This window comes from Cnephaeus nilssonii (assembly GCF_951640355.1).
Source record: "Cnephaeus nilssonii genome assembly, chromosome: 5".
Taxonomy (NCBI): Eukaryota; Metazoa; Chordata; class Mammalia; order Chiroptera; family Vespertilionidae; genus Cnephaeus; species Cnephaeus nilssonii.
The window spans coordinates 41,362,722-41,939,437 of NC_137076.1; the positions used below are offsets into that span (position 1 = coordinate 41,362,722).

General features: G+C 38.3%; 3 protein-coding genes and 1 pseudogene across 6 annotated transcripts; 2 read left to right on the forward strand and 2 right to left on the reverse strand.

The window, feature by feature from the left end:
* The first annotated feature begins 97,092 nt into the window (after positions 1–97,092).
* On the forward strand, positions 97,093–202,704 carry LOC307100199 (putative ATP-dependent RNA helicase DDX60). Of its 3 annotated transcripts, XM_079772559.1 has the most exons (38): positions 97,093–97,229; positions 108,079–108,188; positions 108,343–108,412; positions 109,604–109,793; positions 110,876–111,217; positions 113,553–113,669; positions 117,511–117,672; positions 120,071–120,229; positions 125,578–125,719; positions 126,626–126,781; positions 129,694–129,799; positions 130,481–130,596; positions 131,891–132,051; positions 132,783–133,041; positions 134,531–134,697; positions 135,228–135,386; positions 140,573–140,722; positions 143,122–143,241; positions 144,657–144,752; positions 147,559–147,674; positions 149,080–149,222; positions 149,319–149,428; positions 156,420–156,524; positions 157,075–157,203; positions 158,488–158,612; positions 163,457–163,615; positions 165,824–165,971; positions 167,341–167,493; positions 172,177–172,281; positions 173,978–174,178; positions 177,175–177,279; positions 177,545–177,686; positions 179,866–179,987; positions 185,903–186,050; positions 187,796–187,938; positions 196,363–196,514; positions 198,158–198,220; positions 202,522–202,704. In XM_079772559.1, exons 2-38 carry the CDS (start codon positions 108,185–108,187, stop codon positions 202,619–202,621), a joined length of 5,145 nt encoding a protein of 1,714 aa, XP_079628685.1. In that variant the 5' UTR covers positions 97,093–97,229; positions 108,079–108,184; the 3' UTR covers positions 202,622–202,704. The 3 variants fall into 3 exon arrangements, with proteins under 3 accessions (XP_079628685.1, XP_079628686.1, XP_079628687.1); XM_079772560.1 differs by lacking the exon at positions 177,175–177,279; XM_079772561.1 differs by lacking the exons at positions 97,093–97,229; positions 108,079–108,188; positions 108,343–108,412 and adding an exon at positions 108,602–108,904.
* Positions 202,705–212,174: 9,470 nt separating this feature from the next.
* LOC307100198 (putative ATP-dependent RNA helicase DDX60) lies at positions 212,175–300,538 on the forward strand. Its single transcript, XM_079772558.1, has 38 exons — positions 212,175–212,331; positions 217,134–217,412; positions 222,665–222,734; positions 226,624–226,813; positions 227,157–227,498; positions 228,446–228,568; positions 230,856–231,026; positions 232,693–232,851; positions 234,346–234,487; positions 236,707–236,862; positions 237,920–238,028; positions 238,818–238,933; positions 241,410–241,576; positions 247,111–247,360; positions 249,109–249,266; positions 252,731–252,886; positions 253,301–253,450; positions 256,672–256,791; positions 257,398–257,493; positions 263,825–263,940; positions 264,554–264,693; positions 268,255–268,364; positions 268,522–268,626; positions 269,473–269,598; positions 271,328–271,455; positions 273,263–273,421; positions 274,741–274,885; positions 277,505–277,657; positions 283,600–283,704; positions 284,337–284,537; positions 286,526–286,630; positions 286,777–286,921; positions 289,425–289,546; positions 291,023–291,170; positions 294,897–295,039; positions 297,314–297,465; positions 299,711–299,773; positions 299,873–300,538. The coding sequence occupies exons 2-38, from the start codon at positions 217,136–217,138 to the stop codon at positions 299,979–299,981; spliced, it is 5,427 nt and encodes a 1,808-aa protein (XP_079628684.1). The 5' UTR covers positions 212,175–212,331; positions 217,134–217,135; the 3' UTR covers positions 299,982–300,538.
* A 2,283-nt stretch (positions 300,539–302,821) lies between these two features.
* On the reverse strand, positions 302,822–345,743 carry ANXA10 (annexin A10; the record flags this gene model as incomplete). Its single annotated transcript, XM_079770246.1, has 11 exons — positions 302,822–302,890; positions 304,679–304,801; positions 306,113–306,171; positions 308,562–308,657; positions 309,361–309,454; positions 309,560–309,613; positions 316,463–316,542; positions 317,753–317,843; positions 319,477–319,590; positions 338,809–338,903; positions 345,644–345,743. The coding sequence occupies 11 exons, from the start codon at positions 345,741–345,743 to the stop codon at positions 302,822–302,824; spliced, it is 975 nt and encodes a 324-aa protein (XP_079626372.1).
* A 102,432-nt stretch (positions 345,744–448,175) lies between these two features.
* On the reverse strand, positions 448,176–448,645 carry LOC307099466 (large ribosomal subunit protein uL23-like; annotated as a pseudogene). Its single transcript has one exon. The product of its transcript is annotated as a large ribosomal subunit protein uL23-like (transcript).
* Between the last annotated feature and the right edge of the window lie 128,071 nt (positions 448,646–576,716).

A 576,716-nucleotide genomic window follows, 5' to 3' on the forward strand; every position in this document is an offset into this window, starting at 1 on the left:
ATTCCTGGGTATCCTAGAGGGGGCTACACCCTCCAAGGCCTTATTTAAAGGCTTATCTTGTCCTCACAGAACACAGGGATTCTAACTAAGCATGTTAATAATACACACATTTACATAACAAACAATAATTTTAATTTAAAAAGCTGATTTTGCAAGTGTGTACACACACACACACACACACACACACACACACACACACACACACACCCCTACCTCTTGATTTTCCTAATAATATGAGGTAAATTTGCCAGAGACAGGTTTTTCTATTTTATAAGTGGGGAAACTGAGGTTCAGAAAGGTTAAGTAGCTGGCCCAGTTCGTGGGATACCCAGCTAGTGGTAAATATGGGTGGACAACCCAGGGCATGAGACTCCTAGTCCTTTTCCTTTTCCTTTTCCACAACACCTTCCGACTCCTTGCAGGGTGAAGGCATATGGATCAAATCTGCAGCTGACTCGAGGGACAATGGAATTAGAACTCTAAAATATTTCAACAGGTGGGAATGCTGGCCAAGGAAACCCCAAAGATGAAATGTAATAGGGGAAAATATAAGGTCTTAAATTTAGATTATAAAATAAAATTCTTTAGTGCAGGTTTGGGAGAAGACGAGGGGGCCACGCTTGTTCGCGTGAAATAGAATCTCTAACTATGAGAAGCCATAGACTGAAACACATGATGTAAGTGCAGGTTGCTTTTATAGCCTCGATCGAAATATGGTATGTTTCAGGAAGTGAGAAGAATCCGATGTTCTTCTCTGTGCTGGGAAGAAACCATTTGGGATTTCATGCTACCTCTTAGCCAGCACATGTTAAATGGGACAGGGACACACTGGTGCTGGTTTGGAGCAGGGTGACCACTGTCATCCACGTACCAGCTGGCATTCTCAAACCCCAGGTCACACCGGACCACCTCCTCCCATCCCGGGACCTATGGGAAGTTGAATGACCTCAAGAAACCACTATGAGTTCGCCAGGGTTTAAATTCTCCAGGTAATGTCCGGCTCTAAGCTCCTGCTCCTTTGACTTAACTTACAGTGTCCTGCCTGGATTATACGAACTCATTGTACTCTTTATGGGCCAGCTAGCTGGGCGTCTTCTTCTGGTTTCCACAGAATTCCATTCCCACAAGGCTTTTGGGTGCTAAGAGTTTTACTGATAATTTGGGAAGACAAGGAAGGTTACTGGAACAGGGACAATACACATTTTAAATTGAAAAGCAGACATCCCCCTTCTTAAAACTTTTTTTGCCATCCTGCTCCTGGGAATTTCTTACTGTCTGCTGATATGGTCTCAGCACCCTGCCCTTACTGGCTGCTCTACCCTCTCACTTTTGTTCTGCATTCACTTCCTCTCAGATTTCCTGCAGGAATTCCACATGTTTTTTAGATTACCACCTACAGGAATCCACCTTCCTCCATTTCTTGCTCTCCAGCTTGGTTTCAGCCAACCTGCACATACAACTATTGAGATGCTCAGTTAGTGAAAGGGCCACTTTAAGTTTTCTTCCCTCACAGAAGCCATCATTCCTAGGACAAGCATTCTATTCCTTTGTTAAATCAGGAAAATGATGGGTTTGAAATAAGTGCATCTTCATAGCACTTATTTTAACTAATTTGAAATAATTAGCTCATGTAAAATTGCTGTGTGAAGGATTATTCCATCTTCCCCTCCATAATCACATATGAGTAGAAACTATTCTTCTTGATTGTAGAAAATGCATATTACATAACCTTGTTTTGCCATTATAAATGAATACTGGTCATTACAACAATATCATCTTTGAGATAGGGAGAGAATAGTGCAACCTAGTATGTATGGAATGGACCTAGGCAGATGTGGAAACAGGATTAACAGAAGGCTCAGACTAAAACAGTGAGAAAGCTGAGCATTAGTTTGTGTATAACGTGCTACGCATTAGCTGAACGAAGCAAAAGAGAAAAAGAAATGGAATAATCTTGAGTTCAGGTAAAAGAAAGTAAGGGAATTAGTCATGGATAGCTGGGGACTCAGGCTTCAGAGGGAGGCTAGGTAAGGAATTTGAATTTTGGAAACTAGAGAGGATGGGGGGAATAAAGCTCATGGGGAAAATAGTTTCAGCCCGAACTTGGGTTGTTTCTGGAAACCACTATTTACTTTCTTCTCATGGGCTGAGAGGATCTGCCTAATTGTCCAAGGACTGGAGTAGTGGAATCTCAGAAATCAGACTTGTTTTTATGCAGATAATGCTGGCCTCTACCCAAGCTGAGGGATGGTCATTTAAAGGCATATGCATGCCCTCACAGCCCCCCCCCCCCAGGTGTGAAGTCACTCGTGCCCTCCACCCCCTGGGGATGACTCAGATGAGAAGATTAGCTGGATGAGCAAGGTTAGTCAGGCTAACAGTGTCCTGGTGTAAGGATGAGAGCCTTTTTTCTTTTAGGGTGTGCTGACTGATGAGATTACCTACAAAATCCGTGAACTTTTCCAGGGAATTTTCTGAATAAACTAGGAAATAATAAAGAATGTGACATTTTCCACAAATGCCAATAATAGAAATAAGCATAAAACTTACTCTTTTTGGTTGTTGTCAGTATTACAGATGACCCCAAATTCCCCCTTTTTGCTCCCTCCACTCAACCCCCTTCCCACCCCAGGGCTTCCTCACACTATTGCGTCCATGGGTTATCCATATATGTATACATGATCTTTGGTTAAACTCTTCCTGTCCCCTCCTCCTCCCTCCACACAGAGATCTTTTATTCTGTTCCTTGTAGCCATGCTTCTAGACCTATTTTGTTCATTAGATTCCACATATAAGTGAGATCATGTGATAGCACAACATGTACCATACATAAGAATAAACTCAAAATGGATAAAAGACTTAAATGTAAGTGACAAAACCATAAAAATCCTAGAAGTAAACATAGGCAGTAAAATCTCAGACATCTCACGTAGCAGTATTTTCATCAATACATCTCCTAGGGCCGTGGTTGGCAAACTGCGGTTCCCGAGCCACATGCGGCTCTTTGGCCCCTTGAGTGTGGCTCTTCCACAAAATACCACGGCCTGGGTGAGTCTATTTTGAAGAAGTGGCGTTAGAAGAAGTTTAAGTTTAAAAAATTTGGCTCTCAAAAGAAATTTCAATCGTTGTACTGTTGATATTTGGCTCTGTTGACTAATGAGTTTGCCGACCACTGTCCTAGGGCAAGGGAAACAAAGGAAAAATAAACAAGTGGGACTACATCAAGCTAAAAAGCTTCTGCACAGCAAAAGACTATCAATAAAATGAAAAGAGAGCCTATGGTATGGGATAACTTATTCACCAATGATACATCTAATAAGGGGTTCATTTCCAAAATATACAAAGAACTCATACAATTCCACATCTGGAAGATAATCCAATTAAAAAATGGGCAAAGGTCCAAAATAGACACTTTTCCAAAGAGGACATACAGATGGCCAATAGAAATATGAAAAAGTGCTCAACATCACCAATTATCAGGGAGATACAAATTAAAACTACAATGAGGTGTCACCGCACATATGTCAGAATGGCTACCATCAATAAATCAACAAACAAGTGCTGGCAAGAATATGGATAAAAGGGAACCCTAGTACACTGATGGTGGGAATGTGGACTGGGGTAACCATTGTAGAAAACAGTAGGAAATTTCCTCAAACAATTAAAAATGGAACTGCCTTTTGACCCAGTGATTCTACTTCTGAGAATATATCCTACGAATCCTGAAACACCAATCAGAAAGAATATATGCCCCCCTGTGTTCATAGCAGTGCTATTTACAATAGATAAGATTTGGAAACAGCCCAAGTGCCCATCAGTAGACGAGTGGATAGAAAAAGCTGTGGTATATTTACACAGTGGAATACTATGTGGATGTCAGAAAAGAAGAATCTATTACCCTTTTCGAACAGCATAGATGGACCTGGAGACTACTATGCTAAGCGAAATAAGCTAGTTAGAAAAAAACGTACTCTTTTGATTTCACAATTCATTAAGAAATTTTACTACTTTTAGATGATTTTGAAAGTCATATGATCATCATTTATATTTTAAATTAGAATAAGAAATTAAAGCAAATATTTCTTTGTCTTATTTTATTTAGAAAGACATGCTCACTGTCTCATCCTCAAACATCCTGCAAGTAGGCCCGGGGCAGTTTCCCATTAAAGGATGCACCTATGGACGTGTGATTAGCATTCATATTAACCTCAACCTCATTAGTACCCTGTGCTACTCTGCATATTATACTACCCAAGGCAGGGGCTGCATTTATTTCTGTTGATATCCATAGGGTCTAGCATGATACTGGGCACACAGCAATACTGAAACTGTTTGTTGAGATGGATGAATAAAGCATGTTCATATTTTGATAACGTTGCAGGATAGCAATAACATAGACATAGAACTAAACTTCTAATAGTCTTATAATCAGTATATATTAATGAGAAAAAAATAATGTGGAAAATATCCTTCAGCTTCTGATTTATAAAATTAAAACATATGCATATATATATATATATATACATATGGTTAACCAAAGATATTTGGAATAGCATATTTTGTGATATTTTCCTTGTTATAGAAATAAATCAAGAAATTTGTTTCTGGTACTCAGGCAGTAAAAATTGAAAGGTTATACATATAGCAATGATGGTTGCTGTACAGTAGTCTCCCCTTATACATGGGGGATGCATTCCAAGACTCCCAGTGGATGTCCGAAATCACAGATATACTGAACCCTATATATACTGTTTTTTCCATTACATACATATCTATGATAAATTTTAATTTATAAATTAGGCACAGTAGGAGATTAGCAACAATAACTAATGATAAAATAGAACAACTATAATAATATACCTTAATAAAAATTATTCACATACACATAATAATGTGGTCTCTCTCAAAATCTCTCATTGTACTGGCAGTCACCCTTCTTGTGATGGTGTGAGATGATAAAATGCCAAACCTATTCCTGATTCTGTGTAACCATCTCTGACTTGCAGAAAACGGCTTGGTGTCATCTTGCTGACATCTTCTCATAGGCTCATTGATCTTGGCCATCAACCGAGTCTCCCACCCACACAGTTAATGCTTTTTCTATGTTAGCTAAACATTTATCACATACCTTGACCCTAACTTTTGCAATTTGAGGTTCCACAGCAAAACTAGCATGAATATTTTTTTCCTTCTTTACAATTTCATGGATAGAAGATTTGTTCTTATCAGAGATCTTAGCAACCTCAGCATACAATTCTTTCCTTTCCATATGAAGTTGAGGACTTTCACCTTTTCACTTAAAGCAGGGGTGGGGAAACTTTTTTCTGTCAAGGGTCATTTGGATATTTATAACATCATTCGAGGGCCATACAGGATTATCAGCTTAAAAATTATCCTGCTGTATTTGGTCAAACATTTAATTAACTCACCCGCTAATGCCTTGGCAGGACCAGACCAAATTATTTTGTGGGCCATATATGGCCCAAGGCCTGGCGTTCACCATCCCTGACTTAAAGGATGCTCTTTCTGGCTCTTCTCTGGCGTATCTGAATTGCCAGCATCACTACTCTTGCACTTTGGGATGATTATTCAGGAAATGAAGGGTGACCTGAACACAAGCACTATGATATCTCAAGAGTCTATTTGATAATCAATATAGCTACTAGGTTCCTAAAGTGTGGAGACACTGGACAAAGGGGTGAGTCACTTCCGGGGCTGCATCATCACACTACTCAGAATGGTGCACAGTTTAAATATATGAATTGTTTATTTCTAAAACTTTCCATTTAATATTTTCAGACTGAGGTTGACGTGGGGAATTAACTAAAACCATGAAAAGTGAAATTGTGGACAAGGGAGGACTACTGTGAATAGATACTGAATTCATTAATTTATTCAATAAAATTTTAGTGGGTAAACAAGACTGGAATAATTCCTTCCCTTATGGAGCTTGCCTTCTCTCTATAAGAGGGTGGAGTTTTCCCAAAGACACTAACATGCCTGACTGGAACTCCGAATTTGAGACTTCAGCAGTGAAATACTATCTGCCTATTTTCTATTTGTCAAGGCTGCTTGAGAGGTGGGAGGGGCCAGTGGTGTCCGTCTGGAAGGTGGGTACCCTTCCCAAGCTAGGCTGGATGTTGGGAAGGCATCTTTCCAATAATGACTCAGGCTCGTGGGACAGGGTGTAGTTGATTCCATATATAACGATTAATAAAATTAATGCTTTAGTTCACTCACTGAGCTCATTAGGGTTGTAGAAATGTCTATTTCTCGTAACAGCAGCAGAGGAGAGTAAGGAAACTTCTGAAATCATGGTTGCTACATTAAACTAGATGTTCCATTTGGTAGCACATCTTGCCTAATTAGTTCAGCTAAACTCAACTATAGCCCCTGGACAATGGAGAGAAAGCGATGTAGAGAAGGAAGATCTTATTAAAAAAAAAGAAGAAAAAGATTTGCATAGTCCCTACTGGGAATCAGGTGTCATCTGATCACTTTTTCTTTTTCTGATATGTTTTTATTGATTTGAGAGAGAGAAAGGGAGAGGGAGAGGGAGAGAGAGATAGAAACATCAATGATGAGAGAGAATCATTGATTCGCTGCCTTCTGAACGTCTTCTACTGGGGATCGAGCCCACAACCCCAGGCATGTGCCCTGACTGGGAATGAAACTGTGACCTCCTGGTTCATAGGTTGACACTCAGCCCCTGAGCCACACTGGCCAGGCTTGCTCACTTTTTCATCTATTAATGTATGTAATCCTCTCAGCAATACTATCGTCTCTATTTTACAAATGAGGACGATGAGGCACAGCAGAGCAAGTGACTTTCTCTGTGTCACATGGCTGGCAAATGGTGGAGCTGGGAGCTGAGTCCTAGCTGACAGCCTCAGAGGCTCTTTAGTACTAGGCTTCTGCAGGTAGGGCCGGCTCACCAGGATTTAGACTCTATTTCAGTAGATGCAGCACAAAATCTTAGTAGAACAAAATACTGTGTCATTACATGATGTGGAAATGGTAGGTATAAGAGGTCCAAGGGGGCAGGTGACTGCAGGGGGCAGGTGACTGCAGGGGGCAGGTGGAGGCTTTCTGGACAGGGTCCTGGCGCTGCTGGGTCCTGAAGGCAGGAGGAACAGTGGAGCTGCTTTTGCCCGTCTGACTTCGTGCATGTGTTCAGGATGCGTTGAAGGCATGTACCTCCCCTTGTGCAGAGTACGAAGTTCTTTTGCTTTCCTATTTGATTAAAACCTATGAAATCTTATTTGACATGGAAAAGAACCCCCAAAGGTATTATTATCTCTGTATTTTCCAGATGAGAAAAAATGACCACCCTGTATTGCTAATAAATTCCAAGGCTGTAGCCAGAGTCCCGGTCAGGCCACGTCTGGGGTAATGATGCAAGTTAGGAGGCTGTTATAGAAGTCCAGACTTTTCTGAGATGTGAACATTTCTTACCCAAGGCTGGTTTCTGCCTAAGTTTTCCGTCTATAAAGTAAATAAAAAGAATTAGCTTTACACAGTCATGGGTTTATTTTCCTTTATTTATAGAAACTGCTGGATTATGTCCCATGCGAAGTGTTGAGTTAGGTAACACACTAGTTTCTCAGGTGAGAGCACTGAATAAACTGCTTCAGAATTCTGTGTCACTAAAAACCTGACACAGTGGTGGTTCACCAGAAAATGACAGCTTTATTCAGTATAAGAGCACAGACTCCAGAGCCGAAGCGCCTGGATAGAATCCTGGCCTTGTCATGGACAACCTGTGTGATGTTGGCCACAATATTCATTCTCTCTGTGCCTCTGTTTTCTCATTTGTAAGATATGGATAATAACGGTAAAATCTTAAAGGTGTGTATATCTGTGTACACATGAGTGAGTGTGATAGTTTTATGAGCTTAAGAATTTGAGCATATTGTATATCCACCACCATTTCCCCCTCACCCCTATAATTAAAATGTCAGCTCCAGAGAGCAGACATTTTTGTGTTTTGTTCACTGCTGTATTCCAGGCACCCTGAGGAGTGTCTACACATAGTAGTTGCTCAATAAAATCTGCTGATTAAAGAGCCACGTTGTAACAATTTGTAGCAAATGAGTTGGGTCATCAAATAGCTTCTATTTCTTGAAAGACAATATATACTATAAAATGTGTGTGAGAATAAAATACACAAAAATTAAATCCCCAGATTTTTTAGTTTACAACAAAATTTGTATCACAACTAACAAGACAATGAAAAGAGGACATTTTTCTAAGATAGGAGTCTGCATTTTGTTGCTAAATAGCTGTTGTTTAAATAATTTACATATGAGGGAAGAGCCAAAATAAAGGAAAAAAAATAATAACCTAAATAGTATACAAGTGGATGAAGAAGGAATGCAGTTGCCTCCCTGGGTGTTTATCTCCTTCTTAAGTCCTGCTGAGTTAAGGAATGAACTGCTCAGTTTATTGAGTCCTAAGTTACAATGAGTCAATATATCTGCATAAACACTGCAGCATGTTTGTACCACAATTTCCATTGTGTTTTCTGTTGTTGTTGTTTTAAGTATAAATTTCATTGAAACAAACTGTACTCATTATCAGTAAGGCTGTGCAAGCAACTTTGCCACTGGGGAATTCTGAGACACACTACGGTTTCCAAGATAAGTCAACCAATTTAAAGTATATCTAGATTCCTTTCACAAAAATGTAATGGGAGACGAAGGCTAGGGTGGAGTGAGAAGCAATGCCAGATTTTAAAAAAAACTCCTTAATTCAATAATGCTATGGTGCAAAATGGCCCTTTATCATTCCAGCAACAAGTAATTTTCTCTTCCCACCTCCTGGAAACTCTTTCTGTTCAGGGAGAGGCTCAGAGGGTCATTGGAGATATAGTAAAATGTGCAATACTGTGAACCCCGAAGAAATATATCTGTTGGAATAGACCTCTTGTGGTTAATTGGGCCCAAAGTCAGAACTAGAGTCGAGTGGCTGGTGCTGACTGAGGCCTCTCATGCACTCGGCATGATGGGAAAAGCCACACACTAAGCTTCCCACCTCCTGTACTATGCTTCTGCTGCTTGAGTTAACCACTCTAAGTAAGTTCCTGGTTTTTTCTTTAGACCAATGGACCTGTCCTGTCCAATCAGAACTGCACAATTATATCCTATTTGCATCTATACAAACCAATCAGAACTGCATGATTTGGAAACCTCATTTGCATAAAATGGACCCAATTGGATCCTTGGGTGGAAACTTTATAAAAGAGCCTCCCCTTTGTCTCGGTGGAGCACACTTTGTTTCTACCGGAGGCTGCATCTCCCTGGTTTGCAAACTGCGTGTCTCAATAGAGTTTCTTCTTTCCACACCTTTTCAGGAAGTTTTGTTAACAATACCCACATTGTTTCTTGGCTAGGGAGGAATTTGTCTGTCATCTTTCAATGCTAATGAGTCATTAAAATGTAAATCAGGAAGACAAAAAGAGAAGGAAGAATGTAAACACAAACATACCTTCTGTTGTTTGTAAAAACTGGACAAACTAGAGAAGGACTGAAACTCATTTTTAATAGCTCTGGTTACTTTAGCCAGAACTCAGGCTCCTGTCTAGCTGAAATAGAACAGTCATCCTTTAGCATGGCCCTTTACTCCAAAAGCCATCTCAGGACAAAAACCTCATTAGGGCAAATCTCTAAGCACATGAAGAGTGTGAGGTGCTTTCTGCAGTTTTGTGTATCAGAAACAGAGAAGGAAGCCTGGAGAAAGGCAAAATTACTGTAACAGACATAAATCAAACTTAATTACCCACTCTTCTAATGTGAAAGCCTTTCTGATCTTTTAAGCTTGCCTGTAATTTATCTTTGGAGACTCCGCCTGTGAAAGTGAAAAGTTGAGAAGAAACCTGATAGTGGCAGCCTATTATCCTCAGTAATTGTGCGAAGGCTTCATGGAAACCAGTTAAAGTATCTGCTAAGGAGAAAATCATAAGGGCTCATGTTCCAGCACAGAGATTGGAATGACCTGGTCATGACACAGTGTCACAACTTATGTTCTTTTAAAGCTTCAGGTACCATTAAGATTCTTGGAGTACAATATGGTTTCTTTCATAAAAAGTATGACAAATCTGAGTATTGCAGCTGTGTTTCCATTCAGAAGAATCAACAGGGAATCAATAAGGATGACAAAGGTAATTTCGAGCCACTTGGTGATGAGACTGAATGCTGCATTTCATGTAAATTAATGATGAAAGAAATTGTGAGAGTCCTTTGCAGAACCTTAGGTTTTCCAATGAATCCTAGTTTAAACAGCAACAGTGAAACATGACTTGGAATCTGAAAACTTAGGTTTGAACTTAGATTTTATAAATTTCTAGCTGATAAACTGTGGAAAAGTTATTTAATTTCTCCCAGCCTCAGTTTTCCTCATCTGTAAAATGGGATAGCACAGCTGCTATGAAGATTGAGTAAAATTAGGTATGCCATTAAAATGTTTAAAAACTAAATCTCAAATTATTATTCTGGAAGCTAGCTCTATTACACATTATAAACTTATCTAAATCTGTGGGATATGTCTGTTATATTACCAGTATATAGAAGCATAGACTAGACTGTAAATCTCAGAGGGAAGGCTTTGGTGGGTGGGTGGGAAGAGATCAACCAAAGAACTTGTATGCATATCCTATATCATTGATGGCGAACCTATGACAAGCGTGTCAGCACTGACACGCGTAGCCATTTCTGATGACACGCGGCCGCTGAGGTGGCCGCATGCCAAGGATGAAACATTTGCTGCTCCTGAGGATGAAACATTTGCGAAATAATGTTTTTTCCTCAAAGTGCCACACTACCCGAGTTATGCTCAGTTTTTTGGTGAAGTTTGACACAGCAAGCTCAAAAGGTTGCCCATCACTGTCCTATATAATAAAGATATAATATGCAAATTAACCCTCATGCCCTCACAAGATGGTTGTCTACACCAGGCCAGCAGGGGGGCCGTGAGGGGCTACCAGGACAGCAGGGCGGGGCAGTTGGAGATGCCCAGGCCAGCAGGGGGGCAGTTTGGAGTGATCAGGCCAGCAGAGGGGGCAGTTGGGGGCAACCAGGCCAGCAGGGGGGGCAGTTGGGGGTGACCAGGCCGGCAGGGGGGGGGGAGTAAGGGGTTACCAGGCTGGCGGGGGTGTGGCAATTAGGAGCAACCAGGCCAGCAGGGAGGGGGCAGTTGGGGCTGACCTGGCCAGCAGGGGGGCAGTTAGGGGCCATGGACACAGTATGGTAGTGAAGGTCTGGGATGAGGATGGAAGTGGACTAGAAGGAGTCAATGGGGGAAAAAAGGGGACATATGTAATACTTTCAATACTAAAGATTTTTTCAAAAAGATTAATCTTTTTTATTCTGGGGGTGGAGGTAGTATTAAGTTCTCAACAATAGGAGCATGAAATCATAGCTTCCAAAAACTGGGAGATTGTTGCAAAGACAGAAGAGAGATTTTAAAGTTGGGAAATTTTTCTTTTTCCTCTCCAAAGATCTGGAATTATTCCCAAAAATATTCCCAGTGTAATTTGCAAGTTCATTGAAAACAAGATTTACTTTATATTCAACTTTGTATGATGGCCTCTTTTCTGGAGAGTGAGAACAAGCTAAACAGAATGAGTATAGGTCAGTGATGGGCAACCTTTTGAGCTTGGTGTGTCAAACTTCGCCAAAAAACTGAGCATAACTCGGGTAGTGTGTCACTTTGAGGAAAAAACATTATTTCGTGATATTTATAGTTTAAATAACATAAATGTATAATTGTTATATGTAATTGTATTTAATAAACCAAAAACTAAATATTTAACTTACCTGCTTAGTGACTTCTTTGTTCATCCGTCAGTTGGTTTCTTTTGTTGGTCTTGATATTATTTAGCTTGTGTGGGGTACCATGAACTATGATAAGTGAGGGGGAGGGGGAATTCTTTAACTAACCTGCCTATTAGTGACTTTTTTGTTGCTGAATTTCATTGGCTAAATCTTCAATTGAAGGTTGGTATTTTGTACACTTCAGGCCCAAGCAAGCGCTACTAACTTCATCTGTCAATCTGTTTCTTTTGTTGGTTTTGATATTATTTAACGCTGAGAATAAGGCCTCACAAAAGTATGTAGAGGGAAAAATTGTGAGTAAAGCCATTGCTATATTTTTCAGGGTGCTAAAAGTATCTGGTAGTCGGTTCCAGGCACTCCAAATTTCCTGTTCGTAGTGGCACTCCTCTTGATTCTCCAAGCGGCACCTTTCCAGATTCTCAAGCTTTGACCTCAAGTCGACAAACAACTGAGCCCAGATACTGTCTTGAAATTCTGCAAGTTGCATCTCCAAATCATCAATTTGCATCCATTGGAAACCATTTAATTCCAAACTACTGTAGACAACTACATCAGGATACTTAATTATTTTCATGGTCTGTTCTAGACTTCTAAATTGACTAAATCTATCACTAAACTGGTCAAGTAACGAGTCTAAAACATGCTGGTACTTCATATGCAAGAGTTCCATTTCATTTTGTACAGCTGCATTGGCCTTCTCAAAATACTTTGTTACTCGAGGAAAATACTTAAAAGTTTTAGTTTCTACATCTCGCTTGAAAATGTTAACTTTACTTTCAAAAGCTTTTATGTGTCCAAACATAACGTCAATACTTTTGCCAAAACCTTGTAACTTTAAGTTCAGTTCATTAATATGAACAGAGAGATCTGTAAGAAACATCAGGGTGTTGACCCACTTATCATCATTAAGCTGAGGAAAGTTTCCCAGATCCTTATCGTCAAGAAATACCTTAATTTCTTCAAAGCACTCCACAAAGCGCTCTAGAACTTTGCCTCGGCTCAGCCATCTTACATTATTGTACATCAGCAGTCCACTGTAGGTGGAATCAACCTCCAGTAAAAGTGCTGAAAATTCTCGCTTGTGAAGGGGGCGAGCAGCTATTAAATTAACTATTTTTGTAACAACTGACATTAAGTTGTTTAAGTCGGTGAATCCTGCCTTGGCACATAAAGCCTCCTGATGGATAATACAATGAAAAGGCACAATCGGATGTCCAATAGCTTCTGTAAACAATTTGACAAATCCGACTTTTTCCCCCACCATATTTGGTGCCCCATCTGTCATCACTGACACAACTTTAGAGATATCAATGCTTAGGTCACGAAATGTTTGTATAACAACCTTACATATTTCGCTTCCTGATTTACTTGTTGACACTGATACTAACTTTATCAACTCTTCTCTCATTGTGAGACCATCAGAATATCGACCAATAATGGCCAACTGAGCATGTGATGTGACATCAGTAGTTTCATCAAGAGAGATCGAAAAATATTTACACTTCCTTATGTCTCTCTTTAATTGATGTTGTATGTTTGTGTTCAGTCTCATTATTCGGTATTTTATGATATTTCTACTGAGTGGTAACTCAGATATTCTCTTAATACTTGCATCTTTATTCTGCATATTGTGAAATAGAACTGGTGCACATCTTAGGAGAGTTTTTTTAATAAATTCTCCCTCACTGAGCGCTTTTCCATGCTGAGCTATAGAGTGAGCAATGCTCAAACTTGCAGATGTTAAATTTGTAGAGCCTTTCATAAATTTAAGGATGGAATTAGATTGGCTCTTATAAAGGTGTAGCTGCCTGGAAATGTATTCCTTCCTTTCATCCTCACTTTCTTCCAAGAGCTGGGAATGATTAGTTTCAAAATGTCTATTTATATTCCACGTTCTGCTTACTACTGTTTCAGTACATAGAACGCAAAATGATCTGCCATTTTTTTCTATAAAGCCATACATCTCAGTCCATGTCTCTTGAAAGGGTCGGCCACTGCTACTACCACTTCCTTTACTTAACCTTAGTTTTTTATTTTTTGGGTTCTCCATCAGGGGGGCAGTGACAGAAGATAGAATTATAGATAGCTTGTTAGGCCTGCAGGCAATTAGGGGTTAACTAGCCTAACTAACCACAAAATGGTGCATATAACTGTCTTTTAGGAAAGGGCAGGGTTAATAAGCAGAAATAGGGATTAATAAGGCTGCACAACAGTAATAGTGGTGAAATGGAGTCTGCACTATAGAGCAAGATGTTGTTCCTTATGTGAATTAAAATGGCTGCCACTATTTCTAATGGCGGGAAACAGCACCCATAGCACACCACAAACCCTCGCCTCTCCCAGCCTCCCCCTCACTTATCTCAGTAATGATGGATTAGAAATCCATGACACCCCAGAACAGTAGATAATAGTTGCTGTGGTTAACTGTTATTTGGTTACTGGTAATGGCAGGGCCCCCAGAGATGCGTCCATCCCTCGCTGCGTTCCGCTGCTCCCTGCTCTGCTGGCGGAAGTGAGGGCAAAGATCCCAGCTTAACCGGAAGTCCCAGAACTAGACGCTCTGTGCCAGACTTCTGTTGTTTTGGCCTACAGACCTCCGGCACAGAGTGTCTAATAGGGGAGGATGAAACATTTGCGACTAGAGTCTTGGAGTTAGACTCTAACTCCAAGACTCTAGTCGCAAATGTTTCATCCTCAGGAGCAGCAAATGTTTCATCCTCGGCATGCGGCCACGTGTCATCAGAAATGGCTACGCATGTCAGTGCTGACACGCGTGTCATAGGTTCGCCATCACTGGTATAGGTAGAGCTGTAACATAAGCTAATCTGAAAAAAAATTGTCTAGGGCTAATTAGTTAAATTAATTTTATAATTTTATTTAAATTTAAAACAAATCTGGCCTGAACTTGGGATGTCATGACTTTAGCAATTTCACATTCTATTACATCTTTAGATTCTCTTTTTATGCTTACCTTCTCATTTCAAAAGCAAGGGCTTTAAAATATTTGACTGTATTCCAGATAGAGAAAAAGGGAGTGGATTGTGGACTTACTCAGAATAATTGACTGGTTCTTATTCTTTCAATCATGAGGTACAATTTATAATTATATACATTACCCAAAATAACTGCCATTTTGTTTCAACTCACATTTTTTTCTTTATCTTACTTAATACACTACTTGCTTAAGTAAATACCTTCCTAAGTGTTTACTTAAAATGTCTATATATTAGAACAATTCAAATAAAAACACAGCTTGTTTTTGTATTGCCATTCTTGTGTGTTAAAATGGGGAAAGGATCCAAGAATATAAAATATCTCACAGAAGGTTTCTTGAATGGTTATTCTCACTTTAAGTGGGAGAGAGTCCAATTTATGACATTAGTAACAGGTTCAACATGAATGTAGCAATAGGTATAAATTATGTTGAACGGGTTTTAAAGAAAATAAACTTTTCCTTCCCATGAATCTTCACCCATTTTTAAGCTTTCAAATATTTAGATAAAATTTTCTCTCTCATTTTCATCTGCCTTTGGAGTCTGACTTTGAGCCAGGACTTACAGCAGACATACTGGGCTTTTGGAAAAAAACAAAACACAAAAACCCAAAAAAACCAAAATGCTTGTTCCCACAAGATTGCCAGCCAAATTTTGCAGACTCAAGATGTTTGGAGAGTTTGGATAATCATCACAATTTTTGGACGCCTATCTGAGGTAAACATAAATGCCAAACCTTAAGGGTCTCATTATTACTGTAAGTATGATTCAATATGAGGTATTTCTATCCTTGGCTGCTTGGTCTGAGATAATTATAAGGTTTCTTAATTGAGATTTAATTGGAAATACAAAGTAATTCATGTTAGTTTATAAAATATCACAGATAAACAATTTGCTCCAGTATACCAGTTGAACAGAAAACAAATGAACACATTCTTAGAATTGCTAAGTGACAATTAGGCTAAGAATTGCTTCAATATTTGAAAAGATTTTATTACTTACTTATGGTTTAAAACATTTGTCTGTCGTCATAGTTAAAACACTATAGGTGAGGACTCTTGTTTTTGTTCCTGAAACATTCCCTCAGTTTTATATTCCCCACCTAAACAACATAACAAATACCCCAAAGGCATATGATTTTAAGAAACATGCCTCCAGGAAAGACAATTTGTAAATGCTAAAGTCTAGGGAATTTTTTTCAATGCTAAGTGTTTTCAAAGGTAATAAGGGAAAGGTAAGGGAGAGAATAGGATGGGTGGCTCATTAATACCTACAATGCCAACAGAGCTTTGTGCCTGTTACAGAGCTTGGGGCAAAGCTTGTTACGGAGTTTGTTGTAATCTGAGAAAAAGAATGTTCCTTAGCAGGTCATTTTCTTTCATTTTGTGTTGCTGAAAGGTCAAAGGGAATTCATTTGGGCTAAAGGACGAACAGAAGAGGGGCATCAGAACCTGGGGTCTTTGGTGGAAGCCCTGAGAAGCAGAAGAGAGTCCTAGCTCTGGGGTGATTCCATGATTAAAGCTAATACTTGAAGGAACAGGAGCAGAAAGCTTGAACTTTAAGAAAAGATTCAGGACACTTCTACTTAACTCTCCTTTGAATTAAGACAAGTAAAGAGTGACTGAAAAATTACAGTTGATTAAGTGAAGTTCCAATAGGCACTTGAGAGCTTGGAGTTCTTTAAATCTTGTTGTACATTACACACCATGTTGCTTATGTGATTTTTTTAAAATACAATGATATAATAGCTGTATTTTTATGTAGGAAGAACATGAGCCCGGATTTCTGCTTTTGCTCAGTTACGTCCTAAGACTAATTTTTGGACACTTGCCATTCATATGTTTTCTTTCTTTCATTTTAAGAGTAATGGCAAAAACAAAACAAAACACCAAAACAAGAATAATGGCAAAAGGTTTTAAATTATTTATTTTGTAGATTATCGATATAGATATCATAATGGAAGATTATTTATTAGTTATTTGAAGAGGTGACTATAATACCCTTAGTTTGTCTAAATTTGCTGAGTTTCCCAATTGGTGGTCAATTGGTATTCAGACAGGTTAATTCTCATTGTGCTGTATCTAATATTGCAATATGTTTAACACTAAATGCCACAAACATAATTTTCTATCCATTGTGATACCCACAATGTGATAACCCTGCACATTTTCAACCATTTCCTGGAGAATGGTATATTCATACACACTCCAGTACTGTTCCTCACCCCTCTCCCTGTCACCACCGCATGCAAAACGCTGGCCTGGGATATGTAGGTTTACTTCTCTGAATCTCAATTGTTACGGAAAATAAACTGCAGTTCTGAAAGTAGAAGGAGAACCCAGATAAGAATAAAGAAATCTGGATTCTAGCTGTAATACTGAATCTTTTGGAAAATAATTGAATTTCTTGAACCTCAGCTTACCTATCTATTAATTGTAATAAACTCTTCTATTTAAGAAAAGTTTAAAAAAAAATCAAAAGATCTTATGTACATTAAAATGCTTTTAAAAGTATAAAAAATCTCTATAAAGATGTAATATTATGAATAATCCTCAGTAGTCATTATCTTTGGGTAATTTATTAAATGACAATTAATGAGCATGAATGGAACTATTAATATTTTAGGCATGCAGAGGATTAAAAGGAGACTAAGGCATGAATGGTGTGAGTGGATCTTATACTACAGAGGGAAGATAAACTGTATATGGTTGAAAGATGACAACACAGAGGTAGTAAATGATTAGAACCAGACATCTGAAGTTAGCAATATGTACTGGGGAAGTTTAGAAGAGAAAATGTATTCAATGGAAGATGTAAAGAGCTAAAAACTCTGAGGAAACCACCTCCCCTATTACACCATTTGAGATGCTGGTTCTCTTTCATCATAATGCACATTAGAAAAGTATCAGTCTTCTCTATATGGATTTTTTTAATAAGTCATAGATCTTGGGAGTATAAATGATTCAAACTTTCTTCTTGGGAAATACTATCAGATGACAACCCACTGGCCTGTCGACTTTAATAAGACAGAGAAGGAATGGATAAAGAATGGAAATTATTTTGCAACACATGTGGCAGCAGTTGAAATGTCCTCTGACTGACACCTTTGTTCCCTGTGTCCTCAGAGTCTCTGTTCTCTCTCGGGCTCTGGTCTTACTCCTGTTGGCTCTGGTCGCTGTACTCTGGCATCAGTCCCACTCTTCTCCTAGGACTTGGCATTCCTGAATATGTAGTTTGACCTCAGCTTGGGACCCTGGAAACCCATTCTGACTCTCTGACATCAGATTTCCTCCAGAAATCTAGTTAATGGGTCATTTTAAAAGAAATTTCTCCCCTGGTCTTTCTTAAGATGTTAAAAGACCTCAGTAATGAAAAGATTAGAACAACCTGATGAGTATGCATGCATATTAGCATAGCCAATGGACACAGACACTGGGGCGGTGGGGGCTTGCCTGGGGTAGGAATGGCTGGGAGGGGGGTCAATGAGAAAAAAGGAGTCATATGTAAAACTTCAGGCAATAAAAGAGAGAAAGAAAGGAAGAACAAAAGAAAGGAAGAAAGAAGAATAAAAGAAAAAAGAACCTGATGAGCCATTTAATATATTATGTAAAATTATTCGACCATTCAAATATTTATGAACCTCAAATTTCTCAAAGACAATGACATTGTCAGTGGCCAAAACTTGCATTTCTTTTTATAAATTTTATTTTTTTTAAATTTATTTACTTGTTTTTAAATCTTTATTGTTGAAAGTATTACATATGTCCCCCTTTCCTCCCCATTGACCCTACTCTTCTTTCTTGTGTCCTTTGATGTGGCAAACCCTTCTCCTCTTTATTGAAAATGTCCTTCTTTAGCTATGACATTGAACTCTCCAGATTCTTTTTCTGCTCTGAACACACCTTGTCAGGTGACTCTGGCTTCTCTCAGCTGCCCTGAATGCAGGGCTTCCCACAAGGCTCAGCCATCAATCTTTGTTTCTTGTCCACTCATCCCATGGCCCAGCTGTGTCTATACCTGACGTCCCTCCCAGGCTCCAGCCTCTATTTCAGCTCACAGTCAAGACCTTTTATGTGTATTCTTTATCTGCAGCTCAGAATAGAGATATTATCTATCACCTTTTCCCTAACATCCAAAATAAATCTATTCCTCTTTTGGTCTTTCCTATCTGAATGATATAATCATATACCTAGTCATTCAGACTAGGGGTTTTAGAAATCTCCTTTATCATTTTTTCTCTTAAGTCTTAATTTCCATAATTCACCAAATCATCAAAAGTATTATCAAAATGTTCCTTGAGTCTGGCCCCTCATTTCTATTGCTATAGCTTTTTTCTCCCTCAGTTTCTGGAGACTATTGTAATAACCTTCTAATTGAATTATCAGCCTCTAGTCTCTTTTCCTGGAAATAATTTCTATTCACTGTTGCCAGACTTGATGTTTTCTTTTCAAATAATTTAATTATAAAGGTAATAAAAGATTATTTAAAAATTAAAACAATAGCAGGGTAGAAAGGAAAAAGTGAGTCTTCCCTTCTACTTCCCTAAAGGTTGATGTATATCACCCAGACATTATTCTAAAACATAGGCACACAAATATGATTTGCATTATTGTCCTCACGGGTTGAATACTTCTGTTGAGATGTCAGATGTTCGTCTGCTTCTTGATTTAGGTAACCTATTTTGAATCTTGGAAGCTTTTAGAATTTTCTCTTCATCTTGAGGTTTAATGAAGAGCTCTATAAATCCTTTAACATGTATTCTGCCCAAATTATGTCTGTCTGAGGATGCCTGTATTTCTTCAGCAAAGATGAACTTTCTCCTACTATTTCCTTCAATGATTTCCTTCCCCTCCATTATCTTTGTTTTCCCCTTAGGGAATTCTACTGGATGAAGAGCCTTGGCCTCATGAATCTCCCTTAGGCCTTTATCTTTTCCCCATATTTATCATCTCTTTTTCTTTGTGATCTACATTCTAAGAAACTTTCCCTTCCATCAGGAGATAATTACCCCTCTCATTTGATTATTCAGACTATCCACTAAAATTTTTATGTTCATAATTCTATTTTAAATGTCACTGTGTCCTGTTCTTCCTTAAGATATCTTGGCTTCCTTGTGGGATCAGTTCTGTTTGTTCATCTCAATGAAAAGAGAGAGAGGCAAAGTTCTTTCATGCTATTTATTTTCCTAGAATACCTGGTGAGTCTTGGTGGTTAGATCCGATTTATGAAGCAAGACCTAAGATGGCTGGTGTAAGTAATGTGCTATATTTCTTCTGCTTTAGTCACGATCTTATTTCCTTGTGTGTGTTTTTTTTTTTTTTTTGTAATAGGAGTAGGGCCTCTGGATAGGAAGGCTCCCCCATGAGACACCCTATCCTCACCCCATATTGTCCAGGCAGGAAAGGCTTTACTCCAGGGATAGAGTAATTTTCTGTCTAACATGCCTGCAGTGGGGCGGCTGTTTCTGTCAGCCTGATCGCCGTCATCTTCGTGAAGACAGCGTTTGCATCTGCCCTGTATCAGCATTGCATTAGCATCGGTCTGAAGGAGGGTTTTCCAAGAGGATTCACAGTTTTTGGTGAGTATTCCTTACGTGTGGTCTGACCCCTTTGGTTTATTTATAGCCTTTACAGCCTGAGTTTCTTAGACCAAGTTTATTAGAACTGAGGCAGAAGATACATGACGGGCATAACCCAGTGTTGCATCAGTCATCCACTCTTTCTGACTTTGCAGCTTTGTTCCAGATTGAAACATTGGTACTTTATCATTCCTCTGCTTTAAGACAAATGACATCCCTACCTGGGGTATTCTCACCAAGATTTTGAGGCAGCTGTTAGTCCCTGTAATTTGTTTAAGCAAAGTTATTATAAGATTCTGGGTCTAACCATTGATTTGAGATTCATCACCATCAGTTTAAAAATTATATTAGTCTTTTTAAGCAATACTGTTTGTTACTCTAAAATGGCTTCATTACCAAATAGTATTAAAAAAATCATCATATGTCCTACAATTATACATATTCATATATTCATATACATATATAATCAATAAATCTTGCTACTGTTAGCAATCACTAATAATAGAATATATTATTTCCCTTTTTATTCATGCCTTGAATTAGGGATATGTGATAAGAGGGAGAATATTTTTAAAATATTATTTATAGTTTGCACAAGAATTTCTTTCAGGGAGAGAATTCTCTGTTGGAAATATCTTGGTGTCAGATGATTCCAAGACTTCAGAGGAGGGAAATGCTGCCCTGTCTATTAGAAGAAAAATAATTCAGAGCTTCTATTGCTCTGCAAGAAGTGGAGGTGAGTTGGGGAGAGATGTGAGAGCAAGGTGGGAAGAGGCAAGGACTAGGCAAATCTGATGCAATTCCATAATGGTGTGGTGGCCCTTAATGGTTACTGGTACACATGCCTGTCTCCCTGGGTTATTTGACCTCTTAGCTCATATATATTGTGGGCATTCCTGATCTCTCATCTCTTTCTATTCACACCATTTTCTGTGAAGTTTACTAGGCTCACGTATGTGAATATGAAATTTTAAATGTGAGCTTAAAGAGATGCTGCATTTACATCTGAGTCCACTCAGTGCAGCACAGAAGCAGCACGTGCAGGACCAGGAGGCCAGAAGGTGAGGAGGAAATGGAAGAAATCCCACGGTATGTTTTCAACTTCCACAAGCCATAAAATTGGCAAGAGTAGGCAACAATTACATCTCTATCTTGAGATGCAGGGAATTCCAATTACAAATAACTATGTTGTCTGTCTCCCTCCTGCAGTTCCAGGTTCACCAAAGTGATGGACCCAATTGTTGTACCCTCTGACATCTGACAGAGCTTTGCCTTCAAAAAGTGCTCTATAAATGTTCATTATATGAATAACATATTCTAAATCCATGCAATAGACATTCAAAAACATGAAAGTAACAGGGCAGAGGACCCACTTGCAATGAACTATTTAGTTTAGTGAGAAGATTGAGATTATCAGGTAATAATAAGTACTTCCAGTCTTAATGAACTATCTTCCTCTGTTGCCGGTTGCAGTGGGTAAATTAGAGTTAGCTATTGTTATTCCATTTCTGTCAATTATATACACTCACTATTCTGGAATGTAAATTGTCCTGAAGGACTTATTCCATCTATTTAAATATGTAATCATTCCTACATAGGACCTGAGGAACACAGCAGGTTGATGAAATAAAATATTTTTAAGATATGTACCATCTAGAGTGGGGGGAAACCTGGTTGAGAAACATGAAACTAGTTTGAAATTTACACATACAGTAAATGAATATATGTATTTGAACCAAGATTTTAGATGAAGAAGGTATATATTTTGCTTTAATGTCCTAAAACATGCATTTTCATTAATTTAATCTGGTTTTCATTGTGAAATACAAAAATGTCAATGCTGAATACTTTTGTTTGTAATTATGTGATTTAAAATCACTCCTGCTTTGTTTGAGTTTGTAATACTCTTCTACTGTCCTTTGAGACCTCCTATTGGAGAAGCTGTTGTTGAATTAGATCTTAGTTTTTAAAAATGAAACGTCTCAAAAACTTCTTTTCATAAATGATTATTCCCTATTTTTAATAAAACAGACACAAGTTGAATGTAGCCTGCTATCCATTTAATGTTATGGAGGGGAAAAGTGGCCATGGCTTTTCCATCTGCAACTTGAACATACAGCTCATTGAGGGTCTGAGGAGACCATGCCTTTCTCAACGGTGTGATGTCCTGTTCTCCTTCTCCTGGCCCCCACCCCTGTGCTCATACTATGCTGTAGGTTACATGACTGAGGAAAGGCGTCCAGTTTTGAAGAGCGGAGCACAATTCTTTATTTTTGTCTTTTCCTTTTTAAAATTTTAATAATTTTTCAATTATAGCTGTACAATATTATATTAATTTCAAATGTACAACAGTGATTAGGCATTTATACAACCTATGAAGTGATCACCCCAATAAATCTAGTACCAATCTGACACCATACATAATTATTAGAGTATTATTGACTATATTCCCTATCCTGTTCTTTACATCCCCATGACTATTCTGTAACTACCAATTTGTACTTCTTAATTCCTTCATGTTTTTATCTACCTCCCCAACCCCTTTTCATCTAGCAACTGCCCAAATGTTCTCTGTATCTATGGGTCTGTTTTTGGTCAGCTTGTTCATTTATTTTGTTTTTTAGATTCCATATATAAGTGAAATCATATGGCATTTGTCTTTCCGTGTCTGACTTATTTCACTCAGCACAATATTCACTAGGCCCAACCATATTGTTGCAGATGGGGAGATTTCTTTCATTTTTTATGGCTGAGTCATATTTCATTGTACATATGCACCACTTCTTCTTTCTTTATTCATCTATATTGATGGACACTTAAGTTGCTTCCGTATCTTAACTATTGTAAATACTGCTGCAATGAACACATGGGTGTATACATCTTTTTAAATTAGTGTTTTGGTTTTCTTCAAATAAATAACCAGAAGTAGAACTGCTGGACCCTTTGTTGTCTTTTGTTATAGTCTTTGTTTTAAAGTCTATTTTGTCAGGTATACCCAGTGCTATCTTGGCTTTATTTTGGTTTCCATTTTCATAAAATATCTTTTTCCATCCCTTTATTTTCATTCTGTGTGCAGAGCACAATTCTCCTGATTCATATGCTGGGCATTTCCTCCTTACCGTTAATCTGGACCTCTCTGCCTACCTCCATTTTTACTTCTTCTAATTCAAACTATGACCCTCTTGAACCACCCCCCTCACCCTCACTGTGTGGTATTCTCTGTTCTGGATTCTCATTAGAGTCTGCTCAGTCTAGCATAATAGACATGAAAAAAAAAAAGTCTGAGAATACACATGAGGTATCTAGTCTTCAAACAGAAGTGGAAGAAGCTAATAAAAAATTATTGTTTTAAGTCACTAAGTTCTGGACTGTTTTTTTATGCATCATTTTTTTTTAAAATGCAAAGCACACTTAAAATGAATAATGTATCAATAATCCTTAATATACCACTAACCAACAGTGTGTCTTTGGGTAATTTACTCACCTCTTTGAGCCTCAGTTTCCTCCTGTGTAAAATGGTGATACTGTACAGTAATAATAGAGCCTACCTTGTAGATCTCTCATGATGATTGGACGAGAGGATGGATATAAAGTACTTAGAAAAATGCCAGGCATATATCATGCTCAATTAAGTGTTATTCATTATTTTTCTCACTGACAGAGGATGTATAAATAAGAAAATTCCACTAATGACATAAAACATGTTTTCCATCTTCACATCAATGTGATTTTTTTTACCAAATATCAGAACTGAAGTTTACTTAAAAAGCCTAAAAGCAAACAATGAGAAGTAAAAGGGAACGTAGAGCTGGAAAAATAATTTCCAAGCTTGATAACTTGCCTGTGAGTAATCCAGAATTTATCTTAATGATTTCAGGGTAAGCATTTTAGGAATTTTGTCATGATGCCACATGTGGATTATAAGGATGTTGGGTCATCTTTCTACATAGATATGGGCAATCAGAAAAAGGATGCTGTGGTCTCAGCTAGAAAGAAAGGATGCAATAAATATCAGATAATACAAGGATGGTTCCATGACAGGAGTAGATCCAAAGTTAGTATCAGGTTATAAGGAAACCACAGGGATTATGTATTATCTGTGGCTATAAAGCAGATTGTTACCACCCTAAGCCTGAAGGACGAAAGGAGAAAGCAGCTTCCTGAACATAGAAGAGAGTATTATGTTGGGAGAATAAGTTCTTTTGTTTTAATATATTTTTATTGATTTCAGAGAGGAAGGGAGAAGGAGAGAGAGATAGAAACATCAATGATGAGAGGGAATCATTGATCGGCTGCCTCCTGCATGCCCCCTACTGAGGATTGAGCCCGAAACCTGGACATGTGCCCTTGGCCGGAATCAACCTGGGACCCTTCAGTCCATAGGCCAATGCTCTATCCACTGAGCAAAACCAGCTAGGGAAGAAGAAGTTCTTGATGGTTGAACACAGGACAAACCTATGAGAATGAAGGTAGGGAACTAAGTATCTTGAATTCCTCTCCTCCTTTTTTCTGACCTACCAGGGTTCCCTGGGGGCTAAACCCAACCAGAGTCTGAAGATATCTGTTGTGGTCCAGATAGGTCAGCTTCCATGGACAAGAGAGGTGGGTGGAGAAGGAGAGAGGATCCATTGGGGCCCATGAAAGATTCAGAGGATATGGGGGGGAGGGGGGGCAAAAGTTGCAAGAGCAGACTCATATTTAAATACTTATATTTCATAGCCTTAATACAATTTTGTGTCAGCTTGGAATACTTGCACGTTTCTTTTTTTTTAAAGTTTATTTTTAAAATATTTATTAATTCCAGAGAGAAAGGGAGAGAGATAGAAATATCAATGATGAGAAAGAATTATTGATTGGCTGCCTCCTGTACACCCCCTACTGGAGATCAAGCCCACAACCCTGGCATGTGCCTTGACTGGGAATTGAACCATGACTTTCTGGTTCCAAGGTAGATGCTCAACCACTGAGCCACTCCAGCTGGGCTGCACATTTCTTTTCTGATCCATTAAGAAAGACTTTGTGAAGGCATAGGGAACCCAAAGGACGTATTGTCTTCATTTCCTCCCATGCCTATACTGTTAAGTCATAAGAAAGCAACCCATGAACATTAGCCTTTTCAGCAATGACTCAAGTCACTTTAGGATTGTTGTCACATAAATGTGGTGAGTAAACAACTATTTCCTCACAAACAGCTGAGACAAATTCCATAACTGGTCAGCAAAGCAGGAGACTCTTGCATGTTAACTTATTTCCCCTGGAAGTCTAATCTGGAAATATTTGGTGTATGGCTGTGGTGATGGTCTCTAGCACTCAACTATCTCCAGCTCTGCCTTTTCTCATTTCTTCTTGGAACAGTTTCTGAGGCCATCTGCTTCTAATCCTTCACCTGGCTTCTTTCTGATTCTCTGTTTTGAGCCTTCATTTGCCTCTCTATAATTTTTTAACCCCTGACTTCAAGCTTGCTTACTGCTTTGATAATCTAAGATCTGTTGACTATATTTGGTTGACTAAACATAGCCATACAGGTGAGGGTTTGAGAAAATACTCTATATGCCAAGAGCCTCAGATAATATCTAATACTCGTCACTCGTCATCTCATGGGCATTAAACAGTGGTGATTAGTGCAGGTATGGCATTATGTTGGAATGCTACAAGGCAAACTAAGTTGTGTTTCTATAAATTTACTTGAGGGGTAAGCAGTCTTCCTCGATGAACTGAGGCAAGAGGGCACCCAGTGCAGTGAGTAAAAAAGAACGGATCTGCAATGTGGATATGAGTGAGAGAGATGAACCCAACTCATCTTTCCGTTTGGATCATAATTTACTCTTAATCCATGGATGTGAGAAAATTTAACATTTCAACCATAGCAAACTTTAATGAAAGACAGGTTTTGGCTGGGTTTGATCTTTTCATGATTTGTCAAAATGTGAAAGCCAGACAACCATCAAAAGAAGAAGAGAAGAAACACATGTGTGACAGTTGAGAACTTGAGGAAGACCCCATGGAGTCAAGAAACTGCTGCGACCAATAGTACATTCTGAATTGCAGGTACCTAAGAGTTAGTCTGGTATTCTGAGGAAAACATGGCTTTGTGAGCTTGGAAGGTGTGTGTGGGAAGCTGAACTCTGTGCTAGAAGGCAACTGGTTTTCGCTAGTTCTTGTTAGAAGACACACCTTAAAATTCTAAAGAGTTAAAGCCATTTTACAGAGCACCCTGGATGAATAAATATTAAGATTTTAAGATGAACACATGAAAGGGACTAGGTAAATATGAAATTTTAAATCACTCAAAGCAATATAGAGATTTAATGCAATCCCCATCAAAATCCCCATGTCATTTTTAAAGTAATAGAACAACAACAACAACAAAAAATCATCAGATTTGTATGGAGCCACAAAAGACCACAAATACCCAAAACAATCCTAAGGAAAAAAAAAAAAAAGAATGAAGCTGGCGGTATTACACTACCTGACTTCAAATTATACTACAGAGCTATGATAATGAAAACAGCATGATATTGGCTCGAAAACAGATATACAGACCAATGAAACAGAACTGAAAGCCCAGAAATAAAACCACATGTCTATGGGCAAATAATTTTTGACAAAGGAGCCAAAAACACACAATGGAGAAAAGAAAGCCTCCTCAATAAATGTGCTTGGAAAATTGGAAATCCACATGCAAAAGAATGAAACTAGGTTACAGTTTGTCCTCATGTACAAAAATTAACTCAACATGGATCAGAGACCTAAATGTAAGATCTGAAACAATAAATTGCATAGAAGAAAACATAGGTACTAAACTTGTGGACCTTGATCTTAGAGAACATTTTATGAATTTGACCCCAAAGGCGAAAATAATTGAATGGGACTATATTAAACTAAAAAGCTGCACAGCAAAGGAAACTGCCAACGAAACAAAAAAGCAATAAATCAAATGGGAGATATTTGCAAACAACAGCACTGGTAAGTCATTAATATCCAAAATAGATAAAGAACTCATACAACTCAACAGCAAACAAACAAACAATTTAATTAAAAAACGGGCAGAGGACATTTACAGACACTTCTCCCAAGAAGACATACTAGTGGCCAACAGATATATGAAAAGATGCTCAACTTCACTAGCTATTAGGCAAATGCAAATCAAAACTACACTGAGATACCACCTCACACCTGTTAGAAAGGCTATTATTAACAATACAAGTAATAACAAGTGTTGGAGAGGTTGTAGAGAAAAAGGAACCCTCATTCACTACTGGTGGGAATGTAAACTGGTACAGCCATTATGAAAAACAGTATGTGGTTCTTCAAAAATTAATTATAGAGTTACCATATGACCCAGCAATCCGTCTTCTAGGTATCTACCTGAAAAACTCAAAAACATTTATTTGCAAAGATAAATGCACCCCTATGTTCATTGTAGCATTATTCCTGATAGCCAAGACAATAGAAGCAATCAAAGTGTCCTTTGATAGATGATTGGGTAAAGAAGATGCAGTACAAAAACATACAATGGAATACTCCTCAGCCATAAAAAGATGAAATGCTGAAATACTGTCATTTCCAACAACATGGATGGACCTTGAGACTAGTATACCAAGGGGAATAAGTTAGCCAGAAAAAGCTAAAGACCATATATTTTCACCATATATGGGATATAAAACAAACTCATAGACACAGACAACAGTATGGTGGTTACCAGAGGGAAGAGGGTAGGGGGAGGTAGTAAAGGGTAAAGGGGAACAAAGATATGGTGATGGAAGATTATTTGACTTGGGGTGGTGGGCACACAATGCATTATACAGATCATGTATCATAGAAATGTATACGTGAAACCTATATAATCCTATTAACCAATGTCACTTTAATAAATTTAAAAAAGAGAAAAAAATAAATTGCCAATGTAAGTATTACAGGTATCTATAATAATAAAAAGGTAATGTGCTAATTAGACCAGACGTTATTCCGGACGTCATTCTGGACATCCTTCCAGATGAAGCTGGTGCCAGAGCGAAGCCTGGGTCCCGTGTGCCAGAGGGAAGCCGGAAGCCGGAGGCCTACTCTTGCATGAATTTCGTACATTGGGCCTCTAGTATATTATGTATTGTACAGTGGTAGTAAAGTTACTTTGATTTGGGGTAGAATAGTCACACTTTGTTAATCATTCTACCTGCATTGGTAGAAAGTGAAAAAAAAAATGCAATCCAAACAATAGTTCTTGTACTCAAGTGATTCTACTGGTTGTTTTTCTGTGGAATTTCAGTTGTTTAAACTAAAAATGATGGCATCACTAATTTGAGGTAGCACATTGACATGTTGCATCAACAAATAGTAAAAACAAATGTGGTCTTTCAAGCATCTGCTCTGGAGACCTCCAATTAAATTGTTTTCTCAGATATCAAAACCTGAGATAGAAATGAGCCGATCCATGTATTTGTAGAAATGAGCATTTACTATTGGATAGCACCTATTTCCTGTAATGGAACTGACCCAAACCTGAGGTAAGTGACATTTTCCTTGATCACTCTCCCCCACTGACTACACATGTAACACCCGTCCCCTCCCCCCCATCTTCGTCACAGGGCATGCCCCTGAGGAATATCTGCCATTTTCATGTGCACATGGCTTTTTAATGGTATAATGACACTCATCCTATATATGGTCCAAAAGTCAATTTGATTTCATCACTATTGAAACTTCCCGCTTAATAGCTGCTTGTTCAAAGTTAAAATAATCCCATACAATAAAAGCCTAATATGCAAATCGACCGAATGGCAGAATGACTGGTCGCTATGATGCGCACTGAACACCAGGGGGAAACGCTCAACACAGAAGCTGCCCCCTGGTGGTCAGTGTGTTCCCACAGGGGAAGCGCCGCTCAGCCAGAAGCCAGGCTCATGGCTGGCAAGCTCAGCAGTGGTGGCAGAAACCTCTCCTGCCTCTGCGGCAGAGGCAGAAAAGGAGCAGCAAGCTAAGTGGTAAGGAGCAGCGAGCAGGCAGGCAGTAAGGAGCAAGGAATCCTGGACTACAAGAGGGCGAGGCCAGGCTGAAGGACACCCCTCACCATTGCATGAATTTCATGCACCGGGCCTCTAGTATCCTATATAATAAAGAGGTAATATGCAAATTGACCCTCACACCGTAACACCGTCACAAGATGGCGGCGCACACAGCGGAGGCTGGGTTCCTGTAATGAGCTGTAACAAGCAATCAACAGGGACCTGATGATGCGTGGTGCCAGGGTGGGGGACCTGAGGCCCAGCCCCCCACCTGGAGGGGCTTGATGGGGGACCTGAGGCTGCGTCTCCCGCCCGGTGCCGGGCCGGGGGACCCGAGGCTGCGCTCCCCGCCTGGTGGGGCTTGACGGGGGTGGGGCCGGCCAGGTATGGATCTCGCCCAATGGGGTTGGGGCCAGCTGGGTCTCACGTGATATCAAGGCACAGGTGGATGGGGACTTGACTCTGGGTCCTGTGACACACCCCAGATTCTGACAGGAGGAAGGTTTTCATATACATTTTACTAATTTTATTTCATCTCTGACACTTCTATTATAGAGAAAGGGCAAATAGCAATATTAAAATATTTCCTCTAATTAATTCCCTCTTAATGTGCACAAATTTCATGCACCAGGCCACTAGTATTCTATGAAACCCAATTTACCATATTGTATTTTATAATGGCCTTTTGTAGAAAACGTCTTTCAGAAATCAACTGAACTAACATGTTGTAGGTGTTGCTGGGGCCTGTTCCCCCTTTATTTCAGGCAGCGCTGATTTGTCCTTGTTCTTAGAGTAAGAAATGATTCCATATATCAGGACTCTGGCCAATGTATGGCAACACATTCTTAATTAAAATGCTGGCCACTAAACGTAAGAACTAAATGATTACAAATCGTAACTGTTATGTTGAGCTTGGTATTACAGCTCTGTGTACGAGAGAAATAGAGAGACCTGACTAAATGGCTTTGATAGTGGAAGTTACAGCCTATGCCCTCACAAGCTACATCAAAGGAGGTTGTTCCTACTAATAAAGATGCTGGCTCTCCCTCATGTCAACACTGCAGAGTGGGCTGAGAGTGTGCACAGTGTAAGGTTTTCTCATAAGGGCCAGTAAATCATTGAGCATGGCTCTTTTCTTTTCCTTGTTTTCCTAACATTGTGTGGGGCAATGGAAGGAAGCCATTCATAGGCATTTTGCTTTTTGAAAAATACAAGGACTCTCTTAGGTGTTTCTGAGGGTAAGCTGGGGATCATCCTAATTTTCTGTTGGAGCACCGTTCTGTAAGAAAGGCTGTGCACCCCACTTGATTTTGTTTGGCAGTATAGTACAGAGGACAACTGGGCAATTTTCCTGAACAATTCATCCTTTAGTTCCTTTAAAAAAAAATGGAGCTAATAGTACTGCATTCATGGTCTCCATTTATATATGACACCATTTTTTAATGATCCATTAAGAAAGAAAAAATAGTATGTAGTACTAACAGAGCAAATAACTCAACTAAAATGACAAAATAAACAGTTCTGACAAAATCTGCATATGTACAGGCAATGACAACCACATCATGACTGTGGCCTGACAGTGATTGTAAAATGCTTTTTACTGAAGGGTGAATTCTTAGAATCCAAGAAATATGATAGTATCTACCTCTAGGAATAAGTGTGTCTATGAATGGAAAGATCTTAGAAGAATGTCTGTGGCACATGCTAAGTATTCAAGGTATGTCGGCTATTAATATTATTATATCTACTAGAGCCCCGGTGCATGCACTGGAGGGGGGTTCCCTCAGCCCAGCCTGCCCCCTCTCACAGTCTGGGAGCCCTCAGGGGCAGGAGGCGACCCAGCGATCAGGGGAAGGCGATGCCCCATCATACCTCTGCTGCTGCCACTGCTGGCAGCGCAAGCCTTGGCCGGCCCTGGTTACCTGAGCCTTGGGCAGCCCTGGGCGGATGGCAGCTGCCATCTGAGGCTTGTCTGCACCTCGGGCCAGCCCTGGGCAGCTGGGGGGCTGAGGGGACTGGGGGACTCTGGAGGCAGGCGCACAGAGCGGCCAGGCTTGCCTAGGGGTGGGCCCAGCCTTGCCGCACCTGCCACCATCTTGTGACTGTGGGCACCACCATCTTGGAGGGCAGGGCGGTAATTAGCATATTCCTTGCTTATTGGCTGTGGGCGCTGCCATCTTTGTGATGACATGAGGGTCAATTAGCATATTCCCTCCTTATTAGATAGGATTATTATTACTAGGAGAATGATATTAACTTTCCCTAGGTTTTAATTTCAGTAGCTATGTAAGAAAATTAAAGAGGAGTAATTTTAACCTATGACTTTAGAATAATCAGCAAAGGATTGAGAAGAAAGACAATGACATTTTAGCATAAACTTCCTACAGGTTAGTTATATGTATAATTCTGCACAATGACTGCACAGACATACTGCTAAAGTTAAGTTTCTGGTGTTGCCTGTCAAGCTCTCTTCATTAGGGGATGACAAAGCCCCTAGAGAGGTGTGACTAGGCCTAGCTAAGCTCTTACGCTTGATCAAATCCTCTTATTTGTGTCTAATACCTCCTCAGCAGTAGTATTACAAACTTTCTTGGCCCCTTCATCCAAACCAAGTTCATATAATGATGTGGAAAATTCTTATTCTCTGTCTGTGGTGGTTCAATATCCAAAACTGAAACAATACATTTCTATTGCATTGTCCTAGACTTCACCAACTACACATCTATTGACCTCTCAATGCATAAACACAATTGGGACATTCTCTGTTAATGCAATTGGTCTGTGATAGCTTCTATGATGGTAAAAATTATGAAGACTCCTGGCTTTTAAAGGAAGAACCAGCCCAACTAGTGTGGCTCAGTGGTTGAGCATCAACCTATGAACCAGGAGGTCAAGGTTTGATTCCTGGTCAGGGCACATGCTGGGGTTGTGGGCTTGGTCCCCAGTGTGGGGCATGCAGGAGGCAACCTATCAATGATTCTTTCATCATTAATGTTTCTATCCCTCCCTCTCTCTTCCTCTCTGAAATCAATAATATATATTTATACGCCAATAAAAATCTCTATTTATAAAAAGCTAATATGCTAAGTGTCCCTCCTACCTCCGACCAATCACTATGATGCACACTCACCACCAGGGGGCAGATGCTCGACACAGGAGCTGCCAAGCTGCAGTGACTTGGCAGCAGTGGTTCTCGGGTGATGCACCCCGAAATAAGAGAGGTAGGAGCCTGATTCCTTGTGGGGCTGTGCGATTCCATCTTTGGCTGTGGGTTATGTTGTAGCTGGGGCACGGTTGGCCCCGAATCTGGTTTACTGTACACTTGCATTTGCGTTCCACACCAAAGGTGTACGACAGCAACTTTGCAGAGTGCCCTTTTGCAGTCCGGGACCCCTCGGGGGATGTTGAAGAGACAATTTCAGCCCAATCCCTGCAGGCCAGGCTGAGGGATCCCACCTACCAGAGGGACCCCACTAACTCTGCAGATGCTGGGGAGGTTGGCTCCAGGGCATGTCCGGCCCATCTAACCCAGTCCTGCCCCGCCGGCCACCTTCTAATTAATTTCCTTTCAATGTGCATGAATTCGTGCACTGGGTCACTAGTATATACTGTATATATAAACATATCCTATGTAATAAAAGGGTAATATGCAAATCGACCAAATGGCAGAATGACCCATTGCTATGATGCACACTGACCACCAGAGGGCAGATGCTTAATGCAGGAGCTGCTCCCTAGTGGTCAGTGTGCTCCCACAGGGGGAGCTCCGCTCAGCCACAAGCAAGGATGACAGCTGGGGAGTGCAGTGGCCTGCCTCCACGGCAGCACTAAGGATGTCCAACTGACGCGTTAAGCCCGCTCCCTGTAGGCAGCAGGCCTAAACCGTCAGTTGGACATCCCCCAAGGGCTCCTGGACTGCAAAAGGGCACATGCTGGGCTGAGGGACCCCCCATCCTGAGTGCACGAATGTTTTGCATCAGGCCTCTAGTATAAATACATATATATTTACATATATATACATATATATGTATATGTGTGTGTGTGTGTGTGTGTGTGTGTGTATACTTAAAGGAAGAACTAGTTATCTTCAAATGTGAATTTTCTTCTCCTTCCCTCACTCCTTTCCTCCCATCCTTCCTTCCCCTTTACTTTTCTTCCCTTTCTCTTTCACCTTCTCTTCTCCCCACCTTCTCCTTCTTCTTTGAAGATTCTCCTCCACTATTTGGAAATCCTTTTCCCCAGACTTGTTTTCTATTTCTTTTTTATTAGAAAATACTTCTCCAATTCCAGCAACCAAGGCTAAAAGCTGTCACCTTAGGAAAAAAATCCTTATTCCTTAGGGTACTTTTATTCCTGGCCCACATGTGGATTGTATAACAAGTGATTGGAAACCGTTTCTGTGGCCTAATTCACCATATGCTGTTATACAGATGCAGACTTCACTGTTAGAACTCATAACCAAGAGAACAAAGTTTCCACTTGCAATTAGTAATCTTTCTTCCAGGAAAGACTTCTGATTGGGTTTCCTCCATCAGAGCTCAGGTGACTAGCAGCTTACTCCTATTCCAGCAGATATTAAATATAACACTGTTTCTTGCCTCAAATTAAAATTAAATAGGAAAAATAATTTCTATTGCTACACGTCATTTGAATACACCAACTCATAGGAAATTTTTGCATCGTGGACAGCTTGGTAAGCGGTGTCAAATTTCAGATTTATAATTGTACTTGCTACAGAGGTATTATAAAATAACTCCTTGAAACCGTCAAAAGAATGCAATGTCTAAGCGCAGTTCTTAAATTGTTGTAATTATGCGTAAACAGATTCAGTGATCCGTGATGCGGTACTGCCCCAAGGCAAATGAAGAAACATGTCAAAAAGTACTTAAAGTAACTAACTCTACAGAAAAGTTTGGAGTGTGAAAGTATCTGAAACTTCAATTTCTTTCCAAACAACCGTTTCACAGTAGTTTGCATAACAAATTAAACTTCCAACAAGCCATTCTTTTTCTTCTGAGAAGTTGGCTGTATGGTATAATACTTAGTAGGAAGAAAATACAAAATCAAAGCCAGTTTAATCTAGCTGGGGGAAAAGCCTGCATTTGTTACTTAAATTATTTTTTCATTTTCTTCCTGCTGAAATTATTGGAGTACAAAACCAGGGAGTGGCTAAAGTGTTCGGGAACCACTTTCAATTGGCTTTAGCAAATATTTGACAAGGAACCATGAAATAAACTCAGGAAAATTGCTAAACCATTTAAAAAGCAGCAAGAAAACAATGGTCAACGAGATTTGGGTTTTTGGAAGGCTTTTCCTTTTTTGTTCTCTTTTGGTTGACTGTAAACCACAATTAGGATGACCTTCACAGCTTTGAGGATTAGAAAGAAAGGGTGGGGAGATAATTAGTTGTAGGTGGGAGGGGCCGAGTTTGAGAGAAATGACTTTTCTTTGGCTTTGATCCCATCCCTTGCAGTGAAGGGACAGAGGGCCAAGTGAGGTAAAAGTTTCTAGAAAATGACAATAGACAGAAACCAGGGGAAAGTATCTCACTGTTTTCCATGGAAGCCATGATTCTGACCTTGAGATACAAATGTAGGGCTCACTGTCCAAACAGGGTCAGAAACGCTTTTCAAGATATATTGTATTCCTTAAACATTTTTTTTTTTAGCCCATAATGTTGAAGTGTGCCCTTTCCTTAAGCTCTATACCATTGTGAATAATAGTTAGCAATACACAAGAGAATTGTAGGATGAAGATTTTAAAGAAAGGAAGCAGATTCAAAGGTTTTTGAGAAGGTAGGGTCTAGGGAGTTTATACCAAATTGATGACAATAAATAACAAAGTGGCCACTTAATAATTAATAATCTATATATATAAAAGCCTAAGCAACTGAACAACTGAACGACTGAACAACCCGTCGACTGGTGGCTATGATGCACACTGACTACCAGGGGGCAGCCACTCAATGCAGGAGTGCCCCCTGGTGGTCAGTGCGCTTCCATAGCCAACCTCCCATGGCCCTGATCAGCCCCAATCACCAGCCAGGTCAAGGGACCCCACCTGTGCACGAATTCGTGCACCAGGCCTCTAGTAATAAATAACTTTATAATAATAATCTTAATATTTATTAAGATATTACTATGTGCCTGGCACAGTTCTAAACTCTTTCCCTGTGGTAATTGACTTAACACTCATGGTAACACTAGAGGTATGTACTCTTATTATTCCCATTTTCCCAACAAGGAAACTGAGGCACAGAAAGGTTAAATAACTTGCAAAGGTAACCCAAATTTCTATAGTGTACTATTACTATATGCCTAACACTGAAATAGTCCTGCTTTGCCATTTTAACTTCATATAGATAAATGTATTCAAGCTTAGCATTTTTACAGCTTTTTTATATTGCTATTGTTTGTGAGTTTCAGACATCCTGATTCATGAAACTGTAGTTCATTTATTATATGAATATACATCACAATTCATCCATTTTCTTTTTTTCTAGCTTTATTGAGATATACTTGACATAGAACAATGGTTGGCAAACTCATTAGTCAACAGAGCCAAATATCAACAGTACAATGACTGAAATTTCTTTTGAGAGCCAAATTTTTTAAACTTAAACTTCTTCTAATGCCACTTCTTCAAAATAGACTCGCCCAGGCCGTGGTATTTTGTGGAAGAGCCACACTCAAGGGGCCAAAGAGCCGCATGTGGCTCACGAGCTGCAGTTTGCCGACTACGGATATAGAACATTGTGTAAGTTAAAGGTATACAGTGTGATGATGTTCCTGTTACCACAACACATCCTTTATCTCACATAATTACAAGGGGTTTTTTGTGTGTATGTAGTGAGAACATTTAAGATCTACTCTCTTAGCAATTTCTAAGTATATAATACAGTATTGTTAACTATAGTACCATGCTATACAGTAGATCCCCAGACTTTTTCATCTTATAATTGGAAGTTTCTACCCTTTGACCAACATCTCTTCATTTACCCCTTCCCCAAGCCCTGGCAACCGCCATGCCACTCTCTGTTTCTATGAGTTTGGCTTTTTAAAGGTTCCACATATAAATGAGACCATAAGGTATTTGTCTTTTTCTGTCTGGCTTATCTTTCTAAGGATAATGCCCTTGAGGTTCATCCACATTGTCATAGATGGCAGGATTTCCTTCCTGTTTATGGTTGAATAATATTCCATTGAGTGTGTGTGTGTGTGTCTCGAATTTTTTCGTGTATAAGATGTCCCCATGTATATAATGCCCCCCACCCCCACTTTTCCAACCTAAAATTAAGAAATCAATATTTTAAACATACAACATAACACATTTTTATTTAGTAATTACCACAGGTAATGTTTACATACCAGTACTATGATATTATGCAGCATATCACTTTATTCAGCCTCTGTTGCATTGCTGCTCTCTTCATCACTATTAGTTCCAGACATATCAATTTCTTCAACTTCTTTTGTATCAGAAGAGAGCAAGACACTGTCTGCTGAGACACTGTCTATATATGTGAGATCATCCTCAGAAACTGGTGGCATTTTCTGAGCTAATTTTGTTCGTGTTCTCATGGCCAACCCTTCTCTCCTCATGAAACTGAAGCACCATTTTGCCTTTCCTGTAAAGTCAACAATGTTCATTTCGCTTGCAAACATTCTTGCCTGACAGTGAATAAGCTTGGTTGACACACATAAGCCACTCTGGCGCTGCTCCATAATCCAAGTCTTAAGCCCCTCTGCTCCAAGTTTGCCCATTTTGCTGCTTTTCCTCTTAAGGCCTTCTTCTTTTTTGGCATCTTATGGAGTTGTTCTTCCTGTTTTCTCCACTGTCTGATCATACACTCAGTGGGAGGAGGTCCAAATTGTCTCTCTGCAGCTCTATTTCCATGCTCTTTTGCATAGCTGATTACATTCAGTTTGCATTTTGAAGAGTAAGACAATTGCTTACCGGTATTTATCTTTTTATTTTTTTACTTCTTTATGGGCTCAGAACGCTTCAGTTCCTGTTGCATCTGCACACTCTCCACCTCCACCTCCAATTACGGCATCAGCTGATGTCAGTAACAATAAGGCTCCTGATTGGAGGAAGCCTGTTTGACAAGGTATGGGCAGCTACGCACCCACACGGCTCCCTCTTAGGGTGACTTCCATATATAAGAGGCCCCTCAATTTTCAGTCTAATGATTTTAGAAAAAAATAGCATCTTACACATGGAAAAATACAGTATGTGCCACATTTTCTTTCTTTTTTTAAAAAAAATACATTTTATTGAATTTTTACAGAGAGGAAGGGAGGGATAGAGAGTTAGAAACATCGATGAGAGAGAAACATCGATCAGCTGCCTCCTGCACACTCCCTACTGGGTATGTGCCCTCAACCAAGGTACATGCCCTTGACTGGAATCAAACCTGGGACCCTTGAGTCCGCAGGCCGACACTCTATCCACTGAGCCAAACCAGTTAGGGCATGTGCCACATTTTCATTATCCATTCATCCAACAACAGACCCTTAGGTTGCTTTAGAATTATAAAAGCGACAAGACATAACAAGCACTGGTGAGAAGGTGGAGAAAGAACACTGGGCACTGTTGGTAAAAAGGTAAACTGGTGCAGCCACTGTGGAGAGCAGTATGGAGGTTCCTCAAAAAATTAAAAACAGAACTACCCTCTGATCTAGCAATCCCACTTCCAGGTGTATGTCCAAAGGAAATGAAATCACTATCTCAAAGAGATATCCATTTTCTTTTTGATGAATATTTAGGTTCTTTCCAGTTTCTTTTTGAAACAATGCTATGAAGTACCCTTGTACACATGAACAAAAGTTTCTTCCAGGTATACACTTAGGAGTGGCATTTATTCATCTATTTATTCAACACACATTTCTTGAGCACCTATTACATTCCTGGCACCATTCTAGGCCTAGGGGACACAGCAGTAAGAATCACATGGAAGTCCCTATACTCAAGGAATTTATATTCTACCAAGGGAGACAGACAAAACAAACAAACAAACAAAGTGAAACAAGTAAATGTAGAGCACATCAGGTAAGTTCTATGGAGAAAAATAAATAAAATAGAGAGTGCGGTGGGCAGGACCTGTTCTTTTACATCGGGTAGTCATAGAAGGCTATGTACTCTGAAGGTGATACTTAAGGAGAGGTATGAAGGAGATGAAGAATCCAACCCTGCATATATCTGGGGGAAGACATTCCGAGGAGAGGGAACAGCCGCTAGAGCACAGCCCCTGAGACAGGAGCATGCCTGGCATGTTGGAGTACAGCCAGGACACCGCTGTGGCTGGAGTGGACTAACACGGTGAATGAGTGGTAGGAGATGAAGTCAGAGAGATGGGGCCTTATTGATGCTTCTAAGTACTATAGATTCTATTCTGACTGAAATGAGAAGGCACTGGATATTTTTGCACTGTGTTGTGATCACAGTTTCATTAAAAGAACCATGCCAGCCCAGCCGGTGTGGCTCAGTGGTTGAGCATTGACCTATGAACCAGGAGGTCATGGTTCAATACCCGGTCAGGGCACATGCCCAGGTTGTAATCTCAATCCCCAGTAGGGGGCGTGCAGGAGGTAGCCAATCAATGATTCTCTCTCATCATTGATGTTTCTATCTCTCCCTCCCTCTCCTTTTCTCTCTGAAATCAATTAAAAAAAAAAAAAAGAACCATGCCAGGTGCTATATAGACTGTGATGAACAAGGATGGAAACAAGGAGGCAGGTTAGGAAGGAGTGCAAATATCCAAGAGAAACATGATGGTGGCTTGAACCAGAGCCTCACTAGTGGTAGTGATGTGGAATGGTCATACTCTGGATATTTTAGGGGTAGAGCCACTTGGATTTGCTGGATGGATTGGATAATGTGAGGTGAGATAAAAAGAGGAAATGAAGACGACTTCAAGGTTATTTTCTTGGACAGCTGGAAGCTAGGAGGAGGACTGCCATTTGTTGACATGGAGAAGATTTAGAAAGAGAAGGTTTTTGGAGAAAAGGACAATCAGAAGTTCAGTCTTAGATATTTTAAATTTGGTATACCTGTTATATATTCAAGTACAGATATCAAGTAGGCAAATGGATACTACATGACAGATTAGGATATGTACATCTTTAACGTTATTGTGCATCACACAATTGTTCCCCAGATTATTTGTACCTATTTAAATTTCATGTGTAGCAACAACACTTTTGGCAGTTTTTCATATTGGTAATTTAATAGAACTATCTGGTATCTCACTGACAATATTGTTGAACAAAACAAAACTCTTGGGCTAATCCACCTGGCTCTTAATTTTATAAGCACTACATACATATTCATAACCTACTAGCTGGTGAGGCTGTTGACCCACCTTCCCAAAGTGGAAAAGAAATGGAATATACCACATGCCATTAGTAAGAAAAGCGAATTGGCAGCCTGTATATATTTCTATTTCCTTTTGGGGAGATGGAAATTTCTACAGAGAGCACTGCAGTTTTGATATGGCTAATCTTGCTCTGGCCTTTGATGATGATCAAAGTCTCGCTAATGTAAACTAATTGGAGACATTGGACATGCTGAGTTTTGATTATAAAATGAAATAATTTAATTGCTTTTATGTATACATTAATTGAATCTTTCCTGGGCTAATAATGACAACCTAATAGGCATGTTATGATTAGCTATGAGTAATTATACTTAGAATATTAAACATGGTTGAACTATTGCTGGATCCCATTTTTACTGCAAAGAGTGGGTGTTTCAAAGAGAATTTTTTTTTATTATGAGTATGTTCATATTTACCTTACAATGTAATTTGAATATAAGGATGGTTTGGACTACTATTCATGAATTAGAAATGATTTTTTTTTGCAGTTACCGGTAGTTATATGAGTGATTGAATTGTTTTATAGTATTAACTTATTGGAGAAAGAGAAATTATAAATGGCTATGTTCTTTAAATATAGAATATCGTGAAATTATTAGGACACCATTTCTTTAAAGATATTCAGAATATGAATTCCAATCCAAAGAGGTTTTTTAACATATTAATTCCACTTATCTCTATTTCTGGAACTTGTCAGTAAGCCTTGCACAAGCAGCAAAACAGCAGTGACAGTAGCTAAATCTTCTTGGAATCACTACAGTACATGATCAGGAATCAGAAAACTTGAGCTGTATTCCAGTCTCTACGACTAATAATTATTTTCTGTTACTAGGCAAATAATTTATATCTTAGTTTCCTTTCATTTACACGCTTTAAAATATATGGTTGCCAGAATAAAATATTAAGTATAAACTGAAAACATAAGGCCTTATTTTTATAAATTACTATAGGTAATTTTAAACGAAAATCCTTTATGAATTTTCCCCCAACTAACTAAAGTTGAGGACAGGAAAGGTGAGTGATGTAGGGAAATTCTGATTTTTAAAAATTTAATGTAATAATTAAAATTGTCAACAAATAATTTGCCTATAATTTGAGTAGTGTCTAAATGTATATAACTGAGTATTATCTAAATTGTAAATAACTTCAATTTATTACACATAAGCTTTTCTTCCATCAGCTTTCCTCTCTTTTGTTGAGTTTTTAGTTGAAACTATGCAAGAACAGAGGAGGAAAAGAGAATTTTTTCAGTCCTATTTATGATGATAACTGGTATCTTGTGCCAGTTATATTTCTGGGAAGGTGAAGTGATTGTACATAAAGTAGAAATGTCTTGAGATGACTGGCCTGGCTTTGATCCTACTGTTCCCATCAATCTTTCCTTTAGCTGGGGCTACTTCATCTGCATCTGCGAGTTTCATCATGTCCAGGTTCCCAGACCAAATGCTTTCTATTTAGGCAAAATTTAAGAAACTCCAGACCAGCAGCATAGTAGCCCTGCCTTGTCAGTCTAGCAATTTATTTCCCTATTCTGGACCCAGCACAAGTTTAGTCACTAAAGTCCTGCCTCATTTAATCATGTCTAAGTCTCTCCTTCCTGCTCTGTCCTTTTGAATCAGTAAGTAGCCTTGCCCTTTACAGATCTAAATGCTTAAAGGGCAGAATTTTCTCCCTGTGCTTCAGTCCCCTTCCTGTATCTGGAACCTGATACCTGCTTCCATATTTTCCTGTGGTGCGTTACTTTTAAGTAAGTCTGGATTTTACCAATGACAACTGCACCACACCTCACTCACCTCCCGTACAGCTGCCAACTTCTCAACACTGAATGTCTCTACACTTACCAGCCAGGGTCTATGGGGCCTCTGCTTATGGAGGCCTTTCCCCACAAGTTCTGTCACCTGCCTCTGGGACCTTCGGAGATGGCCTACTAATCAATAGGTCCACCTAGTCTCTCCTTCAGAGTCCCCTGGACTAGTCAGTATGAGTCAGGTTCTAAAATGCCCCAGCGCAGCAACTCATTCTTAAAGGTCTTCTTGACACAAAATTTCCTTCGAAGATGATTTTCTCTTTAGACTGCCATGTCTCATGCGTAAAAGGAGCTCAGTGAATGTTCTTAGGCATTTGGTGCACTTACACATCCATGGCAGAGAGGACCAGTATCTTTAGAACAGAAATTAAGAGGATCCAATGCTCATTTACTTTGCCCCTCAAAAACCAACCAACCAACCATCCAACCAACCAACCGAACAAAGAAACAAACGAAAACCATCCAAACTGCCCCAACACCCCAAAACTCAGAAGGGTATAAAAATGATCAGCAAACTATGGTCATTTAAACAATGGAGCATTCTCATCAAAGACTTAATTACTCAAGAAGGGCACAACTTGTTATGACTAATGAACATTGGTCCTGGGCTTTGGTGGACAGAGAGTTGACCAGAGAAAACTAGTTAATAGTTATGTAACTACAAATTAAATTAATGCCTCCCTGTTTCCATAAAGAAAAAAGAGGCAGATGCATGCATTTGGTGGCCCCTCAACTTACCAAATGGTTACGTGAACTTTGGTACAATTGAATTAATCCTTTGATATTAAATGGGTTGATTTTTGTCATTTTAGAAAGGGAGTGGTATACTTGCTTGCCATGGTAATATATTACGGAAGGGGCCTATTTTGGAGGTAAATGTAAATGGAGTCATATGTAATATGAAAACCTGTGGAATTGTTTAAGTGACATGTGACTATATTTCTAATGAAGAATGATTTGTTCCCAAAATTAGTGGGTTTTAAAAAATTTTAAATAGAATCCAAAAGAAATACTCAATTTTATTTCTGTCTTAGACAAAACTAAAAGGCATATTTTAATGAAAAAGGTAAGTATTAACAGAATTTAGGATGTCATATTTAATTGAATGAACCCATTAAGAAGTTTATTACTGCCCCCTGCTGTCAGTTTCTAAAAGAAATATAGTAAAATTGCTGTAAAAATTCACTTAGGGTGAATTAGTTGAACAACTTGGTTGGGGAAAAAAATTCCCTGCCTCTAATTACACCACTTTTTAGCCAGTTACGCTAATGCTTACACCATGTTTGTGAGCAATGATTCGTAAAAACAAACAAACAAAAAAACAACTCTAGCAAAGTATGTATTAGTGGATATAGGATGAGGAATAAAGTTTGTGTTTTGTGAAATGCTATATTAATTAAAAGTACCAGTGCACTTTAGACAATGATGTCCTTTATAATTTCTCCAAATTTCATAATTTTTAATTTACTTTTTAATATTTATGTAATTTCGTTAAAACACGTCTCATTAATAAAAGCAAAACTTTGAAAATAAGTGGCTTATTTTTGTTTACAGTGTACGTAATCCTAACTTGAAATGTTACTTTTATTTTGGCACATGAAATTAAGAAATGAGAAATAATAAAAAGAATAGGTGATGCCAATGTAGAGCCACTAGGTGCAAGGCCTTGTTTTACTCTCTCACATATTATTGTATTTAGTCATCATAAAATAGAATGCGGTAGGTGTTATTAGGATTTCCATTTCACAGATGAAGAAACTGGGTCTCAGAGTATAACTTGCCTAGTTGGCCAGAAGGTGGAGCCATGACTGGAAACCCTGCAGTCTGACTCCAGAGTCCCTCCTCTTAACCTTTTGCACAGAAGGTATAAACTCTGCAAGGAAGGAGGAGGAATTTATAGAAATAATGGACATGGTGATGTGTTTATGGGTGCCAACTAACGGCACGATCATGTAACTGTTACTCTTTTCTGGGCCCTGGGCTCTAGTGGGTGTAGCCTGGGAGTGAATAACAGACCTGTAGCGCTCCCATTTGGTTTAATTTTGTTAGGAAAGTTCTGCCCTCTTTGCTTGCACTGTTATGCCCAGTGCTCAGAATCCCCAAAAACACACCAGGAAGGAGCCCAGGCCCGCTGTAAATGCAAGAGAACCTTTATTCGTGCTAGCACGAGCCCTCGTCCCCCAGCAATCACGGAGAGAGAGAGCTTTTCTTGGGAGAACAAAGGCTTGAAAGAGGGTCCAAAGCAGTGGGCAGGGGGAGCGTTTGTGGCCCCCGGCGATTGGTCAGGGGGCAGGATGAGGGGTCGAGTTACACAGGGGCACTGGGCAGTTTGCCTCAAGCGGACTGTGTCCACTTCTCTACATTCCTATTGGCAGGTATGAGCAACTGTTACAAAATTTTCGCGGCTTATAGGGAGGGGCAGCACGGCGGGTACAGAACAAAAGTAACAAAAAAGGACTTCACGGAATCAATGTAGTTTGGCCCTATCCGCACAACAAGGAAGGCGTGTAGGAATGGTTATCTTAAGTGAAAATGTGCCAGCTGAGCCCGGGCTTAGGCCAGATTACATCCTCAGTGGCTATTCTTGGGGTTGGCCTCGGTGCACCTGTGCCTTTCGTCTGTGTACCCCCGGACAACTTCTAGCTTTAGCCACGCCGTCAGCCAGCTTCAGCGACTCCTTAAAATTAGGCACGCGCTTTTCACAGGACGTTGAATAACTCGGTTGCGCATTTTAAGTTTCCCTGGCTGCTACGAATTCCAGAGTCCAACATGACAAACTGTTTGTACTCTCTATGCCCGTCCGGTCCTTGGCCTTCCCCAGGTGTTGGGTGGTGCATGACAACAAACACTAGTATACCCCACCCCCCAGGGACACGGGGGTCCACAGTTATTCGCAATGCTGGGAGGCTTTCGCCCTGCAGGTACTTGAAAACAACACCTCAGGCTCCAGAGGGCTCACCAGACAGGAACCCGCTTCTCCTCCCCCATGAAAAGCAAAATCAAAACCCAGCACAACTCCTTTTGACAATCCAGCATCAAAACATTCTTACCTGACCCGGGGAGTTGGGTTTCCCGCGACTCGACACTCCAAATAAACCCGGCTTCCTTCTGCCACCTCTTGGCTCCGCAGCTTCTGGATGAAGCGAGGGGCCGAGGAGAAGCGGGGTGCGCTCTGGGGCTGGGGCTGGGGGATGCTGCTGCCCGGCCGCGCCTCGTCCTGGTCTGCCGGGTGGCGGTGCCTGGCTTCGGGTAACTTGACCTCCGCTTCCATGTCTTGCTGGTCTTCGGTGGGGCTCTGGCTGGCGGAGGCACCCCTCAGGGCGGACGGCTGATTTCTGGGAGACAGGTACCCACTGTCTGGGGACGAGGACTCCCCGTTGGGGCTCCTGTTTCTCGGCTTGGCCGCTTCTCTAAATATGGATGTCAGCTCCTCGATGAAATGGGCCGCCTTGTCACACAGCTGGCCCTGGGGGCCGGGCTCCCTGGGACCAGCCGGCGGCGTGGGCTTCCCACCTGGGCCAGGGGCGCTGGCTCCTCCGCCGGCACCGCGTTTTTCAGCCTTTCGGAGGCTCCGGATGTAGCTGGGCCTGGCGAGCAGGGGCGAGAGGGCAGGTTTCCTCTTGGAGCCCTGGGAGGAGAGCCCCTCGGTCTGCTCCGGCCTGTGATCGGGAGGCCTCTCCGAGGAGGTGGGCTCCCCCGATTGGGGGTCCTTGCGGGAAGGGTGTTCGCAGAGGCTTACAGGGGAGCTGTGGAAAATCTGCGAGATCTCCTTTTCCGAGTCCACATCTTCGGTCTCCGAGTCGGCTATGGCTCTCCGGGCCAGGTCAAGGCTCTTGTGGATCTCTTCCTGGCTGAGGAAAGCAGAGAGCCCAGGGAAGAAGTCAGCATTCTGGCTTTCTTCCTGCACGTCTGATAGGGAGTCATAGAAGGAGTCATGGGAGGAAGTCTCGGACATATTTGAACAGTCTTCATGCACCCTGTCTGCTCTCAACGGGAAGGCTAGAGCCACTGGGAGTCCGTTTACTCCTGTTCGGAAAGACAACATGCACAGAATGGCTGTGAGCAGTCATGTTTTGTGCGCGTTATCCTAATACTACTAATTTACAAATTGGGAGAAACTTTAAGGTAAACAAATATGGGGTGTCCCCCAAAAATGTATACCCACACTTTGAATAATTATAAAGGCCGAGTTTTTTAAAAAAAATATATTTCCTTTTCAAAATTGAGTTCTCAGCTATTCTCAGTTTGGCATTTGCAGATTGAACAAACCTGTGGTGGAAAACAGCTTTTTCTCATTCCCAACTGTAGATGATTCCCAACCGCAGACTGGAAAAGACTGTTTACTATCCATGGTTGGTTGAGTCCCCTGATGCAAAGGTCCAACTGGAGTTAAGTTTGAGGGAAGTCAAAACTTATATATGAATTTTCAACTCCAAAAGAGGAGAGGTGTTGGCTTCCATAACCCCCATGTTGTTCAAGAGTCAACTGTACTGTTTGAAAATAATCTGTTCTATTAACTAAGAAACATTAAGTATACTTGTATTTACCATCTTAATTTAATATTTGCCCTGTGAGTGAATATTAAGTATGTTACTAACCAGCATTGAATAATTCAAGAAGATGGTATTTGCAGTAGGCGCTATGAGTGACTATGAGTGTAGTAGGGCATTCTCAGAGCCTCCTTCCCTTCCCACCACTCTATAGACCTTATGAAAGCTCTAATTATGTTAATGTTATGAGATTAGTAACTTACTGATATTTTAAGTAAATTTGACCCTGTTTATAAAATAACCACAAAATACATTTTGATTCCAATCTTCATTTATTTTAAGCTTTCAATGAAATATTTGAAACATTATTGTTTCATCCTTTTCTTTGTTCAGCCATGTGCTTTCATATTCACTAATTCAACAGTTAATTTAACACATAGTTAATAATCACTTATAAAGTTTCAGGCGCTAGAGGTGTAGTCATGCTCTATCTGGGATTGGCAAACTGTAAGGACCAGATAGTAAATACTTTTGACTCTGCACTGGACAGTCTCTATTGTAACTACTTAAAGTTGACATTGGAATATCAAAGCGGCCATAGGAATACATAAGTAAATAAGCATGGCTGTGTGCCAATAAAACTTTATTTATGGATACTGATATTTGAATTTTATGTTTTACATGTCAAACACATTATTTTTCTTTTGAATTTTATGTTTTACAACAGTTTATAAATGTAAAATATTCTTAGTTTGCAGGCCATGCAAATCCAGATGGTAGGATGGCTTTGGCACCGCAGCTGAAGTTTGCTGACCCTTGATCCAGATTGTTAACACAATGAGAGGTAAAAGTCATGTGGTATGGTAAAGATGGGGGAATTGGAGAATACATTAAACAAATGATATATAAATAACCTCGAATTTGGTTAGGGTGTCAAAGGAGAGGGAAAGAGCTTGGTTGCTATGCGAGCCTTATCTAACCTTCAAAACATGTGAGAGAACCATGTGCCCTAAGTAGGACATTTATATGGGAATGTTACCAGCATTAAATAAAAGGTGTTTCGACACCTGTCAAATAATTGGGCAGCAATTTAACTTCCACTGCATTTTGAACTAAATTTTGTGAGACAATGACTCTCTCATTACTCTAAGTGTACTGCTCTTTTTCTACACATTGTTCATAGAATGATAGAGGGAAGACCTAGAAAACTTGCCCTGGCTGGTGTGGCTCAGTTGGTTGGGCATCATCCCATGCACTAAGAAGTTGCTAGTTCGATTCCAGGTCAGGGCACATGCCTGGATTGTGGGGTTGATCCACGGTAGAGGGCATGCCCGGAGGCATCCGATTGATGTTGCATCGATGTTGCTCTCTTCTCCCTTCCTCTCTCTAAAAATCAATAAACTAGTCTTTAAAAAAAAAAATCTAGAAAACTTCCTAAGTACTTTTGCCTCACAATTGAGTCTGGAAGTCAATAAAAGGAGGCTTGCTGGGTGTGGTGAAGCTCAACTTTGTAAGTTGTGTGGGAGTGAACTTGGTGAGACATTCGTTCTCCAGAAGGTAAGCATGCCTTGTGAGGCTAGAATGGAGCTGCTTGTTTAGAAGAAATTTCCCATCTAGGGATTCTGCCTTGAGTGATGAGATTTTCTTTTATCAAGTGTAATGTTATTTTCTCTCATATGACCCAAGAGAGCTAGCTTGCATTTTTTGACCCCTGAAAATCTCTAATCTCAAAAAACATTATGTAGGAGGTCCCAGAAATGCACCTCAAGGACCTGCTGCCACACAGGATGATTCACGGAATCTACTAATTCAACAGAAGGTTGTAACCAGAGATCCTGAAGCTCATTAGGAACCCACCATATCTCCTTTAGTTGAATGTTACACTTGTGTCTTAGATGTCCACTTAGAAAGATTATTCCCTTGGTTGAGCCTGAATTATGAGATTCTCTACATTCTAGTCCTACTCTACCCACTGAAGCATATTTCCCACTATTGTCCAAGTAAATCTTACAAATCCGTTCGAGTGGTCTCATCATTGCCCCCCTCTTTATCAGCCCAAACATTACCCTGATGCCTTTGTTCAGTCTGTGTTCCCTGATGGAACCACTCTGATTCCTCAATAATTTGTGAAATATAGCCCATATATGGAGAATAGCTATATCCAATGTATTTTGAATATTTGAATATGTCTTATTTTAATTCACTTTTTGTACTGAACTCAGTACGGATAGAGATTGGGGAACATTTTATTACTGAACTCAAGGGGTTCACCATTTGGGGTGCTCTATTAAAAATCAAGACGTGGCTGTCACAAGGTAGTTTAACTTTCTTGCAGCAAGGAGACAAGGGATTCATATCCACATCTCTGTCTCCCAGAGGAGGCTTAGCCATTGCTGGTATACACTATTTGGTCAATTACATGTTGATTTCTTCTTTTTTGAAGTTGGCTACACATATCAGGTTGTGTTCCTGTCAAGCTTATCCTGTTTATAGCTGGTCTGCAAAATACCATGTTACCGTTTCCCATTTAGCAAAAATAGCCTTTAGTAAGAATGGTCCAAACCTTGAGACCCTTGTCCTATCTTAACAATTTTGTGTCAACCGCATCTGGAGCTAAGCTGAAAGTCCAGGTAAATATTGGAAACAAAACCTTTGACTCTGAAGTGATTAACTTTTGAAACAGACTCTGGAATAGATATACCACACAGGAGAGAATTCCCCATTCAAGATCTATTTAGGGAGTATCTCAGGACATGCCCCGCAGTGTGCTAGGCACTCAGATGTAATTTGGAGAAGACAAGGTTTCTGCCCTCATTGAACTTAACAGTCTCTAAAGGATACAAATAAGTAATAAACATGCACGTTTTAGTGTGTCCAGTGCTGTGGTGAGAGAACAAAGTGCTATGTTAGCATCTAGAAGGGACAACGGGGCACAGGCACACCCCTGGCAGAGCACAATCGCATTTTTATTCTCCTGTCCCACCGTGGACAGGCATCACAAGCGCCGGTAGAGAGCTGACACCTCCCGTCTGAGGTCTCCAAGGGCAACTTTTTTCTTCCGAGGCTTTTTCTTCCCAACCGCCACATCGCTTGTTGCTGGCGTTTGCCAGAGAGTAGAGGCCAGCCTCCAACAGCCGCCTCCCCTGCCGCAGCTCTGCAACCCTCAGCTCCTCCGGAAGGGCCAAGATGGTATTAAGAGGGGAGCCGGTTTCCCTTTTTGCTTCTCCCTGTGCAATATGCCACAGTAACCTCTCCGTGGAAAGCGGCTTAGCTAGAAGGCGGGGCTTCATTTCCTTGCCCATCTGGAGGCGCATACTTGTCCACCCCGGGTGGCCACCTGCGCAGTCTCAGAGGCGCTGTAGCTGCAGCCCGCCTGGGGCGCAAAGGATCCTGGGAAGCCGGCGAGGAACCGGTGGCTCAGCCGCAGAGTCCTGTGCACCTCGATGCCCTCTTTGCACGGCCTGTCGGGGGAGACCATGACTTTGCTCCCCAGCATCTGCAGCTGTGGGGTCCCCTTGGCTTGCGGCAGGGTGTGGACCACGTCCTGGAGCTTTGTCTCTTCCTCGGCGGGAATGCAATCCCAAGTGCAGTCCGCACCAGTGTGTAAGTAGTAAACCTAGGGAAGGTGGTTTTGGTTTTGAGTCCAGCAGGAGGCACAAAAGACCATGTCGATACAGGATGTCCCATAAATGTATCCACACTTTGAACGATTATAAAGTCCGTGTTATTAGCATACAGTACATTTTCAAAATTTGAAAGCATTTACAGAAATGAATAATTTTATTTTATTTATTTTTTGGTCAAGGCACTGATGATAAAGCGAAGCAATGGAATCACAAACATCAAGAATAATTTTGTTCATTATGTGTGCGCCCTCAATTCATTGCCGGTTTTGTGCCATAAACTTTATCTTTTATGTGTCCCCATAAAAAATAGTCTGGTGGCACTTTAGGATACATTTTCTTTGTTCAAAGCTTAGTCTGGCTTTACCCATTATTTCAAATTAGTTAAACCTGAAGAGGATTGAAAGGTAAGTGAGTTATCAGCTGTTAAAGAGTGTATACATTTTTGTCACTCCAGGCACAGCACCGAGGTGACCCTGTGTCATCGGGGATGACCTTGGCGATCGTTCTGGTTTTCCCACTGAGAACCTAGTGTGATGTGTGTTGACGTCCACCATGCCTCACAGGACACTGTCACGTGGCAGGCCTTCTTGTCTACGAACCTCCAGTTTTATTTAATTTCAGCTGGTGTGGGCTCCTTAATGAGGCACATGTTCGTGATGTTTCTTGCTGTTCCATATAAAGTTCTTAAAGAAACAGACCTTCCCATATACATATATATATATATATATACTTGTGGAAGTTGCTGAGGACGCCTTTGTCCTCAAAGAGGCATCTTTCTCTGAGAGGCATCTGCTTCAACCAAGGCTATCTGGAATAAACAACAGCCACAGGACTAGATAAAGAGCCAGGTGCCTCCTCCTGTGACTGAGGCGCCTTTGTTTTAGATGTTGGCCGAATTCGATAACAGACCATTTGGGTTGCTTGTTTGTTTGTTATTTTTTTTCTTCCGATGTTTTAAATTCTTGCTCTTATGTTTTAAAGTCACCAATGAAGAGTGAGTGCTCTAAACCCTAGGCACCCACCCACAAAGCACCCCCACCCCCCAGCCCTCTATATAAGACCTGGCTTTGTGCCCCTGTAAGTCATAAACTCTTTTTTTTCTTCTTCTAAGTTTCTTAATAGTTATCACAGAAGGGTGTCTTGAAATCGTAGTAAGAACCACGGGGGTCCTAGCCGGTTTTGTTCAGTGGATAGAGCCTTGGCCCACAGACTGAAGGGTCCTGGGTTTCATTCCCAGTCAAGGGTATGTACTTGGGTTGCAGACTTGATCCCCTGGTCCGGGTGCATGCAGGAGGCAATCAATTGATGTGTCTTTTTCACATTGATGTTTCTCTCTCTGTCTCTTCCCCTCCCTTCAACTCTCTCTAAAAATCAATGGAAAAATATCCTCAGGCGAGGATTAAAAAAATATATAAATAAATGTCTTGAAACCCCCACTCCCCCCAAAACACACACACACACCACCACCCACCCCCCAAAACACCCCACAGGTGTTTTGTGGGCCAGGTGTAATGTGCTTGGAAAGAAGAGATGTCTGTGGGAAGCTTATGGGGCCCAGGTGAGTGCCCCAGGCATTTCTAGCCAATTACTACTGATTGACTGAGATCCTGGGAAAAACAGTAATGCCTTAAGCTACAACACTAGGACTTTATGACAGCTTTCCTCATCACTAGGCCATAGAAAATTTTCAGCTCCATTATAGTCCTATGGGACCACTACGGCGTCTGTCATGGACCAAAATGTCCTTATCCAGGGCCTGAATGTACAGTCTTGCATCCCCGAGAAAGTATGGCAGACTCAGGTAACTCAGAGAGGTTCTGTTAAACAGAAATCCACCTGGAGATGGGGAATAATAGCCAAAGGTAAGGTTCAAAAGCAGGAGTGGGTCAGAGAGGTCCTGAATGCGAAGAGCTTGAATTTTATCTTATGCACAGTTAGGAGACAAAAGAAGACTGTGAAAAACATCCCAGAGTTGCAATTAAGAAATAATATTGATTGCAGCCTGGGTCGGGGACAGAGTCAGGGGAAGAGGAGGCAAGGTGAAAGAAGACAGTCAGTGAGAAAGAAGGCGTCTGTAGTAGTTAGGGGTTGTGTGTGTTTCTCATTGTTTCATTTTTGGTTGCCCACCACCTGAACCTCCTTGTTAGCTTTGGATAATTCCTCATATTATGAGCCTCAGTGAAAAACTGAGTTTATGTATCGGAATGGGATGTAAAATCTCGAAATATTGGCTTCCCCAGCACCTGAGAACCTGGGCATAAGTCTTGGCACAAGGCCTGGACTTGGCAATTAACTGCATCCATCTCTTGGACTTGGAAGCGGGGTCCCTGGTGAAACCTTTCTGACAGCTGGACACACCTAGTGACAGCAGAGGCAGCACCGTGGAGCGTTCAGGGCAGCAGTGGCAGCTGTGCAGGGGGGTACCCGGGGTTGGAGATGGACGATGTGGTGTGAATTCGGCAGCTTTGGCAGCAGGGATAGCCACACAGGAGCCCTTTTGTGGCACAGTTCTGTGGTCTTGCCTCCTGCATAGATTCCTAGCTTCACTCTGTGAGTTGCCACAGCTCCTATTAATAAATCTCTTTGCACTCAAGTTGACCAAAGAATATTTCTGTTGCTTGCAACTAAGAAACACAATTGATAGTAGATAAAAAAAGATGATGAAAGTGTGAACAGGTGATTCCACCGTTCGGTCGATTTGCAAACTAGGGTTTTATTGTATAGGATAGGATATGTGGCACCATAAGCCATGGGGGTGGATAAAGTCATCAACACTGAGGCGGAAAACAGTGGACTCAACCAATTCATAGACAATAGAAAGGACAGAAGTTGACGATTGATTGAATGAAGAGATGATGCAGAGGCAGGATTATAGATTTCTTACTCAGACAGTGGGGTGGACGGTGCCATTAACTCACTTAATACAGGTTGGGGAGCAAGTTTTGAAAAAAAAAAAGAAGCTTAATTTTGACTTGCACTTTTCACATCTGGGGGAACTCAGGAACTCTGGTGCTGATACTGGAAGGCAATTTGAGATAGTGGTCCAGAGCCCTGAGAAGGGAAAACAGAGCTGGATTGGGAATTATTAGCCCACTAGAGGCCTGGTGCATGACATTAGTGCACTGGGTGGGGGGGGGTGTCCCTCAGCCCAGCCTGCTCCCTCTCATAGTCCAGGACCCCTCGGGGGAAGTCCCACTCCCCCTGGTAGGGCAGGACTGGGCTAAGACAGTCTGGACCCACCCTGGAGCCAACCTCCTGTGGTCCCTCCCCGGCTGGCCGCACATGGGGTGGCACTATGGCTCGAAGAGCATCTGCGGAGTGAGCGGGGTCCCTCTGGCAGGTGGGGTCCCTCGGCCTGGCCTGCAGGGATCAGGCCTAAGCCGGCAGTCGGACATCCCCGAGGGGTCCTTAGCGCTGCCGTGGAGGTGGGAGAGGCTCCCTCCACCACTGCTGAGCTTGCCAGCTGTGAGCCCAGCTTCTGGTTGAGTGGTGCTCCCCCTGTGGAAGCGCACTGACCACCAGGGGGCAGCTCCTGCATTGAACATCTGACCCCTGGTGGTCAGTGTGCATCATAGTGACTGGTTGTTCCATGGGAACATCTGACCCCTAGTGGTCAGTGTGCATCATAGTGACTGGTTGTTCCACCGTTCGGTCGATTTGCAAACTAGGGTTTTATTGTATAGGATAGGATATGTGGCACCATAAGCCATGGGAGTGGATAAAGTCATCTAGAGAGAAAAGGGAAAAATCCTCCAGGGAGTTGGGGGGAAACCAGGAGAATGAGGTATCATGGAAACATCCCATGAAGGAGGGTGGGCATTTTTGATGTAGCAACTGGGAAATTTAGCACAATTGGCAATCGCAGGTTCAGTGTATGTGACAGAGATATAAACCAGATGCCAGATATGTTAAGAAATTATGGAAGGAAAGGAACTATAGATTGCAGGTGTGGTTGACTCTTTGGAGAAATTCATAGAAAGGAGGAGAAATAATGCAGCTGGGCAAAAGTCTGGGATCTAGTGAGGTTATTTATTAGGATGGGGCCTAGGGACATGTTTCAGTGTGAATGGGATTATTCAATAGAGAGGGAGAAGCAGAAGATCTATGTAAGAAAGTGGGGGTGATCTATAGAGCAGAGGTCTCCCAGGATGTGAGATGAAAGGGGTTATTATAGTACAAACTAGTGACCCAGTACATGGATTCATGCACATTGAAAGGAAATTAATTAGAAGGTGGCCAGTGGGGCGGGACTGGGCTAGATGGGGTGGACACGCCCTGGAACCAACCTCCCTGGGCCCCTCCCCAGCCAGTTGCACCTGGGGTGGTGCCGTGGCTCGAAGGGTGTCTGCGGAGTGAGTGGGGTCCCTCTGGCAGGTAGGGTCCTTCAGCCTGGCCTGCGGGGATCAGGTCGAAACCGGCTGGCTCTCCAACATCCCCCGAGGGGTCCCGGAATGCAAGAGGGCACTCTGCAGAATTGCTGTCGTACAGGGTGTGGAACACAACGCAAATGTGCTGTAAACCAGATTCGGGGCTGACAGTGCCCCAGCAACAGGAGGAATCGTGTGGCCCTGTGAGGAATTGGGTTCCCTCCTCTCTGGTTCCCGGGTGCATCACCCAAGAACTGCTGCTGCCAAGTCATTGCAGTTTGGCTGCTCCTGCATTGAGCATCTGCCCCCTGGTGGTCAGTGTGCATCATAGCTAATGTTCGGATTGACACTTAGCATATTAGTCTTTTATATATATAGATGGCTTCAGGTTGGAAGGGGACAGTTCTTCCATTGTCAAAGAAGAGAAGTAATAAAGCATGTGGGGTATGTGTGCGTGTGCGTGTGCGTGTGCGTGAGAGAGAGAGAGAGAGAGAGAGAGAGAGAGAGAGAGAAAGGGAGCTCCTATCTTGAGGCTTCTGTGCATTTGGAAATTTATAGGGACAGGAGGCAATTTGAAATAATTGTTATAGAGAGGGAGAAATTTCCTTAAGGATATAAGTGAGGGCTTCGTTGAAATTAGGTGTAATGTATTTGTAGTGTCACTAATCTGTGTGATCAGGCACTTCCCTCCACCAGAGCTCAGCAGTCCAGTGCGGACATGGAGGTAGATCACCCAGGTGTTGGCACACAGATAGAAAGGAAATGGGCAAGGCTGTTGGAAATATTGCAAGACAGGGATGGGTTCTAAAATCTATGCTGGATTGGAATTCATAGGTAGGAGTTTGAATATAAAAAGATTAAGGGACTAAAGACATAGTGAAAACAACAACAAAAAAAGGCATAATGAAAATGATTGATCTGGAAGGATGTATTAAGATAGTGAAATATCTGAATGGATCATTTTAGAGGCAGAGCCTTTTGACTTCTGACTGAATTTAGAGTGCGGCTGTCTTTGACTCTTTTTGTGGAACAATGTCAGAGTTGAGTAGTTGCTACAGAGACTGTATGATCGACGAAGCCTAAAATATTTATCCAGACTTTTACAGAAAAAGTTTGCCAACCCCTGCTGTAGAACATCAGCTTCTTAATGAATTCATATAACATCCATAAGCACTAATAATGATGATCATGACAATGATAATGGCTAACAATGAACAGCTCACCATGAGTCAGGCATTGTGTCAAGAACCACTACATAGATTGTTTCATTTCAAATTCTCACAACACGCTCCAGTTTAGAAAGAAGGAGGCTGAGGCAGAAAATGTGAAAGAGCCATGATTCACCTCCAGACAGTGACTCCAGAGCTCATTACCTTAACCACACAGTTTACTACCATTGAATTACAGTTTTAACAACCAAGCAGTCTAAGCAATATATCAGACTAATCAAGTTGTGGGTCAGAAATCAGAGTTCTGCTATTAATTATATTTCATGTGAAGTGAACATAATCTGATACGTTTTAAAACTTCATGAAAAACATTATATGAGGAAGCTTAGCAAACTTCTGAATGATGAAACAATTTCCAGTTCTTCTTCTAAATAGGGAGTGTTTGCCGGAGGCAGATTCAATCACCTGCTTATTAACTTACATTTTGGGTTTAAAGAGGTGCCATCTGATGGGATCCAGTTGTCAGGATTAGGTGTAGCTTAAAAACTGCTTGCACAGTGAAAAAAAATAATAGCTCTATGGCATATATGGTTCTGGTTTAATTTACAACACAGCTATTGCTGCTAGAACATGCATGCCATCTAGGGAAAATGCTCATTCAATGTGGATGGACAAGGGAGGTTTCCAGGTGGCCCAGACTCACTGGAAAATTGTGTGTCAGAGATTTCCGTGTCAGTCAACACCCCCCCCCCCCCAAAAAAAAAATAAAAATAAAAAAGGTCATTATCAAAAGAAATACAACTGCAAACATCATCGTTTCCCTGAGATTTCATGTTTTATTTCAAACAGTCCTTTGGGCAATTCTAGGCTGGTGTGTTAGATGCAGAAATGAAATACATTAAAAAGAACTAATTATGCAGTCTTTAATGAGTAAAGAGGAAGGGCGGTAAATGCCAAAAACATTAAAGTGTTCCATTTTAGCAAGTGGAATTGTAAGATTTTGAAATTTCGAGGAGGAATATTTTCCAACACCTTTAAAACTTTTCTGCCCCTTCCCTCTACCCTCTTCTCCTAAGGCCGTGGTCGGCAAACTGCGGCTCGCGAGCCACATGCGGCTCTTTGGCCCCTTGAGTGCGGCTCTTCCACAAAACACCGCGGCCTGGGCGAGTCTATTTTGAAGAAGTGGCGTTAGAAGAAGTTTAAGTTTAAACAATTTGGCTCTCAAAAGAAATTTCAATCGTTGTACTGTTGATACTCGGCTCTGTTGACTAATGAGTTTGCCGATCACTGTCCTAAGGAATTTGAAACGCCTGGAAACTCATTTCTTAGTCGTCTTCTCCTTCAGGTCTTCATCATCTTCATCATTAATAATTTAGCCCAATTGTCACTTCCCCTAAAACCCTCATAAACAGCAACTATTTTCTAATTTCTTGAAATGTGTGTAGTTCTAGCTTCTTCACTAGGGGAGAAATGGCTCTTATTTGGCTCTGCTCATTTTAGAGTCATTCTTTCTTTCTGCCACTTGCCTTCTCTGGAATGATAAGTGGAACATGAACTCTGTTGAACCCCTGTTTTATCATTTACGAGGTGCAAGGGAAGTGTCAAGGAGGGCAGAGATGAGCCAGGCATAGTGTGTCTCCTTCAATGATGTTATTATCCAGTAGGAGAGATTAGAGGGATTAGACAAGGGTAAAAATGACTTAAACACAAGGAGGAACATGATAATTGCTATTAAAATAGTTTAAACAGATAACTGTAGATCTAAGATGGTAGGAATGATCATATTTACAAATTTGGTCAAGTCACTCCTTTAATATTTTTCCCCCAGTGGTACCCCTGGGCTGATGAGAGAAGGTCTAAAGCAGCATATGCGGGTCATTTGCATGCCTCTGGGCGATCTGCTCTGATGTAAGCTCTCCAGCCTCATGCTCCATTGTCATTCTGACCCATGTTGCAGTCATGCCTCACTGGCCTACTTGTCAGTCAGTCCTTGAACATGCCATGTTCTTTCAGGTCTGCATGCTTTGTACATACTGTTTCTTTTGTCCTTCCCTTCCGTTTCTGTGTTTCAAATCCCAGTTCATCCTTGGAAACTTTATTTAATTTCACTTCTTTTGGGTGCTTTCTACGATTCCCAAGCCAGTATTAATTAGCTCCTTCTTCTGAACACCGCACGGTATTTATTCTAACAGTCATCTGACTGAATTATAAATATGGGTTTGGGAGCCCTTTTTTCCATTAGACTGTGAACACCTCGAAAGCAGGAGCTGCAACTGGCAGTCTCTGTATGGCTAGTCCTTAGCAAAGTGTCTGAATCATGGCCGATGATGGAGAAAGATAGAACTGGCGTTTGATATTTGATATTGAGAGTTATACCTGCTTTAGGTTCTTGGGTGGTAACATGGAGGCAGTTGCAGGTGTCCTCATGGTGTTAGGAAGGGGAATTATTGCAGGTGAATTTTGACATTTATGCATAATGCCAAGCTCAATTTTTTTAAAAATTAAAGTACAGTTGACACACAATATTATAATCATTTCAGGTGTATAAAATAGTGATTTCCCATCTCTATACCTTACAGCGTGATCACCACAAGTCTGATAACCATCTGTTGCTGTATAAAGTTATTATGATATTATTGACTATGTTCCCTGCAAACATGCGGCGAAGCAAAGGTTTGGGAGGGCCGGCAAGTACTGTGAGGCAGTTCAGATTCCCTTCCACCTTGAACTTCCACAGGCAGCTTATCAGCATCGTGGCTTATCCCAAGCAAATATTGCTTTCAAATGTAAAATTTCATGGTCACCTATTTGTTTAAACATTGTGCAAATTTTACTAATTCTTAAGGAATTTTATGCCACTTAATTTATAGATTATTTCTAATTGTATATAATCTGAATTTTGTTGGACTCATGTTCTACTATGGAATATAGAACATGTAAGTTTTCAATGAATATTTTATATTCAGTATGGTATATCACACATTGTGACATAAACATTTTTATCAAACATTGTCTTGGCATTGTTATCCTGGTAGTTGGGAAAACATTTATTTTTGAGTTCCTGAATATGTAATATGTCATATAAAATTCACATACATATGTAAATATACAAACAATAGAAAAGATAGAGAGGCATATTTAGAAATGATGAATAGCATTTGCTTTTAGAGTTGCTGACTTTTGAGGATGATTATAAAAACCAGATCTACGATATCCAGGATAATCCTCTCTTTTGTCAGTAAAAATATACCGTGGGTCATGCCCTCTGTGGTCCCTATGAGGCAGGGCACTACAGGCTGTTGAAATGTACAGTATTTCCCTGACTTGGGAGGAACTTGGGGAAGACAAGGCACATGCACAAGAAATAGTCTTGTAGAAAGAACTCAATTACAAACAATAAATGCTAGCCTCCCTGAGGACTTACCTATGCAACAGCTGCTAAATTATGAATTGCCTGGCTTACCATAGTAAATTATTTGATTCTCAGAACAATTGATGGGGTAGACATTATTTTCATTTTATTATTCCTATTTCCCAAACTATAGCATAAAAATGTTCAGTGATCTGGACAAAGTTGAACTGCCAGGGAATGGTAGAATTAGGGTTGAAACCTACATTTAACCACAAAGTTGTTTTTTCAAAACCATTGGAAATATGAAGGGTATTTACTTAAGAAGTTAGATAATGGGGGCAGTTTTGCCATTTGTTTATGAACTACATTGTAGAGATGTTGAAAAGTTTGAAAGAAAAAGTGTTTGATGTTACTGAAAGGCTGACAGACACCAAATATCACACAATATCCCATACCCCATGGACCAGGCACTTAAGAGAGTCCAGATAGTACCATTTCAATAGGCATTTAAAAATGTATATATGGTTAGGAATAAATAAATGAAAAAGGTTGGAAAAACATGCACCAACCAATTAATGCTTATTACTTCTGTGATGGGGCTTAAGCAGGGGCAGTGTTGACGGGTGGGACATTTAGGAGAAACTTTTGTTGCTTATTTCCCATTTTTTTTGGGGGGGGAAAAGCTAAAATTATGAGTGATTTTAAATTTAGTCTTTTTATTTGTTTATTTTCATGTTCAAACAACTACTAAAATAGCAGTAAAAACTGTTGGTACAATGATTCAATGTTAAGACTATTTAAAAATAAACCCTAAACTATGAAAACCAAAGTTGAAAAGTTTTAAAACGTTTTTTCCTCTTGTTTTAGAATCACAGGCAGTCTCTAGACTAAATTTCTTCCTTCTGTTGGAATAACCTTCTAGACCCAGGATGGAGCTACCCTGGCCCATGAACTTAGAGATAATTCTCATGTCCGTGTTAGTGCTCTGCTTGACCAGAATCATCCAGTCCCTGAACGCCAAGCCAACTGGCCTTTATACTGCCTCCTTGTTCCTTCTCACCCCAAATGAGGTGGCCCAAGCCAATCAGATATTTTCCCATTTTCTTTTTCTCGTCCTTTATTTTTTATCCTATAAAAGCTTTCTGCCTTTTGCCCTATTTGACAGTTCTCTGAAAAGATATTGCTTCATGAAGTGTTAAATAGCTTGTTTGTATCACTTAAATTGTCTTTATTCCTTCCCTCCTCCCTCCCTTCCTCTTTCCTTTCTTTCTTCCTTCCTCTTTTATTTATGATGTTCTTTTTCACTAAGGGCCCCATAGAGCAAAAGTCAAACATAAAACATTTCTAAAATCATATTTGATGTAGAAATGCACATTTTTATCATTTATTTCTTATTAACACATGTGGATTTCTTTTTTCATTAATCTTTTAAGTAAATTGTTATTACAGGAAGATATATCATATTTATTCTACTGTTTTCAATACCCTTCAAACAGTATATTTTATCTCAGTTTCAGGAGCATAATATAATAACTCATTTAATGCCCCATAACAGCCATATAGAGTATTTTACAGAGAGAGAGTATTTGGAATTATTCCTGGGAGCCTCTTCATGTTATTATCTTTGTCCACCATATTGAATCAGTTGCAAACATCTAGATTTTTACTTCTAAATCATCCATTTCCACTGTCATTGTCTTCATTCAGGGCTTAATTCCTGCCACCTAAATGCAAAACCTATTTACTAAATTTTTTCTCTATTCTCTAATATGATTTAACAGTTACAAATTACAATCAGAGTTGTTTCCTCAATCTTTGTTTTCTTTGCTGGAATTTAACAGGACACAACCGTGAACTTTAGATGACCTAAATTTCTGACTGCAACTTAGTTATCTTGATACCCTTTGATATCCTCCACACACATTTTATTAATGAAGTGGAGACTCTTGTCTTGGAAGTAGATTTCAGTCGGTATATCTTTTAAGAACGTGCCAGATTTATTTTGAAACCTGACTAATGTTTCCTGTCTACATTTTAAAAAAACGAGATAAAGATATCTAAGTGATTATAATTGTCCAGTGTAATCTAGATACTTACTCTGTTGCTATAGGACCTTTTCAACTCTCAGTTTTAGCAAAAAACAAGAGAAGCTCAAACAGAGAACTGACGATAGAGTCGCCAGGATATAGATCCTAATCCATATCGGACACTAGAACACGAGAAGACTAATTTGTTTTCTAGGAATATGTAATCATGCATTTACGGAGCAATGGTTAGCTTGGGAAATCTCTTAGGTCTTGTCTACTGTTAGCAATAATTTGTCAAAGAGACGCAGATTTTAAAAATCTGAATAATTACGGTGAACATTTACGTTCTTTCTTTGAGGAGAAAATATTGAAAGCATATTTATCAGGCAATAAGAAGTGAATTTCTGCACATACATGACTAAATAGATTTTGAATAATATTCTATTGTCAGGCACAAGACTACATTATTCATAATAAAAGGAAATTAGTATTTTTAGCAAATCTGAAAAAGTAGTATGAACCTGAAATCATTTTGTATTAACCTCATGTATTGGATTCAAGATAATTTCATGTGTAATTTAAAACAACGTGATATAAATTACACTGTGATATTTACATTTTACTGGATTATAGTTTCCTTTAGTAAGCTTTATCTTTCCAGAAAAATATGTAAGCTTTATGCATAGACATAATTTAAAATGTCTGCTATTACTCTGTCAACTGATTTTTTTAAAAAACCCCTTGAAAGTGTAATTAACAACTTAAAATGTTACTAAAAGCTAAAGTGTATCATTTAAGCCATCGGTATTTAGCTTAAGTATGGGTGAGGTTCAAATGAACTGCATTCTTATATTCTGTAAACAAAACACATACACAATCTTGACAAATGTTAATTCCATAACTACATTTAATCCTCTTGGTATTGGTGTCAGCAATTTCGCATGCTTAAGGTTCTAATAGAGAATGCAATTATTTGACAGCATAGGTAGAAATAAAGCATGCAGATAAATCTTTTATATTCTGTTTTTGAAAAGGTGACAAAATTCCCATTACTTTCCCTCTCCAAATGGAAGAAAAATCAAGAGAGCTTCTAAGTAGTATTACATCTTCAGGCAAACTGCTATTATATTTTCAGCTTTTTTTTTTTATTAAATTAACAAATGTTGCCCTACTAGTTAGTATATTAGGGTACATCTTACAGACCTGTTCAATCCTGGTTACTTTGACGACTCCGAAAAGGTGATGTAGTTCAGATGAGCATTTCCTCTTTTCTCGGGGAGCAGAGGTTGGCCTTGCCTATTCATGACAGACTGCTTGGTCCGTGGTCACTTTGAGGCAACTGTGGCCTCGGAATCGCATCTGTCCTCTTACTCCACTCAACTATATTTGGTAACTGAACTCATGTTTCCTCAGACTGCCACCATCAGGAATTCCAGCAGTGAGCTGGGAGGCAGCCCCAGGTCTGCGGGATGGGTTCTTAGAAGTTGAAGGTGCTTAGCGTAGAAAGAATTTTTTTTTTTTATGGATCTAATAAACACAGGATTTACGCTTATTGCTCTACACCCTGACTTTGTGTCTGAAATTCATCACCTTTCTTTTTAACATATTCTTAATCAATTAGAAGTACAGTAAGCGGTTCTCAGGAGAAAGTGTGACACTCATAAGGAATGCTCTTCTTACTATAATCTTCAGCTCAGTGCATTTAACTTTGAGTCATATGGTAGATTCTCCTAAAATAGTAATTCCAGCAACTATTAACTAATTTAGCCACTTGTCAAACTGAGTGAAGAGTCCACTGTTTTTTTACTTCAAGTTATTAATTAAAAGTTATTATATGACTGTGATGTGTATTAAAGACATAGTTCATAATAGGATTACATAGACAAACACACAGGGAATGAATTTTACACACATTGCAGCATTGAGTTCTTAGCCCAATGCCTATCCCATCATGAGCATCCAACAAATATTTGTTGAATAAATAAATAAATGGTGAATGAGTATTTTTCAGGACCAGTATGGACCCTCTTACAATTGTGAAAAATTGTTCACAACCCCTTTATTATTCTGTAGAATCTCATTGTAACATACTCTCACATTTTGAACTTCCAAGTAACAAGTAGCTGTGACAAGAACAGGCCAGGTAGCAGAGCCAAATCTAAGGGGCAGAAAATAATCACACGAAAACCTCCCTGGTAAGTTCACTTGGAAACGAAGTGTTGCATCTTCCTTCGTCTAGATAATACCATTAGAGTTGACCCAGAGTCTAATCTAAAGAGCACAGAAGATGAAAAAGACGAGGCACTGGGAGAAATTTCTGGGACCTGGATCAGGCAAGGGAGCAGAGGCTTCAACTGGTATCTAGTGCTGGTTTTCTAAAAAATGATAATGATAGGAATATGGAAATATAGTAACATCTGCTACATCTTGGTATTGATGTGAATGTCTGTTACATTGATATCTGTACCTATTATATTTTAAAATGTCATAGTAAAAACTTAAGCAAGACATACGTTTCATCCTAAGTCAAAATGAATGTGGAAGAGATTCTAGGAATAAGTAACCTCTCCATGATATTAACTTAGTTATGGAAAGCATTGCTGAGACTAATTAGGCAAGTGGTTAAAAATACCATAGATACTATGAATATATTAATATAATTATTATTACATTTAAGATAAATGGGTGCTAAGCATATGACTCAACTTTCATCTGTTCTAACAGGTTTTATTGTTATATTAATGGAAAATTATGTAGGAGCCATCAGGTTTTGTTGTTGTTGTTTTTTTTCCCCCCCCTTTTTTGGACCAGACTGCATCCAGGCAGTAACTTGTAAATCCCAGGTTCATTTTACAACCTCACCTACATTGTGGGCTGAGGACACGCACACTCATGCTGCAATTTCTCTCTTAGTAAAACATACCCAGGAAGATACATATTCTAGAAATTAGTAACTCACCTTTTCTTGTTTTTGTGTAGTCATTCACAAATGAATGTAAATACGTTTCCCTTTCTCTTTCCAGGAAGTATAGCCCAGTTTTATTATGTTTAGTGCTCCTTTGTTACAGGAGAAAATGGACACCTTTTGTAGAAATGAAAAATTGAAAGCAGCATGTGCCATTGATTTGTATGTATGATTGAAATCATATTATTGGATTGTCTGCTGGAGATGGGGGCTGGTGCTTCTACAGGATGATGCTGGTCCAGCTTGGGAAAGCATAGGATTATTGGAACCAGGAAGGACAGAGGAGTGGTGGGTTTGGTAACTGGCTGTGACACTGAGCAGGGTCTGGGCACAGATGCCTGCTGCTGAGCATTAAGCATCATGGCCTTGGGAGCTGCAGTGAAAGAGGTGGACACCTCTCCTTTTTAGCAGGCCATGGGGTCAGAACAGGAAACCTCACCATGAATCTTAGGGTGCTTATGTTGGCCTGTCCAGAAGGAGGCCTCTTCCACATTTCTCTCGAATGCCTAGTTCCTAAATCTTGCTATGATATCAGGAAAGTGATAAAGTTGTAAGAAGAAAAAAAAAAAAAAAAAAAAAAAAGGATGGCCTGTGGTCCTCAGAAAGACCTTAAAGCTAGATATAATTTTATTCAAAAAGATAAAGAAATGTGACTTTTCTGGTATATTGTGAGTAGTGCAGCAAACCATGCTTGTTTTAAAAACATTATAAGACTCTGAAAAACAAAAGTTCTTTTCCTTATAAAAGTTTCTTGGCCAAGGCTCTTAAGTTGTTATAACAAATTTTCAATTGATATTAAAGATGTGATTAACGCAGCATTATAGTTTGTTATGCACTTTCATACCTACCCCTAGAAACCATTGTTGTGCATCCAAGATTAAGAAGTAAGGTCAGTGACCCCTTCACTGGGTCTCAGTTCATTTTCCAAATGATTATTTCTTCTTAGGAAAATTTCTACTCCTCTGACGTGCTTACCTCTCAGCTGCCCATCCTCCATTCACTCTTTTTCAATTAAGACTTTGGATCTAGTGGGGTTCTTGATTCTCTTCACTCCAAGTACTTCCAGTATCCTGGGTGATATCAGAATCTATTTGTCCATTTACTCCACACACTGGCATATTGGTTCTTTGAGCTGCTTATTTGTAGTGATCTTCATCTCCGTTCTTCTTCTGACAGATGACATAAATAGGCCTGCGCCACCTCTCAACTCAGGTGTCAGTTACCTGTTGTTTTATAACAAATTATTTTAAAAGTTAGTGTCTTGAAACAGTAAGTACTATTTCACACGGTTTCTGTGTGTCAGGAATCCAGTGGGGTCTTAGCTGGGTGATTCTGGATCAGGGTATCATGAGATTGCAGTCAAGATGTTGCCCGCAGCTTCTTTCATCTGAAAGCATGACTGGGGCTGGAGGATCGACTTTCAAGGTGGCTCACTCATGTGCTTGGAAATGTAGTGCTGTTGTTGGTAGGAGCCTTAAGGACTTCTCCATATCACTGCTTGAGTCTCCTCACATCATGGCAGCTGGATTTTTTCCAGAGGGAGTGAGTGACTCAAAAAGGAGAAAGGCACAAGCCACAATGTCTTTTATGCAATATTCAATTTTTCTGCAATATTCCTTGGTTACTTAGGTCAGCACTATTCAACCTGGGAAGGGATTCCACAGGGGCATGAGTACTAGTTGGTAAGATCATTGGTGGTGATGTTGGAGGCTATTTACCACACGTTTATTCCATTAGCCACTTAGACATGCTCCTATAGCCGTGCTCCACTTTCAGAATTGCAAACTCAAACATCTCATTACCCTGTGACCACACTGATTTTTCTTTTTCATTGAGACTTCCCAGCTGTAGATCACTCTATTTTCATATTATCTATTAGTCTGCCTTATAGTGTATTTTATTAAAGACAGTGTGTATATTTTGGTGCACTGGCTTACAAACTTCCTTTTAGATTATGAGGATTCTGGTTGTTCAGAAAAATAATAGGTACAAGTCACCAATGCTTCTTTGATCAAAGCGGTGTAAAAAGGAGTGCGCAGACTTGCTCATTTGTCCTTTTAAAAATCTTTTCTCCCTCTGGTGACCCAGGAAGCTCTAAATATACTCTGAATCTCAAGGAGCTGAACCCCCTTTCTGAACATTTTTGCTTTTCCCTCTCTTCCTGGCAAGGTCGACCAGCAAACAGGGATCATGGGGCAGTAAATAAAATAGTAACTGAAAAATCTGATCAAGAAAAACATATATACATAACACATAGACACAGACAACAATGTGGTGATAGCCAGAGGGAAAGGGGGTGAGGAAGAGGTAGAGGTAGGAAAAGTGGGAGAAGGGGATAGAGAGAGACTTTGCTTGGGGTGAAGGATGCATGATGCACTGTGCAGATGATATTTTATTGAGTTCTGCACTTGAAACCTCTGTAGGTTTGCAAACCAATGTCACCCCAATAAATTCAATTTTAAAAAAATAAAAGAAGAAGATAGGCCCGGTTAGCATGACTCAGTGGTTGAGCTTTGACCTATGAACCAGCAGGTCATGGTTCAATTCCAAGCCAGGGCAGAGGCCCAGGTTGTGGTCTCGATCCCCCATATGGGATGTGTAGGAGGCAGCCAATCAATGATTCTCTCTCATCATTGATGTTTCTATCTCTCCCTCCCTCTCCCTTCCTCTCTGAAATCAATAAACATATATTTTAAAAGATGGCACATTCTTTATAGAAAGAAAAAAAAAGAAGAAAGAAAAGAAAACTAAAAATGGAGGCACAAATGCTTGTAGATTTGTCCTAATGGGCCACTTATTGGCCCATCTGGGAATAAGTGTCCTTCAAATCATGGCCAGTCTTCCTACTTTTTCTTCTTACTTTATTTCTGGCTTGGAGACATGTCACAGAATTAGATATGTGCCAAAAGCTTGTTTGATTAAACTGGTGATATCCAATTGTATATAACAGTAAACTTCAGATTTGTCCCTCTTGAGCTGTATTTTATGAACTGTGGTCAAATCTGTTGCATATGTGTAGCCCAAGCTAGTGGTGGCCTCTGGATCATATGTTTCTGCTGCTTGAGAAATGTGCCAATTTGTGTAAAAATGATTTTACCACATAGTAATAAAAGTAGAGTTGAAGTTTTCTGAGAATAGACTCCGTAATCTATATATATATGGGTATTTGAGCACAGTTAGGTATTATGACCCTTAATCAGAAATCATCTCATTTTCAATTTGGCCTGTAGGGCCCAATTGTAGAGAAGTTTTATTCCTCTGAGCTTAAGAGCCAATAACATTAATATCAAAAGCAGGTTTTATTGAATTTACGCAAAATAAAATTAACCTTTCTCTACAAAGACAGAATCACATGGATATCAAATTGAATAAAGAGAGGAAAGTACCAATTGCTGTTTTGAATAGTAATATGAAATCTGGAAAAATTATTAGTAAATAGAAGAATATATTAAAAGAAGAATACATCATGAACAATTGAGTTGCATCCAAGTAATAAAGGTTGGTTTAATTAACATCAAAGTTCTAATACTTAATTTGCCATATTAATCAGTCAAAAGAGAAAAAGCTATGTGGCTTTCTCCATAGATTATAAATGAGTCTTTGGAAAAAAATTTAATTATCTACTCTCAATTTTCCATCTTAGTGGGATGGGAAGAGAATGGTTCCACTTTACCATGATATTAAGATATATTAAGGTGTATGTGTTTGTGTGTGCATGCATATACACATGCATCTTTATTCACACAATTATTACTGGAGGAGAAGTAGCCCTTTAAGACTGCTGAACAATTACTTATGGAGTAAAAACAAGGAATGGAATAATGAAATAAATGAAATTATATCCTTTGCTTGTATAGGAAGGACATTACATTGAAATGGCACCATATGTTAAATAAACTACATATATTTTGGTCTATTTCTTGCCTCATTAAATTCTACTGACTTAAAAAAACTGGATCTCTATTTTACTCCATTCACTTTATTCAGCAAAAAAAAAAAAAAATTCTTTAGGCTCACACAAATTGGGGGGCAAAGGATGTGGAATGAGTAAGTAAGTATGCAGTTATGAGACTATAGTGAAGATTAGGATAAAAGTATTATACATAACTGTGTGTGGCATCATCATATGTAGGTATGTATAATTATATGTATATTCTATATAATAAAAAGCTAATATGTAAACCGACTGAACAGCAGAATGACCGGTCACTATGATGCACACTGACCACCAGGGGGCACACAATCAATGCAGGAGCTGCCCCCTGGTGGTCAGTGCGCTCCCATAGGAGGAGCGCTGCTCAGCTAGAAGCCGGGCTAAGGGCTGGCGGTGGTGGGAGCCGCTCTCGCCTCCAAGGCAGCGCTAAGGACCCCTCAGTGGAGCAGGCCTAAGCCGGCAGGCAGACATCCCCCAAGGGGTCCCGGACTGCAAGAGGGTGCAGGCCGGGCTGAGGGACCCCCCTTCTCCCAGTGCACAAATGTCGTGCACCAGGCCTCTAGTCTATGTATAATTATATGTATATCTATATATTATTTTCTATGTCTATAAATTCTCTCTTTTTCCTAGAATATAAATTTAAAGTTTTCCTGGAAGGTAACAGTGGCTAATCTGGGAGAGCAAATGCACTCTTATTGGGGTTGTGAATAGGGTTGGGTGGAGGGCTTTACTCCAGTATGGATGTTGCACTGCTACTTTGAAAAATGGCAACAGAAGGAAAAAAATGGCATTTTGACTATTACTCTTTTTTTAAACTTTATCCTCACCTGAAGATATTGTTTTTATTGAATTTAGAGAGAGAGGAAGGGAAAGAGAGAAACACTGATGTAGGAGATAAAACCAATCTGTTGCCTCCCATATGTGCCCCAACTGGGATTGAACACACAACCTTTTGGTATATGGGATGACACTCCAACCAACTGAGCCACCCAGCCAGGAAATGCTTGTTACTCTTTCTACTTCTTATACTTGTCTTTATTAATATTAATAACTTTTAAAATGTACTTTCTAATATAGTATCATAAGAAGTGTTATGGAAAACATACCCTAAGTATATTGTTAAGTGAAATAAACACATTGTATATGAGTTATTATATCTGTAAGATTAAAGGAAACTTTCAATTATTTTTTCTTTTTTGTATTTGAAATTTATTGTGCTTGTATTTCCCTACTGTAAAAATATGAACCTGGCCAACAAATTACCACACAATGAACCTAAAGTCATCTTAATCTTTTAAAATATTTTATTGACTGACAAACTTACTAGAGAGTAACACTTTTTGAAATCTTTTGGGTATAACATGGAGAATAATAAATTAAGGAAATTTTGAATTCAGTATGTTTCAATTCAGAGAATTGAAATAAATTTTATTGATTTTAACGTATTAAACAGGGTTTCCACTACTGTGGGTCAGCTGTTGCCTGCTGATTTGAAAATCATAAGACCCATTTACAGGTGAACATATTCTGCATTTGAGTATTCATCTTCATCTGGCTAACCTTAAAATGTCATACCTTTGACCTATTCCACCCTAGATCTGCTCTGAGGACATAATCCTTATTACAGGAAAAGCTTTGTGTAACAACACATTCAATTCCACATCATTTGTAATAGCAAAAAAAATTGAAGCAACTTAAATACAAGTTATGGAATGACTTAGTGAATGCATAGAATTTTGAAGTAGTCACAAAAAGTGTTTTCCTGGTGTTTATATTAGCATAGAAAAAAAGCTATATTATGCTAAGGGAAACAGGGAGGAAACCAATAGTTTTACAATTCAAATTTAGCAATAAAACAGTCTTTGCATGGCTGAAAGCTTTCATGGTTTAAATGGAGTTGGTTTGATATCTCAAAAAAATATGAAGACATCACTAAACTGTATGAAGCCATTTGTTGCTGTTTTTCCTCCATTAGAAGGGTAAGGCAAATCTTCCGAATTAATTTGGATATTTAAAAATGTCTTTGAGACTTATTTGACTTAAATCAAAACTCATAGCCTTTGGTTTCTCTTAGAGTCTGCATTTTCCATGCCTCATGGAGATACTTAGTGAGGGAAGATCAAACCTGCAAGTGCAGTGGTCACTGCCAGACAACTAGGGACAGCTGTATAATAATTTCAGAAGCTGCTGACCAAAGAAAGTCCAGTGTGGAAGGATGTGGATGTCACGCCCTGGGAAAACAGAAATGAAAGAAGAATATGGTAAAGGAGGAAATCAGCTGTTGGACCAAAGAAGGATTTAAACATTGAAAAAATGCCAACCATGGAAGACAGTTGCTCTGTGGCACAAAGTCCCGAGGTCAGTCCATCGTCTACTTCTGTTGGCCTAGCAATTTGCTCAGCTATTGCTATTTTGGGAAGGAATTTTCACCGAGCTGGCATATCTTCAGCCCTGGAGGTTTCCTCTGATTGACTGATCAACAGGTGTTGAAAAAGCCTGTGACAGAAATATTGCAGGCCCAGTGCTCTCATCTGACTTCTGTAACTGTGACTGCAGTTTCCCTGGAGTGTATCTTTCTGAATCAAGAGCCTTTTTGTAGGAGAAAGGCTACGAAGATTATTTACAACATTTATAGGTAATTGCTTCTCCATAGATAGAGCATATGCATTTGTTAATACCATGCTTACTTATGATTTAAAAATTGGATATTGTACAAATGATTACACAACTGAAACCTAAATGAATATGATATAGAATGAACTTTTCAAAGAAACGTTGTTGACATAAATCCTCAAATGTATTAAAGTATCTTGACTTAATTTTTTTTTTCCAAAAGCAAATTGTGACAAAAGCTATGAGAACAATGGTCATATCATTATAGGGAAAAACAAAACAAACAAAAAGCATATATAAACTGTTAGATTGTCAAACACTTAAGGAATATAATTTGTTATACTCTTTTTATATTAAATTTTATTTCTTGATTTAAAAAAAAGTATTCAAAGCAAAAGAAACATGTGTATGTGAATTATTCAAAATTTCATTACAAATTTAAATAAGGCTGAAATTATCAACATATTTATCATGCCATACATTCCTGTTATATTCAGAGTAAAAGCCAAAGTCCTTATTAGGTCTCTGGGGTCATACATAAACCGCCTCCTCACTTTAATCTTTGTGATGTAATGTTCTCCCACTCTCACTCTTGTCCTTCAGCTTCAGCCAAACAGAGATTTCTCCTGTCCTTTGAACCCCTGAGGTTCACTCTACTTCAGGGCTTTGCCATCTCTTAGTCACACAGGGGCTCTCCCAGAGAACAGAATGGCAGCACCCATCACTTCCCTCAGATCATTAGTCAAAAACTTGCCTTGTTGGTGAGGCTTTCCCTGTTCATCCTATCTAAAACTTAACTTTCTCTTTCCTGCAGTACTGTATTTTATATTCCCTCTTCCTTGTGTATTTTTTTCTTATGGCTTACCTTTAACACAATGTTCTTTTTACTTCTTTTACTATTATTTACGTTCTCCTCTAGAATGCAAGCTCTGAAGAAGGATTTTTGTATTTTGTTTACTTTTCCATCCTCAGTGTATGTATGAAAAGTACCTGGGACATAATAGATCCTTGATAAATATATGTTTAGTAAAGGATTAGAAAGGAATGACTAGAAAATATGGTATTTGAGTAATTTGGTTTGATACAACTTTATCACTCAACACACGGCTTTTAAGACTTTCATGTGCTTTGTAACTGAGGGAAGGACATGTTTTCTAGTGGTCCATTCAGGGTTCCCAGCATTTCCCAATGCTGCTGCTGATGATGATGATGATAATGATAATACCTGTATCCTATTGCTTTGTACTTGGCCTCTTTACACAAACTAATTCATTTAATCTCTTCACAATGCTATGAGTTAGGTCATATTATTCGAATATTGTGGGTGAAAAATTGAGGCTAATTAACTAACTTATCTAGTGTATTGAAGCTAATATGTGGTGAGATTGTTATTAGATAGATCATCTGAATTAAAATACTTATTTGTCATCATGAAGCTATGGTGTTTGGGAGATCTAAAAAGAGATGAAATATGAATAGGCAGATCTAATCTGAAAGCCATGAAGAAATGTTAATGGACTTTAAACCGGGGAGTGACATGATTAGGTTTACATATTAGAGAAATTACTCTGGCAGTAGAGTGGAAAACGAAACAGAGAGAACAAGCTGGAGCCAGGAAGGAAATAGGTTGTTGTAATAAACCAGATGGCAAAACATGGAGCTCATTCTAGTCAGTGGAAGAGATGACATAAAAAATTTTTTTAGTTGTCATGAGTTAGAACTTACTGAAGGTGAGGGAAATGAGGAATCAACAATGGCTTCCAGGTTTCTTACCTGGGCAGTTAGAAACATATGATGGTGCTGTTAATCCTGGATTAGGAATGTAAGAGGAAAAGTAGATTTGGAAGAGAATAGTGGAGCTGAAATCAAGAGAGAAGAAGCCCTTTCAAAAGGAGGGACTGATATAAAATCTCAAATATTGTCAAGAGATCAATAGTCAAGGACTAAATAGTTTTGTTTGGATTAGACAATCAATAGATCATCATCGGTGATATTTGGCAGATGAGCTGTAGGGCAGATTCTGGTCTAAAGGTAGACCAGATCAATCATTTTTAGGAGTTTGAGGAAGAAGAAAAGATACCATATTGAAAAGGAAGAGATGAAATAGGGCAGAAGCTCACTCTTTTAATTGTTTTAAAGATGGAAGTGACTGGAATATTTTAATGGAGTAGATGTTAAATGCCAATTGTATTGGATTTCTGTTGCTTTTGTAATAAATTACCACAAACTTAGTGGCTCAAAACACTCACATTTGTTCCCCTACAATTTTGGAAGTCAAAACTCTAAAGTCAAGGTGTTAGCAGGGTTGCATTACCTTTAGGGGGGAAATATGTTTTCTGGCCTTTTCCAGATTCTAGGGGATGCCTGCATTACTTGGCTTGCAGCTCCCTGTTCCATCTATAAGCTTAACACCCTCTCTCCTTCCAGACCTCCTGCTTTTCTCTCATAAGGATTCTTGAGATTACATAGGGCCCAGCCTGGATAATCAAGAATGATCTCCAATCTCAAAATCTTTAAATTAATCACATATGGAAAATTTCTTTTGCCATGAAAAGTGGTATTCATAGGTTCTGGGGATTAAAATATGGGCATTATTGGGGACCATTTATTTGTCTACCACAATCCACTCTGTGTCCCTAAAGATCCACATTTATTTTACATGAGATATATATTTATCCCATTCCCAAGTCCCTAAAAGCCCCAAACCATTACAGTACCAACTCAGATTTAGATGGAGGTCTAAACTTCCATATAAATCTCATCATCTAAATTATTTAGATTGGGTATGGTTGAGACTTTGGATATGCATCATCCAGAGGCCAAATTCCTCTCCATCTGTCTGTATGTTTTAAAGTTAGAAAACAAGTTATCTGCTCCTAACATACAATTGTGGGGCATATCAGTTATAGACGTTCCTGTTCAGAATGGAAGTAGAAGAAAGAAAGCATCACTGGTCCCAAGAAATTTTAAAATCTAGCAAAGCAAACTGCATTAGACTTCAAGGCTTGGGAGGAAGCCTTTGTGGCTCTGGGGAAAGGTAGTACATGTTTGCAGCTGAGTAGTTTAACAGACTATTTCTTGCCCGTAGAATTTTGAGAGTCCTAGAGCCTTCTTTCATTTAGCTTTGTCCCTTTCAGTTTAAGGTGGAAGTGTTTCTGCTGATAACTTGTGGATCTCCTATGTAATCACAGGGATCCATTCCATTGAAAATCCTGTTTATATTCTTGACTTTTGCCAAGAAGGTTGAACTACATTCCTAATCTCTTCATGGGAACTCTGAGTGATTACTTACTCTTATCTTTTTATTTTATTCTCTTAGAATATAGTTTTAGTGATTTCAGAGAGGGAGGGAAGGGGAGAGAGAGATAGAATTATCAATGATGAGAGAGAACCATTGATTGGCTGCCTCCTGCATGCCCACACTGGGGATTGAGACTGCAATCGGGCATGTGCCCTGATAGGGAATAGAACTGTAACCTCCTGGTTCATAGGTCAAAGCTCAACCACTGAGCCATGCAGTCAGGGCTACCCTTATCTTTTGAACTTTTTGAGGAAGTAGCAGAAGGTTGTCCAGCCATACTCTTGGCTTTTTTTGGCAGAATAATTTCCTGCCAGTGAATCTTCTAATTTTAGTATCTTTTGAAAACTGGATATACTGACAGTATCCCAAATCATCAAGTCCTGGTTCCTTTTGCTTAACAGTTCTTCCCTCTTAATAGGACCCTTGTGATTAAACAGTTCCACACAGATAATCCAAGGTACCCCCCACCTCCACCCTGCCCAATCTCAAGATTATTAGCTTAATCAGAGGTGTAAAGTTCTTTTTGCTGTATAAGTTGACATATTCACAGGTCTGAGAATTAGGACATGGACATATTTGGGAGAGCGTTATTTGGCCTACCACACTGCTAGCCAGGAAGAGGTTAATAGTTTAGGGAATTAAAGAAAAAATGGAGTGAGCTAAAGGCAATCAAATCCAAATCTAAGGGGGTTAGTTGTGTTGTTTATGGAGCATCCTGGGTTGTGATGACTGGGCTGTGATGATCAAGGGTCTGTAAAACCCAGCTGAAGTTATTCTGTGTCCAAGTTTTCAAACAGAATTTTATTTGACTTTGACAAACTTTTCATTTGCTCTGTACTGACCCAAACCAAATGCTATAGAACACATTCCTGCCCCTCGTGCCTCTCTATTCACTAACTCTAAGCCTAGAGAACACATATATGATAAATATGCATAATTTTCAAATGATTTTTTGACATTTCATTATAGAAGTCCCAGTCATTTTCTAATTGCATAGTATTTTCTACTTTTTTTTTTATGGTTTACTCTGCTTAGGATGGTTCAAGACAGGCTGTCTTTAATCAGCTATGAGTATAGTGGCTAGGAGTACTTGGCGAGATTATCATTTGGGCCACGTATCTTCCTCTGTTCTCGGTAGCTATTAATGGAGTAACTGGAAAGCAACATAACCACTACGGTGTGCTCTGACCCCATATGACTTCTGCATGGCTATGCTGTTGTAGGAATCTCCTTAAATTTGGACTCTTTTAGATCATGTCTGGGGATAGACACAGAGATGTACACTTACAAAAATGTTTGCACAACTGTGACTAAGTTTCTGGGGTGTGCATTTACACAAGATTAAACTGAAAATGCTCAATTATGAGGGAAAGCAGATTAAATTGAGGCGACAAGAGAAGAATGAAAGGGAACATCCGACCGTGGTCCTCTGCTCTGTTTTTCTCTCATGGGCTCCAACCCAGAAAGGAAGGGTTGGAGCAGGATGTGTGAGCTGTCCTTAATCCAGCTGTGGGGAGGGGTTGCCTACATCCACATGTGGTTTGTTCCTGGGCAAAGAGAAGAGCTTTACAGTCTTCACCACAAATTATTCTGCCATAAAAGAACAGCTGCTCGGTTCCCTGCAAGACTGTGAGCACCAGGCAGTCGGGAGAGAACTGCTCTCAGTCTCCCCCCACTTGTTGCAGATAAATGCTTACCAGCGCCTATGGCTTTAGATTCATTATTTATTTATCTTATTTTATCCCATTTTTATTTTTGCAAAATGAAGTAAGAGCAGTGTGGAATTATGATTGTTTATGAATGAAGATGTAGAAATCAATGATCTTTTCTCTTATATATCATTTTCCTATATCATCTTTTATATCACCTAGGTCAGTGACTTTCAACCTTTTTTCATCTCCTGGCACATATAAACTAATTACTAAAATTCTGCAGCACGCTAATATATATATTGCTGATCTGACAAAAAATAGGCATACTTTTGATTCATTCACACAGGAAAGCTATTGTTGTGCTGGTTGTTGTCATTTTTTAATTTGACAATCTAAAGGAAAAAGTGGTCAGTGCCCTGACTGAAGTCAGGTATTGCATATTTTTAAAATTCTTGTGGCACCCTGGTTGAAAATTGCTAACCTAAGTTGTTTTAAGGTATACCAGCTAATTACAGGTGTAGAAGAGAACAAGTGCGTTTACTATAGCCTTTTAGTGATACATAGAGTTGATAAGCTGAAGAAGAATATCTGTAAGTTTGTAATCAGCTTTACAGAGGGATATTAATAAAGCACCAGCCATTTTAATAGTGAGTTATATGTAAACATTATCTCATTTAATCCTCACAACAAACCTGTGACATAGAGATAGTTATTTCTATTTTAGGGATGAGGAAACTAAAGCATTTATAAAAGAACTAGAGGCCCAGTGCACGAATTCGTGCATGGGTGGGGTCTGGCTGGCTTGCCCCGATTAGGCCCAATTGGGGCTGGGCTGGCAGGGGGTGGAAAGGGTCCTGCGGGAGGTCAGCTGCCCCTGCCCCTGATGGGGAGACTTATTGGGGTGGGGCTGGCCAGGGGAAGGGGCCACAGGAGATTGGCAGGCTGGCCTCACCCCCCAATTGTGCCCATTGGCTGGCTGCAGTGTGCGTCATAGCAACCCATTGTTCCTGTCATTCTGGTCATTCTGGTTGCTTGGCTTTTATATATATAGATAAGAGACACTTTATAAATTGCATCACTATTATTCTTTAAACACAAATAGAAGCATATTGTCAGTAAGAACCTGATAATTCTTAGAAAACTAATTCCTTAAGTATAGGCTACTCTCACTCATAGAAAACCAATGTAGCCACCTGTAATAAGTAACTTATGAGATACAAAATCCTCACCTTCCAAGACAATATGCACATTTACTGGCACAATACAGTGCTGTTAGAATACAGTGCTTACTATCTATCTGGCTTCATAGATCCAAGCTGAAAGTTGTTAAAGGATGGTTCTTTATGTTTATGTTGCATAGCATAATCCTATCTAATAAAGAGGGAATATGCTAATTGACCCCAACGCCATCTCAAAGATGGCGGCGCCTACAGCCAATAAGGAGGGAATATGCTAATTGACTGCCTCACCTTCAAAGATGGCAGCACCCACAGCCAATAAGGAGGAGATATGCTAATTGACTGCCCTGGCCTCAAAGATGGTGGCGCCCACAGCCAATAAGGAGGGAATATGCTAATTGACTGCCACATCCTAAAAGATGGCGGCACCCACAGCCACAAGATGGCGGCACCCAGTCCCCTCAGCCCCGCCAGGGTGGCAGGCATGCAGCAAGGCCGGGCCTGCCCCAGGTGGGCCTAGCCACTCGGCGCACCTGCCTTTGGAGTCCCCCAGTCCCCTCAGCCCCCCAGCCCCCCAGGGCCGGCCTGAGGAGCAAGCAAGCCTCGGATGGTGGCTGCCCAGCAGCCCAGGGCCAGCCTGAGTCATAGGCAAGCCTCGGATGTAACCAGGGCTGGCTGAGGCTTGCGCTGCTGGCAGTGGTAGCAGCAGAGGTGTGATGGGGCGTCGCCTTCCCCTGATAGCCAGGTTGCCTCCCGCCCCTGAGAGCTCCCGGACTGTGAGAGAGGGCAGGCCAGGCTGAGGGACGCCCCCCCTGTAGTGCATGAGTTTTCATGCACCGGGCCTCTAGTATAAAAAGAAAATCCCAATATATTTAACTTCTATCAACTCTATGTATCACTAAAAGGCTATAGTAAATTCACTTGTTCTCTTCTACACCTGTAATTAGCTGATATACCTTAAAATGACTGAAAGAAAAGAGTGCAAGCACTGTCATTCTCATATTCTAGTTGAACAAAACACAAATCTAGGGAGTTAGTATTTAGAGCTGTGATTAGAACTCCAACTATGCTACACTTTTCAATGCATCAATTCTTCCAAAGTGTATCTCCTTTAGGTCAGCATTTCTAATCTATGAACCAGTAATAGGTATTTTGTAAAACAAACAACTTGGGGAGAATTGTAATGCTGTATTCATAAGGACTCACAGTGCACATTAATATAATAGAAGGCTTGAAGTAAAGATGCATTGTGTTTAAAAGGGCAATTCCCATAGATTATCTACTCTTAATTTTTTTTTTCAAAGATCATAGTTTGAGAAATGTTATTCTAGTCCTTTTGCACACAAGGGATAGGAATATTGGTGTTTGAAATCAAAGGAGTCTACAATATAAGCTTTATGACAGTAGGCTTTTTTCCCCCCTGTGCCTGAAATAGTGCCTGGAACATAAGTAAGACTAAAAGCATCTGTGAGAGGAATAATTAGAATATATTTTCTTGATAAAGTCAATTTTCCTTGTTACACAATATTTGGGGGGATAGAGGGTAGGAAGTTCTTTGGTTTCCAGTTTTTTCGTGGTTAACAGCTAATGGAACTAACATTCTGACTGTGCCAAAAAGGTAGGCTAAAATATTTGAAGCAGTATTTCTTGACATCATTCAATCTTTGCTTATTTATTATATTTTACCATTGCAGTTAAAAGGACAAATAAACATGGTGTACAGTTAGCATAATAGAATAAAAAATCCACCAATCTTAATGCTCATGGATATTTCTGATTCTCACAGTAGCCACTTAATAGTCTGTCACTGAAAATTTGCCTGAGCCTCTTTCAAATATATTTATATTTCCTGCTGTATCATCATTTACATGAATTTCAGAAATGGTTTATATGTATATCCTCTACTAACTAATTATCATTACTCTGGAGTCAGTTCTTTTTCTGTGAAAGCAACATCAGCAATATTGATTCTCCTACTAACAGGTTCTCTATTTTTAGATATTCTAATAATCTGAAAGAACCAAAGTGTTAAGTGCACATGTTTTAGTGGATACTGGGCTAAGAATTTCCTTCTTTTTTTTTTCTTTCCTACTTCAGTCTCACAGGATAACTTGTTTAAATGAAATTTCTAAAATGAAAAGTAGAATAGAAAATGATATTGGCTAAGTTATATAACTCCAAACAGTTAAAAAGAGAAACTTTGCCCCCAAAATATGAAAATTATCTTCTTTACCATTTTAAAAAATATATATATTTTATTGATTTTTTACCAAGAGGAAGAAAGAGAGATAGAGAGTTAGAAACATCGATCGGCTGCCTCTTGCACAACCCCTACTGGGAATGCCCACAACCAAGGTACATGCCCTTGACTGGAATCTAACCTGGGACCTTTCAGTCCACAGGCCGACGCTCTATCCACTGAGCCAAAACCAGTTTCGGCCTTCTTTACCATTTTAATACAATTTGTTCTATCTTTGAATCGTCCTTATATTTTCTAGCATGTAAATTTTAAATTCCTTTTTATTGAATTTATTGGGGCAGCTTGAAACATTTTAATGACTATTTTATTCTTAGGAAGAATGACTTCTTCTGTGTATATATATATATATATATATATATATATATATATATATATTGGAAAATTACTAAAAAATTAAATTTATGTAATCTTCATTAATTCTAGGCCAAAAGCATACTGAAGAATCATAGTCTTAATTTGTTCTCTAGTTTAGAAGACATGGTAAAAACATTTCCCCTTTTCATTGAAAAATTAGGACAAATGGATAAGTTGCCTGCACTATATTTTTGGTAAGTTATTGAAGCTTAATTTTTTTATGAGTTAGAATTTTTTTGTTGTTTTTTATTTGTTTCATTCATATAAAGTGGGTAGAAGTAAACAAACATTTACTATTTTGGTGTATATAAAAATATAGCGGATTTTATTTTATTTTATTTATAATAAATCTTTATTGTTCAGACTATTACAGGTGTTCCTCTTTTTCCCCCCCCCATAGCTCCCCTCCACCTGATTCCCCACCCCACCCCATGCCCTTACCCCCCGCCACTGTCTTCATCCATAGGTGTAAGATTTTTGTCCAATCTCTTCCCGCACCCCTCAGACCCACTTCCCCCTGAGAATTGTCAGTCCATTCCCTTTCTATGTCCCTGATTCTATTATATTCACCAATCCATTCTGTTCTTCAGATTTTTTATTCACTTGATTTTTAGATTCACTTGTTGGTGGTATGTATTTATGTCTTTTTGTTGATCATAATTTTTACCTTTACCTTTTTCTTCTTCTTCCTCTTCTTAACCCTTTGCACTCGCTTGCTTTTTTCTCAATTCCTTTATTCTACTCGGGATTTAATTTTTTAAATACCCCAGATTTTACAAAGCACTGCAGTAGAATAAAAAACTGGAGTTTCTTTTCATACAAAATTATTTATATGGATTTTTTTATATTTCAAATTATTGATACATTCAAAAAGTATAAAAAGAGCTGCTACCGATGCTAACCGTGTCAAGTCACACTCGACATCCGAGTGCAAAAGGTTAAAGAATACCCTTCAGCATTTCATGTAATCCTGGTTTGGTGGTGATGAACTCCTTTAGCTTTTTCTTGTCTGTGAAGCTCTTTATCTGGCCTTCAATTCTGAATGATAGCTTTGCTGGGTAGAGTAATTTTGGTTGTAGGTTCTTGCTGTTCATCACTTTGAATATTTCTTGCCACTTCCTTCTGGCCTGCATAGTTTCTGTTGAGAAATCAGCTGACAGTCGTATGGGTACTCCCTTGTAGGTAACTAACTGTTTTTCTCTTGCTGCTTTCAAGACTCTCTCTTTGTCTTTTGCCCTTGGCATTTTAATTATGATGTGTCTTGGTGTGGTCCTCTTTGGATTCCTCTTGTTTAGGGTTCTGTGTGCTTCCTAAACTTGTAAGTCTATTTCTTTCACCAGGTAGGGAAAGTTTTCTATCATTATTTCTTCCAATAGGCCTTCAATATCCTGCTCTCTCTCTTTTTCTGGCACCCCAAAAATCTGGATATTGGTACGCTTAAAGCCGTCCCAGAGGCTCCTTACACTATCCTCACACTTTTGGATTCTTCTTTCTTTCTGCCTCTCTGGTTGGGTGTTTTTTGCTTCCTCATATTCCAGATCTTCGGTTTGACTCTTGGGGTACGTTGATCTACAGTTGAGTTTCTGTATATTCTTTATTTCAGACAGTGTATGCTTAATTTCTGACTGTTCCTTTTCCATTTTTTTTGGCATTCTCATTCAGGTCCTTGAAGGTCTCTTCAAGTTTCTCAGTGGTTTTTAGAAGATTCTTGAGTAACCTTATAAATGTAGTTCTGAACACTGTGTCATCCAGTAGTTTACTTTCCTCCATCTCTCCCATTCGTGACATGCTTCTGTGTTTCCGCATTTTGGCTGCCTCCCTGTGTTGATGGAGTGGCTTTGTGCGGTAGGTGACCTATAGGGGTCAGTAGCTCAGCTTCCCCAATCACCCGAGGTGGTTCCTCTTGGTACACCCCTTTGTGGGCTGAGTGCAAAGTCTTGGTGTAGTTAAGCCTTGATTGCTGTTGGTACACTGGGAGGAATTGACCTCCAGGCCAATTGGCTGTGAGGACCCGCTATGTCTATAATGGAAGAACTGCTGCGCTGGAGACACGCTTATGGTGCAGGTCTTGTTTCAGTGGGGCTTTGGTGCTCATTGAGTCCGCCTCCTGAATGTGTCACTTATGGATGTGAGGAGTTGAAATCTGGTGTCTCACACTGACCACTAGGTACACACTGGCTCCTGGATCTCCAATGGGGTGCAGTTCAGCTACTGTCTGAGACCATCCTGCAGGAGCTACAGTGAGAACCACAGTCCTCTCCTCCCTGCTTGGAGCTTGGAGGCTTTGGAGCTGTCTACACCGGGTTGCAAGTTTGCTAGGTTAAACTGCAATAGAGAACGCCATTCATATGCAAAAGCCGCTGCTTGGAGCTTGGGTGTGTTTGTAGGTTGTGCGGGGCGTAGTCTCATGGCGTCACTAGGCTAGGGCGTGGCAAACAGCGATGGCTGGCAGTGAGACGTCTCTGCCTCTCCAACCGCGTCCCCGAATCTCGCGCCCAGGACAGCAAACAATTATTCTTGCGTGCAGCTCTGCAAGCAAGCCACCCTCACTTTTCGACCCAATGGCAGACAGTCCAGCTTCTCCACAGAAACTGTATTTCAGAGAGATCGGGAGCTTGTCTGTCTTCACGTTGAAGAAAGCAACTCCCGCCACCAGCCGGGATCTGCCGCCAGCCCGGATCCCGCGCCTCTGTTAACTCAGTTTTCAGTGCTTGTGCCCTGAATGCTCTTTTTTCTTTCCGTCTAGTTGTAGAACTTCCACTCAGCCAGCTTTCCTGTGGTTCTGGGTGATAGACGTTTTGTCTTTTAGTTGTAGTTTTGAAATTGTTTTGCACGGCAGCAGTTTAGATGTTTTCCTACGCCGCCATCTTGGATCTCCCATTTGACGGATTTTAATTGTAAAGCAATAGATACATGTCTCTAGTTTAACCCTTATAAAATTATTTGTGCTTATTACCCTTTTATTTCCTTGACTTCTGATTTCTCAACATTTTTAAGCCTTGTTAATTTCTTATAGATAACCATCATTACTTGAATATGTGCCTTTGAAAAGATCCTTTAGCAATCAAATTGTGTATTCATACACATATGTAAAAGCACATAAAATGCTCACAATTTATTGATATGTTGATTTTACACTTATAGATAGGAAAACTACAGAGCCATTCCTGAACACTATGTGCTATAACACCAAAAGCTGGAGTAGATTTAAACATCTAGCTTTGATAAGGAGAACTGAATTGGAACGCATTAAGTAGGTAACACTTTGTATCCTAGATTAGCTCTGGTAATAACTTTGGCATGAGAGCAGAAAAAAATATTTTAGCCAAGATAACTTTTAATTATGGAAGCATTGTATAAGATAAATTTCCAGCACCTTAATCCAATGGTAATGTTAAATTATATACATAGACAAACACATTTGCATGTAGATATTGTAAATATCTTATATAATAAAGAGGTAATATGCAAATTGACCCTCACACCCTCACAAGATGTCTGTCTACAAGCAGGCTGTGTGGGGTGACCAGGCTGGCAGGGGGTTAGTGAGGAATGACCAAACGACTGAATAAGCAGGCTGCGTGGGACGACAAGGCCGGCGGGGGGGTTAGTGAGGGACGACCAAATGACTGAATAAGCAGGCTGCATGGGGTGACCAGGCCTACAGGGTGGCCAGTTGGGGGCAACCAGGCCAGCGGGGGATGGGGGCAGTTGGGGGTGACCAGGCTGGCAGGGGGGACTGTAGGAGGCGACCAGGTCAGCAGGGGGGGCAGTTAGGGGCAACCAGGCTGGTGAGGGGGGTGCAGTTGGGGGTGACCAGGCTGTCAGGGGGGGCAGTTGGGGGCGATTAGGCTGGCAGGGGGTACAGTTAGGGGTGATCAGGCAGGCAGGTAGGTGAGCAATTAGGAGCCAGCAGTCCAGGATTGTGAGAAGGATCATGCCTAAACTGGCAGTCGGATATCTCTCTAGAGGTCCTGGATGCAGGCTGGGCAGAGGGGAGCCCCCCGTGCACAAATTTCGTGCACTGGGCCTTTAGTGTTCAATAATAGCACTAAAGCCAAAGATGTATTTGTTACACATTCAAATGTCCATCCATGTTCCTGGGAGGGAAGTAAAACCAAATGATGATAGACATAAAATGATAGTATGACAGAGAATACAAATTTTGGGAAGTGTAAGAAAATTTCTCCTTCTTCTTTTGTGATCTGGACAAAGTAAATAAATGAGGTATTCTGCCAATCCATGACAATATTTACCTCCATCACTTTCTAATCACTTTATAGTGTGGCTTTCAGTTTTAGTTAGAAACAGATGTACTCCTATAGCTCTGGAATAGCTGAAACTATAACTTTGAGACCAGAATCTAAAGAGGAACCAGATTCATTATTCATAATCTCATACAAATTTATAATTTTTAAGTAAAATTGCTAAATATTTTAAGTATCTGGGAATGAGATCTTGGCAAGTGACAATGGAAATTTTGGTTGTTGTTTTTAAAATATACCATAGGAATCTTAGTTCTTACTTACTGGTTCTCTGTAGCTTGGCAGCACTGGAACATTGAGCTCTGTGTGCGACAGTTGGTCTAGGGTCAAGTTGGGTCAGCCAGAACTTCCCTAATCTGGACTCTGGAAGAAATACACGCTGCTGGCACAGTACATGTTTAGTGTCTAGCGCCCATGTAAAGCATTTTGTAGTAGTTTGCTGTTATTAGTTTTGCCTTGCTTACATACCAAATTTCTTACTATGTACATTAGACTGTGATTCTCATTTCTTTTTTAAGTTGAGATATAATTAACATATGACTTTCCTAGTCTTTATTTCTCCAATGTGTTGATTTAATCTTCATCAGCTAAACACACCTTGGGCCAAGCCTCAGCTTAAATCTCAGCTCTGTCCTACTTTAGTTATCTGATGTCTGGAAAATTACTTAATGTCTTTGAGCATCATCTGAAAAATGGAGATAATAGTAACTAATTCATTAGGATGTGGTGTGAATTAAGTGAAATAATTTCTGTAAAACACTTAACTCAGTAATAGAAAATATGATTGGTTCAGGCCCCACTACTAGACCTTCTTTTACATTGAACTTGGGCACCGATAATCAGAGTGATTGAGAAAGGGAAATTATTTTTAGACTAGAGGACTGGTGCACGAATTCATGCACCAGTGGGGTCCCTCTGCCTGGCCTGTGGTTTGGGCTGAAACCAGCTCTCGGCTTTCCACAAGGGGTCACAGATTGTGAGAGGGCACAGGCCAGGCCAAGGGACTCCACTGGTGCACGATCTGGGCTGGGAAGGGATGCAGGAGGTTGGCCAGCTGAAGAGGGACCACGAGAAGGCTCCAGGGCATGTCTGGCTATGGTGGGGTCTCCCTTTTCCACATCCAGCATGGAAAGAGTGATGAACCGGTTCTGAGTGGAGGCGGCAGGGGATTGAGAAATAAAAGAAAGAGACCAGACACGAAGATAGAAGGAAAAAGCTGAGAGCTGGGTGGGACCACCGTCCTCTCTGATGGAGGGATGGGGACCCAGAGCTGACGCAGCTTGTTTATTTATATTTCAAATACCAGGGGGTTTCACCAAAAACTTAGGATCAAAGGAGCTTGGGTGGGCCCAGGTCCTATTCATTCCCTCATTCCTGATGCTAGACTGGATTTACATATCAAAGCACACTGTCCGATACCTGGGCTGAAATGAAGGCCAAGCTGAGAACACTCTTGCCTTTTTGGCAAAGTGTGTTCCCAGGGCGTGGCTTTGCCTGTTGCCTTGATTTCAGCTGACAATAACTTAAAGAATGCCCATGTGCCTTCCCAGGTGCAGTCTACATCTGGCCTGTCTCACTCAGTCCCAATCAGCCAGACCCCAAAAGCAAGCTAACCTACCAGTCGGAGTGTCTGCCCCCTGGTGGTCAGTGCACATCATAGTGAGCAGTTGAGCGGCCTTAGCATATCATTAGCATATTATGATTTGATTGGTTGAATGACTGACCCGACAACCAGACATTTAGCATATTAGGCTTTTATTATATAAGATGACCTAAGTTGGTTTGTTTGTTGCTTTAAGTTGGTAGGATAAAAACATTTAATGCCATCATGTAAGATATAATTCGAAATCAGCAATACATTAACTTGTATTGCCATGAACAGGGGGGCAAATTTAGCATGGTGATGAAAAACAAACAAACAAACATGGGCTCTGGAGTGAGTTACCTGGATTCTAATCCCAAACCAATCATTCACTAGGCTGTGTGACCCTGGATAAGTTTTTAAATTTCCTCTGGAATCTATTTCCTCATCTGCAAAACAGAGATAATAATAGTACTTTCCTTGTAAGATAAGAGTGGGGATTAAATGAGTTAATACAGTTCAGCGACATAGAACAGTGCCTGGAACTTGGTAAGCATTTTGTAATAGTTTGCTGTTACTATTTTTGCCTTGCTTACATTCCAAATTTTCTTACCATGTATATTAGACTGTAACTATACTCTCTTCTTTAAATTGAGATGTAATTAACATATGACTTTACTAGTCTTTATTTCTCCAATATGCTGATTTAATCTTAATCAACTAAAAAAACATTCTTTTTCAAAGCCTGATTTCTGAACATGGTAGTAAATCCATGTTCTTACAAGTAATCTATAATATTAAAAGCATAATATGCTAATTAGACTGGACAGCTGAACAACCTTCCAGATATCATCCCAGACATTCTTCCGGATGAAACCACAGTGGCGGGGGCCGAGGCAGAGGTGGTTAGGGGCAATCAGGCAGGCAGGCGAGCAGTTAGGGGCAATCAGGCAGACAGAGCGGTTAGGGGCAATCAGGCAGGCAGGTGAGCGGTTAGGAACAATCATGCAGGCAGGTGAGCAGTTAGGGGCAAGCAGGCAGGCAGGCACGTGGTTAGGGGCAATGAGGCAGGCAGGCAGAGTGGTTAGGGGCAATCAAGCAGGCAGTCAGGCAGGCGGTTAGGAGCCAGTAGTTCCAGATTGCAAAAAGGATGTCCAACTGCCAGTTTAGGCCCGATCCCACAGTGGGACATCTCCCAAGGGGTCCCAGATTGTGAGAGGGTGTAGGCCCGACAGAGGGATCTTTCCCCCTGATGCACGAAATTCATGCACCAGTCCTCTAGTGTAGTATAAAAATTCCTTGGTGGACCCATCATATAATAAGTGCAGTATAACTTAAAGCAACATGATATATTATACTGTAATGTTTTAATTTAACTGGAAGCCAGAGACCATATGTAGTTTTCTGTAGTAAGCTTTAATGTTTTGAAACACAAATATATAAATTTTATGAGTTAATATAAATTTTATGAGTTAATAGAACTTAAAATTAGTGTCTCAATTGAGTTATTACATCTAGTGAGTTATATTTTTAAGAAATATTTTGAAAGTATAATCCACAATTTCTAATCTTTACAAAAGTTGGCTCCTTTTGTGGTTCTTAACACCAATCTAGTATGCTTTCAATTATTCATTTTTTGTGTTATCTAATTTGGAAAGACTATAATATTTCTATCACTTTTCTGAATGAAAGAAAAATTGAGGCATCTTCTAAATTACATTATAACTTCAGGCAAACTGATGTTATATTTTTAGCTTTAAGAAAAAGTCCTTCCAGTGCTGCACTGTTTTGTTATTAAGATACACATTACACTCTTTTTGTTTTAAACATTTGTTCAGTTTGAAAAGTTGGTGATTTTCAGATGAGTGTTTCTTCTTTTCTAGGGGAGTGGCGGTTGGCCTTGCCTATTCATTAAACATTGCTTGGTCCGTGCTTGCTTTGAGGCCTCAGACTTGCATCTCCTCTTAGTCCATTCAACTAACTGAACTTGTGTTTCCTCAGACTGCCATGATCAGGAATTCCATCAATGAACTGGGAAGCAATCCAAGCTCTGAGGACCAGGTGCTTATAAATTAAAGACACTTAGTGTAGAAAGAACTACCCTTACAGAACTAATAATTACAGAGCTTAAACATTTCTCCAAACTCTGACCTTGTAGCTATCAATCACCACCATCTCTTTTAACATGTCCTTAATCAATTAAAAGTACAGTATGAGATTCCAAGTAGAAAAAGTATCATTCATAAGGACTGCTCTTCTTACTATAATCTGCTATATGCATATGAATTTTACTCAAGTGGTAGATGATCTTAAAATAGTAATTCAATAGCTATTTAAAAAATAGCTACCTGTTTTACCCATATGGTTAGATAAAAATCATAAAATGATAACTCACATTATAAGCATAGTTTATAACAAGAAGTTTACATAGTCAGGAAGCTCAGATCACTGAGGTTAAACCATTTTATGACATTGAGTTCAGTGCCTGGCACATAAAGAGCATCCAAATAATGTTCGTTGAAAGAATCAATAATTGAATGAGTATTAACTCAACTCACTTATTTTTATAGAAAATCACTTACCCTTTCAATTGATGCTTTCTAAGATTGTGTCCAGATAAAAATTCCCAAGCAATTATCTGTCTATATTGACTTAATTCAGTTTATAACAACTCAACATTCCATTTTATTTCATTTATTAACTAGAGGCCCGATGCATGAAGATTCGTGCAAGAATGGGCCTTCCTTCCCCTGGTTGCTGGCACTGCCTTCGCTCTGGCCAGAGCCACCTTTCCGCCTTCCCACGCTGCCCAGAGGCCTGGAGTGGCTGGGGCAGTGCGTAATGCCTGCGTTGTCGCCATCTTTGTTGGGTTAATTTGCATACTCACTCCTAATTGGCTGGTGGGTATTGCAAAGGTATGGTCAATTTGCATCTTACTCTTTTGTTAGTGTAGATAGTGTCTTTTTTTTTTTTAACTGATAACTAATTTTATTAACTTTTTTCTTTATATTTATTGTTGGCACTATTATAGATCCCATTTTCCATGCCCCACCCCTTTGCCCACCTCTTCTCTACCTCCCCTCCTCCTTTCCTCTGGCCATCATCACACTGATGTCTGTGTCTATGGGCTATGCATATATGTTCTTTGACTAATCCCCTCACCTTTTCTCATCCAGTCCCCCTCCCCACTCTCCTCTGACAGCTGTCTATTCCATGTATCAATGCCTCTGGTTCTATTTTGTTCATCAGTTTATTTTGTTCATTAGATTTCATATATAAGTGTGATCATATGGTATTTGTCTTTTACTGACTAGCTTATTTCACTTAGCATAATAATCTCCAGATCTATCCATGCTAACGCAAAAGGTAAGAGCTCCTTCTCTTTTACAGCCACATACTATTCCTTGGTGCAAATGTACCACAGCTTTTTTAATCCACTTATCTATTGATGGACACTTGGCTTGTTTCCAAATTTTGGCTATTGTATTAATGCCATCTTAAATGGGATTATTAATACTTTCAAATAACATACTTTTAAAAATACTGATTTCTTTATATTGCTAATAAACATGAGACTTTAAGCCACCAGAGGGTGTCAGAATATAATAGGTTAAGACACTTGTTCACAATACGTATAGGTCTTCCTGTACTTGTAAAAATGCTCTACAACCAGTATCTCACATATCCTATAGCATCTCTTTAGGATTAGTCTAATACTTTAATCTTCCAAGTAGAAAATATAGGTGATACAAACAAAAAGCATTTCTGTCCCAACATGTGGTAGCAGAAACCTAAGAGGCAAAAATAAAATTTAAATTTTTTTTTGGTTAATTTAGAATTGAATACCGAGTCTTCTTTTATTTAGATAATGCCTCATCATTACATGTGATCCAGTTTCTTATCTAAAGGAGTTTCTTGGTGAGCTTGGTGGATTGAACATAGGTTTCCCCCTCTCTAAAACCCTCAAATACAAGTAGTACAAACCAAAAAGGACAAAGATTGGGGTAGGAGATGGTAAAAGGTGCCAGAAATCAGCAAAATTGTTGGAAAATGGCAAACAGTTGAAGCAGTGGTCTACCTAGAGAGCAGAGAAGGTCAAAACTTAGACCCCTGCAGAAAGAGATGCTGCTAAGGAGCAAGGCTTGTCTCACAGAGTGCCAGAGAAATGCAGGAATTGAAGGCACCACCAGCTGCTTTTTTTTGCAGATACTTTTAATTGCCAAACTCTGGGTGCATTTGGGGGTGAGATAGGAGTTGGACATAAGGTGAAAAGTTTCCCTAAGGAACAGTTAGACTCTACTTTCCAATTCCCCCCTTTTTTTTTTTTCTTCAGAAAAACTACTAGTAAACCAGCAGGGCTTCAGACCTAAGGCACCAAGCATAGAGGCCAGGAGGTGAATCACAGGAAGAATTCTAGGGGAACTGGGTTGGAGAGGGGAGAATATGAATGTCAGCCATACCTGTGATTTTATTTCTTCAAATAAAATATGATGCAAATATACAAAAATGTTAACATCTGAAAAATTGTGGTGGTGGTGTGTTAGGGAATGGAATATCTGGATTATTTAGGTCAATGGTGAATAAAGTTTGTAAGGTGTTATTAAGTTTCAAATAATATAGGTGCTCATTTTTAATAGAACTATAACTATATAAATCCACCACCACACCAATGTTTATAAATGTTTTGTTGAATTAACAGTACCTTGTGCAGAGCCCCGCCATCACACCCTGCCCCATTCCAGACTATGCACTGGGGCAGTAACTTTTGGAAATCCCAGGTAAACTTTACAACCCCATCTCAATGTGTGCGCTGGGAAATGTGCATTTAGTTTAATCTTTCCTTTTATAAAATGTTACTCAGTTCCCTTCTTGAGCAGCCCCTTAAGTTTATACCCCTAACCATCTCCTATAGTGGGCCCTCACACTCCAGGCTACTAAACACTCATGCTCATTGCCCCAGGGCTAGGTATCTGACAACCAGGGGCAGTCCTGTGCCGCAAAGCCCACTTAAATTAGACAAATTAGCCAATTATAAACCTGCTTGCCCTCCCTCACAATTCCTTTCTAGAGAAACCAAAATAAGGGCTCAACCCCACAGTTCTCTTTCTCCTGCTTTGAAAAAGAAATGTATAAATATATTGATTCCAGAGAGGAAGGGAGAGGGAGAGCGAGATAGAAACATCAATGATGAGAGAGAATCATTGATTGGCTGCCTCCTGCATGCCCCCTGGCATGTGCCTTCACTGGGAATCGAACCATGACCTCCTGCTTCTTAGGTCAATGCTCAACCACTGAGCCATGCCGGCTGGGCTCTCCTTCTGCTTTTTTTCACAGACCTTGGTGCTTCCTCTGAGTGGCCCTCCCCAGGGAACTGTGAATAGCAACTGTCAAACTCTTTCTGGTCTCTCTCCCTCTTGATCTGCACTTGTCTTCATCATACCTCACCCAAGGTATGGTGAAAGCAGTTTACCGGGCACTTTCACACGTACCAAAAGAACCCATTTCCAGGAGCAGCTGAGGTTGAATCACGGTATCAGTGGTCTTTCACTGCGTCCCTGTCCAGCTCCCAAATAATTATTTCTACTTCTTATAAAAAGTTCTGCTCTTTTGAAGCTCTTGACATTCGAGTTGACCATCCTCTATCCTACCTCTTTAATCAGTACTTTGGATCCAGTTGGACTCTTGGTTCTCTTCTTTACCCCAAGTCGTGCCATTATCCTGGGCGACCACAGCACGCATTTGTCTATTTATTCCACACGGAGGCATATTGCTTCATATGCGTTGTTTGGCCTCCTTATATATATGCATCTTCACTTCTATTCGTCTCCAACTCCCTGGTTCTACAGCTACACTTGGATGAGCTACACTCACAAAATCCTAAATTAAAATGTGAATCAGTTATGCATTGTTAGATAGCAAATCACTCCAGAACTTGGAGGCTTAAAGCAATACACACACACATAGTATGATTTTATTCAGACCATCATTGATTTTGAAGCCCTGAAACAAAGTGTCTTCTACTCCAGATCAGCTCTTGTCTGTGAATTTCCAAATCTTTAGATCTGTTTATCAGTGGTTTAACTTCTCCACACTTTAAATGTTCATGCTTTACAATGTTCATATCCTTTGATCTGTCCTCACCTACTCTTCTTTGTGGACATATATGATATCATGTTTACCCCAACATTATTTACAATAGCAAAAATTTGGTAACAATCTAAATCTCCAAAGGTTAAGTGAACACATGTAATGTTAAAGTGGTCATAGAAAGTGATGTTTATGAAATGTTTATAATAGCGTAGAAAAACTCACTATAAAGTGATAGTGGAAAGAAGAAGAAACCGTTTGTATTTATAATATGAATGAATTATTAAAAATGTAAGCATCCTTTTTATGGCTGAAGATTTTAAAGTTTTAAATTGAGTTAATATAAAGTGAAATAAAGGCTTGACTGAATGAGACAGTTTATTTTTTTAAATATTTGGTTACTAGAGGAGAAAGACCAATATACCACAATGATTGGATATCTAAAAATGGCTTTGAGCCCAGCTGGTGTTACTCAGTGGTTGAGCCTCAACCTATGAACCAGGAGGTCAAGGTTCCATTCCTGGTCAGGACACATGCCCGGGTTGTGGGCTCGATCCCCAACATGCGGCATGCAGGAGGCAGCCCATCAATGATTCTCTCTCATCATGGATGTTTCTATCTCTCTCTCCCTCTCCCTTCCTCTCTGAAATCAATAAAAAAAAAAGAAGTAAAAATTAAAATGAAAATGGCTTTGAGACTTATTTGAACGAACTCAAAACTCCTGGCCTTTCATTTCTTTTAAAGTTTGTATTTTACATTGCATGCTTCATAAAGATACTTAGCGAGGGAATGTTAAAGTTGCAAGTGGAGTGGTCACTGCCAGACAAGTAGGAGCAGCTGTATAACAATTTCAGAAGCTGCTTATCAGAGGAAAAAGGAACTCTAATGCGAAGGGTGTGCTGTCACTCCCTGGGAAAACAAAGGAGGGAAGAGTATGGTAAGGGAGGAAATCAGCTGTTGGACCAAAGTGGGATTTAAGTATTTTTAAAACGTCAGCCATTGAAGACAGTTGCTCTGCTGGAGACACAAAATCTGAGGTCTGGTCACTGTCTACTTCTGTTGGACTAACAATTTGCTCGGCACTATTTTGAGAAAGAATTTTCACAGAACTGGCATATCTTCAGCCCCCTACATTTCCTCTCATTGACTAATCAACAGGTGTTGAAAAGCCCATGGCAGAAATATCACAGACCCAGTGTGCTCATTTTAACTTTATACCTGCATCTTTGAAATTTTTTATTGTCACTTTGGTTGATGAGTAATTAGGTATTATTTCATTAAGTGTTGTCCCACAATGACATTTCATTAAATATTCTTAATGTTGATGTTATTGCAGGTACTCCCATATTTCCTCCTTTTGCCCATCTCCACCTACCTCTGCCTCCCCCTCCCTTGTGCATCTGTGATTTTTGTTTGAATGCTTTATATGTTTCTGCAGGAGGAAGAGATAAGTAAATTATTGCTGACATAATTACTTTTTCATGGGTATTCATATAAATGTATTACCACATGTTTACTTAGGATTTGTAAATTTAATATTGTGGTTATGATCATAGAACTCAAACCTAAGCAAATTTAGTAGAGAATGAACTCTTTTTGCAATGAAAGATGTTGGTATTATATTTTTTAGAAAGCATGCAGCAATCTTGGCTTTAAAAAAAAGTCTATTATGTCTGGAAAAAATAAGTCATATTGAAATTCCTTACAAAGCTACATGTCGAGTAAGCTTCTGAAACAACAGTCACAATGAAAACAATATAGCATTAGATTGTTACACTCTTGACAAATAATTTTCAGGAATTTAACCATAAGGCCTAATTAGATATGACCTAATGCATTAAGGGGTGACTATCCTTACTGCTTCCTTATTTAACAGTCCAATTCGGCATGTTCCCAAACCTGAAATGAGTGAATGACTTTGCACAGTACATTATCACAACCTTAATACTGTGGGGCCCATGAAGGCCCTTCTATCCAATACTCAATGTTGTTAAAATTATTGGCTCCATCCTATTGGCTAAGTAATTTGCTATTATATAAATGGCTAGTACAGTAGTCTCCCCTTTTCTGCGCTTTCACTTCCTGTGATTTTAGTTACCCATGGTCAACTGTGGTCCAAAAATTAAAAAGAGAATTCCAGAAATAAACAATTCATGAATTTTCAGTTGTGCACCATCCTAAATACGGTGATGAAATCTGTAGTCATCCTGCACAGTCCCGGAGTCACCCCACCTTCTAGTTATTACAGAGTCTGCCTCCCACAGTTCCACCTTGTTCACTTGGCTCCTGAGGTAAAGCCCTGCGTGGTCCTACATGGTGTTTGGGCTCCTCCTGCCCTGGGCTGTGAGTGTATGTGACTAATAAAGTGCTGTAAATCACCTCTGTCCAGCATCAGGTGTCATGTGTTTGGCCGTCTCCATAACTATAGGGCAGGAATCACTCCTTCTGCAATGGGGTGTAAGGAGGCATATCAGGTAGTTAGAGGGTTCTAAAAAGAGAGGAAATGCTAATAGGTGAATTAGAGGAAATGTCGAAGTGTCTTTCAACAGAGACTTGATGTGCTCAGTTTTATATGCTAAAAGGTAACTCTAACAGCAGAGTGGACAATGACATAGAGGGACAGGCTGGAGTCCGGAAGGGAACAGGCTGCTTCCGTACTCTAGATGGGAAATGGTGACACTTGCTCCAGCCTTGAAATAATGGGAGGGAGAAGAGATTCTAGATTCCATAAGTGTTAGGCATTCAAGTTCAATTGGGATTTAAGGGAGATGAACAATGGTTACCAGGTTTCTAATTTACCAGTTGTTATGTGATGGTTCCATTAATGTGGATAGAGGAGGTAGGGAGGGAAATAGATTTAAAGAAGAAAACCAAGGGAGAAGAGGCTGGTTGGAAAAGAGAGATTGGTTAAAAATATTTCAAATGTTTCAGAGAAAGAAGTAAATCATTGGCCAAACAAGCATTGCTTGGTGATATCAATCCCTGGGCCATCATTGGTGATCTTTGACAGAACAGTTTCAGAGCAGATCTGGACTAAAGGGGCCTGAGGGTTTGGAGTAGGGTGAAGCAGCATAGACCACTAAAGGGTACTGTGCCCAAAAGAGAAGGGATGAAATAGAGCAGGGGATCATATTTGTTAGTGTTTTAAAGTGGAAGTGACAGGTCTTTCAGTGGAATGAACAATACATTCTAGTTGACAGGGTGAAGTTGAAGATAAAACATACTAAAGAATAACGGACTGAGATGCTTGAGGAGGAGCCAAATCCAGATTATAGGGTGTTAGTTATGTTGGGTGTGGGTGGCCCCTGGTGTATTCTTCCCAGACTCTGTGTAAGGATGTTATATGGAGTTATCATAAAATTAAGAGAGAATTGAAAAAGAGATCTTCTATTAGAAATAACTTGAGGCAAATATAAAGTTCTGTAGGGTTGTAACCATTATTGGAAAATGTTCCTAAAGCTTGGGGGAAAACAAAAAAAGGCATGAGATGTATTTGTAAATAGTTTGATAGGACACAAACTGGGTCATTTCTCTGTGTTGAGAGGCAAAAAAAAAAAAAAAAAAAAAGAGAAAAAGAAAAAGATAGAGGACAGTCTAAGGCTCAAGCAGTTGAACAGGTTAATTAGGGAAAGGTTGAATTGTTGACTCATGGCTGTCATTCTGATAAGAAAAACATTCAGGAGTCCCAAGAGGCTGAAGTGCAGGAAGTAAAAGGGAGGAGTCTGAAAAGTAGAAATAGAGTTTGTGATGATAAAAATTTGGACAAACTCCAGGGTGTGCTCAGGGGGGTTAATTTGTTGAAATGGAAAAGAAAATCTAGACTAGAGATTTTGTGTGTTGGTTAAATATACTGGGGTCAGCAATTGAAAAGATTGAGTCACTGTTCATTGTTTTCACTTCTCAGTAAAAACTGAAACAAACATATAAGCATTAGGTACATTTAAAAATTAACATCTCAATAATTAAAAAAGAAAGCAAAAAAAAATATGTGTCCTTTTTGTTGTTCATCCTTACCCAATATTATTATTTTCATTGATTTTTAGAGAAAGCAGAAGGGCAGAGACAGACAGACAGAAACATCGATGTGAGAAAGACACATCGCTTGGTTGTGTTGCCTCCTGCACGCACCCAGGTTGGTTTGGGGTTTGAGCCTGCACCCGAGGTACGTGAGCTTGACTGGAAATGAACCCTCAACCATTCCGTCAGTGGGCCGATGCTCTAACCTCTGAGCCAAATCAGCTAGGGCTATTTGTCCATTTGTGAAAGACTTTCAGTTATAGAATATGAAACATTTGTCTGAGGTCATGTAATATAAAAGATCATAGATAGACCTTTGGGTTAGATCAGGTTTTGAATCTTGGCAGCATTCATTAATTATGTCATCCCCCTAAGCCTTCTTTGTCTCATCCATAAACTGACAAAAATAATAGCATACCCATCATGAAATTGCTACTTTTTATTATCTGCTGCTAGCAAATATGTTATCAGTTTGCTTTATTAATTCACAATAGTGCATTTGTTTCCTATTGCTACACTTAACAACAAACTCTGGCTTAAAACAGCACAAACTTATTCTCTTACAATTCTGAAGGTCAGACGTCCAAAATCAGTCTCACTGCACTGAAGTCAAGGTGTCCACAGGGCTGGCTCCTTCCGGAGGCTCTACAAGAGAATCCGCTTCCTTGCCGCTGCCGGCTTCAAGAGGCCCCCGAATTCTTACATTGTGTCCCCTGCCTCCATCTTCAAAGCCATCGCATTCCGTCACTGACTCTTTCCGTCATCACACTGCCTTCCCTGACCCTTTGCTCCCACCTCCCTCTTTTAAGGACCCTTTGAGTCCACTTGGGCAGCCCATCCTCATTTCTTCATCTCAAATCTTGAATTTGGTTTATTCTGCAAAGTACCTTTCGCTATGAAAGCTAACATGTTCACAGATTCCAGGAATTAGGACACTGACGTCTTGCCTGGAGGGGGCGAGAGGGCATTATTCAGCTTACCACAGGCAAGTGCATTAGAGAAGTGCGTGAGGGATGGATATGAATATAGTGTAACTTTAGTCCAGCCCTGTGTCAAGTTCTAAGTTCCTTCCTTTTCTTTCTCAAAGTCATCATCAACAAACACCCCAAGTTTGCAAATGGATAAATGAAAGCCTGATAGATGTGAAAAATGGCCACCCTCTCCAACCCCACCTTTTTATTGTAACAACTTGACTCTCTGCCCTGGCCGGTGTTGTTCAGTGGTTAGAACACCAGCCACCTCACCGAAGGGCCATGGGTTCCATTCCTGGGCAAGGGCACGTACCTGAGGTTCCGTCTCAGACTGGTTGGAGGTTCCAGTGCATATAGGAGACAACCAATCCGTGTCTCTCTCTCACATTGATGTCTCTGTCTCTCCCTCCCCCTCCCCAAATCAATGGGAAAAAATCCTCCAGTGAGGATTAACAACAACAACAAGACCAACAACAACCAAGCATCATGGCTCACCAATTTAGAACCAGAAAGTTGCCATTCACTGAGCTCTCTTCTGTTTTCCCTGTGGAACAGTGCCTATACCTCTGCGCTTACCATTTCTGCAGACAAAGCAGCTGTGGCTTCCCACTGTTGCTAAAATACTCAAAACTCACTGCTGTCCCCACCTCGCACTTGCTGGAATTCTCATGTATTTGTACATTTATAGCATTCATGAAATTTAGGACACTAGAAAGAGAGGCTAGTGTTGAAACGCAAATTGCAACCATCAACAGGCAGACATAAAGTGAAAATTACATTAAGACAGAAATAAAAGTAAGCATGTTGCATTTTCAATTTATTTTTTAATGGTGTTTCTTGGCCCATGGAAGTTCCCAATATAGTCCACACAGAACAGTAATCATCAGCTTCTCATAATAGGTGCTTCAAGTTCATGTATTCTTATGCACTGTTTTTGTTTTTCTTTTTGGGTCAAGGTGGAGCAGCAAGATCCCACATCTGACGGTGGAATTTCAGATTCCGGTGTCTTAGAATTCATCTTTTCCAAATTCCACCGTTACTTAATTTTACCTTGCTTAGATGTCCCAGCGTTGTCTGTGTCCTTTCCCTGTATTCATGTATGAATTCCGAAGAATGCATTTTGCCTCTGCTATCTTCCACACGGCTCAGATTGAAGGGAAAGACGCTAAAACCCACTCTCCCTAAACCTACCTCCCAGATTCCTGATGCTGAGAAACGAAACTTGAATGCCTCTGAAGCGAGAAAGGAAAGCGAAACTCACTCCACAGTAGTTAAAGGAGTGGCTTAGGTGGCTCCGCTCAGCTCAAAGCCCTGAGCTTCTTTGGGGCTCTGCCTATGGTCCCCTCTCCCTCACTCCCTTTCCGCGGGACTCGCCAACCAGCGGCTCCTTGGACGCAGCAGGTCCCGGGTTTCCGAGTCCTGAGTCCGGGGTGAGGAATGGGTGGTACCGGGGGTGGGGGTGGAGGTGGGGGCCACCACGTAGGGCTGGAGGGGGTGTGTGTTTCAAGGGGGGTCCCTGGGAAGGGACCTGGAGCAGAGACGTCCCACGGAGGTCCTAGGTCTCCGATGAAAGGGGGAGGTGGTCTGAGAGCGGGCGGGCGCGCGCACTGGCGCGGGTGCGGGGAGGTGTTGGCGCCACTGGGCTCCCCAAGGGGATGCAAGGCGTGGGAGAAAAGCAGAGGAAAGGATGAGGGGCGCGGAGGTCTAAAGTCTGAAGGAGAGGGGAGAGAATCAGGCATTTAAAGGGTTCTCTTCTAAGACACTGTGCTGGGATGGAGGTATTTGAGGACACCATGTGATGTCACATCTTAGCACAGCCCAAAACAAAAAACAAAACCCTTGGCCTTGACAGCAGCAAGCAGCCTGGTCCTCTGTGCAGAATCTCAGGCAGGCCCAACTCCAAACTTGCAGAATTAGAATCTACATTTTAATAAAATCTCCCAGGTGACGCCTGTGCACCCTTAAATTTCAGTGGCTTCACATAAAAACTATTTTTTTTATATAAAATTTAAAAGGATGTATGGGCATGTATTAGTTTTCTATTGCTGCATTACAAATGATCACAAATTTAGTGGTTGAAATCAATAGAAATTTATTATTTTATAGTTTCCATGGATTAGAAGTCCTGGCATGGGGTACCTGAGTCTTTTTTTCTTAATATATACGTTTTTACTTATTTCAGAGAGGAAGGAAGAGGGAGGGAGAGATAGAAACATCAGTGATGAGAGAGAATGGGCTGCCTCCTACACACCCCGCCCTGGGGACTGAGCTCCAACGGGCATGTGCCCTGACCAGGAATTGAATGGTGACCTCCTGGTTCATAGGTCGATGCTCAACCACTGAGCCACACAGGCTGGGCTTAACTGAATCTTTTACCCAGCATCTCACCAGGTTGAAATGGAGGTGTCTGCTGGGGCTGCCATCTCATCAAGGCTCTGGGTGCTCATTCAGGTTGTTGGAAGAATCCAAGTCCTTACAGCTGTGGGATCGGGGTTCCCTGTTTTCTTGCAAGCTGTTAGCTGGGGATTACTCTCAACCTTTAGATTCCGCCCTCGGGTCCTAGCTACGTGGCCCTCTCACAGTATGGTGGTTTATCTCTTCCAAGCCAGCAGGAGAGTCTCTCCCCTGTTTGCTCTGATAAGAGTCTTAGGTAATGTAAGCTAATCCTGAGAGGCTAGCCCATTAAATTCACAGGTCCTGCCCACACTCAGGAGAGGGTACTATATGGGCATGTAGACCGGGATAGCTGGAGTCATGGAGCCCATCTTAAAACTTGGCCAGTTGCTGGTCAGCTCTTCTCCAGACAGTATTTCAAGAACTTGACCCCTTCCATCAGATGGCTTCACCATTTCCCACGCCTTCTTGTCCAGATTGGGCCATCCCCCCACCCCCAATGCATAATGTACAATTTCACTCTCTTTTTTCTCTCTTGCCTTCTCTGTTTTTAAGATTCTTTAAATCAGAATTCAGATAAGGTGCTGACACTGCTGTGACTGGATAAGTCTCTAAGTTTGTTATAATCTCTTTCATCCTCTTGTAATTTATTTGTTAATAAGTGGGTTCCTCCCTCAACCAGTCTTATAGAGAGTCTTTTAGATATCATTTAACATGCTCTGTATTCTAAATGTTTTGTGGTTGCTACTAGAGCTTTGATCAAATTCAGGTTTGTTTATGTATGTATGTATGTATTTATTTTCTAGAATATTTCAATAATGGTGCAGTTGTTCTTTATGGAAGCAGATATTTGCCTCTATATTTTTCTGCTATCACCTGAAAATACTAAGATCTATTAATTCATTATGAGTTGTAAAATTATGATATTCCATCATTCCATCTCTGTATTTTCTGGGTTACCTCCAGCTACTGAAAATGAAACTTCCCACTTATATTAGTTGGTAACCCAATGGTGTGATACTTATATGAAAGGCAGGTTAGCTTCTTGATATCAGAAATCCTTATTTTTTGATATATTAACTTAGGATGCTGTTTACATATATTTTGCAATAAAAATGAGGAATTTAGTATTTATTCTTCTTTTTCTACTATTCATCCCTTTCATAACGTCTTGTGATTTGTTTCTATGTTGAATCAAATATGGAAAACCAGTAAATAGTAGTTACAAAATTATGATTATGTACACATTAATCATCGTAGAAACAGTCTATATGTTTGGCTGGGAAATATGGTACTAGATCATTAAGACAACCATTTGAAATAGATGTTGTTAACCTAAAGATATTGTTCCGAAGTGTGAGGAAATAAGCATTTATTTGAGATCAATAAGAAGAGCTATTTGGGAAGAATTGATATTCCCAAATTATGTTCTGATTAGGAAACAAAGGCAAAGGTATTAATGAGAAAGGTAAGAGGAACAATTACATCAGTAGAATAGTGGCATTTCTATTGGTGCAGATGACATACCACTAATAGAATAGTGGCATTTCTATTGGTGCAGAATAGCAGCTCAAATTTCAAACCATCTTTAGAAATTTTAGTCTGATAGTCATAATATCTGTTTGATATCTTTGCAAAAAGTTCTTTGGGACACAGTAGGGCTTTAGGTCCAGTCTAAAGCTTTTTTTTTGCCCTGATTTAACATTCCAAAGGTTTGAGGTATAAGATGTGCAAAGCAGTTATTCTGGCATGGAAGCTCCAGCTCCATTTATTATTCTTTTACATCCCCCACTCCCCCTTTGATTAAGATATTTCCTTCAAAATATCACTGATTTCCTTCAAAGTAACAGCTTCGATCGGTTATTTAAAGCATCATTGGTTCTTTGTTGTAAGATGGCTCATTTTGAGTATGTCATGTCATTGTTGGTTCCTCATCATTAGGAAGGCTCTCCTGGAATGGCATGTCTCATGTAGCAGAGAAGTGGTTTTCTTTTTCTTTGGAACCTTAGGTCACATTTGAGCAGTAAGAGTGCCAGAGAAAAAGGAAGGCTTTTCCATCATATTTCTTTAAGGGCAAACATTTTCTGTAGTTCCTTGAAGTTTCTCATCTGAAGTCTCATAGGACTGAGGAGTCATTTCAAAACACTAAGCAACCCTTATCTGAGTGTGCCTGCCCTATACCATCAAGCTATATGCAAACAAAGTTTTATAATAGCAAACATTTCTATAATTCCTGGTCAAGGGCAGGTTCCTGGGTGGTGGTTCACTCCCCACCCCTGGTTGGAGCGTGTTCAGAAGGCAACCAGTCAATGTATCTCTCTCACATTGATGTTTCTCTCTCCACCCCACTCCCTTTCTTCCACTCTCTCTCAAAACCAATGGAAAAAATATCCTCAGGTGAGGATTAACAACAACAACAACAACAAAAAGATGATGTCCAATGTTGAGTTACTTTCCTAGTCAAAAATTAAGGCGAAAACAATAATTCTTAAAGTGTGTGCTTGTCCTCATATTATTTATCAGATATGAAGGAGTTAAAGTAAGGTAATATGAGAAATATGAAGATATACGTGATACAGGTCTAGTCTGGAATCTTGAGTTAGTTGTTCACAACAGCTGCCATCTGCTTCCTTTCCAAGTAATTTTAAAATTTCAAATCCTATATTGGTTGAGCAGTCAAATTAGGTGTAAGCAATTTCTTTAAATTGGGAAACATGCCCTAGCTGGTTTAGCTCAGTGGTTAGAGTCTCAGCCTGAGGACTTAAGGGTCCCAGGTTCTATTTTGGTCAAGGGCATGTACCTGGGTTGCAGGCTCAATCTCCAGCCCTGGGCCTGGTGTGCAGAAGGCAACCAATTGATGTGTCTCTCTCACATCAATGTTTTTCTCACATCAATGTTTCTCTCTCTGTGTGTGTCTCTCTCCCTCCCTTCCACTCTCTCTAAAAATTAATGGAAAAATATCCTCAGGTCAGGATTAAAAAAATAATAAATTGGGAAACATGAATCAAAGAGTCAACCTCTCTAAATTTGTTCACACATTAAGATTACCTGAAATTTTAGAGGTATCAGGTAGGAAGAAAAAAATATTTTTAAAATAAATGTTTTAATTTTATTTGCAAATGTCTAATTTACCAAATTGCTGTAGGTCACAGGTATCTTAGGATAGATAAGACAAAGATAAAAAAATAGTAATATTTCATATAAAAATAATAAAATTATTATAATTCTTATCAGTTCATTTAGTCCCATGTTATTAATTCTTATTGATCTTTATCTTTTTGTTAGCAGTTTTATGCATCCAGTTTTTCCTTAGAGTTGTGTAACTCTTTATCCATTTCAGTGCTAACATTTTTAAAGTTATTAGAAACCTGCATTTTACAGTTTGTCAGGGTTTTTCTTTTTTTAATGAATCTTTGAAGATGAAACATATTTGTAGGAGTACTTTTCCCTACAGCATAGCTGAGTAAAATAACCATTTTCTATAAATGATAAAAGACTTACAATGGCTACAATTAAAAATCTGGTGAGAGTTCATATTCATACATATTTAAATGATGCAATTGACTTAGTTATCCATTCAAAACTTAGTTTAATCATATATTAATTATTTGTTTAAAATCCTGTCTCCATGAACCTTCTACAACTTCCACCAACCTTCTGGAACATACATATACCTTTCACTTTTTGACCTATCTTTTTTTAATTTTATTTATTTATTTTTGTTTCTTATTTTGAAACAAACATTTTACGTTAGAACAACATTACTTCCCTTTTTCTTGCTTCACACACACACAAAAAACCCCAACAAAAGCCAACAGACAAATAACAAAACAAAACCCCAGATACCTAAAATAACCCCCCAAATATCTTTGTAACTTCCTTATCTCAAAAGAACATTTTCTTTTTTTTTCTCTCAACAAAAGGGAATCTTCATGCTTCCTATTTTCTTCTATTAAAAACATACATCTTATATTTTATATGCAGTCATTTCATTTTATCATTATTGTTTTTAGTAGTTTTGTAAAAACATAGCTCTTTTACAAACCAGTTTTGGTAAGGGAAGTTATGTAGCAGTTTGTATTTTTTTAAAAAACACTATTTTTTCCCATTCTGTCTCTGTGAGCAATGATTTGCTCAGTTCCTTGGTATTTACATTTCAAAGGCATGATAAAATTTATAACTTCCAGAGACAGAAATACTGTAAGTTAGTTGGCATTAGTTACTTGACTATGCTTCCTGTGTGTTTAACATACCAAATAAACCTGATTAGCTTATTTTTCCCTTTTTATGAGGAGAGATAAATTTTCTTTAAAATGTTTCAGGAGCCTCTGGAACATCCCAAAGTTATTATTTAGAACATTTGATCTTGGAAAGTTGTCAAAAACATCAAAGTTTTAAAACATTTGGTCAAATACAGTCATATGTCCTTGTGGAACAACACATAATGAAATAATACTTAATTATTCATTATTCAAAATGACAATAAAAAATTTCAAAGACAAATACAGAAGGTTGCATAGTTGTGAGCAAAATTTAGCTCTTTTAATATTAAGAATACTTGGTTAAGTTAATAAAAGACCTGATTATAAAAAAATACAGAAAATTATTTATATAAAACATAAAATCTTTGTTTTCTTTATCTTTTTAAAGAACATATCCATAGTACAGGAATGTTGTTTTTTTGTGTGTGGTGTGTTTAGCAGAGAAATGTAGTTTTAGCTTTACATAAACACACCATTGTTATTAAAAAGCCTAATTTTTAAAAATAACCCTTATTAAAGGAAATTCAATTTTAGCCAGCTTAATTTTGAGGAAAATTTTTGAAATAACTAGGATGGTTTCTATTTCTTATTTATATAAGAGCTTAATTTATTTAAGCCTATTAAGTAGAGCTCTTTATAAACCAATTGATACATTCTCTGGAAGTAGACAACATATATATATATATATATATATATATATATATATATATATATATATACACACACACACACACACACACACACACACACACACACACACATACACACACACACACACACACACACATATATATATATAGACAACTAGAGCCCTGATAGTTTTAATTAAACATTTTTTAGCCATGAGACAAGTAAAATAAGGAAAAATCCATTAACTTACAATAGTTGTAACAAGTTAAATATATTCATTCAGGTGGCTCAGATTTGCATTCATCCTTGATAAACCATTTTTTAAGGAGACTGAGGGGAGTGCTGCTCAGACATCGGAACTTTTCCAGACACTTGTACTTCTTTCCCTTTGGTTTATTTAGTCTCGGGCAGTTGTGGCCTGTGTTTACATTTCTGGTTATCTAATATCAGAAAGACCTTGAAAGCTACTAAGGCTTAAAACATTTTACTTGACTTCTAAGCTTGCCAAGTTTCTGATCTTAAGTTAATAAATTGTTTGAAATATCTTGTCAGGTTTCAGGTAGGACAAATAGTAAGAAAAGCATCTGCTCAATTACCAAAGTTTATTTTAGGATTTTCTTAGAGAAATTATTTTGTCTTTTAAAAACTTCTGATTAGTAACCTAAGAATACATTCCATGGTCTCAGAGAGATTTGGATTTCTCTCTTTATAAAATCTTTTTTTTTTTTTAAATGACAACCTAACAGACATAGAGGAGAGAAGGAAACAAAAGAGTGCAATTAATGAGTACTCATGGGACGCTCCCTTTCCCCCTCGAGGCACTTACAAACAGGAGCCATGAAAAGTTCCTCCCGAGGGGGGGGAAAAAAAAGATTTTTTCCTGCTGGCCCGTGTGGCTCAGTGGTTGAGCATTGACCTGTGAACCAGGAGGTCATGGTTTGATTCCGTGGTCAGGGCACATGCCCTGGTTGTTGGCTTGATCCCCAATGTGGGAAGTGCAGAAGAGAGCCAATCAGTGATTCTATCTCATCATTGATGTTTCTATCTCTTTCTCCCTCTCCCTTCCTCTCTGAAATAAACATACATATTTTTTAAAATTATGAGAGAGAATCATTGATCGGCTGTCTCCTGCATACCCCACACTGGGTATCGAGCCTGCAACCCTGGCATGTGCCCTGACCATGGAATTGAACCGTGACCTCCTAGTTCATAGGTCTATGCTCAACCACTGAGCCATGCCAGCTGAGCATAATTCTAATTTTTAATGCATATTCATTCAGAGGTTATTATGGAGGTAGTTGGCTTTATTTTTCTTATCATGCCGCTTCCTTAAATAAGAGCGAGCTGGGCATATGATTGTAAATTCTGTGTAAAAGTTAAGCCAGGTATAAGTTTGGGGTAAAATTTACTAGGGAAAGTTTTCTGTAGGTTATATGAGAAGAGGGTAGGCAGGAGGCCTTAATTGTTAAATTAAGGAGAGTTTTATTCTGCCATTATGGCCATTGTTGAAAAGTTGCACAGTGTCCAACAGGCACACACGTTTCACTAGTAATTGTTATTTAGTTGTAAAAACTATTATTTCTCTCAATTTATGTGTATTATATATTTTCAGAGGAGGTTGTTAGGACTTACTAATTTGTTTGGAGCTAACTACTTAACAAATGAACTATTAGATATTTATTTTGTCCTAGGAGTACCATAAAAAATTCCTGAGACATTAAGGACAATGTGAATATCTGGGACTTATTTCATCTTGTAGAATCGGACACTATCTTTCCTGAAGTTTCCCCTTTGTAACATATTTGTGGTTAAGTTTCTCTTGTCTACTTGGTTCTCACTGACTCATCTTTTCCGTTTGAGCGCATATCACTTGCAGAACTGAAGAAAGACAGTATGGCAAATGTGCAATTAGTGAGGTTGAGGATTGCATGAAATGGATGGCAGAGAGTTTTGGGAAAATGCCTAAACTTCTTCCCTGGGCAAAAGATCTTATCATCTGGTCCATACCTTATTTTCATCTACAATCAGATTACCCTCTGTTATGCCATGTATAGTGACTGTGGAAACTCAAACTTGTCATGTTTCACATCTCTGTACATTAAACCCGTGCTGCTTTGCTACATAGAATGTGATCTTCTATATCTCTTACCTTCCCCAACATGCTAAAATTTTTCATCTTTTCAATATGTGCTTGAAATCTCAGAACACAGAACCCTGATCACTCCAGTTGATTAAAGAACTCCTTTTCAGTTCTCTAATGGCTTCTTATGCCATTTCTGCTCGATCACACATTACATTATACTGTTTGATTTAATTCTCTTTAAACCCTTACCAGATGGTAACCAGAGGGGACCATATTTCATGCATATTTCCATATATTGCAGCAAATACAGTGCTTAGTGATCAGTAGATGCTCTAAATGTCTTTGAAAAAGGATGGGATAACTGGATGAGTGAGAAAACATGCTTCTGCCCCTGTCTCTGTTGTCTCGTAAACTTTCCAGCCCATAGTAATTTCTTCTTTCTTCAAATGTACTCATTTTTTATAGCCACATCTTCACTGCATTATTAATTTAATATCAATATGTATCTCACCATTATATATTCCTTAATGTCATATAATATCTATCTATCTATCTATCTATCTATCTATCTATCATCAATCATCTGAGTTTCATAGCCCTAACACACTGTATGCATGTTTGAGAAATGCCTCAATATTTGTTTACTGTGACAAAATGCTCAAGTGCATTTTCTTCTACCATTGTTATAGTGTTTTTCTCAGTTACCTTTGCAGATGTTTCCTCCTCTCTCGACATTTATTAAATACTAGAGGCCCGGTGCATGAAATTTGTGCACGGGGTGGGGGGCGGTGGTTGTCCCTCAGCCCAGCCTGCACCCTCTACACCAGGGGTCCTCAAACTTTTTAAACAGGGGGCCAGTTCACTGTCCCTCAGACCGTTGGAGGGCCAGACTATAGTTTTAAAAAAACTATGAACAAATTCCTATGCACACTGCACATATATTATTTTGAAGTAAAAAAACAAAACGGCAAAAACACCCGCATGTGGCCCACGGGCCGTAGTTTGAGGACGCCTGCTCTACACTCTGGGACCCCTCGGGGGATGTCCAACTGCTGGTTTAGACCTGATCCCTGGATGGGGCCTAAACCGGCAGTTGGACATCTCCTTCGCAATCCGGGCCTGGTAGCTCCCAACTGCTCGCCTGCCTGCTAGCCTGAACACCCCCTAACCACTCCTCTGCCAGTCTGACCGATGCCTAACTGCTCCCTTGCTGGCCCGATTGCCCCCAACTGCCCTCCCCTTCTGGCCCGGTCACCCCCAACTGCCCTCTCCTGCTGGCCTGGTAACCCCCAACTGCCCTCCCCTGCCGACCTGGTCCCCCCCCAACTGCCCTCCCCTGCAGGCCTGGTTGCCCCCAACTGCCCTCCCCTGCAGGCCTTGTCCCTCCCAACTGTCCTTCCCTGCAGGCCTGGTCGCCCCCCAACTGCCCTCCCCTGCCAGCCCGGTCACCCCTAACTGCCCTCTCCTGCTGGCCTGGTCGCCCTGAACTGCTCTCCCCTGTAGGCCTGGTCGCCCCCAACTGCCCTCCCCTGCAGGCCTTGTCCCATGCTGGACTTGTCCCCCCCCTGCAACTGCCCTCCACTGCAGGCCTGGGTTCCCCCCCCCAACTGTCCTCCCCTGAAGGCCTGATCCCCCCAACTGCCCTCCCCTGCAGGCCTGATTGCCCCCAACTGCCCTCCCTTGCAGGCCTGGTCCCTCCCAACTGCCCTCCCCTGCCAGCCATCTTGTGGTGGCCATCTTGTGTCCACATAGGGGCGGCCATCTTGTGTGTTGGAGTGATGGTCAATTGCATATTACCTCTTTATTACATAGGATTAGTGGTCTGCAAAACTGGATTTTCAGTCATTTTCTTTTCTTGAATGATGATGTATCTTTCTGTTCAGCACTGACCTTACGTATCGTAATACTCAAATTACTCACATATTCAGGTCTAGCCTAGACCTTGTATTTGACTTCTTGTACTGTATATTTTTTTACATGACATTTCTGTGGTTAAGTCTCAAAAGCAAGTCAAACTCTCATTGACCACAAATGATATTTCCCTGAAATGTGACCTATTTCCAGGGTTTATTGCCTAGGGAATGGCCTACTTATTCATGCTGTTGCATTAGGTAGAATCCTAGGGAGTTATTCTTGCCAACGCTCACTATCTCCTCTTCTCTGTTCACACCTGATTCTTTACCAGATCTTGTCAAACTCACCTGCTAAATATTTACTATCAGTATGTGCTTCAAACAACCATCAAGCTCTATTAGATCAAACTACTGTCATGACTCGTCTAACAATGGCTTTCTCTCTACTCTACTAACTGGATCTTTGCTTTCATCCTGTCTGTTCTCTGTACTGTAGCCAGTGTAATCTTTCAATAGGTAAATCCAATTATAATACTATCTGCTTAAAATCTGTCAGTGGATTTTAGGATCAGAAACATGCCCTCAAAGGCTTTGAGTGCCCTTATATTTCTATAGTCCTCCCTAGCACAGCTAGCTCTTCCCTCACTTTCTCCACTCCATTCTGGCTGGCTTCTTTTCAGTATCTAGTTCCATCCACACTTTTTTCATGGTACAGGGCTTTTGCACATGGTATTCAGGTATTCTCTTTGCCTGGAATGCTACAGTCCTTGCATCTTTTTTGATCCCTCAGAAGTCAGCCTAAGCATTACTTCTTTGGGATAGCTTCCTCCAACTTCTTTGATTTTGTCACATTTTTAATTTTCCACTCTTTATATGATTCTCTGATTAATATTTGTCTTTCCTGAGAGATGTTAAGCTTCATGAGAATTGGCAGCATGTTGACTTTGGTCTGTTCTTGTATTCCCAGTGTCCTATGTTTTGTTTAACACACAGTAGTCATTCAATACTATTTGTTAATGGAATAAATAAATTTCTAATTTTCTTCTCTTTTTTGTAGGTCTGCCATTTTCATTAATAACTGCCACTTAGAGGTACCCAAGTAAAGGATTTTTACTATATTTAATATTTTCCCGTTCAGGTTGGAGGTGCAGGTAGCAGCAAGGATGGGTAATTTTCAATTTAAAATATTCATAATTTTTAAAATAATTTCTAAAACTGTATGTTGTACAGTTTTATTAGATTTTAAAAGTTTTATTTCTGTTTCTTTTTTCTTTAAAAAAAAAGACTGATTGAAAATAACCCATTTTCTTTTTTTTTTTAGGTTTAGAAAAATATAGGATGTTTTTAGAGGAAATTTCAGAGTTAATTTTGAGTGAAATGCCAAAAGCTGAGTGAGTAATAAATATAAAATTTTATGTCCTACTTATATATATCTATTTGACCTTAAAGTGATCTCTATTTATCTATCTTATCATCTATCTTAGTATATATTATAGTGCATTAAATATGTATATAGTTGTATATATGATTATTTAACACAGAACTTTTAGAGCTGTTTGATGGTGAATAAGAACATTTTTGTCTTGCATTCTTTGACTACAGCTGCAATGAACCCATCTATACTAATCATTTTTTTAAAAAAAATATATTTTATTGACTTTTTACAGAGAGGAAAGGAGAGGGACAGAGAGCTAGAAACATCGATGAGAGAGAAACATCGACCAGCTGCCTCCTGCACACCCCCTACCGGGGATGTGCCTGCAACCAATGTACATGCCCTTGACCGGAATCGAACCTGGGACCCTTCAGTCCACAGACCGACACTCTATCCACTGAGCCAAACCGGTTTCGGCAACATCTATACTAATCTTACTAATAAAAGGGTAATATGCTAATTAGACTGGGTCGGCCGGACATCTTCCGGATGTCCGACTTCCTTCCGGACAGTTAGGGGGTGACTAGGTCAGCAGGGGGACAGTTAGGGGGCAACCAGGCTGGCACGGGGGCAGTTAGGGGACAACCAGGCCAGCAGGGGGGCAGTCAGGAAGCGACCAAGCCAGCAGGGGAGCAGTTAGGGGGTGATCAGGCCGGCAAGCAGAGGCAGTTAGGGGCAATCAGGTAGGCAGGCAGGCGAGTGGTTAGGAGCCAGCAGTCCTGGATTGCGAGAGGGTGCAGGTCGGACTGAGGGACCCCCCTCCCATGCACAAATTTCGTGCACTGGGCCTCTAGTTATTTTATAAAAGAATGAGATTGATTAAGCAGGAAGAAAATATGATACAGGTCCATATTCAAAATATAGGTGTTAAATTCCTGAGTCCAATCCAGGTTTTGCCTTATTGCTTTAGATAATCTTTCCTATCATTTTGTGCCTAAGTTCCCTTCTCTATAGAATGGACTGATCCTGCCTTCTTTTTATGAAAAATAGTCATGTATATGGGTGTATTTGAAATATTTTAGCATTGATTCTGACATGAATGGTTACTCAGTAAATTCAGCTATTGATGATAATAACAAGGCTGCTGCCTTTTTTTGGACCTTATTTAATTTATATCTAATTTTTGTTTTGACTGTTTTTATTTTAGGTATTCCAGTATATTCAATGATTTTGTTGAATCTGAATTTTTTCTGATTGATGGAGATTCATTGCTTGTCATGTGCATATGTGAGAAATCATTAAAGCAGGGGCAGGAGCTTCATTTCTTCTATTTGGTTGAACGCTACCTTGTGGATATTATTAGTAAAGGAGGACAATTTGCCATAGTTTTCTTCAAGGTACCATGTGACAGTTGAATCCTTTTCTATGATTTGAGAACTAAAATTAAAATTTCTATTATAAAAGTGTTTTCTTATTACAAATTGAAATATATCTATAAATATTTAGAAAATTTAAAGGGAAGAACAGAAAACAGTTACCTATAATCACAGTATTCAGAAGTTACAAAAAATTGTTTATTATTCACAGTAATGGAACTTTGTTGTAAGGACACGCAGGATCATGAAAGAGGATGATAAATCTCCTAAATCGTGGTCTAATGGCTCTCTGGATTCTAGACTTCCAACTTCTGTCTTTAAAAACTCAGCAGTCAATGTATTTGATCCCAAAATACGCTGCTTTTTCATTATTTGCTCTATAGTACCTCCCTCCAAGGGAATATATTTGGTCTGCTTTTTTATTATAAATACAATTAATCATAACATTTTACCAATTTAAATACAGATATGTATAACCACTATCACCCCTTCCTCGTCCTATCCCTGAAGGCGTTTGGTGTACGTCTGTTCAATAACGTTTTTCAATCCACACTATTATTGGATTTTTTTTTTAAATATTGCTGACTGCTTGCGAGCAGTGTTTTGAATAAAGATCCAGGTTTCTAGCCTAACTCTTACAATCAGTTTATTGTACTAATTTTGGTCTATTGAGAAAAGCCTATGCAGTTTCAGGAGGGTCTCAATGACCTGGGGACAATCTTCTCAAATAAAATGATCCACCACACCTTCCTTTTCCTGGATAATTTATATCCACCATTTGCTTTGACATATTTTTGTGTCCTTTTTCTTCTTCTTTTTGAAATGAGTTTGGAGAGGAAAAGAATTAGAATGGGAAAGTGTGATCAATCCTGAGTATTGTGTGACTGCTTAAAAGGGATACACATATTTACATCCAAATTGTGGTTTATGGCATGTATTAGTGAGATGACAGTCAAGGTTTAAAGGTCTATTCCCTGACTATAAAACAGAGCAGAAGTGTGTTGGAACCTATTCCTTTAATAACTTTAATGATATGTGTTAACTAAAGTGGCAAACTACTAAATGATAATTTCAAAATAATGTACTTTACCCCTCCCACACAGGATGCTGAGTATGCATATTTCAACTTCCCTGAACTTCTTTCTTTGAGGACTGCTTTAATTCTTCATCTTCAGCATAATAACACCATTGATGTCCGAACACAATTTTCTGGATGCTTATCACAAGAGTGGAAAAATTTTTTGGAAGAGAGTTACCCATATTTCCTGATAGTTGCAGATGAAGGCTTGAACAATCTACAAACATATCTTTTCAACTTTTTAATCATTCAGTCTTGGTCAATGAAGGTCAATGCTGTGCTTTCCTCAGGACAAGCATCTGACATTCTTCGACTTTATGCGTACTTTATGCCAAGCAAGCACAGACAACAAATATTTTTCAAGCAGGTAATTTATATCAAAATTTCTTCCATAACTTTAAATAATTTTCTAAATTATTTGACTCAGTTCTATTTTTACCTCTTCTATGGAAATTATCATATATTTAACACAGAGATATTGAGCATTAATAATAATAAAGATACAAGTGCACTCATTTATTGAGCATTTCCAGTCATAACAGTAGTGCTTGGTTCATCCCATGAGTCATTTTATTTAACCCTCACAACAACCCTGCAAGGTAGGTGTTAATATCATCTGTTTTGCAGATAAGGAAGTAGATACCTGAATAAGCAATCTGCTCATCATCAATACCAAATTAATAACGGAGTATGGATTTGAAAAGAGGCAGTCTGACTCCAGCCTTTATTTGTTTAATTACTGTGTGGTATGAGGGTCAAAAATGTATTAAAAAGAAGGTAAAATATATGCCTCTGTTGCTGAGACATACTGATAAAATGATATTAAAAACAGTAGCTTTTAATGAGAAAACCATGGAGAAGGTTGATGAAGAAGGAAAATAATTGAAATAAGTTTATTTCTTAACATTAAATCATTAATGAGATTAATAAGCATTTAGTATTTTGATTCCATGATCTTAATATTTTGTTGTTTTGGTATATTTGACAATTACTATATTGAACTCTTGGGTCAAAAGTACATACTGATTTTATAAAGAAATCTAATTTCTGTTTAATTTTCACTACATACAGTGAATTTTTAATAGGAAGATAATTCTATATGATTTTTGAGTCAGCTAACATTTTTCTACTCTTTGAAAATAGTGTCACACACTCCCTCATGGTTTTGGAGACCTCCAGCTGGTTATCATAAAATCTGATAAGATCATTTATTTTTCTTTAGTTAGAACTCCAGTCATCAAACTCTAGTTGTTTACTGTTAGCTGAATAGTCCAGGGATTCATTTTTATATTGGGAAGAGGACCTATAGTCAATTTATCTCATTTTATTCTGTTAGAGCAATTTCTGAATCTGAGTTTGAAGAGTGCCCTATGAATATTCTTCCCAATCTCTCTTTAAGAGGAATTTTTAAAATATCTTTTTATTAATTTTAGAAAGAGAGGAAGGATGAGGTAGAGAGAGAGAAACATCAATGTGAGAGAGAAACATCAATTGGCTACCCCCTGCACACTTCCTACTGGGGATCGAGCCAATCCCCAGGCATGCGCCCTGACCAGGAATCAAACCAGTGACTTTTTGGTGCATGAGACTATGCTCAACCAACTGAGCCACACGGACCAGGGCTTAATGGAGGATTTTATTTTTGATAAAATAATTTATTTTCTAATTTACTAAACAATCAACTTAAAGAGATTATTTATCAATTTGAGGACTGTGTGATATGCAAATAAAAGTGCAATGTATGTTGCTAAGGGCCTTTGCTGAATGATAGGTACTTTGGAGTAGGTTATGCTATTCTCTACTTATGTGTATGTTTGAAATTTTTCATAATAAAATGGAATGGACACAGTGTTTCTTTTTGAGATTTTGGAAATGTTGTAAAATTAGATTATGGTTATGGTTGCACAACTCTGTACATTTACCTATAGGAGTTCTCCAGCCGCATCCAGAACATCTAGAGAATGAATGAGTCCTGAGTAGGGGCAACTGGCCATTGAGAAAAAGAAACAAACAGACACAGAGACAGTAGGCAAAGCTGGGACCTGGTGGGACACTGTTCTCAGATGGAGAGACAGTGAGCCAGAGCTAGTGCAGCACGTTTATTATATACAGCATGATATCAGGAAGTTTTACTAGAGTTTAAGACAAAGGAAATTATGTGAAATCTTGCTTACCGAAGATCAAGCTGCAATTCTTCATTCTTGTGGCTTCTCATAATTGTCAGGCCTGACTGAGCCCGGATAATTGCGTCCGCCCCTGGTGTCTGGCTGAACTTAGATAATGGCACCCACCCCCTGGCACCTGAGCTATAGGTCAGGACTGACAACATTCCTGCCTTTTGGCAAGGTATATTTCCAAGACATGGCTTTGCCGAGCCGCTGGACTCAGGTGATGACCTTTGCCCAGACACTATCTACATTTACCTAAAACCATAGAATTGTACCCTTAAAGTGAGTGAACTTTATGTTATGATAACTACACTTTCATAAAATTGTTTAAAAAATTAAATGCACTAAATTCCGAGACAAAAATAATACTGGCTGGAAGGCTTTAAAAGCAGTGTTGACGATCTATAATTAGAGTAAAACTTTTTTTTTTTTTGCTTAGAAATATAATAATTTTGTCTTCAATATCTGATTTTTCTGGATTAGAAAGTAATTAGATATTTTTGACAATTTCTGTGATTTGTCTTCCTTTTACAGAATGAAAAGAAGATTGAGAATGCTTATAAAGCCCTGATTAAACAATTAGAAGGATGTAGGGTTTTGGCATTTGAACCTATTTTTGGAAATTTAAGATGGGACAATATGATTGAAGAGGTATTGAAACTTATTTAAGAAATATTTTATTTGCATGGATTGTTTAATTATAAAAAAAGGTTCTCAAATACTTTGCAAACAGCTTCCCCTAATGTTTCTAAGATTCCTAATTTAATAATTTAATCTAACTCAATTTAATCATGCCCCTTTCTGTCAATCTAGCAGAGTCAAGGCAATATTAGGGGGAATTTTGTTTCTACTTATTTTGGTGGTGGACGAGAGGTTGTGAGTCCTAGGATTTTGTGGTTTTCTTTCATCTTCCAGTGACCTAGTATTCGGCTTTGTCCTCTTTTCCCCTTCACTACTTAATTGCTATAGGATGCTTCTTTCTTCCTTTCAGCTTTGTTTTCTCCCCAGAGCTATGTTTTTGTTGTTGTTTGTTTTTTAACGTGTTCAGACTTTATTTCATGGTGATTGACAGACAGACACAGACTGGAGGTGTTAGTAATGGGACATATGGGGGCTTCCTTCAGCCCCGGCTGTAGGAATTGGGGTTGCCACTCGCCAGTAAGAGGTACAGGCAGGGACGGGCTGGTCGGGATGAGACACGATGTTGCAGTTTAAGGCGTTTCTGGCTTCACAGCCATCTCTGCCATCCCTGCACCCACTTCTGGGCCTCAGTCCAACACCCAGCCAGCCCCAGGTCATTGCGTGTGGTGTCCTCAGATGCTCTTGGGCACACTGAGCCCCATTCCCCAGACGTCAAGTAAAATCAATGCATTGAGAATTCTGCTGGTGGTCAGGCCTGGGGGCTGGCTGCCCAGGCAAGCAGGCAATGGACACCAACCACACCACACTGGCCCACTCCCGGGGTGACAGGAAGGGACACAGCCGTGTCCCAGGTGGCCGGGTGGGCGGGCAGGGCCACCTGAGGGTAGGGCTCCGGACAATCCTGGGCCTGGCCTCTGCCTCCAGCACCCTGGGGCGGGCAGACACAGCCGGAGCAGGGATGCCGGTGGCCCCAGCAGGAACGTCACCTCTAAGTCACAGTGTTGTCCCAGGAGGGGCTGCCAGGCTCTGCTCGAGGCCAGTCCTGATGAGGCGGGCCCCTCCCAGCGGGACGAGGACCAGCTCAGGGGAGGCCTGGGAAGGCCCCCTCCACCTGGCAGCAGCTCGCCGCTCTGGGGACAGACTGGTCAGGTGGAGCTCCATGTGTCGGGGGGTCTGCCGACAAGCAGGGAAGCCCAGTGGGATGCGCTGGGACAAGGTGGCCCCGGGCGGAGGATGTGTCCTGAGGCTGCTGTTCAAGCCACCCCTGCCCTGTGGCCACGTCCGCCCGGAGAGTCCCGTGGCCTCGAGTTTGTCTCTGCAGCTCGCCTGTCTGGACAGGAGGGAGGCCAGGCCGAGAGTCCCTCCTGCCAAAACGCAGGCAGGAAAAGCCTATCCAAAAAGCAAGGAGTTTACAAAAATAGAAAATAATTACAGCAGGTGGGCGGGCTGCGGCGTGGGACAGGGTCGGAGCTCGGCTTGGGGCTTGGTGAGTGCGTCTTCCAGCAGGTGCGGCGGCCGCCGTCCTACCCCACGTCCCGCAGGCAGCCAAGGCGGACCCTCCAGGCCTTCCCTGTCCAGCTGGTGGCCCCAGCGGGAGGAGCCGGGGAGCCTTCCCGTTCCCTGTGCCCCCCGGCCCGCAGCCTGCGGTTGGTGTTGACGGGTGCGGGGAGCGCAGCGCCACGGGCTGGGAGCCCAGGTCGCAGGGCAGCTGCAGGCGGCCGTCCACAATGGCCAGCGCGAGGTGGTGGCCCGGCCCGAGGCCTTGCGGCTCCCCGGCTGCAGCCCCTGCGTGGCCTCGGTGCCAGGCTCAGCTCCAAGTGGCCGCTCTGCAGCGCCTTCTCGCTCTCCGTGCCAGCATTGAGGTACGCGATGTAGGTCCGTCCATCAAAGGCCAGTGCGTCCAGGTGCCCGTCTGACTTCTCTATCAGCCCCTTCTCCCAGTGGAGCCCCGAGAAGCCAGGCACGCGTAGGAGGCCTCCCCGGGGAGGCAAGAGGCCCCGTTGAGGCAGGGGTGGCCAGAGTCTGGGGTGCAGGGGTGATCTGCGAAGGACCCAGAGCTCTGTTTTCAGAAGATTGTTCCTTTATCAGTGGTCGGCAAACTCATTAGTCAACAGAGCCAAATACCAACAGTACAACGATTGAAATTTCTTTTGAGAACCAATTTTTTTTTTTTAAACTTAAACTTCTTCTAACGCCACTTCAAAATAGACTCGCCCAGGCCGTGGTATTTTGTGGAAGGGCCACACTCAAGGGGCCAAAGAGCCGCATGTGGCTCGCGAGCCGCAGTTTGCCGACCACGGCTTTAAGTAATTCCTATTCTGTAAGTAGTTCCTATCCTTTTAGGTTATATTGGGTCCTTATAAACCCAGTCTGTGTCTTTAAATCGTGTGCCTGGTACTTTTATGTGCCATTGGATGCTGTAAGTTGTGCATACCAGTAATTTGAAAGTTGTCTTCGGTAGTTTGTGTTCTGTTCTACCTGGTTATCATTTATTGTATTTTCAGACTGGAGTAGATTTAATGCTAGTGGCCTCCTTTTCACTAAAGTGTCTCCTTTATGTTTTCTGCACTTTTGGTCAATCTCTCTTTGGTCACTACAAAGCCTTGATGTGGGGGCTCAGGAGCATGAGGGATTGAGGAGCTGGAATCTGTTAATAATGGTTCCCTTATACAGTTATTTTGTAGTATCTAGTCTGTCTTAATTCTGAGGGGATGACTTTGTGAAGAATATTTACAAGTATAAATAAAATGCTTAATATGTTTCTAGGAAGTTGATAACTATAGACTCTATTGTTTTTAGCTACATGGAAATCCCCCAAAATTATATATCTATGTGTATATGATAGGATTTTAGGAAAATGTGGTGAAGGCCTGGGAAGGGGGTAGGAGTGGGGTGGAGGGAGAATTGGAGGGGGAAGGGGACATCTTTAATGCTTTCAACAATGAAGACAAATAAAAAATATATAAATTTCCTGTAATACAATGCCTCATATTGGAATATAGGGAGACTTAAATTTTATTAATATCTAGATTTCAATGTGTCATAATGTTATTCCTCTGAAAACCTTTCATAATCATTATACCATTTTTATACATTTTAAAGAATATATTCTTTCAATGGTGTTCTATGTATTATTATACAATTGAGACATATTACATATATTCTTTTATTCACTTTCTAAATTAATGTTATTATTTACATATTTCCTTAATGCTAAACTTTTAAATTATTTGAAAATTGGCTTTTACAAATAACTTTGTAGTGAACTTCTTGGTACATAAACCTTTGTACACATTTTGTATTATTTACCTAACCTAGATTTAGAGCTTGACTAGCCAATCAAAAAGTATCACCATATTTAATGATAATCATCACTATTGCCAAATAGCTTTTCAGTAATTCTGTACCTATTTATATTATCATTAACAAAATATGAGAAACTATGAGAGAAATGGCATCACATTCCAGTGCTATTATCATTAAAATATACTTTGCTAACTTGAAAGTAAAAATATGATATCTAATTGTTCTTTTTATTACTAAAGAGGTTAAACATTTTCTTCTTTTATTATATTAGTGTTTCTTTTGTGTATTATCTGCTCATTTGTTAAAGGCTTAGATATTTTCCTATTGATTTATAGGCACTCTTTACACATTTAAATGTTTAAGGGTTTCACTGAAATATTTTGTGGAATTTTCTCATTTAAAATGTTTATAATTTTTAACAGCAATATTTGTAGTTTCATGTGGTCAAATCTATCCTTTTCTGTATGATTTCTTCTAGTAAGATCAGTTATGAATAAACATTTTTGTAAGTACCATGACATTTTACAATTTCCTTCTGTGACAGGCATGGGAAATAATTTCTCTGCTTAAGCAACTCTGGCCAGAAGGATCTGACATTCGGCGTGTTCTTTGTGTTACTTCATGCTCCTTGACTTTGAGAGTGTACCATGACTTTTTAGAAAACAGAGAGAAGACCACCTCTGGTCAGGAAACTAACATCCAGCAGGTGGGATTGGTATTATTTTACTGTGAAACACCATTGCGCTCAACTTTTGAAATCTTATTGACTTTCATCTACCATTTCTTCCACTTGGTATTCATTTATTCCTTAATTTATTTATATACACTTCCAAAAAAAAAAAAAAAAGGGAAAAAATCTAGATTTCGTTTATTAAAAAACACCCATTTTGTCACTATAAGGTTTAGTGTTTTACTATGCAGATGTTTCCCTTGTTACTTATTTAATCAAATTTGTCCAACCATCCAGAGGAAGGGGAAATGAAAAAGGAAATTAGTACTTGGTGAGAGCTTATAATGTTGCAATGTTCTGGGCACTTTATATTCAACTCTATTTTCCTCAATGTCATTAACCTTTTGCACTCGGATGTCGAGTGTGACGGTTATTGAATGTATCAATAATTTGAAATATAAAAAAATCCAAATAAATAAGTTTATATGAAAAGAAACTCCAGTTTTTTATTCTACTGCCGCGCTTTGTAAAATCTGGGGTATTTAAAAAATTAAATCCCGAGTAGAATAAAGGAATCGAGAAAAAAGCAAGCGAGTGCAAAGGGTTAAATTCTCACAATAACCTTTCAAGGGAGGTACTATTATCCCTATTTCACATATGAGAACACTGAGGTTCAGATATTGCATGTAACATTCCTTAAACCAAAGATATTAAAGAGCAGTGTGGATTGAACCTGGGTCTGCCTTGTTCAAGTTCCATGATACCAAACTGTATTTTGAAAGAATATCCCTACTGTAGTATCTTAGTGCCATCTTCGCTGGAGAGACACTAAAAATCTTAACCTTTTGATGTTTGGTAGAATTCATTAAGAATATGTTGACCAGCATAGGTTTGCTCTCAACTAAATAGTTATCCCTATATATTTGTGCACACATACATAGGCACACACACACAGACACACACTCTCAGACACACACATTTGTACACATACTATTTTGTAAACAATTTGAGTGCTGGGGGATTCTTGATTAAGTATTCTCATTAAAGAAACATGAAGTTTGTCTCTCTCTTCTACAATTTTAGAAATGAACAGGACTCGTTATCTTTAACATAGCATTCTTTATATAGTACTTGGCTTTTCAATATCTGCTTGAATACAGGGTGAGGCAAAAGTAGGTTTACAATTGTTAGCATGGAAAATGAAACAGTAAATAATACACAATAACACAGTAAATAGTATAGTAATTAATGAATAATAAAGCATAAACTTGCCCTGGATGGGTGGCTCCGTTGGTTGGAGTGTCATCACGTACATCAAAAGGTGGTGGGTTTGATTCGCGGTCAGGGCACATACCTAGGTTGCGGGTTTGATCCCACATGAAGGGGGAGGGGCATCCAGGAGGCAACTGATTGATGTTTCTCTCTCTCTCCCTTCCTCTCTCAAAAAATTAATAAAAACACATCCTTGGGTGAGGATTAGAACAAAAAGGAGAAAAAAAACTCTGTGTTTTGCTTAACTTGCAACTATAAATCTACTTTTGGCCCACCTGTATATTCTTAGTAAAATATTTGTACATGATTGGCCAGCCATTTTAAATTGTTATCAGAAAAACGATACTAAACCAAATGTAACTCTCTGGAATTTCTACCTTTAGACCCTATTTCGCCCTTTGGAGATATTCTGAAACAAGTCTTAGTTTTGTAAATTTGGAGATGGCTTTGAGGTCTTTGTCCTATCATGTTAAATATGTCCACTTAACCCTTTTTCTAATTCGATAAGTGTTTTAGAAATGTTCTGATTTCCTCACTCTAGTAATTTTCAATGTAACTTTTAAAGTGTGATGCGTTGGACAGACTAGAAGCATTTTTTAAAAATATATTTTTATTGATTTCAGAGAGGAAGGGAGAGGGAGAGAGAGATAGAAACATCAATGATGAGAGAGAATCATTGATTGGCTGCCTCCTGCATGCCCCCTACTGGGGATCGAGCCTGCAACCCGGGCATGTCCCCTTGACTGGAATCAAACCTGGGACCCTTCAGATTGCATGTTGAAGCACTATCCACTGAGCAAAACCAGGTAGGGCCAGACTAGAGCATTTAATGTGTGGTTCTGTCAGTACTGAGTCTTGCAGGATCGTTACTTCATTTAGCTGCTTGGTCATTTCTCATAAAGGTTGGCTTAACTGAGAATACTAAAAAATGCTTTCTGCAAACTGCTATTGAACTGGCAGTTCCCTGTCCCCATTACTGCACATCTGTATAAACTCAGCCAAGTTTATGTATAAAGAAAAGAACTTTCTCAAAAATGTAGGATGAAGAATGTAATTATATTCTGTGATTCGTGCATAGTTGAATGTGGCTAGCGACTGCTGTGGTGCTGTGTGTGTATCTCACAGCCACTGTGCCCTGGCTTACCTTCTTTATTTTATGCAGGTGAAAGGTGATTGCTTAAGCCTGCAATGGATGGAAGATCTGTGTAAATTGCATTGTCTCAGTGTGGCTTTTATACTCCATTTACCTCTTTCTCAAAGAGCTTGTACCAGATTCATCACTTCCGATTGGATTGAGGACATTCAGACTTTCTTAAAAATGGTAAATATGTTCTTTGTTAGTTTATTATTTACTTTTTGTTTCAACTGTTTCATCTATATAGAACCACAGTCACCTTCAAAAATAGACTTATATGAGAACAATGTCAGCCCTTTGGGGGCTTTAAAACTCGAATGGCATAAATCAATCACTTTCTAATTCCAACTCTTTGGTAGTAATAATAGACAACATTCTGTATATTGAGTCTAAGGAAAAAAACTCTCTATTTTCTTTCTTTTAATCTTTGTCAAGATTAGTTTTTTTTGTGTTATCAACTATAAGGGATTGGTGACCATTGTGTTCTGCTCTTGAGAGGAATTGAATAAATAAATGTAATAGTGTATTATTTTTGTCTATTATAGAGGATAGTTATAGAAAATGTGTAGACTGAGAAAATAGAAAGCAAAAACAACAGAAAAACTCACCATTTAGTAAATGTTGGCAATTATTGACATTTTTCTTTATTTTCCTTATTTTAAATGCCTAGATTTTTGTGTTATTTGTTATTGTTTCTAACATTGGAAATCTATATATTTTTCACATATTTTTTCTATTTTCTTTCACATTCTTAGCATCATTTTTAAATGCCTACCATTTATTTTTTTTAACGGATACCACGGTTTACTTACCCACTTCTCTATTATGGGATATCAGGAGGGTTTAAATTGTATTATAGGTGCTGCTTCTCTCTAGGTTATTTAAGTGTAAGCCTTTCCCTTTAATTTGGAGGTATTGACTTAGACTGATGTCCAGCAATGAGATTAGTGGATCAATTGATGTGGGCTTTAAAAATGATTTTGATACTATATCCCAATTAGTTAGGAGGCCAGTCCACAAATATTTATCTAATGCACATGAATTATATGAATCAATGGGAATACTGTCAGAAAAAAATGAGACCACACTTACTCCTTCCACCCCACCACCTTCATAGAGTTACATTTTGCAGCAAAGACAGATATTGAATTTTTAAAATTACTATGAAAGAGGGACTATAGGATGGTTTAGAATATGATAACAGAAGAACTCTACTCAGTCTGAAAAGGATGGCTTCTCTTAAGAAATGAAGAGAAGTAACCCAAGTCTTAAAGGATGAGTAGGAGTTAGCAAGTTGAAGAGAGGATGAAAACGGGATTCCAGAAGATAAAACAGCATGCATGATTACCCCGAGGATGACATGACCAAGGAACTGAACTTCATGAAGTATAACTGGAATAGAAAGACAATGCAAAGTGATAAAGCTGAAGAGTGGTTAAGAAACAAATAATATAGAACTCTGTAGATCCTGTTAAGGGAATGGAGATAAAACTTGGTTGTAAACACAATGAGGACCAACTGATTGGTTGAATGTCACGCAGATGAGTGGCACTTCCATTTTCTAAATTTTCTCTGGCTTGTAATGCAGACATAACATTGTAGAGGCACAACATTGGATTTGGGGACACCAGTTGATAACTATTATCTTAGTTCATGTAACTGTTGATAATGCTAGGGACTAAGGAACTAGAAAATAAGGATGAATAGCAGCATGCAAATTCAAGAGTTAAGTTTTGGAATTGACAAGTTTAGTGATTGAGTGTGGGACATGTGGAAAAGGGAGGAGTCAAGTGACTCTAATTCTCTAGATTGAGCATTTGTGGGGGAGCGGGGGTGATGCAATTGTACTGTATGAAGGACACTCCAGAGGAAGATCCTGAGTTCAATTTTGGAAATACTGAGTTTGAGGTGCCAATGAAATATCCAAGTAGAAAGATCAATTGATATTAATTGATGTCATCTTGTGGATGAAATTATTTTGGGAGAGAGATATGATGAGAGAGAGAGCCTAGAACAGAGACCTGAGATATTCTAATATTAAATAGTTAAGAAAAGGTTGATATATTGACAAAAGCTACTGAGAAAAAGCTGCTTAGATGAATAGGAAGGAAATCCAGGAGAATGGATTGTTCTGAAAGTCAGTGGAACTGGGTCTTTCAAAGATGGCTGTGGGTAATATTATCAAATGCTATAGAGAATTGTAGGAGGTTGAGAACTAAAATTAATAAATTGGTTTAAATCGCCTAGAGCTCACTGTTGATGATAATTAAGAGACCTATTAATGGAGTGATGGGAAGCACAGTGTATGTTAAAGTGAATTCAGTAGTGACTGGAAGGGAGAAAATATAGGTGAAGAGTAGCTTATATGTAAGAAGTTGAGAATAAGAACAGTGACATTAGATAAAGTTGGAGAGGAAAGTGGGTCAATTAAAAATGCTTTAAAAATGGCAAAGGTTGCCCAGCCAGTGTGCTCAGTGGTTGAGTGTCAACCCATGAACCATGAGATATGGTTTGATTCCCGGTCAGGGCACATGCCTGGGTTGTGGGCTCGTTCCCTGGTAGGGGGCTAGCATGAGAGAGCCTGTCAATGATTTTCTCTCATCATTGATGTTTCTATCTCTCTCTCCTTCTCCATTTTTCTCTCTGAAATAAATAAAAACATTTTAAAACAAATATTAAAAATGAATAAAATGGCAATGATTGAGCATGCTTAGATGCTGATTATAGAAATTAAGAGAGGGTAGGATGAAAATACAGGGAAATTAAGGTGAGGGGATGGGATCTAGGGGATGTCTTTAGACCGAGGTGGGTTCCCTTCTTTAATTAGGATGCATGATTACAATAGGAATAGCTACCATTTATTCTTCACCATCTATGTTACCTCATTCAGACATAACACTCCTCTTATGTTCTCATTTTACACATGAAAAACTTGGGCTCAGAGAGGTAAGTGGCCAATTAGCATAACTAATAAATGATCAAGTTGGGATCTAACTTCATCTATGTCCAGCTTTTAAACCTGTTCCTTTCCCAATACACTCTGCGTTCTGATTATTCCATAGGCAAGCAAACCTCTGCTTTTCCCCATTCTCTGTGCTTTATCTTGATAACTTCAAACAGCCTCTGAAAATTTCATAATAAAGGGCATATTCTGAGGCCTCTGGAGAAAACAACTAAGCAAATGGAAGGGAGAGTTTCATGCTTACTCAAATCTTGACACTCAGAGACCACACAGGTGCTTCTTGTATGAAGTGAATAAAGTAAGGAGCAGTTGCTGTACTGTTTTCACATAGTACTATTTACTCAGTGGTATTATAGGAAAGGATTGGTGGGGCAGAGCTGTTACATGGCAGTGATTCTCTAAGTATGGTCCCCTGACCAACAGCAGAAACATTTCTTGGGAACTTGGTAGAAGTGCAAATTCTTAGGCTTGACTCCAGACCTGTTAAATCAATCGCTGGGGATGGTGCCTAGCAACATGTGTTTTATTTAACAGCCTTTCCAGATAAGGTTTATGCTAAAGTTTAAGAACCACTGCTCTATAGTTGTGTGGAATCTCTTTAGTGTTCTTAAGTTATGCATTTCATAACTATGGGGATGGTTCTGAGAAATGCACCATCAGATGATTTTCTCATTGTGTGAACATCATAGAATGCACTTAATAAACCTAGATGGTATAGCCTACCACTGTAATTGTATGACTATACTTTTTATTACTTTTTTATTGTTGACACTATTGTAGATGCCCCCCATTCTACCCCCTTTGCCTACCTCCACCCAGGCCCCCCTCCCTCTGGCCATCACCACACTGTTGTCTGTGTCCATGCACTATGCATACATGTCCTTTGGCTAATCTCTTTACCTTCTTTCATCCAGTCCTCCACACATCCCTTCCCTCTGACATCTGTCATTCTGTTCCATGTATCCATACCTCCGGTTCTATTTTGTTCATGAGTTTATTTTGTTCATTGAATTCCACATATGGGTGAGATCATATGGCATTTATTTGTCTTTCTCTGACTGGCTTATTTTGCTTAGCATAATAATCTCCAGGTCTATCCATGCTGTCGCAAAAGGTAAGAGTTCTTTTTTATAGCTGCCTAGTATTCCATTGTGTAAATGTACCATAGCTTTTTTTATCCACGCATCTACTAATGGGCACTGGGCTGTTTCCAGATCTTAGCTATCGTAAATATGCTGCTATGAACATAGAAGTGCCTCTATTCTTTCTGATTGGTGTTTCATGATTCTTAGGATACATTCCCAGAAGTGTGTTCTCGGGTCAAAAGGCAGTTCCACTTTTAATTTTTTGAGGAAACTCCGCACTGCTTCCCACAGTGGCTGCACCAGTCTGCATTCCCAACAGTGCACTAGGGTTCCCTTTTCTCCACATCTTCGCCAGCCCTTACTGGCTCTTGGTTTATTGCTAGTAGCCATTCTGGAAGGTGTGAAGCGTTATCTCATTGTAGTTTAAATTTGCTCCTCGCTGAGGACTATACTGGCCTTGCAGTAGGTTTGTTTATACCAGCATCACCACAAACAACTGTAAACCCTGAAAGTTGATTTTCTTTTTGTAATCCGAGTACTGTGTCTGAATTAGGCTTTGATTGCCCAGGCATTCCCTTCAAAGAAGCCTCCACTTCAAGTGGCTATCTCTAATAAACACTTTGCAGGCCACAGAACTGCATAAAATGCCAGGGTGCCTCCGCCAACCCCCACCCCAGGCTTCTTTGTTTTAGAGATCTTGGTTGATTTCATAACTGACCTTTGGGGAAGCTAGTTTTTTCCCTCTTCCCATGCTTTAAATTCTTGCTCTTATGTTTTAAATTCACCAATAAAGTGTGGAGCAGAGAAGCCTCAGTTTTCCTCCTTGGAATGTAACTCTCCCAACACTAGTATTGACTGAGGGGATGACGAGGCTCTCACCTGCTGAGGTCGCTTCCTCATACACTACCCTGGACTAAGTGTGGTCAGGGAAGACATTCTGTCTGTGTTAGGTGGGAACATAGCTCCAGATCATAAACCTGGTAGGTAGGTGCATATCGGTGTAGACAAATGAGAATCTTTGAGTTTGAAGGATTCAACATCTTCTAGGTCCCTGAACAATCAAATACTCTTTATTTTTATGCTCTTTTGACCTGAAAATAAAATTGGAAAACATTAAACCTAAGTAAAGAACAGAGACACATTTGAAGGCAAAAATATTTCTAAAGCCTTGGGACCTTGTGTTCTTTCATATTGAAAGCATAGAAAAGAGGGCAGTAAGAGTTAAATATGGACTTCTCTGCTTCAGAATAGGGAACTACACTTAACTCATTTTTTTGGGTCAATTTAATTTTACGTTATGCTTTAATCTTTTAAGGTATAAATTATTCATAACTACCCAGATTGAAAGGGTTTACACTAATAAGAATTGGAAAGAGCCCTGCCAATTTGCCTATCAGTTGGATTACAGACATTTTTAAGTCATGTTATAGCTTATTGGTAATATAGAAATTGTCAATAACTTGGTATTTTTAATTTTCAATTTTCAGAGAAAGTGGTGTGAATATTTCATCCTAAATAATAAAAACATTTTTGAATTTTGGAATCTGAATTTAATTCACCTTTGTGACTTAAGTGATGAGCTTTTATTGAAGAATATTGCTTTTTACTATGAAAATGAAAATGTTCAAGGTACTATCTTAGTATATTGTAATAATTATACTTTCAACCAGAGATAAACAATGTAAAAAAATTTAAAATCTCAAAAATCATATAGCTGTATTTCCAATATATAATGTAGCAATCATTCTCCTTCCTATATTTGTTTATACATGTATATGTTTTATTTAGTTGCAGTTAAAGTGGGTATTGTATTTTAAAACTTCTTTTAACTGAATATTATTCCACAGATATTTTTTGAAAGAATATTGGTAACTTAACAGCTTAATTTTTCATTTAAACATTTTCTCATATTTACTCTGATTAATATCATCTATTACAATTAGATATTTAGGGAATATTTTTCAAAAGATAAAGCTAATTTATGCATTTGTAATATCCAATTTGTTTTTCTTTCTTTGACTTATTTTCTTGGAATAACTTTTCTGTTTTTTCTTAATAGTAAAAAATAAAACACATTTTAAGAGAACTACAGCTGGGCATTATTGAAGCTTCTTTTACCCCCTAGGATTTGGTTCTTTCATATTGCAAGCATTGAAATGGCTACATATAAGTTTAGCAATCCTCTTACATTTTCTGAAAAATCATAGTTTTATTCAGTTTTATTGGTTGTAATATTATGTGTGACATAGCATTTTGATTACCTTAAATGATAGCTAGATATGCACCATCTGTTATTGTTAGTTAAGATAGTCATAATTTTAATACTTGTTATAAAATAGGAAAACAAGATAAAATTTTAAATCTACAATATCATAGTCAACACTAGGGACCATTTTCATTTAGGTGCAGTGTGGAACCCACTGAAAATCTTACTGTTTGACAAGTATTTCAGAGATCTATGAATTTAATAAAAATGCATGTTTCTACATATGTGTGAGTGACTTTTAACAGTTAGTATTTTTAACTATTATTTAGGCCTACATTTAAATTTGGGAAATGCCATTATGAAAGATTATGAATATCTCTGGAATGCTGTATCAAAGTTGGTCGGAAAGTTTGATGTTGGAAAGCCACTTCCTCTGAGAACAACACAACTTAATTTTCTTAAAAAGGATCCAGTACCAATCAAAGGTAATAAATCTCTAAATTAATCTGACATATATATAAAGCATCATTTCTCTGAAAATGTTTTGAAAGTACCACTACCTAAATGCTGCAAGTATAAATACTTTTCTGGCACTATGCAGTTTAATAATAAATTACATTTGTTGTCATTTCATCAGGGTAATATGCTATGTTATGTTTTGCTTGTAACTAATGTTGTGGTTTAAAAAAATCAGATTTAGGTGACTGCCATTTTCAATAATTTGACAGTATATAGATCAAGCGATAATCTCTTGTGGGCAACCATGGAGATACCAAAAATCTTTTTATATAATTATAGCTAAGCTGAAAACAACAAAATGGAAATCCCAGGGGCCTAAAATAAAGAAAGCCTGCTCCCTGAGTAATGCCAAGTACATCACTCTGAGGGTTTCTGGTTATTGATCTGCCCTCCCAAGCATCTGGGGCTCCAATTTACTGTATTAGCAGATAACTCTAAGCCACCCTAGTTTTACAGGATTTTCTGCCAAATATTAGTGTAAATACAGATTTATAAAACAACAAAGGAAATAAGCCCTAAGAAAAACAGTAAGAGGAAGAAAAAACACTAGAACTCTTAAATACTACAGATTTTATAATTATCAAATCTAAAATATATTATATATGTGTTTAAAATGTTTAAAGAAATAAAATATGAGACTTGAGACATGAGAAAATAAAATACTCTTAAAACATCATTTTCATTTTAAAATAACCAAACTTGTAGAAATGAAAGTATTATCAACAGATGAGTTACTAGTAAGAAGCTGATTGAATATTGCTAAAGAGAATTTATGAACTAGAAATTGATCAAAATAATTACACAGACTAGAGATTAACACATTGTACACCTTAAATTTACACAGCTGTATGTGATTACAGTTCAATAAAGCTGGAAAACAATTTATAAATAAACAAATATAAATAATAAATATAAAAGTGATGTTAAAATATATGAAGAAGCCCTGGTTGGTGTGGCTCAGTTGTTTAAAACGTCATCTTGTACACTGAAAGATTGTGGGTTTGATCCTGGTCCAGGCATATACAGGAAGTGCTTTCTTACATTAATCTCTCTCTCTCTCTCTCTCTCTCTCTCTCTCTCTCTCTCTCTCTCCCCCCCCCTCCCTCCCTCCCTCCCTCCCTCCCTCCCTCCCTCCGCCCCCCTCCCTCCCCTCCCCTTCTTTCCCCTCTCTAACAAATCAGTAACCATACCTTCGGGTGAGGATTAACATATATATGAAAGATAGAATGAAGAAGTCAACCTTTCATTCATTGGGAGATTCAGAAGGAGAGATTGAGCCAATGTGGGTTGGGAAATAATTGAAGAGATCAAGGTTGGGCATTTGCCTAGACTTGTGAAAGATAAGAATTTGCACAGTCAGGATGTATTATGAATCCCAAGTGGAATAAATTAAACATGTAGATGTTCACACTCTCAGACAAATACATTCACTTGACACAATAGAATAAAATTGTAGAAGCTATACTAATAAAAGCTTAGGTGGTCCTCGCACCCTCGTGCAGTGCCCTCACATCATCACAAGATGGCTGCCACAAGATGGCCAGCAGGGAGGGAAGTTGGGGGTGACCAGGCTTGCAGGGGAGGGCAGTTGGGGGTGGTTGGGCTGGCAGGGGAGGGCAGTTGGGGGCGATCGGGCTGGCAGGGGAGGGCAGTTGGGGGTGATCAGCAGGCAGGAGTGGTTAGGCGTCATCAGGCCAGCAGAGAAGCTGTTAGGGGGCGATCAGGCTGGCAGGCAGAAGTGGTTAGGGGCAATCAGGCAGGCAGGCAGGTGAGCAGTTAGGAGCCAGCAGTCCTGGATTGTGAGGGGACTGTCGGTTTAGTCTCGCCCACCCCTCCCGTGGATGAATTTTGTGCACTGGGCGTCTAGTATAAAAATAAATATCTTAAAAGAATTAAAAGAACAAAAAGGCTGGTATTAGACTTTTTCAATAATAATGATAATATAAGTCAGAATAGAGTGACATTATATATAATTCTTAAAATATAGTTTACGAATGAAGGAGTAATATGGATATTTTCAGAAATACAAAACTGACTTACCCATCATCAAAGCATAACTGATGACATTTCTATTTGATGAATTCCAGGAAGAAGAAAATGATCCCTGAAGGAATATGAGAACAAAAGCTAATGGAGTTTAGGATGTATTGATATAAAGCTATTTTTCATGACATGGAGAAAGAATATATATATATATATATATCTTTCCTCTTTCCTTCTGTCAGAATAAATTACACCAGACAGAAACTCGAGTACAAGTAATCTGTTGATCCCAGAATGATCAAATAAGGTAGTGGTAAGATTAGATAGGGAAGAGAGGAAAATAAATGCAGGGCAAGTTAATGAGTAGGTTTCCACTGAGGGCAACTACAGTTACTAGTAAATTGTCCTGAGACTCTCAGCCTTGGTTGAAGACTACTCTGGAGCATTAAATTCTTAGCACTGCTCCATGTGGACCATAAAATAAAAAGTGCTCAGGCAGAGAGCTGTAGAGCTCAGGCAGGAAGGTATTCGGCAAAGATAGAAACAGTGAACACCAAGGGGTAATAAGCCAGAGCAATGGCAGGTTACCTGAATTATGAACCGGATATTAAATAAAAGCATTTATTAGCCAACTATCATATATATGTGGCATTTATGTGATATGTATGATATTTATTTGCCTACCTATCTACTTAAATGATATCTATTTGCTTATATTCTACTGTTTTCCAAAATGTTTTAATGCGGGAAATAGTTTTATAGAAAGGCCTGGAATTTAATAAATATAAATAAGATCAATGAAAAATGTTTTTTAATGTAAAATTTTAGAAAATAATGTGTAATAGCCCTGTATGAAAGTTTCACATTTGACCTTGTCTTAATATTTTGTTTGCAGACACCTCCAAGGAAAAGATGCCCAATTTGGGTTTTATTCCAATGTCATCTGAGATGGTTGATAAATTTGTTGGAGACATTTTGAAAGATTTGCCTTTTCTAAAGAGGTATAGGGCCAAAAGTGCCCCTATAAACACTTGTATGGAGTATTAATCATTAAAGATTCTTTGAACTATAACATATTAGAGTATATTAGATGTAATATATGTTTGTAAAACATATGAGTTTGATATCAAATTTATCAATGACCTTTGATCAATACTAGGTGAAAATCAACATGGTTTTAATCTTAGAGTAAAATCACTCAATCTGCATGCTTTTAATTAATGAATTCATTAATATTTTTTGATGTTGATGGGACTGTTTAGAACATCAAGTGGATTCTGGATTATTAAACTCTAATAAACTGCTCTTTGGGTTCAACTATTTATATCATATCACAGCCCTAACCGGTTTGGCTCTGGATAGAGCGTCGGCCTGAGGACTGAAGGGTCCCAGGTTCGATTCCGGTCAAGGGCATGTACCTTGGTTGTGGGCACATCCCCAGTAGAGGGTGTGCAGGAGGCAGCTGATTGATGTTTCTCTCTCATCGATGTTTCTAACTCTCTATCCCTCTCTCTTCCTCTCTGTAAAAAATCAATTAAAAAATGTATTTTATATCATATCACAGAAAGAGGAAAGAGGGCTATAATTTTTTTAAAAAATATGAATGCAAAGTATAATCTGTGTTATGTTATATTTGAATGTCTGTACTTTAAAATATGAATGTATTTCTTTTTATCTCATAGGGATGATCCGATTGTAACTTCACTGGTTAAACATAAGGCATTTGATGAACTTGTACATTGGCATTCTCATAAACCCCTTAGTGATGATTATGATAGGTCAAAGTGCCATTTTAATGGTGAGCTCTGTGACTTTGGTTAAATAAACTAAAATAAATTTCATTCTCTGTCTTTTATCTCAGAATGAAATATTAGCATATTATGTGCCACAAATTATATTTCTTGAGTAAGACTAGTCCAGAAAATACTTAGGTGAATGTCAGTAAAGATGGTAGTGAAGAGTCCCATTTCCTTTACTGACAGTCATATGTACATAGGTATGTAGGTGTCTTAGGAGGAAGTACTAGGAGGAAGTACATAAAGATGGCATTTGTCCCCACAAAAGTTAGAAGCTGTCTTAAGCAAAGACAATTTATATTTGAAGAATTCTGTGTATTCCTTGATGTCAAAAATATTGAGACCATAGTCTTCTAAGCAATTGCAGTTGCTTTCACACCACCCAGTTGACTGCATGAAACAAGTGCCAACATTTTATCTGCCTTCATGCTTAGGATGGTAGGAACTGAAAATGGGAGCCCATAAAATCACTAGCAGTGCATCAACAGAGGTTGAATTAGGGATCTGGTGTCCTTGGATCATTCATCTCACTTTTGCTCTATGCTCACTCCCACTCCTTCTCCTCCCAAGTAGACAAAACTTACTTTCAGGAGAATCTAGGAGTGAGCATAGTAAGCATGCTCATATGAAATACTTATCAGCCTGCTTATATAAACAACTAACAAGATCCTGCAAGATGCAAGGGATCTTTTAGATTAACCATTAACATCCTTCAAAGTGGTTTGATATATGTAGATAGACATAGAAAAATTAACAAGCTTAGTTATTCCCTTTGAGTATTGTAATTTTTCTTGGGTAAGGGCATATGTCACATCTTGAATGTTAAGATTTCCTCTGTTATTGGATTTTACCATAGTGTAAGTGTTTCTCAGCTGCCAAGCTCTTGATTCTGTGACTATGGTCTGGAGTAATGATTTTTCCTTTACGTGATGTAAGAAGCCAGAATATCCTAAATGGCTATCTTCTTGACTCTGCCTCTACTTTCCTTTTCTTAACTTTATTCACAAGACACATGACAAAGGTAATGCCCAGAATCTGTCATAGCATCCTGATATTTGTTTTGAGAGGTAGATAATGAAAGAATGCTTTATCTTCCTATCCCTTAAATAAAGTAAGGAATTATTTTATAGACAAGAGATAGTCTGAGTTAAAGATCCCCTCTTTAACAAAAGTGAACAGTAAATTACTGTTCCAAACTAAAAAAGAAAGTTCATGTTAGATTGCGATGATGTGGATAATTAGTGAGAATGCTGTTTAAGAAATGCAGTTGTATTACATTTGTCTTTTCCTTTTCAGGAAACCCTAGAGATCCTTATCATCTTAAATCTGTGCAAAAGTATCAAGTTTTTCAGCGATTTTATGGAAAGTCATTAGAATCAGTCTCTTCCAAACTCATTGTAACTCAAGATGTTAAGCCAAAGAAGAATTTCAGTAAACCCAAGACCAAAAAGGCAAATGTAGGTTCTATAAATTCTATCAAAATGTTTTACTTTTCTTTGCCTCTTCTTAAGCTATTTTTGTTCTGTCTCTGGTAGCTTCTTACAATGCTATGTGTATATATATGATCACCTATTATTTTATTTACTTGCTAAGATGCTCTAATCTGCATATCTACACATAATAAAATATATATTTATTAACAAAAATAAAACTAAAGGCTTGGATGTAAAAACATTGAGATAACAATTCACAGCTACAATACATGTGATGAGTGCTTTGATAGAGAGATGCCCAGGAAGAGGAATACATGACTTAGTCTTAAGAGAATTAGGAAAGGCTTCATAGAAGAAATATCTTGAGGGACAAGTAGGGGATAGAGAGGTGACCATGGAGGAATGCAAGAGGGAACCTTTTCTAGAGATAGCAGCTGGAACCAGTGCATAAAGACATGAAAAAATAGTGCCCTGGTGTTTCTGATTTTGTTATATTTACTCTTTGATTTATAATATAGATCACCCATAAACCTAGAAAATCACCTAGTCTTTATACTCATTAAATTAAATTGTCATAAGTTTTCAATTACAAGAGGCTTTAATTTTAAGAAACAGACACAGACTAAAATTGTGCCTATTGAAGAATGGGATGATGGTCCAAAAAATCAATATACACTTAAAGATATTGTCTCATTCATGATATATTGGAATATTTCCAACTTGATTCATGATATGTTTCTTTTCTTTCTGGGCAGGAGACAAAGGCTGAAATAATTACTAGAGAGAATAAGAAGAGATTATTTGCCAAGGAAGAACAAAAAGAAGAGAATAAGTGGAGTGTTCTGTCACACTCCATTGAGGAGGAAATGAAAGAGAATTTAAACTCTGGAATACAGAACCTGGAAGATTTTTTGAAATCATGTAAAAGTAACTTGGTGAAGTATCAAGTTGAAATGGTAGGGTTAACTGCCTGCTTGAAAGCATGGAAAGAACATTGTAGAAGCCAAGGAAAAGGTATGTGATTCTGTGTTTTTTTTCATTTTGATGAATTGAAGAATTAATAAAAAATAGAATGATGATAGCTGTCACTTATTAAGTGGAAATTTGTGTTAGAAGCTTTAGACCCATTATCTGATTTTATCCTTACAAAATTTCTCCAAGTATTCTTACCTCTGTTTTATCAATGAGCAATGAAATATCAGACAGGGTCCCAGTAGCAAATACTCAGCACATTCATAAACAAATTCAAATCAAAGAGAGGTTTAAAGAAATTACAAGGTTGTCGGAATGGTTAAGGGAACCCACAAAGATGGTGAGGCACCTGGGAGAATCTGTCATTCATCTTTGAGATCTGAAATATGAACATTTTCTTTTTGGGTAAAACTGGGATCGTGTTTATTATCTTACTGAGTTCTTCCAGAAGTTGCTGAGGTTCCATGCACTCTGCTTTACAATTTCTATAATAGAAAAGAAAAGAACAGATGGGAAGAAGATAAAGGAGAAATAAGACTGGGTAGAGATATGTAAATTGATAGCGCGTGAAATGATCATGTGCCATACTTCCAAACTGACAATTGTTCTGAGTAAAGTTAATTGATGTCCGTCTTTGAGGTTCTCCACATTTGAATCCGCTTAACACAGGATCACCAGGTTCTTTATTCCCCACACTCTCATTCTGCTGACTTCAGTCTGCTCTAGCGAAGTCATCCTTTCACTGTGGATTCTATTACAGTGGAAAGCCCGAGACTTGGCTTAGGTGTTACTCTCAAACCAACATGTTGTAAGAGAAATCAGAATGAACAGTGGCTTACCCTCCTGGAGAATAAGAATAATTATATACTAAATTTATTTTGTAGCTTTTTATGGCATTTGGTAGGTGTTTGGTAATATTTGTTGAATATATGTTGATTAGAAGACAGGTAGGATCAAAAACAGCCTTACAATGGTAAGTATGGAAAGATTAGCAGTGGTAAGTATAAAAAGATTATATGTGCATGACTATAAAGCAATGTAGAGGAATCAGTAAAGTCTGTTCTGGCAGGTGCATTAGGCTGATTGAATTGAGAGGCTCCATTGATTATGCCAAATACTTATTTGTGGGCAAGAGTAGACCTCAATAAATGTTGCTAAGTTTTTAACTAGGTATTTAAAGTCATCCGGATATTTTTCTTTGAACACGGTAGAGAAGGTGTGAAAATAATAGGTGGAGAAAATATTTGTTGTTCCCCAGAACTTGCACAAATTTGAGCTTTAATGATCTTACTTATATCGTGAACTATAAGATTTTTCTTTTTCTTCAACTCAGTTGGTCATGGAGATGATGATGTGTGTATAGTTGCACTTTAATATTATTTTATTTAGTATTTTGTGTTCCAAAACCACCATCAATGTTAAGATAGTGAATTTAATTAGGTCAAATTGATAGCCTGGATGACTACTCTTGGTTAACATAAATTTATTGTTTTTGGTGGTCTTTATAACAATTGTGTTGATCTTTGCCAAGGTGAAACCACAAAAGATTTAAGTATAGCTGTTCAAATGATGAGAAGGATCCACTCCTTGATGGAAAAACACTCAGAACTTTTGCAAGAAGCAGATCGGCAACTTATAGCCAGATGCCTTAAGTATTTAGGATTTGATGAGTTGGCAAGTTCTTTAAATCCAACTGAGGTAATGTTTTCAGAATAGTTCCATTTTAATAGAATAATTTTTAGGTAATTAAAGGGTATTGCAAATACAGTCACCTCTTCTAGGTGTTTTTAACTGAAAATATTTACTCTGAATTCATAATCATTATTAGTAACCCAGCTGCCCAAATTTGAAGTAATCTGGAATTAGAAAGCTTGAACAAGTGTTTGGACAAACATTATATGCCAGATAATCTCTGTAGACCTGTAAAACTAATCCTATGTTTAATTGTAGCAAAAAATTTAAACAGTATAATGGGGTTCTTCAATTGTCTTTACATATATCAGATTGTAGCTACAAACACCTTGATGGATATTTGAAAACCTTGATGTCTGCTAATTTACTCGCGGTTAAGATGATGAGTAGGCGCTAAAATAGTTCAGCAAAGATATTACAACATTTAAAAAGTGCTAAATTTTTTCTCATAAAATGTGCTAGTAATAAATGTTTTAATTACTTGAATGATGTTATAATTTAAAATCACTTTCAAATGAACTTTTAAAATAATGTAGGTTGCAGAAGATGGCATAAAAGAGAAGAAAAAGAATAAATATTCAATTGGCATTGGGCCTGTTCGGTTTCAACTACAATACATGGGCCATTATTTGCTACGAGATGAGAGAAAAGATCCAGATCCCAGAGTTCATGATTTTATTCCTGACACATGGCAGGTAATGACTGAATGAAACAGCCCTTTGTATTTATTATTAAATGTGATCTGAGGACCTTTTCATTATTGTGGTGCTACCTATTATATTTGTCATTAACTTCTTAATATTGAGTCATAGCATTTAAAATTATTTTGTTATTGGGAATGTCAAGTGTAGACTTTTTTCAACTTAAAGAAAGTGAAATTTTTATTTTGTTCATTTCCTTGGAGGTACTCTGATGAATTCACATGTATATTTTTGAAGTTGTGTGTCATCCAGTTGTATCATTATGGAGCAGCCTCCAAGTTTTCCCTTTGTCAGTAGGATTTCATATGTAAATCTATAAATGTGCTCAGAGAAATTTGGTACATTAAACTGTGTAGACAAGTGTTTATATACTTACCTGCCTCATCTGTTACCATAGTAGCTATTCTTCTACAAATAAATGTAAAATTAGTATTAATGGGTATAAAATTTGGAATGACATGGTGTGTTTCTTCATAGACTGAACCATATAAAATTGCTGATGAATTGAACCTGTTTACCTACAAAAGTGCTATTACATAGTTTCAATCTAATGGACTGAATAGTCAGAATCTGACTTCTTTTTTTGTTGTTTAATTTTGAGGAAGATATAAGAAATGTTCACTTTTATTTTACATTGCCTTTTCTTTCTGGAACAAGTAACTGTTCATTTTTTTAACTTAGCACCAAAATGAAAAATTTTATCTCTAACGGGTGTGCCCCAAGGACTTTGGAGAATCAAAGGAATTCAGAATGAAATGAGAGACTTTATTCAGCACCAAGATTGCAGTCAACCCTAAGACCTAGTCCTACCCCACAGTGGCTTACAGTTTGTCTACACTGATGACTTTAGGTTTACATTTCTGAGTCTTAGGCATTTTTTTTTTCTACACATAGATTTCAGTCAGAGCCTAGATAGTAGTAAATATTATGCTCTAATTCCCCAAGACAATTTAATCTCCCATGGTTCCTTCTGATATAGGATAACGCTAGTCATAATGGTGGGCTCAAGGTTTTGTGTGTTTTTTTTTTGTTGTTGTTGTTGTTGTTTTACTTGTAGTGATTCTTATTTATTTTAAATTAATTTATTTTTCATACCCCCTTTACTCATTTTTGTCTCATTCCTCACCCCCACCTCTGGTTCTTTCCTCCCTCCCGCCCACCCGCCCTCCCTTCCTTCCCTCCCTCCCTCCCTCCCTCCCTCCCTCCCTCCCTCCCTCCCTCCCTCCCTTCCTCCCTCCCTCCCTCCCTCCCTCCCTTCCTTCCTTTCTTCCTTCTCCTCACCTGAGGATATTTACCCATTTTTAGAGAGAGGGAAAGACAGAGAGAAATATTGATGTGAGAGAAACACATCGATTGGTTGCCTCCATTGATTTTTAGAGAGAGGGAAAGCAGAGAGAAATATCAATGTGAGAGAAACACATGGATTGGATGCCTCATGCCCCAACCAGGGTCTGGGCCTGGGAGGAACCTGCAACTGAGGTACGGTGCCCTTGATCAGAATTGACCCCAGGACCCTTTGGTCCACAGGTGGATGCTCTATCCACTAAGCAAAACTGGGTAGGGCTTTTCTTTCTTTCTTTTTTAATCTTTCTCTGATTGACTTCTTTCACTAAGCATAATTTCGCAAGGTCCAAGGTCCATGTATTTAGTTGCAAATGGCTAAATTTCATTTTTTTTAAATGGCTGGATGGTATTCTATTGTATATATACATATATATGTATTTATATATCACAATTTTTTATGCATTTAATCATTGATGGACACTTAGGTTGTTTTCATGTCTTGGGAGTGCTTTTATCTTTTTGAGTTAGTGTTATTATTTTCTTCCAATAAATACCCAGAAATGGAATTGCTGGATGATAAAGTAGTTGTATGTTTAATTTTTAAGAAAATTCCACACAGTTTTTTATTGTAGCTGCACAAATTTATATTCTCACCAACAGTGCAGAAAGGTTCCTTTTTCTCCACATAGTTGCCAGCCCTTGTTATTTGTTGTGTTTTGTATTAATAGTCATTCTAACAGGTGTGAGGTGATATCTCATTGTGGTTTTGATTTGTATTTCCCTGATCATTAATGAAGTTGAATTTCTCTTCATGTATCTATTGGCCATCTGTAAGCCTTCTTTGGAAAAATGTCTATTCAGATTCCCTATCCATTTTGAAATTGGATTGTTGACTTTTTTTGTTAAGTTATGTAACCTCTTTGTTATTTTGGATATTAATCCCTTATCATATATACCAGTGTCCTGGTGCACGGATTCGTGAAAAAATTAACTAGAATAAATATTTTAATATCGCTATTCGCCCATTCTCTGTAATAGAAGTGTCAACCAAATTCACGATCAACAATGACAGATTGAAACACATGTGTGAGATTGGCACCAGCGAGAGCTTTATGTATATAGATAAACTTGCTTAATTAGACCTGCTTCCTGATTTAGCTAAACTTTTTCCAGCCCAGTGAAGCACCCCAACTTCTCTTTCAGGTAGTTATCAGCAACACAGCAGTAAATATCATCATGAAGCAGATTATTATTGTAGATCATGCAGGGAGAACAAAGGATGAAATATTTAACTGTAGCAGTGTTTGACTATATTCTGCACAGTGAGAAAACCTGAAGTCATTTTCAAGGTCCACCATTGCTTCTTTTCAGTTGGGTCAAGTTTCTAAGCTTTCTAAATCTCTATTTTCTGGCTAATGAAAAGAAAATAGGATTCTACCAAGTCTCTTATCTACTTACTCCAGGACTTCTGTGAGGATCATATGAGATGAGGCATGGGAAAAAGCTTCACAGACATTTGGTTAAAGTGTAAAATTTTTGCACCTGGCTATAAAGCAAGTCGTGTTTCTGGGCTGAAGAAACTCCAAGGAGGCTAGTCACTAGGGAGAGGAAGCTGGGCATTGCTATGTGACATCATTACCCGGCGCCCACAGCAACAGGTTCCGGGCTGGGCTGTGGGCTACATTTTGCACCAAGACATGAAAACAACCTAAGTGTCCATCAATGATTAACATGGCAGTGTTAGCTGTGATTTGGTAGGGTGTCACTCCTGGGTGCTGGTGGGGCCTGTGTCGCACTTGGGGGAAGCCGAATGTTGGTTTGTAGGTGCCAGGCCCATGGTGCCGTTACTTTTTAAATGGCCAGTGTGTGTCGTGGCAGCTCCTGTATTGAGTGTCTGTCCCCTGGTGGTCACTGCACATCATACCTACGAGTAGGATGGTTGTATGGACAATTAGACTTTTATATACATAGAAAATTTACAAATTTTTTCTCCCATTCAGTAGGTCGTCCTTTCATTGTGTTGATGGTTTCCTTTGCTTATAGTTTTTTAGTTTGATGTGGTCTGCCTTATTTTTGCTTTGGTTGCTTTTGTTTTTGGTGTCAGATTTAGAAAATAATTTTCAAGTCCTATGTCAAGGAGTTTAACACCTATATTTTCTTCAAAGTATTTTATGGGTTCAGATCTTACATTAAATCTTTAATTGACTTTGAGTTACTTTTTGTGTATGGTGAAAGGTAGTGGTTCCATTTCAGTCTTTTGCATGTGGCTGTCCAGTTTTTCCAGCACCATTTATTGAAGAGACCGTCATTTCCCCATTGTACATTCTTGGCTCCTCAAATAATCATATATGCATGGGCTTATTCTTGTTCCATTGACCTGTGTGACTTATTTTTCTGCCAATGTCATACTCTTTAGATTACTATAGTTTTCTAATATAGTTTGAAATCAGGGAGCATGATGCTTCCAGCTATGTTCTTTCTTGAAGTTGCTTTGGCTATTCAGTGTCCTTTGTGGTTGCATACAAATTTTAGGATTGTGTATTTTATTTCTGTGAAAAAATACCACTGGAATTTTGATAATTGAATCTGTAGATTGCTTTGAGTAATATGGACATTTTAACAATATTAATTCTTTCAATCTATACGCAAAGAATATCTTTATATTTATTTGTGTATTCTTCAGTTTCTTTTATTAATGTCTTGTAGTTTTAAGTGTATAAATCTTTCATCTCCTTGGTTAAATTATTTTCAGTACTTTGTTCTTTTTGATGCAATTGTAATCTTAATTTCTCTTTCTGATAATTTGTTGTTAGTATATAGAAATGCAACATATTTTTGTGTATTGACTTTGTATCCTGCAACTTAATTCATTTATTAGTTCTAGCCATTTTTTGTTGGAGTCATTATTGCTAAATACTTCCCTCTTAGAGCTTTTTTTGCTACATTCCATGAATTTAGTATATGTCCATTTTCATTTGTCTTAAAGTATTTTTTATTTTTCTTTGGATTCATTCTTTGACCCATTGTTGTTTAGTCTTTCCATATCTGTGAATTTTCCACTTTTCTTTGTGTAATTGATTTCTAGTTTTATACCACTTTGGTTGGTCATGTTTGATATTACTTTATCTTTCTTATGTTGATGATGGTGGGGTACCTTAAAAAAAGTCCCTGCCTCTTTTTCAGGAGCAGGAGAACCAGTGCTTACTTCAGAACAGGACACAAGGCAGTCAAGTTCTCTTCATTAATCCTGCAAACATTGCAATTCTTTTGATGCTCCCTTCACTCTGGGGTGTGTCCCAGAGTGGACCTAGATAAGAGATTGGGGCCCTGGATGTTTTTTCACATACCACCCATCATACAGACATGATTCTTTGAGTAGTCATCATTTTGATGAATAAAAGGATAGGCTGAAGGGATGAAGATCCCACATGCCCTACAAAGTAGGTATCTGGCATTTTTATATTTAGAAATTAGAAGGTAAGTAACAAAATAATAAATTACTGATTTTTTTCTCTTCCTCAGCTGCTTTCTTACCATCAAAAAAAATACATATGGGCTGATTCTTAGAACTGAATTTCTCAAAGCCATTCTGCACTTAATCAATGGCAAATAATTAGAAAAAAGGTCTTCTCAATAGCAAGATATTTTATTCAGACTCACTCTCCATTCCCCGCCCCCAACACAAACACACCTTAAATTGCTCAAAAGTATAACAATTCTCTCTTCTGAGAGAATATCATGAATTTTCAGGTTTTTCTATAAGTCTCTTCATGTTTTTGCAACTCCCAATCATTCCTTTTGAGGTTCAGAAAGTTATACTGAAAGTGTACTAATATATTTGTTTTGATAACATGCTCTTCACATTATTGACACAAATGGTGCTCTGAATCCTGCAGCGAGAGCTCCTTGATGTTGTGGATAATAATGAATCAGCTGTGATTGTTGCTCCAACGTCCTCAGGCAAAACCTATGCTTCCTACTACTGCATGGAGAAAGTGCTGAAGGAGAGCGATGAAGGGGTGGTTGTGTATGTCGCACCAACAAAGGTAGTGCTCAAGTGACTTTAATTTGCTCTTTCATTATTGTCATGCAGGAGAAGGTTTTATTTACAGGAAGTATAAGTTTACATATCCTCATTCACTTTTGCTTTAAATATGATTACAATTAAAAAAGGCAAATCTGGTTGGGATAACTTTAATTCTATGGATTAATGTGAATTCAGACTCCATTTTATTTTCTAGGAAAATGTGTAGTGTTGAGTGACTTGTGGTCAACCTCAAACTAATATATTATTTGAAATTAGCATTTTAGTTTTTTATTTTTAATTTTTAATTTTATGTTTTGAAAAGAAGGGAGAGAGAGAGAGAGAGAGAGAGAGAGAGAGAGAGAGAGAAGAAAGAAGAGAGAAGAGAGAAGAGAGAAAGGAAGAAAGAAAGAGAAACATTGATGTGAGATAGAAAAATTGATCAGTTGCCTTCCACACGTGCCCCAACTGGGAATCAAACTCACAACCTAGGTATATGCCCTGATTGGGAATCAAACCTGCAACCTTTTGGTGGACATAATGATGCTTCAGCCAAGTTAGCTTCCTGGTTAGGACTAGCACTTTATTTTTTTTTTGTAGCTTTTTTTGTTTTTCATGTTTATGAAAACAGTAAGTATTCATTGTTGGAATGTAATACAGTATATCAAGAAAAATTAAGCTGGCCCAGCCAGTGTGGGTCAGTGGTTGAGTGTTAACCTATATACCAGGAGGTCACAGTTCTATTCCTGATCAGGGCACATGCCAGGGTTGTAGGCTTGATCCCCAGTAAGGGGCTTGCAAGAAACAACTGATTAATAATTCTCTCTCATCATTGATGTTTCTATGTCTCTCTCCCTCTCTGAAATCAATAACATATATTTATATAAAAAAAGAAAAGTTAAGCTGACTAGAGGTGGAATTGGTAAGTTGACACAATACATATTGCCAAATTACTCTTCTAAAAGTTTAAATCTATTTTTATTCCCACTGGCAGTACATAGTAGTACACATTCTCTTGTCTTTGAATAATTTAAAAAGTTTTTGCCATACTGATAGGTGAAATCTTTTATCTCATATTTAAATTTGCATTTTTTTGTGATTTGAGCATCTTTATGTGTGATTTGGGGGTATTGAAATTTCTTTATTCATAAACCAATTGTAAATGTATTTGCCCATTTTTCTTTTTTTGGGGGGAAAGGTAATGTCTTTTTATTAATTTACTATAGGCCTGGTGCATGAAAATTCATGCACTAGGGGGTTCCCTCAACCTAGCCTTCGCCCTCTAGCAGTCCAGGAGCCCTCAGGGGTATCTGACTGACGGCTTAGGCCCCTCCTGGTGGACATGCCTGTGGGAGCGCACTGACCACCAGGGGGCAGCTCTGGCCCCGCCCCCCCAATCACCCCTCTGCTGCTGCAGGTCGCTGCCGCCCCCTGATTGCTGTCCCGTCCGGTCCCTCTGCCTGCTGGCACCCGCCTTGGCTGGCCTGGCACCTCCCGCTCACGGGCCGTGCCCCCTGCTGATCAGTCGTTCTGCCGTTCGGTCGATTTGCATATTAAGCTATATTATATAGGATCAGAATCTTGTATAGTTAGCATACTATTTCTCAGAGAGCAATAAATATACTTTTATTTGTCACTTTTTATTATATTATGGTTACATTAATGATAATGTTCTGTTAATGTTTTTGTATAGTCATATCTATCAGTATTTTCATTTAGCTTTTCCATGTGTGCTCAAACATATAAAATGCTTGTTTTCTATTATTTTATGCTTATGTTTAAAATTTACATGTTAATCTATGTGTAATTTTGTATTTTTTGGTGTAAAGTGTGAAATAGAAAGATGTTCATAGGTTTCCACACACTCAGATTCTACTGACCAGGCTACATGGTTTATCCAGAGCATGGTTCTACTTATTCATGTTTATATTCAAACTTAAGATGTACGGGGGAAATCCCCAAATATAAAACCACAAAATTACCTTGACTCCCTCACTTGACCTTTTCCCTATAGCAGCCTCACAATTATCTCTAAATCTTGGCCATTCAGATATTAGCTGTTTTTTTTTTGTTTTTTTGTGTTTTTTTTTTTGTGTGTGTGTGTGTGTGTGTGTGTGTGTGTGTGTGTGTGTGTGTTTTTTCTTCCTGATGTCTGAGCAACATTTCCTCTTTATTTTTTCCTTCGATGAAGCCATTTTTCCCCATTTTACTTTATGTTGGGGTTTATCAGTGAAGTTCACATGTTTAGTAAAGTATCCAAAAAAAAAAAAAAAAGCACATTAGGGTATTTAGAGTAAACGAGTATAAAAAAAGCAGTTATTAAGCTTCCTGCACTCATAGCAGCACATATTTTTATACAGTTCCTATTGTTACCTATTTTATCTGTACTTTAAGTGATGAATCTCTTTCCTTGTCAACTAGGCCCTTGTTAATCAAGTGGCAGCAACTGTTCAGAATCGTTACATCAAAAACCTGCCAAATGGGGAAGCTCTATGTGGTATTTTTACAAGGGAATATCGTCATGATGCCCTAAACTGTCAGGTAGGACATATTAATCAATGCTTTTGTTGTCAAATTATATAATAGTACTTATATGTCTTTTTCACTAGAAATTCATAAGGCCTTATGGAAATAATTCAGTTGAATAGATAAGGTGAAATGGCTTTAGGGAAAATTTAATATTGTTACAATCCAGAGAGTGGATAATAGGAGGGCACTTATAATTTGATTTCAGATTTTAGTTATGGTTCATTGCATCATCTTGGTTTATAACTTAATTGAAAATGATTTGAAGAACCCAATGTTATAAAAAATTAACGAACACCAATTTCCAGTTAGAATTACTTTTTCTTGGTAAGTAGGGTTCTCTTACTTTTCTTGATGAGTAGGATACTTATTGTAATTTTTGTTGTTGTTGTTAATCCTCACCTGAGGATATTTTCCCATTGATTTTTAGAGAGAGTGAGAGACACAGAGAGGGAGGGTGAGAGACAGGCAGGGAAGCATGGATGTGAGAGAGACACATCCATTGGTTGCCTCCCGCATGCTACCCGACCAGGGCCGGGAATGGAGCCTGCAACCGAGGTATGCCCTTGACCAGAATTGAATCTGGGACCCTTCAGTCTGAGGGCTGATGCTCTATCCCCTGAGCTAAACCTGCTAGTGCTCATTGTAATTTTTAAAATGTTGTATTATGGGTAAAAATTGGGGTGTTTAAGCAAATCATAGACATTTTGTTTATGATTTATTGAACTCATAGATAAACAACCTAGACTAAACAAAAAGTGAAAACATGATTATAGAACATTGCATGGCAGAAACGGAATATGTGTTACCCAGATCACCTTTCAAGGAAGGACTTGCTGTCCAGATGGGGGAGTGTGGTCAAAACAAATGCCAGCTGTCAGTTCCCCCAATTCTGCCTCCATAGTTCATATCTGTGAGTGAGCTAGGCGGGGGTATAAATACCAGGCCGTTTTGGCTTCCTGTGGAACTGCTCTGACAGCCAGTATTCACTCCAGAACTCTGAGCCAGGTTGGTTAAGATTTCATCAGGCCTGTTTTGAAGTTTAGCTTCTCCCTCTCCCCTGTCCTACTTCCTCCCACTTCCATAGTTGTTGGTTCTTCATAAACATTTTTCATCCTACACTGTATATCAGGGTCAGATTTTGAGGAAACCAACATGTGACAATTAACTCTTTCTATTGTATTACTTTGAATACTCATAATTAAGAATTTAAATTTCAAATCTGATATTTTACCAGTTTGACCTGTAAAATTGCAATTTCATAAGGTTCCAGCTAATATCACAATTTTACTGAAACACTCTCAGAAGCAATATCCTATTTATCAGCTGGTACTTTCAGGAGTTATAACTCTATCTTTTATATTCTTATAACTATGTGTATACATAGTAAATGCTCAAAATGTTTGTTTATGCAATATTCTTACTTTTAGGTACTTGTTACAGTGCCTGCCTGCCTTGAAATTCTGCTGTTAGCTCCTCATCGCCAAAGATGGGCGAAAAGGATCAGATATGTTATATTTGATGAGGTAGGTTTGGTATTATTTTTCTGTTAATTTCCTAGTGTACAACAACATATAATGAAGCGCTCTGGTACTTTAGGTTATTTGTCCGTTTGTATATATGCACTTCCTTCTGAATGGTTTTCCTAGTGAGTCATAATCAATCTTTTTGCTCCATTTTCCTGTTGTAACTGAATAGGGTATATTGGTGTATGCTGCAGAGCTCTGTATGAGAGAGGAACCTGTTATTGGTGACTACTATTTCAGAAGAGCAGAAAAAACCACCATGGCATACATTTTGGACAGAGATGTCAAAATTCAATTTTTAATCTCTAAAGCAAAGAAGTTGGCCTTTAACGATGATGCTACTTATATATTATCAGTCATGGTCCCAACTGAAAACAAGTGGCACACTTAAAATATAATTCAAGAAGAGTATTTTCCAAGATGTGCATAGGGGAATGAATAAAACCAATACAGTCATTCAGAGCTAGTAGCTTACCCCTAGATTTAAAAGGACAAGGCAAAGAAGCAGTTACTGAGCCTGAAAAGGAGATTCAGATTGAGTTGGCCCCGTGTAAGGACCAATTACCTTAGTTGAGGGACACAGCTGGCTCAAGGTAACCTTTCAGGAAGGGAGCCAATAGAATGAAGACCTCATTCTTATTCTCTTCCCTTCTTCTGATCACTTGCCAAGGGTCTTCATTGGCCAAATACAATGGAACTAGAGAGCACTGAAGCCATTTTGAAGTAGTCTCTATAGGTTGGCAGAGAGAGCAGGGTAGGAAATAATGGAAATTTACAGGGCCAAATAGAAGATATTTAAAAAATTTTATAGTATTATTCTTAGAAATATTTATTCAGCGCTAGCCGTTTTGGCTCATTGGATAGAGCTTTGGCCTGTGGACTGAAGGGTCCCAGGTTCAATTCCAATCCAGGGCACATGCCTGGGTTGTGGGCTCAATTCCCAGCAGGGGGTGTGCAGGAAGCAGCTGATTAATGATTCTCTCTCATCATTGAGGTTTCTCTCTCTCTCTCCCTATTTCTTCCTCTCTGAAAACAATAAAAATATTTTTTAAAAAGAAATATTTATTCAAAGAAACTTAAAACATTATGTATATTTATCTTTTTGTTAATCCTCACCCAAGGATAGTTTTTTTATTGATTGTTAGAGAGAGTGGGAGGGAGGGAGAGAAGGAGGGATAGAGAGAGAAAAACATTGATGTTTGATACTGATTTTTGGTTAATCTATATGTATTGCATCTTAAAGACCTTGAATATCTCTGCTCAGAAAATGTCCAAAAATTTTATCTTTGTAATCTAGAACCTTGAGTTGTACTTTAACCTCAAAGCTATGAAATGATATGACATTTTTATATAAGAGTAAAGCTGACAAGTTTTGAAGGCTAATATCTATTCTGGTAGGGTCAGGGAAATGTGCTATTTAGTACAAAGCACAAAGTTCATATTCAGGAAAATGATATATTATTTGACCAGGGAAAAACCAAATGGGCAAAATTGGGAACCTTTTTTAAAAATTATGTGGCTCTAATTGGTGAGTCCTTTCCAGTTGATTGCCAGGTGCCATACTTTCATCTGTTTAAAGAAGACCACATTTGAGAATCTTCTCTGAGTCTAGTTGAATTTGTTTTATTTGGTCAAAAGACATTCATTTATGTATTTAGCAAATATTTAGGGAGTGCCTCCACAATGCCAGGCACTATTGGTGCTGGGGATGCCCCCATCTAAGATCACAAGACTAATTGACAAAAGGGAATGAAACAATTAAGTGCACAGTTGACTATGCCAGCCCATATTGGTACATCTTGGGAAGAAAAAGAGGGGCTGTTGTGACTGTGATAATGGCAGGGAGGGGGTAGGAGGACAGCCCTGGAGTGGGCAGTCAGAAAAGTCTTTCTTTTAAAAAAAATTAATTGATTTTTTACAGAGAGGAAGGGAAAGGGATAGAGAGTTAGAAACATTGATGAGAGAGAAACATCGATCAGCTGCCTCCTGCACACCCCCTACTGGGGATGTGCCCACAACCAAGGTACATGCCCTTGACCGGAACTGAACCTGGGACCCCTCAGTTCGCAGGCAGATGCTCTATCCACTGAGCCAAACCAGTTAGGGCAGAATGTTTTTCTAATAGAGTGGCATTAAGCTGAACTTTATACAGGTTGAATAGAGGGAATAAGAGCATTTTAAGCAGAAGGAACAATATATGTGAAAGCCCTAGAGGAGGAACGTTCTGTTCAAGGAATAAAGAACAGGACAGTATGTCTGGAGCAAATTTGGCAGAAGATGGGAAAGAGTGGCTTGAGATGAAACTCAAGAGGCAAGCCGTGGCCAAAGTATGCTCGGCGTTACATATCTTGTGAAGGAATTTATATTTTATTCCATATAATGGGAAGATATTGAAGGAGGTCAATTAGGGACATGGCCTAACTCACTTATCTTTTAGATACATCATTTTGGCTGTGATGTGAAGAATGTAGGGGGCACAAAGTGGGAAGCTAGGAGGGTAGTCAGGAGGGTAGTGTGGTAGTGCAGCCGAGGAGTGATGGTGACTTGGTTGGCTGTAGGCATGGGGAGAAATGCATAATTCCAAATAACTTTTGAAAGTAAGATAAAGAGGAATTATTGATTCATTGGTTATGGGGATTAGGGAAAATTTATGTGTCAAGATTTTCTATTGCCTGAATTTATGTATATACATTCAGCATGGTTGATGAAATGTGATAGGAAACTGTAGGAAATCAGCTTCCATGCCTTATTCTCATGTGCTATTTTTAAATGAACCTTTTAATGGATAAACTTTTGTCTTTAATAGGTCCATTGTCTTGGTGGAGAGATTGGAGCAGAAGTTTGGGAACATCTCCTTGTCATGATTCGATGTCCCTTTCTGGCTCTTTCAGCTACAATAAGCAACCCTGAACATCTCACTGAGTAGGCATTAGGTTCCCGTTTGAATAGAATGACTCTCTATTTCGAACGATTGAATATCATATTTTCTGTACGGGTTCTGAAATGTTTCATAACTTTCTGGTGAATTTGTTAGCTTATCTGGGAACATTCAAGGAAAGTGTCTACTAGCACCTCCTGGCGGGTGCTGAGCAAGGCCACACTCTCTAAGGGAAAATCAGTGACTCTCCCAACAAGATCTGCAATTGAGTAAGAAATTTCCCCATGCCTCAGAAATGTTCCCCAGAAGTAACTGATTTATGTCCCTGCTTTTTCCCTTTACCAAAAATTAAAAATAAAATGGAATAATGACACACTCTCTCATGGACCATGAGATTTCTTATATTATCCCACTTTGTGGATGTTTAGAAAGATAGAAAAGCCTTATTAGTTGAAAGCCCCATATCATTTTGTCATTGGGCTATATTTTTGCCCACTAATAATAACAATTAGAGTAAAGACTCCAATGTACCAGGTACTGTTCTAAGTGCTTTGCATGTATCAATTTATTTTAAATGCCAACAACCCTTATGATTTACTAGTTCCATTATTACTATGAAATAGAATTTCCAACACTACTATATATATACACTGAGTAGACAGATTATTATGATCTCGGAACGCATAATAATCTGGCCCCTCAGTGTATATCCTATATAATAAAAGGCTAATATGCAAATTGTTCCCTCGACCAGGAGTTCGACCAGCAGGCAGGCCGGCCAACCACACATGTCCCCTCCCCCTGGCCAGGCTGGCCAGACACCACCCATGCACAAATTCATGCACTGGGCCTCATACACACACACACACACACACACACACACACACACACACACACACACACTCTGAATGGCCAGATTATTATGCATTCAGAGATCATAAAAACCTGGCCACTCTGTGTGTGTGTGTGTGTGTGTGTGTGTGTGTGTGTGTACACACAAATATTTTAATTTTTATTGATTTAAGAGAGGAAGGGAGAGGGAGAGAGAGAGAAACATCAATGATGAGGGAAAATCATTGATCATTTGCCTCCTACATGCCCTCCCACTGGAGATCGAGTCTGCAACCGGGTATGTGCCCTGACCGGGAAATGAACCGTGACCTCCTGGTTCATAGGTCGATGCTCAACCACTAAGCCATGCTAGCCGGGCCCAACACTATTATTATTTCCATTTTAAAATGTAGTAAATGAGGCTTAGAGAGATTAAGTGATCTAACAAGAGTCATAGCCAGTAATGAGGTTGGGATTCAATATCAATGTGTCAGGTTTCAGCGCCTATTCCCTTATGTACAGTTTTTAAGGCAAATGACATTTTTGTTATTAAAAAATGTAATATCACAGAAAGTAGTTTCATGTTATGCCTAAATAATATGTAAATTTATTTTTAAGGTGGCTGCAAGCAATAAAACGGTACTGGAAACAAGCAGACAACATAATAGAAAAGAATACTGCTTCTGAAAGAAATGCTGGCGCTCGTGCCAATTTCCACAAAGACCACTTCCAAATGAAGCAATCATATAAAGTTAGACTTGGTATGTGTGAGACATCCATGGGAGTTTTATTTTGTACTTTAAAATTATTCCAGCCATGTGTTTCTTCATTTGGAAATTCTCGCTCTTCAATTTTAGTGCTCTACGGAGAGAGATACAACGATTTAGAGAAGCATATATGTTCGGTAAAACATAATGACATTGACTTTGATCATTTTCACCCGTGTGCTGCACTAACAACAGAGCATGTAAGTAATACTTCAGCCATCTTTGCTCCTAGTAACATAAAGTATATATCACAGTTGAAAAGATGCCTCGTTGAAACTTACCAGAATTGAGGTATAGATACTGTATAACAGATATTGAAACTTAGTTTTAAAAGTCACAAGAATAATTTTATAGTTTTCATTCTTTCTTTAATAGTGTCTGCATCCATAAAGCTTAAAAATGACTGAAACTTTTATCCTGAAATATTTTTTGGTTAATTTTATTTATCCTTGGGCATCATCTTTGCCCATTTTCTTTCTTTTAGCACCCCTGTCTACCTGTCCACTTCTCTGAAACTAATTCTTTTCTTAGTGTAGTTACAAATACATGTGGACAATATCTAGCACATGTGAGAATCTGAGCACTATGAATTAGGTTAAACAAAGAAAAGAGACTTTTCACTAGCTTATTAATCACAACATGGTTTTTTTAGTAATGAAGCAATAACATGGAAGTCATAAGAGGACTTCATTTTAGTGCTGGCATTTGAGTGGGGAAGATTTCTTAATTTTCTTGAGTACTTTTCTTCCTTTCTCATCTATTCCCAGGAATGGCTTATTCAAGCTCTGGTTGCTTCTCAAAGTGATAATTATTTAATAGTTTGTCTTCCTTCCAGGACCTGCCAAACTAAATATATTCTGAATTTTGTTGTCACATTAAGCCTTCTAATATGACAATTTTTAAAGCACATGGAACTTTAGATATCACAGGAATTAGTTCCATGTCCTGCCTACATGGTATTTCTCTGGATCCACCAAGCTAATGTAGATAAATCAGTAATAAAGATAATTCTGATTTTGCCAAGACTGCAGTAGCTTTCCTTTGGAAATGGCTAAATGAACAGCTCCTAGCGTGGCTTCTTCTATGACCTGGCTCCAAAGTCCTTTCCATTCATCCACTTGATGTATCTTACCTCATTGCCCTCATTACTTATATTGTTCCTGGAACATTTCACCCAGATGTCAAATGCTAGTTGTCCAGAACCTGTTCACCTCTTATGACTCTTGTAATGTGAAACCAACTTAGAATCCTCCTGTGACTTTCTTAGCTGGATATAATAACCTTCTCTCCATAGTACCTTTTCTATTTCTTATATGACAAAAATCATGGCCAGCTTGCTGCTAAAGCTGTTCACATGCATGTCTTCTTTATCTTACTAGAATAACTCCTTGAAGACACATGTTGTGTCCTTTGTCCCTAACAAACTGCTATGTATTTAAAAGTTCTTACTACATTTATCTATATATATAAAAGCCTAAGCAACCATTACAACTGGTTGACCAAACGACCGTTCGACCGGCTGGTAGCTATGATGTGCACTGACCACCAGGGGGCAGGCGCTTAATGCAGGAGCTGCCCCCAGGGGTCAGTGTGCTCCCATAGGCAACCTCCTGCGGCCGACCAACCTCCCGCAGTCCCTCCCCCACCCTGGACTGGACGAGACGGCCCTAATCGGCCCCAGTCTAATCGGCCCCAGTCGCTGGCCAGGCCGAGGGACCCCACCTGTGCACGAATTCGTGCACAGGCCTCTAGTATTAAATAAAGATAGCCAGTCTAAGTCAAACACTTACTTTGTGTTCGAATAATTTTGCATATTTTGTCTCTTTTAACAATCACAACAATTTTAGCATGAATGCCATATTAACATTCCCATTTCCTAAATGAGAAAGGTGAAGCATAGATAATTGAACTAAATAACTCACTGTTGCACCAAGTGAGTGGCGGGGCTGGGATGTAATCTCAGATTGATTCCAGAGCTTGCTCTCTCCTCCTATTCCTAGGAATGGCCCATTCAAGCTCTGGTTTCCCCTGTATTCTGAATGACCAATTGAAGAAATACCTGAATGAGGGGATGAATGAGAATAACTTTATAGCCTTTGGGCTATGATGCAATGGCTTCTAAAGGCAACTGAATGAATCCTAATGATAGTGATTTTCTAATTGGATTTTATTTTGGATGTTTCTCTTTTGTGCTGCAGTGGCCCAATCCAAAATAAAAATAAAACAAGAATATGGCTAAAATTCCAGTGACCTAACCTAAACCCCAAACCAGAATGTAGATGACAAGCCACACATAAATAATAAAATAATTCTTTCTCTCTTCTTTCCTTTTCCCCCACCCCCATCATTACCTGGCATTTTAAAAACAGCATAGTATTTTAAGAGTCTCATGCTCTACCGACTGAGCTAGCCAGGCTCGGTCAGCATAATATTTTAAAAAGTTATTTTATTTTGCGTTGGATGGTTTAAGGCAGGTTATCCGGAAGTAGCAAGGAGTCCAGCGGTTTGGAGTAGTTGACAAGATTGGCATTTTGGTCCAAGTACCTTTCCTCTATTTTCAGTAGCTATTAATGGAATAACTGGAAAGCAGTGGAACTGCTACCGTGTGCTCTGACCCCATATGACTTCTGCAAAGGTCATGGTGCTGAGTGAGTCTTCCTAAGACTTCCAGACTTTTGCCACAGGAATACAGGATGGACACAAAGGTGTAGACATTATTAACTGCGTTTTGACAGCTGTGTGTGAAGCATGTGTTTATGTAGGATACTTCCGAAAGTAGGAGGGATATCAAGGGAGTGGACCTTTGCAAATGAGCAAATCATTGTGTATTATATTTCAGATTAATATGAAAGAGCTGAGTGGTAAGAAAAAGCATAATACATTGTGGCAACATAAAGAGAAGAACCACTCCGTTTGGTCATCTCCTCTATAGCTCTGTCATAGAAATGGTTTCCGAAGGGAAGGGGTGGGGCAGAATGAGGAGCTGACCTTAATCCAACTGAGCAGAGGGAATTGCCTTCCATCCATATAAGGCTTGCTTCTGGCAAAGAGTAGAGTTTGGCCTTTGCCACCAATTATGCCACACAGGAGCAGCTGCTGGCTCCTGGACAGCTCAGCCCCAGGAAGTCCTTGAAAAAAACTGTTGCCTCTCTGTTCAGCACCATGTTTACCATCACCTACAGAGTCAGAGACAATGCACTTTGCAAAAATAATATCATGGTATAATACCATGTGCTTACAAGTGAAGAAGGATGCAAACCTATGACTTTTTAAAAAATAAATTTATGGAGTGCTATTGGTTCATGACATTATATGTTACAAGTGTACAATTGTATAATACACTGTGTCCTTTTATTTCTCTTTCTTTTTTACCTAGACTGGCTCAGTTTTTGCCAGCTCATTAGTTATTTTATAGTGGGGGAAAACCAAATTAAATTCACAGCTTTTGGCCATAGAATTCTTAATATGATTTTTAAAATTAAGAACTATATGTTGATTAATCAAACTCATTGACAGTTGGGGCATCAACTATGTGCCAGGTATTTTACTAAGCCTATTATATAGATTATCTAACTTAATTCCTACAACAAATCTATGTCTTAGGCAGAATTGTCCTCTGTTTTAGAAATGAGGAAGCTCTGACTTTTGAACAAGGCAAAGAGACTTAAGAAATAATAACCACTCTAGTGACCATAATAGAAGATTTAAATCTTGAAAATTATAATAGTTCTTGGATTTATTTTATGTTTTTATTTTAATTTAGGCAAAATAAATTACCACCTCATGGTAGTAATAATAAAAGAACAAAATGCTAATGTTCCAAAATAATATATTCATTTGCTATTTTGATATAAATGGGTCCTTACTATCAAGCTAGCTTTCAGTGCTCAGACTGAGAGATGCTAAATGATGACTCCATGTAATTGTTTGCATCCTATAGTTTTTACAAGACTAATTAATTTTTAATTGAAATATATTTGACTTATAATATTGTGTAAGTTTAAGGTGTACAGTGTGTTGAGTTGATTCATTTATATACTGCAATATGATTGTCATTGTAGCCTTAGCTAAAAACTCAACTAAGTCACATAATTATAATTTATTTTTGTGGTGGGAATAATTAGATCTCATCTCAGCATGTTTGGTGTTTACAGTATTGTTGTCCATAATTACTATAGTGTACATAAGATCTTCAGGACTTATTTATTTACTAGTGTTAAAAGTTTAAAAAACATGTGCTAATACATTTATCCTATCCGATTTTACTACAGTCTGTGAAGTGGGAGTACGGATATTTTAATTCCTACTTATTGATGAGAAACTAGCATTATAGTGGAATTAGAACTAGATCTTCTGACTCAAAGTCTACCAACTTTTCATTCTACCAAATATTTTTTTTCAGCTGTGTTGTAGTGGGAATGGCTTTTTTAGCCCAGAGTTTCCAAACCTGAGTTTCATAATGTGTTAACAGCTATTTACTAAAACAAGTATCCTATTTTCAAATAATTTTGGACAAATCTTCCTATAGTTCTTTTTTTGAGATTTAATGTTTCCAATAGGAAATCTTGAAGAAGTGTATTTAATCAGACACCTGTGAAAAAATACACCTCCTTTTTTCTGAGGGGGGAGGGGTGACATTCTTTTTTTGTGTGTGACATATTCTTATTTTATTTTTAAATTTTATTTTTATTGTTGACTGATGTTCCCTTCTTTTCTTTTGAAGAATACCTGTTAACATCTCAGGGATCATAGTCTCCCAGGCAATTAATTTGTAGCAATTGTGGTTTGAAACCAGTAGAAAATATTACAATGCATACTTTTTGAGAGCAGGAATTTTTTATTTATACTTTTAAAATATTTGTGGAAAAAAATGAATGACATACATATCCAGAAGGCTTAAAGTAGAACCAAGTGACCTGAGAAGAAGTGTCCTTGAGTGTCTTAAAAGTAATCTGATAGCCTTAGTTTCATTTTTATATTTTGAGTTTATTGGGGTGACAGTGTTTAACAAAATTATACAGTTTATGTGCACAATTTTACAGCACATCATCTGTACCCTGAATTGTGTGCTCGCCACCTCAAGTCAATTCTCTGTCCATCACCATTTATCTCCTCATACCCTCCTCCCCTTCCCTTTTCCCCTCTTCCCCCAGCAATTACCACATTGTTGTCCAAGTCCATGAATTGTATCCTTTTTTCCCCTCTCTTTTGCTCCATCCCTCCACCATCTGCCTGCCCCGACAGGTGTCTGTCTGTTCTCTATCTATGAGTCTGTTTCTATTTTGCTTGTTAGTTCATTTTGTTCGTTGAATTCCACATATGACGGAAATCATATGGTAATTGTCTTTCTCTGACTGGCTTATTTCACTTAGCATAATGCTCTCTAGGTTCATCCATGCTGTCACAAAGGGTAAGCTTTTTTTCTTTTTTATGGCCAAGCAGCATTCTATTGTGTAAATGTACCAGAGCTCGTTTATCTACTCATCTACTGATGGGCACTTGGCCAGCTTCCAAATCTTGGCTATTATAAACAACTAGAGGCCCGTTGCAGAAAGAGATTTGTGCAATAGGCCTTCCTTCCCTTGGCCGGTTTTCTTCTGGCACCTGGGACCCAGGCCTTCGCTCTGGCCAGAGTTTGCCTTCTTTGTCTTTGCTGCAGACTCCTGTGGCACTCCGATCCTGTAGATCCCTTCGCCCCCCACCCTCCCTCTAATAGCAGGCATCCTGCCCCACCTGACCACTCCCTGTGCCTGGAGCAGCTGGGCGGCTGCCATCTTTGGCCTTCTAATTTGCATACTCACTCTGATTGGCTGTGGGCATAGCAGAGGTATGGTCAATTTACATGTTTGTCTATTATTAGGTAAGATTCTGCAATGAACCTAGGGGTGCCTATATTCTTTTGAATTACTATTTCAGATTTCTTCAGCTAAATTCTCTGAAGTGGAATTGTTGGGTCATAAGGCAGGTCCACTTTTTGTTTTTTTGAGGTAATTCCATACTGCTTTCCACAGTGGATGCACCAATCTGCATTCCCACCAACAAAATTCCCTTTTATCCACATCCTCACCAGCACTTGTAGTTGGTTGATTTATTGATGATAGCCATTCTGGCAGGTGTGAGGTGATGTTTTGGTTTTAATTAGCATTTCTCTAATAATTATGACCTTGAGCATCTTTTCCTATGCCTATTGGCCATGAAAGTCTCTTTGGAGAAGTGTCTTTTCAGGTCCTTTGCTCATTTTTAAATTGGATTGTTTTTTGTTTTTGGTATTCAGTTGTATAAGTTCTCTATAAAATTTGGATATTAAGCCCTTATCAGATGTATCATTGGTGAATATGTTCTTGCATTCAGTGGGTTTTCTTTTTATATTGTTGATGGTTTCCTTTGCTGTGAAAAAGCTCTTTACTCTGATGTAGTCCCATTTATTTATTTTTTATTTTGTTTCCCTTGCCTGAGGAAATATATCAGAAAGAATATTGCCATGAGAAAAGTCTGCAATTTTACTGCCTATGTTTTCGTCTAGGATTTTTGTGGTTTTGAATTTAACATTTAAGTGTTTAATCCATTTTTAGTTTATTCTTGTGTATGGTATAAGAAAGTGGTCTGGTTTTACTTTTATTTTTTTGCAGGTATTCCCAACACCATTTATTGTGTAGACTATCTTTACTCCCATTGTATGTTTTTGCCTCCTTTGTAAAAAATTAATTGACTTAAAGGGGTGGGTTTATATCTGGGCTCTGATAGGCTTAGTTTTAAAGAAGACCCATCATCTTAGAACTTAAGCCAATAAAATTGGCTACTTTTAGCCTTGTTTCGTCCTGAAAGCAAATAATCAGGTTCATAATTAAACCAATTTAAGTTTCAGTTGCTGAATAGAAGTCTTGTTGTTGTTTTTTTAAATTTTGTCCTGAGTCCATAAATACTTTAGCTTCCTAGTATTCTGATTTGAGTTCAAATGTCTTAGAAAATAATACAAAAACTTTCTGGAGGCCCTTTCCCCCCTATTTCAGTAAATCAGGGACACTCTTGGTTAGTATTTTTTTTTTTTTTTGCATCTAGCACTTATCAATATTTGAACATTTTAGCTAAGTGGTTTTCAATGTCTTTGTTTTCATGATAGTGACTATGAGGCAAATGTTTGAACATAAAATAAAAGGAATATTAAAAATTTCAATTTAATTTTAATCGTAGATTGAAAGGTATGGATTCCCTTCTGATCTTACCCTTTCGCCCCGAGAAACCATCCAGCTTTATGACACCATGTTTGAATTCTGGGAAAGTTGGCCCAGGGCCCAGGTAAGTAATAATTACGCGATTAATATGAATTTTGTTATAGTGGATGGTAACATTGCTTCAGAAAGACCAACTCTTACCCTTTCTAATCACTTGCCTCTGATCTCTTAAAATTATCAATGGACGCTTTCTAAAATACAGTTGTTGCCCCTTCTCAGACATTTTTCGTTCTAACATTATATGTTTTACTTTAAAGGGATGGAATGTCATTGAATTCCTGAAAACATTTGTTCTTTCAGTTTCTGAGATACTTTAGTCTCCTCTTACATCTCGGATTTATGGACCTTCATGTTCTTTCATTGTACTCCCTTTCCTTCCCTATGGCTCTAATTGCTGCCTGTTTTTATCTTTTTGGCTTTGCTCTGCATTATTTCCTTTGGTGAGCTCATTTATTTTACTAGGATTCTGTACTAGAAACTATGGGGGAAAAAGAAGTTCAACAGCCTGTACTTTCAAGTAGCTTATAATTCTGTTAATGAAATGCATAATTGAGAAACATCTTTGAAAGTTTTTTTTCATGATTTTATTTAATTTTGTGGTATTTCTTTTCAAGGAATTGTGTCCAGAGAATTTCATTCATTTTAAGAATAAAATAGTCATTAAGAAGATGGATGCTAGGAAATATGAAGAGAGCTTAAAGGCAGAATTAACAAATTGGATTAAAAATGGCAATGTAGAAGAGGTAATTTCCACACATATTTTTGGTGAAGTACCCTCTCCTCTTTGTTTTCTTGAGTTATTTTATTCAGTCATTATTATTTTCTAGGTTTTTTAATCTTTAATTTTCATTTTAGGATTATAAGCTGAATACAAAGTCTAGTGATTCTGTGGTAAAATAAAAGGAAAGTTAGGAAATTGGTCTTTGTCTCCTATAGTATGTCACAAAAGCTATTAGTTCCTGATAGATGTTTTAACACTTAAGAACAGATGTGTCACTATCCACTGAGTCAGTGTTCTTGGTGCTATGGCAATATAGCTATTGGAATCATAGTTAACAGTAGCTGAGAAGACTGTTTTACTCTTTTTTTGTCTTAGATATTTTTAATGCGTTGAAATTTTAATTTTTATAAACTATTTGTGTATTGAAACCTTCACCTGGAGTCAGAGAAGTTATGCATATTTATTTTAAGTAATCACTGGTCTTTATATTTTTGAACTTTGTTTTATTGCTATGTATTGAAGTTTCTGATTTTTGGGGAGTGATATATATATATATATATATATATATATATATATATATATATATATAACTTTTTTAATGTGATTTTTTTCTATTATATTTTAACTTAGATGATCTCTCCCCATTCAGAAATATAATTTAATTACTTTTTTAAACTTCTCACCTGAGGATATGTTAATTTTATTGATTTTAATGAGAGAGGAAGGAAGAAAAAGAGAGAGAAGCATCAATGTGAGAGAAACATTGATTGGTTGCCTCCTGTACGCACCTGGACCTGCAACGTAGGATGGTCCCTGACTAGGAATTGAACCACAACCTTATTGTATAGGCATAGGGGATGATACTCCAACCAACTGAGCCAGGGCTAATTTACTTATATTTTCTTATGCATATTTTGTCATTACAAATCTTTAAAATGTATTTGGAAATCATTTTTCTACATGACATGGAGAAAAACAAGTTCACCCTACCTCCTGCCATAGTGAAATCAGCGTTACTTACAAAACTGATTTCTTTTGCTAAAAAATTGCATGTTATATTGCACATATGTCTGTGTACATGTTACCATCTATCTTTTTGTTCTCTAGTTATTGATTTGTATACTTCTTTGAGGGTTCTTTGCAAAGGTTTATGATATAATTAATACTTATTTTTATTATATATTACTTTAAAGAATCATAGCAACATAGATTAAACAACAATGAAAATATTTTAGTCCAAAGTAAAAATTCCTTTCTTTATTCTTCAGAACTTAAAGCAAATAATTTCTTTTTTTTATTACTGCAGGCCAAATTGGTCCTGAGGAATCTTAGTCCCAAACTGGTTTCTAGTTCAGAAAACATGATACAAATGTTTCCACTTCTTGTTGAAAAGCTTAGGGAAATGGAGAAGTTACCAGCACTAATTTTTTTGTAAGTCGTTTATTTTAATTTTATTTTTTAATTAAATTTATTGGGCGTAAGTCATTTAAATTAAATTGCTTTTATTTGTAATTTGTATTATAATCATTAATTTAAATTGAGGAAAGTTTTACTAACTTTACTATTGTAATATAGTATTCATTACTATTTTTGGTGCCCATTTGTTCTAAGAGTGAATATTTACAAATACACCTTTTCTAGTCTAATTTTTTAAAATTGATTTCAGAGAGGAAGTGGGGAGGGAGAGAGATAGAAACATCAATGAGGGAGAGAATCATCAATTGGCTGCCTCCAGCACGGCCCACACTGGATAGTGAGCCAGCACCCCAGGCATGTGCCCTGACTGGGAATCAAACCATGACCTCCTGGTTCATAGGTGGATGCTCAACCACTGAGCTATGCCAGCCGGGCTCTAATCTAATTCTTAACAAAATATTTTCACTTGTGTTATTAAAAATTACCTTCTTTATTTAGTTCCTTTCTCCATTTCTTGTTTTCTTTTTATTCTTGTATTTTTATCTAAGTCTTATTAAATGCCTAGGTCCAATAAATATGTAGATTTAGTAAATGCCTAGGGACTTTGAAAAACAAATTGAATGTTTATGTGTGCAAGCATACCACATAAAATTAAAGTATCCTTACAAGAAGCTAGAATATTTATTGGTTGGATATTTTATTGTTTTAATTTATAGTTATGAGAACTATAACTTACAGGCATTGATACCTTCATAAATATTATATTCCTATAGACATGAAACAGCTTAACATTGAATATAATAGTCCAGTTTTGATCAAGCATAACTTATACCAAAGTATAATTCACTAAATGAATAATACTATATCCTATATTTGGAGATCTATTCATTTTGGGCTAAAAATTGAATGTTTTATTTACTTTGACAGTTTCAAACTACTTTAAGACATGGAAGCATTATATAAATAAGGCCACAGAATCTTGCTCAGGTGGCAAAGTTTAATTTCATATGTTCACACATAAAGAGACAAATAGTAATGAACCATCATTGGTGATGTATATTTAAAATAATGTTGATAATTGTATGTATGGCTGTGTTCAGATAATGCAATAACATTGTTCCTTTACCTTTGTTGTTGAGACAAGAAAAATAAAATTTTGAACCACCAAGAAATTATACAGCTCACCTACTTTATTTTCAAGCATGGCTACAGGTTTTAGTTAGAAACAAACATGATTTAGTACATCTGGGATATTTCTGAAGGTATAATTGCCAAAAATAACTGGATTATTTTTATATAGATATACAAAATTAAAATATTTGAAAGTACAGTATTTCACAAAAACATAAAATGTTTAATTCTGCTTGAATTGCTGAATTTTGGCATATCTTTATGGAAGTTTGGGTTCTCTACAAGGCATACTGTGCAAATCCTTGGTCTTAATGCAGTTTTATTTAGTCCTAAAAAACCCCAAGTCATCAACAAATTTGAGGCTTTGTCAGGGCTCAATCTGTACCTCTGGGAGCTTTTCAAATAATAGCAATCTGGTCTCTGGGGGGAGGAAATGCATGGACCCGGGTTAGTGTTTAGTGACTATATTAGCCTGTGCTTAAGAGCACATTCTTCAAGGTCAGGCCCAAGTCTGGAGACTACTTCTCTGCTCCCTAATAGCACTGTCACTTCTAGACAGCTACTTAATGGCTTTTGGCCTTAGTTTCCTCATTTGCAAAAAGAGGAAAGAGGATAAAAATAATAGGGTCAGGGTAAGAACTAAATAAAAATAAATTATGAAATCACTTAGTATAGTACTACCTGTTATTGGCTAAGGCCCCATCTCTAGATCACATTTGTTCTGTATAGGTTATCAGAGAGATTTAAGAGGAAACTTTATTTCCAGGTGAGCCATTTTAATACATGAGGTACTGTGATGAAAATTACATTGCTTAATACAGCATAGGTACCTAGACCACAGTAACTTGTAGTCATGTAAAAAGAGAAGCACATAATGTAAAGATTAAGAGCACTGGCTTGGAGGCAGGACTCTGCCATACAAGCTGTGAGATTTTGAGCAGGTCACTTAATCTCTTTATGTCTCCATTTTCTCATCTGCAAAATAGGGATCATCATAGTGCTTTCCTCATAGAGATGAATTATACTAAATGAGTTCATATATTTAAGACATTGAGAATAGTGTCTGGCAATAGTAAGTATGGTATTTATTGTATTTATTATTTTGTCTACTACATGACATTTCTTGTCATGTGGCATGAACTGCTACTTTCTCTTTTAACTTTTTTGTTGTTGTTGTTAATCCTTACCCAAGGATATTTTTTCCATTGATTTTTAGAGACAGTGGAAGGGAGGGAGGGGAAGAGAGAGAGAGAGAAGAGAGAAGAGAGAAGAGAGAGAGAGAGAGAGAGAGAGAGAGAGAGAGAGAGAGAGAGAGAGAGACATCGATGTGAGAGATACATGGATTGGTTGCCTCCCATCGGCACCCCAACCAAGGCCAGGAATGAACATGCAACCCAGGTACCTGCCCTTGATCTGGAATCCTGAGACTCTTCAGAGTGTGGGTCAATGCTCTACCACTAACATCAGCCAGGCACTTTCTTAATCCTTCCTTCACCAGTGTGTCAATTTATTTACTCTCTATTAGCTATCATTTTCTCTTCATACTATCTCTGTAAACACTTTAGAAAAGCCCTTTGCCTTACAAGTTATCTTTGAAAACTTTATTGTGTAGACCCAAACTATGATGAGCCATGGCTAGTATAGTGATCGTATCTATTAGCTACTTTCGGGCATTTTTCTAATAAAGTATTATAGCATTTACTCCATTTTGCTAATAAAGCATTATAAGGTAATAAAACTTAAGTGGGTGTTTCAATCTTCTTGTCAAAAGCCCTAGCTTCCTGGTACAGAGCAATGTATGTGGTATAAAGATATAGAATGTTTGATTTTACTTTCTCTAGAAAAATTTTGCTCTTCACATACCAGGAGAATTTGATCTACAGCCATTTGCCTAGATAATTGCTCATGTCTGAATGGGCCAAATGACTCCAGTTTAAATACCAAAGTGCCAGGAAGTCTGGACCACTAAGTCCCTAGGCATTTACATTTCAAAAGATATGAAGCCCAGCCTGGCTGGCATGACTCATGGTTGAGTGATGACATATTTACCACAAGGTCAAGATTCCTGGTCAGAGCACTAGCCAGGGTTTCAGGCTCAATCCCCAGTGTAGGGCATGCAGGAGGCAGTGGATCAATGATTCTCTGTCATCACTGATGTTTCTCTCTCTCTCTCTCTTTCTCTCCTTTCCTCTCTAAAATCAATAATAAAAATATATTTAAAAAAAAAAAGATATAAAGCCCAGACTCTGGATACATTTGTGGATTTTAAAGGCCAGCAACCTCTGGGGTTCATCTGGTTTCTGGAAAGAAGCAGTGACATTCCAGAAGGTTCCAGTGAGAACCCAAGATTCTTTCCATCCTGCCTAAAATAGCAAAATTTTACTGTATGATCTCACTTCTTTGTGGAATCTAATAAAGCCTAACTCCTAGAAACAGAAAGTAGATTAATGATTGTCAGGGACTGGGAATGGTGTGGGGTGGGGTGGGGAAAAGACATGGGAAGATGCTGATCAAAGAGTACAGACTTCCTGTGACAAGATGAATAAGTTCTGAGGATTGAATGTACAGCATGGTGATGATAGTAAACAGTACTGTACTGTGTACTTAAAAGTTGCTAGGAGGGTAGATCTTAAATGTTCTCACCACATATGTAAGTATGCACACAAACAAGGTAACTGTGAGGTGATAGATGTGTTAACTAATCTTATTATGGTCATTTTGCTATATATACATGTATCAAAGCATAGTGTTTTATACCTCAAATTTATACAATGTTATATGTCAATTATATCTCAATAAAACTGGTGGAGGGAAAAATGCACTAAAATTCACAAAAAAATTGGCCATCACAAAATCTGAACTTAAAAACACGTACTGCCTGCCTGGCTTGGCTCAGTGTTTGAGGGTCAACCTATAAACAACGAGGTCAAGATTTGATTCCTGGTCAGAGCTCATGCTTGGGTTTCGGGCTTGATCACCAGTGGGGGTGGGCAGGAGGCAGCCGATCAATGATTCTCTCTCATCATTGATGTCTCTCTCTTTCTCTCCCTCGCCTATTATGTGTGTGTATATATATATGTGTATATATATATATATATATATATATATATATATACACACACACACACATATGTATATATATATATATATATATATATATATATATATATATATATATAATTTATCTATTTATTTAATAGTAGGGGCCTTTGGCCTTTGATTCTGTTATGGACAGACATAAAGATCAGTACAATTAAATACAAGAACAACTACAACAACAATAAAAATAAATAAAAGAGCAAAATTTTTTGTTTAAAAAATCCCCCCCCCCATTTTTCATGAGGGGAGGAGGCATCTCTCTTCTGTGTATGTGTGTGTGTGTGTGCATATATATATATATATATATATATATATATATATATATATATAGAGAGAGAGAGAGAGAGAGAGAGAGAGAGAGAATTTATTGTCTTCTGTCCCTTCCCTATTGGACAGGGAAAATATCCATGGGCTCTCATTTCTGTTGCCACAGGAGGGCAAAGAGGGGAACTTTACTAAGGAGTCTGCTGACCCTGATCACCTTGTGTGCCTATTCAGGAAAAAACTGATAAATATGGATATTAAATCTCAATAGATATATGTCAGGATGGTAGCAGTAGATGGAAATATGACAGCATTGTATTTACAGTACTATTTTCAAGGCAAGCTTTCTTTTCATTTGCTTCCAGATTCAAGTTAGGAGCTGTAGAGCAGTGTGCTAGAAATGTGAGCACTTTTTTGAAGAAGAAGCAAGAGAGAGAAAGGCCTCCCAATGCTGATAAAGAAGCCTATGACATGGCTAACAAACTTCGGAAAGTTAAAAAATCTATCGAAAAACAAAAGATAATGTAAGTATTTAACTAAGCAAAGTGGTGGTTTAAAGGTGAACATACTTCACAATTCCCATTAGGAAACATACATTGAATGTGTTACAAATAAGTTGCAGTTATTGCTTGGGCGTGTTTGGGTAAATTTGGGTGAGAGAATAGGGTAAAGATAAGTGGCAATAATGATATATTTCTAAGGCACGTAGATCAGTCTTATTTAAGGCTTGGGAAAGGCAGGACCACAGCCTATGAGAATTGTTAGGTCATATACCTGGCATAGTCATTTCTCAAAATAAGCACATCTTTGATAACTAGTGCCTCACTCTCATCCAGCCCTAAGAAGGCTTAAACAAAGTCTACCCACATTGCTTTGGGCCACATCATAGAAGTGTCACTGATATACCATCACAATCACATAAGTGACGTAGACTGAGCTTGAGAATGGATTAAAATGCCAAATTTATGCTTGGTAGAATTTTGCTCTTATGACTCCTCTTTCTTGTTCTTGGTGTCTAATTCTGACAACTCTAGCCCAAAATATTTATTCTCTTTATTATCCTCTCCATTTTAGTCACTGCCTGGTTTAGATGCACATCATGTCTTCCTTGCGGAGGTCTTTTTTTTTGGGCCCCAGATCCTTAACGCTTAAGATTCACTGTTCTCCAATCTAGCTAACAAATGATCTTGCCAATATCAAATTGATTAAATTACCTCACATTCAGTAGTCTCCCTTCTTCCTTGCTTAGGACCTGAACAGTCCAGACAGAGACAACATAGGAGGTGTAAGCCTTTTCAGAAACTGATCTTCTGATTAGGCAACTTTTCTTCAGGTCATTAGAAGCCATCATTTCAAGTTAAATAGTGACCACTAATTCAAACTCTAAAAATCTCAAGAAGTTTTAATACCTTGTTTAGCCACATCGTTATACTGAAGGTGAGTGGGGGCCTTGCTCTGGAGAGTCCCACTGTGGCTCTCCTCCATCTGCATCTGTTCCCAGCAAGTTGTGAGTCTATGGAGCTTAGGAGGCATGCCACCTGGAGGTCACTCTTACCCTTTTAAATGCCAAGATGTTATGGAGCTATAGTTGTCAAGGTAGGAGGATGGAATGTATTATTTGATAGTGTATATCCTTGATTTAAAACTTATAAATAGTTAGACAACAATATGTGGGCATTCATTAGTACTCTGTTCCACCTTCCACAAACATTAGGGGCAGGCCTTTCCATAGTCTTGGCATTATCCCTTGAGTTAAATTTAATGTTAGCTGGAGGTGAGAACACTTGATGATAGCATACAAGTGAGCTCATCCTCTTGTATTTGGAATTGACTTATACACACAGATAACAAACAAATGGAAAAACTTAAGAAAGGCTAAATGATCTGGGTATCGCTAAGAGGCTATTACCCTGGAGTAAAGGATAATAGGTCATAGGTCAGATTCCTCAGTGGCACCTTCTGACATGGGTACATCTGTGAAAGGGATTTATTTAAGTAAGTGTTCATGAGGGACTGTAAGAAAGTGAGAGAAGCAAAAGATGGAAGGTGAAGAATATAAGTAAGGCTGCAGGTTTTGCTAGAATATTGCCTAAGCCTGGTCCAACAGGGAGATCAGGGGGCAGGACAGAATTGTCCCAATTTGCATCAAGGTGGCTGACTTTTGTACCTCCTCTCAGTCAGTTACCAGCTGTGGGCCACTTCCCCATTTCCAAGAGAAGTTGTAACTTCCCAGGAATTTCCAGGAGACTGTTGTCAATTCAGGGCAATTCTCCAGGGAATGGAAAAGCAAAGAACCCTTAACCAAACTCAGAGCAGCTGTAGCATCCACCACAAAGAGAGAAGGAGAATGGTCTGCAGTTGGCAAGGAGGACATCTACCTTACCCACAAGCCTAGTGTTATGAAGGCTAGGAAGGAGAAATGTCATCACTTTAGCAGATGAACCACTTTAGAAAGGGGAAGCAAGGTCATGTGGAGGAAGTGGATTTGGCAAGAAGGCTCCTTTTAGCAAGGAAACAGAGAAAATATGGGTACATAATTAAATGTTTTGCTAGGGAAAACACATTTCAGAGGCCAATGAGGAAGTTCATTAGAGGAAGAAGACTGAGTCAGGATAGTGCAGATGTATACATGAGTGAAGATCTGGGTTACAGTGGAAGATTTGGGAAGTCTTGGGCTTCCTATAGTGGTCACATTTGACTATTCATTACTTAAAATTTATTTTTATGAACAGAGATGAAAAAAGCCAGAAGAAGCCCAGGAAAATGGATAAAAGCCTAATACATGAAGCTGAACATAACAATCTACTCAAGATTCTAGAGAAGAACCTAGAAATCCCTCCGGAGTTCACCTATGCTGACAGAAAAAAAATGGACAGCGAGGTGAGCACTTCCAATGAAACAGTGCTTCAGGGAATGATTTCACATCAGCCCTTAGGTCTCGGTGATAGTGTGGAAAGTAAAAACTAAGAGAAATCCTTACCCGGTGAGACATCCCTGTCTGTGACCTCTTGGCTACACATGATTCTTACGGGCTCTTCGGAAAAGATCTAAGAAGGATTTATAGATTACTTCTTGCTTGTTAATCATCAACCCTTGAGAGTGCCTGCTTTTTCATTATTTGTTTCTGTGATACTGTTTTTCACAGCTTGAATTCTGGACTTCAGTCTCACATGCCTCATGGAATATTTGGGCACCTGTGGTCCAGTATACTTTATACAATGTACACAGAATCTCTAAAAATCAGAGGCTTTTTATATTATAGTCAAAACATTCCACCAAAAAAAATTTAAAATATCTACAAGTAGTATGCCATTTTTTAAATGTTTTTCTAAATAAAATAATTTATGCCTATGGTAGACAAGTTTGAAAATACAAATTAGTAGCAATGTCATCAATCAGAAGTAATCATTACCTTTCTAGATGAACCTTTTGTATATTTTACACACACACACACACACACACACACACACACACTCACATACACACATGAATACTTAAAGTATGGATATATACACAATGTAAATATATCCATTCCATTGTATACATTCTTCTGTAAAGTACATGGTCTCTTCCTTTTTAAGAACCATGTATTTATATCATCGTTTTTAATAGAGCCTTGATATTCTACTGTATGGATGGCTGGCTGTAAGCTAAAATGACTTAGGGGTTCTTTTTCTTTTTTTCTTCATAAGCAGTGTTTATCTTTGTACATATTACTCTGTGCACAAGTGGATTTCCTCCTTAGCACATAAATATTTTTAAGATCATTTGTGACCAATTTACAGAGACAAGTAAACATTCCCAGACCATATAGGGTAAGGAACCTGCTCTTTTTGGATCTCTCTCACCCTTTCTCTCTCTTTCCCTCTCCCTCCCGCCCTGGGAACTCCCAAGGCTCCACTAGAGAGCTGACCTCCCTCAGACAGGAGCAGGTCATGCCTTCACACATCCTCTGGGTCTTTTATCTACAGCTTTGTCAGTATTTCCCACCCCTGAAGTGGTAGGGAGGTGGGGAGGTGGTGAAACAGTGCAAGATTTTCTGCTCAAAGATTTGAAGTGTTTCCTGTAGTTAACGTGGCTGCCATAAAATGTTCTTTTGTTCTCATGTTCAGTCAATTTCCAACAGTTGCCTCATGTAGCCAAATTATGGCATACTGTGCCTGTTATTTTCACTTAAACATTTTTTATTGATTTAAAATTAAAAGTAGATAAAAATGATCAAAATCCCCAAAACTCTTGCTTCTTTCAGCTTTTGCAGATGGTGTTTGATCGAGTAAAATTCTTAAGAAGAGGTGCAGAACTGAAGGATTTGGCAGAAAGGGGTATTGGATATCATCACAGATGTTTGTATGCCAAAGAGAAACAGTTAGTTGAAATTCTTTTTAGGAAAGGTTTTATTAGGGTAAGTAAATATTTTCATTCTAACATTTGAAGCTGTGCCTACATAAAACTGAATACCCATATTTCCCATCTCATTTAATTGAAAGAGAGGGTTTGAAATGTATCGTTCCCTTTAATGATCTCTTTTGTAAAATTAAAACAGTCCCTAAAAAGACACTCCCAAATATTACTATAATTAAATTACCTATGCTGATCTTAGAACAACCTCTTGCTTCTTCATTCATAGTATCTAGGGAATTTTGTCAGCTGTTCATATAATTTTAGCTATAGACACTCTCTCATGGGCTTGGACAACATTTTTGATGGTGCTTTAATCAGATCTTTTCTCAAAATAGCTAAAAGAAGAGCAAGAATGTATCGCTTCCTCACGGCCCACTGCATATCTTGGCAGAGTTCTTAGATGTGACACTCCTAAATGCTCTCTTATCACTGACAGTGGACAAGAGGAAGATTTCCTGAAATAGCTTGTAAACCAAACCATTGTTATGTTTTATTTATGTCCCATGAAATGCATGGGGATAGTCTGGATAAATTCACAAAGAGGGTTTGTAAAATTACCTAGTAATTTAGATCTTTAATAATATATATTTTTATGTTTTTTAATTAATAAATCTTTATTGTTCCCCATAGCTCCCCTCCACCTGATTCCCCACCCCACCCCCTTAGCCCCCACCACTGTCTTCATCCATAGGTGTAAGATTTTTGTCCAATCTCTTCCCGCACCCTCAGACCCCCTTCCCCCTGAGAATTGTCAGTCCACTCCCTTTCTATGTCCCTGATTCTATTATCTTCACCAGTCCATTCTGTTCTTCAGATTTTTTATTCACTTTATTTTTAGATTCACTTGTTGGTAAGTATGTATTTGATGTCCTTTTGTTGTTCATAATTTTTATCTTTACCTTTTTCTTCTTCTTCCTCTTCTTAAAGAATACCCTTCAGCATTTCATGTAATCCTGGTTTGGTGGTGATGAACTCCATTAGTTTTTTTCTTTTCTGTGAGGCTCTTTATCTGACCTTCAATTCTGAATGATAGCTTTGCTGGGTAGAGTAATCTTGGATGTAGGTTCTTGCTGTTCATCACTTTGAATGTATCTTGCCACTTCCTTCTGGCCTGCATAGTTTCTGTTGAGAAATCAGCTGACAGTCGTATGGGTACTCCCTTGTAGGTAACTAACTGTTTTTCTCCTGCTGCTTTCAAGATTCTCTCTTTGTCTTTTGCCCTTGGCATTTTAATTATGATGTGTCTTGGTGTGGTCCTCTTTGGATTCCTCTTGTTTGGGGTTCTGTGCGCTTCCTGAACTTCTAAGTCTTATTTCTTTCACCAGGTAGGGAAAGTTTTCTGTCATTATTTCTTGTAATAGGTTTTCAATATTTTGCTCTCTCTCTTCTTCTGGCACCCCTAAAATTCGGATGTTGGTATGCTTAAAGTTGTCCCAGAGGCTCCTTACACTAGCTTCATATTTTTGGATTCTTTTTTCTTTTTGTTTTTCTGGTTGGGTGTTTTTTGTTTCCTCATATTTCAGATCTTTGGTTTGATTCTTGGGGTACGTTGATCTACAGTTGAGTTTCTGTATATTCTTTATTTCAGACAGGGTATGCTTAATATCTGACTGGTCCTTTTCCATTTTTTTGGCATTCTCATTAAGGTTCTTGAAGGTCTCTTCAAGTTTCTCAGTGGTTTTTAGAAGATTCTTGAGTAACCTTATAAATGTGGTTTTGAACTCTGTGTCATCCAGTAGTTTGCTTTCCTCCATTTCTTTCATTCGTGACATGTTTCTTTGTCCCCGCATTTTGGCTGCTTCCCTGTGTTGATGGAGTGGCTTTGTGTGGTAGGTGACCTATAGGGGCCAGTAGCTCAGCCTCCCCTATCACCTGAGGTGGACACTCTTGGTACACCCCTTTGTGGGCTGAGTGCAGTCTCGGTGTAGTTAAGCCTTGATTGCTGTTGGTACACTGGGAGGAATTGACCTCCAGGCCAATTGGCTGTGAGGACCCGCTGTGTCTATAATGGAAGAACTGCTGCACTGGAGACACGCTTATGGTGCAGGCCTTGTTTCAGTGGGGCTTTGGTGCTCACTGAGTCCGCCTACTGAATGTGTCACTTATGGATGTGAGGAGTTGAAATCTGGTGTCTCACACTGACCACTAGGTACACTGGCTCCTGGATCTCCAATGGGGTGCAGTTCAGCTACTGTCTGAGGCCACCCTGCAGGAGCTACAGCGAGAACCACAGTCCTCTCCTTCCTGCTTGGAGCTTGGAGGCTTTGGAGCTGTCTGAACCGGGTTGCAAGTTTGCTAGGTTAAACTGAGATAGGGAAGGCCATTCATATGCAAAAGCCGCTGTTTGGAGCTTGGGTGTGTTTGTAAGTTGTGTGGGGCGGAGTCTCAGGGCATCACATGGCTAGGGTGTGGCAAACAGCAATGGCTGCCAGCTAGTCATCCCCGCGCCTCTGACCACGCCCCCGTGTCCCACGCCCCAGCGCAGCAAGCAATTATTCCTGTGCGCAGCTCTGCAAGCAAGCCACCCTCACTTTCTGACCCGATGGCAGACAGTCCAGCTTCTCCCCATAGGAGTTTGGGTCCCCCGCGTCTCCCCAGAAAGTAGATTTCAGAGAAATCAGGTGCTTGTCATACTTCGGGTTGAAGAAAACAACACCCGTCACCAGCCAGGATCTGCCACCAGCCCGGATCCCGCGCCTCCGTTACCACAGCTTTTCAGCGCTTGTGCCCTGAATGCTCTTTTCTCTTTCCTTCTAGTTGTGGAACTGTCACTCAGCCAGCTTTCCTGTGGTTCTGGGTGATAGACGTTTTGTCTTTTAGTTGTAGTTTTGAAATTGTTGTATAAGGCAACAGTTTAGGTGTTTATCTACGCCACCATCTTCCTTTAATAATATTTTAAAATAGAGCCTTTTCCAAGTTATCCATATTAAATTTTTTGTAGGATGTTCAATGTGTGTGTGTGTGTGTGTGTGTGTGTGTGTGTGTGTGTGTGTGTGTGAGGGGTATTGGAGAAAGAAAGATTGAGCTTGAGATTGATTTTCCTACTCTGGGTATCTTTTAATTTTAATAAATAAATGTGAGGAAAATTCTGACACCATAATTAAAGGGTATATCTGTAGTCTGGAAATAATCTCAAAATATATCATTAACAACTTTGCTTAGCTTTTATCTTAAATAATAACAAGTTATTTACATATTTTAAAAATTAATAATGGGACAAACTTTCCTGCATCATTATGAATTGAGGGAGAGAGGCACACCTATTTGCATCAGCATATCCTATCTAAAATAGTACCTGTTTTTTTCTAATTTCTTTATTGATTAAGATATTACATATGTCTTCTTATCCTCCCATTACCCCCCATCCCTCACACTCATGCCCTCATCCCCCTGTTGTCTGTGTCTATTGGTTAGTACCTGTCAAATAGTAGTTGTTAGATCATGATAGAAAAGTGATATGGCAATAATGATAGCTTTGCTACAAAGAACACGCTTTTAAAAAAATATATTTCATTGATTTTTTTACAGAGAGGAAGGGAGAGGGGTAGAGAGTCAGAAACATTGATGAGAGAGAAACATCAGCCAGCTGCCTCCTGCACACTCCCTACTGGGGATGTGCCCGCAACCAAGGTACATGCCCTTGACCGGAATCGAACGTGGTACTCTTCAGTCCTCAGGCCAATGCTCTATCCACTGAGCAAAACCAGTTAGGGCGAAAGAACACATTTTTTAAAAGGCATTTATTCTATTATATGTAATGTTCTAGTATATGTAATAAATTACATTTATTCTAAATGTAATGTTCCTACCTTTTTCATTTTTATTATTATTAAATACTTTGTTGCATTTTGACAGATGTATAAATCTGTTACAGAATAGAGAAAATTACCTCATATACATAACTATTAACCATGACACATATATGATAATCAATATAAAGAGAGAGGGCAATTAGAAATATCCTGCAAGATATGAAAAAAAATAAGCCAAAGTGAATCATGTAGTAAACTTTAAAGTTTTCACTACTCCTTTTCTGGTCAGTTGTCATGGCAATTCAGGGAAGAAGTGGAACTTTACTTTGCTCTTAGATTTGTTAATGCATAGAAATAACCTTCACAATGAAGTAAGGTTACAAATAAACTTCACAAATAAACTTCGTGATGAAGTAAGCAGTTGCCCAGGGTTTGAAAAAAATATTACATTCTCACAGGGACATTCCCTTTCTATTCTAATCATTTGTTAAAAAATATTTACTGAACAATTCTCATGTGCCAGGTCCTCACTGTGGGGAAACAATGCTGAATGGGGCTTGGAGTCTGGCACAGGCAAAGTAAACAAAAAATAATACTTGAGGTAGTGATTAATGCTATGAAGAGAAATACTGTAGGACTGGGCAAGAAATAATGATGACAGGGGTGGTTATTTTGAATATGGTAGGCCATACATTTCTCTTTGCTATTTGAGCAGAGAACTGAATAAACCAGATAAAAGACCATTTGGAAAAGAATATTGTATGCCCAGCAAAGAGTGACTGGTATGTTGGCCCTGAGCTGGGAATGTGCTTGATATGTTTGTGGTATAGCAAGAACACCACTATGGCTTAATTGAAGTTCAAAATTCAGTAACTATATGGCATTTTATAGAAATCTTATTTTATGAGGTAATTGCTTTATTCTCTTTCTAGGTGGTGACAGCTACCGGGACACTTGCTTTAGGAATCAATATGCCTTGTAAATCTGTGGTTTTTGCTCAAAACTCAGTGTATCTGGATGCTTTAAATTACAGACAGGTATTGTGATCTGCATTAATTCTCTATTGCATTACTAAAATATGGCCATAAAATAAAGAAAATATGAGCCTTTAGTTTACCAACATGCTGGCACACCTTGATGTTTAGGCATGCTGGCCTGTCATTTTTAGCTGTGGTATAATGAAAAGCTCATGAGTTGGGGGTTATGTGACCATCACTATCCAGTCATGTGACCTCAGGTGAGATATGCAAACTGCGGGATCCTTCTTATCTCCAGAATAGGAATAATAATTATTATCCCATAGCATTTGCAAGAATTTAAATGAAGTGACTTATAGGGAAGATACATAGTGAAAGTGTCTGTGAGCATTTTCTTGTTCAGTCCCTGTGCACATGACATTGTTCCTGAATTTCACTTTTCCTTACTCAGATATGTCCTGCATGTGGTATAGTTTGTTTTCATGTGGTTTCCCAGCTCAGGAACATTTGATGAATATTTTTTGCTGGAGGTGTCAAATTTAGATATATCAGCCAATATTCAAAATTTTATCTAAGTGCCCCCATCCCTTTCTCTCTAAACACTTCTTTTAAAAAAAGATGTTGATTGATTTATTGATTGGTTGATTTCAGAGAGCAAGGGAGAAGGAGAGAAAGAGATAGAAACATCAATGATGAGAATCATTGATCTGCAGCCTCCTGCACACCCCCCAGTAAGAATCAAGCCTGCAACCCAGGCATGTGCTCTGACTGGGAATTGAACCTTCTGGTTTATAGGTTGACAACCAATGAGCCGCACTGGCTGGGCTCTAAATACTTTGTAACCTTTATAGAACCTTGTCCCTTCCCCACCTCCTCCTACGGTACCAACCCCTGTCTTTCCCCACCCCCCCCCCACCCCTGCCCCAAGCTGTGCATGAACTCTCCTCCCATCTCAACTTTGGGAGCCTCATATTTAGGACTCATGAGCCATGGTGTTATGATATTTCAGATAATGAATTTGAAAGTCAAAATGTCAAGGTTTGACTCCTGGATCGCCCAAACGATGTCCTGGGTATATGACTATGGGCAAGTTTCTGATATTCCCCATGTCCCGATTTCTGCATTGTAATATGGGGATAATGAGTCGATTTACCTCATATAGTTGTGAGGTTTGTATAAAAAAAGTTTCCAGGACTTAGCACATTCTAAGCACTTAAAAACCAGAACTAATATAACTTCTGTAAAGAGTTTGTTCTTAACTTGCCTTTTACAAGTAGTGTTTCAGAATTTTACCTCACTCATGTATTTCCTCAACTTGTGCACAATTTTTATGGTGGTTTGTAACTCAGCACACTTGTCTGTGAGAGAGAAAAGGATGAGGAAGGAGGAGATGGGAAGGTAGAGAACTGGTATAAGTTAAGCTGTAAATAAACTTGAAATGAGGATCTGGTCTTCTTGTGTTTTTTTTTTTGGGGGGGGGTTGCTTGCTTGTTTGTTTCTTCTATAGATTATACAATTACCTAGCACAATTTTTGACATGAAATAAGTGCATAATAATGATAAACGTCTGATTTTCAGCTCTATCCCAGCCTTGTTAAATTTCCTAAGGGCTACATAATTGGATTTTACATGAAGTAATTTAATGGTGTCATGTAGGCACAATTTCCTTGTTCCAACCCAAGGTAAAGGCTTGCTTCTAAATGTGATGTTAAAAGTATGTAGATAAATCTTACACTGTTATTCTTTCTGTTTACAGATGTCCGGACGTGCTGGAAGACGAGGTCAAGACCTGCTGGGAGATGTATATTTCTTTGATATTCCATTCCCCAAAATACAAAAACTCATAAAATCCAATGTTCCTGAGCTGAGAGGACAGTTTCCCTTCAGCATAACCCTGGTTCTGCAACTCATGGTCCTGGCTTCGAAGGCAGATGACCCAGAGGACGCCCAGGCAAAGGTACTGTAGCAATAACTTTCCATTTCATCACTCTTTAATGTTTGTACTATCCTGAATAATAAAGAATTGGGAGTGGAGGGTCTATTAGTTTTGTTTGTCTCCTGTATCTATCGTAGAATTTGTAGCTGGATGGGCATTTGGCATCACCTGAGATTATGGTTTTCATGTGTGATAGACATTGTTCTATAGTAGTTGTTAAAGGTGCTGGCTATGGATTTAAAAAGATCTGGGTTAGATTCCTGTTTTCACCATTAGGAACAAAAATATTTTTTATGCTTATTTTATAATAAAAGTCTGTTTTTCATAAAAAAGTAACCCAAGTTCATCAAATAATATTTGGATAATGTGGAAAGTTGAAAGACGAAAAATACACCCATACCTATTCAAAGACAATTACATTATCATTTTGGTCATCATAAAGTCATTTTTCTAGGCATGCATTTTTTGTTTGTTTTTTATTTTTTTTATTTGGTATTTGGTTTTTAACACTATTTTATATTTATATTAAATTGAACTTCAGAACAAGGTTACAGATTTTCCTGAAGGTTTTATTTTTCAGATAAATATTTTCTGTCTAATCCCAGAATGAGAGATTTAAAATTCATAATGAAATAATCTTATTTTCATCTTTGTGAAAGTGCATTGTGAAAGAGACCTGTTGGGTCTGAGTTCCTCAGCCAGGGGCTGGACCTCCTTGGATGTTGGGTCTTAGAAGACGGAGAAGACATGAGAAGTCACAGGCCTATAAGAGCATCTTTATTGCAACCCAAGTGGCCATTGCTGCTAAGGAGCCATTAAACAAAGCAGTTCTTGCCCTAGCTGGTTTGGCTCGGTGAATAGAGCATTGGCTTGTGGATTGAAGGGTTCTGGGTTAGATTCCGATCAAGGGCACATGCCTGGATTGTGGGCTTGATCCCCAGGAGGGGCATGTAGGAGGCATCCAATCAATGATTCTCTCATCATTGATGTTTCTATCTCTCTCTCCCTCTCCCTTCCTCTCTGAAATCAATAAAAATATATTTAAAAAAATTTTTAAAAAGCAGTTCTTGCTAACACAGTAGCAAACACAAAGCAATCCTTGCTAATACAGTAGCAAGCATAGGAATCATCCTAGCAAAACAACCTCACCTCAGCTGGTCAGTAATACATCTTCTTTACAATGAAGCCCCAAACATCGGAGCTGTATAGGAGCCAACCACAGGATGGTCAGTGGCAACTTATATAGAAGCTCAAATAAGCTCAAACAAAATAAACTTTATGCCTAACAGTGACCTCAGTATTTGGGCTATAGAAAGTCACGTTGGTGCAGTGTGTAGCTTGCTGCATCCCTGCTTTTGTAGCTGCATATAGAAAATTAGCCTTGAATACACTGATTAGGATTCCCATGCTCAGAGTGGCCTTGAACATCTGGTATACACTGACTGATTAGGGTTCCCACAGGGCCCTGTCTGCCCTGTATAGTGTATAATGTTGTAGGACATACAATAATACAGTACTTACTTTCTTCCAGAACAATCCAAGAGCTATAAGCTTTTAAACTCAATTTGCATTTATTACCAGATTATTTGGCAGTATCATTCATTCCTGATTATTCTGTTTTATATGTTCTGTTCATTAAAGGATAGATCTGCCACCTAAGAACATGGTAAAACAAGTAATATGAAATCTAATTGAATCCTATATAGTGCTGGTATATGTGCTATGATAGATATGGGTAATGTCTATCATATTTTCTTTTATGTGATGGTCAATCAGGTGAGGCTATTGCCAGAAGAAATGGGCTCTTGAGATGCCAGAGAAAAGCATTTCAGGGACAAAGGTGTGAAAGTTGAAGCACAGTGGCAAGACTTATTGGGGTGGAAAAAAATAATATGCCCTGGGGGATGCAGAGGGCAGGCAGGCTCTAGCAGCAGCTTCCCCAAGGTCCTTGCTGATCTTCTATATTTTTTCTGGGTTTCAGAAACAAGCAGGCTGTCTTTCCAGTTGTCCAACCTGTTTCCTGGGTTTTCCTGGAGCTGTGCTGGGCCCTCTCTCTATCCAATCCCTATCCTGAATCTTGTTGGGTTTTGTGACCTTATCCTATCCAATCCTTTTCCCAGGCTAGACCCCTCCCCTTTATTGTCTCCACTATGGCTCCTACTGTGCATGCCTCTAAGTTCTGCTTCATCATCAGGCTTCTACTGCACATTCGCCCATCCAAGGAATTCCCCCTTACTGCTTATCCCTCCCCCTCTGTAATCCAGTTGTTCCCTGGGGAGATTGGAAAGACAGTCTTTCTGCCTGCTTGGGACTTTGGCCAAGGATGCGCTTATCCCCTGGGTTGTAGGTGAAGCTGTAACTCTCCAGTTAATCAGGCTTAGCCAGTTTTGTTCCCTTTTCCTTTAATACCTAACTCGCTACCTTTGCCAACTAGGCCACAACAGGAGACAAAGGAGAGGCTCAGAAAAACAAAGTAGTATTCTTACAGGTCCTAGTGACAGGAGGCATAGCATGCCATCCAGGACTACATGCAGAACACACCAGGGTGGTCAGGAGGCAGAAGACAGGAGCAGGGGACAGCTTAGGCCACCGCCTTTATGTGAGTTTCCACAGGAAAGGCAAGACAAGTCAGAGTAAACAGTTTAGGATTTGCTAATTTGAATAATTCCAAAGGCATTGGGCTATGTGAGTGACCTCTAACTGCCTAGTCTCTGGCTCTGGGGTGAATTAGGGCAAGAGGAATATTGGCTTGGTGTGTGAGTTAGGCAAGGGAGTAGTTGGGGTATGAACTTGAGTGTGGCTGGTTTGCATAGAAGAGGCATGCTTTTAGGCAAGTTGTTATCTTTATGTATTACTAGACCTGGGAGGGTTGGTCTTTCCCCAGCCAGGCTGGTTTTTTAAGATGTCAAAACATCATAATATACAGAACAATTTAAAAAATTGTGTTACACCTGTATTATTTACAAATCTATCTTGTATTACCAACATGGGGTGACTTCAGGTATTCTTCTTTAAAGGTGCTGTCAGTACTAAAGCATTCACTGCTGTCCTTCAAACGGCCCAAAACCATGGAGATGTTAAAACTTTACTTCTTATTTTCCTTGCAGTTCCTGGTGAAAGAGGTATGATGGTACTTCTTTTTGTGACATAAGATTGCTACCATCTCTATTTCTTATCATGATGAACTAATTGTAACCTTTAGAATGTTATATCTAATGATTAACACTACTTTTAATTTATATAATTATCAACACTGGGCCAGGTAATGATTACCAATCTCTCTTATATTAGCATTAATTACTATTTTAAACTGGCACTTGATACATTACTTATGATTAATAAAAATGGTGAATTGAGTCAAACCAATAGATTATATTTGTTTTTTAGGGCTATTTAGATCAAGAAGGTAATCCAATGGGTTTTGCTGGACTTGTATCACATTTGCATTATCACGAGCCTTCTAATCTTGTTTTTGTCAGTTTTCTTGTAAGTGGCCTTTTCCATAATCTCTGTCAGCCAACCCAGAAAGGTAAGCTTGTTGTTTCTTGTTTATAGTCTAAAATTAGCAATAGAGGCTATAGTGAAGTTAGTATTTCAGGAATATTTTTTTCTACAAATAAAATAAAAGGTAATATTCAGATAATTTAGAGATACCAAATTAGGTAAAATAAACTTTTACATACCTACTAATATAGATTATATGTAGGTATATTTTGTGATACCTATTTTAAAATGTCAACTTCTTACTAACTTCAGTGATTCCTTGACTCCAGGATTTAAAACACATTAAATAATATATAATATTTTCATAAACATTTTCTTTTAATTAAATTTAGTATATTCTCATCACAGAAAAAGGATGAGAATATTTTTCTCAAGCATTATGTTAAACATATTTGCTATTATTTATGAATATTTTCCCAATCTTTTTTCTTTGAATATAACTATACTGTATTTAAATAGCTGGTAGCATATTAATTGCATAATATAGAATCTTATTTTCACCCTGTTTGTTTTTGCCAATATTATATTAATTTTTGTTAATTCCATTTGCAATGCCTGTGTAATAATATTACATTTAATACAATGTTTGATTTTTATAATTAAATAGATCCCCTAACCAGTGTCCTTGAGAGAAATGTTTCCCACTTTGTATTTAAATTTTTTAGACTTCCTAATAACTGGTGAAATCTGCCTTTTTCAGCATTACTTTGTCTTTTATCATTAATTGATAGAAATACTCTATTTTGCACAATGATTCTAGTTAATATATTCTGAACATGCATTGTTTGGTGAAACTGTCCTCCCAAAGGCTCTGTGAAAGGAGAAATAATTTCATGTTACAGGATGTGCAGTTTATGTTTATTACTATGTTTGTATGTGGAGAGGGCAGTGTATGTATGTGGTTACAAACATGGAGATAGAAAATTTGGTAACTTCATAAGGTAGATAACATGGCTATCACTATTTTGTAAATGAGGAAACTGAGGCACAGAGAAGTTAAATAAATTGCCATGGTCACAAATTTTTAGTGTCGGAGCCAAGACTCAAATATAAGTAGTCTGCCTCCAGAGCCCAAGTTATTAACTTAGCACCTTTTAAACCACTATAATATAATTCTCATGTGTTGTGATGGACTGAAAGTAAGTCAAGTTGACCATCCTATCCTATATAATAGCCTATATAATAAAGAGCTAATATGCAAATGGTCGTTCCGCCCTTGCATCAGGGCTGGGGGACCTGAGACCATGCTCCCTGCCCTGGCGCTGGGGCCGGGAGACCTGAGTCTGTGCCCCCAACCCCGGTGCTGGGCCCGGGGACCTGAAGCAGTATCCCCTGCCTGGTGGGGCTTGACAGGGGACCTGAGGCCATGCTCCCCACCTGGTACCAGGCCAGGGAACCTAAGGCTGTGCCCCCGCCCAACTGGGCTTGATGGGGGACCTGAGGCTGTGCCCCCAGCCCAGCACTGGTCTGGGGGACTTGAGGCTGCTCCTCCCGCCCTGTGAGGCTTGACAGGGGTAGGGCCAGCCGGATCTGGGTCTCCTGCGATTTCGAGGTGCACGTGGGTGGGCGGGAACTTGACTCTGGGTCCCATGGCATGCCCCAGACTCTGATAGGAGGGATATTTTCATATACATTTTACCAATTTTCTTTCATCTCTTACACTTTTATTATAGAGAAAGGGCAAATAGCAATATTAAAATATTTCCTCTAATTAATTCCCTTTTAATGTGCATAAATTTTGTGCCCTGGGCCACTAGTATCTTAATGTGAATGACAGAAAGATAAGGTAGAGAGAGGTTATTTGTGGGATGAATTTTGTAAAGCCTTAAGTGCTAGGCTAAGGAGATTGGGTTGTGTTTATGATACACTGAGATATAATCGGAGATTGTTGAATAGGTGAGAGATGTGATCATAAAATGCTTTAGGAACACTGATCATAGACTGAAAAGGGAAGAATCCAGGCAAGGTGATAAGACAATTTGTGGTTAGAATAACTAAAGTCCCAAGTTGAGTGGGAGTAGCAAAAATAAAAAAGAAGGCATAGACATATAATTTCCAGAGATAGAATCATTCCTTAGTTGCTGTATTCATTAAAATTTTTAATTTACATGAAATGAAATGCAAAATAATATTCAATTTAAACATTAAATATAGTATTAACATACTTTTTTACATTTGTTAACAAAATGCTTTGTTTTATGTAGGCTCAAAATATTTTTCTCAAGATGTTATGGAAAAGCTTGTGTTGGTGTTGGCAAATCTGTTTGGAAGAAGATATATTCCAGCAAAGTTCCAAGAAAGTACTGTCAAGTTTTATCAATCAAAGGTAAAATTTATTATTCTGATAACACTAAATATTTAAGATCAATAAATCCTACCATAAATGATTCAGCAGCAGCAGAATTTTATTAAGTGTAGGATTCAATTGTTTTATATACAAACTAGTGGCCTGGTGCACGAATTCATGCACATTAAAAGGGAATTAATTAGAAGAAATATTTTAATATTGCTATTTGCCCTTTCTCTATAATAGAAGTGTCAGAGATGAAAGACAATTAGTAAAATATATATGAAAAGAATATATAAATTTATTAATAATTAAACAATAACATGATATTAAAACAATAACGACATGATATAAAAACATGATATAAAAACAACAAAAACATGATATAATAACAACATTGGTATAAACAGTGACCGATAAATTGATTAAACTTATTCTAATATCTCCCTGTATACCACATTAAGAGTAAAAACATTTGCAGAGTGCTTGACTAATTTCCCTTGTGATGAAGTATTTACAACTTTAATATCACACACTCTTAAACTTTAGAGAAAACAAAATTATAAACATAGCTATAACTGACCATGTCCGAAAAGGCTTTAGGAAGGAATATTCCTACTCTGTCTACTGTTTGTCCTTGTGATTTATTAATAGTCATCACAAATGTCTGAGTCCAGGGTGTGGGTGAACCAGATTCGGGGCTGTCAGGACCCCAGCAGCAAGGTCTGGATCACTGCACATCATAGCTACCAGCTGGTCATCTGGTTATTCTGGTCGTTCCGGTCATTCAGTTGTAATGGTCTCTTAGGCTTTTATATATATAGATAACTTGTTCTTTCTGTAATCATTGTCATATTTTTAATTCAACTATTTTATGTATAAATAATTTTTCTTTCTGTAATTCATAAATTTCCTCCTATAAATCTATCAAAAGCTTGAATACCTTGAGGAAAATATAGGATAAAAATGTTTACTCATGTTTTCTATTTGAAAGTGCCAAATTATAGTATTTAGTGGCCAAAAGAAAAAATGTAGGTTATTGTACATTAAGTGAACTAATAATTCCTGTCATAGAATCTACAGTTCTCTTAGGATTTTTTTTTTAACCTGGAAGTAGGTCTGTGGACAGGAAGTATATGTTGTGAGCTAGAAAGTCCTTCCTGGAGAAGAGATCAGAATAGTCATCTAAGAAATCATTTCTTGACTCACATAGACTAAAAACAGGAAAACCCTTTTGCAATTTTATTTGCAACATTTTCTTGACCATGATTTCCTATAATTAATTCAACATTAAATACTATGAATAATGTACTTTACTAGTATCTGAGAAAGTGAGATAGGCTGGTTATACTGCATAACTTTAGTAAAACATAAGAGTTCATCTACATTGTCTAACCACCAATGTCAAATTACAAATCATATGCCTCACAGAATGTTCTCTAGACCAGTGAACACATCTTTAGGCATTGACCTATATTAGCTTCACATTTTTATAATCACAAGTACATCTTAAAACTATTACTTAATATTTTGTTTAAATAAATAGTTAACATAAAATAAAATTCAGTATCTCTTTTCTTATAAAAAGTCATCATAAAAATACCATAAAATATGATTTTGCGTAGAGGTCTCCTCTGTCTCTCTCTTTTTTGCTTAAATATTATTGTAAATTTGTGCACTTTTAGGTAGATGACCATCACTCCTATTGTAAGGGAGAGCTGTGAGCATAATGAGGATTAGACTGGCTAAAATGATAAAATGCCAAGAACTTATCCAAGGTGTGATAGGAATCTCCAACTAGGATTTTTCTTCCAAAGAATTTCTCTATTCTAGAAATGAGTTGAAAATAGTATTTAGCATATGCAGAGAGCCTCTGCTATGCCATAAAGAAGCAAATAAAACATACACACAAAACAAAAATAACCAACCAATAAAGCTATTAGTAATCACATGGGGCTGGAGCGACAGACTAGAAACTTGAAAAACTTGGTGAGTTTTAAACACCGAACATTTATGGAGTACCAGATCTTCATGAAATGTTGGGGCACTGAACCAACTTTTTTGTAGTCTTATAGCATTTCTTAAATGAAAACCCATTGGAGGGAAGGGTTTGACATTTATTTATTTGTTTGTATCCCTTCAAGATATATTTGCAGCCATTTAGGGCTGTAAGATATAATAGTAAGTTAGGGAAGCGGTGGATTTTTGGCAGTCTTTTAGGGCTGAGAAGACTGAGAGTGATCAGCCTCATACTAAAATCCTAAGAGGACCGTGATGTAAAAACAGAGATAAATCAGATAATGACTGAGGCTTATTATTAAAACTGTAAAAAAGAACCAACCCACTTCAATCTATACTTGTACTGAAGTGATCACACCTTCATTCACTTGGTCCAGTGGTCAGCAAACTCATTAGTCAATAGAGCCAAATATCAACAGTACAATGATTGAAATTTCTTTTGAGAGCCAAATTTTTTAAACTTAAACTATGTAGGTAGGTACATTGTTATTAACTTAATTAGGGTACTCCTAAACTGGCCTTTGCTAAAAACTCAAGGAGACAAAGAGCCGCATGTGGCTCACAAGCCACAGTTTGCCGACCACTGACTTGGTCAAACAGAAAAGTGGGAGAACTCATTCTGGTGGAAGATAACATCATTTAAAGCCTTTCATGTCCTCCTAAAAACATTTTTCTGGGGTAAAAAGTAAACACCAAAAAAATCCCCAAAATGAAAAAACACACACAACTGAGTAAGCAAGAATATATGACCAATTTACCAGGAAGAAAAGCAGACAATAGTAGTAGACACACAGATGATCCAGATACTGGAGTTAAGATAAAAGGATTTTAAGTATGATTAATATGTTCAAGAAAATAAGGGAAGAGATAGCTAAAAGTGGTGAAAGGATGGAGAATTTCACCAAATAATTAATGGACATTACAGAATTGAAAAAATATAATATCTGATTAGAATATATATATCAGAAGTCAGAATCAGTGAGTTGATAGACCACTGAATAGATAGTATTCAAACTATAGCACCAGGATAAAAAAAGTGAAAATAAAAGCAGATAGCATAAGGGACATGTGAATCATACTCAAAAGGGTTAATGTTATATATGAGACATCCTAGAAGAAGATGAAGGAGAAAAATGTTGGGAAAGTATTCAGAACTAATAGCTGGGAGTTTTCTGAAGCTGATGAAAGATAGCCCTCCATAGTTTCAAAAGTGTAGTCAACTTCAAGAAAGATAAATATAAATAAGCATTAAATGAATACTAATGGAAATTAAAAACAGACAATCATAGATCAGCTAGAACTGAAATAGACATTTCCTTGAAAAGAGCAATAAGATTGATAGCTGACTTTTTAACCAAAATAATGAAAGCTAAAAAAAGATAATTTTTTTCACTCCTGTTTATTTTCATATATAAATGTATACTTATACTTAGTATATGTTCTAAACATAGCTTAAAACAGGGTAAATATATTGTGGTTGATTTGATAACATACTAAGTATATATATGTTTACCTTATTTTTTTTAGCATTATTGAGGTATAATTGATACTAAAAATTGCACACATTTAGTGTATATATCTTAATGAGTTTGAAAATATGAAATACATGTATATATACATTATTCAATCTGTCACCTACACAATTTTTCTTGTGCTTTTATGTGTGTTTTTATTTTGGTAGGAACATAACATGATATTTATTCTCCTAATGTATTTTAAAGTATACAATACTGTATTATTAACTACAGTGTGTTGTACATACATATCTAGAACTTATTTATCTTTCATAATAGAAACTTTATATTCAATGAAAAACCACTCCCCATTTCCTTTTCCACCTAGCCCCTGGCAACCACCATTCTATTCTCATTCTGTTCTCTACTTCAATGCATGACTATTTTTAATAAGTAGAATTATGTAGTTTTTGTCCTTTTATGATTGGCTCATTTTACTTAGCATAATATCCTCTAAGTTAATTCATGTTGTTTCAAATGGCAATATTTCCTTTTATTAAAGACTAAATGATATTCTATTGTATGTATGTGCTGCATAATCTTATCCATTCATCTACTGATGGACATTCGTGTTGCTTGACTGTTGTGAATAATGTTGCAGTAAACATTGGGATCAACATATGTATTCAAGATCCTGATTTCAATTTCTTTGTATCTATACCCAGAAGTGAGATTGTTGGATCATATGGTAGTTCTATTTTCAACTTTTTGAAAAAACCTCCCTATGTTTCCCATAATGGCTATACCAATTTACATTCCCAACAACAGTGTCTAAGGGTTCTGATTTTTCTACATCTTCAACTCTTATCTTTTTGTGTTTTTGTTTTGTTTGTTTTTTGTCTTTTTGTTTTGTTTTTGGTAACAGTCATCCTAATAGGTATGAGATGATATCTCATTGTGGCTTTGATCTGCATTTTCCTCATGATTAGTGATGTTGAGCAACTTTAACACACATGATGACTGTTTGTATATCTTCTTTGGAGCAATGTCTATTCAAGTCCTTTGCCTCTATCATGTAGATGGTTTAGAAATATTTTTTCCCATTCTGGAAGTGCCTTTTCACTTTGTTGATTATTTCCTTTTCTATGCAGAGCTTTTTAGCTTGATATAGTCCCACTTGTTTATTTTTCTTTTTTGTTTCCTACACTTCTGGTATTATATATATAAAAAAGTATTGATAAGACCAATATAACTATATTTTCTACTATAAGTTTTGGTTTTAGGTGTTACATTTAAGTCTTTAATTCATTTGAGTTTGTTTTTATGTAAAGTGTATGTTAAGGGTCCAATTTCATTTTTTTTTACATGTGTATATCAAGTTTTGCCAACACCATTTGTTGAAGAGACTCTCCTTTCCCCATTGTGTGTTCTTGGCTACCTTATTAAAGATCTGCTTACCACATATCTATGGATTTGCTTCTAGACTCTCTTATTTTGTTACATTGATCTACGTATATGTCATTCCTTATGCCGATACCATACTGTTTTAATTACTGTAGCTTTATAATGTATTCTGAAGTAAAGTGTGATGCCTCCAGCTTTGTTCTTTTTTTCAAGATAAGTTTGGCTATTCAGGATCTTTCATGATTCCATATGAATTTTAAGATTTTTTTTTTCTACTTCGGTAAAAAATGCCATTGAGATTTTGTTAGGAATTGCATCACATCTGTAGATTAACTTGGGAAGTGTTGACATCATAGCAGTACCAATTATTTTAATCCATGAACATGGTATGTCTTTCCATTAGCATGTCTGCTATAACTTCTTTCATCAGTGTTTTATACTTTTCAGTATAGAGATGTCTCACTAACTCGGTTAAATTTATTCCTAAGTATTTTATCCTTTTTGATGCTGTTTTGAGTGAGATTGCCTTCCTTTTCATATACTTAGTGTACAGAAACACCACTCAGTTTTAAATGTTGATATTATATCCTGCAACTTTGCTGATTTTGTTTATTATTCTAATATTGTAATTGGTAGAATAATTAACAAAATGAATCCAGTGAGGTTTTAATAACCTTCACAAATGAGTGAGGTTTATTTCAGACATATAAGTATATTTTGTGTTGTTTCTTGCTCTCCAAATATATCACTAGATTTGTTTTGAACTATTCACAAGTCTACTTTATTTGAAGCCATGCTTATATTTAAAAAGTGGTTTAGATGAAGTAGCATGAAAGCACATTTTTAGGAGCAGTTATTGGTTTTGATAAATGCAAATGGAAACAAAAGTGAATGTTATGTTAATTTCATAGATGAAGGAACAAAAGCATTACATTACTAAAGAAATAGATAATTGTAGAATTATATTGCATTTATCTATGGCCTTCTTCCAAAATTTCAGTTTTCAAGGAATGTATATGGACCTCTCTGCAAATATTTCACCATTTTGAGTCCTTGATGATCTCCTTGATCATTTAGGTCTTCCTCGAGGATCTCCCTGAGGATTTTAATGCTGCTTTACATAAGTATAACATGCAAATTACAAAGGACTTTGCCTCCTTCCTACAAATTGTTTCCAAATTGGCTGATATGAAACAGGAATATCAACTTCCATTGTCAAAAATAAGTAAGTATATCTATCTTCATTGTGGAACAACTTAATACATAAATAATCTTGCCTAAGATTATTTTATCCCAGAAAAGAACAGAGCCCTGGAAATATCAGTCTGTCTTAGAATTAGAAGATTCCTTCTGCTTTCCAAAGAAATAAATTATTAAAAATGTAAAGTTCAGTGGAGATTGAAACTCGATAGAGTCATTTATAATCCATCTTGATTAAAGGTTGCTTTTGGGACAAGCCTGGAAAATGGAGTAAGAGCATATATGAGATGAAGAGAAACTAGAGACTATTCGGTCACCTTTTTTTCCCTTGAGAAGAAATACACAATGTTTTTTTTTTTTGTTTTTTTAAAAATATATTTTATTGATTTTTTACAGAGAGGAAGAGAGAGGGATAGAGAGTTAGAAACATCGATGAGAGAGAAACATCGATCAGCTGCCTCTTGCACACCCCCTACTGGGGATGTGCCCGCAACCAAGGTACATGCCCTTGACCGGAATCGAACCTGGGACCCTTGAGTCCGCAGGCCGACGCTCTATCCACTGAGCCAAACCGGTTTCGGCGAAATACACATAATGTTAATGAACATCGACTCTTAGCAGATACCTGGATGTATACTTTGGCTCTGCTACTTATTAGCAGTGAGTCCTTGGACAAATGACCACCATATTCATGCTTCAATTTTCTCAACAATAACGTTATCTACTTAGTTTGTGTGAGGTTTAAATAATTAAGGCAACATATGTGAATATCTTAAAACTGTGCCTAGCACATAGGCACACACTATTAATCTTTGCTATTGTTTTTCACAAGCTATTAGATGGAACTCTTCTTCTAGGTGAAAGTAAAGAGGAAATAAGTTTCTAGAATAAAGGGAATGGGTTGAGCTGTGGGTAGTAATTTCCAGATTATGTTATATCCTAACATCTTCAATTGAAAAAAAAGTCAAGGAGGTGGAGTTTGTAGCTTTCTGGGTCTATTAAAATGGGAAGCAAGATGAACAAAAGCAGATAACAGTGGTGAACTGTGAGCATCTCAGAGGAGGCAAAGTAGAAGTATGAGAATATCTTGCCTCCATTACAAATTGGGGCCAATTTTGATGCATGATCTGGTGCTTTGTAAGAAGAGGATTGGAAAAAATATTTCCAATCCTACTGATAGTGGTTACTTGGAACACCCTGTCTAAAAATATTTTGAGGCCAAGTCTGAGCTCGGTGGGAAAAAGTACCAAGAAAATAATAATTCTGTGTTAAAAGAGCATACAATTTAAATTTAGTCTTTGCCCTAGCCTGTTTGGCTCAGTGGACAGAGCGTCAGCCTGCAGACTGAAGGGTCCCAGCTGCGATTCCAGTCAAGGGCACATGCCCTGGTTTCAGGCTCAATCCCTAATAGGATGCATGCAGGAGGCAGCCAATCAATGATTTTCTCTCATTGCTGTTTCTATCTCTCTCCCTCTCCCTTCCTCTCTGAAATTAATAAAAATGTATTTAAATCTTATTTTTTATTACATGTTGATCAAAACAAATAATATAAAATATAAAACAAAATCTTATATTGATAACAACATTAATAGCTAACATTTATTGAATATATTCTGTGCCAAGAGATGCTATTTACTGTATGTGATATATCTTCCTCAGTCTTCATTATGATATAGGTTCTGGAAAATTGCATGGTTCAGAACAGGTACATAAGGCTTGATAATTTTGCTAATTTTTAAAAACGAATCTATCCCAACCTGTTATGGCCAGATTTCACAGGGAAAGAATGTGAAGACTCCCAACTTGTGTCTCACTTAATGAGCTGCAAGGAAGGAAGAGTTGCTATTTCTCCATTTGTTTGTCTCTCTGGGAACTCTGATGGTGATTTGCTTCAACCAGAAACTCCAAGCCATGTAAGTAGAAAATAGGGTTTATAAATAAATGGTCTTTAAGAAAAGAATGAATTTATACCTCCAGGGGTGTCTACAGGAATATCCAGAAAATTGTGCTCTTAGGCCAGTATGATTTGTTTCTTAGTATTGCCTAAGGGGCCCTGCTCCACTATATAAAACTTCAGGGACTACCACTTGTCTCCCGTCCTTGAAGAATCTAGGGGATACTGACACAGGTTTGCTATGAAAAGAGCACATAAAACTACTTTTGAGATTTCCCAGTATTGCTATAGTTGCTGTAAATCCCATATATATTCTGGATCACTGATGCCCAAAATGGAGTACAGAGAACTGGACATACTTGGAATATGCTGAATAAATAATCGGAATGTTGGAATCAACATTCAGAAATATAATTTATATATTAATACAAATTTTGAGAAAGATAATAAATTTTGTTACATTTGATATTATGGAATGATGTATTCGAAGCCTCGGCAGTGGGGGCAAGGCAGAGGTGGTTAGAGGTGATCACGCAGGCAGGCAAACAGGCAGGCAGGCAAACGGGTGATCAGGCAGGCAGACAAGTGGTTAGGGGCAATCAGGCAGGCAGGCAGAGGGGTTAGGGGTGATCAGGCAGGTGGGCAGGCAGGCAGAGGGGTTAAGGGTGATCAGGCAGGCAGGCATGTGAGCAGTTAGGAGCCAGTGGTCCCGGATTGTGAGAGGGATGTCCAACTGCCAATTTAGGTCCTATCTCACAGGGATCCATGCAGGATTGGGCCTAAACTGCAGTCGGGCATCCCTGAGGAGTCCCAGATTGCAAGAGAGTGTAGGCTGAACTGAGAGACCCCCCCCCCCCCGCTTCCGTGCATAAATTTCATGCACCAGGCCTCTAGTGTTAATATAATACAGTTGCAGCCCTTGCCAGTTTGGATCAGTGGATAGAGCATTGGCTCGAGGACCAAAGGGTCCCAGGTTCAATTCCGGTCAAGGGCACATACTTGATTGTAGGCTCCTGCAGAAGGCAACCAATCAATGTGTTTCTCTCACATCTATATTTCTCTCTGTCTTTCACTATCTCTAAAAATCAATGGAAAAATATCCTCAGGTGAGGACTAAAATAAAAAAGTAAATAAAAATAAAAATAAACCATTGCATCTTTTTAAATGTATAGAATGGAATAAAAGTCCAAAGTGTTTTAATGCCATAATTTTCAAGTTAAAAGCAAGTCAATAATTAAATTTTTAAAGATTTAAAATTTGGTGTAGTTCTCTTTCTCTGCATTTAGATTCTGCATTTTTCCACACAATTTTCCTTTAATATGATCATCATAATGAAGTTACCCTATCTCATATTTCTTAGCTGAAATAGTATGTAATTCCAAAGTAATGGTTATTTTCTGTTAATCACAGAAACTTAGATAAAATACAAATTTTGAGAAGTAATTACTAAAAGTAAATTAATTATTGTATTAGAAATGAGATTAATGAGGCTGTTTCTTTTTTAATTAGTCCATAGAACTGTGAATAAATACTTAGTTATTTTCAGAATGAGTTGGGGTTTCAGCATCAAATCTTAATTTGAATACTGAGAAACCTTATTTAAATAGATAAGTGGTAGAGATGGAACAACTTTTGTTATAACAATAACAATAATACACAATTCTTCGAAAATCTTCTGAGTTGTATTTCCCAAATCACTGAACAATCTATCATCAAAAAATATTTTAATGTTCTCTTAATTGACAACTTGATTAGATCCACCTTCAATTTTGTTGAATTCAAATAATTCGAGACTATCAAATTAAAAAAATATTAAACAGGTTTCAAAGTCATTCACTTTCTCTATAGGAAAGCTCTGTACATTTTAAAACTCTAAAGAAATTTACAATAGTAAGTTGGGGAGGCTATTTGTTTTATATAATGAGAATAAAGCATTTATGAAAGAAGAAGCAAGAAAGAAACTTATTTTTACTAATAAGGAACATGACTTAAAAACAAATTTTAGGGGGTTTGGAAGACTGGGTGAACATGGTGAAGGGATTAGGAAGTATAAATTGGTAGTTACAAAATAGTCACATGTATATAAAGTACAGCATAGGGAATATAGTCAATAATATAACTATGGATGGTGCCAAGTGGTTACTGGACATATCAGGAGACCACTTTATAAAGTATATGGATGTCTAACCACTGTGCATACACCTGAAACGAAAACAAAATAATATTGAATGTAAACTGTAATTGAGGAAAAAATAAAGGAAGTGGTGTCTGAGGCAAACAGACAAACAAAACAACAAAACTAAACCAAACAAAAAAGCCCCAAACAAGTTGGAGTCCACTGCTCCAGATCCTGGGTGAAGCTCTTATGTGGATAGCTCTGTAGAGCTTTACCCCGTATGAATAGTGTCTTATAATAAACTGCCTTCAAAGAATGAGGATTCCTAGTATAGAAATAATAAAGGAGTGTATGTTAGCTTATAAGACCAGTACTTTTATGAAGTTTTTTTTTCTCCTGTATTTTATGTGTTCAATCACAAACCATTACTTACATAAGAGATTTTGGAATAATTTTATTTTACATTGAAAAAAGGTATTAATTTTAAGTATTATAATTTCCACTTCTTTTTATCAGTTAATTCAACTTATGAACATTATGTAGCATTCACTTTTGCTTCCTTGTGCGAGTTTTTCCATGGCTTTTGAAGAGACACTAACAGATATAATCCTATCTAATAATAGAGTAGTATGCAAATTAACCATCACTCCGCGACAAAAATGGCGGCGCCCATAGACACAAGATGGCGGCGCCCAGGCCCGCAGGAGTCCCCCAGTCCCAGGGAAGGCTGCCGCTGAGAGAAGGCAGCGAGCAGCCCAGCCTGTTGGCCTAGGAGGCGGCTTTGCCCTCCAGCCAGATCCTCTTCTAGCCCTGAAACTGGCCGTGGGTTGGGGAGGCGCCCACGCTCGGCCGCCATGATCAGCTTCATGCCCGACCCGGGCCATGGGTCTGGAGGCGCCTGCGCACAGCCGCCTCCATCGGCTGCCCTCCCGGACCCTGGCTGTGGGTCTGGGAGGCGCCCGCGCATGGCCGCCTCCATCGGCTGCCCTCCCGGACCCTGGCTGTGGGTCTGGAGGCGCCCGTGCATGGCCGCCTCCATCGGCTGCCCTCCCGGACCCGGTCCGTGGGTCTGGGAGGAGCCCGCGCACGGCCGCCTCCATCGGCTGCCCTCCGCGACCCGGGCCCTGGGTCTGGGAGGAGCCCGCGCACGGCCGCCTCAATCAGCTGCCCTCCCGGACCCGGTCCGTGGGTCTGGGAGGAGCCCGCCCACGGCCGCCTCCATCGGCTGCCCTCCGCGACCCGGGCCGTGGGTCCAGGAGGCGCCCGCGCACGGCCGCCTCCATTGGCTGCCCTCCCGGACCCGGTCCGTGGGTCTGGGAGGAGCCCGCGCACGGCCGCCTCCATTGGCTGCCCTCCCGGACCCGGTCCGTGGGTCTGGGAGGAGCCCGCGCACGGCCGCCTCCATCGGCTGCCCTCCCGGACCCGGGCCGTGGGTCTGGGAGGAGCCCGCGCACGGCCGCCTCCATAGGCTGCCCTCCGCGACCAGCTGCCTAGATCAGCTGCCCTCCGCGACCCCGGTCCGTGGGTCTGGGAGGCGCCCGCGCTTGGCCGCCTCCATCGGCTGCCCTCTGAGACAGGCTGCCTGGATCAGCTGCCCTCCGTGACCAGCTGCCTTTATCAGCTGCCCTCCGCGACCCGGGCTGTGGGTCTGGGAGGCGCCCGCGCTGGGCCGCCTCCATAGGCTGCCCTCCAAGACTGGCTGCCTCCATCATCTGCCCTCCGAGACCAGCTGCCTTGATCAGCTGCCCTCCGCGACCCGGGCCGTGGGTCTGGGAGGCGACTGCACAAGACCAGTGCATGGCAGGAGCCGTCTGCTGCCTGTCCCAGCCTGGGCTGTGGGCCTGGGAGACCCAGGCTGCCTATACACCTCCCTCCCACCCCCCCACCCTGCCCCCTCTGAGATCAGCTCCCATCTGCAGCTGGGGGGTGTAGGCCTGGGAGGCAGCCGTGCCCCCCAGAGCTATTCCCTCCAAGAGGCAGCCTGGGGTGTCAGGGTGCACCCCCATGGAGTGATCCCCCACACACACTATAGCCTTGGAACTTCCCTTGCCGCCAGCCGAGTGATTGGAGAGGGAGGGGGTTAGTAATCTGGGCGATGCTGCCCAGCAAACCTCTCCCATTGGGTAGAAAGTTCTGACCAGGTTAGGGAGGTAAATGGGTTTTGTTTAAAATCTTTAGGAACCACATGGAAATGTCTGAGATAGGGTTTCACATCAGAAGTAACTTACAACTAATTTCTGAAGGCAAACCTGGACATTGCAGTTACATTACTGGAGAGTACCCCGAGGTCCGGAGGTTGGCTCTGCAGAGGTGGTGCAGAGTGCTCCCCACCCTGGTTCCTCAGCACCTTGGGCAGGGCTTGAGCCCACCCAGGAAGGTCTTTTCCCCTACAGTTTTCACCAAGGCAGGGAGGTTTTGTAAACATGAATAAGAAGTGCCCATGCACAAGTCCTGAAGATGCCGGGGCCGGCAGAAATGACAATCAAACCGGGAAAAGAGCAAAACCAGAAACACCACCAATCCCATCATAGATCATCTTTTTCTTCAGATGACTGTGTGTTTCCCTCTTCTTTGTCTTCTGGAAGCAAGACAGATTCAAGTACTGACAATTCTACCAACGGAAAAGTTAAGAGAAAGAGAGGACAGAAAAGGAATAAAAGGAAAAAAGAAAGAAAGGACAAAAGTTGAAACATCAAGAAAAAGAAAGAAAGAAAAAAGAAAGAAACAACCACATCATATCACCTTTCTAAGGTCTCATGAAATTCCTGTTTAAGTTTATTTTATGACACTTTTAGTTTGGGTTTACATTTTTTACTGGTTTGTGAAGACCACGGCAGGTACACAGTCCAATATGTTAAAGAAAAAAACCCTATCTACTAAAGAGGTAATAGGAGGGGAGAGCATTTGGGGGTGACCGGGCTGTCAGGGGAAGGCAGTTGGGGATGACTGGGCTGGCAGGGGAACAGTTAGGCATTGATCAGGCTGGCAGGAGAGTGGTTAGGGGGTGATCAGGCTGGCAGGCAGGCAAGCAGTTCGGAGCCAGCAATCCTGGATTGTGAGAGGGCAGTCGGACATCCCTTGAGGGGTCCCAGATTGGAGAGGGTGCAGGCTGGGCTGAGGGACACCCCAACCCCATGCACGAATTTCATGCACCGGGCCTCTAGTAGGATATAATGTCTATGCCTTACTGCCATGCAATCACCATCAATTAGCAGTGTCCTTTTGGGTACAGGGAATGAAGGGTTTGAAAGAAGGGGGCAGGTCTATTTCAACTATTTTGAAGCATCATGCTTTTGTGAATATTTCCAGAGTATTGCTTGATGGTAACGTAACATGCCCTGTGCCTTATCCAACTTGCTTTATACAAATTTACTAGTGTAAGTTACAATATCTTAAAGCATATTTTGCTTTATTCATTACATTCTACTGTATTCCTAAATATGCATACATACATATCTTTAAATGGCATATAGGTAAACTATAAGGCATCCTACCTAATAATAGACAAATATGCAAATTGACCATACCTCCAACACACCCACAAGCCATGCCCACCATCCAATCAGAGCGGGCATGCAAATTAACCCAAACCAAGATGGCTACAGCCACAGAGAGCAAGGTTTCCTAGGTAACAGAGGAAGCCAAGCTTTCCGCCTGCCCTTGCCAGGCCTAAGCCTCCACTCAAGCTACAAAGTTTCAATTATAGAAGGTAAACAAATTCAAACAAATGGTGGCAGAATGGAGCTTGAGAGAGCAGGCCAGGGTTGCCGCCGGCAACGGGAAGCAAAGCTTTCCACAAACCCTGGCCGGGCCCACCCGCTTAAGGCAACAAAGTTTCAATTATAACCCCAACAGAAATGGCTGCCGGCCTGGAGGGAGCCCCAGGCTTGGCTCCGCTCCAGGCTACAAAGTTTCAATTATAGAAGGAAAATAAATTCCAGATACCAGGGCCTCCCCTTGGGTTGCCAGGGGGCGTGGCCAGCCTGCATACCACCACAGGCCCCTCGCTCAGGCCGCCCCACGCCCCAAGGGAACCCCCACCTGATCCGGGACACCCTTCAGGGCAAACCAGCTGGCCCCCACCCCTGTACCAGGCCTCTATCCTATCTAATAAAAGAGTAATATACAGATTGATCATCACTGCAACACACAATATAGCTGCCCCCATGTGGTCAAAGATCCTGCCCCCATGTGGACACAAGATGGCCACTACAAGATGGCCAGCAGGGGAGGGCAGTTGAGAGGGACCAGGCCTGCAAGGGAGGGCAGTTGGAGGTGATCAACCCTGCAGGAGAGGGCAGTTAGGGGTGACCAGGCCAGCAGAGGAGGGAAGTTGGGGGCAAACAGGCTGGCAGCAGAGTGGTTAGGGGGTGATAGGCTGGCAGGCAGAAGCGGTTAGGGGCAATCAGGAAGGCAGGCAGGCAAGCAGTTGGGATCCAGCAGTCCTGGATTGTGAGAGGGATGTCCGATATTGGAGAGGGTACAGGCTGGGCTGAGGGACAACCCCCCTCCATGCACGAATTTCATGCACCGGGCCTCTAGTAAAACTAATAACAGCCATGTACTCCTCCTCTATTTCATTCACTTATCGCTCTGCTTTCCTCATGATATCAACTGTCCTAAACTTTGTGTTTTTATTTCTCCTTTAAAATGTCAGATACCAAAATCTCATTTCATTTTTGCTGCTTTGGAATTTTATAAAAAGTGAAGGAATACCTATTGTGGTCTCCTAGAAGTTGCTTTTTATACCTAAAACTATGCCCATAAGATTCATTCATGTTGTGACAAGAAACTCTATTTTATTTTTGCTACTTCATAATATTTCGTAGTGTGAAAGTAAAACAATGTATTGATCTATTCTCCTGTAAATAAATGTTTGTGTTTGCTTCTAGTCTTTATAATTCATAGTTACTATGAACATCTGGTACACATGTGCAACAGTTGCATTTGAGTATAAATTTGCTGGAGTTTTAGGGTCAAAACGATTATCTAGATCATAATGGAATAAAAATATCCCAACGGATGTGACTAATAGTAACTTTCCAAGCTACTACCAAGTCTTTTAGATTGAAGTTGTACCAATTTACACTGTTACTGGCAATGCCCCCACAAAGTACAGTTTTCAAGAAAAAGAGCAGACATGGAAAACTCTTGATTTGCTTTCTTCCTTTTTTTATTTTCCTCCTTCCTCCTCCCCTTCCGTTTCATTCTGGTAATTGGATTATAAAAAGTGTTGGAGTTGTTCAGTTGAACTCTTCTCCTGAGACAGACAAGGTACAAGCTCCCTGATGCTGTGTTTATAAAGATATTTCCTGTACTAATTAGGATAATGATAAATTTTCCAATTAGCTTTCCTTTCCCAGTGAGTCTTGCTGTATCCTAGGCTGGATGGTTGAGATTTCCATCAATATTCTGTGCTGCAATAAAGTTCATAGGTGGATCCAAGCCATTCTCTAGGGTTGCTTAGGGTGGCACACCCCAGTGTGTATGAAAGTCACCCTCTTTCCTCAACTAAAGAGTGTGCTTTAACCCTTTGCACTCACTTGCTTTTTTCTCGATTCCTTTATTCTACGCGGGATTTAATTTTTTAAATACCCCAGATTTTACAAAGCGTGGCAGTAGAATACAAAACTGGAGTTTCTTTTCATACAAACTTATTTATTTGGATTTTTTTATATTTCAAATTATTGATACATTCAAAGAGTAATTTTAATCTCTGTAATTTTTCATGGTGTGATATTTTTTGAAACATTCACCCACATGAAGACCTGGTTTACATTCACATGTTTTGCAAATATAAATCGTCTCTCTTCTTCCTTTTTTGATTTTTCTGTTAGAACAAACAACACAATCTTTGTGTTTTTTGTTAGGGTGAGGTGTGATTATATGGAGCTTTCCATCTAAACGTTGCTCTAAGTTAGTGGATAATAATCTACCCCTGGAAGTTAGTGTACCATCTCTGAATTCTCCAACAAGATCATGTACTAGTTTCCTAATAAATTTCACATGCGTTATTGGTTTTTCATTTTTCTTTTTTGGCATCAGTTGAGACGGCATTTACATTTTACTTGTCCTTTCATGCTAATGAAAACAAGAAAAGATACTGGAAAAATAGTCAAAAATCCCCCTTTCCCTATGGTGAAACTACGTGTCAAGTGTGGCTCGACATACGAGCTGCTACCGATGCTAACCGTGTGGAGTCACACTCGACATCCGAGTGCAAAAGGTTAAAAATGCTGGTTTAAGGAAGTAACTGAAAAGCACAATGTAAGAAGTTACAAACTTTCATTATGAATGAATAAATTAAGAAAAATTGTATTTCTTCAGGTCATTCTGCGCACAATTGGTATCAGTCATGCTCAGGCTCCTTTGCTTTGGCCACACAAATTTGATAGCCAAGGAAGAAGAATGCCACTTAATGCTTATGCACTTGATTTCTATAAACATGGTTCCTTGGTAGGATTAGTCCAGGACAACAGGTATGTTTTATTTGCCTCCGTGTAAATCACTACCTCTTTCTCTGCCTCCATGTCCACATCCCTGTCCATGTCTATCTCTCTCTTTCATCTCTATTTCTACCTCTATTTCTATATCTATGTCCATCTCCAGCTCTATGTTGATCTCTATTTCCATACATGTATATTAAACGAATGAACTTAATGAATTTTAAGCAAAAGCCTTTTTACAATTTCAAGTACAGGTTAGTTATTCTAAATTTCTAGAATTTTATTCTTATAGGCTAATGGCAAGATAAAATGTGTTATTTTTATTTGTGGTTTACCAGCAAAATCTTGGGACTTAGGCTGACTCAGTTGACATAACGATTTACTCTACAAATGTAAATATTTTCACGTCTATAAAAGGCTAATATGCTAAGTGTCCCTCCACCTATCCAACCAGTCGCTGTGATGCGCACTGACCACCAGTGGGTAGACGCTCATTGCAGGAGCTACAGAGCTGCAGTGACTTGACAGCGGCGGTTCTCGGGTGACCCACCTGGAAACCAGAGAGGAGGGAGCCCGATTCCTCACGGGGCCATGCAATTCCATCTTCGGCCGAGGCTTATGTTGTTGCTGGGGCACTGTCGGCCCGAATCTGGTTTACTGCACACTTGCGTTTGCATTTCACACCCTGTACGACAGCAACTTTACAGAGTGCCCTCTTACACTCTGAGTCCCCTTGGGGGATGTCAGAGAGCTGGTTTTCCGCCTGATCCTCACAGGCCAGGCTGAGGGACCCCGCTCATTCCACAGACTCAGACGCTGGGGAGGCACCGCAGGAAGTTGGCTCCAGCGCGTGTCCGGCCCTTCTCACCCACTCCTGCCCTGCCGGCCACCTTCTAATTAATTTCCTTTCAATGTGCACGAATCTGTCACTAGTACAAATATAAAAATATATTTTTATTAAGTACCCTATTTATTGATTATTAGATATTTTGAAACTGAGTGACAATAACAAATAATAAGCTTTTCATGATGAGAGAACTATATAGAATGTATATAATTCACACATTTGAGGACTGAATAAAGAAAGACAATTGTTTTAGCTCTTAGGCAGGGAAACTATTTTTAAAATAGTAAGCAGGAATACATCCTCTTGCGTTTACCTAGGAATGGGGAAATTGGCCCAGGCAGTGAGCATACAGGTGTGGGGAGGAGCATCTGTCACACCAATCAGCATTCAGTATGCATTTTACATAAAATTTTTATTAAATTAAAGCATTTACAACTTCTAACACTCTTGAGAAATACTAATCATTTTAAAAAATATGTTTCACTGTTGTAAATAAAGCAGCTGTGATATCAGTAAATAATTTATTTAGTTCTTCCCATTTGAGTATCTAGCTCTCATTCACTCTGTTGAGCTTTACTTTCCTACCTTGGATTTCTCCTGAGTGGTCAGACTCTGATTTTTGTTGGTCATCTGTGGCTGTGATACTTGTTATTGAATTTCCACAGGTTAAATGATCTTTTGGGAGTCTGTGAGAGAAATGATTCTGGTAAATACCTCTTGGAAGACAAAAGCAATCCATTATTATTGATGAATCTAACATTTCGGTATGGAATAAGAAGTTCCTGAATGTTTTTGTACCATTGATTTTCCCAAATATTGTTTTGTTTAGGATGAATGAAGGAGACGCTTATGAGCTGTTGAAAGATTTTTCACTCACCCTTCAATCTATCAGGTTTGTTACAGCTTTTAAATACTGATTTCATATTTTCCGGTAATTTAGTGGTAATTTGAAAAATGTTAAGTTCATACTTACAGGTATCATTGAACCTTTTAGGTGCTATGCATTTCAACTCCCCAAAACTTTTTGGAACTTCTCAACATCCTGTTACATTGCTACCTTAGAGTTAATTCCCAAATCTATTTGACATAAAGTAGCATCCAGACCAGTCTCAGCCCCAGGCACTGTGCACCAACAGGCAGCAATATTCTAAAACCTTGATCATTTTGAATTTCTCAATTTCCATAATCAGTGTAAATCAAACACATGGTACATCAGAGGGCCCCTTATGGCTCCATCAGGTTTCTGGTTTACATCCACTTACATATTCTTGACTCTTGCTTATTCAGTGTTTTTTCCAGGCTTCATGCAATTCTAATCTCTCATATTGGCTTCCTGTTTTCATCTTTAACAGAGTCGAGTGGAGACCCAAGTAATTCCAAATTTTGTGTGGATACCCCCATTCCTAGGCTCCACTAGAAGGTTCTTCTTAGGACCATCTAGTGCTGCCTAGTTAAATATTCATCTTCCTAATGCCTCCAGTCTGCATGCACTTCAATACTTTATGAATGTTCCTTTTTCTGTCACTTTAAAAATTGTACACATATATGCCTGGCTGGTGTTGTTCAGTGATTGAGTGTCAACCTATGAACCAGGAGTTCATGGTTCAATTTCCAGGTCAGGGCACATGACTCGGTTGTGGGTTCGATCCCCAGTTGGAGGCGTGCAAGACGCAGCTGGTCAATGATTCCCTCTCTCATCATTGATGTTTCTATCTCTCTTTCCCTATCACTTCCTCTCTCTAAAGTCAATAAAATCATATATTTAAAATATTGTACACATCCTTACTAATAAAAGCCTAAGTGGTTGTCACGCCATGATGTCCTCACGCCATCACAAGATGGCTGTGTGCACAGTAGGCGCGTGTAGGTGTGTGGGGCTGGGCTTTACACTGTGTGAGCTGCACAGAGCCTGCCTGGGAGTCCCGCCTACATGAGGCAAGACCTGCCTGTGTGTCCAGTGAGGCCTGCCTGGGGGTCCCAGCTCCACCCAGTGAGGCCTGCCTGGGGGTCCTGCCTCCTCCCGGCTCTGTGCAGTGAGGAATGCCTGGGGGTCCTGGGCGTTTTGCCTCCTGGCTCCACACGGCATGGAGGCAGGACCCCCAGCTCCGGCCTACCTCTTTGGGGCAATCCATCTAGGAGCCCCGGATGGGTGGGCGGGGCCTACCTCTTAGGGGTGATCAATTGTGGGGCTCCTGCACTGTGACAAGGCACAGGCCAGGCTGGAGGACCCCCCCCCCCCGAGTGCACAAATTTTGTGCACCGGGCTCTAGTCTATACTAATAAAAGCCTATGTGGTTGTGATGCCCTCATGCCGTGATGCCCTCACACTGTCACAATCCATCACCATGAGGCTGCGTGTGCAGCGGGCGCACATGGCGAGGCGCATGCAGGTGGGCGGGGACTTGCCGCTGCATGTGCAGCTTGGAGGCAGGTCCCAGCGGTTCCACGCAGCGCGGAGGAGGCAGGACCTGGTGGCTCCACACGGTGAGGCTTGGGGGTCCATAGCTCCAGCCTGCCTCTTTGGGGAAATCCATTGAGGAGCCCCAGATGGGTGGGCAGAGCTTACCTCTTTGGGGCAATCGATCATGGGGCTCCTGTACTGTGAGAGAGCATAGGCCAGGCTGGGGGACTCCCCCCGCCCTCGAGTGCACTAAATTTGTGCACCAGGCCTCTAGTATACATATAATTTGCCATGAATCCCTTGTTCATGGGGTTTTTGCTAATCAGGTAATTTTATTTCTTTTATCTGAGATTAATCAGATATGTTTGAACTTTTTACATGCAGAATGAAACTTTTAGGATGGTGAAGCAGAGGGAACTGCTCTAGATTGAGTATTCCTTATGTGTTCATAGTTATCCACATGAGAGTCTCCAGAGCACTCCAAGAATCTTAAGAGACTTGGGAGCTCTCTCAAAAGCTGAGCCTAGGAAAATCATTCATTCATTCACTTCTATAAAAGTACTGAATTATTATTGGTTTGAGGTGTAGTCTAAACTTTTGAGATATAGAGAATTATTAAATATGTTCTTGCTTTAAGACAATCTTACAATGTACTGAGAGAAAAATGACTTTTTAGATATTACAAAGGTAATAAGTACTAGGATGATGGATAAAAGGTGACCCATTCTACCTTGAATTCAGAAAAGGATTCTCAAAGTAACATTTTGACCAAGTCTTAAAGGGTGGAGCAGAGGGAATAGTGCTTTCAAAGGACAGAATTGGGAAAGGGCCTTATGTGTCAGGCATAGGCTTCAAGCGCAGAATGGTGGCATGTAGAATATGGGGTTGTGATAGTGATGGGGAGATGCTGAGTTGCTTCAAGCAGCTTTAAAGGCAATTTGGATATACTGTATATATTGGAAAGGGTCTTCATTATCATATTTTAGAGTTTGAGCTACTATTTTGAGCAATGTGTAGGCAGTGCATAAGAATGAGTGTGATACGAGTCTATGGTGTATGGTTTATGTAAATGGTAGAAGCTCAAAGGCTATAACAGTCATGCAGGTGAGAATAAATGAAGGTCTGAATTAAGGAAATAGAAGTAATGTTGAAGAAGAGTGGTTAGAGATATATTTATGAGAGAGTGGAATCCGAAAAAACAAAAACAAACAAAACAAAACAGACTCAGGGAAACAGAGAGCAAATTGATGGTTGCCAGAGAGGAGGGGGATGGGGGATGTGGGATGGGTGAAAGAGATGAAAGTAAGTATAGTCAATAATATTATGATAACCTTGCATTGTGACATATGATTACTAAACTTAGTGTGGTGATCACATTGTAAAGACTATAAATGTCAAATCACTATATTGTATACCTGAAATTAATATAATATTGTATACCAACTATACGTAAGTAAAATTAAAATTAAACAAAGAATCAAAGAACTTGTCAGTAAATGTCATGCAGTTGGAGAAGATGCCAAGGTTTCTATTTTAGTTAATGATATATAGGAAACATAAGTGTTCAGATGAGATTTGGAGACTGACAACCAGAAATAGTGTGTTATGATATCTGTGGAATATCGTTCAGGAAGAAATGTCCATTAGTCATAATTATAGGTCTGTGACTAGGAAGAAATTAAAAGTTGTAAATATAGATCTGATCATTCATTTTGGTGGACAGTGAAGACACTAGGAAAAACAAAACTGGAATTCTAGTGGAATTAAGGTAGATACGTTTATAAAAGGCTGATAAAAATCCAGATTTTGGTTGTTTTCAGTCCTTGATCAGCCCAACTGCAGTGTTCATTCTTGAATCTCCTCTCCTTTCTTGTCACCTGTGTATTGGTTTCTCATTGCTGCTGTAACAAATGACCACAACCAGTGACTTAAGCCAACACAAATTTATTCTTACAATTCTGCAGGCCCAAAGTTCAAAATGTATCTCACTGAGCTAAATCAAGGTGTAGACAGGCTTGCATTCCTTTCTAGAGGCTTTAGGACAAGCTGTTTTATTATTTATTCCAGCTTCTAGAGGCAGCTGGCATTACCTCGAACGTGGCCCCCTTCTGTGTTCAAAGCCAGCATTGGTGGGTAGAGTGTCATATTGCATCCCTTTGACATTTATTCTGTCCTGCCTCCCTCTTCTACAAATAAGGACCTTTGAGACTACATTGGGCCTATTTAGATAATCCAGGGCAATGCCCTCATCTCAAGCACAGCTGATTAGCAACTTCAAATGTATCTGCAACCTTAATTCTCCTTTGCCATGGAAGTAAACATATTTGTAAATTTCAGGGGATTAGGATTTGGATATCTTTGGGGGGCCATTATTCTGTTTACCACACCATGTGTTCTTTATTTTCTCATACATCCAGGTAAAGGAAGGAATATTTTGCTCTTCAGAGAGGTAGTTGCCTATAGGTTCCATAGGCGACTTGTAGAAAAGAAGGGGAGTTTGTGTAGCTGCTATTGAAGGGAGTAAGGGTCAGGGTACTTGGAATTTGGTGGTTTTAGAATCCTCTTAGTAATAGACATGGGCCATAGTAATAGACTGCCACTTGTCTTGTGATCTTTGTTGGTGTTTTGTGCGTGGGTTTTTGAGCGAAATATGTTTCTCCTTCTTCATACTTTGCTAACATTTCATTATCTAGTGAGATTTACTTGATTCTGCCTGCCTGGGAAGAAAAGCCTTCTTATAGTACTGACTCCTCTGAAATGGGTATTTCATATATATTTATTTTCATTTGCAGTGTTTCCTTGCGTGAACTATGTGAAGATGAAGACGATAATGTGGTCTTAGCATTTGAACAACTGAGCAAAACCTTTTCTGAAAAATTTAACAAAGTCTGAAAACAGTCTTTCCAAACCACTTAAAATCTTTTCATGGGTATTTTTCAAGTCATATTTTATAATTCTCATGGTTTTTTTTCCCCCCAGAAATACATATATGATGAAGTAGAAAGAGCAAGTACTTTGGAGTCAGAGTTGTAATCAAACTTGCCATGTTCTCTTATGAATACCACTGAATGAATTATATTATATTTGAGTTTTGGTTTCTTTATATACTTGAATAGTAATCCTTATGTATCAGCTAGTTTCAGACTGATTGAGGAAATGCAAGGACTTTGTAAGTGACAAAAATAATTTTTACTCTGTGAGACTTAAACAAGTATTATATTCTGAACATGTTTTTCCGTAATGTCATAGTTTGTAAAGTGTCTATTAAGGGTAAAATAAATGATTACACTATCCTAAAGTTAAAATTGATTCTCTCTAATGGACCTAAATGTGATTACATGACTTAGATTTATGGCTATTAAAATAGTATCTCTCAGTAATCTTAAACTACTAATTAAAACTTATAAATACGAACTTCGGTATAAATCCTCTGATGTTTGGAAATTAAATGTAGCTGATCATTTGTCTTGATTTTAATTGTATATAAGTGCTTTGAAAACTACAAAGTAATAAAATGGGTTTAATTTACATACCCTTGGTCTCTCTATGTTCAATCTATGCATCTGAAAATCCATTTACACACACATTTATTTTATATGATAGTTTATGCATACATTTGACCCTTGAATATCGGGTTTGAACTGTGTGGTCCACTCATATATGGAATTTTTTCAATAAATACATTGCATATTTTTTGGATATTTGCAATAATTTGAAAAAACTCACAAATGAACCCTGTAGCCTAGAATATCAACAAAATTAAGAAAAAGTTAGGTATGTCATGAATACATAAAATATATGTAAATACTAGTCTATTTTATTATTTACTACCATAAAATATGACAGAGTCAATCAAAGAAGTTATAAAAGCGACTGTGGATATGGCAAAAAAAAGGTGGTGATTGTGGTGAAGGGTTTCAAGATATGGATCTTAGAGAAATTCAAGAGCTATTAGGCAATGTGCCAGAGGAATTAGCAGAAGACCACTTGATGGAGATGAGTGCTTCTGAACCAATGCCAGATGATGAGGAAGAAGATAGAAGAAGCCAGAAAACAAATTGACATCAGACAATCAGGTAGAAGTATTTTTATTATTCAAGACAGCTTTGACTTCTTTTACAACACGGACCCTTATATGACACTGGCACTGAAACCAAGGCAAGTGGTGGAAGAAGGACTGGTACTGTATAGAAACATTTTTAGGAACATAAAAAATCAGACAAAATGAAGATGTGTTTCTATACAGTTACACTGAGTGTGGCTGCCTCTCCTGCCGCCGCCCCTTCTGTCTCTTCCTCCTCTCTCACCCCTGCCACCATGGAATCAAGGGAGAGAGCAAGACCACCCTCGCTTCCTCCTCCTCCTCCTCAGCCTACCCAATGTGAAGAAAACAAGGATGAAGACTTTTATGATGATCCATTCCCACTTGATGAATAGTAAATAATCATCTGTTTTTTACAAATGTACAGTTAATAAATGTATATGTTATATATGTGTGTGAGTGTCTTTGTATGATAATAATAACTTAATGGCAAAACTGTATGAGGTGTTCTTGGGTCATCGGCACCATCGCCTACGTAGTCAACGTGTAGAACATGATCTGCATGGCTTGTATGGAAGTAGATAGCCTATTCTTACATAAGTATAAGGTAAGTGGTATTTAATATAAAATTAATAATGTTTACTTACTGTTTTATAACTTCCCTTTCAAAGAATTACCTTACAATGCAGTATATCTTTCTTGTAATTGGAGAAACTACATATCAACCTATCATTACAGGTAAGTGGTTTAAAAAAAATGGTTTCCAATATTATACTATTCTGAATGACTGTAATACTATGTATTGTAAAATTTTATAATGAATCATTTACTAGTGTATAGGCTAGATGACCATGAAACAATCCTATTAATTACACTAGGTCAGTGGTCGGCAAACTCATTAGTCAACAGAGCCAAATATCAACAGTACAACGATTGAAATTTCTTTTGAGAGCCAAATTTTTTAAACTTAAACTTCTTCTAATGCCACTTCTTCAAAATAGACTTGCCCAGGCCGTGGTATTTTGTGGAAGAGCCACACTCAAGGGGCCAAAGAGCCACATGTGGCTCGCAAGCTGCAGTTTGCCGACCATGGCACTAGGTTGTCATAAATCAATCATTTGCTGCTTGTTTGTTATCAGTGTATGACTTGATATGCCTATAAATAAATGTGAATTTCTTTTACTACATATGAGATAATATTGATGTAGGTACTGACAGGCCATTCATCTTGTAAACAATGTAAGTTTATAGTATTGATAAATACAGCATTGTAAATGTATTTTCTCTCTTGATTTGCTTAACATTTTCTTTTCTCTAGCTTACTTTATTATAAGAAGATAGTACATAATACATGTAATATACAAAAACTGTTAATCAACTGTTAACATTGTTGGTAAGGCATCCAGTAATTAGTAGGCTATGAATAATTAAGCTTTTGGAGAATCAAAAGTTATATGTGGATTTATGACTACACAGGGTTCAGCACCCCTAAATCCATTGCTGTTTAAGAGTCAACTGTAATCACTTTTCCTTTCTAGCCTCAGCTTCAGGTCACAGTTCTAGATTCTATTTTAGACCCTAAATGTGAACAAAACATTTCATCATCAGAGCAGAAGGTCTACTCTGCCCTGTTACCCAGATGTCTTACTTAAAGATGATGTTTAAAGGTGAAATTTTTTATACAAAACTTTTATTGGCTTAGGAAAATACTGGTGGTTCATTTTGTCTGGAAATGGAAGAATTCTGTTTTCTGGAACTGATCCATCATTGATGCACCATATTAGGGGTCTTTACTTTTTCTGGCTACATCCATTCTCATTATTTAAAAACTTGCACTACAACAATTTCTGAACACCAAGATTCTTAGAAACCAAAATGGTTTCTACTATTCTTTATGTCTACTAAAATGATACAAAATATTAATATATTGTCATGGTTTCTACTTCCTACTTTGGGTTCATAAGTCTCATGGAGATGTGATTTTTCTCTCCCCCACCACATGTCTTTGCCAATCTGGCTCCCTAATATTTAGGAAGAGTATAAGATTACTTCTTGCAATGTGGTTTCCCCTTAAAAGAAAAAAAAATGTACCAAAATTATTTGAGGTGGGTCTAATGGGCAGCTTCCTTTCTGATTTTTAGCAACAACCTAGAGAGTAACTTAGAAAATTTATAAATAGCCAGTTTACATAGGGACTTTGAAAGCATTTTGTGTTCCATTTGTTGTAATGCTATGAAATCTTTCTAGTAAGATTTATTGGAGAATTATTATCACCATAATTTATTCCCATTTTTTACACAAAAAAACACACACATATTGACATTGATCCTATAAAGGGTATTCTGGAAGAGCCACTTAAAAATTATTTGAGAAAATTATAGATTTATATACAGTTTTAAGAAATAATACACTCACACATACAAATCATCTTACCTAATAATAGACAAACATGTAAATTGACCATACCTCTGCTATACCACCAGCCAATCAGGAGTGAGATGCAAATTAACCCAACAAAGATGGCCGTTAATTTGCATACACAGGCGCCGAGTGACTGGGGCGGGATGCTTGTCCCTGGTCTCTCTGGGCCTCTGGGCAGTGTGGGAAGGTGGGGCCAGAGCAGAAAGAGGAGGCTCCTGGAGTGGAAAGGGGCTGGGCCGGAGTGGAAAGGCAGTGCCGGCAGCAAGGGAAAGGAAAGCCCATTCTAGCATGAATCTTCGTGTATCGGGCTTCTAGTAAAGGAATATATATAATGGGAAAAGAACAACCTCTTCAATAAACAGTGTTAGGAAAACTGGAAAGCCACATGCAAAGGAATGAAATTGGACCTCTATCTTACACTAACATAAATGAACTCAAAATGGATTAAAGACTTGAATTGAATGTAACACTTGAAATCATAAAATGCCTAGAAGAAAACAGGTGGTAAGCAGCTTAACATTGAACTTGGTAATGATTTTTTCCATTTGTCACCAAATGCAACAAAAGCAAAAATGAATATGTGAGGCTACATCAAACTTAAAAGCTTCTGCGTGAGAAAGGAAACCATCAACAAAATGAAATCTACAAAAGGGAGAAAATATTTGCAAATCATATATCTGAAAAGAGGTTAAGTTCCAAAATATATAAAGATATCATACAACTCAATAGCAAACAAATAGGCAAATAAATACTCTAATTTAAAAATGGGCCGAGGATCTACATAGGCATTTTTCCAAAAAAAAAAAAAAAGCATACAGATGGCCAATGGGTACATGAAAAGATGCTCAACATCACTAATCATCAGGGAAATGAAAATCAAAACCACAATGAAATCTTACCTCAGGCCTGTTAAAATGACTATCATAAAAATGGCAGGAGATTACAAGTGCTGGCAAGGACATGGGAATTATTGTTCATGATTGTTAGGAATGGAAATTGATGCAGCCTTTATGAAAACAGTATAGAAATTCTTCAAAAACATTAAAAATAGTAGTACCACATGATCCTACTTCTGGGTAATTATCTGAAGGCAACAAAACACTAATTTGAAAAGTTATATGCACTTCTATGTTCATTGAAGCATTATTTACAGTTATCAAGACATGGATGAAAGGATAAAGAAAAATATATCCATGTAATGGAATATTATTTGGCCATAAAAAAGAATTAAATGTTGCTATTTGTGACAACATTGAAGAAATTTGAAGGCATTATGGTAAGCAAAATAAGAGAAGGACAAAGACCATATGATCTTACTTATACAGGGAATCTAAAAAACAACAACAACCAAACCAAAAACTGAATTTATAGATGCAGAAAACTGATTGGTTGTTGCCAGAGGCAGAAGGTGGGAGGTGAATGTAACAGGTGAAGGGGTTCAAAAGGTAAAACTTTAAGTCTGGTCAGTGTGATTCAGTGGTTGAGCATTCACCTATGAACCAGAAGGTCACAGTTCAATTCCTGATCAGGGTACATGCCTGGGTTGCAGGCTCTGTCCTCAGTAGGGGGTGTGTAGGAGACAGCCAATCAATGTTTCCCTCTCATTGATGTTTCTATCTCTCCCTTCCTCTCTGAAATCAATACATATACATTTTTTAAAAGTAAAACTTACAGTTATAAGATAAAGGGCATGAGATATAATATACAGCATTGTGACAATAGTTGGAATACTGTATTGTCATATACTGTATGACAATAGCTGGTAATGGTTGGTAGAACCATAACAATTAAAAGTTTTCAACAGAGGAAAAATTGTAACTGTGTGGATATGAATGTTAACTAGACTTGTTGTGATCATTTCACAATATATGCAAATATTAAACCATTATATTATATGCCTAATCCTAATATTTCAATTATATCCCAAATGAAAAAGTAATTCAAAAATAATACAGAGATTTCATATAGCTTTTACCCCATGTCCCAAATGGTAACATCTTGCATAATTATTGCTTGTCTCATTTTTGTTCTCATATGTTTATTTCTAGTCTGCAGATGCAGAATGAAGAGTCTTAAAAGGACTCGCACCCTTCAGGCGGCATTCACTTTTCAAGATTTTTTAAGGAAAAGAAATGGGAGAGATGTGGGAAGCCACCCATTGCCTTCACTAGCAGAAAGGGGTGGACAAGGAGTCCGGAAAGCTGGTCAACCTTGAGGCTCTGGCAAGGGTCAATGCCATACATCCACTGTCTGGTTGAGACAAAGGTAGCTGAAGCAACTTCTACCTCTTAGTCTTATGTAAATCTTTGCTGATAGGCTATCACCCAGCTATTACTGGAATTGCCTGCCTAAGGGCTATGGGTGTACCCCAAAACCTGAATAAAAGGGATCAAAAGGCCAGAGCAAAATAGAGTCCTTCCTTGTGCTTCTGCCTGGCCCCCAATTTCCAAATTAGTATTTCTTGTCTTGTCTCTTTCATTTGCAGGCGGCCTCCTCCAGAGCCCGAACCCAAACCTTGAACCTGAATCCTGAACCACGCGGGATGTGGAACACTCGCAACATGCATTCATTTGTGTGTATATACTTCTATGAAGTTTAATTGCATGTGTAGGTTTGTATATCCACTCTAATAGTCAAGGTACAGAATAGTTCCATAACTATCAATAACCCTCTTATTGTACTTTTATAAACCTCCCTCACTCTCTCCTGCCTACCCTTTTCCCCTACTTATCTGATTCCACATCCCTTCACCCCAGGCTGTCTCTAAGCTCTAGCAACCACTAGCTGTTCCCATTTCTGTCTTTCATTTCAAGATCTATATAACTAGAATCATATAGTATGTAGCCTTTTAATATTGGCTTTTTTTTTTCCCCACTCAGCATAATTCCCTTGAAAGCCATCCAAGTTGTTGCATTATCAATAGTATGTTCCCTGAGTGGCTTTCTATGGTATGGACATACCACAATTTGTTTAATCATTCAACCCATTGTGGTAAGTGAGATACGTATATATAATACAGTACTCTTTGGGAACCCAGAGGAGGTAGACTTATATCTGCTTAGAATTATTGAAGAAGACATCACATAGTCAGTTGGAATTTTTAAAATATATTTTTATTGATTCTAGAGAGAGAGGAAGAAAGAGATAGAAACATCAATGATGAGGGAGACATCTGTAATACTATCAACAATAAAAAATACATAAATATATTTTTTAAATGATAAGAGAAAATCATCGATTGGCTGCCTCCTACATACCTCCCACTGGGGATCAAGTCCCCAACCTGGGCATGCACTCTGACCAGGGATGAAACTGTGACCTGTTGGTTCATAGATCCCTGCTCAACCACTGAGCCACTCTGGCTAGGCCAGACTTTTTTGAAAAATTATTGTTAAACACTTCATGGAGATCCATTGGAGGCAGTGAAGCATGTGGATAAAATGTCCAGACCACTCTTCTGGAATGAAACTCTAGCAGTTATGTGGTGACTGGAAGGAAGGCTCTTAAAATGGTCAAAGTCAGAGGTGATAAAGCAAGAGCCTTAACAAAGCAGTGGTGCTAGGCATAGAAAGGAGGGATGAATACTAATGGTCTTTAGGAGATACAATGGATACTATCAATAGCAGATTAAGTATGGGTCTGGTAGGAGAAGAGGTAGTTCTCTCATTTGAATGGAAGAATGGACTTGGATGCCATTAAATTACATAAGATATATCAGGGCAAACATTTGAGGAGTAGAAATAATGATTTTAGTTTGGGGCATTTTTACATTTGTTAATGCCTCATTAACATTGCTGGTAGGTAGCTTGAAAGATGAAATATGAGTTAAGGAGAGATATTCAAATTAAAGATAAAAACTAGAAACACAACAGTCATCAGTGAATATTTAATATTTGGAGCTACAGAGGCATGTTATACACTCAAAACCATTACATTATCTCAGTGATAAAACCCAAACTCTGTGGATGCTATTTAAGACTATAATCTGGCATCAATCTGTCTTTCAAGCCATATTGCTTACTTTTTGTCAACATGATATATATATATATATATATTAATATATTTTTATTGATTTCAGAGAGGAAGGGAAAGGGGAGAGAGAGAAATAGAAACATTAATGATGAGAGAGAATCATTGACTGGCTGCCTCCTGCACGCCCCCCACTGAGGAAAGAGCCCACAACCCTGGCATGTGCGCTTGAACGGAATTGAACCCAGAGCCCTTCAGTCCACAGGCTGACGCTCTATCCACTGAGTCAAACCAGCTAGGTCTGCATGTTATATTTTTAATAATCGGTCCAAACTAAACCAGTCCACAGAGTGCCCTCCAAAGTACAATTTGCATTCTCCTCTTTTTATGTGGCTCTGAATTTCCTTACAGTTGCTCTATATAATCTTAGTCATGCTTTAAAATCCACCTCAAATATCACCGCCTCTGTGCAGCTTTCCTCTGAGATGAGCTCACAGAGAGGGAAAACATAAAAGCACCTCTTCCAATATTCTCCAGCTTTGAGTCTTCAGCAATGAACTCAAAACTTAATGTCATGAGATGCATTCAAACCTATAGTAAGAGTCAAAATGTTTCCTGTAGAAGGAACCAGCAAAGCCCTCAAGCTGTGCTGTTGTCTAAATGCTTGAAACCTAACTAAAAAGAGGGTCAGCACGTTAGAGATAACGGGCAGACAACCTATGAAAAGAGGTCCTCAGAAAGGATGGTGGTTGGGGCTTGGAGCCTTTGCTTCTATGGAGGAAGGCGTGCTTCTCCGTGGGCTCCTCCTACTGTCTCAGAATCAAACCCCCTTATTCTGATTGTATTCTCATGATAGAAGCTAGCATTCAGTCAGCTTTGACCACGTATTTTTACATTATAATGGAACACTTCTATTTACTGAGTGTCTATTAAGTGTTAGATGTTTTATAATATGATTTTATAATAAAATAATGACAGTGATCATAAGAAATCTCATTTATAGTGTCACAGGCACTGTTAATTATTTTTTATTTTTTTTTAATTCTCAAAACAACCTCTCTAAGTAGTTATTATTCTTGTTGAAAAAATGAGAAAACTGAGGCTCAAAATGGCTCGCAGGACATAGTGTAAACCCAGGTCTGTCTGGCTCCAAATCTCTTCTTTTGATTACAAAACACTGTCTCAGTCTCATCTACAGGCTATTATTTAATGTAATCCCCAAAAGAGAATGACATTATTTCCATTTTAAAAAATATTATTATCATTATTATTATTATTATTATTATTATTGCTGAAGAAGCTGATTGAAGACATTTAAGGTCTTTACAGGGTTAGGAAATGGTTGAGAAAAGGTGTAAACTATTTTGTGGGGGCTTTAAAATCTGTGATTAACTTACTTATATCTTGCTGGGTAAAGTTAGCTATTATTTTATTTAGGATTTGTTTAGAATTCCCCACCACCACCACCCACCCCCAAATATTTTGTTTAGGATTATTACATCTAACCTTCACATTTTCTCTCGCCTTCAGAATGTTTTATGCCTGGAACATGAGAACTATGGAGAAAATAGGCATATGACAGTGGAGTAGTATTTCTGGGTCGGTCCCGTTACAGCCACGAGGGAGATTCATTGTGCTGGTTCTCCACAGAGCGCTGCTGCTGAACAAAAGCTCTCTGCAGCTGGGCTTTATTCACTTTCCACTGGACATTCCATTCCAGTAAGCAGATCACTTTTTTTTTTTTAATTTTTTGTCCCAAGAGATACCCCCATTCTTGCTCTAATTTTGGTAGAATTTTAAAAGCAAATAAAAGAAGGTGGAGGAGTAGGCAACTGTGAGTTTAAAGGAATGGTTGGACCAAGTCCCTGGAGTAGTGAATAGCCACGCATGTGCCAGACTTCAGTGAGGTAAGGAGGTAGGTGTATTGGACCTTTGCCTTCCACGTTTATTTTTCTAAAGGGTGTGGCCCAATCACTTGGGATCATGCTGAATCATTCCCCTTAGCCTCTCCAGGAAACGAAAGCCAATGCCTTGGCTGATGCAGAGAAGTTGCTGCCCTGGGTTCAGTTAGAGAAATAGTGTAGCTCTGACTGATCACCGCCGACTCACTCCCCCTGTCTTGGGACTGCTGCTGGCTGTCGGGCTGTGAAAAGGAAACTACAGGTCACAGGTAAAGGGGGATTTTGTGCCTTGTGTGTAGATGAATTGGTGAGGGGGGAAAAAATGAGTGCTTATGTTGAAGGACCATATAAGAAACAACTGACTGCTAAGAGCTGACTTATACGTGAGGGTTAGTTAGCCTTGGGGTAGAGAAGTGATGGTGGTGTAGTCCCAAGACAAGATAATTTCTTTGCAAATAAACTACAATATCCACCTGAGATTGATGCCGGGATGGATGCTTTACATGGAATTTTATTTGTAAAACATGCTAAGACTTTCCAGTATAGCTTCAGTATTAAAAAGAAGTTGATTTTGCATGAGGCTTATAGCTTAATGTAACAGACAAGGCAAACATAAAGGACACACACACACACACACACACACACACGTTAATTTAAGTATCTATTTCTAACTGTTTTTGGGAAGTTGAAGATGGGACGATGATGAGTTCCGCAGGATTGATGGATAGAGAAACCATGGTGTTAGTGAGAAACCTACCTTAAATGGTAGTTTGTAAACTTAGATTTTAAATACTGTTAACATGGTTTTTTCCTGCTTATTCCACCACATCCGCTGTCTCAATGCCTGCCTCCTCCCCTGCTTGTCCGCCTCCTCCGAGCCCTCTTTCTCCGCTGCTGTGGGCTTCTCCGCCTCCTCCTTCCCCGCCCTCCCCTTCGCTTCTCCCGCTGCATCTGCTGCCGCCCCTCCGGGCACCTCCACGCCCTCCGCCCCTGACAAGCATCCCTGTTCAGTCTCCCTCCAGGGCAGGGACACAGGCGCCCCGCGGATGGCGGCGGCGGGGGTAGGGGTGGGGGTGGGAGGGGGCGGGCGCTGTGCCATCACCGGCTTCCCTGCCTCCCGGAGACCCTCAGCATTTGGCGCTCCTGGCGGAACAGCGCAAAAGCCAAAAGCCATGGCCTGTTTGACAGCTTCCTCCGGGACTGCCTGGCCCATGCGGACACCAAGCTCTCTTACCAAAACCTGCGGCAGAAAGTGGATACTTCTCTGTCAACACCTATGGACCAGCAGGCATGGAATCGGAATCCTAGGAATGGCCTGCGGCAGAGCATGGTTCAGGCGGGGGTGTTGGAAGCTGGAGTGGACAGAATTATTTCTCAGGTGGTGGATCCCAAAAGAAACCACCTCTTCCGGCCACAGAAAGAACGAGCCATTTTCCTAGTATCCTGGTGGCCCAGAAAAACAAGAAGCCGCACCAGCGCCCCCCTCTCGAGCCCTAGAACCTGGACTCCCAGGCCCAGCCCAGGGTGCCTGCTCAGACCATGCCTGACACCTTGAGGAAGCTCACTGAAGAATGGCGAGGAGCCCTAGCTGCTTTGGCGCAGTGGATAGAGCCTCAGCCTGTGGACTGAAGGGTTCTGGGTTCGATTCTCGTCAAGGTCACAGGTTGCAGGCTCAATCCCCAGTGGGGGGCGTGCAGGAGGCAACGGGTCAATGATTCTCCCTCATCATTGATGTTTCTATTTCTCTCTTCCTCTCTGAAATCAATAATAATAATAATAATAATAATAATAATAATAATAGAATGGTTACAAAGTGGATTCAGTTCACAGTGGTACCAGGTATAACTTCAGAATGAAGCCAGGCCAATGTCGCCAGTGATTTCACCTTTGACTTTGGAGCGGGGTCCACACTGAATAGGGAGCGAGTCTGACAGGAGGAAAGCTGGCCTGTGTGCCCCTGCCACGTGGCCAGCCTGTCCCCAGGACGACACCAGTAGACACTACAGAGATCATAAGAAACACTATATCAGCCCGGGTTGTGCTGAAACAGACCTTCATACCTGAACTTGGAGACTGCGTGTGGGTTTTAGGGTTTGTTTTGGGGGATAAACAAAAGCTACAATGAAGGAACGTGAGCAGTCCCAAAGGTGCAGTTCCTGAGAATGGCAGGAGGTGAGCTGGGAGGAGGTTTGTGACTGGGCTTATTGTTGGCATTGTTTCTCGGCTGCAAACTAGAATGTACAAGTAGCTTTAACGTTGTTGTGACCCTTTTGTACGGGAGTCTTGTAGCTTCAGCGTCCTTTCCCCAAAGAGGTGACCAACTCACGACCCTAGAATGCATGAGGACCCTCAGGCACTAGGTAAAGGGAACGAACTTTTGCAGGCTCACTGTCCAGGGTGGCTTCCTACTCTTCGAGGATAGGAAGTCTTGGGAGGGTTTATTTTATTCTCATGTTTGTGTTTTTTTAGAAAGTGAATGATGAGTAAATAGCCTAAGTTTTATAATAAAATCATTTGATACTCTTAAAAAATAAATAACAGAATCATCTTGAGTATATTTCTAAGTTTAATAGTAGGAAAATGTATTTCTCTTTGGGATAGGTGGTGATATATGACTCAACTTAATTGGGGTTCTCTACAATTAAGGCTATATTTCTGCAATATTTCAATACAACTGGAAATCAAAGGAAACGTGAGTTCTTGTCTATGTAGCTATTTGTAAAATCTAATTGTGAGGCTCACTTGGAGTAGCCACTTCCCTTTAATGATGACAGTAGTATTGTTGGGAAAGACAAGGGCCTTGGATCAGATAAAATCAGTTCTTCAATTTATTAGTTGCATGATGTTGTTAAATGAGAGAATAATTCTAACACTATGGAATTATTCAGAGAGCTATATGAGGATGAACAGAAAATATTTTTAAAAGCCACAAATTTTTATATTTTAAAAATACCGATATATTGTGTGGTAGAATGCTAAATTCATTTGCATTTTACTAAAACAAAAATAAATGTAAAGAATGTGACATCAATGAGTTTGCATGCTTGTCAGGGCTGCTGTTAGATTGTTTCCTAGATCCTGTGTTGTTGGATTATTTCCAGGGAAACATTGGAGGAAAAATGGTATTTGTGCTAATCATTAAGACAAGCATGATTGTCTAGGGTATACTTCCAGTTATTTCTTGGTTCAGTTGACCAATTAGATTAATCAAATAAGGTTTATACATATCCTATTTGCAAACTAGGGAAGATACTGATTCTAATCTTTTAGAGGCACACCCTGAGCAAACTTAGTGAGGTACTCCATTCAAACTGTGCCTTCTGCCCTAATCAGTTTGGCTCAGTGGATAGAGCGTCAGCCTGGGGACTCAAAGGTCAAGGGCATGTACCTTGGTTGTGGGCACATACCCAGTAGGGAGTGTGCAGGAGGCAGCTGATGGATGTTTCTAACTCTCTATTCCTCTCCCTTCCTCTCTGTAAAAAATCAATAAAATACATTTAAAACAAAACAAAACAAAAACAAACAAACAAACAAACAAACAAACAAACTGTGCCTTCTCAGATCTGCTGTTGGCCTTTGAACACCTTGTTTTTCTAGAATGCTCTTACCCTGCCATTATCTGGAAAGCTCCTGATAATCCTTAAAAGTCAAGTTAAAATATCTTATCTCCATGGCACTCTCCATTTTCTGCTTCCATCCTATCTAGTGCATTTACTAGCTATAATACAACCCTCATTATATCACCTCTAAATTAACCTGCTGACCTGGTCACCCCCAACTGCCCCCCGCCCCCCCCCCCCCCCCGGGGGGCCTGGTCGTCCCATGCAGCCTGCTGTTTAGTCGTTTGGTCGTCCCTCACTAACCCCCCTGCTGGCCTGGTCACCCCATTGAGCCACTCTGGCTAGGCGAGAGTTTTTATCATAAATGGATATGGAATTTTGACAGATGAGTGGATGTTTCTTAGAAGCTAGAGGCCTTGATTGGGTAGATTAATTAATTAATTAATTAATTAATTAAATTATTATAGGCACTCAGTAAGGGGACCGGTATTATAGCCAAGTTACTCTCAGTTACTATTTTTACAAAAATAAAACACTGACTTTTGTAATTGTGTAGGTGTAATTTATTTTTATATAATTTGATAATTATATCTGTGATTTTATTTAAAGAGTCCTTGACATTAAAATTTCTTGGTGACACTATTAATGCTACTATAAATTGGAGTTTATTTACAGATAATCATTCCTTCTGCTTGTAACTGTCTTGTGAATCTGAGTATCTATAGTACCTATGATTGTATCTATTTGCTTTAGGTATTCAGTGAAACTTTATTAGTTTGATTTCTGAGGGACCACACTTGATCCTTTCCTCCATAAGCTGGAGAATAAACATTTTGATACAACATGAAGTTATGCTATCTGCTAGCCAACAAGATAGTGTCCCAGTTTTTGTAGCTTTCTTAATGTCACCACTTAAATATTTTACTATTTAAAAAAGAACAGATAAAGGAAGAGTACACATGTTTATACAGTGAGACAATGCATATTTCATAAACTCATTTGAAAAAAATGATGAAAGTCATTGGGTATTCAGAAAGCTGCAAATTAAAGCATTAATAGAGTGTTAATAGATTATAATCTGGTTGTCTATGTGCTCAGCTATGAAATAAAAGAATACAATCAAAGTAATATTTAAAATGCTAGAAATTTATCTATGTAGACTATTCCAAAGTTAAGATTTACATAGAATTGTTCACCATTTATTAGTTTTCGTAGATCAAATCTTCTTTTAAATGTGTACATTATTTTTTTGTCTCTGTAAATATGACTTTCACATATATATTTTCAGGAATAAGTTTTGCCCTACCATGCAGCTCCACCATCCCGTTTAAGTAATTTAGTTGCAAACATATTTGTGAAGAGGATTATGAAAAAGTATCCTCATTTGGGAACTAGGTATGGAGGAGATTTAGAGAAAAGAAGGAATTGAACAGATTTTACCTCTGGAAGAAGTAAACTATATTGTGATGTTATTTTAAATAAAGTGATAATTAAGAGCTTTGCTTTTATAGACATGGCTTCTGAACCTACTATGTCAAATGAAAAATCAAGCCCTAATAGCAGCGAAGGTGAAAGTGAGAGTGATACTGAAAGTGACAGCTCTGATGACAGTGAGACCATGGAGAGCTTGTCCTCATTTGATCAATCTGAAGAAGAAGATCATCTAAGCTCAGAAGACGTAGTAGAAGAGCCAGCTTCTGGGCAGTTACCATGTGAGTCTGGAATGCATGAAGAGAAGCCATCAGAAGTTGAAGCTACAGATGAAAGCAGCCATGATTTAGAAAAATCAGGTGAGGCCACACCCATGGATGAATTTCCCTCCCTCTTCCTTCCTCCTCCCCCTTCCTTCTCTTCCTCCTCCTCTCTCCCTTTCTCCTTCTCTCTGAACAATATCAGTACCTTTACACTTTCTCTCTTTTATATTAAATAAGATGTTTGTTGTTGGTTTTTAGTTGACCCAGATTGAATCGTTTGCTTGGCTTGGAATCTATACTGTAAACAAAAATTAGGTTAGGGAATTTTTTTTTTTTAAATGAGTGTGTATGGGTGATTTTATTTAACTTAAATACATATTTATTATACTCCACTTAGGTATAGTTCTTTGAATTTTCATAAGTCCAGTTAAATCAATCCTTAGGGATAGGGACTGAGAATCAACAATTATAATAATAAGGTTCTCACATGATTCTGATTATAGTACTGTGAATTTAAAAGCAGGTCCACATGACTCTGCTTGACTCAAAAGGTTGAAGGGTACCAGAATGTTCATCTTGAGTTCCTAAATTAATTATAGATTTGGCAAAAATGGGTTTTACAGTGTATGTGAAACAGAATTTATTCTTATAACATTATTTATTTTTTTGTATTCCATATAAACAGCTGTAAACTGACTTTTGCCCTACAGTGTATTAGCACATCCTATATAATAAAAGGGTAATATGCAAATTGACCCTAATGGCAGAATGACCAGAACAACCACTGGACCAGTCACTATGAGGCTTACTGACCACCTCTTGGTCCCTTTCCCCAGCCAGCAGGCTCCAATTGCCTGATGGCAAACAGGGAACTGGGGGTGGGTGGTGGGGGATGTGAGTGGCACCAGGCCAAAGCCCCCACCCCACCAGTCACCCCACACATAGAAGGCAACCTGTGGCAGGGCCGGGGCTGGCGAGCAGGTGAGCAGGCAGGAACAGCCGACCTCTCGGTTCCTCCCCTCCCAACCCCCTGTCGTCAGACTCCAATCACCCCATGGCAAAATGGGAACTGAGGGTAGGTGACAGCAGGGGGTTGGGGCTAGCTGCAGGCAGCCAGGGAAGATGGCCCTAATTGCAGGCCAGGCCTAGGGACCGTACCCACAGATGAATTTTGTGTGCTGGGCCTCTAGTATAATATCATTATACTGAATGTAAAAAAAAAAATCAATACTATGTTGAGTTTTAATATATATCTCAATATAAAAATTTTATAATAAAATAGTGTATTATCAGATTAAAGGAAAATATTCCAGTAGCTGCAGAAAAACATTTAATAAAGTTCAATAGTTACTCATGACTATTTTTTCACTCACTGGGAAAATAAGATAGTTACCTAAACTTAATAAAAGCAGCTTGCTAAATATCTATATCAAACATTGGATAATGTTAAAACTTCATCTGCTTTGCCACTGAAATGAGAACCAAGAAAGCATTTTTGCTTTCTTTCATCACAACAATCTAGTATTATATTGGAGGGTCTAATTAGTGTAAAAAAAACAACCCTCTGAAAAGTAAATAAAATATGTGAAGATAAGGAGGAAAGCAAAAATAATTGTTATTATACTCTACCCTGAACAGTGAAGAAAGTCTACCTAAAATGTCCAAGATAATCTACACACAACTGAGAAATAAGAGAATTCTCTTTTGGAATGTAAAATTGACATGTTAAAAAATATTGATCTTAATCCCATCAGTATGGAAATATCCATTAGTGTGGAATATAATACTGATTCTGAGTACAAATATGACTAATTGGAAAATACATTCAAAGAAAGAAAACCATCGAATTATCCATACAAATTATCCATAAAATGTATGGAGGAATAAACTTAACAAAGCATATTAAGGAGAGCTCTGGCCGGTAGCTCACTTGGTTGGGCATTGTTCCATACACCAAAAGGTTGCAGTTTCAATTCCCAGTCAGGGCACATACCTAGGTTTCGGGTTTGATTCCCAGTAGGGGCACTTACAAGAGGCAACTGATCAATGTTTCTCATTCACATCAATGCTTCTCTCTTTCTCTCCCCCCCCCCCTAAAAATCAATAAACATATCCTTGAGTGAGGATTAAAAAAACATATTAAGGAAAAAATAATTATGAAACATTATAGAAGAACTTATTTGTACTGAATAAATGTAGAAATATCCTAGGTTCTTCCTTGTTATCATCTGATATTATCAGTACATCTAGTCTGACCAAATTAATATTTAAATTTAATACATGTTCAATCTGAATCTCCTCTTTTATCTTGCCTCAACAAAAAATATGCATCAGAATATCTTAAGGATCTTGAGAAAAATGTCTTAAACAAAATAAAACAAGTGCGTGATTTCTTAAACGAGATAAAAGAAATTTTCAAATAAAAAATTTGATAAATTTTATCATATCAAATAAAAGAGTATTTATGTATTAAAGATACCAAACAATGTTAAAGGGGTATACTGGAATGAAACCATATATCCATGTATAAATATAAGTATTATTTATCCAGGAAAACTAAAGATTATATACAAATTAATTGGAGAAGACAACTCAGTAGAAAATAGGCAAATGTTGTCAATAAGCAAATCACAAAAGGAAAATTTGAATGTTAAAAAAACAGATATACATTCTACAAGATACTCTTCCTTGGTAGTAATATAAATTAGAACTCTGAGATACTATTTCACATTTGTCAGATTAAAGTTTGACAATATCAATACATTGAATATGAACTTAATACTATCTAGTAAAGTTGCTTACCTCTCTAATCTTTACCTCTTAGAGAATTTCTCTTGCTTATGCTCCATGAGACATACTAAAATTTTTATTGACCTACATCAACCCAAAAAATTCAATTAAAAAATAAAGAAAGGAAAAAAAAACCAATGTATAATATGCCATAATTTGTAAGACAATGGGAAGAAAACAAACAACCTAAATGTCTATTATTATGGAATTTGGCTTCAGAAGGTGTTATAATTGTATGGTAGAGCATTATCAGCTGCTAAAATGTGTATCAATGTGGATAGATCTCAAAATCATAAAGTTGAATGAAGAAAAGTTGTGGAATGATACCATTTAATTGAAGGAGAAAAAGAAGGACATAATATGTGTTAATATAAAATTATGGCAAAGAAATATCACAATGTCGGTGGCCAGCTATGACAGCAGAATGGGAATACAGCTACATAGTCTGTGTTTATTCCCCTTTAATAAATAAATTTGAATCAAAAGGGCAAAATTTTAACATTTATCAATTCCAATGTTTGATACATAGATGTTTGCTATTATTTTTTATACTCTTCTGTATTTTTAAATTATTATCAGGCCTCTCCCAAAAAATGATCAACCAAAATTTAGGGTTTCCCCATCACCAACCACCTTTTATTAACCACCTTGATTAAATTTTCAAGATTTTTGAATTCTTCATCTGGATGATCTATATATATAAAAGCCAAGAGACCAGAACACCGGGACAACTGGAACGACTGGTTGTTCTGATGCACACTGCGGCCCCAATCGGCCCCCCGCACCTTGATTGGGGGTGGGGCCAGCTGGCTGACTGTCCGTGGCACCCCCCCCCCCCCCCCTGCCTCCAGTCGGCCCGGCCCCAATCAGGGCAGACGGCCAGACTCCACCTGTGCACAAATTCGTGCACTGGACCTCTAGTGTATGAGTAACTACCCACAGCAAGTGTTCATAATTCACCTAAGCTTAAATTGAAATATTTCTTACCTTCTTACAAACTAAAATAAAAATAAGTAAAAGAAATAGAGTAGACCAATTTAATGTGTTTTTAAAATTATTGATGCAATTGAGATTAAACTTTGAAATATTATTCCAAATGAATATTTTCACATGACTCCACCAGTTAGGCAGGTTTTTAATAAGCAAAACTTAAGACCTAGTAACAGAAAACGTTTCTGCTATCTTACACAAAACTTTAAATCTTGCATCTGTAACTAATCACAATGCTAGCTTGATCAGTTGCTTCTCTCAGCATGGATATGAAAATAGTAATGATAAAATGAAAGTATGAAATTACAGGGTCACAAAACAATGAAGACATTTGGAGACGTCTATGTTAATTGTAACAAATACTAAATAAGTACAATTTTAATGAAAATGACTATATAAACCCAAGTGTAGCCTTACCAAAGTACTTTTTTAGGAGTGAGGAGCTACCTATTATTAATACATCAGGTCCTGTATATAGGCATGTCTAGGTACCCCACATTTTAAAAATATGCTTTTATAATGCCTAATACCCCTCTATTATGCACAAATTCACTTCCTTTGAAAAAGAAGCAGTTGTGAAGGCTCAATTAATTAATATCAGTCATAACAATATGAGAGATTCTTACGCTGTAACAAAAATGCCAAGAAATCTATAGTGTTTCAATATTCCTGCTTACTTTTTTTTTCCCCCTGAGACCTTACATTCTAAATAGGTGAATGTTTGTCTCCTTTCCAAGTGCTAATTTCTTGATAGAATGCATTTAACAAGGACATGGAATATTACAAAGAAATTTGCAGGAGTAATTTATTTCAATGAATTAAATCAAATTTTCTCCCCCACTTCCCTCAGAAGAGTGGAAAAATACAGGATTTGCCATTTCATTATTTGTGCTTAATGAGAAAACTTTTTAAAAAAAATATATTTCATTGATTTTTTACAGAGAGGAAGGGAGAAGGATAGAGAGCTAGAAACATCGATGAGAGAGAAACATCGATCAGCTGCCTCCTGCACACTCACCACTGGGTATGTGCCTGCAACCAAGGTACATGCCCTTGACCGGAACCGAACCTGTGATCCCTGAGTCCGCAGGCCGATGCTCTATCCACTGAGCCAAACCGGCCAGGGCAATGAGAAAACTTTTGAAGGTAGACACTGTATCTATATCTATATATCTGTTTAAAGATATCTTTCTATATATTTATATGAATTAATTTTGAAAGTGTTAAATTTTTAGTTTTCTGGACATTTTATCTTTGTAGACTTGTATTTATGTTTATCATTAAAATTCATTTGCAACTAGGAATTTACTATTTTGTATTTATGAGAAATGAAAATTTAAAACTGTAAGACTGGCTTACCTTACTCGTATTTATTCTTTATAGTAAGTAATGTAGGCATATTCTCATTTTTAACATAATCTGTTTATCTTTTGACATGTAACTGAATATTTCATCCATGCTTATGCAGTCTTGTATAAAATATAAGTATACTCAAAATTAGCAACAGAAGGAATTATCAATTAAAATTATTTTAAAGTTGAGTATTAAACTTGTTACTTATTTTAAAGGATTAACTGAATGTAAGCGAATTCTGAGGGCCCTCTCATTGAATATTTGGAAAACTCTGTCAAAATCTAAGTAAGTACAAGCACAAGTCCTTCAAAGTAATATATCATTAGAAATAATTCATTTCCTCTGTGTGGCATATTTTTTTATTTCTTCTTACTAAGAATCATTTTGGGTAAACTGCAAGTGGGGCAAGAGATTGATATTTCTGAAAATAGATAAATATTTTTTTTTCTTGGGAAGGATTCCACTATATGGCTTTTATTCAGTAGTAAGGAATAATATACTGAAAATTTGAAAGGGTATAAGTGGAGGAAAGATTCATTTTTTAAATCTTGCGTAAGACTAAAGTAGCAATTTAATTGGCATCATATTACATGTCAAAATCTTTGAAAATTTCATAAAGTTGAAATTTGGTGTGTTTTAACTAATGCCAAAACATTATTTAATAGCAACAAGGGCAAATATACCAAACTAATGCATCATTTAATTCCCTCAACAGCCATTTTTGTGTGCTCATTAATATGCTAGCCTCTAGGGATGAAGAAAGTAGAATTTCTTGTTATAGGTGATTTATTTAGTCTGATCTTATATCACTTATCTCCACATTCCAATTTTCTAAAATAATCTAGAATAGATATGCTGAAATGCCAATTGCATGCAATTATAAAATAAAACCCAAACCCAAAACATCATTTATGATACAAATATTTTAAACATATGACATAAGAATACTTAGTTCTAAAAATTGTATAAATATTTATCTCATGAATCCTCTACAGCAACTACATGAAATTTTAACTTCTTTTAATTCCCACTTAAGTTGAGAAACTAGCACAGAATAGAGAAGTAATCTGAAGTCTCATAGATTGTCCTTTTTTTAAATTGGGTTGTTTGTTTTCCTGGTGTTGAGTTGTATAAGTTCTTTATATATTTTAGAAATGAACCCCTTATTAAATGTATCATTGGCAAATATGTTCTCCCACTCAGTGGGTTCCCTTTTCCTTTTGTTGATGTTTTCTTTTGCTGTGCAAAAGCTTTTCAGTTTGATGTAGTTCCATCAATAAAACAACAAGTGCTGGCAAGGATGTAGAGAAAAGGGAACCCTTGTGCACTGTTGGTGGGAATGCAGACAGGTACAGTCACTGTGGAAAACAGCATGGAGTTTCCTCAAAAATTATAACTGCATCTACTTATTGATCCAGTGATCCCACTTCTGGGAATATGTAATCTGAAGAAACTCAAAACATTAATTTGAAAGAATATATGCACCCCTATGTTCATTGCAGCATTATTTAAAATAGGCAAGCTCTGGAAACAGCCCAGTGTCCATCAGTAGATGAGTGGATAAAAAGCTGTGGTACATTTATACAATAGAATGCTACTTGACCATAAAAGTAAGCAAACAAACAAATAAATGGAATCTTACTACTTTTTTTGTTATTAATCCTCACCCGAGGATATTTTTCCATTGATTTTTAGAGAGAAGGAGAGACAGAGAGAGAGAAACATTGATGTGAGAGAGACACATTGATTGGTTGCCTCTGGCATGCACCCCAAACAGGGCATGCACCCCAATCAGGGCCAGGGATCGAGCCCATAACGGATGTACATGCTCTTGGCCAGGATTGAACCCAGGACCCTTCAGTCCACTAGCTGAGGCTTTATCACTGAACCAAACTAAGGCATAATCTTACCTTTTGTGACAACATGGATAGACCTGGAGATTATTATCTAAGTGAAATAAGCCAGAGAAAGGCAAATACCATATGATCTCACTTATATGTGGAATCTAATGAACAAAACAAACTGACAAACAAAACAGAGGCATGGATACATGGAACAGACTGACAGCTGTCAGAGGGGAATAGAGTTGGGGGGGCTAGATAAAAGAAGGTCAAGGTTTTAAGCAAAAAAAAAAAGATACACACACACACACACACACACACACACACACACACACACACACTATATAACACATAGACATAGACAACAGTGTGGTGATGGCCAGAGGAAAAGGTAGTGGGGCTAGGTGGCGGTGGGCAAACAGGGAAGGGGGAGGGAGAGTAGGGACTGAAAGAGACTTTTCTTGGGGTGATGGGCACATGATCCAGTGTGCAGATGATGTTTTGTTGAGTTGTACACTTGAAACCTGTAAGGTTTTGTAAATCAATGTCACCCCAATAAATTCAATTAAAAAATAAACATATTAGAAAGTAAAATAAATAAACAAACAAACAAAGCCCAGAACTTGTATGTAACAGAGCCAGGATTCTAATTTCAGCAATCTGACTGCAGAGAATGCAATCTGGTTTACTACTTTATGTGTCAAAATGTGCAAAGAGCAAATTCTGAAAAAATGCACAGCAGAATTCACGTTTCTGCAGTTTTAATTTTTTTAGTAACATGTAGTAGCTTCATACATCCTAGCCACAAAACTGAAGAAACAAAAGAAAAAAATTAAATTAGAAGCATGTAGTTCATGTTTTTTATAACACCAGGTGTTGAAAATTATGCAGATGAATTGCATTTCTGACACCTGTTAATGTAGGTATAACTCTATAGGATTGCTTTAGAAAATGAGTTGCTATTGCCTTATGGTGTACAAATTAGTAATTACATGTTTATAAATAGACCTGAGAGTTTCACCTGTGTATTAGGAAACAGACACAAGAATGATCATTGCAGCACAGTTTGTAACAGCAATAAATGGAAGAAATAATTCAAATGCTCATTGAAAGGAGAAAGATAAATATTGATATAGATATATAATTGCTATTATACAGCAGTAAAGTTATTTAAATATAGCTTCCTGTAACCATATACTAGAATTTTAATAGTAATTATGTTTTAAAATTCCATAAAACTCAGATAAGACATTGTTCTTTTAATAAAGATCCTAAGCAAGGCACGCATATCTATACTAATAAAAGAGCAATATGCTAATTAGACTGGACATCTTCCGGACATCCTTCTGGACAAAGTCATGGTGGCAGGGGCCAAGGTAGAGGTGGTTAGGGGTGATCAGGCCAGCAGGGGAGGGCAGTTAAGGGCAATCAGGCTGGCAGGGGAGGCCAGGTAGGGTGCAATCAGGCTGACAGGGAAGCAGATAGAGGGAGGTCAGGCCAGCAGGTGAGCAGTTAAGGGGCTATCAGTCTGGCAGGGGAGCAGTTAGGGGGTAATCAGGCTGGCAGACAGAGGCGATTAGGGGTGATCAGGTAGGCACGTGATTAGGAGCCAGCAGTCCTGGATTGCGAGAGGGATGTCCGACTGCTGGATATCCAACTAAACCGGCGTTTTACATCTCCCACGGGGTCCTGGATTGGAGAGGGTGCAGGCTGGGTAGAGGGGACTCCCTTCCCATGCACGAATTACGTGCACTGGGCCTCTAGTACTGTCACAAAAACTTTTAGAAAGTGAGAAAGGGTATGATGAAAACTAAATTCAAGGCAGTGGTTGCCTCTGAGGGAGAGTTAGGGAGATAAGTTTTGTCAACTTCTCATAGGGTAGATATAAGTTATAGGAAATTTTTGGAGTGGGTGAAGAGTTTATAGCTCTTCATTATTTGTTAATTTAAAATGCACAATGAGATAGTTCCATACATATAATTGACCAAGGATTATGGCTGTTTTAATTTTTCACACTGGAAGTACAAAAACAGTAAGTATAAATTTAAAATAGAGAGGCACTTTTTTTTGCATAAATTTATGCTTACACCAATGAATTTCAGTTTCACTATAGAATCAGTCATACTTTAACTAAGGGCTTATTTATGATTGCAGAATAATAGGAATGCCCTGGAAAATTGTTACTTAAATATAATAGAACTGTGTGGTTAGTTTTCCTTTAAGATTCTTGCTTAAACTAGAAGAAAATTTGTGAAACCAATTGAACTGTGGGATTTTATCTTAAACTATTATCTTTATAATCTTTACATTATGTGTTTTATATTTTTATTCAGAATGGTGAGCTTACTTAAAGACTTTGTTGAGTCTGAATTTTTTTTGATTGATGGAGATTCATTACTCATCACTTGTTTTCTTAATGTGAACTTCAAGAAAGGACAAACTCTTCACTTCTTTTATATTGTAGAACAATTTCTGCATGATTTCATTCAAAAGGAAGCCAAATTTGTAATAGTTTTTTTTAAGGTAACAAACAGATTTAATTTTCTGTTCTCATTTCATAGAGGCTAAGAAAAAGTATTTAAAGTGTTATCAGTCATTATTTACTCTTTTATATATTTTGCTTATTCAGATTGTAATTAAAGTCTATACTAATAGGAATAATACCAAGTATTATTGATAGGGAAATAGCTAATGAGTCTTTATCTGACATTTCTACAGTATTCAGAAAAATTAAGCTAATAATCTTGAATTTTTAACTCTTTGTATTATGTTAATACAACAATTTATATGCAATGCTAATATTTAAAAAATAACTAGATATTCTATTTTTATCTCTAAAATTAATATTGATTTCCTTTATCTACAGGATGCAGAAAATCTGTATTATAATTACCCTGAAATTCTGGCCCTTCGTACCCTATTGATATATCATTTAGAATACAATACTGATGTCACTATTCATACAGAATTTTCCAACTGTCTGACACAAGAATGGGAAATGTTTCTTAAAGACTGTTATCCATATTTCCTCATTGTCTCAGATAAGGGAATAACAGCTCATCAAACAGACTTCTTAAACATTTTGATCATACATGCTCTTCAGAAGAAAATCAATATTGTACAGATTTTGGGAATACAGTCAGATGTCCTTAGAATTTATGGATACTGTGCCTCAAGTCTCTATATGCACAAATTGTTTTTTGAAATGGTAAGTTATATTAAATTGCCCAGAATAAATGAGCAACATAAATGTGGAAAAGTTAACCAAAGAACTAATAGCCATAAGTGTTTATTCAAAAATTCTGGGCATAAAGAACACTCTGAAGAAATATTCTAACATGGGAAAACAGGGCAGAATTTAAGTTAGCTTAAGTTCTTGTATATTAAGCCTTTGTTTGGGCAATTTTGGGAAGTGGGGAGGAAAAGTATGGGCTAAGGTCAAGTACAATAGGCTCTGCAGAGGAACAGTGCTAAGGACATGTGAGGACACAGTGGGAAATTCCCAGCGAGCACCTTGTACATAAATTACATGTATCTGCACATACATATGTACACATTCACATCACATATACATTCATTTATATACTCCTGTATATTAAATTTGCATACATTTTGTGTATATATTTTACACATAAGTGTATATATGTGTATACATATATTATCTGGTATGATTAGTCTATATTATCACTTTTAAAATTAAGATAGCTGTTAGAGAAAATATTTCATCATTTTATTTGTCAGTTCTTTTTTGCAATTATTTTGAGTAGTTGTATCTATTAAAAAATAGCTGTGAATAAATACTAAGGCTTGAGAATATTACTTAAAATTTTCTTTTTTTGTAAATAAATAACATATCAGTGTGTGGCAATATAGAATAATTATAGTACTACTAAAGCCAGCACTTGCTTAGTGGCTGGTTTTATTTGAATTACAAGCATTTTAATTTATCTTCTTATATTCTAGAAACCTCAGCAGTGAGTGGTTCAAACAAATGGAGTAGAAGACTATTCTAGCTTGAATTAATGGATTTTTGTTGTTTTTGTCTGTAGTAAAATAATAATAATTATTTTTCACCTTGTATTTACTTTAACTACAGGTTTGCAATAGATATTTTTATTTGAACCAGACGACTTGCTTATGTGTTTTGTTTTTTAGCATGAGATACAACTGCAACATGCCTTACATGCCTACATAAAAGAATATTACCAAAGGTTACAGGAGAGAGAAATATTTCTCTATGGTCATTTGAAACTAAACTTGGGAGAAATGCAGAAAGAGGTAACAACACATTTATTTGGAAACTGAAGCCCAGCACATAGGCAATATACTTTTAATAGTTTATTGCTTCTAGAAGACAGACATTTTTTTTTAAACCAACATTCATGTCCTTGCTGATTATATAGACTTTCTTCTTCAAGTTGCATAGCACTGAGGCAAAGGGAGTCTTGCTAAACTTATTGATTATAAAACATACAGTAAAATTGGAGGAAGAAAGCTAGTGTGATAATTTTAAGATCTCAAACTTTTATTTTTTAATATCTGGGTGACTACTATGGAAATGTATACCTAAAAGTTAGGAATTTTTTTAGTTTTCTGGAAATGAAAGCTATGTAGCTAGTATGGAAATTAAGCCATTGATACTTGAATAATCTCTCATGAGGAACCTAAGTCAGTGGTTATTTTATCCTTTTGATTACTCCAACCTCACTATCTGATATTTCCCTTCCATAGTCTTCTTTTTGAAAGACTAGGTATGTCGTCTTAGTTTCTCTCATCGACAGCCTCCTATTAAACATCTCTTCATGGATTTCTTGTTGTTATTAATTCTCACCTGAGGATATTTTTTCCATTGAGTTTTAGAGAAAGTAGAAGGGAGGGGATGGGATGGGGAGAGAGAGAGAGAGAGAGTAGAGAGAGTAAAACATCAGTGTGAGAGAGACACATCGATTGGTTGTCTCATGCACACAACCTGACCTGAACCAGGGATTGAACCTGCAACCCAGGTACGTGCCCTTCACCAGAATTGAACCCGGGACCCTCTGGTGCATGTGCCAACATCCTAACCACTGAGCTATGCTGGTTATCACATGGATTTTTAATAGGCATCACAAAATTAACATGGCTAAGTTTAAGACCTTGAGTCCAAACCCATTCCATTGAAATCTCCACATATCAGTTAATGTTATCTCTATGCTTATAGTTGTTCAGTATATAAACCTAGGAGGTATTTTTGACTTCACTCTTTCCCTCATACCCCCACCCAATCCACTAGTAAATCCTGTCACTGTACATCCTAAACCTGCCAAATTGTCATCTTTTCTATCACTATGACATTAGAGATTCTATCAAATCTTTCTTACATCAACCTACTTGTATTTCTGTTTCTGCTTTTGATCCCCTCTGACTTACTTTCTACACAGTAACCAGAGTGATCTTTTAAAAGTGTAAATCTAATATGGCACTACTCTGCTCAAAACTCAAAAGGCCATGTTATCAACCTTAAAATTCCTGCACACCTTACTTAGGATATAGACACTAGACAAACATTTAAAAAATATTTTTTATTGATTTCAAAGAGTAAGGGAGAGGGAGTGAGAAATAGAAACATCAATGATGAGAGAGAATCATTGATTGGCTGTCTCCTGCACGCCCCACACTAGGGATTGGTGCCCTGGCTGGGAATCGAACCGTGACCTACTGGTTCATAGGTTGACGCTCAACCACTGAACCACGCTGGCTGGGATAGACAAATATTTTTAAATGAATGAATTTAATATCCAGCCACAGATAGAAAAAAACTATCTTTTTAAAAATATTTTATTGATGTTTTACAGAGAGGAAGGTTGAGGGATAGAGAGTTAGAAATATCGATTAGAGAGAAACATCGGTCAGTTGCCAAGGTACATGCCCTTGACTAGAATCAAACCTGGGACCCTTCAGTCCACAGGCCGATGCTCTATCCACTGAGCCCAACCAGTTAGGGCAGGAAAACTCTCTTAAGTCTGCATCCTGTTCTTGTCTAGTTACTTTGTTGAACTTTTCAATTTCTTGCTCCTTTCCAACTTTCTCCAAAGCATGGAGGTTATAGTGATAATACTTTCAGGGACAATGGTTTATAATTATCAATTTATGAGAAGGTAGCTTTGAACATCAGGCAAATACATCATTTTTGCCTCAGTTGCCTCAGTGGCCACTGAAAATTGTCTGAACTGGCAACATTGAAGAATTTACAAGTTAATCATTCACGGACTTGCAAACTGGGTATGGCCTATTCAGTTTTGTTAGAGAGTATACAGATCAGAAGGAGAAATAGTTATTAATAATAAAATATACTTAGACCTAGCTAGATACACTCATTATCATTTCTCATTAAACGTTTTCCCAATTGTTCTGTTCTTCCTTAGGCATTTTAAAAATATTTTTCCTTAATTATTTGAAAGATTAAATTTTAGTAGTAATATTATTAGTGGGAAAAATTAAACTTCTTTTTCTAGGGTTAAATATCACCTGAGCTTTGAACCTTATCCCTTGTAATCACTAGGTCTTTAAAAAAATTTTATTGCAGATACATCAGACCTTGTCCTTGCTTCTCAATCAATGGCCTGAAGGAGCTGATGTAAGAAGTGTTGTCTGCTCTATTTCATGTGCTGTGACACTGAAACACTATAAAAAAATTTTACATGATGCCCAAGACTACGAAAACCTACACACCTGCACAGAAAATCATAACACACAGGTGGGATTCTTTCAAAATTAATTTAATTATTCAATGTTATTAAAAAATATTTATTATTAAAAGTATTACACATGTCCCTTTCCCCACTCCATTGACCTCTTCTAGCCCTCCCCGACACCCTTCCCCAGGCTTTCACTACCCTATTTTCTGTGTCCATAGGTTATGCATATATGCATACAAGTTCTTTGGTTGATCTCTTCCCACCCCCTACTCCCCACTTCCATCTGAGATGTAGCAATGCTTATGAGTAGTAGCTATAAGTATAAACAGAATATATGTGTTTGTCACATGTTTGTTGAATAAACAACGATAAATATATTGATCACATTCTTATAATGGCACACCGGGCTCTTGACAGACAAGTTAAGATAATTTTCTTTTTCTGGAATGAGCTTGTCACCTCTTTCTTCCCTGACCAAAGGACAAACATTGATTTCATTCTTGTTCTCAGCTGATCATCACTGTGGCTGAGAATGTCATAGACCAGTTTCAAGGCATGGGTGGTAGTGACATTCCACAGGAAATTTAGCATCTGTTGAACCTGGATAACTAATCATCTACCCTGGTGTGCAGAACCCATGATTTCTGTTAAGAATACCAACAACTATGCTGTACACCTGAAGCTAATCCTATATAATAAAAGGCTAATATGAAAATCAACTGAATGGTGGGATGACTGGTCGCTATGATGCACACTGAGCACCAAGGGGCAGATGCTCAACGCAGGAGCTGCCCCCTGGTGGTCAGTGCGCTCCCACAGGGGGAGCATTGCTCAGCCAGAAGCCCGGCTCATGGCTGGGGAGTGCAGAGGCAGTGGTGGGAGCCTCTCACCACCAGGTGATTAATAATAAAAATAAGCTTCTATTATTAATCAACATCACTATTATTATTTGTATTCTTTTTTTTTTCAATTGCTGTTGACATCCCAAGGGTTCCCGGACTGCAAAAGGGCACAGACCAGGCTGAGAGGTCCCCCTCCTCCCCCAAGTGCATGGATTTCATGCACTGGGCCTCTAGTATAAAATAATATTGAATGTCAACAGCAATTGAAAAATTAAAAAAAAAGAATACCAATAATAATAGTGATGTTGATTAATAATAGAAGCTAACTTTTACTGTTTTTATTATGTGCTAATGCCAGGTACCTTATATACAGTGTCGTTAAATCTTTACAGTGATTCTACTTAATAGATGAATAAGAGTCAAACAGCTAATTGGTGGCAAAGCTAGGCTACAAACCAAAGTTTGTTTTTTGTTTGTTTGTTTCCTGCTAGACTGCACTTCCTTAGTACACATAGGAATAGGTATGACAGTAAGAAACGTTATAACACTGCTTGCATTTCTACTTTGAGGTTGTAAATACATGCTAGCCATGCCTCCATGCAGGTGATCATCCTCAACTATGTTAAAAAATGAAAATACTAGATGCTCTAAATACTGGGCCTCATTTATTTGGAAAAGTTTTCACTTTTAAGCAAAATAATTAGTTATGCTGTTTAGAAAAAATTATATGCTTGTTAAATTTTTTCTTAAAACAAAATAATTGAATAGGAGTACATCTATCATGTGGGGACATTATGAGTAAGATGCTCTAAGATGCTGTTCTTGCATTTCTGAATGTTTACATTGCCTGTGTTTGATATTTCTCAATTCATGTTTTTTTCAGGACTCGAAGAAACCCCTAACACTAAAGGAAGCAGCAGATCTTTGCAGAATGCACTGTCTTAGTGTGATTTTCCTTCAACATTTACCCCTGTTTCAAAGAGCTAAGGGTAGAATTATTACTTATATTTGGGACAGAACACTTGTACCATTTCTAAGAATGGTATGTGAAATACATGGAATATCATAAATATTGCAAATTCAATAAGACAAACATTAGAAGGCAGAAAAATTTGATTTTTCTAATATTGCTTTTATTTCTGCATGCATCTAAAAATTACTGCCAGCAAACAATGCTTGTTTCTAGGAAAAATAGTCCTGTCATATATAAAAGTACTCAATGAGAATAAGTACTGCAACTCCATATAAAATGCTCCATACTTTGAAGAATTCCAAATACTTATACAGTTTCTTTGAAGAAACAACCATCTCTACTATTGATATATATATATAAAAGTAATAAATAAAAAATCGAGATCAATTGCATTGTTTGCATCCTATTATTAATTGAAACAGAGAAGAATGAATTTAAAAGTAATTTGTCAGTTATTTTGAATCTTTGTTTCCAAATTTAGCCTGGTGCTTCTGAGTTTGATATTTGTATAGTGCAGTGATTTTCAACCTTGTTCCTCTCATGGGGCACATAAACTGATTAGTAAAATTCTGTGGCACACCAAAAAACAATTTTGTTTTTTGCTGATCTGACAAAAAATAGGTATAATTTTGAATCATTTGCACCAGATGGCTATTGTTGTTATTTTTTAATTTGACAACCTAAGGGAAAGAGATCAGTGCCCTGACTAAATAGTCAGGTATTGCATGTTTTAAAAATTCTGGTGGCACACTGGTTGAAAATTGCTGGTATAGTGTATTGCAGTCTTATTTTGGATTAACACTTTAGCTCAAGAAAACAGTTGCATTTTGGAGAAAACTTTAACCACAGAAAATATTATATAATCTATTTTATTATACTTAAGTCTGCTAAGTAAAATTATTCTCATTATCTTTAGTATAGTTTGAGATAAAGGAATGATAAGGTACAGAAAGCTAAAACAGTCCCTTTGTGAGATATTGAGAAACCTATATAATATAATAAATTAAAGTACCGTTGTATGGCTGTAAAACTGCATTGTTGATTGTATTACCTAGTCATTGTCAGCACAATGGTATTATGCGTGCAGGTGACATTTTCATTATATATTTAAGAAATTCCATCTGATATGTCATTGTATTTTATTTAGGCCCTACCTCTTTAAATGATGCCATAAGCAACTTTTAATTGAAACTATAGAAATAATAATGAAGTACCCACTACTTTTCTATAATGACTATTATTTTGAGTCAATGAGGGCATATTTATTGTGACAAATTCAAAGTATCATTTCATTTAAGAGCTGCAAAGTATGTTGGAAGGTATAGATTGGCCATGCTATCTTACAGTTATAAAAAATGAAGCATAAATAAGGTAAGTCATTTGAATATAGTCATAGATTTTGTCAATGCCAGGACAGTTGTATTGTGTTTTCATATGTAGTCTAGTTCCTTTTTCTTGGGGTAAAGCATAGATCATGTTGAGGAAAGTTTAAGGAAGTCATGAACATTCTGGGAAGATTTTATATCATTAGGTCATGCCTCTTTCTCTTCTTTTTTTTTCCAGCTAGTTAGATGTCAATTTTTCATCTTAAAACAATTAAAAGCTAGGAATAATTGGAATGTGAATTTCACTGGCCTACCTGACTTAACTGATAATAGTTTGTGGAAAAATATTGCTTATTATTATGAAATTGAACATAATAGAGGTATGTTTTATTTTTAAATTTTTGTCTGTACTATAGGATAATTCTTTCTTATGTATATTTTCTATTGTTGATAGTATTACAGATGTCTCCTGTAGAGATATATTTTAAATAATTGTGTAGTTAAGTCTTTTATTTTTTTAGTGGGTGGGTGAGAATTGTATCTAACAAGCAATGGCAATGGGCTATTCATTGATTAACTACAATTGGCTAGGAAGCTTTCTTTGCAAATATTTTTTATTGAAAGTTTTTATTTCCACACTAGAGGCCTGGTGCACAAAATTCGTGCACGGGTTGGGGGGTTGTCCCTCAGCCCAGCCTGCACCCTCTCCAATCTGGGACCCCTCGAGGGATGTCTGACTGCAGTCGGACATCCCTCTAATAATCCAGGACTGCTGGCTCCCAACTGCATGCCTGCCTGCCTTCCTGATTGCTCCTAACCGCTTCTGCCTGCCAGCCTGATCACCCCCTAACCACTCCCCTGCCAGCCTTATTGATGCCTAACTGCTCCCCTGCCAGCCTGATTGCCCCTAACTGCCCTTCCCTGCAGGCCTGGTCACCCCCAACTTCCCTCCTCTGCTGGCCTGGTCACCCCTAACTGCCCTCCCCTGCAGGCTTGATCACCCCTAACTGCCCTCCCTTGCAAGCCTGGTCCCTCCCAACTGCCCTCCCCTGCTGGCCTTATCACCCACAACTGCTCTCCCCTGCGGGCCTGATCCCTCCCAACTGCCCTCCCCTGCTGGCCATCTTGTGGTGGCCATCTTGTGTCCACATGGGGGCAGCCATCTTTGACTACATGGGGGCAGCCATCCTGTGTGTTGGAGTGTCAATTTGCATATTACTCTTTTATTAGATAGGATGAGGTAAATGGTTCCATTGTGGACTTTATGAAATGTATGAGGCAATATCATTGTGGGGGGTAGTTTAAATAGGACTGTGGGAGCTACTCTTAGAGCACTACAATAAATGTTTCCATTTATTGTATACCTTTTATATATTGGATAATTTGTATATGTTATACAATGACACCATAGCTTTGCTGCTGATTGTTTTGGACAAGTTGTGTCAGGTTGGGATATTATGTGAAGAAATGAAGATGCACAGTTCAGAAGCCCTGCCTCACTACCTCCAGCATGACCTACAGAACACCTGATATTGATTCCTGGCTCCTTCACCCATCATGTTGGAGCCACGGGCTGGCTTCTCATTGGCCCATCTGGTTTTGTTAAGAGTGATAGAAAAATACAGCAACATGAGTAACAATTCAATATATATATTATGAGAACTACTCTAGTGAGAGACGGGGTGGTGAGGGAGGGAGGGAGAGAAGGAGAGGTGTTTTATTTTCCCCCCAAACATTGAAGATTTTTATTTTTTCACGTACATATGGAACAATAGGAAATCTGTTTCATTTTAAACTAAAACTGTCATTTTTTTTACATTCAGCAGCAAATAGTCTATATTACAGCAGAAGCAAATAGTTTAGTTTTTAAAATAGTCAGAGGTAGTGATTCCTAAACTTGCCTCAGTGTAAGAATCACCTCGGGTGCTTCTTAAAGAATGCAAACTCCTGGATGTCATCCCAGATTCATTGAATCACCGTCTTCTAGAACAGTGTTTTGGAAAATTGTATTTTTAATAAGTACTCTGAATAATCCTTAAGGTCAGGCAAGACAGGGAAAAGCTTCTGTAGTGGGAGTATAACACACGATGGGTGAGGGAATCTGAATTCCTAGTCTATTCCTCTGCTTACCAGCTTTTTATTTCTTAATTTAAATTCTTTATTGTTTAAAGTATTACATAAGTCTCCTTTTCCCCCCATGGACATCTCCACAGCTGCTTCCCCTCCCAGCACATGCCCTCACCCACCCCATCTGTATCCATTGGTTATGCTCATATGCATGCATACAAGTCCTTTGGTTGATCTCTTACCCCCTCACCCCTGCCTTCCCTCACAGGTTGGACAGTCTGTTCGATGCTTCTGTGACTCTGGTTTTAGAAAAAAGTCACACAAGTACAGAGAGTTCAAAGATATTTTACTTTCTTATAACATTAGTGACAAAATGAAAAATATGCCGGAGCCTATTCTGTTTTGTCCTAAGCCTCTACTATGAGATACTCCCAGACATACACTTATAACTCACATACTCATAAAACATAAAATACGGTGACTATCACTCAGATTTTAATTATTAATTTGAACATATTTTTCTTCTACCTAGGGCTCAATTTGGAATTGGGTAACACTTTGAAACAGGAATACGAGGAATTATGGAACACAGTCTTAACATTATCAGAGGAGGATGATTTTGGAGGATCTATGCCCGTGAGGACAACATCCAGACCATTTCTTACACAGAAAGAAACATCACCTAGAGGTGCTGACAAGTTTGAAACATTGATCTCATCCAGGACAGAAAAAGATGTGCAGTACAATCCATGTTTAGAAAATAAACCTGATCTTTTAAAGTCTTGTCTTTTTGCAGGCTTAGTCCTGCTGATTAGCTTCCATACCTGCACACCTTCTTTGCCTCCTCATTGCTCTTTTTATTTCTTTGCTTGCTTATTTATTTGTTTGTTTGTTTGTTTATTTATTGTGAGGTCATGAGAAAGAGAGCTGACTTTTACTAAATACCCATGCTGCGAGATGTGCTTAGCGGTTCATGTGAATTTTTAAATTTGTTTTTTAAAACAGCCCTACACATGATACAGTCAATCTCATTTTACAGATAAGATCTCGTGAAAGTATCTTCAACCACATAGTCAATTTATGGTATATGGTTAGAATGCAAATCTGTCTATTTCCACAGTCAGACATAGAAGGCATCCCAATAGTATCTTTCTTGTATTTTCTACAAAAAGTATAAGTTTGTTAAGGCTCATGTGAAGAAACCATCTTGTATGGAAATAGACCTGTGGGGATTATGATTGACAGGTTAAGACCAGCCTCTTTATGTGGAAAAATTTTATTTTGACTAAATGAAATATACAAAGGTATTTTTTAAAGTTTCAACTAATGAAAGAAACAAATTATTTTATTACTATTTCATTTTATTAGTACTGATTATTAAATTTGAAATATTTTTTATAAAACTTTATTTCTTTTGGACTATGGAAAAATAGGCATATTTCTTAACGTGGTTCAGAATAATTACTTGTCTTTTCTAGATTGTATAGTGATTTCTTCACTGTTTCTCAAATGCCATCAACTTTACTTGAAATAAAATTCACTCAATATACATTTACATTTGTGAATTAAATGGGTGTAATATAAAGTTGATCTAAACAACCTGATTTGCAACAATTCCATTGATGTATTATTTATTTTGAAAAAAAATGATGAAAATGTTTAATTTTGCTGTTTCACAAATATTTGCATCACATTGGTAAATTCTTAGAATTTTGTGTTCAAATATTAATTGTTTTTCTAAATAGTACCAGGATCAAATCAAGGAATTCATAAATTAGGACTCATTCCTCTGAAAGCTGAGATTATAGAAGTTTATGCTGGAGATATTTTGTCAGAACTACCTTTTCTAAGCAGGTATTTATGGAAAAATTTTGCCTGTTTGTAATTATCTATCTATCTATCTATCTATCTATCTATCTATCTATCCATCTATCTATCTGTCATCTACCTATTGATCACTATATCCAGTATAGTGAGTTAACTGGATTTATTGTTGCATTTATTGTACATATGTAAATTAAATTTCACATTGGGAGATAAATTTTCTTTACAATGTTAGTGAATTTTGCTTTATATTCAAGCAAGGAGGGTATTCAATTGTCTCTTTAAATATCAACTTCATGTTAGCAAGTCCTCAATTTATATTTCTAGGTTTTTTGCTCATTAACGTATTCTTAGCATCTAGAAGAGTATCTGGCACAAAACAGGAACTCAGTGAATATCTTGGTTCATGTGTGTCACTTACTCTCTATTTTTTTTTTCTCTGTGCTTGAAATATTTTACAAATACACGTACATACAAACAAACAAGCTAAAATAACCCAGAAGTGTCTCTCAACTTTAGAAATTTCATATCTTATAGGTAATGCTATATACACTTTATTTTTATTTGGTACCTAATTCAATCCCACATACAAATAAATTCTTAATACACACTTTTTATTGTTATAGAGATGACAATGCTACAGCTATCCCTGTTCACTTCTTGACTATTTCTTCATGACATATATTGTTTTAAAAACATACTTTGTTCATTTATAGTTATAAAATTAATGTTAGAGACTCATTAAATAAGCTCATGGCTTATAATAGAAACTGAAAAAAAATGTGTATTATAATGTATGCCTTTTTATTGTATTCCTAGTGATGACCCAGCTGTTACATCTCTTTCTAAGAAGAAAGAATTTGATGAACTCACACACTGGCATTCTTCTAGACCTCTCAGTGATGATTTTGAAAGGACAAAGTGCAATAGTGATGGTAAGTATAACTAATCGTCAACATTTTCTTTTTTTTTAAAATATATTTTATTGATTTTTTTACAGAGAGGAAGGGAGAGGGATAGAGAGTTAGAAACATCGATGAGAGAGAAACATCGATCAGCTGCCTCCTGCACACCCCCTACTGGGGATGTGCCCGCAACCAAGGTACATGCCCTTGACCGGAATCGAACCCGGGACCCTTCAGTCTGCAGGCCGACGCTCTATCCACTGAGCCAAACCGGTTTTGGCAACATTTTCAACATTCTTATCGATTAAATTGTATCTCACATATAAGAAAAAATGAGTCATCTGAGATTAGTGAAATCTAATTTATAGTCTTCTTCTCTCTCTCAGGCCAGCATACAAATGTCCAACATCTTTTACATCAGAACCAGGAAGAACTAGTTTCTATAATATGAAAAATGAGATTCCAATCAGTCTAATTGGGGTGGGGGAGTTGTTTTGTTGAGATGGGGAATCTTTTAAAGTTTTTTCTTAGGTTCCTACAACAAATTACTTTATATGTTATTATTAATGTAGCTTTAGTTCTTTGTTCTTCTCAATTAAACTTGCCTGTTGTATTGTCTCATGAGACCTAATACCTTCCTTAGTCACATTATATTTTCATTGTTTCTCCAAATTACTAATTATATTATTTGCTTCAAAATACTATTTAATAATTATTAATTAAGTGAAATAAGTAACAAATATTCAAATGATTTAGTAATTAATTTGGCAATTAAATATTATGGGCCACTATAGTTCTCTAATCTTGTTATCTTCTTGGAATGAAAACTGGTACAGGAAAATCACTTTAGGAAAAATTAAAAAATCAGTTGCACACCATTAGGATTCCCTATAGAGTGGGAAGTGGCAGCTGGATTGGTATTGCAGGACTCTGACATACTCATTCAGTGTCTATCCTATGAATTGAGAGATACTATATGTCTAGCTTTGGGCTGGGCTCCGGGAATCCAGCAGGGAACATGAAAGATATATTCTTGCTCTTGTAGTGCTCACAGTTTAGCAGGAATAGAAGATGTTAAACAAACCACTGCGGAGATACTTACTTAAAACTAGAGGCCCAGTGCACAAAATTCGTGCATGGGTAGGGTCCCTAGGCCTGGCTGGCGATCAGGGCCCATCAGGGCGTTCCAGCTGTTGGCCAGGGCCTTCCTTCATTCCTGGCCACCCCCTGATGGTCAGCACATGTCATAGCGAGTGATCGAACTCCCGGTCTCCTGGTCGAGCTCCCGAGGGGACACTTGGCATATTAGCCTTTTATATGTATAGATTATGATGACTACTACAATCAGGTGCAAAGGATAGGCTTGAGGGGTTGAGGAATTTTCAAACCAAATCTGAAAGATGAAGATAGTTATGCAGGTGTGGTAGTGGTGGGGGCCAATAAGGAAGTGGCCAGAAGGCCTGTAACACAGAGAGTGATGTGAGATGGGTCTGAATCATGCAGGCTTTAGTGAGGATTCTGAACAATAGAAAAGCAACAGGAAGCCACTAAGATGTTGGCCAGGGCCTTCCTTCATTCCTGGCCACCCCCTGATGGTCAGCACATGTCATAGCGAGTGATCGAACTCCCGGTCTCCTGGTCGAGCTCCTGAGGGGACACTTGGCGTATTAGCCTTTTACATGTATAGATTATGATGACTACTACAATCAGGTGCAAAGGATAGGCTTGAGGGGTTGAGGAATTTTCAAACCAAATCTGAAAGATGAAGATAGTTATGCAGGTGTGGTAGTGGTGGGGGCCAATAAGGAAGTAGCCAGAAGGCCTGTAACACAGAGAGTGATGTGAGATGGGTCTGAATCATGCAGGCTTTAGTGAGGATTCTGAACAATAGAAAAGCAACAGGAAGCCACTAAGATGTTCAAACCACATGAGCAACATGATTGGGTTATATTTCCTCCAGCAGCAGCATGGAGAAAGATACATTCTTTTTAGTTGTGTGCAGTACAGCTGCACATTACCTGGAATTTGATTAGCTGTTTTAGGCACATGTTTCTGACCTAATTTGGGGATAGTTTTCAGAGACCCTGTTTCTAAATTGGAAGCTCTTCCAGAGTGTTCGTGTCCTTTATTCTTGACACTACGTCCAGAGCCATCAAAAATGCCAAAGAGCTGAAGTTTCTTTTGCGGTTCTGATGTCCTAGAAGAAAAGGAAAGTGTAAGGTCACCATTGACTTATTCTATGGGATGTACCCATAATGCCTAGTAGGTTGTACTAAAGTGAAAATACAAATGACAAGACACTGATTTAGATTTTACCATGTTATTTAAATATGGCTCAAATAATTTGAGTTTCTCTATCTCAATCTCTAACATGTCTATAATTAGTGCAAGTTTTAAGTGTTTGCAAGTGTTTGTCAAAGCCTTTTTCACAAATGCTTTCTAAATGAAATTCTTATTTATAAAGAGCATTGTCAGAGTATTTTAACGATGTATTTATTTCCTACAGCTAAATCCAAAGGCGACAAAGAAAGAAGGGACATGCAGAAATTACATCATTTTTATCATGTCTTTGGAAAATCTTTGGTAGGAAGTAACAAATCAATAAGGATTATGAGAGGAAGTTCTCTGCCACCTCCAGAAAATTCTTCAGGACAAAAGAAAAAAACACACCAGGTACATTCTTGATCTGTTAGGTCTTGTGAGGATCCTACAGCTCAACTCATTCCATATGGGATCTTCATTAACAATATCGAGCATTGTGCACATGTGTTATCAGAGAAGTAAACAACCCCATTTTCTAAAAATAAATAATAACTGTCAAATCAAGTATACTCTAAATACTAACATGAATACTTTTAAAATACTCGTAAAATGAAAAAAAAAAGTATAATGATGCCTGGCCTGTGTAGCTCAGTCGTTGAGTGTCTACCTATGAACCAGGAGCAATTCCCAGTCAGAGCATAGGCCGAGGTTGTGGGCTCGATTCCTAGTAGAGGGCGTGCAGGAGGCAGCCAATCAATGATTCTCTCTCATCATTGATGTTTCTATCTTTCTCTCCCTCTCCCTTCCTCTCTGAAACCAATAAAGAAATATATATTTTTAAAAGTGTAATGAAGAAAACAAACTCCTAATAGGACTTTAACATTTTAGTGCATTTCCTTGTAGTCATTTTCTCTTCCTGTTATAAAAATTTTTTAAAACACATTTTTGTGGCTATATAATCTATAGTATGGCATGCTATTCTTTTGTTTAATGATTTATTTTGAAATGTAGAAAAACAGGTAAGAAAAAAGGGGAGAAAAGAAAAGTCTATACTTACATCCCGCAGATAAACACTATTAACATATTGACCTACAGTTTCATTTTTATTCATTATGTGCTTTTTTTCTTACAAAAAAGTCCCCCTATATACTTTTATTTCCCCACCATCAATATAAAATGGTCATTTTTCTGTGTCATTAAATATGCTTTCATCATAGCACATTGTTTTGAAAATTTAAACAGCTTTTTAAAAAAGATTATAAAGGTCAAACACATTCAATAAATTTAGATTATCTAGAAAAGTATCAAAAAATAAATAAAATTGTGCCACACTCCCACAGTTACTTTAAAAAACACACACACTTTTTTCTTTATTATTATGGCTGACACTATTACAGATGTTACCTTTTCCCCCATTTTTCCCATCTTCACCCATCCCACCCTCTCCCCTCCAGCCATCATCATATTGTTGTCTGTATCTATGGATTATGCATATATGTTCTGGGATTAATCTATCCACCTTCTTTCATTCAGTTCCCATCACCTCCTTCCTTTCTGCTAGCTGTCATTTTGTTCCATGTATCTATATCTTTGTTTCTATTTTGTTCATCAACTTATTGTGTTCATTAGATTCTCCATATAAGTGAGATCATACGATATCTGTCTTTCTCTGACTGAATTATTTCACTTAGCATAATACTCTCCAGGTCCATCCACGCTGTTACAAAAAAAAGATTTCCTTCTTTTTTAAGGCCGTATAGTATTCCATTGTGTAAATGTACCATAGCTTTTTTATCTACTCATGCACTGATGAACATTCAGGCTGTTTCCAGATCTTAGCTATCTATATATATAAAAGGCTAATATGCTAAGTGTCTCTCCTATCTTCTAACTGGTCCCTATGATGCACACTGACCACCAGGGGGCAGACACTCAACACAGGAGCTGCTGAGCTGCAGTGACATGGCAGCAGTGGTTCTCAGGTGACTCACCCCGAAACCATAGAGGAGGGAGCTCAATTTCACCTTCGGTCATGGGTTATGTTGTTGCTGGGGCACTGTCGGCCCCGAATCTGGTTTACTGCACACTTGCATTTGTGTTCCACACCCTGGATGATAGCAACTTTGCAGAGTGCCCTCTCTCACTCCGGGACCCCGCAGGGGATGTTGGAGAGCCATTTTTGGCCAGACCCCCACAGGCCAGGCTAAGGGTCGCCACCTGCCAGAGGGACCCCGCTCACTCTGCAGATGCCCAGGAGGGAGAGACTGTGGGAGGTTGGCTCCAGGGCATGTCCAGCCCATCTCACCCAGTCTCACCCCCAGACCAGCTTCTAATTAATTTCCTTTCAATGTGCACGAATCCATGCATGGGGTCACTATTTGTAATAACACTGCTATGAACATAGGGGTGCATATATTCTTTCTGGTTGGTGTTTGAGGATTCTTAGGATATATTCCCAGAAGTGAGATTACTGGGTAAAAAGGAAGTTCCATTTTTAATTTAAAAAAATATTTTTATTGATTTTTTAGAGAGAGAGAGGGAGAGAGAAAAACATCAGTGTGAGAACAGAACATCGATCATCTGCCTCCTGACCAGGAATTTCAGGGGTAACCTTTTGGTACACCGTCCAGGGCTCCATTTTTAATTTTTTGAAGTAACTCCATACTGTTTTCCACAGTGGCTGCATTAGCATTCCCACCAGCAATGCACTAGGGTTCCATTGTCTCCACATCCTTGCCAGCACTATTGTTTGCTGATTTACTGATGGTAGCATTCTGGCAGGTGTGAGGAGATATTTCATTGTGGTTTTAACTTGCATCTCTCTGATGATTAATGACATTGAGCATTTTTCATATGTCTATTGGCCATCAGTATGTCCTCTTTGGAGATGTGTATATTCAGGTCCTTTATCCATTTCTAAAAATTGTATTTTTATTATTGATTTCAGAAAGGAAGAGAGAGGGAGAGAGAGATATAAACATCAGCGATGAAAGAGAAATCATCTATTGGCTGCCTCCTGCACACACCACACTGGAGATAGAGTCTGCAACCTGGGCATGTGCCCTGACCAGGAATCAAACCATGACCTCCTGGTTCATAGGTCAATGCTCTACCACTGTGCAACACCAGCCGAGTCATTTGTCCATTTTTTAAATTGAGTTGTTTGTCTTCCTGGTGTTGAGTTGTATAGTTATTATTTATTTACTTACTTATTTATTTATTCATTTCCATCTCCATTTGTCCTCCTACACCCTCATCCATCTCCACCCCCCATCCCTATTGTCTAGCAAATATACACACAAACAATTTTAAAATTTACATATGGTTTTATAATTTTTTCCTATTAATGTGTTTTGAAGAACTTTTTATTTCAAACTAGGAATAAGCTTTAAAAGTATTTTTCTTAATATTCCATAATATATTTATCTTTCCATTTTTAATAGTTATGTTTCCATTATTTTACCATTATAATCTGTGCTGTGATAAGCATACTTTTATCAGAATCTCTCTATACTTTTTTAATTACGTAGAGGATTGTTGGATCAAAGACTATGAAAAATTTTAGGGTTTTTGATATATATTTGATATTCATTTTAATATACATTCTCATATAAGAGGGCTGTCCAAAATTTTATTCTTATTTTCACATGAATACAAATAATAATACATTATTGATTTACCAAACTCTTATGTGAAAAAAACTGTGCTGAGTTACATAGTGAGTCATCGACCCAGGATGTGCCCGAGAGCCTGCCTGTTTATCCATTCAGCTGTAAGTGATTAGCATCATCAGTGTATCAGAGTGCTTGTTTTCTTCTTAATTCCTCTCAATCAGAGGTTTTCATCTCAATTCTTTGAACACCAGTGATATGAGCATCTTTCCAAAATTTTGAGTCCACTTGTGTTTGTTCTCCTCTGAATTTCTTTTATGTCCTTTACTATTGCTTATTCATTGCTAAGAGCTATTTACAACATCACATCTTTGTCATATATGTTTAAAATATTTTCTTAGTCTTTATTCTCTATTTTGTGCCTAAGGAAGTTCATTTTTTCTGGATGTTATTGATGTCGACCTCTCTCTCCAGGGATATCTTTTTACCTCTGGTTAGGCTGCGTCACTCCCAGGAGGAGTTAACATCACTTAATTGGTACTCTGGAGTTCCTGAGATGGTCCATTGTCTTCATATTGTGGAGGTGGAAGGTGAAGGGGAGTTAAAGAAGGACATGACCTGAGTTCTGGACAAGAAAGTTTGTTACAGCGATTGGCTGTGGCAACATTCTCGTTTGCATACTGTAGTCCAGATATTACAATTTTAGATATGATGACTTTGAACCCCTTTTCGACTTATTACTTTTCTTCTTGGAATCACTGAGCAAAAGTTACATTGATTTTTCTATAAAGTATAGCATGCTACTCTCCTGGCCAATTTTCGTAATTATACCACACTTAGCCTAGTTTAAGAAAAGATATATATCCTAGTTGGATATTAGTTTGAAATGGTTTTTCTTAGACCCAACCTCACAGATTTGGAATGCCAGAAGACTGTTTTTCAGCATATAGATTAATAAAATAATAGCTGAAGAGATTAGCTAAAGAATATATATATATATATATATATATATATATATATATATATATATCCTGTGGACACAGACAACAGTATGGTGATGGCCAGAGGGAGGGGGGATAGGGGCTGGATGGACATGGCCAAAGGCAGGGGAAATGCAGGACATTTGTAATAGTGTCAACAATAAAAAAAGTAAGCCCAGCCAATGTGGTTCAGTGGTTAAGCATTGATCTATGAACCAGGAGGTCAGGGTTTGATTCCAGTCAGGGTACATGCCAGGGTTGCAGGTTGTGGGCTTGATCCCCAGTGTGGGGCATTGCAGGAGGCAGCCAATCAGTGATTCTCTCTTATCATTGATGTTTCGATCTCCCCCTCCCTCTCCCTTCCTCTCTGAAATCAATAAAATATATATTTTTAAAAAACAATAAAAAGTAAGAAAAGAAAGAAAGTGATAGTTGAAGATAGAAAGAAGAAAGAAGGGGATGTTGAATTATCGTGCCTGTATAAATATAGGTGTTTACATTTAATTATTCAGGACCCCTAAGGTCCTCTGTGATGCTCTACTTCAATGTGCTAAGTAGTGAACTAGCGGCTTAAGATATTAAATACTTCTTTCAAAAAACATCGTATTGAAAGATGTTCTCTTTTTGCCACATCTACTGAGAAGAGGAAGACCATTCTCAGCAATCAGACTGTCGACATTCCAGAAAATGCGGACCTCACTGTGAAGGGACACACAGTTGTTATGAAAGGCCCCAGGCACCCTGCAAAGGGACGTCAAACACATCAATGTAGAACTCAGTCTCCTTGGAGAGAAAAAGAAGAGGCTCCAGATTGTCCAAGTAGTGGGAAATAGAGAGGAATCGGCTGCTATTTGCACTATCTGTAGTCACTACGGAAGATGAGCAAGGGTGTTATGCTGGGCTTCTGTCACAGAGCAAGGCCTTTCATACTCACTTCCCCATTGAGGTTGTTATTCGGGAAGATGGTTCCCTTGTTGAAATTGGAAATCTCTTGGGTGAAAAGTGTATCTGCAAAGTTCAGATGAATATCTCTATCTCAGAAATAGGAGTTAATTCTTGAAGGAAATGACATTGAACTTGTATTAAATTTAGCTGCTTTGATTCAGCAAACCAGATAGTTAAAAACAAGATTATCCAAAAAGAATTTTGGATGGTATCTATGTTTCTAAAAAGGGAAGAGTTCAGCAGACTGATGAATATGATCTAAGTTGTCCAGCTGTAGAAACAGCAAGATGCCAAATGATTCCTCAGACTTCTTTGTGACATTTAAAAGCTGTGTATTGGGGGGAAAAAGCAAATGTATTATCGTGGAAATGTTTGTATTATTGTTAATTTTTCTTATTTCTTTTTAAAGACAAATGCAGAAAAATTTATTGAGGAAAACCAAAAGAGACAGCTTGCTAAACTAGAGAAAAAAGAGGAAGAAAGATGGAAAAACTTGTCAGTATATATTGAAAAGGAAATGAAAGAAAATCCTAATTCTGGAATAAAAAAACTAGAAGATTTTCTCCAAACATGCCCTGTTAAGTCTGTAAAATTTGCTGCAGAAATGGTAGGATTAGATGCCTGTTTCAAATTATGGATGGAATGCTGTTTAAAACCAGGTACATAAAATACAAATTTTAGAAATACCTTGAAATAAAAGGTCAGTAAGAACAGAGCAAAAGAATTGATACTGGCCACATATACTGATTTTTCTGGTTTGTATGATTTCGGAAACTTTTGATGTCTAAAGGGTAAGAAGATTTCCTTTTGTTTGATTCACTAATAACATGGCTATGTGTGAATGTGATGGGTATTGGTGAATAGATTTCACCTGAAATTCAATTAAGTAAACAGTTCTTCAAGGTCAGTCATGAGTTGAGTACCTTATTAGGTGTCCATGGGCTTCCGACCAGAAGAACATAGGACCTGCTCTGAAGGTGCTTAATGATAGTCTCCTAAGGGACTTAGGCACATGCTGAACTAACTGCAACATAGTGTTGATAACCACAACCAAAGCTATATGCAGTACATTTTCATGTAAAGTCATCTGTAGGTTCTGTGACTTTAAAAAAATCAATGTATAGTGAAACTAATTTTACTACAGGCTAATTGATATTAACTGGAGTTAAGTTCCTAAGGCACCTCGTTAACATTATAATGAAATGATGTTGAATAAAATATTATTCGATGGCCTAGCATATATAGGGTGTCCCAAAAAATGTATACACGTTTTGAATAATTACAAAGGCAGTGTTTATTAAAATGCATTGCATTTTCAAAATTGAGCTATTAGCTGTTAAAATGTATATACATTTTTGGGGGGACACCTTGTATATGTATATAAATTCTCACAATTCTCTGAGGTGGTTCCATTACCCTAATATTACATGTAAGAAATTGAAGTTCTAGGAGAACAAATTACATGCCCAAATGTCAGTGACAGAGCAAGAACTATAATATAGCATCCTTACTCCAAGAGGTATGCACAAATTAAATAATTAGTAAATTTGGGCACAACAGTGTTTGGGTGAGAACCAGAAAATGAATATTTTTATTGGAGAGAAAATGAAAGATATTTATCTTTTAATTGTTTTCACAGGAAAGTAAATATTAAAAGAAAAAAACATGTTGCCCTGGCCAGTGTTGCTAAGTGGTTAGAGCACCGGCCTGCTTAAAGGGTTGAGGGTTTGATTCCTAGTCAAGGGTACCTACCTAAGGTTGCATGTGAGAGGCAACCAATCGATGTGTCTCTCTCACATTGATGTTTCTCTCTCTCCTCCCTCTCTCCCACTCTCTGTAAAAATCAATGGAAATATATTCTTGGGTGAGGATTAACAACAACAAAAAGAATAAAAAATGTCCATTCACTCATTCTCCATATTAATTCTTATGGTTAATAATAACTGCTGCCATTATTGTATCATTTTTATATAAATTAATTTATTTAATCCTTATAAAGCGTATGAGGTGAGACCTAATATTAGTATCCCCAATTTCTATAAAAAGAAAATAAAGTTTAGAAATGGAACTTTTCAAGTTCCCAAATCAAGTACGGGCAAGTTAAAATTGAATTTCAGATAAATAGCAAATTTTTTTTTTTACTATAAGTAAATGTCATGAATATATATCTCAAACTGTATCGCCTGTATTTTTATTTGCTAAAGCTGGCAATTCTACTCTTACTTGAGGCCACCCTCTTAACTGTAATGTAATTGACTAGTAACTATGAATTCCTCAGTTATTATCAGTGATTCATATGATTATGCTTTCCTTATCCTGCAATAAAATTAAATCAGATTTGGGGTTTTACTATCAATATCTTGTATAACATGTTATGTATGACAATTTTTCTTTTAAACTGAAACAGAATCCAGAGATATGAACATAGTAATTAACTTGATGAAAATAATTCATATAATCTATCAAAAATATTCAGAACTATTAAAAAATACAGATCAACGAAAATTAGCCAAATATTTAAAATATGTTGGATTTGACAACTTGGCACACTCATTATATCCTCAGGTAGGTGCTATAGAAAATATTACGTGACATTCATATATGTGTGTGTGTAAAATATTCTATGGAATGTTTTCAGAATTAACGTCTATTAGATTAAATTGATGATTAGCTATGTATCATCCTGTATATACACAGATCTAATAATTTTTATGGATGTGTTTTTACATAGAATAAATGTTTTATTTGTACTAAGGGTGCTATGGTCTAAATGTTTGTGTCTCCCTTCGCAAATTCATATATTAAAATTTAAACTCCTAGAGTGGTGGTATTTGAAACTGGAGCCTTTGGAAGGTATTAGGTCATGAGGGTGGAGCCCTCACTAACAGTATTAGTGCCCTTAAAAAGAGACTCCACATTAAGGCGGCTAGGAAGGACTGAGCGCCATGTTGGCAATTTACTCTTAAAGGTTCCAGACAGAAGGTTCTATATACTGAACTTGCAACTTTTCTGAAAGTTTAAGATTGATTTTAAATAAAAATGTATTAATGAACACACACACACACACACACACACACACACACACACACACACGGACCCCAGAAAGCTAGCTCCTTTTTTTGTCATATGCAAAAAGATGGCCAATGTAAGGGAGGCTCTCAGCAGACACCAAATCTGCTATGAGAAGAAAATGTTGTTTACAAGCCATCCAGTTATGCTTCTAGCAACCTGAATGGATTAAGCATAGGGGCTCCTCATTTTACTTAGAGTAAATTTTTTTATCAAAGCCAAGTGATAACTTTAAAAAAAACAATGTAACTGCCAAAGAAGGTTGTTCTAGTATGGACTTCAGAGATATTGGAAATATTTGTCTTGATTTATGGGGATATTTGCTTTACTTAGTTCATCTGAATAATACTTTGTTAATATGAAAATATATTTTATACAATTATTAAATGTTACATTCACACTAAAACAAAGGTTAAAAAAGAATGCAAAGATTCACTTAGATCAGGGGAAACTTAATTTTTCCCCTAGGAAAATTTTGCTTACAATTATTTCTATTTGATGTTCTTCCATATATTGACTCCTTTAAACCTCTTCTTTGTTTTCAGCTGTTACTTCAAAAGAATGTGTTTGAAGAGAAAATGTTTTTTAAGTCAAAATACCCCTCAAATAATGACTTGAGAGCCATGAGATAGTATATTTAGAAATGAGGCAGCTGCACTTGTGTTATTGCTTGATCTTGGTCAAGTGGACATGCATTTAGTTCCTAGAGGAAGGGAAGGGGGTGGGGGCAAGGACAGCCACCCAGGTTGACTGCCAGAAAGATGTATAGTTAGCCCTGCATTTCCTTCTGAACTAGTTCTTCCTTGAATGCTCTATAACTTTTCCAAGTCTTCATACTGACCCACCACAGAGATCTAGCCTTTTGCTCGTTTGCCCAGTCCTGAAGAATGCTAACAGGATCTGTAAATCCTTTCTGGCTGCATCTTGTTCCCATAATCTCAGGATGCCTTGGGGCCACTCCTGGGCAATCCTGTAGACCTGATGGGAGAGCTCTCCCAGGTGGTTTTTGTTCTCCTCTATCATACTTCACATCCAGCATGGCCAAAGCCCTGCCTTTTGATTACCCAAGTGCCATAGCTAAAATTCAACTGCAATATTTAACAAGGCTTTTGAAGCCTTGTGATATAGAAATGCATTACACTACAGCAAAATATTTCAATGCAGAATGTAAAATGAGTTAATAACCTAGGTCCAACCACAGTATGGACATATCTTTCTTTGGTTGTTCTATCTGTACCTCATATTGGAAGAGTATAGGTCATATTTCCCACTGAGGGAGAGCTGTTTTTCTACTCCTTTGAGAGACCTGAGAAATTGGGGGTCGGGGGGAGAAGTTTTCCAAAACAAATTCACAAGCTCCAGGAAAGTAATTCTTTCTTAAGATAATAATAATAATAATAATAATAATAATAATAATAATAATCCTATATAATAAGAGAGAAATATGCAAATTAGTCCAGGACATCACATCCAGCTCATGGCACGTCCCCAGCCCCAGTGGAGAGACACCACACACCAGGGCTGGGGCGGGCTCCGAGCTGCCAAGGCCCCAGCCCCTGCACCGCCCAACTCCAAGGCCACTCCTACAGGGGGTTTGCGGGCAGTCACGCCACACTGCCCTGGGAGCCTTCCTGCCCTGGGAGCAAGGCCCCCGGTGGGAGTGCGGCACCACCCAGCTCTGAGGCTACTCCCGCGGGGGGTTCGCAAGCAGGCACGCCTCGCCGCCTGCCCTGGGAGCAAGGCCCCCAGCAAACCCGTGGACCTGCCCAGGGGGGCGTGCTCCGAGCTGCCTCAGCCAGACTGTGGCTTAGGCCTGCTAAGATGTCAGTAGGACATCCCCTGAAAGCTCCCAGACTGTGAGAGGGGGCAGGCTGGGCTGAGGGACACCTACCCAGTGCACAAATTTTGTGCACTGGGCCTCTAGTAGTAACAATAAAATAATAATAATAATAAACCTAGATGATAGACAGAATTGTAGCTCCTCACTATTTCCAACTCTAGATCTGGAGTTTCTTCTCCAGCTCTGAAATAGGGTATTTGCTTTATTATTGCATGACCAAAGCAATTACATTTTTTATTTTTTCTTAAACAAGAAAGTAAGTAGAAAAAATGCTGGTAATTTAAATTTTTTAACTAACCCAGTCAGTGTGCTCAGTGGTTGAGCATTGACCCATGAACCAGGAGGTCATGGTTCTATTCTGGAGAGGGTGCATGCCTGGGTTGCAGGCTCAATCCCCAGTAAGGAGTGTGCAGGAGACAGCTGATCAATGATTCTCTCATCATTACTGTTTCTATCCCTCTCCCTTCCTCTCTCTGAAGTCAATAAAAATATATATTTAAAAATTTTAATTATATTTTTTATAATTTTTAAATGAAATTTTTTCTTCTTCCAACCATCAATATTTAAAAACATGTTGTGTCATTAATTCTCAACCAGTACACCATCAGATATAAATTTATATGTCTCATGCTTTGCCAATATTATCATAATCAAGTGTTATTAAAACTTCAAGAAAGCAGCCATACCAAATATGTTAGTTTGTTGTGATGGTGGATTCCTCAGTGATATGAGTCATTTAACCACTTTTAACAAATCCTTTACTAAAGATGCCCTTTTACAATTGGCAAGAGTTCCTCAACTGAAACACACATTTTATTCTGTGTATGTGTGTGTGTGTGTGTGTGTGTAGGGAATTGTTCATATTTAGCAATTTTCAAAGTTTATGCTGATTTATAATTAAAAGATTAACTTATACTGCATTTTACTTATATTCTATAAAACATGGTACTGTACATAAAATAGTATCTAAAATTATAGTAAAGATACAGTATCTATATCTTATTCTTCACTGCTAATTCGTAAAATAATCTTGTTGAAGCAAACTACAACATGAATGGTAATTTCCTTGCCCAGATTAAAAATTGTAAACATGAAAATCTAATATGTCATATTTACTTAGGTACAGGAATCCAGTACTGAGAAGGATATTTCTAAATACTCAGTTTGTATGGGAGCAGCTCGGTTTCAGTTAACATATATGGGCCATTACTTACTTCGAGAGGAAAGAAGTGATCCAGATCCCAGGGTGCATCATTTTATACCAGACACATGGCAGGTATTTCCTGAAAAGATCTGCAGCATGGAAAAGTGAGGACACTCGATGGAAGCAGTTGGCTCACATCACATTGTGTGTTCACCACCCCAAGTCAAGTGTCCTTCCATCATCATTTACGCCCCTTTACTCTCTCTACCTCCCCACCCTATTTTCCCTTTGGTAATCACCATACTGTTGTCTATGATGTTTATTTTTTATTTATTTTTGCTCAATCCCTTCATTTTTTCACCCAGTACCCCTCCCCTTCCCCTCTGACAGTTGTCAGTCTGTTCTCTGCATCTATGCCATCCTGTACCTGACTATGTCTCAGAAGGAACTGTGAATACCAATTTGCCTGAAATATAGTTGTATTAAAATTTGACACTAAGTATATATTTTCAAAATGAAATGTTGTTGTTTTTTTTTTAAATCTAGAGGGAACTTCTTGATGTGGTAGATAACAATGAATCTGCTGTAATTGTTGCCCCAACATCCTCAGGAAAAACCTATGCTTCTTACTACTGCATGGAGAAAATCCTGAGAGAGAGTGATGAAGGGGTGATTGTGTATGTTGCTCCAACAAAGGTATTGTGTGCATATGACACTCTGTATCTTACTGTAATTTTCCTCAACTATAGTTTGTGCCCTTAATCCTGGGGAGGTATGAGAGCATACAGACTCCAGCACTGCAGTCATGGATGTGAGTGCTTGTGGGCTGTGTGGTCTTGAGCTAGTTTCTTACCTCAATTTCTCTACCTGTAAAAGGAGGATAATAATGCTTACATTTTACAGTAGTCCCCCGTTATCCATGGTTTTGCTTTCCATGGTTTTTGTTATCCATGGTCAACCACGGTCCAAAAATATTAAATGAAAATTTCCAAAAATAATCAATTCATAAGTGTTAAATTGTGTACTGTTCTGAGTAGTATGATGAAGTCTTGCATTCTGTCCTGTCTGGGACATGAATCATCCAGTGTAGCCACGCTGTATGCACTCCCTGTCCATTAATCACTTAACAGCCCTCTTGGTTATCAGATTAACTGTCATGGTATCGAAGTGCTTGTATTCAAGTAACCTTATTTTACTTAATAATGGCCCAAAAGTTCCAAGTGCAAAAGCAGTGACACTGGCAATTTGATTATGCCAAGGAGAAGCTGTAAAATGCTTTCTTCAAGTGAAATGGCATGTATGTATAGGAAAAAACATAGTACTGTATATAAGGTTCATTCCTACCCCCGGATTCAGGCACCCATTGGGAGTTTTGAAGCATATGCTTTGTGGATAAGGGGGTGTGGGGGACTGTGGTACTTTTATTCTAAGCATTAAGTGAGATTATGTATGTAAGGCATCCTTGAATATGTCTGGGTGTAAACAATGACCAATAAATGGTATCATTCACCCTTATTTTTTATTCATTTTATTGGTTAAACCTCCGTAGGTCCAGCACTTATTAAAAACTAGAGGCCTGGTGCACAAAATTTGTGCATGGCAGAGGTGGGGGGAGGCGGGTTCCCTGAGCCCAACCTGCACCCTCTCCAATATGGGACTGCTGGCCCCCAACTGCTTGCCTGTCTTCCTTCCTGATTGCCTCTAACTGCTTCTGCCTGCCAGCCTGATCACCCCCTAACCACTCCCCTGCTAGCCTGATTGATGCCTAACTGCTCCTCTGCCAGCCTGGTCGCCCCTAACTGCCCTCCCCTGCAGGCCTGGTCACCCCTAACTGCCCTCCTCTGCAGGCCTGGTCACCCCTAATTGCCCTCCCCTGCAGACGTGGTCCCCCCCAACTGCTCTCCCCTGCAGGCCTGGGTCCCTCCCAACTGTCCTTCCCTGCAGGCCCGGTCACCCCCAACTTCCCTCCTCTGCTGGCCTGGTCACCCCTAACTGCCCTCCCCTGCAGGGTTGATCACCCCCAACTGCCCTCCCTTGCAGGCCTGGTCCCTCCCAACTGCCCTCACCTGCTGGCCATCTTGTAGTGGCCATCTTGTGTCCACATGGGGGCAGGATCTTTGACCACGTGGGGCAGCCATCTTGTGTGTTGGAGTGATGGTCAATCTGCATATTACTCTTTTATTAGATAGGATAGAGGCCTGGTGCATGGGTGGGGGCCAGCTGGTTTGCCCTGAAGGGTGTCCCGGATCAGGGTGGGGGTTCCCTTGGGGTGTGGCGTGGCCTGGGCGAGGGGCCTGTGGTGGTTTGCAGGCTGGCCACAACCCCTGGCAACCCAAGCAGAGGCCCTGGTATCTGGGATTTATTTATCTTCAACAATTGAAACTTTGTAGCCTGGAGCGGAGTCATCCTACTTGCTCCGTGGCGGCAGCCATTTCTGTTGGGATTTATTTATCTTCTATAATTGAAACTTTGTAGCCTGGAGTGGAGGCCTGGGTCGGCCTGCGTGTGCGGAAAGCTTGGCTTCCTCCATTGCCGGGGAAACCCAAGCCTCCCTCCTGCTCTCAGTGGCTGCAGCCATCTTGGTTGTGTTAATTTGCATACTTGCTCCTGATTGGCTGGTGGGCATGGCTTGTGGGTGTAGCAGAGTATGGTTAATTTGCATATTACTCTTTTATTAGATTGGATAAGGATTTAACACTTTTGAGAATTTTTCTCAAAGAAACGATTTGATATCTGTTCCAGGGTTAAGAGAGGATAGATAAGTTCATAAGAGAAAGTGGGAGAGGGAAAAACAGCCATTCTCATTTTGCTTCCATGCCATGTAGAATAACCCCTGATTACTGCAAATGCTATAGGCTTCTTTCTTTATAGCAACCTGTGTAAAATGATGTCTAGAGGCTCTTGGCTGAGTCAGAATTTTTCTCTTCATCTCAAAGGGATTTGGCATATTCCTTCCTCTCTCTTTCCCAAGGGGCATACTTCATTGCAGGCCTTAAAGATACAGTGAGAGAAGAAATTCAGTGTTGGGAGGGATCATCTTTGTCCTATGACCCAGTCCTCTCACTTTATGGATGAGAAAACTGAGGCTCAGGGAAGTTAAGTAATGTGCAGATTATTGGAAAAACAATTAGAATTTTAAATAAAATTTCATCATCTGATTTCACCTGTTCAAGTATATATCCCATTTGTGTGGCATAGATTGTTGCTTATTGTTTTTTGCCATCACATTAATAAGAACTGTGATTTATTATACATTAAGGAAAACTTTAAAATGGAACCAGTGGGAAGCATTTGTGCAAGTAATTCTTTTATTAAGAAAGAGTTATAGCCTTAGATTGTTTGGCTCAGTGTATAGAGCATCAGACTACAGACTGAAGGGTCCCAGGTTCGATTCCAGTCAAGGGCATATGCCTGGGTTGCAGGCTCGATCCTCAGTGTTGGGTGTGCAGGAGGCAGCCAATCAATGGTTCTCTCTCATCATTGCTATTTCTATCTCTCTCTCCTTCTCCCTTCTACTCTGAAATTAAGAGTTATAGCCCTAGCCTCTGGCTCAGTGGATAGAGCATCAACCCTCAGACTGAAGGGTCCTGGGTTCAATTCTGGTCAAGGGCATGTAGCTTGGTTGTAGGCTCGATCCCTGGCCCCAGTTGGGAGGCAACCAACTGATGTGTTGCTCTCACATCAATGTTTCTCTCTCTCTGTCTCTACCCCTATGTCCTTCCACTCTCTCTAAAACTCAATGGGAAAAAATATCCTTGGGTGAGGATTAACGGAAGAAAAAGAAAAGAAAGAGTTACATAAAATTGGTACTGTACTTTTTGCTTATAAAGTTGTTCCAGATACTTGTTTACTTTAAACAATTTTTTTTGTGTTGTCAATAATTACTGAATAGCACGTTGTGTCTTTTATGATTTAAGGCTCTTGTTAATCAAGTGGTAGGAACTATCTGCAGTCTATTTACCAAAGCACTGCCAAAAGGACTAGTGGTGTGTGGGGTGTTTACAAGAGATTACCGTCATGACACCTTGAATTGTCAGGTATGTCACCGACATGAATGCATCATAAATAATAATGTGTATTAAGGCACTTTGGTAGGCACTACAAGGTTTTAATCTGAGGATAAATTAAATTCACAATTACCCTGTGAAATATATTTATATTTTAACATTGTTTATATAATTTTTACTTAATAATATGGTTAACTTTCAAATAATTATATTTTCCATAATAAATAAAATGCTTTTCTGAAATTTCAATATGAGGAAATTTCAAATCTTTCAATGTTGATGGTTTCAAACTGTGATGATTTTATATTCCCAATGTACTATGTGGGAGACTGTTTCTTAATGAAATAAGCTTAACTTTTTTAATATATCAACCACAACATACATTTGTTACTCACATTTATTTTTCCACAGATGAGATGGTTGTTTGAATGGAAATGCTTGTATGGATATACTGTGTCATCTAAGTATTTTATTGATGTTGAAAAAGAAGGGAAGGGTGGGGTTTGGGGGGAAGGGAGCAAAGAGAGGGAATGGGAGACATCTGTAATAATGTCAACAATAAAAAGAAGTTAAAGCTTGAGATTTTAAAAAATCAAGTCAATGGTTTCCTTTTTTTTTTTTAAAAAAAACACACAGATATTGGTGACAGTGCCTCAGTGCTTGGAAATACTCTTGCTATCACCTCGTAATCAAAAGTGGGTGAAAAGGATGAGATATGTCATCTTTGATGAGGTATGCTACCTTCATTACTATTATTCCACTAAATATTTGTATGTACATACAATATGTAGCTTATGTATTTTAGTAAAGATGGCAGTCCTATGGACAGTCATTAAAATGAACATTCAGTTTATGGAAGGGATAGACTGAATGTGTGAGTGTTAAAAGATACATGTGGAAGGAGTTGAAAAGGGGAAAATGGAAAATTTTCTAGAATAAGAGTGATAATAGTAGAGGGAAAGTATCCCAGAAAGCACTGGACAAACCAATGACATTAGCAATAGACTTTTCTTCTTTTAGCCGTAGAACTTTTATCCCACAAAACCAACTATCTTTCAGGAGGTACTTTCCTATTACCTATACTGGTTGCATTAATGGCTAAAATGGGTCATGTCACTCTATTGCTGGTTTAAAAGTTAAAGTGCCTCATGTTGCTAGCTAGCATTCATTTGATGAATGATACCAAAAGGAAATAAAAAACAAAATACAAATAAGAAACAAAACAAGTAAACAGACAGAAATAAACAAACAAAGGAGTCTGGAAATTTAGGAAGATCATGTAATTTGAACATGAAATTTGAGTTCTTTTCTAATACATGTACTTATTAATTTCTAACACATTAATGTATTAAAGGTTGTACATTAATCTTAAAGCACTGCTTTAGCAACATATGAAACATCACATTTTTATGATTCACTTTAAAATATATTTTAATTGCCATTATAATTTAGTTTTTGGTCCATAGGTTAATTAAAAGTATATTTAAAATTTTTTTAATATGCTTTTAAAAAAACTATTTCTAACATAGTTATATTTAGGTCAAGTATATCTTCATATTTTTTTCATCTTTTGAAATTCAAATTGACAAATAATTTTCATATCAGCAACACATATTGAGAAAATTAGATAAACAAACATTTTAAATATAATTTCTGCTACCATTAAATATACCAAGTACTGCCATACCTGGTTTGGCTCAGTGGATAGAGCGTCGGCCTGCGAACTGAAAGGTCCCAGGTTCAATTCCAGTCAAGAGCACATGCCTGTGATGTGGGCTCGATCTCCAGTGGGGGACTTGTAGGAGGCAGCCAATCCATGATTCTTTCTCATCATGGATGTTTCTATCTCTTCCTCTTCCTTCCTCTTTGAAATCAATAAAAAGTATTTAAAAAAATATACAAAGTACTTTGGAATGTACCAGACTTTCATAAGGATACTAGAGACCCGGTGCACAAATTTGTGCATGGGTAGGGTCCCTTGGCCTGGCTGGCGATCGGGCTGATCGAGACTGCAGGAGGTATGCCGGCCATGGGGGGGGGTTGGCTGTGGAAGCACACTGACCACCAGGGGGCAGTTCCTGGGTTGAGCGTTGGCCCCCCTGGTGGTCAGTGCATCATCATAGCAACCAGTCAACCAGTCATTTGGTCAACCAGTTGTAACGGTCACTTAGGCTTTTATATATATAGATTGTTGAACTTTACTGAGTGACATTTAATAAGATATTCCTTAAAAAGAATAAAATGAATAGAGATACCTAGGGAAATAGTCCATGTTTTCTCACTGGAAAATTCAATGTTATGATTATAACTGCTCTGATTATGATTATAATTATGATAGATCATTTTTACACAATAGATCATTTTGGACACAAATAGATCATTTTAGACAATTAGTTCTCTAAATTTTTCTACAGATTCATTGCAATCGCAATAAAAACTCAGATTTTTTCCCCCTGTCCTATTGTGCTATTTGTATGTGTGACTGTGTGCACGTTTGAGTGTTGTGGGGAGGAAACTGATTACCTGATTCTGAAACTCACATAGAAATGCAAAAGGGAAAAGTAATCAAGATACATTTGAAAAAGAAGATTAAAGTAGGCCAAAAAATGCATTTAAAAAAGATCAAGGTGAACAAACTTGCTCTATCAGGTATTGGGATTTATTGTATACCTATGATAATGGAGTGATATCTTTTGAAACAGGGATAAAGATATAGACAAATCAACCAGCATTAGAAATAGAACTAGGTATAGACATTTTATTTAAGAAAAACGTGGCACTAGTAACAGTATTGGAAAAAATGAAAATCAATATGGAAGAGGAAAAAAAATAGATTTCTTCCTCACCTCATACACAAAATCAATTCCAAATGGTTTAAACACAAAAATGTAAAAGGCAAATTGATGATACTCTATGTTCTTTGAAGAGAATATCTTTATTACTTAAGAGTAGAGAAAGACCTCTTAAGCACAAACTTGAAAAGCACAAACTATGAAAAACAGCTGAACAATTTATATTAAAATCAAGAATTTTTATTCATCGAAATATATAATTAAGAGAATGAAATTACAAGCCACTGAGTGGGAGGTATTTATAATTTATAAACTGGCAAAGACCTCTCATTCAAAATATATAAGGATTTCTTTAAAATTTTAAGATTCAAGGCAATCACAAAAAAATGAGATTTTCCAATGTCTAATATACTCCCAAAAAGAAACTGAATAAATTAAAATCACAATGAAACACCCAATGAGGCAGTAAAGGTGGGGTGTCCCTTTTGTGGAGGAAGTGGGGTGATGGGAAGGCCCGTATACTCGCGGGCGATGGGGAGTTGGAAATCCTCTTGACAGTATCTAATGAAGATGACCATACTTCATGAACAAGGAATTCCCATCTGAGTTATATACCTGAGGACTAGGAAAAAAAAAATTAAGATCTTAAAAAATAAGACAATTAAAGAACCCTCACTCATGTTAAGAGTAGCAACTCAAATGTCCATGAGAGTGGAAATAATAACAAAATGTGAGCCCTAACTGGTTTGGCTCAGTGGATAGAGCGTCGGCCTATGGACTGAAGGGTCCCAGGTTCGATTCCAGTCAAGGGCATGTACCTTGGTTGCAGGCACATCCCCAGTAAGGGGGTGTGCAGGAGGCAGCTGATCGAGGTTTCTCTCTCATTGATGTTTCTAACTCTCTATCCCTCTCCTTTCCTCTCTGTAAAAATTCAATAAAATATATATTTTTTAAAAAGTGATATATTTATACAACAGATTACATAGATCAATTAAAATAAATATAACAGAATAACCTTAAAATTATAATATTGAGCAAAGGAGACATGCTATATAATTCAAATGAAAAATACCTTACAAAACTGGGAAAATCAACTTATATCGTTTGTGAACACACACATATACATGTAAAGAAGTATAATAAAAACCAAGTGATAACTTTAAAAAAACAATGTAACTGCCAAAGAAGGTTGTTCTAGTATGGACTTCAGAGATACTGGAAATATTTGTCTTGATTTATGAGGATGTTTGCTTTACTTAGTTAATCTGAATAATACTTTGTTAATATGAAAATGTATTTTATACTATTGTTAAATGTTACATTCACAATAAAACAAAGGGTAAAAAAGGATGCAAAGATTCACTTAGATCAGGGGAACCTTTTTTTTCTGCCAAAGGGCCATTTACAACCTCATTCACAGGCCATACAAAATTATCAACTTAAAAATTAGCCCCCTATACTTGGTCAGACACTGAATTAACACACCCCTAATGCTTGGCAGGGTCAGATCAAATTATTTTGTGGGCCTTATATGGGCCTGCAGGCCAGATGTTCTCCATCCCTGAGATATAAATACTTCTATTACACATATTGCTATACATAACATTTTAATAGCTAAATGTCCAGCTATAATGCCATTTACTCTTCAGAAAAACACAATAAAGTAGTTGCTATTTTTATGGCTATTGAGCTGAGACAAAGAGAGATGAACTTAACCCAGTTCACCCACATGAAGTGCAGAGCCAAGGTTAGAACACAGGCAGCCTGCTCCCACTTCCTGAGCTTTATTGCCGCACAGACACAGCGGTATCTATCTGCACACGTAAAAAGATGAGATTCCTTGTCCTGTAACATTACAATGGAGGAAAAAAGCTGCAGAATGTTGTTTAAGTCTTGTCTTTTGCCTCTTTAGTTAAAATACTAAAGAGTGCTTATCATGTTTCACTCCATCACTGTAAATTTCACATGCATCTCCAAAGTAAATGGCCCTTCATACGCACACTTTATTAAAATGACCTTTCCTATCAGTATATTTCTAATATTATATACGTTTTTCTTTTTCTCTTTTCTCTTTGTTTTGAGTAAAAGCTTTTTAAAAATAACTATTTTTATTGATTTCAGAGCAGAAGGGAGAGGGAGACAGAAACATCAATGATGAGAGAAAATCATTGATTGGCTGTCTCCTGCAGGCCCTACACTGGGGTTCTAGCCTGATACCCAGGCATGTGCCCTGACCGGGAATCGAAACATGACCTCCTGGTTCATAGGTTGATGCTCAACCACTGAGCCATGTGAGCCGAGCTTGACTAAAAGCTTTTTATTTTTTTTAATATATTTTTATTGATTTCAGAGAGGAAGCGAGATAGAAACATCAATGATGAGAGAGAATCATTGATTGGCTACCTCCTGCATGTCCCCTACTGGGGATTGAGCCCATAACCTGGGCATATGACCTTGACTAGAATTGAACCTGGGACCCTTCAGTCCACAGGCCCATGCTCTATCCACTGAGCCAAACTGGCTAGGGATGACTAAAAGCTGTTTAAAAGCTTCTCTTTACCTCTCCAAAGTACTTCATAGTAGATAAATGCTTCATAAATAAAGGCTTCAGTAAAAATCAGAAATTAAGCAGAAACAAGACTTTTGAAATTGAGTTCTTTTTCTCATTCTATAAATACTAGAGGCCCGATGCACAACATTCCTGCAAGGGGCTTGGCCCTAGCAGCCCCAGCTTCATCCGGAAGGTAATTTGGCTGTCCAGTGTAATTAGCATATTATGCTTTTATTATTATGGATAGGCTATCCTATCTAATAAAAGAGTAATATGCAAATTGACCATCACTCCAACACACAAGATGGCTGCCCCCATGTGGTCAAAGATCCTGCCCCCATGTGGATACAAGATGGCCACCACAAGATGGCCAGCAGGGGAGGACAGTTGGGAGAGACGGGACCAGGCCTGCAAGGGAGAGCAGTTGTGGGTGATCAGGCCAGCAGGGGAGGGCAGTTGGGAGAGACCAGGCCTGCAAGGGAGGGCAATTGGGGGTGATCAAGCCTGCAGGGAGAGCAGTTAGGGGTGACCAGGCCGGCAGAGGAGGGAAGTTGGGGGTGACCAGGCCTGCAGGGAAGGGCAGTTGAGGTGGACCCAGGCCTGCAGGGGAGGGCAGTTGGGGGGGACCAGGCCTGCAGGGGAGGGCAGTTAGGGGTGACCAGGCTTAAAGGGGAGGGAAGTTAGGGGCAAACAGACTGGCAGGGGAGCAATTAGGCATCAATCAGGCTGGCAGGGGAGTGGTTAGGGGGTGATCAGGCTGGCAGGCAGAAGCAGTTAGGGGCAATCAGGAAGGCAGGCAGGCGTGCAGTTGGGAGCCAGCAGTCCTGTATTGTGAGAGGGATGTCTGACTGCCCTACTGGGATCGGGCCTAAATGGGCAGTCGGACATCCCTCTAGGGATCCCAGATTGGAGAGGGTGCAGGCTGGGTTGAGGGACACCCCCCACCCCGTGCACGAATTTTGTGCACTGGGCCTCTAGTAATTACATAAGAATCTAATTTTACTAAATACAGATGATTGTTAGCTGAAATTTTACAGAAATTATTTAAAATTACGTCTTTTAAAATTGTCCTGGCTTTCATTTATTATTATTAATTGCCCATATCATTGTGTCAAACTAATAATGAATGTGCTAACAATCACCCCTTTTATAGTCAGGAGATTAGGCTTTCTCTAGATTTCTAACTAGTATGGATAAGTGCTCTATGTATATTTATAGACGGAAGACCTGGGGAAGTGAATTTATTTCAAATTAATTTGTTTTATAAACATTTTTATTTGTGTTTCAATGATAGGATTAGTGATACATGAGTAAAATGTTTTATTTTTATAGCGATTTTTCATCATCTTATCTTTTTGTGGTAATTGCTATCATTTAGCCAATATTTCATTTGTAAACAAGACTTACAAAGTGTGTTTTTTTTGCTCAACTTGTTCTTGCTTATAAGCATTACTACCATGACATGTGATAATCTTTTTCACATTTCAGCTATCAGCATGCATAATACAACAAGACGTCTCTCAATGTATTATTCTCAAATCCAGTTTAATTCTCCTCAAAGTCATGTTGGGATCCTTTGATCAACTTTGTCAGGGGTGAATGAACTTTACTGAATGTGGAGAGAGAAGGAAATAATAAGTTCTGGTGGCATAATCTATTAGTATTTTGGGGAGAAAAATGGAACTGACTTTATACTGAGTCTGTTTAACCACATTGCCAGGTTCACTGTCTTGGGGGAGAAATTGGAGCCGAAGTTTGGGAGCATCTTCTTGTTATGATTCGATGTCCCTTTCTGGCACTTTCTGCTACTATCAGTAATCCCGAACATCTCACTGAGTAAGCCTGCGTTTTGTATTTGTTTAATTGCTATTAATGAAAATAATTAATAATACAGTCAGAGATTATTTAAAGTACTCTTTAAAACAAAACAAAAACCCTCTTCAAGTAAGATTTATTCTCTTCAAATTTTGTTATATATAACTAGAAGACATTTGCACTCATCCTTTGACTAGATGTAACTTACACATTGGTTCTTCAAGAATGTTGTGTGAGAGTGCTTTAATTTTCCCATTTATAGCTTGATATTTGGATTCTCAGAGAATAGCATATGGCAGTTTAGAACCATCCTTCCAATAGGCTATGCCCACTACCTTCCTATGCAAAACACCAAAAATGTTTTAAAAAATGCGTCAACACATATAGCATAAATGGATACACCCATTTAATTAGGTCAATGAATTTAATAAGAAACCTCAAAGTATCAGTTCTTGGTGTTTGCGTAAAAGTAATAACTGATTAAACTATGTGAGTATAAATATAGTTTGAATATGCATAAAATGTAGAGAAGATTTTTATTCTCTTATAATCAATGTTTAATGATTTTTCTCAGAAAACAAATAATGTGGCGTTTTTCCTGTGATGATAATACCTTTCTTTTCTTCATAACTAGATGGTTGGCATTAATTAAAAGATACTGGCAACATGTTGAAAGCAAAATGGAAAATTCTAGTTCATTGCAAAATGTCTTGAAAGTTTCAAAGAAACAACAAAGAAAAAGAATAGAAAAGCCATCCTACAGAGTTAGACTGGGTAAGACTATCTTAACTAAGAGAAGGGGGTGCTCAGAATTATTGAGCACACTTTATGTGCTTGCAACATATTAAAGCATCTTCTATAAGTAAAAGAATTTGATTCAGACTACAAATCTGAAGGGAAATCAATTTTTTGCAAATTTTATTTTTTTCCATCACCATTTATTCTCCCTATACCCTCTTCCACCTCCCCTGCCCTCCCCTCACAATCAGCACCCTGTTGTCAATGAGTTCTTTCTCTCTTTTTTTGTTCAATCTCTTCATCTCCTCCAGACCCACAACCCCCACCCAACTGCTGTCAGCCATATAAGTAGAACAGTTTGATTCTTACTACAAATCTGAAGGGAAATAATTTTTTTTCTTATCATATTTCATTCATATGTGGAATCTAATGAACAAAATGCACTAATAAGCAAAGTAGAGACAGACCCAGACAGAGAGGAAATATTGTTTTAATATGCAGAGGAAATTAAATAGGAATCTTAGCTCTAGAAGATTAACGACATGCTGAAATTCACACAGCTAATGCTAGATCTAATAAACTTGAAGATCAAGCTCTTTGCAAATATGATCAACTTTGAAATAATGTGAATTCCTCTACAATTCAGTATGGTTAAAGATGGAATTATAGCATAGATAAAATGTATCATTCTCTATATTGTAAAAAAATAAAAGGCAAAAACATGTCTAGAGGGCAGTTCAGTTTTGGTTTGCTGAAAAACCTTTGCTTCAAAATATACTGTTCCACTTATGGTCTAACTAGAGGCCCGGTGCACGAAATTCGTGCACAGCGGTGGGGAATGTCCCTCAGGCCAGTTTGCACCCTGTCCAATCTGGGACCCCTCGAGGGATTTCTGACTGCCCATTTAGGCCCTATCCTACCAGGATCGGGCCTAAATGGGCAGTCGGACATCCCTCTCACAATCCAGGACTGCTGGCTCCCAACTGCTCGCCTGCCTGCCTTCCTGATTTCCCCTAACCACTTCTGCCTGCCAGCCTGATCACCCCCTAACCACTCCCCTGCCAGCCTGATTGATGCCTAACTGCTCCCCTGCCAGCCTGTTTGCCCCTACCTGTCCTCCCCTTTATGCCTGGTCACCCCTAACTGCCCTCCCCTGCAGGCCTGGTCCCCCCCACCTGCTCTCCCCTGCAGGCCTGGGTCCCCCCCAACTGCCCTTCCCTGCAGGCCTGGTCACCCCCAACTTCCCTCCTCTGCCGGCCTGGTCACCCCTAACTGCCCTCCCCTGAAGGCTTGATCACCCCCAATTGCCCTCCCTTGCAGGCCTGGTCCCTCCCAACTGCCCTCCCCTGCTGGCCTGATCTCCCACAATTGACCTCCCTTGCGGGCCTGGTCCCGTCCCTCCCAACTGCCCTCCCCTGCTGTCCATCTTGTGCCGGCCATCATGTGTCCACATGGGGGCAGGATCTTGTGTGTTGGAGTGATGGTCAATCTGCATATTACTCTTTTATTAGATAGGATAGAGGCCTGGTGCATGGATGGGGGCCAGCTGGTTTGCCCTGGAGGGTGTCCCGGATCAGGGTGGGGGTTCCCTTGGGGTGTGGGGCAGCCTGGGTGAAGGGCCTGTGGTGGTTTGCAGGCTGGCCACGCCCCCTGGCAACCCAAGCAGAGGCCTTGGTATCTGGGATTTATGTATCTTCTACAATTGAAACTTTGTAGCCTGGAGTGGAGCCAAGCCTCCTGCTCGCTCCGTGGCCGGCAGCCATTTCTCTTGGGATTGATGTATCTTCTCCAATTGAAACTTTGTAGCCTGGAGCGGAGGCCTCGGCCAGCCAGGGCTGCAGAAGCTTTGCTTCCTCCATTGCCGGGGGAAACCCAAGCCTCCTGCTCTTTCCAGCTCAGTGGCTGCCGCCATTTCTGTTTGGATTTGTTTACCTTCTATAATTGAAACTTTGTAGCCTTGAGTGGAGGCTTAGGCCTGCAACGGCAGGTGGAAAACTTGGCTTCCTTTGTTACCAGGGAAACCCAAGCCTCCCTTCTGCTCTCTGTGGCTGTAGCCATCTTGGTTGGGTTTATTTGCATATTTGCTCCTGATTGGCTTGTGGGCGTGGATTGTGGGCATGGTTTGTGGGTGTAGCAGAGTTAGGGTCAATTTGCATATTACTCTTTTATTAAGTTGGATTCTGTGCTATCATTCCCATTTCAGACTTCAGGAATCTTTCTTTTCGTGAATTTTCTTGACATTTGGATTATTCATTGTTCCTCAAAACTTGCATTTGCTTTTTAAATTCGTTTTTCTGGAGTGACCTCTTATCTACAGTTGACCAAATTCTATCTATTGATTATTTAAGAGAGATTTTCTAGAGGCACAACTCAAATATAACCTTAATTCTTTTAGTTTAAGTTCAATAGTATGGCCTACGTTATGACATATTCTGCTATCTATTGTAACTATTTTAATGTCTTATTTTCCTTGAGAAACACTAGACATTTTAAATGTATATATATATATTTTTAATGTTTATATGTATATTTAACCTTTTGCACTCGGATGTCGAGTGTGACTCGACATGGTTAGCATTAAATCCCGAGTAGAATAAAGGAATCGAGAAAAAAGCAAGCGAGTGCAAAGGGTTAAGTAAATAGACAATATATGTAATGTGTTATATGTTATATATACACATATATATTTAATCTTTATCATGGTGTCCTTTATTTTACATATACTCTAAATATTTTACTTCTGAATTAATGAATGTTGCTGTACATTATATACTTGAGACTGTTTTCATGAAAATTCTATGAAGTACTATAAAATTGTATTTTTCTGGCTACTTTCAATGGAAAGCTACAGAATCCCATATATGACACTCATGCTTTCACTTAACAAATATTAAAGTTCCTGATATGTGCTGGGTCCCTTTATTGTCCCTAGAGTTACAATAGGAAGCAAACTCTTTGCTTATCTGGAGCTTAAATTTTAATGTGGACATAGATATTAAACAAGATGAATAGTAAATAAAAATAAAATAAACAACATGTTAGGTAATGCAAGTGCTAAAAAAATAAATCCAGTGTAATATTAATAGAGATATTTAGAATATCAACTTCTTTGATTAAAGAAAATGAACGGGGTGTGTGTGTGTGGGGGAAGGCACATATTCTTTCTTTGACTTGATAATATTATTCTGAAAGATAGAGACTACAATAGTAATAGTAATAGTGATACCCAATGTTCCTAATTAGTTGTATGTCTATATATCTATTATTTATCCCAGGCCCCATTACACAAGGCATGCTTTACAAAATACATAGAGAAATAAATTATAAAATCATAAATAAGTACCAGCAACTGAAAATGATGATATAATATAATTGAAGACTAAGATCAGGAAGGAAAGTGAATCACAGATTCACAGTATAGATATATTGAATCCTTTTTCAAGGTTCTTCCCAATGCACAGCACTGTTTCTAATGTGCTCCTGGCAAGGGAATCATGCATAGCTCTTCCTACGCCTGCTCATAATTGTAAAATCATAATTAGGTCATTGTTTTGAAAGCAAACATGTTAATGATCATTTCAATCCTTATACTTACAGTGTGGTACACAGAGCGATACAATGATCTAGAAAAGTATGTGTGTTCCCTAAAGGATAATGATTTTATCATTGAACACTATCACCCATGTGCTGCACTTACAGTCAACCACGTAAGTATAAACCACTTTGGAAAATGAGTATGTAAAAAAATAAATAAATAAAAATAAATAAATTAATTAAGAAATTAAGAAAATGAGTATGTATCCAGACTGTTAAAAACCTATATATGGAGTATAAAATTAATAATTTTTGTTTTATGGTTTTTAGGTAAAGAAGTATGGAATTCCTTTAGACCTTGGATTTTCTCCACGGGAAAGCATACTGCTTTATGATGCGATGGTACATGTTTGGCCAGAATGGACAAGAATGCAGGTGTGTGAATATATACTTCTATGGCTGATATCTCTAGTTCTTTGGCTATAACAGCCCATCAATAATAAGCAAATTCATGAATGGTATTTATTCTGGTTTAGATAAAAGCAGCAGATTTCCTTGTTAAGAATTTAAACTCCAGAGCCATGGTGCTCTAGAATTGGGTAAATAAGTTAAATTTTCTCTATTATCCCTATTTTCCTTATCAAAAAATTTTACCTATTTTGTTGTTTTTTTAAAAATATTAACTGACTTGTTATTTGTAAAATGCTTAGAATGCCTTGCCATGGTAAAAAATTATATATATATATATATATATATATATATATATATATATATATATAATAAATGTTTCAGAAATTTTTATTTCTTTTATCTCTAAGGTTAACTGAAGTATTAAAAATTATGTGTTGGTATGTTCTAATGAAAACAGAATAAAATGGCCCTAGCTGGTTTGGCTCAGTGGATAGAGCAATGGCCTGCGGACTGAAGGGTCCTAGGTTCAATTCTGGTCAAGGGCACATGCCCAGGTTGCAGGCTGGATTCCCCAATAGGGGGCATGCAGGAGGCAGCCAATCAATGATTCTCTCTCATCATTGATGTTTCTAACTCTCTCTCCCTCTCCCTTCCTCTCTGAAATCAATAAAAATATATTTAAAAAAAACAAAACAGAATAAAATGCAACCATTACATAGAGAACACAACTGTTGGCCTACCTGCAGTAAACTCTGTAACTGAATGTGGATGACTGCTTGAGGGATTTCCTTCATAATGGTGGATATGAAAATCTTTAGAAAAAAAAGATGACTTCATTTTTCTTGGTATTTGTGGTTCTTCATTTTCAAGGAGTTAGAACCTGAAGAATTCAGCTGCTTCAAAAATAAAATAATCATAACGAGGGCAGATGCCAAGAAATATGAAGAGGAACTAAAAGAGGAAATTATTCATTGGAGTCAGCTGGACCCAAGCAAGGTAATTAAAAACATTTAGGATTTCTTTAAATTTAAGATGAATATGAAATGGATCTGACTTCTTCAGTTAGGTTCAGAAGAATCACCCATAAAGCTTTCAAGGATTTGAACATGAATACCCCATTGCCATGCCTTGCTATTCTAGATTAAATTTAGCTAGCTAGATGTGGAAAAATGCAAAGAATCATTACTTGAGCTACAGCTTGGACAGCCCACACCTGCTGGTACAACATCTTTTCTGAATCTCAAGTTGAGCTATTGCTTTTTATAGAAGACAGGACTTCTCTGATTTCTGATACCAGTGGGTCATTACCCTGATTTTCTTCTCTAATATTTCCCTAAGGAAGATATTTTGTCTATTTTACTTTTTTAAATAGGTGAACACCCAGTTTCTTTCGGTTGCCAACAACATGGATAGTTAAAAGAAATTACAAGTATTATTTAATTTATCTTACTATAATTTCTATTCTTTGACTTTACTTTTTTGTTATGATAAAATTCTCCTAATATTTTACTTCCTGAAAATGAGTTCTACAATATCTCAATGGTACAAGCAGTGACACATGCCATAGTTACCCAGGGCTGATTTACCAGACAGTTAGAAGGAACGGAATATCATCAAACTCATTTACATATACTGACATGTAATATGGAACAACCTTGACTGCTTGGGGCCAAAGTCATGGTTAAGATGTGATCACTTCATGATCAGCATGGTTCAGGTAGTGGAAGCAGAATTTCAATCCATCATATTTTCTGCATTCTCTTTCCACATGGGAAGGAACCCCTGTTTGGTTTTGTTTTTAAATTTTAATTACACACAAACTTGGGCAGACTACCTGATCTGCAAGTGTGCAATCCAACTAATGTCAAGAATTGCTACCATATAGATAAAGGTTGTCAACATGAGCTGCTTATAAAAATGCAGCTTATTAAAATTTCTGATTTGATTGGCTTTGTGTGGTGCCGGGTCAATGGAATTTTAAAACAAAATTCTATGAAATTTCAATGTGCAGACATGGTTGAGAATCTTTGGCCTATGATTGCTGTTATCTGGCTTTAACACACTGGAATATATAGACACCAGCCGAGATCAAACTTAATTTTATTTACTCCTCTTGACTCGTCATATTTTAGGAGGTGGCCAATCTCTAAGCTCTAATTAGTTCCATCCAATGTACTCTCCATTAGGCACAAGTGATATATTTCTTTTCCTTAGAGCTTATGACATGCCTCATGGCAATAAGCTGTGCCATTCATAACATGAAAATCCTCTTCTCATCTATTGTATCTTGTCTAATAACTTTTGTTGGCATTTTACATTCTTTTCACCTAAAATTTTAGTTTTAAACATTTATTTTCCTTAATTTTATGTTAGATATTTTGTTAAAAATTATTATTTGTAGACAGTTAGGACGTACCGTGCTCTGTGCTCACCCTATTAATAACCAACATTAATTTGTAACCATCTCTGCCTCATTCCATAAACAACATGCCATGATATTACAGAGACATGATTACAATATTGTAGAAATATGTTATTCCAGTTTTCTCAGATTTTAATTTTACTTAAAAATGTGCATTATTTAGATACAATTTCTAACTTACTCCATGAAAATGCGCTAAGCCTTACCAATTTGATTTTCAGTCTCAAATGCCAGCTGATTGTATCATCTTTTCTTCACAATCACAAGTATTTTGACTTATTTTTTACTTATAATTTTATTCAGGTCAATCAGTTATTCACATACCTTAAGCCTCAAACTTTTGACAGTGCAGAAATTGAAAAGCAAAGGATGTTTCCCCATTTTGTGGAAAAACTTAAAGAAATGAATAGGCTGCCTGCAATATTTTTTTCGTAAGTAACATTTTCTTAGCATTATACTTAATTTTGTATAAATTTGAAGAATTTTGAAAATAATCATTGAGGAAAAATATATATAACCTTTGATTCATAATAGTAGAATTTTGAGAATTCTTTTAATCCTCATTCAAGTATATGTTTTTATTAATTCGAGAGAGAGAGATACATCAATGTGAGAGAAAAACATTGATCAGTTGCCTCCCTTATGCTCTCTGATCAGGGATCAAACTGCAACTAGGTATGTGCCCTGACTGGGAATTGAACCCACAACCTTTTTGGGGGGCACAGGAGACAATGTTCCAACCAACTTAGCCACCTGGCCAGAGCATATTTTGAGAAATTATAACTCTATTTATGTTGAAGTCATACTTATAATACCAAGCTGGGTATAGGATGAGAGAAAGGAACACCTCTCATTAGATTATATTTAAAAATCTAATTGTATAGTTTAGTACTGTAGAATTTCTGGCCCATCCTTATTAGAAAAATTCTATATATCATCAAAGTAAGATAAGGAATAAAGGATAAATAGAGTGTGCATTTGCCAAAGAGAGCATGTACAGTAACACACACATGCATAACATATACACACATATGACCTTGCTGTATTTTTTCTATAGGTTGTTTGCAAAAGTGGTCGCATCTAAACTCTTCACTAAAAAGGAAAGACCTTCACTCTGCTAGTTTCCTTTTTCCTATTTTCCCTTAAGAGCATTAAAAGAAAAGTGAGCTGGAGCTTAGTAGCAACTCAAATAATTAGCAATCATGTTTTCATTATACTTAAAATAATGATTTCCCTTGGGAAATATTTCATCAATCTATATGGATGAAATAAGCTTACATTCAGTTCAGTTCACTTTGCTCATTGGTGCTAAGCCCAGGACTCAGGGATGCAGAAGCAATCCGTGACATGACTGCCCTTAAGGAATTGATATCCTTGGAAGAGTGGCTGTATATGACCTTGAAATAGTTAGACTCAATAGTTTAGACAGTAAGTATATAAAGTTACTCAACATTTCAGAATTCAAGGCATTCTGTAGGTGCTAATAGAGAATATGAGGAGATATTTGTCACCTCTGGAAACATAGGAGAGTAAAACAGTAAATTATTAATTGTAAAGTCCGTCCCTCAACAGTATAACATAATATATACATTTTAAATAAATGTGTGATAAAGACATTAGGTGCTTCAAAGTTTAGTGGGAAGAGAGAATAATGGCTAGGGTGGTTGAAGACACTTAAAAATATTTTTGTTGATTTTAGAGAGAGGAAAGGAGGGAGAGGGGGAGGGAGTGGGAGAGAGAGAGAGAGAGAGAGAGAGAGAGAGAGAGAGAGAGAAAGAGAGAGAGAAAGAGAGAGAGAAAGAGAATCATTGATCGGTTGCCTCCTGCACACCCCACACTGGGGATCATGCCCTGACTGGGAATTTAACCATGACTTCCTGGTTCATAGGTTGATGCTCAACCACTGAGCCATGCCGGCCAGGCTACAAAGGGATTAGGTCTCAAAGTGTATATATTCTAAACAAGAGGAAAGGTGAGGAAACCTACATCTAATTCGTTATATTCCATTTGAAACAAAGCAAGATCTACAAAGTGAACAAATTAAAGGTAGATTATGAATAAAACTTATATGATTTTATATATATATATATATATATATATATATATATATATATATATATTCTCTCTCATATATGTGATAGAGCTATAAGTAATATGAGATGTATCCAATATATATGATATATATAAGATTGATATGAACATGCAATTATTAAAAATTCTCATATATTTTTAATTTAGATTTAACATTCACTCAGTGGAATTTTCAGCTTCACGACTTCTTACACATTTGATAAGCAAACAAATTACTCGTGATGATCCAAATTCTGAAAGAGAGAAGAAAATTTTGAACAAGAAACTATGGAAAGCAATAAAATCTCAAAAAAGAAACATTGCTGCGTGAGTATTTTTACTTGAGCTGTGGAATTTTAAATGTTTAATAAAATTCATGGGTGTTCAGGTGTTTTTATAAATGATAAATTCAAACTTGTTTTTATAACATAATAATGTGACTTTTTCTCTTTTTATGATACATCGAGTTAATTTAATTATACTTCACTTTTGTGGGGACATCCAAGAGAGGATTTTTTGAATATTTTAGTAATCATACAATAGTTTATAATAATCTTCATAATAGCTTCTTTTCTTTTTCTTAGAAATGAAAGTTATAGATTTGTTTTTTTAGAAATTGCAAGTTTGCATATTGCTAAAAATAAATTGTTTAAAAGATAGCCATTAGCCAAATTGTTTAAAAAGATAGCCATTCATCTAATTAGTCAGAACAAGTTCACTAACACATTTTTCTTTTAACACAACAAAGGAAATATGATTTTTGCATCTTGATGCCTTTATTGTCTTATCATAAAGTATATAAGTATATAAATAAATGCCTGTATTTTTGTTTCATTCTAATGTACAAATTAACCTGAAAAACATGATGTATGAATTTTGTTACATAACTTTGATAATAGTTACACAAGTCTCACCCTCCTCAGGATTCTTTTCTAGCATTTATCTTTACCTTCTCTTGAGAGAAATAATAACCATAATACAATAAATTATTCTTTTCTGACTGTTTCAGATATATTTCTGAGATAGGGGTGGTCATATAAAATGGGTTTGGGTCTTAGAGTAAAATTGCAGAGAGAATGACTGAATCGGGCCTACTCTAATGGCCCAACACGTGGTGACCCGTTCTCCGTATGTCATTTCACCAGAGTAATGACTTGTTGAGAAGTACTCCAATACATTGCTCAATGCTAATTTTGGCACATGTTGAAAATCAATTACAGTATGTGTTTAAAAGAAGAGAGTAGCAGATAAAAATTTTCTATACTTCTTCAACTATTAAGAATTTGTATTTGTATGCAGTTAGTAGGATAATTGAATTTTGCCATCATATTTAATGTAAAAAATATTGTTCCACTGGATATAGAAAATAAATTAAAATTTGGTTGACATGAGATATGGGAGAGGTGCAGGAGGTTTTTCTATTTCGTGTTAGATGCATATTAATGCATATATTTAAAGTGTACTTAAATGGTAAATTTATAAAGAGACAATTGAGGTAATTAAAGCCTGATGAATATCCTCTAATACAGGCATTGTGTTTGAGGTTTGAATTACCTGGCATTTATATACATAACCTCAAACTTAAAAAAATTAAAGAACATGCTATAATCAATATATTTACTCATTTTCCTATTTTCCATATTCAGTTATTTTAATTCAGATTCAGGTGCTAGAACGCAAAGAATCATTTTATTAGAAGCTGAAATAAAGGAAATTAAAAAAAACCTTAAGAAGCATTATAAAATTTCTCCAGAATGTACTTACATTGACCATACAGTTGTGGATTATCAGGTAAGAGAAAAGAAACAAGGGTAATGCAAGTGTGTGTATGGACTTGCTAAGGCTGCTATAACAAAGAACCACAGAGTGAGTGGCTTAAACAACATAAATTTATTTCCTCCCAGTTCTGGAGAGTAGAGTCTGAGGTCAAGGTGTTGGCAGGGTCACTTCCTTCTGAGGGCTTTGAGGGAAGGATCTGTCAAGGTCTTTCCCTTGTCTTGTACATGGTCATCTTCTTTCTGTATCTTCATATCATCTTCTTTTTTATGTGTCTGCATTCAAATTTCCTCTTCTTATAAGGACACTAATCATATTAGATGAGGGCCCACCCTAATGACCTCATTTCAATTGAATTACCTTATAAAGATTCCATCACCAAATACAGTAACATCTTGAGGTCCTGGGGGTGCACAATTTTTGGAGGAGCACAATCCTATCTAATAAAGAGGGAATATGCTAATTTACCCTCACACCATTGCAAAGATGGCAGCACCCACAGCCAATAAGGAGGGAATATGCTAATTGACTGCTCCTCCCTCAAATATGGCAGTGCCCACAGCCACAAGATGGTGGCACCCAGTCCCCTCAGACCCGCACACCTGCCTCTGGAGTCCCCCAGTCCCTTCAGCCCCCCAGCCACCCAGGGCTGGCCCAAGGCGCAGGCAAGCCTCAGATGGCGGCTGCCCAGCCACCCAGGGCCGCCCAAGGCTCAGGTAACCAGGGCTGGCCCAGGCTTGCGCTGTGGCAGCAGCAGAGGTGTGATGGGGGTGCCGACTTCCCCTGATCACCGGATTGCCTCCTGCCCCTGAGGGCTCCCGGACTGTGAGAAGGGGCAGGCTGGGCTGCAGGACCCCCCCTCCGGTGCATGAATTTTCATGCACCGGGCCTCTAGTTTAGTACATAAAAGTATATATGATGTCTATACTTTGATATGGAATTTATAAAACACGTAACATACTTAATCTAAATTAATCTTGAAACAATGAATAAGAGACTAAAGTTATAGGCTGGAGAAATTAAGATAATTTGTGTGAGTTTATACAGTTATTAAAAGCAGCTTGACGATTTGTGCCAAAGTATAACTCCAATATTTATGAAACTGTCTTTATTAATTGAAGTTAATTATAACTATTCCCTTATGTAGACATATATAAATATCAAATGTAAAAATCTTTTCTCTCAGCTATAGGCTTAAGCAACAACTTGCTAAAAGAAACTCAAAATCATATTTGTCTGTCTTCTGAAAAATTTTCCTTGTCAGTTTCTTACCTTTTACCTAGTTCTTCAAACTTGAAACTGTGGAGTTATGATTGTCTTATACTTCTCCCTGATGCCACAGCTCATTCAGAAATGCTAAACAATGGTTGCTCATGAAATGCTTTCTCGTTGACCTAACTGTTTGTGTAATAGTCAGAGAAATGTGGTTATTACCTGTTTATGGCTTGTACAATAATTAAGAGGGGGAGAAAGAGAGGCAGAATTAGAGTAAAGGGGCCAAAAAGAGAAAAGAAAAAAGGAAAAGAGAGAAACAAAAACAGTGATTAGGAAAGAGAGACAAAGAGAAGAAAGAGATACAATAACAGTGACTGACACAGATAGACAAAGAAATGTACAGAAATAGACAGGGAATTTCAGAGAGAGAGAATGGAGAAAAGCGTAGAAGCAGAGGGAGAGAAACAGGGAAAGATTCGAGGGGGAGGAGTGACAGACACAAAGATAATAGAGAAAAGATAAACTGGAAGACATGGAAGGAGAGAGAGAGAGAGAGAGAGAGAGAGAGAGAGAGAGAGAGAGAGAGAGAGAGAGAGAGAGAAGAAAGAAAGAAAGAAAGAAAGAAAGAAAGAAAGGAAGAAAGAAAGAAAGAAAGAAAGAAAGAAAGAAAGAAAGAAAGAAAGAAAGAAAGAAAGAAAGAAAGAAAGAAAGAAAGGGAGGGAGGGAGGGAGGGAGGGAGGGAGGGAGGGAGGGAGGGAGGAAGGAAGGAAGGAAGGAAGGAAGGAAGGAAGGAAGGAAGATAAAAGAAAAGGAGAACAACAAATACTGGTCAGACATGACTGGAGGTGATAATAAAGAAACTCAGCAAGTTAGAGTTGAATTAACAGCAAAAATAAAACAAAATTGAGGTGGTAGCAAGTCAGACTAAGCTGAGAAGTTTTTTGGGTACCAGCATCAGGGCACTCTGGTCCCTCACCCACCTCTTATCCTGTCCCTTCAGTGTGTCCTCGTTGCCCCAGGGTGAGCTGGAGCCCTCAGTTCAGTCCAGTGATTAAGCAGTTGGGATCATGGCTAGGCCTCGACCACCCAGTGGGTATGGGGAAGAAAATGGGGTACATGTTACTGATGAAGAAATGGATGAAGAAAGGATCACCACATATAAGGTTGGGTTGCATTTGCTTGTGTCAGAAAGATATGGAGCTTTGAATGTCAGGTACTATGAAATCACTCTACTAAAATATAATAGACATTTTGTAGTGTAAATAGGCTTTAGGTTCTGGCCTTAAACGTACTATTGTTTAAAGTGTGTCCAACTCTGAATTGATTGTTAAACAATCTTTTTACATGTGACATCATTGTTAAGTTGAAGGATCAATACTTTCATTTGACACTACAGACTCTTTGTTTGGGGTATTTCAGACTTTAGCAAAGATCTTACACAGACTGAGAGGAACAAGACAATGCTACAAACTACACAGTCTGTTAAAGCGGGGCATTGGATATCACCACGGTTCGATGGAACTTAGACAAAGACAAGTTGTGGAGATGCTTTTCAGACTGAAGCACGTCAAGGTTGGTGAACTTTGAGGATAACCTTCCTAAAAACAGTGCCTTCATTCCTTCGGCCTGAGTAGGATAGTCACTCTATCTCCCTCCCCATAACCTCTTCACTGGGAGGAATACGCTGCTAACATTTTAGCATATTCTATTCCATCCTTATAAATACATTTTACATAGTTAATAAATAATATATATATATATTCAATTAGGGATCCTGTCTACTTTGCCTAATAGTACATAATTAAGTTTATTATTAATTAGCATTACATAATAAACATGGTATCAGTGCATCATAATATACATATATACTTCATTTAAACATTCTAATGTTGAAATTGTTGTTTATAAACAAACTAGTGGCCCAGTGCATGAATTCGTGCGCCTTGAAAGGAACTGTGGACCAGGAGGCAGCTGTGGGCACTGGGGCGAGTCTTGGCCCATTCTCCTCACCCCCGCCTGGGCCCTCCCACCGCAGCCCCCAGTCCCCTGTCTGCCACTACCACCGCTTGCACCTGCTGACAGCACAGAGCAATTGGGGCCAGTGTCAGCAGCAGGTGAGAGCGGGACTGGTGCTGTTAGCAGGTGCGAGTGGCAGCTGCTGTCCTGATCATCCCTCAGGAGCAGGGTAAGGTGGAGAAGCCCTGAGGGGTGATCAGGGCCAGCAGCCACTGCTCATACCCGCTGACAGCGCCTAGCAATTGGGACCAACGCTGGGCGTTGGCAGCAGATGCGAGCGGGGCTGGTGCCAGCAGCAGGTGCGAGCGCTGGGCAGGACCAAAGAATTTTCAGTAACCACCAGAGATTGCCCCAATGACAGCAACCAGCACCCTGCCTTGGTCTGGCGCCCTCGCTCACCTGCTCCACCATCCCACGGTGGTTGATGCCCATCATGTTCCACGTGCGCCCCTGGTGGTCAGCACACATCATAGCAACTGTTTGTTATGTCTGTTTGCACATTAGAGTTTTATATATATAGATATCATCACTTCTGATTGTTGATGGGATCAGCTGATTCCGCAAAGTGAAATCACTGTTTCAAAGAGCAAAAGTGATTTTCAGGCTCTAGAAATACATTGCTAAATTTCTTTCCAGAATGATTGTATTTGTTTACTTCACCTTGACAATTTTGAGTATTATAGCTAAAAAATGGAGTTGTGAGTACAACGTAGAGAGCATTTTATATGCCATGCACCCAATTTCGCTTCTTAACATCTTGCATTAGTATGGTACATCTATAATAATAAAAGCATAATATGCTAATTAGACCGGACATCATTCCAGATGTCATTCTGGATGTCCTTCCTGACGAAGCTGGGGCCAGAGGGAAGCCTGGGTCCCGGGTGCCAGAGGGAAGCTGGTGCTGGCAGCCGGGGGAAGGAAGGCCTGCTCATGCACGATTTTCTTGCATCAGGCCTGTAGTTTGTTATAATTAAGTAATATTGACAAATTTTTATAAACTAAAGTTTATTCTTTATTCAGACTTCCTCAGTTATTCCTGCAATGTCCTTTTTAAGTTCCATAATTACAACCAAGATGCAACATTTTACTTGTCAGTCCTCTTTAGGCTTTCTTGGATGTGACACTTTCTCAGATATACCTTGTTTTTAAAGATCCTGATGCTTGTAAGGATAATCGATCAGATTATTTTGTAGAATATTACTCAGTTGGGATTTCTCTGATGTGTTTCTCATGATCACATGGGATTTTATGGGTTTCTTGAAGGAAGACCATATAAGTAACGTGTCATTCTCATCATATTATCTCAGGGTTATAGATTATGGACATGACATCACTATGGATGTTAATCTTCAGCACCTGGCTGAGATCATATTTGTTAAACTTTTCCACTATAAAGTAAGCTTTTAATCTCACTTTCCATACTGTCCTCCTTGGAAGGGAATCACTATGCATAGCCCATGCATAAGGAGTAGGTAGTTTAGTTATACTTTACCTCCTTATAGTTGAAGTATCTACATCAATTATTTAGAATTATTCTGTATAAGAGCTGTGTCCCTTCTCTCTTTCATTTATTTATGTATCCAACATATATGTATATCAATATGGGCACATGGATATTTATTTTCTGCTTTGGATTATAATTCAATGCTACTTTACTTTTTTTCTTGTTCAAATTGTTCCAATTTTGGCAATTGAGAGCTCTTTCACTTGCTTCGTGGAACCCTTTGGCATGCTTCCCTCATTGTGAGTTGTTTGTTTTTAAACACTTCCTTACATTCTGGCAAAGTAAGATGCTCAGTCCCAGTCTTAGAATAAGTCATGTCTCCAAAGAGCCCCGATTTCTTTTAGTGAAGCCCGAGAAACTGTTAACAACCAAGAAGAGTCAAAGGAGACGTGCCTAGCAAATGTAATGCGATGCCCTGGGTAGATACATAAAAGGACATTAGGTAAAAACTAAGAAAATCTGGAAGAAGTATGAACTTTAGTTAATAATAATGTAGGGGATCAATTTAAGATGTTAAATGTAGGGAAAACTAGGTACAGAGTATAGGAACTCTGTATTATCTTTGCAAATTTCTGTAAATCTAAAAGGCTTCTAAAAATAAAATTTATTTAGCAATATATTCTATACATGCATTAAAATGTGTTCTGTAGGTACTGATTTCAGTGTTCTGGGAGGCTTTTTAATTGAAATTTGTATCACTGGTAATTTTTTTTTTTTACCTTCTATCAATTATTGAAAGTAGAATTATTGAGAATAGAAAATGTTAATGTAAATTTTTGTTTCTCTTTGTAGTTATGCTAGTTTTACTTTATATGTTTTAATATGTTCTTCTATATTCTGTAAGAAAATGGCCTTAAGGATAAGGCACATTAAAAACACTCTGAGAAAATAGAGTACTGTAACAGAGTTCCATCCGGTTTGTCAAAATGAAGCCAGGCCAGTGTTGTTCAGTGGTTGTGTTGACCTATGAACCAAGAGATGACAGTTTGATTTTCTGTCTGAGCACATGCCTGGGTTGTGTGCTAGATCCACAGTTGGGGTCGTGCAGGAGGCAGCTTGTCAATGATTCTCTCTCATCATTGATGTTTCTGTCTTTCTCTCCCTCTCCCTTCCCTCTCTGAAATAAAAATATATTTTTTAAAAAATATAAAAAGCAAAATGGAAGCAAGAAGTAAATGAAATTTTACCTTCAGAAACTTAAAGAAAATAACTTTTACCTTAGAGTTTTATACACAACAAAATTATTTTTCCAGAATAAGGGCAAAGTGGAAAATTTTAGACAAATAAAAACTGAGAGTGTTTGCCATTTTGCTTCAACACTTAAAAGAAAATTCCAAACTTGGAAAAATGAAAGTAATTTCAGGAAAATGAAAGATGTTTAAAAATACATAAAAGAGTAATCCTAGAAAAACACAAATATAGTGAAATTAAAACTTTTGTTATCTGAATAAAAATAACACCATGGAATAAAAAAGAGAAATATATGTTACAATAGTGTATATTTCAGAAGTGGAGGTTGTTGTTGTTGTGTGTGTGTGTGTTTTAAGATATTTTTATTGATTTCAGAGAGGAAGGGAGAGGGGGAGAGAGATAGAAACATCAGTGATGAGACAGAATCATTGATTGGCTGCCTCCTGCACGTCCTCTGCTGAGGATGGAGCCCACAACCCAGGCATGTACTCTTGACCAGAATCGAACCTGAGACCCTTCAGTCCACAGGCTGATGCTCTATCCAGAACCAGCTAGGGCATGTGGAGGTTGTTTGACGTAAAATCTAAAGGGAGGATAAACTTATTAATTTTGGACTTTGAGAAGTACAGATTATATGAATTTGTCAGTACCAACTGAAAGAACAGAATTTGAATATTCAACATCCAAACTACAGAGGAAAAATAAGTGGCATGGAAAACATCTGAATGAATTAGAACCAAGAAAGCAGACAAAAAATTTAAAACACCGTGACTAACCATATAAAATTGTAGCCAGATCATTAAATAAAACAATTATATTAAACTAGTGTCCTCGTGCACAAATTTGTGCACATTGAAAGGAAATTTATTAGAAGAAAGATTTGTGCAGTAATTACGTTACTGCAAAAAATTATATGTCAAAATAGTGTATGTAATATACTATTATAAAATTAAAATACAAAATATTTTAATATCACTATTTGCCCTTTCTCTATAATAGAAGTGCGTGAGTCAATGTTTATTTTTAAATTGCCAGTGTATGTCATATGTACTGGCCTGTCGGTCGAATGTGATTGGTGCCAGCGAGAGCTTTATGTATTGCACATGTGGGAGTCAGCATTAATTTTTAAATTGCCAGTGTGTGTCATATATACTGGCCTGTCGGTTGGTCAGTCAGTCAGATGGATGGACAGTTGGTCACTTAGCCTTTTATATATATAGATAAGCTGATTCATATTAACTTAATGGCTCTAATTAAGAGGAACATTTTTTTATATACTGTACAGCCCCCTTCAGTGCTCACAGCCCAAGGGTAAGGAGGCTGGGTAATGGTTTGAGGCTGCAACTTCCTCTGGCATGGGTCCACTATGAGAGGCCCACAGGGAAGGGCCCCCATAAAGGAGGAACATTTTTGAAGTTGATTAACAAAATATCCAACTAGGTGTTGATTATATGGGACACATTGGGAAAAACAGAATTGAAAGGAAAATAAATGTAAATGATAACCAAAAGAAAACTGATGTGGCTAGCTTTATCTTAAACAAAATATGTTTTAAGATAAAATCATTACTAGTGGTACAGAATGTCCCACCATTAGAAAGGTATACTAATTTAACATTTTTACATAATTGCAGTATAAAAATATATAAAGAGAAAAGCATAATGGAAATAAAGAAAATATAGAGTTGATAGATAAATAAAATACTGTATAGCTGAAGTTATGTGGTGGAACTAAACTAGTACTTAGAGAAAAATGTATAAAAACCTGAAAAGAGAAGCAAGAAAGGGTATAAGTAACCTCAAGTGGGGTTGGGATAAGATAGAGATAAGACAAATTCTAGCTGTTAGCTTCAGTTTTTACTAAGCAATATGAGTCAAATAGTACTTTTAATTTGAGTTAAGAAAGCAAAATCCCAGGAAATGCCCTTTATACGTACATCTTAACTCAGTTGGGAATACCATTTCCTACTCAATTCACCATCGGATCTTCTCCAGAATAATCTAAAAGCTCCTATAAGATCATTCATCTTTCATTCATCACCTCCTAAAATTAGTTTACAGACTAACCAAAGCATTTTTATAAATATTAATATCATGTTACTCCACTTTCTCTTAAACTGCTTAAAGTGTTGTGGGTTTTTTGTTGTTGTTGTTGTTGTTTGATTTCATCCTCACCCTAGGATATGTTTATTGACTTTAGAGAGAGAGGCAGGGAGAGAGAGAAAGAGAAGCATCGATGTAAGAGTGTAACAGTAATAGGTTGCCTTCCATACGTGCCCCAAACGGGGATCCAACCCACAAACTAGGTCTGTGCCCTGACTGGGATGGAACTCAACAACTTTTTGGTGCATGAGAGGATACTCCAACCAACTGAGCTGCCTGGCCAGGACTAGAGTGGTTTTTTAATCTCGATGTGACCTGGTCCATGCGCTCTCTGAGTTTATCCCCTACTATTTTTCTTAGAAATGTTTTCATGTAAAACCAATATTCCTTTTACAACCTGGTGCTTTTGTTTATGCAAAAAAGGAAAACTTACTGGATGGCTGTGATTTTACATCATTTTGCAATATAAAAATTCTAAGTAATTGTAATATTAAGGAAAATATTAGTACTCTAAAAGAAAATGTAGCATCTGTATTTTTGGTGACACCTACTTCCCATTGGAGTTTTACTCAAGAAAACTAATTTCACAGGGTTTAACCTAGTCAATATTTAAAGACTATGCACACATTTATGTATTCTATGTTAACTTTATTATTATTGTTATTATTATTATTGTTATTGTTATCCTTCACCTTCAGGTGATAACAGCTACCTCCACCCTTGCTTTGGGAATTAATATGCCATGTAAATCTGTTGTTTTTATGGAAGATTCTGTTTTTTTGGATGCCTTGAACTTTCGACAGGTATTTATACAACCTGCCTGTATTATATTTGCATATTAGGGATTGGAAACATTTATTCAATAAGCCAAAATAAAACCACATTTATTTTAAAACATTTGGACTAAAATAACACAATGTTTTAAAATGGTCCTGGATATATGATATTGCATGAGTATGGTTACATTTAAAGACATTTTGAACACTTATTGATTGGATAAACAGATTAGTTTACCTGAGAATATTCCAGCTTTGATAAATATTATTGAACTCAAACAACAATAATAGAAAGAAGAGGTAACCACATCTTCTGAGAACTCAAAGGTGCTAAGCACCTACAATTATAATTTGTGTCTACATTGTTCTCAGTTCAGACTAGATTCTGGAAATATATTGGTAAATAAGACAGAAATTGCCCCTGCTTTAAAAGTCATTATCTGAAAATATAGGCATTACTAAAAAAGCAAGCACACTTTGAAAATATATTTGTAAAGTAATATATTGAACTTTGCTAAAATTAATATACCAAGCAACAAAGACTCTTTCAAGATTTTTGAAAATTTAATGTTTTATGTGGTATAGGTAAGTTAGATATTAATTATTTATAGAGACAAGACTTGAAATGATTTAAAAGTGTTATGTGATCATCTCTTTAGATGTCTGGTCGTGCAGGAAGACGTGGAGAAGATCTTATAGGAAATGTGTTCTTCTATGATATTCCATTACCTAAGATAGAAAGGCTCTTAAAATCGAATGTGCCCAAACTGAAGGGTCAGTTTCCTCTAAGTATATCCTTGGTTCTCAGACTTATGCTTTTAGTTGCCAAAGCAGATGACAAGGAGGATGCCAAAGCAAAGGTACACTGTTTCATTTTATTTAAATAACTTAAATAAACATCATTATTTAAGCTTAGTTTTATAAGTTACATAATTTACATAAATTGAAGTGAATAAAATATTAATGTACTGTAAATAAACTCCTGTAACATTTGATTCGACTTTATAAATACCCTAATTCAGCCCAAAAACATGCTTTTAATTTTCATGCTTTCAAACATTTGGAAAATTAAGCCCATGGTTGTCCTGTTATAATTACTCCTGGGTTCCGTATATATTAGAAAAGAAACTTTTTTTCCTATAATTATATCTGATTTAAAAATTTTTTAAAATTCAAATAAATAACTAATAGTTTAAAAATGTAAAAGAGACTGAAACATTCATGATTCTTGATTTTACACTTTTTTATACCCACACTAGAGATCCAGGGGCCAATCGGGCCAGGCCAGCGGTGGGGAGGGGCCGCAGGCAGTTGGCTGGCCAGCCCGCCCCTGATCAGGGTGTTGGAGGCTGATCAGGAGCCGGGCCAGGGGGATGGGGGAAGTTGGGTCCTGGATCAGTCTGATTGGCTGCTGCAGTGTATGTCATAGCCACCGGTTGTTTCAGGGTAGTTCTGGTTGTTTCACCATTCTTTGTCACTGGGCTTTTAAATAGAGAGATTTTACTTGTCACCTATCATATATTAAGGTGTAATTATTTATCTTTCCCTCAATATTTTATTATCATTTTCTATCACACACACATATAATATAAAACATTATGGAATGCCTAATTAAAGTAAATAATAATTACAGTAATATAATAAAGCAATATTCAATGCCTAATTTACACTAATAAAAGAGAAACATGCAAATTGACCGTACCTCCGCTACACCCACAAGCCACGCCCACCAGCCAATCAGGATCGACTATGCAAATTAACCCAACCAAGACGGCGACGGCCACGGAGCTGGAGCACGCAGGAGGCTTGGGTTGCCCCAGCAATGGAGGAAGCCAAGCTTCCCGCCCTCCCTGGCTGGCCCTGGTCTCCGCTCAAGGCTACAAAGTTTCAATTATAGAAAATAAATAAATCCCAGATACTTGCTTCCAGCTGGCACTTGTCTCTGCTCAAGGAGGCACTGAAAAAAAAAAAAAGAAAAAGAAAAAAAGGAGGGGCTGGGAGCTTGAGTTGCGGGGGCGTGATCAGGCCAGGATGGGATGGCAGTTGTGGGTGATCAGGCTGTTGGGGGTGGGGCTGTTGGGGGTAAGCAGACAAGCAGGGGGGCCAGTTGGGGGTGAGCAGGTGGTCAGTCAGTTGGTGATCAGGACAACGTGAGGGCAGTTTGGAGTGAGCAGGCTAGCAGGGGGGCAGTTGGGGGCGAGCAGGCCAGTGGTGGGGGGCAGTTGGGGGCAAGCAGGCCAACAGGCAGAGTGGTTAGGGGCAATCAGGCAGGCAGGAAGGCAGGCAGGTAAGCGGCTGGAGCCAGCAGTCCCGGATTGTGAGAGGGATGTCCAACTGCCGGTTTAGACCCGATCCCTGTGAACCAGCAGTAGGACATCCTTCAAGGGGTCCCAGATTGGAGAGGGTGCAGGCTGGGCTGAGGAACACCCCGCCCCCGTGCATGAATTTCATGCACTGGGCCACTAGTTAAAAATATTTAAAAACATGCCTTAGCTGGTTTTGCTCAGTGGGTAGAGTGTTGGCCTGCAGATTGAAGGGTCCCAGGTTCAATTCTGGTCAAGGGCACATGCCTGGGTTGCAGGCTCGATCCCCAGTAGGGGATGTGCAGGAGACAGCTGATCAATGATTGATGTTTTTATCTCTCTCCCTCTCCCTTCCTCTCTGAAATCAATAAAAATATATTTAAAAAAATATGAAATATATATAATTTATTATAAGTTGTACATAAGTATATATAGCACCCTGTTCTATAATAGGAATGTCTAGTTGTCTTTTGTATATTACATTTGGAAGACACACTATAAAATGTGCTTAATATCTAACTTGATGTTTTGATATGTATATATAGGCATTGTCAGTTCTCCAATATTCATTGATGTCCTTCAAGCAACCAAAGATCAATTTCATGTTAAAGTTTTACTTTATATATTCTTTGCAATTCTTGGTCAGAGAGGTAAGATTTAAACCTATTTCCACTAAATAAAGGTGTTGGTACATATGTTTAAATCTACTGTACTAAAAGGTACTTTATTAACAACTTCTTTGATTGGTATTACTGAGATCTACAGACCAGGTTAACATGATAAAATTAATTTCTAGGAATATCTGAATCAAGAATGTATTCCCATTGGATATTCTGGTCTTGTGTCACATTTGCACTACCATGAACCTGCAAACTTTGTTTTAGTAAGCTTGTTGAAGAAAGGCTTATTTCACAAGCTATGTATTCCAACCAAGATTAAAGGTAAGCAATTATTCTTTTCCAAACATTTACTCATTAAATGTATGCACAAACACACACACAGAGCACATGTGTAGTTGCATATAACCATATATTCCTCAGAATGCATACACTTTTGAAGGTGTGACTTTCTAACTGTGTTTTCTCTTAATGTACTTTGAACATTTTTCTTATTTTATAACACTATATATGTTTATAAAAATATTAATATAGGAATGGTATATTTGTAAAATACTGTAAATATTCTAATGACTATTTAATGTGCTTCAAATTAAAAAAATAAAACCTTAGAATAATGAATATTATTATTTAAGAAATGTAATAATATATGTAAAATCACTAATTTATCCTTCTTATATCTGGCCATTGACATGAAAAACAGGCCTCTTTGTGATATCCTCACATTTAGGTACTAATCATTAGCTATATCCTAGTAAAATATATAGCTAACAGTTCAAAATCACATGTAACTGTAGCAATATATTGGCATCGCAATATTGTCCTCTGTAATTATTTCCTTTTTTAAATCATAAATTATTTTTCCCTTTTCCATAACTTTGACATAATGAAATTTAATTTGCTATAAAGAGAAATAAAGTGATCAGCTCTAAATTCAAATGAACTCAAATATATAATTCATATCCTTTTGTTGATTTTATTTTCAGTAAATTACTAACCTCTGTTAAAATGACATTAAAAATAATTAAAATATTATACAGGCAGTCCTCGGGTTACATCGGACTTGACCTTCATCATTTCGTGGTTACATCACCATCTCCCATTTACAGTATTTATTAAAAAAAGTTCCGTTATTTCGATGTATGTACATATATGCTTTATGTTTTTTATTATTTATTTACCACAAGTAAAGGTTAGGAATTATTATTTTTCCTTTAAATTTTTTTTACTGTTTCACTTCATTACTGCTATGTATGTGCTCCATGTGAGTGACATAGGTGCTTATATAGTGGGTTCCGACTTATGGCGAAAATCCCGTTACGTAGCGCGGTAGGAACAGATCTCAGATGTAACCCGAGGACCTACTGTATAATATACTTTAGAACTACTAATATATCAAACCATAAAACCTTTAATCCATTATTAATCTACTAGAGCCCTGGTATGCAAAATCGTGCACAGGGTGTGTGTGTGTGTGTGGGGGGGTCCCTTAGCCCAGCCTGCACCCTCTCCAATCTGGGATTCCTCTCACAATCTGGAACCACTGGCTCCTAACCACTCACCTGCCTGCCTGCCTGATCCCCCTCACTGCTATCCCCTGCCAACCTGATCCCCCTAACTGCCTAACTGCTCATCCCTGCTGGCCTGACCCCCCCTAACTGCTCTCCCCTCCTGTCCTGATCCCTGTAACTGCCTGTTTTCTCTCCCCTCCTGGACTGATCCCCTTAACTGCCTATCTGCTTTCCCTTCCTCTCCATGCCCTTTGGACCCCCAGCACAGGTGTGCTGAGAGCTCTCCGCCATGGCCCCGCCCCCATCCTGATTGGTCCTTATGTGAGGGCATCCCAGACAATTTGTATATTCCTCTATTATTAGTATAAATAGTTCTTCATGAAAGGATCATAGAAAATAATAATCATTAAATTTTACTTATTTTATACATACTGTGAGTAATGTATCAAAAAATTAAAGGAATCAAAAACAACTGAAAGAAATTGCTATAATGCTATCAATATAAACACATCAATTTAAGGTGCTTTTGTTGGTTTGCTTGCTTGAAGTCTGGGAGCTCACTCTTCATGTTCTGCATTTCTCCAGTAGTTGAGTCGGTTGTGCTTGTTTCCACGTTCTCACATGAGGGGCTATCAGTGTGGGCATGGCACTCTGTTAGATATGGTGCCCGATTGAAAATTGGAAGTCAGACATAGGTTTTCTCTTGAAATTTAGTTGCTAAAATATTGCAGGAATTTTCTCATATGGAAACTTAGGAAACAAATATTCCAGGGAGAGAAATATCAGGAGCATGTCAATAGGTGTAGTTGCCAGCTTTTTTTTGGACTGTAGTTGTGCCCAAGGCAGAGTGGGTGTGGTTAACATCTGGCCTGGGATGGCAGATAAGGAATTTGAAAAGCAGCATAAGGCCTTCATTCCTTAGTAGGTTTTGAAGAGAGGTGGAAAACTGAGTAGAACAAAGTAGCAAAGGGAGGGTTTGAAGCCCATGATGGAGTCCAGGGCAATTCCAGAACTAAAGGCCAAATGGCTGTGTTCACTTGTTTGTTTGTTTGTTTGTTTGTTTGTTTTTTACTTCAGCTAAGAATGGATTTAATGATACCAATAATCTGTTAGTAGGAGGTCAATTGATCTGCATTATTATAAAGTAACATTATAATTTATTTAAAAATTCACCAAACATCTGGAAAGTGACTTTTTCAAAGGTGTCTTACCTTGAAATTTTAAGTTTAGGTATTAAGAACTGACTCAATATATTTCTAAAATGATTAATTATTTTCTCTAAAGTTTTGAAAAATTAAACCCCTTATTTTAAACAGGCCAAAAGAGCTTTTCTGAAGAAGTGATGGAAACATTAGTGGTGGTGTTAGCAAATCTTTTTGGAAGACATTATCTTCCTCCCTGTGTGAAAAACTTTAAAAAGAAATTTTCTCATTCAGTGGTAAGAAAAAATATATAACCATACCTTGCAATTCTATGCAACATTTTTGCATTATAACATGCAATGCAATCATATTTTCCTGTAATAAAATTTTGCTGTCGTTGACTTAACCATGTCTCAGTCAGTTCTTGGTATAAAGTGACTTCTCAGAGGAGGAAAAGATTTAGGTCTTGTGTAAAAATGGAAAACTTTATTCCTGTTAGAGATTTTTAGCGAGTGAATAACACAGAACATTTTATTACACTGAAGATAATCTCCATCATTACATTTAATGGTGAAGTAATGGCCGCAGTAACATTTAATTTGAAACAAGAAGACATGAATGCTCAGTTTAACAGCCATTGGAAATCACTGTCCTGGGAATTCTACTCTTTGCCAAATGACAAGAAATTAGAAATACGATATAATTATGGGAAAGGTGAGCACAGTGAACATGAAGCACGGCAGGTACACGCATAGGAGGAGTTTAGGTTTAGTGGAAGATTTATTGGAGGGGAAACAAAGGACCAGGTACACCATGCCCGATGTCTCATCCATGGCCAGGTGGCTCCGCTCCTTCTCGCTGTAGAAGAAGTAGTCCAGCCTATGGGTCCCCAGCCCCGCACTTGTCCCCACCAAGCCCAGGAGGAGAGCCAGATGCAGAACTGCATGAAATTAATCCTCATCCAAGGCTCCAGTGGTCCAGCAATCCAGCAAAGTCTCTGTTCTTGTCTGGCTCACATTTGGTGCTTCCATTTGGCTAAAGGGAGAGAGTGTGTGGGTGCTACCAAGATGGGCCTTTTGCCTTGGGCTTGGGCAAAAGTAGGCTTCCTTTTAAAATATCCAGTCACTTTCTTATATCTTCTGGGGGCTATGCTGGGCCCTCCCCATTTCCTGAATCTCCTGGTCTTTTGTGCCCTTATTCTCTCTGATTCTTTTCCCTGATTTTTCCAGGCTAGACTCCTCCCCTTCATGATCACCACTGTGGCTCCTACTGCACATGCTTCAGAGTTCTGCTTCCTCATCTGGCTTCTACTGTGCTTTTCCCCCTAGAAACAAGTACAGGCCCGTGGACCCAGAGGCTGGACTTCTTCTACAGGGAGAAGTCAGCTGGTCTTGGATGAGCCAGTGCACATGGTGTTTATCCCTCCCCCTGTAATCCAGTTGTTCCCTGGGGAAGATGGCCTTTCTGCCTGCTTGGGACTTTGGCCAAGGATGTGCCTGTCCCCCGGGTGTCTGTGAAGCTGTAGCTGCCTAGTGGATCAGGCTTAGCCAGTTTAGCTCCCTTCTCCTTTAATACCGAACTCACTACCTACTGTAACAGGATCACAAGTGATTTTACTTTTTTATTTATACTTTTATAAATAATAGAATTTAAACTATATTTTCATCCAGACTTTTAAATACATTATGACGCCCTGTCTCACAGGCATTGGTAATCTTCTGCTTTAAAAAACAACAACACAAAACAATAGTAATCAAATTCATTGTTCCTAGGTAATTCTAGATGATCTTCCCAAGGAATTTGCTGCAGTAGTAGAGGAACACAACACCAGAATTCAAGAGAATTTTGGTTCCTTCCTCCTAACAATTTCCAAGTTGGCTGACATGACAAAAGAATCCCAACTACCTCTCTCAGAAATTGGTAAGATTGTGAGTGTACATAAAGAGAATGTGAAGTCCATAAAAGAAAATAAATGTAAATATGTTGAGATAAAACTCACTTTACAAAATAAGGACAAAACTATTGCAAAAAGAATGCACAGGAAACTAGCATAATCCTTCAGATTTATGCTGTGGAAATTGTATACTGAAATCATATAATTTGGAATTAGCTAAGCCGCTATAGATTTGATTTAACCCTAAATACTTAAAATATTTCTATATTTCCTGAAGTCATTATAAGCTGGTCTAAAACATCTCCTTTCCAATTGATGCTATTTTTTAAATAGATATTGATGCTTTTAACTAGTTATAATTTCAAATCTGAATTAACCTTGGTAATATAAGAAAAGGAATATTGGCATATTTGTTAGCGGTCATCAGTATGCTCTACTTCCTTGAATACGAGGTGGGACATTAAAGAAATTAATGCTTTGCCCATGTCCTCGAGTAAAGGACAGAATAAATGAAAAAGAAAATAAAAATATAAGAAAAATTCAGTAATGTATTCCAGATAAAGTAAAGGGATTGGAAGTAGAGAACACACACAGGACCCCCAAATGGAAAGATAGAAGGATTGAGAGCTAAGAAGAAAATGGGAAGGTGGCAGAACTCTGTTTTCCAGAAGAATCCAGGAGAAAAACAAAAAGGGGCAGTAAGGACTGATTTTGTTTATTCATATTTCCAGATAGCATATTATATTGTAATGTAGAGGCTTACGAAGGGCAAAGAGAAAATAGTCAGTTAATTCAACCATGGGATGAGAAATTAGCTGGTAATGAGTCAACTTCATGGAAAAGAATATAAGTGTTCCTGTTACCAGAGAATCAAACTCCTCTGTCGCTCCTGGGAGCGAGGTTCTTGAAGTACCACTGAAATAAGAATTTTCGGAAGCCCCCACGGGAGAATGAGATGTGGGGAAAGGGGCTTTATTTGTGTGAAGTTACATTTCTCAGGTTTCAAAATCCCATTTCCCTTTAAGCAAGTTCTGCAAGAGGTGCAGCTGGGTCCCCGGTAGAGCCGAAAGCAAGGCCAGAGTTTCTGTCCCATGTTGCAGCCAGGTGTCGTTCAGCATCCAAGCTTATTAAAGCCCATTAGTCCATTGTGGGAGTCCCACAGGGCTGTGAGCCACTTGGGTGCAGAAGAGCACAGTCTCTCCCCGCCCCACAACAGGGGTCCCAGGAGCCCTGTGCTTGAGTGAGAGAGAGGAATAACAAAGAGACCGAAGAGTGTGTTCTTTGTTTAGAAGTTTAAATATTGAGGTTTCTCATGCTTGCAGTGGCCACACTCATCCTGACCACTGACTTGTTTCTAGGTGTGACTGACAGAAAAGCACCTTTCCACATCACTCAGACCTTACTGGGAATGTGTCTAAAATTTGTCCAGTCCCTTTCCTCGTCAATCAGTGGGAATAGATTTGGAAAGTGTTAAATGCAGCTTTTTTGGTAAAGCTGTATAAATGGCGTACCTATGTTATCTACTCTTTCCTTCCCTCCTTTCCTGTTAAATAATGACCAGGCTATTACAACAGCATCATTCCCAAGCAGTGACCTACATTTGGAACTTGGAGGTGTAAATGCAATGATTTTTCTTCTCCGTTTTTCTCTGAGGTGATTAATGTGGCAGGCAGAATAATGGCCTCTCCTCTAAGATATCTAGGTCCTAATCCTGGGAACTTGAGAATATGTTATGTAGCAAAGGGGAAACTAAGATTGCAGATTGAATTACATTTTTTAATCAACTGACCTGGAGATGGGGAGATTATCCTGGATTATACTAGTATGTGTGGACCAAAGTAATCATAAGAGCCCTTTTCAGTAAAAGAGAGAAGCAGAAGAATCAGAGTTAGAAAGAGGTGACATGAGAAAAATTTGACCAATCACCACTGGCTTTGAAGATGGAAGGGGCCACAAGCCAAGTACTGTACAGCAGCCTCTAGAAGCTAAAAAGGGCAAGGAAATAGATTCTCCACTAGAGCCTCCAGGGAACAAACACAGCTCTGACTACACCTTGGTTTTAGCTTAGTAAGACCTGTTTTAGACTTCTGATTTCCAGAATCATAAGATAATACATTTGGATTGTGTTAAACCATAAAGTTTGTGGTAATTTGCTACATCAGCATTAGGAAACAAATATAATTTATAAGAAATGGCATGTGAATAAATAATACTGACAAATAATAGGCATAATTTTTCCAAAGTTTTTTTAAAAATTGAGGTGAAATTTATATACACAATATACAATTATATAATTTCCAAGTGCTGCATAGTACTGAAGTAGCATTTGGTTCAGTAAAATGTTGTACAATTACCACCTCTAATTTAAACAAATAATGCCAGATAATTATAACTGTTAAAAATTGAAAAGTTACTTATAATAAATCCTAGTCATACATTTAATTTTGCATGCTTAAAAGTCAAACATTAGACATTTTTATTTGTCACCTAAATTGGGATCAACTGAACAATTTACAAGGGAGTAATATGGATAAAGTTGAATTAGAAAACATGGTATGTATCTTCTGAGTAATCAGGTGGATCTTAAGCAGAGATTGAATGACAAATAGAAAGACTGACAGAGAAAGACACAGAGAAGTGTGTGTGAGAAAGGCAGAGATACATAGAGGAACAGATCCATAGAGTGGCACACAAGGAAGGAGAGAGAGAGAGAGAGAGAGAGAGAGAGAGAGAGAGAGAGAGAGAGAGAGAGAGAGAGAGAGAGAGAGAGAGAGAGGAAGAGACAAACACATGGACAGAAAGATAGAAGACAGACTAAGAGAGTGAGACAGAAAATAACAATAGAGAAAAGTACAAAAGAACAAACATGACAGACAAAGGGAGGCAGAGAAAACAACTGAAGAAAGGCAGTGAATTATTCAAAGAGAAACAATGAGACACAGAAACAAGAGTGTTATTGTCATAGAAAGAAGTCAGAGAAGGAAGAAGTAGAGGAAGATAGAAGGGAAGATGACAGATGATAGGTAGGTAGGTAGATAGATAGATAGATAGATAGATAGATAGATAGATAGATAGATAGATAGAAGGAGACAATTTAAGATGGACATGACAATAGCTCCTTTCCCAAACTCACCACTCAGGCCTGGGGTGACATGAGTGAGCTCCACGAGACCTAGAAACGTTCCTCTGTTATTTTTGCCTCCTGGAGAATGAGGTAGGGATTTCCTCCCTTCTGCTGGAATATGAGTAATAATAGTGTTAGTGTAAGACAGTGGGCATAATGTCAATTTTTAATCCTACTATGAATAATTTTGAAATTTTTGTAGGTCCATAGGATCTTGAGAAGAATGGACTGATAATGAAATTCATTCTAAAGTACAGGTGGCTGCCCCTGGTTTTTGACCTGGGGTCCGCGGATCCACTAGTGTCCAATGAAGCATGCTTTCTACTTTGTCAATAGTGTCTTTCTAACTTCTGAGTGGATAGACAAGAAGTTACCCAATTGGACCAATTGATAACGACAAAAAATAGAACCACTAGCAGATGCCAGAATGATTTTTAGCTTATGAAGGTCTTCTCAGTGATCATCTGGCAATACAACCCTTACATTTTCCTCTCAAATACTTTTGTGTTTGTTTTTGTTTTTAAACGAGTAATTTGCCCAGTACTAATGGTTCAAACAAATATGATTTGTCTTAAATCATTTAGTTTAATTATTTTCTTATTTGATTTTCCATTTGATTTCTTATTAGACTTCTCAGGTAAAGAATGTGAAGACTCTGAACTGGTTTCTCATTTGATGCCTGGGACCGAGAGCAGAGCCGCTGTCTCCCCATTTGCTTGCCTGTCCAACATAACTGATCAAGATTTATTTGATGTTGATGTGATAAATGATGTATGTAAATTTTGCTGTGCAACTTCCTTGTATCCTGTTTATCATTTAAGAGAAATAATTTTATTGATTATAATAATAGCTAAGAGTCCAGTAAAACACCACCATCTTATTCATATTTTAAATGGTAGTTTTCACTGAAGTAGGGGGAAATTTCTCTCTCTCTCTCTTATTGTATACATAAGTAGTTTTAAAATAGAAAAAAATATTTAGATAACAAAAATAATGTTATTTTATCAGTTAATAATCATGTATGAATGATGTTATCTTACTTGTGTGAATCACTATAGCATAAGCACTTACCACTCCAGGTGTGAACCAAAGGCAACATCAGTCTCACCTGGTAGAAATGAGGAATATTGGGAGCTATCTTAGAACAATTAAGTTCAAAATACACATTAACATGAAACAGACTTGAGAGAGAACAGACTGATGGTTGCCAGAGGGGAGGGGGATTGGAGGACTGGGTGTAAAAGGTGAAGGGATGGAGAAGTACAGATTGGCAGTTACAAAATAGTCATGGAGTATAAAGTACAGCATAGGGAATGTAGTCAATAAGAACTATGAACAGTGCCAGGTGGGTCCTAGAAATATCGGGGGAACATTTAGTGAAGTATATAAATGTATAACCACTATGCAGTACACCTGAAACTAATACAAAATAATACTGAACATAAACTGTAAATGAAAAAAAAAATAAACGTTAAAAAATAGAATAAAAAACCCCAAAACATTAGTGCTCTGCTATAAACTATTTGAGGCAGATTGTGTTTGCTTCACTTTTGTGATCCCTGCACCTAAAAATGGTGCTCAGTGAAGAGTAGAAACTCAATACTTACATATTAAGCACTTAAATATATATATATTGATTTTAGAGAGAGAGAGAGAAACATAAATGATGAGAGAGAATTATTGATTGGCTGCCTCCTGTGTGCCTCACACTGGGGATGTAGTCTGCAACCCGGGCATATGCCCAGACCGGGAATCGAACCATGACCTCCTGGTTCACAGGTCGATGCTCAACCACTGAGCCATGCTGGCCGGGCCATATCAAGCACTTTAATTTTTAAAATTGACACAAGAGCTGCTTCATTTACTGCCCCATAAGATTGGGAGTAATGAGACTGCCAGTCCTACCTTCACCTCTGACAGCTTATCTATAGCATGTTGGTGGGAAATAAATTCCAAGGATATGTGAGTATATCCTTGGACAAAACCAGATACTTATATCCTGCAAGACAAAATAGATGTATGTGTGTGTGTGGGGGGGGGGGGGGGAAGAGCAAGCACTATAATTGTTGCATGTAGCTGATACCAATATAAGTTTGTAAGCTCACAAATACCTTTTCAGGAAAAATTATTTAAAAAATAGTTGTAATATATTTCTGAGATGGTAAAAGTGACTATGTATCTTCAAATTCTGAATAAGTTAGATATATACTTTTTGTGATTTAAAAAATAGTTTTAATATTTTGAATATCGATGTTTTACTAACTTTATTTGGTCACTTATATTAAAGTTTGGAGAACTTTAAAACAACGGGCACTTGACAATATTTTATTAAAATATATTGGGTTGTTTCAGTTAGCTAGATGTTATGAACCACAATAATATATATATATATATATATATATATATATATATATATATATATATGACTGTCTCAACCAAAACAACTAAACGGACGACTAAATAGGCTGCGTGGGTGACCAGACCAGCAGGGGAGTTAGTGAGGGCCGACCAAACGACTGAACAGTGGGCTGCATGGGGCGACCAGGCCGGCGGGGGCGGGGGGGGGGGGCAGTGAGGGGCGACCAAACAACTGAATTGCAGGCTGTGTGGGGTGACCAGGCCAGCAAGGGGGCAGTTGGAGGCAACCAGGCCGGCAGGGGGGGCAATGAGGGGCAACCAGGCCAGCGGAGGGGCAGTTAGGGGTGACCAGGTCAGTGGGGTGGGTGTAGTTGGTGGTGACCAGGCCAGCGTGGGGGGGGGCAGTTAGGGGCAATCATGCAGGTAGACAGGTGAGCAGTTAGAAGCCAGTGGTCCCGGATTGTGAGAGGGATGTCCGACTGCCTGTTTAGGACCGATCCCCAGGCCTAAACCGGCAGTTGGACATTCCCCAAGGGGTCCCGGATTGGAGAGAGTGCAGGCTGGGCTGAGGGGACCCCCCTCCCCATGCACGGATTTTGTGCACTGGTCCTCTAGTCAAGTTTTATAATAGATTGAAGCATATCTCGAAAGAAAATGCTAACAGTCTAAAATCTCTGCATTCCTCAGGCTATGTTACGAACAATTGATGTGAATGTTCAAAACATCCCTTTCCTTTGCTTGAATAAATATGATACGACTGGAAGGAAGTGTCCATTGAATGGTTATGTATTGAACTTCTATAAAAACCGTTCCCTGTCAGCACTCACTTTGGATAATTGGTATGACTTTTTCTATTTTAACATCTTTATAGATATATGTGTGTTTGTGTAATTAATGTTTGTTGTGCTGTGGCATTGTAACTTATGAGGATAATTTTAAGATGCAATGACTTAGGAAGAGTCATGAAGATGCATTTTACTTGGAACTATTTTAAAATGCTACTTATTATTGAGGGGAAGTTCGTGTAACATAAAAATAACCATATGAAAGTGAACTATTTGGCAACATTTGGTTCATTCGTAATGTTGTACATCAACCACCTCTATCTAGCTGCTAAACATTTTCCTTAAACCAAGGGTATATAGTTGGATGATGTTTATTTTTTTATCTGTTCGACCAGTCTTTATATTTTCATCGAATACTTAATTCATTTACATTTAAAATAATTACTGATGAGGAAGAACTTACTTTTCCATTTTTTGTATTTGTTTCTTATGTCTTATACCTTTTTTGTTTCTACGGGATAGTTTCTGATAATTTATCAGTCAATGGGCACATTTTCTTGTTTCTTCTCATGCTTCAAAATTGTTTTTGAGAACTGTACATTTTGAATTTTAAAACGTATTTCTGAAATTTTCTCTATTTTCAGGTTTTGTTGTTTTTGTTTCTAGCTGTTCACAATAGCTATTGTTTTGCTTGGTGGCTTTTCTAAATAAATTTTTTAAAGTCTGTATTCTTCATTGTGTGTGATCTCTGAAATCTTTCTTTAGTTTGTATTCAGCTAGTGTTTTGACGAAGATGTTTTTGAACACAAGAAGCGGGGGCGGAGAAGAGGAAGGAGGAAGAGGAGAAGGAGGGGAAAAATGAAGAAAAGATTTCTCCCAATTTTTTCAGTTTGGCTCTATGTTACCTATCAACACTTAGTTTATTGACAATTCTGCCTCACCCTTCACTTCCTGCTTGCACTAATCTTAGAGACCAGGCAGAGGGTCTTCTTAGGTCTTTCCTGAGCATGCGTTCTGCCCTAGGTATGAGAATGGTTTTCTAAATGTTTAATATACTGGTTACTCTTTCCCAGCTTTTTCTCACAGGCTTTCTTTACTCAATCGTGTTGACCCAACTGTAATCTTTCGCCCTAGGCAGCTGGAATGGTTCCTCTGACTTTCCATTTGTCCTTCCTGAGTTTCAAGCTAGGCCAAACAAAGACGAGGGCCTCACCTCAGTCCTTTACACAGTTCCTAGACAGGTTAGAACAGACAGATGAACACAGCCCTTGTGAATAAGGTCAGCTCTGCTCCCCCTGCAATCAGGGGTCAGGGCCACACGGGGAACACAGACTGCCCCTGTGCTGGAAGGATGGCGGGGAGAGGGCAAACAAAGATGTCACAAAGCTTTCCCCTGCCTATTCTAACCTTTTTCATTATTTGAGTTAAACCTTTGACTATTTTCTAGAGTTCTAATAAGGTTGATTCTGACAGTTCACATCTATACATATATATAATACATTTATACATATATGTGTATTATATATGTGTATTGTACATATATACTTATATACATTATATATATATATATATATATATATATATATATATATATATATATATATATAATCAGTGGTCCTCAAACTACGGCCCGCAGGCCACATGCTGCCCGCCGAGGACATTTATCTGGCCCGCTGGGTGTTTTTGCCCCCGCTGACTGTCCTGCTTAGCAGCCGACTTAGCAGTATGCATAGGAATTTGTTCATAGTTTTTTTTAAAAACTATAGTCCGGCCCTCCAACGGTCTGAGGGACAGTGAACTGGCCCCCTGTTTAAAAAGTTTGAGGACCCCTGATATCTATCTATATCTATCTATCTATCTATCTATCTATCTATCTATCTATCTATCTATCTATGTAGTATATATATATATTGATGTTTCTGTGAAAAGATGGGTCCTTGGAGCTGCCTATGCTGCATTTTCAGTGACATCTCTTATATCTGGCACTGTTTTGAACATGTGTGAAATACTTAAATTTGGTAATAATAATATGCTGATATATAAAAACTACAAGTCATAATTTTTATTATAGAAATGATTAGCCTCTACTAGTTTAGTCAATTTAGGAGTGAAATGAGCATAGTGAAATACTGGGTGCAAAGGACACAAACACTTCTCTGCAGTCTTTCCATATCTGTTTCTATTTTTTGTGGAAAATCAGAATTAGGTAGTCATTTATTATTTCCTTTACTGTAGATTGATAACACACCAAAAACTAATGTATTCTTTAAATGTTACTTTGTCTTTTTTCACCCCGTAGGCTAAATATGGGAGATGCTTTTACGCTTATCAGGGATTTTGCACTTACTGTTCAGTCCATCAGGTATAGTAAACATTTTTGCATTTAAAGATCATATAACCAGCTAAGTACCATTAAGTAAAAATAACAATGATAATAATTTAAACACTTAATCTTTTACAGGATTTCACTGAGTGAATTATGTGATGATGAAGATGACAATGTTGTGTTAGCATTTAAACAACTGAGTAAAGCATTCAATTCAATTTTAGGAAAAAAAGCAATAGACTGAATATTACATTTTACCCAAGTACTGTGCTCCTAGAAAACAGAAATGACCAAGAAATGTTCTTGCCCTTTTTGGGTCTCACGAAATGGTTTACTGCAAAAAACCACCCTTTCTTCTATGACATAGATTAGATTTACAGGTAACACCCTGTGTACCGATGACAATCCTCAACATACCCTCCCAACTCCCATTCTTTGCCTCCTAAATGATTAGCTGAACTGTTTTCTCCTGCTGACAAAAACCTGCTTGATTGCCTTGACCAATTTAGTTAGGCTTCTCTCCTCCCCACAGGTCCTGACCCTTAATCTACCCTTAGGGCCTTCCTGAAAATCACCTAGAGGCATACTCAGATCAGCTATCCCTGATCAACTGTCCAATCTCAGAGCAACTATGGCTGGGAAGGTCAACCAAAGACATTCCCAGATCACCACACATTCATGCCATTCCTTCATACATGATTATTTCTAGGCTTGTTTTTCTATCCATAGAAATTAAAATTATTTTCTGACTGACCTTGAGACCACCGAAAATCTCACAGGCAGAGTGTTTTTCCTATTTCATTAGCCTCCCCCCGCCTTTCCCTATTGCACTAGGCCTCTCCACTTGTTGTAGTAATTGTGTTGTTTTTTTCTTCAAATAAAGTCTCTTATCATTTAAATCTGGATTTGTTTTTTATTTGATTTTCATTCTGTACTGATGAAATAAAATGTATTACCTAGCTAAAGTGTAGATTTCACAATTTATTGAACAACTTATTGAAAGATGTCCATTGAGGAAATTTTTTATTTAAATATCTAAATTCTCAACAGCAATTCTAACAATTTTTTTTCTCCCAAGAATGTTAGCTTGTATAGTAGCTATGCCAACTGTCTTGAACAATTACTACTTTCAGCATGAAATGTAATGATATTTTAAAAGATAGAAATGAAACTCAAGTTAAAATAATATAACATCATATACCATAGCAATACGTTGAATTTTTTTTTTAATTTTATTTTTCAACAGCTTATATTTGATATTATTTTGAATTAGTTTCAGGTTTATAGCATAGTGGTTTGACAATCATATACTTTACGAAGTGATCCTCCTGCTATTTCAAGTATTCACCTGGCACCACACATCGTTATTACAACATTACTGATATATTCCCTGTGCTGCACTTTACGTTTTGTGTGACTGTGACTATTTTGTAACTACCAATTTGTTCTTAATCCCTTTACCTTTTTTACTCAGCCCCACAACCTCCCCTCTCTGGCAACCATCAGTCTGTTCTCTGTATCTATGAGCCTGTTTCTATTTTGTTTGTTCATTTATTTTTGTTCTTTAGATTCCACTTATAAGTGAAATCATATGGTATTTGTCTTTCTCTGACTGGCTTATTTCACTTAGCATATTACCCTCTAGGTCCATCCATTCTGTAGCAAAAGGTAAGATTTCATTCTGTGGCTGAGTAATATTCCATTGTAAATCTTGAGAGTAATGTCCGAAGTCTGAAATGTCCTGTGTTGTACCCAGTCATTGTGTGCTAAATGTCTTGTGTTATTCCTCCCATCAGACACCGGGTTCTGAGTACATCTTTCATTTCTCCTGAGACCAGTAGAAACAGATCTATAGGAAATGGGCAATAGACAACTAAAACAATGTTGCATGTGGAGTAAAGCACTTCTATCTGTTACACTAGTTCATCTAGATTTATTGCATATATGTTCTCATTTTCCTTGGGTGACTTCATGAATCACTGCTTCCCATGATCTTAGCTTTTGTGTTTCCTCTTATGTTGGGAGCCTCTGTTGTGGGCTCATCTCTTCTTTTATTCTAGGCTATATTGAGCATTAGTCTAGATTCTCCTCCAAATCTGACCTCAGTGAGTATTTTTTGTTGTTGTTGCTTGCTGTTTCTAATTTACTGAATGTTGAAACACATAAGGGATCAGGCTAAACTGATGGCACAAAGCATATGTAATTTTCCAAAGACTTTGATGCTGATGTTAAGAAGTAAAAACAAAAAGCAATGAGCAAATGGTTGGTTAGGCACCAACATTAAAAAAAAAATTAGCTAGAGATAAATTGCCTTTACCAGAGTGGTTATCAAATACACACACACACACACACACACACACACACACTTATTTTTTACATCAAAGTGTCTTGCACATCTAAGCCTGACAATCATATACCTGACTGCATTGTGCTGTATAATACCTTCCTTTTCTTTTCTTTTTCTTTTTTGATCCTCATCTGAGGATATGTTTATTGATTTTAGAGAGGGAGGAAGGGAGAGAGAGAGAAACATCAATTGGTTGCTTCCCATACATACCCTGACCAGGGATCAAACCCACAAACTTTTGGTGTATGGGACAGTGCTCCAACCAACTGAGGCACCTGGCCAGGGCCAGCATATCTTTATTTGCTTTTAAAGATGGCTTTACATATTCACTTTAGATTTATAGCATTTGTCCAAGAGTTTTGAAAATTCTTCTAAGGGTCACATATTGTGTTTCCATTGGTTTCCCAAAGCATGCTAAGGGCAGCCATAAGCAGAATCTCTTGTTGTACGAAGTCAATGGTTCATATTTAAATAAAATCTAATTCAATGTAATAATTTTTTATTATTCCATTATACACAATTTAATAAATTGTTGATTTAGATAATAAGTAAAAATCCAGTCTCACATAAATGTATGAGTACAGTTTTCTTTGGCTTAGAATAATTTTAAAGATAGAAGAGGATATATGATTTTATAGTTTTACTACAATGCTACTAACAGTGCAAGTTCACGACAAAATCTACATTTGACAGGTCTATAAAGAGGCGTGCACAGTGCTCCAAAGCCTTCCCTTGATTTAGTAGTCTTCAGCATCCCCAGCACAGATGGCAAGCAGCGCTTTCTCATAGTGCCCTGAAGCAAAATTCTGAAAGAAATAATGCATTTGAAATAAAATGTCACAATATTTCTAAATAGAAGCGTAATTTCTCTGAACTACAGTATGAACGACCCATGGGCTATTAGCCTTTTCAAAATTATTTATTTTTTCATGTAAAAATTTAATATATCCTGAGAATTATTCCCAGTGGAAGTTGCTGAAAAATAATACCGTGGTCGATAGAATGGGGTTTATATAAAGTTGATTGAACCCTAATGTGTATTTATAGGAAGAGTAACTTGAAGTAGAATTAAATCTTCTTCTCAACTTTAGAAAGAAGTGTTCTAATATTGCTATAAATCTTGATAGTGTATGGGAAGGGGGGCAAATTGGCAATATTCCTTAAAAAGACTTCTAAATGTTAACATTAATTAACGAAGTAATTCTACTTCATGAAATCAATCCTAAGGAAATAATTATCAATTATTGATGAGCATGAAGATTTGTGCTATAATATTACATATGATAGTAAAAAATTAAAAAAGCAATATGAGGAGTAGTTCATGTACTTTGCAAGTTATGCAATAAAAATACTCTGAGTGGTAAAACATTCATATTTATATATATTTTTAAAAAGACAGAAAGCATCTAAAATTTTATTATGGTTATTATCTGTGGTGGACAATTAGAAAACTTTTATCTTCTTTTTATGCCCTTCTTTTATTTCTAAGATATTCAAAACAATAATAGTAGTAAATAAATGGAATTCTTTGTTAAGAATCAATCATCATATTAATGTTCTTTATACAATGTCATATAATTATAATTTACTGCTTTAAACCAACATAGTAAAGTGGAATATTAATATGTAAATATTAGTAGATTTTGATGTGGCTGTAATTATTTGCAGTAAATGTATTATAATTTGTTTAGTTAGTTAGAAAATGAGTTATGACATGCATTTCTCAATGAGAAATATGTATCATCACTAAAAATTTAGGGTTTGAAGGTGGGATAAGAAGAGTTTTATCAAAGACACAGGAATAAGATTTATTTCAACTGGTCTACCCAAACTCTTCCTCCTAAAAACCACTTTGGCTATTCAAGGGCCTATAAGGTCTTCTGTTTTTGTGCTCTCTTGATCTTTGGGTTGTTGAGTTGCTTCTGGATCTCACTTTCTATTAAAAAGCCATTCGTGCAATTGAAAATTTCAGTGGAAACCACTGTGAAAAAGGTGAGTACGTGGGAAATAGAATTTAAAATATATCCTCAGGGCCTGTGCTTGGTTTAATGTTCCACTGGTGCCATCTTAAAGTTCTTTATAATTTTTTTGTAAAAGGGATCAAGCATTTTCATTTTCCATTGGGTACCACAAATTACATAGGTGGTTCTATATAGTATGATCATTCTTTCCTAGATTTTATCAAAATCCAGGGTAAAGTTTAGACATATCAGAATGATAAAACTGGCTTGTTTACTTCTGAATTATTACTTCTTCAAGAGCTAAAGGGATAGGAATGTATATAATTTTACATATCAGCATTAAATTCCTCCAAATTACCATCTTTGGCTGACCTGCCTACTATGACAATATGAGAGGACAGCAGAACTGATCTTAGAAACCACTTCACAGTGTGGTCTTTCTGCAAAAATCTATTTTTCTCAATGCTGATCATACGTCAATACTTCAGCATTTAGCTCATAAAACACAATTATCCCTGTCAGTTTACTTAAGTTTTTAGAGTCTAACAGGAAGTTATTTAACTTAAAGGTCTTATTTTAAGTTTCAAAAAGAATGAACTAGGGGTCAAAATAAACCATGTGTGGGAGACTTACTCTGATCTCATGAAATAAGGATGTTCCATATCTCTCTTTGTATCGTTTCCTTATGGTCATCAGGTCAATTTCACTTCTGGCAATGAGAATCCTAATTAAAGTTTTATTATGGAAACCAAAGTCCTAAAATATACAGAAAAGGGAAGAAAAAAATTAGAATACAGTACCTTACAGTTCATTTGTCTAACACAGACCCTTCCTCTTTTCTATAGCAATTTGTTCTCCCTGCATCCCTCAACCATCCAGGGAGTGCCCCGGTCAGATTCAATTATAAAAATTAAAATGTCAGGTACTTGAAATATTTGCTGATTTAAGCTCACATACTGAAAAAATTTTAAAAATCAATATTTGTGTACTAGCTTCAGAAAGAATACTGTTTTACAAGTACATTTTAAATTGTCTCTTTAAATGGAGGAATGGTGACATCCAGTGGCCAGTCAGCATAAACTAATATGTGATGTCTGAATGTTTTAAGGGCAGGCCCACTAACAAGCTTTACCAATTTGAGGTGACTAAAATGAATGATCTAACCAAATTTCCATATTTAACTCATATATCATTCACTGGAGGAAAACACAAAGATTTTATTTGGCTAGGGGTCGTGAAAACAGCTTTTGACCCATATTTTACATTTAAGAGCCTCATGTATAACAGATTTGATTACTTGATAAATATACAACCCCCTTCTATACCTTCAAACCATTTGGGGGTACACATAACTTCCTTTTTGCATTGCAACACACAGCAGGGGTGCAGTTTTTATTTAGCAGTAGAATAAATAGCCCTCATTTGGGCATAATTAGAGTCGGTAGTTATCATTATGTTCCCATTTCAGGAATGTGCAATTTCTTATGGAGAGTTTGTAATGTTTTGACATTTCCTGCTCTATGCCATATGTTTTGCACTTTCATATAAGTATGAGGTTAAGGTCTTTAGCAAGATACAAAAGCATTTTAGCCCATCCTGGTGACTCGGCTGGAGGATCATCGTCCCGTGCACGTGCACATACCTAGGTTTTGGGTTGGCTCATACCAGAGGCAACCCTCTCTCTCTCTCTCTCTCCCTCTCTCTCTTCCTAAAATCAATAAACATGTCCTCGGGTGAGGATTAAGGAAAAAAGAGCAAAGCATTTGGATTTACCAGTTTGTTCAGTTGCTAAGAAATGCTAAAGCACATGAAGAAGATAGGTCCCAAGGAATCACATTTCTTAGCTTCCTCAATTAATATAGAAAGCAGAGGATTATTTTTATTTGATGGGTATCATTTTGGTATATACTATATTTTCCTCTTGAACATATTTTCTTTTAAATGAGTATATTTGTATACAAGTTTAAAAATGAAAATCAATATTTAAATAATGGAAGTAAAACTAGTAATTTGAGGAAGTTGACATAACTTCTGGAGAAATTTTTTAAATATGTGGGTCATACTTACATGGATTGCACTATGTAGTCTATAAGCAAAATAGGCTGGTTTGTCTCGAACACAGAGAACTACAAAAATCAGAGAGAATAAAAAGAAAGTTTGAGAGTGACAATATATATTTTCTTCAAAATTTGAGAAATAATGAGCACACGTTTTTTCCATTATGGTCTTGGAAAGGTCTTTGTGAGTCTATGTAGGATCTGTCATTATACAGTGTATTGCAATTTCAACATTGAGATTAGTGATAAGCAATAAAACTATAAAAACCAATATTATAATGATTAATTCAGATTTTCATTTATCTCTGTCTCTTGAAACTCTCTTATTTTCTCCATAAAATTGTCCTCTTTATCTGAAAATTAATAGAGCTTCAAAAAGACCCACGTTACCACCACTGTTAAAGATTTTTATTACTGTAAAACTCAATGTGACATAGCCCTTTGCAAATGGTTCATCTTTCTGAACACTATTTTTAGGGTATATATTTGTGAATAGATCTAAAATCTCTTAAGAAGAAACTATATGGACAATAGCTGGTCTACACCAGTGTTAGAAATCATTTCATCCAAACCATGATGGCATTAGAACAGCCTAGAGTCTTGTCAACAGTAGTCCCTGATGAAAGTCAGTTGATGAGTATAGACATTCAATATTGTTTATTTGAATAAGTCAATCAATTAAGAAAGGAATGAGTAATGTATGTAAGTCTATAACTTCTATGCAAAATAAATAGAATGCTGCTAGAATGTAAGTGCCTTAAGGACGGGGACTTTTGTTGCTTTTGTTGTTGTTTTATTGTCCCATCTGCAGTGCCTAAATCAATGACCAGAATAGTAAATAATCAATATGGATGAAGCAGTTAAATTATTTTGTTATTTTTAATGTCCACTCTTTCCTGTCTCACGCTCACTGCTTTGTGTTTTCTTGTGTTTATTTTATTTTTTAAAATTTATTTATTTAATTCTTTATTGTTTAAAATATTCCATATAGTATTACATATGTATTATATATGTCTCCTTTTGTCTCCACTGACCTCTACCCAGCCACCCCCCACCCCTCGCACGTGCCCTCACCCCCCTAATGTCTGTGTCCATTGGTTATGCCTATATGCATGCATCCAAGTCCTTTGGTTGATTTCTTACCCTCCGCTCCCCTGCCTTCCCTCTGAAGTTTGATGGTCTGTTCGATGTTTCTGTCTATGGATCTATTTTTGTTCATCAATTTATGTTGTTTATTATATTCCACAAATGAGATCATGTGATATTTATCTTTCTCTGACTGGCTTATTTCGCTTAGCATAATGCTCTCCATGTCCATCCATGCTGTTGCGAATGGTAAGAGTTCTTTCTTTTTACCTTGTTTGTGGCTGCAGTCTAGTGGAAAGAGAGCTCTATCTTGAGATTCAGATGGCATGGGTTCTAGTTATATCTTGATTGCTAATTAGTTGATAGACTTTGGAGTAGTTGCTTAACCTCCTTAGGCCTTGTGTGCAAAATGAGGAGTTTTGATGTGAGTATGCAATTGTTATATTGAAAATTTACTGAAATATATACACCTTATTCTCAGGAAAATACACAAGTATTCATATTTTGTATACTATTTTAGGGATTTCATAGAAACCACCAAACCTTATTATATGGAACCCTAGCTTAAAATTTCTTAAAATTCTGTTAATTTTCAGCTTCCATGCCCATGTATGTCTTTGTCACTTTAGGGATGGAAAAACCACAATATTCATCTGTTCAACAAATATCTGAGTACTTAATGTTTGCCTACTGAAAACAACATATCAAAATGACCCCTCATTTGTAGTCTTTGCAATGTGTGCTCTCAAGTCATAGCACAGCACAGAGGAAAGCATGGGAAGTTAATAGTAGTTTTTATGGATAGTTACCACTGTTTCTCCTTTATGTAGGGATACTTTTATTCACTTAGGCAGAAACAGAAAGTATACTCCCTCACAGTGGCCTGAAGAAACCACCACTAAAGGAACAAGTTGGTAAATCTTTTTCTATAGTAAGACTTACCCTTAAAGGCATAAATTTATTAGACATGGTAACAAAACACCCTTTTCCTCATGCAGAAAAAGAACCCATATTGCTAGCATTAATCTGCTCTTTAACAAGGGAATGGGAAACAAATGAATTTAAAGATGTGATATCCCAATTACCTGAGAGAGAGAGAACATTTGAGAATCCAATGTTTCTCGTATAGAAGTTGAACAAGCTATTAGGGAAGTGTGTTCATTCATTAAAGTGGTCAGTGTGCCAGTTTAGTGCATTGAATCTGTAGCTGATGTACTTTTCCTCTATAAAGTTAACATTCCTTCTAAATAATTAAATTTAGGAGAAAGTGACTCAACCAATAGCTTACTCATGCATCTTTAACATAATCAGAGCCAATCAGCATTTGTGGTGGAATAAAAGGTCTGCTGTACACTAACTAAATTATTACTTACCTATCGCAACTAGCAGCTCTTGAAAGTATCCATCATAACATTCATTAATGGCATCCACTATGTCTTGCCCAGAAATATTTTGAAATTCCTGGAACACTTTAACAAATTGATATAATTCAATAGAAATATTATAGATTTGTAAATATGATACATTTAAAATAGAAATATTGATTACATTGCTATACACAGGGAAGGCAAATAAAATATAGGGGTGGAAGTTGGGTTGAAGTAAACCATCTTTTAAAAAATTTTATATATTTCTGTATGTCTTATATATGTAAGAAAACATAAAAGAATTTCAAAAATAAGAGAAACACAAAGGTACAGCAATTTGGGGAAAATCAAAGTGCAAACTAATCTGAAAGCAACTTTTAGGACAATACAGCAGCTTCACATAACTCATGATGTCAATAGTAATGATCTTGACTCACAATAGGCTGATTAAACTATGTTCACTATGAGTGGGGGGTGGGGCAATAAGGACACATATTTAATACCTTAATCAATAAAGGAAAAATATAAAATAAATAGAGATGGTTTTTAAAGGTTCATTATTTAAAGGTTATATTCAGTTATTGGAAAAAATAAAATTATAGGGTAATTTTATTCCTTAGTAATGTCTTTAGGTGAAGCATGTCTGTATAAACACAATTTCAAATCAGTACCTTTGAGATAACTAACTGGCTTTCTTCTATTTATATGTAACATTCTCCCCGACTCCTATTTTTTCCCCGTTAACTACTTGCTTTTTACTATATAATCAGTTAAGTATCTGAAAAGAAACCTGATTACTAATTACCCAGCCACAGCTGTTGGTAACTCTTGTTGCACAGGATCACTTGTAGCATGGTTTTGTGTTCCCCTGTCTTCTGCTGACAGGCTTCCCACAGGACCTGAAACATCAGACATGCAGGAAGTAGCACCGGAACCTCCCCAGGCCAGACCAGTTTAATAATCAATGGGTCTTTACTGTCATTCTGAGAGCTGGTTCTACTTACTATTGCATCCTGAGCAGCCATGGCAGGGTCTGTGTAACCTTCCTGTCTGCTTCCCTGTAAAGTAAGCATGGGTTTTCCTTTGTAACTGTTCTTAATTGACAATTCATATAGAATTATTGGGACAAAACCTTTGAATCGCAAACACATTGGTAATTCCTAAGAAAGTTCTATCATCATTTACAGTTAGCCTTATCTTCCTTGAATACTTTATGAAATATCTTTTCTTAAAATGTGGGCTCTTTTTGTTTTATTTTGTTTTTCTTTGCAGCAGTGGTAATATTTCGAAGATGTTGAAATGTTCTTCACTTTTCCAAGTTTCTGTGCAGTATCTTCTCTGCCATAAAAAAAAAAAGCATCCAGTGCCTGGCTGTGGGTGGTAGAGATGAGATTTAACATTGTTAGAGTGAAAATGCACAGAGGAAGAAGGAGTTAATATTCGGTCTCTGACGTATGAGTAAGATATATGCAACAATAAAATAACCATGAAATCTAGATTTGATGGAGTGCCAATATTTTGTGATTTGTTTTATCCCCATCCCTTCATTATATAAAGAATAGACATGGCCAAGTTGATCTAAGGAATGTGCATTTCAAAATAGGAGGACCCCATGCAGGACCCTCTGGTCATTGAGTAATATGCGGGCAAGAGGGAAGAAGGAGGTGGGAGAGATAAGTTATCAGTTTATTTAACCTTTCATTTGGGTTGAGATCTGAAGAAAAGGCTTTTTCTTTTCTTTTTCTTTCCTTTTTCCCCATATATATTCTGTGCTGAGAAAACACTGCGGATAAAGTGGTTTCTGTTCCTAGCATCTTTTCAGACTCCAGAAAGGGCCACATTGCAGAGATATGCAGCATAACTGGGCAGAGGGAGGTGCTGAATACTACTCTCTTGAACTAATCTTAATACCTAAGTAGCATGAATGGGTCCCAAATTTCTTCTCTGCTCCTGATGGAGGAACTGGCAGGCCAGCTGAGGACCTGGTTAGCGAGTTTGACAGATGAACTGTTTATGACCATGGCAAGGACAGACTGTTCCAGGAGCCAGGGGCTATGTGGTAGACTGCTTGGCTGGAACTGTGTGAGAGACACGGCTAGACTTTAGGAGGATTCTTCAGCTCCAGAGAAAGCAATGATGAGGCTAAACCATCACAAAAGTTTACTTGGCTCTGACCAAATGGAGGCCAAAAATAAATACATAAAGCTCATAAATTCACCAGCTGTATGGCTTGACAGCGGACACTGAGAAACACTCGTATCTTGGACTTCTACCCCTAATATGCTAATGTCCAGAGTTGCCCACAAATGCCCTTCCATAGCTGAGATGAGCAAGGATGCAGAACACACGTTGATGATCTGGGGACACTATTGCTCTCCTGTTGCCAAGACATCTCATAAACCACACTCACCTCTCCACCAAGTGCCTTCTTAAAGAGAAAGAGCAAGGAGGGCCAGAAATCTGACAGTTGAGTGTTTAACTCAATAAACATAAAAATGCTATTGAACATGTACTCTCACATTGACTGTTCCACATAGTCTATATATTAAATTTCCATATTAGATTAAATATTGGTTCTTTCCCCTTGCAAACCAAAAATTGAGGGCAAATGGGAAAGATCAAATTATTCCTAGTGAAATTTTCTTGTGAGTACATTTGTAGCCCTTGGAAATTTAATATGTTTAATCATAACTCAGAAGTTGTGTATGTGTATCATCTAGCAGAGTACAGATAAGGAAAAACTTACCGAGCCTATCAGACACATTACAATATCAGGTGACTAAGAATGCACACATGCAATTCTTATTTTTAAAATCTGTATACTTACCTATAAAACGGTGCTTTATACATAGATGAGCAAGAAATAGAAGACAACATTTAAAGTGAACGTACTTGCATTGATTGGTAAGATATGGGTGTTATATTATCTTCAAACTAGAAGCCCGTTGCATGAAGATTCGTGCAATAGACCTTCCTTCACCTGGCTGCCGGCACCAGTTTTCTGCCGGCACCAGTTTTCCTCTGGCACCTGGGACCCAGGCCTTGGCTCTGGCCACCCGCTGATCGGAGCGCCTCCCACCGGCGCGATCAGCCACCCAGAGTCCCGCCGCCCGCGCCTTCCCGCTCAGCGGCGCGGCGGCCGATCACGCCTCCCGCCGGCCCCATCGGTCCCGCTCAGCGGCGCAGTGGCCGATTGTGCTGGCAGGATCGGCCACCCCGAGGCCCGCCGCCCACACCTTCCGCCGGCCCCATTGGTCCCCGCTCAGCGGCCTGGTGGCCGATTGCGCTGGCGGGAGGCGCGGGGGGCGGGGACTCCCAAGTCCCCGTCCCCCGCTCCTTCCGCCAGCCCAATCGGCCACCCCGGCCACCCCGAGTCCCGCCCCCCCGCGCCTCCCGCCAGCCCAATCATGGGCGTAGCGGAGTGATGGTTAATTTGCATATTACCCTTTTATTATGTAGGATTACCACAGTGCTGAGAGCACTTTAAGGAGACTGATAGAGTAAAAGGATGTGAATAAGTTTGTGATTTAGCGTTTTCCACCAAAGCAGAATCAATCTGATGTCACATAAAAAACAGCTTAAGATGTAAATGCCAGATAAATGGAATAAATGAGTACAGAATTTGGATTAGGGGCAAAATAAAAACGTGAAAGGAAATTTGAAATAAAGGGAATTAAAATATAGCTGAGAATACTTGGAGCAGGTACACTGACTACAAATGATCACTGGAGGCTTTTGGCAATGACATCCCCTGAGGCCTCACTGTACAAGTCTGAGAAACTGTCACAAGGAGAATCCTGACAGCCACGATGAGGAGTAAGCATCCAGTTGGCTAGTTTCCATTCTTTCTCTGTGAAAACATTTATCATCTCCAGTGTGATTTGCATATATTGATTAATTAATCTCTGAGTGGCTCATTTTTCATTATTTGACAGATAATTAGATCTCCTGTAAATCTAGTTTAATAAAAGCACACAGGAAGTATTATGAACCAAGTTTAATGATTGGCATTAGTTTTCAAGAGGAACGTTTTCTGGCTGAGTTATCACTTTATTAGAAATAGCCCTGAGGGAAAATACTCTATAGATTCAGTGAAAGAGCTTCTCTCCCAGAAAATATGACAGTGATTTTCAGCACTTCCCACTGCATGAACACCTTAGGCTCCAGTGCTCGGATTCCCTCCATCTCTGTTAATTCACAAAAGAAGGTGTGTCTTAATTTTCATGATGTGAAAAAAAGGTGAAAGCCATGGACAGTCTTTTCTCTGATTTTGAAAGTCACCATGCAGATGGAGGAAGAGAATGTAATATTAATAATTGAAGAAATTTACAATATTTGTAGTAGGAGGGCATTGCAAGAAGAATGGGTTCACATCCCTTAATTTACAGAGTGAATTTCTCTAATCTGAATCACAAAAAGGTTAAATGATAAATCCAAGGACATACAGATAAATTATAACAGAGCCAAGAGAAACAGTATCTAATACATACCTTATTGTTTTACAGAGATGCTAGACAGACAGACAGATAGATAGATGATAGATATACAGGCAGATAGGGACGGAGAGAATAATAATCCCAACAAGAGGGTTGAAGAGATACGGTTACCCGTCAGCACCCCTCAATTATCTGATTGAAACTAATCAGCTCTAAATTTCACACCCCTTTAGGAATGAACTCCGTTTTCTTTTTGTAAAATATTTGTATAGATTCTCTGTGAAATGGTGTACCCCACAGATAGTTGTCAGGAGAAGGGATGAACTTTCTCAGTTTCCTAATTCACTTTATATCTTCTTCCAATCTTTTCAATATACTGAGCCAAATCATAAATCAGGAGTTTCAAACTGAAGAGCCAGTGGAATATCTTCAAAATATTTTAAATTTAAGATAAATTATACATTTTAATAAGAAGTATGCATTATCATAAACTTTTGATTTCTAAAAAAGATGAATATTAAGGGGGATTATGTGAAGATACATATTTTTATGTTTTTTTAATTCTATTTTCTTTTTTTAAATATATTTTATTGATTTTTTACAGAGAGGAAGGAAGAAGGATAGAGTCAGAAACATTGATGAGAGAGAAATATCAGCCAGCTGCCTCCTGCACACCCCCTAATGGGGATGTGCCCGCAACCAAGGTACATGCCCTTGACCAGAATCAAACCTGGGAACCTTGAGTCCACAGGCTGAAGCTGTATCCACTGAGCCAAACCAGTTAGGGCTTTACTTCTATTTTCTATTATGAGTAAAATAATTTCTATTAAATATACATTTTTATACATGTAAAGTACATTTTAAATTTTAAAGAAAATGTAAAACTTTGTAAGTATATAATCTTTAAGTAAATTTCATTAATTTTCTTGGCTTCTGATAAAATCTAGGTCTCTATTTACCCTCATTTTTTATATTCTATGTTGATAGGAAAATTTTATTACACTGAAAAGCTATTTCAAGGTTAAACACACACACACACACACACACACACACACACACACACACACACACACACACACACTTAAAGTTTAAACTCTAGAAATTGAACTTAAGAAGTTATACTTTATCCTGTAAAGTTTCAATACAAATTAGGTGAAACCATGTGTGGAAATAAATTGTTGTGTCTTATTTTAAAATACTTGTGTATATACAGCCAAAACCGGTTTGGCTCAGTGGATAGAGCGTCGGCCTGCGGACTCAAGGGTCCCAGGTTCGATTCCGGTCAAGGGCATGTACATTGGTTGCGGGCACATCCCCAGTAGGAGGTGTGCAGGAGGCAGCTGATTGATGTTTCTCTCTCATCGATGTTTCTAACTCTCTGTCCCTCTCTCTTCCTCTCTGTGAAAAATCAATAAAATATATTTAAAAAAATACTTGTGTATATACAGATAATACTATTATATATACAAATAAAGATACTTATAGACCCTATAATAATAAAGCATTATTGTTTAATTTCAGGGAAAAGGAACTGCAATTACGAATAAGATTGACTTCACTATTATATCAGGGGAAAACATTATTCTATTGTTTTCCCCTCTTCTGATTTATTTTCTCTCCTGTCTAAATTTTAGAAGTGTTTTTTCACCCTGAAATATAAGAATGTTTGCTTTATAAAAATACACTGTGATTCTGACTCTTAGATGTCAGTTACTTTTAGGTGGTTTATAGCTCAACCTTTAAGGAGATGCAGAAATTCTATCTAAGAGGTTATTTGTGTATTGGTCATGGACATTTTACCAAATAGAAGTAGAACTGGAGTGGAATCAAGTGGGGTTGGAGGTTAATTAAAGTGAACAATGGAGGTATAGTGTGCTAAAGTCTGTTTTCATATTAGCCCTCGAATGTAGGGAATGTGTAATGTTGGACAGGCCATTTAACCTCTCTAGGGCTTTAGTTTCCTCGTCTCTCAATGGAACAGATATAGCCAGTTGGGTTCCCTGAGAAGGTGGCTCTGAGCTGGAGATCAGCATGCTCTTGTTTATTATGGAATGCGCTTGGGATCAACACAGATAGAAGGGAGAGAAAGGAAGCAGAATTTGGCAGAAGGAGAAGCTGAACCCTGATACAGTAGTCTATCTAGCTCTGATACAGTAGGCCTAAAGAAATACATTTTTTTTCTATTGGAAAACTTATATTTTTCTTCAATAAGTAAAATACATTTCTATGCGGATATAAAGAAAATAAAAACTTATTTGATATCAGAATGCATCTCATAAATTTACAATGGAATTATTTGCTTTACTCTTCTATTATCAACAATACATACACCAACGTGAAATTTTTATTGGAGATTGTTTTAATTTATATTATGTAGCATCATTACCTGAAAATTAAAAAATAATGACCCTTCTAAATTGAGAGAATGTTTTAATTAAAATTAATTTTATGACATTTAAAAGTTAGAAGCCTGGCTGGTGTTGCTCAGTAGTTGAGCGTCAACCTATGAACCAGGAGGTCACGATGCGATTCCTGGCCAGGGCACATGCCTGGGTTGCAGGTTCAATCCCCAGTAGGGGGCGTGCAGGAGGCAGCTGATTAATGATTCTCTCATTAATTATTAATTTTCCTTACAATCACTTAAACTTACAAATTAAAATAAGCTTATTTCTAAACTTACACAGAACTCAAGTTGGGCTATAAAAAATCAAACTTTCTACTCTCCTTTGACGTTACAATTTTAGATTTAGAATCCTCAGAATAGGAGTTGATTCACTGAGATTGGTGATATGGGCAGTTTATGAACTATGCAGCCAAACCATGCAAATCTAAATAAAATCAAATAGAAAACCAAACACAATAAAGCAAATTGTTAATTTTGTTTTTAATTGAAATTTTAAATTTTATTTGCTTAGTTCTGTGCCACTCTTTCCAATTGAACAATTTGAAGGAATCCAATCAGTGTTAATGACCATTCTCCTCAACTTGGGGCAATATATACTTGGATTCCTCAACAATGTTTTCTTTTGTACTCTTTTATTCCTAATTCAAAACTTACAATAACGTGGGCATACACACACATACATACACACAAAGAATTAAAATCCATGCTTCCTGGCAATGAATGGAATTGTTAGTTTGTGCTCTAATCTGGCTAATATATTTATTCATCCGTTAATTAAACCATAAAAAATATGAGGAAAGTGCAGTATGAAGTTTTTCATCACATTAAAGGAAACCACACCTTCTGTCTTTTAGCAAAATTACAGAGATGGTGTACTATTTATATTTGCTTCTTTCTATACCCAACCTATTATGGTAGCTTGAATTGAGTTGGTATTTAGTAAATGTTATTATATAGAATTTACTGTTAAACTGGAGTAACATGGAGGTTTCTGTTGTGTTTTTTGAAAATAAGACATATATTTTTTTTTAATAGTGCAAAATGGTGTGAATTTTTGAGTATCATACCTGGACCAAGTTCATGAGAGTATCTCTGAAGTGTCCTGAGGTCTCTGAGTAAATGTCTTCTTGAAGGTTACTGTTGTACTCTGAATAAGAAAACACCCATGTTAAAGCTATGAGTTATTATAGAACCATATATTGATGCACTTTGAATAAGTTAATGCGACTTCCTCAGTTGAGGGTGGAAAACAAAGAAAATACAATCAATCTGTTGATATTTCTTTGTCCTTTAATACGTTCTACTCAGAAAAAGCCAATAAACAGTTAACCCACATAACAGTAACGTTGGCATGGGGCTGTTTTCTTAAAAAATATTATCTTCATTCCAAAGTTGAAAAACAATATTGGAAGTCATTCCACGTTTTCTAATTCTCAAAATTTAGAATGATAAATTATATTTCCATACACTGCTGCTCAGCCCAGAGCTTTTCCCAAGTGCTTTGTCTCACTTTAATATTTTAAGTGAAGGGTCTTACTTCATTCCCCTTGGGAAAGATTTGTTTTTGTTCAAATGCAACATAGCAGACTGCCTGGGACATTTTCTTGACATTCAATGTCATATAATACAGAATACATTAAACCTTTTTGAAAATAGTTAACCTGTCTACTTTAAAAATGTGTAAAAATCTGATTTTGAGGTAGATTACAGTGATTGCAAAATTTATATAAAGTGAAGTAGTTACCCATATTTGTACAACTAGCTGAGTAGTTATTGCACATTGCTTTATTTTGTCTATGTACCTGGTCTCTCCTGAATAAGAGTTAAAATGATCCCTGAACCACTGTGCTGGGCATTTTCCTGTCTTCATGTAAACATTCACCTCATAGAAACTTGTAATTATTTTCCTGGAAAAAAAATGCTTCACTTGATTGTCTAGGGAATAGTTTCATTTTTAATTTAAAAGTTTTTAATATATAGATTTTTTTTTTTAGAGAGAGGAAGGGAGAGGAAGAGAGAGGGAAACACATCGATGTGAGAGCCAAAACATCAATTGGCTGCCTCCTGCACACTTTCTACTGGTAATTGAGCCCACAACCGGGGCATGTGCCCTGATGGGGAATCGAACCAGCAATCTTTCAGTGCACAGGATGACACCCAATCAAATGAGTCACACCGGCCAGGGCAATCATTTCATTTTTAATACCCTAATCATCACTTTTACTTAATGAGTTTATTGTTTTTGTATTTCAAATATAAGAGTGTCTTAGAAAATCCTTTAAAATACATAAATAATTCTGTTTTGTTATTTGAAAAATATAAGGTTGATATGTGTGCAAATATGTGTATTTCCTTACGCAAACAGTAGGCTTCTCGCATTTGGAAAATTTCTCCATTTGTTCTTGAAGCTAATATATCAATGAGGCAATTCTCTTCAGTGCCTACTCCCTGGAAAGACAGAAAGAGAGAAATATCAAGGTATTTGCACTGGGAATAATAGTGCACCTTATGCAGAATAAAGGAACATAGCCTTTCTGAAATTCTGAGAGGTGGCAGAGGCCAAAAGAAGTGTGTTTGGGTTCAAGATAAGCCCGATTCAGTCTGACTCTGCTATTTACCAGCTGTTTGACCCTGAGAAGATAATATTACTTGAAATCCGTTCCTTCATTTAGAATGAAACAACATGGGCATTTCTAAATAATGTGGAAAAAGGTATTTAAACAATGCTCAGGACACTGTTTTTTTTGTTTTTTTTTCTGCTCAAATATCAAATTTTTGGCAAGCTGAAATTAGAGCCTAGGTCTCTTAATTTCCTAAGGATGTTTAGGGACTGCTGTGCTCCCTGCCTTTTCCTAGATACGGAATTTTGTACCATTTGCCTAAACAGTTGAATTGGGTACTTTTCATGGTCTCTTGCAGCCTAACGCATATACAGAGTGGGACAAAAGTAGGTTTATAGTTGTTCATATGGAAAACAATACAATAATTAATAAATAATAATACAAGAATATCCTCTGTTTCGAGTATTCATAACTGTACGTCTATTTTTCCCTGCTTTGTATTCTTCTCTGATAGTAATTTTAAAGACAGCACGTCTTTTTCAGAAAAGCTTCAGAAATTCTTACTACTGTTCTATGCAATATAGATAAAATATTACAGTTTCATCCAAACAGTAACATGACTTCTTTCTTGTAGTTTTTAATCACATAATTTTGCAAGATGTAGGAATTGACACATGTAACTTTAAAAAAGCAATTAGTTGAAATTCATGTGAATTTTATACAGTGCCTATTCTGATCTACAAATATGTGATGGCTAAAATCCAGGTTCCCTTATTTTTTTGTTCCTTTCCTCTTTCTTGTCCCACATTGTTCACAGATGGTGGTAATCTGGTCATTGGCAGGCATTGTATTGGAATGATTTCAACAGTCCTGCAGGTGTTTAATATCAACATTTGGAAAGATGCAAAAACTCTTTTTTGTTCCCTATCCCTAGTCAACAAAATTTCTAACAAATCTGTAGTCAATTTATTTCATAGAAGTTATTTTCCTGTGAAAAAGAAGATTCTAATCCTTCAGAAGTAACATTTAGATTCATTTGAGCAATAGTTTTTGTAAAGGACTAACTTAAGATCACAAAAATATCCAAATAAAGATGCCATCTATATACTGTGTCTGCCTCAGTATCCTATTTTTACTTAATGAGCCAAATTTTTTACAAATAATTTAAAGAGATTCATGTGACATAACATTTCCCCTTAATATAAGAATACATGGTGGGGAGGGAGAATTTGAATAAGTCCCTGAAGCTTATTTACTTTTTCCTTTTGGTAGCTCAGCTGGGCCAGGGAGTCTGAATCTGTGTAACAAAAGAACAGGCTAATCCCACCCCGTGATCTCTAGAGGACCCTTCTCCTAACAGGGCCACTTCTCCTGACCACAGCATTCCCCTGGTCTCATCTTTGCTCAGATATTCCCTTTGTTCTTCCAGATCATATGTAACAACATCACAGGGCACTTTCTTCTCTACCAGTCTATGGGTCTCTACCTGTTACAGGTCTATTTTTACATCAGACCACTACCTTCATGGCATGCCAGAGTTCGTGAGCATCATAAGATGGTGGTGGGTACATGAGGCCAACCATAACATCTTTGAAGTGATCTGACAGCTTCTCCTTCAAGTCACCAATCAGGTCCTATGAGGGAAAAAGTAAGTATTTTTGTTGTATCAGTTGCCAACTATACAAGAGGAATGGGATAATTGCATAGTCTTCTAGTAAAATTTCCTTTTCCATGTCATTTCACTTAATAACAAGTCTGCTTTTGATTCATACATATATACATGGATTATACAAGATGATGGACTTGAGGGTTTGAAAATGAGATGTCATCTATATGGATATTCTAGTCAACAAACAGGGAACAATATTCTTTCCCTAATCTCAGCCCAACCCTCTTTTGACCTCAGTGTGAAGATAAATAAAAGTTGAAATCTACAAACATGTTGGTTAGGAGCTCTTAGTTTTCTTGTGTGGGATTAATGAAACATTAGTTCTTAAATAAAATATATGTTATTTTATTTTATTTTATTATTGTAGCTGTCACTCTTAGCAGGGGGTTCCTGGTTATCCTATTGCCAAAAATCTTGTGTAGATGATTTTAGTACTCTTAGACCTTTCTTCAAATAGCCACATTAATACAAGCATGCTGAATTGTTGTCCTTTTAAGACACATATAAAACTATGAAATTGATTGTTTTACTTTGACTTTTATTTTATTTAGTATAGGATGGGTATTTAAAAACATATATGTTAAATTTATCTTTTGTACGGTTAAAAAGATATCTGTTTAAAATTTATCATTTCTTGCTAAAATGTATGAAGTACATGCAATGTTACTTTAAAATATGCTATATTTTAGTTCTGAGGTGGTTCAACAATAGAATGCAAGTGAAAGATCCCAGTGAGGCATGATAAGCTTTAATAAAATGTAAACAAAATAGTTATAATTTTTATTTTATATCTAACAGCACCTCTCCTATAATTTGATTTTTCTTTGTTCAGCGAGTAAAGGCATTTCCACATGGTGGTAATTGGTAATACAGAGGATCTGTTGAATTTTCGTTAGGGTCAATGCAATTCATTTAATGAGCGATTATGGCCAGCGTTGTGTCAGGTGTCTGGAGTACATATAAAACCATAAAATCTCCATTTTCTTGGAGCTTATGTTCTGTTTAATTTCCTCATTATTTGCCAGTGATTTTTTTTTCTAATTTCTTTACCAAATAGCTCTTAAGGTGCTATTATGAACCAGGCTCTCTTCCAAGTACTGGGGCTACAGCCATAAATAAAACAGATATGAGCATGTGAGCTTATACAGCTTATATTCTCATATCCACAGGAACTCAATGAATTTTTTTAATATTTATTTAATACTGATTCCCAGACATGGTGGTGAGGGAGAAATACAACATAGACCATGTGTCCAAGGAGATTCACATTCCACAAACGCAAGATAACGTAAATGAAAATGTGAGCTAATATACTTTCTGGGGCTTTCAATAGAATTTTTCACCTAAGTTCCTAAAACAGTAGTGCAAGAGGGTGAAAATAATTCAGATAAGAGATCCATTCTGATCGCTTTCTGAATTACTTTCAGGATTAGGGCATTGGGACGTGTTTAGACAAAAGACAAGAGGTATTGTGATGGGAGGTAGAGGAGGCATTTGTGATGGTTCATTTTATGTCAACGTGACATTTTATGTGTCAATGTTTGACCCAGCTATTTGGTCAATCATTATCCTTGATATTACTGTAAAGGTATTTTTTTGTGTGTGATGGGTTTAACATTTAAATCAGTCGACTTTGAGTAAAGCAGATTATTCTCCATAATGTGGTGAGTCTCAGTCAGTTGAAGGCCTTAATAGAAACAGACTGGCCTCCCCAGAAGAGAATTCCGCCAGCAGACCACCTTTGGAACTAAACTGCAAATCCTCCCCAAGCCTGCTGACCAAGCAGAGGGATTTTGAGATTGCCAGTTTCGACAATTATGTGAGCTAATTCCTTAAAATCCTCTCTATGTGTATCTGTGATAGATACATGAAGAGGAGAGAGGAAGAAATACTGAGATACTTTTTGGTGTGGAGGGGAAGGGAAAGGATGGATTCTGATGCACTGAGTCTTAGGAGTGGCTCAAACGCAGCTCAGCTGCCATCAATTCCCTCTTCCCAGAGGAAGTGTGATCTCGCGAGATCTCGGGAGTTGGAGGGACCGCAGGGGATTCCAGTTCTGAGGCCGGTGTCTCCGACTCTTCAGTAAGGAGTCTGGCTCAGGCCACCTATCAGGCAAATACGTACAAATGAGTGTACCGAACCCTGACGTGGACACCCTCCAAGAAGGTAAGGCAGTCGGTAAAAGAGAAGTGTCTGTGTGCTTTGCATTTGTCCTGTGAATTGTCCACTTGGAGGGAATGTGGGTATTAAATTAGGCTCGCAGGGCAGAGCTGTGTGTTGTTGTGCACCTTCGCCCCTGTGGGAGCTCAGGAACCGGCGCAGCTTTTGGTGGCAAAGCAACTCTAAGCCCGTGTTCCATTCATTCACCAAATGATGACGGCTTCTTTAAATGACGGTTTTCTCTATATGCATCACTAAGAGATGTGGACCTTAGTTAATGTTAGCAAATTTAACTTTTATTAGCCTCCCCCTTTTAAAATTTCAAAATGGGATATCGCTGAGAAGACTTGTGCCTTTAGTTATTTCCTTAAATGATTTCCAGTTAGTTATTTTGTGGTTTTAAAAAAAGTTTAGGATACAACACCTATTTCTTTTCTATATGTAAAAAAAAAAAATGTTTTCTACCATATAAAAAAAATTTAAAGCCATTTAAAAGGAATCAGAGGCCTCCCAATTTCGAAGATTTTAGCATTTTTTTGCATACTAGTATATTGTAGGGAAATCGTACATCCAGCATTTATATTGGTGCCATAAGGTAATTAGACACCAATTTAATAGGGTCATGTGATGATTCTAGTTGAGAGGGAGAGTTTGTAAAATTATTCAGATAAATTTAATATAATATTCTGTTTGGAGGTGGGATGCTCTTTCCTTTACTCCAACGGAACATCAGTGAAGTAGAAGAGTATATACATACTTAAAGCAAGCTACAATCTATTCTAGTACTTATTATCAAAGGCCCAAATGAGGCTCTCATGAGCAGTTTATTGAGATTCACAAAGTTATAGAAATTCATAAAATAAAGATGCTATCAGTAAAATGAGGGTTCATGGGAAGTGTAGATATGAACTAGACCTTGAAAGATGACTTAGTTAGACAAAGGCATAGGAGATATCAACAATAGACAATATTTAAGGACAGAGAAAGCACTGACTTGGGTAGAGAAAAATGTTCACATGAAAGGGATAAGCTACCTCTAAATAAATGTTGAATTGTTTTGAAATCTAAATGTTTTAGATGTACTTTTTAAATGTTTGTATTGATTTTTACAGAGAGAGGAAGGGAGAGGGATAGAAACATCATGGATCAGCATAGCCCCCTCGGGGGATAGAGCCCACAACCTGGGCATGTGCCCCGACCGGGAATTGAGCCAGTGACCTCTTGGTTCCTGGGTTGAAGCTCAAGCACTGAGCCACATCGGCCAAGCAAAATGTGTTTTAAAGGAGCCTTTGAATATTAGTTATTTTTCTATCCCTTCTAGTTCAGAGTACAAAGACCCCAATAATGGAACGTGAAGCAGGTCAAGCAGAAGAGTGTGATGATTATAATAACCACTAATACTTACTGTTCACTGTCTGAGTATCAAAATAGCTATAATAATTTATTACAACGACCCTATGAATTAGGAACTACAATCATCCCACTGTACAGATGAGAAAACCGTGGCATGTAGAGCTTAAGTAGCAGTTTCCATACAAATCAACAAGTGAGTGATGGAGCCTGTATTTTAAATCAAGCATTTTGGCCTTCTAGCCTCTTTATGTTATGTAGGTCATAGGAAGTCACTAGTCATATATCAGCAAGGTGATGAACATAACACATAGGTGCTGAATGCAGCATTTATGGACATTTAAATTTAGTGGCAGTGCTTTGAAGGTTTAAATGCAAATAGATCAATAATGGTACTTGGCATTTGGTGAAAAGGTAGAAATATTAGAATTATCTCCTTTATGAGCCTTCCTCTAATTTCGAGTGAAGTTGATTAATACATTGCCAGCACAGCACTGTTCTATCTTCCCATGTTTTACACTAGATTTTAATGACCATATTATTTACATTGATTTCCTCCCAAAGTCTATCAGGATGTAGATTTGCTCATAAATGTTCCTAAATTCATCATTTAACTCTAGCAAAGTATACAGTATACCAAATGTGCAGAGGATAAAGTATATACTAGTAGAACATACAAGTAAATATATAAACAAGTGAAAGAAGAAATGAATGAATGTGGAAGAAAACCCTTAATTTACTGATATATATTTAAAGAATAACGAAAATGTTCAAGCTGAAGATTGCTTGGGAACTGCAAACGTGTTTTATTTAATCTTTACTCACATTTCTTTGATCATTGTCCCTCCGAAACACTTACTGTGTATATGTCTTCATTTACTATGTATAAATGATACTGAACACCTCTGTATATTTTTGGTTGTAGATGGAGATTAGTAATGCCACTAGATGGCACTGGTATACTAGTATTTTTGTTTTATAACTCAGGTGTATGTGTGTGTATACATGGGTATAGTGAACTGATTTTATAAAAGATTGCAATGAAATTATAAAATTTCAGTGAAATCAATGTCATCAGATATCATCTAATGCCATTAGAGTGTACAGGTTCTGAAGGTAGAATGCTTAGGTTTGAATCCTGACTACGCAAAGTACCAGCTGTGAAATTGCACTAAGTAATCTATTAGTTACTTAACCTCTTTGTGTCTGCTTCCCTAACTGTAAACTGAAAATAATAACAGCACCTATTTAAGAGTTTTGATCTAAGTATAAAAATATTTAACTTAGGTGACATTCTTAAATATTTTCTGGCACATATGAGGCATTTAAAAATGTCTCTTTTTGTCTTTCAAAAAATTAAGTAATTTACTGCAGATCAAAATGGCTAACACTAGATTATCTCCCTGTTTCTCCACTCTTTCAGTCTATCTCAATTTCTCTCTCTACCTCAGAACTTTATTATATATCTCACAACTTTTATAATACCCAATTGTTTGTAAATGTTACTGTCTCTAACTTACAAGTACGTCCAGAAACTGATGATGTCTTATCTCTTTTATTGCTACAACCCTTGTCCAGCCCACCACCTATATCACTGTGGTAGCATTAACTACTCTCCTATATTAAAGTAGTAGCCTCCAAATGAGTCTTCCTTCTGTCCTTGTACCCCACGGTCTCCCCTCAATGCCTCTGACAGTGTGATCCCATAAAATACAAAATCAGACTAGTCACTCCTCTCCTCAAAATGCCCTTTCTTTCTCATTCTAAACTCCAGGATAAACTACAGTTATTGTTGTGTAGTTGCTCTCAGGATAAAGCAAACACGCCCGGTGTTTTATTGCATTCAAATGTCAAAGCCCCTACAATAAACAGTTCACAAGGTTCCTGACATGTTCTTGGTCACGTCTCTGCCCTCATCTCCTCTTACTCTTCCCCTTGCTCCTGATCTCTCTACTCCACCTACAGTGGGCTTCTTACTGACTGGAATAGCAGACTTGCTCCTATCTCAGGGGCTTTGCTTTTGCCCTTCCCTCTTCCTTGAATGGTCTTTCTCTAGATATTCAAATGGCCCATCCTTCCCTGCCTTCCTCGCAAAGCCCGCCTTGGTCACACTACTAAAAATTACACCTGGTCTCCCAACGCTTCCTGTATTTTTCACCAGGTGTCTTCTTTTTCCCTACAATATTTATTACCTTTTGACATGACACATTTTACTGAATGCAAGCTCAATCATGGCAGGGCATTTGAGTCTGTTTTATTCATAGCTCTTTGACGGCCCACAGAATTGTGCCTGCTACACAGTCAGCACTCACAAAATCGGTACAAAATGGGGACCACTTGCAATTCAACTATTATGTGTTTGAAGTCATTTTGGCTGTTCAAAGATAAACAAGCAGTTTTATGTAGTGGAGGGTGTGGAAACACAGAAATTGCAATTTTCCTGCCACGCAAAAAGTGCGAAGTGCTACAGCAGTGAAAATAGTATGATATTATCAGGACAATGAGAAGGAGGTATTACTTTCAGTTGGGAAGATAGATACTAAAAAAATATGTTTGAAGAGCTAAACTTTGCAAGTTCAAAGAGGAGCCATCAAATAGGTTCTCTAATTAGAGTCTTAAGTTCTCACTTGGAGTTATATAAATAACTGCACAGGCAACCGTTGGAGTGTGACTTTCCCCAGCCTGGCTGTCTCTGCTTTCTTGGTTGCCTAAGACTTGCCTTAAAGGGACTCTGTGGGAATCACAGCTTGGCCTTGCATTAAGCTAATGAGTCCTTGCTTTTCGAATTGAGCTGATGAAACTGCAGATTACCCATATTGCAGCTCTTCTGACCACTCCATTTAAACGAAAAGTGAAATGGCAGTTTCTTTCTTGTTTCTCTTTCCTTTATCTAATTATGTTTCACCAGGGGCAAGAAGTAGAAGTGTGACTAACATTTTGTGTGTCTGGATATGCTCAGAGGAACAGTTTTATAGTTTTACATGCTTTCAACTTACATGTTTTCTTCTATTATCATAAAAAAATAATACTTGCTGTTTAAACATTCCATGATGTCAGCTAGTATAAAGTGTAACTTAGAATTTGTCTTAATTTTACCCACCCCAATATTTATGTTGTAAATACTTGCACAGTTTTATATTATAGAAACATTTGTGCAAGGTGAATATTCATTTGAAACCCTTCACTTTAGGGATGTTTTCACAGTTTATTTAGTGATTCACTTTTCAATAGAACTTGGAATTGTTAATCTTTGTCTGATAATAAGGATAATCTTTTTGTTTTTTGAGAATCATTATATAAAAGCTAAAACTCTCCCCCTCGAAAACAACAAAATATAACACACATTGCTTCAAAGGTCTAGTTGATCTCAAAAGAAAGAGGAACTCCTGGGTGTAAAAACTAGGATAGAGATGAAAACCAGAGGATGAGCAAATGAGCTGACCTTGGTGATGACCTTGCAGGTGACCTTGCAGGGGAAAGTAGAGGTTGGTGTAATAACCATGTGTTTTGGATTTCAAAGCCCAATGTGAGATACTGTATAAGGACTGGAGAATGTTTATGGGGCCAGTGTAACAGAGGAAACAAACTCTGAAACCTCTTATATGAGGTTGGCACCCTCAGTAAAAATGTGAACTAGGGAAAAAAATATAATTGATCCTTGAACAACATGAGGGGTTAGGGGCACCAACTCACTTCACAGTGGAAAATTTGTGTATAACTTAAGTCAGCCTTCCTTGTACATGGATTCCTTCCTGGAGATTGAAAATGTGTAACTTTCAGCATTGAAAGATGGGTAGGAAGTTCATCTCTCATTGCCTGGGTTTTGGATTGAAGAATATTTTCTCTGAGAACTCAAAATAATAGATCTTGGGCTTGAATTTTCATATGAACTGAGAACTCCATGAAGAGAAATTATCATGAAAGTTAGTCCTGAGCTGGTTGGGGATACCAAGAAGAAGCAAATGCAAAATTAATGGTTTTGAATTCTGAAATCTAGAGAAATTCTATAACTCTTCAGAAAAATATAATTCTCACTGAAGAAAGCAAGATACACTTTAAATGTTCTCACAATAAAAACATGATATGCACTTAGAATCAGTTTTCTAGAGGGATAGATGGTGGACTCTATAAATAGCAGAATTCAAAACCATGAATTTGAGGCAATAACAATCTAAAAGAACACCATGAAAAAAAAATAGTCTTGATAAGAAAGCAAATGAAATTCTAGAAATTAAAAACTTCTACCATTAAAAATACAACATATATTTTAAAGAGTAGCTAGTAAGCAGCTAAATATGTAATTAGTAAATTGGAGAACCATCTGAAAAAAATGACAAAAAAATTCCACAGAGACAGATAAGAAATAGGTGATATGAACATAAGGTGAAGAGACTTGGAAGAACAAACTTTTTCAAGTAGAATTTATAGGAGGAGAGAATGTAGACAATGCCAGAGAGATACTATTTCAAATACTATCCTATATAATAAAACCCTAATATGCAAATCAACCAAATAGTGGAATGACTGGTTGCTATGACATGCACTGACCACCAGGGGGCATACGCTCAACTCAGGAGCTGCCCTCGGGTGGTCAGTGCATTCCCACAAGGGAGCACCGCTCAGCCAGAAGCTGGGCTCACAGCTGGCCAGCACAGTTGCGGTGGCAGGAGCCTCTCCCGCCTCCGTGGCAGCACTAAGGATGTCTGACTGATGGCTTAGGGTGCAGGGAATGGGCCTAAGCCATCAGTTGGACATCCTCCAAGGGCTCCCATACTGTGAGTGGGCACAGGCTGGGCTGAGGGACTCCCCTGCCTCCCCATCCCCTCCCCCCCGCCTCCCCCCCCCCCCCCCCGCTTCTTCCTTCCCCAGTGCATGAATGTCATGCACTGGGCCTCTAGTATAATATATTAACCCTTATCTGTAAAATAAAAGTACACAGACCTGTTGACTAACCCAGTGACATTGAAGAATACAAAATATAAAGAAATTACCTTAAAAGCAACCAGAAATAAAAGGTAACCCAGAAAGGAATGAAGAAGTAAAATCATTAAAAGAGATCAGGAAAAAAAATTTGAAATTACATCTGCAAAGTCCTAAGAAAAAATAACTAGAATGTAGCCTAGAATTCTGTATTAATCTAAACTAATATTTTAAAAATGAGGGAAAAAATGAAGATATTCTGAAGGAAAAGACTGAAATAACTTAAATAATTATTTGTTATTTCTGGAAAAAACAACAACCCTAAATGAATGTCCTTTGGAAAAATGATATTGAACTCAGCAACATAGAGTTGGACATTAGAAGAAAAATGAACAAAGAAGTTGAAAATTATAAATTAAAGCATTCAACTTATAAAACAGCAACATAATGATTATTTTGGGGAGTATAAAACAAGATAGAATAAAATATATTCTATAATAATAATAATATACTGCCTGGAAAATATCCCTAGCCATTATGTGAATGCCAGGCATAAACTTAAGAGATGTCGTTTTGAAGATGGAGTAGCAAATGCTACAGAGTCCATTTCAAAGAAAAATTTATTTTAAAACTTCCCATGTGTGAGCCAACTCCAAATAAGTAAAAAAGTGCAAACCCAATGGCTGTGGCCAGAAAGAAACGTGGCTCTGGCCACTGATTCATGAGTATACATAGCTGAAACATACAGTATCTGCAATGATGAACTTGCCACCTGCTATAGGACTTTGTGTAGCCCCAAATCATCAGAAGATAAATGTTTCTTATTGATGCTGATCCTCTCTCTGCCTTCATGTCTTTTCTTTCCTTCTACACCAACCTCTGCTGCGTGCAGGAGAGAAATAATAAAGGGTGGGACCAAGGTCTTTCTGTCCCGTTGTGGACTAAAGACCATTCATACTTGTCTGAATATGCTGGGGGACACTCAGGAGTAGAAGGACTCAATTTTTTTTAATAAATGTGTTGGATACAGCCACAGGTCACCATTCTCTGTGGACCCATTGATTGAATTTGGGGGATGCCCAAATTCAAATGATGGGTGTGGGAAAAGTTTGCAGTGGAAGAAGGGAAGCTAAAGGAGCTTGTGATTGGAGACCTTTGGGCTGATTCACTGTACTGTTCTAATAACTTCTCTATTGTTGAATATAGTTGGTATTTATGTTTTATTTGTTTCTGTTATGATTGCTTATAAATGCCAAAGGGGATGCTCTTGATAGGAAAAGAGCCACATATAGGGAAGTGCTTTCACCTATAGCCACATATAGGAAGGCTCCCTAACCCCAATGATCACTTTCTGTTTAAAGCCTCTGTGACAGGGGCTTTGCTGATGGGAACCTCTGGCAGGAGGAGGTAGCCTCCCAGAGGTGCTTCTTGGTGTTGTGAACTTGTTGCCTTTCCTTCCTCATATGACTTCCAGGTACATCACCTTTGAAAAGCAGCTATTGTTTTGCTACTGAACTCTCACAGAAACCAAATACCTGATCTATGAAGGCTTGTGACTCTTGTGCCTGATAGTCCCATTTTAATGGGACAACTGGGATCCAATGACTAGTGAAGGGGGAAGAAATCAACAAGTCTCACTTGTCAGATGGACATGGCACTCTGAAGAGAACAGCTGGCCTGGCCCCAGGAGCATCTTGGCTTTACATGAAAAATGGCAGCTATTATTTTTTGAGGAAGATTTGAACCCCCACTTTGGGCTTGAAACAAGCTGCTGAATCAATGGAGATGTCAATCAGTTGCCCTAAATGCCTTGACCTGGTTCACTGAAACCAGATGGTGTCCACTGGGCTGCTGTGGCTGTTCAACTCAGTAACAGCTGTGCAGAACCAAGAATGGATGCTTTTTGTTCTATGGGCAGAAGTCAAGGCTGTTCTCATAGTTCTGGCCAGGACTCCCTTGATAAACTTTTTAATCTTTTTACCCAGTCTTGCGCTGTCAGACCTAAATATCTCTTTGTTTTAACAGTTGGAAAAGTACAGATTGCATATGAAAAGGGAGTTTCTTTGGGGCTGTGGTCTGTGGAAACATACTGTAACTGACAGGAACTTTCGTGCCATTCTTACAGATGTCCACAATAAGGGCTTATTCCCTGATGATAACAAATGGCACCCAGCTGCCCATCAAGCCTGCAGTGCCCAGATTATACCATTGCTACCTGGATCCATCATCATACTGTACATCACAATACATGCATCATTGTGATCTGGGCATGTACAAAATATTCTGTGTGTCTGATACCAAGGTTATCACTGCTTGTGAGCTTTGCAACTTCACTCAAAAGTTGCCTTGCTTGCCCTGGCCAGATACCTCGGTTGGTTAGAGCATCATCCTGATATTTCAAGGTTGTGGGTTTGATCTCTGGTCAGGGCACATACAAGATTATACCAATGAATGCATAAATAAAGTGGAACAACAAATTGACATCTCTCTTTATCCCTCTTTCTCTCTCAAAATCAATTTTTTAAAAAGTTGCCTTGCTTTATTCATAGTGAAGGAAATCAAAGTTCAAAGGGCATTGCTCCTGCAGAGCCCTAAAAGGTGGGCTTCTAGGGCTACTAGTTGACAAAACTATTGAGACTTTTTCAAGTTGCAGTGCGGCTAGTCCTGTTCAATCAGCTGGCTTTGGACACACCACTATGCTCCTTTAAATTAATCTGTGTTGCCGAAACCGGTTTGGCTCAGTGGATAGAGCGTCAGCCTGCGGACTGAAAGGTCCCAGGTTCGATTCCGGTCAAGGGCATGTACCTTGGTTGCGGGCACATCCCCAGTAGAGGGTGTGCAAGAGGCAGCTGATTGATGCTTCTCTCTCATTGATGTTTCTATCTCTCTCCCTTCCTCTCTGTAAAAAATCAATAAAATATATTTTAAAAAATTAATCTGTGTTGTGTATTTGGCTTTCCAGACTATTTGCATTCTGACACTGTATGGTTTTTATTATGAAAACCACTCAACAATAGACATACTCAAGGTATTTGATGAGTTTTCCATACTCCCCACCATTCACAGGCTTCTGGTATTGGTGATAATTGATCAACTCAGAGAGATTTCTGACTCTATCTCCTTAGCTCCTTCTGATGTTCACAGCTTTGTATGTATTTGGTCTTGAATGCAGTTGTCCCTCCTGAATAATTATCATGAGGAAATTGGAGAGTTATTGTGATATAATATATTTGTATAAATATATTTGGTCTTCATTCCAGTTCCTAGAATAGAGCTCCTAACACCTTGTAATTTTCTGAGTGATAGGAATGAGAATAGAATCTTTTGTTATTTATAAAAAGCCTCTTTCAACTATACCTGAGTGTATGTTAATCTTAGAGGAAGGGGGTTGCCAGAGGACCCAACCGTATGATTATAGAATTGGAGCCCTCAGGTCTACCCCTGATCTTTAGGGGGGGGGGAGAGAAGAGCTGGTGACTGACTTATTCACCAGTGACCAGTGAGTTAATCAATCATGCCTTTGTAATGAAGCCTTACAAGAACTCTAACTAAAGAAGTTTGGGTTGCTGAACACATCAAGGTCCTGAGGAGGTGACATGCCTAGAGATGGTGTGAAAAATCTGCACCCTTTTCCATATACTTTCCCTACCCATCTCTTCCATGTAGTTCTTCTTGAGTTGTATCCTCTTTCATAAACCAGTAACTGTAAGCACAACACTTTACCAAGTTCTGTGAGCCATTCTAGCATATTATCAAACCATGGAGAGCGTTATGGGAATCCTTGATTTATACTCAGTCAGTCAGAAGTACAGGCAACAGTCTGGGATTTTTGGTTAGCATCAAGTGGGAGGCAGTCTTGTGAGACTGAGCCTATAACCTGTGGGGTCTGTGGTGACTCTGGGTAGTTAGTATTGGAATTGTTTAGTTTGAGGAGAAGAATTACATACATGTAGTGTTAGAAGTATTGAATTTGTGTAAGTATAGAGAGAAATAGTTTTCCTTTAGTCATGTAGACATATTTTGAAAATTTGGGACTCTACCCTAACCATTCCTGGATGTGATGCTTCTTTCTCCTAAATTGTCAACTTGAGGGTGTACTGGTTGGTCTACTCTGTGGGTGGCAGTCTAACCAAAGATGGGCATAAGATTTCAAACAATTTTGGTTCAGCCACCCAGGTTATCTCTGGACTCTCATAATTCTAGATCAGTGGTCGGCAAACTCATTAGTCAACAGAGTCAAATATCAGCAGTACAACGATTGAAATTTCTTTTGAGAGCCAAATTTTTTAAACTTATACTTCTTCTAACACCACTTCTTCAAAATAGACTTGCCCAGGCTGTGGTATTTTGTGGAAGAGCCACACTCAAGGGGCCAAAGAGCCGCATGTGGCTCGCGACCTGCAGTTTGCCGACCACGGTTCTAGATCATACAGAAAATGATTATTTGGTTGAATGCATTGACTGGGTGTGGAACATAATGACTTTCTTAAAGTCTGATTAAAATGCCTTTGTCCATTCTGCACCTGATACTTCCAAAAGAAAGTTCCGAGTGTGTGTTGGAAATAACATGAAATATGGTGATGTTACAGCTACTAGAATCCTGGCAATTTTCTAGTGGTAAAGTAGTAGTAACAACAGCCTTCGCCCCTGGAGACAAACTGTTTAATCACACTACTTTGGCCTTAGTAGGTATTCAGGGCAGCCTCAATTCACTGGCTGAGATTGTTATGGATGATAGACTTGCCCTGGCCTTCCTCTTTGCAGGCCAAGTTAAAGTCTGTGCCATCGCTAATACATCCTGCTGCATCTAGATGAAAACTTCAAACCAAGTGGAAAGGTCATTGTTAAAACTTAAAGAGAAAGTCACTCAGCTTTTCAAGATAGGCCCTGATGATTTATGGGATTTGTTCAGCGCATTGGGTCCAGTCCCCTATGGGGGCATGGTTGGGATCAATACTGCCAATTGACCTCCCCTGCTTCTTGGAATCTTTTGATAATTAAATGCTCTGTGAGAAAAATTGATGGATTAAATCTCAGCTTTTGTTGGTCAGAATAATAGAAGTGGCTTAGGGATTGGTGTACTCAGAAAAAAAAGTCAATGGTGAAAGTGGCATAGAAATGAGGGATGATATTATTGGGAGACATTTTTTTTTTTTTTGTAGTTTTCATGTTTCTGAATGTTGTACAAGGTGAGCCACTGACAGCCCTTTGTTCTGGATTACTTTTCCAAGGATGTTTGTGTAGTGAATGGCACCGGAAGATATAGTATTTACCTGTGCATTCTGCCCATTATAAGTCATTCAAGTTTCTAATCTTACTAGAGGCCCGATGCACAAATTCGTGCAAGGGGCTTGTCCCTCGCAGCCTCGGCAGCGTTCCTTGGCCCTTGCAGGCCTGGCTTCATCCAGAAGGTCGCCCAGAACAATGTCTGGAAGGTCGTTCGGTTGTCCGGTCTAATTAGCATATTACACTTTTATTATTATAGATGGTTTTTCTTCTGCATTTCAACCCATTGCATATGCAGGTGTTATCTAGTCATCTTTGGATTGATCCATGGGATTGAGGCTTGGGGAACTGGGGCAAAATTTCTGACACTCTGGCTGTCACTATTACTGTGAATGCTAAACTGTCTTTTTGTCTTTGACTCAGGAGTCGCCTGGGTTCCACCAGTATCTGCATCATATTGAATGGTTTACTTGCTATCTTGTAAACATATTAAAGTCTCATACCCTTCACATTTCTTGATACAAGGTTGACAACATAGTGTGAAATGAATCCATATATTTGAAGAAAGTATTTTCAGTCTACATATACAAGACATGACTGATATCCAAATTAGATAAATAACTGCAAATTAACAAATAAATTGCAAGCCACTGAACAAAAAAATACACAAAGAATATAAAGAGTTAACTTAAAAGAAGTGGGAACCAGAATGTAAAAGAAACGTATGAAAAGGTGCTCGACATTACATGTTATTAGGGAAAATGCAAGGTAAAACCATAGTGAGAGTCCATTTACATCACAAGACTGGTCAAAACCTAGGAAGTTTTATGAGAACTTAAAGGAAATGGGAATCATTATATATTGCATGTGGGAGTTTAAATTTATAGAACTGCTTTAAAGAGTGTTTTGAAGCCTAATGGGGTCTGGCTTTAGCAGTATTGAGTTTTCTTTCTCCCTCCTTTCTTCCCATTCGCCTCCCTCCCTCCCTGGCAGAGATTGTACTTGTTATTTCAAAGAGAAATAATTGTTCAGGATGTAACAAGTATTCACAGGGGGCTTTACTACACTTATAAAACTTTGATTCTATAGAAAACTTTTTTGGAAAAAAATTTTTTTTGATGGTTAAGTTCCCAGTTTCACCAAAAGAAGTATATTTAACCCATTATATATTTGAAAGATAAGGTGGTTGTACCACTTTAAATTATTTAGTTCATTCCTATAAAACTGATCTGTGACAAACTGTGTAATAAAATTCAGCTTTTGAGGATAAACCTGTACCTACCCCATCACTTCCAAACTAAAAGTGAGGATAGAGAAGATAAAATACCTACTGCTGGTACTAGTGACGTGGTAATTCTACCTCTAATGTAGGTAAGTTAACTTTCTAGCCAGCACTTCCTAGGTATGTTGATACTTCGAGATCAGTTGTTTTCAACGTGAAGATGAGAGGTGAATGGGGGCGGGGGTGGGGAGGGCAGTTATGAGAACAAGCTGGATTGAAGAGTGCACTTGAACTTTTCGTGCATTCACAACTTGTTATTGAGTAACAACTGTATTACTCTGCTTGGGCTGCCATAACACAATTCCAGAGACTGGGTATTTACTGCAGAATTTTATTTCCTAACAGCCTAGAGTCTAGAGGTCCAAGATTAACGTACCAGCAGGGTGGTTCTCTAGTGAGACTTGGTTTCCTGGCTTATACCTTGTTGTGTCCTCACATGGCCTTTCCTCTGTGCTACACCCCTGGTATCTGTTCCTCTTCTTATAAGGACACCCATCCTAACTGGATTAGGGCCTCACTCTTAAGGCCTCATTTAACCGTAATCATCTCCTTAAAAACCCTGTCTCCAAACAGTCACATTGGTGGTAGGGCTTCAATACATAAACATTGAGGGACACAATTCAGTCTGCAACCCCAGTCATATGCCTGTCACTGTTGTAAATGCTGGGGACACATTAGTGAACAAGACAAAGGTTCTTCCCCTTGTCGGGCTTGTGTTCTAAAGGGAGGTGGCAAATGGGATATTAATTATAATATGTAAGTAAATTACATAATATGTTAGAAGACAATAAATATTATAGAGAAAAGCAAAAGAGCAGGTGAAAGAGAGGTGGAGTACTAGTGCAGATTTGCGGGTAATTGACGATTTTACATAGAGGAGTCAGATTTGGCCCTATTGAGTGGCTGACATTGAGTTAAAGCTCGAAGGATCTGAGGAAATTAGCAGTGTAGATACCTGCCTTGTTAGTCCGATGTTTATTCAGTTGAGGACAACAGGCATTATTGAGAAGCTTTGGTGGACTTGATTAAGAGTCAGATAACCTTGGTGCAAGTTCTAACTTTGTGTGACATGGGGCAAGTCAGCCTCTGCACTACATTACATAACCAACACCACGGGGTTAATGAATTCCAGATGCCAGGGATATTTCAGCGCGGATCGTCCCTGTGTTAAATGGAAACTGGGAAAACAAATTGCTTCAGTGCTGAATTCGAACTCCTTCAGGAATCATTGACAGCCAAACTTGTCAGGGATGGAGAGCCTCTCTCCCCAGACTCAGAGCCTTTCACTGTTCCCTGGCTTTCATGGCACTGCCATGAGGATAGCACTTCCGTTGGTGGGGAGGATCACAGTGACCTCCGTAATGGTATTGATAAATATGTCAGTCAGAGGCATTCCAAAGGGCTTTGCTTCGGAGTCTAGGGATCCGTTTCTGCTTTGGATGAGGCAAAGTTGTCGATGGTATTCAGCAGCTCCACTGATGTTAAATATCAAATCATGAGTATTTAAGGAGCAGGCCTAGCATTACACTTGCCTCAGCAGCTAAGGAAATAATTCTGTCAACCCCTGATTATCCATGTTAATAAAAAACAAAAACATCAATGTTTAGAATACAGGCAATCTATAAACTCTTGCCACGGAAAGGGAAAGGTAGCAGAAGATGCCCCTTGGTGAAAGGGAAGAAGGAATTCGGAAAGTGAGCAGCAGGGGAGGTCAGGAAGCCCTGACTGAAGTTCAGGTAGATTAACCTGGGAGCAGCTAGAGCAGAGAATGAGGGGAAAGAAAAATTTAAGAAATGTATGAATAATTTAAGAAATGGATAAAAAGGAATGTTTTTCTTTTTCCTTTTTTTTTTAAAGAAAATATAATTCCTGCTATTTTCTTGCTCTATAAATAAAATGCTTCTTCTATGTCAGGCTCTGGGCTGAGCTCTGCAAAAAAATAACCCAATCCCTGACTTTCCAGGAGATTACAGTCTAGTCAGCGAGAATAACAGGAAAACTAAACCACTCAGTGTGGCAAGGCCATGGGGGCATAATGCACGAGGACCTCTGGTAGCCCAGCAGGCAGCCCCTATCCCAGAGCAGGGAGTGAGTGTGCCAGGCGAGGGTGTCCAGGAGCAGCCCAAACCTTCTTGCTTGTTATAAGACGAGGTCCAATTAGCTAGGCCTTCACACTGTCATTTAACACACATTAATTAAGCAATCTTGGCATGTGCCACAAACATTTGTGCTGAACTCCAGGAGCGAATAAGATGCATTCCAGCTTTCGAGGATTTAGACTCTGATACAGGGAAACAGATATAAAAAGCTCACTAATGTGTCATTGGGTACCAAGGGGAAGCGACGTGAAGGATGCAGTAGCAGCCCAAGTCTGTTCCACTCTGGGCAGTAGTGGTGTAAGGAGAAGTGTCCAGTGTCTGGGAAGACGAGCAGGTGTGCAGTGTGTGGAGTGGAGAACCAGGCTGTTGAACATAGATGAAACACCAAGACTAAGGGGACAGAATGGGAATGGTTAGTTGGTCGAACTATAAGTAGTTTCCTTTGGCTTCAGTTGATGAGCTGTGAAGAAAAGGGAGAGGGCTGAAGATGGAGAGCAGAAAGCAAGCAAGCAAGGCTTTGTATGGCCTGAACAGGCATTTGGGTTTATTCCACAGCCATATGGACATTTGTTAGTGAGAAATAAGGTAAACATTCTGGGATGAACGTGGGAAATTATAAGTCTAGATTTGGAACCATTCTGGCTGCAGCATGGATAGACCAGACTGGGAAGGAAGGGACTGGGAACAGCAGCTACCAGCTAGGAGTGGGCCTCAAACGTTGAGAGCCTGAACCAAGACTGTGTAAGTGTGGGAAAGAGAGACATGTGAGAGGAAAAGTAATTTACAAGACTTGTAACTGATTTTATGACAAGGGTCTTTCGGGGGAAAGGAGCCAACATGAGTCCCTATCTTCCAGTTAGTGCGATTTAGTGTGGTAGCTATGCTTTTACACATGGTATAGATTATTCAGCAAAATAAGTATTTAACAAATTTTGAGACTTTATGTATGGAGTGCAAGTGCTCCATTGAGTATAAATTGTTTAATAGATTTTACATTCTTGAAGTCCAAGTACCTCATTTCTTAATCATGTTAATCTGTTGTAGTGTAATATTGTAGAGATTGATAAAGAGCAATGCTTTAACCTAAATTTACCTGATGGATAAAAAGCAAAGATATATGGAAGTCTTTTGGTTAAAAAAATTACTGAAGTGACCTCTCTGGCACCAATATGCATATGAAAACGATATTAGATTACTAATGCTTCAACATTCCAAGTTTTTACATTCTCCTTCAAAAGAAAACTAGTACTGGTGTCATAGGAACATTAAGTTAAAGTAATGGTTTGACCTGGATTAAAAAAATAACAACAGAACTCATTTCCTTCTAAGGCCTAATTCAACTAATTTTACTAGTAGTCATGGCTTTTTGGATTATTAATTCATTCTGAAAAGCAGAGGGCTGTCCTTTAATTCATGTATTATAGTTGTTCAAAGATTGAGGTTTCAGGATGAGGTAAACTTATATGGACAACTCTATAGAGAAGGGTTTTATGATAGTGTTTCATCGATAATGCTCAATTGACAAAGTCATTGATATTACAGGCCTTTTGGCCTGATGAGTTTTTGTTCTGAATGTGTGGTTTAGATGCATAACACAAGAAAGGAATCTTTAATGGTACTTGCTTAAAATTAGAATGCGATTCCTTTAAAATACTGTGGAGAGTTTTATTGCCTTAAACTATTTCAACTGCCATTCTTTTTTAATGTTCTCTATAACTGCATGCTGTTAAAGGAAAACCTAGTAGATAATTCATTTTGGTTAAGAGTTCGGTGAGGACCTGTGGGGAATTGAAGGAAAAGAGCTTACTTTTTGACCTAGTGCTCATTATTAGTTCTTTCTGTGCCTTCCCTAAAGCTTGACATGGGTATCCCCAGTGTGAATTTTTCAGCCTAATTGGATCAACCAGTAAGGCTAGAAGAACTTTCACTTTTTTGAAGCTGAAGGAATTTTGAGAAAAGGCTAGTGGAGTCCCTGTGAGTATGAACATAGCTCACACATAGGTCCATTTGATGATGTCTCTCTCTTGTATTCCTGGAAGCATGCTAGACATAGGAATTGTTTCGGATGCACAGGCCATCTGAAATTTTTCTTATCTGTGAGACTGTTTGCTCTAAAGGTACATCGGTCAAGATGAAGAGACCTTACCCGGCCATACATGTTCTGGTATGCCTCTGCGATCATCTGCCTCTGAGAGTTGCAGCGTTGAGTCAGAATGCTGATCAGCATGTCTTTGTCATAGCCTTGAAAAGAATCATAATTGAACTTCAGTCAAGTCACTACTCTGGAGTTAATAAGAATCTATTACCTAAGGATTAAAACCAATGTGCAAGCTTTATCCCTGATGGGTGCTTTAAAGCAGTGAACAATTTTAACTAAAATGAGAGATCCCAGAGAAACACTTGATGAAGCCAAGGTTCTTCCTAGCTCTTATTTTGGCACTGTTACTACAGATTGTCCATTTTAAAAGATCCAGTGAAAAATACAGGGAAGTGAAAATATAGTCTTTCTTCAACCACCTTTCCTGCCCCACCCAAAAGGCTTGCCTACATGGGAACAATATCTTTCTTGTGTTACAGTTGGAGAGATATGACTTTTAATGAACATACATTAAGACACAAATACGTTAAGACAAAAAGAACCTCCAATAGAAGAAAGAGAAATAGAGAAGGAAATTATACAAGTACAAGGGGTGTGCACCCTCCTAAGAGATGGTGTGAAACTCTCATGATTTACAGGGACCATGTTTTCTCCTAATAGAGACTCTGTTTCTGGGCTCTGAAGGCCTCTAGCCCTTGTATATCAGCTTATTGAACTGACATCACACCCACATGCACAACTAGGTTAGATAAATTTAGCTGTAATTATAGTCATAGGAAAGTGATCAAGAAGGCCTTTATATTTTCCTCAGCTCGACTAAAATTTAGATAGGTTTCTTCCTGACCATAGGCCCTTGATCTCCATTTTCTAAGAGCATTTAATTTGGAAAACATGCAATTGTAAATTATTTATCTTTTTGATATGTAAATCTTCTCCCAACCACTTCCCAGTTTTATAGCCCATAAATGCCTTCCTCAAGGACATGGGAGCCATCCCTTTAAAACATAATCATTAAAAACAATAGAGTCACTATCTCCCCATCTCTTCGAAGGTAGAAACCTAACTTCCATATACCAATTAACAAATACCGATGCCCCAATCACATTGACCAATGCTCCCAAATCCCATTGTCCTCCAGTGCTTTTTCCACAGCTCACCCCAGGCTTCAAAACTCTCCTGTGTTTTGTTTGGAAGGACTTGAGTTCAATCTCTTGACTCAATTGAAAAAAAATCTTGATCCCTACTGCAATAGAATTGAATAAAGTCTTCCTTGCCTGTTTAATTCTTTGTGGTACAAATTTTCTTTGGCCAAAGGAGATATTTAATGGAGATGAGAAAAAGAATGAATTGAAAGCCTGGGATGTTAAGTAGATCATCTTTTTGGAAATGAAAGCCATCCTGGATAGCATCAGGCTCAGGGGAAAGCTGTTGGTTAGGTCCTGACTGTGCAGATGAGAAACAAAAGGAAGAGCAGGGTGTTTTCTGTGGATGAGAGAAAAGGTCTGAAGGCTGAAAAATGGAGGAAGGGAGGCATAGAATCAGCTTCAAAGACTGTACTTTGTAATTTGTGGGGGGAAAGGCAGCCTCCAGTGAAGAAGCATAGAGCAACAAGGTACCATGGGCTAGTCTGGTTAAAGTCCTGGACTCAAAGGACCTTAAGTAGTTCCAGAGGTGTTTGTTAGATATATAATGGGCATTCCAAAGTTAACATATTTAAAAATAATAAATAGAAGAATTTTCAATTCTACCCATTGTTATTTTTACTATCAAAATATATTTTTATTGATTTCAGAGAGGAAGAGAGAGAGACAGAGAGAAAGAGAGAGAGAGAAACAGCAATGCTGAGAGAGAATCATTGATCGGCTGTCTCCTGCACGCCCCCTACTGGGGATTGAGCCTGCAACCCGGGCATGCGCTCTTAACCAGAATCGAACCTGGGACCCTTCAGTCCTCAGGCCGATGCTCTATCCACTGAGCCAAACCAGCTAGGGCCCATTTATGTAATTATTAATTGTGCTTTTTGTTGTTGTTGTTCTGTTGAGATTATACACAACCTACATCTCTGAATTACTCTTTATTTTTCAACCTGTTCATATCAATTCTTGCTCATTTATTCTTCCAGATATATTTCAGGAGAATTTTATTAAAATTTAATTAAAATAACTTTATATTTTATACTCTGGAATCAATTCAGAAGAGTTGTCTTTCTGTCACTAACAAGATATATCTGCTGAATTATTTATTTGTTTGTTTTTCCTAAAAGATTTAGTAAAGATTTGTATAATTTATATAAATGACAAACTTACTTTTGTTAAAATTATTTATTTTTGCCTTTCTATGGACATTTAAAGTTATTTTTATTTTGTTTCTTAACACATCATTACTTAAATAAAGAAATGTTATTGAATTTTATGTTTAGCTTATATTCAGGAAAATCATTCAACTCATAATTTTTAATAACTTTTTAGTTGGCTACCTTGGATTTTGGGAGAGAGATACATAAAATATTCTCTGTAAATAATAATGATTTCTTCTTTATAATCTTATGTTTTTCTCTTTCTTGCCTTATTGCATTAGGACAAGAATTTCTAAATAATTTTTATTTTCAGCAGAAAAGCCTGGCACAATGAACCATAGCAAGTTATAGACTTTTATGATGTGGAGTTGGTTCCTATTATTTGTGGTAGTTTTCTACAATGTCACGATGAACATCAAATTAGTAAATGCTGAATTGTTGCTCCTGGAAAAAATATCGGGTTAGGTTTCTATGACCTTATGGTCACAGCATTTTTGTTAGCAGAAATGCCAATTACATTATGTATATGCTTGTTCATCAATGTCCTTGTAAAACAGCCCAATCAGCATCGGAAATCCTCTCTTCCACATACACTCCTCCTGTATAAAACTTAGAAGGCATTTTTAAAGAATACCTTAAGGAGGTATTCTGCAGCTTCCTGATCTGCAGGGCTTGCCTCATTGAAAGTTTAACAGTTTTTATGCAGTATCATCTTTTGAAAAAAGATGCAAGCCAGCTAGCACTACTTTCAAAAGAAAGCTGAGCATTACCCTTTTTACTATTATTATTATCAGTTATCATCTCATGAATTCACAAATTTATTTGCTTTTCCTTAACTTTCTAGCATGCATATTACTTTAGCATATTCTGGACAGCCTCATGTACAGATCAATAAGTTTTCTCTTTTTTTTTTTTCTATTTCAATAATCCACATAGTGAAAAAGTAGCCTACAGACTGGAAGGAAATATTTGCAAATCATATATCTAATGAGTTAGTATCTAAAATAAATATAAAGCTCTCATATAATTCAATAGCAAAAACCAAATAATTAGATTTAAAATAGGCAAAGAACCTGAATAGACATTTTCCCAAAGAAGACACACAAATGGTCAACAAATACATGAAAAGGTGCTCAAACTCAATTAGGAAAATGCAAATTGAAAGCACAAGATATCATCTCACACTTGTTAGAATAGCTATTATAAAAAAGATGAGAGATGTGAAAAGGGAATCCTTGTGTACTTTTGGTGGGAATGTAAATTGGTACAGCCACTATGGAAAACAGTATAAAGGTTTCTTTAAAATTAAAATGAGAACTACTAAATGATATAGCAATCCTACTTCTGGGTTTTTATCCAAATAAATATAAATCACTACACTGTACAGATGTTGCACTCCCATGTTCATTGTAGCAATATTCACATTAGCCAAGATATGAAAATCACTTAGGTATCATATCTAATAAAGAGGGAATATGTAAACTGACCGTCACGCCATAACAAAATGGCTGCACCCACAGCAGAGGCAGAAATTCTGTAATACAAGATGGCTGCGCCCACAGTGGAGACCAAGTTCCCATAACGAGCCTTAAGGAGCAATCAGCAGGGACCTGAGGCTGGTTAACACTGGGCCAGGGAAGGGTACCTGAGGCTGCAACCCCCCCCCCCACCTGGTGGGGTTTGACAGGGGACCTCAGGCTGTGCCCCCTGCCCTGGCACCAGGTTGGGGGACCTCAGGCCATGCCCCCTGCCCCGGTGCCTGGCCAGGGGACCTCAGGCCACACTCCCTGCTCCAGCACCAGGCTAGGGGACCTCAGGCCACACCCCCGGCCCCAGCACTGGGCTGGGAGTCCTGAGGCTGTGTACCACGCTCAGGCACTAGGCCATGGGACCTGAAGCTGTGCCCCCGCCCACAGGGCTTGATGGGGGACCTCAAGGCATGCCCCCCACCACGGCCCGGGCCAGGGGACCTCAAGTCATGCACCCTGCCCTGGCACCAGGCCGGGGACCTGAGGTTACGCCCCTGCCCGACAGGGCTTGACGGGGGTCCTTAGGCCATCTCCCCTAGCCCAGGCTAGGGTACCTCAAGGCGCGCCCCCAGGCCCAGACCAGGGGACCTCAGGCCATGCCCCGCCACCCAGAGGGGCTTAACGGGGGTGGAGCCGGCTGGGTCTGGATCTAGCCCAATGGGGGTGTGGCTGGCCGGGTGTGGGTGTTATGTGATTTCAAGGCGCACGCGGGTGGGCGGGGACCTGACTCTGATTCCCGTGGCGCACCCTAGACTCTGACAGGAGGAAGATTTTCATATACATTTTACTAATTTTCTTTCATCTCTGACACTTCTGTTATAGAGAAAGGGCAAATAGCAATATTAAAATATTTCCTCTAATTAATTCCCTTTTAATGTGCATGAATTTCATGCATGGGGTTACTAGTTCATAAATAGATGAATGGATAAAGAAAATGTGATCTATAATAATAAAAGCGCAATATGCTAATTAGACCAGACGTCCTCCCTGAAGACCTTCCGGATGAATCCAGGGCTGTTGCTATGAGGGCCGGGGCGGCAACCGGGGCTGCTGCCTCGGCCCTCAGAGCCCCTTGCATAAATTTTGTGCATCGGGCCTCTAGTATATACATAAGTATACACACACACACACACACACACACACACACACACACACACAGTGAGGTATTATGCAGTCATAAAAAATAAGAAAATCCTGCCATTTGCACAACCTGGATGTATCTTGACAGCATTATGCTAAGTAAAATGAGTAAGAGTAAGACAAATACTGTATAATATCACTTGTACATAGAATCTAAAAAAGCTGAACATCAGGTGCTGGAGGTGGGGGAATTGGAAGAATGAGTTATGGGGATCTAATGTACAGAAGGTGACTTTAGTTAACAATGCTGTGTTGCATACTTGGGAGTTGCTAAGAGAGTAAATCTAGATGTCTCACCATAACAGCAGCAAAAATGGTAATTATGTGAGGTGAAGGATGTGTTAACCTTTACTCTGTAAGTTATTTTGCAATTTATAAGTGTTTCAAATCATCACGTTGTACACCTTAAATGTATATATGTTATATGTCAGATCTTTTTTGTCATTTATATCCTAATAAACCTGGACAAAATATCACAGCTACTAAGGAAGACATTAGTAGTTGTCTTTTATAGCTGCACTTTGCCAGGGTCATTAGAACAGATAAACTTTTAAAGCGTTTTGAGCTGTGTCTGTCCTCTGGCTTGCTTGAGTGGACATTGCAATTAAAACCAAAACCTCCTCAATTTCTTCAGCCTAAAACACTCACAAACAAACAAAAAAAAATGGCTGTGGTCACAATGAATCCATATTATGTCCCTAAAATTACAGTGGCAGGAAAATTGAAACTGGAGCAAAGAAAATTTTATTCGATGAATAGATTGCTCTGATCTACAGTTTTAAAGCAAAAAGTACTCTCCTAAATAAAAAGTTAATCCATAACTTTTTGTTATCTCTTTATTTTTTCTAGTGACTGTTGATATTTTAAAAGGCCTGACAGCATTGCAAACTCCTCAATCGACTTTAGAGAACACATTTAAAGTCCTTTATTATTTTCCTAAGGGGTTCTGCTAGTGAATAAAACACAAAGTGAATCCAGTTCTCATGAAGGTGACCTTGTCTTTAAAGTTAAGAGATTGCTTTCTTATGAAAGGCTGTGCATGTTTTATGCAAGGATTTTCTTTAATGTTGCCAATGTTTATCTTCATGCTCACCGCAAGTCTTCTTAGAATAGCTATTGCTTAACAAAAATATATGGATGTTTAACAGCACCATACCATATCTTAAAAATAATTTTTTTAAAAGACCCCAACAACTTTCCTCCCTTCTCCATATATTCCTTTTCTAAACTTTAATTTCATTCATTGACCATCCATTTTATTAGTCACCTGCACTCCAGACTCAAAGCTCTGGGAGCTCAGGGACCCAAGGGAGATAAAAGGGACACGTACAATGAGATTAGGGTGCCCAGGGTTCAGCGTATCTGGTCGTGTTTAGAGTTCCCAAAGAAGGACTCAAAGAGGAAGACTCATTTGAGGAGATTCTTGAAGGAAGAAAATTTGGATGTAAATTAAACAGGAGGAGAAAACAGCATTCAAGGGAGGGGGATTATTGGGCCAATTTATAGAGATGTGGAAAAGCAGCTTCAATTTCGGGGATAGCAGGAAGTTTGATTTAGCTGGAAGTGGAAGTAGCAAAAGAAACAGGCTAGAAAGAAAACAAGGGCAAAGAAGGATGTTTTATGCCAGAATGAGTTTTTTGGGGGGCTCGGGATTTCATTTAGTAGTTAGTGATGAAACATTTAAGGATTTAAGGCAAAAACATGTCATGATCAAATTTGCAATTGAGTGAGACAAACCTCTTCACCATTATTCCCCTAGTCTATTATTTTTCTTCTTATTCTATTTCTTTGCCCAGCTTTAAAAAAATGTTGTTTGTCTTCTGTTAGACATCAGATATTTATACCCATATTACAGTCTTAAAACAAGGTAAAGCAAAAAGTAATTATTATAAAAGATGATAGAAATGATCAGGCTTACCAAATCCTTGGAGCGCCCCCCCTAGCATTTGGGCATCCATGATGGGGTTGAAATTGGGAGCCGGGAAGATGGTTCCTTGCGCCTGGTGGGAAGAGTTCATGAGAAAGAGATTGCATTAACTTGCACAAAAGATTTTAACTTTTTTTCCAATAAATGAAAACAAAAGTACATAAGTACATTCTACGTGTTTAAATTGCTCTAAGATGCACACATGTATCTATAAGTAGAGCATAAGGAATATAGTCAATAATTTTATAATAAATACATGTGGTGCCAGGTGGGTGTGGAAATACCGAAGGGAACCTTTTGTAAATATTAGAATGTCTAGTCACTATGCTATACACCTGACACTAATACAAAATAATATTGAGTATAAATTATAATTGAAAAATTTAAAAAATGTTTGAGAAACAAACAAAAAAAAGTTAATTGTGTGTTACTTGCAGAGAGCAAATTTGGTTGAATTTTAAAAATCTATTCTCTGTTATTTGGTATCTATTATTCATCTAGAAAATGTAGATACACGAACCAGTAATAGGAAAATGTGATAAATAAATATATATCTTCTTTCTTTAAAAATGCTCACCTGAGGATATATTTATAGATTTTTAGAGAGAGGAAGAGCGAGGAGAGAGAAACATTGAAGAGAAAGAGAAACATCGATTGTTTGCCTCTCACATCCACCCCAACCACCAACAGAATCTGCAACCCAGATTCGTGCCCTCAAAAGGAATAGACACTGAGACCTTTTGGTGTATGGGATGATGTTCCAACCAACTGAACCACACTGGCCAGGGCAAATACATATCTTCTTAATAAACAATAAGCATTTTAGGAATTGGATACTATTTCATAGAAACTGAAAAGAGAACTCTATTGGGGGCCTTTATGTTATATATATGAATTAGAGGTGACACTTGCCACCACAGCTTTTTTTTTTCCAGTTGGAAAAAATATTTTCCTTTATTTTTCACTAGAGGTCTGGTGCATGAAAATTCATGCACTGAAGGGGGGGGGGGGTCCTTCAGCCTGGCCTCCCCCCTCTCATAGTCCAGGAGCCCTCAGGGGTGGGAGGCAGCACAAGCCTTGGCTGGCCCTGGTTACCTGCACCTTGGGCCAGCCCTGGGCAGCTGGACAGCCGACATCCTAGGCTTGCCTGCACCTTGGGCTGGCCCTGGACGTCTGGGGGACTGAGGGACTGGGGGACTCTGGAGGCAGGCACGCAGAGCGGCCGGGCCTCCCTGGGGGCGGGCCTGGACTTATCGCACCTGCTGTCTTGGCGGGGCTGAGGGGACTGGACGCCGCCATCTTGTGGCTGTGGGTGCCGCCATATTTGAGGGCGGGGCAGTCAATTAGCATATTCCCTCCTTATTGGCTGTGGGCGCCACCATCTTTGAGGGTGTGGCAGTCAATTAGCATATCCCCTCCTTATTGGCTGTGGGCACCACCATCTTTGAGGGTGGGGCAGTCAATTAGCATATTCCCCCCTTATTGGCTGTGGGCACTGCCATCTTTGCGATGGTGTGAGGGTCAATTAGCATATTCACTCTTTATTAGATAGGATGTGTGTGTACAGTTCAGTAGAGAGGTAGTACTTAAAGGAAAAATATACCTAAAGACTTATGATGGCTCTTATGAGAAATTTCTACCTATTTGTCCTTATTTTCCACTATAATTGTGTGTTTTTTTATTTTTTTTTAATTTAATTTTTTTTTACTTGCCACCACAGCTTTTTTTTTTATACATCAGGGCCCTGAAATATGAAAGAAAATTGAAATGCTTGAATTTAGATTATATGATTCATAAAAATCTAGATGATGTAGTTAGGGTAGAGAATTTTTAGCTGAAGCTTGCAGCTGCAGAGGAAAACATACAAACCTGACTGACATTTCATTTAAATTCTGTCTCTTGCCAATAATAAAATGGCAGAACATTTAAGTTAGGCTTTCAAACCACACGGTCTGTTATTTCAGACAGAGCCAGCCAGGACTAGGCACCATATGACCACACTCAGCACATGAGAACTATCAGTCAAAATTTATTAAAGAAGGGGATCTCTCCCCTTGTTTGTTTTCAGCGTGCCCAGAAACATTGGGAAAAATGCCTTTCCACAGCAAACAGCTCTACTGGCCTTGAGAACTCAGGCATTTACCCAGCTCTTCCGCAGCGATAACATCTTAGCTGCAGAGGGAGGTTTCCTGTGCCCATTGCCTAATGGTAGAAAACTAATTAATTAATGAGAGGAAGACTGGACCATAATTTCTACTTCAAAAAATATGCCAATACCAAGATATTTATGAAAAGGTTTTTGGAAGATTGTTCACTTGAGTTAAAAGTAGTAATTAAATTCAGGTTGAATTCCATTTGATTAATATTAACAAACCTGAATCTGTCTATTTGAAGAAGACTGGAAACCATATAATAATTGTGATATGGCCATATTTTTGTACTTATAAGTACGACCATGTCAATAAAATATGCTTTTTAAAAAATATATTTTTTATTGTTGATAGTATTACAGATGTCTCCCATCCTGCCCTTCTTTACCCCTCTCCTCCCACCCTTACCAACCTCCCCAGGTCTTCACTACTCTTTTGCCCGTGTCCATGGACTATGCATATAAGTTCTTTGGTTTATCTCTTCTTATCCCCCCAACCCCACATCACCATATGTCAGTCTATTCCATGCCTTTATGCTTCGGGTCTTATTTTGTTGGTCAAGTCATTTTGTGCATTAGAGTCCACAAATAAGTGAGATCATGTGATATTTGTCTTTCTCAGATTGGCTTATTTTACTTAGCATAATAATTTTCCAGGTCCATCCATGCTGTCCCAAAGGGTAAGAGACCCCTCAATTTTACATCTGCATAGTATTCCATAGTGAACATGTCTAACAGCTTTTTTATCCACTCATCTGCTGATGGCCATTTGGGCTGTTTCCGAATCTTAGCTATTGTAAATAACACTGCTGTGAACATAGGGGTGAAATATTCTTCTTAAATGCCTGTATGGACAGATATATATAATTAAAATAAGAGTATGGTATACACCTTATTTTGCTGGAGTGCATGCATTTACAAACTATAGTCCAGTTTACTTCTAATATCAAGTTTATTGGAGATGATGTAGAAACTGAATTCTCTTGAGCCAGTCCTCAATTCTAGAAGCTATTCATTAGGAGACCACAGGAGTTTTATCTTCCTTATTTGCTAACCTGTGTCATTATGTGAGACTCTACTAGGAAAACAGAGGTTGGTTCTTTTTTTATCTATTGAGTTTGGATAGCTGATTGTAATGTAAATGCCTAGGTTGAGTTCTCTCCACCTCAAGTGTTTTCTTTTTAACCTATCATCCCAGAGGAATTTAAGATTTAATTTTTTTGCAAGAACAGCTATACCATTAAATGTGAAAATGATTTTCTTTTTTGCTATTTGTCACTGCCTTTTACTAAATTCTTTTTGTCTATGTAGTTCTTTCTGTTTTTTTCATTGGGAAAATTAGAGTTAGAAGACTTGTTTGGACAAATTTTGTGTGGACAGTACCATTTATTGCCTTGGTGACCTTAATCTTGTTGAGTGCTCTCAGCCAAAGGGCTGTTTTAAAGTATAAAAGAGAAAATGTATTTGAAAGCAATGATGCTGCCAGCGGAAATCGTGTTCTTTCATGGGATCACAAGGAAAGCATTTCATGGACCCATGTACGGTACGGGAGATTGTGGTGAGATAAGATGTATTTGGGTGGAAATAGAAGGCTGCCCCTGGGGTTCCAATGTCCCATCCCCATCCATCCCACCATGGAAAAAGTCCAACCTGATCTTCATCAAGGCCAAAAAAAGGCCAGTGTCCAAAGTTTCTTATTTTTATGCAGGTTTTTAACTTCATAATTTAAGGTACTTTAAATATTAATTGATTTTAGCTATACATATAATAGCTTATTATGTCCCCTGTCAATTTATTCAATTATTCTTTCTAGAAAGTAAAAATGAACAATTAATATGTGTAATAGGTTGTGCTGCATACTATTATGTTTTGCTAATGTAAATGCAATACATATACACAACTAATTAAAGACAGAAGTGATGTTTTGTCATAAAACTCTAACAAAATACCATGGAATCTGGAGGAAAGAGATAATCTTCAAGTGAAAACTAAAGTTCAAGGGAAGGCTTCTTGAAGAGGTTTCATTTGAGGCAAAAATCTCATATTTGATTAAAATTACATTACTTGGAAAAATCATTTCTTCTGAGGTTCTACTTCATTTCCAAGATAGTTTTATGGGCTTACATTATTCATCTCTTTTTAATTATATCATATTTTTTCCAGTGTAATTTTCTCATTAGAAATCTAAATAGTAACTAAATGCTTGGAATTAAGAGAACAAAAAAACCTATGACATACAGTCTTATACATAATGGAAAACTATATATCTTACTATATGTTATTATATATAATGTTATATAGTACTAATACTATTACATTTATATATAATGTTTCTAAGGAAAATGTTATATAAAATAAAGCTATTCATAATTAAATATAAAAACAAGCATTATAGATACTAAATATTTCCAAGTGGTAGAGTTTCTATCAACTTTGATTGTTTACACATATATTCTGTATTAGCTGGATCATTTAGAGTTAATGATCTAAAAATATAGAGAAAAAGAAGAAAATAAAAATTTTTCTTCTTCAGATTATCTTTCTCCAAATAAATAATAGACTATACATAGAGATATAATTACACCTTTTAAAATATTTTTAGAATTATTTTTAGAGTTTATTTTTTTAGATTAAATCTATAAAAATCTTTCACATCATGAAATAGTTCTCATTGAGAAATCCTATTCTAAAAAACTGTGGTACATCTACACAATGGAATACTACGCTGTGGTAAAAAAGAAGGAGTTCTTACCATTTGCAACAGCATGAATGGAACTGGAGAGCATTATGCTAAGTGAAATAAGCCAGTCAGAGAAAGATAAATATCACATGATCTCACTCATTTATGGAATATAATGAACAACATAAACTGATGAACAAAACAGATCCAGAGACAGAGAAGCATGGATCAGACTGTCAAACCTCAGAGGGAAGGTAGGGAAGGGTGAGGATAAGGAGGAGAGATCAACCAAAGGACTTGTATGCATGCATATAAGCCTAACCAATGGACACAGACACCAGGGGGGTGAGGGCATGAGTTGGGGGGGGGGGTTGCAGAGTAATGAGGGGATGACACATGTAATACCTTAATCAATAAAGAAATTAAAAAAAATAAAATAAAAGGTTTAACACCTTCCTCTGAGTGAAACACCAGCTGGATTTTGAATAATGTAGGCAACACTCCCCATTTATTAGTGTGACTTTTTAGAAAAGACAGAACACTGGAACCATCATGCAGGACCTCCTGCTCTGAGAGAGCAAGCACAATACAATCACTTCACCCTCAGGTTGGTCTGAAGGATTTTCCGGGAGCTGAGAGCACAGCATAAGTCAAAGTGAATAAGAAGAACCTGCAGCCCTAGCCGGCTTGGCTCAGTGGATAGAGCATCAGCCTGCGGACTGAAGGGTCCCAGGTTTAAATCAGGCCGAGGGCACATGCCTGGGTTGCGGGCTCAATCCCCAGTAGGGGGTGTGCAGGAGGCGGCCGATCAATGATTCTCTCTCAACATTGATGTTTCTGTCTCTCTCTCCCTCTCCCTTCCTCTCTGAAATCAATAAAGAAATATACTAAAAAGAAAGTTAAAAAAAAACAACAAAAAAACCTGCAGAGTTGCAATAGTGTCCTCCCCAAACAAGTAACCTGTCTGTGACCACTGTGTGACTGATCCTCACAGGATGCTCTGCATAATCATTTCAGCTTTTTGAAGCTCGTTTGTTCAGTATCCTATGCTGATAAGGCTGACTGCGTGTCCCCCCCACCCCCCACATACACACCTTTTTTTATAGCTTTACAAAAGTCCCCGACCCTTATTCAATGGGAGAACTGCAAACAGGCGACTCAGTTCCTGTTCACCAGGAGCTTAGTCTTAGCTGGTGGAACAAGACTGTGATAAGAAACCTTGGTACCATGTGGTTTATGCCTGCCAAAGATTCTACTCAACTTTCCTTGTGAATGGTCTAGCTGATAATAAGGTGTCATAACACTGTTTCTATTCAATAGTATATTATTTACAGACCTGAAATAGCATTTAAATCTAATGACTATATCCTTGTCCCATATATAATAATGTGTAAATCTATTGGTGTTCTAGAGGTGAAAAAGGCACTGTACTGCTTACTATTTGTATAGCTACCTTGCAATTAAACACCTTTATGTTCCTTATTTAATTTGAAGTTATCAGCAAGACTGTATCAGGCAAGGCAAGTGTTCTTGTTTCTATATTGCATATCAAAATGATGACTCAATATTTATGCAAGGTCATTGGCTTAACAGCTGGCAGTCCAGAATACTAGTGCTCTGACTTTGAATCCAGTGTTTTTTTCATTATATTTTATCTCTCAGTCCTTTTCTCTTTTGCTGTTATAGTCTCATTTTTTAAAAATTAACTCTACTTTCATATATTTTTATGTCTCTTATAAACAGTTAAACAGTCTTAATGCTTATAATGTAATATCAAGGGAATAAAACAATCACATTTTTTAAAGGTTAAATGAGAAGCAAATTCAATACAGGGTCTAAGTGATTGATCATACTCAGGGAACACGTGTGGTCCTGAATTTCACACTGAAGATGGGGGTTATGCTGACATTTAATGTGTGAAGAACTGCAATTCATGGATTTTTAAAATTTAGATAATAGTGTTTTACTGAAGTATAATTAACATATAGCAAATACACAAATATATGAATATAGTTCTGTTATTTAGGGCATATGTATATGCCCATGTAACTATCACTATGATTAAGATGTAGAACATTCTAGGACCTCACAGTCTTTTCTTGTGCCCATTCTCAGTCAATTCCCATGCCATCCTGATTCAGGCAACCACTATTCTGTCTCCAACATTAAGTTATCCTGCCTTCCCATTTTATGTAGGTGGAATCCTTCAGTATGCCAACTTTTGGGACTTGCTTACATTTCACTCAACATTAATTTTTATTTATTTATTTTAAAATAATTTTTATTTAATACTAGAGGCCCGATGCATGAATTTGTGCATGGGTGGGGTCCGGCCAGCCCGCCCCGATCAGGGGGGAAAGGGGGGTGATCCGGGGTAGTGCTGGCTGGGGGAGAGGCCGAGGGTAATTGGCTGGCTGACCCCATCTCCAGTTGTGGTGTGGGGGGGCGATTGGGGTTGGCCAGCGGTCCCCTCCCCGTGGTCAAACTCCCAGTTGAACTCCCGGTCAAGGGGACAATTTGCATATTAGCCTTTTATTATATAGGATATTGGGGTGGCATTGGTTAATAAAGGTACACAGGTTCAAGCATACAATTCTATAATAACTCATCTGTATATTGTATTGTGTGTTCACTATCATAAGTCAAGTCTCCTTCCATCACCATTTATCCCCCCTTTTACCCTCTTATACCTCCCCCACCTCTCTTTCCCTCTTGTAATCACCACCTGACTGGTGTCTTTGTCTATGAGGGTTTTTTTTTGTTTTTTTCTTAATCCCTTCACTTTTTTCACTCACCCCCAACCCCCCTCCCCTCTGACAGTTGTCAGTCTGTTTTCTGTATCTATGAGTCTGGATTTATTAGAACAATTTCTACAAAATGATGTCGCAGGTCTTAGATGGTGATTCTAAAATCTCAGCAGCTTTCCTTTAATTTGATATTTTTAGGAAGGTAAGCAGCCAGCACTCTCAAAGCACAGTAGTCTATTTCACAAATAGAAATTGCCTCCTCTGGGTGATTAAAACTTATTTAGCTTTTAATAAAAGAAATCAATGAAAGTGTTATCTAGTGAACTGTGTGCTCTTGAGATGTTAATGGAAGAAAAATGGTCTCCTTTTCCTACCATTATACTTCCTTTTAGGCACCAAAAGACTGCTATGGAAAATGTCATGATGCTCTGTTCCCAGCAGATTTTACCTTTATAACAATGCTTGGTTCTAGCTGCTTTTACTTTTTCCCTCCTCTTAGTTAATACTAACTTATAGCAAGAGAATATGATTTTAAAGAAAAGCCAGTTTGAAGCTCAATAAAATCTTGGCTGGATAATCTGTAAGTAAGTTGTATGTCTATATAGTAAAGAAATTATATATTTCTATATTAATTTTTAAAATTTTTATTTATTAATTTTAGAGATAGAAAGAGAGGAAAGAAGGAAGAGAGAGAGAGAGAGGGAGATATGTTTTCCTACGAATCTATGCATTTATTGGTTGATTCTTGTATGTGCCCTGACCCAGGATTGAACCAACAACTTTGGCATGTCTCCAACCAATTGAGCTACCCGGCCAGGACCTATATTTCTATGTGAAAGGAAATTTTACCCAAACTAAAGTTTGTTCAGGGTAATTTTTGTCTTGAACTGTTTTAAGCAAATGTCTGCATATTATTTTTATGCTATTCAGTGAGTGAATATGTATAAATCTCAAAAAATACTAAAGAAAAAATTATGGTATCATAGTAAAGATAGAAGGCATTCACTATTAGAAGTTTTCTTTACAGACATTAGTTGTATATTTAGCCATAATTTTCCCTGGCAATGAAGGAGACAGAGGAATACATTATATATTGATTTGTTTTATATCAATTGGTTCAGAGCTGTCTACTTCTTTAATGAAATGCTTTGATGGCATGATCATAAGGAATAAGTAAGATATTGTAGTTAACTTTACAAATAGCTGACATCTTTAAAATGTTCCTAGTATTTTAAGGTAATTTTTAAATTTCTCAAGAGTACCCAGTTTTATAAAGATACTGAATTTAATATTGTTATGCTTTTGCTTGTAAAAGTTGATCAGTGTTCTGATAAATAGCAATTGATGTGATCTCACTGTGTAATATATATTTCAGAAGTTAACAAATGTTCAGGAAGAAAAAATAATTCAGAAAATATTGATTCTTACCAAACTATATGGGAAGGTATCTCTCCTCTTTTATTAATCTTCAAAGTAGTCTGTCAGCCATTTGCCAAACCACACAATAGTACCAGGAAAGTCAGCCACCCAAAAGAAAAATCCAATCTTGTTATTTTTATTTTTAAAAATACTCAATTGTTTGGGAAACAGTGGACTCACATTGGAAAAAGGCTAACGCTGAGATTGCATAGAACTTGCTGCTTTGCGTGAGGAGGGTGGCTTCACTTCCCAATGCCTGCACTCTAAGAATTTATGACACTTCCAGAGTTTGTTGGAAATAGGACGTTCAGGTCGTGTCGTTTTTGAAGGGATCTGGCTCCAAATCTTGCTTCAGGAGGAGTAATAGGAACCCTGAGAGCAGACTGAGATAAACTTCAGGAGAAAGATTACTGGCAATGAGAGGTATTTTAATAACCTACACAGATCCCAAAGAAACATCTTCCATGGCCAGAGAGCATCAGTGCTGTGTGACTAAAATGCCTGTTAAATACAAAAGACTTTCCTGAAATTTTGGAAGCCTCAGTGTGACTGCCCTCAGGTATGAGGGACTGACCCAAAGAAGGATCAAAAAGTCATTCGTGCCCTCTTTACTAATTATGGTTTCTGACCTGAAGCTGGCAGGAGCAGGTGAGGGAGAGAAGCTTTTATTAAGAAGAAATGGTCAGAATTTTTACTTTGCACAAATGTAGCCATTTTTACTTTGTATCAATTTTTCCAAGTGAATTTATTTATGAATATGCAATTACCTGAGAGTAATATACAAGCCATGAGATTTCTTATAGACTGAATGTTTGGGTCCCCCCAAATGTCTATGACGATGCTTAAGCCCTGATGGTATTTGGGAGGTAATTAGATTTAGGTGAGGTCACGGGGGTAGGGCCCATGATGGGATTAATATTCTTATAAGAAGAACTGGTTCTTTCTCTGCCATGCGATGACACAGTGAGAAGGAAACCTGCAATTTTGTTTCCAATTTATTTTACATTAAAACTGAATTCCGTGTTTGATTTGTAATCAAGTAAATCTATAATTTCTCTTTTTGATTGGTTTGCTTATACCATTGCCAATGGGGTCCATGTGAAAGAAATACCGATGTGGTGATGACTTTATGGTATGTTTTGGTCTTTTGAGGAAACCTTGGGAAAAGTTAAGAGGTCCCTGACCTAACGTAGAATGTTAACTATTCCTAGGATCTATATGGAGTTGTGAATGCTTTTTACCTCTGACCTAATTCCTCCATCTCTGTATTTAAGGCATCTTTATTCTCTCTGGCTTACCATGTTCCTGATTAGAGGAGAAACATCAAAAGAAACATACATCTGCCAAGGCAGTGACAGTTTGGAGCAAATATCATGTTGCATGTGACCAGGAAATGCTAGTAATTAACTTTTCTGTACACTAAGAAAATAAAGGATAGCCTGTTACATTTAGGACCCTCGCTCCATTTCCCTTGTTGATGAACCTATATATCTCACGATGGTAAGGATGGCTTAGTTTCAAGTCATCTTTGTTCCTCATGGGACAATGTATAAGTTACTTAAACTCTCCTGATTTACATTTTGTGGAGTTACAATCATAGATCCTTTTCACACATTAATTATTATGACAATTAATGCAATGTGTATTTTAATGGATATAGTTATCATTAATCCTTTTTCTCCTCTTCCTCATTATCATCATTAGATTCAATCTGTAATCCCACTTACATTTTGATTGTTCTTATGAAAGTTCCATGGGCCACTATCATTTTTCAAGAATCATTGATATAAAATTAGAAGTGCTAACTTAATTGAGTTATAAAATTAAAAGTTTAAGCCTTTTAGGTATCCACATGGATATTTATATTTTTGCATTTCTCATACACTATGTCTTAGAAATTCATAATAAATGCTTTAAAATATTGTTGGTCTAAAATTGCTTATACTGGGCAGCATTACAAAGTTGATTACTGATCTTAATAGCTTTCAAGACTATATGGACTTTTTTGATTAAACCCAAACAGGAGAAACCCAAACAGTCCTCAAGCGAGCTTGTTGTCTACAATACTCAGTTTCTTTCAGTGCTTAAAGAAAAAATTATAGCATTAAATACATACGTTAGAACCAAAGAAAGTTCTAAAATAAAAAAAAATTAAGCTTTTGCCCAGCCGCCATGGCTCAGTGGTTGAGCATTGACCTATGAACCAGGAGGTGATGGTTTGGTTCCCTGTCAGGGCATATGCCCAGGTTGCTTGCTCAATCCCCAATATGGGGCATGCAGGAGGCAGCCAATCAGTGGTTCTTTCTCATCATTGATGTGTCTATCTCTCTCTTCCTCTCCCTTTCTCTCTGAAATCAATGAAAATAGATTTTAAAATATTTAAGCTTTTACCATAATAAATTAGAAAAGTATACTTTAAGCAAGCAGTAGGTAGAAAGTAATAAAGATAATAGTAGAAATTAATAAAATTAAGAGAAAATAAATTAAATCATAAGCTTATTCTTTGAACAACAATAAGATGAAACTCTAGCCATACTGACAAAGAAAAACAGAGAAGATACAAACTATAAATTTGAAAGTAGCTGAGGACATCACTACGAAAAGATGTGCTATGGACAATTTTATGCCCATGAATATTACTATTTAAATTCCTTGACAGACAAAAACTATCAAAACTCACTCAAAGAACAAGTAACATGAACAGGCTGATATTTATTGAGAAAATTGGATTTCTAGTTAGAAATATGTCAGCAAAGAGAACTTTGGTTACATAGTTTCACTGGGAATTTCTACCAAACCTTCAAGGAATAAATAATAACTGACTTACAGACTGGTTTATAGAAAATAGAAATGAGCCCTTTCTAACTTATTTGATGGAGCCAATATTAGACTAATACTAAAACAACACTGACATTACAAAACAATAAAATTACAAAACAATAATCCTTAAAAACATGGATACAAAAATGCTCAACCTAATGTAAGAAAATCCAATGCAGCAACATATGAAAACAATAGTTTAGGATGACCAAGTGAGGTTTATCCCAAGAATGCAAGGCTGATTTTATATTAAAAAACCAATCAATTTATTTCATCATATTAATAAATTTTAAAAAATTCAAGATAATAAAAATATGGTACAGAAAAAAGCACTTGTCAAGTATAGCAACCATTTATGTTAAAACTCTCAGCAAAGCTAAATGAGAAGGCAGCTTTTAAAGTCTGAGTAAAGACATCTACAAAAGCTTTGCAACTATACTTAACTATACAACATTACACTTAATGCTGAAATATCGAATGCTTTTTCATCCCTCTTCCCCCATCACTGCCCTTCCCATACTGGGAACAAAGCAAGGATGTCTTTTATCATCAACATCCTACTGAAAATCATGGTGCAATAAGGAAACTGAAAGAAATAAAAGATGTATATCGGAGCACAAGAAATAAAATAGTGCTAACATAATTAAAGAAGGTCTAAACAAATGGAGATATATGCCATTTCCATTGCAGGAAAACAGCATGATTCTGTGTAGCTTTGGACAATTTGATTCTAAAATACCCGTGGAAATGCAGAGAACCTAGAAGAGCTGAAAACAAATAGAAATAATGCTAACTGTTATTTAGAATTATTATGCAGCCAAAGTAATAATGGGAGTGTAAAGTTGGCTAACATTCCAGAAAAATAGACCACTGGAACATAATAGGTAATCTAGCAATAGATCTACATAAATACAGACAAATAGTTTTTTATGAAGTAGTAAAAGAAATGTATTAGAGAAATCCAAGAAATGGTGCTATAAATCTGTACCCCATGTAAAAATTAATCCCAAATTAATCATAGACCCTTATAAAAATTTAAGTGTATAATATATCTGGAAGAAAATATAGGAGAAAATCTGCATGCTTTGGGGTAATCAAAGAGCTTTTTGTTGGCAACAAAAATATGATCTGTAAAGAAAAAAATAGATGAAGTAGACTTTGTCAAAACTGAAAATTTTGTTCTGTGTAAAACATAGTTAAAAGAAAAGTTATTGAATTAGAGAGAAAAATTGTAAATCACATTTCTCATAAAGACCATTTATCCAATATATATAAAGGACAATAAGAAATAAACAAAAAACCCCACCTGATTAAAAAATTAGGTAAGTATTTTAAACACATTCCCAACTAATGTATGGTAAATAAGCATATGAAAAACTGTCAGTGTCATTACATATATAGAAATGAAAAATTAAACTACAGTGAAATACTATTGCAATACATTGCACAATTGTACAGCCACATTGAAAAAACAGCTTGGCAGTAACCTATAAAGCTAAACAGATACTTACTGGCAATCCCACTCCTAGATATTTATTCAGAAAAAATTGGAACCTATCTTTACTAGAAACCTTCACTTGAGTGTTCACAGAAAATTATTTTTATTTGTTAAAAGTTACAAACAACCCAGATGTCTTTCAAACTGAATCGACAAACAAATTGTGGTGCATCCATTCAAAAGATTACTTATTCAGCAATAAAAAGAACTATTGATTCATTCAACAAGTTAGAGAAATTTTGCATGCATTTTACTTAGTAAAAGGAGCCACATCCAAAAGCTTTTATCATCTGTGACTCCATTTATATGACTATCTGGAAAAGGTGGAACTATAGGAGTAGAAAAATGATCAATATTTGCCAGGATTTGAGGGTTGGTATATAAACGGTAAATATGGAAGAATTTTTGGATGATGGAAAATTCCCTACAAAGTTCGCTGCACCTATTCTAAAATTAGTTTCCACGTCAAATTCTAGACTGCATAAATTTTCTTTTGAATACTTTACAAATATACGGAAGGAATTAGGAAAATGAAAGGAAATAAACCTAGAAATGTGGTATTAGATACAACAATCAAAACTGATACAACAAAGAGCATATTTTACCACTTTGAATTTTAAATTAAAAAAATCAGCTATGATGTAGGGAGAACCCAACAGAGAATGGAGATTGTAGCAAACCAATTTGTCTAAATTACAACTGAATCTCATAACCACAGTAAAGTGGGTTGGGAGAAGGGGCATGCCCTAAGTAATTTGGGAAAATAGTCTCTGAATACTGTAAAGCTAAAAAATGGAAAAAAAAATAGTGTTTTCTTGTTGGCAAACTGTTCTCACAGAGCTATGATTTAGCAGGTTCTAATCTACATGTATGCTAGGTTAAGCAAATAAGCACATGGATTTTAGAGTTTTCTAGTCATGGTATTGACTGTGTGAGAAATTATAAATAATCAGAAGGCTAAAATTTTGGTGCTGAATTAGACTGAAGGTATCAATATGAAGATAGATGAGAGAAAAAGAGAGAGAAGAAAGAGAGAGAGAAAGAGAATGGTAAATACATGCATACATACAAGTATACATACATGCATATGTACAAAAATAAATAATATATGCGTATAGATAAATGGGTTAGTATATACACATATTTCTTTGCTTTGTCATCTGAAGGAGCATATAAGCAGTAATTCACCTGTAACAATGAACACACCTAGCTTTCAGATCTTGGGTTTTAAATATCATTCTTTAAGAGAATTAGGACTCCTTGGAGAAGTGGTTAATTTCAGGGCTGGGGCAGAAAAAATATATAATAGACCATTTACCACACTACAAAGTTCACTACACCTATTCTAAAAGGAGTTTCTACATCTAATTTTAAGCTGCATAAATTTTCTTTTGGAAACTTTATAAATATACAGAAAGAATGAAGAAAATGAAAGGAAATAATACTAGATGCTAAAGCTGCACTCCTATATCTTTCAGTAGAGAAATGAAGCATATTTGAGAGAGAGGCTGACCCATCTGTTTCTTCATTGTTATTAGCAGACAAGTTCTATGTAACCCTGTGATTTTAGGAAGGAATGTTATTTAGTACTTATTTCCCTCTGATAAATGACTAAAACCACTTTCATGTCTGAAGCATTTAAATTACTTTGAATCTGTAATATACGTTAAGAAAAAGACCAAGCCCACTAAGTCATGAAATTAGAAGCCATTGAATATATTGAAGGATGATGTGGCATGTCCATATGCGGTCATCCTACTATCCCCAATATCTGGGATGAAACAAAATAAGAACTGTAGGGTAGTGAGATCTGGAAGAGCTTCTATTGGCCATTGAGTTGTTTTAAGTTCAGTTGTGACTTTAGTTGCCCAAAAAATTTTCATTTTAAAACCAATAAGTTACCTATTACTGCGGGTTCATAAATCTGACTTTTTTTTTCTTGCTTTGAAGGGACTACTATAGTCACTGCAAATATTTAATTTTTATATATAATCTACATGTTGGATTAATCACATAGCAGTTAGTACAATAGTTGATGAAATGTACACAGGAGGTGTGTTTGTCTCCAGGTATCAATGCTATCTTTTAGCACCTTGTCTGTTTTCTTACTTACCATTTAAAATACTGACATTTTGAAACTGGCAGCTAAGTGAAAGCTTAGAAGAATATATTCATATATCTAATATTTCTAAAGAAGTTAACAATAATTCAAGAAGATTACTATTGTAATGATGGCAACAATACAAGAATCATCCAACTATAAAATACAATATGCTTCTTACATTTTAAAAACCATTACTAATACACATTACTTTGAACAATGTGTCTGCTGGGGTTAAAGTGCTTTTTTTCAAAACTTGAAGAAATATTTCTGCAATGCTTTCAGTTCTGGCTTATTTAAAAATAAGTAGCACAATGTTGTAATTATGAGATAAGATAATAAAATACATTGAGATACCCTGTTGCTTTATTACAAATTGCCACAAAATAAAGAAGAAAGGCCAAACTGTAGTAGGTTGATTCCACTTTATCCAAAATAGAAGTACATAAAACACATTATCTTATGTACAAATAGCCTATAATTATTTTTATGTTTTGTACATTATACATGTCATGCTCTGTTAACATATTTTTGTTCTGGTTCCTTCCAACATAATTATCAGGATATCTTAAGGACATAAATAAAAGTATAATTGAGAAAGAATATATTCATAGCTACATGTTGTGATAAGATGGGATGCTGGCAAAAAAGAGGGTCTTAAGAAGTCATCTTGCCCTAGACGGTTTTGCTCAGTGGATAGTGTTGGCCTATAGACTTAAGGGTCTATATATCAGGAAGGTTTGATTCCTATCAAGGGCACGTACCTGGGTTGCAAGCTCAATCCTGGGCCCTGGTCAGGCATGTGCAGGAGGCAACCAGTCAATCGGTGTGTCTCTCTCACATCAATGTTTCTCTCTCTATATCTCTCCCCCTCCCTTCCACGCTGTCTAAAAATCAATAAAAAAAATCCTCTGGTGAGAATTGACCAAAACAACAACAACACTAGTCTTTTTTATGCCTTTCCTGAGAAAGGCAGGTCCACAAGCTATATGCAGTTTTATGACTCCTTGGAGACAACTCAAAAGAGGCTGGGGCAGTATGAACTATGAAATACTTTAAAAAAATTCCTGTAATTCTTTCCTTTTAGTTGAATCTGGCTGAGCTACTCCTCATTACAGTGTTCCTGATAATAGAAGAAATCTATGGTAGATAGAGGGCAGGGTGTTGGTCTAGGAGGTGGAACTACTGAAAAATCAGTAAGTAATGCCTTGTAAATGTTGTCTTTCTGTTTTCTCCATTCCACCTAATCCCAGAAAGACATGACTCATTAAAATAACTATGAGTTATATTGCTCTAACATCATTTGTTAAGACTTTAATCTTATGGTTTAAGAAAAATATATGTGGTTTTTAAAGGAAGTGATTTGTGATAAGTGGATAACTTTTTTTCTGGACTGTTTGTTAAATGGGTTAATTAGAAAAAAATAAAATTGAAATATGATCAACCATATTTTTTTCTGTTACTTTGGTTTTATAACTTCTAATGTTATTTAAATTTTGAGATTTATGGGTTTAACCTAATGCTTACTTAAATGAGTGCCATGTAATAATGTTACTAATAGAAGTATAACATCAAAATAACTTTCCAGATAATTTTTTAATTATCTGAAAATGTTTAGCATTTAAGAGAAGCCAACATATATAGAGAGATATGTAAGGAAGAGGTGTTCTCCTCCACAGGCCCTATGATCTGTATAGTATAAGCACTTTGGAAAATGGCAATGATTCTACAAATTTAAGATTTATTATTGTTCTTGTTATTATGGTAAATACTCTGAGAGCTGTAAATGAGGACTAAAGGCTTTCTCTCAAACTCTCCTTTAATGTTTCTACCTTCTAGTGCAAGACTTTGTCTAATTCCAAAATGATGATGGTTCTTATACATCAATGGAATGCGTGTTTCAAGAGTGCAGTTTTTGGCAATCATATTCACTGTTTTCTCTAGTATGTAGAAGTGCAAGCAAAGATGGAAGCAGAGTGACCAAGTAGGAGGCTATTGCATAAAGTTGGCAAGTGATGATGATGGTAGCTTGAACCTGGGTCGTTGCAGTGGAAATAATGAGAGGTGCTTAGATAATGAAAGTAGAGCCAGAAGTCTTTGTTACTGGATCATTTGTAAGGTATGAGAGAAAGAGGGGAATCGGCGATAAATAAATTTTTTAAATTTATACATCAAAATGTTTGGGGTGTGCCTGAGCTAATAAGGGGATGGGTTTTCCACTCACTGGATTGGCAGCTGGTTATATGACTCTGGGGTTCAGGCATAGCTGCTGGGTTGAAATATAAATTTTTACAAAGAGGACTTTGAATGCATTGTAATTAAAACCATTATATTGGACCCAATGAGCAAAGGAGTGGCTATAAATAAGAAAGAGAAAAGTTTCAAGGATTTAGCCCTGGGACATTTCTGGCAAAGGAGACTGGGATTTAGGCACATGGGAATTATTGCTTACCTTCATAAGTAGAATGGGTGAAAACCCACTTAGAGTGGATTCAGAGATAATTAGAGGAGAGGAATTTGATATAATGAATACAATACACTTTTGAGGAGTTTTGCCATAAAAAAAGAGCATTTGGCAGTAACTGTTTAGGGAAGTAGGATTATGAATTTTTTTTTAGTATGGTAGAAGCTATTTAAAAATAAAGATTATGCTGAATTTAACAGAATATATTTATATTTCCACTCATGAAACTTTTTGTTACTCAAGACTATTCATAAATTTTATGAATAATTATACATGTATATGTATATACAAATTTAACATTAGTAATGGATACAAACAACCTCATCTCTACAAACAGCATCAGGTGTTTTGAATTAGAGTTGGATTCAAATTTTGGCACTGTTACTTAAAACTGTTAACAATGGCTCACATTTTTTTTTGGGATGCTATTTACATTCCAGGTTTTCTTAGTGCGTTCCTTGTCAATTATTAAGAAACTCTAACATTATAGATGCTATTATCACACCCATTTTTTCAGGTAGGAAAGTTGAGGTACAGAAAATATTAAGTAAGTTGTCCTCAGTCATATGGATCCAAGGGGGTAAAGCTGGTTCTGAGCGTATGTTTAACTATTATTTTACTGTCATGTTTAGCCCGGCACTTACATTAAAAGCAATGTACAAATTGTATAAAGAGGTTTTAAAAAATGTAACAACATGCCTATATATCACTTCAAGGAAAAAGTTACTTTAATTTTTCCAGTTCAATATATATTAGTTCAAAAGAGGACTCAGTAAAAGTTGAAGCTATATCCAGCATGATTCATAACTTGTGTTGAATCAAAGTATGTAAAGTTCAGACAATGTAGTCATGTGATAGTAAAAAGCAATCTAAAGTCTGAGTAACCTTTTATTAATATTTGTTCAGTAAGTCATATTGTAGATAAACAATCAAAGTCAGATTTCTTGGATGGAAGTTTTTCTCCCAGGAATACCTTTCAATAGGAAAAGCCTGCTTTAAAAATAATCTTACCTCATCAACAGCCTTACTCCCACGGGAGGTCTTCTCAGCCTGCAATCACTCCTGGATAGAATGCCCTGAATTTGTTTCTGATTTTTTCGGAGTGTTCTTCCTTTATTACATGCAGTTTACTGCTTAGCACCAATGCATTCATTCATACTAATTTGGGCAAAAATATAGAATGTCTTGTTGCCCACACTAGACATTGCCAAATTGCTGTTGTCTGACTTTGTTTATCATGAGTCATTCTGGGGACATATTTATTAAGTAAAAGCATCTTTATTAAGATACTGCTGCTAATTTTCTCTCTCTCTTTTTTAAAAAGTATATTTTTATTGATTTCAGAGAGGAAGGGAGAGGGAGAGATAGAAACATCAGTGACGACAGAGAATCATTGATTGACTGCATCTTGTATGCCCCCCAACTAAGGATCCAGCCCACAACCCCGGGCATATGCCCTGATCGAGAATTGAATGGTAACCTCCAGGTTCGTAGGTTGATGCTCAACCAGTGAGACACAACCTGCCAAGCTAATTTGATATCTCTTAATTGGGTTCTAAATATGTATTCTTTGCTTCATAATATGAAGTCAGGATAATCATATTTAGGCACTTTTTAATTTTTGTGGTAGAAATGATTTTGGAGTTAGGATTCTACTTCACCACTGCCTGGCTTTTCATTCCTGGGAAAAGTATTTACTTCTCAAAGCCTCAGTCTATTCATGTGGAAAATGGAGATGATAATATTTTCCTTGAAGGTTTCCAAGACTAAAAATAATACATGTGAAACTACTGAGCAAATATCTGGTGCCTCCAAGAAAAATTTCAAAACCTTTGTGTGCTAAGTTGTATTCTTGTAAAAAGATTTGCTTTGACTATTAAATTAGACAAAGTATGCATAGCTCCTGTTGTAGAGATGGAGGCACATTTAATCATTGTTTCTGGCCGAAACCGGTTTGGCTCAGTGGATGGAGTGTCGGCCTGCGGACTGAAAGGTCCCAGGTTCGATTCCGGTCAAGGGCATGTACCTTGGTTGCGGGCACATCTCTGGTGGGGGGGGGGTGTGCAGGAGGCAGCTGATCGATGTTTCTCTCTCATAGATATTTCTAACTCTCTATCCTCTCCCTTCCTCTCTGTAAAAAAATCAATAAAATATATTTAAAAAATTATTGTTTCTGTACTTTATATGTAATATATAATGTTAATTGAAGTGTGGAATATGATATAAATATGCTATATTGGTTGTAATACTCCTATAATTTCCTATCAGTGAATATGTATGGTAGAAATAGGAAGTTCTCAGAAGGATAGAAAAAGGAATATGATTAAAGTTTACTTAGAGGCGAAAAAGAAAGGGTCTAATCAAATAAATGGATCTAAAGTAAGTAAAATATTGCTATACAAAAACGGGAAGGTCAGTTGATGACTAACAGCACAGAAATAGTCAGTAGTTTCATTAGAAGAATCTGGCATATACTTGAAAGAGGCAGTATTTTAGCTTGAGTTATAATCACATTGGAATGCCTGGGTTTGGATCCTGGCTTGGGTTTATTTATTTATTTCCTTCATCTAGGAGGGATACTATCTTCCTCAAAGGAAACAGTTCCAGGGTTGCCATAAAATAACATAATCATTTAATTAAATCTTGCTTTCAATAGATGGTCTTATGGTCAAGCACACAGGTAAAATTCACTATGGATCAAAGGTACATTACCTTCTTAATGTAACTAACCTACCTAAACGATCTTAAGTATTGGGGGCCATCTAACTCCATAATCCTAGAAAGTAATTTTTAAAGCATCACATATGCTTATTTTTACAGTAGTATAACCACTTTTATGATTCTTGCCTCTTGCTTGACTTATATTAAATTTCCCTTTTTAAGTTTTGTAATTCAAACTAATAAATTACATTGGTTTCTCTCAAAAATAGTCATGCATTTATATCGAGCCTATAAATTCAGATGTCATCTATATTGAACTGCTGAGTACAGGGCCCCAGACTCTATTTTTAACAAGCAACCCAGTCAATTATTGTCTGAATTATAATATGAGAACTTGTGCTTTCTTGCCTATAGAAGGCCAAGTCTTTTGCCTGAGGACACTAGACCCAAAATGGAGATTAAACAGATAAACTTGACCTCAATTATTGGTCTCTTTAATACTAAGTTCTAACCATATGGGCCACATGTTTTAAGATAATAAATAATTGCTTTAAAATATGATGACATTGATTATGTAAAACTTGCTGGGATAATACATAAAATCCAAAACTTATCTTTAATATAGACGATCAAAACACAAATGAATATTAGGTATGTTCAAATGCAACTCTTTAATCTCTGATATTCTTTATCTGTTCCAGAAGCACTGAAAATCATTGCATTTCTTTGAAATCTTGTTATCATCATAACTTTAAATAATCCCTGAAATATAATTTAAGTATTCTCTACGTTTCTTTTGATAAATTAGCATATAAATGTTAATAGAAGATATACACAGCACATATAATATTAATTACTTGAAATAATTGTACTTGAATGAATAGAAAGGGAGAAAATTATATAAATTTTTATAAATTAAATAATTTGCTATATTGGCCTAAATTATCAAACTTCCTCACAATTAATAAAACAATAATGAGAAGTTTCAACTGCCAATAAGATCCTGAAATCTTAAGGTGAAATTAAGATTCTTAAGACATAAATAATGGAAATTAGCCATATTTTAGCTCCTCATCTAGTATTTAATTTGAAAAACAAAATAAGTAAATTAAAATGTCCAATTATTAATACTTTTTAAGTAAGCAAATAACATTATTTATGTGTCAAAGTTTAACCAAATAATTGTAATTGTTTGCATAAAATAATAAGGTTTCTGAAAGTGTTCATAATTTAGATTTCTGAAAAACTTATCAATACACACCACATGTATAAATTTGAAGGTCATGTGAATTGGATATCTTTTAAAAAAATTTAAATTTGGATAACTCAGGCTCTATTTTGGCTCTTCAAAAGTTCGTGAACTATTGGAGCAGTTAGATCAAAATGATTCAGACAAGGAAAAAGATGAAATTACTAACCTAAGTTATATATTGCTTGAATTCAACAGATAATTATTTAAAAATAAATCGTATTTTCTGAAGAGATCATATTTATTGTGATTAGAATAAATTAGAATTCTAATATTTAGAGTTAGAATTATGAAAGTTAGAATTATAAAAAGGGTAACTAAATTGCCTCTTTGGAATAACACATTACTTCAAAATTAGTATGGATTTGAGATTTAGTAATATTAACATTGTTTAATAGTTATATCAAACTCCTAACTAAAAATTTAATAAAGTAAATTAAAACGCCAGTATTCCTGTTGAAAATGTCAAGTACCACAAATTAAATTTTTAATTCTCAAGTTCCAAAATTAAGTAAGTTTTAATTCTCTAAAGATTAGAAAGTTTTACAGAAATAGCTGTTATACTTACATAGTCTCCACAAAACATTTTGATGGTTTACTTCGGAGTAGATCAAAAGATTTTCAGTAAGTGATCAACTGCGCAGACTTGCTTTCCTATGTAGCTAGAAAGAACTGAAGTTCACTGTTCAATCAAGTTTAAATATGTCTACTTTTCCCCTCAGTGTCTCAGACAAGAAAATATAGAGCCGATTCTGGGTAAAGCCCAGGCTAGAGATACAGTATCTATGCTGAGCTATCAGTCATAGGTGACTAGGCACAATTATTGCACAAAATAAATAGAACCAGTAGCCTAATCCCTGGTCCTGTGTTGATTTAAGAAACATAAATTAGCCAATCAATGAAAGAAGTGTAATCTTTTGAAAAAGGTGATGACTTATGGAAAGGTAATTTCATTAACCACAAAGTTAATAATTTATTTTCTGCTTTACCATTTTTAATATCCAGACTCTCTCAGGAACTCAAACTCCTACCTTCATTTTTAAAATTGCTAGATTCAATGTGTGTCTGTATCATTCTTTACATATTTGTTACTATTACATATCTGGTCTTATACTAAGAAAGAATATATTTAGGACAGAATTGATTACCCAGCAATAAAGTCTTTGGAAAAAGTTATTTTCATACTTTCTATACATTTTATTTGAATATTTAACTTTATTAAATTTTAAGGAAACAGATTTTAAAAATACTTTTAAAGTACCATATATTGTTAGGAAATATATATCATCATGTTTCACACATTATTCCAAATATAAAAATAAATATGTACTATGTCACTTTATTGCTACTTACCTTTTACAGTGTTTATTTAGTCTATAAAATGTTTAAACTATTTTGAAGGCAAATTAGGAATAAATAATTCTTTGTTGAAAGAACAAAAAGCCTATATAATAAAGAGGTAATATGCAAATTGATCATCATGCCCTCACAAGATGGCTGCCTACGACCAGACCAGCAGGGGGGTTAGTGAGGGACGACCAAACGACTGAACAAGCAGGCTGCATGGGGCAACCATGCCAGTGGGGGGGTGTAGTTGGGGGTGACCAGGCTGGCAGGGGGGGCAGTGAGGGGTGACTAGGCTGGTCGGGGGGGGAGTTGGGGGCAATCAGGCCGGCACGCAGAGGCAGTGAGGGGCGATCAGACCAACAATGGGTGGCAGTTAGGGGTGACCAGGCAGGCAGGTGTGTGATTAGGAGCCAGCCAGGATTGTGAGAGGGATGTCTAACTGCTGGTTTAGGCCCAATCCCGGGATCGGGCCTAAACCGGCAGTCAGACATCCCCTGAGGGGTCCTGGATTGGAGAGGGTGCAGGCTGGGCTGAGGGGACCCCCCCTCCCGTGCATGAATTTCATGCACCGGGCCTCTAGTTATAATTATAAGTATCCACTGATAAGTAGTAATAACTAGGACTGCTTTCCCCCAAATAAACCTGATGTTGAAATATGAATAAAATTCATTAAGCAGGATATCTTCATACACACACACACACACACACACACACACACACACACACACACATATATATATATATATATATATATATAGAGAGAGAGAGAGAGAGAGAGAGAGAGAGAGAGAGAGCACGCATGCAGAAAAAAACCTGATTTCTGAAGTATTCAGTTCATAATAGAACCTGTTAACTTAATAAAATACTTGGTACTGTGAAAGATGTAAAGAATGATGCCTGTTTTCTAAAAAGTTAAAATCTAGTAAATCAGCCATGTATGTGTTCATGTGTGAGTGTTTCTGTATTTGTAAGTGTCTGAATTTGACTCTTGTGTTTTCTCTGTTTATATTTAGACAGCTTATAGTAATTACTAAATAATAGTTACACTTATGTTTAGGATTCAGAATTAAAAACAAAGGAAAATAAGTTCTGAACTGTTTTCTTTTTGACACATTTTTCAAAGATTGCATGATTTGTAGCTTCAATATAGACTGAATGTGTCAACATGAAATGAAAATTGTCAAAATATTTGAGGCAAACGTATTTTCCTTAATATTATCAGATTTGATAATATGAGGTTGCATTATATTTCCTAATTTCCTTCCAGACAATAATTACTTAGTGTTTATTTTCATTCCTCATTATTTTATGGTTTAGTTTTTTTAAAATCATGTACCAATTGACACTATAATGTCTGGGATTTGCTTTATAATAGTTCAGGCAAAAACGGTGTGAGAGATATTAATAGAGTATGGCAAAATATTGAACTGTTGGGGATAGGACAGTACTTAATTTTGTTTTTGTATGTATTTGGAAATTTTCATAACAAGCTTTGTTTAAAATTAGGGTTTAACTTATTTGATCACACTTAAGCCTTAGGTAGGTAGCTGAGTAGTTCAGTGTTTTATAGTGTCGTCCCCATACGCCAAGGTTGTGGGTTTGATTCTAGTCAGGACACACATAAGAATAAACCAATGAATGCATAGATAAGTAGAACAACAAATCTATGTCTGTCTGTCTGTCTCTCTCAAATCGATAAATCAGAAATCATTTTAACCATGGTTTGAGGATCTACTATATGAAAAGTAATAAATGCTAGCAATAATTGAACTTTTATTCTATTTTAGACACTGTTTCAAGTGATTTTATTTGTATAAATGAATTTAATTCTTACAACTCTATGGGCTAAGTACTATTATTACCCATATTTTAGTGAGGAGAATACTGAGGTCTGCATAGTCAGAAAATTAGCCTAAGATTGCACCCTGGCAAGTGGTAGAGTAGAAATGTGAACTTAGGCAGTCCAATATCAGTCCTATGCTTGAGGTAGATTACATTATTTTTCATGATTATTCACTCTCTTAATGATATAGCACACATTTTTATGCACCTTTAATTTTGAGTTAGTCATGTGCTTTGTTTCAACCAAACGAATATGAGCAGGTAAATGGTATGGTACATCTGAGCACAAACTTTTAGACACATCATCACATTCTATTGCTATTTTCTGATACTTCTGTTCTCTGGCAAAAATAGCACATTCCAGGATGGGAGAATATGAAATGTAGTAAGAACCCTTGGGAGCAGGTTTTAGGCAATGCCTCTTAGATTTGCATTAGCTAATGGATGCAATCCCAATTTTAGCAATATGCATCATATAATTCAGCCTGACAGCCACTCAAATGAACCTTAATTTTTTTATGACTATTGACCAGGCCATCTTCTAAATAAAATTTGAGTTTTTATGTAGTGTGCTATGACAAACAAGCATTTAAGCCTCCTGATGGTCAAATTTCATATCACTCATTCAATTTATTGACAAGTATTTATTAGGTCACTAATATGTGCCTGGCAATGTACTAGGATCTGGGATACTTTTTGGAACAAGGCAAAGATTCCTGCCTTGTAGTGCTTATATTTATTAACTAACTAGAGGCCCGGTGCACAAAATTTGTGCACGGGGGGAGGGTTTGTCCCTCAGCCCAGCCTGCACCCTCTCCAATCTGGGACACCTCGAGGGATGTCTGACTGCCCGTTTAGGCCCGATCCCGCTTCTACCTGCCAGCCTGATCACCCCCTAACCACTCCCCTGCCAGCCTGAATGATGCCTAACTGCTCCCCTGCCAGCCTGTTTGCCCCTAACTGCCCTCCCCTGCAGGCCTGGTCACCCCTCAACTGCTCTCCCCTGCAGGCCTGGGTCCCTCCAAACTGCCCTTCCCTGCAGGCCTGGGTCCCCCCCAACTGCCCTTCCCTGCAGGCCCAGTCACCCCCAACTTCCCTCCTCTGCCGGCTTGGTCACCCCTAACTGTCCTCCCCTGCAGGCTTGATCGCCCCCAACTGCCCTCCCTTGCAGGCCTGGTCCCTCCCAACTGCCCTCACCTGCTGGCCATCTTGTGTTGGCCATCTTGTGTCCACATGGGGGCAGGATCTTTGACCACATGGGGGCAGCCATCTTGTGTGTTGGAGTGATGGTCAATTTGCATATTACTCTTTTATTAGATAGGATAGAGGCCTGGTGCATGGGTGGGGGCCAGCTGGTTTGCCCTGAAGGGTGTCCTGGATCAGGGTGGGGGTTCCCTTGGGGCATGGGGCGGCCTGGGCGAGGGGCCTGTGGTGGTTTGCAGGCCAGCCACGCCCCCTGGAGACCCAAGTGGAGGCCCTGGTATCTGGGGTTTATTTATCTTCTACAATTGAAACTTTGTAGCCTGGAGCAAAGGCAAGACTTCTGCTTGCTCCGCCGCGGCAGCCCTTTCTGTTGGGATTTATGTATCTTCTATAATTGAAACTTTGTAGCCTTAAGCGGAGGCCTGGGCCAGCCAGGGTGTGCGGAAAGCTTGGCTTCCTCCATCGCCAGGGGCAACCCTAGCCTCCTGCTCTTTACAGCTCCATGGCTGCCGCCATTTCTGTTTGGATTTATGTATCTTTTATCATTGAAACTTTGTAGCCTTGAGTGGAGGCCTAGGCCGGCAAGGGCAGGTGGAAAGCTTGGCTTCATCCATTGCCGGGGAAATCCAAGCCTCCCTCCTGCTCTCTGTGGCCATAGCCATCTTGGTTGGGTTTATTTGCATATTTGCTCCTGATTGGCTGGTGGGCATGGCTGGTGGGCGTGGCTTGTGGGTGTAGCGGAGTGATGGTTAATTTGCATATTGCACTTTTATTAGCTAGGATGATTCGGAGTTTTTATTTTATGCACAATTCAAAAAAGCGTAATTAATATAAAGTGTTTAATGTAAGTTTATGTATACTTAAGTAAATAACACGGTGTCCATGAGCACTACAAACTATCTAAAACAACAATCATAAGAAATAAAGCTATAAAAAGGGCAAGTTTCTTTCCAATTAGACAGTGGTCTTCAAATGTTTTGCATCAGTATTCCCTTAAGTTTTTTAAAAACTATGCTCTTTTTTATTTTTTTTAAAGGTTTAATATAAATATTTTCATTCAAGATGAGATACTTACAGTTTATTTTCTTTTACTTTTCTATAAGCATTCAATGAAATCTAAATGCCATAGCAATTCAGTGCCCATAATCATTTATCTAAAAAAACATATAATAAGATCTTAATTGACAGTTGAATATTTTATATCATTTCTCTATCTCTCTAAGTAGGAATTTCCATTCTGCTTCCCTTATGTTTGCATATCTTTTGGAGGGGCCACCTTATAATACATTTGTAAATTATGTGCAGATATATTTTCTCTAATCTTGCCTGTAAAGGTTTCCATTTTCAATTAAATATGGAAACAACTGGCTCTGGCTCTTTGTTATTTTCATTAACTACTTAAATATAAATTGTCTGCAGTAAACTATATTCTCTTGAAGTCTATTATTCAGTAAGTTTTGAATATATATACATATATATATTCTTTCTAAACTAAAACCACAATCAAGATTCAGAACATTTTCATAACCCATATCCTTAGGTTTTCCCATATCCTTTTGTAGTTTCTCCCTTCATTCACCTCTTCTCGGCAACCACCAATCCATTTTCATTTTCAGCAACTGTAGATTAGTTTACTTTACCTAGAATTTCATTTAAATGTAATTATATGATATGTACTCTTATTTGTCTGGATTCTTTTTCAGCATAACATTTTTTGAGATTCACTCATATTGTATGTATGAAGAGGTTTTTTTTATTGCTGAGTATTTTCATTGCATGAATATAACTGCATATTATTTACCTGTTGTTCATCTGTTAAAAAGATGCTTGTATGCCAACACTTTATAGTATCTCCTTTTAAAAACATAGTCATCTAATTGTGCAGTTGTATCACATTGGGCTTCTAATTTGCAATTTTCTTATTGATAAAAATATAGAGTATCTTTTTTATGCTAAATGGACATTTCTATATTCTCTGGTATAAATTGTTCAAATTCTTTATCCATTTTCCAACTGAGTTGATGGCTTTAGTATTGAGTTGTAAGAGGTATTTGTACATTCTAGATAAACGTTCTTAGCAACTTTGATTTACAAACACTTGCCTTTTCATTTTTGGAATGGTGTCTTATAAATAGGAAGGGCTTTTTTATTTTAAATTAATAATTGTATAAAATCTCATTAATTTTTAACATTATGCTGTTTTTGTAGTCTGATTTTTTTGCCTATTTCAGTGCTATAATGTTTCTTCTAGAAGTTTGTAGTTATATCTTTTTCAAGACATATGATCAATACTCATATAGTTTGTGTTATAATGTAAGAGTAGTGTTTCATTTTTTCCCTCCATAGGGAAACTCAGTTGTTAAACTATTTGTTTAAAAGATTTTCTGTTCTCCATTGATTTATCTGACACTTTAGTCAAAAGTTTCTTTATTATATATGTGTGGGTCTATTACCAGACTGTATATTATGCTCCATTGATCTGAATGTCTTTCCTTTCACTAATAGCACACTGTCATAGTTTATAACTGTAGCTTTATAATAAGTGTGGAAATCAAGTAATGTGAGTTCTGTAACTTTATATATCTCCTCCTCCTCCTCCTATTTTTAATTGCTTTGGCCCCTATAAGTTACTTGCATTGTTTTATGAATGTTAAACAGCTAGTCAATTTCTTTAAAAAAAAAAAAAAAGGCTGCTGGAAGCTTCATTGGGATTGCATTGCACTGATAGAGTCATTTGGGGGAGAAATGATTTCTAAACAATAGCTGATCTTCTGATTCATGAATATGGTATATTCCTTAATGTATTGAAGTCTTTTTACTTTTAAGAATATTTTGTGCATTTTTTGGTGCATTTATTTTAATTTTTTCTGAAACCTCTCATATTTTCTGAGTCCATTGAAAATTCTATTGCATTTTCTATTTTATTTCACCATCATTTTATACAAATAAATTGGTACGCTGTTGATTTGTGTAAATTTCATTGTATACTATAACCTTGCTAAGTTAATTTGTTAGATATTCTGGCTATTTGGTAAATTTTTAAGGGCATTTTACATAAACAATCAAGCCCACTTGAATATATGATAGTTTTACCCCTTTTCTCTCCAATCTGTATGTTTTTTTAAAAAATGTATTTTTCTTATTTTATTGGCTAAGGAATTTAGTATAGCGTTGAATAAATGGGATTGACCCTTATGCTGGCTGACTGTGAGGCTCAGCCCTGACCACAGCCTGTGAGCTGCTGTGCAGATGCAGTCTCAATGTGGCTTCCTCTGCAAGTCCTTGATTATAAGCCTCCCTTTCATCTGGTCTTTAGTTAGTTATTCAAGGTGCTTGTTCCCCAATTTGGTTGTATTTCCAGTTTTGTCCTGGGAGGAAGTGAGTGCAAGATCTGCCTACTTTACTGCCATCTTGAAAGTGTCTGCATTTACTTTTGTGGTGTATTTTTCCTTCCTGTTTTCTCTTTGTTCAGTGGGCCCATCTTGGACCAGAAGTGCCTCCATAGAAACTCAGGATATTTCAACAGTCAGTGATGGCTTCAGTCATGTATTCAGTCCAGATGGTCTCTATGGCACATTGCTCTCTCAAGGTTGCTTTTGTCCTTGAAAATGGCTCTGACTCAAAGGTGCTGAATTTTTTAATGTAGATGTAATGAACTTTTGAAAAGCCAAACTTATTTTGCATAGCTTTTCAAACTTGAAATGAAAAAGTCAGTGAAGTACCTTGTAAGATAAGTTATTGTACTGCATTAGCCTGGAGAGTTCAGCATCAGGCCAAAGAGCCAAAAGGAAACATTCTGCCTCTTGATCTTCCTGTTCACCTTTGTGTTTGAAGAGTGTTTCCAAGTGTAATCAGTAATAATAACCCAAGTACGTGAGAGCATGAGAAAGACGACCAGTTAGTTTCCTTTTGAGGTTACATGATAAACATCAGCTGTTAAGCAGTCTTTTTCTATTGGAACTTGGTATCTGACCTCTTGGCAAGAGCCAATTTTTAATTACTTTTCAAATCAGATCTCCAAATTAAATAGAAGAAATTTAATTAAAAATCCAAGAAGAAAGTAACTTACTCTAAAATTATTTTCATCACTTAGAAAATTAGATTCTAGCACATTACTAATGCATATTAATTTGAACCAAAGTTTACACTCCTGAAATCATGTTTTTTATATATTTCATAGAGATGAGAATTCAGGGAATCACTGTCATTAAAGAAAAAGAAATATTTATGTTGCCAAATTGGTCTCATCTGAAATTATTATCAAAAGCAAAGTGTATTAAAAAGCAATATCAAATGTTTCTGGATCATATTTGATTTAATTTATTCCTCAAAACAACCTTAGGAAGTATTATTACTCCACTAGAGGCCCAATGCACAAAAATTCGTGCACTGGGGAGAAGGTGGGTGGGGAGAGTTCCTCAGCCCAGCCTGAACCCTCTCATAGTCCGCGATTCCTCAGGGGATGTCTCCTTCTGCGGGAGGCCACTGGGTGGGCTCCTGATCACCTCTCCACGGCCGCTGGTAGCTGCCACCACCCCCCCCCCATTACTGTTCCCTCCCTCTACCTGCCGGCATGCGCCTTGGATGGCCTGGCACCACCTGCTGGCCAGCCCCATCCCCCACCAACTGGTCGTTCGGTCAATTTGCATATTATACTTTTATTATATAGGATAATATAAGTAGAGATTGAATAGATTGAAAATTATATTCGGATAATTGAAAAAACTCATAAGAGCATCCTTCTATGAGGCTTCCAATAAATGTAAGGACACAGCATGCCAGAAGAAAGAGAGTTCAGGCAAACAGTAGGGCATGCTTGTCAAGATCCTTCTCACTTGCTAGGATATGATTCATCTCCAGACTGAATTGTCATTGGTGCAATATATCTTGTTTTGGGCAAGCTCACTAAAAGCTTCTGTTGGGATCTTTTATGTTCCATTAATTATATGGCCAAGCCAATCTGACTAACCTGTACTAGCAGTCACTGGCCTTATTTTGGGAGTTATTTGGGGGTTAGGGCAGAAATGTTGCATTTTGATACCCACTGCTGATTCCATAAGAAATTTCATCATTCTGCACCTCAAATAGGGATTCTTTTATCTTCCAGTAAACTTGGACCCATTTATTGGACCAATGCAACTCTATTGGCTACTACCCAAGACTTGGCAAAAGTCACTTTGGCTATTGTCTGGTTCCTCTGATGTTACAAGGAACAACACTCAGTTATGCCCATTTAGTGGATTTATCTTTTGCCTCTTTACTTCAATAGTGCAGCTGTTTTTTAGGTTGAATGTGGTTTAGACTGGTCTTCCAACCTTGAGGACCATCTACAAATCATGCTGCTTGTTTGACATCCTTTGATAATGTGTTATAGGAAGCGGACCATTTCATTGCATCCTTATGTAACTCCACAGGAAGAGACTTATAGGGCCCAAAGGAATGTCAGTCTTTGTTCAAATATATCATGAGTGCTCCCTATTGTGTTTAAGTATAGTACTTTTGTTTCATGAGGAAATTCTTCTCTCCATTTATGATGATATGAAAAAACCTAAGTGAATGGGTATCTCACATTTCAAAATGAGTTGATATCTTTCTGTAATAGAAAAAAAAAACTTCAATGAAAGTCCCCAACAACAATAACAGGCCAATAATTGTTTTCAAATAGTGTACCTTGTGGTTATGTCAGGTTAATTTCTAGTCGAAAATACCAGCAGTTATTACTGGATGGCAGTAGTATGATTTTGCCACATGCTCCCATCCGCTTTTGAGAGATGCTTACAAAATTATTTGAACATGGAGATCTTAGGTGAGCCTGGACTAGGAGGGTCACAAAGGGCTGGATAGTGCTATCATTGTTTGAAGGCCTAAAAAAGAAAAAAAATGCTGTTGCTCAAAGCCCTATTCAAATTCAGTATTTTTTTTCTTGTTAAACTTAAAAATAGGGGCTAAAAAATTTCTCAGAGTTTGTATTTGATTTCTACAGAAACATATAACTTAATGAATTTTTGTACTGATTGCTTTGGTTTTGGAGTTGGCAAGAACAATAACTTATTTTTGGTTTTCTGAGAGATGCCCTAGTGTCAGTTCTGTGTAAGAAATGTCTAGTCATTTCGATGTTTTTGCTGAGTTTCTACTGTAGTTGGGTTAATCAGCTATCCTCTGAGGTCATATGACTAATGGGCAATTATAATTTCATTTTAGTTTAGAGTTTAGATTGACCTATAAACATTATATTATTAATATAATACACTAGAGGCCCAGTGCACGGATTCATGCACCAGTGGGGTCCCTTGGCCTGGCCTGCACCCTCTCGCAATCTGGGACCCCTTAGGGGATGTCAGAGAGCTGGCTTCAGCCCAATCCCCACAGGCCAGGCTGAGGGACCCCATCGGTGCATGATTCTGTGCAGCAGGCCTCTAGTATGCATATAAGATCTTTGGTTAACCTCTTCCTGCCCCCCACTCCCCCCTTCCCTCTGAGATTCATCAGTCTGTTCCATGTTTCCATGTCTGTGCATTGAGCCTCTGTCCCCTGGTGGTCATTGCGCGTCATAGCTACCGGCTGTCCAGTCAGCTGGTCAGACAGTTGGCTGGTTGCTTAGGCTTTTATATATATAGATAACTGTAGAAATCCCTTTCCACGTCCAGCGTGGTCCAGGGTTCCGGTTCAGGGTTCGAGTTCTGGAGAAGGGCCGCACACAAATGAATGGAGACTTGAAGAAATTCAATTTGGCGAAATGGGGGGCCAGGCGGTAGTCCACCTCTAGTGGGAGAACTCACAACTGCTCTGGCTCTGCCATCCCTTTTATTTGAATCTTTGGGGAAAACATCTTAGTCAAGATAAACAGAAATATACATGTAGCCCTTAGGCAGGAAATAACAAAAAACTTAATGGGACAAACCAAGGTGGAAGCTGCTTCAGCTAACAATATCTCAACTAAAGGGTGAGTGGTTAGAGCAATTAAGGTTGTTGACCAGCCTTCCTGGCTTCCTGTCAACATCTCTCTTTTAGTGAAACTGATTTGTTTCCGGCATCTCCCCCGTTTTCTTTTCTTAAAAAATCTTGCATATGCAGACTAGAAATAAACATATAAGAACAAAAAATGAGACAAGCAACAATGGCTATGCTGAGAGTTCAAATGAAATCAGTCTGCAGTAAGTTTCTTTCTGGGCCAACAGTTTTTGAATCCCAGTTTCAATGTCCAACAGTTTTTTGAGAACATGTCAGCAATGGTTTCTGGATGGTGGACAGATGGTGGTAATGCAGGTCCGACCTCTGGTTTGGTCCTGGGCAACCTGCAGCGATGCACAGCTTCTGACTGCTAGCATGGCAAGGTGTCGTCAGTGTCTTCCATCTCTGGACTGCTTCTCTTCTGTCTTTATGGCTGGAGCACTCCTGTTAATTCCTCTCTGTTGCAGGAATCCACATGGTCTTGGAGTTGTTTTCTGAAAATATACAAACATATTCTCGACCAAAAGTTAATAAAGGAATCTTTTCTATAATTTTTTACTTGGGATCCTTTTTATTTTTTGCCCAAACAATTTTCCTTTGGCTTATTCTGACACCATGTGTGTTTTTTCATAGGTGTCCTGCTCTTACTATTACAAATGAAAATTAGTTTTCAAAGAAAAAAAATTTTTTTGGATATTTTCCCTTACATAGTATTTTTCCACTATCCCCCCTTTTTTGATATAATTATTAGGAGGCTTTTGGAAAATTTTTATAATACAGTCTTGATCACTTTAAATTTTAATTTTTTGTACAAAAATATGACTGTTTTAGGTTCATTGCATGTTAAGCAATGTTACCATGAAAAGAATTTTTAGTTAATACTGTAGAAACAGCTTTTTGTCCAATATAATTAAATTTTCTTGAATATTCACTTATTTCAATTAGCCAATTTAGATTAATCTGAAAACTTGACTATTTTTACTGTCAAATTTAATACTCTAACAATAATCTTCATTTACCCTGTAAATATTAATGCAAAGGATTATTTGCATCCTTGAGAAGGCTGTAAGCATTCCTGATATTATACTGGATTTAGATATAGGGCAGCTGTTGTCAGCCAAGTCTCTGTTGCCTGGGTCCTGATCTGAGCAGGACAAGTCTTTGTTGGCCACCTGGGTCCCAATCTAAGTTGGACAAGTCTTTGTCAGCCACCTGGGTCCCGATCTAAGCTGGACATGGGAAGCGCAAAGCAGCCATGGGGCAGGAGACCTCCCTCAGAAGGGGCGAGTGTTCAAGCCCCTGCAATGTTGGGGGGGGGGTGAGGATCTGTGCCCCACCTCTGTTGACCCCCAAGTTCTCTCCTGATGGCCCCTCTGCGACTGTGCCTGTCTTAGGTTGTTCCTCCCTTGAGGAATCTTACCCGTCTTTGACTAACCAGCCATCCTCCGGGGCCAAGCAGGGTGATGTGAGGTCCAGTTTTGTCTCCTTGGTAGCCTATGCCCCTATGGCCTCCATGCCCAGCACCTGCCTTGGGATCCCCTCGCCTGCTGGCGGGGCCCTGGCATTGATCACATATCTTGGGGAACCCAGGTTTCTTCTCCAGGGAGGGCCCAGCTCACGCCATTGTGCGAGAGACAGATCCATGGTACCAGCCACCACGAGGCTTCAACCTCAGCAGGAACAGAGAGCTCAGGCAACAGCTGTGGGCAATTGGATGGTGAGAAGAGGGTCCCTCTTGGCAAAAAGAGCAAGAAGGGCTAATATAGAATGCTCAAGTGCCTTCCCAGGGGGCCTTCCACACAGTGGAAGGAATTAAATCCTTTCATGTGCTTTTAAATTGCTGCCAAACATTCAAAGAATTAGTTTGTAAGTTTGTTTGGTATATGCTATTGTAAAATATCAAAAATTATAATGACATTGTAGAATAATATCATGTAAGGATGTTCTTCGTTCTAGGCCATGGCAATTCAATTTTAAACTGGCTGTCAATTTTTTAGTTACTCCATTTTGCCCTTTTTGGGGCCAAAAACCTTCATAACATTTAAAATATATTAATTTTTATTTGATAAGGCTTTCCATGCAATTTCAAGTCTATTAGATCTGTTTTAAATAATATTTCCTTTAAGAAGAGAGAATAAATTTCTTGTATAACTCCGGGCCCTTGGAGCTTTCCAAGAATCATCTCTGTTAAGACCTTGAAATTTTAACATGGAAAAAAACCCATCATATATATATATATATATCCATATATGATTTACAGATTATAATATTTTTTATAATTATCTTAAGCTATCAATTAGATTTTAAACTAGTTTTTGCATAGAAAAATTTTGGTTGGGAATCACAAAATTAATCCTTTTTTAATTAGACCAATAATAAGCAACTTATTTTGAATTCCTAATTATTAGAGAAAACACAACATTTTATTTTCTCAAAAATAAGTTCTTATACTTTAGGCATTTAAATTACCACAACTATATAATTTCTCCTAATTTAATTTGCACTTTGAACTTGTAAAGCTGGCAAGTCAAATATTTTTAGCATGTCCTAGATTAATAACACAATAACACTTTATATTTCTAAGAATAAATACAAGACATAATCAATTAAGAGCTTCAATTCTGTCCTCTAGGTTTTTTATGAGGCAAATTTAAACTTTACTTTTTATTTGCCAGTGGCTCTGGAAAACCAGGTTTGGTTTATTCGAATGTAAATTACCACATTTCTTAGCATACTGGGAGAGTGGGCTTCCATATTGTATCTCCACGTGTCTCCCTTTCCCCACATCCTACTTACTTCGGGGGAAGCAACAGCAACAGATCTGGCCTGATTTCTTTTCATGCTTAAAAGATAAAGACAGATCTCAAATTTTTTCTTTCTTTTTCGCTTTCCAAAGTAATAACTAACACCTAATTTGGCCAAGATTTGAATTTCTCTGCGAGTTCTTTTATAATTTTTAAACAAAACTTTGAGTAACCTTACTGCGGGAAAGCAGCTAGCCTTGCCCTCTCCTGCCACTTGTGAATTTCTCTGCACCAGAGGCAGCTTCAGCAGTGGAGTTTCACTTCTTATTACAGATTTTAAATTCCAAATACAAACTAAGATTTTAATTTGAACAAAAAACCACATTCTTTAAGCATGCAAACCAAAAGTCTATAATAAAGTTTTCTTTATATTTATAACCTAACTAGAGGCCCAGTGCATGATTTAATCATGCACCTGGTGCACCAGCGGGCTGTCCGCCGGTGCCCCAGGCCTTCCGAAAGCCTCCGGCGCTGCGGAGGCTTTCGAAAGGCCTTGCGCCGGAGCAGACAGGCGGCCAGGTCCCCCGCTTTGGCCTTTGATCGCGGGGGACCTGTCCGGCTGGCTGTCCGCAGGCGCCCCAGGCCTTCCGAAAGCCTCCGGCGCTGCGGAGGCTTTCGAAAGGCCTTGCGCCGGAGCAGACAGGCGGCCAGGTCCCCCGCTTTGGCCTTTGATCGCGGGGGACCTGTCCGGCTGGCTGTCCGCCTGCGCCCCAGGCCTTCCGAAAGCCTCCGGCGCTGCGGAGGCTTTCGAAAGGCCTTGCGCCGGAGCAGACAGGCGGCCAGGTCCCCCGCTTTGGCCTTTGATCGCGGGGGACCTGTCCGGCTGGCTGTCCGCCGGCGCCCCAGGCCTTCCGAAAGCCTCCGGCGCTGCGGAGGCTTTCGAAAGGCCTTGCGCCGGAGCAGACAGGCGGCCAGGTCCCCCGCTTTGGCCTTTGATCGCGGGGGACCTGTCCGGCTGGCTGTCCGCAGGCACCCCAGGCCTTCCGAAAGCCTCCGGCAGCCATGGTACAGACGCTGAGCTCGCGGCGCCAGAGGCGCCGCGAGCTCAGCGTCCTTCTGGCCCAATCAGCTACCCCGGCCACCCTGAGTCCCGCCCCCTGCGCCTCCTGCTGGCCCAATCGTGGGCGTAGCGGAGTGATGGTAATTTACATATTACCATTTTATTATGTAGGATTCTTCCCCATTAGCCTGGCTGAAAAAGGAGTTCCCACCCTACTTACAGTTCGCGACTCTGCAGCTGGCCGTGGGCTTTTGTGTGCGGTGAATTTCCCTCACCTTTTTCCGGTGAATTTTCCACACCTTTCCTCGGTGTACTTTTTCCTTCCTTCGCTCTTAGGCGAAAAATACCTTCTCCTCCAGAAGTCCCTCGGTAGGCGCCAGAATGTAGGAATCCCTTTCCACGTCCAGCGTGGTCCAGGGTTCTGGTTCAGAGTTCGGGTTCTGGAGAAGGGCCGCACACAAATGAATGGAGACTTGAAGAAATTCAATTTGGCGAAATGGGGGGCCAGGCGGTAGTCCACCTCTAGTGGGAGAACTCACAACTGCTCTGGCTCTGCCATCCCTTTTATTTGAGGCTTTGGGGAAAACATCTTAGTCAAGATAAACAGAAATATACATGTAGCCCTTAGGCAGGAAATAACAAAAAACTTAATGGGACAAACCAAGGTGGAAGCTGCTTCAGCTAACAATATCTCAACTAAAGGGTGAGTGGTTAGAGCAATTAAGGTTGTTGACCAGCCTTCCTGGCTTCCTGTCAACATCTCTCTTTTAGTGAAACTGATTTGTTTCCGGCAGATAACTATACTTTTCAATTGAATTGGCTTAGGTTTATCTCTAATATTAACGATGTATAATAAAGAACTCATAAAACTCAATAGCAAAAACAATCCAATTTAAAAATTGACAGAGGAACTGATATTTTTGCAAAGAAGACCTATACAAATGGCCAACAGGAATATGAAAAGATACTCATCATGAGTAATCATTAGGAAATACAAATGAAAACTACAATGAGATATCATCTCTTTTCTATTAGAATGCCTATCATCACAAAGACAAGAGAGAACAGGTATTGGAGAGAGTATGGAAAAGAGGCAATTCTTTTTCAATGTTAGTAGGATTATAAATAGGTGAAGCCACTATGTAAAACAGTACGGAACCTCCTTAAAAATTAAAAATAGAACTGTATGATCCAGCAATTCTACTTCTGGGTATACATTTAAAAGAAATGAAAACAGGATAACAAAGGAATATCTGTATTCCCATGCCAGTTGCAGCATTATTAATAACTAGAGGCCCAGTGCATGAAATTTATGCAGGGTAGGGTCCCTAGCAGCTGCTGGCTGCTGACCAGGGCCTCCCTTCCCCAGGCTGCCTGCCTTTGCACCCGTCTTGGCCTGGAGCCGCCCCCTCACCTGCTCTACCAATTCTGCTGCGGTCCCACTCTCATCAGGGCCCATCAGGGCCAGCAGTTCCTCTGCTGATACCCACCATGTTCCACGCCGCACCCTAGTGGTCAGTGCACATCTAACTCCTGGTCAGTAAAACTCCTACCCATAGGGACAATTTGCATATTAGCCTTTTATTATATAGGATAGCCAAAGTATGGAAATACCCTAACTGCCCATCAATGGATGAATAGACAAAGAAAATGAGGCATATATACAATGGGATATTAGCCATACAAAAGAAGAAAATTCTGCCATTTGGGACGTGGATGGATCTTGAAGGCATTGGGCTAAGTGAAATAGTCCAAGGAAAGACAAATACTGTTTTATATCATTTACATATGAAATAGAAGGAAGCCAAACTCATAGAAACAGATAGTAGAATGGTGATTACTAGGGCTGTAGGGTGGGAGAAATGAGGAGACAGATATTGGGCAAAGGGTACAAACTTCCAGTTATGAAATGATTTCATTCTGGGGATCTAATGTACAGGGAATAAAGTCTTTTTATCTCATTAGGTGTGATAATGGCAGAATTTAAATATCTTTGTGAAAATACAGTAATAGTATACTTTTCCATGTATCTCACAGGAACCCCAAATGGCTTTGTATTTCTTCATGAGTAGAAATGGAAAAGAAAACATTAGACAAATTGGTCATAAAATTACAGTCTCCCTTAGCTTGTTGCATAGTTTGAATCGTTAATATCACATTGTGCACTCCTTGTGGCCTGGGGTTATTATTTATTAAGATTTCTGTAACCTGCAGTGAATCTCCAGGATTCATCAGCTCTCCTCACAGGCCATTAAACAAGGAATGTGTGGGTATTGATACACCTGCATCTAAAAGATCTTTAATTAAAATAAAAATTTCTTAGTGCACCTCAGGTATCCAACCCTAGGGTATCCTAATTGTTTTAAATTAGTCACTTGAGTGGGCTTAGATCATTTAAAAAGTTTTCATTTACCATGCTCCATTAAAAGAGCATGAAGAACAGATTTGCGGCACAACCTTTTCCTCAATAAATTGGATAAGGTAATTGTCTTCCATATGAACATTCTGATAATACATTCTGGCAGGATGAGAAAACCAGACAAAACTTTCGTTAATAAATTTCTACATGTTAAGCCATGCTTTTACCTGTGGCCTCTGTAGTTGCTCACCATATCGCCTCAATTTAATTATATTGCATGTTAACTTTTCATTATCAGGCTTTAGTTAAAGTTTCTTCACCACCCGTCCACCTTGTTACCCACATCAATGTAAACAACCTTGGTTGTTGGGGGTGGAGCCAAATCACCGTGGCCCTCCTGTCACCCAGAGTCATAATCTTCACCTCTGTTCTACACAGTTATAATGGCATTGACTCACGAGATTATAAATTCCTTTTTATACAACAATCAAATTTTTAAAAAATTTAGCAAATCTGTCACACTGCTTTTACAGTTTGAAGAATTGGTGGGCAGTCAGATCACTTAATCTTCATATAGTGATTCAATAAAATATTAGTAGTCATCATTTATCATCTTTTTAATTACATATATATATATATATATGTATATATATATATATATACTTTTAAAGATTTTTTATTGATTTCAGAGAGGAAGGGAGAGGGAGAGATAGATCAATGATGAAAGAGAATCACTGATTGGCTGCCTCCTGCATGCCCACACTGGGGATAGAGCTGGCAACCCGGGCATGTGCCTTGACCAGGAATCAAACCGTCACCTCCAGCTTCATAAGTCGACGCTCAACCACTGAGCCATGCCGGCTGGGCTTTAATTATATTTTAAATCAATCTTTTGAATAGTTAACATTCAGTTTATTTTTTCTGATTTTTTTCATTTTATCCTTTTTATTCTTATTTTCTTTCTTTTAAACAATCCTAATCATTTTTCCATCACTAACCCCATATGCATTAAGTGGCAAGGAGTCCCCACATGTTTTCCCTGACCTCATCTTGTCCCTATAATAAAGTCATACATGTGTAAGAAGTCCAAGTACCTGGAGCCTCTTACTAGTATATCACAGCATCAACTACGTACTTCTTAACCAGAAGTCTGGAATTAGGAGACACCATAGAGTTATTGTAGCTAATGTGCTACATTTCAGTGGCCTCAGGTGAAGGATTGCATTTAATATCAGAGGGTGGATGTGAATAATTCTCCTTTTCAGGGCTTGTTTATTTATCTTTACCTTTACAGAGTTTAACAGATCGGGAGCTTGTCCCTCCAACTACATTTCTGCAAAAGCTGCAGTAAGTGAGGGTCCTGAGTAAGAACCGACATGCTTGTCTATTTGACAGTATCTGATAAAAGGGGAAAAGCTTTTTGATTTCCATGAATAACAATTACTTCAGGAAAGGTTCAGAAGGTGAGTTTGTGAACTCTACAAAGTGGTTTAACTATTTAATTGAATATTCCCCCCAAAGTGGTCCTTGAAGCAGAAGGGGAATTTCCACCTGGGAAATTGTTAGAAATGCAAATTTTCTAGTCCTTCCCTAGACCTACTGATGCACACGTTCTGGGGAAGGAACTTGTGATTTTTCTTTTTAACCAGCTCTCCATATGATACTCATGCATACTAAGGGTTGAGAACCACAGCTTTAAAAGATTTTTGTGCTTTCCACAAATAATTGTCCAGAGGCACTGAAGGAATTTCAGATGGAAGGGGGGGGGGGGCCGGCGGGAAGAGTTTAACTAAAGAATTTATATGCATACATGCGTAACCCAGGGACACAGACAATAGTGTGGTGAAGGTCTTGGGAGGGGGCGAGAGCAGGGTGGAGGAGATCAATGGGGAGGGGGGAGGAGGACATCTGTAATACTTTCAACAATAAAGATAAAATGAATAAAAAAAGACACCCCTCACCCTCCCCCCACCCGCAAAAAGAAGTAGTGATTTGTAATTCAAGAGAATCTGTTCTGTTTCCAATTTCTACTATTCTGTAAATGTTTCATCTCTCCTCATCGTCTTCTTCTCATCGGGAACTTGGTCATAGCAGGGTAGTACAGAAGTTGTTTTATGGCTCTGAGAACTGGCGGTTGGGCTAAGGACACATTTATTTTGGGGTGAGGTGGTGGAGTATTATAAACTATGAGAAAGGGCATGAAGTTGGCTATGCTTTCACAAAGTTGCTTTAGATCTCAAGCCAAGACCTGCAAAAATGGGGCAAATGGAAGACAGGGTGTTTAAGTTTGCATTACTTATAACATGTGCTGCTTTAGCCAGGCATTCCAGCTACTCCATGAAGGGCTTCCATGTGATAAATTGCAAGGCTATTTATTATTCATCAAAGTCCTTTCATTGAAAACATGCAATTCCACAGACCTTTTCTGGTTGCATATATTTTATCCAGGTAATCTAATATCCTTAAATTTAGTTATTTATTTTTTATGATGTATTGTTATACACTGATTTAGCTGATTTATCATGGGCTCTTTAGCTTTGTTTCAATATTGATATAACTTAATTTTATCTGTAATCAATCATGCAGTTTGTTTAAAATATAAAGTTCCCCTATTTTAATATATTTTATACATGATTTAAATGAAGGTGAAATGGATGTACAAAACCTTTTTTAAAAGTATATTTTTATTGATTTTTGGAGGGATAGAGGAAAGGAGAGGAGAAGAAAGAGAGAAACATCGATGCACGAGAGAAACATAGATAGGCTGCTTCCTGCACACACTCCAACCAGGGATGGAACCCACAACCTGGGTATGTGCCCTGGCTGGGAATCAACCTGCCACCCTTTTGGTGCATGGGACGACACTCAGCTAACTGAGCCCCACCAGCCAGAGCAAAACCTCTTAGATTTTAAATAAAGTTACTTCGTTTGAAAGGAGGAGAATTCTCACAATATTGGAAAGCATATTTTTCTAACTAGCAATATAGGAATGTTTCAGGATATAAACACTTCATAATTTTTTGCTTTAAAAGCTAGACAATGAGGCAATCAAGCATAATTAATAGTGCTGCAATCTAACTTTAATGGTAGTGTGTAAATGCTGAAGAGAGGGTAGCTGACCTCAGCACTGTAATTGCGTAGATGATTGACTTTATGCTGCCATCTAGGAAACAGATTGCACAAGTCAAAGGAGCAAAATATCCACCTTTCAGTGTTCTGCTGTTACTTTGACAACTGGTGGCTGGTTTTAACTGTTGTTTCATTTGTAAAGTAAGCTGACTTTTTTAACAGGCAGTTTTATTAGCAGCAGTTAGTTTAAATATATCCTTTTGGGCAGCTCTGCGCAATTAACATTGTGCATGCAGATGGCTGAAAATGTCACTGTAATTACTTTTTATGATTTTAATTACAATATCCATTCATCAAACAAATGTATGGCAGTTAACTTTCTGAGGGTTTAGAAGTATGGAAATCATTTCATTTTCTTATTCGTCATGCCTCCCCCTCCCCCACCCAGTTTTAATATCTTTCTCTATGTATTTGTACATGGCTTTTTAATTTTAAAAAAAAGAAACAAAAACACATGTATGTTGACCTCTTGATCTTTGTAGGTGTAGTTGATGGATTAATACATTTAAATAATCTCTTCCTATATCTGGATACCAGAATCAGATACTCTGGTCTACCCCAATGAAGATTTAAAGCAAGTTATTGACTTTAATAGCACAAATGAATGAATAGGGTGGATGATTTTAAAGTCATTTCAACTAAAGTTCAGATTTACAGAAGGAAATGTTTTCTTTTTTTATATGAATGCTGTGACAAGAAGAATCTGACTGCTGTGTGTGCATATGTGTGTATTGTGTGTGTGCTGAATGTTTTGGGGAGGGAGTGTGTGTTGTTTGTGTGTGTGGCAGGTGCAGAGGGGTGGTGAGTGGAGAGAGGACAAGAGGCCAGAATTGAGGGAAAAAATCCAATACATATTTTTCCTGAGATTTGTCTAAAATGTTGTCTGAGTACATTTTTTAAACTGTTTTTTTCAACTGTTGCTTGTGTGAGAAGCATGAACTCATTAGAGGGAAAAAATACAGTAAGAAACCTGCAGAGAGAATCATTAGGCATCAACCTTAACAATGCTTCCAAAGTTTTTACTTGATCGTTACTGAGGCAGAAGTTGGGAGGTTTATTTGGTTACTTATTTTTGCTTTTGAGAGAAATTCATCAGTTGTAATGAAATTGTAGGTAGTTGCCAGATCAGCAAATAACTAATTGAACACTTGGAGATTTTATTGCTATGTTTTTCCAGTTTCATAAAAAAGGGCATTTTTCTTCAAATACGATTTTTTTCTTTTAAATTTGAGTGTAGTGATTTTTACTCTTAAGATTATGACATTGTGTTGTTAGTCATATAAAGAACAAGACTGAATATATGTATACAATTTAATTAAATTAAAACCAATGGTGAAATATTACAAATACAATTTTTATTATATGAATGTTTCATTTTTGTAAAATTCTAGTGCAATTCTGCCTTGTAGTGATTTTTAACTTTTTTTTTAAACAATGGAATTAAATAGCATCTGTTTTCCAATGATAACATTCAGAACATATGGCTTATAATGACAGTACTTTTATTTTTTACTGAATTTATTGGGGTGACATTGGTTAATAAAATTATATAGGTTTCATGTGTACAATTCTATAATACATCATCTGTATATTGTGTTGTGTGTTCACTGCCCAAAGTCAAGTTTCTTTCCATCATCATTTATCCCCTATTTATCCTCTTCTACCTCCCTTTACTTCCTCTCCCTCTTGTAATCACCATACTGTTGTCTGTGTATATGAGGGTTTTACTTTTATTTTTATTTTTTTGCTTAATCCCTTTTCATCTAGCACCTCACACCTTTCCCCTCTAACAGCTATCAGTCTGTTCTCTATCTAGGAGTCTGTTTTTGAGTGTTTTATTCATTAGATTTCACATAAAAATGGACTCATATAGTATTTGATTTAAAGTACTATAGCCTAGAAAAATTCCCACACTGTCATTACTTTAGAGTGGTTACTCAAAACAGTTTTTAACTGTGAAATTAAAGGTAATATAAACCATTACATATAAATCATTATAGTCTTAATTCTTTTTATTTGATTATTCTCATTCCCCACATATTATGCTTTTTGATGATGTAATAAAACAGTACATTTACCTTTGAGAATTTATTCTCACAAGTTTTTGTATCCACTAGATGTTACAAATTATTTATTTTACGCATATGATAGTTACAATTCTTTATTTTTGTTATTTGTATGTTATGTTTTTATCTTTCTGCTTATGTTTTTATTGTTTAGATAAGCAATATGAAAACTTTTTTAGATTTTCTTTAATATGCCTGGGCATATAATATATGTTATTGTAATAAGAACATTTAACATGAAATGCACCCTCTTAAATTTTTAAGTGTACAATACACTATTATTAACTGTAGGTATGATGTAGTATAGCAGACATCTAGAAATTATTCATCTGGCATAAACTGGATATTAACTTTTTATGAATAATGGAAGTAAAAAATTTTAAATATATTTTTATTGATTTCATAGAGGAAGGGTAAAGGAGAGCGAGATAGAAACCTCAATGATGAGAGAGTATTATTGATCAGCTGTCTCCTGCACGCTCCAAACTGGGTATCAAGCCCACAACCTGGGCATGTGCCCTGACTGTGAATTGGACAGTGATCTGGTTCATAAGTCAACACTCAACCATGCCAGCTCTGCTAAAAGTCAAAATTTGTCTAAAGAAAATAAAATTTCTGCATTGACAACTATGTTTTTAGAGTATTGAATAGTCTATGAAAAAAATTCATTTCAATTTCTACTATTTACAGGGGCCAGTAAAATAGTAGTTTCCAGGAAACTCCTTATCTTATAGCAAAATGCTTAGACTAAAGTTATTTCTTAAATGAAAAGAATGAAAGAAAATTTTATTTTCCTTTTTTTTTTCATGTATTTGGACATGTACTTGTTTCTCATTTTTCAAATTCCTTTGATCTCCTCTTAGAAACTAAGGTTACTTCTAAATAATATTTAGATCAATAAAAGAGAATTGCTAGGGAATCTACCTGCTGATTGATTTAAGCATTAATGATGAGGTTTTAGAATTTACAAACACACACGCACCACAAATCATGGCTTATGGATTTTTCTAAGGAAAATGATCTATAAGGTGGCTTGTATTGAACATTGGACTCTGCAATGGGTAGATATGAACAAGTGGTTTAATTTCTGTAAATAATTGTACAGGGTTGTCAATTTAATATGAAACTCTTGGTATGTTTATAAGTTTAGTCTAAATTTATCTTCCTTTTATTGTCTGTTCTAGTAAAATACATTATTGAAAGGAAAAGAAATTATAGAGGAATTTTGGGCTCTGCTATATTTTAAAAAGAATTGAGATATAATATCTAGGCTTTTTCTTTTTTGGCCAAGGTATATAAAAATAAATAAAAGTTTTATGTATGTTTACCCAAAATTACATTGTAAAATTTGAATTTTAACCCCCTAAGAATAGTACAAAAATACTTTCTTCTACATGAATTTTGTGTGTAAATTCCATTTGAAATACTATTTGCTCAAGAGCTTGATTGTATGAGAAGGAAAATAATGAAGGGTACATTTTTTAAATATTGTGATGAAGTTCACCCCCCAACTAAATCTATAGATTTATTTTTTTCCCAACTAAGAGAATAAGTGTCAATCAGATCACTAAAACCAAAATGCTCGCACTATTTTTATTTGCTCTACTATGTTAGTGGTTGGTAATGACTGACTAGTTGTGGCAAAGAAGAAGTTAATATAATCTAAACCTCTAACACAGAACTTTATACAAGGATGTTGGCCATGGAAATATTGCAGTTGTGCCAATCTACACTGTAACCTTGCACTGAAATAAGATCTCAATTAATTTGCTAAAGTTACTGTATTAATATAGGAATTTTCTCCAGTTCCCTGAGCCTGGGCAAGGCTCCTGTGTGTTTGGAATTGCTAACTATATGGCATAATCTGAGAGGTGTGAGGATCTGCAAAGAGCAAGCAGTCAGGGCCCAGAAAATGAAAACAGACCAACCACATCTAGGAAATAACCCAGAACCAGCAGAATAAAGCTGCCTGGGAGTGAAGGATTTTTCGACCTTGAGGATCTGTGACCTAACTCTGCCTTCAGAACTGAACCGATGGTGAAGCTCACCTGAGGCTTCCAGCCTGACTCGGCACGGAGGCCATTCTCATGTTTAACAGTTCTGGACCAGCTCCTTTCCTGGAGCTCCAGTCTACAGAGTTTAGCACCTGTGTTGTGTGTTTTTTTTTTAATTAAATATATTGGCTTGACATTGGTAAATAAATTATATAGGTTTCAAGTGTACAGTTCTGTGATACATCATCTGTGTATTGCATTGTTTGTTTACCACCCAAAGTAAAGTCTTCCATCGTCACAGATTTGACCCCCTTTACCCATTATTACCCTGCCATCTCCCTTCCCTCTGATAACCACCATATGCTGGCCTATGTTTATGAGTTTTGTTTCGTTTTCTTGCTTATTCATTTGTTGTTTTCAGTTTTATAATCCACACTAGAGGCCCAGTGCACAGATTTGTGCACCAGTGGGGTCCCTGCGGGGATGGGGCCATGGCAAGTGGACAGGAGCCCAAGCCCAGGCCGGTGCTGCACCACTCCCGCTCATTCTGGCCCTGCGCCGCTCGCTCTTGCTTGGTAGCTCTGCTGCAGAGGAGAGATAGGCTTGTGCCACCATGGCTGCGCTTGCTAGCTGTGAGCCTAGCATCTGGCGCACGTTGGTCAGCTGAGCGGCACTCCCACTATGGGGCAGCTCCTGGGTTGAGCATCTGCTCCCTGGTGGTTAGTGTGTGTCATAGTGACCGGTTGAATGGTCGAACGGTTGAATGATCAAACGATCGCTTAGGGTTTTATATATATATATATATGTATATATATATATAGATACTAGAAGCCCGGTGCATGAAAATTCATGCACTGGAAGGGGGTCCCTCAGCCTGGCCTGCCCCCTCTCACAGTCCGGGAGCCCTCAGGGCTGGGAGGCGACCTGGTGATCAGGGGAAGGCAACGCCCCATCACACCTCTGCTGCTGCCACTGCTGGTAGTGCAAGCCTTAGCCAGCCCTGGTTACCTGCGCCTCAGGCGGCCCTGGGTGGCTGGGCAGCCGCCATCGAGGCTTGCCTGCGCCTCGGGCCAACCCTGGGCGGCTGGGAGGCTGAGGGGACTGGGGGACTCTGGAGGCAGGCATGCGGAGCGGCTGGGCCCGCCTGGGGGTGGGCCCAGCCTTGCCATTCACCTGCTGCCCCAGCAGAGCTGAGGGGACTGGGCGCTGCCATCTTGTGGCTGTGGGCACCACCATCTTTGAGTGTGGGGAAGTCAATTAGCATATTCCCTCCTTATCAGCCATGGGCGCCACCATCTTTGTGACGGTGTGAGGGTCAATTAGCATATTCCCTCTTTATTAGATAGGATGAGTGAAATCATATGGTTCTTGACTTTTTCTGTCTGACTAATTTTGCTTAGCATGATATTCTCAAGGTCCTGTGTTTTGATAAGATTTTCCTTCCATTTCCTGTCATTAAATTCTGTATAACCCCCATTGTACTATACATTATTATTTTTCTTATTTGATGTCTTTTTTGTTATCCCAAATTAAGACCAATTGTTGTAAAATATTGTCTATCAGTCCTCCCTTATAAACACTATCTCTTATCATTTAACTGGCTTCCTTTATTGACTATGGTAGGTAGTGGTTGACTAAATGACACCTTAGCCAGCTTTGAAGCTAGATCAGAGCCTGGCATGGTGCAGGTACAGAAACAATTATTAAGAGTTTATAAGATAATTTATTATAAAAATGCTATTGTTTCTGAAAATATATTTTTGATTAGTGTGTAGATGGATTTGTAAAATGAACCTTTTCATCTAAATTGAGATTATTCTGCTTGCAATGCATAGGTAATTCTAATGCACATATGATAATTTTGTAATGGGCACAAACTTTTCAAGAACACTATTATTGTGTTCTGATCATTAGATTTCCATTTTAAGCTCCATGTTCCCATAAATGGCACAAATTCATCTCAGTGTACCTGAGGTTTATCTCATTTTATCTGATCCGGAGACAGTATCTAAATTTTGGAAGTCAGAAAAGGCTTTCTAAGGGCAAAGATATTGGGATGGGATACCTTGTTCTTGGAGTCATCATCCATTTATACCAGCATCTTCTGATTCACTCTTGCACTTGGCTGTACTTGACACATCCTCATCTTGGGTATTGGCCCAAGCAGGTGACAGTGAAATTGTCCATTGTTTCCAAACACAAGGAAGGCCCTGTTGGTCTCAGTTTCTTAACTTGGGAACTGAATACATAACAGATTTTTTTTTTCCCCGTTACAGCCTGATGGTTGTGGTAAAGGCTTGGATGTTACCTGCTCACTAGGTTTTATTATAGAATTAATGCCCTCTATTCTTGTGTTCCTAAACCTGCTTCATCCTCATCCTCACCCACATCCCCCGACTTTATGTAAGTGTATAATTTCACTTCTCATGAACCTTCCTCTCTCACACCCACCTTCCTAAGGCTCAGGAAATTCCTATCTCATCAGAGCCCTGAGACCAACTCTACATGGTGCTGTACATCATGTATTTTCCAAATGTTTGGTTATATGTATGAAATACAAAAGCTAAGAATTAATCAGATTCGATTTCTGCATTCATCTATGTTTTCTCAATCCTGAAGCAAATAAATAAGAAGGGGTCATGAGGTATAGGAACTGCATAGAAAGATCGCCTAGATCAGTGATGGCGAACCTCTGACACGCGTGTCAGTGCCATTTCTGATGACACGCGGCCGCTGAGGCGGCCGCATGCCGAGGATGAAACATTTATGTTATTTAAACTATAAATATCGCGAAATAATGTTTTTTCCTCAAAGTGACACACTACCCGAGTTATGCTCAGTTTTTTGGCAAAGTTTGACATACCAAGCTCAAAAGGTTGCCCATCACTGGCCTAGATTAATGTTTTAACATATGTTGCCATAATTACAACTGCTATAGGTTCTGATAGTAAAAAAAAAATATCAGCATGTTGGCTGGATATTTCTATCAGTATGACTGTTAATGTACTCGAAGCACTGTGTTAGGCACTGAATTGTAGTTTTAATAGGATAGATACTGTGCTTTTATAAAACTTAGCTTTTTAGGGTACAGTGTCTTGCTGTGGGCCAAGACTCTTCCAAAGATCTATAAAACTAACTTTCAGTTTTAGCAACTTAATTAAACTCACTGAAGTCTGCCAGTGGAACAATATACTAATAATCGATTGCTAATAGTTATTCTCATAGTGTACATCCTCTTGGAACTTTTGGTGGAGCAATCCCTTTCAGACATGGTTTGGAGCAATAATTAGAATGAGGTGAGTCAGATGGTCTTAGAAAATATTTCATTAAACTTGATTACCGGAAAGTTGGGATTTTTTTGTCTACACAGTGACCTTGGATGCTTTAGACTACAGGACCCTTTCCTTTGCACACTGTGGCATTATACAGCTACAACTTCTCAGTCTGCAGCTTCACTTAAACAAATGAAATACACAAATTTATTAAAAATGTACTCGCACCATTCCAGACAGTTTGCATTCCAATAAAATTGACATTATTTTAAAAACATACTGTTTATTTTTTCTTTGTAATTTATATTTGTATCTTTCTCAAGTTCTCATCACCAACATATGCAACAATAATTTCTCATGGTGAGTTAATTCTATAAGTGATTAAGATAATCCATTAGACTCTCAACTGTCTAACTATGAAGGCAGTTTTTTTTTCCTGTTTTGTTTACTGCTTTAACTATGGTTTTTAGTATAGTGCATGACCTGTAGCAGGGGGCTCAGTAGATATTTGTTAACAGAATAAATAAAGCTGAGCATGTTAACTTGTGCTATTTCGAAGAGCAACTTTGAACTTCAAATTCTGGGGGCAGCTCTACAACTCTGCATGTAGTAGTCTCACGGGCTCCATAGCATCTTATGTAGCATCACAGGTCCAGTGTTCTCAAAACTATGCCAGACACTCAGCAGTTGGTCTGTCTTTGTTTATATGGACTACACAGTTCACTGAGCAGCCCCATATTGCTGCTTTGGCTTTTACCAGCAGAGGTAGGAAGATGGCTATTGCCAATTATCTACTGTATTTAGTGACCAATATATAACCCCAACTACAAACTACACATTTCACACACATTGTTAGCTCTGCTATTTACCTGGTTTCCAAAGCTAGAAAACTATATGAAGTACAAAGTATCCAATAAATCACCCAGAACTAAAGATTCTTCCTCTCTTTCTCTCCGGGCCTCCTCAGGGACTGCTGATAAGCTCCGCCTCTCTGATCAGGCCTGGAGATAGGCCCAGAGATGCTGACTGGCATAGAAACTGACCAGTCAGAACCAAATCTGGGTGAAGTGTGAGGAGCCAATGGCTGCCTAGGAGGCAGAGCTTTTGATGCTGACTGGCATAGGAACCGACCAATCAGAACCTAATCTGGGTGACCTGCGAAGGCAGAACCTAAGGTGGGGGCTGAGGAGGGGTTTTAAGGGCAATAGCTGTTTGGTGTGAGGTGTAAGAAAGCAGTTCACTTTTTTAATGACTGGTTTGGCAGTATAGTGCATATGGCTGGCTATCAGTCCAGATATAGGAATTATGTATTTTTGTCTGCCAAGAGCATCTCCTCCTGATGAAAAAGGCTTTCCTCCCCCCATTTAAGCAATCCTATCCTATATAATTTATCTATACTACTAAAAGGGTAATATGCTAATTAGACAGGGTTGACCAGCCATCTTGTGGACGTCTGACTTCCTTCCAGACTAAGCCATGGTGGTGGGGGCTGAGGCAGAGGCAGTTAGCAGTGATCAGGCCAGCAGGGGAGGGCAGTTGGGGGCGAGATCAGGCTGGAGGGGAGGGCCATTGGGGGTGAGATCAGACCAGCAGAGGAGGGCAGTTAGGGGCGATCAGGCAGGCAGGCAGAGGCAGTTAGGGGTGATCAGGCAGGCAGGTGAGCAGTTAGGAGCCAGTGGTCCCAGATTGTGAGAGGGATGTCTGACCACCGGTTTAGGCCCAATCCCTGTAGGATTGGGCCTAAACCGGTGGTCGGACATCCCCCAAGGGGTCCCTGATTGGAGAGGGTGCAGGCTGGGCTGAAGGAACCCCCCATGCACGAATTTCATGCACCAGGCCATTAGTAAAGTAAATAAGAAACACAAATTTATATTGTATTAAAAGTGTTTTAAGTATTTTTAATACAGACAAGTATTTTCAAAAGTTATTATTTTGTATAATATCTATAAAATAGAACTTTTAAAATTCTAATGAAAGTCATTATCATTAAATAAAACATTAAGTATGCTATCAGGCTAATATGAATTTCATAGTGTAATTTTTATTCCCCATTAATAGTTTGTCGGTGTTTCTGCTGATAGTCCTTGTATCTTTAGTAAATTATCCCAATAGTCATCTTTAATAAGATTATACCAATTAATATGGTTGACTTACTTAGAAGTCTAACATGAAATTTGTATTCTATAATTTTTATGTCTTTTATTTCTGAATGATGGAATATTTAATTAGCAATTTTCAGTACCTTACTCTCAGCTTAGCATTGTATTTCAAAGTGATTTAGATAATTAAGTACATAAAGTTAGCATGCTTATTAGAGAAAGAGCATTTTGAAAAAGAAAAACTGTATAATGACATACACGCACTTTGTGAATTAGAATTTTGCACTCTTCTAAGGTATCAATGAGCATAAATACTACTTTGACAGCATGATTACATTAGTAATGTGGAGAAGTTTCTTTTAATAAAATAAGGATTTATGTAGAATAGCTTTAAAAGTAGGTACCACTTTTATTTTATACCTTAATTTAATAGTGTGTATAACTTATATATACATATATATGTGTGCATGCCTATCTATACATACATAATATTAATTTCTGGGACATTGGTCTATTTCAGCCTTCAGACTTGGTCTAAAACATTAGCTCTTCCTGGGTCTCAAACCTGCTGGCTTTCCAAGTGGAATTTACACGATTGGCTCCCTTGGTTCCTAGGCTTTCGGGTTTGGATTGGAACTAAGATGTCAGCACTCCTGCGTCTCCAGTTTACCAACTGCAGGTCTTGGAGCACTCAGTCTTTATCAATATACAAGCCAATTACTTATAATTTCTCTCTCTCTCTCTCTCTCTCTCTCTCTCTCTCTCTCTCTCTCTCTCTTCCTCTTCCTCATATATATATGTACATTTCCTGTTTCTGGAGAACCCTGACTAATAACAGTGGAATAGGAGAGTATATGATACTTGATAACATTTAACAGAGAACAGACAGATTGGGTGCATTCTGTTGCTCTGGTAACGGCTGAGAGAGAATGTACAGAGGAGAAAGAGAAACAAGGGATTCTGCTTTCTAAGAATATGGCTGGGCTTGAACCACTAACCTTTCATTTAACAGCTGAGCACACTAATCAGTTGTACCACAGAGACCCAAGGAGAGATTGGGTGCATTCTGAAGAAAACCACTGGTATTAAAAAAAAAAAAAAGGCTTCAAACCATTTCAGGAACGAATAAAGACAGGATAATGAATGATTTCACTTCGAGGGAAGTAGACTAAGAGGAGAAATTAGAGCTCTCAGTATTGAAGGAGATGTGATAAAGAAAAAGGCACCTATTATTTGATCTGGTGGATTTGTCTGGTAGAAAGAAAGGGCATTATTGTTCTGTGTTGAGCCAGCTTAAGATATAATAGTACAGGTTACAGGGAGGCAATAATCCGTTCTAATTGTTGAACTGATATCGTCTTATTATAAAGCAACTAGAGGCCTGGTGCACAAAATTTGTGCACTCCCGGGGGCATCCCTCAGCCTGCCTGTGCCCTCTCATGCTCCAGGAGCCCTCAGGGGATGTCCGACAGATGGCTTAGGCCTGCTCCTAAGAGAGGCTCCCACCACCGCTGCTGCCCTCACCAGCCATGAGCCAAGCTTCTGGCTGAGCAGCACTCCCCCTGTGGGAGCACACTGACCACCAGGGGGCAGCTCCTGCATCAAGTGTCTGCCCCCTGCTGGTCAGTGTGTGTCATAGTGACCAGTCTTTCTGCTGTTGGGTCAACTTGCATATTAGCCTTTTATTATGTAGGATAAGTTCCTTGATGCTGGAAGTGCTTAAAGAACAAAAATATGAATACTCCAGAAATGTTTAAAAAATTTTAAAGAAATGCTTCTCTACAATTTTTCTACCTATATAATTTACTGAATCTCTAGTCCAAATGATTAGAGGATATAGGGGTTTAAATATTTGACTTTGCTTTTTGTTCAAATTATCTTCAAGGATAAATGAACTTTTAATTTTCTTCTAAATTTATTGATACTTGTTTCCTGGATAACATAAATTTATGATCATATATTATTGTGATTTAAAAGATATATGTGAAATAATGTTAAAAATCTTTAAAATAAAAAATGGAGCATAGAGAAACTGTTTCATCTGGTAACAAACATAAATCAGTTGCACAGGTTAAGGGGAATGGTAAGGGCTCTAAATTATTTACGATTTCAGCTACTATTGTAACTTCTAGACTTAGATTGATACCTGCAAATATACTTGGATTGAAATGACAGAAAATACATTTTGTACAAGTATATTTAATATTTGATGTATCCAGACAAAGCTTTATTTTTTTCTACTGAAAGAAAAAAATTGAAATTATTTTTGTATTTGTTTAGGATAAACTAGAGGCCCTCCCATTGATTCTGTGGATTTTTCCTCTATTTAAAAATGTTAGTTAGCCCTAACCGGTTGGCTCAGTGGATAGAGCATCGGCCTGCGAACTGAAGGGTCCCAGGTTTGATTCCAGTCAGGGGCATGTACCTTGATTGCGGGCACATCCCCAGTAGGAGGTGTGCAGGAGGCAGCTGATCGATGTTTCTCTCTCATCAATGTTTCTAATTCTCTATCTCTCTCCCTTCCTCTCTATAAAAAAATCAATAAAATATATATTTTTTAAAAGTTAGTTTTTAGATTTAGCAAGAATCCTAAAAAATTACCTAGACTAGATGGATACTTTTCATTTCATAGGTGAGAAAAGTGGGAATTTCTGACTTGTAAGAGTTTGCAAAATTATTCTTCTGGCTCTGCTACAACTGTGCTCTGATTCCACAAAGTGGAATACTCTGAACTACATGTGTATCCCATGGACTGGCTCACACACCAGTTACTCTCTGCCAACATTTCCCTTTACGTAGGTTCTCGTCTCAGGATTCCTGTTCACACACCAGCATGAAACACAATCACTTTTCATTTCCTAGTTGAGAACCAAATCGCGAACAGATTTCAGCAATGTTGAGCTTTAATTGTTTTTTTTTTAAATTTCTTTATTGATTAAGGAATCACATATTTGTCCTCATCCCCCCATTCCCATCCCACACCCCTCCCCACAGATGCCCCCACCCCCCTGTTGTCCTTAACCACTGGTTAGGCTCATATGCTTGCACACAAGTCCTTTGGTTGATCTCTCCCCTTTACCCCCACCCTTCCCCTACACTCCCTCTGAGGCCCGACAGTCTGATCCATGCCTCCTTGTTTCTGGGTCTGTTCTTGTTCATCAGTCTATGTTGTTCATTATTTCCCCTAGATGAGTGAGATCATGTGCTATTAGAAATACACTTATAAGAACCGAAAATGAGACAAGCAATAATGGTTATGTTGAGAGGCAAATGAATCAGTCTGTAGTGAGTTTCTTTCTGGGCCAACAGTTCTTTTGAGACCCAATTTCAATGTCCAACAGTTCCTTATGTGTACATGTCAGCACTGACATTACAGTTCTGGATGGTGGACAAATGGTGGTAATGCAGGTCCGATTCTCTCTGGTTTGGTCCTGGGCAACCTGCAGTGATGCACAGCTGCTAACTGCTAGTATGGGAAGGCCACGTCAGCGTCTTCCATCTCTGAACTGCTTCTCTTCTGTCTTCATGGCTGGAGTAGTCCTGTCGATTCCTCTCTGTTGCTGGAATCCACATGGTCTTGGAGTGAGCTTTAATTGTTGAAATTGATTTTGAATGGAATCTAATAGTTTATTTTGCAAAATGACTGAAGTCCACTTAACTTTTAAGTTTCAATATGGCTTGTGTATAATACACACAGCTTTTATTTTTTTAAGTATGTTTTTTAGATTGACTTCAGAGAGTGGAAGGTAGAGGGAGAGAGAGAGAGAAACATTAATGATGAGAAAGAATCATTGATGGGCTGCCTACTGCATGCCCCCTACTGAGGATCAAACCTGCAACCTGGGCATTTGCCCTGATTGGGAATTGAACCATGACCTCCTGGTTCATGGGTTGATGCTCAGCCTCTGAGCCACACTGGCTGGGCAGCTTTTTTGTTTTTATTATTACCAAACTTACTTTTTCTCACTCAGGATTGTACTTCCCTGAAAGCTAACCATTGCTCCAACTGTGCCTACTTTACATGCTATTATATTACTAGTCTGGTGATAAGGTGTACTCAAAAGTGTTTGTGCTGGAAATACTTTTATGTTATTGTACTGATCTTTTCTTTCTCTGACTATACTTTGAATTCTGTAAGTCATATTTAAGTTTCTTTTCTTAACATTACAACAGTTTATGTTCTTGAGCACATATTTTAGCTGTTAAAAGTAAAAAAGAAAAATATCAGTTTTTGCTTTTAAATGCAAAACTGACAAAGTAGTTATGGATGTTTAATGAAACTATTGCCAGACTGTGAATCCTTACGGGGATATACAAGTGAAAACAACATATTTCATCATTTGTCATAAATGCTTGCTAATGAAGACAGCCTTTAAAATAGGAATAGTTTCAACTCCCTCTCATTCTTTAAAATGTATATTCAGCTAAAGAAAAACACAGTCATGTTCATATTCCAGCAATCTTTTTTTAAAAAAAATAGAATATGCATGGAAATCTACCAATGTTGCCGATGCTAGGAAAATGTTCCTTCTGAGGTATCCTGCACTCCTTCTGCGTGCCACACATTTGCTTGAACAAATTAAAAACTTCGTATTTAAAATTTCCTCTCAAAGCAGATAAGAGCTTTAGCAACAGAATTAGAATTGTCATGACTATATACAATTGGTATTGTAATAGCCAATATGAAGATTTTTCTTCCAAAGTTTTCCTTTAATAATTGCCATGACACATTTGTTTAAAAATAAAGAGCATTTTAGCCCTGGCCGGGAGTGGCTCAGTTGGTTGGACGTCGTCCTGAGCACAGAGTAGTCACTGGTTCTATTCCTGGTCAGAGCACATGCTCAGGTTGCAGGCTCAATCCCTGAGAGGGGGCGTGCAGGAGGCAGTCAATCAATGGTTCTCTCTCATCATTGATCTCTCTCTCTCTCTTCCTCTCTTCCTCTCTCCCTCTTTCCCTCCTTCTCTCTCCCTTCCTTTTTAAAAATCAATGAAAAAATCTTTAACAAAATAAAATGTTTAAAAAATTTTTATTATCCTTTGTTGGTTCCCATAAATTCATATGAAACTAATTGTTGAAATATTTATAAATTCATTTTCAGATTTCTGTGGTATATTACTTGCTAATTCTCTTTGATATCAAAAACTGTGTGCCAATAGCTAGGACATGAATGATTTATTATATTGTATTATAGAGAATTTATTAGTTCCTCTGACATAATTTCACAGACAACTTCATCTAATTTTTAAAGATCTCATTCCACCATCTTTCTCATTGCTACTGCTATTCATAATGATTCCTTATATTTACCTAAAATAAGTTTAAATTTTACATATTTTAAGTTTTTAAAAATAAATTGAAGAGATAAGAGGTATTCTATGTAGTTGAAAAACCCTAGGAATAAAGGTTGCATAATTGTGGATTCAGTAATGATTTTAACTGTCAACCAAGTTTGAATCAGGAAGGACATGACTGAAGTAATGGGATTAATTTGTTCAGATCTTATATATAGCAGAATTAAGTTTGGGAAGGAGAGAGATTGTATGTGTGTATCTGTCATTACAGGCACAACTATCAGTTGTCATCAGCATGCTGCCATACAGTGTCAGATGGGAAGAAGCAATTAATATAATTAACTATTTACATTTGATGGTGAGGTAGGAGTGCTGGCCAGATCATATTTGTCAGTGAAATACCATGCTTAATTTCTGCTCTTTCCATGAACATTTTTGGTGCAGGATTTATAGTCTGCTAAGAAAAGTGGAATACAATAAATAAAACATCTGTTTTCAGGCATTGGTTTAATAGGACACACAAGTCTGCAGTCCTTGAGAGCAGCATAAATGAGATCAGACCTAAAATTTCACTGGGGTTCTTAACTAGAGGTTCTTTTCAGATCACAGTACAAGAAGGGAGAATACAAGCAGAGCTAGACCATCTCTCACGATGAGGAGATACAGATAGGAGTTGTGGGAGATGAGGCAGCTGTAATTTGCAGGGCAAAATACCATAGTGGAAGTAACTCTAAGGTCAAAAGACTTCAAGAAATGAAGAGAAGAATCCTATTGAGTCTCTGGCTTATTTACATATTCCTCCCTATATTTTCTTCTAATAGATATATGGTTTTACTTTTCATATTTATATCTTAATACATGTTTTAAATGGAGTCCACTTTTCATTATAGTGTAAGAAAAGGCCAGTTTTAATGTTCCCCATGAAGTGAGACATCCATTAAAAATAGAATGTCCCTTTTTCATTTACTTCTGGTGCATTTTTACCGTATATGAAATATATATACATTCATTGGACTCTCTCAAAGGGTTGTATTTTTTAATCATTAGTCCATTTGCCTGCTCTTGCTCTAGTTCCTTATTGATTTTTTAAATCATGATTTTGTAGTATGTCTAAGGCTCTTGTGGGAAATTTCCATCAAATTTGAAGGAATTCCCTAAAATTTGAAGGAAGTGCTTCAAATGTGTTGTTGTGAAGTAAGATAATGTTATGCTGTGGTAGCAAGCAACTGTCTAATCTCAGTGTCTAAAAACAACTTACATTTGGAAGCTACATGCCATGTGCCATCAAACCATTCCTGAAAGGCAGCATGGTGTGGTGATGAAGAGTATGGACTATGGGACCAGACTGATGGTTTCCCATGCTGACTCTATCATTCATTTGCTGCCATATCTTTGCATTCCCTAACTCAGTGTCCTTATCTCAACAATGAAGATGACAGTAATAATACTTTCCTCATTGAAATGTGCAAGGAAAGAAATAGTGAAAATCTCACAGCTCTTTTAAGATACCAATCTTGATTTCAGATTTCTGGACTCCCGAACTATTAGACTGTACATTTCTGTTGTTTCAAGCCACCTGTTTATAGTACTTTGTTACAGAAGCCATAGCAAGCTAATACACCATGTAAGTTTATATTAAATTTTAAAAAAATACATTCACATAGTTTGGTTTAATACTACTTAATTATATAATGTAAGCTGATGCTGAGTTTCTGATGTAAAACCACTTATGAGATTAAAATTTACAAACCTATAGAGTTGAAATCACATGGTGGCTTAGCTTCTCAACTTGTAGTCACACAAAAATCATCTCCCATTACAGTGATCAAAAACATCATGAATTACAAAAATACATAAGTAGAAGGATATTGAAGCCACATGTAACATTTTTAGTATGCCTTAGAGCTTATTTGCAATCACAATTAGATGTCTAGAGCAAATTTAGGGAGTAGTCATATCTTCCAATGAAAGAAGAACAAACTATCCAAAATGTGTGTGGAAAGTTTCTTCTCAGCAGGACCATTATAAAGAATCAACTGCAAGTTAATGAATGCTAATGACATTAGTTCAGCCATAAGACTACTTAAAGAGATACAATGTAATAAAAATTTATGCTCATTCATTGATGTGCACATATATATCCCAAGAGAAGAAAAACTATTAATTTATGAGCCTTTATAGAAAGAAAATGTTAAAGTATTTCAGTTAATTCAGATTTATCAATGAATACCTCTGCAAGAACATTTTAGATTCACAATAACGTGATTAATATAAATGTAATGAGACTAGATTAATTAACAATATCTGACAATTTATGTCAAATTGCTATCAGTCATGCATTTTAATGATGCGTTAATTATTAAGTAATTTAAAATATTAAAGAATATATGACATACACTTGTATCAATTTATTTGATTAGGATTAGGACTGAGTAAGACCCACAATTAATGATTACTGAGTTTTTTAATGTTTAACACAAACTTTATGATCACATATCTAATTTTAATGACATTTTCAGATTTCAAAGGAAGAATTTTTATCAGCTCAGTGAAATATTAATCTAGCCAGAATATAACTAAATAGTATGTGAGATAATCAGTTGGAGGGTGAACATCAATTTCAGAATTCAGTCTAAAATTTCTAATTCTTTTTTTGTAAATCTGAATTAAATTATATCTTAGGGAACCATAGATATTCATACATGCAAAAAAATTTAAAAGCATACATTAATGAATATCCACTAAGCAATAACATTGTCTATGTGTTTTGATTGCAGGAAATATGTGAAGGGACCAATAAAATGAAGAGGAATCCATGTGCCAAAGTAAAACCATTTTACATAGATTTTCCACTTTTAAACAGTTGATTTACATTATACAATGCAACCTATAAAGTAGACACTGGCTTTGATTCATCATTCAGATTCCTACCCCCTTTAAGAAGGTCACATCCTTAGAATAACTTTGACATTTGCAAAATATAAAAATAATAATGATAGCTGCTAATAGTTATGAGAACTTACTGTTTATATTCTAACTAGAGGCCTGGTGCATGAAAATGCATGCACTGGAGTGGGGGTCCCTCAGCCCGGCCTGCCCCCTCTCACAGTCTGGGAGCCCTCAGGGCAGGAGGCGACCTGGTGATCAGGGGAAGGTGACGCCCCATCACACCTCTGTTGCTGCCTCGGCTGGCCCGGGTTACTTGATCCTCGGTCGGCCCTGGGCGGCTGGGCAGCTGCCATTCGAGGCTTGCCTGTGCCTCGGGCAGGCCCTGGGCGGCTGGGGGGCTGAGGGGACTGGGCGCTGCCATCTGTGGCTGTGGGCACCGCCATCTTTGAGGGCGTGGCAGTCAATTAGCATATTCCCTCCTTATTGGCTGTGGGCACTGCCATCTTTGCAACAGCATGAGGGTCAATTAGCATATTCCCGCTTTATTAGATAGGATGCCCACAGTTGCACAGCTGGACAGGGACAGAGGTGTATGTGAATCTGGGTAAACTGGTTCCAGAGTCTCTTTTTTAAATCTAGAAACAAAAAGTGACTTTATATATAATGCTAAGAGACATAATAATTCTTTTTAAAAAATATATATTTTTATTGATTTCAGAGAAAAAGGGAGAGGGTGAGAGAGATAAAAACATCAATGATGAGAGAGAATCATTGATTGGCTACTTTCTGCACGCCCCCATTGGTGATCAAACACACAACCCATATTCCCTGACCAAGAATCGAACTGTGACCTCCTGGTTCATAGGTTGACGCTCAACCACTGAACAATTCTTGCCTCTCTTTAAAAACATTTAATTTATTGCCTCTTTAATAATGAGGAAAGATTGCTTTTGTCTTCAGTATTGAGAACATCATATACATTTCTTCACCGGGAAACAGAAATACAGTAAATGGTTCTCAAGTCTGCAAATTATCTGAATCTGACTGCCCATCATGCCCTTTCCTAACGTCCATGAAGCTTACTAAATCTTATTATTAGAAAGTGGGTTCAGTAATCAAAAATATCTGGGAAACGGGGACTAAAATAAAAATGTTTCTTTAGATTGTTTCAACTTTTAATATATTTATGCAATTTTGATGTCTAAGAGGGGAATATACTATCAGACCTCTAAAATTCTTTCAATTAGATGTAAAAGACCATCTTCATTGTTCATTTTGTTAACGTGAATTCAAAATCAATTATTTAATTTAGAGCAGTTTTAGGTTTACAACATAATTGAGTAGAAAGTACAGAAAGTTCCTATGTACCCCATCCCTCCCCAACTTCCCATATATTAAAATTGATGAATTAATATTGATACATTATTAACTGAAGTCCATAGTTTTGCATTAGCATTCACTCCCAGTGTTGTACAGTACCATGAGTTCTGATAGATGAATAATATAATGTATCCACTATTACATCTCATAAATAATATTTTCTCTGACACCTATAAGCCTTTGACACACCTATTCATCCCTTCCACTACCATACAACTCCTGGCATTGGCAATATCTGATTTTCCCCACTGATCTTTCTATTGTCACTATCATTTTGCCTTAGATATAAAGTCGTACAGTTGAAAGATAGAGCACGTAACCTTTTTAGAATGAATTCTATTACTTAGCAAAATGTATTCAATGTTTTTCTTTGTTTTTTTTTTTTGTTTGTTTGTTTTTAATGTAAAGCTCACTAGTTCATGTCTTTTTATCTTGGAATACTATTTCATTGTCTAGATGTACCAAAGTGTATTTATCACTTCGCCTATTGTAGGACATCTTGGTTGCTTCTAATTTCTGGCAATCATAAACTTTGGTGTGTAGGTTTTTGTGTAGGAAAATAGTTTACAGATTAATTGGGTAAATACCTAGGCGGACAATGGCTAGATTGTACAGTAGGACTATGTTTAACTTTGCAAAAACCTCAAATGACTTTCAAAGTGGCTGTACCATTTTGCTTTCCCACCAGCACTGAAGGAGAGTTCCTCTTGCTCCACATCCTCACCAGCATTTGATGATGTTGCTCTTGTTGGTTTTAGCCATTCCAATGTGTGAAGTGGTATCTCATTGTTTTAAGTTGCAATTACCCAGAAGGGTATGGTATGGAGCATTTTTCCACATGCTTATTTCCATCTGTATACCTTCTTTGGTGAGGTGTCTGTTCAGATAGTTTACCTATGTGTTAATTGCATTGTTTTCTTATTGTGGAGTTTAAAGGCTTTATAACTTGGATACCAGCTCTTTATCAGAAATGTGTTTCAAAAATATTTTCTGCAAGTGTGTGACTTGTTTCATTGTCTTAAACTGTGTGCTATTAAAGAATGAAATATAATTTAAAAATTGAATGCCCTTTTATTTGTTTCTACTCTGCACAATGTATGTATTCACGCACATTAGGCTTCAGTGAACAATCCTGAGTCTGCTTTAACATTAAGTATATGTGTTTACCCCTCCCCAACCCATCCTGGACACTGGAGGGGTGAATGCCTTTGCTCTTTCAGGCTGCTCGGTGACTAACGGCTACCATTTATTATCTGCTAGGTGATGTATCAGGGTAGATTACACATTTACTTACTGAATCTTTGCAATGAAAATTAGGAGATATTATCTATGTTTTACAAAAGTGTAAAATTATCTCTGAAAATGTAACTTATTGGCCCAGAATTTAAAAGTAGGTATTTGGTATATGATGAACTTTAGCCTACTCTATATGGCTTCAATACCCATGTTTTCCAATTATACTAGGATAATTCCAACACAATTTTCCAATATTCATTTGAGAATCATTATTTAGGGAAGGACAATATGATTGACTAGTATACAAAAAGTCTTTGTCAGCAGTTATCGATTCCAACGGTAAAAGTAAATCCTCATACCTTATTTATTTAAACTACTGTTTCCAACTATCACCTAGAAGTTATAAGGATTAAATAGATAGTATGTGTGAAGTGGTAGCACATTGTTGTCTCATAGTAAAAACTCTATAAATTGTAGACATTTCTGCAACTACCAACAGCAATGCCATTATTATAGCTTTTATTTTTATTACTCTGATCAGTCCTTGTTACTTGAGGAATGTGAGACTTACTTGAGCAAATTAGTTGCCTTGTTAGCACCTCTGGTTCCTCCGAATTATGATATAAATTTCCTCACAGGGCTATTGTATGGATTGAGAGGGATAATACATGTAAATTACTCAGTGTAGTGACAGACACAAGGTCTCTGCTCAATGAAAATACTAGTAGTTTTTCTCCTTTTCCCCTTTCTCCCTTGAAGAATGTTTACCTGAAGCTTTTTGCTGGCTGCCAGGTGTGTATATGATCTGATGATGGATACTGTGGAATTCACATCTCTTCTCCATCTTTATGAAACATTATAGATTTAAAAAATATATTTCAAGTTGGTAAATGATCCCTATCCAGATGAAATACAATATATTTGTTGATTATCTACAGGGACCAATGTAAATATTGAGTAAAAAAATAAAATAAAATAAAATGTGTGCTATCAGTGTAAATATAGAAGATTTTTTAGTATTTTGTGTACCTGTTTTAGTGAATATTAAATAGAAGCAACTGAGAAATAGTCCACAAAATATCAACATTAATGAAAACAAGACTTGCTAACTTAAGGTAGAACATGCTCCTATACTTCTAAAATGTAGTTTGTGGATGAAATGGAAATCTCTTCTGCAAATACCTCTCTTCATGTTGTTCGTAAGTAACAACATATTCACTCGAGTCTTCCCAGCCTCACTCTGACCCCACAGCCTGTGGACTTTCATCATTTCTAAAATTTGGTGATTGGGTCCATGTTAAAATGTCCTGTCTAGATTCCAGGATAAGTTTCATATCTTTAAGGTTATACTCATTTCCATTTGTCCTACTTTCCATACTATTTTGTACAGTATGCTACACTGCAAGGTTATTGGTCTCACTTTTATTATCTTTCCTCATCGCTAAAGGATCAAAAGTGTAAAAGAAAGATAAGTGAGAATAAGAGGAAATGGAAGTCTCTGTTCTTGTGTCAGATGTCAAAGGGGAAAAAATGATCTATTGGCTAAAGAAGGCAGACTAAAGATTTTTCAGATAAAACAATGAATCAAATTTTATGTCAAATTATATATACTTACGGAATGTCTGGGTATTAGCCAGTAACTGTTGCATACATTCCCTGCAGTTTGAAAAATGTAATGAATTCCCTCATCAAGGAGTCTTTACTGTACCCGGCTTTGTGACGGTATTTGAAGTCAGGTAGCATGAATCAGAGCTCATTGTCGTAACCACATATTCATTGCTTACCATGATGTATGCATGTCTCTCTAGAACGTTTGTGAGTGCTTGTTGGGTAGATTAGTGTTTTCCTCATTCCTATACACTTAACATGGTGCATAATCTTACTTTGCTCACAGAAAACAAATGTCTCATTGAACTGGAGAGAGATTTTCTTTTTTGTCTATCATTCAGTTTATTGCATTAAAAATTCAGGCACTATAGTTAATATTTGATCTTCACTTTCTAGTTGATTATTTAACATACTCCATGTAAGCAGAAAAGTCTAATTGGCTTTTCTCTTCAGTTCTGAACTCAGCCTCTAGAAATAGCATATCTGATAACTTAGTCACCTTGGCTAAGTAATTCCTTGTAATTGTGAAATATTTCAGAATATTTTGAATCATACACTAGTAAAAATAACTTGCTTGCCACTAACTTATAAGGCTGTTGCAAGGATCAAAAGAGATAACTTATGAGAATTTTCATTGGAAATCCTCAATGATAGTATAAGACATTATGTTACTATCACCTTAAAACGTAATAGCTAAGCACTGAGAAGGTAATAACATTTTAAAAATACTTTTGCACTAGGCTGATATTGCTGAATGATGATTTGCTGAAACTGAAGATAAAATCTCTTTTGGGCTCTGTTGCCTTTTCTCCTCCAGCTGTGCTTCTTTCCCGTGGGATCCGCTCCTGAAAGCCAGTGGTCTCTTCGGTTTCTGTAGTTCGGCTTTCCTGTGCTGACTTAATACTAGACTCAGGAACCCGCTGTCGTAGAGGGAGGGAATGTTTCGTATCTTGTGAGGCAGGGTCAGCTATTGCCTGGCTGTCAAGTACGTTCTATGATCTTCACTGCCTTTTCTCCTCAGGCCTTCACAATTGTCAAAGATGACCAACCTAGAAACTCATTTCCAATTCCAAAGAATAATGATCGATTCTCAAGGCAATTTCTTGTTGTAAATGATTTGCCAGGTAGGTTTATGGTCCATAAGAATGGCCAAGGAAATTAACCTCAGACAAACATCAGTTCTTACAAATTTAGTACAAACATCAATGTGTGGATTCCAAGGTGATGCTTTAAAGTTTATTTCAGAGTATGGGCATGGCTATTGGCACTATGTACTGTAATCCTTTTCTCAACCATTCTCTTGCTGCTTCAGAAAATATTTTAAAAATAAAAACATCCAGTTTTATATCTCAGTGAAATATGGTTCTTGAGGAGAGGGGGGTGATGGGTAGTAAAGGGTAAAAGGGGTCAAATATATGGTGACAGAAGATTTGACTTTGCGTAATAAGCACAGTGCAATATACAGGTGATGTATCATGGAATTGCATACTTGAAACCTACATAATTTTATTAGCCAATGTTACCCCAATAAATTTAATTTCACATTTTTAAAAATGAAATAAAAACATCCAGTATTGGAGAAATCATACTTTTTCAGTCTTTCCCTTTTCTCCACCTCTCTATCCTTCAACCTTATCTCTCCCCTCCCCTCCCAATAAATGGCTATGGCTGTACATACCCAACTTCCAAAGGTAATGATTTTTGGGTTAAAAATCAAGGGAGAAATTACTTAGCATGTTATTTGCACAAATGATGCTTGGTAAAAATGGAAATTATTACACACATGGTTATTTTTACAGTGGTGTTTTTTCCTCTAAACAAGTTTTAACTTGATTCCATATTTGCCTGCCATTTCATATGGCTTTTTCAAAAATTTTCAATTATACAATTGCAAATAATGGTGAATTGTGAGCCTTATGTCATAACAAGAAAATAATTGTGTCATATAACAATTATTTCTATTTGCTTTTTGCTATTTTCATCTCCATTTCCATGTGCACTCATAATTGCTGGAAAATATTCTTACTACATTACCTCAGAGAAGGAAGTTATGCAGTAAAAGTGTTACTTCTACAGTTAATGTTTCACTGGAATTACGAGATATGTTTAATTTTTCATGGTAGCTTATATATTTTGTTTTTGATATCATAAGTCCTTAAAGTCAGAGATTATATTCTCTCTGTGTGTATCTCTGTATTTCATGGGCTAAGACACGCATTGCTCATAGTTACTTGGTAAATATTTACCAAATGAACAAATTTGGAATTTAAATGCAGTTCTCTTCTATTAATTTTTCTTTGTTGATACTATGTTTTAAACAAATCATTTTATTCTTTTAATATTTACATACTAAGCTCTCATTTTGAAAGATTATACCAAGATATCTTTAAGCGTTTTTATAATGCATAAATTTTTATTGCATTTATAATTTTCTTCTGAATATAAAATAATGCAGGTTTATAGAATGAAGTATTAATATGTAAATAAAAATCACCCAGTTCCAGAACTATATACAGCCACATGCCCACTCTTTTAATAAGTATTAATTCTAACTGAAGACAATTAATTAATAGAAAATAATAAAACAACATGCTTACCCATTTTTGCAAATTTTTACATATGCAAAGTGACTTCCTTAGAAATAAACTGTTATACATGAAGACATAGATAAATTAAAGGTTTTTAAACTAATCACATATTTTAAATTTTTAAAAATTTATTTGAACTAAAAAAAAAGAAAACCATTTACCCATCTCTTTCACTTCCTAATCCTCCACCTTTGGCGACCAGCCACCAATCTGTAGTTTGTATCTATGAATTTGTATATCTATCTATTTATCTATCATCTATCTATATGTGTATTATATAGATATAGATGTTATAGGTATAGATTGCACATATAAAGACATCAATCATATGGTACTTACCTTTCTCTGATTTATTTCACTTAGCATAATGCCCTCAAAGGTCATCAGTGGTGTCACAAATGGCAAGATTTCATTCTTTTAATATGGCTGAAGAACATTGTATATATACCACATTTTCTTTATCTGTTTACCCATTGATGGACACTGAGGTTGTTTTCATATCTATTGTAAATAATGCTGCCACAAGCATGAGGTGCATGTATCTTTTACAGTTAGTGTTTTCATTTTCTTTGGATAAATAACAACAGAAATTGCTAGATTATATGTAGTTCTATTTTAAATTTTTTGTGGAGCTGCCATACAGCTGTTTTACAGTATCTGCACTAATTTACATTCCCAACAACAGAGCACAAGAGTTCTCTTTTCTTCTGTTTTTGCTAGTAGCCCTTCTAACAGGAGTGAGGTGATATCTCATTATGGTTTTTGTTTGCATTTCCTGGATGATTAATGATATGTAACATCTTTTTATATACCTGTTGGCCATCTGTATATCTTCTTTGGAGAAATGTCTACTTAGATCTTCTGCCCAAGTTTGTTTTCAATAATTCTTTATTGTTGAAAGTATTACATATGTCCCTCTTTTTCCCCTATTGACCCCCTCCAGCCTACCCCCACCCCAGGCCTTCAGCACCCTATTATCTGTGTCCATAGGTTATGCATATATGCGTAAAAGGTCATTGGTTGATTACCACCCACCCATTCCTCTCCCCCGCCTTCCTTCTGAGATTCTGCACTGTTCCATGCTTCCATGTCTCTGGATCCACTCTGTTCATCAGTTTATTTTGTTATTTAGATTCCACATATGAGTGCGATCATGTTATACTTGTGTTTCTCTGACTGGCTTATTTCACTTAGTATGATACTTAATGAGATTTTTTTCTATTTAGTTATATGAGTTCTCTATATATTTTGGACATTAGCCCCATATTAGATACATTATTTGCACATATTTTTTTTCCATTCAGTAGGTTGCCTTTTTATTTTCTTGTAGGTTTCCATTGTTGTGAGCTATTATTTACTCCAGGTGATGGCAGTAAAGGACCTTTGCTCTAGTTGCAAAAATAAAAGAGCAAAGCTCAAACACTTAAACTTCTTCCATACAAGAAATAAACAGCTCCTACTTGTCAGATCACACACACCCACATGTACACATGCACACATACCTGACTATCATACTAAAGATATATACAAAAAAACCTGAAAATTATTAAACTGACAATATACTTTTTATCTTAATATATAACAAGTTATGTGTATGTTCTTGTTTCATTTTATCATCTCTTTTTAATTTGACATGTTTTAGCATAAGAGTCAACTCACTTATATGACTTGATAAGCTAGTAGAAATATTTATACTCTACATAGGGCATTTTAAAGTGCACCTGGATAAAAAATAAATAAATGGTATGCTGAGGGACAGGTGAGACCTCGATAAAACTGTTTAGTTCAAATTTGTCACATAAAGCAGATGGCAGCAGAGCTATGTTATGTAAATGACAGATTTCAAATGAGAAACATTACATCAATCCTTCCGAATGTTACGTAGAATTGCAACAGATAGGACACTGAAGAAGGAATGAATGGTAAAGAAGATGCTTAAAATTTAAAAAGTTGACTCATAAACACTATAGAAAACAAATTCATTGAAGTTTTTTAAATACATATTTTTTATTGATTTCAGAGAGGAAGGTAGAGGGAGAGAGAAATAGAAACAATAATGAGACAGAATCATTGATCAGCTGCCTCCTACACTCCCCTCCCCCTTAATAGGGATTGAGCCCACAACCCAGGCATGTGCCCTGACCTGGAATTGAGCCTGGACCGCCTGGTTTATAGGTGGATATTCAACCATTGAGCCACACTGGCAGGATGAAGTGTATTTTAATTGCTGACCAATAAGCATACTCTCTAGCCAAGGAGGCAGTAGTCCTGAATTTGTGTATTATAAATGTATGTTCAATAATGATGATATTTAAACAGGAAAAGAAAAGGTATTGTTGATATTGATTCATATAATTCGATTTTGTCTATGTTGTGAAAATTCTAGATTCTCTAGGTTGACTTTATATTATTTTTTGTTTTCTACAGCAGTGAAATGCTGGAAGGCCCTTTTATAATGACTGAGTTTTACTGTTATCAAACCTTTTATACATAGTCTTAGTAATTACATCAGTTTCATCATTCTAAATTTGTAGTTGAAATGTCCAAGACTCAGAAACATTCAATGACTTGTTCAAAACCATAGAGCTTCTTAGTAGATGACCTGGAAATAAAACTCAACCATTTTTTCTTTCTTTTGCATCATGCTATTCTTCTTCTTTGATTGTGATCAAACAAACAAACAGAACCTTTACTGATTGTGGACAGATTCTCCTCTCAAATGAGGTTCATGTTTAGATGAGGAAGAGCATGCCCTACCACGGCTGGCTTCCCTATCTGGAATGCTTGAGCTCTGGGATCCTTGAATTACAGAAATTGCACTCTCTGTAGAACTCCTCTCTCTGTCAAGTTGATCCTATCCTGGCCCTTTTACTATGAAAATAAGGAATTTGGCAAAAGTAGGTTTACAGTTATGAGTATGCAAAACAGAGTTTATTCTTGTATTATTATTTATTAATTATTATGTTATTTTCCATACAAATAATTATAAGCCTTATTTTGCCCCACCCTGTATGCTTGCTTCTGTCCTGAAGATTACTGGCTGTTTTTTTTCACCACCTCATATTTAGCATTATGCAAACTTACTTCATATAAAGATATATTTTTTTGAAAATTCAATTTTGAAAACAGGGCACTTTCCCCAGATGTATGAAAAACTTAAATAAGGGGCAATGTAACATGCTCAAGAATAAACTATATTTTATATGACTTCCCTACAGGATTAAAAAAAAATATTATATATGTAACATATATGACATATATTTACATTTCAAGATGACTTCTGAACTAAAGTTTTGAATGTTGTCAAAACAGAACCATTAATTAATGGAGCAAGAACCCACACTGGGGATCTAGCTCACAACCCAATCATATGTACTGACCTCGAAATCGAACCGTGACCACCTGGTTCATAGGTTGACTCTCAACCACTGAGCCATGCTGGCTGGGCAAGAAGTTCTTATAGCCCATGTCTAAGACGATCATCAAATAAAAAAACTGGAAGAGTATAGTATGCAGAGAATATAAATGTACAATGAGGACAACAGTAAAACACTGATAATATAGAATAAGAACAATGATCAACCTAATGTTAAAATAGCATAAAATCCTTTACCTCTTAACTGCTAAGAATTATAGAAGCATTCTTAGGAAACTTTAGCAATAGTATATTTATCCAATGTTACTAGGTTTTCAATTGAACATGCATGTGTCTTATGTTTTATAACTAGGTGATAAAAATATGCATCATTATTGAATTATAAAACCTAAATAAATCATTTCCATTTGACTCTACTGGAGACCTATGAATTGAACCTTTCATTGTACCCAACTCTCCCCACCCCCATCCACTTGCACACAAATTGAGAACTATGAACTTCATAGTTAGCTTGCTTAAAAGATTAGAGCAAGCTATATGGTTAGAAAAATCACTTCATGATTTAGATATCAGACCATGCTTGCTGTCTTGTGGGTTTGCAAAATTTTCTTTGATCTTTCCTAATTGGATGTGTTAGATTTTTACTATGCTAATTCTAATGATAGGACATAGAATTTTAGGTAAGGTAGCACTTTGTAGATATGATTATATTTAGCAGATAACAAATAATTGCCTATTTTTAATTTTTTTTATTTTAATCCTCAAAGAGTGAGAATATTTTCCCACTGATTTTTAGAGAGAAAGGAAGGAATGGGGAAGGGTGAGAGTGAGAGAAAAAGAGAAACATCGATGTGTTAGAGACACATCGATTGGTTGCCTCCCACTGGTACCTCCCACTGGCACCGGGATGGAAGATTGAACCTGCAATAAAGATAAGTGCCCTTGACCAGGAATCAAACCAGAGACCCTTCGGTCCATGGGCCAACACTCTAACCACTGAGAAAAACCAGCCAGGGCTAATTTGCTTATTTTATAAAGGAAAACACTCAACACAGAAAGGTTTCTTATAGTTAGTTGATAGCTGGAACTCAAGTATCTTGTACTCCTAGATCAGAACTCTGTATTACCATACATTGTCTACTCTGCTTCTAAGCATATGAAGTATATAGAAAGGCAATTTTAAAAAAAAGTTTAGGATAAATCAAAAGAAAACTATTTAGGAAAAAAGTTTGTCAATTGCAAAAACAAAATTCTTTGCAAACCTTTAAATATTCTTTACATTCTATTTATTTGTCATAACATTCATGGAGGCAGTAAGACCCAAGTAACCCCAGGACTGGGAATCAGAAGACCTAAGTTGACTGCTCACTGCAGTCCCATTGACTGAATGTGGCAAGCTTACTAAAGCATACCCATCCCTGAGTGATACAGGATTGCTCCTATCCCAGAGTTTGGCATCAGGACTCCCCTGTGGCTTTGCCATAGCGATGGCAGAATGCCTGATAGTCTACTTCTCAATAGTCACTCTCTCCCAGGGTAAGATTTGCATTGTAGTCTGGTGACTTTTCCATTCTATACCCACATCACCCCTATTTTCTCTCACACAGGCATTTTACTTAATAGCATACATATTTGCTCATATAATACCATCTTGGGATCAGCTTCTCAGAGAGTCCAAAGTAATGCAATGACCAAAGACTTTCTCGATTTCAGAAGTCTTTCTCATAATATTCCAATACCAACATTGCCAAATGTAGAGCTGGTTATAACTAAGCTTGCATAACTTATAAGTTGCATTGTTAGTTTCAATTAACAAATTATGTGGGGTTTGGGGAGCAGGGGCAGGGGTGGAGGGATTGAGCAAAAAAAGAAAAAAACACTCAGACATAGATAACTGTGTTGTGGTTGCTGGAGGGAGAGTGTGGGTGGGGAAGGTGGAGGAGGGTGTAGGGGGGATAAATGGTGATGTATGGAGTCTTGACTTGGGGTGGTGAACATGCAATGCAGTGTTCTGGAATTGTGAACCTTAAACCTGTATAATTTTGTTAACCAATGTCACCCTAATAAATTCAATAGAAAAGAAAAAAAACATGAAGAAAAAAATTGTGTGTAAAAAAATGAAGTCAGAGTGACAATGTCAAGCATTCTGTAGTAATATGCTTTGTTATGGTGTTTTCTAATTATTTAAACTTGTTCTGTCATAAATTATCATTTCTTTTAAATATGATCATTTCCTTAGTGCCCAAACACAATACAGTAAAAGTATGCTTACACAGTTCATTGTGTAAGGAAATATTATAATTTCCTTAGTGCCTAAAATACACAAAAAAGTCTTCTTATATAGTTTATTGTGTAAGGTTAGCATATAAATTGAGAACCATGAAGCTTAATTGATAAAAGAAATGTCAGTGTGTCAGAAATTATTGCAATGTGGATGGTTTTCCTCTGAGCCCCAGGATCTGCTGTGTATATTCAGAAGCACTTCCCTGAAACCAAAATCAGAACAGCATCAAGTCCAGTTTTCACGACAGGGACATTTTTAGGGTAGATCCATGATCAAGGTCAATCGTATTGAACAAGGGACTAATTAAATGTTCACCTGTAGTAATTGCCCCTTTAGCTATATAGTTAACTCCTCTCTACTGCTCTCTGAAGACTTTTAAAATAGCCAAAGAAGCAGTAAAGGCGGGTTATACTGCATAGTCTAATATCAAACAGAAACTACAGTTTCTCCTCTGAAACAATAGGCTATTATGCACACCAGAAAAAGCATTGTCATTGACCTTCAAATGAGAGAATGGATACTCATCTGCAAAAATTGTCTATGGAATTTTCCCAGACTGTAGCACATTCTACTAAATGTTGATATAATCTATATGCAGTTTGGATTTCTCCTCTTCAAAATAACAAAAGCAAAAATAAAACAACAAAGAAAAGCCTTCAGTGGCGAGGAGAGAAGCCATTTAAAATACCAAATCAGCTTAGAAATATACGCATATACATAAAATTACAATAATTCCCACAATAAAAGAACTGGGAATGTTTTTCTCCTCAATTTAATTTGTGCTGCTTAAATAATAATAGTAATAAAAATTTACATAGGAAATGAGCTCCCCTTCAAGGAAAAACATTTCTCTTTTAATCTCTCAGAAAACTCTTATTTGGAAGCTGGCTCTCCAGAGGTAAAGTTTGCACAAACAGATACACACACACAAATGGTGGGCAAATGTAATAAGAAATTTTACTTTTGGCTTCTTTAACATTGCTGAATATTGCTCAATCAGTTGGCAGTTGCTACTATAAGATTTAGAGACCCTGCCTGGCTAGTGTGGCTCAGTGGTTGAGCGTTGACCTATGAACCAGGAGGCCATGGTTCGATTCCGAAGTCAGAACATATGCTTGGGTTGTGGGCTGGATCCCCAGTGTGGGGCATGCAGGAGGCAGCCAATCAATGATTCTCTCTCATCATTGATGTTTCTATCTCTCTCTCCTTTTCTGTTCCTCTCTGAAATCAATAAAAAATATGTATATTTTAATATTAGAGACCCTAAATTGCTAAACATTAGAAAAACTAACTGAACTTTTGATGTAGAGAGCCAATACCTAATGTTCTGTTACTTTGCCACCTGAGTAACATAATCCCTTCGCCCTGCAAACAATGTAATAGGACCTGACTTGCTTTATTCTCTCTTCCCAATCCCACTGAGACTATTGTTCAATCTTGTCAAGCCCAGTATCACTTTCATACCACATTCTTTTACTGCTTGTATCTTGAATTTGACTCTTGTTCTCTGGGGATCAGAGTGCTACTGCCAGCAGTCATTTCACTGTCACCTTCAACAACCAGGGGAAAGATGGAACTACAGACATCTATCTACGATGGGTTTGAGTTTTCACCTCTCAAAGCACAGGGCCTTAAAAACACTCACTTTCGATTTACAAGTGTGTTGACCAGAACCCATTTCAACTATTGGGGATCACTGCCTGGGACATATTCTTGAAATGATCTAGGGATTTTTTTCTTACCACTAGACAGTCACATGGCTAAATTAAGAAAATTAAGAAATGTGGGGTAGAACTGAATCTTTTTGTAGTTGCTCTTACATATATCAACTTAAATCTCTTCTTATTTTCATTTCAGTTTTCTTCCTGTGATTCTGTAATTGGAATTTTGTCATATTTAAAATATTTGAGCCCCCAAATTCATACTTTATAGTAATATTGGCTATTTTTCGAGTGCTTACTATACATTGGGGACTGTTCTTACTGTTTTATATGTAACTAGAGGCCCGGTGCACAGATTTGTGCACCAGTGGGGTCCCTCAGCCTAGCCTGCACCCTCTCTCAATCCGGGACCCCTCGGGGGATGCAGGCCTGTGGGGATTGGGCTGAAACTGGCAGTCTGACATTCCCCATGGGATGTAGCAGTGCTTGAAGTGGCAGGCGGCTGGGGAGGAGCCCGAGCCAGGGCTGGGTGCCATGCCACTCCCGCTCATCCCAGCCCCACTGCACCTGTTGCTGCACTGAGTCTCCCACTGCTACAGCTGCACTCGCCAGCCGTGAGCCTGGCTTCTGGCTGAGCTGCACTCGCGCTGTGGGAGCACATTGACCACCAAGGGGAAGCTCCTGCGTTGAGTGTCTGCCCCTGGGTGGTCAGTGTGCATCACAGCAATCGGTCGACCGGTCCAGAGGTCAACCAGTCGTAATGGTCACTTAGGCTTTTATATATACTAGAAGCCCGTTGCACGAAGTTTCGTGCAATAGACTTTCCTTCACCTGGCTGCCAGCACGTTTTCCGCCAGCACCATTTTTCCTCTGGCCACCCACCGATCGGAGCGCCTCCCGAAGGCTGGGGGCAGGACTCGGGAGGCGCTCTGATCGGCGGGTGGCCAGAGGAAAACTGGTGCTGGTGGAAAACTGGTGCCAGCAGCCACGCAATCGGCCATTCCGAGTTCCGCCACCAGCGCCTTCCGCCGGCCCATGGGTCCTCCCGCAGCACCAGCCATTTAGGCCAGCAGTAGGCACAGGGGGCGGGGACCCACTCCTACCGCCAGCCAATCGGCCACCCTGAGTCCCGCCCCCCGTGCCTCCAGCCGGCCCAATCGTGGGCGTAGTGGAGTGGTGCAATTTGCATATTACCTTTTTATTATGTAGGATAGATGACTTATTTAATCCTCATAGCTACCCTACAAAGAAAGCTTTGTTTTTATTGCCATTTTACATTAAAAAACAACAACAAGCAGGAAACAATTACCCATCTGTCTATATTGATATTCTAATATTGGTGCATTCTTCTTTGCCAGGATTAGCACAGTGTAAAGAAATTTGTTTTAACTGAGGAAACAAGAAAGAGAAATAATCTCAAAGTGGTAGGCATAGGTTCAGCTGCTTAAAGAGGTCAACTCTGCTTCTTGGACAGGCTGGTTTAACCAGTTGGTTAGTCTATAAAACCACTGGAATCAGTAGATAAACCACAACTGACATTTTACTGAATATATGTATATTCAAAAACCAAATATATCTATGTGGCAACCTCACTTTTTAATCTCATTTCCAAAGTATTGGTTTGCCAGAAGGGAGTAACTTGGAACAATGAAATTGACAGGGGGAGCAGAAGAATGCCAATTTATCTGCCTTTTTGTGTGAGGCAAAAGCACTTCCGTGGAGACTCTATAAGAAAAAACGAGAGGCATATTCCTGCAATATCTGATGGTCTTGTTTCTACAAGAGAATCACATTCAGGACACAACCATTATGGAGTCTTGGAATTTGCAAGAAAAATGAGAAAAATTTCAAAATGTTCTTGATTCTTCATGCATATGTGTCAGATTCACCTCTGGGTGAATGCTTGAGGTTACCTTTTGGAAATCAGATGTTACCAGACATCCAGTGGAATACCTTAAGGGATGTTGAAAGAAAAAAGGCCGCTATGTCTTTTTAAAAAATTCAAGACCCCAAATTGCTCAACATTAGAAAAACTAACTGAACTTTTGATGTAGAGAGCCAATACCTAATGTTCTATCTCTTTGCCACCTGAGTAACATAATCCCTTAGCCCTGCAAACAAAGTAATAGGACCTGACTTGCTTTATCCTCTCCTCCCAATCCCACTGAGACTATTGTTCAATCTTGTCAAGTCCTGCATCACTGTCATACCACTTTCTTCTTCTGCTTGTATCTCTTTATTATATTTATTTATTGCTAATCATTTATTATATTTTATTTATTGAAAATGCTTTGTTTCTATATTTTATAAAATTAGGATAATTAAAATTTGATTTATACCTTCAATGATTTAGTTTGTAAAGATTGTGGGTTTTTAAAATATATTTTCTTATTAATTTCATAGAGGAAGGAAGAGAGAGAGATAGAAATATCAATAATGAGAGAGAATCATTGATTGTCTGCCTCCCACATACCCCACACCAGGGATTGAACCCAAAACGTGGGCATATGCCCTGACTGGGAATTGAACTGTGACCTCCTGGTTCACAGGTTGACGCCCAATCACTGAACCATGCCAGCCAGGCAAGATTGTGTTTTTAATAAAATACATAAAAAGCATTTGCTATTCTTTTTGGGGGGCAAAGATAATAACAAAAATCAAAGTCATAGTCTTCCAAAGAAAAGAGAAAAATCAGCAAATTAAAGAAGCATGATAATAATTTCACAAATGTGTTTTCAATAAAGTATTATCTTTCTGATTTGTATTCAGATGACTTAGAATAGGTAATCATTTTTTTTTTCAAAATATATTTAAAATACATACTATAACCCCTAGGTAATGGCATTATTTTGTGAAATAGCTGTGGAGTGGCAGATAGAACCTCGGGTGATTCCAGATAATTCCCGTCTCCGGAGGATCTAAGCCTTGTAATTCCATCTCCCTAAGTGAAGGTAGAGCCTGTGACTTGCTTCTTACCAATAGAATATGGCAAAGGTAATAATATACACCTGTGTTGTTCACCTTGCTTAATGATCCTGCACATTGTCACCTTTACAAATGAGCTCTTGAGAACAATGTTTAGCTTCAAAATTACTTGGTTTAGGGATTTACTTATCACTTCAAGCCATATACTTGTTACTTTTTATTTCTTTCATTGTGTTGTTCAATCTGTTAGGTTCTCCCTTGACTTAACACCTTTTTTTGGTGAAATATGTTGTTAGTATATACACACCTGCAATTGTTGTTTTGTCCTTATAAATGAAGGACTTTTTTCAATAGCTCCAAATAGGTTTTTAGTTTAGCCTAAATTTTCTTTTTCAGTCCTTTGCTTTTGAATATTCATAGGTTTTTGGTTTATCTCTTAAAAATAACATATAGCTGTATTGTTCCTTTTATCCACCTGACAATTTCTTTTTGTTGGTAAGTCTGTGGTTATGACTTATCTCTAAATCTTATTTTGTACTTTATAAGTGCCCTAATTTTTTTGCTCTTTTTGTGTTTTTAAAGGGTAGAATTTTTATTTATCCCTCTCTTTTACTGATTTCAGCACTTGCCTTTGAAATTGTATCCCATATAATTAATACCTAAACTTAATAAAATTTAAAGTTAAGTACAAACTTAACACACACACACACACACACACACACACACACACACACACACACACACATACACAATGCCATAACACCTAGTGTTTTAAGTCTTATAAACTTTCAAAGCTACATGCTTCTGCTGTTCAATACTTTAGTTCTCTATTTCTAAAACTGTGTAGCAGCCTTTGGCTCTGGTACCTTTAGATACTGGTGTTGTCTCCATGAATATGTTATGTCGTATGATAAAAGGGGCTTTGAAGATTTAACTCATGTTACTAATCATCTGACTTTGAAGTAGGGAGATGAGGGCAGATTCTCTCAGTGTCCTTATTCTAATCACTCAAGCCAGTAAAAGCAGATCTTTCTCTGGCTAGAACAAGGGGAAGTCAGAGGGTGTAGAAGGCTTGAGAAGGACTAGACCACTATTGGTGGCTGGAGATAAAGGTGGCAATGTGGAAAGCACGAGAAGGAAATGAATTGTGCCAACAACCTTAATGAATTTGCGGGCAGAACTGTCCTCAGAGCTTCAAGGTAAGGATCTGTGTAGGTAACACCATGACTTCAGTCTGTTAGGCTCTGAGCAGAGGACCTAGCTGAGACGCGCTGTGCCTCGATTTCTGACCCATGGAAATGCCAGATAATAAAGCTGTGTTGTTTTAAGCTGTTAAGCTTGTGGCAGTATGTTGTGGCAGCAATAAAAAATGAATGCAGACTGCACAAAGTGCAGTTACATTATTTTCAAGAAAACCAATTTTAAATAATTTAATAACTTTACATACAATAAACATTAATATTTCAAGAAAAAAACTATTTTAAATATAATAATATTACCAAAACTGTACCAGCAGAGTATAATATCACAAAAGTTATAGGAAATATTAAACATCTGCAAATAATAGGATTACTTCTATAATATTCTAAAATATTTGTTTTCTTTTGGCTCTATTTTTGTTCATCAGTTTCTGTTGTTCATTATATTCCACAAATGAGTGAGATCATGTGATATTTATCTTTCTCCAACTGGCTTATTTTGCTTAGCATAATGTTCTCCAGGTCCATCCATGCTGTTATAAATGGTAAGAATTCCTTCTTTTTTACAGCAGTGTAGTATTCCATTGTGTAGATGTACTACAGTTTTTCAATCCACTCATCTTCTGATGAGCACTTAGGCTGTTTCCAAATCTTAGCTATGGTGAATTGTGCTGCTATAAATATAGGGGTGCATATATCCTTTGTGATTGGTGTTTCTCTTTTCTTGGGATATATTCCTAGAAGTGGGATCACTGGGTCAAATGGCAGTTCCATTTTTAATTTTTTGAGGAAACTCCATACTGTTCTCCACAGTGGCTGCACCAGTCTGCATTCCTACCAGCAGTGCACGAGGGTTCCTTCAATGCAGTTACTTTTGATTATTTGCAGATATCATTTTTGTACACTTATGTGTAACCCCCTACTTGTAAACTTATATGTAACCCCCAGATCAACTCTTGTGGCACTTTGGTAGTCATTTACAGACATGCACAAAGAATGGAAAAATTTGAGTGGCACAATGAGCACATTCCCAGCTGAGGTCAAACAAGGCTACACTCAGTTTTCTGAAATAGGAATCTTCTTTCCGGTCTATTTAGTGCCATATGTTTCACATTTTTGTGCTTTTTGTTGGTAATTTCGCTGTTTATAATGTTCCCCTGAACACAGTGCTAAAGTGTTATCTGGTGTCCCTAATTGCCAGATGGCTATGATGTGCCATACAGAGAAAAAAACACACAAAAAACAACACAACCAACCAAATGTGTGTTAGATAAGCTGTGTTCAGGTATGAGTTACAGTACTGATCATGGTGAGTTCAGTGTTTATGAAGCAACAGCACAGTCCATCCAGAAAATGGAAGAGTAAATTCTCAGCCTTTGTGTGAGGCCATTCCGGAAAATATAGTATCTGATGAAGCTATGGAAAAGTGTCTACATTTGTAAATTCATGATATGACCACTAATAAAAAAGTGTAGTAGACAACATGTGGTGAGGTTGAAAGCTAAAGAAATTCCATCTGTGTTATATAGGGACAGGAAAATGTCAAGCCCTTCTCAGCTAGTGCTAGCTGACAGGCATTTCAGAAGGCGGTATGGCATGAAAATGGTAAATGTGTGGATGAGGCAAGTTCTGAAGATCTGGAGGCTGAGGGTATAGATGGGTTTTTAAAATACTTGCTAAGTATTATACAGGAAAAGCATTATGTGGAAGAGCACATAATCCTGATGAAACCAAGTTGTTTTACAAAGCATTGGCAATATTAAAATTAGTTCCTCACTTGTTTCCAATATTTTGAGGTGGGGTCAGAATTGACCTTTTATTGAGACTTAGGCTCTAGCACTGGTTCTCATTGTGTTTATGCTAAGCCACCAGCTTTTCCAATCTTGGGATCTCTCTCTCTCTCTCTCTCTCTCTCTCTCTCTCTCTCTCTCTCCCTCCCTCCCTCCCTCCCTCCCTCCCTCCCTCCCTCCCTCCCTCCCTCCCTCCACGTTTCTTAACTATTCTTTAGTATTTCTCTCTGTGCTTCATTTAAAGTAGTTTCCTCAGGCCTATCTTTAGATCACTAATTCTCCTTTTCCCCCCTCTCTGTTTAACTTGTTTTTCAGCAAACTTACTGACATTTTATTTCAGTGATTATACTTTTTCATTTCTAAAGGTGCAATCTGAATCTGGTTCTGTTTCAAATAAGCCAAATTATTTCTCTATATATAAAACCCTAATATGCAAATAGACTGAACAGTGGAACACCTGAACAACCAGTTGCTATGACATGTGCTGACCACCAGGGGGCGCACGGAACATGGTGGGCATTGGCCACAGCGGGATGATAAAGCAGGTGAGCATGGGCACCAGACCAAGGCAGGGCGCCGGTTGCTGTCATCGGGGCAAGCCTTTGGTGGTTACTGAAAATTCTTTGCTCCTGCATGCTGCAGTCCTGCCGAGCGCTCACATCTGCTGCCAGTGCCAGCCCTGCTTGCACTCGCAGCCGGTGCTGGAGTTGACGCTTGCACCTGCTGCCGGCGCCTGGCTCCAGTCCCAATCACTTAGCGCTGTCAGCAGGTGTGAACAGCGGTTGCCAGCCCCGATCACCTCTGAGGGTTTCTCCACCTCCCCCTGCTCCTGAGGAGTGATTGGGGCAGCAGCCGCGGCTCACAATAACTGCGTTCTCTGGCCCCAATCACTCCGTGCTGTCAGTGGGTGCTCAAGGCAGGGGCTGCCCCCTGGTGGTCAGTGCACTTCCACAGCCAGCCTATCCCCATAGGCTACGCCCCTCACCAGTGCATGAATCCCGTGCACCGGGCCTCTAGTTTTCATATAAACTTTTTGCTCTCTCAATTTTCCTGATTTCATTTATTTCTCTGAACATTTCAGGGTAGGCAAAGTAAAACCTGTATATAAGAAGTTTAATATGAGACATTTTTTAAGAGGGTCTAATCTGTCTTTGGTTTTCAATCTGTTGTTTGTCTATTTGATATATATTTTTTATTCTGAATTCATATTTGGGTTAATTGAACTTGTGGCAAATATAAGGATCTAAATTTGGGATGTTTTTTCTAAACTGATTTTCATTTGCTACTTTGTGTGATGAAATAATACTAACCTGGGACTATGGTGGACATTTTAATATTCCTGGCCTAGTGCAGGAGTTTTGCATGTATACACAAGCCCTGTCCACACATCCTACAGGATTGCCCCATTGCAATCTTGAGTGTTGTTTGTGTATAGGTCACATTCCCTTGTCTACTTTCAGTAACAGTTTTTAAAATAGGTTTTTCTTACTCTATGAAGAAATAGTGAAGCATTAAAATAGTGAAGCATTCTGAGTAATTTTAATTTAACCAGAATCTTTTTGTTGTAATTAGCGGCTACTTCAAGATATCATTGTGTTATACTACTGGAAGAAGAAAAAAAAATAAAACCTACTAAAATTCCTTGACACATTAGTAAGTCCTATACAAGGCACAACAAAATTGGCTTGAAATGTCTATACATACGATTTTATTGAAACATGATATATATGTGTATATGCATATGCTTATCTATATATATATAAAAGCCCAGTGACCAAATGGCAAAACAACCAGTCGACCAGTCGCTATGATGTGCACTGACCACCAGGGGGTAGACACTCAACGCAGGAGCTGTCCCCTGGTGGTCAGCGCACTCCCAAGTGGGAGTGTTGCTCGGCTGACCGGGCTGATCCCCGCAGGCCATGCCCCCCACCAGTGCACGAATCCCGTGCACCGGGGCTCTAGTATATGTATATACATTTAAAACAAGTTTTGAATGTTCAACTTACTGAATTTTACATTTGTACATATCCTTGTAACCTCCAAGGGTATAGAACATTTTTAGCATTATGGAAAGCTTCCTTGGGTCCCCTCTTAGTCAATAACTCCAATGGTAACCACTATTTTAACCTCTTACCAAACATTAATTTTTCCTGTCCTTGAAAGCTTTCAAATGAAAATTTTAAAGTATATAGTATTAGGGCATTCAGGAAGATGGAAAAATAGGAAGATCCTAAATTTCTTTCCTCACATGGAAGCACTGACTATACAGCTTACACACATATCAACCCCCTCTGAGAAAAATGCAGAAACTAGCTGAGTGAATCCTACATTGAAGGACTAAGAAAACTCTTGTTATAAATCCCACCATGGCACAGTGCCTTACAAATTGGGAGGGAACCTCAAACTTTGAGCTTCTCCTTGAAGAGTGAAGGGTTTGGACCACCAACTTTTAGGCTTGTCAAATGAGGGGCAGGCCCCAAATCACCTAGCTCTGAAAGCCAGGGAGGTTTGCATGAGAAATATAGTTGCTCTGCATTTTTTTTCAGGTTCCTTTCCCTCCCTTCCTCCCTTTCTCCCTTCCTTCCTTTTGGGCAAGAGTATAGTAGAATTCACTTGTGGTTTTAATTTATACTTCTTAACCCTTTGCACTCGCTTGCTTTTTTCTTGATTCCTTTATTCTACTCGGGATTTAATTTTTTAAATACCCCAGATTTTACAAAGCACGGCAGTAGAATAAAAAACTGGAGTTTCTTTTCATACAAACTTATTTATTTGGATTTTTTAATATTTCAAATTATTGATACATTTAATAATCATCACACTCGACATCCAAGTGCAAAGGTTAATCAGATAGCCTGTTGTTTGAAGTGCCTGTACAAGTATTTTGCTCACCTTCTTAAATTGGGTTGCTTGTCTTTCTTAAATTGACTTATAGGATTTCCTTATATATTTTGGAAATACGGTAGTCTTTTATCATAATCTATTTGAAAGAGCAAGAAACAACAGTGAGGAAAATATTCTGTGAAGCAGATGGAGCAGTGCTTCACTTAGTGGTGTACGTCGGTGCAGACTAAGGGCAAGATGTGCAAGCAGCATTTCTCTCAGTCTCTGCTTACCTGTTTCTTCATGTTAACCTAGCCTTCTATAGCTCTTGAGAGCTGGAATGCGTATACTGTGTAGGTGATGCAGTAAAGTAGAGCCCAGAATCTGAAGGTGAGTTGGTACAGTACTGTGTTAAAAATGCCCCAGTTTTTACATTGTGTAGTTCCATTGCCTCAGTTATTTTCCATTTGTGAACAATACTTGCAAAAGGTTTTATATGTACACATTAAATGTAGGAGAGTCTTAAAAATTCATGCCCCTAATGAATGGGGATTCAATTGGTGCATGTTTTCAACCTGATAATTAAAAGAGTTCTAAAAGTAGAGGCTAATTGAATTCCAATTTACTTCTCTTTCTGCATCAACAGCATGCTTTTAGAAACTTTTTAAAAATAGCTATAATATTTCAAATATTTTATTATAGCCTGACAGGAATGATCTTATAAGTAGGCTAATTGTAGATTGCATTTTAGACCTCCTTTGGAGATACTTCTGTTCAATGCTTAGAGCTGGTAGAATAGATTTGGTTTAAAAGTCTACCCTGGTATTTAAGAGATTTTTTACTTTCTTCAATCTACAAGAGTTAGAAATAAAACTTTGTGTATAGTATAGATGCCTTGAACAAGAGAAGTTTTTATATCTTTATATTACCTGGAAAATTATTTTGGGGTTCTTGTATATTTTGCATTAGGCAAAGCACATAACAATCCCCTATGTTCTCTATCCAAACTTGTAAAATGGCATTAATAATTTGTACAACATACAATGCCAAAGACACATTTAGGGGGTTCACAGAACTCAGGTCCCCATCTGTGAAATCTAAGTCCATGGATGCATGAGTTAAGAAGCACAAATCTAGAGGATTAAACACTCCCTCCCTATTACAGAGCCTGACACAAGGGCCTTCTGTGAAATCCCGAGTGTCCACTTCTCTTCAAGTTCCACCAGAAGACAGTTCTGGGAACATGAGGAGCAGACATGGTGGCACGAGGAATGGGAGATGGAGGGAACTGTGTTCAGAGAGTGTTGACAGGACACTACAGTGATTTTTCTAAGGCCCTGTTTCCATCATCGGTGTGGAAACTACATACATTTAAGGATGGAAATTTAAATGTGATGAACTTCTTCAAAGGTACAGTCTTCTATGTTTTATAGTTCTATCAGCTTTAGCAACACAAATTGTTGCAAATATTTTATGTGTTTCAGAAATGCATGATTACCACTTTTCCCTCATTGTTTTAAGAAAGGAAAAATGAATCAAGTGCCAAAAGAAAAAAATTATGAATAAAGAAAAAATTTATGTTTCTAAAACTTTTCTTCCAGAGATTAACAAAGGAGCATGGGAACTTCTAGCGGAAAGCTATTCTCTAGGTGACATGGCTGAATTTGTGGGAAATGCAAGGTTATGCAATCTAGGGATCCATTTGAATGTTAAACCCTTCATGACAATAAACTCTATATTCCAGAGATATTCCAAGATATGAGAAAAGCTTATTCTTGCTCTTTGTATATGCATGCTTTTAGCAATTGCATTGAGTAAACCCTCCTCTTACTGCCATATTTGATTTCAAATTTTTTTCCTGAAGTTTTTTAATCTGCATTTGTCATTGATGTATAAAGTACACATAAATCTGTCTCTATCTCTCCCTTTCTCATGTGTATATACAGGGCATCCCACCAAAATATATACATATTTTAACAGCTGATAGCTCAATTTTGAAAATAAAATGTATTTTAATAAGCACTGCGTTTATACTATTCAAAATATGTGTGTACATTTTGGGGGGATGCCCTATACATATTAAAATTTGAGGCTGAAACCTGGGCAAATAGAAATTTCTGATGACTTAAATATAAATGCATCAGAAGCGTGGGAATCAAATTTTAATTACACTATCTCATTTAAAAAGGACAAAATAATTTAGTCAAATTCATTTGGCTTTGCTGTGTATTAAATATTTCAAAGTGAGATGTTTGTTAAATACTTATTTAAACAAGATCCTCTGTTAATACATAGCCCTTAAGGTAACAAGTCTCCCAACTGGTACCACATACATAGAAGATATTATAGAGAGGGTCACATGTTCAAGTTAATCTCATAAAGACTCTCAATGATTCTGCATTGGGTTGAATAGTGGCTCCCCAGAATTCATGTTCACCTGGAACCTGTGAATGAGATCTTAATTGGACAGTGTTCTTTGCAGTTGCTGCCAAGTTAAGATGAAGTCATAATGGATTATGGTAAGCCCTAGTCTAGTAACTGACATGCTTATAAGAAAGGGGGTAACCTGGAGGGACCTGGAGAGGATTATGCTAAGTGAAATAAGCCAGTCAGAGAAAGACAAATATCACACGATCTCACTTATTTGTGGAATCTAATGAACAAAATGGACTGGTGAATTAAATGTGAATAGAGGCATGGAAACAGGACATACTGATGAATCTTGAAGGGCAGGGGGAAATGGAGGTGGGAAGGGATTAACCAAAGATTTCTATGCATATATGCATTGCCCGTGGACACAGCCTGGGAGTGATGGGATCTGGGTGGAGGGGGGCAAGAAGGGAAAAGGAGGGCACATTTGCAATACTCTCAACAATAAATAATTTTAAAAGAAAGAGACATTTAGCCCTAACCAGTTTGGCTCAGTGGATAGAGCATCGGCCTGTGGACTGAAGGGTCCCAGGTTCGATTCCGGTCAATGGCATGTACCTTGGTTGCAGGCACATCCCCAGTAGGGGGTGTGCAGGAGGCAGCTGATCGATGTTTCTCTCTCATCGATGTTTCTAACTCTCTATCCCTCTCCCTTCCTCTCTGTAAAAAATCAATAAAAATATATTTTAAAGAAAAGAAAAAAAGAGACATTTGGACACAGAAACAGAGGGAATATGGCTATGTGTAGATAGAGGCAGAAACTGTAGTGATGCTATCACAAGCCAATGAACTCGAGGATTTCTGGCAACCCCCAGAAGTGAGAAGAGGCAGAAAGATCCTTTTCAGGAGACTTCAGTGGGAACATGGCCCTGCCGACACCTTGGTTTTGGACTATTGGCCGCCAAAACTTGAGAGGATACATTTCTGTTGTTTTATGTCACCTGCTCTTTGATCATTTGTGATGACCGTCTTTGGAGACTAATACAGATTCCAGTTGTTCCTAGATGAAGTCCTAAATCCTTCATATTGCCTGTAAGGTATTTTGGATCAAGTCCTCCCTAGGGTCTGCAGTCCATCATCTCGCCTTACTCTTTCTGTAAAGTTAATTGAACAATGTTGTCATTACAGGTTTTGTTGTCAGATAACATTATATATGTTCCAATATATGTACAAATCCCCATTTTGAAGTTAGAAAATATTTGTAAAGAAAATACTATGCTGCCAGGTCTCTCAGTGCAAATATGACTAGCACAGAAATGGTTTTGCAGCTGGATTTTCAAGTCTGGATGGCAACAGTGATGGTTTATCGACAGCCATGACTGCATTACTGAGGAGTCACTTTTATGTTCGTAATGACTCATGGGGGTAGAAATGGAAAAACAAACAGTAGTCCACCCATCTTCACAAGTTTATTATTGTAATTACAGGTATGATTTATTTTAGGAGCACGAACCCTAAGAGTGTGACTAATACTCAAATGAATTTATAATAATTATACATTCTGTAATTTTTTGACGGACTATTTGGCTGGCAAGAATCCTAAATTTTGGCAAAACACCTTCAATACAAGAAATAAAAAACATATTAAAATAGGTCTGAGATAATTAATCACAGCATTATAGTGAATAGAATAAATTTTATGATATTATATCCTAGTATAAAACTCAATGTTTCTGACATATTTCTTAGTAATGGTGGTAAATTCATCTTTTTAACTGGGACAGAATAGTAAGAAATTAAAGACAGTGCTTATCAGTTAGCCATTGCTAAAAAAATGTTTCATAGCAAAAAAACCCCAAACTTTTCAACAGCAATCATTTTTATCACAGAAGGTTGTTTGGGGTTGGGCTGATCCAGTTTGGCCTCAGCTGGGGAGATTCAGCTATGCTCCCTCCCGAGGTATCTCTTCTCCTCTTGGTCATGTTCTTCTCATAATGGTGGCAGTGGTTCAAGAGATGGAAGCTGCGTCAGCAGTGTTTTTCAAACCTCTGCTTGCATTACATTTTCTAACATTCTTTTGGCTAAAACAAGTCCCATGGACGAATCAAGGTGTGGGAAATCTGTCCCTACCAAAGGTAGGGGTGGGCGTTGAAAGGATTTCCAACTGCAAGAGAGAATTGGACTTTTGAGCCATTATTGTGATGTACCACAGAGTCACTGGTTTTAAGCTGCTTATGATATAATGGAATAAGGACAAGAGAAATCGTTTTAATAACAAAAAGACATTAGATGCAAAAAAGAAAAGATAGCATCAATTGAGGTTTGGTGAAAGGCACACAAGCCAGAGAGTGATTGTGGGGAGAGCCAGGGGCCACCTTCAGCCCCAGCCCTGCTCTGCCTGCACTGCCGCCAGCCACACGCAGCAGGGCCCTTTGCTTCTATGGACAGCAGGGAGCGGGGACGCATCGGAACTCAGCCTGCGGATTCCGGACATTGGGAAGCACACATCAAGTGCTCTCACCAGCTGTGAGCCTGCTAGCAGGACTGCACATAACCCTCTAATAAAAGTGTATGAAACTACAGAAAAAAAGAGGACTCTGCTTCTACCTCTGTAAGATAGAACTCCAGGACCCGTAGGCAAATAATCAGCCAGTTATCGCAGACATCTTAAAAAAAATTCATTCCTAAGGCAGAAAGGAGCCTAATTACATACATTTTTCCAGTTGCTATCATCTGGAAGTTAACAAGAAAAAGAAAGGATTCTACTATCCTTACAATGTACCACCTGAGGCTCACAACCGTTATTAAATAGGATGCAGCTCTCTGTATTCAACATTTCTGGGTGGCCTGCTATGATGGTGTCAGGCATAGAAATAATTAATCTTTGAGGCTATGAACGCATACAGGAACATGATTAAATGTATGTCAGAATGCATGGATCAAAATCTGTAGTTTCCAAATGGACACTATTGCAGGAACAAAGTATGCTTAGAAGAACTAGATGATTAAAGGGCAGGACTATCTCTCAAGGGAAGTTATATCATCACATTGCTTATCATTTAGGATGATGGTGGCAGAGTGGAAAAATTGTGAGGTTTGGAATCAGATGGCCCAGGTTCGTGTCATGTGACAGCTATGAAGATTTTTATGACCTTTTTGATCCCATTTCCACAGTTGTAAAATAGATATTGTTATTTCTGACAAGGCTAAGAAAATCAATTGAAGTAATGTTTGTGAATGGGTTATACCAAATTTAAACTATTAATATTTTATTGGTTGATATTTCTAGTTAACAGACTAATAGATATGGCTCCCAAATTCTGTCAGTCAACTTCACAGAAAGAGTGATACAAGATGAAGGCATGATGGACTTGATCACAAAATGTAGGTCACGTTAAAGATTTTGAACTTCATCCAGAAGGAAGAATGGCTTTATTCCTAGTTTCATTTTTATTCCTGGGCCACAGAGTGCATTGCTAATGCTAAAGAGTGGCCCCATAAACAGGGCTATTTTCCAGGAACATTAAGAGAAGTTGTTTAGAAGGAATGTTGTCAAGTCTCTACAATTCCCTTTGGCATTCATTTGTTTGTAGTGGTTCCACTTGTGCATTTTCTGAAAGAATAATAACCTCAACTATAGTAAAGACCTGCAGAGGTAGACCCTGATGGTTAATTGTATGTGCCAACTTGAGTAGGGGAAGGGATGTCCAGATAACTGGTAGAACATTATCTCTGAGTGTGTGTGTATGTGTGCCTTTCTGAAAGAGATTAGCATTTGAATAGACAACTGATATAGAAGATTGCCCTCACCTATGCTGAGGAGCATCATTCCATCTGTTGTGGGCCTGAATAGAACAAAATGGTGGAGGAAGAACGAATTTGCTCTCTCAACTGGGACATGCATCTTCCCTGGCCCTGGGAGCATTAGGGTTCCTGGTTCTCAGGCCTTCAGATTATTAGATTTCCTCGTTATCCAGTTTACAGATAGCTGATTGTGGGACTGCTCAGCCTTAATAAAGTGAGCCAATGAATGATAAATCTACTCATATATAAGGAGTTTGGCTCCGTTTCTCTGGCTAAATTATAGACAAAACTGTGAGGCAACTCAGATACTGATGAGTTGCAATTCTAAATGTAATTTGAGTTCATCTATTCCTATTTTCTTCTCTCATCATGTTTGCTTTGTGTCCAAGGGCAAACAGTGGATACAAAGTCACTTTCAAACTGAAGCAATGGCCTATATACATTTTCTTTGAAAACAAGAGAAAGGGTGATTTTTACATGTAAGCATTCTGTGAATCCAATAATTACAAAATATGATTATAGTGGGGAAGAAGGGGTGGGTTTGAAGATTAAGTCTTAATTTTTCAGAAAGTCCAAAATCAGGTACTTAGTAAAAATAAACTGTAAAGTGAGTAATTGTCTCGTATCTGTCATACACTAAAGCGTTTCTTTGGCGTGAAAATAACTACACAAGAATATCTCATCTTACCTAGATTGAAAATGTGACTCAAGGCTACGGATTCACTTCTTGGATGAGTCATTATTTCACCCTGATGAGAATAAAACCTGCTGATACATCACACACACAAAAAAAAAAATGGCAGGTTTTTAATTTTATTTTTTTAAGCAAGCAAAGCAAAAAGCAGCAGGAAGGAAATTCAGAGCTGCTGAATACAATCATGTAAGAATCTGGTTTGATGCAACTAAAAAGTAATTGAATTTGTGAATATTGGGCAAACAGCTCAATGCAAAGTAAATGATATGCTGATGTGTTGACATCTGAGCTTGTCTTATAGAAAGAAGGAAAATAATAATCTTTAAATTCGAACTTGTGGAAATCGTTTTCTGCCCTTTGTGACTTCTCGCATGGGGATCTCCATTTCATATAAATTGGTTGAAAAGGGGTTTGAAATAAATTCTAATATATTTAGCACAAACTTTTTTAAAAGGGGATATTTGGGTATGTTAAGTAGAAGATAGAATGTCAAGGGGGACGAGTACTCATTTTTGAGAATTGTTATTATTTGGCCAAATTCAAACTGAAATTATATAAGGATCTCTGTTAACAAGATATATTTGTTTTTGTCATGATGACTGCAACCTAAGTCAAGTAAGATATTTTGTAGACATAATTTGTTTTTATGTAGAAGGTGATGAAACCCTCTGGCAGCACAGCTGGGGCCCATCTGCGTTATCCCAGCAATATTCAGTTGTTAAAAGTTACCCATTTATAAATAATGAATGCCTTTGATTCGCATCTGCGTTACCAAGGGTAATCTTTTTCTATGGTGCATCATTCCACAAGCTGTATGCAATTCTCTCAACATGAATTGAGTAGTGGCAGTTCTGGGCAGGTTTTTATTTCAATGTAGTTTTGATTGAAATATGTAGCAGTTTCACTAAAACATTGCTTTTTAGTGTGGTCCTTTACTGGAGGTATGCTATCAAGGTGTGAACAGGGTGTGTACAATAGCACACACTGGGGGATGCAGATTGTCAGACACATGCATGTAGAAGGACACACTCCTGCCCATAGGGAAGGTGACCGTGTTCTGGTCATGCACACTCTTAGTTCATTGTATGGAGACTATGCTGTGGACTCATAGTCCTTAAATTGGGTCAAGTAAGGTGAGGAATTGTGAGGGAAGGATGTATTTCTTATCCCAATGAAAAGAGTCAGGAAAGGATTCTGGAAGAATCCAGTTCTAAAATGAGGAAGGAGTAGGGGTTAGTTAGGGACAATGCAGAGAGAAGGAAAGTACAGGCAGAAGAAAGAACAGGTATAGACAGAGAGCCTGGCTCAGCTAGGAACCTGAAATTAGTCCCACGTGGTGGCACTAGAGACTAGTTCAGGAGGGAGGATCCAGAGGCAAAATCCACTGTATTGGTTGTATACTGTCATCCTAAGAATACAAATTACTTTGGGGCAGGGGGTTGTTTAATTGTTATAATTTGTCCTCTCCCGGCCTCCTTAATATCCAAAGTATGCATCAGTTAGAAAGTACAGACAAAGCATTCTAGTGGGGCAAAATGCAACTACTTATGGTATGTATGTTCTGCTTCTGCCAGGGAGGCTGGTGAGTGGGAAAAGGGGGAAGAGAATTTTCCTGGCAGGAAAGTAGAGTCCTGGGAGCATTTATGCATCTCTAATCCTGTAGACTTTCTTTATCTAAACAGGCATTTGGCTGTTCCCTCTAAAATGATGCTTCATGGCCTCTCAAACTGCAGTAACTAGAATGTCGATGGTATTGCCTTTGCTCAAGACAGGTTCCCTCGCCCTTACAATTCAGTGTCTTGACTTCATGTAACTAATGCACTTTTTTTTTTTTGGTGGGGTTGTGGAGGGGCGTGCAAATACAAGTTTCCCTTGAGATCCCACACGTTCTGTTCTTCCTTTTCTTTTCCCTAGTAGAGCTGCCCTGCCTGCGATTTATCAGAGGGTCTGAAAGGGAGGTTTAATTTCCGAACTACCCGAGGAGGCTCTTGGGGGGTGTCACTCACTGCACCGCTGACTTGTGGACCAGCACAAATTGAATTCCATGCATGCGTGCCTATCTGTCTTTGACAGCCCCTTGGCGTCCCAGACTCTCACAGTGCAGACGCAGAGCTGCCGCACGCCCAGCCCCCTCGCTCAGGGCCTGCTGGTGCCTCTCCTCTCCTCCTCCAGATGCTCCTTCATCCCGGGCACTGTGTAGTGTGGGCTCCCTGCCCCTGCTGACTGCAGGCTTCTTTAGCAAATGCCAAACCTGGAGTGTATGCGGGACAGTCTCCAGATAAGCGCCACCGCTGCGCCCTGAATAATAACATGTTTTAATTTGAGTGTAGCCTGTGCCCAACGATCTCGAGTACTGCACCTAATCAGAAAATGCGAAGTGCAAAATTACACTAGAAAGAAATGGTATGCCAACAGAATCTCCTATGGCAGGGAAATAAGGCAAATACCTCTGTGGTTTTTTTTTGTAATCCTCACCTGAGGGTATGTTTTTATTGATTTTTAGAGAGAGAAGAAGGAAAAAGAGAGAGAGAAACATCGATGGGTTGCCTCCTGTGTGCACCCCCTGCCTGGGGATGGAACCTGCAACCTAGGTGTGTGCCCTGATCCGGAAGAACCCACAGCTTTTTGTTGTACGGGAGGACGTTCCAACCTACTGAGCCACCTGTCCAGGGCCACAGATCCACAGATACCTTTTCTTAACAAGAGAATTGGATCACTTTTTATGAAAAGCATAATCTTCATGCCTTTTGAAGGCTATGAGATATCCGGAAGAACCTGTGACATCTGTTGCTGAAATAATAAAGGGTATTTCCTTGACGGTTAAATGTGAGCATCCCAGTATGAATGAGATGCAAAGTGAATGAGCATATTGACAGGGGGCCATCCTGAGGTGGGAAGCGTGCAGCCAAAAGTAGCTGCCAGGATATCTGTGGTGATCACTGCTGAGAAGCTGGCTTACTTGTTGATCAGTAGCTTTTACTTTTAAAATTTCATAGTTTCCTGTGGGGCAGCTATTGAGGATGTAGAAATTGAGAAGAAAGAGTGAGTATCTCAAAGATATGTACTCAGTGAGGATTTTGTCTCAAAAGAGAGTTAGTCCCCTCTTTAATAAGTTGGCCAGGAGAGAAATGAGCAACATATAGTTACAGAAGATATATGGACAGACATATAGCACATAGGAGTCAGGTAGGATACTGTCTCCTCACAAATGTATATGTAGACGAAAGGAAGTACATATCCTAGAAGTAAATACATTATTTTAATTTTTTATCTTTATTGTTGAGAGTTTAAAGATGCCCTCTCTTTTCCCCCCTTGTTCCTCACTCCCTGGTTCCCACCCACCCAAGGCCTTCACCACCAATCCATTCTAAAACTCAAGAGTTGTAACTCGCCGAAACTGGTTTGGCTCAATGGATAGAGTGTCGGCATGCGGACTCAAGGGTCCCAGGTTTGATTCAGGTCAAGGGCATGTACCTTGGTTGCGGGCACATCCCCAGTAGGGGGTGTGCAAGAGGCAGCTGATCGATGTTTCTCTCTCATCGATGTTTCTAACTCTCTATCCCTCTCTCTTCCTCTCTGTAAAAAATCAATAAAATATATTTTTTTTAAAAAAGAGTTGTGACTCCTCACAGCTCCTCCAAGTGAGATTTCTATAAAGAAATTATATACTCCATGTCCATAGAAAAGCCGCTCCTTGAGTCTGATTTTGCCTTCGCTCATTAAACTGTAAGCTCTGACAGTTCTCGCCAGAGACTTGTATTAGGAATTTAAGAAAGAACTCGGGAGGGCTGTTTGACTTCTACATGACAGTACATTTTACTCTTCGGATTTTCCTTTGGTGGTAAATTTTGTTCCTGCTGACAGCAAGAATAATTGCTGCACACAAAATTTAACTCTATTTTCTTGCTCAATTTTTACAGTGTAAGCAGTCTTGGACTATGAAGTTTTTCAGACCAAATCCTGCTCTGGGCAGGAATAGCAAATTGTAATCTGATGCCCAACCCTACAATAGCTTATTGTGTCCTTGTGGAAACAGCGCTTACTTTGAACTGATCTTGGTATTTCAGATAAAAAAAATATATAGCCCTAGTCAGTTTGGCTCAGTGGATAGAGCGTCGGCCTGCAGACTGAAGGGTCCCAGGTTTGATTCTGGCCAAGGGCAAATGCCCAGGTTGCGGGCTCGATCCCCAGTGGGGGTCTTGCAGGAGGCAGCCAATCAGTGATTCTCTCTCATCATTGATGTTTCTATCTCTCTCTCTCCCTCTCCCTTCCGCTCTAAAATCAATAAATAAAGAAATATATTAAAAAATATATATATATAGATTGATTTATTTTTTAAAATTTTACCTGATAATTGTTTTATTTTTTTAAAAAGTACAATTGCATGAGGTGAAGTTTTCAGATTTTCAAATATTCTCAGCTGTTTAGGTATTAATATCTTATTGTCTTGCATTATCTACAGACTATTGTGTATAATTTATTGCATTTGGCATTTCCATTTAGGAATAATAGCCTTGTAGACAAGGAAATAACTTTAGCATTGATATACAGTATTTCATTATCTAATTTCACTGATATGAAATGGTCACTGCTGTTTTAATCTTCAAAATATATGCAATATGATTCTGGGTCCTCAGGAAATATATTCTTCTTGTGAGGTTCCTTCCCAAGTAATTACCAGGGACTGGAAAAATGCAGACACAATGATGATTTACTCCACTTCTTTCTTCACATGTTGTCCCTGTTGGGAGACTTGCCATTTCCCAGGCGCCTCTGGTCCTGACCTCTGACAGAGGCTGTTGGGCTCCAGTCCTTCCCAGACGACTCCTCTGATTTTCATTTCTGTCTTGATGCAGTCCAGGAGAAGGCTTGCTAATTTTCCTTTTTGAAGAGGTAATGAGTGGAAGCTTATAATGACAGCAGAGAAGACCAATTGTCTGATGCAAAGCTGTTTGCCAGAGCCAGGCATCTGCATTATTTCTTCCTGTAGAGAAACCCTCCTCTCCAGTGTCATACTCTACCTTGGATAGGCCACAGGTAAAAATTGTGATGTCGGGATGGAGGGACTTTGAAGCTGACCAAAGCCCCCATTGATAACATTCTGCGGCAGGACCAACCATGTCCCAGAATAATTGGTGACGTAAACACCCACTATCTTTCTTCTCTTATATAACAATAAAATTCCAAATAGTCAGAAGGGACATTTACTAGAGCTGGACTATTTATTTCTAACATGATCAATTTGTTCCAGTAATGATCATAATAATTCTTTTGTTTTTGAGGATAAATACTGATTATCATTAATTCCATATACAGTGTATTTTAGGTAAATAATAAGATTCTTCAAGGTCACAAAATATAGAAGATAAAAATATACTTGAAATATACATATTTTTTCAGATTACCTTAGTTTTGAGTTCACACTTTGAATATTGAGTTCCTACCATTGATTTAAAATTCATGACAAAATTTAGTATATCTAAAGCACATATTTTATTCTCAAAACCTAAATGACAGGTTGAGAATAAAATACAAAATATTTAAATAATCAGTAAAATAGAAAACTCAATATAGAAATAGCTGCAAAATAAATTTTTATGTCAACTCAAGTTCCATATGTTGGTGATCTTAGCAATAGGCATCTTACAAAAATGCCAACTACTCTTCATACATCTCTAATCTAAACCCTTTGCAATATGACTTTGTGGTTCTTCCATCTAAAGGTGAAGTGTAATTGTCTATCCCTTGAATATGATTTGACATTGAGACTTCCTTTTGTTGATAGAATGTGCCAGAACTGATGGTATACCTGCTCTAAATGTAGGCCTCAATAGTCCTTTGTACTTTTGCTCTTTTTATTGGAACTCTGCTACCACCATAAGAATAAGCTCTGGATGACATTACTCACTAGCCAATCACAGACATGTGAATATGGCTTTTCTTTACCAACCAATCCCCAGATAACCTGCCAGGTAACCACAGCCACATGATAGATCCCAGCTGAGACTAGGAGAGCTTAACCCCTCACATGGCATAACCATGTGATTCATACACATGTAAGCAATAAAAATAATTGTTGATTTACTTCACTATTTTTTGGCTGATCTGTTATAGTAAAAGTGAACTGTTATAGAAATTGGTTCTTGAAATGGGGACTTGCCATAATACTAACATAGGTCTGGGGAGCTGGTTGAGACTGGCAAAATAGAGAATAAATTTTTAAAGTATTTGGAACATGATAAAAAAATGATCTTGGAGATAAGGAAGTTGATAACCCAAATTATATATGAAATAATTGTCTCATGTACTCTGGATTTGGCTAAAAATCAAACAAACAAAAAACCTCAAAGGAGAATGTTGAAAGTGCCAGCTGGTTGATTGTAGCTATATATGATAAAAAAAAAAAATGGAAGAAAAAAGAGACTAAAAAATAACTGGTAAGTTTGCAAGTAGAATTCAGGTGGGATCAGGCTTTTGTTGATTTGAAAATTAAACTGTTCACATCAGTTCTCCTTAAGAGTAGAAGACTTCAGAGTAAACTCTGAGTTTTATGGACAAGGATCAAATTAGGAAGTCTTTGTTGAGACTTCTTAATGAATGAAGTTGGTACCTATAGACTATCTCAACTAGGAAAAAATAGTGTCTATGAACCTCAAGGGCACAGTAACCTATTCCCAAATTAGTAGTGTGTAGAGAGGAAATGGATGTTTTGAAATCCATTTTCAGTGTGGCTTTTGTTAAATGGAGTGGAGTCATTCAGGTTTATTTATAAGTCCACAAAGATTTTAAGGAGGTTGCATTGCTATTTTATATGATTAACTAGAGGCCCGGTGCATGAAATTTGTGCACTCGGGGGGGAGTGTCCTTAAGCCCAGCCTGTGCCCTCTTGCAGTCCGGGAGCCCTTGGGGGTGTCCAGGGAGCAGGCCTAAGCTGTCAGTCGGACATCCTTAGCGCTGCCGCAGAGGCGGGAGAGGCTCCCGCCACCGCCGCTGTGCTCACCAGTCGTGAGCCCGGCTTCCAGCTGAGTGGTACTCCCCTTGTGGGAGTTCACTGACCACCAGGTGGCAGTTCCTGCATTGAGCGGGATCAGGCCAAAACCAGCTTTCTGACATCCCCCAAGTGGTCCCAGATTGCAAGAGGGTGCAGGCCAGCCGGGGAGGGACTGCAGGAGGGCTCCAGGACATGTCTGGCCTGTCTCAGTCAATCCCAATCAGCTGGACCCCAGCAGCAAGCTAACCTACCAGTTGGAGCATCTGCCCCCTGGTGGTCAGTGCACGTCATAGCAAGTGGTTGAGTGGCCTTAGCATATCATTAGCATATTACACTTTGATTGGTTGAATGGATGACTGGACACTTAGCATATTAGGCTTTTATTATATAGGATGCAACAGTAGTGTCCAAAACTGAGAGATAGCATTTCCTTTACTTTAATTGATTATACAATTTTTGAAAACCTACATAATCTAAACCTATGGCTTTATGACTTAAAGTCTATAGATTTAGAAAGATACAGTTGCTCTGAAATAGGATTTTATGAAGTCAAAAGGTCCCTGGATTAAAAAAATCTGTACTCAGGTAAGTCTATTGGGTTTGTTCTTTTATTTAATTTTTATGAGTGCAGTTTTGAAGGAACAAGGTAAGGGACATTTACCTATTGTTATTATTGTTGTTTTTAGAAAGAATTTACCTATACAAATGGATTCTTCTATTTAAGAAATCTATTTAAGTTGTTTGCTTATCTGTTTTCTTTTTACGTACTTTGGCTTGATATAGTGTTAATATAGTTGTCTAGTTCTCTCCAAGAAAGGGATATAGCAGAGTCTGAAAATCCTCATCTTTGAAATCATTTTTCTTTTAATATGGAAGGAAGCTTTACCACAAGTGGGTAGAGATGATTATTCTCAAGTGTGATAAGGACATTTCAGAACAAACTCAATTCTAAACTTTATTGTCAAATTATTTTTTGGTCTTTTCAACTCCATTCAAATTATTTCTTTTTCTTTCATTTGAGCAAGGAATATGGACTTTAAATGGTAGTCATCTCATGGCAAATTTGTTCTTGTAAGAAAAGTGTGATATAAAAACAACTCATTGTATAGTGCTGCATTTTTGTTTTAAAGGCAACATGCATGATTGAAATCATTCTCTTACTATTGCTTGCCTTAAAATTCTCCTTAAAATCCTCTTTTGCAGGACAAGCACATTAGGCTATTACTTATGAAGCTTATTTTTTTATATAGAAACTAAAGACAAATGGGATACAGTGTGCAGCCTGGTAACTCTAGTTAATAATACTGTATTGTGTATTTGAAAGTTGCTAAAGTACATTTTTTTAGAGTAGATCTTAAAAGTTCTCATCAGAAGAAAAAATATTTCTAACTATATGTGGTAATGGATGTTAACTGGACTTACCCTGGTGATTATTTCACAATATATACATATATCAAATCATTGTTTGTACACCTGAAATAAATATAATGTTATATACCCCCCAAAGGAAACAAAAGACAAACAGAATGAAAGAAGGGATGGGAAAGGGGCTTGATCATGAGAGTTGAACATGAAGTACTGGATAAGTAATGAGAGAAAAACAGGCTCAGTTAAGAATTTAGAAGTTTCCAATTTGTCCCTGGGTCTTGGAGTGTTTTTATGTCCAATTCATTTGTTTCAGTAAATATGTTGTCAATTTCTTTCCTCCTCTTGTTCTACCTCCCAGCAATGTTCAACTGCCACATAGAAAAAGCGTATATCTGTGTTGACAGCCTAAGATTATAACATCATTGGCCTAAAATTCAATAGAAACAATGAGGTGTAAATGTGATAGTTTACTATACTGCTAATAATAACATATTATTATAAATATACTAGAGGATAGGTGCATGAAAATTCATGTACTGGAGGGGGGGTCCCTCAGCCCACCTGCCCCCTCTCACAGTCCGGGAGCCCTTAGGGGTGGGAGGCGACTCAGTGATCAGGGTAAGGCGATGCCCCATCACACCTCCGCTGCTGCCACTGCCGGGAGCACAAGCCTCGGCCGGCCTTGGTTACCTGAGCCTTGGGCGGCCCTGAGCGGCTGGGCAGCTGCCATCCAAGGCTTGCCTGCACCTCGGGTTGGCCCTGGGTGGCTGGGGAGCTGAGGGGACTGGGGGACTCCAGAGGCAGGCATGCGGAGTGGACTGAGGGGGCTGAGGGGACTGGGCGCCGCCATCTTGTAGCTGTGGGTGCCACCATCATTGAGGGTGGGGCAGTCAATTAGCATATTCCCTCCTTATTGGCTGTGGGCGCCTCCATCTTTGAGGGCAGGGCAGTCAATTAGCATATTCCCTCCTTATTGGCTGTGAGTGCCACCATCTTTGCAAAGGCATGAGGGTCAATTAGCATATTTCCTCTTTGCTAGATAGGATGTACTATATCCAAGTATCAGTGTCTCATTGTTTAAGCTCTTGACTCTTTAAAATTAAAAGGGACTCTTTTAAAAATTTTATTAGGAACTCATTGACATCTTATCAATGTTTGGATGTGGGTTTGTGTTTAAAGATATAGACTTAACTCTACTCTTAGACTTAGCTCTTACTTTAGGTCAGACTCTTGGATTTTTACTATATTTTTGTCTTTTCCTGGAAAGACACTAGCTGGTCAAGGAATCTCAGATATCCCACTGATTTGACATTACCAACCCACCCAGAATAGTTTACCTAAGGTGTGGTTTCAACTATCTTTCTGTTTGGATGCTTGATTTATGTTCCTGGCTATATTCATCCCCTTGGGGAACTTGGGTGTTTGGTCTGTATGTAAGGAGCCTAAAACTGTCACTTCATTCTAACAAGAAAAAAGTTGAAGAGAATAAAAAAATCAACAACTCTTCTTGGATCCATACGAATGCGGAAGACACAGGGCAAACCACTGCTCTCAAGATTGAAGAAATTGACAGGAGAATACAGGGAGTCAGGGCTTATCAGAGTGGAGATTTGCTCACTAGTGGAAACCACCATGGGACCAGAGCCCAGGTAGGAAAATCTGAAATGTAATTGATGAATTATTGGACACTCAGTGTGGACAAGTCTGTGAGTTGAAAACTCCAGGGAGACTCAGTCGTGGGGTAGGGAGTGGGAATGCACAACATTGTGAGATTTACCTCCAGGATCTACACCAAGTTCCCAGAGTAAATAGCAGACAAAAATCTCCACAGGCTTTCCACAGAGGCAGAGAAAAAAGGAGCTGTTTGACATTGAAATTGGGACTCAAAAGAACTGTTGGCCCAGAAAGAAACTCACTACAGACTGATTCATTTGCCTCTCAGCATAACCATTATGACTTGTCTCATTTTCGGTTCTTATAAGTATATTTCTTGTATCACATGATCTCATGCATCTAGGGGAAATAATGAACAACATAAACTGATGAACAAAAACAGACCCGGAGACAGGGAAGCATCGATCAGACTGTCAAACCTCAGAGGGAAGGTAGGGGAGGGTGGGGGAAAGGGGGAGAGATCAACCAAAGGACTTGTATGCATGCATATAAGCCTAACCAGTGGTCATGGACAACAGGGGGGTGGGGGCATACGTGGGGAGGGGTTTGGGATGGGAATGGGGGGATGAGGACAATTATGTGACACCTTAATCAATAAAGAAATGTAAAAAAACACACACACCAGAGCACTCTGTTCTTATTAACATGGCTTGCCCTCAGGGGAAACAAGTTAACTAGAGCCTGACTTTCTGGGGTATTATCAGTACCGAATTGACCTAGAGAAGAGAAATACTCAACCCCAGTTCACTCTACCCATTCTGTCACATCTAATTGGGGAGAGAATTTTCAGAAACGCTTTTGAAGTTCACAGTCCAAAGGCATAAACTCACAAGAGACTGAGACCTAATTCTAGGACTATAGAAGGCTTCCTCTCTGCCTACACCTCACCACTGAATTACTAAAGATCTATTTGCAGCAATTCCTTTTATCCAATACATTGTGTTCAGCCATCCAGGTAAAATTACAAAGCATACCAATTTCTACTTGAAGAGACTGAGAAAGCATCAGAAACAAACATGGCAAGGATGTCAGAATGATAAGACTGGGAATTTAAAAGAACTATAATTAATATCCTAAGGCAGTGGTCGGCAAACTGTAGCTCGCGAGACACATGCGGCTCTTTGGCCCCTTGAGTGTGGCTCTTCCACAAAATACCACGGCCTGGGCGAGTCTATTTTGAAGAAGTGGCATTAGAAGAAGTTTAAGTTTAAAAAATTTGGCTCTCAAAAGAAATTTCAATCGTTGTGCTGTTGATATTTGGCTCTGTTGACTAATGAGTTTACTGACCACTGTCCTAAGAGCTCCAATGCATAAAGTACACAACTTGCAAAAAAATATGGGCAGCCCTAACTGGTTTGGCTCAGTGGATAGAGGATAGGCCAGTGGACTCAAAGGTCCCAGGTTTGATTCTGGTCAAGGGCATGTACCTTGGTTACGGGCACATCCCCAGTAGGAGGTGTGCAAGAGGCAGCTGATTGATGTTTCTCTCTCATTGATGTTTCTAGCTTTCTATCTCTCTCCCTTCCTCACTGTAAAAAATCAATAAAATATATTTTTTTAAAAAAGAAGATATGGGCAATGTTGGCAGGGAGATGGAAATCCTAAGAGAGAACCAAAAAGAAGAAATACTAGAGATAAGCAACACTGTAACAGACAGAAAGAATGCCCTTTTTAGTAGACTAGACATGGGCAAGAAAGAGTCTCTGAGCTAGAAGGTACATCAATAGAATCCTGAACACTTACTTGTAAAAGCAAAGAGAACAAAGATTAAAAAAAAATAGAACAAAATATCCAAAAGGTGTAACATATGACTAATGGGAATAAAGAAGGAGAAGGGAGAAAGAAAGGAGCAGAGAAATATTTGAAACAAAAATGACAGAGAGCCCTGACTGGTTTGGCTCAGTGGATGGAGCGTTGGCTTGCGGACTGAAGGGTCCCAGGTTCGATTCCGGTCAAGGGCATGTACATTGGTTGCGGGCACATCCCCAGTGAGGGGTGTGCAGGAGGCAGCTGATCGATGTTTCTCTCTCATCGATGTTTCTAGCTCTCTGTCCCTCTCCCTTCCTCTCTGTAAGAAATCAATAAAATATATTTTAAAAAAATGACAGAGAAGTTTCCCCAAATTAATGACAGATATTGAACCACAAATTCAGGAACCTCAGAGAATACCAAGCAGAATATATGCCCCAAAACACAAAACAACAAGACAAACAAAAAAAAATAAACTTACACATAGACATATAATTTAAAATTATAGAAAATCAAGGGTAAAGAAAAAAAACTTTGAAAGAAGGCAGAAGAAAGAAACACCTTACTTAGAGCAGAAAAAAGATAAAAATCACATGTGTCTTCTCAGAAACCATGCAAACAAGAAGAGAATAGAGTGGAATACTTAAAATGTTGAGAGAAAAAAAAATCCACCAACCTAGAATTCTGTAACCAATGGAGCTAGCTTTCAAAAATAAAGGAGAAATAAAGACTCTCAGACAAAATAAAAATATGGAATTTGTGTCTACTAGAACTGCCTTGGAAAAAAGGTTTAAAAAAGTCCTTCAGAGGGAAGTGAAACAATATGTATATGAAACTCAGGTCTTCACAAAAAATGGAAAGCATTGAAGAACTAAGTGAAAATAAAATTTTAAAATTTTTATTTCTTATTTTATTTTATTACAGTGTACAATGTTTATATTTAGAATTAGCCAGCTGCGCTCGGTTCAGATGATCCCAATTTTGTTGGCAACATCCAAAACATCATAGTCAGGAGCCAGTCTAATGTATGCCTTCTTTCCATTAGGCCTGATCAGGGAGTTGACCTTGGTCACATCAATGTCATAGAGCTTCTTCTCATCCTGTTTTATCTGTTGATGCTTATTGTCTTTGATATCCATAATGAACACAGGTATATTGTTGTCTACCTTCTTCATGGCTGACTCAGTAGTCACAGAGAACTCAATGATGGCATAGTAGTCAAGCTTGTTTCTCCTGAGGGTGCCCTTCTGAGGATATTTAAGTTGCCTTTGGAGTCCCAGTGTCTTCAGCAGTTAGAAGGTGGGTGATGTGCAGATCTTTTTGTGTGTGACTGTGGACACCTTTCAACATTACTTTCTTTACCTTCAAAGCCTTTATTTTGACTTTGGCTTTGGGAGGGAGGGGCAGGGGCTTCCTTTTTCACTTTTGGCACCATCTTCCTGAAAAAAATATTTTTTTCTTAATCTTAATCTAACAGATAACAGGTTGTTCAAAATAATATCAACAATGTATTTGATTGTGTATGCTTCTATATTTTTATGTATACATATCATAAAAATATGAGTAAATGACAGCAATGATACAAGGAATGAGAGAGAGGAATTAGGATTATTTTGTTATTATAAATTACACTACCTGTGAAGTGGTATAGTGTTATTTGAAAGTGGACTTGGATTAGCTATAAATGTAATTACAAACTCTAGGGCACTATTTAATTTTTTAAAAAAAATTAAAATAAAATCCACATGTTAAGAAATAAGAGTAAACAGAATCAGATAAAGTGCTCAATTAAAACTATAGAAGTCATAAAAAGAATGGAAGACAAAAGTGGGACTAGAGCAGTGGTCGGCAAACTGTGGCTTGCGAGCCGCAGTTTGCTGCTCTTTTGACTAATGAGTTTGCCAACCACTGGACTAGGGCAATAAATAGAAAACAGTAACTAATATGGTAGATATTAACCCAAGAATATCAACAATCACTTTGAATGTCAGTGGCCGAAATGCACCAATTAAAAAACAGAGATTGTCACAGTGGATCAAAAAACAAAACATAACTATATGTTGTCTACTAGAAACCCACTTTTATATAAAGACACATATAGCTTGAAAGTAAATGGATGGGGAAAAATATATGTGCTAACATATCCTTGTATTACTGGGAAATGGCAAATCTAAAACAAAATTAAAGAGATTCAGATTTGAAGAAATTTCCAATTTAGTTTGGAAGAGAAAATAAACCTTTTAGAATACTTTTCCAAACTTTAAAATTGTGGGTTAGTGAGACTCATGTAGCATAAAGAAGTAGTTAGGGAATGCAAATGAGGAGAATTCAGCCATCAGGTTTGTCTTGAGAGGAAAAGGTTTTGTTAAGAGCACAGTGAATAAAAACTAGGACTTATACTTTGGCAGAGAAAAGGGGAGAGAACATTTTTTATCAGAGAATTGCTATAGTGGAAAGTTGCATGGACTTCCATGATGAAGAGAACAAATTTTCCTAATCAACAATGAGCCACTGCTGGTTTTCCAGCAGCTATGTGATATTTTCAACATGTTTTCCATGAAGCAATAATTTAATGGAGTGAACAAGATAGTCTGTAAGGAGAATCTCAGGAAGGAGGGAGCTACAAGTGGGAAAAACAATTTGAAAGTTGTTGTAGCAGGTAGCCAAGCAAGCTTGAGAGCATGCACCCACCAGGCTGTTGGTAGAGAAATAGAGGCATCAAAAGACAATCTTTAGCATTGACTTACCTGTGTCGATCACCTGAAACTTTCTGAAATTCCCATGGATTTCAGTTTCAGTTCAATAAAATTTTCAGTGAACATTGACTTACAAGGTTGACACAGGAAGTTAGTTCTTTAATGTTTTAAAATGCAATATATTTCTAAGGGAGATAGTTTGGGGAATACTGCTTTGCATGCCATTTACTGGTGAAAGGAACATGATCAGGTTAGAAGTTGCCCACTAAACTAATTTTCTTTAATTGACTCATCATGACATGATAATACCTAAGAGATCAATTTTCCCTCACACGGTAAAGCTTCTGCATATATAGGTTTGAATGGGAAGCTTTGGGTTAGATAGGTTTACAGGTACCATTTTCAGAGAAGAATGATCAAACTGCCCAAATTGATCCCTAACTAAATGTTGTTGTCCATATAAGGGTGGACATATGTGATCACCACGGTTTAGAAAACAACATGAAATGCTTAAGACATATAAGTTAATTGAGGAAACCAAATTTTTTGGCAGGAATAAATTCAAGATTTATAAAATGATGAAGAGCCTAGAAACAGGATTTGTTTCTAAAATTAGAATCCATGGATGAAAAGTCAGAGGTGAGATGATAAGTTCATGTTTTTTGATATCATGAAACCTTTCTGATAATAGTTTTATAAATTTTTGTTATCATTTTAAAAAATATAGTTTCTTCGCCCTAGCTGGTTTGTCTCAGTGGATAGAGCATCAGCCTGTGGACTGAAGGGTTCCAGGTTCAATTCTAGTCAAGGGCACATGCCTGGGTTGCGGGCTCAATCCCTAATAGGGGGCTGGCAGGAGGCAGCTGAGCAATGATTCTCTCTCATCATTGATGTTTCAATCTCTCTCTAAAAAATAAAAAACATAGTTCATTCACTTTTAATAGTTTTGATTGTCCTCAAATATAACCCCTGTCTATTTAAGAAAACACACTGAGGCAAACAACACTCCAGTATGAGAAACCTCTTAAAAATTTGGAAGGCTGCAAATTATGGTTACAGACATTGCAGGTTTGGTGCCATCTGGGAATAACTGTTTTTATTAAAGCTATTTTTTTTCTACACAGTATGCTTCTGTATTGTTTTACATTTTATTTTTCACTTACAGTTTACATTCAGTACTATCTTGTTTTAGTTTCATGTGTACCGCATAGTGGTTAGATGATCATATGCTTTATAAAGTGATCCCCCCAATATTTCCAGTAACCACTTGGCACCATACATAGTTATTATTTTCACATTTTTTTGGACATCACTAGTCACTCATTTTTTTCTCAGCAAATAATCTTATCTCTGAATTATAATGGTTTTCCAGAAAAATATGCTGTGCCAGGATTGAGGAGGCAGAAGATGGTAGCTTATGTTCCACGTGGAGATTTAAATATGTCTGAATGTGAGAACAGGCATGAATACAGCTGATTTACAGTCCCCAATGAACTGCAACCTGTCTTCTAGTATTCAGATTTGTGCCTCGTCTTCAGATAATAAGAAAAAGGATTTGGATGCTTCTTAGGTTAAAATGATAAAATTAGGTAAACTGTATATTCATTCCTTTTTCGCTGTGGTTTTGACTGAGCTGCATCATCAATGTGTTGATATATTGTCATTACCTTGCCATGACACTAAGATGAGCTTCGTTAAGTGTCACATTAGCTGCTTCTGGCTTGCTCATCAGTTCTTGGTATTAGTTTGTATGCCACGGATGGGTTCAGTGGTTTGAGTATAAATACTTTCACAGGAAGGAGCTCAGCTCCCTGTTGAAAGGCAGGAAACAGCTCATGATCACTCATCCACAGAATTCTCCCTTAAGCTTCTGAACCTGAAAATCCCTGCTTCTGCTCCTGTTTCATTAAATTTACATGCAGTTTCATCAAATTTACATGTTGGTTCTCTATTTTCGTCTTTGTTCGTGTAGAAGCATCTGTGGCTTCTCTGCTCGTGCCAGGGGTTCATCTCCCCACTCCCAGTGCCAACAGGCATAACCAGACTGCACAACCAGAAAGAGCTCTCATCCCACAATGGGTTGTGATTGGCACAGTAGACTGTCAGAGACAAGTCACAGCTATTCCCTACCCTTGTTTTGTGTGGTAATAACATAAGCAAGAAGCAGAAGAGTTTTCAAGATAACCTGTTACTGCTCCAAAATTTCTCTGAGACCTCCTTAAATTTCAAAGGCAGACAAATGTATAATATGTTTTAGAAACATGTCTAGCAAAATATATTTGTAGTGTTTATATTTTCTGCTTTCAGAAATACATTCCACTTATCTAGGGAATTGCCACAAATGAAATGGCTTATTCTCCACAGTGAAGAATAAATGAGGCATTAATATAAACAGATAACTATAAGTTTAAACAAATACTCTAGAAGGAAAATAAGGAAGACAAGTAAGGGGAATCTCTATTTTTGCTCTTCCTACTAGAGAGTCTAGCACAGTGATTTTCAACCGGTGTACCTTGCAAATTTTTTAAACATTCAATATCTGACTATTTAGTCAGGGGCACTGATCTTAGATTGTAAAAAAAAAAAATGACAATAGCCAACACAACAATAGCCATCCAGTGTGAATGAATCAAATGTTCCCCTATTTTTTTGTCAGACCAGCAAAAAATATTTTTTTTTGGTGTGCCACAAAATTTTAATAGTTTATGTGTGTGCCATGAGATGAAAAAGGTTGGAAATCGCTGGTCTAGAAAAAAGAGACATTATAATGGCATCATATTATGACATAAAAAGTAAGATATGCATGAAGGGCGAAATTAAAATATTTCCTCTAATTTGTAAAACCTCTTGAGACATTCAGGACAAGAAGCTCAGTGGGCAATTCACTATGTGAACATAGACAACTAGAGTTCAAGGGTAAGATATGAAGATATAAACCTGCAATCGTTACCCTATAGCCGTGGTTGGCAAACTGCGGCTCGCGAGCCACATGCGGCTCTTTGGCCCCTTGAGTGTGGCTCTTCCACAAAATACCACGGCCTGGGTGAGTCTATTTTGAAGAAGTGGCGTTAGAAGAAGTTTAAGTTTAAAAAATTTGGCTCTCAAAACAAATTTCAATCGTTGTACTGTTGATATTTGGCTCTGTTGACTAATGAGTTTGCCGACCACTGCCCTATAGTATTTAAAGGCATGGGAGGGGAAGAGATTACCAATAACAAAGGGAGAGATCATAAATAACAAAGAGAAGAAATCAGAATGCAGAGTCTTGGGGCACTCAAACATTAGAAGCTGGTAAGTGAATTCAGCAGAGGGCATTAGGAAAGAAGAGCCAGTTAGTTAGAAGTTAAAATATGGAAAAGCCAAATCAATATGTATTTCAGCACGAAGGAGATAACATTGGTAAATGCTCCTGAGATGCCAATTAAGAGAAATACTAAAAATTGACCATTAGATGTGGAAAGATGGGAGAAAATTTATGAATTAAATAGGAGACAAGAAAATAAAGGTTAAGAAAAGTGCGTACAGAAATTAATTTTTCTACAGACATGTTTAGTAGCTCAAATAGAGCTTGAAGGAACCGAGCAAAGAATCAATCTTGCTTTGTCCATTAGGATTGGCTTTAAAGGTAAATATCCAAAAACTGAATTACTGTAGCTTAAACCAGTCTGGGGTTATTTTTCTCATATTATAAGAAATCTATTGGTAGAAAGGTTGGGAGTTGGTCCAGCAGTTTAAAACAGTGTCAGGACTGCAGTTCTCTTGACATTTCCCTGATGCTCCCAAGATAAAAGCTGCTGCAGCAATATTCAAATCAGAAAAAAACAAACAAAAAGAAAAACGGCAGGGTAAAGGAACAATAAATAATGTATTCTTCATGTTTGTTTGTTTAAATTTTAATCAGTTAAGAAAAAAATTCATTAATAACAACATTCCCCAAAATTTGTCTGACAGAATCAGGTTGCCTGCCCCTTACCCCAGTTGAATTGTGAGAATTAAAATATTTTGTTTCGCATCTTTTATAATGCTCTAAATTGCAAACTTGGTATTGCAGACTGACTTCTTATAGGTCAATTTGACATATTTCACATGACAAATCCATACTCAACTTATCTATTTGAGGAAGATGTTTTTTCTTCCTCAAATAATTAGTGAGAAGCAACTAAGTAACAGACACCACTCTAAGTTCCAGGGACGACATTAAACTAAAAACAAAACTCCTGTACTTATGTAGAATAGTGGAGAAAACAGAAAATAAACAAATAATTAAGGGGTTAATGAGACTTTAAAGGTGTTATGTTAATGAGAATGGTCAGGCTTCCCTACAGAGCTGATATTCTCAGAGATATGATTAGAACAAAGAATATCTGAAATGGCACTGAAGTGGACCATGCTTTATATGTTTCAAAGATAGCAAAATTAGCATACCTAATGGAATGACCATAATAAGAATGTTAAGAAATAAGAATGAAAAAGTATCTAAGGGCTAAATCATATAGACCTGTTTAAGACATGTAATGAAATCATATAGGTTTTCATAAGCCATGGTAATGCTCCAATCTCTGCATCTGTCATTGCATGGCCTTCTCCATATATGTCTGTGCCCATTTTCTTCTTAAAGGGACTCATCAGCCGCAGCATCCCCATGTATATTTTCAATAACCCCACAGAGAGTTGTCTTAAAATTAGGCAGATCTGCATATTATTTCTTAAAGATGGAGATGGGCCAAAATAAAATAAAAACCATTACAAAATCTCTCCTAAATTATATTCTCTTTAAAGTGCTGATATCTTTTAGTATCATTCAATGTCTTAATAAAATGTAGTATCTTTTAGAAAAGTCAGAGTGAAGAAGTAGGTGTCAGGTTGCTTATATAACTAATCACAGATGCTTGAATAAAGTCTTCCCGTTTGCTGACTAACGTTAACTACTTGTATTACTGTTGTATTTACATTATTATTGGGTTACATTGCCCCAGCATATTGTGAGGCACACTAGCTGGGGAAGTCACAGTTGATTTTGAAACCCAGGCAATGCACTATAGAGTTTCAGAGGCAACATTTTCTTTCACAGACAGAAGTAGGCCCTTAACTAATCGAAAGAATTCAATGAGAAGAGCTTTTTTCCTGTCGTCTCCAAGATCAAATGTGAGCAGAGCAGGCATTAGAAGGTGCTCCTGAGCTGTGTTCCACCAAGCCACAGACATGGAAAAAGTAATGTCTCTTTTTCTAGACCAGCGATTTCCAACCTTTTTCATCTCATGGCACACATAAACTATTAAAATTTTGTGGCACACCAAAAAAAAATATGTTTTGCTGATCTGACAAAAAAAATAGGGGAAAATTTGATTCATTCACACTGGATGGCTATTGTTGTGTTGGCTGTTGTCATTTTTTTTTACAATCTAAGGTCAGTGCCCCTGACTAAATAGTCAGATATTGAATATTTAAAAAATTTGCAAGGTACACCGGTTGAAAATCACTGTGCTAGACTCTCTAGTAGGAAGAGCAAAAATAGAGATTCCCCTTACTTGTCTTCCTTATTTTCCTTCTAGAGTATTTGTTTAAACTTATAGTTATCTGTTTATATTAATGCTTCATTTATTCTTCACTGTGGAGAATTCTGTGGATGAGGGGATGGATCATTTGTTTCTGATTGCTTTGGAGTATAGTCCAAAGCGTTTGTATTGGTACACACAACCGTGACCTTCATCCTATATACTTTCCTAGATCTTTCCAGTACCTGTAACAGATTACTCATTCAAAGCATTGATTACAAATATAAAAACAAAAATAAAAACAAAGTTGATAAGATGCTTTGTTGTTCTGTTCTAGACTTAAGGAAAGTGGTGTTAAGAGGTGATTTCCGCAGGCTAGAACGGATATTTGACTGCCTCAAATACATCTCACTTGTCTATTCTCTTCATCTCAATTCTCTATTGCTACTTCTCACAGTGTGTGTGTGTGTGTGTGTGTGTGTGTGTGTGTGTGTGTGTGTGTGTGAAGTGGAGAAATAGGATCGGGGGAGGGTGAGAGAAAATGACTAAAGAAACCCCAAGGAGGGAGAAATGAAAAGGTGATATATTCAGTCCTTTTGAAATAATCCAAATGCTAATGTCCTCATTTGGTCTTAGCTTGAAAATCTGGTATGACTTTTTCAAACCAATTTCCTACATTGCATTGGCAATCAAATACTTAGCTATAGCATGCTGTGAATCCAAATGGGAACATCTAAACCAAAATGGCACACATTTTAACATTATTCCACCTGACAAGACTCTCTTCAGAATCAGAATAAACCAGGATTTTATAGAACAGAGAGCCTGCATGAAAGTGATATGTTGGAATCTTTTATTTTAGCTTTTGCATTGCTTGAAATGCCCTCTGTTCTATAATGGAAGTAATATAAAGTCACATCCTTTCAATATAGATAATATTCAGGTTTATTTTTCTTTTAAGAAAAAGAGAATCTGCAGTTTCATGCCGGCGATCACATCTGCGAACAATCACCAAGCAAATCTGTTTCTCTGTACATCTCCATTGAAAGTGTGGAGATTACTAGATTTTACTGACTATACTAGTAAAAACTATCTTGTTGGAATTATAGTTTATCCACAAAGCTCTGCCACTGACAGGTAGATGAGTACTGTATAAATGGAAGAGCACAATTAGATATCAATGATTATGATTTCTGAACCACGTGCATATTCTTACAGTAACTGCTGCTGTTACTGGCCATGTTGGCTTTTGGTCCTTGAGTCTAGCAAAGAAAGAATTCAGAGTCAAGACTCTAGCACAAGATGAAGTTTATTTAGCATGTAAAGAAAAAGTGTACTCAAAGAGAAGAATGGAGTGGGCTTTTCAGAGAGCTGCCTTGGCCTTTTAGAAAGAAGTCACAGAGGCAGAAGTGAGCCAGCTGGGCGGTGTGGATATAGGTAAAAGAAGGTCCGTTAGAGAAAGGTTCATGCTATTATCCCAGGTTTAGCTGCCGCTGCCCACTGCTCCCCCGGTTGCAAGTCTCATTGGGACCCTTAGGGCTGTGGATGAAAGGGGCCACATGCTAACCTGACAAGCTCAGGGGAGGCCTGCATGGCAGTCTTTCAAACTCAAAGACCTAAAATAACAACAAAGGATGGTGTGAAATTAAACTTTAACTAAAAGCAGTTATGGTGGGTAGTCACCTCCTAAGCCAATATCTTCACTGACAAGGTCAACCTTTACCTTAACTGAGCCTATCTGTCTTTTTGCATCTATGATAACATATCCTTGAAATGTCTGGGTAACTTGTATCTTCCCTTTTTCCAGACCCCTTGTGGCACAACCTAATGTGCCTGGGCTCCAGGACAAATACCACAAATTCCTTCATAGTTATTGTTATTATGTTAATTGTTGGCTGTTATGTGTCTATATTACTCTTTATCCAATCCCTGAGGTTTCCCCACTTTGCTTTCTCCTGTCTCTATAATGTATCACAAATGGATTTCATGTAACCCATCTACGTCCCCTCCTTTGATTGTAATGTATAAAAATAGATGAAAAACTGCCATTCTCTGGAGCATTATCCCAATCCATTGAGGTTCTACTTTCCAGCCATTTTCAATAGTTTGGCTCAAATAAACTCACAAAAATTCTTTACAGGTTTGAATGTTTTTACATTAACAGGGCTTAGAATAAAGAAAGTGAAAACATATGCATGAGGAAAGAAGGTGCAGGCATGTTCTGGAGAGACACCTCACGCTGAGTCATTTGCCTTAGGGGTTTTTCTCTGTTTTCTAGCGGAGCTCTCAGGGGAGGATCTCAATAGAATGTACATCAGCTTTCCAGGTGTGTCCTTTAATATACTGATTCATCAAAATGAGCATATAGGGTCAGGGTCGTGGTCTGTACAGATTGGTATAGGGGGTCATTGATCATTGCATCTGGTCCTGATGTCAGTCATGGTATCATTGTCTGGTTCTGCTGCTGGCCTGGAGATGAAACACAACTGAGGCCTAGATGTTATGGTTTGACCAAAACCATCTCTGTGGTCAACAGACCTGAGGCTGTATTCCTAAGTTTATTTGATGCTGATTAGAAACTCATTGTCATTAGGGCTTAATTCTTTTTTTTTAATTGATTTTTTACAGAGCGGAAGGGAGAGGGATAGAGAGTTAGAAACATCGATGAGAGAGAAACATCTATCAGCCGCCTTCTGTACATCTCCCACAGGGGATGTGCCCGCAACCAAGGTACATGCCCTTGACCGGAATCGAACCTGGGGCCTTTCAGTCCGCAGGCCAATGCTCTATCCACTGAGCCAAACCGGTTTCGGCAGGGCTTAATTCTTAAGGGAATAGTCATTACAAGGGACAAGGAAGAAGGAGGGCCAGTTTGAATCAGCCATCTGTCTCAATTTCTCCATTACACTTGCCAAGAAATTTTCCTAGCTTCTTACTCTCCTGCCTTACTGCTATTATGCCACAACTGCCAGCAAATTATTTGCAGTACATAATGACAAAAAGGTATTTTATGACACTATAAGGAAAACATCAAACTAATTCCAGCTTACTCCATTTATTTTATATGTATAAGTATGCTCAGTTTAGTAAAGCTTTAGGGTTATTCCAAAAATACCAAATGACTTTTTTAGATAGGACTAATAATGCAAATTAGAGTTTACCTGAAGAAAGTAGAAAACACTAAAATATAAGTAATTATGCTTACTACAGTTTTTTAAAGAATTTAATAATGTAAGATTAGAGAATAAAGTGTAGGTGAAAAAGGGGCCACATACAAACCCTGACAAGCTCAGGGGAGGCCTGCATGGTGGGCCTTACAGATTGAGTCCTATAGTAACCATATAGGATGGTCTGAAATTAAACTTCCTAACTAAACGCGGGTCATGGCAGGTAGTCCTGTCCTAGGCCAGTATCTTCCTTACAAAGGTAATTACTTAACTGAGCCTGTCTGTTGACTTTTTGCATCTACAATAACATACTCTTGGAAGGTCAGAGTAGTTTCCTTTTTTCCAAAACCCTCAAAACACAATCACTGCACCAGTGCAGAGACCCTCAATGTTATTGTTACCATGTTAATTGTAATTGTTAACTAGTTATACTCACCAATGTAAAATAAATATGTGTGTATTCGTTTTACTTTTTACCCAACCCCAGAGATTTCTCCGCTTTGCTTTCTGCTGCCTCCCTAATCTATCATCTGTGAATTTCATGTAACTCCTTTATGCAAGCATGTCAAACTCAAAGGCTAACACAGGCCATTATAATCAACAAGGTTTAAGTTTATGTGGGCCCCCAAAAAACAAAAGCTTCAGTTTTCATAGAAACATACGTTTATTTCGATAGAGACATGCTGAATACAAAGGGCTGAAATAAATGAGTAATCGTTAACATAAAATAATAGAACATTTTAATAAAAATTAGTATTTTTTTCTTGAACATTAACTTACCAGACACTTAATAACTGCACAAATTAATAAGTGTAATGCAAATAAACCTATTTCCTTGTTCTCCAAAAGTGAAATATTTCCTGTTGCGCACACCAGACAAGTCAGTCCAAGACTAATGACTAATGATGTGGCAATCTGCTGCTAAAATATCTGCTGCTAGTATTAGTGCGAGAAATGGTGTGCCTGCACTTAAGACGTCTAAGGGAAATAAATGCAACGTGATTATAGTAATCAGTCATTAGCAAAATTGTAGTTCGTTATTAATAACTAGAGGCTTGGCACACAGAATTTGTGCACGGGTACGGTCCCTAGGCCTGGCCTGCGATCAGGCCATCTTCCCCAGCTGCCGGTAGTTGGCCCCACCCCTTGCTTCCCCCAAACCCTGGTTCCCCATTTGCCATTGGGCGATCAGAGCCTGCTGGCTGGGGCAAGGGACCGAAAGGTTGGCCGTTCCTACATGCTCACCGGCCCCGCACCCCACCACGGGTCGCCTTCAGTGGGGCGACTGGAGGGGCAGGGGCCTTGGCCTGGTGCCACTTGCATCCTCTGCCCCCACCCCCGGTTCCCCATTCCTCATGGGGCAATTGGGGCCTGCTGGCTGGGGGCAGCTCTGGTGTTGAGTGTCTGCCCCCTGGTGGTCAGTGCATGTCATAGTGACTGGTCGTTTTATAGTTCGGTTGATTTGCATATTACCCTTTTATTATATAGGAATATATATAACAGGATATTATAAAAATTAAGTTATGAATTTTTTATTAAAATGTTTCTTACATATTGCTATATTGGCTGGGCCACACAGATATTCGTTGTGGGCCACATGCGGCCCGCAGGCTGTGATTTTAACATGCTTGCCTTTACACCTCCTCCTTTCATTGTAATCTTTAAATAATGTGAAAAACAGCCATTTTCTGAATCCATTGAGATTTTACTTCTTGGTAAATATTGTCAATTTGGCTCAAATAAAAATAAAAATTCTCTACAGGTTGGGATGTTTCTTATGTCAACAGGAGCCAAAAAACAGCAATGGAACAATCATATACGTAAGTGTAATATTATTTTACTACTAGAGGCCCGGTGCACGGATTCGTACATCAGTGGGGTCCCTTGGCCTGACCTGTGGGGATCGGGCTGAAACAGGAAGTCCAACATCCCCTGAGGGGTCCCGTAATTCGAGAGGGCACTCTGCAAAGTTGCTGTCGCTTGGCAGCTCCTGCATTGAGCGTCAGCCCCCTGGTGGTCAGTGCACATCATAGCTACTGGCCAGTTGGCTGGTTGGCTGGTTGGCGGGTAGCTTAGGCTTTTATATATATAGATAATTTGTAAGTATAATATATGCTAATATTAATGTCACCAGCATTCATCTGTCTGTATGGCCCCCAAACTTCTAACTTTGTAGAGTCATTTCCTCTCATCCTACATTTGAACACCTCCCAGGGTTTATAGTTCTACTAATTCTCTCTTGCTCTAATTTCCTCTGCTCCTTGTTTTTTTTTTGTGTGTTTTTTTTTTTTTTATCACTGGTTTTCTGCATTTGTGATTAATCTCTTCTCTCTGTCCTGTACCAACACAAGACTAGACAGAATTTTTGTATTTAATTTTAGAAATCAATAACCATTGTGAGTCAGTTGTATGTTTTGGAAAGTTTTACTAGAAGTTTGGAGGTAATAGTGAAGATATTGCCACAGGAACAAAGACTAGCAGAACACAGAGAATAAAGCCAAGAGGTTAGAATTAAATATGGGATTTGATTCTTTTTAATGCCCTCGATTAACATCAACATCCAGAATTTCACTCTCCTGGACTGTTTTTCTTTGCTCTTGATGAGTTGACAGATGTAACTCACACCCCTCAGTTGTTTATTTAATGAGTCAATACCAAGTTTCCCCCTGTGTTTTATGTTTTTCCATCACCATTTATCCCCCCGTATCCTCTTCTACCTCCCCTCCAATCACCACACTGTTTGTTGACCCTGCCCATGAGTTATTTCTTTGTTGCTTAATTCCTTTCCCCCCAATAACCCTCCCAACAGAGATGTCTTCCTGCTCTCTATGAGTCTGTCTCTATTTTGCTTGTTAGTTCAGTTTGTTCATTAAATTCCACATAGGAGTGAAACCATATGGTAATTGTCTTTCTCTGACTGGCTTATCAGCCGTAAAAAGGAAGAAAATTTTAGTCTTTGTGACAGCATGGATGGACCTAGAGAACATTATGCTAAGCAAATACCAAGTTTTAAGTGACTGAAAAATTAAGCTCTAAAAATGGTGTGCAGGAACAATGAAAGATAAGGAATTTTTCTTTAGGTTGAGAAACCAGCAATTAAGTAAAACCTGAAGTGGAATCTACTGTGTATAATTGGTAGTGGTAAAAAAACTATGTATTTATAGTTTTATATATGTGCATGTATATATAGTTATATATATATATATATATATATATATATATATATATGTGTGTGTGTGTGTGTGTGTATATATATATATATATATATATATATATATATATATATATATATATATCTCCTATATAATAAAAGGCTAATATGCAAATAGACCAAGCAGTGGAACAACCAAACAACCAAACAACAATACAACTGGTCACTATGACGTGTGCTGACCACCAGGGGGCATGCGCAGAACATGGCAGGTGTTGGCTGCAGTGGGATGGTGAAGCAAGTGAGCAAGGGTACCAGACCAAGGCAGGGTGCTGGTCGCTGTCATCGGGGCAAGCCTCTGGTGGTTACTGAAAATTATTTGCTCCCGTGCTCCGTGGTCCCACCCGGCGCTCACACCTACTGGCCCCGTTCACACCTACTGTCAGCGCCAGAGCCACTGCTTGCACCCGCTGCCAGTACCCAAAGCCAACCCCAATCACTTGGTGCCATCAGAGGGTGTGAGCGGCGGCTGTCAGCCCTGATTGCCCCTCAGGGCTTTCCACCTCCCCCTGCTCCTGGGGGGCAATCTGGGCCAGCAGCCACTGCTTGCACCCACTGCTGGCGCCAGCCCCAATTGTTCCACGCTGTCAGTGGGTGCAATCCCAGCCGGCACTGTCAGTGCATGGGAAAGGCGGCGATGGGAGCGGGGCTGCCAGTAGACAGGGGACAGGGGTTGGGGGGGTGCACTGGGCCCCTAGTGTGTGTGTGTGTGTGTGTGTGTGTGTGTGTGTGTATGTATATGTATATACAGGAAAAGGCTTATTTAGGCAAGTTTATAAAACTTGTGAAAATGTGAGGGGCTTAAAGCCTCTGGTTTTTCATTTTATTATTCTTCAGTGGGTACTCTGAGGTAAACCCTTGACTCTATTATGTTTTATTGAATTGCTAGTGTCAGCAGTGAACTTCATTCCCTCTCATGGACTCAGTCATCTTCAGTCCTATGAATTTTTGTCTGAAATCAAAGCTGGATATTCCAGGTTGCCAGACCACATTGCAGTTCAATGACCTAGCAGTGGTCAAGTTTTGTTATGCTATTTTGAGCTCAAAGTCTATACTGAAATTTTTCTGGAAGTGAAGAACTGTCCCCAACCACTATTATCAGTCAATAGCACTGAATTTGCTTTTGCTACAGACTTGGTAGTATTTCATAATGGGGTCAGCCTAAAATTAAAATGCAAAATAGTACTTAAATGGGAAACCTACACTTTGGTGAAGCAATTTTGACAAACAGCATTGTTTGTCAAAATTGGGACAGACACTGAGTTTTCCATTTTTGAGGTACAAGAATATAAACTAAAGCCCAGTGAATAAGATAAACCATCACAAGTAATGTTAAGCTACTTTATATACTTCTTGTTCTGTCAAAAGTTAAAACAAGAAGCAGGATCCTTAGTCCTTCATAAATTTGCACCAGATAGATTTCCCACACTCACAAAATACTTCCAGCAATGTATTTCAAAGCTCAAGGTAAGTGCAAAGGAAATGTTTGTATTTTTTTAATTCACTCAATGATGTAATTGAGGAGCTTCGTCCCAGTTTTCAATTGGAAGTGATAATCTGCAATGCAGTGATATGCTTGAAGGCAAATATCAAGAAGAGAATCTAATAGAATCTATAATCACTTTTCAGGAGACAAATATGCTCAATTAAAAGCATTTGATGGTGGACTGATAGTATTTGACAGGATCTGTGTGAAAAGACATATTTTCAATGATGACATATGTAAAATATAATTACAGATTAGCATGAGCAGATGAGCATTTGCAGGGAATTTGATGAAAGTCAAGGCTGTCACTTAACCCCATTTAGGTGAAACATCTTCCCCTCTGAAATGCCATTCTTCTCATAGAACTGTATTATATTTTTTCATCAATAAAAACTTGTGGAGCATTATCTTTTCTTTAGCAATATAAGTACCTATGTAGTATCTATCCTAAATTATGTCTCTTGGCCTGCAAAACCAAAAATACTTAGTGTCTGGGCCTTTAGAGAGCAAGTTTGCTGAGCTCTGTGCTTGAGAGCAGGATGAAAAGAGTTTCAAAAGCAATGTGGAAAGATGTATGTAACATATTTCAGCAGGTGGAAAATTTTAGGTAGATTTTGTTGTTGTTAATTTCTAACAACCTTAAAGAAATTATGAAGTTTCATAAATATGTAATCAAAATGGAAGTTTCCACTAATTTACTCACTGTTAACAGTTAGTAGAACTGTTAACAGTTCTATTTTGAAAGTGGGGACTATTTTTCTATAGTGTCACCTGCTCCTAACTATTAGTAAGGGAAAATATAAAAACAACCACTGATACCAGCATTTTGCAACATTATTGTTACTTTAATTGAAAGAACTTGCAAAAAAAAGAAAAGTATAGAAAGAACTTGAAACAGGTAAAATGACCTGCATTTGCTCTTTCTCTTATTTCTCCTATCTAGGAAGCAAATTTCAGAAGAGTACTTTCTTGTCCAAACCTATATTATCCATGCCTACAACAGAATTGCACAGAGTATCCCTGAAGTACATTCATTGAATAACTGAACAAACAAAAAAGTGAGATTATTAAAAGTAAGTTAAATAGAAAATCTATATAACACTGTTTTATAAAAATGCTCTCTAACTTTCTAAACCAGGTTGTTCCCTGACTGTGTTGACATGGGACTCTTAAGAGTGAAAAACTATTTTTTTTTTACATTTTTGTTGGGTTTTAGGATTCGTTGGTTAAAGGCATGTTACTAAGAACTTTGAATGACATTTTCCCATTTCTCCACAATGACATTTTCCCAAAACCCCAGATGATTTTCTTCTTCTTTTCCTTCCCATCTTTCTTCTCCCTTCTCGTGTTCCTCCCCCTTCTCCTCTTTTGGGACAGACACTGAGTTTACCCTTTTTGAGGTAAAGGAATATAAACTAAAGCCCAGTGAATAAGATAAACCAGCTATGATCAGAATCTATTCTAAGTCATGGTGCTTAAATATAGGGTGGGACAAAAGTAGGTTTACAGTTGTGAGTAAGCAAAACACAGAGTTTAGTTTTGTATTATCTACACTAATAAAAGAGTAAGATGCAAATTGACTGTACCTTCGCGATGCCCACCAGCCAATCAGGAGTGAGTATGCAAATTAACCCAACAAATATGGCAGGTTAATTTGCATATACAGGCACTGAACGGCCGTGGGCGGGGCGGGATGGGATGCTTGCATCTCTGGGCAGCGTGGGAAGGTGGAAAGGCGGCTCCGGGCCAGAGCAAAGGCGGTGCCAGCAGCCAGGGGAAGGAAGGCCCATTCTTGCATGAATCTTCGTGCATCGGGCCTCTAGTTATTTAATAATCATTGTATTATTTTCCATATGAACAACTGTAAACCTACTTTCGCTCCACCTGTATGTTGCTGATAGAGATTTGGAATGTAAAGGCCTAAGATTTGTATTGAAACTAGATAATGATGAAAAATAGTCTCTCCTTTGAAGCCATATGAAGACAGTATATCTTAGCAGAAGAGTAGTGGTCTAAATGAAGACAAAAATGAAAAGAGAAAACATTTAGTACTGGCAAGTGCTTAGCACTGTCTAAATGATAGTGAGATAAGGTACCCTAAATGAATATATTCTATTGTGAGGAAGAATCTGGAAGCACTATCTATTTGCTCAATTCATATGCTAAGTAAATGTTTTGTGATTTGCTTGTTATTTTGGGGGAAGGGAGGTCACCAAACAGAGACTTGAGTTTTCTCTTCAAAAAGTGATGGCACTTCATTTTATAATTAATTAATTAGCATTCTTTTATTTTCTATCTCTCATTATGGTGAGCCTAAACTAGCAAAATCAGTTTCTTAATCTATTGAGTAAAGCCATCTTCTGGCTTTTGAGAACCACACCAAGAAAATGCCACTCTTGGAGCCTATCATCAATAGATTGGCACCATATGGCAGAACAAATAGGGGTTGTAATAAATGCACATATGAAAATGTTGATTCCCAATATGTCTTGCTGTGAGATTGATGGTAATTCCTAGATACCAGTGTTATCATGGTTGCTTATATATAGGTAGTGAAACATATTTATAATGAACAAAATCACTGTGTATCGAGGAGTAATATAACTGCCTGGAGAAAGTGACTTTAATGGACAAATCATTTAAAACAAACTTTCACAATCTGTTTTTCATCTAACTATAATCTCAACAGAAAAGATATTCATATGAAATGCAGTGCTTTGCTATGCTGTCAGTGATTTAATTTTTTTATTCAAAGTATAGTTTTGTTATTCTATCATATTTCAAATAACATCAGCTTAGGCAACTTCTTTTTGTTGATGTGGTAAATAGTGTTTTATGGCAAACAGATTCAATGTGTAAATCAGGACATGGATAAAATGACAGAGCATGAAAACTAGTTGCTTCTGTAGTTGGACTCCACAGTTAAAGCATTTTACTATTAAATTAAGTACATCTGTTTTCTGCTAGGGATCCACAGTAAGGAAACTTAATTTTAAACCTGATTATATTTGCATTAATGGATAAAGGATTTATCCAAAATAATTATTCATATTTGAATATATGTTTAAACATTTCTCCAAGACATAATAAGAACAGACAAAATAATGCCAATAATTAGCATTCTCTATTTTAATTTTTATCATTTAAGAAATATCTGCATGTCTTTTTCACTTCAAGGTTTTGTGTGTTTATTCTATTACTTAGTAGCTGGCATCTGAGATTCATTTCTCCCCAAATTTTCTTAAAACAAAGTAAGTTCAAATTTTTTTTCCAGCTCGCACATTCATTTCCATTTTACTAAGATTCTCATTTATTTTTGGAATTATTATTGCCAAGCTAGTCTTTGAAGGGAAGATATTCTGCCAAATTTTATTAAATAAGCACCCTTTATATTATGTTTCCATTCTTATATAAACCTTCCTTAATATTGTCCATGATATATGCTAGACAATAAAAGGAGAGAGATTGTGGACTAAAATCTTATAAGTGCCTGGTTAATCTGCTTCTCCAGTCTTATCTTAAATTCTGATTCCTCTTCTCCAACATGCTTCCAATATGTCTTCCTAATCCTAGCCTTTGAACTTTGTTAATAGCTTTCTTTTTGATTGAATTTATTGGGGTAACATCCTACCTAATAATAGACAAATATGCAAATTGACCATACCTCCCGCTACACCCAAACCACGCCCACCAGCCCAAGCCACGCCCACCAGCCAATCAGGGCGAGTATGCAAATAAACCGAACCAAGATGGCTATAGCCACCGAGAGCAAGGTTTCCCAGGCAACAGACGGAAACAAGCTTTCCGCCTGCCCTTGACAGGCCTAAGCCTCCACTCAAGCTACAAAGTTTCAATTATAGAAGGTAAACAAATTCAAACAGAATGGCGGCAGCCACGGAGCTGGAGAGATCAGGCCAGGGTTGCCCGCGGTAACGGAGAAAGCAAAGCTTTCCGCACACCCTGGCCGGGCTCAGGCCTCTGCTTAAGGCTACAATGTTTCAATTATAGAAGGTGAATTAACTCAAACAGAAATGGCTGCCGGTGGAGCATGCAGGAGGCTTGGCTCTGCTCCAGGCTACAAAGTTTCAATTGTAGAAGGTAAATAAATTCCAGATATCAGTGCCTCCGCTTGGGTCGCCAGGGGGCGTGGCTGGCCTGCAAACCACCACAGGCCCCTTGCTCAGGCTGCCCCACACCCCAAGGGAACCCCCACCCTTATCTGGGACACCCTTCAGGGCAAACCAGCTGGCCCCCACTCCTGTACCAGGCCTCTATGCTATCTAATAAAAGAGTAATATGCAGATTGACCACCACTCCAACACACAATATGTCTGCCCCCAAGTGGTCAAAGATCCTGCCCCCATGTGGACACAAGATGGCCACCACAAGATGGCCAGCAGGGGAGGGCAGTTGGGAGGCACCCGGCCTGCAAGGGAGGGAAGTTGGAGGCGATCAACCCTGCAGGGGAGGGCAGTTAGGGGTGACCAAGCCGGCAGAGGAGGGAAGTTGGGGGCAAAGAGGCTGGCAGGGGAGCAGTTAGGCATCAATCAGGCTGGCAGCGGAGTGGTTAGGGGGTGATCAGGCTGGCAGGCAGAAGCGGTTAGGGGCAATCAGGAAGGCAGGCAGGCAAGCAGTTGGGATCCAGCAGTCCTGGATTGTGAGAGGGATAACCAACATCCCTCGAGGGGTCCCAGATTGAAGAGGGTACAGGCTGGGCTGAGGGACACCCCCCCTCCGTGCACGAATTTCGTGCACCGGGCCTCTAGTTGGTTAATAAAACCATTCAGGTTTCAAATGTACAGCTCTATAACGCATCATCTGCATACTGCATCCTGCTCACCACCCAAAGTCAAGTATCTTTCCACCTTCACACACCTATCTTTCCCTCCCTCTAGTAATCACCATACTGTTATCTGTGTCTATTGTTTGTTTTTTTTACCAGCCCCACAACACCCCTCCCTTCTGACAGCTGTCAGTCTGTTCTCTGTATCTATGAGTCTGTTTCTATTTTGTTTGTTAATTTTTTTCATTAGATTCCACATATAAGTTAAATCATACTGTATTTGTCTTCCTCTGTCTGGCTTATTTCACTTATTATTATAATCTCCAAGTCCATCTAAGCAGTTGCAAAAGGTAAGATTTCCTTTTTTTTTTTTTTTTACCACTGAGTAGTATTCCATTCCACTTTTTTATCCACTCATCTACTGATGGGCCCTTGGCTACTTCCAAATCTTGGCAGTTGTGAATAATGTTGCAATGAACATATGAACATAGGGGTGTGTATATTGTTTTCAAATTAGTGTTTTGAGTTTCTTTGGGTATATTCCCAGAAGTGGAATCGCCGGGTCATAAGGCAGTTTTATTTTTAATTTTGGGGGAAACTACAATAGTTGCACTAATATGCATTCATACCAACAGTGCATGAGGGTTCCCTTTTCTCCACATTCTCGCCAACACTTGTTGTTTGTTGATTTATTGATGATAGCTATTCTGAGAGGTGTGAGGTGACGTCTCATTGTGATTTTAATTTGCATTTCTCTAATAATTGACCACCATTTCTTTAGTGCTATCAACCACAAAAGACCCTGAATAGCCTCAGCAATGTTGAGAAAGAAAAACAAAGTTGGAGATATCACACTACCTGAAATCAACACATAGTTGAAAGATACAGCAATTTTAATCACTGCATTTAATCCTCTCTGTGTGAATACACACATATATAGGAGTCTTGCCTCTGGAAAGGGACCATCAAATTAGCTTAATAGGCACTTCTCCTCAGCTCTGGGAAGTCTAGTCTCTGTCTGGACAGCTTTTCCCAATAAGGAGTCTATCCCAGTATTGACAAGCTACTGCAGGAAGAACCAGTGCAGTTTGCCATGTGCTTTTGTAAATAAAGTTTTAGTAAAATACACCCATGCACATTCCTTACATATTGCCTATAATTGCTTTCATCTTATGATGGCATAGTTAAGTAGTTGCAACAAATAGCTCACAAATCCTAAAATATTTATTGCTTCGTTTAAAGATAAAATTTGCAGATGGCTGATCTATAATATTAAGTGGCATTAAAAATTTGAGAAGACAGCCCAACTGGAGTGGCTCAGTGGTGGAGCATAGACCTGTGAACCAAGGTCACAGTTCAATTCCCAGTCAGGGCGTATACCGGGGTTGCGGGCTCGATCCCCAGTGGGGGGCATGCAGGAGGCAGCCAATCAGTAATTCTCTCTCATCATTGATGTTTTTATCTCTCTCTCCCTCTCTGAAAGTATACATATAAATATATATATGGGTGTGTTTTTTTTAAATGTTGAGTAGACAGCCATTTTCATTGCATACACACACAAAAATGAGCTCATTGAAGTCAGCCGTTAGTTTTTGATTTAAGAACCAGAGGACAGTATGTATTTCCATGGAAAGTCAAGTGTTTGAGGGACACTATTTTCCTTGCCATCCAAGAACCTTTATATTTGACATTTAACTCCTCTGCTTTGAATTATTATTAATGTCAGAAGTATGAAAGGAATGGAATTACAAATTTTTTAGAGTTTTCATGTTGAATGCAACTGCAAAGGTAAGGTTTATTGAGGTGTCAATTGTTAAATACATTTAATTATTTTCTCAGAATATTGTTACATTTATGATGTTTTTCATCTCTTAAAAATAAGTAATACATGTGATCTCCCATTCTAAAAATGTTCAAACAAATATATGCCTAGTATTTATATTGTATGCATTCTTTTTCTTAAAACAGTCTCCAAAAATTATTAAAATATCAAATCTCCATAATTTTTTATTCATCCCTGTGAAAAACCTGACTAAAAAATAATAAAGCTGCTGGTATTCTGAGAAAAGCAAAACATTGAATTCTTACAGACAGAATTTTAAATATATTTTTATTATTGATTTCAGAGAGGAAGGGAGAAGGAGAGAGAGATAGCAACATCAATGATGAGAGAGAATCATTGATCAGCTGCCTCCTGCACACCCCACACCAAGGATTGAGCCTGAAGCCTGGACATATACCCTGACCAGGAATGGAGCCGTGACCTCCTGGTTCACAGGTTGATGCTCAACCACTGAGCCATGCCAGCCGGGCACAGACAGAATTTTTTTTTAAAATTTCCTTACAAACTTTGAGTAATGAAGCATAGGACTATGTACATAACTTCCCAAGATTGTTGCATTTTGTAAAGACAAAATTATATTTGTGAATGTCTTCTATCTGTGATCTACTTATATGGTATGAATTTGTTCTTTATCATTGTTTGTATTTTGCTTTTTTATTTCATTTTTTAATTTAAACATGCATTAAATATTTGAAGCGACAATGTGGTTTTCCCAAAGATAACTTTGAGGGTAGATACTTTTTGCTTTAGTTCATGTATTTCTCCCTAAGATTTTCTCCTTTGAGGGAGACTTCCAAATAAAAACTTTTACCAGAATAGGAAGATTCAGTTAGGGAGTAATCATCCTGTCTTAAAATCTGAAAAACAACAACAACAACAAGAAACAAAGTTTCACTTACTCTCCACAGGTAGAATACACTAAAATAGATAAGTGTGGGCAACAAGAGTAGAAGTGAAAAATAAGAGAAAGACAATTATTAAAATGTGTTTGAAAGAAGCTCTGAAAGGAAATGCAGGGACATGAACAACTAAGATGAAGAGGTGGAGAAGGTGGAGAAAAAGTGTGAACTTAAAACTGCCCAGAAAATGTCTTTTTTAGAGAAACAACAACAACAAAATAATAACATTATGTCTTTACTTTAGTGCAAGTCAGGAAATGAGCCACAAAATCATAAAAACTAAACTGTCACTACCTATTACTAAGTTTTTCACTCAGTTTTAAAAGGGCTGGCTTAGAAAACCAGCATAAAATACGCTGCCCAATTAGGAAGATAGCTTAAGCTATTATAGACAACACAAAAATTTCATAGAGGTGGGCCACAGAATAATGAATGCTCCCTTTCCAAGATGACCACATCCTAATCTCCAAAACCTGGGACCGTGTAAGGTTACATGGCCGAGAGGAATGAAGCTTGCTGGTAGAGTTAAATCTGCTAATCAGCTGACTTTGAGGTGGGAAGATTACCCTCGGTTGTCTCGGTGGGCCCAGTGATCACAGGATCCTTACAGCTTGAAGAGGAGGGCAGAAGAGGGAGAACCAGAGAGATGCAACATGAGAAGGACTTGGCCACATGGGCTGGAGGAAGGTGGCGGGAGGGGTCATGTGCCAAAGTATGCAAGCAGCTTGGAGAAGCTGGAAAAGGCAAGAGCTCTATAGATTCTGCCTCCTAGCCTCCAGAAGAAATGAAACCCTGACAACACCTTGCTTTTAGGCCAGCGAGACCCACAGTGGACCTCTGACCTCCCAGAACGGCAAGGTAACAAATGTGCAATGTTTTAAGACCATAAGGTTGTGATAACTGTGCGGCTTTATAGTTGCATTTATATGTATTCGGTGACTTTATTGAACTAAATCATGTGGTGAACTTGGTGAAGACAGATTTTATCCCATTTTCCTTTTCTACTTTCCACAGCACTTTTACAGAGCAGGATAATAATAAATGCTTGCTTAATAGGCAGGTGAAGTAAAGTACCATTTCCCTGTCCTTATTAGTGAGTGAAACACACTGTCTTTAGGGTCTAGTCTTTCTGCTCACCAAAACAAAGGTATGTGATCAGACATCCGGAGAGATCCTATTCAATTCAAACTGAGTCTTTTATGACTCAGTATGAGAGAAAGAAGGTCAGAATAGTAAAATGGTTTTTACATTTATTTCATTGTTCCCAAGCTCTTCGTTAACATACTTCCATAAATTAGTTTTTCCCTTACATTTTTTAATATAAAAAAATGAGCTAAGAGACAACACAAAATAGATTCAAAACCTTATCATTGACAATAAATGTAGGTATTTGAAAGGTAACCCTAAAACATGGAGATTTAAAAATACACTTATTCGAATAAACTGCCTTGCAGAGAGGCCCTGTATTGTATGTGTGCTATTGTATATTTTGTTGAAGAATAACTGTCTTCTTGAGACTAGTGTCTGAAGGAATCTTTCAAAAAGTATTTTCATAACTGACTCCTCCCTCCCGCCTTTGAAGCATTTCAACATGGAAGGATTGCAAGGGTTGCAAAAAGGAGATGTTATTCATCATGTCTGGAAAAAATATTCTCTTCTATAAACATGCCAATGTATTTTTTTCAACAGTGTCCCCAAAGCATTTCACAATGCCTGCTCCACAGTTTATCCCAATATTTTCTTTTTAGAGACAAGCTTAACCTGTTTTTATAAAAAACTTTTTTTCAGTTTTATGGACAAATAATTGACATGCATCACTATGTAAGTTTAAGGTATGCAGCATGATGGTTTAAATTACATATATAGTGAAGTGATTACCACAATAGGCTCAGCTAGCATCTATCTTCTCATATAGATACAGAAAAAAAGAAAAAGTAAAGAAAGAAAAAAGAAAAATAATTTTCCTTGTAATTAAAACTTTTAGGATTTACTCTCTTAACAACTTTCTAATCAGTTCATCACACAGTAGTGCTAGCTATAGTAATCGTGTTATACATTACATCCCTAATACTTATTTCTCTTATAACTGGAAGTTTATAACTTTTGACTACCTTCCTTTAACTCCCCCTCCACACACTCCCTGCCTCTGGTAACCAGAAGACTGATCTCTTTTTCTATACATTTGCTTATTTGTTTGTTTGTTTTTGGATTCCACATGTAAGTAAGATCATCAGTATTTGTCTTTCACTGTCTGACTTATTTCACTTAGCATAATGCCTTCAAGGTTCATTCATGTTGATGCAAATGGTAGGATTTTCTTGTTTTTAATGGCTGAATAGTATTTCATTGCATATATACATACACATATATATGTATACTAGAGGCCCAGTGCATGAAATTTGTGCACTGGTAGGGTCCCTAGTGGCTGCTGGCTTCTGGCCGGGGCCTCCCTCCCTTCCCCCAGCCAGCCCTGCCCCCTGGTCGAACTCCCAGACGAACTCCTGGTCCAGGGGACAATTTGCATACTATGCTTTTATTATATAGGATATATGTATACATATACACTGAGTGGCCAGATTATTATGATCTCTGAATGCATAATAATCTGGCCACTCAGTGTGTGTGTGTGAATATATATATATATATATATATATTAGAGGCCCAGTGCATGAATTCGTGCATGGGTGGGGTCTGGCCAGCCTGGCCAGGGGGAGGGGACATGGGTGGTTGGCTGGCCTGCCTGCTGGTTGAACTCCTGGTCGAGGGGACAATTTGCATATTAGCCTTTTATTATATAGGATATACACTGAGTAGCCAGATTATTATGTGTTCAGAGATCATAATAATCTGGCCACTCAGTGTGTGTGTGTGTGTATGTGTATGTGTGTGTGTGTATATATATATATATATATATATATATATATATATATATATATAATATATTACAACTTTATTATTCTTTCATCCATCAATAGACTTAGGTTGTTTCCATGTTATGGCTATGGCTATCACAAATAATGCCGCAGTGAACACAGGAATGAAGATCTCTTTTTGAGTTAGTGTTTTTTGGATATATTCCCCGAAGTGAAATTGCTGGGTTGTATAGTAGTTCCACTTTAAAATTTTTGAGGGTCCTCCACACTGTTTTCCATAGTGACTGTACCAATTTACAGTCCAACCAATAGGAACAGGGTTCTTATTTTTGCACATCCACTCCACAATTTATTGCTTGTCTTTTTGATGATTGCCATTTTGGTTTTAATTGTCATTGTGGTTTTAATTTGCATTTCTCTTATGACTAGTGACATTGAGCACCTTTTCATATACCTGTTGTCCTTTTTTTACATCTTTTTTGGATACATATTTATTCAATTCCTTTGTCTAATTTTTAAATTAGGTTATTTGGTTTTTCTGCTATTGAGTGGTATAAGTTCTTTATATATTTTGGATATTAACCCCTTATCAAAAATATGGCTTGCAAATATTTTTTCCCATTCTGTATGTTGCCTTTTTCACTTTGTTGATTATTTATTTTGCTATGTATAAGCTTTTTAGTGTGATGTAGTCCCTTGTTTATTTTTTTTGCTTTTGCTTAAGTGTCATATCCAAAAGAATCATTTCTGAGACTCATGTCAAGGAGCTTAATTTCTACATTTTCATCTAGGAGTTTCATGGTTTCAGGTCTTATATTTAAGTCTTTCATTCATTTTGAGTTAATTTTTTGTGATGTATTATGAGTTCAGTTTTATTCTTTGAAGTGGTGAATTTTTAATTATCCCAACCCCATTTACTGAAGAGACTGTGTTTTCTCCATTGAGTATTCTTGGCTTTCTTGTCAAATATTAGTTGATCATATATGCTTGAGTTTATTTTGGGCTCTCATTAATCTGCTTTAAATATGAATGTCTCTTGCACTTTAGTAAAATGTCCAAACTCTTTCTTTGCACATTTTTTTTGTCTTACGTGACATAAACCAAGTATATAAGAGCACAGCACAGTTCCTTTGACATTCATGGGTGGTGATAATTTTAGATGATTTTATGTGCCAAACACCAAGCAGAACATGAAGCAGAACAAGATGACTTAAAGATCATTGCCTTTTCAAAGGTCATCCAGCAAGAGAGCTGAAAGAATGAGAGCTGCCAGTCTGAGCTGGTCTATTTTGATGCTTGAGTGCTATAAAATGTAATTTTTGAATAATTCAAGGGTGCTGTTTCTACTTGCTTGAATTAAATGCCTGAAAATTTAAGTAGTTCAGGATTGAATAGCTTAAAGGAAAACTAATACTTATGTGCTGAGTTATTTTTGAGATCAGAAAGGGCAATGGCATTAATGATAATAGCATCCATGACAATAACAATAGCTAACTGTTGGGCCTGCTCTAAATGTTAAATCATTCAGTTAACTATTTGTTATCCACTGGGAAAGAGAGGGAACACATTTAAATATATGTCTACCACTCACATCCTAAACATAAGCTTGGATGCTTAGAATTGAAGATGAAAAAAAGCAGAAGTCCAAATGTATTTATTAAAAATTAGTGGACTTATTGAAATACTTTCATAAAAAAGAGAGAGACAGGAAAGATACAGTCCTCTGTATGATTTCTTTGATGTCTGCATAACTGAACTGACTGGCTCTTCCAGAATTATTTAAGAATCTGCTTTGTTTATGTAGTAGAAAGTAAATGAAACACATTTTATTATGTGGAATAATTTCAGATGCAGAAAAACGTTCCCAAAATACTGTAAATAGTTCTTATTTACCCTTCACTCAGTTTCGCTGAATGGTAAGATTTTAAATAACCATAGCTCAATTATCAAAACTAGGAAATTAAATTGAATTGAACCATGACCTCCTGGTTCATAGGATGATGTTTAACCACTGAGGTACACCAGCCAGGCAAGACTTTTTCATTTTTAGGAATCATTTTTTTTATCTATTAATATGGTGTATGATATTAAAAGATTTCCTAACATTGAATTAGCCTTGTATCATTAGGCCATGATTTATCATTTATTAAGGTAGGGTTGGATTCTGCTGTCAAATCTTTTCTTTTTTATCTTTGAATCAATATCCATAAGTAAAATTTCTACTTTTGCCCATGATGAAATAACAAAGACTGGCTTTAAGCTTCTTCTTGAAAAAACTAAGAAATAGCCCCAAATATGTGAAACAATGGTTTTCAATATCGGGCATCAGCCATTAAATAATACTGGCTCTTGAGAGACATGAAACAAATGAGGTGAGCTTTATGACTTCCCAAGTTTACTGCCCAGAGCAAGCATGTCAAACTCATGGCCAACAAGGAATATGTTTGTGGTCCAGCCAATATAATGGTATGTAAGAAACATTTTAATGAAAATTTCGTAACTTAATGTTTACAGTATCCTGTTATACATAATCCTATCTAATAAAAGAGTAATATGCAAATTGACTGTCACTCCAACACACAAGATGTCTGCCCCCTTGTGGACACAAGATGGCCACCACAAGATGGCCAGTAGGGGAGGGCAATTGGGAGGGACTAGGCCTGCAAAGGAGGGCAGGTGTGGGCGATCAGGCCAGCAGGGGAGGGCAGTTGGGAGGGACTAGGCTGGCAGGGCAGTTGGGGGTGATCAAGCCTGCAGGGGAGGGCAGTTAGGGGTCTCCAGGCTGTCAGAGGAGGGAAGTTGGGGGCGACTGGGCCTGCAGGGAAGGGCAGTTGGGGGGGGGACCCAGGCCTGCAGGGGAGAGCAATTAGGGGCGATAAGGCTGGCAGGGGAGGGCAGTTAGGGGTAACCGGGTCAGCAGGGGAGGGCAGTTGGGGGGGACCGGGCTGGCAGGGGAGGGCAGTTAGGGGCAATCAGGCTGGCAGGGGAGAGCAGTTAGGCATCAATCAGACTGGCAGGGGAGTGGTTAGGGGGTGATCAGGCTGGCAGGCAAAAGTGGTTAGGGGCAATCAGGAAGGCAGGCAGGCAAGCATTTGGGAGCCAGCAGTCCTGGATTGTGAGTCCTGGATTGTGCATAAGGCACATAAGGCAAATGATTGCAACATAGGTTGCATTCATTTCCCTTACGTGCCTTATGCACAGGTGCACCATTTCTCTCCACTAATACTGGCAGCGAATATTTTAGCAGCCAATTGCCATGTCATTAGTTTTGGACTGACTTGTTTGGCTGGAGTGTGCAACAAGAAATATTTCGCTTTTGAAGAACAAGAAAAATAGGGTATTTGCATTACACTTATTAATTTGTGCAGTTATTCAGTGTCTGGTAAGTTAATTTTCAAGAAAAAAAATAATTTTTATTAAAATGTTCTAGTATTTTATGTTAACGATTACTCATTTATTTCAGCCCTTTGTATTCAGTGTGTCTCTATCAAAATAAACCTACGTTTCTATGAAAATTGAAGCTTTTGTTTTTTTTGCGGCCCACATAAACTTAAACCTTGTTTATTTGGCCTGTGTCAGCCTTTGAGTTTGACAGAGAATATTCCAAGGTCAAGGGCATTGAAGGGGAAGCCTGGTAGAATGCAGCAGGATTTGGGGAGTGGCTACTCTCCTCCCCCAGCTCAGCTCCACTAGGAACCTTTCCCGGGGTTCTCCCTAGATTCCCTGTAAGGTCTTAGTGAGGTTCCTCAAGGAAATGCCCACAGGAGAGTGAAAAATGCCCTCTTTCTGTGGCTTCAGGACATCCACACCATCCCATACAGTGCCTTTAAAACTTGTTATTAATACTTAGCTAAATCTTATAACTAGCTCACGTGACATCTGGTGACTTCTACTCCAATTAGCAAATGCTCAGGTCCTGTTTCTCTCTGCAAGTGTCTGTTTCTCTTCAAATTATATGTTACTTGCTTGCCAAACAAACTTATTTCTTGAACAGGCTGAAAAAAAATTAATTGTTCAGCAATTATTTTTTTTTATAAGTGTGTGAGTGATACTCTTTTCAGCTCTCTCTATCTTCAAGCTGAAACTGGAAGTCCAAACCAAAACAGTTTTAATAGGAAATTTATGTGTATGACACTCAATAAATGTGGTGCTATAAACTATAATGAATAGATGCAAAGGTTTGCTGTGGTATCTAGTTATGCTAATATATGATAATGGATCCAGGATAGTCCTCTGATTCTGTCCTCCCCCGCTCTCCCATTCTCTCCCATAAAGCTCATTTATTAATGAACCTCCTCTCTGCCATCTTTGTAAAATACTACACTATTTCTGAGAACACAGTCAGGTGGTCAGCTCCACCAATATTAGATCCCCCTGTCTTGCCTCTAACATTTGCAATCCCTTTCTTTCTGTTAACATAAACATTAAAACCTCTGAAGAATTCTTTCTGAGTTTATTTGAGCCAAAACTGTCAACAATTGCTGGGAAGCAAAATCTCCAGGGATTGAGATATGGCTCCAGAGAATGGCAGTTTTGCACCTTATTTTATACATTACAATCAAAAGGGGAGACATAAGTGGATTACATGAAATTCCTTGGTGATAGATCAGGGAGGTGGGAGAAAGCAAAGTGAGAAACCTCTGAGATTGGGTAAAAAAGTAAAATGATAGACTCATACCTCTTTTACTTATGTGGGTGCAGGATAGTTAACAGTCAACAGTGAACTCAATAACAATGAGGGATTTGTGGTCTCCACAGAGTGGTGCCTGTACTTTGAGGAGTTAGGAAAAAGGAAAATTACTTTGACATTCCAACGATATATTGTCATAGACGCAGAAAGACAATAGACAGGCTCAGTTAAGGTAAAGCTTGACCTTTGTAATGGAAGAAAGTGGCCTAGGACATGACTACCAACCATAAACTGCTTTTAGTTTAAAAAGTTTTAAATGCAGACCATTCTTTGTGGTTACCTTAGGTCTCTGAGGCAGCCAGGCCACCATGCGGGCCTTCCCTGAGTTTGTCAGGTTAGCAGGTGGCCCCTTTTCATTCACTTTTCAAACTACCTCTAACTGGAGTTTTAGAATTCTCCATTCTCAATCGTTTTCTGTTTGCTCCCTCTTATCTTGGAAACACATAATCCCAGTGCTCTCCCAATCTCACCTTTTCTAGAAGGTAATCATGCCCATTGAAGGTAACTAATAATCATTTTTAACAATTTCAAAAGCTGAGGTGCTTTTTTGTGTGTGATAAAACTAAATAGCACAGCTGATCTCACTCATGACTCCTTATAACTTTGTAACCCGAGATATTCTCTAGGTTTAATGTTGACCCAAATTAAAACTCTGCAACTTCATAACTTTGTTATACTGAGCAACTCTCTTCAACCTTTCCACCTCTTTACCTAGTATTGCAAGGACATTGCAATTTTAAATGTCTATGATCATATTAGATTTCTATACATTCTGTAAAAACAGCTGTATTATAGAATTCCACTGTTGGAAATAAAATGTAACAGCTGTATTATAGATACATTTTATTTCCAACAGTGGAATTCAATGATTGAATTGTTTTGGTAGATGTCAATCATTTTAAAATACTAGAAATTAGTATTTAAATGTGTAGTTATCTATCAATCGCCACCTAGAAATAACCCTCGGCTAACATACCACATTTTATTTCATTTTAGTTTCAATCTCTTCAATGTGAGAGTTTATGCATAGAAACTTCCTTCAGTTTGAGACTCATAGAGGATAATTGTTAACAAGAAGCAGGACAAGTAGGAAGAGAAACTTGAAACAGAGGAAGAGGAGGTGAGAGAGGAAGCCTATCTGAGGAGGGCATATCTTGATATACTAGAAGAAAAAAGATAAAATTGCCTTTTTTGTAACTCGCCTAAAATTATCCAGTTCCATAGGCTGTGACATGTAAATTTCTGTGATTTTTAAGAGTGAACCTAGATACCAAAAAGTGGGGTTCTGGTGTTACATGATTTCCTTGGTACCCGCACTCCTATTCTCTCTGCTGTTCACCAGTAGCTCTTCCCTTGAACTTACATTTTGTTGCTTCCAGGACAGTTCTCTGACTTCCATTTTTAAAAAAAATATATTTTATTGATTTTTTACAGAGAGGAATGGAGAGGGATAGAGAGTTAGAAACATCGATGAAAGAGAAACATCAATCAGCTGCCTCCTGCACACCCCCTACTGGGGAGGAGCCCGCAACCAATGCCCTTGACCGGAATCGAATCTGGGACCCTTGAGTCCGCAGGCTGACACTATCCACTGAGCCAAACCGGTTAGGGCTGACTTCCATTTTGACCAGTTTCGCTACTTCCAATCAGGTCTATATGGCTTCAGATGAGAACACGCTGAGTTTAGTGACAATGTACATCTTTCTCTTGTGATCATATATCAGAGTGAAACTTAGTATGTGAGGGAATCTGGAGCATATGTGGGTTTGGATAGTAGGAAGAGTTAGCATTCTGCTCTTTGTGGAAATGGTAGTTACATCTCATTTAGGAAAGATTCATAGTGCTCTACGTTGCTTATGCTGGCCATGGCTTTGTTGAGGAAGTCCAAAAGAAACAACACTGTGACTTGTGATTATTCATTAAAAAAAAAAGACATAATTTATTAGAAAATCCACAGGGCTTTATGGGAACCATCCTTACTTTAAATAACTATATGAAGCCTGAAGAGTTTAAGAATGCAGCAGTTTTAATACTCAGTCATTGAGTGATAACAGATACCACTTGTGAAACTGTAGCCTAAAAAGTGAAGTAAATTATCCTATTACTTTATATTTTCAGTGAATCAGTTAAGTGCAGTATGGAGTCAAATTTTAAAGTGGTGCTTTTGAGCAGGCAGATGAAACTCTAAGTATTTCCTATAATTAAAAAAAAAGCATTTAATTAAGAGCTCATAAAACTGAGCTGAACTCTCTAAGAACTAATTATCTTCTGATGCTCTTAACCTTATTTCAGGTTGTGCCTATATTCATGACAACTAAGCAAATTAGGAGGCATAGAATTTCAGAAAAAGAAACTTGTGTGAAAATGTCAAATTCAGATATTACCACTCTCAACAACAATATGAAAAATGAGCCTAAAATGGTCTCAGAACAATTGCAGATACAGAGAACTGAAGGAACATAGCATAAATTGCTGGGGTCAAATATTTATTTTATAGAGCAGATATTCTATGATTTCCAGAATATACCTGTAGCTAATATCCATCCATGCCTTCCTTCATGCAACATATTTGACTACTGTTTGCTAGACATCGTGTTATGCCAGATACTAACATGCTATAAGAGACACAATGCCTGGGTCCAAAGTGTTTGTAGTCATACAGATATATCTTTTAGCAATTTTATTATTTTGTGAGCAATAGTAATTTGAGTTTTTTTTGTTTTTGTTTTTTACATTTTTATAAAGACTGCACAGGAAGCATAAGAGAGGCATTTAACTTGGCCTTTGATGAAGGAGAGAATAAAATAAGGCTTCTTAGAATACTTGAGTTCTATAATATTACTATAATGATTACTTGGAGGAATAATTTTTTAAAAAAAGACATGATAGGTAGGAACAAACAAACAAAATTCAAGATGAAGGAAATGAAGGAAGTCCCAGAAACAGAATAACAACAAAGACATAGGATGGATAATTTCCAATCCATTAAAGGGAGGAAAATTTTAACAAACATGTCTCAACCAGTGTCAGTCGTGATGGTTAATTTTGTCAAATTAACTGGGGTGGCCAAATATTTGGACAAATACAATTCTGGGTGTTTCCGAGAGGGTATTTGGGATGAGTTGGACATTACATTTATAGACTGAGTAAAGCTGATTGTTCTCCCTAATGTGGGGGTCCTCATCGCACCTGAAAGTCTGAATACCACAAAATGGTGGGCCCTCCCCCAAATAAGTGGGAAATCCTCCTCCGTCTGCCTGAGGCCTTTGAGCTGTGGGACATAGGCTTTTCCCTGCATCCAGGCTCCAATGGAAATATCCCTTCTTCCTGGGTCCAAGCCTGCCAGCTTTGGGACTTGATCTATACCATTGGCTCTCCTGGTCTTCAGGTTACCAACTGCAGATCTTGGGGATTTATCAGTCACCATAATTACATGAGGCATTTCTTTATATGAAATAAATAAATAAATAAATAAATAAATAAATAAATAAATGATAGATAAATAAAAAGTGAAAAACTAAATAATTTCTATTGATTTGGTTTTGCTGGAGAACCCTGAGTAATACACAGTTTGAGCTACTATCTTGAAGTCATGGGAATATGTAAAACACAAATAACATGACAGACATAAGTTGAAACATGTCTATCTATAATAATAAAAGAGTAATACTGTATTTTCCGGCGTATATGACGACTGGGCGTATAAAATTTTCCTGGGTTAAAAAGTCGTTTTATACACCGGATAATACAGTAGTCCAATATATCTAATCCATTATATCTAATCCCATCAATATAGTCCAATATACCACATTTTCCAGCGTATAAAACGACTTTTTAACCCAGGAAAATCTTATACGCCCAGTCGTCTTATACGCCAGAAAGTATGGTATGCTAATTAGACCAGACATCTTTCCAGATGACCTTCTGGAGGAAGCTGGGGGCCGTGAGGGAAGCCAGGGTCCTGGATGCCAGAGGGAAGCTGCTGCCTACTCTTGCATGGGGAAGGAAGGCCTACTCTTGCATGAATTTCGTGCATTGGGCCTCTAGTAAGCATATAAATGTTATCGATTTAAAAACACAATATCTTCTCTTAAAGGTATTTGAACAGTTATGACTAAGCAGTGAAACATTCCTGGTGGTAAAAGAATTGGACAGGCTAAAATGCAAGGCCTCATTCTCCAAACAAGTATTTCAAGTATTTGATCTCTGTCCTAGTCATCTGTCCCAGTAATGACACCCCTCCTGGGGTCAATAATGGACCGAGTACAGGTCAAATTGGAAAGAGTCATGGGATACAGGAGAGTGAAAACATTTTAGGTGAGAGAATACTTTATGATGCCTCCGTATTATATCTATGTAGTTACCTAGCTGATCATGCACCAACATAGCATAAGATTTTTAAAATTGCTGACAAGATTTTTATTGTCTTCTTTTTTACTTACCTGTACTTTAACGAATCATTATAATCATTTAAATTTTTAAAATATAATGAAACCAGAGGTATCTGATGTCTTTGAGTTGTCTATCTGTGAAACCAAGTGACTTGTATATATAAAGTCTAGCAGGGGCTCCATTATATACAAAGAGTACTAACTGACTGCCAGTGATTTCCCCTCCATTGATTTTTTTTTTTCTCAAAACAAAGATTGGAAAATATTCACCTGTAACTCTAGGAAATAGTCTATTCAACACATAGGATAAAATAGCATATGTAAGCACATGGCTTCTTCCCAAAAGGGTTGTGTAAGCTGTAAACTGGACTGTATCGTCTCATGCAGGATTTAATCATAATCATTATTATGCCACAGGGGCTGGGAATCCAGTGATGTTCACACTGGCCAGGAAGAAGCCTGGAAGTGGGAGTTTTAGTGTTGAAGGGATGCTCGAGGTTTTACTTTATGGTCAATGTGTTATTCAGTGTCGTAGTTTATAGATCAATATATTTTACCATATGGCAGCATGAGCTTCATTTGCCTGTTTCATAAATGACATATACCAGATGTTTATTTTTAATGTGAGCATCATTTTGGAAAATGTGAATCATAAAATGTACTATGAAACCCAACTAATGAGGTTACTCAGGTAACCATATTCATAGCTAACTACCTGTCTAATCAGCATACTGATGAAAGCTTGTTGAAATCTTCAACTGTTTTCTTCTATTTTTCCACTAAATTAAAAAAAAAGAAAATTTTTACAAAGCACCATTTTTAGATCATTTAAATAGTGCTAATAGTATGAGTCAACATGTATCTGAACTGAAGTATACAGGGCTCCTTGCCTTTAACAACAGTGGTTATTGCCTTCATTAAGGAATTAAGGAAAAGAAAGGAAACAAAGCATTACATGGATTAGAATCATAGAGCTAATGCACAATCAGCATATCCTTTGTAGATAGTTTTCTTTTGTTCTTCTGGAACAGAGAATCAAGAACAATTTTGTGTAAGATCCGCAAAATATAGTGAGCTACACAATCAATCCTGCTTTACCATGCAGGCGTCCTCAAACTACGGCCCGCGGGCCACATGCGGGTGTTTTTGCCTTTTTACTTCAAAATAATATATGTGCAGTGTGCATAGGAATTTGTTCATAGTTTTTTTTTAAACTATAGTCTGGCCCTCCAATGGTCTGAGGAACAGTGAACTGGCCCCCTGTTTAAAAAGTTTGAGGACCCCTGCATGGGGGTCTTAGAGAATCTCAGTGTAAGTGGTGTATTTTAGTTCAACATTTAATTTGTTAACATCTGATGACTTCCTTTCTCTTGATGTACTTCATTTACTATTTATCAGTCTTTGCACCTTGATTAATATAGCATAGGGATGACTTTATGAGACCTGGAAAAATTATAGGAATTATCTATATAGGACCTTATATTTTAGGCTGTTTAATTATTTTACCATCAAAATGATCCAATTCTTCATCATTAAATTTATCATTACTTAATAGTGTATCTTACTCTATAACAGTGATTCAGTAAAAAAAGTTGTGGACAGAAGAATATTTATTAACACTTCTAAGTACTCTTCCACTACAGTGGATTTGGCACTATTTATACATTGGTTGTTTCATTAAACAAGCATATGTATTAAAATTAGATGCCCATACTTCCTGATATTGTGATAATTTTGTACTTATTTCCTCATGTATGTGACATCCACTTATATATATTTTTAAAGAATGAATCATCCAACAGAAAAGGCATTAATTAAGTTATAGCAAGATTTAAATTTATTTGAATAAATATATAAACTAAAAAATAAATGTAGGATACACATTTTTATCTTAAAAATATTAAAACTCTTTTTCTAGTGGGCATGCAATATCCATATTGAATTCTTCAGCAGTCCTAAATTCAGGCAATAAAAACAATAAAAAAATATAAAACCCTAATTCCTGTTGCTGAAAGCAAGATAACTTCAATTGTGAGTGACATTTTATATTGCACAAATAATGGAATTTTAATGAGTTTGCTAATGGAATATGTCAACATTATAATTTAACCTTGCCTGAACATCTCCTATGTGCAAGTTTTGGTGATGAATAATAAGCAAATAATAATAATAATGATGATGATTAGACTTAAGTAGACTAAATTAGTAACAATACAAAATAACATAAGATAAATGCAATACACTAGACAAGCCAGATATTCTGAGAAGTTACTGTGAGTAATTCTTATTAATTACAAAATTAGAGGTCAGGAAAAACAACACACACCTCCGGCAGAGGAAATGATAAGTAAAGAATTAAATGATCAGTTTTTACAAGAGGAATTTTGCCCATATTCACATGTGACATGGCAGATCCAGGGCTCCAAAGTCATTCATCGCTTTACCTGAGGGAAAAATGGAGTACATTAAGATGCTCAGATATGCCCAACCAGTGTGGCTCAGTGGTTGAGAATTGATCTATGAACCAGGAGGTCATGGTTGGATTCCGGGTCAGGGTAAGTGCCTGGGTTGTAGGGTCGGTCCCTAGTAGGGGAGATGCAGGGGGCAGCCTATCAATGATTCTCTCTCATCATTGATGTTTCTGTCTCCCTCTCCCTTCCTCTCTGAAATCAATAAAAATTTTTTTTAAGATGCTCAGGTTTCTTTAAAGTTTGCAAAATGGTGGGTGATATATGCAAAAAAGAGTCTTGATATTAATTTTTCATCAAGTTGTATATGCAGATAATACATTTTAATCAGATTTCTCTAACTCCTATGGTGCTATGAAAAGCATACATGACAAGAAAGGCAATCTTTATGCTTTAATGATGGGCAGAATTAAGTAAAAGTAGAAAATTGGAGACAATAAAGCATAAAGATGAACACAAAGGTGAAAATATTCTAGAAAGAGGTGGGACATTTATCAGTAACAATTTAAAATTATTATTTACTAGAGGCCCGGTGCACAAAATCGTGCATTGGGGGGGAGTATCCCTCAGCCCGGCCTGTACCCTCTTATAATCTGGGACCCCTCGGGTAGGGTCCCTAGGCCTGGCCGGCAATCAGGGCCTATCGGGGCTTTCCTTCCCCCGGCTGCCGGAAGCTGGCCTCACCCCCACCGCTGCCACTGCTTGCCATCTGTGTGGCCCTGTCTCCCTTCCCACCACCAGTCGTCTCCCTCTGCAGGCAACAGGCATGGGGTGTGATCGCTTGGCTGGCCTGGGCCTCCCTCTGCAGGGCAATCGCTGGCCAGCCCCACACATCTGCCACTGTGTCACTGGCCCGTAGCCTGGGCCTCCCTCTGTGGGGTGATTGATTGCAGAGCCCCCCATCGATCACCCAACAGAGGGTGGCCTGGGCTCCATCTGTGGGGTGATTATGGGGCAATGACAGGGCCCCCCAACCAATCACTTCGCACCCGCCTTGGGTGGCCTGGCGCCAGTGCGTGTCATAGCATGGTCATCTGGAAGGTTGTCCAGATGGTTGTTCTGCTGTTCAGTCGTTGGGTCAATTTGCATATTATACTTTTATTATTATTGATTATCCTTTTGCAAAATCTAGGGACACACAGGAAAATTTAGCTCATTTAAAGAAAATACAAACATTTTTTGTTTGGGAAAACAACTAGAAATTAAGTAGTCTATAGGAAAATCAGAACTATGAAACATTTAATGCCAACAAACTTATTAGGTTAAAAGAGATAAAAAAGTGCTTTGCTCAACATGTATGTTTAAACAGAATGAAGAATATTGTGAATGTCAGTTAATCGTCGGGGTAGTTAATAATAATGTGAAAAATGTGCTGGGATAAGCTGCAGCTGAATGTCACTAAACCAATGACTTGAATGGAAATGAAAGTCACTAACAGAAATTAAATCTGCTCTTAATAGTATGAGAACAAGATGGAGAAAACCAGTGGAGGATGAAAGGTAGAGGCTTAATTAATTAGGACAGAATTAAAATTACTATTAAGACTATTCCATAGGATTTTTTGATCACTCAACTGTATGGGGAAGTATTATAAGAACACTCTTTAAAAATTGTATTAAGTGGGATTCTGCTTGATTGAGACTTTAAATTGCAGAAAACTTTTTGTATAAGCTGATAATTTTTAAGTGATAAAAAGTATTTAAGGGCATACCTGGCAACCCTGGCTAGGGCAAAGGCTTTTACTAGCTTTCAATGTTTTTTCCTATTTGATCTTATTTGAAAGGTTCAGAATTCTGCTGCTGCACTGCAACCCTTCCTGTTTTGTCAGTGGATCAGAGGAAATAAATCATACAGCATGCTCATAAAGACATTAAAGGGAGACTGCTGCTTAAAACACATCTTGAGAGTGGGGACAACCACAGCAATCCCAGCTTATGAGAAAGCTCTGAGAAAATACAGGCGTGCACCACTCTCACACGCATTCCCAGTTTGCTAAGTGCATGAGCCAATTCTTCCCTCGTATAAGAGGAGAGCATCTTTTTTATATACAGAGAACAGAATGAAGGTATTGAAAACATGTTGCTTCTAATGACTATATTTATGCAGCAAATTTTCTCTCACTTTTTTTCTTTGTCCAGCCCACTTTCCTAGTGGAATTTTTGCTTATAAAAAAAACACCTATCTGGATGAAGTATTAAAATGCAATCTGGCAAACAAGTAGTTGCTTATGTTTTTGTTTACCAGCTTAAAAGACCCAGGATAAATGGGGTGAACTGTAGACCAATACATGAAAGATACTTTCTAATGTACTTGAATCCAGGAATTTCACATTTTTTATTAGAATTTGGGATACATAGGTATTAGTATTTAAGTGACAGAGGCATATGTATATTCTTCATAACTCCCAAATTCTCTAATACACACACACACACACACACACACAATATATATATATATATATTACCTGATGATATTCAGAGTGTCCTATAAATAGCATCATTATTATGTTACTAGTACTTTATTTTCTCATAGTTTTGGAAGTCAGAAGTTCAAGATCAAGGTGTTGTCAGGATTATTCCTTTCTGTAGACTCTCTTTGGCTTGTAGATGACCATCTTCTCTCAATGTCATCACATGTTCTTTGTCTTTGTGTGTCTGTGTCCTATCTCCTCTTACAAGGATACCAGTCATTTTGGATTAGGGTTGACGCATATGACCTCATTTCATTTTAAAAAAATATATTTTATTGATTTTTTACAGAGAGGGAGAGAGAGTTAGAAACATTGATGAGAGAGAAACATCAATCAGCTGCCTCCTGCACACCCCCTACTGGGGATGTGCCAGCAACCAAGGTACATGCCCTTGACCGGAATCGAACCTGGGACCCTTGAGTCCACAGGCCTACGCTCTATCCACTGAGCCAAACCACTTAGGGCTCGTTTCAATTACCTCTTTAAATACCTTATCTGCACATGCAGTTGCATGCTGAAGTATTGGGGGTAAAGATTTCAACATATAAATTTTGGGAAGTCATAATTCAGCCCATAACACATAGTATAATTTTACAAATGAGAAAATTAAGTCATAGAACACTATATTTCCTCAAAATCTCTTAGCAGGTGAAATGAAAAAAACACACAAGGAAAAAGTATTTGAGGAACACAAACCAAAAGAGCTAAGAAAAATTTTATCTACAATTTTCAGGTATGATAGGAATTTTCTATTGATGGAACAAAGCCTGATATATGTAACACACACATTTACTTTCTTAGTAACTGACAGCACAGTATTTTATTTTCTCACATATATTTACTATTAAAATTCACTAATTACTTATTTCATAAAATTAATAATGTAATGCAATTTATAAAAATACATTTATATTGGCCTGGCTGGTGTGCCTCAGTGGTTGATCATCAATATATGAACCAAGAGGTCATAGTTCAATTATTAGTCAGGGCACATGCCCCGGTTGTGGGCTGGATCCCCAGTAGAGGGGGAACATGCAGGAGGCAGCCTACCAATGATTCTCTCTCATCGATGTTTATCTTTCTCTCTCCCTTCCTCTCTGAAATAAATAAATAAATAAATAAATAAATAACAAATACATTTATATTTATTAATTAAGTTGGAATTGTTATTCTCTTTAGTGCCTCTTTCCAGTACCTCCTAAGAGTTAGAATTGCCCAAATATTTTCTGATTTTTAGTATAACTTTGTTGAAGAGAAATTTTTAGAAATCCCTAACATTATTAACTGGAAGTAATTTTCTATTTTAATCCATTAAAAATTATTCATTTTTACCTATAGTATTGTAGGTAAAGGTCCATTTGTTAATTCTAGGCACAATGATAGAGTATTGTTTCCTATGAGTAAAATGAAAATAAGATTTTTCAATAGTTTCATTTTTTGGTATCAGAAGTACTTGTTTGACTTCCAGTCAAGACAGAATAGTGAGATTTACCCTCTCTCCTGAAACAACCAAAAGAAAGGAAAAGAAGGAAGGAAAGAAATACAAAAGAAAAAAAGAAAGAACAAATATTTGAAACAAAGGTTTTCATGTCTCTGGACATCAGTTCACATAGTACAGTCATCCCTGTGAGAAAAAACAAAAAACTTAGATTCTATGATATGTGTGACTTTCCAGGCACTGATACATAAAGAGACTCCTCAGGTGGGGCCTGGTGACTCCCTGAGTGGAGAGGATGTTGCTGAGATTTCAGGGAAACATAGGTGGCTACAGTTGGCAAGATAGCGTATCAGACAAGAGAGAGCTACACAGAGAAGGACGCAAAGATCTGAGAAGGATCCCCTTTCCATATTCACTGAGTAATTGTAAACATATACATAAAAGGAAATTACCTAAGAATAGAGACAGATATATTGAAAAGGATTAAGGGTAACAGTGCCTGATGCTAATATAGGACCAGGAATATTTCCTGTTCTATCAGCCAGGTTGGAAAAAAATCTCATAATTCCTGGAACACCGTGTAACATATCCAGAACCATCTTGTCTCAATAGTGGGGGAAATTAGCCCTAGACTAAACATGGCTCTGATCTTGTCTAACAAATCTTAAAAGTAAGACACAAAAAGATTAAACTATTCCCAAGTAACTAACCTGGGCCCCAAACCAAAGCAGTAGATTTATAGGAGAATAAAAATATCTAGTACTCAATACATGACATGGCATAATCTCACTATTAGAATTGAAAACAGTGAGATTAAAACTGTGATGACTACTCTTGTTATGGTCAAAAGGTTAAGTAGATACAATAAATATATCAGAAAGCCCAACTTGAGCTTCCCGAGATGAAAACTACAATGTCTTGAATGAAAAGTACATTGGATATGTCTCTTGGCATTCTGAATGTCCTCTTTTGAAAAGTATCTATTTAGATCCTTTGCCCATTTTTTGATTGGATTGTTTATCTTCCTTTTGTTAAGTTGTATGAGTTCCCTGTAAATGTTGGAGATTAAACCCTTATCAGAGATAACATTGGCAAATATGTTATCCCATGCAGTGGGCTTTCTTGTTGTTTTGTTGATGGTTTCCTTTGCTGTGCAGAAGCTTTTTATTTTGATGTAGTCCCATTTGTTTATTTTCTTCTTAGTCTCTCTTGCCCTAGGATCTGTGTCTGTAAAGATATTGCTACAACATATGTCTGCAATTTTGCTTCCTATGGAGGCTTGTAGGATTTTTATGGTTTCCTGTCTTACATTCAAGTCCTTTAGCCATTTTGAGTTTGTTTTTGTGCATGGTGTAAGTTGTTGGTCTAGTTTCATTTTTTTGCATGTATGTGACCAAATTTCCCAGCACCATTTATTAAAGAGACTGTTTTGACTCCATTGTATGCTCTTGCCTCCTTTGTCAAATATTAATTGAGTATAATGGCTTGGGTCAATTACTGGGTTTTCTATTCTGTTCCATTGGTCTATATGTCTGTTCTTGTGCCAGTACCAGGCTGTTTTGAGAACTGTGGCTTGTTAATATAGCTTGATGTTGGGTATTGTGATCCCTCCAACTTTATTCTTCTTTCTTAGGATAGCGGTGGCTATTCAGGGTCTTTTTTTATTCCAGATCAATTTTTGTAGTTTGTTCTAGATCTTTGAAATATGCTATTTGTATTTTAATAGGTATTGCATTGAATCTATAGATTGCTTTAGGTAGTATGGACATTTTAATGATGTTGATTCTACCAATCCATGAACATGGTATGTTCTTCCATTTGTTTATGTCTTCCTCTATCTCTTTTTTCCAATGTCCTGTAGTTTTCCGAGTACAGGTCTTTTATGTCCTTAGTTAAGTTTATTCCTAGGTATCTTAATTTTTTTGGTGCCATGGTAAATGGGATTGTTTTTTTCATTTCTCTTTCTGTGAGTTCATTATTTGGTGTATAAAAAGGCCATAGATTTCTGGGTGTTAATTTTGTATCCTGCTATGCTCAAAGCTCAAAGTCACTAATCATCCAAGAGATGCAAATCAAAACAACAATGAGGTACCACCTCACACCTGTCAGAATGGCTATCATTAACAAATCAACAAATGACAAATGCTGGCGAGGATGTGGAGAAAAAGGAACCCTCCTTCACTGTTGGTGGGAATGCAGACTGGTGCAGCCATTGTGGAAAACAGTATAGCATTTCCTCAAAAATTTAAAAATGGAACTAACATTTGACCCAGTAATACCACTTCTAGGAATATATCCTAAGAAAATAGAAATACCAATTAGAAATGATATATGCACCTCTATGTTCATAACAGCACAATTTACAATAGCTAAGATTTGGAAACAGCCTAAATGCCCATCAGCAGATGAGTGGATTAGAAAAGTATGGTATATCTACACAATGGAATACTACACTGCTATAAAAAAGAAGGAATTCTTACCATTTGCAGCAGCATGAATGGAACTGGAAAGCATTATGCTAAGTGAAATATGCCAGTCAGTGAAAGAAAAATACCACATGATCTCACTCATTTATGGATAATAAAGAACATTATAACTTGATGAACAAAAAGAGGCAGAGAAGCATCGAACAGACTGTCAAGTTACAGCGGGAAGGCTGGGGTGGCGGAGGGCAGGTAAGAGATCAACCAAAGGACTTGTATGCATGCATATAAGCATAACCAATGGACGCAAGACTCTGGAACGGGGGTGAGGGCATGTGCTGGGGGGTAGAGGAGGCTGGGGGAAGGTCAATGGGGGAAAAAAAAGGAGACATATGTACATATTACTATTTGTAATACTTTAAACAATAAAAAAATTAATAAAAAAGAGAAAAGTACATTGGTTAGAATGAAATATTGGTAGATTGGATTTCACAAAATATCACCTTAGTGAACTTGAAGAAAAAGCAAGGAAATCTATCTAAAATTAAACAATGAAAGAATAAATAATTATGAAAATTTAAAAGAGCAACAATGGTAGGGTGATTAAAGTCCTTCTTGGAGATGAGGAGACCACAAAAACATTTGAATAAATAGTGACCACTCTTATAATTGACATTTGATGAGAAGGATGAAGCTATCGACCCAATATCCTAAAAAAAAATAAAACACAAAAAACATGAAGACAATTGCACCAAGGAAAAACATCATCAAATTTCCCAGAAATACTAATAAAGAAAAAAACTTAAAAGTAGAAAAAAAAAAAAAAAGACATGGTTGGTATATAGAAACATAGCTAAGGATGTCTGAAGTGTTTTCTTAAAAAAAAATTGGAGTAAGACGATAGTAGAGTACCATCTTTGAAAAACCAATAAAACTCAAAACAACCTAGAATTTATACCAAGGAAATATTTTTAATAAAAGAACATAAAATAAATAGTTTTGTACATATAAAGTTAAAATAATTCATCATGAGCAGGCCTACACTATATGAAATATTGAAATGTTTAAAGAAAAATGACAGCAAATGGAAATATAAATCTATAGATACAAAGTAAAGAACACTGGATATGGATAAATATAGCTAGAGGTATAATTATGAAATATTTATACTTATTATATATTTTATTCAAAAATATCTGTTTAAAATACAATAAAAATAACCTATGGAATTTATAACTTGGATAAGTAAAAGGTATGACTATAGCATAAAGCCAGAAGAAAAAATGTTGAGTGTATTATTGTAAAGTACTTATTTACATGAAGTAGCATATCACTTTAAGGTAGACTGCTAAGTTAAAAATGTATATTACAAAAACTAAAATAAATAAAATGTAACTAAGAAAGCAAACAAATTAATAAAAACAAATAAGCTACCCAGCTGGCATGGCTCAGTGGTTGAGCATCAACTTATGAACCAGAAGGTCACAGGTTCACTTCCCTGTCAGGGCATGTGCCTGGGTTGCTGGCTAGATCCCAGTGTGGGGCATGCAGGAGGCAGCTGATCAATGATTCTCTCACATCATTTATGTTTCTATCTCTCTCTCCATCTCCCTTCCTCTCTGAAATCAATAAAAATATATTTAAAAAATATAAATCAACACTGGGGATTAAATGGAACCATAAAAATGCCTTAATCTGAAAATACTCATAAAAGAAAAAAGACAGAGAAAGAAACAACTCATGGAAAACAGAAAACATTATCTAAACACCCCCATTAAAAGGCAGAGATAGATTGGACTAAAAAGCAACAGCTAAGTCTTGAGAGATAAGCCTTAAGATAAATTAGAAAATGAAAAGATGATCAAAATCATTAATAATACCATCTAATAAAAGAGAAACATGCAAATTAACCTTACCTCCACTATACCCACAAGCCACACCCACCAGCCAATCAGGAGCAAGTATGCAAATTAACCCAACAAATATGGCAGTGGCCACAGGGCTGGAGAGAGCAGGAGGCTTGGTTTGCCCCTGGCGATGGAGGAAGCCAAGCTTTCCGCCTGCCCTGGCCTACCCTAGCCTCCACTCAAAGCTACAAAGTTTCAATTATAGAAGATAAATAAATCCCAACAAAAATGGTGGCAGCCACGGAGCTGTAGCCAGCCGGAGGCTTGGATTGTCCCTGGCAATGGAGGAAGCCAAGCTTCCCACCCGCCCTGCCTGGCCCTGGCCTCCGCTCAAGGCTACAAAGTTTCAATGATAGAAGATAAATAAATCCCAGATACCAGGGTCTCCACTTGGGTCGACAGGGGGTATGGCCAGCCTGCAAACCACCACAGGCCCCTCGCCCAGGCCACCCCATGCCCCAATGGAATCCCCACCCTGATCTGGGACACCGTTCAGGGCAAACCAGCTGGCCCCCACCTGTGCACCAGGCCTCTATCCTATCTAATAAAAGAGTAATATGCAATTGACCATCACTCCAACACACAAGATGGCTGTTCCCATGTGGTCAAAGATGGCTGCCCCCATGTGGACACTATATGGCCACCACAAGATGGCCAGCAGGGGAGGGCAGTTGGGAGGGGCCAGGCCTGCAAGGGAGGGCAGTTGTGGGTGATCAGGCCAGGAGGGGAGAAGAGTTGGGGGGCCCAGGCCTGCAAGGGAGGGCAGTTGGGGGCAATCAAGCCTGCAGGGGAGGGCAGTTAGGGGTGACCAGGCCGGCAGAGGAGGGAAGTTGGCCGTGACCGAGCCTACAGGGAAGGGCAGTTGGGGGACCCAGGCCTTCAGGGTAGAGCAGTTGGGAGGGACCAGGCCTGTAGGGGAGGGGAGTTGGGGGGGGGGGGACCAGGCCTGCAGGGGAGGGCAGTTAGGGGTGACCATGCCTGCAGGGGAGGGAAGTTAGGGGTGATCAGGCCTTCAGGGGAGGGCAGTTAGGGGCAATCAGGCTGGCAGGGGAGCAGTTAGGTATCAATCAGGCTGGCAGGGGTGTGGTTAGGGGGTGATCATGCTGGCAGGCAGAAACAGTTAGGGGCTATCAGGAAGGCAGGCAGGCGAGCAGTTGGGAGCCAGCAGTCCTGGATTGTGAGAGGGATGTCCTACTGCCCATTTAGTTCAGATCCTATTGGGATCGGGCCTAAATGGGCAGTTGGACATCCCTTGAGGGGTCCCAACTTGGAGAGGGTGCAGGCTGGGCTGAGGGACACCCCCCCCCCCGTGCATGAATTTCATGCACAGGGCCTCTAGTTATGAAATACAATTTAAAATCACAATAAGTTTCTCCTTCACTTATTTAATATCTTAAAAATTTAAAATATGAGCATATCATGGTTTGGTAAAAATGTGGAGGAACCAGAAAACTCACAAGGTACCTATTGGTTGGTATTTTAAACAGTACAAACACTTTGGGAAACTGCTTGGTTATGTCTTTAATTAGAATGACATCCTCTCTAATAAAATGGTAATATGCAAATTAACCATCACTCCGCCACATAAGCCATGCCCACCAGCCAATCAGGACAAGTATGCAAATTAACCCCAATTCAAGATGGCTACAGCCACAGAGAGCAAGGTTTCCCAGGTAACAGAAGAAGCCAAGCTTTCCATAGCTGTTGCAGGCCTAAGCTTCCACTCAAGCTACAAAGTTTCAATTATAGAAGGTAAACAAATTCAAACAAATGGCGGCAGAATGGAGCTTGAGAGAGCAGGCCAGGGTTGCCAGCGGCAACAGGGAAAGCAAAGCTTTCCGCACACCCTGGCTGGGCTCAACCGCTTAAGGCTACAAAGTTTCAATTGTAGAAGGTGAATTAATTGCCACAGAAATGGCTGCTGGAGCCCCAGGCTTGGCTCCGCCCCAGGCTACAAAGTTTCAGTTGTAGAAGGAAAATAAATTCCAGATACCAGGGCCTCCCCTTGGGTTGCCAGGGGGCGTGGCCGGCCTGCAAACCACCATAGGCCCCTCGCTCAGGCTGCCCCACACCCCACGGGAACCCTCACCCTTATCTGTGACACCCTTCAGGGCAAACCAGCTGGCCCCCACCCCTGTACCAGGCCTCTATCCTATCTAATAAAAGAGTAATATGCAGATTGATCATCACTGCAACACACAATATAGCTGCCCCCATGTGGTCAAAGATCCTGCCCCCATGTGGACACAAGATGGTCACTACAAGATGGCCAGCAGGAGAGGGCAGATGGGAGGCACCCGGCCTGCAAGGGAGGGCAGTTGTGAGGGACCAGGCCTGCAAGGGAGGGCAGTTGAGAGGGACCAGGCTTGCAAGGGAGGGCAGTTGGAGGTGATCAACCCTGCAGGAGAGGGCAGTTAGGGATGACCAGGCTGGCAGAGGAGGGAAGTTGGGGGCAAACAGGCTGGCAGGGGAGCAGTTAAGCATCAACCAGGCTGGCAGCGGAGTGGTTAGGGGGTGATCAGGCTGGCAGGCAGAAGCGGTTAGGGGCAATCAGGAAGGCAGGCAGGCAAGCAGTTGGGAGCCAACAGTCCTGGATTGTGAGAGGGATGTCCGACTGCCCGTTTAGGCCCGATCCCACCAGGATCGGGCCTAAACGGGCAGTCGGACATCCCTCCAGGGGTCCCAGATTGGAGAGGGTACAGGCTGGGCTGAGGGACAACCCCCTGCCGTGCACGAATTTTGTGCACCGGGCTTCTAGTGTACATAAATAAGCATATGAGAAAGAAATCATCAGTAGTACATTCATGTTAGGAAATATTACTCAGCAATAAACACATTTTGAGAATTTTTGCATCTAAGTTAATGAATTCTATTGATATACTAGCAGCCCGTTTGCACGAAGATTCATGCAATAGACCTTCATTCACCTGGCTGCCTGCACCAGTTTTCTGCAGGCACCAGGGACCCAGGCCTTGGCTGTGGCCACCGCCTTCTGCCTTTTTTCAGGGTCGGGGCTTGGCCCTGGGCAGCGGCCTTGGGCTCTGCTGCACCCCAGCATCCCTGCTAAGGATCATAGGAGCTGACCCCCGGTGGTTGCCTGCGATCAGTGCAGGCTCCCCGCTGGTGCCCAAGGCCGGGAAAGCCTCCGCCCGAGGCTTTCCTGGCCTTGGGCTCGGCCGCACCAAGCGTCCCTGCTAAGGATCGTAGGAGCCAACCCCGGTAGTTGCCTGCGATCCGTGCAGGCTCCCTGCTGGTGCCCAAGGCTGGGAAAGCCTCCTCCGGACCCCAAAGTCCCTGGGACGGTTTCCTGGTGGGTGTGGCTGGTGGGTGTGGCTGGTGGGTGTAGCGAAGGTACGGTCAATTTGCATATTACTCTATTATTAGGTAGGATAGTATTCTTTTTTCTTGTTTTGGTACTGTCTTGTCTGGTTTTGATACTAGGGTAATTCAGCCTTATGAAATGATTTGGAAAGTGTTCCACTCTCTTCCATCTTTCAGAAGACATTCAGTGAATTCGGAGTCAATTATTCTTTAAGTATTTGGCAGATTTTTCCGGTAAGACCATCTGGACTTGGAGATTTCTTTTGTGTGAACTTTTTGCTTTCAAATTTGATTTATTTAATGTTTTTAGGAATATTCAGGTGATATATTTTATCTTGGTTGAATTTGGTTGCTTGGCAATTTGTGATTTTTGAGGAATTGATCCATTTCTTATAAGTTTTCAAAATTATGAAATGGCATAACATGCACATAAAGAGATGTTCCTCATTGTTAGTCCTTATGGAAATAAAAGTTAAAGCAACAACAAAATATCGCTTTACACCAATCAAAATGACCAAAACAGAAAATACCTATAACACTAAATGATGGTGAGAATGCAGAAAAAAATGATTATTTGGCAGAGCCACAAAAGGATAAAAGTTAGTTTTACAAAGAGGAAAAAGGTACATTTCAGAAAGAGACAACTTCATGTGTAAGGATCTGAAATGCTACAGAGCATAGCATGTTTGAGACATAGAGAAAAGGCTGCAAAGACTGACATAGAGAAAACAAGTGTCTGAGATGATGCTACAATGATAAGTAAAGCCCAAATCGTCCAAAACCATGCACTCTTTGGGGACTTAAAAATACAGGGATGTGATAGAAATATTTCAATCAGAAAAATTATAATCATAGATTTGGATATTATTATAAACTAGAGGCCCAGTGCATTGGGTCTAAACTGGCAGTCAGACATCCATCTCACAATCCTGGACCGCTGGCTCCTAACTGTTCACCTGCCTGCCTGCCTGATCGTCCCTAACTGCCTCCCCTCTGCCGGACTGATCACCCCTAACTGCCTCTGCCTGACGGCCTGATCACCCCAACTGCTCCAACCCCACCAGCCTGGTCAACACTAACTGCCCCCCCTGCCATCCTGGTCCCCCTTTACTACTGCCCCCTTCCAGGCTGGTCGCCCCCAAATGCCCCTCCCCAGCCGGCCTGGTCACCCCTAACTGTCCCCCGCCCCCACCCCCCTGCCGGCCTGGTCGCCCCATGCAGCCAGTTTGGTTGTCGGTTTGGTTGTTTCGGTCATGACAGCCCCTGGCTTTTTATATATATTGATTAGTGTTTATATGTTACATATTATTGTATATGTTATATATATTGCATATATCATGTATAGTATCATGTAGTTATTGAGTGTATTGGTTATATATTATTCAACATGTATATTTTGGCAATTATGTTAAAAAATAAGAGACCAAGAGAGGTACAAAGATAACACTAAGAGCATGTTGAAATAAAGTGAAAAAATGATGGTAGTTAAGCCAAGGATGATGGTAGTTTTGGAAAGAATATCACTTTAAGAGATAATGAGTATATCCTACCTAATAAAATAGTAATATGCAAATTGACCGCACCTTCGCTACGCCCAAGCCACGCCCACCAGCCAAAGCCATGCCCACCAGCCAATCAGGGCGATTATGCAAATTACCCAACAAAGATGGCAGTTAATTTGCATACGCTTAGGGAGGGAGGAGTGAAGACTGAAGACAACTTAGAAGGAAGAGGGAGGAAAAGCGGAAAGCAAGGTGGCTGCCAGAGGGAAAGCCTGGGTGGGGCCGGGCAGGGCCGGGCGGGGCGGGGTGGGGCGGGCGGCAGCGGCACTGGGGTGCAGGCGCTGAGGCCACAACGGCAGCGGTGGTGGCAGCAGCAGCGCACGTGGCCGCAGCGGCCGCTTGCAGGATTCTTCCTGCAAATGGGCTACTAGTTATTTTAATAAAATTTCATAATTGCATTAGTAGAAATAGAAGGAAAGCTGGGAGTTAAGGAGGATTGCTGGGAGTTAAAGAGATTGGTGGATGAGGAGAAAGAACACATTTGATGAACAGGCTATGGGGTTTGGCTAGACAATGGGTTCAGTTTTTAGTTAAAGATGCCAAGTTGGTAATAGATATGGACTTTAGACAGTTTTATAGGGCAAACCCTCAAGGAAATGCAAGTTCAATGACTGATGAGGAAGAGGCTATGCTGTCATTATTAAGCCATCTTAATTGATGAACACTCCAGAGGTTTTCATTTTTGGTTATGAAAATTGATACATAAATTACCTTTTACATACACTATTTTGCAGTGTGTGCAGAAATATCTGTTGGCTAAATTCCTAGAAGTAGGATTGCTGAACAAATGCATAAATGCTTTTGTGATTTTTTTAGATATTGCAAAATTGACCACCATTTTGAGCTGCCACCAGCAATGTGTGAGAGACTGCTTCCCTGTAGACTCACTAAAGCAGTACTTTGTCAAATTTTTGGATCTTCACCAATATCCTAAGCTAAACATGGCATCTCAGTAGTTGCATTTTTCACTGACCTTATCATGAGTTAGATAAAACATTTTTAGGTATGTTTAAGTGCTTTTTATAAATCTTTTTGTGTGAAATATTTGTTCATAGTCTTTGCCCTTGTTTTGTTGAATTGTTGTCAGGCATAAAAATATGAAGGAGCTTTGGAAGTGGGTAATGGTTGCAGGATGGAAGAGTTTCAAAGTGCATGTCAGGAGAAGCCTAGATTGCCTTAAAGAGATTGTTGGTAAGGAGTATGGGCTACCAATGAAGTTGGTAGAAAAAGGCAAATTTGAGCCCTAGCAGGTTTGGCTCAGTGAATAGTGTAGTCCTGTGGACTGAAGGGTTCCAGTTTTCAATTCCAGTCAAGGGCATATGTCTGGGTTGTGGGCTCAATTCCTGGGGGCCGGGGGCAGGGAGGGGAGGGCAGGGGTCGGGTGTGCTGGAGGCATCTGATCAATGATTCTTCCTCTCTGAAATCAATAAAAATATATATTTTTTGAAAAAGGTGAATTTGATGAGGTGTCAGATGAAAGTGAGAAACATGTTACTGGAAACCAGAGAGAAGGTGATCCTTGGTATAAAGTGGCAAAGGACTTGGCTGACTTGTGTTCCAGCATCTTGTGGATGGTACAGCTTTATGAGTGATGGACTTAGAAAGTTAGCAAAATATTTCTAGGCAAAGTGTTAAAGACTGGTTTCACCTTCACCTTGCTTCTTGTAGTAAAATGTGAGAGGTGTAAGATAAATGGCAAACACTGCTAAGCAAAATGGAACCCAGACATGAACATTTTGAGCCTATTCCTAAAAATGATTTCATAAAGAGGTCATATGGATCACTCAGCCATCTCAGCAGAAGCTAGGTCTAACAATGGGGTGACACGTGAAAAACACTGCCAGCTTGGACTAAAGGGACAGACAAGAAAACATAAAGGAAGGCTGTTGTAGTTCTTGTGTTATGGACTAAATTATATCTCCCCCAAATTCATATATTGAAATCCTGACCCCCAGTACCTCAAAATGTGGCTATTTGGAGATAAAGCCTTTAAGGAAGTTACTAAGGTTGTGAGGTCATAGGATTGGGCCCTAATCCATTAAGACTGATGTTCTTTAAATATATATGCCCCTACCTGGTTTGGCTCAGTGGATAGAGTGTCAGCCTGCGGACTGAAAAGTCCCACGTTCAATTCTGGTCAAGAGCATGTACCTTGGTTGTGGGCACATCCCCAGTAGGAGGTGTGCAGCAGGCAGCTGATCGATGTTTCTCTCTCATCGATGTTTCTAACTCTCTCTCCCTCTCCCTTCCTCTCTGTAAAAAATCAATAAAATATATTTTTAAAAAATATATATATATCCTATATAATAAAAGGGTAATATGCAAATAGACCAAGCAGCAGAACAACAGAACAACCAATCAAAGCATAATATGCTAATGATATGCTAATGCTGTTCAACTGCTTGCTATGATGTGCACTGACCATCAGGGGCAGAGAGTCAACTGGTCGACCAGTTGCTATGAAGTGCACTGACCACTAGGGAGCAGATACTTCGACTGGTAGGTTAGCTTGCTGCTGGCGTTCAGCCGATCAGGACTGAGTGAGATGGGCCGGACATGCCCTGAAGTCCTCCCACTGTCCCTCCCTGGCCCGATTGTGCACCAGTGGGGCCCCTCAGTGTGGCCTGCGCCCTCTCGCAATCCAGGACCTCTCAGGGGATGTTGGAGAGCCAGTTTCAGCCCGATCCCACAGGCCACTCCCCTTGAGAAGGTGAGCCCTGCTGTGGCAGTGCAAGCCTCTCTGATAAGGACTGATTGGGTGCGAGTCTGCGGCAGGCACAGTGGGGCCAGGATGAATGAGAGCAGCAGGTAGGAGCTGCAGGTGGTGTTGGACTGTGGGTTTCAGCCCTATCCCTGCAGGTCACCCATAGGGACCTCACCCATGCACTAATTTGTGTGCCAGGCCTCTAGTGTGTGTGTTTGTGTGTGTGTGTGTGTGTATTTAATTTCAGAGAGAAAGGGAGGAGTAGAGAGAGATAGAAACATCAATGATGAGAGAAAGTCATTGATCAGATGCCTCCTGCATGCCCCATACTGGGGATTGAGCTGGTAACCTGGGCATGTGCCCTGACTGGGAATCGAACTGTGACCTCCTGGTCCATAGGTTGATATTCAACCACTGAGCCACACTGGCTAGGCGACTAATGTTCTTTATAAGAAGAGGGAGAGAGGACTGGGATGCCTGTGAATAGAGAAAAGGCCATGTCAGGACATGATACAAGGCAGCCATACACACCAAGAGACAGGCATCGGGAGAAACCAAACTTGCTAGCCCCTTGACCTTGGCCTTCCAGGCTCCAGAACTGTGAGGAAATTCTGTTGTTTAAGCCAACTAGGCTGTGGTATTTTGCTATGGCAGTCCTAAAAACTAATACAGCCAAATATTATATCATTAGGGGCCTGGTACACGAAATTCGTGCACTGGGGGCCAGGGGTCCCTCAGCCCAACCTGCCCCTCTCACATACTGGGAGCCCTCAGGGGATGTCCTACTGACGGCTTAGGCCCGTGCCTCCCTTTGTGGGAGGCAACCGGGCTGATCAGAGGAAGGCACCAGCCCCATTTATCCCGCTGCTGCAGCCACTGCCAGTCACCGCAGCCACCAAAGTGTTTTCATCAACACGACCCCAGTCCCTTCACCAAGAAAAAATGACAACTTTCTTTAGGCATTTTTAAGATGTGTCTTTCATAGGATATGCATTTCTTTCTTTATTTTTTATCCTCACCTGAGGATATGTTTCCATTGACTTTTAGAGAATGTGGAAGAGAAAGGGAAAGACAGAGAGAAACATCAAAGTGAGAGGAACACTTTGATTGGTTGCCTCCTGCATGAGCCCTGAACTGGGCCCCTGCCAGGGAGGAGCCTGCAACCTAGGTACATGCCCTTGATCAGAATCAAACCCAGACCCTGCTGTCTTCAGGCTGAGGCATTATCCACTGAGTCAAACCGGCTAGAGCAGGGTATGATATTTCTTATCCCTCCAGCAGCGGACCTTCATTTTTTTTCTCCAGAAGTGTGGTGGAAAAACCCTAGATCACCTTTTTGGATTCTTATTACCCAAGTTACTAAGGATATTACGAGTGGCATACAGGAAGCTTAGCCAATGTGCAGTCAGAAAAGGTGTTTCCTCTATAGTTCACACCAATGGAGGGCTGGGCCCTGCCCAGGCCTAAAGCCTCTGGCTGAAGCTTTAGGCCTGGGCAGGCCCCTCCACCTCCCTCTGATCACCAGCTCAGCCACTGCCCAGGCCTGCCCAGACCGAAAGCCTCTTGGGCAAGAGCAGACCCCCAGCTCCCTACAATCAATCTCAGGGGGTCCGCTCCTGCCCAGACCGAAAGCAGACCCCCAGCTCCCTGCCCAGGCAATCGATCACAGGGGGTCTGCTCTTACACCAGGCCGAAGCAACCCCCAGCTCCCTGTGATCGATTGCAGGGGGTCTTCTTGTGCACCAGGCTGAAGCAACCCCCAGCTCCCTGTGATCGATTGCAGGGGTTCTGCTCCAGCACCAGGCCAAAAGCCTCTGCCAGAGGCTTTCAGCCTGGGGCCTGAGCGGACACCCAGCTCCCTGCAATCAATCACAAGGGGTCCTCTTGTGCACCAGGCCGAAAGCCTCTGGCCCCAGAGAGCATTGTTTCCTGCACCATCATATAATGTTGATGAGGAAAGAAAAAAGGATGGCTACTGGTGGAGGCTTTTGGCCTGGTGCCGGAGCGGACACCCAGCTCCCTGCGATCGATCATAGGAGGTCCACTCCTGCACCAGGCCGAAGCAACCCCCAGCTCCCTGCAATCAATTGCAGGGGGTCTGCTCCGACTCCAGGCCAAAAGCCTCTGCCGGAGGCTTTTGGTCTGGGGCCGGAGCAGACACCCAGCTCCCTGCAATCAATCGCAGGGGGTTCGCTCGTGCACCAGGCTGAAAGTCTCCGGCGGACGCTTTCGGCCTGGTGCCAGAGCGGACACCCAGATCCCTGCAATTGATCGCAGGGGGTCCTCTCGTGCACCAGACCGAAGCAACCCCCAGCTCCCTGCGATCCGTCACCAGGGGTCCGCTCAGGGTGCCTATGTATGCAAATTAACCACCATCTTGGTTGGGTTAATTTGCATTCTCACCCTGATTGGCTGGTGGGCGTGGCTTGGACGTAGTGAAGGTGCGGTTAATTTGCATATTGCTCTTTTATTAGGTAGGATATGCCCAATGCAGCTCAGGGCAGTGGGCACACATCAAACTTTGCTCTTTTCTAGGGACAATGCTATCTTTTTAATGCCAATAGATTAGCTTACCTGTGTTCAAGTACACAGTGTATAGTACATCCTCACTTAATTTAGTCAATAATGTATAGGAAACTGTGAGTTTAAGTGAAACAACGTATAAACGTGTAAACCAATTTTACCACAGGCTAAGTGCTATGAACAAGAGTGCAGTTCCCGTGGTATATTTCTGGTCAGAAAAACATCACCAACCACACTTGTAAATAAAGACCCAAAGCACTTCTAATCTTAAACAGTAAAATAGATGTGAGCTCTACTTACACTTAAGAAAGATTTCTAGAACAAGAACAATAATTCTTTTCCAAACAGCTTATTTAAGTTTATGGTCTTCGGTGACGAGAGCCTCTCCAGACAGCTCAGGGCACAGGGTGGGGCCCCACACTGGACAAGACACCCGTCCGTCCCAGGGCACACTCACACCCCACTCACTCAGACGGGACAATGGAGACATGTCAGCTACCTCATGTGCACACTCTGGGGATGTGGGAGGAAACCAGAGCCCTTGAAGAAAACCCAAGCTGATATGGAGAGAACATGCAAAACCCACACAGCCTGTGGCCCCAGGCAGCCATCCATTTTTCTTTCCTCATCAACATTATATGATGGTGCGGAAACAATGCTCTCTTTTAGGACCTGCTGTATAATACTGTGAGCAAAGGAGCAACATAATTTCCGAGGAAGCAAAATAACCAGCAAACTGACCTACTGTGATCAAGAAATTTGGCATATAGCTCAGTTGGAAATCTTAGATGCTACTTCTCACTGGCAATTGCTTGGGAACTAACAGTACAACTTTTCCTTTATAGTAAAAGCTGGGAATTAATTTGGGATCCACAGTAACTGATAGCACAAAAGCATACTCTCCCTGCATCCCTGTTTGGGTTATGAGGTCCGTTGCCCATTATAATTGTAATTGTATTGCTCTCACTCCTTTGGAACACGCAGTGTATTGCTATGTTTTTTTATGGAAGAAATAATAAAGCCTGTAAAGTATGAGGAACGCAAAGCTGTCGCCAGATATCGATCCACTGTCAGTTCTCTACTGGTGACAGTAAATTAAGTTTCAGCTCCCCTCATTCTAAGTCTGGGAAAGAGAATTATAAATAACATCAACCCCTCTTCTAGGCATCAACATAAATCCAATGATAACTTAAGCAGTTTTTAATACCACACCATGCACATTTTTATAGATTTTCAAATACAGATTTTAACTACCATTCTCCTTTTGTTATCTTGCCAACCACATCATCAAACCTTTGGGACGAGAACTACTAGAGCATTTAACATGTTCATACCTTTCTCCTCTTGAATTAAGTTTTGTAAGTAGTGCCCTATCTAAGCCCTGAGAGCATCACACAGTGTGTTGAACATGTTTAACTCTTCCATTTCAGATACCACATTCAAAAGATTAACAAAAATAATAATCAAATGTGTATGTGCGTGTGTGTGTGAGTGCATGACAAGGGTAGAGTAGAGAAGTGGGGAAGAAAAAACATCTAACATTCTTCTATTCTGCGTAGCATGTTTCCTCCCACCCCACGGTAGTATATGTCTATTTTTTTAATCAGCGTAAAATAGAATATAATGATGGTTGAATTCTCATCCTTCTCTAAAAGGATGTGCAGATTTCAATTTATGGGTTAACAGGAGACTTCTAAAGTCTGATGACCAGGTGGAGGGGCCGGGAACAATTTTCTTCATGTTCAACTCTTTCTCTGATAGTGGCTTCTTAGTACTCTGTGCTGGCTCACACTTCTCAAACTTAGTTTTCTCTGTTGGCTTTCTGAAGGTGTTGTGTGTGTGTGTGTGTGTTTTGTTTTTTTTTAATTTTTTGTTATTATTGATTTTTAGAGAGAGAGGAGTGAAGAGGGAGAGAGAGAACATTGATCTGCTGCCTCCAGCATGCCCCCATCGGGGATTGATCCTAAAACCCAGGCATGTGTCCTGACCTGGAATTGAACTAGTAACCTCTTGGTTCATGGCTTGAAGCTCAACCACCAAGCCACATCAGCTTGGCCAAAGATGTGTTTTTGACATTTTCCCTCATATATATGTGTGTATATATATATATATATATATATATATATATATATATATATATATATATATATACACACACATATATGTATGTATTTAGACTATATACATATATATGTATATAGTCTAAATAGATATTTGTGATTTGAAATACCATCTATATGTAAGCATCTCCCAAATCTGTATGTATACTCATTCTAAATTTCTCTTCCAACTTCTATTTTAGACACCTAGATATGCAACATACCTGCCTATGGGATAACTCAACTTGAATGCCCCCTAGGGAAAACACATTGAAGTGTCTGATTGTAAAATCGTATTTCCTTTTATCTACATTTATGGTGTCCATTGAAGCAAATATCATGACCATTCAATCCATAGTTCATGATAGAGACTTAGATGAGTATTGATGTTTCTCATTCCCCATGCACACTCAATAAATCAGTCTCTAAAGGGATTCCTAATCTTCTCACTTTCTTGTTTCCACTGTTATCCAACATCATCCTTCCAAATTATCATCACTGTACCTTTCTTACTGATCTTTCTGATTCTATTCTTAGTCCCCTCTGCTCTATTCAAACCACAGCAACCAAATTCATCTTCTAAAGTGAAAGTCTGTTAAGATGATGTCCCTAAAACAATGCCTACATAGGACAGTGTAGTCTGTTCCCTAAACAATACTCCAGCCAGCTTCACCTCATGTTTTTCTTTCCCTCTATCATAGTCATTAGTTCTGTTTATCAATTATGTTAAGTTTTTATTTTCCTTTTGAGCTCACATTTAGAGTCATACTTCCTTGTCCCCATGAAGTTAGACATGGTCACATGACTTTCTTTCGACTATGAAATATGACTGTAAGTGATAATTGTCACTTTCATGCAACATTCTTTAAAAAGCAACATAGATGTTATCATTTTCTTATCACTAAAGATCTAGACAATCTGTATATATAGAAGCTTAAGCAACCATTCAACCATTCAACTATCCAACTGGTAACTATGATGGGCAATGACCACTAGAGGGCAGGTGCACCGACCGATAGCTATGATGTGCACTGACCACCATGGGGCAGATGCTCAATGTAGGAGTTACTGAGCTGTGTTGACTTGGCAGCTACAGTTCTCGGGTGATGCACCTGGAACCAGAGAGGAGGGAGCCCCATTCCAGGGTGCGTCACCTGAGAACTGCCTTTTCCCAATCCAGGACCCCTCGGGGGATGTCGGAGAGCCAGTTTCAGCCCGATTCCCACAGGCCAGCCTGAGAGACCCCACCGGTGCACAAATCTCTGCACCAGGCCTCCAGTAAAAGATAAAAGAAGATATGGTGTATTAAATAAATAATGATCATTTTACTAAAATTCAAGGATTGTGTGCTAGTCTTTCTCTCCTTTAGTATGGCCAATCCTATACTTAAAGAACATATCAAACTCTTTTATATTTCTGGACAATTGCATCTGTTTTTCCTTTATCAGAAATGCTCTTCCAATAGCCTTCCTAACCATTTAACTTCATCGTATTAGTTCTAATTTATCTTTCCCGTATCAAACTAAAGAGACCTTTTTTTAATTTTTTTCTTTATTGATTAAAGTATTACATATGTGCCCTTATCCCCCCATTACCCCCTCCCATCCTCCACTCATGCCCTCATCCCCTGGTGTCTGTGTCCATTGGTTAGGCTTATTTGCATGCATATAAGCCTTTGGTTGATCTCTCCCCCTTACCCCCACCCTCCCCTACTTTCCCTCTGAGGTTTGATGGTCTGATCAATGCTTCTCTGTCTCTGGATCTGTTTTTGTTCATCAGTTTATGTTCATTATATTCCACAAATGAGTGACGTCTTATGATATTTATCTTTCTCTGATTTGCTTATTTTGCTTAGCATTAGCTCTCCAGTTCCATCCATGCTGTTGCAAATGGTAAGAATTCCTTCTTTTTTATAGCAGTGTAGTATTCCATTATGTAGATGTACCACAGTTTTTAATCCACTCATCTGCTGATGGGCACTTAGGCTGTTTCCAAATCTTAGCTATGGTAAATTGTGTTTCTATAAACATAGGGGTGCATATATCCTTTCTGATTGGTGTTTCTAGTTTCTTGGGATATATTCCTAGAAGTGGGATCACTGGGTCAAATTAGAGTTCCATTTTTAGTTTTTTGAGGAAACTCCATACTGTTCTCCACAGTGGCTGTACCAGTCTGCATTCCCACTAGCAGTGCAAGAGGGTTCCTTTTTCCCCGCATCCTCGCCAGCACTTGTCATTTGTTGATTTGTTGATGATAGCCATTCTGATAGGTGTGAGATGGTACCTCATTATTGTTTTGATTTGCATCTCTTGGATGATTAGTGACTTTGAGCATGTTTTCATTTGTCTCTTGGGCCTTCCTTATGTCCTCTTTTGAAAAGTATCTATTTAGGTCCATTGCCCATTTTTTGATTAGGTTGTTGATCTTCCTTTTGTTAAGTTGTATGAGTTCCCTGTAAATGTTGGAGATTAAACTTTTATCGGTGGTAATACTGGCAAATATGTTCTCCCATGCAGTGGGCTTTCTTGTTGTTTTGTTGATGGTTTCTTTTGCTGTACAGAAGCTTTTTATTTTGATGCAGTCCCATTTGTTTATTTTCTCTTTAGTTTCCATCATTAAAATGTCCATACTACCCAAAGCAATCTATAGTTTCAATGCACTCCCCATTAAAATAACAACGACATATTTCACAGATCTAGAATAAACTCTCCAATAATTCATCTATAATAAAAAAAAGACCCTGAATAGCTGCAGCAATCCTGAGAAAGAAGAACAAAGTAGGAGGGATCTCAATACCAGATATCAAGCTGTATTACAAAGCCACTCTTCTCAAAACTGCCTGGTACTGGCACAAGAACAGACATATAGAACAATGGAATAGAATAGAGAACCCAGATATCAACACAAACCACTATGCTCAATTAATATGTGACAAAGGAGGCAAGAACATACAATGGAGTTAAGACAGTCTCTTCAATAAATGGTGTTGGGAAAATTGGACAGATACATGCAAAAAAATGAAACTAGATCACCAACTTACACCATACACAAAAATAAACTCAAAATGGATCAAGGACTTAAACATAAGATGGGAAACCATAAAAATCTTAGAGGAATCCACAGGCAGCAAAATCTCAGACATATGCCAAAGCAATATCTTCACCGATACAGCTCCTAGGGTAAAGAGGCCTTTTTAATGCACTGGTTTATATGTTCTCATAATTCCTGTACTTTTAAGTACTTATAATAATTTTAAGTATATGGTTGTTTGTACTATTATAAAAATAAATTATAAATTTACTTGAAAAATATATAGACTGTGAGCTAGATCCCTGAGGACAAGGCCCAAGACTGTCTTACTTTACATGAGTAAATGAATACAATTATTTTGTTATTATCTACAATGAGAAAAAGTTTGGGTTTCATCAGACCTGGCTTCAATTTGGGCTCTTCTATTCAACAGTATATAGCATTTGAAAAGTTAGTAAATTTCTGTCTTTTAATATCCTCATCTGTAAGTGGGATAGCATTTATCTCTAAAATTCGTTGAGATAAATAAGTTAAAGGGCTCCACATATTCATCATGATGCTTGGCATGAAGTAGATGCTCACGAGTGACAGTGCTTTTTCTTCTCATGCTGACCAGGTAATATGTCAAAGTCCATGGGATCAGAGCTACTGAGACCTTTAATGACCCACATAAAAATGGAGTGCTCTTCTTCTATATGAATAGTTCATAAAACTTATCAATTCTTATTAGCTTCATTATCTATTTTACTTCTATCAAATTATCTTTATCAAATTATAGTATTTTGGTTTATAAGTTATGTATTTGCTGACAGCATTTCAAATCTTGATACGTGTCTCCATATATGACTTCTGGGAATAAATTGTTTCAAATTGATGTGCTAAAATCTGGATGGCACTGCAGTGTGTCTTATTAGATAGGCTGACTGTAGATCACTCTGTGGAGGTTTTGCTCCAAACAATTTGGTAATCATCTAGGAGGCTGGTGCAGCCCTCAGGCTAATAGACATGCTGCGTGCATTCTGTCTAGCTTAGTCTTGATTTTGGACAATTTAATTTTATGATCATACTTTGACTACCCACCATGGGTAGAGCATTGCACCAATCATCCTTTGCTGATATTGGAATTGCAGGAAAGGTAGGGGCTTGGTATTATCTGATCGTTTCTTAAGTTCCTTAAGTGAAAGTCAGAATAATGTAGATAGTGACCTTGACCACAGTTTAGACAAGCTCCTCTGAACCCTATTTTCAATTAGGCCACATCCTTGGGCCTGTATTCAAGCCCTCATTGCCGGGTTATAGCAAGAAAGCTGCTGTCTTAGTACATTTGGGCTACTATAACAAAGTACCATAAACTGGGTGGATTTTAAACAACAGATATTTATTTCTTACAGTTTTGGAGGCTGGAAAGTGTAAGATGAAGGCTCTGATAGATTTGGAGTCTGGTGAGAGCCCCTTTCCTGGTTGTCAGATGGCCATTTTTGTGCTGTGTCCTTATATGTTGGAAGACAGAATGAGGGAGGGAAAATAATAGACAATTCTATAGACACCTCTTATAGTCAGATCCTCAAATTTCTCACTATAAGATCACACTTTGCTTTGCCCTAGCAAATTTGGCTCAGTGGATGGAGCATCAGCCCACAGACTGAAGGGTCCTGGGTTCGATTCGGCCAAGGACACATACCTCAGTTGCAGGCTTGATCCTCAGCCCCAGATTGGGGCGCATGAAGGAGGCAACCAATAGAAGTGTCTCTCTGACATCAGTTTCTCTCTCTCAGTCTCTCCTCCTCTCTAACACCGTCTAAAAAAAAAATCAATGGAAAAATATCCTCAGGTGAGGATTAACAAAAAAACAAAAACAAAACATGCTTTGCTTTAAAGCAAGACCTAATATTAACCCAGCAACTTTCTTTTGTAAGAATTATTTTTTTCCACTTATATGTGGAACCTAATGAGCAAAATAAACTGATGAATGAAATAAAACCAGAGGCATGGACACATGGGACAAACTAACAAATCTCAGAAGGAAGGGGGTGGGAGGGGAAGAGATTAACCAATGAATTTATATGCATATATGCATAGCCCTTGCACACAGACCATAGGGAGGTGAAAGCACACAGACCATAGGGAGGTGGGAACCAAGTGGAGGGAGGCAATGGGGAAGAAAGGGGTGGGGGGGAGAGACACGTTTGTAATACTCTCAACAATAAAGATTTAAAAATATATATGTTAAAAAAGAAAATGTTTATTATTGGGTAAAAGAAAAATAATTTTTTTAACGCTTGATTATTTTTTCTTTATAACACTATTATTATGTAAGAATAGTCACAATCTCAAGTTCTTTTATAGATATTTTGTTCCACACATTTAAAAAATTATTTGTTTATTGGTTTTAGAGAGAGAGGGAGAGAAAGAAACATCAATTTGTTGTTTCAGTTATTTATGCATACATTGATTGATTCTTCTAATGTCCCCTGAACTGGACTGAACCCACAACCTTTGTATCAACCAAAGGACTTGTATGCATGCATATAAGCCTAACCAGTGGACACGGACAACAGGGGGGTGAGGACATGCATGGGGGGGGGGTGGGGGAAATGGGGGGATAAGGACACATATGTAATACCTTAATCAATAAAGAAATTTAAAAAAAAAAAAAAAACCACTGTAACCAATTGAACTACCTGGCCAGGGCACAATTTTTTTCATTTGGGAATACATTTTGAATCTTGTAAGACTTAAGGTTTGTGCCCTCCTGCTGAGTGAGTTGGGTTATAAAATCTAATACATTGACCCAGGATATTTTATGTCTGTTATAGCATTATTAAATGCATAATACTAATAATGTGCCTGGACTATCGGAACTGTTTTAATAATTGCAGAATTTTAAACCAGTGTTAGTAACACTGATATAAGTAAGCAAGTTTTGGAATTATGAACAAATATTAACTCCCATATATTATTTCTTAGTTATATAAATAAAAATCTCAGTAAATTAAAAAGTAGTATCTATGAATTGAGCTTCTAGTAGGTACGAGAAACTTTAATGCTTAGCTCTGAAACATTTTCATTGGCAGGACAGTATTCTGGGAATTTGAGTTTGAATGTATTTAAAGGATAATTTGATTTTTGAGACTTTCCACAAATCTGAAGATTATACTAGCAACACAGTTCTATTAGAGTGAAATACAAAGCAACAGATGTTGACATTTAAGCAATGTAACATTTTTATTAATTTAGCATTTAATTTATTCATTTATCAGAAGCAGTTCCCTTTAAGTCTTTTGTCATTTCTAACAAATTAGAACTAACACCCATGGAAAAATGACACCTCAGAGTGTGGTATCAGCATTTTCTGTTTTGAAAATGTGCTCTCTAAGCACATCTTCTTTTATTTCATGATGTTTGTTTGTTGCACAGAATTAACTTCACAACAAAAACGCCCAGTCTAATGTTTATGTTTGAAGTACCTAAAACTCAAAAGGTAATGATTTTTTTTTGTTTTAAAGTTTATTAAAAATTTTTTTCCAAGTACCACTGAATTACAATGATTCCTGATTATCAACTACAAACTAATTAACACTATTTCCACTGGGTTAGTGTTATACAATCATTAATGAATTGTGGCAAATAACATCTTTTCTAAAACACTGCTGTGCTTTTCTAGAAGTGACACAGATCTTTGTAAGGAAGAACTAAGCCTTCAAATGTGAAGCAGTCTATATTTACACTATAACAGAAAAGAATATTTGGAAACAAGTAGGAATTTGAGGCACACTGTTAGTAAAATTTTTGCTTGTCTAACAGCAAAGCTGTGCAGATTAGAGTAACCTAATTATTTTAGGAACATTGAAAATAAATTTAAATATGTCACTAATTGAGGAAACAAAAGATACTTATTTCAGCACACCAAAATTCAATATACTTTCATATGGTTTAAAAAATTAAAATCCACTTGGTTGTATTCAAACTACTCTTTTGTTTAAGGAACTGTGCATTCATAGCTTATTTCTTCACAATACATTTTTTTTCTTGAAAACTTACTTGTTTAAACAAGATTTGTTTTATTTAATAAAACACCAATTTTTAATGTAAAAGTTTTAAATGTCTGTTATAAAAGCAGAGTCAATCATATTTTAATTGTCAGTGAAGATGCAGCCAAATATAGGATAATATTTACTCTTATATAACGTGACATATTTTAGCAAATTACAAATAAAATTTCATTGCATATTAAATATCAGTACTTTTTATGTTTGTGCAAATGTTGCCTAATATTTTAACACTATAAAAAAATCTTTATAGTGTTAATACAAGCAAAAAAACTGATCAAAATTAGTTAGAAAGGATTTTTGTTTAATTTTCTTACTAAAGGTATTGGGATGACATTGGTTAATAGGATCTTATAGGTTTCAGGTGTGGGTTTCCATGATACAGGATATGCATATTGCACTGTGGGCCCACCACCCAAAGTCAAACCATCTTCAATCACTATATATTAGGCCCTCTCCACAGTCCCCCCCACCCCACCCTATTATCTCCCCCACTTCCCTCTGGTAACCACCACACTGCTGTCTGTCCATGAGTTTCAGTTTTATATTCCACATATGAGAGAAATCATATGGTTCTTAGCTTTTTCTGACTGGCTTATTTCACTTACTGTATTTTCCAGCATATAAGATGACTTTTTAACCCAGGAAAATCTTCTATACACCCACGCGTCTTATACGCCGGAAAATACGGTAGTATAATATTCTCAAGGTCTATCTATGTTGTCGCAGATGGCATTCTTTCATCCTTTCTTATGGCTGAACTAGAGGCCTGGTGCACGAAATTCATGCACTCAGGGGCAGGGCGTTCCTCTGCCCAGCCTGCGCCCTCTCGCAGTCCAGGAGCCCTCGGGGGATTTCCGACTGACAGCTTAGCAGTTGGACATCCTTAATGCTGCAGCACAGGCGAGAGAGGCTCCTGCCACTGCTGCTGTGCTTGCCAGCCATGAGCCTGGCTTCTGGTGCACTGACCACTAGGGGGCAGCAACCAGTCATTCCAATGTTCAGTCAATTTGCATATTAGCCTTTTGTTATATAGGATAGTATTCCATTGTATATATGTACACATCTTCTTTATCCAATCATCTATTGAAGAACACTTTTTGGTTGTCTACATGTTTTGGCCACCATGAATAATGCTGCAATGAACATAGGGGTGCATATATCTTTGCAAATACATGTTTTCAAGTTTTTTTGGGTATATACCCAGGAAAGGGATTCCTGGGTCATATGATAACTCTATTCTTAATATTTTGAGGAACTACCCAGACTGTTTTCTATAGTGACTGTACCAGTCTACATTCCCACCAGCGGTGTATGAGGGTTGTTTTTTTTTCCACAACCTCTTCAACACTTGTTATTGCTTGTTTTGTTGATAATGGCCAGTCTAATAGGTGTGAGGTAGTATCTCATTGTAGTTTTAATTTCCCTAATTGCCTGTGAGGTTGAACATCTTTTCATATATCTATTGGCTGTTTATATGCCTTCTTGGAAGAGGTGTATTTTCAGTTCCTCTGCCAACATTTTGATTGGGTTGTTTGCTTGTTTGGTATTGAGTTGTATGAGTTCTTCATATATTTTGGAAATTAAACCTTTTTCGGAGCTACTGTTTACAAATATCATTTCCCATCTGGTTGTCTGCCTCTTTGTTTTGTTGTCAGTTTCTTTTGCTAAAAGTTTCAAGTTTTTTAGTTTGATACAGTTCCATCATTTATTTTTGCCTTTACTTCCCTTGTCTTTGGGGTTAATTCATAAAATGTTCTCTACGACCAAGGTCCATAAACTTGGTGCCTATAGTTTCTTCCATGTAACTTATTATTTTGAGTTTTATAATTTGGGTCTTTGATCCATTTCGAATTAACTTTTATACATAGGGACAAACTGTAAGCCAGTTTCATCCATTTGTATGTGGCTTTCCAGATTTCCCAGCAACATTTATTGAAGAGACTATCTTTACTCCACTGTGTGTTTCTAGCTCCTTTGTAAAAAATTATCTGTCCATATACATGTGGTTTTATAGCTGGGCCCTCTGTTCTGTTCCATTGATCTGGGTGTCTGTTTCTCTGCCAATACCATGCTGTTTTGATTATCATAGCTCTGTAGTTTAATTTGAAGCCAAGTAGTGTGCTACCTCCAGCTTTGTTCTTTTTTTCTCAGGATTGCTTTGGCTACTCAGGGTCTTTTGTGGTTCCATACACATCTGATGATTTATTGTTCTATTTCTTTTAAAACTGACATTGGAATTTTGATGGGGATTGCATTAAATCTGTATATTGCTTTGGGTAATATGGCCATTTTAACCATGTTGATTCTTCCAATCCATGAACACAGGATATTTTTTTCCAATTTGCTGTGTCTTTTTCAATCTCTTTTAGTAATTCTTTGTAATTTTCAGTATATAGGTCTTTCATGTTCTTTGATAACTTGATTCCTAGGTATTTTATTCTCTTGGTTGAAATTGCAAAAATAATTTTTTCATTTATTTTTCTGAAGTATTTTTTATTAGTATACGGGAAGGCAATGGATTTTTGAACATTGATTTTGTATTCTGAAACTTGGCTGTATTTATTTATTGTTTCTAATAGTGTTTGGTGGAGTCTTTAGGGTTTTCTATGTACAAAATAATGACATCTGCAAAAAGTGACATTTTTACCTCTTCCTTCCCAATTTGAATGCCTTTTATTTCTTTCTCTTATCTTATTGCTCTGTCTAGGACCTCCAGAACTATGTTGAATATGAGTGGTGAGAGTAGGCATCCTTGTCTTGTTCCTGATCTTAGAGGAAAAGCTTTTAGTTTTTCACCACTGAGTCTGATAGTGGCTGAGGGTTTGTCATGGATGGCCTTTATTATGTTGAGGTACTTTTCTTTTACCCTTATTTTATTGAGTATTTGAATCATAAATGCTTTTTCTGCACCTATTGATAAGATCATATTATTTTTATTATTTCTTTTATTTATGTGGTGTATTACATTGATTGATTTTTTATGCTGGACCATCCTCGAGCCCCTGGGATGAACCCCATTTGACTGTTATGTATTATTTTATTAATTTATTATTGTATTCAACTTGCTAGTATTTTGTTTATGATTTTTGCATCTGTATTCATCAGAGATATTGGTCTGTAGTTTTGCTGAGTTGAAAAGGCATGGATGAGAGTGTAAGGAAACTGAAACTATGGAGTTAACCAGATATTGTACCAGAAAAGAAAGAAGCTACTCAGTGACAGAGAACAAAAAATCTCCATAGGAAAGAATACTAATCTTTGCAAACATAGAATGAAAATTCATGAGGTTGAGTAAAGACCAAATATGGGGCTGTCAACTGGATAATTTCTAGAATTCATTCCATGTGGGGAATACTTTTGAGATCTAAGAAATTAGAATGCATATGGTAGAGACTTCATATGGTTTTCCCATGGTAGGAGGGCTAGGATACCATTAGACTAGATTCTTCTCTTGACCCATTCTAACAAATCTTAAAAGGAAAGCTGAAATTGGAAGCTAATTTCCAAGTAACCTAACTGTCTGTGAGAACAAATTTCATCACTCTTTAATGTAGGCAAAACATCAAATTGCTCAAGATTATAATACCCCAAATGTTCAATATCTAATCAAATATTTCTAGGCAATCAGAGCAAGAAAATGTGATCATAATCAGGAGAAAATTAAAATTAGGCAATAGAGCCCTAGCTGGTTTGCTCAGTGGATAGAGCATCGGCCTGCAGATTAAAGGGTCCCAAGTTTGATTCTGGCCAAGGGCACATGACCAGGTTGAGGGCTTGATCCCCAGTAGGGGGTGTGCAGGAGGCAGGGGATCAGTGATTCTCTCTCATCACTGATGTTTCTATCTGTCTTTCCCTCTTCTCTTCCTATCTGAAATCAGTAAGTTAAAAAATAATAATAAAATTTAGACAATAGAAAGAAATTTAGCATTGACCAATATGATGGGATTAGCTGACAAGGAATTAGCTCTCTAAATGTATTCATAGGTATAATTAAAACATGAACATTATGAACAAAAAAAAGATAAAAAAGAAGCAAATGAAATTCTAATAGCTGAAAATACTGACATGCAATTCACTAAGTTGGTTTAATAATGGATTAGTCATCAATAAATGAACTTGACAAAGAAATAGAAATTACCCCAATTGAATCATGTGGAGAAAAAAATTTAATGCCAACAATAAATAACAATATCAAGCAATCTTATATATGCATAATTTATTATTTCACACACAGAGGGAAAAGAGAGGGCTGCAGGAAAATGTTTGAAGGAAGAATGGTGTGTTTTCTTAATTTGATGAAAACTATAAAACCAAAGTGAGAAGAAGCTTAATAGAATCTAAGCAGGATCAACAGAAAGAGAACTGCCCCAAGGCACATGGTAATTATATTGATGAAAGTCCATTATAAAGAGAAAAATCTTAAAGGTAGCCATAGAAAAAGACACATTACATAATGGGACAACAAGAAAACAATAATCAAACATTTCTAGATGGAAACAATGCAAGCAAGAAGACAAATGTGTGATAGTACATAATGCTGGTAGGGAAAACACACACAAAACACCACAAAAACTATGAAGTTAAAATTACATACCCGTCAGAAACATTACTGAAAACTCTTACTCCGGCAGGCCTGCATCATAAAAAGTGTTAGAGGAAAATTTTCTGGCAGGCAGTTTGAGTAGTTTTATGTAAGTTAAAGAATAAATTTATAATTAAAAATTACCCAACGAAGAAATCTCCAGGTTCAGATAGCTTCAATGGCAAATTCAAAGAAACATACAGAAAAATTAACAGTAATACTACTACAATGTCATTTATAAAAACAGAAGAAAGGGAACAACTCACAATTCACACATAAGGTCTGGATTTCACTGAATATAAAGTTACACAAATATATTACAAGAGAAGAAAACTACAGACTGATGCCCTCATGAACATAGATGAAAAGAAATAACTCAATAAAATGTTGGCAAATTGAATCCAACTATTTTTTTTAAAAGATAATACATTATGAAAAATTTTATTTTATTCTAGAAATTCTGGGCTGACAACATTAAAAAATCAAACAGCAAATTAACAAATGACAAAAACCACATGACCATCTTAATAGTTGTAGAATTCACAATTAAGTTCAGTACTCACTCTAGATTAAGGAATTGAATGCTACTTCTTCAACCTGATAAAAGGCATTTAATAATAACCCAGTGTTCTTTCATTTAATGGTGAAAGACTAAAATGTCTTTCCTAAAGTTAGAAACCAGCAATGGTATCTTCTTTCTTCACTGCATTTTGATATTTTAAAAATCCTCACCCAAGAATGTTCTTTCCATTGAATCTTAGAGAGAATAGAAGGGAGGGAGGAGAGAGAGAGAGAGAGAAAGAATAATTGGTTGCCTCCTGAACACGCCCTGACTGTAGCCAGAGATCTAACGTGCAATAGAGGCACATGCCACTGACCGAGAAAATTAAAATTTGGTCTGCAGGCCGATGCTTTAACCACTGAATATAACCGGCCACGGCTGCAGTTTGATTTTTTTAGAGGCCCTAGCTAGAATAACAAGGCAAGGAAGAAAAAGAAAAGGAATACACTTTGGAAAGGAAAATATGTGACTTATTCCCACACGTGACAGACTCTCTATGATGATTCAATGAACACAAACTAAGATGCATGACATTTTAAAAAATTTTTATTTTTTATTTTTCTCTAAAATGGTTGACATTCTAATTCTTCAAAGAAATATAAAGAAAAAGAAAAAGACACCACTGAATACTACCAGAACAACTCTGATAAAAAGACTGATAATATTAATTATTTGCAAAGATGCAGAGCAACAGAGAATTAAAAATACATGGGTGGGCAAAGTAGGTTTACAGTTGTCTGTATGAAAAAAGACATGCAGGTTATTATTACTATTATAGCTTTACTAATTCAAAGAATGTCACAATGCAATGATTAATCTACTTTTTCCCACCCCTGCAATACAATGTTTTTGAAAGTCTGGATGTTGCTTATAAAAACAAGCATACATTTATAATACAACCAAGCAATTGCACTTCTAGAGATCCAAAAAAAAAATAAAAATCCATGTACTATTCCTCATCTGATGATTTAGGCCTGCCACTGTGTTCTTACATAGCAGCAACTGTTCAGAGAGTAGTCAATTTCAGCTCTTCTTAGAGATTTATATGAGGAATTATTGGACAGGTAAATTAAGTTAATTGATAAATCAGTTTACATTTTGATCAGAATTCCAATAAAACTAAAAATTCCAATAAAACTAAAGAACAAAAAATATAGGTAGGTTAGTACTTGACAGGATTTTGATTCATGATAATGCTTGAATATTGATTCCATAAAATAAGTTATAGTTGACAGCAGAAGTAACCAAAAAGGAACTATATTACATTTACAATCCAAAAGTAAATTTAGAAGCTAGACTAAAGTTGAAGTAAAAGTCTGAGGCAAAATATAAAAAGAAATGTATGCCTTATTTTTAAAAATTTTCTATGAACTTAGTAAGCATCACAAATATCATTTCATTCAGTTTTACCTAATGCAGAAATACTGACCAAAAGAAGAGAATAGTCTGGTCATGCTCTTAAGCAACATGGTAAAAATACAGATATGCAGCAAGAGAAGTAGAACTACAGTTAGTATAAGTGATGTTTCAACATGGAATTGTGGGTCTAGTTAGAGAAGACACCCCACATGATATGGATTTGAATTCAGTCCTTAAGAATGACAAGTGTTAATGAATAGATGTTCTTAAGGTGTCTCTGTAAATGCAGGATATCTTGAATGCATTTTTAAAAAATAATGAAATAGAATCATATAGAAACCCCCAGTGAGCACTTAATTTTTCCATTTTTTGTGGGAGGACATCCTATATAAAAAAAGACTAATATGCTAAGTGCCCGGTCGACAGGTTGGCCATTCAACCAATCAAAATGTAATATGCTAATGATATGCTAAGGCTGCTCAACCACGCTCACTATAACATGCACTGACCACCAGGGGGCAGACACTCTGACTGGTAGGTTAGCTTGCTGCTAGGGTCCAGCAGATCAGGACTGAGCAAGACAGGCCGGACGTGCCCTGGAGACCTCCTTTGGGCTGGCCAACCTCCCCTGTCCCTCCCCGGCCCCGATAGTGCACTGGTGGGGTTCCTCAGCCTGGCCTACACCCTCTCTCAATCTGGGACCCCTCGGGGGATGTCAGAGAGCTGGTTTCAGCCTGATCCTGCAGGCTAGGCCGAGGGACCCCGCTGGTGCAGGAATTCATGCACTGGGCCTCTAGTTATACATGAAGACCAATAATGTGTTACAAATATATGATTTTTTGTAAACCTTAATTCAATCCTTATCATCCTAAGTGCAAACAATTTTATATAATCACTAAACCTATAACACTGCTTAAAATACTGACTTGTCTTTATTAGAATCTACTTGTACAAGGATCTAGCCTGATGTCCATCATATAGTTGGAACTTGTTAAAATATGTTAAATAAATGAACCAAAACTTAATTAAATCATTAGGAAAGTGTTCAGTAACTTACTTGAAAATCAGAGCTGGGAATAATTAAAAAATGCGATTATAGAAGATCATGACTATTGTCATATGGGTATGGTGATTATGAGACAACACTAGGAAATGAGCCAAACCCTTCCAATACCCTAATTCTCCAGTTGGTTTTGTGTTTAATTGCTCATATTCACAGACAGCCCAGATCTGTATTTATCACAAGTAAAGTTGAATCCAAATTTTCTCTGATGGATCAAAAAACAGGGATCTTTACTTATCAAAGTTAAATTGACAGGAATAAAATATGATCTTGGGAGAGTCATATATTTTCCTTGGATAGCAGTATGCTGAACTGTAAAATGATAGAGATTTTGTTTCTTTCCATCAAGGTTTTGTTGTGGTGGTTAGTTAATGAAGTTACTAACTGTGTTTTTCTTAATGCCAATAATTCAGTTTACTTTCATATTCTGTATGTAACTGAAATCTTCCTTTGTGGAGAAGGGCTCCATGAAAGAACTCATCACTTCCTTAAAGAATTTTGTGCCATTTCTTTGTGCCTCTTTTATAATGAGTTTTCTTTTCTCTTATCTGAGGAAACACTTGTTCTGGCTAATTGATTACTCTTGAATTTGAAAACAAAGCTAAAAAGAATAAAAGCTCCTGCCTTTAACCATAACCTGTCATCAATTTCTCTACCCTTTAGAACATAGTATTGTTTACCATTTCCATCTTAAATTGTTTCTTTTTAAAAAATATATATTTCATTGATTTTTTACAGAGAGGAAGGGAGAGGGATAGAGAGTTGGAAACATCGATGAGAGAGAAACATCGATCAGCTGCCTCCTGCACACCCCCTACTGGGGATGTGCCTGAAACCAAGGTACATACCCTTGACCGGAATCGAACCTGGGACCCTTGAGTCCGAAGGCCGACGCTCTATCCACTGAGCCAAACCGGTTTCGGCTTAAATTGTTTCTTTTTTTATATCAAATATATCCTACAAGTTGCAACTCATTTTATGGTTTATGCTTTATGAGTTTATCCCAATTTAATCTGATTCTTTTCATAATCCATTTTACTTTGATTTTTTACAATACTTAATTTATATTTATCTTTCTATATTCTGAATACTTTAGGTGTAGATGAACTTGACATTTAGCTAGGATTTAAGTTATGCTTATTGGTATATTGTAAGCTGATGCTCAATTGATTCATCCCAGTTAGCAAATGAAGATTATAGAATGACATCATCATTATCATCACCATCATCATCATCATCATCATCATCATCATCATCATTATCTCTGCTTGCCTTCTGTCCATCTTGATGACACTGAGCTCATCCTTCCCTTCCATGGTGGAGCACAGGGCAGCCAGTTCTGGTTCTCAGTAGAACTGATGAGAGCTTTTCATTGTTTTCCCAGCAGCTGGGACTTCTGGAATTCCTCTGTTAATATTGAGATTAGCTGGGTACGAAAGGATTAAAGGGGATGTAAATGGGAGCAACCATTAGTGACTGAGAGTCTTGGGGAGGGAAACAACTAACAAGGCTATTTAACAGATATTTATTGATATCACACTATGAGCCAAATATTGTGCAAGGCATTAGGGAGATATTTGTGGTAAGCAATAGATCTTGTCTCTAATTAATGGACTTTTCATTCATTTTTTATATATCTTTTATTACTAAAATAAATTTAGTCTGTGCCTTTTTGTAGAAGAGTATTTACAGAGCCCGAAAAATACAATGTTAAAAAAAAAACTGTGTCACCAAAGTTGGGAAAATATCTTCATAGGGCACTAAATCCTTAATTTAAATCAAAAGAAGAGGACTAAATTGTACTTTTCTGAATACACTTTTCTTTCTTTTTTTAAAGACTTTATTTTTTTAGCACTTAAAGTTTTCAAAATAATTGAGAGAAAGATGGAGATTTCCCATACATTCCCTGCCCCCACACATTCATAGCATCACTGCATTATCAACATCCCCCACTAGATTGCTAAATTTGTTATAATTGATGAACCTATATTGAAACATCGTAATCACCCAAAGTCCATGGTTTACCTCAGCGTTCACTCTTGGTGATGTACATTCTAGGAATTTGGACAAATTTATAATATGTCTATCATTAAAATATCATACCAAGTGTTTTCACTGCCCTAAATCTCTTCTGTGCTCTGCCTATTCATCCCCTTCATCTCCTAACATCCACTGATCTTTTTATTGTCTCTATTAGTTTCACCTTTTCCAGAAGGTCATTAAGTTGAAATCAAAGAGTATGTGGCTTTTTGAGACTAGCTTTGTTTACTTAGTAATAGGCATTTAAGGTTTCTCCAAGTCTTTTCATAGCTTGATAGCTTATTTCTTTTTAGCACTGAATAATATTCCATTATTGGGATGTACCGCAGTTTGCTTATCCATTCACCTACTGAAGAATATTTTGGTTGTTTCCAAGTTTTGGCAATTATGAATAAAGCTGTTATAAAAATCTTTGTGCGGGTATTTTTCTGTGGACACAAGTTTTAACTCCTTTGGGGCAATACTAAGATGTATGATTACTGGGTCATATGATAAGAATATACTTAGTTTTGTAAGAAACTATCAAACTGTATTCCAAAGTGGCTGTGCAACTTTGCATTACCACTGTATGAGAATTCCTGTTCCTCCATATCCTTGCTAGCATATGATGTTGTCAATGACCTGGATTTTGGCAATTTTAATAAATAGTATGTATGTAGTGGTATCACAGTTTTCTTAATCGGCATTTCCTTGATGACACATGATATGGAATATCTCTTTATATGATTATTTTCCCTCTGCATATCTTCTTTGGTTAGGAGCCATTAGGTATTTGGTCCATCTTTCAATTGGTTGTTTTTCTTATTGTTGAGTTTTAAGAGTCTATATTTTGGATAACAGTCACTTATCAGAGACTGTCTTTTGCAAATATTTCCTCCCAGTCTGTGGCTTGTCTTCTCATTTCTTGATATTGTCTCTTGCAGAGCTGAGGTTTTTAATATTAATGAAGTTTAGCTTGTCAATTTAGTAATTCTTATCTTTGTTCCTTTATAGGTAAGGTAATTTTTCCTCTGGCTTCCCTCAGGAGTTCTTACTTTCTCTTTGATTTTCTGGAGTTTGAAGATGATACGCCTAGATATAGTTTTCTTTGGCATTTATCTTGCTTGAGGTACTCTGAGCTTCCTGGATCTCGGTTTGATGTCTGACATTTATTTGGGAACACTCTCGGTCTTTATTATTTCAAATATTTATTCTGTTCCTTTTTCTCCTTCTGGTATTCCTGTTAGGCCTATACTATACCTTTTGTAGTTGTCACTCAGACCTTGGATATTCTCTGAATTTTTTTCAATCTGTATTCTCTTTGCTCTTTATTTTTTGAGGATTCTATTGATTTTATTTTCTAGCTCAGAGATTCTTTTCTCAGCTGTGTCCAGTCTATTGACGAGCCCATTAAAGGCATTCTTAATTTATGTTACAGTTTTTTTTTGTATTTGTGTGTGTGTGTTATCTCAAGCATTTCTTTTTTTTGGTTCTTTCTTAGGATTTCCACCTCTCCTCTTACATTGCCCAGCTGCTCTTGCATGTCCTCTATCCATGAGAGCCCCTTAGCATTTTTTTAAACAAATTCCCACTCTGATCAGTTCAACATCTCTGCTATGTCTGTTTCTGATCTTGCTCTGTCTCTTCAAATTGTGTGTTGGCCTTTTGGTATGTCTTGTAAGGTTTTCTTGATAGCTGGACATCATGCGCTGGACAAAAGGAACTGCTGTAAATAGGTCTTTAGTAATATGGTGGTGAGGTGGGGGAGGAGAAGCATTCTCTAGTCCTAGGGTTAGGTCTCGGTCTTTTAGTGAGCCGGTGCCTTGGACTGTGTCAACTTCACAAGTGTTTCCAGCCTTTATTCTCCACCCTTCAGTGGGACAAGACGCCTAGAAGGGACTGGAGTTGAGTATTTTTCTTCTCCCAGGACCGTGGTCGGCAAACTGCGGCTCGCGAGCCACATGCGGCTCTTTGGCCCCTTGAGTGGGGCTCTTCCACAAAATACCAAGGCCTGGGCGAGTCTATTTCGAAGAAGTGGCGTTAGAAGAAGTTTAAGTTTAAAAAATTTGGCTCTCAAAAGAAATTTCAATCGTTGTACTGTTGATATTTGGCTCTGTTGACTAATGAGTTTGCCGACCACTGTAGGAGGCAGGCTGGGGCTGACTGGAGTTGATTCCTTCTCTTCCCCTGGCCAGCTCTGCTCTGATAATACCCCAGCTGATTCGGTTCTGGTTAATTACTTTCCCATGAGTCAGGCCTTTATAAGGAGAAGGGAAAGCGCCACAGTATCCCCAAATGGTTTCTCTCCCCCTGATGGAAGCAGGGGCGGATTTTCCTGCGGCAATGGTGTGGAGCTCCTGGAGGTAAGTCTTACGTTATCTCCTTCCTCCCCTCTCCACCGACCTCCCCCCTCCACTGAGATTTTTAACTGGGCCTTGTTTTCCAGGGCCTTCTCCCCTGGCCCTGGCTCCCTCAGCAGCCTCCCACTCCCAGCTCTGGCCGGGCAAACCACGGCTCCCAATGTTGGGCTCCCATCTCAGGGGCAGCGTTCTGACCTGTGTGCGTCCGTTTTATGGAGCCAACAAGATTTGTTTTGCTCCGTCTGTTCAGCTTCTTATCTGTGGGTAGGCTGGAATGGCGACCTCCAAGCTTTTTATAGGCAGAACTTGAAACGCTTGAGTGTATTTTTCTAGGGAGCTAAGTTAATGCAGACTGGCTTTGGGCTTTCTGGGAACTTGATGTGATAATATTGTATAGTGTTTATGGTGGGGAATAAGGAAGGAAGAGAAGACGACTTAGCCTTGACCCCAGATCAGCTCTATCAGAAACCACTATTTTAGGTGAGTGTGCAGGAACTGGGTAATTTGTGTCTAAAGTTACTGTTTAATGCCCGAATTCTAGGTATCCTAGACTTACCTGAAAGAGTTCATTGAAAAGTGTCTTCTGATACCGGCCAGCTAGAGGTATCCTTGATATAAATGTAAAAATTAAATAAACTGGATTGTAACTTCATTCTTTTAGAGGTTCTGTTTGCAGAGAACTGTTGCAGTAGTAGGAAGAAAATGTGTGTCTGATAAAAAAAAAAAAAAACACACAAAAACAAACAAACAAAAAAAACACTCCAAGAAAGAATTGATTGGAGCCACAGGTTTCTTTTCCAGTGCAATTAAAGACTGATAGATTTCCTTGATTTAGCTGTATTAAAGACGGGGGTTTCCAATTATCTGACTTAAATTATTTTTTTAAAAAGGTTTTTTTGAGAAGGATTATGCTGGTGATAGGTTAATGGTTTCACTAAAATAAACTGGGTGCACACCAACCTATTGTATCAAGTAGTTTAGAGAGGGTTCATCTGAAAATTCTGATAAAATGACAATATTAATTGCGGAATACTGACATTAAGCTGCCATTTCTGAAAAGAAGTGAACCATATTTTGCTCATTGTTTTGCTCCTCGAGTACGTTATCATTACAAGAAAGCATTCGTGAACAAAAAGGATAGTGCTTCACGTTTATTTGATGTCCAAATTACCCAAATGCATTTCAGCTGTGAGTGGAACGCATATTAAAGGAGCATTTTAAAAACAAAGCTTCAGGGTGGCTTTGTCTCTCTTCCTAAACTTCTCCACCTTTCTAGTTTTCCTATCACATTCAAACTACAGGAGGGAATTATCATCTCTGCCTCATTCGGGTTTCTGTATATTAGAGTAAACTGGTTTTTGTTTTTTTTTTGGGGGGGAGGAAGGGGGTGTCCTAATCTGACCTAAAAACACCTAACTGAACGCTGAAGGTGCTTTTCACGTGGTCAGTGGTTAGTGTGAGTCCTCTGGGAGCTCAGCAAGGCACAGGCCTTGGGCACAGGTAGTTTATTTGGAGTGAGGTTCAGGCAGCAGGGATGCTGGGACAGAAAGGGAAGGAGGAAAAACCCTATGGAGTTCGCAGGGACTCTTTTTTCCTGTGATCTCAGAGAAATGAACTCCCACACTTCCTGACTGGGCTTGAGTGAGGGCTGACTGTTCCTGCACACACGATGTTTGAGTTCCCTGGAACCTGTCATCACACCTGTGGCTCAAGTCAGAGAACTTGAGGTGACGAAGCCGTCTGCTGTAATCCTCTTTTCTTTCCTCTTTTAATGTGATTGACTTTGTAAAACCCCTATATTCAAGGTTTGCAGATGTATCTTTGTTAAAGTTCATGTTATTTTCTCATCATTCAAAGGTACTGATATCTGTAAAGTAACTTTACTCAGAAATTCCAAGATTGTGCCACTTACAAATAGAATATAGATTTGTTTTCCTGTCATCTTATGTTTCCTTATTTCCATTTTCTTACTCCTTACTTATCTGACCCTTCTGGAATTTTTCTTTTTTTTAAAAAAAATATATATTTTATTGATTTTTTTTTCTTTTTTTACAGAGAGGAAGGGAGAGGGAGAGTTAGGAACATTGATGAGAGAAACATCAATCAGCTGCCTCCTGCACACCCCCTACTGGGGATCTGCCCGAAACCAAGATACATGCCCTTGACCGGAATCGAACCCGGGACCCTCGAGTCCAAAGGCCGATGCTCTATCCACTGAGCCAAACCGGTCAGGGCTGGAATTTTTCTTACACCCTTTACATGTAGCCAGTCTTTGAGAGAGATTAGCCCACCTGAAACTTCACAATGGCTTTGTAAAGGACAGCTAGCACGCTTGAGTCTGCTTTCCTAAATGTTGGGAATGTATGCCTGTGGAGGAAGAATCTATAGGTTTGGCTTTTCTTTCCTGGCTGTTTGCCCCTCTAGTTGTGGCTTTCCGTTCCCAATCATTGGAGGTGACTGAGACATAGGGAAAGTAGTAAAATATGAACGTGCCTTTCTGCTAAATGTTTGTGTGTGTGTTTTGTTTGTTTGTTTATATTGCAATAAAACACCTTGTCAGCATTCTGCTGTATTGGTACAGGATTTTATGGCTTTAATTAATTATTTCTTTAAGCTTTTCACAACCAGTACAAAGAGTTTTCTGTGAAGTAACTATGCCAGACACTCACTTTCTTAGGTGCTAATAAATAGTAACAACTTGGGTTGTTCTATCTTTTACTTTCCTGGCCAGAAATAGAAAGATGAGGAACCTGAATTATCTAGCTTTTTCATCCACCGGGGGGAGGGAGAGGGACACGTGAACAACTCAGAGAATAGGGACTTGGCAATTCTCATTTTCTTTTATTCTACTACCTATTATAATGTCTTACACAGAGAATTCAGAATTCAGCAAAAAATTGCAAAATAAAAAAAGGTAGAGAGTATGTGAGTGTGTGTATGTGTATGTGTATGTATGTAAGTAAACATAAAATACACATCAGCAAATGCAATTATGTAGAACTGTTTGGAACCCCATCCAACAAACCTATGTTAAAATGAAAAGACACAGCATTTTAATACTTATTTGATATTAAAGGATACTTTAAGAAATTTAAGCTATAATAATATTGTGGTTATGTCAAAAGTCCTTATATTTTAGAAATGCACATTGAAATGTTTATTGATATAATTATATTATGTCTGGGATTTGTTTCAAAGTAACCAGTTTAGAAATTGAATAAAAAAAGAATGGTTTTGAGTTGATTGTTATATCTATATGGAGAGTATATGGGAGTTAATTATACTATTCCTTCTCTCTTTTTTTATATACTTGAGATATTCCATGATAAGAGTTTTAAAAAGTGCTTGCACAAATATGACCACTAATTATTAAACAAAACTATGCAATGTCTCTCATCTTATACAAATAAAAATGGATTGCCTAAGTAACTGACAAGGACTTACTCCAGTTTCTCATTACTTTTCTAGTCCCATCCCTCTTACTCTCTCACTCTTTCCATTGCACCCTTACGCTACCTGGAGCACATTGGCCCTTGTATTAGAACTCTTGTATCTAATAGCTCTGCTATCTGGAATGTGTTTCTTTAGACATTTACATGCTTATGACTTCAATATCTGAACAACCTCTTATTAAGGATGAAGTGTCCCTACTGGCTCTATTTCAAAAAGTAACTCTTCTGATTTTCTACCCCCACTGACTTTTGTAAATTCTTTGATTACCTGGAGGAGGGCATCTTGGGGTTGCAAATCTATCCTGTGCTTTGAAAATCCTGAATATTAGTGTATCTTTCTGTTGTTTTAATGCTTTATGAAAACCAAGAAAGGAGGAGTTCCACTTTCACATCTTAGTTATGGAAAAAACTCACAACTTTAATTTCCATGTTTTCATATGTGATCTGTGGTCAAAAGAAATCTGGACTTAGGTAAGGAGAGACCTTATTCAAAAGGATTATTGTAATAAGGGGAGCGGACTCTTGCAATGAGAAAATGTTCTGACCATAAAATCTGCAAATATCACAAAGGTTGAGCAGAAAGAATTTTTTCTCTTGCCGACAGGTGTAAAAAGTCCTAAAAGAATGAGTATGAGGGAGTATGCTAAAAAGACGGGGGTGACCTGACATTTGAGCAGGAAATGCTCTCATGGTCTCTGGAGGGGAGGGTCTGCGAGCAAGGGTAATTCCCAATCAGATAATGCTGGCTTAGGCTGAGAGTGTGTCAATGTTCAGGGGCCTATGGCAGGGGTGGGAGGTTGTGCGCAGGCGTGGGAGAAGCTAAACTACAGTTTGGTGAAGTCAGTTAGCAGGAATTTCACAAAACTTGGTCTTTGGTTCTGCATCTGGCCTTGTCATTGGTGAACAAGAGGGCATCCATGAATCTCATCTGAGTTATATGGGGAAAATGTTGTTCTTTGTAGTTAAACTGTTTGAGGGTAACAAAAATGTGGATATATATATATATATATATATATATATATATATATATATATATATCCTATCTAATAATAGAGTAGTATGCAAATTAACCGTACCTCCGCGACAAAATGGCGGCCCCATAGCCACAAGATGGCGTTGACCAGTACGCTCAGCCCCTCCGGAGTCCCCAAGTCCCAGGGAGGGCTGCTACTGAGAGTCGGGCAGCCGGGGTGTCCGGCTGGGAGGTGCCGGGGACCCCATGCTACCATCCCCTCCCAGAAGCAGCCCCCGGTGTCAGGCTGGGAGGCGTCTGTCCCCCATGCCACCATTGCCTCCCAGAGGCAGCCTGGGGTGTCCGTCTAGGAGGCGCCCGTGACCCCACGCCACCAACCCCTCCCAGAGGCAGCCCGGGGTGTCTGGCTGGGAGATGCCCGTGACCCCACACCGCCATCCCCTCCCAGAGGCAGCCCGGGGTGTCTGGATGGGAGGTGCCCGCGACCCCACACCGCCATCCCCTCCCAGAGGCAGCCAGGGGTGTCTGGCTGGGAGGCGCCCGTGACCCCACGCCGCCATCCCCTCCCAGAGGCAGCCCGGGGTGTCTGGATGGGAGGCATCCGCGCCCCCATGCCGCCATCCCCTCCCAGAGGCAGCCCTGAGTGTCCAGCTGGGAGGCGTCAGCAACCCCAAGCTGCCATCCCCTCCCAGAGGCAGCCCGGGGTGTCTGGCTGGGAGGCTTCCGCGACCCCACACCACCAACGCCTCCCAGAGGCAGCTCAGGGTGTCCTGCTGGTAGGTGCCCACGACCCCACACTGCCATCCCCTCCCAGAGGCAGCATGGGGTGTCTGGATAGGAGGCGCCCAGGACCTCACACTGCCATCCCCTCCCAGAGGCAGCCCGGGGTGTCTGGCTGGGAGGCACCCGCGCCCCCAGGGAGCGAGTCAAGTACTGATGATTCTACCAAAGGAAAAGTTTAGAGAAAGAGAGGATAGAAAAGGAATAGAAGGAGAAAAGTAAGAAAGGACAAAAGATGAAACATGAAGAAAAAGAAGGAGAAGAAAAAAAGGAAGAAACAACCACAGGATATCACCTTTCCAAGTCTCATGAAATTCCTGTTTAAGGAGTTTATTTTATGACTCTTTTAGTTTGGGTTTACATTTTTACTGTTTTGTCAAGACCACAGCAGGTACACTGTCCAATATGTTTTTTTTTAAATAAATTTTATTGATTTTTTTACAGAGAGAAAGGGAAAAGGATAGAGGCTAGAAACATCTATGAGAGAGAAACATCGATCAGCTGCCTCCTGCAGTATGTGCCCCCAACCAAGGTACATGCCCTTGACCGGAATCGAACCCGGGACCCTGAGTCTGCAGGCCGACACTCCATCCACTAAGCCAAACCAGTTAGAGCTGTCCAATATGTTAAAGAAAAAACCCTATCTAATAAAGAGAGAATATGCAGGGGAGGGCATTTGGGGGTGACCGGGCTGTCAGGGGAGAACAGTTGGAGATGATCTGGCTGGCAGGGGAGCAGTTAGGCGTCGATCAGGCTGGCAGGGGAGTGGTTAGGGCAGTGTTGGCGAACCTATGACACGTGTGTCAGCACTGACACGCGTAGCCATTTCTGATGACACACGGCAGCATGCCGAGGATGAAACATTTGCTCCTCCTGAGGATGAAACATTTGCGACTAGAGTCTTGGAGTTAGTTTTTTCCTCAAAGTGACATACTACCCGAGTTATGCTCAGTTTTTTGGCAAAGTTTGACACACCAAGCTCAAAAGGTTGCCCATCACTGGGTTAGGGGGTGATCAGGCTGGCAGGCAGAAGTGGTTAGGGGCAATCAGGCAGGCAGGCGAGCAGTTGGGAGCCAGCAGTCCCGGATTGTGAAAGGGATGTCTGACTGCCTCTTTAGGCCCGATCCCTGTCGGGCCTAAAGAGGCAGTCAGACATCCCCCGAGGGGTCCCAGATTGGAGACTGTGCAGGTTGGGCTGAGGGACACCCTCCCCCAGTGCACGAATTTTGTGCACCGGGCCTCTAGTGTATATATATATATATATTTTAACCACCACTGTTGTCTAGAGCACAGGACTGAGGAAGTATTTGACATAATTGATCACATCATTTGTGTGACTCAACTAACTTATATGACTAACATATTTTATTATCTAAATGTTCTTAGTTTAGCTTCTCCAGTTACCTCTTCCAAAAGAGAAACTAATAAGATTTTTATTATTTTTTTGGAGAGTAACAAAAGAGAAGGCAGGATGCAATTTTTCAAGGGATACTGGAAGAAAAATTGGCTTTGGCAGCTCTATTTCTGAAGAGACACAAAGCTTCAGGCCCTTAAAATGATGCCATGTAGCTGGAACCTTTGTCATATTTTTATTAGAGTCTCCATGTGGTAATTCTGGGCAATTCTAAGCCTGGTAAAGAATATATTTGCTTTAAAGAAAACTAGAATGTGCCCATGTAAGAGGAAGCAAAGTCTATCCTATTAGTCTGAGCACCAGACTGGAAGAGAGAACTCCAGTGTCTATTTACAACTTCAGTAGAGATGTGCTCTAGTCCCTCAGAGCCTCCCCTGCCTTGGTCTCCAGGTTCCTACAAGTTATTTTTGCAGAAACAGTTCACAAGCTTCTTAACTAGTCATAGACACACACAGCAGTCTGTGCTGGACTTCGCTTGCATATATACATACAAGTAAAATTCAATATGGAAGAGTTGTAAAAACACTAAATATATGTTTATTAAAACCTGCATAATATAGAAGCATAAAATAAAACTTGATTTGAATTCTTACCAGGCTTTCTTCGAAGCTCTTTACAGGTATTCCTTTATTTAATCCTTGCAACAACACTTTGAGGTCGATGCATTATAATCTCAATTGTAGACATCTATCTACACTAATAAAAGAGTAACATGCTAATTGACCGTACCTTTGTGACACCCACCAGCCAATCAGGAGTGAGTATGCAAATTAGCCCAACAAAGATGGTGGGTTTAATTTGCTTATGCAGGCACCCAACGGCCGGGGGTGGGGCAGGACGCAGGCGTTCTGCACCACCCTAGCCGCTCTGGGCCTCTGGGCAGCGTGGGAAGGCGGAAAGGCGGCTCTGGGGCTGGAGGGAAAAGGTGGCTCCAGCCAGAGCAAAGGCGGTGCTGGCAGCCAGGGGAAGGAAGGCCCATTCTTGCACGAATCTTCGTGCATCGGGCCTCTAGTATATATATAAAAGCCTAAGCAACCTTTCAACCGTTCAACTGTTTGACCGGTAGCTATGACGTGCACTGACCACCAGGGGGCATACACTCAATGAACAGGCATGGAAAGATGGAACAGACTGATGAATCTCAGAGGGAAGAGAGGAGGGACGGCAGGAAGAGATTAACCAAAGATCTTATATGCATAATTGAGATGCATGGATTCTTACACTGGTGGGGTCCCTCGGCCTGGCCTGTGGGGATTGGGCCGAAACTGCAGTGCAAGTCCAACATCCCACAAGGGGTCCCGGATTGTGAGAGGGCGCAGGCCAGGCCGAGGGACCCCATGGTGCATGAATCTGTGCACTGGGCCTCTAGTAAGATAATAAAGGAAGGAGAAGTTGGTCACGAGCCCAACTTCACGTATTGGAGATGTGAGTTTTGTGTCGTGATGGGTTGACTGATAATTTACTGTTCATGGGTACTCCAAACAAAAGGCCTAATGAAACAACCTCAGTCAACTTTCTGTATCAGCAATTGGTCCATCTGATAGGAAGTCTTTAGTAAATACAGGTTTATTGGTATATCAATATCTGGACAAAATATATAATATCTCACCTCTGTCTTGGATTGAAAGAGCCTGCTTGCATATTGAGCATTTATAATTGAACACCATCTCTATTTAGAAAATGTGCACACAAAGAAAGTCTGAATAGATGCACATCCTTATAATTGATATTTCTAGTAGTTAATATTATGTTGAATAACATATTTTACAAGCTCTTTTTTTGGAGGGTTAATGAGGATAGTTTTAGCCTATAATTCAGCCTCAAGATAATTTTCGAGTAAATGGGGACATTCTGTGTTAATAGTGTCATTCATCATAGCATTCTAAAGCCCCATAGACCATGCAGTACCCCATTTTGCTTATTTGTCATTGTTCACCCCTCCTGCATAGACAAAACCTGTGGCACTTGTATATGTATGAAATTATATGGAGAAGTTTATCAATTAAGGATTGCCTGTTCTGGTAATTTCTTCACATGACAGGCACATAATTAGGTAATTATCTCTCTTACAAAATAAAGCAATTGACTTCCCTTTTATGGAAAGATGTAACAAAATTTGGAAGCAGACATTTGTCCAGATAATCACTTGTTTTTAGTTGTGTAAATCTGAGCTAAAAAATCAATGACAGAAAAATAGAAAATGTGTCCCTGGAATTTATGTCATCATTGTAGTCGATCTAGTAGATCATTCTTTTTTTATTTTTTAAGTATATTTTTATTGATTTCAGAGAGGAAGGGAGAGGGAGAGAGAGAAATATCAATGATGAGAGAGAATCATTGATTGGCTGCTTCCTGCATGTCCCCTCCTGGGGAAGGAGCCCACAACCTGGGCATATGCCCTTGACTGGAATCAAACCTGGGACCCTTCAGTCCACAGGCCAATGCTCTATCCACTGAGCCAAACAGGCTAGGGAGAGCAGATCATTCTTGAATTCTTCCAGCTTTCATGATTTAGAAACAAAACTTTCCAAAGATTACAGACCTATTACCTCCCAGCAGGCATCAGTCTTTAAATTCCATAAGGACTGAGTATCCCAGAGCAAGATTTGGCCCTAAAAGTGATCTAAGGGAGCCCAGAAAGTGAAAATGAATTTCCTATGCAAGGCCATATGTTCAGCTCCAGAGTTTTTCTGGCAGCTCACCATGGTTATTTGGAAGTTTAGAACTCCCTGGTCTCAGAGAGGGAAGCATGTGTGAGGCTCTACTGGATTAACCATTAATACATTTGACTTTTATATGTCCTTTGTGATGGCTGGTTGTGCCAAGATCTCTTCAGAATGTAGAGCATTCAGTAAGTTTATTGACAAACAGTAAGAAAACCTGGAGTTATATAGTTAAACCTTAATTATTTAAGGAGGGTGGAGGGGGGGCATGCCATTAGAATGCAGCAATGGGAAACATTTGCTCCTAATGTAGAGTCAGGGAAAGATGTATTCATGCAGCTGAAGTTCTGCTAGAATCACTTAGGGATTAGCTGGTTTACTGAAAGCTTCAGTGAACTAAAGAACTACAAAAAAATAGGAGTTTCTGATAGATTAGCACATTTCACATTTAATGTCAGATAGTGTTGAAGTTCATGATTCATTTTTACCACTTACAGTGACCTAAGTGTTTGTCAAGAAATACATTGTGGTCTCTATGAAAGTTAAATGTACATATAAACTATTATTATTATGCATACTAATATATTCCCAGTTTTTCTGTTCTTCACTTGATAATTAAGATACACCAAAAAGGGTTCTGGCTGAAATGTAACTAACACATGAATTAGACAGGTGTCCTCTGGCTCAGCAGTTCTTAATAAGCACATCAAAGACTCCAGTTGCTACCTGTTCCCAAATGCGCTGGGCACTTCAGAAGCATCTTCTCTGTGTTTATATTTATTTCTGCAACTTAAATCCTACCCTTGTTTTACGACGCAGAGCAGATGCCCCTCCTCCATGCCTTCTCAATGTCCCATTTACTTAGTTTCTGGGTTCCTAAAACATGGTGCTCTTTTACATGTCTAACCACATGTTGTTTTTTAAGTTTTTGTTGTTTGTGTGCCAAAATTCATTACACTTTTAGCCTCTATACATTATTAGTGTGATAATTATGAATAAAACATTTACAGTCATCAAGGCCATGGATTTAAAACAGGGAGCTAGTGTGTTTAACCCATTGTACACCGTAAGCGTCTGCAGACACAAGCAGCGGATCTTCCCCATACACCACACCTGTCTATAAAAAAAAAAAACACAAAAAAAAAACATTTTCCCTAAGTGGCAGCTCTGACCAACTTTAAAATCATTTTTCGTGAGAATTTTCAGCTGAAAATATTCAAGAACACCCAAATTGTAATATATATTTTTATAATATTCATTGCAAGTTGATTTTTTTTTTAAATTAAATTCAAAATATCATGGCATGTGGGGATGGTTCCCATTTTGGACGCGTGGTAGTTAACTGGTTAAATTGCAAATTTAGAAATGCAATCGTACATATCTAATAAAATCATCCATGTAGATCTAAGTATATTTCTCCTAATTTGAAAATATAATTTAAGATACAGGAAATTAGAAAAGTATAAATCATTTGCCATAGTTATTCCTGAGAGTAGTTGTAATATTCCTCAGAGATATTTTCAAACAGTAATTTTTCTAATTTTAGGCACTTGAATTTGGCTATATTTTCTTACATTCTTTATAAATGTACTTTGTTTCCCAGTTAAGCTTTCAGTATATGCTATTTGCTTCTCTATCAAAATAATGAATACTCTGCCTAATGTAAACTGGTGATTTGAAAAAAGACAACTACATGGAATGAGAAAACAAAACAAAACTAATTTTGCTTTTATTCTGCCTCATTGTTTTATTTTAGAAAAAAAGTCACAAGACATAAGAAATGTAGTCATTTCCATTCATGAAACAATTTTTAAAATTAAATCTTAAGTCACATAACCAAGGCAAATCAAATTGGCACAAGGAAAACAAATGAAAATATAATTTGGATGGCATGGAATAATTATTCACAACAATATCAAATCAGTGGAAAATTCTAGTGTGTTTTTTTTTAATTTCTGAGTGCAGGTTAGCACAAAATTCTCCAGAAAGAAATAATAGGATTGTTAATCAGACTAAACAAGATTGCTTGCCAAATTTTCAGTGGGGAAAAAAAAAAGTTTTAACATCTCACTCCATTTTCTTGTTACTTTTAGATAGAATGGAAATACTTCATCATTCTCATATTTTAGAAACTGATGCAAAAGATAAAAGGTTAAAAAAAAAGGCTTTTATAGGCAAGTTTTTCTTTATTCCCTCTCCAGGACACATCTATAGGAGATTGTTGTTTTTTATGACTTTCCCCCTTTGAAAAAGAAGAGCTAAAACCCTAATATCAAAAACTTTAAAATTTTTATTTTATATGTTTATTGAGATATGATTGACATATAACATTATTCTAGTTTCAGATGCATAGCATAATGATTTGTTATGCTAGTACATATATATTGGGACATTATCACCACAGCAAGTCCAAGTAACATCCATGACCGCACATAGTTATAAAAAATTTTTGTGATGACAATTTTCAGATCAACCCTCTTAGCAATTTTCAACTATATGATACATTTTTATTAACTACTAGAGGCCCAGTGCACGACATTCGTGCACCGGAGTGGGGGGAATTCCTCAGCCCGGCCTGCGCCCTTGTGCAGTCCGGGACCCCTTGGGGGATGACTGCCTGTTGCCAGCAGTCAGACCATCCCTCTTGCAGTCCCGGGCTGTCGCAGTCCGGGACCCCTCGCTCCTTACCGCCCGCCTGCAGCAGAGGCGGGAGAGGCTCCCACCACTACCACTGCACTTGCCAGCCATGAGCCCGGCTTCTGGCTGAGTAGTGCTCCCCCTGTGGGAGTGCACTAACCACCAGGGGTAGCACCAGCAGTGAGCATCTGCCCTCTGGTGGGCAGTGTGCATCATAGCAACCTGTCTCTGCCTTTCGGTCGATTTGCATATTAGGGTTTTATTATATAGGATAGTCACCATGTTCTACATTACATCCCAGGACTTATTTACAAAGGGAACTTTGTACTTTTTGACCACCTTGACACATTTCATCCACCTCCATCTCTGGCAAAACCAACCTATTCTCTGTATCTATGCGGTATTGTTGTTTTAATTCCAAATACAGGTGAGATCACACAGTATTTCGTTTTCCTCAGTCTGTTTAATTTTCTTTGGAAATTAACCCATAAAGCAGAATTGATCAATGGTAGTTCCACTGATTTTGGTTTTTTTTAGGAACCTCCATACTGCTTCCCCTAGTGGCTGCACCAATTTACATTCCCACCAACAGTGCTCAAGTGTTCCCTTTTCCTCATATCCTTGTCAACACTTGTTATTTCTTGTCTATTTCATAATAGTCCTTCTAACAGGTGTGAGGTGATATCCCATTGTGATTATGACTTGGGTTTCCCTGATGATTAGTATGTTGAGCACTTTTTCATGTACCTATTGGGCATCTGAATGTGTTATTTGCAAAAATGTCTGTTCAAATCTTCAGCTCACTTTTTAATTGGATTATTATTTTTTTTGATTTTGAGTTGTATGAGTTATTTATTTTGGATATTATCCACATATCAGTTATGACTTGCAAATAATTTCATCAGTTACCATTCATTTTACTGATGGTTTCCTTTGCTGTGCATAAGCTTTTTAGTTTTTAGTCTCACTTGTTTGTTTTTGCTTTTGTTGCCTGTGTTTTTTGGTGTCAAAACCAAAAAAATTTTGTTAAGACTCATGTTAGGCTCATCGCTTATGTTTTCTTCTAGTAATTTTATGGCTTCAAGTATTATATTCAATCTTTCATCCATTTTTAGATGACTTTTTTTTTGTAGAGTATAAGATAGTGGTCCAGTTTCATTTTTTTCATGTGGCTGTCCACTTTTCCTAATACTAATTATAGAAGCATTCTCCTTTCCCCATTATACATTCTTGGCTTTTCATTGTAAATTAATTGACTATATATGTGTGGATTTATTTCTGAGCTCTCCATTCTGTTCCATTGGTCTGTATAACTGTTTTTTATGCCAGTATAACATTGTTTTGATTACTATATAAACATAAAGTACAGAAGCAAAATAGGAAAATATTTTAAGATACATTATAGTCATATGTGTTCACTGAGTCAAGTATAAAAATTAGTCCTTATTATATAAACCTATTTTATGTTCTTGACCATATAGATTGCATAGAGAGTGAAGATCTTTGTTTCCAAAGAGAAAGGATTGAACCTCTCATGATATATCTAATGAGTATTCCAATGCCAATAATTATTGCTAGAAAGATTTTCTTTTTCAACAACAAACGTTCTTTCTGCTTGGAATAGAGAGACACACTGATGAAAATATTGCCCTAAACAATTCAATCTGTTCGGTACCTATTGATGGCTTTAGTTATCCTTTTCTCATAAATACAAGGAGGATAACATAGGCAGGGTAGGGTGTTGTTGGTACAATTTTCTTTGTGTTTCCTTGTTCTTCTGTCTAGGCTTGAAAAAGGAATAGCATAAAGCTATTGATCTTTCACAGATTCCCTGAGTTACTACTTTTAAATTAAGAAAATTGGAGCTCATAAGAATGAGTTACCTTCATTTTCTCAAATTACATATCCCCTGAGTTTTATGTGAATTTGTATTGAAGTTAAATAATTTGTCATCAATTTTCTAAACAAAACTATACTTATTTGTAATCATTTGGAAGTGTGTACACCCTTAGCAGATAGAACTTTTATTAAGACAGTTAGCTGTTATTCACTCTTTAATACCATGCAAGTATATCAAGCAAGTATTCAATAAGTAACTTTGTGACACAATGAGTATGCAATGAGAAAAAAAAATTAAGCGTTGACTTTGCCTATTTTTATTCTGGTATATCCATATTATTACTTAGAACTTTACCTAAGTACATAGTAAGCACTCATAGTAAGGTACTTGTAAAAGAAAGAAAGAAAGAAAGAAAGGAAGGAGGGAAGGAGGATGAGAGGCAGAGAAGAAGAAAGGAGGAAAAAAGGGAGGGATTACTGGAACTGAGGATCTCAACTTTTTGTGTATTTGTAATGAATTTCCTCTGAAGATAATTTTTATGGTATATTTCTCCCATCCAAGTACTAACCAGGCCAGACCCTACTTAGCTTCCGAGATCAGACGAGATTGGGCGCGTTCAGGGTGGTATGGCCATAGACTGATATATTTCTCTATGGATGTTTTATTATGTTGCTTGTCTATCTATATGGAGCACCTGTAAGAAGGGTCACATACAGATTTTAGAAGGGGCAAATTGGAGATAATGACTTGTGGCTGCAGTAACGAGAGGGAATGTGCAATATAACCAGTGTGAAGTCTGGTGACAGGAATTAAATTAACTTATGTCACTACGGTGAGGCAAGGTTAACTTGAACTGAACTAGATCTCATCCCTGCATCCACTTAATAATGTTTCTGCCACAGGATGGTTAGGAGATCAATTAACTGAATTGTGATATAAGGAAAGCTTATAATGATACCAAAAAAGTGACACAATCTATATGGTATGCATATTCCAAGAAATCCACCTTGAATCTAAGTAGAAAATAATTTTGAATTTAACCTTATAGAAATGACGTTAGGTTTTATCCCTCAAACTCCATTTACTGTATATTTTCCTGTTTCATCAAGTGTTAATGGAAGTTGCCCAACTCAGGCTCAAGATTTTTACATAGCAAAATATTGGTTGTTCCAAAATATTTAGCGTTTTTATTTTTCAGAAGAAAATTCAGGAAAATGGTAACTTATGTTAAATGACTTTTTTCTTGTACAGTTCATTGGCTTGGATTTCTGCTGATATAAAATATTTAATATCACTGTTAAATTTATTGGTGACATTTTAAGAAACAGTGTTTCTTTTTCAGTCATTGTTAGGTCAAGAGGAAACCATTTCCCAGAACATAAAGAAAGCACAGAAAATGTGCCACAGTTGTTAATTTTTTTTTCTGGCAAACTGTGTAGCAGTTTGATAGAATTTCTCCCCTTTTATGGGATTACATTCTAAAATCCAGTGGAAGAATTTGAGCCTTCTTCCTGAACAATGATCACAAAGGTAACTGGGAGATGAGAAGGTGGGCGAGAGGTTGTATACTTGCACACAGGGCTTGTCAGTGATGAAGGAAAGGGGAGTAGCCAAATCAAAAGAAATGATAATGCCACAGCCCTATATCAAACATGTATTAATGGGTTTATGCATTCCACAACTTTTATCTCAAATATCTTCTGTTTCAGACATTATGCTAATCATAAACAATTAAAATAGGAATAGTACACAGCAAGAAAGTCATATGACTGAAAAAATGGCAGAATATGTAAGAAATAACCTTACTGTTACTTTAGGTTCAGAACAACAAGTATATAATTTCATGGTGAGATCTGGAGAGACCACAGAAAACTTAAATATTATTTATCCTAAGTAGGCTCTTATTAAAATATTTTTATCAAATATCAAAACAACAGTCATATAAAAAATTAAAGATAAAGTTTAGGAAATCACCCAAATTTTGTTCAACCTGACACCAGAAATTTTGCCTGTAGTTTGTTTCCCTTGAAGAGATGTATTCTCTCCATAGCCTCATTTCAGCTACGAGACCATTCAAGGTATTTCTAGTTGCTAAGTTAATTTCCCATCCTACATAATAAAATGGTAATATGTAAATTACCATCACTCCGCTACGCCCACGATTGGGCCAGCAGGAGGCGCAGGGGGCGGGACTCAGGGTGGCCGGGGTAGCTGATTGGGCCAGCAGGACACTGAGCTCGCGGAGCCAGTGGCGCCGCGAGCTCAGCGTCTGTGCCATGGCCGCGCCGGAGGCTTTTGGAAGGCCTGGGGCACCAGCGGACAGCCAGCCAGCTGGTGCACCAGGTGCATGATTAAATCATGCACTGGGCCTCTAGTTGTGAATAAAAGTGTATGAGATTAATATGTTGTGATATTTACTATAGCCAATCTATATTATAGTCATTCAAATACAAAAGACATTTCCAAAGTTACCTGGTTCGTGTAACAGCATGAAGAAAGTTGTCAAGTGTTTACCATAGGAATGTCTTGGAAGCTAACTTTCCATATCAAGACTCAGAACTTGAACTTCCTTATATACACTTCTGAAATTATACTGTGGCTTCTGGATCAAAACTTCATATAATGGAAATTATGTGTAATGACGTCACAGTAAACCTCAGCAACATCAGCAAACTAAACCTCTGACAAATGTTGATTGTGTGTGGCAAGGTCATGAGCTTTCCTGGAATGAATGATCAGTGTCCTTTTTGACATTTTCTCCATTATCAACAGAAGGTTGTCAGTTAAAACAAAAGTTCTAATACTTGGTCAATTTAGATAATCCTACAGATTCAATCTTGTGTTTTGTGATGGAAGCATAACACAGTCCTGGCAATGAGTACATTTTTGTTGCTGTCTTGTGCGTAGATAGTCTTTCCTCCGTATTCTGTAGAAAGATCTTCCTTACGTCAGACTGGAGAACCTGCCAAAAACATTGAGCATATATTACTTACTTGGTTTTATTGTAATTATCTATTGCTTGGTCTGTTTCCTCTGATTTATTGTTAGCTTCAATAGGGGTACTATGGTGACTTTTTCTCTGCCCAAACCCCTGGCATTGAGATTTTCCCATGGAAGGTATCAATAAATATTTGGTGAGTGGTTATATGAATAGAATGTATCAATACTTTAAAAATTCCTTGGGCAATAAATTGCCTAATTTTTAGTATATGAATAATATGAAAAAGGATAATATTCCTCAAATGAGAAAATAGTTATTGAGTTGTCTAAGCTGTAAGTGACGATGCTAAGGTCTTCTGGGCATATTAAAAAGGAATCTCTCATTATTATCTATATTTTATAAGATAATGGACAACAATGTATGAATCATGGTTCCAGAAAGAGACCTAGGAATTGTTTCTTAAAAATAATAGCTGCTATAACCTAGAGACCAGAAAAAGAAACTCTCATCTTACTATCACACAATTCATGGGGCAGCATCTGCCTACTAATTATAGCTCTCATTGCTGTAACACAAGCCAGGCTTCGTGGACTTGAGCAAACCAGAGATGGTTATCTAGTCTAAATCAAAATATAATTTTTAATTTTGTTACTATTTTAAAAAAAGTTATCTTTATTGTTGAAAGTATTATAGATGCCCCCTTTGTTGATGTTTCTTCCCACTGACCCCCTCTATCCCGCACCCACCCCTCCCAGGCCTTCACCACACTATTGTTTGTGTCCATTGGCTATGCATATATGCATATAAATTCTCAGGTTAATCTCTCCCCACCCACCAACCCCGCCTTCCCTCTGAAATTCATCAGTCTCTAAAAGATTATTTTTGATTAATAAAAGTTTAAATTATTGGAAAAGATAATGGCTGGAAATGGATATGATTAAATTATAAAGAGAGGAGCTTGAACAGCCATGTTTTTAATTAAAAAAAAAAGGAATACTGGAGAATCCCTGAAAGCTTGAAATGCTTAGATTAAGAAATTAACAAATTAGATTAAGAAAAACTCCTGAGCCCTAACCGGTTTGGCTCAGTGGATAGAGTGTCGGCCTGCGGGCTGAAAGGTCCCAGGTTTGATTCCAGTCAAGGGCATGTACCTTGGTTGCAGGCACATTCCCAATAGGGGGTGTGCAGGAGAAAGCTGATCAATGTTTCTCTCTCATTGATGTTTCTAACTCTCTATCCCTCTCTTCCTCTCTGTAAAAAAAAAATCAATAAAATATATTTAAAAACAAAACAAAACAAACAAAAAAACTCTAATTAAAGTCCAAATGGAGTACAGGCCAACAAACAGATAGTTTCAAGATGTTTTTAGGTTATTCCTTATGACCTAGTAATTGTTGAATGAAGATACATTCATTTAATGACACATTTTTTTTATACTTTCTAGGAAGAGTTTCACTCAGCCTGCTCCCATAAAATCCTTTCTCGTCACAGTATGAAACAGCACTCTGTGTGATGGATCTCGGGCTTATCAACGTAGCCTGCCTATGTATTCACGTGGCAGGGTCCTAAAAATAAGATAGCTCATAAGTCATGGTTCATTTGAACTTTGGGTGGACCAGAGGTGAGCGCTGATGCCCTCTGTTCAGCTCTGTGCAGAGGAAAATGTCAGTTTCAATTTCTAGAATGTGTGCATCCAAAAACATAATATCATCGCACTCATCTTGCCATTCAGAGTAATTTCTCATCTTCTGTAAAGTAATGGAAACTGACAGGCTAGGGTGATCATAAGACTGACAGTCCACAGCCAGTGCGCATTTCAGAGATAGTTCTCTCCTTTAATTAACGATGGGGCAGAAGACTCTATTTTGCATAAGAGAAATGTTTGTTCAATATCTTAGCACCTTGTGCCTCACAATATCCAATCTAAGCTGGAAAAGCATTTATCCTATCTAATAATAGACAAATATGCAAATTGACCACACCTCCAACACACCCATAAGCCATGCCCACAAGCCACGCCCACCATCCAATCAGAGTGAGTATGCAAATTAACCCAAACCAAGATGGCTACAGCCACAGAGAGCAAGGTTTCCTAGGTAACAGAGGAAGCCAAGCTTTCTGCCAGCCTTTGCAGGCCTAAGCCTCCACTCAAGCTACAAAGTTTCAATTATAGAAGGTAAACAAATTCAAACAAATGGCGGCAGAATGGAGCTTGAGAGAGCAGGCCAGGGTTGCCGCCGGCAACAGGGGAAGCAAAGCTTTCTGCACACCCTGGCCGGGCCCACCCGCTTAAGGCAACAAAGCTTCAATTATAACCCCAACACAGATGGCTGCTGGAGCCCTAGGCTTGGCTCTGCTCCAGGCTACAAAGTTTCAATTGTAGAAGGAAAATTAATTCCAGATACCAGGGCCTCCCCTTGCGTTGCCAGGGGGCGTGGCCCGCCTGCAAACCACCACAGGCCCCTCGCTCAGGCCGCTCCACGCCCCAAGGGGACCCCACCCTGATCAGGGACACCCTTCAGGGCAAACCAGCTGGCCCCCACCCCTGTACCAGGCTTCTATCCTATCTAATAAAAGAGTAATATGCAGATTGATCATCACTGCAACACACAATATAGCTGCCCCCATGTGGTCAAAGATCCTGCCCCCATGTGGAAACAAGATGGTCACCACAAGATGGCCAGCAGGAGAGGGCAGTTGGGAGGCACCAGGCCTGCAAGGGAGGGCAGTTGGAGGTGATCAACCCTGCAGGAGAGGGCAGTTAGGGGTAACCAGGCCGGCAGAGGAGGGAAGTTTGGGGCAAACAGGCTGGCAGCAGAGTGGTTAGGGGGTGATCAGGCTGGCAGGCAGAAGTGGTTAGGGGCAATCAGGAAGGCAGGCAGGCAAGCAGTTGGGATCCAGCAGTCCTGGATTGTGAGAGGGATGTCCGACTGCCCGTTTAGGCCTAAACGGGCAGTCGGACATCCCTTGAGGGGTCCCAGATTGGAGAGAGTACAGGCTGGGCTGAGGGACAACCCCCCTCCGTGCACGAATTTCGTGCACCGGGCCTCTAGTATTGTTATAAAAGCTATTGGAACATCCTATATAATAAAAGCCCAACTGCCGAAATGGCGGAACCACCAGAACGACCAGAGACCAGAACGACCACAGCCTCTCACCCAGACTGGCCCCTCCCCACAGCAAGTGGTTAGGGGTGATCAGGCAGGCAGGTCGAGGGGTTAGGGGCAATAAGGCAGGTAGGTAGAGGGGTTAGGGGCAATCAGGCAAGCAGGCAGAGGCAGTTAGGGGTGATCAGGCAGGCAGGCAAGCAGTTAGGAACCAGCACTCCCAGATTGTGAGAGGGATGTCTGACTGCCAATTTAGGCCCGATCCCACCCCCATCCCCATGCACGAATTCTCTGCACCAAGCCTCTAGTAGGAAAATAAAAGGGAAAAAAACAATTTTAGAAAAAACAAATCCCAATACTAATAAGCTAACATAATGTCATTGCTTCTCTGAAGACCAACTAGAGAACAAGGTGTGAATGGGGATAAAAAAGTCAAAACAACAAAAATATAATCTTAGAAGAAATGTACTGTTCAAGAGCCATATAAAATTGTCATGTTAGTATAAAAAAAGAAAGAGAAAGACGTTGGAAGCTAAAGTTGACACTATATTTTTAAAGGTGAAGGAATAACTGAAAAGTGATGTAGGAGTACAAACAGGAGAGTTAAGTTTCTTTATTAAAGGAGAAATAGTTTCTGGTCTGAAAAACCACTTGGACTGAAAAATAAGTTACTTCTGTGCATTTGGAACACTCATAGCATGACCATTAGATATACTTGGACAACACCTATTTTCAAGTATTGTTTTAAGTAGAGGTCTCAGTAAAGCAAGACCCTAAAATTAACTACTCTACTGTATTAAAGAAGACAATTCTACCCTTTATAACAGCTTAATATATAAGGATATAATCAAGAATGAGCAAATAATTCACTATTTTAGTTGTGTTGTTTTGCATATTCACATGAAGAAAATACTGACCTGTGAGCCTGGAGCACATGTCAGCCTCCAGTAAAGCTTACACAGTGGTCTGCATCTCCCCTGTGCTTTCACAGGGCTCTGGGTATTTCCTTATACAGCACTTATCACATTGTTACAGCCATCGTTTAAGTCCTTTTTAAAAAAAATACATAAAAATACTAACCGATGAAGGCACATATGTTAAAAAGTGTTGCCTTTACTTATGTTGTCTCTATCACTAGATTATGAGAACTGTGTTTCACTTATCTTTCAGCACCCAGCATAGTTATTGGCACCCACTTGGGATTTTATAAATGACTAGGGGCCCAGTGCATGAATTTGTGCACCTTGAAAGGAACTATGGGCCACAAGGCTGCAGTGGGCACAGGGGCGGGTCTCAGCCCATCCTCTGCGCCCCCGCCCAGCCTCTACACCATCAGCCCCAGTCCCCTGTCTGCTGGCAGCCCCACTCCCACTGCTCCCACGCACTGACGTCACTGGACCCGCTTGTACTTGCTGGCAGAGTGGGCAAATTGGGGCCAGAGCCAACAGTGGGTGCGAGCAATGGCTGCTGCTCCAATCGCCCCTCAGGAGCAGGGGGAAGTGGAGAAGCCCTCAGGAGCAATTGGGGCTGGCAGCCGCTATTTGCACCCACTGATGGCACCAAACGATCAGGACCGGTGCTGGGCGCTAGCAGTGGGTGCGAGCAGTGGCTCCAGTGCCAGCTGTGGGTGCTAGTGGGGCCGGCACCAGCAGCGGGTGTGAGCAGAGCCAGTGCCAGCAGCAGGTGCGAGTGCCAGGTGGGACCCCGGTGCATGGGAGCAAAGAATTTTCAGTAACTACCAGAGGCTTGCCCTGATGACAGTGACCAGCGCCCCACGTTGGTCTCGCATCCCCACTCATCTGCTCCACCATTCCACCATGGCCGACACCCGCCATGTTCCACACTGTGCCGCCTGCTGCCGATGCCCACCACCACCATGTTCCGTGTGCGCCCCCTGGTGGTCAGCGCACATCATAGCGACCAGTTGTTCAGTTGTTTGGTTGTTCTGCCGTTCGTTTTATTTGCATATTAGCCTCTTACTATATAGGATTACTGGAAAAAAGTGCATGAATATTTGGGGTTTAAGTTCATTATCAAAACTTTGTAGAGCCTATATGTCACTACTGTTAGGACTTTTAAGCAAGTGACTAAGGTAGGCTTCATAAAGTTTTAGAGATGTCAATAACTTGATTAGTTTGTCCTTTCAAAACAGTATTTGTAGTTTTGTAGGTTTATACATGAATATACAATGTTTCCACATTTAAGAATGCTAATTGAGAAAAATTAAAAATGAGAAAGAAAATTTAATGGAAGTAGAAATAAAAAATTAAGACCTGATGAACACTAAAAATTTGCCATGATTATAGTTAAGACAAAAAGTTACTCCACATATTAATGTATTCACTCATTGATCTATTCATTCAAAAATTACCATGTCAAGAATGGGCTCTATGTTCTGGATATGGAAACAATAGAGAATAAGAGAGAAAGAGTCTGTCCTAAGGCTTATGGGTAGGATGGGTAGGAAAACTCAATGAAGGGGCACCAAACCTTGAACTTTATGATCCTTAGAAAGTGTCCTAGGCAAATAGAACAAGATAAAATTAAAACATGCTAAGACCCAGAGACAGGAGATAGCATATATTTTCAAAGAATTAAAAGATGTTTAGATGCTCTTTTGCATAGATTATACATACTTATCTAGGAAAAATAATCTTTTAAAAAAATCTGTAGATGTATCAAACTGCATAGGCAGTTTCTTTCACTTTTAGTAAGGTTTGCTTTCCTTCCTTCCTTCTCCTGCCTCCTCTCACAAACAGAACCTGAGTTTTCTGACATCTCAAGGTTTAACAGAATTCTACCTGGTTTGCATTACTTGTTTTATTATGTACATACTAGAGGCCCAATGCACGAAATTCATGCAAGAGTGGGCCTTCCTTCCCCCAGCTGCCAGCACCAGCTTCCCTCTAGCATCTGGGACCAGGGCTTCCCTCCGGCCGCTGGCAGGCACCCAGGACCTGGGCTTCCATCACAGCCCTAGCTTCACCCAGAAGGACATCTGGTCCAATTAGCATATAATGCTTTTATTATTATAGATTGTTAAACTTAAATGAAAAGATGTATTTCTGATCTTAAACCCCATCTTATATATTCACTAAATAGTCTAATCTTTCTCTAAAGCATGTGGCAGAAATGGTATAAACTGAGCTCAGTTGAGTAGGACGAATGGTTAATGCCTGAGTTGGAGAAATTAATGGGTGGTGATCCCTCGGCAAGGTTTCAGCGGAAGTGGTAATGTTTGCTGCACAGTGAGTCCAAAAGTGTTCTCACTCTGAACATTTGTATTTTGTTTCTTAATATGTACTCTAATAATGGTCCTTCTAGGAACACTCCCTATATGTATGGGTATAAAACATGAAGTCTACTAACTCCTTGAAATTTTATGCAGACTTTTATATGACTATAACATGGACCGTTTCCAACAAAGAGTGTTCATGGTTTTCATCATATTCTTCCAGGGGCTCATGACCCACCAAATTGTTAATACTACTTTTAGGAATTAAACAATGTCAGAATCAAATTGAAGTCTCAAATACCAATTTCATCCACTGCAGATAATCTGTAAGTGTGACATTAGATAGAAGGTCAATGCCTGCTTTGGTTAACAAGGACTTTTAGGAGGAAATTGTCTTCTACCTGCATATCATCTTTATCTTCTACCTGTGTGGAATAAGATATGAAAATAAAGTACCACAGCTTGCTTCATTTCTTTTCAGACATTAAGATTTTATCTTAAAAGCCTTAAACCAGAACTAATGTTACTAGTGATTGAACAGAATTTCTCTAGTTGTCCTTCTCAGAAATAGACTATTACCTGATTTGCTTTGCCAGCTTGTCCTAGGATTTGAATGCTACATCTGTAATATAAAGTAATAAAACATTTGCTTCTATAAACTGAGCATCCAAGAGGACAGACACTTGATAATTCCTCTTTGCAATTAAGGATTTTTCTGGTGGCCTAAAATAGGTAACATAGAACTCCTCAAATGTCCCAATTATTACTGAGGGTAGTAAGACTTCAAGAATAGTATTCCTACACAGTTCTATCTTTTGGAAATAGAAAGAAAAGCTCCTAAAAGTTTGTCACAGGATTCTGCCATATTTACAACCATGTTAAATATATATATATATATATATATATATATATATATATATATATATATATCTGCAAGTGATTAATGAAAATATATACTTTCATTTCTTTTTAGCTCAAATTTTGCCTTATTAGGGACAAATAACATACCCATGTTCTTAATATGTAAAACTGTTTCTCCAACATGAATTAACTTCTTGTCCTTGACGGAAGTGGTGTGATAAGATAATTCCTGTTAAGGGTTTAAGTTTTGTCCCCCAGAAAGATATGTGGGAATCCTAACTCTAGGACTTACATAGAGGGGCACTGAATGTAAACCTCAAGGTGCAGCCTCATTTGAAAACAGGGTCATTGGGGATGTAATTAGTTCACGAGCTCATGCCGGAAGAGAGGGGGCCCTTAACCCAGTGTGGCTGGTGTCCTTTAGGAAGAGAAGTAACACAGAGACACAAACTCAGGAGGGAGGAAGCCATAGGACACCTGAGGCACATGTTGAGGTGCTGCAGCTTCAAGTCAAGGAATGTCAAGAATTTCCCACAATCCCCAGAATCCCAGAAGAGACAGAAGGCTTGTCCTTTGCAGGTTTCAGAAAGAATACAGCCCTGGCCACACCTTGATTTCTAACTTCTAGCCTCCACAAGTATGAAACCATACATTTCTGTTGTTCTTAAGCAGATTGTAATAGTTTGTTACAACAGCCCTAGGAAACAATCACAACTCCTAAGAACTTCCAGTTCAAATATCCCATGAATCTTTAAAACAACCACTTGTTGCTATTAATGTGTTATATGACAGAGCCATGCAAGCACAACATAGGCCCACCCTATTTCCTTCATCAAGTTATAACTGTTATTTCCATTACAACAGCACCATTATGTATTGAAAAAACAGTCTTGTAACTCATAGCTTTATAGTGAGACAAACATACATATAGATAGTTACATGGTACTCAGAAAATTTTAAAAAAGAACAGGGGAGCAAAATTCAAATGTAGGTTTGATTTGGGCATGGAAATGTGAATAAGAAATCAATTATATTCTGTATTAATTCTGATTTTTAAATAGCATTTAGCTTCTAATTAAAAATAATTGAAGTAAACTTAAAATATAGAATGAAAACATTGGTCATAAGACAGAAAATGTTAAATTTTAAAATACCCAATCTATATTTCATATAGTCTTCTCAGCTCTTTAAAGGGTTTGAATTATATTCCAATTTTTCATTAATTGAAAATTACAAAACATGGAATTTTGAGAGTATGAAAGCACTGCCCTTCACTTTAAGCTGCCTTTGAAAAGAAGACCAAAAGAGCACCACAAAGAGTAGTTTTAGCATGTGTTCTTTATTGTGATTGGGTTTGTGGAGAAGAAATAATTGGACCATAATAAATGAGCCATCGGTGTTGGGCTCACTACTGAATGGGTCATGGACCTTCTAAACCTTTTCTCTCTCTTTCCTACTTTAAGCAGTTAATCAGGGTGATTATTACTAGTAAAACCCATTCTCCTACAAATATATTATTGATTCATATTTTCCCAAGTTTTAAGGAGAAAGAATGATTGAGGTTAAGATGCCCTTGCTGGTTTCAGGGTCTACCCTGTGACAATTACATATGTGAAAGGCTATTGACAGAGAGCTCAGGGGCCTCTGATGAAATACAGTCGTCAGGGTGAAAAAACATTTTTCATTTAATAAAGACTTCTAAAGGCTGGTCGCTGCAGACGATATTTATAGGCATGGCTCAGATAGTTCCATTTTTTTTTTTTGAGGTCTGCTTTTATAAAATTTCTTTAATCAGCTGGAATTGGATGTGACTCTTATGCCATAAATCTCATAAAGGGGTCAGTTAAAGGAGCCCCACTAGAAGGTTTTCTACATTTGCTTTCCAAACTGGGGTATAGAAACATTCTTTAGCTGAGAAAACTTGGACTCAATCCTTTTTTAAAGAATCTGAAATATTAAAAATAATATGTTTTGCTCCACAAATGTGGCTCAGTTGATTGAGTTGTTCCATGCATCAGGAGGTCACCACTTAGATTCCTGATCAGGGCACATGCCCAGATTGTGGGCTCAATTCCCATTAGGGGGCATGCAGGAGGCAACAGATCAATATTTATTTCTCATCTATATTCCTATCTCCCTCTTCCTCTCTCTGAAATCAATAAAAACATATTTTTAAAAATGTTTTAATTCTTAACTGCCTCACCACACAGTTTATATTGAATATTATTTTAAATCACTTATTCTCTGGTCAGTGTATTCATGTTGTTTCTTATTCATGATATCCCTTTGGTCTCACAGAAGGCACACCTGTGAAAGTCCTCCTGGAGTGTTTTATAAGGAGAGCTGGACATGAGTACTGTAGCTTTAAAGAGATTCAGAAATCAGAGAAGCATTGATCTTTCTAATGGCTGTGTGAATAAGTCTAACTTCTCTAATTTTTATTTCAGTACTGAAACAATACTTCAGAAGCTATAGTATGTTTTTTCCTTTACTAGAAACATTGGTTTCATAAAATGTCTTGATTCAGACTTTTTACCATATGTAAATTATTTTTTTAAATTCTTTAAAATTTTATTTTTCAATTACAGCTTACATTCCATATTACAGACAGTCCTCAGGTTACGTCAGACTCGACGTACGTTGTTTCGTGGTTACGTCATCATCTCCCATTTATTTATATATTTATTTTTTAAATTTTATTTTATTGTTTAAAGTATTACACATAGTAGTACATATATCTCGTTTTTCCCCCATTGATCTTCCCCCAGCCTCTCCTAACCCCTGTCGCATACCCTCATCCCACCCCCACACCCCCACAGTGTCTTGTGCCCATTGGTTGTGCTTATATGCATGCATACAAGTCCTTCGGTTGATCTCTCCCCGCCCCCCCCCCGCCCCAATCCCCAACACTCTCCAGCCTTCCCGCAGTAATTTGACAGTCTATTTGATGCTTTACTGCTACTGTATCTATCTTTTTGTTCATCAGGTTATAATGTTCTTTATTTTCCATAAATGAGTGAGATCATATGGTATTTTTCTTTCATTGGCTGGCTTATTTCACTTAGCATAATGCTCTCCAGTTCCATCCATGTGACTGCAAATGGGAAGAATTCCTTCTTTTTTATAGCAGCGTAGTATTCCATTGTGTAGATGTACCACAGTTTTCTAATCCACTCATCTGCTGATGGGCACTTAGGCTGTTTCCAAATCTTAGCTATGGTGAATTGTGCCGCTATGAACATAGGGGTGCATATATCCTTTCTGATTGGTGTTTTTAGTTTCTTGGGATATATTCCTAGAAGTGGGATTACTGGGTCAAATGGGAGTTCCATTTTTAGTTTTTTGAGGAAACTCCATACTGTTCTCCACAGTGGCTGCACCAGTCTGCATTCCCACCAGCAGTACATGAGGGTTCCTTTTTCTCCACATCCTCGCCAGCACTTGTCATTTGTTGCTGATAGCCATTCTGACAGGTGTGAGATGGTACTGCATTGTCGTTTTGATTTGCATCTCTTGGATAATTAGTGACTTTGAGCATGTTTTCATATGTCTCTTGGCCTTCCTTCTGTCTTCTTTCAAAAAGGTTCTATTTAGGTCCGTTGCCCACTTTTTTATTGGATCATTTATCTTCCTTTTATTAAGTTGTATGAGTTCCCTGTAAATGTTGGAGATTAAACATTTATCAGTGATAACATTTGCAAATATGTTCTCCCATATTTCTTGTTGTTTTGTTGATGGTTTCTTTTGCTGTGCAAAAGCTTTTTATTTTGATGTAGTCCCATTTGTTTATTTTCTCTTTAGCTTCCATTGCCCTAGGAGCGGTATCAGTGAAGAAATTGCTTTGGCATATGTCTGAGATTTCGCTACCTGTGGATTCCTCTGGTATTTTTATGATTTCCTGTCTTATATTTAAGTCCTTTATCCATTTTGAGTTTATTTTTGTGTATGGTGTAAGTTGGTGATCTAGTTTCATTTTTTTTTGCATGTATCTGTCCAATTTTCCCAACACCATTTATTGAAGAGACTGTATTGACTCCATTGTATGTTCATGCCTCCTTTGTCCAATATTAATTGAGCATAGTGGTTTGGGTTGATAATCTGGATTCTCTGTTTTATTCCATTGTTCTATATGTCTGTTCTTGTGCCAGTACCAAGCTGTTTTGAGAACAGTAACTTTTTTAATACAGCTTGAAATCTGGTATTGAGATCCCACCTACTTTGTTCTTCTTTCTCAGGATTGCTGTGACTATTCTGGGTCTTTTTTTATTCCAGATGAATTTTTGGAGAGTTCTTTCTAGGTCTGTGAAATATGCCTTTGGTATTTTAATGGGGAGTGCATTGAATCAATAGATTGCTTTCGGTGATATGAACATGTTAATGATGTTGATTCTACCAATCCATGAACATGGTATGCTCTTCCATCTGTTTATGTCTTCCTCTATCTCTTTTTTCAGTGTCATGTAGTTTTCCATGTATAGGTCTTTTACCTACTTAGTTAAGTTTAATCCTAGGTATCTTAATTTTTTGGTGTGATGGTAAATGGGATTGCTTTTTTAGTCTCTCTTTCTGTAAGTTCACTATTGGTGTATAGAAATGCCATAGATTTCTTGGCATTAATTTTGTATCCTGCTACATTGCCAAATTCATTTAAGTCTAATAGTTTTTTGATGGAGTCTTTAGGGTTTTATATGTACAATATCATGTCATCTGTGAATAAGGACAGTTTTACTTCTTTCCAATTTGGATGCCTTTTATTTATTCTTCTTGTCTAATCGCAATGGCTAATACTTCCAGTACGATGTCGAACAGGAGTAGTGAGGATGGGCATCCCTGTCTTGTTCCTGTTCTTAGGGGAAATAGTTTTAGTTTTTGCCCATTGAGTATGATGTTGGCTGTGGGTTTATCATATATGGCTTTTATTATGTTGAGGTATGATCCTTTTATTCCCACCTTGTTGAGAGTTTTCTTTTATCAAAAATGGGTGTTGGATTTTTTCAAATGCTTTTTCTGCATCAATTTATATGACTATGTGGTTTTTATCTCTCAATTTGCTTATGTGATGTATCATGTTGATTGATTTGCGGATATTGTACCATCCTTGCATCCCTGGGATAAATCTTACTTGGTCATGGTGTATGGTCTTTCTGATGTACTGCTGGATCCGATTTGCTAGAATTTTGTTGAGGATTTTTTTTTTCACTTGGATCTTTTTTTTAAAATTTTTAATTTATTTTTTATTGTTTTTAATTTTTTTTATTGATTAAGGTATCACATATTTGTCCTCATCCCCCATTCCCATCCCACACCCCTCCCCACACATGCCCCCACCCCCCTGTTGTCCTTAACCACTGGTTAGGCTCATATGCATGCACACGAGTCCTTTGGTTGATCTCTCCCCTTTACCCCCTCCCTCCCCTCCCCTCCCTCTGAGGCCCGACAGTCTGATCCATGCCTCCTTGTTTCTGGGTCTGTTCTTGTTCATCAGTCTGTTGTTCATTATTTCCCCTAGATTAGTGAGATCATGTGCTATTAGAAATACACTTATAAGAACCGAAAATGAGAAAAGCAATAATGGTTATGCTGACAGGCAAATTAATCAGTCTGTAGTGGGTTTCTTTCTGGGCCAACAGTTCTTTTGAGACCCAATTTCAATGTCAAACAGTTCCTTATGTGTACATGTCAGCAATGACATTTCAGTTCTGTATGGTGGACAAATGGTGGTAATGCAGGTCCAACACTCTCTGGTTTGGTCCTGGGCAACCTGCAGTGACGCACAGCTGCTAACTGCTAGTATGGCAAGGTGACGTCGGTGTCTTCCATCTCTGGACTGCTTCTCTTCTGTCTTCATGGCTGGAGTAGTCCTGTCGATTCCTCTCTGTTGCTGGAATCCACATAGTCTCAGAGTTGTTTTCTGAAAATATACAATCATATTCTCGACCGAAAGTTAATAAAGGAATATTTTCTATAAATTTGACTTGGGATCCTATTTCATTTTTTGCCCAAATGATTTTCCTCTGGCTTGTTTTGACACCTTGTGTGTTTTTCATGGGTGTCTTGCTTTTAGCCTTACAATTAATTTTCTAAAGTATTAATTTTCTAGATGTAATTTACTTACAGGTTATTTTTCCTTACATGATATTCTTCTACTATCCCCCCCTTTCTTGATTTAAATATTAGGAGGCTTTTGAAAATTTTATAATGTAGTCTTGATGGCTTTTAAATTTTAACTTTTTGCACTATAATATTACTGTTTTAGGTTCATTACATGGTGCGCAATTTTATCATGAGATGAACTACCAATAAAAATTTTAGTTAACACTTTAGGAACACCTTTTGTCCAGTACAATTAATTTTTCTAGCATATTCTCTTGTTTCAACTAGCCAATTTAAATTTGCCTGAAAACTTGACTACTATTTTACTGTCAAATTTATTACTCTAACAACAATCTTATTTTACCTTGTAAATATTAGTGGAAAGGATTATTTGCCTTCTTGAGTAGGTCCTGAGCATTCTGGTGGTAGGCTGGATTTAGATATCATAAACCCACTTCCCCACACCATGGGTACAAGACAACTCAAACAATTCTTGTTGGAGTGAGAGGGCAGCTGCTGTCGGCCAAGTCTCTGTCGGTCACCTGGGTCCTGATCTGAGCTGAACATGGGAAGCACGAAGCAGCCATGGGGGCAGGAGACCTCCCTCAGAAGGGGCTAGGGTTCAGGCCCCTGCAATGTTGGGGGGGTGAGGTTCTGTGCCACACCTCTTTTGACCCCCAAGTTCTCTCTTGATGGCCCCACTGTGACTGTGCCTGTCTTAGGTTATTCCTTCCCTGAGGAATCTTACCCGTCTCTGGCTAACCAGCCATCCTCCGGGGCCAAGCAGGGTGACGTGAGATTCAGTTCTGTCTCCTTGGTAGCCTATGCCCCCATGGCCTCCATGCCCAGCACCTGCCTTGGGATCCTCTCGCCTGCTGGTGGGGCCCCAGCACTGATCACATATCTTGGGGAACCCGGGTTTCTTCTCCAGGGAGGGCTCAGTTTGCCTCACTGGGCGAGAGACAGATCCATGGCACCAGTCATCATGAGATTTCAGCCTCGACATGAACAGAGAACTCATGCAACAGCTGTGAGCGATTGAATTGTGAGAAGAGGGTCCCTCTTGGCCTAAAGGGTAAGAGGGACCAATATAGAATATTGAGCTCAGGTGCCTTCCCAGGAGGCCCTCTACACAATGAAAGGGATTAAATCCTTACATTTCCTTTTTAAATTGCTGCCAGACATTCAAAGAATCAGTTTGTAAGTTTGCTTGGGATAATTGTATATTATGCTCTTGTAATTCTAAAATGTCAAGAGATGTGTCTCCAAGCATCAAACAGATGATTTTTAAAAATTTTTTTATTTTTTATTTTTTTATTTTATTTTTTTTTACCCCCAACGGTGCGAGGAACTATTATAAGTACTGGGGGTGATCCAAATCTGGGAAAAATTTTAATGACAGTGTAGAATAATATCATGTAAGGATATTCTTTGTTCTAGTCCATGGCAATTCCCTTTCAAACTGGCTGTCCATTTCTTTTTATATAGACAAGGTCTTAGTTACATTTTCTGCACCTCTACCAGGGGCAAGTAGTGATAGTAGTGACACCCTTTCTTTGGTGTCCTCACAAGCCAGAAACCTCTCTTTAATTGTACATCCAAAGGGGCATTGTTTTGATTTTGTGTCATACAAAAGGGAAGCTGGGTGGAGACCCCTGGGTATTTATACTTTCTTGCCCCACCCATGGACCTCCTGGATGACCAAGGTGTTTGGTATTATTGGTAACTACATTAGTCAGGGGATCAGCCCATGTAAGGGGTCTTACCCATGAAGGGTCAGGAGCATAACTCCAAAATACTTTCACTCTTGTCCCAGGTAAAATTACTGTACATCTGGTGATTGCTAGCGTGGCTAGAAAGGCGTTCTCAGGCATTCTTGGGTTTCTGGGTACCTGACAATTTCTTCCCTGAGGTTTGATGTTCTGATTGATATTTCTCTGTTTCTGGATCTATTTTTTCCCCCATCAGTTTATGTTGTTCATTATATTCCACAAATGAGTGAGATCATGTGATATTTATCTTTCTCTGCCTGGCTTATTTCACTAAGCATAATGTTCTCCATCTCCATCCATATTGTTGCAAATGTTGTTGAGGATTTTGGCATCTATGTTCATGAGGGATATTGGCCTGTAATTCTCTTTCATTGTGTTGTCTTCATCTGGTTTTGGTATTAGGGTGATGCTGGCTTCATAGAAGGAGCTTGGAAGTGTTCCTTCCTCTTGAATTTTTTGGAATAGTCTGAGGAGGATATGTTTTAGTTCTTTGAATGTTTGATAAAACTCCCCTGTGAAGCTGTCTGGCCCCAGGCTTTTGTTTGCTGGAAGCTTTTTGATTACTGCTTCAATTTCTTCCATAGTTATTGGCCTATTGAGATGTTTAGATTCTTCCTGATTGCGTTTTGGAAGGTTGTATTTTTCTAGGAATATGTCCATTTCTTCCAGGTTGTCCAGTTTGTTGGAGTAGAGTTGTTCATAGTATTTTTTAACAATCCTTTGTATTTCTGTGCGGTCTGTTGTTATTTCTCCTCTTTCATTTCTGATTTTGTTTATTTGGGTTCTCTCTCTTTGCTTCTTGGTGAGCCTGGCTAGAGGTTCATCAATCTTGTTTATCGTTTCAAAGAACCAGCTCTTGGTTTTGTTAATCTTTTGTATTGTTTTCTTTTTTTTTGGTCTCTATGTCATTTATCTCAGCCCTGATCTTTATTATTTCCTTCCTTCTGCTTACACTGGGCTTTTCTTGTTGCTCTCTTTCTAACTCTTTTTGAGTTGTAGAGTTAGGTAATTTATTACCATTGTTTCTTGTTTTGTTGGTTTTTTTTTGCAGTAGGCTTGTAGAGCTATGAACTTCCCTCTCAATTCTGCTTTCGCTGTGTCCCATAGATTTTGGATTGTGTTTTCATTGTCTTTTGTTGCCATGATGTTTTTTATTTCTTCTTTGATGTCTCTGGTAACCCTGTCATTCTTTAATAGCATGCTATTTAGTCTTCATGTGTATGATTTTTTTGGATTGTTTTTATTGTAGTTGATTTCCAGTTTTATGCCACTGTGATCTGAGAAGATGCTTGATATGATTTCTATCTTTTTGAATTTGAAGAGACTTTGCCTGTGACCCATAAGGTCTATCTTTGAAAATGACCCATGTGCACTTGAGAAGAATGTATATTCTGTGGCTTTGGGGTGAAATGTTCTGAAGATGTCAATTAATTCCATCTGGTCTAGTGAGTCATTTAGGATTCATGTTTCTTTGCTGATTTTTTGTTTAGAGGATTTGTCCGGTGGTGATAGTGAGGTATTAAAGTCCCCTACTATGATTGTATTGCTGTCAATCTCTCCCTTGATATCCTCCAGAAGTTTTTTTATGTATTTGGGTGTTCCTGTATTGGGTGCGTATATGTTTACCAGAGTTATTTCCTCTTATTGGATTGCTCCCTTTAGTATTATGAAGTGGCCTTCCTTATCTCTTTTTATGTCCTTCACTTTGAGATCTAATTTGTCAGATATAAGTATTGCTACCCCAGCTTTTTGAAAAACCTTTTTCCATCCCTTCACCATCAGTCTGTGTGCGTCTTTTTTTCTGAGGTGGGTTTCCTGTAGACAGCAAATATATGGGTCATGTTTTCTTATCCACTCAGTTACCCTATGTCTTTTGATTGGGGCATTTAATCCATTTACATTTACAGTTATTATTGATAGGTACTTTTTTGTCACCATTTTTATTCTTTACCCCTGTGTTTCTTCTTTGTTTCCTATTTCTGTTTTTGTTTTTGTTTTTGTTTTTACAGCAAACCCTTTAGCATTTCTTGCATTGCTGATTTGGTGGTAATAAACTCCCTTAGTCCTTTTTTGTCTGTGAAGCTCCTGATTTCACCCTCAATTTTGATTGATAGCCTTTCTGGGTACAGTATTCTTGGATTCAGACCCTTCCTTTGCATGACTATATATTTCATTCCATTCCCTTCTTGTCTGATGTTTTTCTGTTGAGAAATCAGTCGCTAGTCTGATGGGGGTCCTTTGTAGGTAACTTTCTGTCTCTCTCTGGCTGCTTTTAAGATTCTTACTTTGTCATTGGTGTTTGCCAATTTAATTATAATGTGCCTTGGAATTGGTCTTTTGGGGTTCATTTTGTTTAGGACTCTGTGAGCTTCTTGGATTTGTGTGAGGTTTTTCTTATATCAGGGAAGTTTTCTGTCATTATTTCTTCAAACAGGTTTTCTATTCCTTACTCAGTTTCCTCTCCTTCTGGCACACCCCTACTATGTGGATGTTGTTTCATTTTGTGTTGTCCAAAAGTTCTCTTAGGCTCTCCTCCTGCTTTTTATTTTTATTTTTTTATAGAGGCTGCTCTGCTAGGGTATTTTTTCCTACCTTGTCTTCTAGCTTACTGATGCAGTCCTCTGCTTCTTCTAGTCTAATGTTGATGCTTTCTATTGAGTTCTTTATAGCAGCGATGTCATTTTTCATTTCTTCTTGGTTATTCATTTCCTCTTGGTTCTTACACATATTGTTGAATTTGTCTTCCATTCTTTTCTTCCACCTTATGACCATTTCTCTGTATTCTTTCTCTGACAGGTTGCTTGCCTCCATTCCATTTACTTCCTTTTCTGGTGATGCCTGCTTTTCTTTCATATGCAGGCTGTTTCTTTGTCTCCCCATGATATCTCTTTTCTGGGTGTCTGGTTATGTAGTTCTCTCTCTCTCCTTTCTGTGAGGAGGCACAGAGCTCCTCCACATCTGCGTGCTCGTGCCTCTTGGGGACCACTGTTCCCGGGTTCGCAGCTGTTCGCTGGGTGCCGTTGTTGTATATTTCTGGGATTTTCAGGCTTCCAACAACTTCCACTCTCCCCTTCAACTTGGCGCGGTCTCTGCATTAGAGCTGGTTGTTCCAGGAGGGATCCCAGCAGCAGTGGAGGCTTCCCGGTCAGGGGAACCCTGTCCAGCAATCCCCCACAGTCCCCTAGAGTATAGCTGTCCCTCAACTCACAAACACTCCCCGTGGGACCACACACTCTCCCTTTGTTCTCTCACGCACTATCTTGCAGTCTGCCTTCCCATCAGCAGCCATCTTCCCCTCATTCCACCATGACCTCCAATATATTTATTTAAAAAAGTTCCGTCATTTCGACGTATGTACATATGTGCTTTATGTTTTTATTATTTATTTACCACAAGTAAAGGTCAGGAATTGTTATCTTCCTTTTAAATTGTTTTTACTGTTTCATTTCATTACTGCTGTGTATGTGCTCCATGTGAGTGATGTAGGTGCTTATGTAGGTGAGTTCCCACTTATGGTGAAAATTGCATTACATCACACCATAGGAATGGGTCTCCAATGTAACTGAGGACCTACTGTATTTTGTATTAGTTTCAGCTGTACAGCATAGTGGTTAGACAAACATCTACTTTATAATGTGTTCCTCCTGATGTTTTCTAGTACCAACCTGACACCATTCATAGTTATTACAATATTATTGACTATATTCCATAGGCTGTACTTTATATCCCCATGACTATTTGTAACCACCAATTTGAACTCTTTAATCCCTCCACCTTTTTCATCCAGTCCCCCAAAACCCCTCCCCTCTGGTAATGATCAGTCTATTCTGAATGACTTTTTTCATTTAGCGTAATACCCTCTCAGTCCACCCATTGTACTATTGCAATTAATATGGATTATCCCAGGAGTGAAATGACTCCACAGAAAATTCTTCCTTGCTCAGCTGCATGAAGCCAATCATTTCAGGCTGTGTCAGTGAATAAGACTGTGTATTAGTTGTAGGATAGAGACCAATATGTTTCCAGAAGAAGGAATGGCAGAACATTATTTAGCCCCCTGAATCTCTTTATTCCATCATACAAAATGGAGATAATGCTTTCTCATCAGGGTAGTAGAAAGGACATAGTCTATGTATATTTTGATAACATGGAATATGACATTTACTTCTGTTAAAAACTATATATTTAATAAGTAATACTACCATATATGTTTGAAAGTTAATAGAATAGATCCTAGGAGTTCTCATTGCAAGAAAAGAAAACATTTTTTCTTTCTATTTTATTTTGTACTTATATGAGATGATGTATGTTAACTGAACTTACTGAGTTAATAATATATGTAAGTCAAGTTTTCATGCTTAAACTTATACAGTGGTATCTGCCAGTTATCCTATATAATAAAGAGGTAATATGCAAATTGACTGTTACTCCAATACACAAGATAGGTGATCACATGTGGTCAAAGATGGCCACCCCCATGTGGGCACAAGATGACTGCCACAAGATGGCTGGCAGGAGAGGGCAGTATGGGGGGGACCAGGCAAGCAGAGGAGGGCAGTTGGGGGTGACCAGGCCTGCAGGGGAGGGCAGTTGGGGGAGACCCAGGCCTGCAGGGGAGGGCAGTTGGGGGACCCAGGCCTGCAGGGGAGGGCAGTTGGGGGGACCAGGCCTGCAGGGGAGGGCAGTTTGGGGGACCATGCCGGCAGGGGAGGACAGTTGGGGGAGACCAGCCCAGCAGGAAAGGGCAGTTGGGGGCAACCAGGCCTGCAGGGGAGGGCACTTATGGGTGACCAGGCTATCAGGGGAGGGCAGTTAGGGGCAATTGGGCTGGCAGGGGAGCAGTTAGGTGTCGATCAGGCTGGCAGGGGAGTGGTTAGGGGGTGATCAGCCTGGCAGGCAGAAGCAGTTAGGGGCAATCAGGCAGGCAGGCAGGTGAGCGGTTGGGAGCCAACAGTCCTGGATTGTGAGCGGGCAGTCAGACATCCCTCGAAGGGTGTCAGGTAGGAGAGGGTGCAGGCTGGGCTGAGGGACACACCTACCCATGCATGGATTTCATGCACCAGGCCTCTAGTATCTCAATAAAACCAAAAAACCTTAAATGTAATACTAACTTTACATATGCTACTACTACATTATTAGTATTAGTCATGGTAATGTTAATTTACAGTGACAACAAAAGTAAAGTAAAGAGAACTATCAAGTGAATTAAATGTATTATGGTTTTATTCCTATTATTAAATATTTGTAGATATAGAATACATTTTATGATGACTTAACTTATTTTATTGTATATTCATATGATGAAAGAACTAAATCTTAATCTATATTTAAAAGTTATATTCTACTGGCCTGACCAGCATGGCTCTGTGGCTGATCATCCACCTATGAACCAGGAAGTCATAGTTCAATTCCCATTCAGGGCACAGGCCTCGGTTGTGGGCTTGATCCCCAGTGTGGGGAGTGCAGGAAGCAGCCAATCAATAATTTTTCTCTCATCATTGATGTTTCTATCTCTCACTCCCTTCATCTCTGAATCACCTCTGAAATAAATAAAAATATATTTTAAAAGTTATATTCTTCTGGAACATAAAGAAGATATTTACCTTCCTACTTCACCATTGAAATAAAGTAGAAAATTCTAAGACCTTTCACAGTTCCTATAACAATTCATCAGGTTTGCTTGGTTACTTTATACACAAACCCGAGAAGTTTCAAAGAAGTTTTGAGTAAATACATCTCCAAAATATGCTTAAAATTACAAATGGAAATGATTGCTTGTATCTATCAGAAACAAATTATTTCTTATTAGTCACCAACTTCAGTTATAGTTCTGATATAAGGTCATTTGAAAAATTAATGGGTAATTGTTTTATGAATATATTGAGAACTTTGTGAATGTGTTGTTATATCACCAATGGCAGAAATTTTGCAAGATTTTTTATAATAGTTACAATATTAATTCATTCCTAAAAGTTTGTTGATTGGTTTATTCCATTTGCTATCAAGATTACTATCTTTATATAAGTTGAGATGTAATTGACAAATAACATTGTATAAGTTTAATGTGTAAAACCTGCTGATTTGATACATTTATATATTGCAGTATGATTACCACTATAGCCTTAGTTAATACCTCTGTCATTTCACAGATGCTTTTTTTGTGGTGAGAACATTTACATCCAGTCTCTTAGCAGTTTTGAAATATACTTTGCTATAGATTGCCTGTAATCATTATGCTGTGTATTAGATCTCCAGAACTTAATTGATCTTTTAATTTCAAGTTTGTACCCTTTATTTATTTATTTATTTATTTATTTATTTATTTTTTAATTGATTATAGTATCACATAATTGTCCTCATCCCCCCATTCCCACCCCAAACCCCTCCCCACGTAAGCCCCCACCCCCCTGTTTCAAGTTTGTACCCTTGACCAACATTTCCCAATTCCTCTACTTCCCAGTCCCTGGTAACCACCTTGTTACTTTGTTTCTAGGATTCCAGCTCTATTAGATCCAGATATAAGTGATATCATACAGTATTTTTCTTTTTCTATCTGATCTATCCACTTAGCATAATGCCCTCATGGTCTATTTATATTAGCACAGTGGCAGGATTTCCTTCTTTTTTTTGTGGCCAAATAATATTCATAAATATATGTATCACATCTTCATTACATGCATATTTTCTTCTAGGAGTTTTTAAGTATAGACTTTTTTAAGTCTAATTCATTGAGTTAATTTTTGTGAGTGGCATATGATAAGCCTGGACTTTCACAAAGGTTCTGTCATTTGGATATCTAAGTCAGCACTCCAGGTTTTCCCAGCCTGGCCACAGGACTGGGGCTGGTACACTAGCTCTTGCTGGTCCTCAGCCATACTGATCTACTTATTGCCAGATGCACAGCTGAGCAAGACTCCACTTGGGTCCTTTGGCTTATGATGCTAGTTCCCACCACTTCCACAGATTCACTTTGGTTTATGGATAGAGGCTGAATTTTAGTTGTTAAAACAGGGACACAAAGGAGGGACATCTTATGCCACATGATGCTGATGCCACTCCCAATACTGGCTCTATCATAAGAATCAATTTTTTTTCAATTTTTTAATATGCTCTGTTGTTATCCAACTGGATAATTATATATATTTAAATGATTTTTATAAATTGAAAATGATTTCACAATTTATTAAGAACTGGAGAATCTTCAGGTCAATTTTTATTAAAGTTTTCTTTTGACTGTAAGGCTTGGTAATGTTTATTAGACAGGTTACTTAAACCCCCTTATTTTTGATGTTTATTAGTAAGGTTACTTGAACCTTACTTATTTTTTAAGGCTTTGCTAGGAAAAAAATAGTCATTGATATGATTTTTTAAATTGATGGAATATTGCTTTGTTATACTGGTAACTATTGTATTGTAAGGCCCTAGTCCTAGAAAATAAAATAGGCACAACATCCAATTATATTTATTCCCCTGTTTAAAAATCCTACTGATACTTGGATAGAGAGGAAAGGGATTTGATTAATCCAAGACCACAGTGGGTTTCTGTAATTCATTTCAAAGGAGTTTTACCCCCAAAGTCACCTAAGTTCCATTGACTGTGACCATTTGGGAAATTCCCTGCAAACTTAAGTCTCTGTTAGTTTCACAGAAGGCAAGACATTTTCTTGCTTGTGTTCCCAGAATAGAGTTGATCTTTGTTCCTTTTGGATGTGACTTGTTCAAAAGGCACTTGCGTTTGGACACTGCATTTGTCTCTTTCATGGCATAGAGTATTTGGTAATTGATTTGCCTCTTGTATGGTTGACAAACCTTATTATGGGCATGAAGGATACTTTCTACTAGTGGCAATAAATTGTTTGGGGAAGCTGTAGCACAGCTGGAAATTTGATTCTGCATAGCTCTCATCTTGAAAAACCATTTCCCCCATCTGGTTTGAAGTGGAGAGGCAGTCCAGCTCTCTGTAGGCTGTGTTCAGAGCATCTCAGAGAGGTTAGCCGTGAGAACCAAAGAAGGAGAGCTCTAGTATGAACATTTGTTCACCAGGAACTTTTCTGATTTAAAACAAAGTACCCACTGCTTTTGTCAAAGGGACCTATGATCTTCAAGCTGTAGACAGGGATTCAAAAAAGCAGATGTCTACAGGAGCTGTACACAGACAGAATTCACCTTGTAAGCTGCCAGTGTTTGACCCCTGCAAGATCTTGTTTAAGTATCTTTGAATCTATTCAAAACGTCCTCATTTAAATTCTCGTAGTACTCATTCTGCCTCCTAACTATGTATAGAGGTGTAAATCGGGTTGCTGGCACTAAAGGAGGGATATGGAAGCATCCAGGGAACAGCAATATCAGGAAGCCTTTGCTATCCCCAGGCCTCAATAGACAAGGAGAAATGCACTAACAGAATCTACTGACAGCTGCAATTTGGATTAAGGACTACCTAAGAGGGTTTTTTTTTTTTTTAATTGTAGGAGAAAGCAATCAATGCTGGAAGAATATTCCAGTGCTCAGTGCTGCATCCCATGGAACACATGGGACAAATGCAGCTGCAGACCACTGTGTTCAAGGAAGCTGGGTGAGGTCAGTTTGATGAGACTTCCTGGGCATGACGCAGGGCAGGGAAATGCAGATAATTCATCTGAGAGGAGTGGGTGAGGGACAGAAAACACCACACATGGATGGTGAGCTCCTGAGTACAAAGCTTGCATCTTATCTGCATTTGTGACCTATCTCCGCCCACATTTGAGCTCTGAGCACCATGGCTACAGGACTTCAACTTACAGAGGCTTGTCAATAGATTCCCTTACTAAACAGATGTCCTTACTAAAAACTGTATTTGCTTTCAGTCAATAGAGAAATCCAAGAAGGTGAAAACAGAGTTATTTCTTCTACAATTTAAAAAACATGTTTGTTGTCCTCATTCTTCTAAATTTACTGTGAGTGAACTAATTGTGTTTAAACATTATTTTGCATGTTGTGGGGGCTTTGGAATTTCAGTTGACCCTGTGTTTCTTGGCAGTGTAGTACTGAGGATGAAACATTTGGTAAGAAAATTTTTTGAGAATAATTACAGAATTTAGTAATGTTTAGAGGATATCAATATTTCATTTAATTATTTAGAGATTAAAGGACTTTTTAAATCCCAGAATTAGACAATATAACTTCTTAAACACATGATATGCTCAGGATAAAATGTTGTCTGTTCTATGACTCCATGCTTTGGGTCTTATTTTGTTGGTCAATTCATTTTGTTCATTAGCTTCCAGAAATAAGTGAGATGATGTGATATTTGTCTTTCTCAGATGGGCTTATTACACTTAGCATATTTTCCAGGTCCAACCATGCTGTCCCAAAGGGTCAGAGATCCCTCTTTTTTTATTTTTTAAAAATATATTTTATTGATTTTTTCACAGAGAGGGAGAGGGATAGAGAGTTAGAAACATCGATGAGAGAGAAACATCAATCAGCTGCTCCTGCACACCCCCTACTGGGGATGTGCCTGCCACCAAGGTACATGCCCTTGACCAGAATCGAACCTGGGACCCTTCAGTTTGCAGGCCGACGCTCTATCCACTGAGCCAAACCAGTTAGGGCAGAGATCCCTCTTTTTATAGCTGTGTAGTTTGCATTGTGTAAAAATTCAGACTCTTTATTTCCATTATATCTTTGGACAAAGCCCTGTTCCATTTTTACATTTTTTAACCTTAATTTATTTAGAAAGTTCAGTGATGATCATGTTGACTCACTATGGTTTGCAAGTTCATACCTATTGTTTTCTCTCTAACTGCTCTCCTTTTTTCATCCTCCCTCAGTATTCTTTCCGGAATTTTCTCAAGATTGCTTATCTCTTCCTCTTTCTCCATCTGTCTCTAAGCATCATTAAAATTCTTACATCATGAAACTTAAGCTGAAAGTGAGAATAATGGCAAACAATTATTCTTTAAGATTCTTGGCAAAGTTTAGGGTGAAATTAGTGTCAGATGGGTGGAGCAAATAATACAGAAAATTACTTAGAAAATCCAGGATGACAGTGATGACACTTTAGGTCACAATATTTTGTATTTATATTTATTAAAAACTGTGCATCAAGACTGAGCCCTACTGTGTTAGAAGCATATTCTCTTTATCTACTAAAGCTAGATGAAGGTTTTCTAGCTTTAGTTTGTGACTCAACTTTGCGACAGACATTCCACACAGTTTTATTAGACGTGGAGTTAGAAATACTCCATATATTTTTTTCTTATGGTCATATTTTCTGCTATTTGTCTTAATTTCAAAAATTGGCTTCTTAGAGATTATTCCCTATTATTTTGACATTTGCCACAGCCCCCAAAACCGAGCCCCCAAAACCGTAGGTGGTTTTCTTCTGTTTCATAGAAGAATGAAATTGTGCCACTGTTAAAAACTATGTCCAAGAAAAGACATGGCAGACTAGCATGAAGCCGGTATTTCTCTACCAGCCCTGCCTCTGCTAATGCTACATGACCGGTAAATGGAAATCCTAATTGGCACCATCTCTACCATTCCATTGCCAGCTCTTTCTTGCAGTCCTGTCCCCACAGAATTAGGAATGTCGGTGAGTTTTCAATCAAGTCTTTTACTAATAATTCAAAATCACTTATCACACTTCTTGGAAAGGTAGTTTTGTTTCAACTTCCAATATTTTTATTTAATCCGAATCTTTTAAAAATCCCTTTTGTAATGTTTTTAAGAAAGAATTTTAAAATTTATGATATGAATGTAATCTGTAAGTTTCTGAAGTTTTCTCTTTTACTTACCATTTGTTTTATTTCAGTAACTAAATCCATCTTTATGCCCTTAGTTTTAACTCAGGCAAGGATATAAAAGCAATAGACAAAAATAATCATATTCTCACTTCATACCGAATCATGTGGTGTTCTTTAAAAATTCATTTTCCATAAAATAGAATCCAGATTCATAATGTGGCAAATAGGTGACTGTTTATCTCTCTAATCTCATCTCTTCATACCTAGAAATTAAGGCTGCAGAGCCATATTCATGTATATATTCATTCAGCTATATTCAGTTCCCTATATACCATCATTTCTCTCAGCTTGCTTCCTTTAAAACTCTACTTCTTTCTTCCTTCTTGCTCCTGTGCCTTACTCCTAAGTATGTGTAGAGACGCAGTTCAGTCACTGAGTCCTCCTGGTAATTTTAACTAACATCTTCCTCTTCACATAAATACATACATACAGCCAGACACACCCGCACAGGTATCATGCCACCAGACTGCACATCTGTCATTACACTTATAACTCTGAGTTGATATTGTCTGTGTATTTTCCTGTTTCTACTAATCATATGCTAATTGTCCCATTGTTTGATTCATAATTGAATACATAACTTTTTTCTGAATGAGTGAACTGATTCATTACTTACAAATCTATGAGAAATCATTCTATACTTTTGTATATTTTTAGCTTTTCCCAGTATTAAGAATACCTTATTACTACCTGTGATACGAAGTATTTTTATATAGTTTACAGTTCATCTGAAACAACTCTCAACACATTATTTTGGTACTTGCTGTTTTCAGATTTCCAGAATTTAGAGAACAATGTCATGTTCACTTTCTGTCATATCTTTTGAGACTTTATAATATTTAATTACTTGATCTCTTTAAACATAATTCTATTCAGTTTGGAATATTCACAATTTGCTCTATTCAGCATTTCTCATCTATTTCACTGTTTTTCCTTTTTCCTCTGGGTCTTTATTAGTTTGTGTGCTTTTTTCAAGTTTCAGGACTGGCCTCAACTCATAACATTTTATGCATAAAAACATCATAGTTTGTTACATGAATAAGACAATAATTATATCTATTTTCCAAAATTGCATTTACCTGCCCAGTCATTTTAATCTCTTCATAACATATAATTGATTTAACATTTTCCAAAGTAATTTGCAATGATTCTTAAATTTGTTTTTACTAAGTTATAACTAAAAGTTCAGGGCCTGTTTTCTTGTAATGTAGTTTGAGATATTTTTCGAAGTTTCTTATCTACATTGTACTTCACCTACCACTTTTCAGGCCACAGTCCATATGAAACGGTTCCTGTGTAGTTTGTCCTTATCAGCTTGGCATTTCACTAAATGGAAGAACATATTGTTGCTTTCAACTTTGCTATTTTGCTACTTAGTCCCTTGTCATTAAATTCAAATGTTTAACCAAAAGTAAATTGATTCAGCATTGATTTAGGTAAACTGAAAGAATCCATCAATACAATGTCAATAACGTAGGATGGGAACACAAGATTTTTTTTTTAATAGGTAACAATGGTTAGCTTGTTAACAGTCAGTAACTAAAGCCAGAGGAAGTATTTTAATCCAGGCTGTTCATGAACAGTTTGTTTTCTACCTATTGATCTAGTTTATATGTAGTTATGGATAGAGTGATATCACTACTAGATTTTTGGCAAGTAAATGACAATGCTGTTATTGGGCCAGCAGGACTTTCTTTTAGAGGCATGGGGCACTTTCATTAAAAAAGCATGTTTAATAGATTTTTAATTATGGCTTTAATTCCAGAATTGTCTAACTGAATGAATTCTTAAAGACTCAGTCAAATCTAAACCTTTTTAGTGTTTAGCCACAGAGAAGTACTGTTGAGTAGGTGTGAGAGTCATATGTGTGCTTGCACAATTGTAGGGGTATTATGTGTGTGTTTTTATAGTTATACTTCACTCTCAGATAAAAAATTTCCTTTTGGAACTCACCCTCAATTACAAAAACGATTATTTACGAGTCAGAAAGTAAGTGAGATTGCCATTTTAAAAAGTCAGACTTACAGCTTAAATATTGCCTCATACCATGCACAATCTGTGAAATCCCTCTGAAATCATACTCACATGTCTACCCAAAAAACGCTGTAGTTTGTTGTTGTTTTTTTAAACTCTGATTCTATTTTACTTATAGTGTAATTGGGATTGTTCAATAAACATTTGCTAGGATGTGGTCTGAATGTTAATAACTTATCTGGTATCTTGCTAGTTGTAGAAATTTAATACTGTAGCCTTAAAAAACACACACCCTAATTCTTTATTTCTGATACAGGGAATTTGGATAAAATCCAGGTCCCATATACTCAATCCACATGCAAAGTTTGAGTTTAATATTTCTACTGACTTAAAAAAATCTTTAATATGTCTTGCTCTTACAGTCTTATGTTTAGATTGCTGATATAATAATAGAAGACAATTGTGTGATTTATCAAGGATCTGAGAAATGAAAATATTCAAAACTCTTTCATTCCAAGATGTGAACTGAGCAGTCAGCTCAATAAAGCTGATTTATTTCCATAATCTCTTTTTCTAGCTACCTCAGAAAAATAAAAATCTTGCTACCCCATGTTTTATTTTATTTTTAAAAAATGTTTTTATTTTTTTCAGAGAGAGGGGAAGGGAGAGGGAGAGATAGAAACATCAATCAGCTGCCTCCTGCACATCCCCTACTGGTGCTCGAGCCTGCAACCTGCACATGCAACCTGCGCATGTGCCCTGACGGGAATCAAACCTGTGACCTCCTGGTTCATAGATTAATGCTCAACCACTAACCCACATCGGCAGGGAGGTACCTCATGTTTTTAATTCACTCCTGTACCACTTCTCATCCTCTCACCTCCCCCTTCTCCGGACATTACCACAGCAACTGGTTCATGAAGGTATACCCAAAAGTGCAAGGGAGTTTACAACCCTCATGGTAATCCCTGATTAGCAGAGGATGGGCACTAGTGTGTATATGCTCTCCTCTTTGGTATCTTGAGTCAATAATACTGACTTGATTGTACATGGCTTCTTAGGGGATTCCTGCCAGTTCAAGTCCTGTCTCCCACACTGGTGATGAGCTTAATGACCCACCATTATTTTGGCTTTCTTCTTTTTTTAAAAAAAATATATTTTTATTGATTTCAGAGAGGAAGGGAGAGGGAGAGAGAGATAGAAACATCAATAATGACAGAGAATCATTGATCGGCTGCTTTCTGCTCATCCCCTACTGGGGATTGAGCCTGAAACCCAGACATGTGCCCTCGACTGGAATCGAACCTGAGACCTTTCAGTCCGCACGCTGACGCTCTAACCACTGAGAAAACTGGCTAGGCCTTGGCTTACTTCTTTCTCCTTTTCACTCTTCTTGGTCCATTGATTCCTCATATAGGAAAACAGATCACTGGTCCTCAGGTCCTTGGGTCTAGTTCTACTCTCTAGGGAGAAGTCAGGATAAGAAATATTGCTTCATTGTGTTTCTGAAAACCTAAAGATGAAGATAGTGGAGAACATAATCATGAAGAAAAGTTATCATTTCTTACCCATTTCTATTTATTCAGTGAAACTTTGAGATCTAAGCATGACATTTTTGATAGCTCTTTACAGCACCCTAAACTTACTCCTATTTAAGTATTTTCTGTCTCTGGAGCAACTCAATCCTTCCAGTTCTGGGAAAAATAAAAAAATAAATTAGACTCTCTCCTTTCTCTCTCATGCTACATCTAATCCCTCTGAAAATGCTGTCTGCTCTATTTTCAAAAGACACCCAGTTAGTGGCCTCCTCTGACCCCTCCCTGCTATTATCTCTTGCATGGAGTTTTGTGATAGCCATCCTATCGAGCCTCCCAGCTTTTAGATTTGTTTTGTTCTTTTTCATCTGAATTCATAATAGCTACCAAAGCAATCCTAAAAGAACTCCCCAAAATAATGAACAACATAGACTGATGAACAAGAACAGACCCAGAAACAAGGAGGCATGGATCAGACTGTCGGGCCTCAGAGGGAGGGTAGGGAAGGGTGGGGGTAAAGGGGAGAGATCAACCAAAGGACTTGTGTGCAAGCATATGAGCCTAACCAGCGGTTAAGGACAACAGCGGGGTGGGGGCATCTGTGGGGAGGGGTGTGGGATGGGAATGGGGGGATGAGGACAAATATGTGATGCCTTAATCAATAAAGAAATTTAAAAAAGAACTCCCCAGATTTGATCCACTTGCTCAAAATAAATCTTACATCCTTTCCCATCTCATTCAGATTAAAAGTCGAAGATTATATAATGGCCTACAAGACCCTAAAGCATTGGAATTTACTATGTTGTACTGTCCCCTTTCTTACCCCTCTGTGAGCAGATCTCTAGTCCCTTTCTAGTAGTGTTTGTGAGTAAGCTTGATGCTCTCTCTCTGCCTGGAATGTTTGACTGTAAGGTATAGACTTAGTCAAACATTTCACTAACTTCCTCAGGTCTTGAGGCAAATGCAACCTGCTTAGTGAAGCCACCTTGCTAGTTGTAGAAATTTAATACTGTAGCCTTAAAAAAAAATCCCCAATACTTTATTTCTGATTAGGGAATTAGGATAAAATTCGGGTACCATATACTGAATTTTCCCAAAAGTGTGTGCTTCCATATGGTATCATTTTCTATTGCTGAAAAACGTCCTTTAGTATTTACGTATTTATCAACAATCTATAATTGTTACACCTTGGCACTAATTATTCTTCCTTAGTGTTTAATATCCCCCCAACCCTTAGCACTACATGTTATGCTCCATTTTTATACCACCTGGCATGGTGTCTGTGTGTCTTCACAAATATAATGTAAGTTACATGAGGACAGAGATTTTTTTTCTGCTTTATTTACTGCCTGCCAACCTGTGAGTCTAGAAAAGTACCTAATCCAGAAATATCAATGTTTATTTGTTAAATTAATAAGAAATAAAATAACTCTTAAAAGGATTTGAACTTTTCTTCAGTTTTGTTGAGCATATGTACCTGTGGCAAGTGAATTTCAGTCTTTGGTTTTAAATCAATCTCATATTTATTTTACATTAATTTTCTATTTTGGAATGTATGTTTTTACATTATTGGTTTTAGTCTTTATTTTATATCTACATGTGTAAATAGAGATATTTTTAAAAGAAAGATAATTCTCATCATCATTCAGTATAACTATTCCCTAACTTTAATTATGATATCTTTTCTGATCCACTTTGTATTTATAAGCATATTAATAAATTTTCAAATATTTAGGAATTTTCTAGTTATTATTTTGTTGTTGCTTTCTAGATTAATTCAATGGTGGTTGGGGAATATACTCTGTATGGCTTAAAAATTTTAAGATTTGTTGAAATCTGCTTGGTGGGCCAGAATAAGATCATTTTAGGAAAATATTCCCAGGAACTTCAAAAATGCATTCTGTGGTTTTTGGGTGGTGGTGTTTGTATGTTAATTAGGTTAAGTTTGATAATTCTGATGTTCACGTCTCTTATATAGTCACTGAATTTCTGTTATGTTAAACTTCTGATGATTTTGGCAACACATGGTGAGACTATGTTATCAGGTATATTCATACTTAGAATTGTTATTGTTTTAGTGGTTTTAATATTTTATGGCAATTGAATATCCATCTTCAGTTCTAACAATACTTCTTAACTTCAAAATTCTTATCAGTCATTAGTATAGCTATACCAGCTGTCTTGGTTTCTGTTTCCATAGAGTACTTTTATTTTTTCCCTTTCATTTTATTGGAAATAATATTTCTATTGTTTATTTCTACCTTATGTTCTTATATTAAATATTAAACTAGAGTCCTAGTGCATGAATTCGTGCACAGGTGGGGTCCGGCTGGCCCGGCCCCAATTGAGGTCTATTAAGGCTGGGCCTGTTGGGAGGAGGAGATGGTGGGAAGTTGGCCAGCCTGCCTGCTCCATCAGGGCACAATCAGGGCCAGACTGGCTGCGGGGAGGGGCCATGGATGATTGGCTGGCAGATTCACCCCCAATTAGGGTGGGGTAGGCCAATTGGGGGTCAGTGGCCAGGGAGGGACCGTGGAAAGTTGGCTGGCAAGCCCCACCCCCAATTGGTGATGGGGGGGGGTTATTGGGGGCGGAGGTGGTTTGGGGGAGGGGCCACAAGCCAATCAGGGTGGTGGGGGCTGATTGAGGAGCAGCAGCCTGGGGGAGGGGCCATGGGTGTTTGGCTGTGTGGCCCTGCCCCTGATCAGAGTGGGGGACTGATCAGGGGTGCAGCTGGCTCGGGAGAGGGGCCACAGGAAGTTGGTCAGCCAGCCCTGCCCCTGATCGGGGTTAGGGCCAATCTGGGTGGGACCAGACAGGGGAGGGGCTGCAGGCCGATAAGGGTGGTGTGGGCTGATCAGGGGTGAGGCTGGCTGGGGGGAAGGGCTGTGGGAGGTTGGCCGGCCAGCCCTAGCCCCAGATCAGGCCAGGTCACTGGTTGCAGTGGGCATCATAGCAACAAGTTGTTCTCATGGTTACGGTGTTCCAGTTGCTGGCTTTTTTAAAATATATATATATTATTGATTTTTTACAGAGAGAAAGGGAGAGGAAGAGAGTTAGAAACATTGATGAGAGAGAAATATCGATCGGCTGCCTCCTGCACACCTCCTACTGGGGATGTGCCCGCAACCAAGGTACATGCCCTTGACCGGAATCGAACCTGGGACCCTTCAGTCCACAGGCCGATGCTCTATCCACTGAGCCAAACTGGTTGGGCAAGTTGCTAGCTTTTTATACAGAGAGAGTAGAGGCCTGGTGCATGAAATTCGTGCACAGGAGGGCGGTCCCCTCAGCCCAGCCTGCACCCTCTCCAATCCAGGACCCCTCAGGGGATGTCTGAATGCCGGTCTAGACAGGTAGTCGGACAGGACATCCCTCTCACAATCCTGGACTGCTGGCTCCTAATCGCCCACCTGTCTGCCTGCCTGGTCACCCCTAACTGCCCCACCCCCTGCCGGCCTGATCACCCCTCACTGCCTCTGTGTGCCAGCCTGATTGCCCCCCTGCCAGCCTGGTCACCCCTAACTGCCCCCCCACTGCTGGCCAGGTTGCCCCCAACTGCCCCCCTGCCAGCCTGGTCACCCCCACTGCCCCCCTGCCAGCCTAGTCACCCCTCACTGCCCCCCCTGCCAGCCTAATCACCCCCAATTGCCTCCCCTGCCATCCTGGTTGCCCCCAACTGCACCCCCCCACCAGCCTGGTCGCACCGAACTGCTCCCCCCGCTGGCCTAGCCGCCTCTTACTGCGCCCCCTGCCAGCCTAGTCACCCCTCACTGCTCCCCCTGCCAGCCAAATCACCCCCAACAGCCACCCCTGCTGGCCTGGTCACTTCCAACTGCCCACCCCCCTGCCAGCCTGGTCGCCCCTCATGGCCTCCCCGCCGGTCGCCCCATGCACCCTGCTTGTTCAGTCGTTGGTTGTCCCTCACTAACCCCCCTGCTGGCCTGGTCGCCCCACACAGCCTGTTTGTTCAGTTGTTTGGTCATCCCTAGGGCCAGCCCTGGGCAGCTGGGGGGCTGAGGGGACTGGGGGACTCAGGAGGCAAGCACCCCGGTGGGGCTGAGGGGACTGGGCGCTGCCATCTTGTGGCTGTGAGTGCTGCCATCTTTGAGGGCATGGCAGTCAATTAGCATATTCCCTCCTTATTGGCTGTGGATGCCGCCACCTTTGTGAGGGTGTGATGGTCAATTAGCATATTTCCTCTTTATTAGATAGGATGTGAATCCCTTTAAGTATCATACAGTTTTTTAAAACATAATTTTTGGCAGTTTTTGTCATTTAATTGGTATATTTATGTTTATATTTCAGAATATTACTAACATATATTAAATTTTCATTGTTCTATACAATCAAATTAATTTACATTTTCCCACATATTTATCCTTGCCATGATCTGAATTTTTGCTATAACTGTGTACTTCCATATGGTATCATTTTCTATTGCTGAAAAACTTACTTTAGTATTTACTTAGTGCAAGTCTGCACATTATGAAATATTTTTGGTTTCATAATCTGAAAATATAGGGTGTCTCCCAAAAATGTATATACACACTTTGAATAATTATAAATGTAGTGTTTATTAAAATACATTTCACTTTCAAAATTAAGCTATCAGCTGTAAAAGTGTGTATACATTTTTGGGGGCACCATGTATATTTATTTCATCTATCTTGAAGCATAGTTTCATTTGCTGTGTAGTGCTATTTTTTCATTTTGACAATATAATTAAATTGCTTCATGTTTTTATTTTCATGAAGAAGTCAAATGTGAATATTTTGCTTCTCCTGTGAAAACAGGTGGTCTTTTTTCTCTATCTTGGATGATTTCAAGATTTTTAATTTTCAGAAGTTTTTTTTTTTTTACATAGGTATGTTTTAGTATTTTTTATTTTTTGGGGGTGTTTTATAGACATTTTATTATTCTATGGTCTTTAGGCAATTTAAAAAGTTCTATGTCATTATCTGTTCAGATCACTATTTCATCATTTCACCATTTCTTCTAATAATCAGTCATATGTAACACTTCTTCATAGTAACCCATGTGCACTTTCACTATATTTTATATCTTATGCTTCTCCATACCTCCCTCATTCTGGGTATTTTTGTTAACATTATTTTTTAATGCATTAATAATCTTCTAAGTTGTGCTTAATATGCTGCCAAAGATATTTGTTGATTTCCTTTGGTTGTGATACATGGCATTTTTCCATCCTGTTTTTTGAAATCTTGTTTTTAGTCTTTAAATATATTAATTATAGTTATACTAAAGATCATGATTAATTACTTTATTATTTGAGTCTCTTTTATAACCATTTTTTGTTTGTTTGTTTTCTTTCAAGATTTGAAATTGTGTTTGTCTGGTTATTTCTGATTTAGTGCCAGGCAGTGTAAATGAGAAAAAAAAAAAGTCAAAATAATGGTACCTTCTTCAGAAAGAGTTTATATTTATTTCTGTTAGGCAGCTACACTAGGGTCTCTGGCCAGCTAAGATCACTTTTATCTAATTAGGTTTTAAGGGTGGAGATTTTAGGGGAGGTCCCAGGGCAAGATCCTCATAGAATATTCACTAGACTTCCAAGTGTGTCCATTCAGACTTGTGGTTTCCACTGATTGATTGTCTGGCATCAGGGCGGGGGGGTCCATGGAGCTGGTCCTGATGTCAGCCGTGGCTGGTTTTGTTGTTTATCTTGGCCTTGAGCTGAAATACAACTGAGGCATAGATGTTATCTCCAGGGAGGAAAGGTCAGGGGGTCAAACTGCATGACCAGTGATGTGCTAGGGGAGGAAAAGGCTCCCTTGGAGCAACGTCACACCCTACAATTGATTGTCCAATGCCAGGCACCTGGGGCTTTCCATCCTGGTGACCTTCTGTAACCTGGCCCATCGTCCTTGCTCAGCTCATGTCTGTCTAACTGCCCACAGTAGTACTAGGAGTCTGTGGCCTAAGAGTTTCCCTCCTAACTTCTCCTT

Coding starts and splice junctions, on each gene's coding strand:
- LOC307100199 (XM_079772559.1), top strand. Junction 129,800..130,480: donor GATTTGCCTTTTCTAAAGAG/GTATAGGGCCAA, acceptor TTTATCTCATAG/GGATGATCCGATTGTAACTT. Junction 163,616..165,823: donor ATCGAAAAACAAAAGATAAT/GTAAGTATTTAA, acceptor TTTTATGAACAG/AGATGAAAAAAGCCAGAAGA.
- LOC307100198 (XM_079772558.1), top strand. CDS start 217,136: ATGGCTTCTGAACCTACTATGTCAAATGAAAAATCAAGCCCTAATAGC. Junction 257,494..263,824: donor GATATGTCATCTTTGATGAG/GTATGCTACCTT, acceptor CCACATTGCCAG/GTTCACTGTCTTGGGGGAGA. Junction 289,547..291,022: donor AGAAATTTTCTCATTCAGTG/GTAAGAAAAAAT, acceptor CATTGTTCCTAG/GTAATTCTAGATGATCTTCC.